The sequence below is a fragment of the Equus asinus genome, chromosome 4 (genome assembly GCF_041296235.1).
Source record: "Equus asinus isolate D_3611 breed Donkey chromosome 4, EquAss-T2T_v2, whole genome shotgun sequence".
Classification (NCBI taxonomy): domain Eukaryota; kingdom Metazoa; phylum Chordata; class Mammalia; order Perissodactyla; family Equidae; genus Equus; species Equus asinus.
The window spans coordinates 58,460,585-59,037,300 of record NC_091793.1 but is presented as its reverse complement, the minus strand read 5'-3'; the positions used below and the strand labels follow the sequence as shown (position 1 = coordinate 59,037,300).

The 576,716-nt window shown below is 43.8% G+C and overlaps 4 protein-coding genes and 1 long non-coding RNA gene across 24 annotated transcripts; 2 read left to right on the top strand and 3 right to left on the bottom strand.

Annotated features, from left to right (window-relative positions):
• Window positions 1-85,781: 85,781 nt before the first annotated feature.
• Window positions 85,782-121,312, bottom strand: PLEKHB2 (pleckstrin homology domain containing B2). 4 transcript variants are annotated; one of them, XM_044769251.2, is made up of 8 exons: window positions 121,182-121,312; window positions 105,637-105,681; window positions 101,852-102,004; window positions 100,646-100,748; window positions 94,374-94,413; window positions 93,034-93,123; window positions 90,374-90,482; window positions 85,782-88,597 (listed from the first exon to the last, which is right to left on the bottom strand). In XM_044769251.2, exons 2-8 carry the CDS (start codon window positions 105,671-105,673, stop codon window positions 88,461-88,463), a joined length of 669 nt encoding a protein of 222 aa, XP_044625186.2. In that variant the 5' UTR covers window positions 105,674-105,681; window positions 121,182-121,312; the 3' UTR covers window positions 85,782-88,460. The 4 variants fall into 4 exon arrangements, with proteins under 4 accessions (XP_044625186.2, XP_044625188.2, XP_044625187.2 ...); XM_044769253.2 differs by having other exon boundaries at window positions 90,374-90,479; window positions 121,182-121,303; XM_044769252.2 differs by lacking the exon at window positions 121,182-121,312 and adding an exon at window positions 120,274-120,408.
• An 18,392-nt stretch (window positions 121,313-139,704) lies between these two features.
• FAM168B (family with sequence similarity 168 member B) lies at window positions 139,705-178,518 on the top strand. 13 transcript variants are annotated; one of them, XM_070507344.1, is made up of 9 exons: window positions 139,896-139,975; window positions 141,872-141,931; window positions 145,120-145,232; window positions 147,231-147,311; window positions 157,390-157,473; window positions 171,347-171,489; window positions 171,625-171,802; window positions 173,481-173,606; window positions 174,025-178,518. In XM_070507344.1, the coding sequence occupies exons 4-8, from the start codon at window positions 147,242-147,244 to the stop codon at window positions 173,591-173,593; spliced, it is 588 nt and encodes a 195-aa protein (XP_070363445.1). In that variant the 5' UTR covers window positions 139,896-139,975; window positions 141,872-141,931; window positions 145,120-145,232; window positions 147,231-147,241; the 3' UTR covers window positions 173,594-173,606; window positions 174,025-178,518. The 13 variants fall into 13 exon arrangements, with proteins under 13 accessions (XP_044625192.2, XP_044625191.2, XP_044625194.2 ...); XM_070507342.1 differs by having other exon boundaries at window positions 139,925-140,017; XM_044769257.2 differs by lacking the exons at window positions 139,896-139,975; window positions 141,872-141,931 and adding an exon at window positions 139,705-139,829.
• A 676-nt stretch (window positions 178,519-179,194) lies between these two features.
• ARHGEF4 (Rho guanine nucleotide exchange factor 4) lies at window positions 179,195-426,898 on the bottom strand. Of its 4 annotated transcripts, XM_070507336.1 has the most exons (14): window positions 425,934-426,898; window positions 342,169-345,747; window positions 312,624-312,926; window positions 289,021-289,147; window positions 200,394-200,533; window positions 187,699-187,878; window positions 186,540-186,716; window positions 186,295-186,474; window positions 184,832-185,064; window positions 184,383-184,512; window positions 182,852-182,983; window positions 181,874-182,117; window positions 181,030-181,107; window positions 179,195-180,439 (listed from the first exon to the last, which is right to left on the bottom strand). In XM_070507336.1, exons 1-14 carry the CDS (start codon window positions 426,360-426,362, stop codon window positions 180,288-180,290), a joined length of 6,084 nt encoding a protein of 2,027 aa, XP_070363437.1. In that variant the 5' UTR covers window positions 426,363-426,898; the 3' UTR covers window positions 179,195-180,287. The 4 variants fall into 4 exon arrangements, with proteins under 4 accessions (XP_070363437.1, XP_070363438.1, XP_070363440.1 ...); XM_070507337.1 differs by lacking the exons at window positions 289,021-289,147; window positions 312,624-312,926; window positions 342,169-345,747; window positions 425,934-426,898 and adding an exon at window positions 270,557-271,163; XM_070507339.1 differs by lacking the exons at window positions 200,394-200,533; window positions 289,021-289,147; window positions 312,624-312,926; window positions 342,169-345,747; window positions 425,934-426,898 and adding exons at window positions 192,836-192,899; window positions 193,399-193,631.
• LOC123285366 (uncharacterized) lies at window positions 271,270-501,743 on the top strand. 2 transcript variants are annotated; one of them, XR_011502722.1, is made up of 8 exons: window positions 271,270-271,403; window positions 450,659-450,753; window positions 472,804-472,970; window positions 483,020-483,141; window positions 484,997-485,189; window positions 486,834-487,028; window positions 487,295-488,326; window positions 500,684-501,743. It is a non-coding gene; the product is annotated as an uncharacterized lncRNA (long non-coding RNA). The 2 variants fall into 2 exon arrangements; XR_011502723.1 differs by lacking the exon at window positions 472,804-472,970.
• Window positions 501,744-549,267: 47,524 nt separating this feature from the next.
• Window positions 549,268-561,023, bottom strand: AMER3 (APC membrane recruitment protein 3). Its single transcript, XM_070507335.1, has 2 exons — window positions 560,868-561,023; window positions 549,268-555,628 (listed from the first exon to the last, which is right to left on the bottom strand). Exon 2 carries the CDS (start codon window positions 555,606-555,608, stop codon window positions 553,167-553,169), a length of 2,442 nt encoding a protein of 813 aa, XP_070363436.1. The 5' UTR covers window positions 555,609-555,628; window positions 560,868-561,023; the 3' UTR covers window positions 549,268-553,166.
• Between the last annotated feature and the right edge of the window lie 15,693 nt (window positions 561,024-576,716).

The window sequence follows — 576,716 nt, the reverse complement described above, 5'->3', positions numbered from 1 at the left end:
TAAGAAAACATTGGCCTTAAATGACACAGTAGAGCAGAAGGACTTAGTAGAGAAATATACAGAACAGTCCATCCAAAAACCACAGAATACACATTCTTTTCAAATGCACATGGAACATTCTCCAGGATTGATCACATATTAGGCCACAAAACAAGTCTCAGTAAATTTAAGAAGACTCAAATAACACCAAGCATCTTTTCTGACCACAAAGGTATGAAACTAGAAATCAATTACAAGAAGAAAACTGGAAAAGCTAAACAAAATACTACTGAACAACTATTGGGTCAAGAAAGAAATCAAAGAAGAAATAAAAAAAATATGTTGAGACAAAAGAAAATGAAAATACAACATATCAAAATTTATGGGATACAGCAAAAGCGGTACTTAGAGGGAAGATTATAGTAATACAGGTCTACCTCAACAAATAAGAAAATCTCAAATAAACAATATAACAGTGCACCTAAAAGAATTAGGAAAATAAGAACAAACAAGGTCCAAAATCAGTACAAGGGAGGACATAATAAAAACCAGAGTGGAAATAAATAAAATAGAGACTAAAAAAAAAAAAACAGAAAAAATCAATGAAACTAAGAGCTGGTTCTTTGAAAAGATAAACAAAGCAGATAAACCTTTAGCTAGAGTCACTAAGAAAAAAAGAGAAAGTTCACATAAATAAAATCAGAAACAGAGGAGAAATTACAATGGACACCTCAGAAATACAAAAGACTATAAGAGAATACTAGGAAAAGCTATATGCCAGAAAATTGGATACTCTAGAAGAAATGGATAAATTCTCAGAATCATACTGCCTTCCAAAACTGAATCAAGAAGAAACAGAGAATTTGAATAGACCAATTACCAGTAAGGAGATCAAAACAGTAAATAAAAACCTCCTAAGAAATAAAAGTCCAGGACCAGACAGCTTCCCTGGTGAATTCTACCAAACATTCAAAGAAGACCTAATACCTATCCTTCTCAAATTCTTCCAAAAAATTGAAGAGGATGGGAAGCTTCCTAACTCATTCTATGAGGCCAACATTACCCTGATACCAAAACCAGACTAGGACAACACAAAAGAAGAAAATTACAGGCCAATATCACTGATGAACTTACATACAAACATCCTCAACAAAATACTAGCAAATTGAATACAACAATACATTAGAAAGATCATACACCAAGATCAAGTGGGATTCATTCCAGGGATACAGGGATGGTTCCACATCCATAAATCAGTCAACATGATACACCACATTAACAAAATGAAAAATAAAAATTACATGATGATAACAGATGCAGAAAAAGCATTCAACAAGATACAGCATCCATTTATGATAAAAACTCTGAATAAAATGGATAAGAAGGAAAGTATCTCATCATAATAAAGGCCATAGATGACAAACCCACAGCTAATATCACACTCAATGGAGAAAAACTGAAAGCTATCCCTTTAAGAACAGAAACCAGACAAGGATGCCCACTTTTGCCACTCTTATTTAACATAGTATTGGAAGTCCTAGCCAGAGTAGTCAGACAAGAAAAAAAATAAACAGGATCCAAATTGGAAAGGAAGAAGTAAAACTGTCACTGTTTACAGATGACATGAGTTTATATTTAGAAAACCCTAAAGAATCCACCAAAAAACAATTATAAATAATAAATAACTACAGCAAACTTGCAGGATACAAAATCAACACACAAAAATCAGTAGCATTTTTTGGGGCTGGCCCCGTGGCCGAGTGGTTAAGTTCGCGCGCTCCGCTGCAGGCGGCCCAGTGTTTCGTTGGTTCGAATCCTGGGCGCGGACATGGCACTGCTCATCAAGCCACGCTGAGGCGGCGTCCCACATGCCACAACTAGAGGGACCCACAACGAAGAATATACAACTATGTACTGGGGGTCTTTGGGGAGAAAAATGAAAAATAAAATCTTAAAAAAAAAAATCAGTAGCGTTTTTTATACACTAACAACAAAGTAGCAGAAAGAGAAATTAAGAATACAATCCCATTTACAATTTCAATAAAAAGAATAAAATACCTAGGAATAAACTTAACCAAAGAGGTTAGAGATCTCTACAATGAAAACTATAAAACATTGTTGAAAGAAATTGAAGACAACACAAAGAAATGGAAAGATATTCCATGCTCTTGGGTTGGAAGAATTAACATCATTAAAATGTCCATACTTCCCAAAGCAATCTACAGATTCAAGGCAATCCCTATCAAATTTCCCCAATATTTGTTACAGAAATAGAACAAAGAATCCTAAAATTTATATGGAACAACAAAAGACCCCGAATAGCCAAAAGGAATTCTGAGAAAAAAGGACAAACTGGAGGCATCACACTCCCTGATTTCAAAATATACCATAAAGCCATAGAAACCAAAACAGCACAGTACTGGCATAAAAACAGGCACACAGATCAATGCAAAAATTTTTAGATCCAAGAAATAAACCCACACATCTGTGGACAGATAATCTTTCACAAGGGAGCCAAGAACATACAAAGGAGGAAGGAAAGTCTCTTCAATAAATAGTGTTGGGAAAACTGGACAGCCACATGCAAAAGAATGAAAGTAGACCCTATCTTACACCATACACAAAAATTAACTCAAAGTGGATTAAAGACTTGAATGTAAGAACTGAAGCCATGAAAATTCATCAAGAAAACATAGGCAGTACACTCTTCAACATTGGTCTTAGCAGCGTATTTTCAAGTACCGTGCCTGACCAGGCGATGGGAACAAAAGAAAAAACAAACAACGAGACTAAATCAAACTAAAAAGATTCTACACAGCAAAGGAAACCATCAACAAAATGAAAAGACAACCTAACAATTTGGAGACAATATTTGCAAACCATATATCTGAAAGGAATTAATATCCAAAATATATAAAGAACTCATCCATCTAAACAACAAAGAAACAAACAAAAAAATTTAAAAATGGGCAAAAGATTTGAACAGATATTTTTCCAAGGACGATACACAGATGGCCAACAGGCACATGAAGTGATGTTCAAATCACTAATTATTATGGAATTGAAAATCAAAGCTACAATGAGATATTACCTTACTCCTGTCAGAATGGCTATAATTAACAAGACAGGAAATAAGTGTTGGAGAGGATGTAGAGAAAAGGGAATCCTAGTACACTGTTGGTGGGAGTGCAAACTGGTTCAGCCACTATGGAAAACAGTATGGAGATTCCTCAAAAAGTTAAGAATAGAACTACCATATGATCCAACTATTCTCCTGCTGTGTATTTATCCAAAGAACACAAAAACATGAATGCGTAAAGATATATGCACCCCTATGTTCATCGCAGCATTATTCACAACAGCCAAGACTTGGAAGTAACCTAAGTGCCCATCAAGGGACAAATGCATAAATAAGATGTCATATATATATATATATATATATATACACAATGGAATACTACTCAGCTATAAAACAAAATGGAAATCTTGTCATTTGCAACAATATGGATGGACTTTGAGGGTATTATACTAAGTGAAATAAGTCAGACGGAAAAAGTCAAATAACTTATGATCTCAATCATAAGTAGAAGATAAAAACAACAACAACAACAAACACATAGATACAGAGATTGGATTGGTGGTTGCCAGAGGGAAGTGGGGAGGGAGGAGGGTGAAAGGGGTGACTTGGCACATGTGTTAGGTGGTGGATGGTAATCAGTCTTTGGGTGGTGAGCATGATGTGGTCTATACAGAAATCAAAATATAATGATGTACACCTGAAATTTATATTATTTTCTAAACCAATATTACCTCAATAGTAATAAATAAATAAATGTACGTTATCAAAATTAACAATGCTGCACTAAAATTAATATTCAAATTTTTCTAAACCTTTCTAAATATATATCAGTTGGACAGATACTTCTAAAACGCACTAGATAAAATTAAGGGTCATTTGATAATTTTTGAGAAAGTCTTTTCTATATAAGTCAGAGTAATTGAAAAGTGGGAAACAAATCTTTTTGCAAGTCAGGTGGTTTTATATTTTTTTGTTTTCAACAAACATAAGGAGGATTTAAACAGCTCATAGAGCATTATATATAATTTTCATGATAGACAATTTGTGATTTGGGGCATATAACTTGGAAGGAGTTAAATGAATTATGGATGGGAATGGGTGGATAGAGTTGTTGACCCCCATGGTTTAAGAAGTCAAGCAGGGGGCTGGCCTAGTGACATAGTGCTTAACAATAGGATCCTGGGTACAGACCTAGCACTGCTCATCAAGCTACACTGTGGCAGCATCCCACATAAACTAGAGGAAGACTGGCATAAATATTAGCTCATGGCCAACCTTCCTCACAAAATAATTTTAAAAAAAGAAGTCAAGCAAAGCTAGCCATCACATTTCATTAAATGAGGAGAAGGAAAGTAAAACTTTATGTAGTTCCTACCAAAAAAAATTTAATCCTACCACTCAAACCTGGAAGTGAATGGAGTAAATTTCTATTCCTTAAATCAGTGGAGCCCAGAAACTAATGAAGTGCTAAAAAATAAACAAATGATAACCACAATGAGAGGGATATGTTGAAGGGACACCACAGCCAGCTGAAAGAGCTCCCACTGGCCAAAGCTGGAACAATTTGAGCAGCAAAAAATAAAGTAGCACTGGATTATAGCCCAAAGTACAGAATATCTATGAGTTCATATTGATATAAATAAATGATTGCACAAATAAATATGTGAGGAGAGGAGACAAATATCTCATGTAGAAGAATTCCAAATAATTGTACATACATACCCCACCCTCAAGGAGCAGGAACATAACTACTCACTCCTTAAGTGTAGGCTGAACATAGTGACTTCCTTCCAAAGAGTATGGAAACTTGGGAGGAGGGGAGTAACTTATAGTGGAGAAACCCAAACAAACCCACGTCTGCCAAGTGGTCAAAGTTAACATCAACAGTCACAAATCATGTTAATAGTTTGTACTCCCAACATAATGTAATGAAAATGGCCATTTATCTCTGTGATCTTCCTCTCCAACACCCATAACTGAAGTCTAATCATGAGAAAAACATCAGACAAATTCCAATAGATGAGCATCCTACAATATACCCGACCAGTACTCTTCAGAAGTGTCAAGCTCATCAAAAACCAGGAAAGTTTAAGAAATTGTCACAGTCAAGGGGACTCTAAAGAGACTTGACAACTAAATGTAATGTGATATCTTGGATGCAATCTTGGAACAGGAAAAGGACATTAGGTAAAAACTAGGAAAATCTAAATAAATTATGGACTTTAATAATGCATCAATGTCGGTTCATTAATTGTAACACATATACCATATTAAAGTGATATATTCATAATAGGGAAAATTGTCAGGGATTGGGGATGTATATGGAGAACTCTTTGTACTATCTTCTCAATTTTTCTGTAAATCTAAAACTGTTCTAAAATATAAAGTCTATTATAAAAAATAATGATAATGAAAATAAATGGAGCTTAACAATCAGAAAATAAGATTCATTTCAAAAGGCTAATGAAAAAATAAACACACAATATGTACCTAAAACAAAAGAGAATAAGACAGACACGACTGAAACTGCTCCTCTTTATCCTTCTTTACCTGAGTTGTCACATTCTACTAATCCCATATCTGAAATGCATTTTCACTCTGAAGAGACTATTAAACTGATAGCTTTTAAAATAAGACCACTGAGGAAGTGACGTCAGCATCATGGCAGAGTGAACTTGCCCAGGACTCTCTCCCCTCCAACACACAAGAAAAAGGAGCAACCACACTCCAAAAGAAAATACCCTAACAGCACAAAAATTCTCTGAGAGACATGAAGCCACACAACAGAGGGCAGAGAGGCTGGAGCCACCCTTGGAGCAGGATAAGAGAGAACAGGGTAAGAGAGAACTTCGCTCCCTCCCCTAAAGACAGCAGTTGGTGCCACGGGAAGATCCATGAGGAAAGGAGTCGGGGAGGGGTCATGTGTCCACAGGATCACCCAGGACTCCCTAGGGCCCTTGCAGCCTTGAGGGAAGCCATTGAATGGGGTGAAAGCTTTCACGTGGGGTGACCTCACCAAGCCAACACCTCAGGAGACCAGATAGTGAGAGTTGACCAGGAAACCCAGGACTGCATGCAGGAGAAAGTGCCCTCCCCCAGCACGTGCCTCATCATCTCGGCTGAAGGTGGAGGGCTCAGAATACATGGCTCTAGACCCCCAGCTAGTGGCAATAGGCTGTAACTGCAACCAAATAATATCAGAATGAGAAAGAGTTGACCTTCCAACATCAGACACTATATCAAATATCCAGACGAGAGAGAAAACAACAACCACCCAGAACTCAGTCCTGAGGACACAAAAATATGTAAGCTAAATGAATGAATTCAAAATAGCTATCATCAAAAACTCAACGAGGTAAAAGAGAATACAGAGAAACAATTCAATGAGTTCAGGAGCTATTTCACAAAAGAGATTGAAACTATAAAGAAGAATCAATCAGAAATATTAGAGATGAGGGGCCGGCCCCATGGCTGAGTGGTTAAGTTCACGCACTCTGCTGCGGCAGCCCAGGGTTCAGATCCTGGGCGCGGACATGGCACTGCTCATCAGGTCATGTTGAGGCAGCACCCCACATGCCACAACTAGAAGGACCCACAACTAAGATATACTATGTACGGGGGGGTTTGGGGAGATAAAGCAGAAAAAAAAAGAAATATTAGAGATGAAAGACACAATGGAAGAGATAAAGCAAAACACAGATTCCCTCAATGCTCGAGTGGACATCATAGAGGAGTGAATCAGCATAGTCGAAGACAGACATATTGAAATGCTCCAGACAGAGGAGAGAGAACTAAGACTAAAAGGAAATGAAGAAAGTCTCCAAGAAATATCTGACTCAATCAGGAAATACAACATAAGAATTATAGGTATTCAAGGTGAAGAGAATGAGAATGTAGCATAAAGTGTATTCAAAGAAATAATAGCAGAGAACTTCCCAAATCTAAGGAAAGAGAGGGAAATATGTGTGGAAGAAGCCTCCAGATCTCCTAGATTTTCCAACGTAAAAAGACCTACTGCAAGGCATATAGTAGTAAAACTGGCAAAAGTGAATGACAAAGAAAGAATACTCAGGGCAGCAAGGCAGAAGAAAATAACCTACAAAGGAACCCCTATCAGACTTTCAGCAGATTTCTCTGCAGAAACCTTACAAGCTAGGAGAGAATGGGACGACATATTCAAAACTTTAAAAGGCAAGAATCTGCAGCCAAGAATACTCTATCCAGCAAAAATATCCTTCAGATATGAGGAAGAAATTAAATCTTTCCCAGACAAACAAAAACTAAGGGCCTTCATTGCAATGACACCTCCTCCTACAAGAAATCCTCAAGAAGGCCCTCATACATAAGAAAAGAAAAAAAGGGAGAAAGAGGTCACAAAACAGAGTCAGGAGATAACGAGTTAGACAGAATCAGAATAGGATAACAAATATTCAACTATAGAATTAGTCTAAAGGGAAGGAAAACACCAAAAACAAAGACAATCTTGTCACTTTAACCACAAACTCACAACACAAGTTGGAATAAGATATGAGAAAAACAACTTAGGAGAGGAGGAGGAAAGGGACTGAGTTGGTTTAGACTAAGGAAATAAGAGGCCATCAGAAAATGGACTATCTTATACACGAGATTCTGAATACAAACTTCAGGATAGCCACTAAACTGAAAAGCAGAACACAGACACAAAACATAAATAGGGAAAAAACAAAGAAACACCTCATAAACAACTACATAATTCAATGGGTAGACCAAAACACACAGGACGAGAAACAAAGGAAATGCAGGAAAACCAGAAAATGAGTGATATAATGACAGCATTAAGCCCTCATACGTCAATAATCACCCTAAACGTAAATGGATTGAACTCTCCAATAAAAAGACACACAGTGGTGAGATGGATTAAAGAACAAGATCCAACAATTTGTTGCCTCCAGGAAACACACCTCAGCTCCAATGACACACAGGCTCAGAGTGAAGGGGTGGAAGACGATACTCCAAGCTAATGGAAAACAAAAGAAAGCAGGTGTCACAATAGTTATATCAGACAAAGTAGACTTCAAAATAAGGCAGGTAAAGAGAGACAAAGAGGGGCAGCATATAATGATCAAAGGGATACTCCATCAAGGAGAAATAATGCTTATAAATATCTATGCACCCAACACAGGAGCACCAAAGTTCATAAAGCAACTATTAATAAACCTAAAAGAAGATATCAAAAATAACACAATAATAGTATGGGACCTCAACACCCCACTCACATCAATGGATAGATCATCCCGACAGAAAATCAACAAGGAAACAGTGGAATTAAATGAAAATCTAAACCAGTTGGACTTAATAGACATATATAGAACACTCCATCCAAAAACAGCAGAATACACATTCTTCTCAAGTGCACACAGAACATTCTCAAGGATAGACCAATATTGAGAAACAAGGCAAGCCTCTATAAATTTTAAAAAATTGAAATAATAACAAGCATCTTCTCCAATCATAATGCTATATAGCTAGAAATTAATTACAAGAAAAAAGCTGAGAAAGGGATAAAGATGTGGAGACTAAACAACATGATATTGAACAAGCAATAGGTCACTGAAGAAACTAAAGGAGAAATCAAAAAATATCTGGAGACAAATGAAAATGATAACATACCATACCAACTCATATGGGATGCAGCAAAGGCTGTATTAAGAGGGAAATTCATTGCAATACAGGCTCACCTTAACAAACAAGAAAAATCCCAAATAAGCAATCTCAAATTACACCTAACTGAATTAGAGAAAGAAGAACAAACAAAGCCCAAAGTCAGCAGAAGGAGAGAAATAATGAAAATCAGAGAAGAAATAAATGCTATTGAAACAAAAAAGGCAGTAGAAAGGATCAATGAAACAAAGAGCTGGTTCTTTGAGAAGATAAATAAAATTGACAAACCCCTAGCCAGACTTACAGAGAAAAAAAGAGAAAAAGCTCAGATAAACAAAATTAGAAATGAAAGAGGAGAAATAACAACAGACTCCACAGAAATACATTGGATTATAAGAGAATACTATGAAAAACTATATGGCAACACAATGGATAATCTAGAGGAAATGGATAAATTCTTGGACTCCTACAATCTCCCAAAGCTGAGTCAAGAAGAAACAGACAATCTGAACAGACCAATCACAAAGAAAGAGATTGAAACAGCAATCAAAAGCATCCCAAAGAATAAAACCCCAGGACCAGACAGCTTTCCTGGGGAATTCTACCAAACTTTCAGAGAGGATTTAATATCTATCCTTTTCAAGCTATTCCAAAAAAATTAGAGAGGATGGGACACTTCCTAACACATTCTATGAGGCCAAGATCATGCTGATACCAAAGCCTGACAAGGACAGCACGAAAAAAGAGAACTACATGCCAATATCGCTGATGAACATAGATGCAAAAATCCTCAACAAGATTTTGGCAACCCGAATTCAGCAATACATCAAAAGAATCATACATCATGATCAAATGGGATTCATACCAGAGACATAGGGATGGTTCAACATCCACAAATCAATCAACATGATACACCATATAAACAAATTGAGGAATAAAAACCACATGATCATCTCAATAGATGCAGCGAAAGCATTTGACAAGATCCAACAGCCACTTATGATTAAAAAAAAAAAAAACTCTTAACAAAATGGAGATAGAAGGAAATTATCTCAACATAATAAAGGCCATATATGACAAACCCAAAGCCAGCATCATACTCAATGGGCAAAAACTGAGCACCATCCCCCTGAGAACAGGAACAAGACAAGGATGCCTACTATCACCACTCTTATTCAACACAGTACTGGAGGTTTTGGCCAAAGCAATTAGGCAAGAGAAAGGTATAAAAGGAATCCAAATAGAGAGTGAAGAAGTGAAACTCTCACTATTTGTAGACGATATGATCTTATAAAGAGAAAACCCCAAAAAATCCGTTGGAAAATTAATAGAAATAATTAACAACTATAGTAAAGTTGCAGCATACAAAATCAACTTACAAAAATCAGTTGCTTTTCTATACTCCAATGATGAACTTACAGAAAGAGAACTCAAGAATACAATTCCATTTGCAATTGCAACCAAAAGAATAAAGTGCCTAGGAATAAATTTAACTGAGGAGATGAAGGACTTATACAATGAAAACTATAAGACATTACTGAGAGAAACTGATAATGACATAAAGAGATGGAAAGAGATTCCTTGCTCATGGATGGAAGAATAAACATAGTTAAAATGTCCATACTACCCAAAGCAATCTACAGATTCAATGCAATCCCTATCAGAATCCCAATGACATTCTTCACAGAAATAGAGCAAACAATACTAAAATTCATATGGGGCAAAGTCCCCAAATTGCTAAGGCAATCCTGAGAAAAAAGAGCAAAGCTGGAGGTATCACAATCCCTGACTTCAAAATGTACTACAAAGCCATAGTGACCAACACAGCGTGGTACTGGTAGAAAAACAGGCACACAGATTAATGGAACAGAATTGAAAGCCCAGAAATAAAAATCACATTTCTATGGACAGCCAATGTTCAACAAAGGTGCCAAGAACATACAATGGAGAAAAGATAGTCTCTTTGATAAATGGTGTTGGGAAAACTGGATAGCCACATACAAAATAATTAAGGTAGACCACTATCTCACGCCATACACAAAAATAAATTCAAAATGTATCAAAGACTTGAAGATACATCCCAAAACTATGAAACTCCTGGAAGATAATATCAGTAGTACACTCTTTGACATCGAACTAAAAAGGATCTTTTTAAATACCATGTCCTCTCAGACAAGGGAAACAAAAGAAAAAGTAAATAAGTGGGAATTCATCCAACTAAAGAGCTTCTGCAAGACAAAAGAAACTAGAATTGAGACAACCCACAAATTGGGAGAAAATATTTGCAAAGCTTATATCTGACAAGGGGTTAATCTCCATAATATATAAGGAACTCACACAATTGAACAATAAAAAACAAACAACCCGATCAAAAAATGGGCAGAGGAAATTAACAGACATTTTTCCAAAGAAGGTATACAGATGGTCAATAAACACATGAAAAGTTTCAACATCACTAATCATCATGAAAATACAAATCAAAACTACACTAAAATACCACCTTATGCCTGTTAAAATGGCTATAATCACTAAGACTAAAAATAACAAATGGTGGAGAGGGTGTGGAGAGAAGGGAACCCTCACACACTGCTGGTGGGAATGCAAACTGGTGCAACCACTATGGAAAACAGTATGGAAATTCCTCAAAAAACTAAAAACAGAAATACCATATGACTCAGCTATCCCATTACTGGGTATCTACCAAAACAACTTGAAATCAAAAATCCAAAGTAACATATGCACCTCCATGTTCATCGCAGCACTATTCACAATAGCCAAGACATAGAAGCAACCCAAGTGCCCATCAACCAATGATTGGATAAAGAAGATGTAGTATATGTATACAATGGATTACTACTACACCAGAAAAAAAGACAAATTCATCCCATTTGCAATAACATGGAAGGACCTGGAGGCAATTATGCTAAATAAAATAAGCCAGTCTGAGAAAGACAAACACCAGATGATTTCACTCATCTGTGGAAAATAAACAAGTACATGGACAAAGAAAACAGTTCAGTGGTTACCAGGGGATGGGTGGTGGGTATTGGGCACAGGGGGTGAAGGGGAGCTTATGTGGTGACAGTCAAGAAATAATGTACAACTGAAATCTCCCATTGATGTAAACTATTATGAACTCAATAAAAAAAATAATTGATATAAAAAATTATAAAAAATAAAAAGACCACTGATTAAGTTTGCCTGCTCCACTTTGATGTCTGGGGTCCCCAGGTTCAGATCCTGGGAATGGACCTACACACCAATCACCAAGCCATGCTGTGGCAGTGTCCCACATACAATATAGAGGAAGACTGGCACAGATGTTAGCTCAGGGCTGGTCTTCCTTACCCAAAAAAAAAACGAAAATAACTTTACCATAAAATAAGACCTCTGAGAGTGCAGGCGATCCTCTTCAGGTATCCTTCACTCCTTGGTCAAAAACCCAACTAAAGGCCATAGTTAAAGAATTTCCTAAAACCAAGGAAGATCCCCAAAAGTTTTCTGAAGAATTTAGAATCCTTATTGGAGCCTATGATGCCAGGCTTCCAGACCTTTATCAGCTTGTGCATATGCTGGTAGGACTTGGTGAAGCCCAAAAATGGATGCAAGAAGCAGGATAACAGAACCCTGAGAATATTTGAGATCCTCGATCTTCAAAATGGTCTCCTTTTGGACCAGAAAAAGCTCACAAAATAGCAGCTGATCTTTTAAAAGCTATTCCTAGAGTCTTCCCTGCCCAGACTGACTGGTCCATCATTCAAACATGCAAACAAAAGAAAGATGAAGCTGTGGCCGATTTTAAAGCCCACCCAGAAGCTTTCTTCCTACAGCATTCTGGGTTCCACACAATAAATTATGTTAACCAACCTACTCTACCTGCCTTATTCTGAAGTGGATTATCTCCCGGGGTTAGTGGATTGGTTAAAAGGCAGAAAATAGGATGGACAGGCATGGGTCTGACTGAACTTATTACCATAGTGGAGCACTTTGAAAGGACCTTGGAACAAGACCACAAGCAAAAGTCTGCCAAGTTATTAGCCTTACAGCTGCAACAGCTCCAAAGCCAGAAACCTAAAACAACACCTGGGCCTCTCCCACTACACCTTCCTAGGTGTCCATCATCAAAGTACTGCCCCAGGGATCGGTGTCCCACTTGTAATCAACTGGGACATTGGAGAAAAGGTTGTCCTCAAAAGTTTTGTGTAATCCTTCAACATCAATTTGAATGCCCCTATATGTACCATTGAAGGAGGGCGCCTGTATGGGCCCCTCCCAGGACTGATGGGACTCTGAAGGATTTTCTGATAAACTGCTACCAGTTATTCCCTTTAAAAGCCTAGGGGAAACTAAAATTAAAATTAATGGAAAACCTTGCCAAATTCTGGTAGATACCGGAGCTACACTCTCTACTTTAAACCCTACTTGGAGCATGCAAATGGGATCCTGGGAAAACTTTCAGAAGCCAGCCAAGGGTGAGAATTCTTACCAGAGTCAGCTCGCCCACATCTATATCTGTAGTACCCAGAGAGAGAGGAAAATAAAATTTCATGCTGTCTATTCCTTTCCAAATCCAGGCCCAATGGTTATTGATCCTTTCTCTCCCAGGGCAGCTACTTGTCCTGTTTTGTGTCCTGAGAACTTGGCTTAGCTTTCTGCCTGAGGCATGCAGGTTGTTGGTTCTTGTATATACAGGCAGCTCAGCCATCAGGTTAGGAACAAAAAAATACAGCCAGACAGAAATGTGGATTACATCCCATTTGAGGCTAGATAAGTTCAGACAGAAATATTGGTTGCACTCCACTTGTGGCTGAGGTCCTACCATTTGCCAGCCCTCAGAGGAATTGTCTAAGTCTTTCTTTCTTTTGGCTATCTTTGGGAGTGGCCCTGGATCTTGGGAGGGTAGTATCCTTTGCATCCTCTTTGAGGATACCTCTTGCATTGAAGGTGGTGTTGTTCAACACTGCCAGGAATATTTATTGTTTGTGCCAGCTGAAACCTGAAAAGATATTTGAAGGCATTTTTTAAGTAGTGCTATTGTCAGAAGTTAAACAAATTGGAAGCTGATATTCAGAGCCTGATAGGGACTTTTTTTTAGGCCTTCTCTAAGCCAACTGTACCCAGAGAAAGAAAAAATCCCAAAGACAAAGTTCTAAATCTAGAACATAGAAATCCTTTTATTTCCATCCTAGTTGAAGATCTTCTCTCTGATATAAAAAAGCAAATTGATAGTGTAGTTGGATAAGCAGTTCAGCCCCTTGATTTCACTTAGGCTGCAACCCAATTCTTTGAGGAATTAAAAGCAGCTGTCCTTAGACTACAAATCTTTGCAAAACTAGAAATGTGGTTCTAGAAACAATTCAAAGTCCACCTATCTTGTTTACCAATCCCCAAACCTCGCCTATTCTTTTCAAAATGCTTGTAGGTATTCTGAAAATTCTGGCCTTAGAAAACAAGAGTCCTTCTTGGAGGAGCCTGCACTCTCCCTCTCTTTGCCTTTGAGATATAAATGGTCTACCTGCTCTTCTCCAGGAACTCTTATCTAGGCCATCTCTTTGAAATGCAAACTTCAGGGAGGTTAATTCTCATCATAAGGAAAAAAAGGAAAAGGCGATTCTGGAAACTATGTGACTAAAAAATTTTACGTGTCTCCTCCACAAATGCTAACAAAAAGCTTTAGCCATCTGAGCAGGTAATAAACCTCCTCATTCCACCTGACAGAAACACAACTTGGGTCCAACTTCTTTTATAACTAGCGTGTCTTGTATTATTGTACCTGATTTGTGGCTAAAATTTTAGAACAGAAGCTATAAGTTCTCTGCTTGTATCTATATTTATGTTTATGTGTGTCTATGTATGTATGTTGTAAATGTGGGGTATTTTCCTACCTCCAGATGATATTGCCAAAATTAATTTGCAAAAGATCTCTATTTCGTTGGTTTGAAGACAAGGGCTCATATGGATTGGATATTTCAAAACTCTCAAAAATATAGAAACTAACCCAAATATTTTTCAAGTTCACATGATCTAGGATTAATCTTTAGAAAATAAAAGCTACGTTAATTTATTGGTTTAATTAAAACAGGCATGTCTTCAGAGTTATTGGCCTTAAATATAATACTTTTTATTCTACCAAGGCTTACTAAAAGTCAAATAAGTTTGTGTCATCCCTTACAAAATCTGTCAGCAATAAAAATAGCTTGGGATGATGGCTGACTTTGTCTAATGTCTCATGAAGTTTTCATGAGTATTCTAAACATAATTGTTAAGAATAAGTAATTTAAATGGATGCAAGTGAGATAAGAGTTTCTAGGTGAACTTTTCAGCAGTAATCATGTTTTATGGTATGTCTACTTATAAAATTTAAAAAATCTTTTTAGTTACTTGAAACTTACAGTTTTGCTAAGTTAAGTTAAATGATAGATATTGAATATCTAGATCATTTCCAAATAAGATAAAATACTGAAATATTAATTACTGAACATAGATTTATCCACTTTTGGCTTCCGTTTACAGAGTAACTAAAGATATTTGGGTCTATTGGTAGACATATCTTGTGCCACATTGGAAAATTGTATCATGAGGAAGCATGTTTATAGAAATGATGAAATATATTAATAAATTTGCCAACCTAAGAATGCTGGTGCAAGAGACAGTTCACAATTTTTTACTTTTTATTTTCATCATAAATTAAGGTTTCTAAGGACTATGAATTCTAATATATGTAATTAAAGCTATTAGAAATAATAAGGGACACACCTCTGTATGGAAGGAAAGTAGGATGTGTGTTTTTGGTAAGAGAAGGTATGAGGAATGGAGATGCATTTTTGTTGAGAGAAAAGAAAGTAATTTTGTCCTAAAGTGAGGCTGGTTATATCAGAATGGGAAAGAGGAAAACATACGACAAAATTTGAAAGTAAAAAAAGAAAGTTGTAGGTTTGTGGAAAAGGAATCTTGGTAAAGGAATTTTATGTGTGGTCTAATTAAGTTTAAAACAATGAAATGAATTTTAATATCAAAAGCACACTGGTGTAAAACTAGAATTTGATTTTGTCTCTGTTCAAAGAACAAAGTTTCCTTCAATTATTGGTCAGATCTTGATAAGAGATTGTGAAAGGCCTTTTACCTTTTGTGTAATCTACCTGGAAAGCAAAGATTTTGTGTCTTATCAAAATAACTTACTGTGCTTCATGTTATCTTTGTCATCAGGTCTTTGATGACTTAAGTAAACCTGGTCTTCTCAACATTAGGAGCTAAGTTTTGCTCAAAACTGTAACCTTACTTGCCTTTTAAATCTTGTATTGTCACTGGTTAAATGGATAATTAGATATTGTTTCAAAATGATCTGTGATCCTTTTAGTCAAGTCTCCAAAACTTTTTGATGTTTTTGAGACATTTCCCTAAATCAAATTCTAAATAAAGTCTTTTTACTTCATATTAACTTTGGAATTTTTCAGAGGGCCCCTGAAAGATCTCAAAAGATTTGTTCTCTCTCCTTATAAAAAGGGAAATGCTAAACTAATCAGGCTTATTTGATATATTAAATTATATGGGAAGTATTGTCAAATAAGAGGTAATACTAAGCCTTCTTCATGTTCTACTTGTATAGGTTTATGTAATAAGTACTCCAGAAACCGTATGAAGTTCCTAAGTCTGACATGTGTGGTGCAATGTTACCCTCATAATTCCAAATATTATCTTAAAATGTTGTATGTCACAGAAGTAACCAAATTTCCTTGTCAATTCCACTATAATTAACTCTCATCAGATCTTTAACAATGGGTATTTTTAAGGTTTTTGTCATTTACAAACAGTTATTGTTTTGCTCTGATAGTTTTACGAAAGTGAGACCCATGGAAAGGACCCCATCAAGAACACCTGACCACTGACATTGATGCCAAATTACAAAGTGTTGAACTTCAGGTGTGTCTTTCACAACTGAGAAGGCTCCCCTGACATCTGGTCCTGCACAAATGCTGGAGACCCCAAAATCAAATCAACTAGGAAGAGAAGTAGCTGACATCAAGGTAGACTGTTTCCTCCCAAGATGTTGGATCAAGAAAATTTCTTTCCATTCCCACTTCCCTATCTGACCATCTTTTTCCTAATTCTCACATCATGAAGGTCTTTATGATTCTGCTGTCCATCTTTTGCCTTGCTCTGGCCTGAAAAGACAATGCCATTGTTCACATATCTCAGGCCATTGCAAAGGGGAGTAATCCAATCTCCAAATGACTGTTGGATTTACCACGATGCTGGTGATCATTCAGCTCTGCCCATCACAAACTTCTTCCTGATTTCCAATGCCTCAGTTTCTCTGGAACAACACATCCCCTTCTCAATTTTTTCAGACTCCCTAACCCTGGGGGTCCACTTCCCTGTCTCTGGTTAATAACCCAAAACCCGGGGAAGCTTGCATCTGACTCTGTACAAAGAAAGGGACACAGGCAAGGGCAACCAAAATAAAACCACCTGTGTGGTCTATAGACGCTAAAAAGTTCTGGCCTCCCTGCTGTCACCTTTCTAGTCCTGAGCCACAGCCCCAGGAGGGAATGACCAGGAGGCATTCATGATTCAAAATTCGCTTCCTTTGGTAGATCACTGCTCCCCTAGCTAAGAGTGAGTACAAATGAGGCTATGCTCAGGAACCTCTCCTCAACTTTTGGAGAAATTTCAGAATCCACCACTAAAGCAGCAGCTGCCCAACAAAAATCCCTAGACTGTCTGGCCAAAGTTGTTCTTGATACAAAGATAGGCCTTGATTATCTTTTAGCTGAGCAAGGAGGTGTTTGTGCTGTGGCCAACACCACTTGCTGCACTTGGATTGACATTTGTAGGGAAGTTGAGACTCAGCTACATAAGATCATAGAACAAGCCACTTGGCTTAAGAAAGTGACTCCTTGAGTGAGGTCTTTCTTTGACTCATTTGATTCTGATTGGTTTTGGTCTTAGGGACTATGGCTCTGAACTGCTCTCCAGACATTGGGCATTATCTCGCTTATAATAATCATAGTAGTCTCCTGGGTGTGCTGTATTCTCTCAAAGCTTTAAATGCATGTTCACAGCTGCTGACCACCATGCAAATGATCTCCCTAAGAACAGAATATCAGAAAAGGAACAAAGAGAATGTCCAACTTAAAGAATGTGAACCCAGGGGCCGGCCCTGTGGCTGAGTGGTTAAGTTCACACGCTCCCTTCGGTGGCCCAGGGTTTCGCCAGTTCGAATCCTGGGTGCGGACATGGCACCACTCATCAGGTCATGCTGAGGCAGCATCCCACATGCCACAACGAGAAGGACCCACAACTAAAAATATGCAACTATGTACCGGGGGGCTTTGGGGAGAAAAAGGAAAAATAAAATCTTAAAAAAAAAGACTGTGAACCCGAAGTCATGACCTGCAAATACCACAGAGATTCATTCAGCCGAAGGAAAACATCACAACCTGTGAAGACCACACAAGAGGATCAGCGGAAACCGCGAGAACTGCAGAGCAGTAGCTGGGAGTGGCGCTAATGCCTTAAATTTTGATCACATCTCAGTTTGGTTGAGAGTCTGATCAAAAGGGGAGAATTGTTAAAAACAAGACACAGACCTAAAATGGAATCACTTTATGCTAAGCCCCACATCACCAAACCGACACAATTACAGTTTCGGCTCTCCCAGAAATGGACTCTTAAACCAGCCAGCCAGGAACTGCCTGGTCAGCACTAGTGAGGGCATCTGCCTGATGGACCCCTGCCACCCCCCAAAGGCAAGTGAGCTTGCCACAACCAATCCATGTTTTTGTCTAGTGTAACTCCCCTGTCTCGTCCTCTTCTGCCTCTAAGTCTTTCATTTTGTCCAGCTCCTCGGGGCTCCTTTCTATCTGCTGGATGGGATGCTGCCCGATTCATGAATCACTGAATAAAGCCAATGAGATCTTTAAAACTTACTCAGCTGGGTTTTGTTTTTTAACAGCATTTAATGGTATTTTCCACAACAGACCCCAGAGTCACGACTTGCAGAGGCAAGAAGTTTCCAAAACATCTAGTTCCTTACACACAACAATGCTTGTGGAATCTTCAGTTCAGGACTGTATGAAGACCACACACACAGAAATTTGTTGAAATGGCTGAGCCCACAGTCTGAGATGAAAACTACATCACACGGTGAGTCAAGCAAACTTAAATCAATTAAGCAATAAAGATGTCCAGTGCAGCCCTGGGCTGTCTTGGGTAGAGTGACTTCAGCAGGGAGCCACAGCAAACCCAACAGCACTAACAGTGAGTCAGTATAAGTAGTCTCCCATACCATAACCAGGCATCATGGCTGCCAGAGCTCAGCCCTGCAGCTCCCCTTCACTCCCCCTCCCCTTAGGTCCTTGACTGTACCCTCTGCTGAGTGAGGCACCACCATCAGGCTGGGAGCAGATGACACCTAGACCTGGAAACACCCAGAGGCAGAGAGGGGCTTCCCCCCCCCTTGGGACCCTTGCCCAGAACTAAGGCACTTTCCCAGAGCCCCAGCATTGGACTCCCCACAGCCCACACTCCACCACACTCCCAGATCAAGCCTAAATCAGCCAGAGGCAAGAGGTGCTGGACCAAGCCGCCCAGAGTGGGGCTGGGCTGGGGAGGGGGTTGGGCTGTGTGAGGAAGCCCTGCATGGGTGCCACTGACGGTGACAGTCACGGCAAGGCCTGGATTTCTGTTCAAGGCGGGGAGGGAAGGGAAGGCCAGCAGGCCACAGGAGCCCACAGCCAGTGGGTGGTGTGGTGCTGGAGAGTAGGCAACTGTGTGCTACCTACCAACTCTGGGGTGCCACAGCCCCTCACACGCGCTGGTTTGTTCCCTCATCAGTAAAACGACGGTTTGTGAGATAACGTAGGAAAAGCGTTGGTTTGTGGTACACATTCATGAAAGTGTGATTTAATAGTGTTATTTATGTTGCAATTTTGCAACTACCAAGAAAACCCTGTTCAAAAAAATTGTTGTTGCTCTGATCCTTCAATTATTCTCCTAGCTGCTGGCTGAGGCCGCCAAGTTTTCCATCACGTAATAAACCATGACACTGGACCTAGAAAGCCCTGCAGTGAGAGTATGCATGGCCAACATTGCCCACAGGGAGCAGCAATGCCAATAACACCCGAAGAAACTCCACGGGAGCCCAGCCCTTCTCCACGCACGAGCCTGCTTGTGCTCCTGGACAAGTGGTGTCAAACCCTTGCCCGAACACAGTTTCACCTGGGGTGGGCCGGGAGAGGAGTGAGACTAATCAGCCACAGAGAAAGGAAGACCCCAGGACCCGAGGAGGAAGGACAGTGTCAGAGACAGTATCACTGAGGACAAGCTGGACATGCCCCTATTTCTGCTGTTTCTACGTTAGGTTGACTGTGGGATTTGCCCCTGCCGCAGACCTCCAATCTCTGAGGCTGGACCTGGCCTGTCCTCATCCCCCTGCATCTCGTCTGTCCACTCTGACCTGTGGGGTCCACTGGGCGCAGTTCAGGGAGGCCCTGCCTTCTGCTGGGCCCACCTGGAGCAGCTCTGAGCCAGGAGCTCAGCCCCGGGCTCCTGCTGCCACCTTTCAGGCCCTCGTCTCTGGAAGGCTCCCAGTCGGTTGCTGTGGAAGGGCCAGTCCCATGCGAGGTCCACACAGCGAAAGCAGGGAGTAGGCATCTGACACTCTGGGGCCACGCAGGCCTGGGAGCAACCTGCCAGCACCCCAGCCAGCCCCGTGTCCTGGGCCCCAAACCCACACTTGAATCCCCTAACCCTCAGTTTCTGCTTGTGTAAACTTGAGTGGCAATCTCTTCCTGGTGGATCTGGTGTGAAACTTACCTGAAATAACAATAAAAACGAGCTTCGGCAGTGCCAGGCACAGCACAGGTGACGCCAGCCCCTACATCCTCTGGCTGTGGGCTGCTCCCTGATTCACCTGGAGTGCCACCAGCTCAGCCTGCATCCCCCCATGGCTGCTGCTGGGCTCTGCCAAGAGGGCTGGTACCTGGAGCCCAGTCCCTCTGCCCTGGGTGCTAACCCGTCTGCACCGGGCTGCCCTGCTGGACACACAGCCCCCAGCACTTCCAAACCTGGGCGTCACAGGTCAGGATTTCCATCACAACAGCTTCAGGCCACAGATGAAAGCAGTGTCCTCTTTAAGCCCATCTCTCCAGACAGGCAAAGCTCACTGAGCTTCTGACAGCTCAGTGGGAGTGAAGCAGACCTTTCTCCATTTTCAACCGCTTATGGCTGCATGCTTCCCTCCAACACTGCCTTGTCCTCGGCAGGATCAGCAAACCATCTCAGAGCTGGTCTGTGGGGTAAACAGACCAGGCAGTCAACGTGGGGGCACTCCCTCCACAGCCCACCAGGCCAGCGAGAGCACCTTGACGCCGGGGTGCGGGTCTGCGAGGATCAGGGCCCATGGGACCTTCCCCTCAGCCTCCCCCAAAGGCCTGGGGTTGCAGTATGCACCCACCCTCTGCTTTCCATGAGAATCAGGGCAGAAAAGGTGGACCCTCCTGGAGAAAGAAGGCCGAGGACCAGGTGGAGAACGGCCGTGTCAGCTGCCGCGCCTGTGGGCCGATGGCTCATGCGGTTCTGCGAGGCTGCAGCTCAGCTCCCCACGGCCAGCTGAGCACATGATCCATGCAGACAGATCGTCACAGAGGCCAAGAGGAGGGAAAGGGCTCCATCCCCGCTGCCTGCAAATCAGCATGCACTTTTGTATCACCTTTACTGATTGTCAATTTGTATTCATTGCAGAAAATTAGGAAATAAGGGAAAAATGAAGAAGAAATAAAAGCTATCCATAATTCTGCTGCCCAGAGAAAATTACTGTTAACAGTTCAATATGGTTCCTTCTGGTCTACTTTTTTCAAAGGTGGGATATTGAATATTCAATTTGGTACTTGATTTTTTCAGTTAATATTTTATATTACCATTTCCTACTTCCTTAGATATTCCCAAAAACAGGACTTCTGAATAGCTGTGCAGTGTTACATTGAATAGACATTTTTGCTATCCTCTCATTGCCAGACATCGGGTCGTCCCCAGTCTTTCACCGTTATAAATAGCAGTACAATGACAAGTCTTGCTCACAGAGTTTCCGTGTCTCTAAAGCATCCTTAGGTCACTGTGGCAGACAGTCGCTAGCTGGTCATCCCTATCCATGTCCTCGTCCTCCTGGGCACACAGCCAGGCTGCACCCCAGCTCCTTGCGGATGGGAGGGACCGTGCCTGAGCTCCAGCTGCCCTCAGAACCTCCTTGCTCCTCCCCTGGGAAGCCACATGTCCAAAACGGCAGAGCCTTTATCAGCCTACACCCCTGAATGACCATGTGGAAGAGCCACCCTGAAGACCTGTTTAGCAGCCCAGGAGAGACACACGAACAAGAACAAACTTTTGTTGTATTGGGCCATCACCTGTTTGCGTCTCATTGGGAGTTTAGCTCAGCTACTCCACGGTGTTGCTGCCCCAGCTTCCATTCTGTTTGGCCAAGCAGCTGTGCAGGCCTAACTGGCACTTGCCTCTCACACAAGCGCACGCCCTAGGTAACAGCACACAGAGTCACAAGTAAACATACGTTCCTGATGTGACTTCCCAGTCTCCCTACTCCCAGGGCCTTCCCCTTGTGGGCCCCTGAGGGAAGACTCCAGCAGCGCCTGACAAAGCTCTGTCTTTTTGATTTGAATTAAGCAATCTGGACTTAGTCTGGGAACCCCACAGCTCTCGACCCACGGACTCTAATAAAGGCGTGTGCCCAAGGTCCTGCCGCCCTCTGTCTGCACCCTGCCTTACCCTCCCCACGTGACTCCTCAAGGCATGCTGCATCCTTCCTCCAGGACCTGTCAGTCATAAACTTCTCCATCACAATTTCTCTGGTCTGTTGCTGAACCTCAACTCACCATCCAGCACCCTGTGCTCCACTCAGCAAATGTTAACATCGCAGAGCGGCCCTCACCACGGGCCGCTGGGAATGCCCTGTAGCTGTGAATGGCTGACTGGGCCGCTCTCACACGTGGGCGATTCTATGTGCAGGGCTTCTCCACCTGCTGGCGCTCAGCTGTGCTGCAGTGCACTGCCTGTTCAGAGTGCTGCCTCAACTCCCCGTCCCAGAGCACAAGCTTCCAAGGAAACACCTGGAGTCCTGCTGAGCCTCAGAGCTGGTGGGAGGGGCCCGGACGTGTCTTCCACCTGTTAACACCCCATGGGGTGAATTCCCCCAGCAGGTGCTGGACTTTGGGTGTGTTTCCCAACTCTAAGCAGAGACCCAGGTGCTGGCTGCTGGGAGAATTGGCTAAGATTTTCACAAGATCCTGTTCTGTTAGGTAAAGGCCGGGACACTTGAGTGGAAACCCCCGCCCAGGTGGGGGCTGCGGGATGAAGGTGCTGGGCAGTGCCCTTAGAAGGAGGAGAGGCAGCCTCCCCTTCCCTGAGCACTGCGCTGGAGGCAGCACTGGGGCTCTGGGTCCTAACCGGTACAATGGGGCACCCTTGCTGGGAAGTCCTGGCTCCTGGCAAGGCAAGTGTGCCCGGGGCCTTCAGGTCCTCTGTTGCTGCACACCTTGTGCTATTGCACCTTGACCCCCAACCCTATGGGATGTCATGGGTCCTACCCCTGGCACATGGTGGCACCAGATATAATGGCCTGATCACCTAGTGCCGGAGCCACCTAAAATGCTTGAGGAAGTTAGCAGGCTCCTTCTTAAATGTTAGCCACCCACAGAGGCAGCCTGGGCACTGCTCAGCACTGTGACTACTAACATGCAAAGTGCTGTTCTACTCTTTCAGGGTCTAGGGCCAGGCCCCACGACCCTGCGCCATTGTCTAGTGGAGGTCAACCCCTATCCCATGAGGTGGATTGGGACACCCTGGAGAGGAGAGCAGCTGCCTACAAGCCTGGCCATGGGGACGTCGACCACAGATGTTTCCATTAACAATTTACAAGGTCAAATCATCAGGGATAACAGAGAATTAGAAACCGAACTCGAAACTTCACACGTCTTGAGATTCAAAATATTTAGAAGACTTTTACAGCAGGAGGGAGGAGAAGGAGCAGACTGGCTGTTGAGAGTGTATAATCATGCTCTGAGCCACTAATCACCAGCACAGAACAGGCAACCAGCCAGTACTCTCAAAGACCCCAAAATGCATACCCTTTGAAAAGTCCCCTAGAGCATGAGGGGCAAATTCTTGAAAGAGACAGTGCTCCCAAACCCCTACCCAGGAGGGGCCATCCCAGGGCCCATATCACTAAGTCAACATGAATCAAGACAAAAGTTGCCACCGCAGATGATCCCAAGGCCAGAATCACAGCTTCCAATGACAAGGGAGAGTTGAAACACAAAGGCACTAGCCCTAAAGACACAGAGGAGAATCCTTTCCCTGCTCACGTGGATTTTTATGGCTAGGTACCAAGCCCCCCTCCTGTCGTGGTTACTACCACAAAGGCTCAAAGCCAATGGAAGATACTACATGAAGCCCGACCCTTCCTCTATTGGATTGGAATGGTCCAATGGGTCTGTCATTTCTTTGAACATAGCAACCCAGTTGACCCATATTTTATCTCCAGTCCTGAAGAGGCCCCAATCAACCTTGAATCCAGAGAATTCTTCTTACAAGGAGCACCCCCAAATCACAGGGTCAACTCCTCCACTTCATGGAGACCTCCCATATTACTCAGGAGGCCTTGGAAGAAACAGACAAGGTGGCCTGCCATGAGGAAAACACTCATCCAGACTCCTAGACGTTACAGTACCAAGGCAGCCCACAACCCCACAGATAGCCTGCGAGTGCCAGGCCCCACAACCCACCTCGCAGACCACCCTCCCAGCCCCTGGTCCTGGAGCTGCTATGCCAACCCTGTCAGGAGGCAGCACCTGGGATGATTCGAAACAGCAGAAGGCTTTATGCTGGCAGTTCCACCAATTGGGGGTCCCCAGTGATCTTATGTCTGGACAGCCCTGGTGCAAGCTTCTCTCTCTTTTTTTTTCTTAAAGATTGGCAACTGTTGCCAATTTTCTTTTTTTTCTGCCTTTTCTCCCCAAATGCCCCCCGTACATAGTTGTGTATTTTAGTTGTAGGTCCTTCTAGTTGTGGCACGTGGGACGCTGCCTCAACGTGGCCTAATGAGCGGTGCCAAGTCCGCACCCAGGATCAGAACCAGCGAAATCCTTGGCCACCGAAGCAGAGCACACGAACCTAACCACTCGGCCACAGGGCCGGCCCCAGCTTCTCTCTTTAAAACAAGCGGTTACCTCACAACAGAGCCCAATCTCAGGCCCAGAGGCCTTCAGAAAGTCTCAACGTTCCCTCTGCCCCAAACAAGTTCCCTGACCTGCGGGCTTGGCAGCCCCCTGGAGCCTCACCCTAGGGACTTGGCAGCTCCCCAGAGCTTGTCCTGCCTTCCAGGGACCACTGCCCATTCACAACTCTGCTGGTCCACTGCGACGAAGGCAATAACCAGACCCTACTCCTTGCTCTATTAGCCACAGGAGCCCAGGCCACGGTAATTCCAGGTAGCCCTTCTAAACTCCCCAGGGGAGCCTCCTGCAGCCGATGAGGCATGGCAGGCAAAACTGAAAAGGGAGTGCACATTAAGCCAGGTGTGTCTAAAACAGTTGCCAGTGGGGGTGGCCCCCCAGTTCTCTCTTTCCCTATTATAGGCTTGGATGCTCTCACCCAGAGACACCCCTGGTGGAATAAACCCAAATTCCTGGCCTTTCTTGTGGGAGCTGCCAAATGAGAACCTGTCCAATTGCCTCCTCCAGTGTAAACAGTAACCACACTACAATACAGGCTAAAGCAAGGTATACAGGCCTTCACCCTCACTAGAGACATTCGTGACACCACCATCTTACCCTTTGGTAGTCCCGTCTGCCAGTGTTAAAACCGCCACCAATGAATGGAGATTAACAATTGACTATCGATACTTAGATGTACAGCTTCCTGCCATTAAGACTCCCTTCCCAATATGATAGAGATTGTAGATGACATCCAAAAGACTCAGGGCCCCTACTTGGCTGTCCTAGATTTAGTCAACATGTTTTACTTGGTCCCGACAGCTGAAGACCATGACTTCAATTTGCTTTCACTTTCGAGGGTACCCTGCGTACCTTGACTCGGCTGCCCGTGGGTTCTCAGTGGCCCTGCCATCGCACACAAGCTGTGCAGACAAGCTCCAGATTCACTCCAACTAACCCACTGCCCCCTGGGCTTTACAGGGGTGGTCTGGGAAGACTTACACCTAGTAACACAACATTCATAGCAGAGAGGATGGCCCATCGGCCCAAACAAGATCCAAGGACTGGCTGCTTCTGTCAAGTTTCTTGGCTTGTGTGGCAGCTGAGGGCTGTGAAATTCCTCTCACTGTAAAACATCACCTCCTCACAGTCAGCCTCCCCCTGCACTACGGCAGGTGCAGTAGACATTAGGTCTCTTCACGTTTCAGAGGTGATGTAGTCCACACATCCATTCTCCTTAGGCTTATTTATGCCATTACACACAAATTGGCTTCTTTGCATTTGGGAGAACCTCAAAAACCGCCTTACAACTGGCCCTGCCAGCTGTATAGCAGGCCCTGCCCTTGGTCCCTCTGGGCTCAGACTTTCAGGTTGAACCACTGGAGACACCTGATTATGCCTCATGGAGTCGACAGACTAAGATGGCTCTACCTGGCTGTACATGGGGTTCTGGACCAAACGTCTGCCCCAGACAGCAGTCCAGTACATGCCACTTCAGTGCCAAATCTTCACAGCCCACTGGCCTTCACACACAAAGTCCCCAACCTTCCTTGAGTCAGGAATTCAACTCAGCAGAGGCCAGAGTGGCCACTGGGGCCTCGCTGTTAAAATAAAAAAGGTACCTTCAGGAGAGGGCTACACCCCATGTCAGGGCCTTTCCAAATTACAGGGGGATGTGGCTTCCCTCATGCTCAGCCCCGTGCCCTCTTACCTGGGGGTGCAGCTAATGGCACCCCCACTGCCGGCCCCTCTAGCAGTGTGGGGAGGCCCTTGGGACCAACTGTCTGACATGGAAAATGAGTCAGTGTTGTTCTCTGATGGCAGCACCACCACTGTGCACAGTGCAGCCCCTGGAAGGCTGTATCGTGTCCTTCTGCTAGTGGCAGGTCCCTAGGGAGGACGGCTCCCCCAGGTTGGCCCAAGTGGCAGAGTTGATGACAACAGACCATAAAAATGGGACTCCCAAGGACACACCTTTTTACTGATTCTTAGGCAGTAGGCAGTGGGCCTGAAGCCTGGTCTGGACAATTTCAAAAGAATAATTTGATGATTTAGGGAGAGCCTATCTGCTGTGCCTCTATTTGGAAAGAAAGAACCAACTCACGCATGCTGATCATGGTCACTCAGGTCTCTGCATGCACATACCAGCAGACACCAGAAGCACATTATAATAACCTTGCAGACTCCATATGTGAATGACACGCCTATTCCGAGGCCCAACGTGGGCCACCTACCAGAGTGCCAGGCACAGCCCCAGACACAACTATTCCTCCAGTGATGCCACACCCACTAGCAGAGTGGACCCATATTACATCAGGCCACAAGGGAGTGACAGCACTCACTGATCAGGCATGCAGGCACAGCCTCCCCTCACCCTGGCTCTAGCAAAAGTGGTGATAAATAATCGCCCCCTGGGGCCAGCCTGGTGGTGTAGTGGTGAAGTTTGCACCCTCTGCTTCAGTAGCCCAGGGTTCATGGGTTTGGATCCCAGGCACAGACCTACACACCGCTCATCAATCCATGCTGTGGTGGCATCCCACATACAAGATAGAGGAAGATTGGCACAGATGTTAGCTCAGGGACAATCTTCCTCAAGCAAAAAGAGGAGGATTGGCAACGGATGTTAGCTCAGGGCTAATCTTCCTCACCAAAAATCATCATCATCATCATCATCATCATCATCATCATCATCATCATCACTCCCTTTGCTCCCAAACAAAACTCTGGATGGCTCCCTGATGGGGACGTGGGTCCCAGGACAATAGACCTTGTACCCTACAACAAATTGAATTTGTTGGGCCTCTGCTGCCCTCTACTGGAGCTAGTAGGTATGCAACCACCATTAAGGATACCTTCCCTGGATTCCTGCAGGCCACTCACTCCAGAAACTCTGCTTCCCACCAGGTAACCTCCTTCTTAACCAGGTGTACGCTCGTACCTTTTGGCCCATCACACCTCATGGATTCAGATCAAGGTACCCGTTTCACCTCCAAGTTGCTTAGCCAAAGGCTCTAGAACATGGAATCAAGTAGACTTCCCACCCAGCTCACCAGCCCGAGTGGCTCGACTTGCAAAGAGGCACCATGGTCTACTCAAAGATACTTCTAAATAATAAATGGTCCCTCAAGTGGGCACAAATTTTACTGAAGGCTCTAATTCTGCTCAATTCCTGGCCCTCAGATCTCCAAACCCCCCAGCAACTCCCAGTCTCCTCCAAAGACCCCCTGCCGGTACTTACAGGAAGCCCCACTCCTTTGACATCAGGGAAGACGTCATTCACATCCTCTCCCCAGACGAATGCTCACTCCCCTTACCATTTTGTTCTTTCACTCATCTCGCCATCTTCCATACACTGGCAACCTGGTGGAGAGTGGACTATGCAACGTGATCTCCTTATAATAGGAAGCCAAGGGCCAAACCCCTACCAAATTGCTTAGAGGTCATGATTATATGGATTTCAGTGGCCAAGATGATGGCCCAGCACCAGCTGCAAAGCTAAGGCACTAGCTTTGCCCCACTGTGCGAGTTATAAAAGCTGGCTCATTAAACCTAATTCACCAAAAATGTTGCAGGAGATTGAAATTATAGCTCCAGGACAAACTAGCAGAACTGTGTGGATCTCAGAGAGAGCCAAAGAGGCCCTCCACCTGGTGGATGCCAGTCACAGGAGGAAATGAAGTCCAGGAGGACCCGGGGATCCAGCAGCTGCCATCCACAGACCCAGGCCAGGCCCCCTACCTGGGGTGCAGGGGTGAAGGACGTCTTGCTCCAAGGCAAGTACACCCCATCTCTGTCAACATCCAGACTGTGCCCCCAGAAGGGAGCCTGGCAAGCCAGTCAGGTGCAGATGTTATCCTTCAATGTGGCTGTTGCTCTTACTGTGGACAGCCTGGGTAATGGGGTTGCTAGTAGACCCCTCAGGCCTAACCCTGTCTCAGGAGACGTGCTGGAGCAAAATCAGCCAGGTGCACAACTGCCCCGCAGGGTGGCTGGGCGCCAGGTGCTGGCAGGCCCTGTTAGAAGGCTTCGGCCAGCGTGCCACCAGGTGTGGACTCTGACCCAGAGCTTACCTCCTCTGTGTTAAACGGTACCAGTGGGAGCCATGCTTAAAAGAGTCACTCCTCCTTAGACCAGCCTCAGATTATATCCCAAGCAGAATGGCCCTCCCAGCGTACCCAAGTCAGACCCACCTGGCTGGCAGGTTTGTGTTTTAACGATCCTACTATAGTTTTAATGGGGCCGTCTCTGGATTGTGAAGCTGCCATCCCCAAAATGTCCCTACAATTAGCCCATCAATGTGCCCAGAATTTATATGCATGCATGGTGGATGGAGTCCCCACAAAACTTGGTCACGGTCACCACACGCTCCTTTGCAAAGTGCCCCTGATGATCCGACAGAGCTCGCTGAGATCTGCTCACAGCAGCAGAGCCCGCACTTGTAGTTCATCCTGAGCCAGGCCCCTAGCATATACACTCAGAGTTAACACCAGCCAGCCACTCCTGCTCTTTATGGATCTCCGCCTGGGCAGGCCGCTCACCCCGAGCAGCCTCCGTCACGCCCAAGTACATCAAAGCCTCAGACAGCATTGCCCCGGCCCAAGATCTCGCTGTTGGAGAAGATGGCACCGCTGGTTTCCTGGGTCCCTCCTTTCTGCTCAGCATCCCTGTGCTCTGGCCCCCTTCCTGCATAAGTGGATCTTCCTCAGTTTGACAGATGGCCGTTTTTCTGGGCACAATGTCTGCCCTAGTCGTGGTCATCATCTTTAGCCAATGTCTTTCCTTGGCGTCCTCTTGGGCAGAGCTGGCCCAATGCTACATCAGCACTACACATCCACAATTTCCTACTTGAACTTCACGCACACTGCTCTCCTGACCCCGTGCCGGAGTTATTCCAGATGCCGTGGGAAGCAAAGCACAGTCCTCCAACAAGCTCAAATCATCCCCACACCGTCCCTCCATGCAGTGCACCTGGCAACCCGCTGTGGGCGATTCCTCATCACTTCCTTGTCTTTGCCAAATTCTGAGGATTCTGGGGTTTTTCAAAGGTCTGCCTCCACGTGCGCGTTCAGATCAACCCGCCCCTGCTTCTCCGCTGTGTTTGGGAGGCATTTAGACAGATTTCCATAGAATCAATGGCCAGATTCTCATTGCTGACTTGGTCTGTGGCTGGCTCCTACAAAGTCAATATTCCAGTAATTGTATTAAGCTTTAATGTGCTGAACCATTTTTATCTTTTCATTCTAGTCATTTCCATCTCCTCTCCATGCTTTCTGTCAAGTGGAGGAGGAAGTCTTGTTATTGACTCACCCAACTTTGATTCAGAAACCTTTGGGAAGAAAATGAGGTGGACAAAGAAAGATCCTTCCTCAAAGCTGCTCTGTGCCGGCAGATTCCTGGGCGGGAACATGAAGCAAATGGGAAGGAAGCGTGCTGCAGATGCCATGGGTCTCAGGGCTTCACTCCCTTGGACTCACCCTCAGTGCGGCACACTCTTCCAGCCCATAGCTTTGGGGCCTGGCCGTGTGAGTTGCTTTGACAAATGGAACGCTAGCACATGCAACACCCATGCTTATGTGGTTGGGTACCTGCTCGCACTCCTGCTGGCACCTCGGATCTCTGCTGCCCCCAGCCTTGAGCACAGCCACCCCAGGCAACCCACAGATGTGAGAGCAAGAAACAGACGCCAGTGGCTGTAAGACATGGAGGTGTTGTAAATGTGTGTGGCAGAGCAAAAGCTGATAAGAGCAGCTTTCTCCAGGCTCTGAGTCAATCATCGTGCCTTAGGGTGGAGACACAGATCCCACAGGGCCTGCGGGCTCACTGACCTGTCAGGGCCCTTCCTCATGGTCAGAGGGTATAATATAGGATTCCCTGGAAGAAACCTATCACCATCAGCCAGATCACTTTATTTCTAGCAATTTAAACAAAAAAAAAAATTTTTTTTTGAGGAAGATTAGCCCTGAGCTGACGTCTGCTGCCAATCCTCCTCTTTTTGCTGAGGAAGACTGGCCCTGAGCTAACATCCGTGCCCATCTTCCTCTACTTTATATGTGGAACACCTACCAATGCATGCCTTTCTGAGTGGTGCCATGTCCACACCCAGGATCTGAACTGGTGAACCCCAGGCCCCTGACGCAGAACATGCAAACTTCGCTGCACCACTGGGCCGGCCCCTAAAATTATTTTTAATATGTAAAATTTAATGTGTAAGAAATTATTTTTAATATCAACACGGAAAAGTTCAAAAGATACAAAAGGCCTTACAGCGAAGCTAGCCCTTTCCTCCTCCCACCCCAGGGTCCCGGCCTCTCTCAGCTCCAGAAGCATCTGCCCAGACTTCCCTCCGGGGTCGCACAGGCACTCTCTCCTTGGAGATCAATGCACTTCAGCAGTTAGGAGCTTCCTCACTCTGTTCGTAGCTGCATCACATTCCATGCCTGAATATATAAAGTACGTTTAATCAGTGCCTCGTTGGCGGACTGAGAGGAGTTCAAATGTATTGCAACTACTGACAGTGTTGCAGTCATATCCCTGTGCACATGGCACTTCCCATGAGCAAGCATGTGGCTGCAGGATAACTTCTGAGCGCTTTCACTTGGATCGACACTGCCAGAGTGCCCTCCACAGACACTGGACCGTCCCCACTCCCTCGCTCCGCCTCTGAGAGTACCCATCCCCCACAGCCTGCCGTGGGATAAAAACATCGTGCTCCCTGACAATCTAGCCCATAGACTTTTCAATTGTATTTCCCTCACTATGCGTGAGAAGTGAGGGTGACTTTTTTCATTTTATTTTCTTTGCTTGGTTTAAGAGCCGTTTGTTTGGTTTCCTGGGAGCTGCCTCCTCGCGGCCTCCTCCTGTGTCTCTGCGGGCGCCTGCAGGACTCTTCTCTTAAGGATGGGAGCACTTTCTGTGTAAACACTTACCCTGGTTTGTGTTTGCATCTTCGTTTATATGTTCCTAGTTTTCCGTGTGGAATCTTTTTAACTGTCTTATAGTTGAATCTGTCACTTTTCATTTAGGGTTTCATGGTTTTCACACTTAGGAAAGCTTTCCCTAAAACAGATTACCTCCTTCAAATTTTTTAATTCTCAAATTTTTTCCAGTTATCTTTATGGTTTTATATTTTACTTTTAAAGCTTTGATCTGTCTGAAATTTACTTTGATGTAAGGTAGGAGGTAGATAAATTCACTTTTCCCCAGATATCTATACAGTTCTGCCAACCCCATTTCTTGAAAGGTCCTCACCGATATGTACGGCTCTCCCGATCCAATACCAACCTCCCATTTAAACTCAGTTCCATCTCTGGAATCTCCAGCTGAAGCAGGAATCATCTTTCCTGTCTGGCTCTACCACCAAACTTGGCACAAATGCAACTCAGAGCCAGCCGCGTCACCAAAAAGAGTGGCTCGCTCTACTCTGGGAGCTAGAACTGTGCTCCGAGCTTGGCTAGGACTGCATTTTCCCTGGGGCCTGTCAGGGCTCAGCCTGCACTCAAGCTTTCATAGGGGAGTTGGATGGTTCGTGAGAGAGAAATTCCACCTGACAAACACCTCGTAGCCCAGTGGCTGGAGTTGAGCGTGTTCTGTAGCAGGTAGGGGAGAGCTCTCAGCCCCTTTGACCACAATAACCAGCTCAGCCACCATGCCCCAGGTCTGGAAGGACAAGCTGGCCTCCAGTGGCTCTTCCCTCAGCTGGACACTGTGACCAAAATAAATTCAAACTCAGGTAAAGAACACTGGCCAATGTCAATAGCATCAGCAGCTTCTCCCAAAGAGGCTCGGCCCTAACACCGCAGCTGGAAAGCCTTCGGGGAGCTGCCATGTGCTCAGCCCATGTTAGCTCCTTATACATTTTAGCCAGCTGGTCACTTGCCTTTGACTTGGTCATGCTATTCTTTGCTCCAGAGGTTTTCAAATACTTGGATTCCAGGATGACCTGGACCCACGTAGTGAAATAAGGGAGCCACCACCCCACACAGTCACTTCCTGCAACTCTCTCAGCATCACACCAGAAGCGCAAACTGCATTATTCCTGCAGAGACCATGCTGCCTCTCCTCTCTGAGCACTCCCTCATGCGGGCCCCTTGCCAGCAGCCCTTCCTTTCTTCCTGGCCAGCTCCTGCTCATCCTTTAACTCACTGTGGGCATAAGCCACTCCAAAAAGCACTCCTGACCCTTAGAACTGCCAAGGTGCCTTCCTTTGTGCCACTGCATCCCAGGTGCCTCTCTCTGTCCCACTTCCAGTCACTTCGTATCATCACTGGCTGGTTGTGTGAACGCCCCCTCAATCCCCATGGGCAGTGCCACACTGTAGTCACCACTGGGTCTCCACACTGGTCCATGTGCTCAGTGGACACTCTGTGAGTGAGTGCACACATGACAGGATAAAATTAATGGGTTCTCAGCCAGGAACATTACGTCCCGGGTGCATCTCAAATGAAAGAATAAGTGAGTGAGTCCCACGTGAAGGCATCACAGAGACTCTCCAGCAGGCTGTGGGAAGAATAGAAACCATTCTCACCTCGAAACTGGACCCCACAGGCAACATCCTCTGCTGCTTTGAGGCTTATGACAATCCTGTGAGCTTCTCCAGGTGTACTGTAAAAAGGAGTATGAGTCACTGATGAGTGAGACACATTAATTACTGGAGAAGCATTGATAGATGTGGTCTTCTTGTCTCTGCAGCCACCGTAGAGTGGCACTCAGCACCGCGTGGTGAAGAGGGGACACAGCCTGCCACAACCTTCACGAGGGCCTCCCGTCTTTACCTGTTTCCACTCCCCCAGCCTCGCTGCTTTTCTCACAATGAGCAGCAAACACTTATGAGCTTGACTCTGGGGGCAATAAGGCTGCTGGTGCTGGGAGACAGCATCCTCCTCAGAGCCAGGCTGACCAGGGGCCTAGAGCAGAGGAGCAGAGGGCAGAGGAGGAAGAGCGTGGGCTTTGGGGCAAACAGAGGCTGAGACCAGGGTCTGGAATCCAGGCGGCAGGAGTCAGAGCCGCTGGGCTGACACAGACACTGCCACCTGGGTGAGGGTATCAGCCCTGCAGGAAAGAAAAGGGGCAAATGACCCCTCTAATCTCTTGCCAACTGGACCCCCCATGTCAATAGACTAATGATATTTGCCAGGACGAAGAGACCTCATCTCTGAAATTCCCTTAGCAGAATGTCCTGGCTGAGGATGGAAGTTTATTTATTTATTCATAAGTAAAATGTAAGCAGAAAAGATTTTTTAAAACTCTAAAATTGAAAACAAACTGAAATATGATCCTACGTATATATCAAATAGATAACATTACCAGATAAATAGAAGAATTATTTCAAGTGACTTTTGAACAGTGATCTGATTTTGCACTGAGTGGTTTTATTTTTAGGAGTAATATTGACATTATTATTTTGATATACGTATTTTATATGTATATGAATACATGTGTATGTGTTTGAATAAAGAAAAACATTTGTGTTAATAGTTATAAATCAAATTTTCCCCTGTAAGAGAAAAGAGATACAGATAAAAAATAAAAGAAAGTCAAAAAAATCATAATGTTAAATTGGAATTTAAAATATTGATATGAACTTATGATTTTAAAAATAGATTTTCTATCTCTATCCACTAAAAGGACCTAGAAACTGACATCCCAGTAGGAATGATCGCATGCACAGTGCGGTTCTTGGTTGCTAAACAGGCCGTCTCCAAAAGGAACTACGGCTCCAGGAGAAGCGGCCCTCTGGGCCCGCCAGGGAAGGAAGCGGATGGTGCCGGAACACTCTGTTAGGCCAAAACCAAGGAAACGCTTGAGTCAAAAGGACTCAGAAGGCGCCTTGAAAGGGTTTCTGCTGTACAAATTTGGAATAATGTGAGCATCAAAAAGAATAATTATTATAATTTATTATAAAACAGAGAAGAGATAAAAATCTGAGTCCATAACGATGTGAGAGAGAGAAGGACAAGGAGAGAAAGAGGAGGGAGGGTTTAGAGGTAAACTTCCAAAGGCTCGTGCAAAAACTATCATTACTGTTAAGCAAATACGACAAGTGTTACTACTGGTTGAATTCACGCGGTGGGCAGACAGACGCTCATTGTGACCTTCCCTCGACATTTCTGTACACTTGAGAGCATTCATTCTCACATCAGAAGAACAAGGATGGCGCTCCCGGGGCTCTTACGCACAGCTGTGTCCCGCACAGGTGGAGGTGGGGGCGAGGGGCTTCCACCACCGGGGCCTGTCCTTGAGGGCCTGGAGGATGGCTGAGTGTGAGAGTGCGAGTGTGTGTGAAAGCAGGTAAGGGTGAGAGTGTGTGTTTATGTGAGTGCATGTGTGACTGTATTAGAGAGTGCATGAGTGTGTGAGTGTGTGAGTCAATGTGTGTATGAGAGTTGTGAGTGTGCATGGGATGTTAGTGTGTGTGTTAGTGTGTGTGAGATGTGGTGTGTTTGTGTGTGAGTATGTGGGCGAGTGGGTAAGTGGGCGTGTGTGTGAGAGCGGGTGATTGTGCATGTGTGCATGTGCCAGGCACTGGGGCAGTCCCGGCCTGTCTGTGAGTTGGGATGAGGCATCAGGCAGAACGCCTTGGCCTGCTGGGTTGACTGGGGTTGGGTTCAGCAGGCCCACTCTTCCCTTCCATCCTGCCCTAGAAAGCCGTCCTTGCCGGTGGACAGTTTCCATGGGCCCTGCACCTCTTCAGCCACCACCAGCACCCCTCAGAGCCATCTGACACCCTCCGTGAGGCCTCAGGGAAGGAGTGGGCTGGGACAGCGACTTCCAAGCCTGCATCCCCACCACTCCTCCCATGCTGTGCTCCCTGGGAGGACACCGGGCTCCACACCCTTCCCTCCCTCTCTCATCTTCAGTCCAGGCTCCAGGAACCTCCTCTTTCCTTCCTTCAAAGCCCATCTCTCTGAGGACAGAGACTCTGATGGGATCCAGAGAGCCTGTCTACGTTCCCACACTGAGGCCAGACAGGCCCAAGGGCCACGTTCCCAGTACGAGCCCTCCTCGAGCTTCTTCCCAGGCCTCAGGCTGCCACATGCCTCTCCACTCCTCTCTCCTCCTCCAAGTGCCACCTGGGCCAAACGGACTTCCTAACATAGCAGCACCAAGATCTCCCATCTCATGTGCTCTCTCCACATGGCCCACTGACACTCCTCCCAGTGAAAGGAGGGCTCTGGGTCCCCTCTGCTCAAATTCAGTGGGGCTGTGACTATGGAGGAAGATGCTGTGTGATTTCCAAGAATAGGCCATAAAAGGTGAGAGTTTCCATCTGGCTCTCCTGGGACACTTCCTGTTAGAACCCAAGTGCCACATCGTAAGGAAGCCTAGGTCACATGTGGGTGTCTGGCCAGCAGCCCCAGCCGAAGGCCCAGCTAAAAGCCCACCCCAACTCCCACACGCGTGTATGAGAAAGCCTTTGAGATGACACCATGTGTTAGTTGGGGTTCTCCAGAGAAACAGAACCACGAGGATGTGGTATATTCAGAGAGACATTTATTTTAAGGAACTGGCTCATACAACTGTGGGAACAAACACATCCAAAATCTGCAGGGCAAGCCAGCAGGCTGGAGACCCATGGGAGAATTGTAATCTTGAGTCCAACAGCAGTCTAGAGGCAGAATTCCTTCCTCCTCGGACAACCTCAGTCTTTTCTCTTAAGGCCTTCAACTGATTGGATGAGGCCCACCCACATTGTGGAAGATAATCGGCTGTACCCAAAGTCTACTGATTTAAATGCTAAGCACATCTAAACAATACCTTCACAGAGTTTAACCAAACATTTTGGCCCTCTAGCCTAGCCAAGGTGACACATGAAACTAACCGTGAGATACCATCTGACTTCGATCACATGAGGAACCCTGAGAGTGAGAGCCACCGAGCTGAGCCCACTGAACTCCCAGAACCATCATCGACATGAACGAGCTGATTGTTGTTGTTTGAAGCTATATTTTGGCGATATTCACTATGCAGCAATAGCTAACTAGAGCACTGTCCAAGCTTCACCTCCAACAACTTGCCTCCCAGGAGGTTTTTCTGCAATTGAGATGTGCACTGAATGCCTCCAGGCCATGCCCGAGGGGAACATGAGCTCCCCACACCCAGCACACATGTTTTCACAGGAGCCTCAGGTGGAGCTGGAGCATGGCGTTCAGCACTGAAGAGGGAACAGCTCCCCTCCGGGCTGTCCTGTTGCCCCGCCAATTCCTGTTCACTTCCCTGACAACAGCAGCTCTTCTTCTCATTTGTATTCCTAGCTACTGGCCCCATGTTATCTGCGAGCATTTGTTGAATAAACAAAGGAGATGCCAGGAGGCCCCAGCCAGCAGGAGGAGGGCCTGGGTCGTCTCCACCCAGGCCTGCCCCAGGGGAGCAGGTGGCATGGAGGAAGGGCTCCGGCAGGTTCCACGTTTCTCTGAGTCCCAGCATCATCCTGACCCCTTGGAGAGACCATGCTCATCCAGCGCCCGCAGAGGGCTGGCCCAGAGTGGGCTCGCAGTACATGGTAGGGGTTACTCCAGGCTGGGGGGCTATCCCCACTTCCTTGTGTGTCTGTCTATCTACCCAGTGCCCTCCCTAGGGTGGAGGCCCCAGCAGGACAGGGCCCAGAATCAAAGACCCTCCCTGAGTGATGCAACCATCCAGAGGCTCTGAGGTCTCCTGGGCTCCCTGTCTCTGCTCTGCAGTCAGGGCCCCAGACTCCTGTGTACAGTCCCCCAACAGCAGCGTCCCCACACACACTGGCTGCCAGCCTGGCCCAGGTGGGAGGGATGAAACAGCAGGCAGAGCAGGGGACAGGCTGGCTGGAAAGACAGATGGTAAACAAGGAAGCATGTCCTCTGCTGCCTGGTAATAATAAACCAAGCAGTGGGGAGAGCAGCAGAGGCTTCTGTAGACAGGAGCCTTCTGAACTTGGGACACTAAGCAGAGAACTGAATGAGAGGGAGAGAATGTGTCAGGCGCTGGGGAGGGGAGCAAAGGCCCCAAGGACAGGGGCATGTGCCTGCACGTGTGAGGGACAGAAAGAGGCCAGGATGGCGGGAGCACGAGGCACCCGGGATGCACGGGACAGGTGTGGGGACAACCAGGGGACAGATCCAGTGGAGTTTTAGGGAGTCCCTGGAGAGCCAGGGAGGGAGGGCAGGTGGGGTGAGGGTGTCAGATCTAATTCCAAGGGCTTTTACACAGAGACAAGAGGGAGGCAGCAGCTGGGCCCAAGTAGGAGCCCCGATGGGCTGGGCCAGGGCGATAGGGGGTGGCAGGTAAGGCTCGGCTGGGTCCAGGATTCATTTCGAAAATAGAGGCAAAAGCCTTTGCAGCCAGACAAAGAGGTCTGTGCAGGAAAGAGGGGTGAAGGGTGCCGAGGTCTGTCCTCGGGGGCAGACCCTTGAAGAGGAGTGTGCCAGTGAGAAGAGCTGCCATCTGCTAGACGCCCACACCTCCTCTCAGGGGAGATGTGGGCACTAAGCTTCCCCCGCTGGGCATGCAACTATGAGAAAGCGTCCCACTCTTGGATGCTTGTAGACAATGCCCAGGTTAATGCAGGTGTGTGTGTGTTTCCCCAAGCCCAAGGATGTTAACCCGTCATCTCCCTGGAAAGCTGTGGGATTCTATGTAGCAGAGAAGGACAGCCCAGGAGGACGTGCCCAGGTTAATAAGGATGGTCACTTTCTTCTCTCCTAATTGCCAGGGCTCATTCCATCCAGGCCAACATGATCCAGAGATGGCAGGACCTGGCTCTGTGGAGAGCCTGAAAACCAGTCTATCACCCAAGGGGAATCTGAAACACCACGTGCTCACTGTGCCCCCAAAGCCTGTCTTTCATTCCACACCTGACAGTGCAGCCAGTCGCCGGTACGTGACTCTGACATGCATGGAATGGGACTTCAGGTCGCAGCAATTCAAAAAGATCCTGACTCGGACTGTGTGCACAAGAGGCCATCAATGCAACACAGGCCAGTTTACTGTGAATTAAAATATAGTACAGTACAATAATTATGTAGCCTTTGAGGAAAAACAGGGCATGCATTCAAACTCTGTGACATTGAGCAAGCTACTTAATGTCTCTGATCCTCAGTTTATTCCTGTGAAAATGGGGATAACAGTCCATTTCGTGGGTGTGTGGTGAAATTAGATGAAATCCTGTATGTGAAGCTCCAGTCCCACCCTGGCATAAGCATGCACAGATAGTGGTCAGGATGCCTAAAAACAGGCCCAAGGATGGCCAGACTGAGTCAGACCCTCCAGGACATCTGAGAGGACACAGAGGAAGCCAGAAGAACCCAGCAGGGTCCATCCTCTACCCACAAACAGCAGCAGCAGCAGCTGGTGACAGTGGTAAGCTGCTCCTATTTACCAATCACCGTCTAAGTGGGCAGGAACCGCCTTTATTCCTCCAGCAACTCTGGGAGGAAAGCGCAGGCCAGCACAGACACAAAGCTACAGCCAAGGCTCAGCCTATAGCTCCACATCAGGGCAGAGAGGCCCCGTAATGCAGCCTGGTGCCCTGTGGAAACTGGCCCTGCAGGGCCATAGCTGTGGCCTGACTCTCCACTCGCTGGGCATGGACGGACTCAGGGCAGCACTGAGGTCCAAGGGCCAGCCTGGCACCAGCTGAACTCCAAGCTGCCTCTCCAGCCGGGTCACTGGGCCTGGCCCCCTGGCACCTGCTGAGGTGTCCTGGAGGAAGGGGACAACCCATGGGGAAGGTGCCTAGCCACCTCCAGCGGATCCTTGCACTCCTCCCTCCAAAGCATGCCTTGGGCCTTTAGCTGCTATGACCGGGCATTGGTACAGCCTGGCCCCTCCGTCTCCACCCAGCTCCCCTGACCCCTACAGGGAGCATCCCTGCCCACCAGCCACAGAGGGCCCTCACTCAGCACCAAGTGCCTGTGCCCCACGCCCCCTGCACAGATGCTCCACCCTCTGCTATCTGATGCTGGTCAGGGAGGGACCATCTAGCACGGCGGGAAGAATTTTTCAGATTCAAGCCACCATCATCAATAATATTTATGAGGTTATCACAAGGTGATACAGAAATATTCACAAATATGAAAGGGCTTGCCTCCTGATATCTATATTTTATAGTAAGCTATGGAAGCAGACAGTTTTGGCTACACAGAAAAATGATTCTGACATGATTATTAAACTTATGAAGCAAACTTTTCCACATTTATCCGCAGATGAGGCCCCAAAGGTCCTCCAGCAAAGGTTCTCTGAGATCTTCAGATCCCCCGTGGCCATCCACCCTGCACGAGCAGGCCCCCTCGTCGGGGTAGCACACTCCACTGCAGGGCAGCGGCCGGGAAGGGGGGTGACGGGGAGGGCAGGGAAGGCCCCACGGACCAACCAGGACCTCTGGTACTCCGTGTCCCAGGCTCTGGCCCCAAGTGCAGTGCCGCCTGCTTGCTGCCCAATGGTACACTTGAGAGCAGGGATATGTGCAGACATCCGCCCAGAACCAGCTGCAGCCGCGCTGTGAGGCCCACGGTACCCCGTTCATTCTCAGCTCTGGACTCCTTTTCCAAATGAAGTCTTAAAAGGAAGTGCCACACCTGAAACAGGAAAAGGGGCCTGGGTCTGGACAAAGTGGCTGTGGGGGCTCCAAGCTCAGCCCCGCTGCTTGCCCGGCCCACCTGCCCTGCAGCAAGCTGTACGGACAGCGCTCCTCCCGCTCCTTCCCCAGCCCAGGCAGCTGCAGGCTGTCTGTGTGGCGTGATAAGGCCTGTCCCAGGAACAGCAGGCTGAATCTCCCGTGGACGTTGGGGGGCGGCGCTGTCGCACACACCCACAGGGGCAACTGCTCGGCTTGGACTCCTTGGACACTGCGGCTGGTGCCAAGATCACCCTTGCAGCAGACCTGGACTTGTGGGGCCCTGGCACGCCTCAGGGAAGCAGATGGCTGTCCAGCCCACAGGCCTACTGAGCCCACCCCCGTCACTGAGGCCTGCCTGCACCACGGGGACAGACCAGCGGTCCTACGCCTTCTCAAGGAGGTATATTTTGACTGAGGATTGTAAAAGCAGAAACGTCATCTCCCATCACAGTATTTTTATAATCTCCAAATTCAGCTCAGCTTCCTTCTTTCTCCCACCCCTCCTCATAACAACCCCACCCTGTGACGAGCAGGAGCAGGTGATTGGGGAGACAGCAGAGGCTGTGCTGCCAGTGGAGCAAGGATGGCTCAACATCAGGGGGCTCCCGGAGGCCTTGGTGACACAGGCACCAACCACAGGCGGGGGCCTCCCGTGACCTCCAGGGCCTCCTCCAGGCTTGGCCTCCACCATAACAGATGAACTTCTGCAAAAAAACTCATGCAAAAACGAAGGGGAAACGTGCAAAGGCAGAGGAGCCGTGGCCTTGCCAGGAGTCAGTTTAATTCCCACCAGGCAAGGAAATGTGAAGGCTGCTGTCGCAGGCCTGGCCCTGGAGAGACGTCAGCTAAAGACAGAGGCACCAGCACAGACGATGGGATGACATGAAAACTCTGGAAGCTGCAGCATCCCTGGGACCTGCCACGAGGCACAGAAGTGAACCAGGGCAGGTCCTAAGCAAAGCCACTCGGAGCAGTGGCCTGAGGTCAACCTTGGCCCAACATCCCTCACTTGTGAGCCTGGGCAAGTGGCCACACATCAGAGCCTCCGCTCTAAGACAGCCAGGAGGAGTGAGAGGATGCAGGAGCCACCTGGCACATGGCAGACTCTGACAGACCACTTCCTTCCATCTCTCCCTGCCCCTTGCAGGGCACTTGACTACTGTGAGTCCAGACCACAGACAAGAGGGCCTCGGAAGTAGCCCAGTGGTGATGTTTCAGGTCTCTCACAAGACTGCTTATCAGCTTGGACAAGTCTGGACAGGACAGCTCAGTAGGACGACGTGGTCTTGGCAGTCAAATCTGGCTTTATATCTGCCACTTGGCCATCACACGACCTTGAGCAAATCATCCAATGCTCTGTGCCTCAGTTTCCTCAGTATAAAATGCAGTGCAACAAGCAGAATTTTCCAAAAGTGACCCTGGGGCTCCCTCAAGGTTGCCTGGACAGTGAGCCAGGTGGGACCTGGAGCTCCCCCGACCCCAGTGGGAGAGGATTAACCAGGCTCAGCTTCCTGCCAGACCACCGTTTCCAGGTGCTGGGCAGCTGATATTCCCGGACAGCTCCTATGAACAGCTGGCACCCCAAACCCAGACCACTCGGTGCCAGTTGTGCCTGCTGATGCCCAGAAAAGACTGCTGTCGCACTGCCCACAGGAGGGACGTCGGCAGGGCAAGGCTCCCACCAGGGGATGCGGCAGCACCCCAGCCTCAACCCCACCCCAGTGGAAAGAGGGGCGCATCAGGGAGCCACGCCTTCTCTTCTCTGTCTTCTCTTCTCAGCCGATGTGAATGTTCCCAGCAAGGCATATTCCTTAATCCCTGTGGAGTGACGTCATAAAACTGGCCCAGGCCCAGGCATGCAGCTCTGCAGTGAGAGCGGAGTGTGCTGAGCCAAACACAGTGACAGACAGCGCAGGTCCTCCCCAAGGGGCTTGGCTCAGTCACTTAGTCAACAAACGCTCATGCGGCATCTACGATGTGCCAGGCCTATCTGGGGCGGGTAACAGGGCAGGGCATGAAACAGGCAAGCCCTGGGCCCTCAGGAGTTTCCATTGTAGGGAGATGGGGCAGACTCTACATGCTAGACTGTCTTATGGTCTTAGGGGGAAGACAGAGTGGGGACACAGGCACAGGGGTGCAGCTATAAGTGCCTTCTCCCATCATGGCTCGCTGCGACTCATCTCAGTGAAACCAGATACGGGAGTCCTGCCCACGCACCCGCCGGAGCACAGCCCTCCATGGCTTCAGGCGAACAGAACTGGGAAAGCAGGACCTCCCCTAACACAGATCGCCTCATTCTACATTCACACAATGCCAAAGAATGGCTCTTCCTCACAGAGGAATTAGAATCCTCTAACTTGGTAGGACATTGAAGCAGACCAATGTCCCAGTCATTCCCCTTCCTGTTTGTAACTCAGCATCCTAAACGGTGCTGCTCTAGTGAACTGGTGACAAACGCACTTGAAATGCATTCTCCCTCACGCCCATAAAGCTGATTTACTGTTTCAGTTAATCTTGACTCCTCTTCCACAATTTATGTGGCAGCTTTCTAAGCAAGTTATCTTTGGAGCTTAAATGAGCACAAGTATCAACAGCAGTTAGTTTATCTGTTTTCCCTGTAGGTAATTTCATATCCCTGAAGTGCCTCTCGATCCCCTTTATGGGCCAGCAGAAGGTCTCCCCCAGCCAGCGCACGAGGGGACGGTCCCTAACTGTGTGGCCAATGAAGGCATCCCTTGTGCTATGTCTTGCTTACTTTAAGAGGTCATAATTTCAGATGCCCAGGTAAAAGGAAAACAGGCATTTCCCCCACAGAAGAGAGTGCTGAGCCTGGGCAGCCAGAAAGTGGGGGCTGGGAGTTGTGTGGAAGGAGCGGGGAGCAGGCAGCTGGCAGCTGCCCCGCGTCAGCCCTGCAGCATGCAGCGCCTGTCAGCCAACAGCGGAATGAAGCTCAGCTCAGGGCCTCATTTTGTGTTCTTCAGGGAAAGCATTTCAAATCCCCACCCTAACTACTTTCTGGATCCTTGGGGAAACCTGAGGCAGGTTAATGAGGAGTGTCACGTGGCCTATTTCCAGCTTGGTGGGGAAAGCTGGGAGCACCACGTAGATGGGACAGGGAAACTGACCTGCCTTTAGGCCTAGCATGTGGAGGTGCTTGAAGAAAGAACTGAAGAAGATGGTCCCTCCATGGGCAGCCGTGGGCGATGTGGTAGAGAGGATGCTCGGACAGACCCTCAGTCTGTCTCCCAGGATGGCTGTGTCCCTCCTGCCTTCCACCCTCATGCCCACTGCCTCTGCCTGGGATTGCTGCAGCAGCCCCTAGCTGGCCCCGCCCCATCCCGACAGCACTGGCCTTCCCTTCAGGCAACCTCTCCCCTCCCTTCACGTACTCCAGTGGCTCCTCACTGTCTCAGGATAAAGTCCAAACTCCTGCTGATGGTTTTCAATGACCTTCCTGATCTTGTCTCTCCACTCTTACGCCCCAACCCTACCCTGAGGTCCAACCTCACTGAGGGGCCTGCAGTCATCAGGACAGTCCAGGCTTCCACGCACCTGCAGGCCAAGGCTCAGGTCAAGAGAACTTCCCCCACTGCTCCTGTGCCTGGCCAATTGAGACCCACACTCAAGATCTGATCTTAGTCATGACGTGTGAGGCGCCCATGCCATGAACCCACCTCCTTCCAACTGTGTCCTTCTTCTTGGTGCTCCCCCTGGGTGCTCAACATTCCTTTGGCTTACCCATTATAGCCTTCTTGTCCTACACTGGAGTCTGGTTACTTCTCTATCTCCACTACCAGACTGTGAGCTCCTTTAGTACAAAGACAGTGCCTCCCTCACTGCCACATCCCAGCACTAGCAGAGCCAGGCACACAGCCAGCACATCACAAACACTTGCTGAAGGAAGGGTTGGATGGGTGGATTGGATAACATACTATGAACCATGAATGCTTAAAGGGACAGGCCTAGTTACTCACTTTCAGGAAACTAAGTCTTTGAGTCTCAAAGACCAAAAACTGAAATGTCATTTTATGTGTTATATTAGGAGATGTGAGCTCTTATTCAAGCTGCCACTGACTTGCTAGTTGATCTTGGCCAAGCTACTTCCCACTATGGGCTCAGTTTCCTCACCTGACTAGAATGCACTAATGTCCAGGTCCTATAAGATGGTGGTCTAATGTGACCCCAAAACCCTTCTAATACAAAAATCAAGAAATGCTAAATTAAGTATAACAATTTTTAAATGCATAACTGAACTCATAAGAAATAAAGGAAAATCTTTACATGCTAGAAACAAAAGAAGAACTAAAATCTATACCCTGAAGTCTATAAACTGATGCTGTGACTGCCCAGTTAGTGAGTTAGGAGGGTGTTGGATCCAGTTAATTAGAGGCTAAAGTTTTATTATCTACATGGGACTCTGGAAAATGAAGGTGACACAATTTTTTTAAAGTATAGAGTTTTGAAAGGTAAACAAATGGAATTTCTTGAAATGAAAAATATATTAATTTAAATTAAAAAGTCAAAAGGGTGAGTTAAAGAGTAAATTAGATATATTTGAAAAGAAAAATAGTAAACTGGAAGAAAGAGTTGAGAAAGTGAGTCAGAATGAAGATCAAAAGATGACAAGTATGAAAAAGAGGTTAAGAAATGTAGGGTAGAGAATGTGACGGTCCAACATCCACTTAATAGAAGTTGCAGAAGGAGAGAATAGATGGAATGGAGGAAAGGCAATTTTTGAAAAGAAAATGGTTGAAGATTTTCTCAGAAATAAAAAAAAACACTGAATCTTCAGATTCATAAATCACATTGAGTTTTAGTAAGATAAATACAAATATGTCTAAACTAGGTACATTGTAGTGAAACTAATAAACAGTAAAGACAAAGAAAAAACTTAAAAGCAACTAGAGAGAAAAGACAGATGACTAAAAAACTGAACAGCAATCATATTGACAACAAGCCTCAAAGCAAAAATTTAAGACAGAAGATTGTAAAATATCCTAAACGTTGACCAAAAGAAAACCTGTCAACCCAGTCTTCTCTGCGGAGTTAAACAATCATTCAAGAGTGAGGAAAATAAAGGTATTTGCAGGCAAAGACTGAGAGAGTTTATCACTCCACACCTAATGGCACTGACCACTAAAAGAGAGAGATTGCACACAGGAAAAAGGAGAAGGGGATGAAGAAACAAGGATGAGCAAGGAACAGCAAATGTGGCAAATATAAATAACTGCATGTCATAAAAAATAATAATGACAAGTTGGAGAATGTTAAAAAGAAGGAACTGAACTACTAGATAATAATAGATGGGAACGGACAGGAGTGACTGAAGTGAAAACATTCTAAGAACCCAGTGTCATTAGGAGGAAGAGTGACTTTATTAAGTCTCGTAGACAGACTTAAGAGTAAGCACGGAATGTCTAACCCCCAAGTCAGAGAAGGGAGAAGGTTAAAAAAATTTTTGATCAATCTAATAGAGCAAAGGAGAAAAGAAAGCATTGAAAAAAAAAAGCAAGAGACAACTGGACAAAATGCACAGACCATTTTTCTCTGCTTCTCTTCACTGAGTACAATTATAAATCCTGGAAATAATAGAAAAAGCAACGAAGGAGAATTCTGAAAGGTGGTAAGAGGAAGGAAAACTAACTTAAGACCCTAAACTAGAACCAGAAGAACAGCACAACTGTAGGGCATCTTATACCCCTCCGCCCAATGGAAGAAGATGACCCAGGCCTGGTGTTGCCTAGCCCTGATCTAGTAAGAAAAGGTGGCACAGGTGGGCTCACGCCTCCCCTTGATGGAGCAGGAGTCCCTCCAACAACACCAAGCGAGCCCAGCACCCCTGGTAAGGGCACCAGTCGGGAGCCCCTCTGACAAGTGGCAGGAGAGGTGCTTTCCTTCCTTACCAGGCCTGAGGCTCTCCAGCTCCAACTGAGAGATACCAGGGTGGCTTGGCAGCACCAGCAGGAGGGACCCAGTTATAACAAGCAGCCCAGTCCAGGAAGCCTCTTCATCTCTGGGGGCCTGAGATTGCCCTCCCCACCAGATGACCCAGGAGTGGGGGTGAGGGACTGAGAAGCACAGGCAAGAGGGTTTCCACCACAACCAATGACCTGGGCAAAGAAGCCTCTTTGTGCCCTTGAACCAGAGACTATCCTTTTTGACTGGGAGACACTGAGACAGCTAGGGGGAAATATTACGATAAGCAAGGGACCCAAAAATCATCTTTGTACTCATGGGCCTGAGATCCCTCTCCTCCTCCTTTCCCACATGTGAAGAGGCACCGAAGAAGCTGGGTGGCAGGGGCAAAAGGCATTCCGCCACACTTAGTGGCCAAGCCCTGAAAGCCTCTTGGCCCCCATGGACTGGGGATTCTACTTTCCAACCCAAAGACACCAAGGCAGGTGGGGGGTCATCTGCAGATACAATGAGTACATAACTCAGGAGGTGTTCCCCCAAGCTGCATTCATGTGGACCCCACCAAAAAAATACCCAGCCAGAGAACCTTCTTTGTCCACAGGGACTTGAGATTCCTCTCCCCAGTAAGAGACCTTAGCCTGGACGAACCACTTATGCCCCATAGAAAGCACCACCAGGGACCAGCAGGAGCCCCAACAGCACCACAGAAACCAATAAGAACAAAACACCACCACCAAGACTCTGAAAATTTAACTGTCATTGGGACCACAGTGAAAAAAAAGCAGGCCAGGACCCATGCGCTAAACATAAATAAAAGATTTAATAGAACCCAAAGTCTCCCAAAATAAGAAAAATGTTCAGGACACAATATATAATTACCCATCATTCTAAGAACCAAGAAAATCACAACTTGAATGAGAAAAAATAATCAACTGACACCAACACCAAGATGAATCTGATGCTGAAATTATCTGACCAAGATTTTGACCAGTGTATTAATCATGGTTTTCAATTTCATAATGTTTTGACATCTTGGAGAACCTCGCTGGCCAGAGAGATTGCACTCTCAGGGCTACCTAATTCCTGAAAATAGTAAGCAACTCACCTGCAAACCTAACTTGCATGTGCAAACCAACCAATCCAGAGTCCATATTCCCAACCCCGTCCTTTGTCTGACCATCACACACCAAACCAACATTCCCCTGCCATAAATCAACTGATGGCCAGGAGCCAAACAACTAGGGACAGCCCTATGCCCCAAAACCTACTGGAACCATTCAAACTAGCCAGCCCCGAGCTGCTTGCCCTGCCCTGCCTTGCCTGTCTCTCAGAAACCCCAATGAAGGCTGGGGCCATGCCTTCACCCTGCCCCTTCTGCCTCCTAACCACCCCTGGCACTCCCCCAATGGCCCTGTGTGGCACACCTCTTGTTTTTAGGGCAACTGCGAGTAACAATAAACTTTTCTTTCAATGGCATTAACCCCTCTGTGTTGTCATTCAGTCACCTTTATAAATTAAGACTTGGGCACAAAACCAGCAACCATAAGAATGCTTCAACAAGAAATTACAAATTCTCTTGAGACAAGTGGAAACATTTAAAAATCTCAGTAAATAAATAAAAGTTATTTTTAAAAATCAAATGGAAATCATAGAACTGAAAAATGTAATGACAGAAATATGAAACTCAGTGGATGGACTGAATAGTAGTGTGGAGATGACAGAAGACAGAATCAGTGAGCTTGAAAACAAATCAACAGAATTTATACAAGAGAGAATACAGAAGAAAAATAAACTAATGGAGCCTCAAGGACTGGTGGGAAAAAATAAAAACTAAAAACAAAATGACAAAAACGAATCTTGAAAGCAGCCAGAGAGAAACCACACAATACCTACAGAGGAACATTCGAACGATGGAGGACATTTCAACTGAAACCATGAGAGACAAGGAAGTGGCACAATATCTAACAAGTGCTGAACAGAAAGAAAGGTGCGATTGTCTACACCCAGTGAGACTGCCCTTCAGGGACAAAGAGGGGATAAAGGGGTGACGGTCTACACCCAGTGAGACTGCCCTTCAGGGACAAAGAGGGGATAAAGGTGCGATTGTCTACACCCAGTGAGACTGCCCTTCAGGGACAAAGAGGGGATAAAGGGGTGATGGTCTACACCCAGTGAGACTGCCCTTCAGGAACAAAGAGGGGATAAAGGGGCGATTGTCTACACCCAGTGAGACTGCCCTTCATGGAGAAAGAGGGGATAAAGGGGCAATTGTCTACACCCAGTGAGACTGCCCTTCAGGAACAAAGAGGGGATAAAGGGGCGATTGTCTGCACCCAGTGAGACTGCCCTTCAGGGACCAAGAGGGATAAAGGGGCGATTGTCTGCACCCAGTGAGACTGCTCTTCAGGGACCAAGAGGGATAAAGGGGCGATTGTCTGCACCCAGTGAGACTGCCCTTCAGGGACCAAGAGGGATAAAGGGGCGATTGTCTACACCCAGTGAGACTGCCCTTCAGGGACAAAGAGGGGATAAAGGGGTGATTGTCTGCACCCAGTGAGACAGCCCTTCAGGGACAAAGAGGGGATAAAGGGGTGATTGTCTACACCCAGTGAGACAGCCCTTCAGGGACAAAGAGGGGATAAAGGGGCGATTGTCTGCACCCAGTGAGACTGCCCTTCAGGGACCAAGAGGGATAAATGGGCGATTGTCTACACCCAGTGAGACTGCTCTTCAGGGACAAAGAGTGAATAAAGGTTTGATTGTCTACACCCAGTGAGACAGCCCTTCAGGGACCAAGAGGGATAAAGGGGCGATTGTCTGCACCCAGTGAGACTGCCCTTCAGGGACAAAGAGGGATAAATGGGTGATTGTCTACACCCAGTGAGACAGCCCTCAGGGACCAAGAGGGATAAAGGGGCGATTGTCTGCACCCAGTGAGACTGCCCTTCAGGGACAAAGAGGGATAAATGGGTGATTGTCTACACCCAGTGAGACTGCCCTTCAGGGACAAAGAGTGAATAAAGGTTTGATTGTCTACACCCAGTGAGACTGCCCTTCAGGGACAAAGAGGGGATAAAGATTTGATTGTCTATACCCAGTGAGACAGCCCTTCAGGGACAAAGAAGGGATAAAGGCATCTGTAATGAAAGAGAGCTAAAATAATTTGTCATGAAGAGACCTAATCACAAAGACAGTCTGAAGGTAGTACTTCAAAAATAAAGAAAATGATCAAAGAAGAAATCTTGGAGCATCAGGAAATAAGAAAGAGCAATAGCAAGAACAGAAATGTAAGTATGTACAATAGATTATATTTGCCTCTAAAGAATTTATAAATCATACTCTTGAATAAGACAAAAATTATAACATGTTCTGACATCAAATAGAAGAATTTTTTTTTTAAGATTTTTTTTTTCCTTTTTCTCCCCAAAGCCCCCTGGTTCATAGTTGTATATTCTTCGTTGTGGGTCCTTCCAGTTGTGGCATGTGGGATGCTGCCTCAGTGTGGTTTAATGAGCAGTGCCATGTCTGCACCCAGGACTCGAACCAACGAAACACCAGGCTGCCTGCAGCGGAGCATGCAAACCCAACCACTCGGCCACGGGGCCAGCCCCAAATACAATAATATTTTTAAATGGAGAAGGTAAATAAAACTAAAAGGAAGTAAGGAAGTACACTTACAACAATTTATATGTATCAACATTTTACCACTTCAAGTGAAATGTACCTCCTTACTTCCATTTACTTATTTGTGCTCCAAACACACAAATTGCTTGGAAAAGGCACATTATAATATTGAGTTCTCAGCAAAAAAAAATTACAAACCATACAAATAAAGTATAGCCCATTCACAAGAAAGTAAGTATTTGAGGGAGTGGGCAGAGCAAAATGGCGGGGTGAGCTGACCCGGGATTCTCTCCCCTCCAAAATACAACAAAAGATTGGAAGAACTGAATTTCAGAGAATAAACATAATGCCAGCTCGTTAGAGACCTACAATACCAACAAGGCGGAGATCATAACCTTGCTTACACCTTCGGAGGCGCTGGAACGGTAGGAGAGAACATCGCTCCCTCCCCTAGAGTCTGCGATCGCTGCGGCGCGGGTCGGGAAGGAGCAGGGGAGGGGTCGCGCGACCGGGGAATCATCCAGGACTCCTGCTGCTGGTTCAGTGGAAACCTGCTGATGGGGGGAAAGCTTCCGTCCGTGGGGACCCCATAAATCAAGAGCCTTGGGAGACCAGAGAACAGAACTGATCTGAACACAGACCGGTGCGTGTGAGTAACAGCCCCTCCCCCCCAGCAAAGCCAGTGGGCGCAGCCATCTTGCCCCAAGGCGGAGAGCTAACATGCCGCTCTTGACCCCCATCTAGTGGTGACAGGCTGTAACTGCAACTGAATTCTACCACCATGAGAAAAAACCGCTCCTCTACCATCCAGCAATTTATAAAGGCCCCAGACCAGAAGGAAAACAATAAAAACACAGAATTAAGTCCTGAGGACTTGGAATTAGGTAAACTAAGTGATAATGAATTCAGAGCAGCTATAATCAAAAAACTCAATGAGGCAGAGAGAAAGATAGAGAAACAAGCCGAGTTCTGGAGTTACTTCACAAAAGAGATTGAAATCATAAAGAAGAATCAAACAGAATTACTTGAGATGAAAAACACAATGGACCAGATAAAACAGAATACGGATTCCCTGAATGCCCGTGTAGGCAACCTAGAGGAGCAAATCAGCATAATCGAGGACAGACAGGCTGAATGGTGCCAGACAGAGGAAGAAAGAGAACTAAGAATTAAAAAAATGAGGAAAATCTCCAAGAGATAATGGATTCAATGAGGAGTAAGAACATAAGGATCATAGGAATTCCCGAGAATATGGAAAAGGAAAATGGAGCAGAAAGTGTGCTTAACGAAATTATTGAAGAGAACTTCCCAAATCTAGGGATCAACGGAGAAATGTGTGTAGAGGAGGGTTTTAGATCTCCTAGATTTGTCAATGTAAAAAGACCCACCGCAAGGCACATAATAGTAAAGTGGGCAAATAGGAATGATAAGGAAAGAATACTCAGGGAAGCAAGAAAAAAAAAGAGAATAACCTATAAAGGAGCCCCTATCAGACTGTCAGCGGATTTCTCTACAGAAATCCTACAAGCTAGGAGAGAATGGAGTGATATATTCAAAGCTTTAAAGGATAAAAACGTTCAGCCAAGAATACTCTATCCAGCAAGAATTTCCTTCAGATATGAGGGAGAAATTAAATCTTTTCCAGACAAACAAAAGTTAAGGGAATTTGTAACTAAAAGCCCTCCATTACAAGAAATCCTCAAGAAGGCTCTCATACTTGAAAAAAGAAAAAAGGGAGAAAGGGGACACAAGCCACAGACTAGGGAGACCGATGGATAGAACCAGAACAGGATAGCAAATATTCAACTATCGCATTAGGGTAAAAATAAGGAAACTACCAAAACAAGGACGATCTTAGCACTCTAACTACAAATTAATAAGACGAGTTGGAATAAAAAATGAAAATAATTATTTAGGAGGGGAAGAGCAAAGGGTCTAAATCAGTATTGGTCGAGTAAGTAAGAGACCACCAGAGAATAGACTATATTATACACGAGATTCTAAATACAAACTTCAAGGTAGACACTAAAATAAAGTACAGAACAGAGTCACAAATCATAGATAAGGAAAAATCTAAGAAACCCAGCGTAAGAAATTGCAGTATTAAATGGATAGTCTAAAGCACACAAGAAAAGAAACACAGGAAAACAAGATGATGAGCGACAGATTGACAGCATTAAGTCCACATGCATCAATAATCACTCTCAATGTGAATGGACTGAACTCTCCAATAAAAAGACACAGAGTGGCAAAATGGATTAAAGAACAAGATCCAACAATTTGTTGTCTCCAGGAAACACACCTCAGCCCCAAGGACAAACACAGACTCAGGGTGAAGGGGTGGAGGACAATACTTCAAGCAAATAGCAAGGAAAAAAAGGCAGGTGTTGCAATTCTCATATCAGACCAAGTGGATTTCAAAATAAGACAGGTAAAGAGAGAGACAGAGGGACAATATATAATGATCAAAGGGACACTTCATCAAGAAGAAATAACGCTTATAAATATCTATGCACCCAACACAGGAGCACCAAGATTCATAAAGCAACTATTAACAGACCCAAAGGAAGATGTTAAAAACAACACAATAATAGTAGGGGACCTCAACACCCCACTCACATCAATGGACAGATCATCCAGACAGAAAAATCAACAAGGAAATAGTGGAGCTGAATGAAAAACTAAAACAATTGGACTTAATAGACATATGTAGATCACTCCACCCTGAAGGAGCTGAATACACATTCTTCTCAAGTGCACATGGAACATTCTCTAGGATAGACCATATGTTGGGAAACAAGGGGAGCCTCTACAAATTTAAAAAAGTTGAAATAATAACAAGCATCTTCTCAGATCATAGTGCTGTAAGGCTAGAAATTAATTACAAGAAAAAAGTTGAGAAAGGCATAAAGATGTGGAGACTAAACAACACACTACTGAACAAGCAATGGATCATTGAAGAAATTAAAGAAGAAATAAAAAAATACCTGTAAACAAATGAAAATGATAGCATGCCATACCAACTCATATGGGATACAGCAAAAGCTGTATTAAGAGGAAAATTCATCGCAATACAGGCACATCTTAACAAACAAGAAAAATCCCAAATAAGCAATCTCAAATTACACCTAACTGAATTAGAGAAAAAAGAACAAATGAAGCCCAAAGTCAGCCGAAGGTGAGAAATAATAAAAATCAGAGCAGAAATAAATACTATTGAAATGAAAAAGGCAGTAGAAAGGATCAATGAGACAAAGAGCTGGTTTTTTGAGAAGATAAATAAAATTGACAAACCACTAGCCAGACTTACAAAGAAAAAAAGGGAGAAAGCTCAAATAAACAAAATCAGAAATGAGCGAGGAGAAATAACAACAGACTCTGCAGAAATACAACAGATTATAAGAGAATACTACAAAAAACTATATGCCAACAGAAGGGATAACCTAGAGGAAATGGATAAATTCTTGGACTCCTACAATCTCCCAAAGCTCACTCAAGAAGAGGCAGACAATTTGAACAGACAAAGCACAAGGAAAGAGATTGAAACAGCAATCAAAAACATCCCAAAGAATAAAACCCCAGGACAAAATGGCTTTCCTGGGGAATTCTACCAAACGTTCAGAGACGATTTAATACCCATCCTTTTCAAGCTATTCCAAAAAATTAGGGAAGATGGAACACTTCCTAACACATTCTATGAGGCCAACATCATGCTGATACCAAAACCTGACAAGGACACCACGAAAAAAGAGAACTACAGGCCAATATCACTGATGAACATAGATGCAAAAATTCTAAACAAAATTTTGGCAACCAGAATTCAGCAATTCATCAAAAGAATCATACATCAGGATCAGGTGGGATTCATACCAGGGACACAGGGATGGTTCAACATCCACAAATCAATCAACGTGATACACCACATCAACAAACTGAGGAATAAAAACCACATGATCATCTCAATAGATGCAGAGAAGGCATTTGACAAGATCCAACAGCCATTTATGATAAAAACTCTGAACAAAATGGGCATAGAAGGAAATTACCTCAACATAATAAAGGCCATATACGACAAACCCATAGCCAACATCATACTCAATGGGGAAAAACTGAACGCCATCCCTCTGAAAACAGGAACGAGACAAGGATGCCCTCTATCACCACTCTTATTTAACATAGTACTGGAGGTCCTGGCCAGAGCAATCAGGCAAAAAAAAGGAATAAAAGGAATCCAAATAGGGAGGGAAGAAGTGAAACTCTCACTGTTTGCAGACGACATGATCTTATATATAGAAAACCCCAAAGAATCCATTGGAAAACTCTTAGAAGTAATCAACAACTACAGCAAAGTTGCAGGGTACAAAATCAATTTGCATAAATCAGTAGCATTTCTATACTCCAATAATGAACTAACAGAAAAAGAACTCAAGAATACAATACCATTCACAATCGCAACAAAAAGAATAAAATACTTTAGGGTAAATTTAACTAAGGAAGTGAAGGACCTATATAATGAAAATTACAAGGCCTTTCTGAGAGAATTGGATGACGACATAAGGAGATGGAAAGACATTCCATGTACATGGATTGGAAAAATAAACATAGTTAAAATGTCCATTCTACCTAAAGCAATCTACAGATTCAATGCCATCCCAATCAGAATCCCAATGACATTCTTTACAGAATTAGAACCAAGAATCCTAAAATTCATATGGGGCAACAAAAGACCCCGAATTTCTAAAGCAATCCTGAGAAAAAAGAACAAAACGGGAGGCATCACAATCCCTGACTTCAAAACATACTACAAAGCTACAGTAATCAAAACAGCATGGTACTGGTACAAAAACAGGTGCACAGATCAATGGAACAGAATTGGAAGCCCAGAAATAAAACCACACATCTATGGACAGCTTATCTTTGACAAAGGAGCTGAGGGCATACAATGGAGAAAAGAAAGTCTTTTCAACAAATGGTGCTGGGAAAACTGGAAAGCCACATGTAAAAGAATGAAAATTGACCATTCTTTTTCACCATTCACCAAAATAAACTCAAAATGGATTAAAGACCTAAAGGTGAGACCTGAAACCATAAGGCTTCTGGAAGAAAACGTACGCAGTACACTCTTTGACATAAGCATTAAAAGGATCTTTTCGGACACCATGCCTTCTCAGAGAGGGGAACAATAGAAAGAATAAACAAATGGGACCTCATCAGATTAAAGAGCTTCTTCAAGGCAAATGAAAACAGGATTGAAACAAAAAAACAACCCACTAACTGGGAAAAAATATTTGCAAGTCATATATCTGACAAAGGCTTAATATCCATAATATATAAAGAACTCTCGCAACTCAACCACAAAACATCAAACAACCCAATCAAAAAATGGGCTGGAGACATGAACAGACATTTCTCCAAAGAAGATATACTGATGGCCAATAGGCACATGAAAAGATGCTCATCATCGCTGATCATCAGGGAAATGCAAATCAAAACTACACTAAGATATCACCTTACACCCGTTAGAATGACAAAAATATCTAAAACTAATAGCAACGAATGTTGGAGAGGTTGCAGAGAAAAAGAAATGCTCATACACTGCTGGTGGGAATGCAAACTGGTGCAGCCACTATGGAAAACAGTATGGAGATTCCTCAAAAAACTAAAAATAGAACTACCATACGATCCAGCCATCCCACTACTGGGTATTTATCCAAAGAGCCTGAAGTCAGCAATCCCAAAAGTCCTGTGCACTCCAATGTTTATTGCAGCACTGTTTACAATAGCCAAGACGTGGAAGCAACCTAAGTGGCCATCAACAGACAAATGGATAAAGAAGATGTGGTACATATATACAATGGAATACTACTCAGCTGCAAAACAGAACAAAATCATTCCATTTGCAATAACATGGATGGACCTTGAGAGAATTATGTTAAGTGAAATAAGCCAGCGAGAGAAAGATAATCTGTGTATGACTCCACTCATATGAGGAATTTAAAACTATGGACCAAGAACAGTTTAGTGGATACCAGGGGAAAGGTGGGGTGGGGGGTGGGCACAAAGGGTGAAGTGGTGCACCTACAACATGACTGACAAACATTAATGTACAATTGAAATTTCACAAGATTGTAACTTATCAATAACTCAATAAAAAAATAAAAAAATTTAAAAAAATAAAGTATTTGACAGAAACCATCCCTGAGTAAGCCCAGACTTTGAAAATACTAGTCAAAGATATTAAATCAACTGTCTTAAATATTCTTCTCAATCAGTTAAAGAAAATCATGGAAAAGAACTAAAGAAAACCAGGAAAACTATGTATGAAGAAAACGAGAATATCAATAAAGAGATAAAATTATACAAAGGAACCAAACAAAAATTCTAGAACTGAAAAGTACGATAGCTGAAAAGAAAAATTCACTAGAGAGCTTCCACAGCAAATGTGAGCAGGCAGAAGAAAGGATCAACAAACTTAAAGATAAGGCAACTGAAACTATCCAGCCTGAGGAGCAGAAATAATAAAGAATGAAGAAAAGTTGATAAGCTTGAGGAACACCATTAAAAATACCAATATATCCATAGCAGAGTTCCAGAAGAAGAAGAAAGGGGCCAAAAGGGACAGAAAGAATATTTTAAGAAACAGTGACCAAAAACTTCCCAAAGCTGATGAAAGACATGAATATACACACCTAGGATGCTCAACCAACACCAAGATGGATGAACCCAAAGACATTCACATCAATACACATTATAGTAAATTACTGAAACCCAAACATAGGGAATTTGTAATGTAACAAAAGAGAAGGGACTCATCACACACACAAGATTTTCAATAAGATGAACAGCTGATTTCTCATCAGTACCTTGAAGGCCAGGAGATGGTGGGATGACATATTTAAAGTCCTGAAAGGAAAGAACTGTGAACCAACAATTCTATATCCAGCAACATCATCCTTCAAGAATGAAAGAGAAATTAAGATATTTCCAGATTAACAAAAACTCAGGGAGTACATTACCAGTAGACCTACCCTACAAGAGATGCTAAGGGAGTCTTTCAGGCTGAAAGGAAAAGACACTAGACAGTAACTCAAAGTTGTAAGAAGAAATAAAGAACCCTGGCAAAGGTGACTACATAAGAAAATATAAAAGCTGGTATTATTGTACTTTACATTTGTAACTCCTTTTCTATTTGTTTTAAAAGGTAAATACAGGGGGCGGTGACATGGCCAAGTGGTTAAGTTGGCCCCCTCTGCTTCAGTGGCCCAGGGTTTCACCAGTTTGGATCCTGGGCACGGACATGGTACCACACATCAGGCCACACTGAGGTGGCATCTCATATGCCACAACTGGAAGGACCCGCAACTAAAAAATACACAACTATGTACCAGGGGGATCTGGGGAGAAAAAGGAAACGTTAAATCTTAAAAAAAGGCAAATACAGAAAGCAATAATTATAAATCTATGTTAACAAGAAAGCAATGTATAAAGATGTAATCTGTGACAATAACAACATAAAGGGACAGAGACGGAAAAATACACAAGCAAAGTATTTCTATGTTACTAATGCTAAGTTGGTATTATTCAAAGTTGTTATAAGTTTAAGATGTTAATTGCAACCCCCAAAGTAACCACTTAGAAAATAACTAAAAATTATACTACAGAAAAGTAAAAAAGAAAGGAATGAAAATGTACATTATGAAAAAAAAATCAACTAGGGGCCAGCCTAGTGGTATAGTGATTAAGTTTGTGCACTCCACCTCAGCTGCCTAAGATTCATGGTTCGGATCCAGGCTTGAACCTACACACCATTCATCAAGCCATGCTGTGGCAACGTCCCACATACAAAACAGAGGAAGATTGGCACAGACGGTAGCTCAGGGAAAATTTTCCTCAAGCAAAAAGAGGAAGATTGGCAACAGATGTTAGCTCAGGGCCACTTTCCCTCACCAAAACAAACAAAAAAAACTAAATACAATAAAAAGCAATGGAGGAACAAAAAATATAGAAGACAGAGAGAAAACAGGCAAATGGCAGAAGTAAATCCCTCATCATCAGTAACTTTAAATATAAGTAGACTAAACTCTGTTGTTAGAAGGTAGAGATGGCCCTCCCCTCAGGTGCAGTGCCAGCTATTCCTGGACCAGGTGAGAAGCATGCAGTGGGAGTGAAAGGAACTCAGACCACACATGAGTCTGGCATTGTGAGGGCCGAGCCCCCATACAGGCAGTCCTCATGAATGGGGGTCCCAAGGAGATCTTATCAAACAGGCTTCTTCAGACTTCCTCAGGGTGCCTCAAGGTCGTGTTGAGCTTCTTGACTCTGGCAGCCCCCCTCACAAGAGGTAGTGACGAAGCTGAGTCATAAACAATAGAAGGTCATTCGCTCAGCACCTACTGCCCGCCCAGCGCTGCAGGGGGCCCAAAGGCAGAGAGGGAACAGAGGTACACGTCTCTCCCTGCCGGACAGCTATGACCAAACAGTTACACAGATCTGCACACAAAAAAGGAGGAGCCGCCAGAGGGGCTGAAGGGAAGGAAGGCGTCATCAAAGACCTAAGAGGCCTGCTCCAAGGTTTGGGCTTTCTTGAGAAAGTGCTGCTTTGGCTGGGAGTTGGAGGATGAGCTGGAACTAACCAGGGAGCTGATGCGTGCTAGGAGTGGTGCCGAGTCAGGATAGGGACTTGGCGGGTGAGCAAGAACTAACCAGGGAGCAGATGTGTGCTAGGAGCGGTGCAGAGTGGGGATCTGGGGGATGCCAGGGCAGGGCGCAGGGCTCACGCCAGGGAACAGTGAGTACAAAGAACCAGAGGCCAGAAGCCCCCTGTAGGTGAAGAGAAGGAAGGCCTGGGCCAGTCCAGGGCTGGGAAGGATTTCAGCCTGAACTCTGCTGGAAACAGAATGCTGTTTGCGGTGCCTGAGCGCTCCACAGCTACCCACCGGAGGCCTTTCCTGTTACTTGGCACCAGGCTTCCTGCTGCCTTCACAGTGTGGCCTGGAAAATCTGGCCACTCTAAACCAGCCAAGGTTTCAGCCCAGAGCAACTTGATGCCACTCATAGATGGCCCAAGTGTTGGCCACAAGTGACAGACTTTTGATCTTAATCAGATGTGACTTTTCAACCCCAAAAAGCCAGCAGAGTATCAGTTAATTTCACAGTTGCTGAGAGCCTACCTCCACGCAGGCACTGAGTGCATGCTGAGAACCCAACTCTGGCAGAAGAGACGGGCGCTGGAGCCCACTGACGTGCCACCCTCTCTGGGCTTCAGTGTCCTTTCCTGAAGTCATCATAAGAGCAGCCCCCAGGATGCTCACTCTGTGCCGAGTACCCTTTGTGTCAGTGTGTTACCTCCACACCCCGGCACCCTCAGGGGCAGCTGCTGTCACGTCCTTATTTGACAGATGGCGTTGCGAAGGCTCAGGGAGGCTGTGAGGGGAGGAAGAGGAGACAGCTTGGCCCTTCTCTCTCTGGGGCCCTCCTTCCTGGTCCCCACTGAGCACTAGCGACCAGGCTTCTCTTACAGACTCTGTGGCACATGGCACATGGGTACAAACAACAGCCTGGCCTGTTCACTCACAGAGCTGGCAGGACTCAGGGCCAGACTTGAATCTGGCAGCAGATGATGACAGTGGTGATGAGCACCTTGGGTATCAGATGCCCAGGGTGCCCGAAGGATTCTGTCCACAGAGCAGACACACTTGCATGTGCCCAGCTGAGCATGCCCACGTGTGGCTTCCCAATGCAGGATGGTGCCCACCTGGACCCCTCACCCTTCTCTTGTGGCCACAGCCCCCCAGCAAGGGTCTGCCAGTGCATGGAGCCCACATGCACTGCCCTGTGCAAGGTGCTTGGCCTACATCACCCAGTGAAAGAGGAACTTCAGAGCTGGCTGCTGATGCTTGAGGCCAGGCCCTCACCATCGGGGCCAGGCAGGGAACACTCAAGAGGATGCGCGGGGGAACCATGTGTATGTCCAGCCCCAAACCCACTCCAGTCCTCTCCATTTTCCACTGAAATAGGTCAAGGTACTTATGACTTCCACTTGCCAAACCCAGTGGCCACCCTCTATTGCCGCCTCCCCTGACCGCACCCTCTCCAGCCGAGCTGCTCTCTGCTCACATGTACCGAATCCTCTGGCCTCCTCCCTCACACCTCAGCGGTCTGTCCTGAGACTGCCTCTGCCCCCTGCTCACCAGCTCAAGGCCTTAAATGCTACCCCTGTGCCCAGATTTCTGTCCTGACCTCCAGACATTCCCACTGGGACATTTGAGAAAAATCCCACCTTTACACACCTCACTCCTGAGTCTCTGCCCCAGCCACACCCAGAGTACCCGAGGATGGGGGCCCAGGAGCTTGGTCAGAAATCACTTCCCTCCACCATCCAGTCAACCCTCAGCCAGTACTTCTGAAGTTCACTTGACAACACATCTCCATTTATCCCAAGGCTTGGCCAATGTCCCACCTTTCACCACACAGCTTCTTTACCTCCAAGCACTTCTCCAAGTCCTCTGTCCCCAGAGCCACCCTCCCCAAGGCCACCCATGGCTCTGCCCCAGTCTCCAGTCCCCATCCTCTCCCAGCCAGTCCTACCTGTGGGCCTTGGCACTCTTGTTCCTTGTCTGTAAACCCAGCATAGCCCCCACTCTCCATCATAGCCCCTCCTGGGACTCTGCTGAGCGCCCACTATGTCAAGGTGGTTGCTGATGTGCTGGGTTCCACAAAGCAGGGACCTTGTCTGTCTATTCATCCTCATGCCCCAGTCTCTGGCACTGAGCATGTGCTAAGTGCATGGATGGGTGGACTCCGGCCGTAAATGGAGGGAAGGGCTTGAGGGGGTCAAGCCTGGCAAGGACTGTGGGCAAAATCTGGGAGTGGATATTCAGGAGGGGGCACACTGTCTACCAGGCCATGTAGAAGAAGGAGCAGCCACAAGGCTGGACAGGCCTGAGACCGGCAGCCCAGGGTCCACCTTGAAATCAGCAAGCAGTAAGGGAAGAGAAGGGAGGCTCAAGTGTGAAGACTGGGTGTGAAGGGTCCTAAGGGCCCTGGTGGCTCTGGCCAGGGCTCTCAGAGAGGCCAAAAGCAGGGAGGTTGGAGAAACCTTGTGGAGGGACAGGCAGAATGAGGAAGATGCGACTGGCAAGAGTAGGGGTTGGGCATGCCCCCCACACCCCTCATGACGGCCTATACAGTACTGGGGGCTACTCTGGGACCCACCATATGGGTGCTGACAGATGCACCACCTTGGTGCCCTGCTGACTCACCCTGGACAGTTATGAGAGGACAGAGCAACACCTATGGCCTGACAGAGGCTCCGGGGTGACCTTCAGCAAGGCCTTTCTCCTCTCAGGACCTCATCTGGCCCTTCCTCAGTCCAGAAACACCAGAGGCAGACAGAGGACTCTCAGGGACATGAAGCAGGTGCCTCAGCCCAGGCCAGGGACCAGGAAGCAGGAGCAAAGATGCAGGGGACTCTGCAATTGGACACAAGCCAAGAACCAAGCACTTCTCTTCTTCTGGGCTAAGTCTGGGCAGCCCTGGGAGACACGGCAGGGAATGGGCAGGTGTGGGGGAGGGGGGTGTGACAGCAGAGACATTCCTGAGGCTGCTCTGACACCAAGTGGTGACTCTCAGAACCACGGGCTGCAAGCAGGAAGTGCAGCTGCTCCCAAGCAGGGGAGTAGGGTGGAGGGGGGCCCAGAGAGAGAGCAGGAGAGAGGCTAAGGGAGAGAGGGACAGAGGGAGGGAGAAAGATGATAGGAGAGGGTGGGAAGGAGGGAGAGAGACTATTCTAGATCAGTGGTTCTCAAGACTTGAACTTGCAGTGTAGCCACCTTGAGGGCTGAGTCGCTGAGCCAGAAAATGTGCATTTCTAATAGTTGCCCAGGGGCTGTTGGTGGCCTGCACTCAGAACCACTAGTCTAGGAAAGGAATGGAGTGGAGGAGAAGGGCTGTCTGTGCTCCTGCAGTGTGCCTGTAGGGTAGCACTGCCATTACATCTACTTTATAAAAGAGGGAACTGAGGCTTAGAGAGGCCATGCTGTCTGCATTCCCACAGCACTGGCCCCAGAGTTCTCCCTGTGGTCCCTCTTGCACATCTACTGAGTGGTCATAGCCTGCCCTTGTACTTGCCTTCCCCACCTGGGCAGGTGAGGCAGCTCCTGAGCACTGGGATGAACAGCCTTCACAGGCTCCTTGTCCAGAACACCTCCTCATGGGGAGCCAAGGACTCAGACTCACACTGCACCCAGAATACATCCCCTGTGCCCATGAGGTGCTCATGTGACCTCTGACAGGACCAGGTCCTGCCTGACGGGCTGCTCAGGAGCACCCCAGGCTCACTGCCCATTGGGGGATGGCCCCATCTGAGGAATGTCATCTGGATGACACAAAGCTGCCAGCCCTCATGGGGCACAGGGGGAGATGCCTCTGACCTGATTTCCCAGTAGCCAGGCAGAGAAACAGCCAGAGCCATGCAAAGCCAGTGCCAGATGCCTGCCTCCCACTGTGTCACCCCTCTCATCACAGTGCTGAGCTGGAAGGGGCAGAAATGCCTCCTAGGATGTCAGCAGGCATGGTGAGAGGGAGAGAGGTGCACCTGGCAAAGGTGAGAGAATGCAGAAGTTTCCAGACAGGTAGTGCTTGGGGAGGGCAGGACCAGGAGAGAGCCAAGGCTGGACAGAATGCCCAGGGGTGAGTGGAAATGCAGACTCCAGCCCAGGCTAGACCCCTCAGGACTTTCTGGGCTTGAGTCCCAGGAATACGCATTTCTCATCAACACCTGAGTACTGGAGTTTGGACCTGAACCCTCTCACACGGAAGGGAGAAGGAGGAGTAACCAGGAACAATGGTGCAATCTGCCACAATGTTCTGTAAACTTTTGATAGGATACATGAATTTAATGTATTAAAGAACAAACCATTTTCTCAAGGAGACATCATCATTGTGGCAGTGGGAGAGGATCCCTTTATGTCTTCCCTTCAATCTACAGCCAGTAGAATATCCATAACCCAACAAAGGCTACATTGCCCAGCACACTGGAGAGATCCACACATTGGGACATACAAAGCTGAATTGGATCACATAGAGGAGGTTAAACGAGGGAACAGCAGAGGCAGAATCCAGAATCCTGCAGCCCTGGCTGGGGCAGCTGAGCCAGCTGCTGCCAGGCCCAGAGAAGTTAATGGGCACCAGCAGAGGCATGCACGTGACTCTAGCCAGCCAGCCTGGTGGCACCTGCACCCATGGGAGAAGGACAGCAGCAGAGGGGGAGAATTAAAGAATTAGGAGGGAATTAGTGATCTCAAAGATAGAAATTATGCAGGCAGAAGAGGAGATAGAACTAAGGTTTTATAAAAATGTGGAAATTCTACGAGAATTATCCAACTTCATTAGAAAGGACAACATAAGGATAATAGGTATCCCAGAAGGAGAAGAGAGAGAAGGGAGATGAGAGCTTATTTAAAGAAATAATAGCTGAGAACTTCCAAAACCTGGGGAAGGTATTGGATAGACAAGTCCATGAAGTTAACAGAACACACAATTATCTGAATGCAAAAAGACCTTCTCCAAGACACATGGTAATAGAACTGTCAAAAGTCAATAACAAAGAAAGAACATGAAGGGCAGCCAGAGAAAGAAAGTAACCTAGAAAAGAACCCACAAAAGACTTTCAGCAGGTTTCTCAGCAGAAACCCTACAGGCTAGGAGAGAGTGGAATGATATATTCAAAATACTGAAGGACAAAAACTACCTTTTGGGAATACTCCATCCAGCAAAATTCTCCTACAGATATGATGGAGAAATAAAAGCTTTCCCAGACAACAAAAGCTGAGGGAGTTCATCAGCATTAGACCTGCATTACAATAAATATTCAAAGGAACTCTTCTACCAGAAACAAAAAGGCAAAGAATTACAAAGCTTTGAGCAAGGTGATAAGTAGATAGACAGAATCAGAAAATTACAGCTCTTTATCAGAATAGGCTAGTGAACACTTAATTATAGCGTAAAGGTTAAAGAGAAAGGAAACATTGAAAAAAACTATAAATCGATTTGGTAACAAACTCATAATACAAAAAGGGATATTTTGTGACAACAAAAACATAGAAGGGGAAGAGGACAAGGACAGAACCTGCATGGGTTAATGGAGATAAGATGCTATCAGCAGAAAAAGGACTATCCTATCTACAAGATCTTTTATACAAACCTCATAGTAACCACTAAAGAAAAAATCAGAGCAAAGCCACAAATCATAAAAAAAAAACAGGAAGCCAGCTGACATCAGCATCATGGTGGAGTGAGCTGTTCCAATAGCCTCTCCTCACCCCACAAGATATAATAAAAAGGACATTCATCAGTCAACAGACAACACCACACAGCACAATAGGACGTCTGAGAGATCCACACAGTCATACGTCTCAAGGTGGGGGTGCTGGGTCCCCACAGAGCAGGAGAAGGAGGTAAGCGGACCTCCCTCTCCTGCCAGCAGCAGCGATCTGCGGCACAGGACCTCATGAAGCTGCTGGCGTGCAACTGTGGGAGGAGATGGGGAGCAAGGAGGCCTCCGCAGGAACACATTTGATTCCAGAGTTGCATACCCCCTCACAGGAATGCTCCACACTCAGGCACATAGATCACTGTGTGGGCAGTCCCACCTAGCCTAGGAGCCTAGGTGGGTTGCCAGTGGATGCAGAGTGGGGGCGCACAGGCATGCATGAAAGAAAGTGTCCCTCCCCTGCCCCCCACCTGGTGCACCAGCTCGGCTGGTCAGTCAGGGCACCAGACACACATCAGAGCACCAGGACCTGTGTGTGGGGCCCACCAAGCAGCAGCAAACAAACATAGAGGAGAGCCCTACTGGTACAACTTCCAGCAGACGCAGCAGGTCCATAAAACACAGCCCATGTGCCGGCAATGGTGTGAGGAGGAATCTGTGACCAGACACTACCACTCCATCAAACATCGTGAAGAAATACATCAACACAACAGTTCAGAAGGAAAATGACAAGGCAGAAACCAATCCTGAAGACACAGAAATTTACAATATAAATGAGAGAGAATTTAAAATAGTTATCACAAAGAAACTCAATGAGTTACAAGAAAACTCAGAAAGACAGTTCAATGAACTCAGGAATAATATTAATGAGAATGAGGAGTTCTTCACAAAAGAGATTAAAACTCTAAAAAAACCCCAAACAAACAGAAATTGTGGAGATGAAGATAATGAATAAAAGATAAAAGAAATCTAGAATCCTTAAAAACAGAGACGACATTATGGAGGATAGATTTACTAATTTTGAGGACAGAAATATAGAGATACTTCAGGTAAAGGAGCAGAGAGAACCAAGACAAAAAAAATGAAGAAATTTGTCAAGAAGTATCTCACTCAATTAGGAAATGCAATATAAGGATTATAGGTATTCAAGAGGGAGAAGGGAGGGAGAAAGGAGCAGAAATCTTGTCCAAAAAAAATAATAGCTTGGAACTTCTGCAACCTGGGGAAGCAACTAGAATTACAAGTAAATGAAGCTAATAAAACTGCTAATCACATCAAGGCAAAAAGACCTTCTCCAAGGTATATATTAGTAAAATAGGCAAAAATCAATGACAAACTAAACATATCAAGGGCAGCAAGGCAGAAGAGAATAAACTATAACAGAACCCCTTTCAAGCTTTCAGCAGACTTCTGAACATAAACCTTACAGGTCAAGAGAGAGTGGAATGAAATATTCAAAATACTGAAAGAGAAAAACTTTCAGCCAAGAATACTCTATCCAGGGAAACTATCTTCAGATATGATGGAGAAATAAAAACTTTCCCAGATAAACAAAAGCTAAGGGAGTTCATTGCCACAAGACCTCCCTTAGAGGAGAGGATCAAGAAGGCACAAGACCTGAAACAAAAGGAAAAGGTTTACAAAGCCTTGAGCAAGGAGATCAATGGACAAAATCAAAAAACTGTAGCTCTCAGCACAAGTTAGCAAACACTTAATTACAACATAAGAGATAAAGGGAAGAAAAGCATCAAAAATAATTATAATCACTTCATTTTAATCACAAACTCACAACACAAAACAGGATATTTTGTGACAATGAGAACTTGGATGGGCAAGAGGAATGGGATGGAATCTGCTTAAGCTAATGGAGATAAAATGCTATCAGAAAATGGACTATCTCATCTATGAGATCTTTTATACAAACATCATGGTAACTACCAAACAAAAAATAAGAACAGAGACACAAATGATAAATAATGAGAAAACCATCACAGAAAACCACCAAACTGAAATGTCAGGCAGGAATACAAAGGAAGAGAAGCAGGGGAAATAGAGAACAACCGGAAAACAAGAGATAAAATGGCAGCATTAAGCCCTCATATATCACAATCACTCTAAATGTAAATGGATTGAATTCTCAAATAAAAAGACACAGAGTGGTGAGATGATTAAAAAACAACACCAACAATATGCTGCCTCCAGAAGACACATCTCAGATCTAAAGACAAACACTGGCTCAGAGTGAAGGGATGGAAAACAATATTCCAAGAGAATGGCAAAGAAAAGAAAGAGAGTGTTGTCATACTTATATCAGACAAAGCAGACTGCAAGATAAAAAAGACAATGAGAGACAAAGAGGGGCAGTATATAATGAAAAAAGGGACACTCCACCAAGAGGACACAGCACATATAAATATGTATGAACTTAACACAGGAACACCAAAGAACATAAAGTATTAACACACGTAAAGGGAGAAATTAACACCAATACAATAATAGTAGGAGATCTAACTCCCCAGTTATATTAAAGGATAGATCATCCAGACAGAAAGTCAACAAGGAAATAATAGAATTAAACAAAAACTAAACCAGATGGACTTCACAGATATATAGCAAACATTCCATCAAAAAACAGCAGAATACAGTGGTGACGTCAGTGTAATAGTGGAGTGAGTTTGTTCCGGACTCTCTCCCCTCCAACATACAACAAAAGAAGAACAACCATATTCCAACAAAATAATATACTAATAGCACAGGAATCCTCAGAGACCCACAACAGCCAAACAACAGAGGGCAGACAGGCTGGAGTCCCCCTCGGAGGAGCTGGAACAGCATAAGAGAGAATTTCGCTCCCTCCCCTAAAGACTGGGATCACTGCCAGGGAGGCTCCATGAGGGAAGGAGCAGGGGAGGGGCCACACAGCCACAGAATCACCCAGGACTCCTACAGCTGTGCAGCCCAGACAGAAGTCCTCTAATGGGGGAAAGCTTTCACATGGGGTGGCCTCATCAAGTCAAGACCCCAGGAGAGCAGATAGCAAGAGCTGATTGGGAAACTGGGTCTGCGCATGGGAGAAGGTGCACCTCCCTCCCCCACCCGTGCTGCACCAGCCATCTCAGCTGAAGGTGGAGGGCTCAGAATACGCGGCTCTCAACCATCATCTAGTGGCAACAGGCTGTAACTGCAACCGAATAATAGCACTATGGGCAAAAAGTTCTAGCATCAAACAATTCATAAAAACTCCAGACCAGAGGGAAAATAAGCACCCAGAATTATCCCCTGAGGACTCAGAAATAAGTGAAGAAAACGAAAATGAATTCAGAATAGCTATAGTCAAAAAACTAAATGAGGTAAAGGAAACTATAGAGAAACAAGTCAACGAGTTCTGGAGTTACTTTACAAAAGAGATTGAAACTATTAAGAAGAACCCATCAGAAATACCAGAGATGAAAAATACAGTGGATCAGATAAAACAGAACACAGATTCCTTGAATGCCAGGGTGGATGCCATACAGGAACAAATCAGCATAATTGAAGATAGGCTGAATGGCTCCAGACAGAGGAAAAGAGAGAATTAAGACTAAAAGGGAATAAAGGAAATCTCCAAGAAATAGATGACTCAATGAGGGAATGCAATATAAGAATAATTGGAATCCCTGAAGGCAGTGAAAAGGAGAATGGAGCAGAAAGTGTGCTCAAAGGAATAATAGCAGAGAACTTCCCAAATCTAGAGAATGAGAGAGAAATGTGTGTGGAAGAAGCTTCCAGATCTCCTAGATTTGTCAATGTAAAAAGACCTACTGCAAGGCATATAGTAGTAAAGCTGGCAAAAATGAATGACAAAGAAAGAATACTCAGGGCAGCAAGGCAGAAGAAAATAACCTACAAAGGAACCCCTATCAGACTTTCAGTGGACTTCTCTGCAGAAACCTTACAAGCTAGAAGAGATTGGAATGACATATTCAAAACTTTAAAAGATAACAATCTTCAGCCAATAATACTCTATCCACCAAAAATATCCTTCAGATATGAGGGAGAAGTGAAATCTTTCCCAGACAAACAAAAGCTAAGGAGCTTCATAGCCACGAGACGCCCCCCACAAGAAATCCTCAAGAAGGCCCTCATGCCTGAAAAAAAGAAAAAAAGGGAGAAAGGGGTCACAAAACACAGAGTAAGGAGATAAATAGATAGAAGCAGAATAGGATAGCAAATTTACAACTATAGCAGTAGGATAAAGGGAAGGGAAACACCAAAAACAAAGACGATCTTATCACTTTAACCACAAACTCACAACACAAGATGGAATAAGAGGTGACAATAATAACTTAGGAGGGAAGGAGGAAAGTGACTGAATCAATTTAGGCTAAGGAAATAAAAGGCCACCAGAAAACGTACTGTTATACACGAGATTCTGAATAAAAACTTCAGGATAGCCACTAAGCTTAGAAACAGAACAGAGACACAAAAAATAAGTAAGGGAATAAGAAACTGCAGATGTCAATGGGTAGGCCAAAACACACAGGACGAGAAAAAAGGTAATGCAAGAAAACTGGAAAACGAGTGACAGAATGACAGCATTAAGCCCTCAAGCATCAATAATCACCCTCAATATAAATGGATTGAACTCTCCAATAAAAAGACACGGAGTGGCAAAATGGATTAAAGAACAAGATCCAACAATCTGTTGCCTCCAGGAAACACACCTTAGCTCCAATGACAAACAAAGGCTCAGAGTCAAGGGGTGGAAGATGATACTCCAATCTAATGGCAAACAAAAGCAAGCAGGTGTTGCAATGGTTATATCAGACAAAGTAGATTTCGAGATAAGGCAGGTAAAGAGAGACATAGAGGGTCACTATATAATGATCAAAGGGACATTCCATCAAGGAGAAATAACACATAAATATCTATGCACCCAACACAGGAGAACTGAAGTTGATAAAGCAACTATTAACAAACCAAAAAGAAGATATCAAAAATAACACAATAATAGTATGGGACCTCAACACGCCACTCACATCATTGGACAGATCATCCACACAGAAAATCAACAAGGAAACAGTGGAATTAAATGAAAAGCTAAACCAGTTGGACTTAATAGACATACATAGAACACTCCATCCAAAAACAGCAGAATACACATCCTTCTCAAGTGCATGTGGAACATTCTCAAGGATAGACCATATGTTGGGAAACAAGGCAAGCCTCTATAAATTTAAAAAAATTGAAATGATAACAAGCATCTTCTCTGATCATAATGCTATAAAGCAAGAAATTAATTACAAGAAAAAAGCTGAGAAAGGAACAAACCTGTGGAGACTAAACAACATGCTATTGAACAAGGAATGGATCATTGATGAAATTAAAGAAGAAATTAAAAAATATCTGGAGGCAAATGAAAATGATAACATGCCATACCAACTCACATGGGATACAGCAAAAGCCGTATTAAGAGGGAAATTCATCGCAATAAAAGCACACCTTAACAAACAAGAAAAATCCCAAATAAGCAATCTCAAATTACACCTAACTGAATTAGAGAAAGAAGAACAAAGCCCAAAGTCAGCAGAAGGAGAGAAATAATAAAAATCAGAGCAGAAATAAATGCTATTGAAACAAAAAAGGCAGTAGAAAGGATCAATGAAACAAAGAGCAGGTTCTTTGAGAAGATAAATAAAATTGACAAACCCCTAGCCAGTCTTACAAAGAAAAAAAAAGAGAGAGAGAAAGCTCGGATAAACAAAATTAGAAATGAAAGAGGAAGAATAACAACAAACTCCACAGAAATACAATGGATTATAAGAGAATACTATGAAAAACTATATGACCACAAAATGGATAACCTAGAGGAAATAGATAAACTGTTAGACTTTTACAATCTCCCAATGCTAAGTGAAGAAGAAGAAGACAATCTGAACAGACCAATCACAAGGAAGGAGATTGAAAGAGCAATCAAAAGCATCCTAAAGAATAAAACCCCAGGACCAGATGGCTTTCCTGGGGAATTCTACCAAACTTTCAGAGAGGATTTAATACCTATCCTTTTCAAGCTATTCCAAAAAATTAGGGAAGATGGAACACTTCCTAACACATTCTATGAGGCCAACATCAGCTGATACCAAAGCCTTACAAGGACAGCATGAAAAAGGAAAACTACAGGCCAGTGTCGCTGATGACTGTAGATGCAAATATTCTCAACAAAATTTTGGCAACCCGAATTCAGCAATACATCAAAAAGATCGTATATCATGATCAAGTGGGATTCATACAGGGGACACAGGGATGGTTCAACATCCACAAATCAATCAACGTGATACACCACATCAACACATTGAGGAATAAAAACCACATGATCATCTCAATAGATGCAGAGAAGGCATTTGACAAGATCCAACAGCCATTTATGACAAAAACTCTAAACAAAATGGGGATAGAAGGAAATTACCTCAACATAATAAAGGCCATATATGACAAACCCACAGCCAACATCATACTCAATGGGCAAAAACTGAGCGTCATCCCCCTGAAAACAGGAAGGAGACAAGGATGCCCTCTATCACCACTTTTATTCAACATAGTACTGGAGGTCCTGGCCAGAGCAATTTGGCAAGAAAAAGGAATCCAAACAGGGAGGGAAGAAGTGAAACTCTCACTGTTTGTGGACAACATGATCTTATATATAGAAAACCCCAAAGAATCCATTGGAAAACTTTTATGAATAATCAACAACTACAGCCAAGTTGCAGGATATAAAAACAACTTATGCAAATCAGTAGCATTTCTATACTCTAATAATGAACTAACAGAAAAAGAACTCAAGAACACAATACCATTCACAATTGCAACAAAAAGAATAAAACACCTTTGGGTGAATTTAATTAAGGAAGTGAAAGACCTATACAACAAAAACTACATGGCTTTCCTGAAAGAAGTGGATGAGGACATAAAGAGATGGAAAGACATTCCATGCACATCGATTGGAAGAATAAACATACTTAAAATGGCCATACTACCTAAAGCAATCTACAGATTCAACTCAATCCCAGTTAGAATCCCAATGACATTCTTTACAGAAATAGAACAAAGAATCCTAAAATTCATATGGGGCAACAAAAGACCCCGAATTGCTAAAGTAATCCTGAGAAAAAAGAACAAAGCTGGAGGCATCACAATCCCTAACTTCAAAGCATACTACAAAACTACAGTAATCAAAACAGCATGGTACTGGTACAAAAACAGGTGCACAGATCAATGGAACAGAATTGAAAGGCCAAGATAAAACCACATGTCTATGGACAGCTAATCTTCAACAAAGGAGCCTAGAGCATACAATTGAGAAAAGAAAGTCTTTTCAACAGATGGTACTGGGAAAACTGGAAATCCACATGTAAAGGAATGAAAATTGACCATTCTTTTTCACCATTCACAAAAATAAACTCTAAATGGATCAAAGACCTAAAGGTAAGACCTGAAACCATAAGGCTTCTAGAATAAAATGTAGGCAGTACACTCTTTGACAGCAGTATTAAAAGGATCTTTTCAGACACCATGTATTCTCAGACAAGGGAAACAATAGAGAGAATAAACAAATGGGACTTCATTGGACTAAAAAGCTTCTTCAAGGCAAAGGAAAACAGGATTGAAACAAAACAACAATGCACTAACTGGGAAAAAAATATTTTCAAGTCATACATCCAACAAAGGCTTAATATCCATAATATATAAAGAACTCACACGACTCAACAACAAAAAATCAAACAACCCTATCCAAAAATGGGCAGGGGCCATGAACAGACATTTCTCCAAAGAAGACATATGGATCGCCAATAGGCACATGAAAAGATGTTCATCATCACTGATGATCAGGGAAATGCAAATCAAAACTACACTAAGATATCACCTTACACCCATTAGAATGGCAAAAATAATCAAAAGGAAAAGTAACAAGTGTTGGAGAGGATGTGGAGAAAAAGGAACCCTCATACACTGCTCGTGGGAATGCAAACTGGTGCAGCCACTATGGAAAACAGTATGGAGATTTCTCAAAACGTTAAAAATAGAAATACCATATGACCCAGCCATCCCACTATTGAGTATCTATCCAAAGAACTTGAAGTCAGCAATTCCAATAGTCTCATGTACACCTATGTTCATCGCAGCATTATTTGCAATAGCCAAGACATGGAAGCAACCTAAGTGCCCATCAACTGATGATTGGATAAAGAAGATATGGTATATATACATACACACACACACACACACACACACACACACACAATAGAATATTACACATCCATAAAAAAGAATAAAATCATTCCATTCACAACAACATGGATGGACCTTGAGGGAATTATGTTAAGTGAAATAAGCCAGATAGAGAAGGAGAATCTCTGTATGACTCCACTCATATGAGGAATTTAGGCATGTGGACAAAGAGAACAGATTAGTGGCTACCAGGGGGAAGTGGGGGGTGGTTGGGGATTGGCACAAAGGGTGAAGGGGTGCACCTACAACATGACTGACAAACAATAATGTACAAAGGAAATTTCACAAGATTGTAAACTATCATAAACTCAATAAAAAAACAGCAGAATACACATTCTTCTCAAGTGCACATGGAACATTCTCAAAGATAGACTATATGTTGGGACACAAGGCAAGCTTCGATAAATTTAAGAAGATTGAAATCACAAGAAGGATCTTTTCCAACCTTTTCCAATGCTATGAAACTAAAAATCAACTACAAGAAAAAAGCTGAGAAAGTCACAAATATGTGGAGACTAAACAACAAGCTACTGATTGGATCAATGAAGAAAACAAGAAAAACTAAAATAATACCTGGAGACAAATGAAAATGAAAATACATCATAAAAGTTTGAACAGGATGCAGCAAAAGCAATCCCAAGAGGGAAATTTGTTTGCTGAGGGCCCATCTCAGCAAACAAGAAAATCTCAAATAAACAATCTTAAGCCACAGCTAACAGCCCTAGAAAAAGAACAAGGAAAGCCCAAAGTCACCAAAGAAGGGAAATAATAAAAATTACATCAGAAAGAAATAAAATAGAAACCAAAAATAACAGTAGAAAGGATCAATGAAACTAAGACCTGGTACTTTATGAAAATAAATAAAATTGACAAACGCTTAGCTAGACTCACTAAGAAAAAAACAGAGAAGGCTCAAATAAATAGAATTAGAAATGAAAGAGGAGGAATTACAAGGGATACCACACAAATACAAAAGATTATAAGAGAATAGTATGAAAAACTATGTGCCAAAAAACTGGATAACCTAGAAGAAATGGACAAATTCTTAGACTCATCCTACCTCCTAAAATTGAATCAAGAAGAAATAGAGAATTTGAATAGACCAATCACAAGTAAAGAGATTGAAACAGTTATCAAAAACCTCCCAACAAACAAAAATAAAGGACCAGATGGCTTCTCTGGAGAATTCAACACAACAGTCAAAGAAATTTTAATACCTATCCTTCTCAAACTATTCCAAAAAATTGAAGAAGGCAGAGTGCTTCCTAACTCATTTTAGGAAGCCAATAGCACCCTGATCCCAAAACCAGACAAGAACAACATAAAAAAAGGAAAATTATGCACCAATATCACTGAGAACATAGACGCAAAACTCCTCAACAAAATATTGGCAAACCAAATACGGCAATACATTAAAAGAATCATGCCATGATTAAGTGGGATTTATAATAGGGATGCAAAAATCATTCAACATCCTCAAATCAATCAACGTGATACACCACATTAACAAAGTGAGGAATAAAAATCACATGATCATCTCAATAGATGAAGAGAAAGCATTTGGCAAGATCCCACTTCCATTTATGATAAAAACTCTCAAAAAAATAGGTATAGGAGGAAACTACCACAACATAATGATGGCCATATGTGACAAACCCACAGGTAAAATCATACTCATTGAGGAAAAACTGAAAGCCATCCCTCTGACAACAGGAACAAGACAAGGGTGCCCATGCTTACCACTCTTATTCAACACAGTACTGGAGATTTGGGCCAGAGGACTTAGGCAAGAAAAAAATAAAAGAGATCAAAACTGGAAAGGAAGAAGTGGAACCCCTGCTGTCTGGAGATGGCATGATTCTATATATAGAAAATCATAAAGAATCCATGAGAAAACCATTAGAAACAATGAACAGTGACGGCAAAATTACAGGGTACAAAATCATCTTACAAAAATCAGTTGTACTTCTATACTCTAATAACGAACTAACAGAAAGAGAACTCAAGAATACAATCCCAAATGCAAATCAAAACTACACTAAGCTATCACACCCTTTAGAATGGCTAAAATAACCAAAACAAAAAATAACAAATGTTGGAGAGGTTGTGGAGAAAAAGGAACCCTCATACACTGCTGGTGGGAATGCAAACTGGTGCAGCCACTGTGGAAAACAGTATGGAGATTCATCAAAAGATTAAAAATAGAAATGCCCTAGATCCAGCCATCCCACTACTGGGTATCTGTCCAAAGAACTTGAAATCAGTGATTCAAAGAGACCCATGCACCCCTATGTTCATTGTAGCATTATTTACAATAGCCAAGACGTGGAAGCAACCTAAATGCCCATCAACTGATGACTGGATAAAGAAGATATGGTATATATATACAATGGAATACTGCTCAGCCATAAAAAAGGATAAAATCGTCCCATTCACAACAACATGGATGGACCTTGTGGGTATTATGTTAAGCAAAATAAGCCAGATAAAGAAAAACAATCTCTGTATGACTCCACTCGTATGTGGAATTTAAACACGTGGACAAAGAGAACAGACTAATGGTTACTAGGGGAAAGGGGGGTTGGGGGGTGGGCACAAAGGGTGAAGTGGTGCACCTACAATATGACTGACAAATAATAATGTACACCTGAAATTTCACAAGGTTGTAAACTATCATAATCTCAATAAAAAGTAAAAAAATAAAAATATAAAGAATACAATCCTATTTACAATCACAACAATCAGAAAAAATATCTAGAAATATATTTAACCAAGGCAGTGAGAGACCTACACAGTGAAAACTATAGGACATTACTGAAATAAATTGAACATGACATAAAGAAATGGAAAGATATTCCAAGCACATGGATTGGAAGAATAAACATAGTTAAAATGTCCATATGACTGAAAGCAATCTACAGATTCAGTGCAATCCCAATGACACTCTTTATAGAAATAGAACAAAGAATCCTAAAATTTATATGGTACAACAAAGGACACTGAATAGCAAAGGCAAACCTGAGAAAAAATAACAAAGCTGGAGGCATCACAATCTCTGACTTCAAAATATACTACAAAGCTATAGCAACCAAAACAGTGGGGTCCTGACACAAAAACAAACACACAGATCAATGGAACGGAATTAAAAGCCCAGAAATACACGCACACATTTATGGATAGCTAATATTTGACAAAGGAGCCAAGAACACACAACAGAGAAAGGAAAGTCTCTTTAATAAGTGGTGTTGGGAAAACTGGACAGCCACATGCAAAAGAGTGAAAGTAGACCATTATCTTAAACCATACACAAAAATTAACTCAAAACAGATTAAACACTTGATGGTAAGACCTGAAACCACAAAACTCCTAGAAGAAAATATAGGCAGTATATCTTTGACATTGGTCTAAGAAGTATCTTTTCAAATACCATGTCTATTCAGGCATGGGAAACAAAGGGAAAAATAAACAAATGGGACTAAATCAGACCAAAAACTTTTTGCAAGGCAAAGGAAACCAGGAAAAAAACAAAAGACAACTTACCAACTGGGAGAAAATATTAGCAAACAATATATCCAACAAGGGGTTAATCTCCAGAATACATAAAGAACTAATACAACTCAATAACAAAAAAAATACTACCTGATCAAAAAATGTGCAGAGGAGGGGCCATCCCAGTGACATAGTGGTTAAGTTCGTGACCTCCACTTCGGCAGCCTGGGGTTTGCAGGTTCAGATGTCAGGTGCAGACCCACACATCACTCAAGACATGCTATGGCGGCATCCAATATACAAAATAGAAGTAGACTGGAACAAATGTTAGCTCAAGGCCAATCTTCCTCATCAAAAAAAAATAATAATAAAACAATAAAGAAATAAATAAATGGGCAGAGTATATGAAAATACATTTCTCCAAAGAAGACATACAGATGGCCAACAGGCACATGAAAAAATGTTCAACATCACTAATCATTAGGGAAATGCAAATCAAAACTATAATGAGATATTATTTTACCCCTGTTAGAATGGCTATATTTACAAGGACAGAAATTAACAAATGTTGGAGAGGATGTGAAGAAAATGGAACCCTCATCCACTGCTGGTGGGAATGCAAACTGGTGCAGCCACTACAGAAAACAGTACAGAGATTCCTCAAAAAATTAAAAATAGAAATACCATATGACCCAGCAATCCTACTACTGGGTATTTATCCAAAGAACTTGAAATCAACAGTTCAAAGAAACTTATGCACCCCTATGTTCATTGCAGCATTATTCACAATAGCCAAGATGTAGAAGCAACCCACGTGCCCACTGAGTGATGAATGGATAAAGATGTGGTAAATATATACAATGGAATACTACTCAGCCATAAAAAATACAAAATCACCTCATTTGCAATAACATGGATGGACCTTGCGGATATTGTTAAGTGAAATAAGCCACACAGAGAAAGACAAACACCACATGATTTCACTCACATGTGGAAGATAAACAAACATGTGGACAAAGAGAAAAGACTGGTGGTTACCAGAGGGGAAGGGGGTTTGGGGGTGGGTATAAGGGGTGAGGGGCACATATGTATGGTGACTGACAAAAAGTAGACTATTGGTTGTGAGCATGGTGCAACCTGTATAGAATACTGATAAAAAAGGTACACCTGAAATTTCAGAATGTTATAAACCATTATGATGTCAATAAAATTATAATAAAGAAGAAACCGAGAAACACATCACAGAAAACCACCAAACTGAAATGGCAGAGAGAAACACAACGAAAAAGAAACAATGGAAATATGGAGAAATCAAAAACCAAAAGATAAAATGGCAGTATTAAGTCCTCACTTATCAATTATCACCTAAATGCAAATGAACTGAATTTAGCAAACAAATGACAGAGTGGCTGAATGGATTAAAAAAATAAGATCTAACAATATGCTGTCTCCAGGAGACTCCTCTCAGCTCTAAAGACAAACACAGGCTCAAAGTGAAGGGATGGAAGATGATACTACAAGCAAATGGCAACCAAAAGAAAGCAGGTGTAGCTATGCTTGTATCAGACAAAATAGACTTCAAGTCAAAAAAGATTACAAGAGACAAGGATGGACATGATATGATAAAGGAGAGAATCTATGAAGAAGACACAACAGTTATCAATATATATGCACCTATCATATGAGCACCAAAGTATATAAAGCAATTATTAACAAACCTGAGTGGAGAAATTGACAGAAGCACGATCATAGCAGGGGACTTTAACACTCCACTGACATCAATAGAGAGATCATCCAGACAGGAATTCAACAAGGAAACATTGGCCTTAAATGAAACACTAGACCAGATGGACTTAATAGATATACTTGCAACATTCCATGCAAAAGCAGCAGAATACACATTCTTCTTAAGTACACAACCAATATTCTCAAAGATAGACCATATGCTGGAAAACAAAGCAAGTCTCAATAAATTAAATAAGATTGAAATCATATCGAGCATCTTTCCCAACCACAGTGATATAAAACTAGACACCAATACAAGAAGAAAGCTGCAAAGTCATACATATGTGGAGACTAAGCAACATCTACTGAGCAATTATTGGATCAATGAGGAAATCAAAGGAGAAATCCTAAAATACCTGGAGACAAAATAAAATGAAAACACAACATATGAAAATCTATGGGATGCAGCAACAGTGGTACTAAGAGGGACATTTATAGCGTTACAGGCCTTCATCAAGAAACAAAAAAAAATCTCAAATAAACAATCTAACACTACACCTAAAGGAACTAGAAAAAGAAAAATGAACACACCTCAAGTCAGTAGAAAGGAGGCAATAACAAAAATCAGAGTAGAAATAAATGAATTTGAGACTAAAAAGACAATAGAAAAGATCAGTGAAACTAACACTTAGTTCTTTAAAGATAAGCAAAGTGGAAAAATTTTTAGCTAGCCTAAGAAAACAGAGAAGGCTCAAGTAAAATCAGAAATGAAAGAGGAGAAATTACAATGTACACCACACAAATACAAAGGATTATAGGAGAATACTTGAAAAGCTATACACCAACAAATAGGATAACCTAGAAGAAATGGATAAATTCTTACACTCATACAACTTTGCAAAACTGAATCAAGAAGAAACAGAGGATCTGAATAGACCAATCACTAGTAAGGAGATCAAAACAGCAATCAAAAACCTCCTAAAGAACAAGAGTCCAGGACCAGATGACTTCTCTAGTTAATTCTACAAAACATTCAAAGAAGATTTAATACCTATCCTTCTCAAACTCTACCAAAAAACTGAAGAGGAGGGGACACTTCCTAACTCATTATAGGAGGCCAAAATTACCCTGATACCAAAACCAGACAAGGGCAACACAAAAAAAAGAAAATTTCAGGCCAATATCACTGATAAACATTGATGAAAAAAACCTCAATAAATTATTAGCAAATTGAATACAACAACACACCAAAGGGATCACATCCATGATCAAGCAGGATTTATTCCAGGGATGCAAGGATGGTTCAACATCCACAAATCAATGTGACATACCACAATAACAAAATAAGGAATAAAAATCATATGATCATCTCAATTGATGCAAGGAAAGCATTTGACAAGATCCAACATCCATTTATGATTTTTAAAAAAACTGTCAATAAAATGGGTACAGAAGCAAAGGACCGCAACATAACAAAGGCCACATATGGCAAACTCACAGCTAACATCATAGTTGACAGTGAAAATCTGAAAGCTATCCCTCTAAGAACAGGAACAAGACAAGAATGCTCACTTTTGCCACTCTTGTTCAACATAGTACTGGAAGTCTAGCCAGACTAACTGGTGCTGGGAAAACTGGACAGCCATACGCAAAAGAATGAAAGTAGACCATCATCTTGTACCAAACACAAAAATTAACTCAACATGGATTAAAGGTCTGATTCTAAGGCCTGAAACCATAAAATTCCTAGAAGAAAAGAGAGGGCTATGCTCTTTTGACATCAGTCTTAGCAGTATCTTTTTGATATGTCTCCTCAGAAAAGAGAAAAAATAAACAGATGGCACTACATCAAACTAAAAAGCCTCTGCACAGCAAAGAAAACCAACAAAAGGAAAAGACAGCCTACCAATGTGGAGAAGATATTTGCAAATCATATATCCAATAAGGGGTTAATATTTAAAATATATAAAGAACTCATACAACTCAACAACAAAAAGACAACCCAATAAATAAATAGGCAGATGATATGAAAGATATGTTTCCAAAGAAGATATGCAGATGACCAACAGGCACATGAAAAGATGTTCAACATCACTAATTAGGGAAATGCAAATCAAAACTACAATGAGACATCAACTCATGCCCGTCAGAATGGCTATTATCTCACAACTAGAATATACAACTATATACTGGTGGGATTGGGAGGAGATAAAGCAGGAAAAAAAAAGGAATGGCTACTAATAAAAAAGACAAGAAATAACAAGTGTTGGAGAGGATGTGGGGAAAAGGGAACCCTCGTACACTGCTGGTGGGAATGCAAACTGGTGCAGCCACTATGGAAAACAGTATGGAGATTCCTCAGTAAATTAAAAATAGAACTACCATATGATCCCAGCTATTCCACTCCTGGATATTTAACCAGAGAACATGAAAATACTAATGTGAAAATATATATGCACCCCTATGTTCAATGCAGCATTATTCATAACACCAAAGACTTGGAAACCACCTAAGTCCCATGGACAGATGAATGGATAAAGATGATGTCATAAATATAGACAATGGAATACTATTCAGCCATAAAAAGATGAAATCTTCCCATTTGCGACAACTTGGATGGACCTTGAGGGTATTATGCTAAGTGAAGTAAGTCAGATCAAGAAAGACAAACGCCATAAAATTTCACTATGTGGAAGATAAACACATAGATATGGGGAACACATTGGTGGTTACCACAGGAGAAGGGTGGGGAGGGGAAGAAAGGGACATTTGTAGAGTGACAGATGGAAACTAGACGCTTGGGGGTCAATAGGATGCAGTCTAAACCAAAGTTGAAATATAATGATGTACACTTGAATTTATATAATGTTATAAACCCATGTTACTTCAATAAAAAAAAAAAAGGAAAAATGGATGAAATGACTATATTACTTGCTGGAAAGGGTGCACGTCCTTCTCTAGGTCCAAACCTGCACATCAGCTGGTAAGTAGAGAAAGAAAGAATTGAACAACAGAAAAATCTGTGACCAAATGAGATTTGTGTTGTGTGAACCAACAACTTACATGCAAACACCCACTTCACCAATCAGTAAATACTGTGCAAATGAGGACAAATATAAACCTGACTTGCATTGAGTGTTGAGGACAGTTCACCATCGTTATCTACCATTTACTGTGTGTTGATCAGCAGCTGTGGCCAAGGCAGCTTCTTCCTGAACTTATACCACAGCTCCCAGACCCTTGCGTGGAGCCAGGGCCATGTGACTAGCTCTCATCACTGGAATGTGAGCACAAGTGTGAGCACCACAGCCAAGCCTAGGAGTAGGTGTTGTCTTCACCATCCCTCTTCCAGCCGGACAGAGAAGCTGCCACAGAGCACCCCGGGGCAACCAGACGGAAGAAGATGCAGTCTCTGAACGACCACATGGAGCAGTCTCCCCTCCCGTGCAAACCAGTGGACTGGGACTTCAACAGTGAAGCGTCAGGCCTTCAGCTCCTGAGATCTGAGGTGGCATCACAGCTGTCAGCTCTGTGCACACAGTGACACCTGACTCCCACCTCCAGGGCTTGTGTGATCCTGGACGCACACTAACCTAAGAGCTTTAGACAGTTATGCTTCAGGGAATTTTGTCATCCACTAACTTCACATGGCCAAAGAGACACACCACCTCCAAGAGCCTCACACTAGGACGAGTAACTTTTATACAATATCCTTCATTATAGCATTGTTAGCAACAGCAAAAGTCAAAAGGGTACTGGACAAATTAAATCAATGAGGAAGTTCTTTATCTGCTGATAGGGAAATACCTCGGATATATTAAGTGAAAAAAAATAAGGTATAGGACAGCATACATCAGCAGTTTACAAGGTCTGATCCAAGGACACCTGAGGGTGCCCAAGACCCTTTCAGGGAGTCTGTGGGTCCACCTTGTCCACCTACACATGCATGTGAAGCCATATATCCTTCTACAGCTCAATCAAAAACAAACAACAGGGCCGGCCCCATGGCCGAGTGGTTAAGTTCCCACGCTCTGCTTCGGCAGCCCAGGGTTTGACCAGTTCAGATCCTGGGTGTGGACATGGCACGGCTCATTAGGTCATGTTGAAGTGGCGTCCCACACGCACAACTAGAAGGACCCACAACTAAAATACACAACTATGTACTGAGGGAATTGGGGGAGAAAAAGAAAAAAAAAAAAACAAAAAAATGATTGGCAACAGTTTTTAGCTCAGGTGCCAATCTTTAAAAACAAACGAAAACAGACTGAATGCAGAAGCCGACAGGGGAATCCAGCTGTTTTCTGTTAAGCAAGTCACTCAAGAAATTTGTTCAAATGTGAATGCTTTGCCGTACTTATTTTGTTTTGGAAAATATTTTTTATAAATTGTTTTTAAAATGTCACTCTACAATGGGTCTGCCATTTTTCCTAAGTTTTTAAATTTGTCAATTTATTTTCCAATATAGCAAATATTGATAGATATAACTTACATTTAAAAAGCTCTTTGGAGGCCTCAAAAATTTAAGTGTAAAAAGATCCTGAGACCAAAAAGTTTGAGTATGTTGCTGTACATACTACCCTTTTGAGTAAAAAAGGGAGAAAAATAAGAATATGTCTTTGCCCTGGTTTACTTATGCATGAAGAAATTCATGGAGAATCAATAAACCAGTATCAGTAGTTAAGCAAAGAGAGGGTAGAAAATGGGCAGATGGAGGACCCTTTACAGAATCTTTTTTTTTTTTTTAATTTTGGAGCTATGTATATGTATAACCTATTCAAAAAATTAAAAACCAAAAAAGAGCCAAAGACAGCAAGGGTCCACCTGGCACAAAATGGGAATGAAGTCAGGCTGAAAGGGAAGGGCTGCAACGTCTGTGTGCAGTGTCTCCCCTCCCCACATCCAGAATAACCATCTCCAGGCGAAACATGAGAGGATTCTCCTCTAGAGAAATGAAACCAAGAGACCCACAGCTTCTGGAATGAGACTCCTCATCCTATCTCTAACAGGCAACCACACATCACCACAATCAAAGTCTGCAAAAGGTGAGATAAACAGAAGAGCTACCCCAGAGGAAACCGAGGTAACTCAGGAACTAAAGGAAATTTAAAATAAGTTTTAAAAACAAAACAACACTCAAAGCATGTACCCTTAGATAGTGGAGAAGTTACTGGACCCACACTGTCAAGTGGATCTGGTTGAGGAAGGTAGTGTCAGTTTAGTGTTATAGTGACCTTAAAAATACTACACACACCACCCATCTGTTCACGAGGAAATTATACTCTTACGAATGCACGTGGCATAGGAAAAAGAACATGTTTTAATATCAGATATAAACCCATTTCACTTACACCTGTGTGCTGCTGAGAAAAGTATTGAGCTTGTGAGACTGCTTCATCCAGTGCAGCTTGGATAACAACTGCTTTACAGTTACTGTCAGTGCTTAATGAGTCCTTGCTTCCTGATGTGAGTCCATGCCCTAGCACTTAGGGAATGCTCAGTAAATGCCATTCTCACTGCCCATGATGCAGCAGAAAAAGCTGACAAGTGTCACTACAAAGTAATTTTTAAAAAGCAGACTGACGGTTGCCAGAGGTGGGGGTGTGGAGGGTGGGAGAAATGGGTGAACTATTTTGGGGGGTTTTTCTATTGTGGTCATAATAGCTTATAATGTAGTGAAATTTCAGTTGTACATTATTATTTGCCATACTCCACACAAGTATGCCCCTTCACCCCTTGTGCTCACCCTCCACCCCTCTTTCCCCAGTAACCACTAATTTGTTCTGTCTGTAAGTTTGTTTATATTCTATAAGTGAAATCAACCATGTTTGTGTTTCTCTGTCTGGCTCATTTCACTTAACGTGATGCCCTCAAGGTCCATCCATGTGGTTGTGAATTGGACAATTTTGTCTTTTTTTCTGGCTGAGCAGTATTCCATTGTATATATATACCACATCTTCTTTATCCAATCATCAGTAAATGGGCACTCAGGTTGCTTCCACATCTTGGCTATTGTGAATAATGCTGCAATGAACATAGGAGTGCATAAGTCTCTGAATTGTTGATTTCAAGTTCTTTGGGTAAATATCAGTAGTGAGATAGCTGGGTCATATGGTATTTCGATTTTTAATTTTTTGAGAAATCTCATACTGTTTTCCACAGTGGCTGCACTAGTTTGCATTCCCAACAGCAGTGGATGAGAGTTACCTTTTCTCCACACCCTCTCCAACATTTGTTGTTTTTTGTCTTGGTGATTACAGCCATTCTAACAGGAATAAGATGATATCTAAGTGTGGTTTTGATTTGCTTTTCCCTGATGATTAGTGATGATGAGCATCAATTCATGCGTCTATTGACCATCTGTTTATCTTCTTTGGAAAAATGTGTGTTCATATCCTCTGCCCACTTTTTGATTGGACTTTTTTGTAGTTCGTTTGTGAGTTCTTTATATATTACAGAGATTAACCCCTTATCAGATACGTGATTTGCAAATATTTACTCCCAGTTGGTGGGTTGTTTTTAATTTTGATCTTGGTTTCCTTTGCCTTCCAGAAGCTCATCAGTCTGATTAAGTCCCGTTTTATATTTTCTTTTGTTTCCCTTATCTGAGTAGACATGGTATTTAAAAAGATCCTTTTAAGTCTGATGTCAGAGACGGTACTGTCTATATTCTCTTCCAGAAGTTTTATGGTTTCAGGTCTTACCTTCAAGTCTTTGGAGTCTATTTTTGTGCATGGGGAAAGAATGGTCTACTTTCATTCTTTCGCATGTGGCTGTCCAGTTTTCCCAGCACCATTTATTGAAGAGACTTTCCTTTCCCCGTTGTACGCTCTTGGCTCCTTTGTCGAAGATTAGCTGTCCATAGACGTGTGGTTTTATTTCTGTGCTTTCAATTCTGTTCCATTGATCTGTGTGTCTGTTCTTGTACCAGTATCATGCTGTTTTGATTACTATAGCTTTGTAACATGAAGTCATGGATTGCGATGCCACCAGCTTTATTCTTGTTTCTGAGGATTGCTTTGGCTATTCAGGGTCTTTTGTTGCCCCATGTGAATTTTAAGATTCTTTGTTCTGTTTCTTCGAAGAATGCCATTGGGATTCTGATTAGGATTGAGATGAATCTGTAGATTGCTTTGGGTAGTATGGACATTTTAACTATATTTATTCTTCCAATCCATGTGCTTGGAATATCTTTCCATTTCTTTATGTCATCATCAATGTCTTTCACTCTTGTCTTATAGTTTTCTTTGTATAGGTCTTTCACCTCCCTGGTTAAATTTACTCCCAGATATTTTATTCTCTTTGTTTCAATTGTAAATGGGTTTGGATTCTTGGGTTCTTGTTCTGTTACTTCGTTACTGGAGTACAGAAATGCTACTGATTTTTCTAAGTTGACTTTTACCCTGCAACTTTGCTGTAGTTATTATTTCTAATAGTGTTCCAACGGATTCTTTAGGGTTTTCTATATATAAAATCATGTCATCTGCAAACAGTCAGAGTTTCACTTCTTTAGTGCCTATTTGTATTCCTTTTCTTTTTCTTGCCTAATTGTTCTGGCCAAAACCTGTAGTACTATGTTGAATAAGACTGGTGAGAGTGGACACCTGTGTGTTGTTCTTGTTCTCAGAGGGATGGCTTTCAGTTTTTCCCCATTGAGTATGATGTTGGCTGTGGGCGAACTGGTTTTTTTTTAGTTTAAATAAACAGAGCTTTTTTTTTTTTTAAAGATTTTATTTTTCCTTTTTCTCCCAAAGCCCCCCAGTACACAGTTGTGTATTTTTAGTTGTGGGTCCTTCTAGTTGTGGCATGTGGGATGCCGCCTCAGCATGGCTTGACGAGCGGTGCCATGTTCACATCCAGGATATGAACTAGCGAAACCCTGGGCTGCTGAAGCAGAGCACGCAAACTTAACCACTCAGTCACAGGGCTGGCCCCCTAAAGAAACAGAGTTTTTTAAAAAGCAGACATCACAATGAAACATGCTTTAAGGTTAACAATCATTTACTGAATTAACATTTCCACTTATAAACATACAATTTGCATATACAGGGAAAAATAGGTTCTGTGGACACACGGAATACAAGAGACAGGGAAGCAATCAGAAGAAAGATCAACTCTAGTGGGAAAAAAATGGAAGTGCATTCCATGCCTCTGTCTACACAAACTTGAGAAGGAGAAAGAAAGATTACACAGGATCACAACTGAAGTAGAAAATAAACTTGGGTCATTCTGTCTCAACTGCAGGAACTTGCCCTTATGATCAGATCTTGGGTCCTGGTCTGGCCTGTTTCATGGATGGTGATCTGAAATCAGCCTCTGGTCTCTCCCTTCTGTTTACTAGCTAAGACCCTAAAGTTAACTGCAGGAATTACAAGAAGAGAGCTAAAAAACAACCCGGTCAGCAGGTATACAATGTCCACGGCCAACTTCTTCCAGGTACATTACTTAAAAGTGCACATGGAAGTAAAATGCTTACTCAAATCTGAACGAGTTCCTTCCAGCTCACTGGACTTCTTGATGTAGAACTACCTAAGTGAGGCAATCAAATGGTTGGCACCCATGGGAGGTGGGCCAGGGAAATGAAATCTCAGCCCATCTTTACAACTGGTATGCATTTCACATCAGCATCTAGTCACTAGCAACAGGGAACTTCCAGTCTCAACTACAGCTGCTCAACGGGGCTGGCCCTAGTGGGGACAGGGACTGAGGATGGGGCACACATGTATGCCAAACTTCAGTCCACAGCTCTCCCCCTTCAGTCTGAGGGCAGCTGGGGGAAAACCAGAAGAATGTTTGCTTCAAGGGCATTTCAGTGGTGTGACTCAATACTCTGTGGTTCCAGTAACCTCAAGCTCAAAATTAATACCCCAAAATGCAACATTAACAACTGAGTTTAATATTCTGTAAGTAAAGCATACAGTCTTAAGAATGATTACCATTTGAACAAAGCCATTCTTACTACATAGGATGTAAAATCATAAAAGTAACATTTTTACCAATCCAAACGACAGTGTTATCATACATCACATCTGGTAATTTTCCACCAGGTCAAACATCCAAAGAGATGACAATTACACTTCCTTTTTGCTGGAAACAGACTCTCCAGTGTCAACAAGTCCATTAGAATTGACTAGGAAAACAGACCTGCAGTCACCACAAAGTTCATTTGGCATCTGGCTTCACAGGGAGATCTATTTAAGCCTCAGAGATGGAGTCAGTTGACCAGTAAAACAAAAGAGTATGTATGTATGTATCTGGCCAAACAGCATAAAAAATAGAATTTGTGCTACTAGGAGTGTACTTTATGGAAAATAGGGCCACATGGAGTGTAGGGGCAGGGACTTTCACTGTGCAAATCTGCCTTCATAAAAGTACATTTTTTAAAGCATGGAGGACAGAAAACTGGAATAATTAGGAGCTTTAAAAATTCACAGAGATAAAGAATTAATAGAAATGCAGGACTGTGGGTTTTCCCAAGCTTCACACATAGTTGGGGCTGAAAATTGCAAGGTTTAAGCTTCTCTATGATATTTGAGTCAGAAATAAAAACAAGGCTGGTGCCTTGGTCTGGTGAGTGATATCTCGAGGTCATCCATGTCCTTAGGCCTTATTTCCCATCTCTAACCTGAGTCTCCCCTACAGCCCGGCACTGTGCCACCAGCAGGGCTCCACACACACCCAAGTGCTTGGGGACACCCACAGTGCCCCACTCCCACACAGGACAGGAAAGCTGCCCTTCAACAGCCTTCAGAAGGATGGAAAAGAGCATTCTCTCTGCAGCGCACTCCCTGGCAGGCCTGAACCAGTAGCACTGTAACCATGGCTCTCACTCCATTTTCCCCACCATTCTTTTAATATTACCTTCTCAACAAGTAGAAAAATAGGCTCTAAGTGGGCTGGAGTGGCAATAAAAATACTCAAGGCAGACACTAAAAACAATGCCTCTGAATAAAGCAAATCCACTCTACATACTTGTCATTGTTTTGTCTTCTTCAAGTTTTAAGGGATAAAGCCCTTTGAGGCTCAAGTCAATTCCTAATTTGGAGCGTTTTCCAAAGACCACTACCAAAAACAAACCAGCATCACTGTTAAAGACAGAACTGCCCCCTCACCCCGAGCAGCCAGCCTGGCTGGAGGCCTGCAGAGCCCCACAGGCCGCGGGGACATCACACCACTGCCTCAGGGAAGCTCCCAGGCAGCTCACCAGCCCAAACTCCTGAAGTAACAGACAGCCAGTGCTGTCTGAGGTTTCCACGTCTGATGTTAAACCGAAAGAAGCTGCAGTTTCTCTTGCCACACTAACTCACTCACTCACAGATCACCGTATTACCAACTAGCGTAACACTAAAATAAATTATCCCTTAAGCACTATGCCCATCCCTAAAAAGAAAATGTATTTCCTAACAGGTATGTTCAAAAAGGGATTCCAAGGGTTCCATAAGGAAACTTGAAACGAGCCAGTGTCCCCAAGAGTCCATGTTTTAGCTAAAGAGCAGTCCAGTGCCTTCTCTGTGGTACTAAGGTGGATCAGTTATAATGTCACTACTTTGAAAAGAACTATTAAAACTATTATTAAAAACATTTATCAAACAGAAATGCCCTGCAAATTATATTATTGCACATAGGGTATCAGAAGCTATGCATATCCAGATTTCAAGGACTCTAGAAGACCCAGAACAGAGACCCTAAGGCCATGCCCGTGGCTGCTCCAGCCAGCATGCCCAGTGCCAGATCAGTGTCATTGTCTCGATACCGCTCACGAATGATGACTTGGTTGGCAGCCTGTTGTCCATAAAGTCCTATAAAAGAAGGAAAAAAACAGACCTCTGAGAAGCAGTTTGTGAATCCAACAGTCACTCAAAAAGGGTCCACTGGACTGAGAACCTTTCTGCAAGTAGCTGAGGTCATTCTCTGTGCATTTGTGGCCCTCCTGCTATGGCTGAGTGTGCCTCTAGAGAGGTGGTAGGGTGGCTGCAGCTAGTGCTCCCCAGTGCTCCTCCACCTCAGGCTAACGTGACCAGACTTGGCTCAGTGAGAACACCTCCATTTCTAAAATCGCACTAAGAGAAAATCAAGATGCACAGCTTTCCAAGGTCCAAAGTCTCAAATACTGCAAAGAGCAGAATTCAAATGAAGCTGCAAACTCCAGCCTCCAATTTCCACTTCAGCTCTCCACATCACACTTAGGATGACAGGCAGATGGCGGAGAGCATGGGAGATACACAGAGACTGCAGACAATGGGAGAGTCAAGAATCGCCATTGAAAGCTAAAAATGAAAAACTCATTGAAAAGCTAATTAGCTTCTAAGTATTGATGTAAACTTTTTTTTTTTGCTTGAGGAAGATTGCTGCTGAGCTAGCATCTGTGACAATCTTCCTCTATTTTACGTGGGATGCCACCACAGTGTGGCTTTATGAGCAGTACTAGGTCCGTGCCCAGGAACCGAACCTGCAAACCCAGGCCGCTGAAGCGGACCACAAGAACTTTACTACTATGCCAACAGGCCGGCCCTCATGTAAACTACTTTTAAATTAAACCTTAAATCTGGTAATATAACTTGCTCTTCATTTTTAATCATGTGAACTTACGGGGAACAATATTTATGTTAGAGAAAAATTTCTAAAAAGCACACTTTAAACAAATTTAATATTTAATTTTGGATGATTAAAGTTTACAACTGGAAACACATTATTTGTTCTCTTCTACACTTCACAGCTATATAGTCTAATAGGTAATTAGCTTCAAAATTGCTCACATATAAATAGCGTTAACTTTCCTCCTTGACCCACTATTCCTTCAACAGCTCAACCCCAGGAGAGCCAGAAACTAATCCAATAGCAATGTGTCCCTGTGGACGAAGAATGGAAGTGAAACCATCCCAGTCTAAGCACTCACACTGTTACAAGTGCTTACATGGACTGAATCCTCACAACAACCCTAGGAGGGTCTACTATTATCCCCATTTTACAGACAGGCAAAAAGTGAGGCACAAAGGGATTAAGAGCAGTAAGGGCTTACAAGGCCAGGCACTGGGGCTACAGTGTGTGCTCCTGACGACTCTCGCTTCAGATACAAAGGCCAGTCACTCACACTTATAATTTGTTTCAGGTGAGGTGAAAAATGGGCAGAAACACATCAAAAGCCCAGAACAAAGATAAGCCCTTCCAGGACTCTACTGCACTTGCAAAATGAAACATCACCTCGGTAGTGATAATTGTTGAAGGATGTTACCAGAAGGAAAAAACAGGAGAAAGATTATCTCTTACCCCTTAAAATGAGCCTCTTACTTTGGCTGCTTCTCAATATATGTGAAACCTATTTAAGTATACTAATTCTCTTCTTGGAAACAAATGTGGATACAACGGTAAAGTTTTAAAAATCAAGCCTACTCTAGCTTTGTAAAACAGTGAAAATACATACCGCATATTTTTTTTAAAAAGCACAGTAGCAGAGAGATGTGTGGTCTATAACCAAAAACATAGCTCTCTTATCCTTAAACTCAGAAATAAAAATTCTTCACTGATCTACCCACTAAATGAAGAGAAACAAGGAATGGAAGCCTGGCATGAGTTACCTGCACATGGGTACTGGTAGGGTACAGCATAAGCCTGCCCATTCGCAGTATAGACCACCTGAGTTCCTGGTGGGTACGCACCGCTGTATGGACCATAGCCATATGCCTGCTGAAAAGAAACAGGCCCATTAGAGATATACTTTTGAAATTCAACGTCTGTTTACAACAACAACTCTCAACAAAGGGGGCATAGAGGGAATGTACCTCAGATAATAAAGGCCATATATGACAAACCCACAGCTAAGATCATACTCAATGGGAAAAGGCCATGCCTCTAAGAACAGGAAAAAGACAAGGATGCCACTCTAGCCACTTTCACTCAACACAGTATTAAGTCCTAGCCAGAGGAATCAGGCAAGAAAAAGAAATAAAAGGCAACCAAACTGGAAAGACAGAAGTAAAACTGTCAGTATTTGCAGACGCCATGATATTATTTATGGAAAACCCTAAAAACTCCACCAAAAAACTATGAGAATAAATGGATTCAGTAAAGCTGCAGGATACAAAATCAACATACAGAAATCCGTTGTGTTTCTATACACTAAAACCAAATTATTAGAACAAAAAATTAAGAAAGCAATCCCAGGGGCCGGTCCTGTGGCTGAGTGGTTAAGTTCATGCGTTCTGCTTCGCGGCCCAGGGTTTCACCAGTTCTGATCCTGGGCACGGACATGGCACCACTCATCAGGCCATGCTAAAGTGGCATCCCACATAGCAGAGCCAGAAGGATGTACAACTAGAATATACAACTATGTACTGAGGGGCACTTTGGGGAGGAGAAGAAGAAGAAGGGGAAAAAAAAAAAAGAAGACTGGCAACAGATGTTAGCTCAGATGTCAATCTTTAAAAAAACAAAAAGATAAAGAAAGCAATCCCATTTATAACTGCATCAAAAAGAATAAAATACCTATAAAGAAATTTAACCAAAGAGGTGAAAGACCTGTACACTGAAAACTATGACACTGAAGAAGACACAAATAAATGGAAAGATATTCTATGCTCATGGATTTGAAGAATTAACACTGTCAAAATGTCCCTATTACCCAAAGCAACCCACAGATTCAACGGACTCCCAAAGACATTCTTCACAGAAATAGAACAGAGAATTCTAAACTTCATAGGTGCCCCAAGAGACCCCAAATAGCTAAATCAATCCTGAGAAAAAAGAACAAAGTTGGAGGCATCACAATCCTTGACTTCAAAATATACTACAAAGCTACAGTAATCAAAACAGGATGGGACTGGTACAAGAACAGACACACAGATCAATGGGACAGAATTGAAAGCCCAGAAATAAAACCACACATCTATGGACAGGTTATCTTCGACAAAGGAGCTAAGAACATACAATGGAGAAAGGAAAGTCTCTTCAATAAATGGTATTGGGAAAACTGGACAGCCACATGCAAAAGAATGAAAGTAGACCATTATTTGTCGCCATACAGAAAAATTAACTCACAATGGATCAAAGACTTGAAGGTAACCTGAAACCATAGAACTCCTAGGAGAAAATATAGGCACTACACTCTTTGACAATGGTCTTAGTGGCATCTTTTCAAATAACATGTCTACTCGGGTAAGGGAAACAAAAGAAAGAATTAACAAGTGGGACTTCGTCAGACTAAACAGCTTCTGCAAGGCAAAGGAAACTAGGAACAAAAGGAAAAGAAAACCCACCAAATGGGAGAAAACATTTGCACATCATGTATCTGACAAGGGGTTACTCTACAAAATATATAAAGAACTCGCACAACTCAACAACAAAAAAAAGAAACAATCCAGTCAAAAAATGGGCAGAGGATATGAAAGACATTTTTCCGAAGAAGATACACAGATGACCAATAGGCACATGAAAAGATGCTCAACATCACTAATCACCAGGGAAACGGAAATCAAAACTGCACGAAGATATCATCTTACACCCGTTAAAATGGCTATGATCACCAAGACTAAAAATAATGAATGTTGGAGAGGGTGGGGAGAGAAGGGAATCCTCATCCACTGCTGATGGGAATGCAAATGGGTGCAGCCACTATGGAAAACAGTATGGCGATTTCTCAAATAGTTAAAAATGGAAATACCATATGACCCAGCTATCTCAACACTAGGTATTTATCCAAAGAACTTGAAATCAGCAATTCAAAGAGACTTTGCACCCCTATGTTCACTGCAGCACTACTCACAACAGCCAAGAAGTAGAAGCAACACAAGTGCCCATCGACCAATGACTGGATGTAGAAGATGTGGTATATATATATATATATATATATATATATATATATATATATATATACACAATGGAATATTACTCAGGCACAAAAAAGACAAAATCGTCCCATTTACAACATGGATGGACCTTGAGGGCATCATGTTAAGCAAAATAAGCCAGACAGAGAAAGACAAACACCATATGATTTCACTCCTATGTGGAAAATAAACCAACACACAGAGAAAAGTTTACGGGTTACCAGAGGGGAGGGGGTTCAGGGTTCGGCATAACGGGTGAAGGGGCATACTTATATGGTGAGTGACAAATTTCACAATGCTATAAACTATTATGACCTCAATAAAATAAAATTAAATTTAAAAGAAAAGGACAGTGGCACAGAGACCCCAACGTCCCTCCCTTGGATCGTATAAGGCAAAGATTTGCTCCCTACCTCAGGGGTTGGTGCGGCATAGGCTGTGTAGGGAGGTGGAGAAGCAGCCACAGCAGTCTCATCATACATGACTTCTGAGCCCACATAAGCCTAAAAGAGGAGAGAAAACATGAAAGACAGTGAGTTGCCACAAAGCACCTGCAGGTTCTTCCTATACATATATCCACTTTATTTAGCAGATAAAAAAAAATTAAAAGCCAAAATGTTAATCTTTGACCAGCAAATGCTTTCGGAGAAGCAGTAAACGGCAGGAAGACTATCTCCCACACCTCCCCTCAGCTCCACACTCTGGGGTCCTCTGAATTCAGGAGGCGGAGGAGAGCTCTCACTGCCCAAGAGGGCCACAGCGCCTCCACTGCTCCTGAGGCCTTTGAAAGATGTTACACCACTCTCAACAACTCTTCTGTTCACAAATAAAAATCCTACAATCTGAAGTGTAGCAGCCAGAGATATGTTCTACGCACAGAGTCTGTTTTTTGCATTTAAAAAAATCCTTCATTGAATTACTTCCCAGCGGAAAAGAAAAATACATGCACTCTCTAAAAAAATATCCATATAAAGAATCATCTTGACATCTTGCTCCTAACTATACGGATCATTAATACTAATTTCACCCAAGAAGAGAATTTTCATGAGAGAAAGGGTAACTGGAGCTCTACAGTGAGCTCTGGGGGAAGAAGTGTCTTGGGCTAACAAGAGTAGGAAACAATGACCTTTGGATAGTAAGTCTTTTTTCGTTCTTTTCTCACCCATACAAATGCTTTTATAAGCGCCATCTACCTTTTTCTTTTCTTCCTGGAGAGAGAAAGGAAAAAATAAAATCCTACCTGAAGAATGAAAATGCTAACCACAGAGGAAGTCACTCTGACTCCCTGACAGACACAAAGATGGCATCACGAGCCTCTGCAAATGGGGCTGGCTGTCTCAATGACCTCATATTGTTAGAGTCAGAACTAGAGCCAAGTACAAGCCCCAGAAGTGTCTGTTCCATGAGGCTGAGACGCTGTGCAGAAAAAGCAACCTGTGGTCCTTTCTGAGCCTTCGGAACTGTAAACCACAGTGGGGTTCACAGTGCTACCAATCTTTGCGAGACACAAACATTTCTAGAAGACAACACTGGAACCAGTATGGCTGTGTGAGGAGGGCTCCTCCTGCCAAAAAGCTGGGCAAACTCCAACTTGCTCAGTCAGCAAAAGCCGCCCTGCCCAGCTCTGCTTGCTCATCCATGGCTGGATGGCCCAGAAACCCATCTTCCCCATCTCCCTTTCTTCATCTCCTGTTCTCCTGTTTCTTACAGTAAGACGATGTGAAAACATTACTGGTGTCCATTAGCAACTTACTGTATTTGTCCTGGAATCCTGAAGTGTAAATTTCCAGGCCCTGGAGAATAGAAAAAGAAAGGGGTACTTCATCTGAGGCAATCCAACATCTCTCTCTCTGATTCGCAAACCTGCATTGGCAGCACAGTTTCTGAAAAAGCTTGTTTTAACAGGTCTTCAGCCCTTGCCCCAACACCCACTGGGTCAACTAATTTGAGACATAAAAAACTGTATCTATTGTACCTATAACATATAACATTTAAAACACAGGGTTTTGCTTTACTTTTCATGAATGTAAAATGTACCGTGCTTAACTATACCACAACTTCATCACTTCATGTCATACACACAGATCTACTTGATTTTGTAAAGGCTACATAATGTTCCATGATATGAGATTTAGATTATCAGCAATTTTTTGTGATTAAAAATAACGCTGGTAATTTTGCCAGCTTGAGAAATTGACATATAACATACCTAGGTTTAAGGTGTAGTGATGAGCTGATACACATATATTGCAAAATGATGAGCACAATATGTTTAACACCTCCATCACTTCCCATAATTACATTTTTTCTGGTGATAACATTTAAGATCTATTCTCTTAATTTTTAAGTATATAATACAGTATTATTCACACAGTCACCATACTGTACATTAGATGTGCAGAATTTATTCATCTTATAGCTGGAAGTTTGTACCCTATAACCAACATCCCCCCCATTTCCCCCAACCTCCAGCCCCTGGCAACCACCATTCTACTCTCTATTTCTGAGTTTGACTTTTTTTTTTTTTTCCTTCCTTTTTCTCCCCAAAGCCCCCCAGTACATAGTTGTATATTCTTCATTGTGGGTCCTTCTAGTCGTGGCACGTGGGACGCCGCCCCAGCGTGGCCCGATGAGTAGTGCCATGTCCGCGCCCAGGACCCAAACCAACCAAACACTGGGCCGCCTGCAGCGGAGCGCGCGAACCTAACCACTCGGCCACGGGGCCAGCCCCCCTGAGTTTGACTTTTTTAGATTCTACACATAAATTAGAACACACGGTGTCTTTCTCTGTCTGACTTATTTCATTTAGCATAACAGCCTCAAGGTCCATCCATGCTGTTGCAAAACACAGGATTTCTTCTTTTTTTTAAGGTTGAATAATATTCCATTGCGTGTGTACACACATGTACATATATATCACATGTTCTTCATTCATTCATCCATTGACAGACACTTAGGCTGTTTCCATGTCTTGGCTACTATCTAATGCTGCAATGAACACGGGGGTGCAGATATCTCTTCGAGATGATTTCCTTCGGACGTATACCCAGAAGTGGGATTGTTGGGTCATAGGGTAGTTCTCCTCTTAGTTTTCCGAGGAACCTCCATAACATATCCACAGTGGTTGTACCTATTTATATTTCCACCAACAATGTAGAGGTTCCCTTTTCTCCACGTCCTTGCCAACACTTCTCTTTCATCTTTTTGACAACAGCCATCCTAAGATGTGAAGTGATTTCATTGTGGTTTTGATTTGCATTTCCCAGATGACTGGTGATGCTGACCATCTTTTCATGTACCTGTTGGCCATCGGTATGTCTTCTTTAGAAAAGTGTCTGTTCAAGTCCACTGTGCATTTTTTAATCAGATTGCTGTTCTGCTATGGAGTTGTACAACTTCCTTATATATTCCAGATACTAATGTCTTATCACATAGATAGTTTGCAAATATTTTCTCCTATTCTATAGGATGCCTTTTAATTTTTTGGAATGTTCCTTTGGCTGTGCAGAAGCTTTTTAGTTCCATGTAGTCCCATTTGTTAACTTGTTTGCTTCTGACGCTTGCATTTTGGTGTCATATCCAAAAAACTGTTGCCAAGACCAATGCCAAAGATCATCTTCCCTATGTTGTCTTCTAGCAGTTTTACAGTCTAGGGTCTTACATTTAAGTCCTTATCCACTTCAACTTAAATTCTGTGAGTGGCGTAAGACAGGGGTCCAATTTTATCCTTCTGCATGTGATTATCCATTTTTCCCAACACCACTTATTGAAGAGACTATCTTTTCCTGACAGTATTCTTGGTTTCCTTGTCAAGTGTTAGTTGATCATATATGCGTGTATTTACTTCTGAGATCTAGATTCTGTCCCACTGGTCTACATGTCTATTTTTATGCCAATACCATTCTGTTTTGATTACTACAGATTTGTACTAAAGTTTGAAATCAGGAATTGTGATGCCTCCAAATTTGTTGTTCTCTCTTGGGATTGCTTTGGCTATCCAGGGTCCTTTTGCAGTTCCACATAAATTTTAGGACTTTTTGTTATTTTTGTAAAAAATGCCATTGAAATTTTGATAAGAACTGTATTGCATCTATACATGGATTTGGGTGGTATGGACACTAACGATATTAAATCTTCCAATCCATGAGCATGGAATATCTTTCCATTTTATTTGTGTCTTCAATTTCTTTCATCAACGTCTTATAATTTTCAGTGTACAGATCTTTCACCTCCTTGGATAAATTTATTCCTAAGTATTTTATTATTTTTGATGCTGTTGTGAATGGAATTGTTTTCTTTTTCAGATAGGTCATCATTACTGTAAAGAAACACAACTGATTTTTGTATGTTGATTTTGTATCCCGCAATTTTACTGAACTCGTTTATTAGGCCTAACAGTTTTTTGCTGGAATCTTTAGGGCTGTCTGTACATAAGTTTGTAAACAGAGAAAATTTTATTCTTCCTATTTGGGTGCTTTTTATTTCTTTTTCTTGCTTAACTGCTTTGACTAAGACCTCCAGTGCTATGTTGAACAGAAATAAGAGTGGGCACCCTTGCCTTGCTCCTGATCGTAGTGGGAAAGCCTTCAACCCTTCACTGTTGAATGTATTAGCTATGGGTTTGTCATACATTAAAATAACGCTGCTATTAAAATCCTCACTACCTCTCTACCCTTATGTAAATATTTCTATAGGACAATTCCAAAGAGTGAAACTACTGGGCCAAAAGACAAAATCTACTTCAGTGGGTACTGCCAAATGGCCCTGGAAAAAGACTGTAACAAATTCTATCACCAACTTTTGCCTATGTGATCATAAAAATTAGATACCTAAATCCTAACTATCACAACTTTTCTGCTCTCCCTCCCTCATCCCCCTCACCTTTCTGACTCTCCATCCTTCTCCTATCTTTTTTAATTTAGGTTCTACACTCTTCTGAACATATTTCATTGAATCTCTCATGCTAGGACTCACTTCATCAGCCAGAGAGTGTTCCTACTCCTGTGAGCTTCAATGCCTTCCAGTGATCTGAAATGACAAGCCCTGGGGGAATCTTCTAGTCTCTGCTGAGGTCCCAAGGACATCATATTCTCAAGGGTTTTTCCTTAGCTTTCCCAAAAACAATCTTACTCCTTTAATCAGCATCCCTCCAGACCACAGATGATTACTAAAAATTTGCAAGACTTAATTAACTCATCTTGTTACTGCTTCTGGGAGTTCGGGTGGGGTTAAAAACGGTGATACACCTCAACAGAACCTTCTATCTCTTTCTTTGGCTGTCACTCTCTGTAGTCTGTGCTTGCAGGTGAACTTCTTTATTTGGCTGTTGCTGCTGAAATGTTTTCCCCTTCATTTCACTAGGTAGTTGGGGAAGATGATCCAGATTTACTTCACACTTTTACTCAGAGGTCTCTGTTATGGGTTGAACTGTGTCCCCTAACAAAAGATAAGGTGAAGTTCCCATCCCTAGTCCCTGTGAATTATTCATAAATAGGGTCATTGCAGATGGAATCAAGATAAGGTCATACTGAATTAAGCGGGTCCTTAATCTAATTGGTGTCCTTATAAGAAGAGAAATTTGGACCCAGATACACAGGGAGAATGCTGTGGTACAACAAGGGCAGAGATGGAGGGATGCAGGGGCAAGCCAAGAACGCCAAGGCTCACCGCCACAACCAAACCAGGAGGCGGCAAGGGAGGAGTCTGCCCAGAGTCTGGAGGAAGCTTGCCTCTGCCGACACACCCATGTCAGACCTCTAGCTTCCAGAACATGAGCGAATAAATGTCCGTTGTTTTAAGTCACCCAGTTTGCGGCACTCTGTTACAGCAGCCATAGGTAACTAATAGTCTTTTATCCCTTACTTTTTTATCTGTGACATTTTACGCCAAGTGGGTTTCTTGTGAACAGAATATATAGCTAGACTTTGTATTTTTTTGCCCAATCTCAGATCTTATTCTTTTTAAGGGGAATGTAACCAGCTCCCATTTATTGAGATATAGATATTGCTGGTCTAATTACTGCTAGTTCATTTTCTGTCATGCTTTATTAATTTTATCTACTGTTTCTTTTTTTTTCCCCATGAGGAATGTCTTCTGTTCCTTTTTATTCTTCTGGTTTAAAAAAGTATTATCCTCCATTGCTATCTTCCCTAACGTATATCCTTAAAATTAGACGTATATATAAACTTCTATTTCCCCACATAGGTGGAGAATATCTCAGCCTCCTCTGACCCACACATTCTTCCAGGCCGAACAAAGCAAGTGCTCCCTCATACTTTTACCTGTTCTCCCTCCTACATAGCAAAACCTCCCATGTTCTGATAAGATAAAATTTTAGTTCCTGATATTTTTTCCACTATTACCTAAAGGAATAGTTCATACATGTGACATCTCAGCATACGGCAGAGCAGATCAGTTGAGGACAAAGGGCTCTGGAGACAAAGGTTCAGATCCCAAGTCTAGCAGACCGGCTCTAAACCTCGGGAAGTGTGGCGGGCAGGATGAAGTCCCTTCCCCACAAAGATGTCCATGTCCTAATCCCCAGAATCTGTGAAGGTGACACCTCAGAGGGCAAAGGGGCTCCAGAGCCATAATTAAGATAAAGGAGCTTGAGATAGGGAGATTATCCTGGATTATCCAGGTTGGCCCAAACTAGTCACAAGTCCTTAAAAGCAGATAACCTTCCCTGGCTGCAGAGAACCAGAGAGATGACAGCATAAGGGCTCGGCCCAGAAGCCAAGGAACACAGGAGGCCTCTAGAAGGTGGAAAAGGAAAGGACACAGATTCTCTCCCAGAGCCTCCAGAAGGAACACCCTCTCTGAGACCCAGTGAAACTCCTGATGAACTTCTGACCTCCAGAAATATAACCAGAAATTTGTATTATTTGAAGCCACTGTGGTAATTTATTACAGGAACATTAAAAAACTGATACAGTTAACGAGGTTAAGTCACTTAACCTCAGGACACCTCAATTTCTGATACTAGGAAAAGTAACCCACCTTACATGGTATGGTGAGGATTAAATAACATATGCAAAGCAGTTAGCACAGTGCCTAGTGCAACGTAAGTGTCCAATATATATAAGCTTAAATTATTAAATAGTAATAATATAGCTCCAGTTTATAAAAAAGTAGTGAACTAGGTTGACATGTGGCCATTTCTCCATCAGTCTTTAGGCAAGCCACATCTCTTCCAGAAAGTATCATTTAAGATTCACTGATATAAATCAAAACAGTATAAAAAAGACACTACACCCGGGATTTAAAATAAACCCTATAGTTTAGCATGGAATAAATGTTTAAATTGAGGATGAACATATATGTGAAATGGGGAGGCAGGCACTCTGACAAACTAGTCTGCTGGATTGATTTTATGAACATGTCATATATATATGAATACTACAATAATCTCTGTTAGTGAATTCTCACAATGTCCAGAGTTAACTCAGGGTGGGAGTACAGAGCAGACAGGAAAAAAAAATTCTTCCCTCCAAATTTCATTTAATCAGTATTTTCAAGATTCTGATCCAACATCAATGCCAATGTTGACAAGCTGAGAATTAATAAAGCTGGGTTTTCCTCCTTGCAGTTCCACATCCCTTCTTCAGAGATGGCAGATGGGAGTAAGAACCATCAAGGAAGGAAAAGGCTGCATACTGCAGACATCAGGGCTTTTTAAAAAGACTTTTACATAAAAAGAACAAGATTTAAGAATTCATTCAACTAAGCCCATTCCCGATGTGCATCTAGTAATGAAAAAAGAGAGCGCAAAGTGACTGTAGGTGAATACTTCCTGTCATTCTCTCTGTAAGGGGTTCTGCCAGGGCAGCTCTAAACAGGCAGGAACTGGGATCAGCGTTATCAGAGGTGGAATAAGATCCTGCTATATTTCTTTCACTCATCCTCTGAGTCACTTATTCTGCTGCCTAAAGGAAAACTCCACTCACATTATTTTCCCTTTCTGATAAGTGGAAATTAAAACAGAAAATACTTTTTAAATTAAACATCTAAGAAAATTAAACTTACAAACAATCATCTGTACTTTCTGCACAAAGACTGATCGTTTTCCCATCTCGGCAAACAATCTGCAGCATACAGTCTTTTGGCTTCCCATCTGGAGGCTGCACATCTATGACAAAGAAGTAGAATAAAGGAATATTTATATAGTTTTTTTAAAAGGACTTCTTCTTATCTACCAGCTCAGATAAGCAAAGGAGCAGTATTCAGAACATTCCCATTACAAAACATCTTTGTTCTGCTCTACAGAACAAACACGCATCACAACTCCATCCTAATCACACTTCCTGCAGGAAGAACAAGCGAGCCTCTTCCAGAGGGCATTCCACAGATGAAGATGGACAGAACAGCCCAGGCCGTAGAAGAATACGCCCCACACAGTGAAAATGTTACAAAGCATCAGACAGGAGAATACTTACTGCTTTTGTTCACAGGAAGCATCAAAACAGATCACTGCTTTAAAAGTGAAAATCTGACTTTTGAAGTATCTCAGTGTACCAAAAAATAAGATCTATGATATGTGAGCCTGATTTAGGTAGGGATTTCAACAGACGGTCCATGGAGACTTGTGTTTCAAGAACTAATATATAGGGGCAAGATACTACAATGCCAATGGTTACCACAAGCAAATATCTCATTTGTGACTTTTTAATTCATGAACTAATATGTAGGGGCAGGATGGTATAAGCATCAATGTTTATTACAGCAGACTGTTTACTCCAAATAGCAAGAGAGTTACTAAAACAAACAGGGAAGTCTAACCTATGCCATCAATTAGAAATAGAAAAGTCTAAGATTGTTAAAAATCTATTCCTTTAAAATGAATATAAGGAATGACTCCAGAAAACCAAGTCATCATGGATTTTAAGAAACTGACTGTAATTGTCACCAATAAGATGCCAGTTTCTGAGTCACAAAATCTATACTGCCTAGGGTGGCTCCATCCTTCTTGGGGTTCCCAGCACACCTTAGCTCTCCACCACCTTCTCCATGAGAGAGGAAGGAATGTGGTCTAATTCAGATGAAAAAGTTAATTTATCCAAACCATATGGTTCATGATCTAAGTGTCTGGGTCCCCACTGTGGTTACCTCTTCCCAGATGAAACACTTCTTTGGTCTATTTATGAAAGCAAAGTGGGTAAGGAAGAGGATTCAACTCTCATCAAGAACGGGGAGGGGTAGATGACAGAAGCTGGCCAAGACAGACCCACTTACCCCGACATTCATGTCCCATGCGGATATTGATGCAGTCCACTGGCATGTGGACCTTATCCTCGACACTCTGCCGAGTTTGGTCATCATAATAGATCAAGTGACCATCCGACCACAGGTCAAACCAATTCTTCTTCCAGCGCTTCAAAATAGTACCTGAAAACAAAGAAAAGTTGGCTTTGAGCTGAAACTTTGTCCTCTAATTCACAGGGAACAGAAGCAAAGAAAACTTTCCTCTGGCCCTATAAGTACTCCTGCACATAACTGTCCGGAGCAGTCCATCCAAATGGAAGTGAAAGCAGACCCCAAGGGCATGAACACCCACGCTGTACCAGGGCTGCCTGAGGCACACACTAGAGATACTGAGAAGACTGACAACTTAAAACTCCCAAAACTTAAAAGAAAAAATTCAATAAAACCTTGATTTTGAGCTAATGAAAGATGTCTAACATTTAATTCTCCATGCAGTCTCTCTAAATTTTCCCAGTAGTATCTAACTTTGCTGGATTCATCAGAAAATGTTAAAGTCTCCATATACAAATAATAATAACACCTTCTTTTGGAAAAATATGTTTTTCTCTTTTCCTTGAAGAGCTTTCACGGATACTCTTCTCTAACATTTGTTCTTCCCTTAAAGCCCACACCTAGAGGGCCTGCCTGCCTGAGGCAGACACAGAGGCAGGCTCAGACAGTGGATACATCCACACCCAGGACACCAAACCCAGGTCCCCGGCCTGATGCCTACCCTCCATGCATCCATCCTACTACCTCACACATCTCCATCAGTTTACGAGAATTCATCCTTTCATTTGTAATCTTGGACCAGACGTTTAACTTTAAAAAACTCTAATTTCCTTGTCAGCCAAAAGGGAATACTAAAAGGCCAATTTTGGCTCCAAAACTCCAAGTCTTCCCTGCACCTTTTTCACATCCACACATACTTTTTGTTCCTGTAGATCCCGACGTGCTCTTGGCCAACGTGCACAAATCCACTCCATGTACTTCTCCTGATGCTCCCATGTCTGCTAATGGTTTCAACCAAATACGTGACACAACAGCCTTTCAAATTTCTTTTACCACTATCAGGCACTTCTTCTTGCTGAGAAGGGCAGCCACAGCACTTGCCCAAACTGATAAATGACACCCAGCACCCATATGACTGGCAGCACCTGAGCTGTGCAGAAACTACCAGATAGAGCCACCCAAACAGACAGGTGGAATCACTGGGTTGGGGAGGTCTACCCAAGTATCTCACGTGCCATCAAAGCCCTGACTGCAGATTCCCAAATTAGGCGCCCTCCAGAGTCCAGATACTGGGCCCTAAGGGTCTATTTGGCAACAGCAGGAAAAGGAGTTCTGGAGACAGCTTTGCATACATGTAACCACATGTGTATCTCTGCTGCTCTGTAACCCGGTGAATATATTACATCTCACCTCATTTTACTATGATTGATACTCCTGCTTTTAGCAAAGGAAAATCAACCCACACATTGGGAGATGGTGAAATGGAATCAGTCTTCTGAATACACACTTTTGACGTAGCCATGGCCTGGGACATTGGAAAGACTGTACAACTTACTAAAAGGACATCTATTTTATGCACATCATCATGCCAGGCACTGATAGGCAATAGAAAATTGTCAAAATTTTCCACTTAGGTTGACAGAGCACTTACACTGAATTATGGTGGAGAAAGGAAAGCTTGCCTTCAAACATGGGTGCAGTAGAGTCTAAGAAGAAAACCAGAGGACATCGGAAGAGCCAGGAAAGGCAGGCATATCGTCAAGGTCTGAGAAAAGCTCTCCATGTCCCCTGACCATTTGGGGGAGGTTGGGATCACAAAACTCAAGATAAGGAAACTTACACAAAGACTGGAGCTCAAATCCAACATGCCAAGACTTTCTTTTTAAAGCCAGCATTACAACAGCTCTACCCATTCCTGGAACACAGCACTAGACAGACCTTGAAGGGACACCTGCTTCAGCTCTAGGTCTGGGAATACAGAACTAGCAGCAGGACAGACAGGCTGAGGCTTGTCTCCTGGTAGAAAGAGTGTCAGTGCTGAAATGAGACAGTCCTGAGTGTGAATGTATCTTTGCCACCCATTGTTAACACTTGGGCGAATTATCTATCACTGAACCTCAGTTTCTTCAACTGGAAACTGGGATAATGCCACCACCTCACAGAGCTGTTGTGAGAATTACATACCATATGTAAAATCTGTGTAACAGGAACACAAACGAGCTTCATAAATAACAGTTTTTATAAACCATCTAAGGTATACAACCCATCCTTCACCGCTTGTCTCAAGGGCGACAAAGCTCTGACGGTATCTCTCAAAGATAAATTCATAACTAAACAATAAACAATATATACGACAGCTCAGTTTTTTGCTGGAGGCATAAACGATGTAGTCAATTTTCCATTAACTCTGTTCTTTCTAGAAGGACAGCAGAATAATCTGCTTACTCTTTCTTCAATAAACAGAGCTGGTTCTTCCAGCTTCAAAACACACTAGGGCACAACCAGAAGGTCCTACAACCAGAATGCACAACCACGTACTGGGGGGCTTTGGGGAGGAGAAGAAGAGGAAACACAGAAAATTGGTAATAGATATTAGCTCAGGTGCCAATCTTTAAAAAAAAAAAAATCTTCCAGTCAAAAAAAAAAACCAGACTATGAATCCTACTTCAGATGGCAGCCTCAGAGATAAGCAGAGAGCATATGAAAGATAAACCCACAGAGATGAGTCTCAGGAAGCAGATCTCAATCCCATAAATAAAGAATTGAGTCTCTTCTCCAGAGACCTTTTGGAAATACAAAAGGTTTGGTTTTATTTATTTTTTTGCTGAGGAAGATTCACCCTGAGCTGACATCTGCTGCCAATCTTCCTCTTTTTGTATCTGAACTGCTGCCACAGCATGGCCACTGATGGACGAGTGGTGTAGGTCCATGCCCAGGAACCAAACCCACGCCAGGCCGCCAAAGCAAAGCGCACCGAACTTTGCCACTTAGGCCACCAGGGCTAGCTAGAGGAACTCATTCCCTTAGGTCAAATCTTCACCCGTACAAAGACTCCAGTATTTCGGAATCTCAGTCACTGTTCATATCCCAGATAAGACAGGCATTTCCCACAAAGAGAGCATACCTTCATGCTAATATATCAGCTGAGCTTGGTTAGATTCAAGCAGAGCCTCAGGTCAACCATTACCCATAAAGCAAGCCAGTAAGAAAAGAGAAACAAGCAGGGAATACCACTATTACCCAGCTTCTGTCAATGCAGTGACCAAGGAGCTCCATGTGTGAAGAGAAACAGTTCACAGAGCTCTAAAACTTTCCAAGAGGAAATCCAAGGGAACAATACTAATCAGACTGTGCTATTTGATTTTGTTTTGTTTTTTCAAGAGGATGTCTTTTGTTGTTTTTGTTTCTGTCTTTGCTTTGCTGAGGAAGACTGGCCCTGAGCTAACGTCTGTTGCCAATCTTCCTCTTCTTTTTTTCTTCCCAAAGTCCCAGTACATAGTTGTGTATCCTAGTTGTAGGTCCTTCTAGTTTTTCTATGTGGGACGCCACCACAGCGTGGCTTGATGAGCAGTGTGTAGGTCCACGCCCAGGGTCCAAACCAGCAAACCCCGGGCCACTGAAGAAGAGCACACAAACTTAATCACTAAGCCACCAGGCTGGCTCCTACTATTTGTTTTAAATGTGATCTGTTCCAGCAAGAGAAATAAAGATGTGCCCTAAGGCAAGACTAAACCCAGTCCAAGAGGCTCGTGTCCTGTACTTACTCTGTCGCAGCAACCACCCACTCTTCACAAACGCCATTTTTTCACCTAGAGGAAAAGAAACAGGTTCAAAGTTACACCCAGAAAAGAGAATGGCTCATGAAAGTTATTTTTACTCACAGCACTTCTGACACCATATGTCTGGGGTTTTTCGAACAACCAATTCTCCAACTCTCAGGACATGAACTGGATAGTACTGATTCAATTCAATTTTCACACTAACTACCTGCAATTAGCATCAGACCCCATGGGTGAAGGGCTCCGTTCCACAAGAGTACTCCCACTTTAGACACAAGTCCTGGGCCGGCCCATAGTTTTGACTTATAAATTCATATGACCTCCTCCTCAGATTTGATAATGTGCTAGAATGGCTCACAGACCTCAAGAAAGCACTTTGCTTACTATACCTGTTTATTAGAAAGCACACAACTCAGGAACAGCCAGAGGGAAGAGATGCACAGGACAAGGTGTGGGGAAAGATGCAGAGCTGTGACGCCCTCTCCAAGCGCACCACCTCCCAGTACCTCTATGTGATCATCAACTCAGCTCTCAGGAACCCTGTCCTTCAGCGGTTTTGAAAGAGGTTCCATTAGGTAGGCACAAATGACTACATCATTGGCCACTGGTGATTAAGATCAATCTCCTGCCTCCCTCCACTCCAGGAAGGTCCAGGGATGGGGCTGAAAGTTCTGGCCTTCTAATCACAAGGCTGGTTCCTCTGGCTATGTGCCCCATCCTGAAGTCATCCAGAGGCCCACCAAGAGTCATCTCATTAGCATAAACTCAGTCATGATTGAAAGAGGTTTATTATAAATAACAACACTTTAATCTCTCACAAAATTCCAAGGGTTTTACAAGTTCACATGTTCTTTCTTATGTAACAAAATCACAGCCATCCGGTCTAACTCTCCATCCTCATCCCTTTCAGTGTCAACCAAAGCCACTTACCTCACTGGCTACCTGGTATTTACCAAATACCTCCTCAGTGGGGCCAATACAACCTCTCCGCCTCACTTCCCACTCTAGGATTTAGCCTCAACACCCTGTCCACCTTACTAAGTCTAACTTCACTTAGCAGACATAAAGCAGGCCCAAGAACATGAAGATTTAGCTCTGTCGAGAAGTGCCGCTTCTCATAAAGTGCCCTATGTCCTGGGGCTCTGAGTCCAGCTGCCTCAGCTTTGCCGCCGGTGTGCCCAGTCAACTTTAACAGCCCAGTCAGGTATGTACTGCTGTCAGCTAGCAGAGTGGCCAGGTCAGAGCAGAACACCAGAGTCATGAAAAAAAAATCTGATAAATTTAACTCCCTAAAAATAAAAATTTGGATGGCAAAAAAAAAAAAGGTCAAAAAGACCAATTAAAGGAGAGTGACGCCAGCAACATGGTGGAGTGAGCACTTTTGTCTCTCCCCCTTCGAACTAGAACTAAATGGACATTCATTTACCAACGAGGATACTCACACAGCACCTCAAGATGCCTGAGAGACCCATGCTGCTATACATGGAAGGTGGATGGACTATCCCAGGGAAGAGGGGGAGATGGGTGAGAACTCTCCAGTCCTGAGACAGGCCAGTATCCACAGTGACTGCTCTCCCAGCTTAAGTACTCACAGCACAGCCACGGCCCTGAGGGTGGCCGTGCCCCGCAGCATGACCATGGAAACAGGTGACTGCAGCCCCAAGCCCCCTATTATTGCTCTTTGGACCAGTAGGAAAATCCATGGACCCACTGTGGCCCCAGGGAATGACTCGGGCTCAGACTTGGTAACAAGGTCCCGCTCACCAAGCACAAAGGCTGGTGAGACCTAGGAGCACATGCAGCGTGGCTGGGCGAGCAAACCACCAGATGCCTTAAACACCCAGGGCTCTGCTGCAGCCCTGAGGGGGCGAGTGAGACCCAGCAGGACCATGTGAGTGGGTGGTGACAGTCCGGAGCCCCAATGTGACTGCTCCTTAGTCTAGTGGGAAAATCCACGGCCCCACAGCAGCCGCAGGGAGAGTCTCTGCTCAGCCCTAGTGGAGAGGCCCCACCCACAAGGCACAATGGCTGGGCAACCTAGGAACAGACGCAGCACAGCTGGCTGAGCTAACCACCAGCTGCATTAAATGCACGTAGCTCTGCAGGGGCCCCAATGGAGCAAGTGGAATCTAGAGGGACTGCGGGAGTGGGCGGTGACAATCTGGAGCCCCAGCATGAGCCCTCCTTGGGGAGTGGGGAAAATCCACAGTCCCAGAGTAGCCCCAGGGAGAGACTTGTCTTGGCCCTAGTGGAGAGGTCTCGCCCACCAAACACAAAGGCTGGTGCAACCTAGGAGCAGACACAGGCAGCTGGACGAGCAAACTGCTGGTTGCCTTAAACCCCCATAGCTCTGCTGCAGCCCCGAGGAGGCAAGTGAGATCCAGCAGGAGGAGATGGCAGCGGAGCTGTGAGTCTGGGTGAACAACTCCCAGCTATCTTGAAAGCCCAAAACATGTCTGTGGTTCCTAAGGAGAGAGCATGTCTACGCAGATCTATGGAAGCAGGCAGCAGCAGCCTGAAGCCCCCGTGTGATCGTTCCCACAGCTGATGGGAGACCCACAGGGCCACTGCAATCCCAAGGATCCCAAGCTGACGGGGGTCCTGGAGGGCACGGATTACACAGCTCCTGCTCCCTGCCCCTAGTGGCACCAAGTGGAGGCAGTAACCAAACTCTACCGCTATGCAGAGGCACAAATCCATGCCATCAAGAAGTACGAAAAAAATATATTAAATCTACAAAACAGAAGAAAAATAACAAGTACCCAAAAAACAATCCTGAAGACAAAGAAACCTATAACCTAAGGACAAAGAATTCAAAATAGCTATCATTAAAAAACTCAATGAGGGGCCAGCCCAGTAGCACAGCGGTTAAGTTCTCATGTTCTGCTTTGGCAGGCCAGGGTTCGCAGGTTCAGATCCCGGGTGCGGACATGGCACCACTTGGCAAGCCATGCTGTGGCACGCGTCCCATATATAAAGTAGAGGAAGATGGACATGGATGTCAGCTCAGGGCCAGTCTTCCTCAGCAAAAAAGAGGAGGACTGGCAGCAAATGTTAGCTCAGGGCTCATCTTCCTCAAAAAAAAAAAAACAATTCAATGAATTAAAAGAGAATACAGATAGACATCGCAACAAGTTCAAGAGCTATGTCACAAAAGAACTTAAAACTATAAAGAACAGCCAATCAGAAATGTTGGAGACAAAAAACACAATGGAGGAGATTAAGAAAAATCTGGACTCCCTGAACAATAGGGCTGATAATTTGGAGGACAGAATTAGCAGTCTGTAGAAAGGAAATATAGAAATGCTTCAGATAGAGGAGGAGAGAGAAATAAAACTAAAAAGAAGTGAAGAACCTCTCCGGGAAATATCCAATTCAATTAGGAAATGCAATGTAGGGATTATAGGTATCCCAGAGCGAGAAGAGAAGGTGAATGGAGCAGAAAGTTTGTTCAAAGAAACAACAGCTGAGAACTTCCCAAACCTGGGGAGGGAGCTGGAAACCCATGTGACAGAAGCCAAGAGATCTCAAAACTTTATCAGTGTAAAAAGACCAATGCCAAGGCATATAGTAGTAAAACCAGCTAAAGTCAATGACAAAGAAAAAATATTAAGGGCAGCAAGGGAGAAGAAACTAACCTACAAAGAAACCCCTATTGGGCTGTCAGCAGATGTCTTACAGGCTAGGAGAGAGTAGAATGATATATTCAAAACTCTGAAAGACAAAAACTTGCTGCCAAGAATATTCTATCCAGCAAAAATATCCTTCAAATATGATGGAAAAATAAAATCGTTCCCAGATAAAACTTAAGGGAGTTCATCGCCACAAGAACCCCCAAAAAGAAATCCTCAGGAAGGCCCTCAGACCTGGGGGGGAAAAAAAAGGAAAGGGGTTACAAAACCCTGAGCAAGGAGATAAGTAGAAAGACAAAATCAGAAAATTGCAGCTCTCCATCAGAACACATTAGCGAATGCTTAATTACAACATTAAAGATAAAGGGAAGGAAAATACCAAGAATAAACATAATCTTGTCATTTTAACTACAAACTCACAATACAAGAAGAAATAAGATGTGACAACAACATCTTAGAAGGGGAAGAGGACAGGGATAGAATTGGCTTAGTCTAAAGGAATAAGAGGCCATCAGAAAATAGAATACCTCATCTACGAGATGTTTATACAAACCACACAGTAACCACTAAACAAATAATTAGAACAGAGACACACATTATAAATAAGGAGAAGACTAAGAAAATCAGCCTAGAAAACTAACTAACTGAATTGGTAGTCTGAAATACATGGGATGAGAAACAAAGGAAATGAAGGATAGCCAGAAAAGGAAAAATAAAATGGCAGCATTAGGCCCCCACATATCAATAATCACTCTCAATGTTAATGGATTGAATTCTCCAAGCAAAAGACACAAGAGTGGCAGGATTAAAAAACAAGACCCAAGAAGATGCTGCCTCCAGGAAACACATCTCAGCTCCAAAGACAAACACAGGGTCAGAGTGAAGTAATAGAAGATGATACTCCAAGCTAATAGTGAACAAAAGAAAGCAGGTGTCACCATACTTAGATAAAGTAGACTTCAAGACAAAACAGATAATGAGAGACAAAGAGGAGCAGTATATAATGATAACAGGGACACTCCACCAGGAAGAGATAACACTTATAAATATATAAGTACCTACACAGGACCATCAAAGTACATAAAGCAACTATTAACAAAAAGAAGATGTCAACAATACAATAATAGTAGGGGACCTCAACACCCCACTTACACCAATAGATAGATCATCCAGACAGAAAGTCAACAAGGGAACTGTAGAGTTAAATGAAAACTACACCAGATGTACTTATAGATAAATAGAGAGCACTCCATCCAAAAACAGCAGGTTATGCATTCTTCTCAAGTGTGCATACAACGTTCTCAAGGATAGATTACATGTAGGGAAACAAGCAAGCCTCAATAAATTTAAGAAATGTGAAATAATATCAAGCACATTTTCTGACCCTAATGCTGTGAAACTAGAAATAAACTACAAGAAAAAAACCAGGAAAGGGGCAAAGATATAGAGATTAAACAACATGCTACTGAACAACCAAGGGATCATTAAGGCAATCAAAGGAAAAATCAAATATTATCTGGAGACAAATGAAAATGAAAACACACCATACCAATTCATTTGGGATGCAGCAACAGTGGTCCTAAGAGGGAAATTCACTGCAATACAGGCTCACCTCAACAAACAGGAAAAATCTCAAATAAGCAATCTCAAACTATACCTAACCAAATTAGAAAGAGAACAAACAAGGCCCAAAGTCAGCAGAAGGAGAGAAATAACAAAAATTAGAGCAGAAAAAAATGAAATTGAAACAAAAAATACAGTAAAAAGTATCAATGAAACAAAAGAGCTAGTTCTTTGAGAAAATAAACAAAACAGACAAACCTTTAGCCAGGCTCACTAAGAAAAAAAGAGAGAAGGTTCAAATAAATAAAATTAGAAATGAAAGAGGAGAAATTACAACAGATACCACAGAAATACAAAACGTTCTAAGATACTATGAAAAACTATATGCCAACAAATTGGAAAATCTAGAAGAAATGGATAAATTCTTAGACTCATCTGAATAGACCAATCACAAATAAAGAGACTGAAACAGTAATGAAAAACCTCCCAAAAATAAAAGTCCAGGACCAGAAGGCTTCTCTGGAGAATTCTACTAAACATTCAAAGAAGATTTAATACCTATTCTTCTCAAACTATTCCAGAAAATTGAGGAAAATGGAGCACTTCCTAAAACATTCTACAGGGCCAAAATCACCCTGATATCAAAGCCAGACAAGGACAATACAAAGAAGGAAAACTACAGGCCAACATTGCTGATGAACAGGGATGCAAAAGTGCTCAAGAAAATACTGGGAAACTGAATACAGCAATAAATTAAAAAGATCATACACCACAATCAAGTGGGATTTATACCAAGGACACAGGGATGGTTCAACATCTGCAAGTCAATCAATGTGATACACCACATTAACAAAATGAACAACAAAGACCACATGATCATCTCAATACACACAGAGAAAACATTCAACAAGATCCAACATCCATTTATGATAAAAACACTTACTAAAATGGGTATAGAAGGTACCTCAACATAATAAAGGCCATATATGAGAAACCCACAGCCAACATCACACTCAATGGGGAAAAACTGAAAGCCATCCCTCTGAGAACAGGAACAAGACAAGGGTGCCCACCCTCACCACTCTTATTTAACATAGTACTATAGGTTTCGGCCAGAACAATTAGGCAAGAAAAAGAACTAAAAGGAATCCAAACAGGCAATGAAGAAGTGAAACTTTCACTGTTTGCAGACAACATGATTTTATATATAGAAAACCCTACAAAAATCCATCGGAAAGCTACTAGAAGTAACCAACAATTACAGCAAAGTTGCAAAATACAAAATCAACTTATAGAAATCAGTTGCACTTCTATACACTAATGATGAACTGACGGGAAGAGAACTCAGGAACCCAATCCCATTCACAACTGCAACAAAAAGAATAAAATATCTTGGAATAAATTTAACGAAAGATGTGAAAGACCCACACAAAGAAAACTACAAGACTTTTCTAAAAGAAATTGACAACAACATAGAGATAGAAAGCCATTCCATGCACATGGATGGGAAAAACAAAAATAAATGTCCATACTACCTAAAGCAATCTACAGCTTCAGTGTAATCCCAATCAGAATCCCAATGATATTCTTCACAGAAACAGAATAAAGAACCCTAAAATTCATACGGGGAAGCAAAACAATCTGAATTGCTAAAGCAATCCTGAGAAAAATGAACAAAGCTGGAGGCATCACAGTCCCTGACTTCAAAATATACTACAAACCTATAGTAATCAAAACAGCATGGTACTGGCACAAAAACAGGCATACAGACCAATGGAACAGAATCAAGAGCCCAGAAATAAACCCCCACATTACAGACAGCTAATCTTTGACAAAGGAGCTAAGAACATATAATGCAGAAAGGAAAGTCTCTTCAACAAATGGTGTTGGGAAAACTGGACAGCCACACTCAAAATAATGCAAGTAAAGATCATTCTCTTACACCATACACAAAAATTAACTCAAAATGGATCAAAGACTTGAAGGTAAGATCTGAAACCATATTCCTAGAAAAAAATATAGGCAGTATACTCTCTGACATCAGGCTTAAAAGGATCTTTTCGGACACCATGTCTTCTCAGACAAGGGAAACAATAGAAAGAATAAAGAAGTGGGACTTCATCAGACTCAAGAGCTTCTACAAAGCAAAGGAAAACAGCATTGAAACGAAAAGACAACCCACCAAGGGGGAAAAACTATTTGTAAGTCATATATCCAACAAAGGGCTAATCTCCATAATATATAAAGAACTCACACAACTCAACAACAAAAAATCAAACAACCTGATCAAAAAATGGGCAGGGGATATGAACAGACATTTCTCCAAAGAAGAGATACAGATAGCCAATAGGCACATGAAAAGATGCTCATCATCACTGATCATCAAGGAAATGCAAATCAAAACTCTACTAAGATATCACCTTACACCCGTTAGAATGGCTAAAACAACCAAGACAAAAAATAACAAATGTTGAAGAGGTTGTGGAGAAAAAGGAACCCTCATGCACTGCTGGTGGGAATGCAAACTGGTGCAGCCACTATGGAAAACAGTGTGGAGATTTCTCAAAAAATCAAAAATAGAAATACCCTATGATCCAGCCATCCCACTACTAGGTATCTATCCAAAGAACTTGAAATCAGCAATTCAAAGAGGCTTATGCACCCCTATGTTCATAGCAGCATTATTCACAATAGCTAAGACATGGAAGCAACCCAAGAGCCCACTGACTGGTGATAAGATAAAGACGATGTGGTTTATATATCAATGGAATACTACTCAGCCATAAAAAATGACAAAATCGTCCCATCCACAACAACAAGGATGGACCTTGAGGGTATTATGTTAAGTGAAATAAGCCAGCTAAAGAAAGACAAACTCTGTATGATTTCACTCATATGTGGAAGGTAAACACACTGACAAAGAGGACAGATTAGTGGTTACCAGGGGAAAGAGGGGTCGGGGGTGGGCACAAAGGGTAAAGGGGAGCATTTATATGGTGACAGACAAGTAATAATGTACAACTGAAACTTCACAATGTCGTAAACTATCATAATCTCAATTAAAAAAATACAAAGAAAAATAAAAGACTAAGAAAAAACATTTACAGCCATATGGCAGCAAAGAGCTAATTTCCTTCACTCATAAAGCTCACATATAACAGAAATGGCAATCATTTAGCAGTTCACAGAAAAAGAAACATGCAGGGGCAAGAAACTCCTAAGATACTCAATTTCTCAAATCAACGGATGAAATTCAAAACACAAGTTAACAATATTATCTATCAGATGGACACAAATGAAAACAACTGTGATACCTAGAAAAGAGAAAGTGTGATGGCAGGAATAAAAAATGTTGCAAGCTTTTTTACAAGGGGAATTTGACAGTATCTTCCAAAATTTTACATTTTCATATACTCTGACCCAGCAACCTCACCATTACTAGGAATCCACCTCACTCACGTGGGTGCAGGTTCACCAACACGCAGGTATACTCACTGCAGCACGGCTCACACTGCACGCCACCAGCCCTACCCTAAGTGCGCACAGCAGAGGCCTGCGCAATGGGCACTTCCACACAGCACAGGCCACGATGCAGACAGGAAGGAGTGAGGTGGGACAGTGCGTGCTGACAAGCTGACACCTGCACGGCTGTTTTCTGGAAGGAATCACAGAAACTATTAACAATGTGTACCTCTGAGGAAAGGAATGAGGCAATGCTGTGTGTACATCAGAAAAGAAGGTGACTATTTGGTCCTATTACACCTTTCTGTACTATCTAAAATTTCTTAAAAATCTGCATTATTATATCCTTTTATTTATTCTTTTGTTGTTGCTGTTGTTGTTGAAATTAACAGATATTTGGAGTTTGAGATTATGGACCACTTTTGTTTTCTACCTTAGCATTTTCAAGTGTTCTCTTTAAGGCACTATGGTTTGGAAGGTTAGCAAAATGGAGCAAAAGCCCAAGTGGGCACCTCAGAAGAACAAATGAGTCCCCCTTATTTAATTTTGCCCACATTGAAATATGGCTGAATTCTCACTTCTCCAAACTTTTAGAAAAATAGCTCCATAAGCTTTAGTCATTCTATATTCTGACATCTCCATAATCTTGTAGTCTGAAGGTTCTTAATCTCCTGCAAGTTTTGCCAACTCATGCTGTCTGTCCTCACCAAGAAAGGAAACAAACTAAGTTCCTCATCCTGCCCCATTTTTCCCCCACACACTTATGTGTTCGTATACGGTCCTAGGGGAACTAGATCCAGAAAGTCGATCTCTCCTCCTTCTCCCAGGGGATGTGCATGCTGATTACTGCTGTTGGCAGCCACCTTCTGCCACAAGGGAACCAGCCTGAGGGCAGCTGAGTGTAGAGAGAGCAGAGCTGACTCTGCAGAGCCACTGACTCAGCCACCCAGGAAATCCGTCTGAATCCAAGGCTTTCTGCTAAGCAAAATGACAGGTTTTTTTACTATTTAAACTGGGTTGAACTAGTTTCCTGCAACATGTAGCCTAAAACATCCCAAAATAATCATTTACTTTCAAAAGGATTTGAGGCAGGGAAATAATACCATCATGTTTTCATTCCACAAATATTCCTTGAGCTCGGAATGTGTGCCCAGCCCTGCAATAGGCACTAAGGATACAGCAGTGACCAGGCCAAAGCGCCCCCTCTCATCTAGCTCACACTCTAGTGGAAGAAACAGTTTAAACTTACAAATTAAAAAGACAAGCAAAGGAGTGTTATCGATGGCATCACATCTCTTCAGTGATGTTATTACCCCAGAACATAAAACTGGAAGGGTATGGAGCACATATTCATTCATGCCAAATTCTGGATATTCACACTAAAACTTCCTACCGTCACAATGTGAATTCTCAGTTTGTATTTCACATGAAAAAGAAAATATCCAGGAATAGGCTAAAAATTACTTGTGGGTACTAGGAGCTACCTACTTATAATACACACATAAAACCTGACGGAAATGTTGCCATACAATTTTGCTGGTACCTTATGAGCTGGTGGTTCTGGAACGAAGTGAACAGTGTAAAAATGTGAGGCAACAAAAACGGATTTTCCTGAACTTCTGTGGTAAGTTTTTAGAAATCTCTAATGATTCTTGATATTGTTTTGGCTATATGTGCTGTCATAAATCAGTCAAAACATCAGACTATTGTAACTGGGATTAAGAACAACTTCATTTATTCAGAGGTCTTTAAGATTCTGAGTTCAACAATTTTACATGCCTGTAAGATTAGCAACAACACTAGCACCCATGAACATAAAGAGTTAAAAAGAGAGCTTAAGATAAAATCTTAAGGACCTAGAGATTTCCTATTATCGGATTATCATCTACTCATTGTATGGGTCAACATCTGAGTTGCCTATGTTTTCTTTGGTGCTTCCTTGGGGTGAAGCTGCGTTTCTTTTACTCTTCCGGTAGCTAGAGCTCAAGGAATGTCACCAAGAGGAAATTGAACAGCTGACTTGGGAATCAATTTCATGCCACTTGAGTCAGGAATCAAAAAGGAAAAAAACAAGTTTCTACATCTAGAGGACACCACCATAAACATATCTTTGGTGTGTCTACATAAAATAATTCAAAAGTTAGAGAAAGGTAAAACTAGCTTATTACAACAAGACAGAAAGAAACTTACACTAGAATTAGCAACAGTTAACTCATGACTTTTTAAAAAGGGTAATTCTTCTGCAGACTCAAATCACTTCTTATATTCAAAAATATCCCACTTGCAACAACATGGATGGACCTTGAGGATATTATGTTAACTGAAATAAGCCAGAGAAAGACAACACACCACATGATTTCACTCATATGTGGAAGATAAACACACACACAGACAAAGAGAACAGTTTAGTGGTCAGGAGAGGAGAACAGAACAGATTAGTGCTTACCAGAGGGGTGGGCATAAGGGGTAAAGAAGCACAGATACATGGTGACTGACAAATAATAATGTACAACTGAAATTTCACATTATAAACTATTATGACCTCAGTAATAATTTTTACAAAAAGACCTTCAATAAGGTATATGACAAAAATTTTAGAACTCTAGGGACAAAGAATAGAACCTAAAAACTTCCCAGAGAAAAAAAAGAGGTCACACATAAAGGATCAGAAAAGCACAAGGCATCTTTACCAACAGTGCTGGAAGCTGGAAAGCAACGGATCAGTATCTTCAAAATGCTGACAGAAAACTATTTCCAAGCCAGGATTCCATAGCCAGTCAAACTATTAATCAGGTAGATAAAGACATTTACATACATGCTGAAAGGCTCAAGATTTACCATCCATGTACCCTGATTCCACCTCAACCTAGTGAAGAATGTGTTCCACCAAAACGAGAGAATAAACCAAGAGGAACTAAGGGATCCAACAAGAGACCAAGAGAAAGAAAATGCCCAGGAAGCAGGTGAAGGCAGGTCCCAGGAAGACAGCTGCAATAGGCCTGGGAGAGAAACTAGTCTAGACTGGAGCAGGACAGAGTTGGGGGCGGTGGGGGGAGGAACAGAGATGACTCAGACAGACGGACTGACAACATCTTAGAGTTTCTGGTAAACTGGATCGAGGAGTGTTTACAAAGCAGCAAAAGTCTTATATGGTGGGAATTAAAGACTATATTGAAATCAATAATATATCATCACATCTCAAAATATAAAAATACTATTAAAAAAGGCAACTAAAAAAGGTAAAAATGGTTGTCTCTAGTTAATGGAAAGGGAGTGAACAAGAAACTGATTTTTTTGCTCTGAGGTTTAAAGTATTATTTGGCTTTCCAATCTATGCATATGTATTCTTTTGATACATGTAAACACGTAAGCAATAATTTAAATATCTTCAAATATACCAAAAAAAAAAAAAACCCTGGATGAAATCCACCTACTTGAACCTTCCTTCTAACAGTTCCTTGCTTTTGTTTTTAAATTGGGCGGAGGAACTTAGTATATCTTTAGAAACCAAAAATCACAAAGTATGATTTTGATGATATGCTTTTAAAAATTCATAGAGCCTAATGCTTCAGAATACAGGCTTTGGAGTCAAAAGACCTACATTCAAATCCTGACTCAATCACTTATAAATTACTGTGGGTGAGTTACTTAACTTTTCCAAGGCTTACCCTATTCTCATCTATAAAATCCAACACCTACTAGATAGGATGTTTGGAAAATTGGGTGAAATAAGGTGTGTTTGACATAGTGTCTGACAGTTACTAAAACTGCTCCTACAACAAATATTACTATTATCACTATTATTTCCTCACTATCAACTTGACTAAAATTTGCCCAAAACATTCTAGAAGACAGAAGCACATCAGGGTGCTTCTCAAATGGCTTAGAAGACTTCATAAGTTCAGACGCCCTTGAGGGTCAAAATTTGAACGCATACACCCTAGAAGAAAAAAGTTAAATAAAATAAAAAATCAAACCAAAAACCTTCCAGAACACACAACCGAATTAGTCTCTGAAGGAACAACAGCAGCTCTTTGCCTTACCTTGCTTCACTCCACAGCACTTCACAACTTATTCCAACATTTCACTATTCATGCCCTGGAGCAAGACCTAATGCATAAACTAAAACTCATCAGACAAAGTCTAAAGTCCTGCTGTGCGTCTCTGGAGGATAAAATGCTGGCAAACTAGCCGGAAAATAGCTACAATACTCACATGCCAAGAAAACTTATGGAAACTTTTAAAATATAAACCATACCCAACAATTCAAATTATTTTCAATGTGAACTCCAAATCATTTTAAAGGCACTGAATCCAAAAGGGGCCAATTTAAGAGGTGGAAAGAACACTGCCTTCTGAATCTTGCAGTTCTGAGGCTGAAGTCGACTCCCTTTGCCTTTTACTAACTGGTATGACTTTGGGCAAGAGACTAAACCTCTCTAAACCACACTTTTCTTACCTGAACCACAGGATATTACTAGTTACCTCGTGGGGTTATTTTGAGAATTAAATAATATGCCCAAGGAGCCCTGTAGGACATGCTCCCAAAGTGAGAACTGCTATAATTACATTACTATTTCATTCTAAGAGCTGCAATTCAGGGTCACTTGTCTACAACCGACCTGTTCTCAATACCCTAGGTCCTCTAGTGTTCTCTGGACCTTCGCTGTAAGTCACTTCCTCATCAAAGGGAGAAAAACTCTGTTCTTCAAGGACAGTACCGTAAACACAACAAGAAGTCTCCAGTGTACTTCACAACAACACAGGGGACAAGAGGTCAGAGTGACCTAGCACCATTTAGAGGTCAGTTCGTATGTGGCAGTGGTCACTTCCAGCTAGCAACAACTGCTTAATAACAAGCACTCATCAAAGGGCAGACAGACCAAGAAAACAAAGAGGCAAGAAAGTTCAACTCTCTGTACCCATGATTAGATTCAGAAGTAAATATACAACCAATCAAACGACTGGTTCAACTGGCCTACTTTTTGTAACACTTTTAACAGTTTATTTCACACTCTGCAATTTTTGATAGTTACTGACACTGATAAAGTAATTCTTTAATTTCTTTAGATATCTAGTAAAAAATAAAAAAGGCAGAGGAGAGCAGACGGAAATCAAACATTACCACAGGACAGCAAGGTGGGAAGCATAGCAAAGCTTCTAAAGGGAGTCAAGAAAAACCTGTCTTCCCTAGGAAGACCACAAAATGTAAGTTATCTGTTCTTCCTAAACCATCGATGTACACATTTCATAAATTCTGTCCTTATGAGATTATCAGGAAATTTACCTACAAAAGGGCATTACATAGTGATAAAGGGAACAATCCAACAAGAGGATATATAACACTTGTAAATATCTACACACCCAACACGAGAGCACCTAAATACATAAAGCAAATATTAACAGACTTAAAGAAAGAAACAAACAGTGACACAGTAACAGTGGGGGAATTTAACACTCCACTTACATGGACGGATAGATCATCCAGACAGAACATCTGAAGAAACAGTGACTTTAAAAGACACATTAGAGGGGGCCAGCCCAGTGGTGTGCTCCACTTCCGCGGCCCAGGGTTTGCGGGTTTGGACCCCGGGCCCAGACCTAGCACCCCTTGTCAAGCCACAGCCCACATAAGATAGAGCAAGACTGGCACAGATGTTAGCTCAGCGACAATCTTCCTCAAGCAAAAAGAGAAAGATGGCAACAGATGTTAGCTCAGGGTCAACCTTCCTCACAAAAAAAAAGAAACATTAGACCACATGGATTTAATAGATGTATACAGAACATTCCACCCAAAAACAGCAGAATACACATTCTTTTTCAACGCAAATGAAACATCCTCCAGGAGACATCACATGTTAGGCCACAGAACAAGTCTCAATAAATTTAAGAAGACTGAAATCTATATAACGTTATAGACCAATACTACCTCGATTTAAAAAAAAAAGAAAGGCAATTTACTTACAGAATGTGCTAACACCAGTAAAAATACCATGCTAGTACAGACTGGCCGTCAGGTTCTGGCCCTTTCTGCGGCCTCCTCCAGGAAGCACGCACCGACCCCGGGAAGGCGCCGGGCACGGCACCGCGCCGCCCGCCGGGACGACCCGCAGCGCTCGGAGCCCTACGCCGGCTCAGGGCGTTTGGGGCGGAGGGGCACAGCGGAGGCCAGTGAGGAAACAAGGCGGCACGGGGCGGACGCCGGGCGCTGGAAGCCCAGACGCGCGCCCGCCCAGCCGGAGCGTCTCCACCGCTGCCCGCGAACGACGCCCCGACCGGCGCAGGGTCGGGAACCCGCGGACCAGCAGCGGGGCGGGAGCCTGCCGCGCACAGCGGTCACTGACTTGCCCCGCGATCCGGGGCCGACGCACTCCACGGTCCCGGCGCGCGCCCCACGCTCCGAGCCTGTAACAGGCCTCCACGAGGCCCAGCGCCCGGCCCCCGGCGCGACGCCGCGCTCCGCGTCAGAGCGGGGCCGAAGAACAGACGGAAGGCCCGGCGGCCCGGCTCGCCCTGCCCTCCGCCCAGCCGCAGCGCCGCGACTCCTTCAGGACGCCTCCCACGTCAGTCCCTCTGCGTCCAAGAGGAGCCGGCGGGAACACGCGCCGACGCGAGCCCACCCCCCGCCCGCGGAGACCCCACGAGTCGGGAGGCGACCGGAGGCGAAGGGAGGGCACGCCACGAGCCGGCGGGCGGGCCCGAGCCACTGCGGCCACTGCGGCCGGCACCGCGGGAGCCCGGGCGGAGCTGCGGCGGGCCCGGGGGCGCCTGCGGGGGCGCGCTCCGGCGGAGCGGGCGGCTCGGGGGACCGAGGCCGGGCGAGGGGCGCCCGGAGGGGTGCGGGGTGGAGGGCCGGCTGGCCGGGACGGTCACCTGCGAGCACGGAGCGTTGAGAACGCAAGGACGCCGCCGCGGTTCCGGACTCCGCCGCCTCGCGCCCGCGGCTGCCGTCGCCGCGTCACAACCCCGGCGCGCATGCGCCCGGCGCGCCGCCTGCCCGGACCGCGGCGGGGCGGGCCCCTCGGGCTGTCGCGGGGGCGGGGGCGGGGCTCCGCCTGCTCCGCTGAGCTCGGGCTGGGCTCCAGCGCAGAAGGGGCAGTGCGTGCGCACACCTTGCTTCTGAATGCCCCCTCCAATAAAAGAAGCCGGGGCTCCTTAGGGAGAAGAGGGACGCTAGAGCGGGTCCTGGGGAGCCCAAGCGAGGTCTGCAGCATCGTGCAGCGCCAGGAATAAGCAATTTAGGAAATGGAGGCTGTCAGAGGTCACAGGAGTCAACCGGGAAGAGCTTTCAAAGGCCAACGTGGAACAATTTCTGCAACAACTTCAATTATATAGGATTAGATTGTAACAGAGAATATAACATAAATATGCTAGAGTCCATTTTGCTGTAAATAAATGATTAAATGAGTTAATAGGGAGAAGAGATGAATCTTCCTTATATAGGAATTCTAATTAATCATACCCTGTCTAGAAGGGGTATTAATCTCCACCCACCCCTGGGTGTGGGCTGTGCATAGTGACTCCCTCCCAAAGAGTACAGCGTGGGAAGGGAGAAAAATAACTAGAGAAACCTCACAAACAGTACTGTACCATGTGATCAAGGTTAGCATCAACAGTGATGAGTCATGATAGTATTTACCCTTATAGGATGTAATGAAGAGGTCACTTTTCCTCTGATCTTCCTCCCAAAAAAGCATAGCCCCAGTCTAACCATGAGAAAAACATCAAATTCCAATTGAGGGAAATTGCACAAAATAACTCACCGGTACTCCTCAAACCTAGCAAGGGCATGAAAAACAAGGGAAGACTCAGAAACTATCACATGCAATGTGATGTCATAGATGAGATCCTGGAACAAAAGAAAACAATGTTAGTGAAAAAATTGGTAAATTCCAAATATAGTCTAGATTTTAGTTAATAGTAATTTTTAGTTTTGACAATTGTACCATGAGTATGGGAGATGTTAACATTAGGGGAAACTGAGTGAAGAGTAGACTACCTTTGTAACTTTTCTGCAAATCTAAAATTATTCCAAAATAAAAAGTTTATTAAAAAAAAAAAAGACAATGGAAGAAAAAGGGAAACGTTAATTATCTCTACTGCTCAACTTTTAAGATACTTTTAAGCCCCTGTGGGCCTCTGGGAGCAGGATAGGGAGAATGCCTGGGAAGTGGCCTGAGGGAACCTTCTGGCAACCCTACTCCTGAGTGGTAGATATGTGTACAGAAACATTTATCAAGATGTACACTTAAGATTTGTCATCTTTTCTATATATAAATTTTCTGTCTCTCTCTCTCTCTCTCTCTATATATATATATATACTTTTAAAAAGCTAAAACAAAACTTTGGGAAAGGCAGTGGTAAATGATCTTCAGAACTCCAAACTCTGGTGGTAAGGGTTCCTGTCTTAATCTAGCTCCTCTCCGGGGAAAGAAATGCAAGGTAGGGAGTCCTGTGATTCCAACCTAATCTGTAAGATAGTGTGGCATCCTCAACACAGAATTCAGAGATTAGCGTCATCTGAAATTCTTCCTGATTCCGCCACCCATGGATGAAGTAGAGCAAATTGCCTGAGGTCACTGAGGTTGCTGACCCTAGAGCTGTGCGTCCGGCCCTAGCCGCCTTCACTGTTGGTCTTAGGTGTCTTTCGGGACTCCGATTAGGAGTGCCCAAAAATACACTAACATATTGTCTGTGAGTGATGGGACTCCGGATGACCTATTTCTTCTTCCTACTTTTCTGTATTTTCCAAATTTTCTTTAATCAATCACTTAACACTTAAACAACTTAAAATCACTTAAACAACAGGAAAAAAGTACTATTTGAATCCAGTTCAGTTTAAGTAGGTGTTCCAGGAGCCAGAGCAGGGAATGTCCCCTGGGTAAGTATTTTAGTTCAGTTAAATTGGCTTTCTGTCCACGGTTGCTGATGAGGAAAGTACAGGCAGGAGAAGGCCCCCTGTGGGCAAGAACACCTGCTTACAGACCCACATCTGCCAGCACGGAAGGTGTGGGTTCTGGTCTGGCACTGAGAGGGGCTTCCAAGAAGCCACACTGGGATTCCCCATGTGTCAGTCACCTGGCTCCATGGCTCCTTAGAATTTGTGGTCTTCAACTCAGTCATGCCAAATTACGTGCTGATTACCCCCACTCCCTTTTTTGCCCTGATTACTAGTATTGCTTCCTTTATTAAAAAAAGAAAGTGATGGGGCCGGCCCCATGCGGTAGTGGTTGAGTTCAGCTTGCTCCGCTTCAGCAGCCCAGGTTTGCAGGTTTGGACCCTGGGCATCAACCTACGCTACTCATTGGCCATGCTGTGGTGGCAACCAACATCCAAAATAGAGAAAGATTGGCACAGATGTTAGCTCAGGGCAAATCCTCCTCGTAAAAAAAAAAAAAAAAAAAAATAGTGGTACATTCTTGTGGTTAAAAGAGAAAATCTAAATAGGATATAAAGTAAAATGTCATGTCTGCCTCCCACATCTCATATAATTTAGAGTGAGAATCTTTCAAATAACAGGAGGTAATATAAACACTCATTTATTTCCAGCTTCTTTACCTTTTCTAAGTGAATCACAGCTTCTCATGTTCTTTTCTTTATTGGATTCATTTTTGGTTTTCTGCAGTATCTCAAGGAATGTATATATATATGTAGGTGTCAACCTTAAAAATAAAAGTTATTTTACCAGTAAAATGACTTTATTCGAGAAAAAACAAAGAATTGCATTTCAAGACCCACGTGCTATGGCAAAAGCCATAGGCAAGTCCAACAATCATAGTAGAGGAATATCATTTTATAGAGAAAAAAGAGGAAATTGGGAGGGGTTGTTTTGAACAAAAGTCCACTGAAGAAAAGCAAGAGTTCAGGGTGGTGATGGTTTCTCACTGGCTGAGTCGCTGAGGTCGTTTAGCATGCAATGTACATTTCTTCCTCTTGGGGTCTATAATTGTGTTTTGTTTTGTTTTGTTTTGTTTTTAAAGATTAGCACCTGAGCTGACAACTCTTGCCAATCTTTTTTTCCCCCCTTCTTCTCCCCAAAGCCTCCCAGTCCATAGTTGTATATTCTGGTTGTGAGTGTCTCTGGCTGTCCCATTTGGGACAATGCCCCAGCATGGCCTGACAAGCAGTGCCATGTCTGCTCCCAGGATCTGAAGCAGCGAAACCTGAGGCCCCGAAGCAGAGCATGCAAACTTAACCACTTGGCCATGGGGCCCTGCCCCCTGTAATTGTTGATTCTTCCTGTTGATGACTTTTTTCTGTTGGGGTCTGTAATTGACTATCTTTCTTGTAATTGACCTTGAGAGGTACTGTGTGAGAGATCCCATATCCAGCCTCCTGACTCCTTTTTTTTTTTTGAGGAAGGTTGGCCCTAGGCTAATACCCATTGCCAATCCTTCTCTTTTTGCTTGAGGAAGATTGACACTGAGCTAACATCTGTGCCTGTCTTTCTCTGTTTTGTATGTGTGGTGCTGCTGCAGCGTGACTTAATGAGCAGTGTGCAGGTCCACGCTCAGGATCCAAACCCATGAACCCTGGGCCGCCGAAGTGGAGCACGGGAACCCAACCACTACACCCCTGGGCTGGCCCCCAACTCCATTTTAAATGAAGTTTCTCTTTATTAATTTTCACATTTTTCTCTTTTGATCAAGATCTTTCTCCAAAAGCATTGCTAATCAAGAGTCAGGATTTCTGCATTTAGTGGTTTGTCCCTCAGTGCCAGGAAGGACCTTTCATGGTTGTCGTGTCCCACACTGGAGGGAAAGTGCACAGTAGTTGGAAATCATTTAGGCCACATTTGAGTAACAAAGAAGGTTAGGAGGGAGAGCTCTCAGGCACCTGTTATTCAAAGTCTATAGTTGTCTGAGGTCATAAGCATAGGAAATTATTTCAAATTGTTGAGCTAACATCACCTTATTGTGTACATCATGTTTACAAAGATTTGACAGGCAAGAAAATAAAAAACTTAAGAGCCAGCCCTGACAGCCTAAGGGTTAAAGCTTGGTGTGCTCTGCTTCTGCGGCCCCGGTTCAGTTCGGCCCCGGTTCAGTTCCCAGGCGCAGAACACATCACTCTCCTGTCAGTAGTCATGCTGTGGTGGCAGCTCACATAGAAGAACTAGAAGGACTTACAAGTATGTACTGGACTTTGGGGAGAAAACAAAAGAGAGGAAGATTGGCAACAGATGTTAGCTCAGGGCCAATCTTTCCCAGCAAAACAACAACAACATTTTAAAAAATACAAAACAAAATAATTATACAAAACAGAATTAAAAGTGACATGACAATTCTAAGTTGTAAACTAGGAGCCCAAACCTGAGGTTAACCAGCTAAACAGAGGCTTAGTGGGGTGGACCGATGAGAGGCATCTGATTTGTTATGAAGAGAAAATAGAATGACAAATACAGTAAGAGCACACTCAGACTGAAAGAATTAACTAAGTGCATTGGGAAGACAGAGTGCAGGAATAAATATGAAGCCGTAGGTGATGAACTCTTTGCAAAAATAGCAAAAACTTCAAGACATATTAAAACAGTCTTGTTATCTCAATAAAACTGTTCAGGAACCAAATGTGTTATCCAATAACACAGCCTGTAGGGTTGCAAATTTGGAGACCTTGAATTTGGATAAGAACCCAGAGTCATTTAATAGGCCAGATGAAAGAAAGACTTCTGTGAATTCTGAACTTTCTAACCCTTCAGAAAAAGCAACAGAAAAGATTAATGTGTCACAGGATCATGATAAGGCTGTTTCCAAAAGGCAATAATCAAAAGAGCTTTCCCATTTTCCCAAGGGTTTGGGAAATGCAGACAAGGACATTGTCTTTCCAAATAGATAATGAGAAGAAGCAACAGTGAGAAAGGGAATACAGGCCTGCTCCAGTCATCTTGGAAAGCTGTCTGCCTCAGATGTCACTGCTTCTCTTCCTAGTCAATTTGATTTGGAGATTTCCAGCATTTGTACAGGATGTCATGACAGGTGGAGCCTTCTTTATCTGTGAGGTGTGTACCCAAGGCTCAAGTCCCTCAAGTTTGGCTGCCACCAGGGTAGTGAGGAAGACTCGATATAGTCCCTTCCAAGGAGATTTCAAGGGCAGTAAAATTGGAAATGTCAGTTTGGCTCATCATAGCCATTTAAGGAAATTAGAAGAATTTAGGATCCAGTCCAGCTTTCAGGCATATAACCAAACCTTAAAGACAATTAATAAGGGTAGAAGTTAATATCTACAAAGATACAAACAATTATCCCCATTCTTATTGAAGATAGTCATAGTAAAACTAATTTGTTTATATTAAACTTGGCCTGATTATTTATATTAATGCAGCAAAAATAGTGCTTGACCATATAAATTCTTTTTTAAGATTGCTTTGCTGAAACCTTGTAAGCAAGGTACTAGGTCAATTTTTCAAGGAGTTCCTTAAAGCTGTCGACGAAAATAATCCATAACCAATCTGTAAATGAAAATTTGGGTGAGTTTATTCTGAGCTTAAATCTGAGGATTATAACCCGGGGCCTTTCTTCCCGAAGGAAGAAAGGGCACCAAAGAAGTGGGGTGCACAGAGTGGTTATATACCCTCAGAGAGGATGTCTCACATAGGATTGAAATGTCCCTTTCACAATAGTCGCGGAGACTGCTCTGTCGGCACAGCGATTGATGGAAACAGCAGGTAGGTCTTCTGTCTCAGTGAACACAGCAGGGTGGCACTCTGTTGTCTCCAGCTGAGTGGTCACAGGTGAGCTGGGTGGTCAAAGGTGAGTGCAGCAATCAGTTCCTAGCCTAAGGAAAAATGCTTATCCCTAAGGAAATGCTAATGTGGGGGGAAGTTGCACCTTTATCTGAAGGGCCTTTGTTCTTGCCATAGGAAATGTCTATGCAGATATACAATGTGTGCTCAACAGCCACAGTCAGGCCCTTTTGGAAAAAACAAAGTCAGGCCGAATTAGGTTTATACCAAATGGCTTCCTCATATACTCCAATATATCCTATTGCTTGCCATTTTTGTTTGTCAAAGCTGTCTGGTCATACCTGAGCGTATGTACATCTTTCTTGAACTCACCACTCTAGTCAAAGCTTTGGTAATGTAGCCAACACTTTCAATTGTCCTGTTACAAGGGGAACAGAACTTCACGCATGTAAATACATACATTGTCATGAAAAAGAACACTTAAGAGCTTCCAAATTCTAGAGGAATCAGGCGAGAGAAAAAGATAAATGTTGCAACCCTTGTTGCAAAGATACACTTTATGAAACGGCTGTTAAGTTACAGATAGCTTAAAGGAGAGGAGAAAAGGGGGTCCTTTAAATCTAGAACACAAAACTTCAAAGTAATCAGTCCTCCACTCAATTTCCAAAAATTCCCACCCAGTTCAGTGTTATGATCTTAAAATTATCAACACCTGTATTTCAGAGTACTTCTCAAAGCCTTTTTCACAAATCTCTTTGAAAATGGAACATTTGTAAAAGCATCAGAGTAAAACAATAACTGTCACTGACAAAAGATTTTTTTAAATGCAATGGGTATGTGCAATTGACAAGGAAATTTGGGTATTTTTGTGACATACTTTTTAGATAGTAACAGAATTAGAAGTGATAAGATTTATATTAGGACATCAGATTTTTAGGAATTGTATACAATTTCTAGAACACTTTTTAGTAACATTAACCTGTGTAACATAACCTAAAAAGACTTATTACTGTTTATTTGGCCATGCTTATCATGTAATTTGACATACCAGATAAGCCTAATTAGTTAATGTCTCTTTTTATAAGGAGAGGGAACAAATCTTTTGAGATGTCCCAGGTGACTTTTGGAAAATCCCAAAGTTATATCCAGATCAAAAAGGCTTCATTTAGAATTTGAATATTTTGAGAAGCTTGTCAAAAATATCCAAGGTTTGGACACTTGACCAAATAGTATCACAGATCATTATGAAATAATACGTAAGTATCTATTTGACCAAAATAACAATAAAAGTTTTCGAAGGTGAATACCAAAGTTTACGTGGTTGTAAGCAAATCTTAACTCCTTTAATACTAAGAAGACTCAGTTTTCTTAAGTAATTAAAGATCTTATAGAAACAACATGGGAAATTATTTTGACAAAACACAAAATCTCTGTTTTCTAGGCATATTGCTTAAAGGTAAAGAAGCAAGGCCAGCCTGGTGGTGCAGCAGTTAAGTGTGCACGTTCTGCTTCTCAACGGCCTGGAGTTCGCAGATTCGCATCCCGGGTGCAGACATGGCGCTGCTTGGCAAAAGCCATGCTGTGGTAGGCGTCCCACATTTAAAGTAGCAGAAGATGGGCATGGATGTTAGCTCAGGGCCAGTCTTCCTCAGCAAAAAGAGGAGGATTGGCAGTAGTTAGCTCAGGGCTAATCTTCCTCAAAAAAAAAAAAAAAAACAGGTAAAGAAGCTTGCATCATCTGTTATTGAGAACAGACAAATACCCCAAGAAAAACTTGTCCTTTCAACAGAAAAGAAAGCCAAATTTTAATTTTGCATCAGCATATTTTGGTATTAAAACTCATTTTAATAAATTCATTTTAATCTTAGCCAGCTTGACCACACATTAAAATTCCTTTCCTAAGATTCCTTTCTGCAAACTTTCTTCACTTTTTTTTTTACATTTAGATTTTGCCTTTCCCCCGCTCTTTCCCATTCCAAAATAGCTAGCCTCTCTGTAGGACAAAATTACTTTCTTTTCCCCAAAGAAAATGCATTTCTGTTCTTCACACCTTCTTTTATCAAAACACATATCCTACATTCCTTGCATACAGAGATGTTTCTCTTATTACATATAGTTACTAGAATTCTTAACCCTTAGAATCCTTAATTTGTAGTGAAAAACTAAGTAAGCAATTGTGGACTAGTAAATTTATAAATACATTTCAAAACTTCTAAAAGCATAAGCCTTTTTAAATAGTACAATCTTTAAATGTGGCATAAGACATGGTTACTAACAGACTCAAATTTATCTTTAACTTCTTTGCAATAGGGAGACAAAGTTGATAAACGTGTTCAGTAATTAATGTTTTAGTATTTTATACTATTTGGAAAGTGATCCAGATATTCAATAAAATGCCATCACTTAATTTAACTTAGCGAAAACTCTAAAGTTTTAAGTTACCTAAAAAGACTTGGGGATGTTATTTTTAAGCCTACACACTATAAAACGTAATTATTGCACCTAAAAACTTTCATCCCATTTTCATCTAATTTGTTTCCAACAATTATGGTCATATTACTCACAAAATCTTCATGAGATATTACACAAAGTCAGCCATCATCTCAAGCGAATTTTCTTGTTGATAAAGTTTACAACAGAGATAACATGAACTTATTTGACCAATAAACTCATGTAGAATAAAAGTGTTATATTTAATGTTGATAACTTTAAAGCCATGCCTGTTTAAATTAAACCAAAAAACTTAAACTATCTTTAATTTCAAATATTTTCCCAGATCACATGAACCTGAAAAGCCTCTGGGTTAGAGTCTGTTATATTCCTGGGAATTTTTAAGAATATTTGATTAAAAAAAAAAAAAGATTGGGGGGCTGGCTCCGTGGCTGAGTGGTTAAGTTCACGTGCTCCGCTGTGGTGGCCCAGGGTTCAGATCCTGGGCATGGACATGGCACCACTCATCAGGCCATGTTGAGGCGGCATCCCACATCCCACAATTAGAAGGACCTGCAACTAAGATATACAACTGTGTACAGGGGGGCTTTGGGGAGATAAAGCAGGAAAAAAAAAAGATTGGCAACAGTTGTTAGCCCAGGTGCCAATCTTTAAAAAAAAAAAAGAATACTTGATTTATAGATTTATATAAGCACTTGCTCTTTCTTAAGCCAATTAAATAGAGCTCTTTTACAAATTAATTTTGGCAATACCATCTGAAGATAGAAAAATATCGCTTACATACACAGACATACATAACAAATAGACACAGAGACCTTACAGTTTTTGTTTAAAAAATTTCAGCAATGTCTTAAGTACCAAGTTCAAAGGAATAGTTGAATCCAAATTGTGTTTCTGGCAGATGGACTAAGTTAAAGTTACTTGCTCAGATGGCCAAAGTTTCAGCACCAGAGGTGGTGCAGAAGGGAAGAAAAAAGATGCCACTGGAGGTGGGGCCTGAGCATAAGACAAAGAAAATGGGAGAAGAAAAAGAGACTTCAGAAGCCCTTTTGTCTTCCCTCAGTTTTTCAGTTGTTTTGGCTAATTCAGGTATGGTATCTTGTAATTCGGTGATTTTAGAGTTTTTCATTTGTTTGGAAGCCTCTAGGTACCAATTAAAATAAAAATACCATTTGTTTTGCTTAACTTTAGAGCCACAGTCTTCCAATTTGGTTTTAAGAAAAATGAGTTTGGGGATATCTAAATTTCCTCATAATGGCCATTGTAATTCCAGACTATTCCTGGTCAGTTTGCCTATTTAGTTAAAAATATGCATGTAGGAGGCCCATAGTTCGTAAACATGAACCTGGCTGGAGTCCCTGAAGTAGGTTGTCCTCAGAATATTTAGATGACTGGGATCCCATTTCTCATGTTCTGAAAGCCCAAATTGATTCCAGGAGGAATCCAAGACCAAAAGAAAATCCACAACCAAAAGAAAATTCCAAAAAAGTTTGATCCTCCAAAGGAAACGTGCTTGGGCCGGCCTGGTGGCACAGCAGTTAAGTTTGCACGTTCTGCTTCTTGGCAGCCCAGGTTTGCTGGTGCAGATCCCGAATGTGGACATGGCACTGCTTGGTACGCCATGCTGTGGTAGGCGTCCCACATATAAAGTGGAGGAAGATGAGCACGGATGTTAGCTCAGGGCCAGCCTTCCTCAGCAAAAAAAGAGGAGGACTGGCAGCAGATATCAGCTCAGGGATAATCTTCCTAAAAAAAAAACAAAAAACAAAAAACAAACAAACAAAGGAAACGTGTTACTGCGCACCTCAGAAGACAGCCGAGTACTCATCAGGCGGGACTTCAACCCTTTCCCTGGAAGGATGAAGCCTTTCTCTGTGAGCCTAGGATAAAACATCTTCCTGAAGGGACTCGAACTCTTCTTTGAAAGGGAAAAAGCAACCCTCTCCCCTTTCCAAACAAAGTTGGAGAGCTCAAAATGCAGGAAAAGTGGAGCTTAGAATCCAAGAGAAGATTCACCAAACCAACAGGAGGTGGCAGCTGATGGAAGTGTTGAGTGTAAGGGGCTCCATGTGGGTACCTCGCTCAATTCTGGGGGCCATCATCTTTCAGTGGTCACCTCCTTCAGATCCTACTTCAGGCACCATGTATGTCAACCTTAAAAGTAAAACAGTTATTTTTACCAGCAAAATGAGCTTATTTTGGAAAATCAAAAAAATTGCAATTTGGGACCTGCAATATAGGCAAGTCCAACAATCAAAGGAGAGGAACATTGTTTTAAAGGAAGAAGAAGGAAGTTGGGAGGGGTTGTTTTGAACAAAAGTCCATTGGAGAAAAGCAAAAGTCCAGGGTGGTGATGATTTCTCATTGGCTGAGTTGCTGGAGTAGTCAATTTCTGTTTAGGAGGTAATATACTTTTCTTCCTGTTGCCATCTGTAATTTATTCTTTCTCTTGAAGACTTCTTTCTAGTGGGATCTGTAATTGACTATCTTTCCTGTAATTGACCTGGAGTAGTACTACATGAGAGCTGCCTCTTCCACGCTCCTGACTCCATTTTAAATTAGGTTTCCCTGTATTAATTTTTGCATAACAAAGGTGGCACTTAGGGTGGAGCAGTGGGACTTCAGCTGCCCCTTAATCTTCACCAGCACTCCAAATTCATTCTAATAGGCATATCATTCTAGTGAGAACAGAGTGTGGGTCAAAGCCAAGCAAAGGCCAGCCCAACCAAGACTGGGAAGACCTTCCACTCAGCTTGCTGCACCTTCGCTCCTCCTATAAGGAAAATTTAGAACTGCCTTTATTGGGTAGGAAGCAATGAGTTGTGTGTTTAAGTTTGACTTTATTTTGCCCTCAACATCTACTGAGAAGCCTTGGCTTTCTTTAGACAGTTGAGTCCAGTTATTTTAAGAAGAGCAGTTGGGTTTTTGCCCACTATAAACTTGAAACTGCCCAAGCTCGCGGAATGGGAAAGAGAGATGGGGTACCACTGTAGCACAGGCAGCCTTCCAGTTACTGTCCTTGTTTACAGGCCTATTTCTCATCACCCTTCTCCCCCATCACACCTGCTGTGGGTTGCAGTTTTTTTCTGCCTCCTTAAGCCATCCTCGTGAAAGTGATTCCCTCCCCTCCTGCACCCCACCAGACCCTCTGCTACTGCTCCGGTTTGCTGTGCTGCTTATTATTTTTTAAACATCTACTATCTATGTCATTGCCGTCTAGGAGAGAATAGAAGGCAGAAGTATGTTCTTGGTCTGCCATCCTGAATCAGAAGCCTCCAACCTCAATTGCTTTCTACTGTGCTCAACTGTCTCAAAATGTCTGGTTAACTGATAGTACCCCTAACTTGTTTTCCAGGACTATTCAGGAGTCATCTTTTAAAAATGCCTTTTCTTTTACCTTAATGTGGCCTTGGAAGGGAGGAGAGGTAGAGCTCCATGTTCAAGTCAATGTGCTGAACCAAAACAGAGTTTTTCACTCTCAAAAATTTTGCCTCCAGCTAGATGGTGAACAGAATGCAGTGCTCTTTTCCTATTTTTTCTTTTTAAAGATTGGCACCTGAGCCAACATCTGTTGCCAATCTTTTTTTTTTCTTCCCCGTGAAGCCCCCCAGTACATAGTTGTATATTTTTAGTTGTGGGTCCTTCTAGTTGTGGCATGTGGGACGCCACCTCAGCATGGCCTGACAAGCGGTGCCATGTCCGTGCCCAGAATCCAAACTGGTGAAACCCTGGCCACCAAAGCAGAGCTCGCGAACTCAACCATTCGGCCTTAGGGCTGGCCCCTCTTTTCCTGTCAAACCTTCAATTTATACATAGGAGGAACTCAAATAGATTGACAAGAAAAACACCAAGACTCCAATACAAAAACAGGCAAAGGGTATGTGAATAAGTCATTCACGTATGAGAAAGTGCAAATGCAACAAATATTTTTAAATGAATATTGCCTGCAGTCTAACGAATGCAAATTAAAACAAATGAAATACAGTTTTCCAGTGATCAAATTTTAGCAGATTTTTAATGAAATACTCAATACAAGGATTTGATGAGATGCTCACTGGCATACACTGCTCGTACAAAATGTAAACTAGTATGACCATTCTAGAGTAAAATTTGATAATATCACGAGGTTTAAAATACTTCCTACTCTTTAAACCGGTAATGCTTTGAGGCAACCATCCCATAATAAACAGAAAATCCAGCCAAAAGTTGTTAATATGGATGTACATCAGGTATGTAAGAAATGGAAATTATAACAACCATCAGATACAATTTCACACCCACCTGATTGGCAAAAATTTAAAAGTTCACAGTAAGTATGATGAATACATGAAGGTACCAGAGCTCTTATCTTGCTGGGGATGGTGTAGCTTGTTACAAACACTTTAGAGAGCAATTTGGCACCACCTAGTAAGTTTTAAGATGTAGGTACCCTTTGACCAAACAATTCTGCTTCTAGGTAAATATCGTAGAGTAGTAGTTTCAAACTTTTTGACTATCACCTACAGCAATAAATTTACTTCATAACCAGTACATAATATATATGTAAATCTGTATATATACAAAGCAAGTTTTACAAAACAATACTTATCCTTATTCTTATACTATGCATGCTCTTTTTTCTTTTTCTTTTGTTGAGCAAGATTCACCCTGAGCTAACATCTGCCGCCAATGTTCCTCTTTCTGTATGTGAGCCTCCACCACAGTATGGCCACTGACAGGCGTGTGGTGTAGGTCCTCGCCCAGGAACCAAACCTGGGCTTCTGAAGCAGAGAGTGCCGAACTTAACCATTAGGCCACTGGGGCTGGCCCCTTGCATTCTGTCTCTCACCTTCCACTCTAGTTCATTTTTGACAATGCAGACAATGAATCAGGAGATTGATTTTATGGCCTGGGACTAGTAGTTGGGTTGCTGCTGCAGGGAGGGCTGCTCTGATTACCTCTTGCTGCATATGAAACTACACCCAAACTTAGTGGCTCAGAACAGAAACTTATTATTATTGTCTCATAGTACTCTGGGTTGATATTTCCCCTTATGTTAATTAGTAAGATTGAAGTGAAATAACCTTGTTGGAACTTGAGTTGTTCATCAGTGACATGAGTCACTTCTTTGCTGAAAAGGATAATAGAGTTTTTTTTCATGTATATATATTTTAAAGATTGGCACTTGAGCTAACAACTGTTGCCAATCTTTTTTTTTCTCCCCCAATCCCCCTAGTACATAGTTGTATATTTCAGATTTTTTTTTTCTTTTTTCTCTCCAAAGCCCCCTGGTACATAGTTGTGTATTTTAGTTGTGGGTCCTTCTAGTTGTGGCATGTGGGATGCCACCTCAACAGGGCCTGACGAGTGGTGCCATGTCTGCACCCAGGATCCAAACCGGCGAAACCCTGGGCCACTGCAGTGGAGTGCAAACTTAACCACTCGGCCATGGGGCTGGGCCTGGATAATAAGTTTTGAATACTAGAATATTTCCTAAATTTTTTGTGCTATTCACAACGTTATGGCTATAGACACCACCCCTTTTAAGTTTAATTTGCATTATTAAAGTTTTCTCCATCATATTCTTAAGCCTATAAAATTAACCAAACCATAAATCAAGTCCTGATTAGTATTATTTGATGAGTTACATGGTATAAATATTCTTACCATGGCCAGTTTCAGGCTACCAGTGTGACATCCCAGAAAGGAAGTGGGAAGGGAAACCCCACAGCCTAGGATATGAGCATTTCCACCAGGCAGATGCCTTAGCTGCAAAGAGCCTCAGGGCACAGGCATAATAAAGTAATTAGGAAGGGATGAGTTCTGAGTATTTATTCCTTTAGTTTTTAACATCCTTTCTATAATTTAATTTTTAATAATTGCTGTGCTTGACAAATGGTTTGCCAAATTCCTGAAAATATGTCCTTTGGCTTTCGGGAGCCAGAGCAACACACCTCTGAGCTCATTCAGTTCTCCTGATGACAGAAGGGTGGACTCTTTCCAACTTTTGGCTATTATCAATAAATCTGCTATGAGCATTTCTGTACAGTTCTTTGCATGGACGCATGCTGTCATTCCTCTTTGGCAGATATCTACAATTTGCTGGGTGACAGGATAGGTGTATGTTTAGTTTTCTAAGAAATGACCAGACCTTTTCCCAAATTGATTATACCATTTTACACTCCCATCAAAATTTATGAGATTTTAATTTATTTTTAATTTACTTTTAGAATGTGTAATACATTCACATAGTTCAAAAGAAAAACAAACCTTGAAATTTGTCCTTCTCATCCCTCCCCCATTTGCTCAGTGCTCACTCTGTCCTTAGCCTCACTACAGGTAGCCACTGCTGTTAGTTTCTTGGACTTTTAAAAGTATTCTGTAATTGTGTACAAGTAACTACAAATACATATTTTCATTTCCCCCTTCTTACAAGATGTTCTTTATGTCAATGAAAATAATCCATAACCAACCTATAAATGAAAATTTGGGTGAGTTTATTCTGAGCCAATATGTGAGGACCATGGCCCAGGGCCTTTCTTCCCAAAGGAGGAAAGGGCACCAAAGAAGCGGGGTGTACAGAGTGGTTATATACCCCCAAAGAGGATGTTTCACATATGATTGAAACGTCCCTTTTACAATAATCAGGAGACTGCTCTGTCAGCCTGGTGATTGATGGACACAGCAGGTAGGTCTGCTGTCTTGGTGGACACAGCAGGGTGGCAGGTCTGTTGTCTCAAGCTGGGTGGTCACAGGTGAGTGCAGCAATCAGTTCCTAGCCTAAGGAGAGATGCTTATCCTTAAGGAAATGCCAATGTGGGTGAACCCTGGGCAGCTGAAGCAGAACGTGCGAACTTAACCGCTGCGCCACCAGGCCGGTCCCTCAAAAAGTTTTAACTTGTGTTTTTCTTTTTACAAGTGAGGTAGAATTCTTTTCCATATAATTAAGAGTCATTTACTTCCTTTTCTGTGAACTCTCCTCACTTTTCTATTGGGTTGTAGGACTTTTTCTTATTGGCTTCTGGAAGCTCAAATATTAAGGAGATTTGCCCTTTGTCTACGATATGAGTTGGGACTATTTCTTCCTTGTTAATCATTTGTCGCTTCACTATGCTCATGGTGCTTTTTGCCAAACCGAAGTTCTTCACAGTCATGGCTTTTGGACTTTGAGAGTGAGTTAGAAAGGCTTTCTTTACTCCAAGATTAAAAAGGAATTTTCCCATGTTTCCTTTTTGTCTTTTTATGATTCCATTGTTATATATTTATATCTTCTGTGATTTGGATTTTATTCTGGTATGGTATAAGGTAAACATCCAATTTTATACTTTTTCAGGTGGCTATATTTTTGCCTCAATACCATTTATTGAACAGTCCATCTTTATCCCCAATGTTTTGAGATGCAACTTTGATAAGATATCAACTTCCCAAAATTATTTGGGTATATTTCTGGATTTTCTGTTATATTTCCATGGTCTGTCTATTCATGCTTCAGTGACACACTGCTTTGTTTTATTTATTTATTTTTTTGAGGAAGATTAGCTCTGAGCTAACATCTGCCACCAATCCTCCTCTTTTTGCTGAGGAAGACTGGCCCTGAGCTAACATCCGTGCCCATCTTCCTCTACTTTATATGTGGGGTGCCTGCCACAGCATGGCTTGACAAACAGTGCATAGGTGCGCACCTGGGATGCGAACCTGCAGACTCTGGGCCCCAAATCGGAATGTGCACACTTAACCGCTGAGCCAGCGGGCTGGCCCTAACACACTGCTTTATTGATGGAGGATTTTAAACATGTTTTCTTACCTGGTAGGTCTAAAGCTGGGCACCTGAGGGTTACTGTAAATATTCAATAAGAATGTGATTACTGTTTGATCTTGTTTCCAACACAATGGATAAAAAGAAGTTAATCTTGTTAATTTGCTGTTTTCTTGTTTAACCTGAGAGGTGATTGAAGAGTCATAAGGATTTATGAGCTTGTTTGGCAAAAAAAAAATAATACCTTCAAGGAAGTTACAATCAGATGACCAGATAACCAGGCCCCAGCTGCGGTTGACGCAGAGAAGTCTGATTGCCCAAGGGCTTATCTAGAGTGAAAGAAACATGGATTTCCCCTGTGTTTCTGAGAAACTCGTCCTTCCGATCCCCTTAGCTTTATAACCTCCCCCTCAGCCCCAGCTTTCTTCTTCTGTTAAGGAAAGATTTGAGAGGACTTATCTCCCGCCTTCTTGTTTTGGCCAATTCGAATAAATCTTTCTCTAGTCCAAGCACAGGTGTCTCAGTGACTGGCTTGCTGCTCACCGGGCACACAAACTTGAGATTACGAGGCTCACTATCAGGTCTAGCAGCCCCTCCCTATTACTCTTTATTTTCAAAGTTTTCCTGGCAGATATTCTTGCTTTTGATTTTTCTTGTGGATTTTTCCCCCATATGTAAATTATCACTTTAGTTAAAAATAATTATTGGTGTTTTACAGGAATTGTATTAAATTCATACATTTCTTTACGGAGATTGACATCTTTCTGATGTTAAATCTACTTATCCAAGAATATGGTATTTTTCTCCATGTGTTTAAGTGTCCTTTTGGTAGTTATTTAAAATTTTATTCATGTAGATGTTGCACAACTCTTATAAAACATTATTGTTGGGTATTATATTGTTGTATTTATATACTTGTTCCTTTTTCCTATAAGTAATCTTGCATACAATGGATCTTTTCTTCCATTATATCTTCTTTAAGATACATGATAGCTATCCTTTTTTTTTTTTCATTTTGATTATTGCTTGTTACTGAATTGTCTTATTTTTTGTGTAGTTTTTTAAATGATCTCACCTGCTTTGGATCTGATGCTTAAGTAAGAAACTTGTTACGTGTAGACACCGAGCTTTTGGGCTTGTTGCTACTGCAGCATTTCCTAGCTATCCTGATAGATACAAGTGATCAAAAAACCCAAAAAAGACACTCAACACACAAATATAGTAAGGTAATAGTCTGTTGGGGCAACGGGACAACAGAAGCAGGACTTCAAGGAGGAAAAGGAACAATGACATTTTGTACTGTTATAGAACTTATTTTTTTAAATGGAAAATAGTGAGAATGGTATCTATATTCCATGGTATCTATATTCCAACGGATATGTTTTAAAGAGTAACACCCAGTTTTATCTAAAACTATCAACATTTACAGAGTGCCAGAAATCACGTCCTTTGCAACTCTTTTAACTTGCACTGAAGTCTTGCAGATACCAAGTAGAGTGTTTGGGAACTGTAACTGATGTTCCCGGACGGACATCCGGCTGTCTCCTGCTTGCTCAGGGAAAGGGGGGCTGCTGGGGCTCTCTTCGCCTTGTCCAGGCCCCCTCAGCTGTCCTGCTCTCCGGGCCGTAGACTGCGCGTCCCACCTGCACCGTGGGATGCCACTACCTCTCTCCGAGGCACACCTGCTGGCTCTCAGCTCAGGCAGGGAACTTGTGGGTCCTACTGATGTTACAGAGACAGCGGGAGCAGTTCTGGGAAAGCTGAAAGCCAGAACTTTCTCTTTAAGCGCAAGCACTCAGAAGCCAGACTTTGGCTGTGAATCCTGGGTCGGCTTCCTAGTAGTTGCGTGTTCTTGAAGTTTGTCAGCCTCTTTGTGCCTTAACTTCCTCATTTGTAAAATGGCTCATTGTAAGTATTAAAGGACGTAACGACCGCCGAGCACGGACAGCCGTGTCTGCGGAGCGGAGCGCTCGGCCACGCCGCAGTCACCGCGGTCCCCGCGTCGCCAAGCCGCGCTCCGGCGCAGCCCGGCCCGCCGGGCTCCAGGGTCTGAGCCTCCCGCCGGCGGCCGCGGCCGGGCCCCGCGGCCAGGGGTGCGCCTGCACCGACACAAAGGCGCCTGCCGGGCGGTGGCTGCTCTAAAACCCGAAACCAAGTGCATTTCTTCTCGTAGAAGTTAGTAAAGCGCTACAACCAGGTTCCCACCTGTTCCTCTTCCCGCACCGCATTAGCGCGAGAGCAAGAACTGCAAGGAGGAAACCCTCCCAGGGCAGCTTATTCCAAAGGGTCGACGGACCGCCTCCCGCCGCCTCTCCATCCGGGGTCCTCTCGGTCGCCGGCGGGAGCGCGCACGCCGCCTCCCCCGCCCCCAGGCCGACGGCGCCGTCGAGTCACGTGCCCGGCGCGCCTCCGCGGCGGCGCGTCCCGGGCGGAAGTGAGGTTGGCTGCGCGGCGGCTGCGCAGCATCGGCGGGGCGCGCGGGCTGCGGAGAGGCGGGCCGGGCGCGGAGCAGGGGAGCGGGCCGCGGCGGCGGCGGCGGCGGCGGCGGCGGCGGAGACTGGCCCCCGCATCGGAGCAGGCCTCCGCGGCGCTCGCCCCGGGCCGGCGCGCTGGTCAGCGAGGCCCAGGCCGCCCGCCGCGGCGCGGGGAGCGAGTGAGTGCGGGCGGGGCGGGCGGGTGCCCTCGGGCTCGGCGCGCGGCCCGGCGGCCCGGCCGGAAGTGCAGCGCTTTGTGCGGCCGGGGCGGCGCCGAGGCCGGGCCCGTGCGAGCCCGAGCGACCCCGTGGGGAACCGTGCGAGGGTATCGGCGGGGTGCGGTGCTGCCGCCCGGCTGTGGACGCCCGTGAGCGCGTGCGCGAGGCGCCGTGACTGCCGCACGTGCGCGCCGCCCGCCCGGCCGAGCCGGCGGCGCTCGGGCGCCTCAGCCGGGCTGTTTCCGAGAGGGCCATCGGGCCCGCGCGGGCGCTCGGAGCGAGCGGCGGGCGGCTGGGGCGCGCGCGCCGCGTTGCTCTTGTGGCGCGCGTCCGCTTGCTGTGGGTTGTAGGGTTCGTGCTGCGTTGAGGTCGGGCGGAGAAGTAGCTTGGAGTATGTTAGTGTGCGAGGAAACTCGTAAAATGACAAAGTTTGTCTGGTTCCCACTCCTCAAACTCTCAAGTCATCTCTGTGTAATTTGAGATTATTTTGTCAGATATTACATGGAAAACTTTAGGTGAAAGGGTTTCTTAAGGCAATAATAGGGACACATTTAAACTTTGGTAAGTAAACAAGTAGTGGATTACTTTAGCCTTGACAGCCAAGAATTGAGCAGTTTAAGGCTGTTTTTCCTCGGTGTTGAAGCCGCTGTGGTGCACGTCGTGAGGGCTGGCTGTCTGTCTCAGGCGTTGTGAAGCGGGTTTGCGCTCGGCTCGCTCTGGCGCGGGTGTTCGCCCGTGCGGCCTGTGCCCGGCCCGTCTGCCTGAGTGGAGGCCCGGGTCTGGGAGGGTCGCCGCGGGCTCGCTCTGGCTGCTCCTGGGCCGCGGCCGCCGCTGCAGCGCCGTCGGCCTGCCTCCTGGCCTCCGGAGGAGTCGGAGCGCGTGTAGGGCGGGCGCCTGCAGCCCGGGAGGAAGCGGGGAGCCCCGTCTGCTGCTGTCACTGCTCTCCTGCCCGCTTATCAGGCCTGAAATAGTTGCCAGGATTTTCAATTCTGCTCTGCAACTGCCTTTCAAACCATTCCCATTTTTAAGGTTAGATAGAATTCTACTGCCAAAGTTATTTGCGTTTTCAAATATCAGGAAAATGAGTATTGTAATGTCACAGATGCAGAAGATTAGAACTGAAAAATTTTTTTAAGTACATTTAAAAAATATATATGTATGTTATTTTGGTGAGGAAGACTGGCTCTGAGCGGACGTCTGTTACCAATCTTCTCTGTCTGCTTGAGGCGGGTCATCCTTGAGCTAACGTCTGTGCCTGTCCTCTACTTTGTATGTGGGATGCTGCCACAGCATGGCTTGATGAGCGGTCTGTAGGTCCATAGCCAGGCCCATCACCCGCAGTCCCAGGGCCACTGAAGTGGAGTGCATGAACTCAGCCACTATGCCACTGGGCCAGCCCCTGAAAAATACTGTTTTAACTTTTTATTGGTTCTGTAGTTTAAAGAGAAATTTTTGTCTGCCAGACTTCTCTTATATAAACCTGTTTTTTCCTGGATTAGTTGAGAACAGTTTTAAAACAGCTATACACCAGTGTAACAGAGTAATAGTTAATTTTGTCATGTTTGTGTTCACTCTCTGTATTTTTGAAGTCTCTCCAGTTGTTCTGCGCAGAAATACATGAATTTCTCCCAATGGATTGCAAACCTTGGTAGGGAAGGTAGACTTTGGGGGAGTTGAGAACTTTCTGCTGTTGCGTGCTCTTCTTGATCAGACGTTACTGAGTATTTCCAGTGTTGATTATAGTAACGGGCACTTGTATCTAGATTGATGTCCCAGAGAGAGAGGATTTAAGCTTCTTGAAATTAGTTTTGTTTACGTGAAATACTAGTATACAAGGCCTTTAAAATTTTATAATTACTGTTTTGTGTGGGAACTTTGTTTAGGTCATGGTATGTTTTGAAACTAGAGAAACTAATACAGTAATGGGTCTTAAATACACTTTCCCTCTGATTATTATTGGGTTTTTAAATTGAAGAATTTTGCTGACATTCTTTTTTTTATAGGTAAATCTGAGATTTGTCTATTCTGATGCAAGTGTCAAACCACCCATAGGAATTCTGACAGTTGAGTCATTCCAAATGGAAAACTAAAAAAAAGTGATACCCTCTGGATCCAGCCTTGGAATTGGGATCCTTGGTCCACACCATAGCAGACTGGGAAATTGGTGGTTTCTGGGTGGCCAGTGGCACTAGAACCTGAGGGAGTGTGGGTTTTTTCTTTCCGTTTTCCATTATGCAGATTTAAAAAGTGTAACAATACAGTGTACAGCCATTTACCCAACATCTTGATGTAATAATTATTAGCATTTTGCTGTAGTTTCCTGTCTTTGTAGAAATATTTTAAATTATAGACTTAATGTCATTTTTATCCTTATATGCTTTCATCTGTATTTCTAAAAAAATGATATATCTTTACGTAACCAAAATACTGTTCTCACACCTAACAAAATTAACAATTGTTTAATGTCATTTAAGAGCTACCCCATATTCATTTGTATCCCCAAATCCTTAAAATATCTTTTCACAGTTTTTTCAGTCTAAATCAGGATCCAAACACAAACTACCTATGGCCTTTATGTCTACATCTGTTTTAATGTACCTCTGTCCTTCCCACACCTCCACCTTTTTTCAGACCCTTGACTTACTGAAGAAACTGGGTCATTTGTCCTCTAGAATGCTCCACCTTTTGGGTTTGTCTCTTTGTTTCATGGTGATGTTCAGCATATTCCTCCAACTCCTGTCTTTTCCTATAAACTAGAAGTTCAATGGATATGCTCCATTAGATTCAGATTTTTCTATTTTTGCAGCAGTACACCTTAGATGAGGCAGAGTAATTCCATCGTGTGAGGATGCATATAACGTTTAGTTTGACGGTTAGTGATATTAAGATTGGTCACTGGGTTCAGGTTTCATAGTCACTGATCAATAAACAGGTGTGTTTCAACATTTCTGATTAGATTTTAAATAAATGTCTCAGCTTCATATTTATTGCTATGGAATGTCCTGTATTCTATTGTATAGTAGTTCTTTTATTGAAGAACATTGAGAAGATATTTACGACCTACCTTTGTGCTAAGCGTTTGTGAGATGCAGGGAGACGGGGCTGCGTGAGCTATTTTCCCTGCCCTTGAGGCTCAGAATCTTGGGGGAATCTCTCATTTTTTGAACAAGTAATGTAAGGAGCTGTTTGACATTTGTTCACACACCTTGTCTTTGTATTACCATTTTAAGCCTTTTGTCCAATTGGAGAGGGAACTGAAGCATTTTCTTTCACCAATCCTATTATCATATTTTCTTACCTATAATTTTTAATTCATTAAGACTTTTTAATCACTTTAGAAAATATTTATTGTTATTAGCCTCTGGGGAAGTAAAAGTACTTTCAAGAAATGTAACTTCCGAGTATTTGGAACTTCTGGTATTTAGAATTCAAATGCAGTTCTATGAATTTTTTAGTGACAAATGCAGAGTAGAATTGTATTACTGGTTTAGACTGTAAGCCAGGTAATTATGGAAAGAGAGCCTTGTGTTCAGTGCTTCATTTGGATTGTTTATAATTGTGGCTGTTATAAACATTCATGTGCAAGTTTTTGTGTGGATGTATGTTTTCATCTTTCTTGGGTGTAGACCTAGAAGTGGAATTAGCGGGTCATATCATAACTCTTGTGTTTACCTGCTGTGCTGTTCATGACCTTCATTGCCTACCAGATGACATCTCCAGCTCAGCCCCACATTTAAGGGTCTCCCTATGATGGTTCTAACTTAACCTACGTCTCCATAACATCTTTGCAGATTCCCTACCTGTTGCTTAAGCTCCAGGCAAGCCCAATTGCCTGATATTCCTAAAGCATTTTCTCATTTGTATCACTTTTGTGATCCTACCTGCTGCTTAGAGCTTATTGGAAACACCCCTCTGTAATCAAGTTTTTCCTGACCATTCCTCCCCTCCTACAATGAATTTTTGCTTTCCTCATTCAACCTTCAGAACGCTTTATTCTACTGTTAGGTGGCTCGTCACACTCTTTGCCCTGTATCACCATTATTCATGTCTTTTTTTTTCTTCCCCAAATCCTGCCAGTACATAGTTGTATATTTTAGTTGTGGGTCCTTCTAGTTGTGGCACGTGGGACGCTGCGTCAACATGGCCTGACGAGCTGTGCCATGTCTGCACCCAGGATCCGAACCGGCAAAACCCTGGGCTGGTGAAGCAGAGCACGTGAACTTAAAACTCGGCCACAGGACCGGCCCCCATGTCTTTTTTTCTTATAGGCCTGTTTGTGCAGTACAATAGCCATCACCTACATGTGACTGTTTTTTTTTTTTAAATTTTTTTTAATTCTAATTTTTTTTTTTTTTGAGGAAGATTAGCCCTGAGCTAACTACTGCCAGTCCTCCTCCTTTTTGCAGAGGAACCCTGGCCCTGAGCTAACATCCGTGCCCATCTTCCTCTACTTTATATGTGGGACGCCTACCACAGCATGGCGTTCCAAGCGGTGCCATGTCCACACCCGGGATCCAAACCGGCGAACCCCGGGCTGAGGAGAAGCGGAATGTGTGAACTTAACCAGTGCACCACCGGGCCGGCCCCTACATGTGACTGTTTGATTCAAATTAAACTGAAATGTAGTTCCTTAGTTGTGCTAGCCACATTTCAAGTGTTCATAGCTATTAGTAGCTACTGTATGTGGTCAGAGCAGACATACATTTCCATCTTCGCTGAAAGTTCTGTTGGACATCACTTTTCTAGATTGTAAACTCAGAACAGGGACTGTGAGAGCTTTTTTTTTGTTTTTTCTCTTACCTTTGCATAGTGCTTTGCTTATCTTGAATTCAGTTAAGAAAATAAAATTAGATTCTGGCACAGAATAGAGAAATACAGTTTTAGGAAGTATTTACTTCTTGAGAGATGATAGTTGAACTAGACAAGTTGATGAAATATTTGAGGGCCTCCACAATGTTTACGTTGTAGTTCCTCCAAGAATGGGTTGAAAGTGCAGAATAATAGGGATTGGCAGTTGCCAATTTGTTTATTCTTAAAGTGTGGGGTAAAATACACGATTGATTCTCCTGATTTCTTGCTATGTCTTCCTGTCCTTGTTTTCTCTCTCTAGTCTGTTCTGTAGACTTGCAGTGTCCAGTGTGGTAGCCCCTAGCTGCATGTGACTGTTTAAATTTAAATTGAAGTTAAATAAAACTGAAAAATCAGATCCTGCACAAGCTGCCTTCCTCCTGTGTTCGGTTGTTACTTTTAGCTGATGGGTGCTTATCGGACGGCCCACATGGAGAAGAGCTTCATCGCTGCAGAAAGTGCTGTTGGACAGCGCTGATCTGGACCTCTGTCTTAGCCGTGGTTGTGGATGTCATGGTAAATTTGGCATCTGCCTTTTGGTTTAGAAGTTTAAAAAAATTAAGACAATTCTTCAGATAATGAATGTCCCAATGACGAATGTCCCCAGTTTATTCCTGATTTAGACTAGAACTTGTTACAAAGTCTGAGAATGTGACTGAGTGTACTTTTTTGTCTACTGAACTGCTTGGTTATGAATATTCTAAATGAGTCACATGAGCTGAAAATTTGAAGTGGTTCCTTTTTGTATTTTTGTTTTAGTGATGGAATTTGATACCTAGAGTGTCTTGAGGTGCACGTGGTTTTTAAAAGTTAACAGGTGGTTGCACCTGTTTTCCGCCAGACATTGTTATTGGTGCTTGGGGTACTGCAGTCGATAGAACCAAGTCCCTGATCCCTGCCTGCATGGGGTTACATTCTAGTTGGGGTTGTAGTGGGGAAGGCAGACACTGAACAAGTAAACATATGTATATTTTATGTATTTTTATTTTTTAAATAAACTTTATTTTTTAGAGCAGTTTTAGGTTCATGGCAAAATTTAGTGGAAAGTACAGAGTTCCCATATACCTGTTGCCCCCTTTATGCTGTTTTTACTTTAATTTAAAAAATTTTTTTTGTTTTTTGTTTTTGATGAGAAAGATTGGCCCAGAGCTAACATCTGTTGCCAATCTTCCTCTTTGTTTTGCTTGAGGAAAATTGTCCCTGAGCTGACATCTGTATCAGTCTTCCTCTGTTTTGTATGTGGGATGCCACAACAGCATGGCTGATGAGTGGTGTGTAGGTCTGTGCCTGGGTTCTGACCCCTGAACTCCAGGCCGCCAAAGTGGAGTGCGTGAACTTGACCACTATGCCACGGCACCAGCCCTGTGTTTTTATTTTTAAATTTAAGATTGTCTTAATCCTTACTATTACTCACATAAACCAGTGAGTGACTTACTAGATGAGGGATAGTGAAGAATACTTTGGATGATAAAATTCAGAGGAGTTTGCTGGAGGTACTAATGAGAATCTTATTTCTATTGGGGAAGGGGTAAACATGGTTATAGCTGTGCGAGTTCTTGAACTTTTCAGGAAAAAAAGATTATGAATGATAGAACATCGGATGGGTTAATAGAGTTGCTGGGCTGTACCTAATTTGTCTTTTTTAGAAAATACATATTTAACAGTTGTTTAAGAAACAAAAAAAAGTGGAAAAAGAACACTAAAACCACCCCATCTGGAGACACGCACTGTTGATATTTGATTTCCTCCCAGCCTCTCTTCCATTTGTGCTGGAGGTGCACTGGCCTGTACGTGCAGGTGCAAATCTGGGGTCATACTGCAGTGCAGTGTTGTACCTTCTTTTCCTTTATTATTATGTTAATCTTCGGTTTTTAAACACTGATTAAAAAGCACCTGCATGATATTTCCTGCTCTGGATAGATCTGCTTTACTTAACTATTTTCCCCTATTACAGGGACATTTATTTAGATTATTTACAGATTTGTTTTCACTGTTTTATGCAGGGACGTAAAGAACACTTTTTCTTTTTTTTTGAGGAAGATTAGCCCTGAGCTAACATCTGCCGCCAATCCTTCTCTTTTTTGCTGAGGAAGACTGGCCCTGAGCTAACATCTATGCCCATATTCCTCTACTTTATATGTGGGATGCCTGCCACAGCATGGCTTGCCAAGTGGCGCCATGTCTGTACCCCAGATCCAAACCGGTGAACCTGGAGCTGCCGAAGCAGAATGTGTGAACTTAACAGCTGTGCCACCGGGCCAGCCGAGAACACTTTTTCCTTAGCTTCTGGTGGACTGAAGAGAATCGTAAAGGGAAGTTTACAAAGTCCTGGTGGGCGCCCATTAGGACTTTCGGCATTCCTTCTCTGTTCACGGATGGTTGGCAGCAGTGTGAAATGCCTTGTTTTATAATAGATGAGAGAAAGGACTCTTGCTCCCTGCTCTTTTGAGACTGATGCTGGAGAAAAACACGAGAACAAAAGTGCTTGCTAAATCCCTTTCTTTTCCTTTTTAGTTCTTGAAATCATGAATCCTGTTTATAGCCCTGGTTCTTCTGGGGTTCCCTATGCAAATGCCAAAGGAATTGGTTATCCAGGTAAGCAAGTGAAATTTTATTTTCATTCTTGAACTGTGAACACTTGTTAAATTTCCATGTCAGTAAGACTGCTTTCACTTGACACACCTGGCCCAGAGTGGGTTAGACAAGGAAGGAAGTGTATTGGCTTATGGAACTGAAAAATCAAGACCTGGGACTGGCCTTGGGCAGAACTTGATGTGGTGGCTCCAGCGGCTGGGGCTAGGACCTAGTTTCTCTCGTCTGGGGCTCAGCTTCACTTCCTCAGTGTTGGTCACAGGTCACACTTGTTCCATTGTGGTCTCTCTGTAGTGTTCAGCCGCTCCCAGCAGTCCCTTGACTCTGAGCCTCTTTACCTCTGCTCTGGAAGAAAGCCCCATGGGGCTTCTTGTTGTCTCTTCAAACCAGTCCTGGGGATTGTTCTGATTGGACTCACCTTCCATCCCTGGGCCAGGGAGGGGATTCTGCTGTTAATTTAGACCTGAGCCACATTCCCCACGCTTATTGGAGTCAGCTAGTCAAACGGGGGCCATGAGGTATGGGGTGAAGCAAAATCGAGGGGGATAGCGGCTGGTTACTCAAAAATAGCAAGTGGCTGTCCTAACTGGTGACTTTGAACAAGGAGTAATTATTTGTAATATGTAATATTACAATTTCGTTGTGCGTTTTGATAATATGGTGAAACAGATAACCTAAAAACCCTGTTGCTAAAAAACCCCTAGAAAATTGAATAAAACATTTTAAAAATGTATAATTGAACTTGCAAGAAAGTAAGAGAAATAGCTCCAGCTAACTGTCAAAGTGATGTAAAAACCTGCGCATTTGGCCATTGAGCTGATGTCGTGCTTGTCCTGGGGGCATTTCTGTCCCCAACCTGCATGGGGACAGAAAGTGAGGGCTTAGGCCCCTGTGAGGCTGGGAGTTGGAGTGGGGCCCCTCATCAATCTGTTTCCTCCAGAGGGTGATACTTCGGGTGAAGAGGTAGCAGACTGCAACAATCCTCTCACCGGCCCCCAAGGAAGTTTGTCTCTGCTTGGGCTCTGGGAAGGGGGAAATCTTTCCTAAAAGTTTGTAACCATTCAGGGATGTTTGAGGCGCTACTGTGTATTACTTGTGCTTCCCAGGGCAGTCCATAATTGAGAAACTTAACATAAAAATTAGTCTCCAGCCTGCATACCCCGCTAAAGCACAGACAGTGGCCAATGCAGAACTGTTGTGGAGGCACATGCTCTCAATCCAGGTTGTGTGGGCTTCCCACAAAGTTCTGCCTGTTAACAATTCAAAATTATTATAAAACACATGACGTTATTCATCAAGTCAGTCACCAGTCATGACAGACTGCAGGAATAGAACATTAGCTAGAAACCACATCACACAAACATTTGGGATAATTGAAGATGTAAAAGAAAGAATCAAAACGTAAGAAGGGGACAAAAAGAACCAACTGGAACTTAGAGAAATGGGGAAAAATGGCATTTGAACAAAATTCAAATTAAATTGCAAGTAAAACACTGATAAAGAGACAACCAGAATGCACCATAGGGAACGAGGAAATAGGAGACTGCTTAAGAAATAGAGATGTTAAAATGAGAAGATTTGAGGAGAATTAAGAGCTCCAGGAGGACTGACTAGAATAGAAGAAGAGTGACAGAGTTTCCCAGAATTGATAAAAGGTAATTTAGTGATAAGATCTACTGTCTTTAAAGTATTAACACTGGTTTAAACAGAATCCTAAATAGCCGAGGAGAATCTCGAGTGGATCGGGAGACAGGGAAATAGGCAGAACCCGATGGTGTCAGCATGGCCTGATGCCCCTGTGATAGAGCGTGGACCGTTGTATGTCGACTCTCTGCAAGGCTGGAGGATACTGAGGCACGTCTGTGTTGTCCGTGCTCTTTGGCTGGTCAGAAGCGGGGTTGGCAGGCGCGATGTGAAGGTCCAGGGTCATGTGTGCTTTAGGCTTCGAGGGTCACACTGTCTCTTTCCTGACTACCCACCTCTGCTTCTCCAGCACAGAGGCAGCCGTAGACTGTACTTCAGTCAAGCTAGAAACGGACAGTGGGCTGGATTTGTCCTGTGGGCTGTAGTATGCTTACCTATGGTCAGGAGAATTGAAGTAAAACACTTTCCTCAGGGTTTTTTGGGTCTTAAAGTACTTTTAAAAGAATATTTCTGTAACTTTATTTTATTTTTTATGAGGAAGATTAGCCCTGAGCTAACTACTGCCAATCCTCCTCTTTTTGCTGAGGAAGACTGGCCCTGAGCTAACATCCGTGCCCATCTTCCTCTACTTTGTACGTGGGATGCCTACCACAGCATGGCGTGCCAAGCGGTACCCTGTCTGCACCGGGGATCTGAACTGGCGAACCCTGGGCCGCTGAGAAGTGGAATGTGCGAACTTAACTTCTGTGCCACCGGGCCGGCACCTCTGTTACTTTAAAGCGAGTTTTTTTTTTTTTTGCTGAGAAAGATTAGCCCTGAGCTAACATCTCTTGCCAGTCTTCGTCTACTTTTGTTTGAGGAAGATTAGCTCTGAGCTAACATCTATGCCAGTCTTCCTCTACTTTATACATTGGTTGCTGCCACAGCATGACTGACGAGTAATGTAGGTCCACACTTGGGGTCTGAATCTGCAAACCTGGGCTGCCAAAGCAAAGTGTGCACCCAACTTAACCACCAGGCCACGGGGCCAGGCCCTAAAGTGATTTTAAATTTTGCATAGTTTTGTGTAATTTCTCCTTATTTCATCTATTTCTTTCCTTTTTTTCCCCAGGAAGATTAGCCCTGAGCTAACTGCTGCCAATTGGCCTCTTTTTGCCAAGGAAGACTGGCCCTGAGCTAACATCCATACCCATCTTCCTTTACTTTTATATATGGGTCGCCTACTACAGCATGGCTTTTGCCAGGGGGTGCCATGTCTGCACCCGGGATCCGAACCAGCAAACCCTGGGCTGCCGAGAAATGGAACGTGCGAACTTAACCGCTGTGCCACTGGCCTGGCCCCTCATCTATTTCTCTATACGTGTCTTGTTTTTTTTCTTGGTTTTGGTATTTTTAGTCTCTTTGCCTTTCATAAAACTCTGTATCAGGGCCAGCCTGGTGATGTAGCGGTTAAGTTCATGTGCTCTGTGTCAGCAGCCTGGGTTCGCTGGTTCAGATCCTGGGCGTAGACCTCGGCACTGCTTATCAAGCCATGCTGTGGCAAGACGGTATCCTCACAGCCTTGCACAGAGTCGGCACACAACAGTCCATGCTCTATCACAGGGGCATCAGGCCATGCTGACACCATCGGGTTCTGCCTATTTCCCTGTCTCCCGATCCACTCGAGATTCTCTTTGGCTATAAAATAGAGGAAGACGGGCACAGATGTTAGCTCAGTGACAATCTTCCTCAAGCAGAAAGAGGAGGATTGGTGGTGGATGTTAGCTCAGGGTTAATCTTCCTCAAAGTAAAAACCCACCTCTGTATCAGCAAGGGTTCAGTGCAGGAACTAGTAAGCATTCTAGGTGTTTTGAATTGGGGTGGGAGGAAAGGGGGCTTACTGCAGGGAATTAATGTGTGTACAGAATTTTGAGGCTAGCATAACTTCAATACCAAAACTGGCAAGGCGTGCAAGAGAGGAAAGTCCTTTTATACCAGCAAATGGAGAGGGCTGGTCTGTAACTTTTTTTTTTTTTTTTTAATCAATGTTATGATAGATTACAACCTTGTGAGATTTCAGTTGTACATTTTTGTTAGTCATGTTCTGGGTACACCACTTCCCCCTTTGTGCCCTCCCCCCACCCCCCCTTTTCCCTGGTAACCACCAATCAGATCTCCTTGTCAATATACTAACTTCCACCTATGAGTGGAGTCATATAGAGTTCGTCTTTCTCTTTCTGGCTTATTTCGCTTAACATATGGTCTGTAACTTTTTAAATCGACATTTAAAGGAAAAGAAAGAAAACTTCCCACCAACTTCATCTGTTAATGGTAGCAGTGTAAGTACTGATATACTTGGGTTTATATGTACTGTCTTAGTATTACTTTCTAATTGATAGCACCTGTTTTTTGTTCACTTTCTTTTTCTTGTCTTTTGGATTAATTAAATACTTTTTATTCACTTTTTCCTTCTGTTAACTTTTTAAGAATTCTTTTACTATTTGGTGATGACTCTAAAGATTACAGCATTTTTTTTTGTTGTTGAGGAAGATTAGCCCTGAGCTAACATCTGCCAATCCTCCTCTTTTTGCTGAGGAAGACTGGCCCTGAGCTAACATCCGTGCCCATCTTCCTCTACTTTGTATGTGGGATGCCTACCACAGCATGGCTTGTCAAGCGGTGCCGTGTCTGCACCCAGGATCCAAACCAGCGAACCCCAGGCCGCCAAAGTGCAACGTGGGCACTTAGCCGCTGCACCACTGGGCTGGCCCTAGATTACAACATTTTTATCCTCTTCCTCCTTTCAAATGTTGTTGCCATGCCTTAAGACATTGCTGTTTTTATTTTGTGCGTTCAGCAGCGTTTGCGTTACCTCACACATTGATTATTTTCAGTGTTCTTTATAGCTTTCTATTTGCATGTTTCTGTCGGGGATCATCTTCCTTTTACCAGGACAACTCCCTTTAGTGTTTTCTTTTTTTTTAACTGCAGATCTGCTAGCAGTGAATTTTGTTTGGGTTTGTGAAAATGTCTTTATTTTGCTTTCATTTTTGGAGTGTATTTTTGCTGAGTATGTTAGTTTTCTGTGGCTGCTGTAACAGATTACCACAAAAGTTGGTGGCTTAAAAACCACAGTTTATTCTCTCACAGTTGTGGAAGCCAGACGTCCAAAATCAAGGTGTTGGCAGGACCTTCCCCGTGGAGGCTCAAGGGGAGAAGCCGTGTTGCCTCTGTGGCTTCTGGCAGCATTTCTCTACAGGTGGCTGTGGGGCCGCGTCACTCCACCTTCTGTTTCTGTGGTCACATCATCACCACCTCTTCTGTGCATTTCTTATGTGGACATTTGTCATTGGATTCAGGGCCCACCCGGGTAATCCATGATGATCTTATCTTAAGATCCTGAATTTGTATCTGGGAAGATCCTTTTTCTAGATAAGATAAGATTTATAGGTCCCAGGGGTTTGATGTGGTATCTTTGGGGGCCGTTTTTTTGCCTACCCCACTGAGGACACAATTTTAGGTTGGCAGTTACTTTCTCTCAGCACATTAAAGGTATAATTTTATTGTCTTCTGGTTTCTGTTAGAATTAGTTTCTTTGAAGTTAGTATGTTCCCTCTCCACCGCCTGCCCCCATTTCTTTTGCTATATCTTTGTTTTTGCTATGATATGACCTGACTTAATTTTCTTTGTATTTATCTTGCTTAGTGCTCACAGAACTTCTTGATTCTGTGGGTTGGTTTCTTCCAGCAATAGCAGTAGCTCTTCAAATATTTTTTTCTACTCCTTTCTCTCTTCTCTTCTAGGACCTCTTAGAAGTATATTATTAGACCATTTCACTGTTTCATGTCTCTTGTGTCCTTTTTTGTATTTTTCATTTTTTTCTCTGTGAGCTTTAACATGGATATATTGTACCTATCTGCTTCCATTTCACTAATCCTGCAATTCTACTCTTAATTTGCTATAAAATCCATGTATTGAGTTGTCTTTTCATCTACTCCATCTTCTGTTTTCTCCAGCATACTACTTGCAGTTATTTTAAAGACAACTGCAACTGCAGTTTCTGAATCACTTGTGGGTCTGTTTCTATTGTCAGTTTGTCTTTTTCTTTTGTTTTTCAGCTGTATAGTCCTGTCTCTTGGCATGCTTAGTGTTTTTTTCATTGAGTGTAATACAGTGTATTAAAAATTGTAGGTGGCCCAGTGGATGTCTGCCTTTCTTAGGCAGATGGCATGCTACTTGATCTTTTTCCCCCAGCTTTATTAAGGTATGATTGACAAATAAAAATTCTGTTTATTTATGTTTACAGCATGTTTATTTTTAAGGTGTATGTAATGACTTAACATATGTATACATTGTGAAATGATTACCACAATTGAGTATCTCCAGTTACCATCACGTTGGGGATTAGGGTTTCAACATAAATTTTGGAGGCAACACAGGCATTTAGTTCATCTCATGCCCGCAGGCCAACTATGTCCGTGTATTTTAGTTTTTCCTTTGTTACACAAAAGGTAGTGGACACTGAGATGGAATTAGGAATGCAGACATTTTTGGGGAGGGTAACACTTATGAAAGGCCTAGTGGGGAGGAAGCAGACAGAATTGGGTAGGGAGAGCCTCAGGCCTGTGACAGACGTTTGCTGAAGCCTCACCCAGCTCCTTGGGGAGCTCTGGGGCAGGGCTTGGCAGTTAGAGGAGCTCCTCATTAGGCAGAAGTGGCCCTGGAAGGCCATGCTGCTGGAGGCTGTCTGCTCACATACTCCTCACCGCTGGCCAGCAGTTCTTTTCTGGAAGAGAGGTGCAGCTGGTGATGGTCACTTTGCTTTGTCAACTTAATGTATTCTAGGAATCATTCCATTTCAGTTCACAAAGATTTGCCTTGTTCTTTTTTATATTTTACGTGATACTGCTGCGTAACTCTCCGTCTTGTGGGGTTTCCAAATTTATTCACTTGGTTCTTTGGATGGATATGTAGTATTTTGCTGTTCCAATAATACTGCAGCTTGTGTTGATTGTGTTTGTGGAAATTGTCTCTAGGGTGGATTCCTTGAGGTGGGATTGCTGGGTGGGAGTAAATGAGAATGTAGTTTTTAAGATACTGCCAATTTCCCTTCCAGAGAATTTTTAGTGTTTTGTGCTCCTACTGGAAGTGTGTGAGACTTGTTTCCCCACAACCTGGCCAACAGAGTGTGTCGTAGCCTTTTGGGTTTTGGTGGTCTGATGTTAGAGATGGTCTCAGTGTAGTTGCAGTTGGCAGTTCTATCTCTTCATGTCTTTATTGAATTTTTTTCTATTATGTTACTGTTTTTTGGTTTAAGAGTTACATTAAGTGTATTAGCCTTTTGTCTAAATAATTTGCAAGTATTTTATTTGTCTTTTTTACTTAGCTCGTGGTATTTTTCGCTATTCTAAAGTTCTTGTTTTCATGAGGTGATCAGTCTGATAAAAGTGATTAGGATTTGGGGTCACTTCTAATCTCTTGCAAGAAGAGTGTCTGGGCAGTGTAATTTCCAGCTTTCTAGCCTCTCAGTGCCAGAAGGAGCTCGAGTAGATGTTGACAGAGACAGTCAGAGTACTTGCTGAGATGGGCATTTTTAGGAGGACATGTTGTGGCCAGCAAGACTGACAGGACTCGGAAGGAGCAGTGGTTCTCAAGCATGTTGATTGGAACTCTCCGATTAGAATTTTCTGGAGAGATTAAGAAAGAAAAGATGTTGGTGCTACAACCAAGACCAGTTAAAGCAGAGAGTTTGTTGGGGTCCTGGAAGGGCGTCCTTTCATGGGTTTCCTTATAGGGAGTTTGTGGAGCCAAGTTGGAGACCGTTGGACTAAAGTTAATGAGGTCTCCCTTACTGAGGCTGTAGGTCAGGGTGGTGGCAGTGCCAGTGGGATTTGGCTGAGGGAATGAGGGCAGAGAAGGAGCAGAGGACGTCCTGTTCCTGGTGGTTAACTATGCTATTTGAAATGCTTGTTATATATGCTTTCTTTTTAGTTTATTTATTGCATTAACATTGGATTGTAACATTATATGACTTTCAGGTGTACATCGTAGTATATTTCGAATTCTCTGTAGATTACATCTGTTCACCACCCAAATATGTATGCTTTCTGTTTCCTTCTAGAACATGTTAACTCATTATTAGAAGGTAGGATAGGAAGACCCAAGCTAACATAATAGTAGTGTTCTAGGAACCCTTGGACACAGGACAAGTGCAGAGGCAGCTTGCCCCGTGAGTTTATTGGTAGAGTTTGTGGGGAGAGATGAGGAAATTTGGATTGTGAGGAGATTGTTGCAGAGGCTTACAGGATATGATACAGGTTAGTGGTGTTTCAAACGTTTTTTTTAACAGTCAAACCTTAAAAAAAAAATTCTAGGGGCTGGCCCCGTGGCTGAGTGGTTAAGTTCGCGCACTCCACTGCAGGGGGCCCAGAGTTTTGTTGGTTCGAATCCTGGGCGTGGACATGGCACTGCTCATCAAACCACGCTGAGGCAGCGTCCCACATACCACAACTAGAAGGACTCACAACGAAGAATATACAACTATGTACTGGGGGTCTTTGGGGAGAAAAAGGATAAAATAAAATCTTTTTAAAAAAAAATTCTAAATAGTTCCCTGGTTTCTAAGATAAATCATGGCAACTACTGAGGGTGAATTGAGGGCAGGCTCCAGAGCCTGCTTGGCCTTCCTCTGCTCACAGTTGAGGCTTCCAAGGAATCACTCATGGTCCGTAGATTGAAAACAACTGTTCTGGTCTTTATTTTTATTTATTTATTTGTTTGTTTTTGAGGAAGATTAATCTTGAGCTAACACCTGCCACTAATCCTCTTTTTGCTGAGGAAGACTGGCCCTGAGCTAACATCCGTGCCCATCTTCCTCTACTTTATATGTGGGATGCCTACCACAGCACGGTGTGCCAAGCGGTGCCATGTCTGCACCCAGGGTCTGAACCAGCGACCCCTGGGCTGCTGAAGCGGAATGTGCAAACTTAACCGCTGCACCACCAGGCCAGCTCTGGTTCTGGTCTTTAAAATGGCCATTTTAGGTGTATTTCAAGTTGAGTCTGTCCTTGATGTCTAAAATAAGTGAACCTGATAAACACTTGACCCCCACACACTGTTCTCTGACTAATTAGGGCAATTGGGAAAGTCATAATCCAAGAAAGAAACCCAAAATAGCTTCTGCTAAGATAAAGGAGGATCAGTTTTGAGAAAGAGGAAAACAGCTCTGATGCAGAGGATTTATACATGAGATGAGATCAGAGCACTTGCAAGTAGAGATTCCTGGGGACCAGTGGGACTGCAGGCTTCTGTTCCTGTCCCACGAGGAGGCCCACAGGACAGCTTGAGAAGGAGCTGCAGCAGAGCTGGGGTCTGCAAGCTGTGGCGGAGCTGGCAGGGGTTCCTATAAGGCACTTTATTCAAAGCCTTTAAAAGTAAAATCCAGACCCACCCAGATTTTACCTGTGAATCCTCCTCAGAACTCTCCTTAGCCTTCTGCCCTTCTCTTTCCTCACGGAGGTTACTGTTACCACCGTGGTGACTTCAGTACTCCTGAAGAGTCACTTTTCTCCAAGTCTCCTCAGCACACTGTCTTTCAAAGACTGGTGTTCTGTTTCACTTTATTTTATGGGTAGGAGAAGAGAGGAATAGAAAAGTTACAGCCTCTCACAACTGGTTTATGATGGTAGTAAAGACTAGTGAACCTGGGTCCTCTTCACTGGCTCTGAGCCCTGAGGCTTTTAATGTCCCAGCTGTCACAGGAATGACGTGTTCTGAGCTGTGAACCAGAGGGGTCGGGCGGAAGGCCTGGCGTCCCTAGGCTGTGAGGAGCCCTGGAGCAGATGACTGTGGCCCTCTGCTGATAGACGCGTGGTGGCGGGGATTTTGACTGTGCGACTTAATGCCTTATTTGATGTTTCTGTTGTGTTCATATGAATTGTTAGTGGTTGCGGTTTAGTCTTATTACAGTTTAAAGTCTTATTTGTGATCAAGTTGCTTGCAAGTGGATTGTGAGATTGGATTTTTTCCCAGTTCCTTGTGTCAGAGCCCCTTCAGCACGCGATGCTGTTAGCACTCTTGTTAGTCTTGCTAAGTAATAAATTATATGTGATTAGAATCTAGAATAAAATTGGTGGAAGTATTGTAGTCTTCGTACTTCAGCTTGGGGTGGTTTTTTTGGCATTGTAACTGAGTTTCTGCCAGATTTTTTCAGTTGTGTAAAGTTGTAAGCCTTTACTCATAGGTTTAAAAGATGTGGTTGTGACTGTGACCCATCACAGTCCTGAGGAGAAGAGAAAGCTAGAGGAGGCCGCTCAGCACTCATAGTGCTGCTGGGCTCCTTAAGCACGTCTGGGGCTTCTGATGAAGAGGGTAAGAATGACAGTCTGTGGGAGCCCTGGCTGTAAAATCACATTACTCCTGGTGATGACATGAGATTGTTCTGTGTTTCTTCCTCCAGCTGGTTTCCCCATGGGCTACGCAGCAGCGGCTCCCGCCTACTCCCCCAACATGTACCCTGGAGCGAACCCCACCTTCCAAACAGGTATGCAGGCCACATGTGCTGGGTGGCAAAAGTGCTTTGTCCCTGCAGCTGGGGAGAGGTTTTTTAAACAGCTCTCTTGGCATAAATGACATAGACTGCGCATATTTGAAGTGCGCAGTTTGATAACTTTTGCTATAATGCATACCACCCTGAGAATGGAGAGTGAACGTAATCCCTCATCTGCAGGAGTTTTCCCCTGCTCCTTTGACCTCTTGCCCAAGCTCCAGGAAATCACTCGTGTGTTTTTTCTCACTCACCAATCGTTTGTATTTCCTAAAGTTTTATATAAATGAGTCATATAGAATGAACATTTTTTTCATTCAGCGTAATTATTTTGACATCCATGTTATAGTATGTTTCAGTAGTTTGTTCCTTCTTATTGTTGGGTAGTATTCTGTGAACATTTGGCCTGTTGGCAGTGTTGGGCTGTTATAAGTGAAACTGCTGTGAATATTTGTACACAAGTCTTTGTGTGGACATAATACTTTCATTTCTCTTGAGTAAATACAAAGGAGTGGAGCAGCTGGTTCTCAAGGCAGGCTGATGTGTAACTTTGTAAGAAGCTGCCATACTGTCTTCCAAAGTGCTTGTGCCATTTTTTGTTTATGACCGATTTTGGATTAATTTTTATATGGTGCTAGAAGTAGATTGAAGTTTATTTTTTGCATAAGTTTTAGTTCTTTGTCACTATGTGTGATCATGCTGCGGACCACCATAAAATGTCACTGTCCTAGAATTTTCCAGGGCAGCTCACTTGTACTCATTTTCTTCGTGAGTAAAGGTTAATGTGAAAATGTACCAACTCTTATTCTTTTACAAAAAGAGCCTCATGTTTGTTTGAGGCTGGCAAAGCTCCCCCCTGCCCAGAGTGCGTGTCTGCCCTGAGAGGAAGCTCAGTGTTGGGGCGTCCGGTGCTGCTGACGGACGGCTTCCTCCTTTGGGTGCCTCTGGGCCAACCTGTGGAACAAGTGTCATCCATCTTCTCTCATAAATCTCCTTTCTCTTAGGGAGATGGGTCTTTTCTTGCCACTTTTGCAAGACTGCTCTCAGGCTGTTCCTCTAGCCCAGAAGCTGGGGCAGGCAGGTGGGAGCAATGGGGTTGGTGGGCATGGTGGCTGCCACGACGGCCTCCGTAGTTTAGAGGGGCATTCACTGATAGGTGCCTGATAGTTGTCGGCTGCCAGACTGCTGGCCCAGCAGTGCCAGAGATTCTGATTTTTCGGAGAAGCTGGGAATGAAGATGTGTGTGAAATTTGAGAATGAAAAAATAAACGGTACTCTGAAAGTCCTACAGTTGTCCCACAAGTGCTTTCAGCCTCCTGAGCTGGGTCTGGGCCACAGCTGTGATCCTGTGTTTTTCTGGGGTCCTCTCACTGTTTTCATATCTTGAATTTTTTTTTTTTAAGATTTTATTTTTGCTTTTTCTTCCAAAGCCCCCTGGTACATGGTTGTGTATTTTTAGTTGTGGGTCCTTCCAGCTGTGGCGTGTGGGACGCTGCCCCAGCATGGCCTGATGAACGGTGCCATGTCTGCGTCCAGGATTCGAACCGGCGAAACCCTGGGCGGCTGAAGCAGAGCACGCGAACTTAACCACTCAGCCACGGGGGCAGCCCCTCATATCTTGAATTTTTTAATTTCCCTTTTCAGTGGGCCTTTCTTTGTATATGATGAGCAAACCCAAGTTGTCACTATTAAAAAAACTAAACAAAAAGAAAAGTTTTTCTCCATTTCTGCTGCTTTCTCATTCTGCCTTTTGGTTCTCTTACCACCAGATTTGTGGACAAAGCTGGTGTGTAGTGTTGGTGGTGTGTATGTCGAGTTTGCCTTTTAAAGCACTCCTGCAATCCTAACACTGCTTATTTCTTAGCTCTTCTAAGTGTGACAGAGAGTTTAGCGAACCTCGTGATGCGATGTCATGTCTTTGGCTGGAAGATTCCATTACTCAGAATCTGGAAATGGAGGTGTCATTCATTTCGTCCTCACGAACAAGCATAGTCAGCTGAGTACACGTGCAATCAGAGGAGCTATCCTTTTCTGGAATCAGAGCAATATATTGGAAAGAGTTTGGGCTGTGGAGTTAGCTGGATGTGGCTCAAATCCTGGCTGTGTCACTCCCAGGAAAGTTATTTCATTTCGTTTTTGCCATTTGTGTAATGAGTCAGCTGTGTTCTTTGAGGACTCCAGCAGCGAGCACAGGCTCAGGCTCCCATGGCCCTGAGGCTGCACAGTCAGGCTTCTCTTCTACTCCCATTTACAGTCATGAGCCTCTGTAACTGATATTTGTGATGATCATCTAAAATCATTGAGGAAACGTTTCTTTGTAGTAAGCTCTATTTAAGAGGTAATTTAGATACTGCATCAGCACATATTTTAAAAAGATGAAAATGTTGCTAAGGGGGAAATAGCTTCCATCATTGCTTTCATGCATGGCTGCTGGATGAAGGGGAAATTGGGGAAAGTTTTTTGGAGGACAGCTTGGCAATATATTAGAAAGAAGCTTAAAAATAAGACCTTCTGACCCATTTCTAGGAATGTATCAGCTGTGCAAACATTTTCTTTTTTTGAGGAAGATTAGCCCTGAGCTAACATCTGGCAATCCTCCTCTTTTTTTGCTGAGGAAGCCTGGCCTTGAGCTAACATCCATGCCCATCTTTCTCTATTTTATATGTGGGATGCCTACCACAGCATGGCTTTTGCCAAGCGGTGCCATGTCTCCACCCAGGATCCGAACTGGCGAACCCCGGGCCGCCGAAGTGGAATGTGCAAACTTAACCGCTGCGCCACCAGGCTGGCCCCTAGCTGTGCAAACATTTTATATACAAGTGCAGATAATATCTAATAACAAAGTAATGGTTTCATGAAACTGTTGGTTTGTGTCGCAATGCTTAACTGGTCTTACTGCTTGTTTATGAAGGATGTTTAATAAGTGAAAATGCTTTATAGTAGAGCTTTTCTCCTTTTTAAATTCAGAGTTTTGTCTGTGAAGTAGGACCCCAGGTTTGTTTAAAAATTAAATTTCACTTATGGCAGCCACGCAGGAGAGAAAAGCATTGGGTGGTTATCAGGTTGTGGGGTCATGGGATCTATTTCTCTCTTGCCTAAATTAAAGGTTTACATGCACATAATTGAAAGATTCCCTCACTCTCCTTCCCATCCCTGTTGTGACTGTGTCAGTATCGTTTGCTCCTGTGAATGTTTGGCTATTTTCTTCTGAAACTCCTTTTTCCTCCCTAGACCTGTTGTCCTTGATGATATTTTTGTAGCCGTATCCCCAACTTTAAAACCCCGACTTTCCCCCAGTGGTGGGCATCTCTTCTCAACATTTCAGGCCATGTGAGGTGTTTTGTGTTTTATTTCTTGGTGACCTCATTTTGAAGCCCCCTCTCCTGCTTCAGTCATCTCCCAATAGAGTATGAGAGAGTCACAATTTTGAGATTTTTCATGTCTGGAAACATTTTATTGTACCCTCACACTTCATCAGTAGTTTGTCTGGATATGAAATTCTAGGCTAGCAGTTATTTCCCCACAGAGGTTTGAGGAATTGCGTAGTTGTTTTCCAGCTTCTGTTGTTGCTGCTGAGAATTTGGATTCCTTGCTAATGGTTGACTATAGCCTAGGTTTTTCGTTGGTACTTGGTAATATTTTTGTCTTCATTGTTCTGCAATTTCCTCATGCTGTGTTTTGGTGCAGGCCTTTCCTCCTTACATACACTTTGTGTTTCTGAATTTTCCAAATTTTCTAAATAAATGTTTATTACACTCGGAAAATTATTATATACAATCTGTGTGGTAATACAGTGCTTTTGGAAAAAGTGATCCATTCAAATATGGAAAGCTGGCACCTCACAATTAGCAGTCTAAGAACAGTGGCCCTATGGGTGAGTTCTTCCCCGAGAGGAAGTCAGCCAGTGGTGGCTCACGTGTTTGGCGAGAGTAAAAGAAGAGTTGTAACCGTTCTCTTGTCTTTGTGGCATTGGTATGGGTGGTCTTTGTAGGGAAGCAGAATAGCGAAAGCTATTATTGTTTTTGAAAGACTTAGCAGTGAAGGTACTTGGTTTTGTACCGTGGATGGTTTGCAAGTGTAAAAACTCTCTCAGAGAAGCAGTGTCTGTTTTGGATAACGTGAGATGTGTATGTGTGTGTGTATTTATTTAAGTTCGTAAGGTTCCTGTTGAGGTTCTGTGGTGTAATACAGTGAATCTAGTGCTATATAAATGAACAAAGGAAAGTGCCTAGCACACATTTAGTTTTTAATTGTGTGGGAGACATGTTTGCTTTCCATGAAACTGATTTGTCTTGAATGTTGGATAGAAAGTAGTGTAATATTGCCTGTACAACAAACCAGAATACATTTTCTGCTGAGTAGTAGGACGTAGCTCACAGTTATAAGAATAAGTAGTAAGATAATATATATTAAAAACCATTGCTATAATTAGTAGAAATAGTGGGTGACTTTTTCCACCATTTTATTGTGAAAATTTTGAAACATACAGAGAAGCTGAATGCACTGCCAAGATGCTAGAATGAAATTTTTTAAAATTACCATTTTGTTTGTGTTACACGTATATCCCTCTATCCATCCTTTAGTCCATTGTGTTTCTTCATGTGTTTTGAAGTAAGTTGTGGATGTAAGTATACTTCACCCTATGTACTTCAGCATGCGTATTATTAATGTTTGTTTACAGTTCTTTATTTGTTTTGTTTTTAGGTGAAATTTCCATATGTAAGGTGCATAGACTTTGAGTACCATTCACTACATTCTGACAGATGCACACACCTCATAGATCCCTGTATCATCCCTTTATCTTCAACAAAGCCCACCTATGAGGCAGGTGTTAGAATAGACACCTCAGGTGACGAGGAGACCTAGGCCAGTTGGAGGGATGTCCACTGCCGTGGCCTCCGGCCTCTGAGAAGAGAAGAAGGACCTCTTAGCTTGGCTGATTGTTGATTGTGGGTAAAGGACTTCACTTTTTTCAGTGGATGTGGTGGCCAAGAGTGCTTCTGAATTTAGAGAAACCTCTGTTTTTGGAGGGGTTATGCCTGGAGCTCCTTCATAGTTTTACGCTGTATTCTTGGAAGCTTGTTTAGGTTGGCTGCTTCAATCTTCTCTTCAGTTCAAGCTCCGACCTCATTCTGCAGTTTGAACACTGACAAAATGGTCATGGACTTTCTTATTAGGAGAATTGATGGGTTTTTTAGAGGTTCTTTTTCCTCCAGGTTTTCTTCCAGGTCTTAACCTCATTGCTTACGTGTTTTCCCTTCCTCAAGCAGCTTCTCCCTTTCCTTCTCATTCTTTTGTGAATCGGCTTAACCTTGACTTTCTGTAGAACGTTGGCTGTGTGTATTAAACACTGGCACGTTTTACCTTTATTTGGTCTTCCAGCTGGTCACCTAGCCACCAGATCAGCTTCCAGATCAGACTGCTGAAGAGCCATGCCTTTCTCTTCAAGGCCTTTTTTTCCCTTTGCTTGAGGAAGATTAGCCCTGAGCTAACATCCGTGCCAGTCTTCCTCTATTTTCTATGTAGGTTGCTGCCACAGCATGGCTTGATAAGTGGTGCGTAGATCCGCGCCTAGGATTCAAACCCACCAAAGTGGAGCATGAGAACTTAACCACTACACCATGGGGCCTTCCCCTCATGGCCTTAAGACTCAGCAAGATTTTTATGTTTGTCTCCCAGTGGCAGTCAGTGGGCCTGTCAGCTTCCTTACTTGTCCCTTCAGCTTTTGCATGACTGTTGTTTTGAGGAAGATTGGCTGGCTGGCTTAGATCTTCTCTCAATTGTGTGTCACCATCTGAAGGCATTATAATTTTTCCCACTTTATTTACTATAAAAAATTTTCAGATACACAGAAAAATTGAGAGAACAATATGGTGAATATTCATAATACCACCTGAATTCCTCAGTTATCATTTTGCCATATTTGCTTTATCTACTATATAAAGATGAGTGTGTGTGTGTTTTGTTGTTTGTTTTTCTGCTGAGCTAATTCAGAGTTGTAACCCTTGTGGGTCTTGGCCCATGGACTTCATTGTGGCCCTTGTTACAATAACAGTGAGGGTGCGCTTCAGCACGACACTTCCATATCACACTTAGAAACAGAAATTCCCCAGTTTTATTTAATAGTTCATGTTTGTTTGCCCGTTTGTCTCAAAAATTTGAAAACATTTTTGGAACCAGGATCTATTCAACATATATATGTTGAATTTGTTTATGAAGCTGAATTTGTTATGTTTTTTGTCTCTTTCAATCCATAAGTCTGCCTAACCTTTTAAGAAATATTTTGACTTTAAAAAGTTTTTATTACAAAAATTTCAAATACAGTTCTTTCTCAACCTGTGATGGGGTTATGTCCCAATAAACCTATCTTAAGTTGAAAATATGATAAGTTGAAAAAGCATTTAATACACCTCACCTACCGAACATCATAGCTTAGCCTAGCCTTCCTTAAAAGTGCTCAGAACACTTACATTAGCCTTCAATTGGACAAAATCATCTAACACAAAGCCTATTTTATAATTAAGTATTGGATATCTCGTGTAATTTATTGAATACTGCACTGAAAGTGAAAAACACAATGAGTGTCTGGGTACACAATGGTTATAAGTGTGTTGGTACTTTACCCCTATTATCACGTGGCTGACTGGGAGTTGTAGGTTGTTGCCACTGCCCAGCACCCTGAGAAAGTATCATACAGTGTATCGCTAGCCCAGGAAAAGATAAAAATTCAGCATCTGAAGTATGGTTTCTACTGAATGCATATGGCTTTTGCACCATCGTAAAATCAAAAACATTGTAAGTTGGGGACCTTCTGTATAGACACAAGTACACAGCGTGTGATGTCCATTTGCCCATCACCTAGCTTGGCAGTTATTAGCTCATAGCTGATCTTTTTCGTCTATACTCCAACCACTTTCCCCTATATTATTTTGAAGCCAATCTCAGATTATACTTGTCAGTTTTTCAGTATTACCTTTAAAAGATAAATTTAAAAATATGTATCGTCATACCTAAAAAATAATAATTTCCTTGATACTATTAATAGTATCACAATCAGTATTTGTGTTTCCAGTTATCTATATCATGAATTTTTTTAATTGTATGATAAAGAAGGGCCTTGTTGGTTGGTTTTCTTTTAGCCGTATGAAAACTGGCTAGCACCGGAAATTCTGAATGTGATTCTCCACTTGTAAGTCTAGCATTTGTTCTCAAAATATGACATAACAGTGGGCAGTTCTGTGAATTATGCTGATTGTCAGACAGTTTTAGAAAAAATTGATAGCATTTTGGTCAGATGAGTTTAGTAGCTCCTGGGAGGATCTCTTCATTCAGGCCTAGAAATAATGAGAAAGACACGGGTTAAGCCAAGGAATGGAAACCACGTTTGGCAGTGGTCTCCTGTGTGTTGGCCCGATGACGCAGCTGCTGCAAGGTCGTGAGAAGTGATGAGATGGTGGCTTGGGGAGCAGGGAGCTAGCCAGACCTCATCCACAAAGTTCTTTTTTCTTTTTGAGACAGCCTGACTCCAGCTTTTGCCAGCCAAGACTGTATCGGTGCTGTTCTGTTGGTGGTCTGTTTTCTTGTGCTTTTCCCCTGAAGTCAGCACCTTGTCAAGAGGGCTGGACCTCCCCTGATCAGCTCTGTGTTGGGGCCTGGCCCTATGCATGGTTGTGTGACGTGACGAACAGCCACTGTGCTTTAGTGCAATGCTTGCGTCACTGTGACTGGTCACAGGCGTGCCCACCACGCACCAGCACCTCATTTCCTCCTCTGAGTTAGCCAGTCATTTATGGGGAAACAGGAGCTGTCACTGAGCCTCCTCCTCGGAGTGTCAGTGCTTGGTTAGAAATCGATAGTTTTCACATTACCTTTTTCTTTATAATTAAAATGTTTTACAATCTTATTGTATAATTGGTGTACAATAAAATGTAAATATTTAAAGCTTCAGTTTGATGAATTTTAACATGTATATACCCATGAAACCAGCACGTTCCTTTTTTATCCCTCTTAAAGACTAGGACATGAGCAGCTGGAGAGAGGGACTTTTTAACTGCTCTTGTCTTTAAGGTTAAAGTTGCTTTTCCAAATCCTGACTGAAAGTCTCTTTATTCTGCTTTTTTAGTTGCGTACTAGTATCGAAAATTGGTGTATTCAAATTTTGGCATTGTTTTTACTTAATAGTAACAGCAGTTAATAAATTTCAAAATAATGTAGGGAAACTGGGATGATCTTTTCTCTCTTCAAACAGAAACTAGCTGAGCTTGGGAGTTACCTGACTGGGTCAAAGGAGTCGGGACTCGATGCAACTGGATAGGGTTTTGAGTACCTGCTCTGCTGCTTAGGATTGTGCAGCTTTTTGGGCAGTCGCATGTTTATCAGCATCTTCATCATGAATGCCATGAAGAGCGCTTTGGGGAGTAAATGAGAAAACATAGCATTAAGGTTTAACGACCCTCACCACACAAAGTACTTGACAGTTCTACTGAGGACCTCCAGGACTGACTTGGCTCCTTGGAGGAAAAGGTTTTTTTTTTCTTGTGGTTTTAAAAAAAAGGATCATTTAAAACTGATGCATAGCTTGGAGTCATTCATTCTCCTTCTCTCCTTTAAATTAAAGGCAAAATAAATGTACACAGTCCAATAATATAATTTAAAGCTTTCAAACTTGAATTTTAATTTAATTATAGCTTTAATTTATACTCACCTTATTATTATTTTTCTTTTGGTGAGGAATATTAGCTCTGAGTTAACATCCATTGCCAGTCTTCCTCTTTTTGCCTGAGGAAGGTTGTCCCTGAGCTAACATCTGTGCCAGTCTTCCTCTCTTTTATGTGTGGGATGCTGCCACAGCATGGCTTGATGAATGGTGCCTAGGTCCATGCTCAGGGTCTGAACCTGTGGACCCAGGCCACTGAAATGGAGCATGTTGAACTTAACCCCTGCGCCACCGGGCCGGCCCCTTAGCTTATTTTTTGAACTTGAGATATAATTTATGCAGAGACATTCACATACTGTGTTCAGTTGGATGAATGTTGATAATTGTACATACTCATGTAACCACCACCTGAAATAAAACACCAAGCACTTTCATCATTCCGGAAGCTTTCCTTTTGCCCTCTCCAGATCCGCTGGCCACTTCTAATTTCCATCCCCACGGCTGGGTTTACTTGTTAGGTATCGAAAATGAGATCATGCAGTGTGTGCTCCTCTGTGTCTGCTCTTTTAAAAGTTTAGCATGATTTGAGATTCATCCATGTTTTTTCCTTTTGATACTGAATAGTGTTTATATGGATGTTTTGTAATTTACCCATTCTCCTGTTGATGAACATTTGGATTATTTCCCATTTTTCGGCTAGTATAATTAAGATTGGTGAACACTTTTTACAGGTCTTATTGTGGTCATATGTTTTCATTCTTCTAGAGAAAATGTCTAGAGGTGAATTGCTGGGCCCTATGGGAAGTATATCTGTAGTTTTATGAGAAGTTGTACTGTTTGATACTCCTATGGACCGCATGTGAGCACTCCACAATGTCAGCTGTTCTGCTGAATGAGAAATGGTGTCTCAGGCTTTCTTAGCAGTTTTATTGAGGTATAATTTACAAATACTGAAAGTCATCCTTTTAAGTGTGCAGTTTGGTGTGTTTAGATGTATACAGATGTGTAACACTACCACAATCAAGTGGCTTCATTCCTCTGAACGGTTCCTCAGGCCCCTGGGTACAACTATCTTAATGTGCCACATAATGTTGTCTTTGTCAATGCCAGGCCATATATATGATTGTGGTACCATAAGGATTATAGGGGGAACTCAGAAATTCCTGTTGCCTGGTGACATCATAGCTGTCGTAACGTCGTAGCACGTAGTACATTACTCACATTTACGGTGATGCTGGTGTAAACAAACATGCTGCACTGCCAGTTGTATAAAAGTATAACACAAGCTATATGGACAGTACATAATACTCGATAATGATGATAAATGAGTATGTTACTGATTTATGTATTTACTGTGCTATACTTGTTATTTTAAAGTGTACTCTTTCTACTTATTTAAAAAAATGTTCACTGTAAAACAGTATGCTGTGTTGCACCGGCAGCAGCCTCATACATCTTGTTTTCGCTCATCTTGATTGCTTCATTTTCTCCTGTGCTTGATTTCATCTTGTATTTTGTTTATCATGGCCACTAAGTGTACAAAATCCACTGGTAATATTGCCAGTAAGAGGCCACATCGAGTGATTGACCTGGAAATGAAATTGAAAGTGATTAAGAGCTACGAAGGTGAAAAATCAGTGATGGTTATTACTCATCAGTCAGGCATGTCCCATTCTACCATAGCCACGATCTTGAAGAACAAGAACAAAGTGACAGAAGCTGTTAAAGGATCTGCTTCATTGACGGCAACGATATTAACAAGAATTCGAGAAGGGCCTATATGTAGCAGACATGAGGAAAATTGTAATGACCTGGATTGAAGACGAGACACAGAACATATCCCTCTCAGCACCATGACAATCATGGCCAAAGCAAAAAGTTGGTTTGTGATGTTGAAAGAAAAAGCTGGACCTGGCTATGATGTTGAATTTACTGCTAGCTCTGAGAGGTTTAAAGGATTCAAGAATCATTATTCATACACAACATGAGAGTGAGTGGTGATGTGAAGGCAGTGCTGCCAGTGCTGATGTGAAGGCAGCTGAAGAATTTTTGGAAACTAGATAAGCTGATTGTGAGGAAAATTACTTGCCAGAGCAAACATTCAGTGTGGATAAAACCTCCCTTTTCTGGAAACATGTGCCTAAAAGGACTTTGATCCATAAGGAGGCCAAGACAGTGCCAGGTTTCAAGGCTTTTAAGGACAGGATAACAGTCTTACTTGGGGGCAGTGTCTCAGGCTGCAAATTGAACCCTTTGTGATCTGGCACAGTGAGAACTCCAGCGCCTCCAAGCATATCAGTGAGCACACACTGCCAGTGAACTACAGGAACAGTAAGAAGTCACGGATGACCCAGCTGCTCTTCCAAGACGCCCTCCTGAATTGCTGTGCCAGCAAAATGAAGAGGTAGTTTGGAGAATAACATACCTTTCAAGATTTTGCTTATTGTTGATAAAGCTCCCAGACATCCTCCTTTTATTGGTGATCTTCATCCCAGCATCAGAGTGGCATCTCTGATATCTCCCTCCAAATGCCACCTCTTGGATCCAACCAAGGGATCAAAGAGTAACAGCAGTTTTTTAAGGCCTGCTACCTGAGGAGGACCTTTGACCAGGCCATTGCTGCAACTGAGGAAGACACTGATGCAATTCTGGAAGGATTACAGCATCTGTGACTGCACAAAGAATCTTGCTTGGGCTTGAGATGATGTCACCAAGAAGTGTATGAATGGCATCTGGAAGAACACACTCAAAAGGTTCGTCCATGTCTTCAAAGGATTTGCCAAGGATGAGGAGGCTGCAGAAATCAACCAGCAACAAGGCTGTGTGGTTGAACCGGCAAACAACTTTAACCTGGGTGTAGATGACGTTGACTTTGAGGAGCTCCTAGAGGTGGTCCCTGAGGAATTGACTAATGAGGAGTTGTTGGAACTGGAACAGGAACACACAGCTGAGGAAGAGCCAAGAGAAGAGGAAACTCCAGGAGAAGGGAAAGAGGAACCGCCAAGAAAATTCGCAGTGAAGGGTTTAGCAGAAGCATTTGCAGACCTTAACAAGCTCCTTAAGAAGTTTGAAAACATGGACCTCAATACCAAAAAGTTTTCATTAATGGAGAGGAAGGAATGTTCATGGTGCATTATCTGCTTAAAAGCAAATCTGTGATGAAAAAAAGAAACCAAGCAAACCACCATGGACGTGTTTCTGAAAAGAGTCGCACTTCCTCAGGAAGATCCTCAGGCAGGTCCTTCAGGAGGTGTTCCAGAAGAGGCACTGTTAGCATAGGAGAGGCATGTTGTTGCTCCTGGACAACCTCCAGTGGGACAACAGCTGGAGGTGGACGACAGTGATATTGATGATCCTGACCCTGTGTAGGCCTAGGCTAACGTGTGTGTTTGTGTCTTAGTTTTTACAAAAAAAGTTTAAAAAGTAAAAAAAATAAAAAAATTTTAAAAATAGAAGAAAGCTTACAGAATAAGGATACATAAAGAAAATGTTTTTGTGCAGCTGTACAGTGTGTGTTTTAAGCTAAGTGTTGTTATAAGAGTCAAAAAGTTAAAAACAAAAAGGTTATAACCAGTAAAAAAGTTACAGTAGGCTAGGCTTAATTTGAAAGAAAAATCTTTTTTTGTAAATTTAGTGTAGCCTAAGTGAACAGTGTTATAAAGTCTACAGTAGTGACAGTAATGTCCTAGGCCTTCACATTTGCTCACCACCCACTGACTCACCCAGAGCTACTCCAGTCCTGCAAACTGCATTCACGGCAAGTGCCCCATTAAAGGTGTACTGTTTGTAATCTTTCAGTCAATATTTTGACTGTACTTTTTCTATGTTTAGATGTGTTTAAATACACAAGTACTTACTGTTGTGTTAGAATTCCCTTCAGTATTCAGTACATTAACATGCTGTACAGGTTTGTGGCCTAGGAGCAATAAGCTATAATGTAACCTAGGTGTGTAGTGGGCTCTACCATCTAGGTTTGTGTCAGTGAACTCTGATGTTCGCACAGTGATGACATTGCCAAGGAACACATTTCTTAGAATGTATATCTGTATATCCATCGTTAAATGTTGCGTGACTATTACTGGTTTTCACTGTAGATTAGGTTGGTCTTTCCTAGAATTTCATACCAGTGGACTCAGCGTGTATTCTTGTGTCTGGCTTCCTTGGCGTGTTACAGCTTTTTTTGAGATTTATCTCATATTGTGTGTATCAGCAGTTCTATCCTTTTGCTTGCTGAGTAGTATTTCATTCTGTGGATGTACCACAGTTTGCTGGTGGACATTTGATCCTTATGAGTAAAGGTGCTATGAACATAGCAGTTCTGAGTTCGTAGCCTCTCTTGCCTTCCCCAGAGAATAAACCCATATTCTCTGTGGCGTGGGGGTCAGCAAGGGGAGGCAGGCGTCTCACTGCTGACCAGAGAGACTCAGCCGCCCTTCCAGATAGTGCTCTTCATCGGCTCCTGGGAACGAGTGCTCGGTCCTGGGGACCTGGACAGTTTCTAGGTGTTGGGAACGGGCTTCTCTGGGCTCAGGCTGCGTCTTGATCCTCGTCACTGCTGGCTGAGAGTACACCTTTTTTGAGTCTGCTGAATCATTTCCCACTTCTGCTTTTTAGGTTCCAAAGTGTCTTGTCTTCCATTCTTGATCTGTATGGCTTTATGTCTTTTTATTTGTTAATCTGCTTTATTGTCACTTTGAATAGAGACAGAGGCAAATGTTTGTGTTCAACCTGCTCTCTTACCTCAGAAGTCTTTTTACTCTATCCCTGGTATTTGAGAAGTTTCTCGTTTTGTTTTTGCTGTAATAAACAACACTGTGATAAGCATGCTTACAGTTGAGTCTTTGTTCAAATCCCATGCTTGTTTCTTTAAAATAAATTTCTAGGAGTGGAATTGTGGGATTAGAAGACATACACACTGTTAATGCCATCTTGTGCCCCAGGAAGGTCACGCCAGCTCATGTTCCGACAGGGAGTACACTCTCAACAGGACTGTCTCCTTTGGTTTTCCCCCTCCTCCCTAGACGCACCCCCCCCCGCCCCGATACTTGCAAATAAACTCTAAGAAATGAAATCAAATCTTAGTGGAGGACAGACAGACAGGGCCACAGAGGTGTCAGATCTTGACTTTGCTCCTCACTGTGACTCAGCCCCTCCCCCATGCCTGGCCAAACGTGGGATTGAATTAATGCTGTTGGCCTTCCTTCTTTGTTTCAGGTTACACTCCTGGCACACCTTACAAAGTGTCCTGTTCCCCCACTAGTGGGGCAGTGCCACCGTACTCCTCCTCCCCCAACCCCTACCAGACCGCCGTGTACCCCGTGCGAAGTGCCTACCCCCAGCAGAGCCCATACGCACAGGTAGGCCTGGGTTGTACCATGCTCTCTTAATGCTGCTCTTGGGCTCTGTGTTTGTGGGAAGGGTTGGTTCCACCTGGGCTCTGACCCAGTGGGCGTGGGACCTTGTGTGGCAGATGTTTCTCTTCTTCTCCACAGCAAGGCACATACTACACACAACCTCTGTACGCAGCACCTCCTCACGTCATCCACCACACCACGGTGGTGCAGCCCAATGGCATGCCGGCGACGGTGTACCCTGCACCTATCCCTCCACCTAGAGGCAATGGGGTCACCATGGGCATGGTGGCTGGGACCACTATGGCGATGTCAGCAGGTGAGTCCCTGACCTTGGGTGCCTGTCCCACGGTGGCATGAGAGCTGGGGGAGGGAGCGCTCACTGGTACTCTGACCCCTGGCCTTTTTTGTGGCTAGAGCTATGGGGAAGGACCTGATGCTTTTGGGAAGCATCAGCATATTGTCTTTTTCTTTCCCTCCCCTTCTTTCAGTTGAGAGCAGACTGGGTTGTGGGATTCAGAGTAACAAACCATGAACTAGTACCCTCCCAGGGAGTGTGACTGGATATTGCCCTCTGGGTTTGATGGGGCCACTTTGTTGGTGAGCTGAGCCAGTAGGGACAAGGAGTGACCAGCTCAGCCGGTGAGCGCATGAAGTTTGAGCAGAAGGGGATACTTTATGTTCTGGGGACCTGCTCTCATGATATTTCTCTTTAGTGTGGGCTGCTTTTACAAGCCACATTGTCTAAATGAGGGTGTTTTCATGAATCTGGGAAAGCTGGTCTTGTGTTAATAGAGAACAGCTGCTTGTCAGAGTCGTTTGGCTCCTATCAGCTCTGCTTCCCAAGGCTTCCTCTAGGTTAGGAAAACAGACCACAGAGAGGGGAGACCCCTGGTGAGGATGGGCACATCTCCCCGGGACCGGGGAACCCTAGGGGCTTGCTTTAATGTCTAGGGATTAGATTCCTTCCTGTGGACATGTGAGTTGCTGTGGCAGAGGGGCCAGATACACATGATACACTTGGTGGCCCATGGCAGGGAATTTTAAAAAAATATATTGTCCCATCATTGTTTGTCTAGACTTTAGTTCAGTGTAAGGAAACGTGCCAGAGAGAAGGTGTTTCAGGACACCATGTGTGTTTCTGCTCAGAGTGTCTTATTTTATTTGGTTTTCCCATACTTAGCTGTGAATGCAAAGGAGATGTGGCACAGACGGAACCTGCATGTTTGCGACACATGGAGGGAGGAGATGACAGGCCCTGGGCTGGGTGTGGGCAGGGAAGCAATGAAGAGATGCAAGAGGAGGCTGTTAGCTTTGGGGTGATGCTTGTCTATAAATGGACTCTCAGAATCCCCGAGTTTTAAGTGTACAGTTCAACAGCATTTAGTGTATTCACACTGTTGTGAAAAAAATATCCAGAACTTTTTCATGTTGCAAAACTGACACTCTGTCCCCATTAGACAGCAGCTCTCCTTTCCCCTCCCCCAGCCCCTGGCAGCCACCCTTCTCCTTTCTGTCTCTGTCGGTTTGCCCACTCCGGGGACCTCGTGTAAGTGGAATCATGCAGTTTTTGTCCTTTTCTCACTGGCTTATTTCCCTTAGCATAACGTCCTAAAGGTTCATCCATGTTGTAGCGTGTGACAAATTTCCTTCCTTTTTAAGGCTGAATAATAATTTTTAAATTTTGTTGTTGACCATCTGATCTGCAAAAATATTTGAGTGGGCTTGTATGAAGAGGAGGCACAAAGGCTTCTACAAACATATTATCAGTACAAGCTCGCTGTGTTTGTGCATCTTTGTGTTGTATGTAATTGGAGTTCTGGCAGCCCCTAGGTCAAGCCCATCCCCTCTTCCTGTGTGGCGCCCTCCTCGCAGAGAGGGCTGAGCCAGCGCCCTCTTCTCAGAGGCAGCACGGAGCCATGCATGCGGGGACCTCAGGCCAGCCTTGTGTGTGGGCGGTGCTGCCTGCCACTGAGATACGCTGTTCTGTCTTCCAGGTACCCTGCTGACTGCCCACTCCCCAACTCCTGTCGCCCCTCACCCGGTCACGGTGCCCACATATCGGGCCCCCGGAACACCCACCTACAGCTACGTGCCCCCTCAGTGGTGATCACCCTGCAAATGTAAGTGGCCGTGAAGCCTGGCTCTGCTCCTAATTAGAGTGCATTTTTGTCAGTGGAGAATGTCAGATCTCCCACAACTTAAGGCGCTAATGAGAGAAATGCTACCTGCCTGTTGATCCACTGGCAGTGCAGTGATTAAATTTTTGTTCTTACTCTACGAAATAGGAGAGGGAGGGAAACCGTTGAGTACTTGCTGGGTACGCTGTGCACTTCGCCCCTCCTGTGGGCTGTGCTCCAGCCTCCCACCCCATCCTGCATGGGGCAGGGGTCCAGGTGCAACCACAAGTGTGAGCTCCGCGGGGCCAGGAGCAGGGCCTTTCCCAATGCTGCCCTTTCCAGTCCTAGTGGATTTCATCCTCCTCTTTGGAGCTGTGGTGCCAGAGAGGGTCTGTGACTGTGTCTGTCTTTTCTCCCCCAGGTTTGAGGATGGAGCTGTGCGGTCACATAATGGAGGTTCCACAGCTGGTGCTGCAGGCCTCGCGCCTCCAACCCGGACTTTCTTCCTAATGCTCTCCACACTTAGCTAACACTCCTGCGGCCCGCCCAGCAGGTCCCAGCGCCATGAGTCTCCAGCTGACTCTGGGTTGTTCTTACAGCAAATCCTGTTTTGTGGGCTGCCTGGCAATTTTTTAGCTAACTATAATGATAAAAAGGGAGTATTAATCTATTCAGAATCATATCTAGTTGAATGCATGTTTAAAAAAACAAACACAAAAACAAAGCTTGCTCAATCTACCTGCAGTGACTGATGCAAACCCATCATATGCAAAATCCAAAGGAATGGAAAGTGTTTTACAACTTGTATCCCTAATGCACTGTTGTAACGTATGCAAAGTCTTAAAGTTGTAAGTGTTAAAGTGAATTTCTTCATAGAGCATTTGCAGTCTCTTAGATGATTCTTCAGCCTCTTGGGGTTGATGTGGGTTGCCAGTTGGACACATGGACTCTGAGTTTCTGCCGTCTGTTTCTTTCACACCGACTGTGCTGGGAGAGAGTTGCAGGACGGGGGAGTGAGGGAGGGCCACAGCCTTGTGGGTACAGCTGGGTCAGTGCACATCCCTTTTTTTCCACTTAGGCTGTGGGGTCAGTGAGATGTGGACATTCTTAACAATTATCATGAAAGGGTAGAGTTGTGTGGCCAGTACAGTTAGGGGCAAGAGGTGGTTTACGTATCAGCAAAGCAATCTTGTCTGTCTAAATTTTCATTACCAATCTCTTACAGATAGCAATGCTGTTTGCTGTATCTTTATTGGAAAAGTCCTATGTAGAACTAAATTGTTTTCCTGGTATGGAAGGTATATGAATGAGAAACAGTCACACTTGGAGGGGGTCTTGGCCTCTCCCTTATTCAGCCTAGAAAATCATTCCTTTTTTTCCCTGAGAAGTGTTTGAATCAGGGGAAAACATGTGTAGGCATTGCTGTTCTTCCCCACAGAGAAGGGCAAAGATTCAGCTGTGTTATGAAGAAAGTTGTATTTAACAACTATTAAAAGGGAACAAAACTCTTTGAAATTGATTCTTTCTTGTAGAGAGGCAGGGCGTGGCCGTTTGGGCCCATCCACCTGATGGAGACTTGTCCTCTGAGACTCTTTGGAGGGACTCCTAGGAGACGACTGTGGGGAGGCTTGAGGAGGGTCTGGGGCCTGTTGTCTGTGCGTCTCCTTTACCATCTCTTCTTGCAGCTGAGGGCGCTCAGCACCACGTGTGTGTGGACAGCAAGGGGCCAGGCAGCGTCAGAGTGTGCTTGCCTGCTGGGATTCATGACAGAGGGGTTTGTGTTCAAAATCTGAATGTTGTACATAAGAAGTCAAGAGGATTTTTTTTTGCCTAAATGTGCCCAACTTGATGGGAGTGTGTTTCTCTTCTCAGAGTCAGGGGTCGGGGTGAGGGTTCTGTTCCCTCTCAGAAGTCTGTCGGGCAGGGGTGGGTGTGACTGTGGCCGTGCTGTAGGCTTTGCCTGGGGAGGCCGCTGCTCTTCTCGCGTCTCCAGCAGCCAGGTCAGGGCTCTGGCCCTGGTTTGGCATTCCACCTCAGTAGGTGAGTGGGACACCTGACCCCTGAGCCTTTGGTAACTTTATTTTTTGTAGTAAGTACTCTTCATAATTTTCTTTTTCACATTTTATTTTATAAGAATTTTAGGAACACTTTTGCATGGATCATTGTAAACAGAAGATTCCTTATTCCTAATGTCTATTAACATAATGTGTTTACTGATAAGTACTTTAAATTGCTTCATGAGCACTTAGCCCACGTGTGTGTGTGTGTGTGTGTGTGTGTGTGTAGTAGCCGTTTATCCCAGGCACACCGTTTGTGTCCACTTCTTCAACTCTGTGTCGGTCATTCCATTTGTATAGTGGATGCTGTGTAGTACTGATACGTTCTAAGGAGTCCAGGGGCTGAACTGACCAGATAACAAGAAGTCGGGTCCCCCAATTTAGTGTAATAGATTAGGAGAAAATATAATTTTAGTATAGGCTTTAAAAAAGCCCCAAACAGCAAAAGGAAAACACCCACACACACCCTCCACACACACACACACCACTACCGGTCGGGAAGAGTCATTTGAATTCAGGAGAAAGATGAGAAGTTATACAGGATGTTTCTCCAGGCTTGCTTGAGACTTGGCGCACGCAGGTGAGTGTTCTCATGAGCACTGAATTAAATCATGTGTTCAAGAGAAAGAGAAGAGTGGGTTGCATTTTCCTCCCATTTACATCAGCTTTATAAACACTTTCCTCCTCTAATTTTTTTTTAATCTCTTTTCCCTTTTGTAAAGGTGAGTTGGGAGACTTTATCAGATACTTTTGCTTTATGGAATACATCTGTGTGGAAATCTTTTCAATTTCGAAACTATCAGGGCATCAGCTATCAAATATGAAAAGTAGAACTTATCTAGCAGGTAAGATTCTGGACATAGGAATAGTAACAAAACTATCATAGGTTGTCATTTTAGAAGCATTTAATTCCGGTAAAATTAATTAAGGCATAGAACTTCTGTTAGAAACTTGCATAATTTGATTATTCAGGCACAACAGTGGAACATTCAGAGAAATTTTGCCTTTTTTGTATGTGACATTCCTAATTTCAGAGTCTTTCAGCTGAATTACAGTTCTTTTAGAAGTTGAGACAGGCAAGCACAGGACTGAATTCCTATAAACATGGACATCATCATGGATATTTTAGAACATTTTTGTTGTCCAGCCTCTCCCCTAAGGTGTAGGAGGTCTGTTTCTCTGCTGAAGGAAGTCTTGTTGGGGTCTGGGCCGGTGACCGAGTGTTTAGCGATGGTAGTGGTCCCATCAGCTCGCTGCCTCTGGGAAGTGAGGCCAGCATCAGGGCCAGGGCCATTTGTGCTAACCGGCCTGGAGGTGCTTCCAGAACCTTTTGTGTCTCTTGTATTAAATCTTTCCAGAACATTCTTGTTGGTGTGGTTATTAGGCCTGCCAGTTGCTATTCTCTGAGTCTGTTTCTTGAGTGCTATGCAAATGTCATATTTACAGGAGATGAAGGGGGTCCTGAGCCTTGGGGTGGGTACCTGGTCAGTAAGCATCCTGCCCTTCCCAAGCTGGGCATGCAGTATGCCTTTGCTCTGTCTGGTGGCATCAGCGCTTCAGTGATGAGAGGAAGGATAGTCTTAAGGCACTTTGGATATGCTAATATCTGGCAGTGTTGTCTCCATGTGGCTTTCTGTGAGTGTGGCTGCCAGTGGGTGGCAAAAGGGTGGCAGGCACCAGCGCATCAATATTGGGGCCTGCTTTAGAAAAAGAAATCAGACTTCTTCACCTACCCTTTGTAAACACTTGGAAACAGTATTATTCTGACCAGTTGGGCCACCTCCTCCCCATCTGGCAGCTAATGGCTGGACACCCCAATCATTGCCAGCCTGGACATTGCCCAGACAGGACAGGACGCCTGTGACGCCCTCCAGTGGGTGCAAGGGCAGGTTTAAGGGTGCGTGGCTTGAGGTGGGAGGCAGCTTCTGGTTCTTCTCTGGTGCTTTTTAAGGGGAGGGTGTGTCTCTAAAGAGACGTGTGGTTGGCTTAGGGGAGGGGCAGAGTGCTTAGCTCTCCTCTAGCACATCTCAGATGTTTGTGTTTTTTCCCCGAGTTGTTTTTTATTACTCATCATGAGCTTTCTGAAGGTGACACGCTGCAGAGGAGGGTCTGATCTTTTTGGGTAGAAAGTTTCAAAGTTGATCTTACCTGTTTCAGAGGATTTGTCTCTTTCCCCACCCCTATTCATTTGAAGAACAGAAAACCTGTGGGGTAATCTTATTTGAGTCCCCGGGACTCAAGTGCAAGTTACTTGGGACGGGTAGACAGAGGAGAGGCAGGCATCTCTGCAGGAACCCACCGTGAGCCTCGGGACGTGGGGTGCTCCCGGGCCTGGTGCACTGAGGGGACAGGCGTCGCATCAGCCACCTGAGCCCTGCCGCAGCTCCCGTGGGTCCTTGTCTGGACCAGTGTTGGTAGGATAGTCGGGCTGGATTGGAGACCAGCTCATGTGCGCTCCTGCAGGGTTGCTGTGACGGCCACTCAGAGGAGAGGCCCCAAGGAGCCACATGGGTTACAACATATGACTGACTAGGAAACGGTTCCTTTTTTTTTTTTTAAGTTTTAAATACTGTTTTTTTAGACCGTTCTCTTAGTACTTTTCTTAAGCTTAAGTCAGCATTGTCTTCCAGTGTTAAAGGCATCCCTTGCCTCTGCATTGAACTTCAGGTGTCAATACAAAGGAATGGAGCGTCATCCTGAGCCAGTTCCATCGTGTGTAAATTCATACTATTTTAATTTTTTATGCAATCTGATGAGTAGATGAGCTCAGATTTAAAATTCTTAAAAGCACGTTTATTGTAACAAGAATTGTTCTGTATGAATACTGCAGTTTTCAATAAAGATTGACTTGTGTTGCATGTCATAGTTTTCATGATTTTCCCTGTGGGTTTTCTCTCCAGGTGGCTTGGCCTGGCTGGGAGGTGCTATAGCCTCTTTCCAGTTAGGAAATACATGGAGTCGTGGGCAGAGGCCCTGGTGGCACTCACCCGAGTGCCCTTGGCAGTGTTAAGGGGGTGTGGAGGCAGCAAGGTGGGACTGTTTCCTCGGGGGCAGGGAAGCCCCCCTCAATCTTCTCGTCCCGCGGCCTGGGGCCTCCTGGGAGGACATATTCTTCCCCATTTCAGTGAGGAGGATGCCGAGACCCAGAAAGGTTACAGATCTTTCTGTAGCCTGACAGCTAAACCCACATTTGCTAACTTCAGCCAAACATGGACTCTGAGAGCAGTCAGGGAGAGTGGGCTCCCAGGCCCTGAGCTAGCTGTACTCATACCTGGACAGCTCCCAGGCCAGACACAGTCCTCCTGGCTCCCCTGAGCCTCCCGGAGGCACTTAGCCCTGCCCCCTTAGCCTCTCTCCACCAAAGCCTGAGGGCACGGTCTGCAACTGGGTGAGTCCCACCCCACCTCTGGGTACTGCTGGCTCTTTCCTGCAGTGTAAGAAAAGGCCTGGGTCAGAGATCACGGGCACAGGAAGGATGGGGCATGCAGAGGAGAAAATGCACAGACAGCAACAAAAAACGGGCTGGCAGCCAGGTTATTTTTCACAGGTTTCTTTATGAAATTAAATGTGGTTTCTGGGCTTGGAGAGGGTATAGTGCAAGAGTGACTGTACATGCTGCTAAGTTTTCATGGGCCAGAGGGGCAGCTCGGTGCTCTGCACCCAAAAGCCAGGCCCTGGCCACACTCGTGGGGGCCCCTCCTCAGAAGGAGGTGGGCTTCCCTCCAGCCCAGTGCGCACCAGCCTCTGGGGGCGGGTCCGCCCTGCATGCTGGGCCTCAGAAGTCAGTCCTTCCGGCTTCACACGCTCACTCAGGGTAAGGCAGTCTTTCTGTGTCACTAACAGTAATTTTTTTTCTCCATTGTTATAAAAACAACAAAATAACAAAACTGCAGTAAGGTTCTAGAATCAACCCACAGCTATACGTGGACTGGTCACAAACCTTGACAGAAGTATGTGGTGGACTATGGTTTTGTTTTCTTTCCACTATAAACACACACATCACAAGTGAAGAGGGTGTCTGGCCACCAGGAGTGTCTAGAGAGGGACTGGGAGGCAGAACAGGTGGGCTCTGGGCCAGACGTTTTTGTGCGCAGAATTCCTGGTTCCCAACCTCCAGGGATGCAAGCTGCTGCACCACCAGCTGGGGGCTGGGGGCTTGCAAGGAGAATTGAGGGCAGAGGGGCACACGGCCCAGCTTGGCAGGTGGCTGAAGGTAGATATGGTCTCCTGCCCAGAAAAAACCAGGAGAAGGAGGGATGATTAGATGCCCAAAGAAGAGGGTGCAGAGCTGCCAGTCTCCTCATGTGCGCGGGCCTGGGGGGTGGTTCTGAGCCCTAGCTCCCGGGAGGCCCCACCAACGTCCAGGGTGCCAGGGGGTCCACATGCTGTGGGGCTCCCTGTCTCTGGCTGGTGTCTTCAGTGCACCAGTAGTGGGGCAGAAACCATGAATGGGAGCCCAGAACTTGGCACATACTGGTGGCACTGAGCAGCTTCCTCACTTGGCCCTGCTCGCTTCCAGTTTGTGTCATACGCAGAGGAGGGCCGGACACAGTGGGCCTTGAGGAGGAGAAGCCGGAGGCCCGCTGGCGCGGAAGGTCCAGACAGTGTGGTCGGGTGGGCCACTGGCTCACTTGCGGAACGGTGCCAGGCGGCTGATGCTGTGCCAGAAGGTGGAGGGCTTCCGCTTGGGCTCTGCCAGCACCAAGACCTGTTGCTGGGGCAGGCAGGTGGGCAGTGCCGGGTGCTTCTGGCGTGTCAGGTAGTAGGGCCGGCTGAGGGCTGGGCAGGAGAAGACAGCACGGGTCATAGGTGCTGGGGAGCCAGGTGGTGCAGGACAGGTTGGCAGCCTCCACTGCTTGGGCGAGGTGGGAGGGTGGATGGGGCCCATCCCAAGGCTCTGCCTCAGACTCCCATGGGAGGGCCCTTGCTTTCCACAGGGCTAACCACTCTCAGGGGCCTGGACTGCCCTCCTGTGGCCTGCCGAGGGGGTAGCTGGGATGCCAGGGAAGGTGAGGAGCCCTGGAGCTTCTCCGTGGCACAGGCCTTGTGCAAAGCATTTGATGTCTGTAGGAATGGGGATATCAGCCCCTTGCCAGAAAGCAGTCTGCCTGGGGAAGTGAGCACTGTCACTAATGGTGCTGCTCTGGGGGCGCTGTCTGAGGGCATTGAGGGCAAGGGTATCAACTGCATACTGATGCAGCTTTGTCACCGGTGGCCCCTAGTACCAACCTTTGCGATCAAACACCTGCAAAGGGCAGTGGGCAACTCTGAGGACCAGGTGCTAGCTGGCTTTGCTTTAGGGGTCAGAGAAGAGTGATCAGAGCTCAGGCCAGGCTGCTGTAGGTGGAGGTGGGACTCCATCCGCTCACCTTTGGGCTTCCCGGTGGCCTGCTGCTTGCTGGCATTCAGCATGGCCTGCTTCCTCTGCAGCTCAGTGATGGAGAATCCTGGGACATGGGAGGGGCACAAATGAGACTCCACTTCCCTGAGAGGACTTGACTGCCCTTCCAGCTCCTTCTCCCCTGCTCACGTCCCTCCTGTCCTGTGCTCCCTGGCACTGGTGCACCTCTGTACCCTACACTGCCCACCGTGGTTGGGGTCCCATCATGCCGCAGGAACTCAGCATTGGGCTCAGCTAGCCTGCCTTGGCCAACCAGGCAGAGGAGAGCCTCTGCTGCCCTCTCAGGCCCTCCCCACATCCTCCTCTGCCTTCCCCCATCTCCCACCCTGACCTGATCCCCAGCATGTCCAGTGTTGCATGTCCTTTCCACTGTGGTGGAGGCTCTTTCCCAGACCAAGAGTGGACCTGGTAACTGCAGAGTGTGATGCCCAGGGGCCGATGCCAGGAGAGAAATGCAGTGGGTAGATGCCCTATTCATGTGGGGGGTGGGGGAGGCTTCTCGAGCCAGTGCCCACCTCCCACTCCAATGCTCTCCCAGGGCTTGTGCTGGAAAGGGGCTCCCCCAGGTCCCTGTGACCAAGCAGAGGGCCCCCACCCTATGGAGTGTGTGTGCGTGTGTGCATGTCCAGGTGTGGTACGAGCAAACTCCCTCACAGGCCAGCAGATCCCTGCCCTGGACCCTCACCAAACCCAGGCTCTTGGGCTGTAAGATGTGCTGTCTCGAGTCTAAGACTGTCCTGACCTCCTTGCATTCAGGAGCAAGGAAGGCTGGGTGGGGCCTCATGGCGGAGCAAGGCTGAGCCGGGTCGCACCTGTCTCCTGGTCCATCTGCACCTGCTCCCTCTCCCTGGCGAAGGCCTTGAGCCAGCGCTGCTTCTGTTCAGGCTTCCGGGCGCACAGCAAGTGGCTCTCTCCTGTGGCGCCGCAGTGCAGCCGGAAGGCGTTCCTGATGCTCACATGGAGGTCTCTGTCCTTCCCATCCTCCAGATCTGCCACCTCCAGGTCATCCATGTCCACTCGGCCTTTATAGTACAGCACGTCCCGGCGGAGAAGGTCCTGCCAGAGATGCCGTGAGCTCCTGGCCCAGCCTGCTTGTTGGAGCCCTCCCCAGCCTTGGGACCACTCCTCTGACCATGTCCAAGGGCCTGCCTCCCTCTCTGCCCTGTAACTGGAAGGACTCTGGACTGCACACCCACCCACCCACCAGCACATGGTGAGCTCCTGAGGGCAGAGCAGACCTGGGTACGGCCCAGGACCATGCTGAACTCGAGGGAGGAGTCTGATGGGGAGACAGCCAAGGAAACAGCGGGCCAGGGCCCACACCACACAGCAGTGAAGAGCACCAGGTCTGCCAGGGCCAGGCCAGAGCTAGTGGTCAGTAGGGCTTCCTGGACAGGGCCGCTTGGGCCACGTTTTGAAGAGGAGTAGAAACTAGCAGCAAGGAGGTGGCCAGGGGGCAGCTGGAACAGAGGACCCAGGACTGGGAAAGGCAGGCTGAGGTTTCCTCTCAGGGAGAGAAGAGGTAGTGTAAGCAGGGCCTAGGTCAGAAAGGAGGCCCCAGTCAGACACTGAGGGCTGCCTGTGGTCTTGGGGCTACCAGGCTCACTCTGCAAAGAGTCACCCTCAGCCCGGCCCTAAGGGCCTGACCAGGAAAGGCCTTGCTGCACTTAGGGCTCTGGGAAGGAGAGACCATGTGGGTGTGGCTCCCGTTCTCTGGGTGGCTGCTCCCAGCCCACGGCTTCACTCCCTCCCTTCCTGCTCTGTCCAGCAGGGCAGAGCAACTCTGGTACCTTCTTACAGTAGATGAGCTGGTGGTCAAAGAGAAAAAACATCCTCTGCTGGCTCTTGGCTTGTGGCTGTGTAACTCGAGTCAGCTCCCCCGAGTAGATAAGCTCTGAGCTCCTGACCAGGAGGTCTTCCCCCTGGGGGCCCAAGGAGAGCCATGAGCTTAGAGGAGGCCCCTCTGCTAGGCTCTGCGTCCTGCCTCCATCATGGGGAGGAGGGCTCCCCAGTGGCCCCGCCTGTGGCCCCCACTGGGCCAGGGTCTGCAGCGAACAGCAGATTGTAGAGGGCGGGGCTGCTCCTGAAGCCCAAGGAAGTAGTGGGGGCAGTGTGGGGGGTAGAAAGGTGGTTTGACCCATGAGTTGGTTGTCTCTGCGAAACGGGGCTCATCGGCAGCCAGTGGCGTGAGCACTTGAAATGTGGCTAATCCCTGCTGAGATGTCATGTAAGTAAAATACACGCGGATTTTGAAGCCTTAGTATGAAATAGAGAATGTGAAATATTCACTAATGATATTTTATGTTGATTACATGTTGAAATGATATTTTGGATATATAAAGTCAAACAAAATATTATTAGTTTCACCTGTTTCTTTCCTTTTTAAGATGGCTACTTGAACACGTAAGATCGGCCATGTGGCTCGCTCCACATGGACAGTGCTGCCGTGCGGATGATTAGCCCCGGCTGCAAGTCCCCTCTGAGGGCCGTCTTTTAGGGGCAAAAGGTCTTCTTCCCAGTTAAACATATTTGGTACCGAAGTCCCATCATCAGACTTCAAACTTTCAGACTAAGCCCTGCTCCCCTTCCCATTCCTCCTGCAAAATGCAAGCCACCGCAGGAGTTGGCAGCCATTGTTTGGGATAAGTGAGTTTGTAGGGGTCCTCGGCTAGGACTGGGCCTCAGAATCAATCACCTGGAAAAAAACCCAAAAAACAAAACCCCCAAAACAAAACAAACCCCACATTGCTCAGCTCCACCCCCAGGAATTCTAATTGTGTTTCTAGAACGGGGCCCAGGAATCCGTATTTTTATAACATTTCATGGCTGTCGGATGGAGGTGGAGAGAGCAGGAGGACAGGAATGTCACCGTTTGTTCCGGCCTCTGTGTTCCCTTAGAAGGCAAGATTGGCAGATGCGGGAAATGTGCAAGCCAGAGAAAACGCACCAGGAGGTTCTGGGCGGTGGATCCATTTTTGGTCATGCTGGGGCATAACCTTCTGTGGGGAGTCCCAGCAAAAAACTTGGGGATCTGGCCTGTCCACTAAGGGCAGAGAAGCAGCTCCTGCTGGGCTGGCTGGCTGCACTTTGGGAGGCATGTGGTATTTCACACGTGCCCCAAACTCTTCACCAGGAAAGAGGCCATTGGGCCTGCTCTGGGAGGCAGCGCTAAAGGCCTGGAGCTCAGGGCTCGGGCGCCCAGGTGGAGGACGCTTTCCAGCTCCTGTTTGCTATCTCCCAGGAGCTGTCTCCCTCCTCAGCTCCCTCCTTGAGTTTTCAGGGACAAGCCCCATGGTGTCTTCTGGGGTGTCAGGCCCTCACCTCCCAGTCCTCTATGGAGCTTTGCCACTGAGCAATCTTGTCGATGTTTTCCAGTCTCCGTTTCCGTTCATTGATGAGCTGGGCCACGTTCTTCATGGCATGTAAAGCAGCCTCCACGTCCTTGAAATCCCTAGGGCAGAACAGAGATGGGACTGGGCTGCCAGCTGGAGCGCAGAGAGCCTCCGGAAGCCCCCTGTGGTGCTGCTTGCCTCTGTGGCGGTGCCCCTCAGCCATTTCCTCACCAGTCAAGTGCACATCCCCATCTTCTCCATGCGTGCCGACACAGAGCAGGACTTAATACCCTATGTATGGCCTCTTCCCTCATTGCAACCACAGGTCCTGAGAGCAGGGGTGGTTTTTCTCTGTGCTGTCGCCCCAGTGTCTGCAGCAGTGCCCAGCACACTACAAGAACTCAGCAAAGCGGCCTGAGGCAAGAAGAGCCTCCTTACCTGTGCTGGGGGGGTGTGTACTTGAGCAGCTCAGCCAGCTGCAGAGGGTACTTGCAGATCTTCTGCACTGGGGTCAGCAGGAAGCCGTCCAGAGAGATGTCAATCATCTTCTGCAACAGCCGGCAGGCCTCGAAGAAGTACACGTACTTGCTGAGCTTGGCCAGCCGGGAGAGCTCCAGGCAGGCGCGGGGGTGGTTGTTGCAGTACTCGGAGTAGATCTGGAAGTCCGCTTGCTGCGGGCATGGCTGCAGGTTAGGGACACTGGCTCCTGCTCCCCAAGGCCCCCCGGCACGTGCTGGGAGGGAGCAAGAGCCTCTGCAGCTCCTTCAGGAGCTGGGCTCCCGGAGCTCAGGCTCTGTCTACCTACTTCACTGGGTACAAGCTGTGTGGAATCACAGCCGGGATGGCGAAGACCTCTGAATGCTCAGGCCTGGGTGCCCCTGCCGCCTGCCACCCAGCCTTTTCTACCTAGCGTCTTGCTGCTTCTTCACGAAGCTCTGGCTTCGTGTCTGAGGGACAGCACTGTCACTTTGTTCAACACAGTGTGACACAGATATGTCCACACTGTGCACGTATTGTACATAAGCCTCACTGTGCCTCTTTTTTTTTAAGCTTCATCTACCTAGAGCCAGAGAGAGACCAGGTCTGCCATCGACCTAGGACTTCACGGACTTGGGTGGGGGAGGAGGGCACAACAGCCGCTGGTGGGCCGGCTCCTGTGATGGGCACAGTAGGTCATGTCAATGAAGTGCCTACTCCCGGACCTGCTCGTGGACAGTCCACGTCTCCCTTCAGTACTCCTCCTGCTGCTGGGGAGAGGGGCAGGCCCTCCCCAACACCACCCTGGTATGGAAGGAGCCCACGCTGTCCTTGACGGGCTGGCTCACTCCCCCGTGACTGCACAGGAGAGGGATAAAACCAGTGTTTTCCCGATCAGGCAAGGCTAGGAGTCCATCTAGTCCAGACTAGTCCAGTGAACTGTGGCTAAATGCCAGCTGGCATTTAGTGGAAGCAGGCACTATAAACTCCACATAAATTCCAGATTGCTCACTGAGTGAGGAACCCCAGAACTGGCTGTGAACAGCTCTGGGATGCTCAACAGGCAGCCTAGCCCACCTCCTACCTCTACTGGCCGACGCCCAGGCCCCCTGCTCTAGGGGACCTTCTCTGACTTGGGGTGCCCTCTGCTTGGAGGTGAGACAGTCGGGCAGGTGGGGGGTGGGGCCTGGAAGCTTTTGGAAAAGAGTGGCAGGCTGCCTGGGTTTCAGCCACAGGTCTGACTTCTGAGAGGAGGCAGCGAGGAATACAAGGGCAAAGCAGGTTACAGGGCGGGGGAGGCGGGGGGGCCCGGGTGTGTGGGGGAGGGCCGAGGCTGCAGGGGCCGCTGCGCACGGGAGCCAGGGCAGTGGGTCCTGGGGGCAGGAGGGGACAGGGTCGGGGCGAGGTCCCCGCGGGCGCCTCACGTGCTCCAGGAAGCAGGCGCCCAGCTCGCTGAGGTGCGGCCGCTCCCTGTTGACCCTCTGCTCCAGCGCCTGCACGAAGGCCCTCTGGCAGCGGTAGATGTCCTCGATGTTCCCGAAGATGGTACGCAGCTGCTCCTCGCTGAACATGTCGGCGCGCTTGCGGCACTGCCTGATGTAGCCCTGGGCCGAGGGGGCCGTCAGTCCCGGGCCCCGCGCCCCCCGCCCCCCGCCGCGCCGGGCCTCACCTCGCAGATGTCGCGCAGGTGCTTGATGTAGTCGCGCTCCGTGCTGAGGATCTCGTTGATGACGTTGGTCCGCATCTGGTTCTTGCTGCTCTGCGCCTCGGTCCCGCCGTCCTCCGCCCCGCCAGCCCCGGCCCGCAGCGCCTCGTCGTCCGCAGGCTCGTCCTGGTTCACACGCAGCTGCGGGCAACGCGCAGGGGTCAGCGCCCGGGGCAGCGCCCCGCAGCCAGCACGGCGGCGGCGGCGGGGAACTGAGGCTCGGAGAACTCGCCGGACGCACAGGCGGCTGGGGCGGGCCGGGAAGCTCCCCTCCTCCCATCGCCCGCATAATGCCCATCCGGACAGGGGCCGACAGTCCGATGACTGCTGCAGCTGTCAGTGTTCTCCCAGACCACCCGCCGCCTCCTAAGGCGCTCTTACAGCCGGCTCGTGCCGGGCACAGAGCAGATGCTAACAGCAGAGTTCTGAACCAGTGTCGGCTCATAGGGCCCTCTAGAGGCTGTGATGGAAGTGAAAGGGTGATGTGGCCTTGCTGGCTGGCTGACCTGTAACTAGGAAGGCGTGGGGTGCAGAGTGGGCAGCTTGTTCAAGGGGTCTGGGGCAGAAGAAGCCATGCACCCCAAGGCCTGGGATCTCTCCTTCCCACTGCCCTTGGCCTGGCCTTTCCGTGGAGACCAAAGGCCACCTTAGGTGGGATCTGGGTCCCCTGTCTGTGATCTCTTGGGCTAAGGACTGACTTGTCCATGCCTCAGTTTCCCCGGAGCTGCTGTGAAAGCTCTAACTGCATGACTGGAGCAGATGTTCTGCACAGTGCATAGGAAGTGCACGGTAAACTGAGCTGTCTGTGGCCGTGGTCCTCTGACGTGCAGTCCCCTTAGAGGCAGCCACACAGCATCATTCTGACCCATTCCTCTCTGTCCACTGAGGGCTCCCAAGGAAGGGTGGAGCAGGGCTTGGAGTGGGTGGAGGAAGGCTGTGTCAGAACTCCCGGCTGGCCTTCCTGACAGCCACCACTCAGCCCACAACCTGCAGTCCCACCACAGCCATGAGTGGGAGGTCCATGCCCCGCACCTCGGACCCCAGAGCAGTTTCAAGCCTGCATTTCTGAGCAGAGCCAGCTGGCTTTTTACAGGCCTAGGAGAAGCTCAGGCCGGTGCCATACCCGCACGAAGCTGGCTGGGAACCACCCCTCGCCGTCGGCGACACGGCCCCACCACCACTCTCTGTTGGTGGCATCCATTACTTCGATGACATCCCCAGCTTTGAAGCCCAGTTCCTGGTCATCCATGGTGACATGGTCCCAGAGTGCTTCAGCACAGACCACACTGCCATCGCTGATGAGCTGTGGAGAGAGCCATGGGTAGCACGTCAGTGGAGTAAGGCTGCACGGACCTCCTCAGGGGGCAGGGTGCTCCTGCCCTCTGCCCCCACCCCTCAGCAGCCCTGGGAAAAGGGGATCCTGACTGACATTACAGGGGAGCTGACAGGGGCTCCCTCTGGGCAGCCGCTCTTCAGGGGGCAGTCTATGCCCTGGCCATGTCTAGACCGGCAGAGCTGATGAGGAAGCCTGAAGTGAACACGACCACTAGAGCCTGGGGAGCCACCAGATCTGAGGGGCGAGCGTGTTGCTCACTCCCCTGCACAGGGCACACCTTCCTCCCACCCCTACTGGGCCAGTGATGAAAGCACTGCCTCTCAGCCGCCCGCCCAGCGTCTCTGCGGTGCTCTGGATGCTGGTGCTGGGACACTGCAAGCTGCCTTTCTGCTGTGCCGGCTGCTTCCCCACAGGCTCTCCTAACGTGGCACTGGAGAGGACCGCAGAGCTGGGTGAAGGGGCTTGCTCCCTCCTTCACCCTGCAGAAGCTCCTGTGGCCTTCCTGCGGGCCGGCCGTACCTGCGAGAGGCCACCTGACAAGCAGCAGGGCCGTTTCCCCCGGGCGCCGTGCCTAGCCGCTGCAGGAGCCAGACCCCGGCTCGCAGGGTTCGAACACGTGCAGGGCTGGTCTCATGGTGCCCCCACCAGCACCAGCTGAGCCTCACTCTCCTCAGAGTTCCAGGCCCCAAGCCCACAGGGTTCTCAGTTTCAGTTCTTCCAACCTCTTTCCTTTTTCCCCAGCTCTAGGAGAGGTAGGTATGTCTTGCAGCTGCTCCCTTTGTCCTGTTCTTGTGCACTCGGTTATGAGCCAACCACTTGATACTGGCTAACATTCTTTCTATCACTTCTCTCTGCGGAACTGACTGTGTGACTCCTTCTTCCTGGTGGTCGCAGACCTCACCTCAGGAGGAATGGTCCCCAGCCCCAGAGGCAGGGAGACAGCACCCTCCTGGGCAGTCCTCGTGCTCAGAGCTCCATTTCCCTTTGGGCTGACACCTGCTTTCCTGTCACATGGGCTCAGTTTCTGCTCTGTGAATGACGAATGGCTCTGGGGGTTTACGGGAGGTGAGGTCCATCTCCTCTCTGCTGGGACCAAGTGTTGGCTCTGTCACAGCCACTGGCTGGTTCTTTAGCAGAGCAGTGAAGGCCTCAAAGCGTCACCAGACAGGCCCTCTGTGCTGTCTCCTCTTCCAGGCAGCTTGCCCCTGCCCCCCTCACCGTGGAAGTCCGCCCTTGGCTTCAGGCCCAGTGGGGCTTTCCTCTGGTGCCCCCAGGGCAGTGTGTGTGCAAATCCTCACACTGAAACGGAACCAGAGTCGGGCCGCAGCAGGACTGCGGGGTCTCTGCCTGAGTGAGTTCCAGCCACTGTCTCAGAGGCTCCACTGTGCCCCAAATGGGCAGGGCAAGGGGTGGGCTGGCCAGCAGGCATGGAGCCTACCCAGGCTGGCCCTTTCCTCCAAGGGAGGCCCGAGCGAGCACATCCAGAAGCCATCAGTTCTTCCCATTTTCTGGGGGTGAAACCTGCTCCAAACCCTGAGGAAAGCACTCCTGAGTAACCCACAGCCTGTGTGCACTTCTCTCACAGACAGCACTCGTTCAGGGGCTGCAGACCATTGAGGCCCCCCAGAGACAGGCAGGAGCACTGGGCTGTTCCTAGGGAGCTGCGTGCCTCCTCCAGGTGCCACTGCACTCCTCCTCTAGAGAGAGAAAGACCTATAGGCATGCTCCTTCCTGCGGGGAGGCTGGTTCCCAGGATCAAGGCCTCCTGGTGGCAACATGGCAAGGCATGATGGGAGACTCAGGAGCCACATGCGAGAGCCAGCCTGCTGCACGGGGGGCGGCACTAGACTGCAGCCCAGGCACACACTCCGTAAGCAGGCCCGCCAAGGCCTGGGGTCTGGCCTGAGGACAACAAAGCAGCAGAATGCTCAGAAGGGGTGGAGAGGAGCCAATGAGCCTGTGCGCGGCAAGTGAACGTGTCTGTTCAGGGACAGTGACCGTGGGACAGTGTGTGTGACCAGGCGTGATCATGTCCATCAGGACAGAGTGTGTGTGTGACCACGGGTGAGCGTGTAGTACAGGACAGACTGTGTGTGTGCCTGGGTGAGCATGTACATCAGGACAGAGTGTGTGACCATGAGTGAGCATGTACCTCAGGACAGACTGTGTGTGTGACCACAAGTGAGCGTGTACATCAGGACAGAGTGTGTGACCACGGGTGACCGTGTACATCAGGACAGAGTGTGTGACCACGGGTGACCGTGTACATCAGGACAGAGTGTGTGACCACGGGTGACCGTGTACATCAGGACAGAGTGTGTGACCACGGGTGACCGTGTACATCAGGACTGAGTGTGTGACCACGGGTGACCGTGTACATCAGGACAGAGTGTGTGACCACGGGTGACCGTGTACATCAGGACTGAGTGTGTGACCACGGGTGACCGTGTACATCAGGACAGAGTGTGTGACCACGGGTGACCGTGTACATCAGGACTGAGTGTGTGACCACGGGTGACCGTGTACATCAGGACAGAGTGTGTGACCACGGGTGACCGTGTACATCAGGACAGAGTGTGTGACCACGGGTGACCGTGTACATCAGGACTGAGTGTGTGACCACAAGTGAGCGTGTACATCAGGACAGAGTGTGTGACCACGGGTGACCGTGTACATCAGGACTGAGTGTGTGACCACGGGTGACCGTGTACATCAGGACAGAGTGTGTGACCACGGGTGACCGTGTACATCAGGACTGAGTGTGTGACCACGGGTGACCGTGTACATCAGGACAGAGTGTGTGACCACGGGTGACCGTGTACATCAGGACTGAGTGTGTGACCACGGGTGACCGTGTACATCAGGACAGAGTGTGTGACCACGGGTGACCGTGTACATCAGGACTGAGTGTGTGACCACGGGTGACCGTGTACATCAGGACTGAGTGTGTGACCACGGGTGACCGTGTACATCAGGACAGAGTGTGTGACCACGGGTGACCGTGTACATCAGGACTGAGTGTGTGACCACGGGTGACCGTGTACATCAGGACAGAGTGTGTGACCACGGGTGACCGTGTACATCAGGACAGAGTGTGTGACCACGGGTGACCGTGTACATCAGGACTGAGTGTGTGACCACGGGTGACCGTGTACATCAGGACAGAGTGTGTGACCACGGGTGACCGTGTACATCAGGACTGAGTGTGTGACCACGGGTGACCGTGTACATCAGGACAGAGTGTGTGACCACGGGTGACCGTGTACATCAGGACTGAGTGTGTGACCACGGGTGACCGTGTACATCAGGACTGAGTGTGTGACCACGGGTGACCGTGTACATCAGGACAGAGTGTGTGACCACGGGTGACCGTGTACATCAGGACTGAGTGTGTGACCACGGGTGACCGTGTACATCAGGACTGAGTGTGTGACCACGGGTGACCGTGTACATCAGGACAGAGTGTGTGACCACGGGCTACATGGGAAGATTTGTATGTTTTGAGTGATGAGTTACTGAGACAATGGAAGGGTTCACTCTCGGGACTTCTTGGGTAAAGTGAGGTTCGTATCCAGCAGGGAACAGAACTTCTTGTTTAAGCTTTGTAGCTCTGACTCTGGAGAAGTGGGTGTCCTGAGACCCCTCTTGCTGCACACCCCGACATGCGCCTGTATGTGCACAGTCACATGCCCGCTAAGGGAGGCTCCACTGTGGTCTCCTGCGAAGTCCTGAGAAGGACTGCAGGTGGATGCTGTCTTCCTCCGTTCACATCAGTTGCACACACAGGTCACAGGACAGCACAGGTGCCCTCACTGCTGGAGCCAGGCCAGGAGGAAGTGACACAGACACACCCCACACAGTCCAGCTTCCCACTGGTTTCCTTCCCTGGTTGTTCCCGCCTAGTATTAAGCAGGTCAGGTGCCTCCCCTGTCCCCAGCTTCCCTCAACAGAGCCCTGGCCCAGTGCTCCTCCGGTGGCTGTGTTCTGCCAGCCCTCGCAGAGAGGGGCGGGTCCTACACCGCCGCTTTCTACAAGGCAGCCAGGGGAGGACTTGGGGGGCAAAGAGGCTGGGCTTTCCAGAGAGGCCAGGGTTCCCAATGCCTGTATGGACAAGCCCCCTACCCATCCTGCCCTGTCACCTGGAAGCCCCAGTTGGTGATGGGAGGGGTTGGTCGCTTTTGTCCCTTCTTTGTGCCAGCACCTTGCCAGGAACAGGAGCAACAGATAGACACACAGCTGTGAGCAACTTCCCTGATGTCCCTGTGCCTTGGTCTCCATCGATACCCAGAGTGACAATGTGCTCTACCTGGGACCCAAAACTCTTGTGTAGATCCACAAATGCGAGGCACCCTGACAAGTTAGCAATGACATTACCCGTTTATGTGATGTCACCAAGACAAAAGGTAGCTCCAAGAGGTCAGAGCCACATTCTACCTCCAGGACAGCCCAGAGGCCGCCCGGGCCCCGGCTGGGTGGGCTTCTGGGCAGAGGCCCTTCTTCGCGCTCTGTGTGAGGTGCAGCTGCAGGGCAGCCAACACTCAAGCCCAGCAGGCTATGGGGAGAGGACTGGGGGCTCCCTCTTGGCCTGGCAGGGGAGCGGAAGCTGTGTTTTGGGGGGGCACGCAGGTGGGGGACTGTTCCAGTGGAGGGGTAAGATCAAGACTAAGACAAGCCAGGGGCAGGAGGCAGGATCCCCTCCTGTGCCCTGGAGACTTTGACAAGCCTGGGGAAGCCAGGCTCTGCCTCAAAGCGGCCCCTGATGACCGCCCGCTGCCCTTCCCATCCTGCCCCATGTCCTCTCTCTCACACATGCAGGCTACTGCTGGAGGATTCCCATCCACTCTGGGAATGTGGCTCAGCTCCTGTGGGTCCCTGTGCAGCCCTGAGGGGTGGGGGGAGGGGGTTGTGTGTGCAAAGCACCCACCTGCAAGGAGGGGGGCTCTGCTTGTGGGGCGCGGCACACTGACTGAGACCAGTTATCTTAAGATCTAAAATGGGAAAAGCAACTGCAGGTAACATATGCAGAGGCGTCCACTCATCCTCCACAGCCATCTCTCAACCCACACGAAATGCTGCCCAGTCCGCTCACACAGCGGTCACATGCACGCTGTTCCCAGACAACTACAGGCAGCCGCGGCCACAGCTGCCTCCGCATCCTCAGTTAGACACGGAGACGCGCCATTTTAGTCACACACACACACACACACACACACACACAAGGCACAGCAGACAGAGGGACGGACCCCGTGGCACATGTCACCACGCCTCTGAGTCACCCGCATGGCCGCCCCCGGTGGGGCGCAAACGCAGATCGGCCCCGGCACATGGGCGCCTCTCGGGGCAGGTCCGGTGCGGGCTCACGGGGCAGCATTGGGGCCAGCGGCCGCACCTTGGGTCACGACCGGCCGGGGGCGCGGGGACCCCGATGGGGGCGGGGCTGGAAGGGAAGACGCGCGGCGGCCGGGGGTGCCCACGCCGCCCACTCACCGCAGCGCGGTCCCCGGGCGCCGGCCCGCGGTCAGCGGAAGGCCAGCAGGAAGATCAGCACGACGTTGATGAGGACGAGGAGCGCCAGCACGGCGAAGACCACCACGCGCTGGGCGCCGGGGGGCAGGTTGCAGCGCAGCAGAGCGCGCAGGGCGCTGCCGGGGGCCGCGGGGCGGCGCCGGGACTGCGGGGCCCTGGCCATGGCGCCAGGCCCAGCTCGGTGCGGCCCGAGACCCCGCCGGAGAGGGCGGGAGTGGGGCGGAGCCGCGTGCGCCCGCGGCCCGGGGCTTCTGCCTGCCGCCAGCGACGTGCGCGCTGCGTCTCCGGCCCGAGCCCAGCACCCGCGCCGACCGCCTGGGCGGGGGAGCCGGGGTGGGGAGGCCCGGGAGGGGGCGGGGTGGCTCCGGCGGGCGCCGCGCTCTGCCCTCGGCGCCTCCTTCGGGGGTCGGGAGACCTTCAACGCCGAGATAGTGGTCCTGGTCCTGGGCCGGCCAGGCGCACAGATCATCGCGGCGGCGCACGGGATGCAGTGCGGCTTCGCAGATACAGGCACACCGGGGCCACGGGGAGGGGCCAGAGGTTCTGACTCCTAGCACCGAGGGTTGCCCTTGGCCCCCACTTCCCAGATGAGTCAATGCGGCTCTGAAAGGTCTGGTAGATAGCTCAGTCATAAAGACGCACAGGAATACAGGGACCGGGGAGCCTGGATTGGAATTCTGGACTAAGGCTGACCCTAAGGAAGGCCCTGACTCAGGACTTCTCCTTACTGGCCTTGCCCATCAGAGCAGCACTTTTTCCTCTGGGAAAGCAGCAGGCTTCTTCAGCCGCTAACCAGTACCCGCCTCCCGTTTTAGTGAGGTATAATTGACAAAAAGTGTATATATTTAAGGTGATCAACTTGATATTTTGATATACATATACATTGTAAAATAATCACCGCAAGCAAGTTAACACATCCGTCACCTCACAGGGTTAGTATTTCGTGTTTGTGGTGAGGACACAAGATCCGCCTTCTCGGCAAATGCCAAGCATGCCGTGCAGTCTTGTGAACTGTAGGCACCATGCTGTGCCTCAGCTCCCCAGAGCTTCCTCGTCCCGCGTCACTAAAACTCTGCACCCTTGGCTGACATCTCCCCATTTCTCCCTCCCCGAGCCCCTGGCAACCACCACCCTCCTCTCCTCTTCTGTGAGTTGGATTGTTGTGGTTTCCACACACGAGTGAGGTCACGCGGGATTTCTCTTCTGTGTCTGACTTATTTTGCTTAGCATAACGCATCCAGGTTCATCCACGTTGTCGCGAAGGTCAGGAGTTCCTTCTTTTTAAGGCTGAATAATACTCCATTGTATTATTACAATACAATAGTATTACAATAATAATTATTAATTATTACAATTAAATGGAGTGTATACACACTCCACTGTGTGTATGTATATATATACACACACACATCGCCCCCCACCATCTTCTTTATCCATTCATCCTCTGACTGACACTTCGGTATTTCCTTGCCTTGGCTGTTGTGAACAATGCTGCAGTGCACATGGGGATCTCCTTGAGATCCTGACTTCTTTTCATTCGGGTATGTATCCAGAAATGGAATGGCTGGATCATATGGTAGTTCTACTCTTAATTTTCTGAGGAAACTCCATACTGTTTTCCATAGTGGCTGCACCAGTTTACATTCCCACCAACAGTGCACAAGGGTTCCCTTTTCTCCACATCCTCGCCAACGCTTATCTTTCGTCTTTTTGATAATAGCCATTCTGACAGGTGTGAGATGATAGCTCATTGTGGTTTTGATTTGCATTTCTCTGATGATTAGTGATGTTGAGCATTTTCTTTTGAGAAATGTCTATTCACCTCTTTTACCCATTTTAAAATTGGATTATTTGGTTTTTTTCCTATTGAATTGTATGAGTTACTTATATATTTTAGATATTAACCCTTTATCAGATTTATGGTTTACAAATATTTTCTCCCATTCCATAGGTTGCCTGTTCACTCTGTTGATTGTTTCCTTTGCTGTGCAGAATCTTTTTAATTTGATGCAATTCCGCTTGTCTATTTTTGCTCTTGCTGCCTGTGCTTTTGGTATCATATCCAAAAAATCATTGCCCAGACCAATGTCAAGAACATTTTTGCCTGTTTCTTCTAGTACGTTTATGGTTTCAGGTCTTGTGTTTAAGACTTTAATCCATTTTGAGTTGATTTTTGTAAACAGTGTGAGATGAGGGTCCAATCTCATTCTTCTGCATGTGGTTCCGCAGCTTTTTAAACAGCCCCACATCAGGTACCCAGGGCTTCCACTGCCTCCCTGACGAGCCTGCCACCTTATCTTTGTAGGGCTCAAAGTTCACGTGCAGGTGTCTCTCCTTCCATCCACAGCGGCGAGCTCCGTCACAGTCACCGTGCCCTTCTGATGGATCAGAAGGCTGCCGCTGAGGGGGCTGAGCTGACTGAAAAGCAGCCCGGAAGTGGGCAGAGATTTCCGGGCTCCATGCTCAGCACTGTGAGTCCTGGGGCAGAGGGAGGCCCTGGAGGGAATACTAGAGAGGCTGGGTGTCCACACGTGGTGGCTGTCTGCTCAGGTTTCCACGTGTGCCAGCTACAGGCAGTGAGCAAGTACAGATGAGGGCACCTGCTGAAGACCCTGCCAGGATGTATGTGCGTGTCTGGGTTCCTGTGTATGTTAGAGGAGGGTCAGGAATGTGTCCAGAGAGGCTGCCTGTCTCCCTCAGATCTGAAGGGTCAGCCTGGGCTCATCTGTCTGGCTGGGAGGAAGTAGTCTTCTGCTCCTGCCCAGCTCTTCAGAAAGCGAGGCTCAGGATCTGCTTCCTCAAGCTCCCAGGAGGACAGTGGGGAATCAGAAGGCATCAAAGGCTCCCTGCCACCCCAAACCCAGCACTCCTCTGTGAGACTGTGACATGCCCTCTTGTGGGCCGTGGCTCAGAAGCCCTGACTTGGGCAGATGTTTCCTTGTGCCCTTGTGGCTGTGTGTCCTCAGGTCCTGGTCAGGGTGGTTGTGGGAACCAACTGGTCTGCACACTGCTGTGGGCCCAGAGCACCGTGCTTGCTGCTGTGCTGGCTCCAGTGGCCGCGTTTAGAACTTCAGCCATGGCCCAGTTCTGGACGAGCCCTCTGTCCCCCGCAGCAGAATAGCCCACGGAGGGTCTAAGGTGTCAGAAGAACCCATGAGCCGGGGCCAGGGCCAAGGACTGAGAGGCGGCCTCTGCCCTGCCCAGGGGCACTCAGTCTTCAGATCCTGGTGATCCGGGCATACAGCAGGGACGACAGTGGCAACAGTGTTTTATGTCAGTGTTTCATCACCAAAAACAAAGCCCAAAAAGCTTGAAAGCAAAGGGCTAGGCCCTTGGAGGTGGCAGCAGGGAGTAGCCCACCCAGACTGGTTGGGTGGGTCTGCAGGTCTGCCAAGGGGGCAGGACTGACATGGACGTGGAGGAGGACAGAGGATTCTGGAGCAGAGGAGGGCTGAGTCCCCGCGCCATGGCTTCGAGAGAGAAGAGGAAAGCCACTGTGGATACGCTGGCCACCAGACAACACTCAGCCCTGGCCCTGGGGCTGTGAGCTGCCCTGGCTCACAGAGACTTCTGTTCAGCTGTTCCGGCGCACACAATGTATCTATCGGGCTCCACCCTGGGGCTAGGGAGGAGGTGCACAAGAGCCAGGTCAGACCTGGGACCAGACGTCCAGTGTCACAGGTGCTGGGGAGACAGAAGCACCTGGAGAGAAGGTCAGGCCGACTCCACCGAGAAGCGGGCCCCAGCTGGCCTTGTGTTCTGCAGTGTCATCTAGGTGTTCACCAAGAAGTGCTAGGAACCAGGCCCTCCTGTCCTCTGCTCCCATCTCTAGGAGGTTGACTCCTCTTGCAAGGACTGGACAATCACGAGGTACAAGGCACAAGTCAGGTGCAGGAAACACAGAATGAACAAGGTACTGCTTCCTTCTCACTTCTGCCAGGGCACACAGAAGAGAACGGGGCCACGCAGACATGCACAGCCTGCTCCGCCCAATGGCAGCCCCTGAGGGCAGGATCACATCTGCACAGCCATATCCCAGGGCCTGGGGCAGTACCTGACACATATGAAATACTCAGTAATGTGTGTCATGTGTGTGCAACGTACACATGCACACGTCACACAACAGCCACCTTGTGTGTGCGCGTGTGGGTGCCTCCCCTTACTCCTTATGCGCCCAGAATACGAAAGTACTTTGCTGTCATCGCCTGTGTCCACTCCTCTTTGGGCCAGATGGTAGGGGTCCCTTCTGCATAGGAAACTGAGAAATGGTCTCTCCTTCTGAGTATATGGAACAAGAAAGTGTCACAATAGAACATGAGACCCACATGTGCTTAGAAAACACAGTGAATATGTGACTTCAAGCAAGCATGGACTTTTCTCTGGCATCCGCTGCTCTGTAATCGTCACGTGCGATGCTCACGGGACGCCCAGCAAACCTCCCTGCCACATGTGTGAGACAGCAGCAAGGGCCGGGGGCCGGGGAGTGCAGTGGGACGCTGCTGCTGTTGGAAGGTCACTGGAGGACACCTTCTGTATCTTCCAAGTTTTTGATAAAGTGAGTCTAACACTGCCAATGGAGCATAACAGGTGCTGTCATTCCTGCGTACCCGATACCCCAGGCACAGCGACGCTCCTGTAGCTGCCAGGGGGGCCCAGGTGCCACATCCACCCAACAATGGGGAAATCGGGGTGCCAAGGAGGGAATGACTTGCCACAGGTGCTCCAGCCAGTGGCAGAATGGGGTCAGCCCCAGGGAGGTCAGCCTTCTTGCTGTCCTGCCCCTTTCAGGGCTGCATATCTTAGGCTTTCTCCATCAGGATCTAGAATTGTTGGTCGGTCTCATGAGGGAGAGTAGCCTGGTGGGTGCTGCCCGCGTTTGGAGTCCAGCCTCCACCCTGTGTTGGCCTGCTGCATCCCTGGAGAGGGGCTCCTCACCCGACTGACTGTCCTCCTCTGTGACGTGACAAGTCCTTCCACCAAGGGACATGCTGAGTGTCAAGGGAAGACAAGTGCCCTGGAGAGTGCTCTAAACATAAGGTCCCATAGCACCACGTGCCTGCTCAGCAACCTCAAATACCAAGAAACATCTTTGAACCAAATAGGCAACAAATTCTCTAAGCAGCCAGAATAGGACCTACACATTCCTCATCTCAGTCCCCTCTCTTTCCCTCCCAGGTGCCCTCTGCCAGAGCCTGTGTTCTTAGAGCAGGCCTGGCTCCGCCTTTCCTCGTCCAGAGCGTCTGCGAACAAACAGCCTGTCCAGGGCTCTAAGAGGTGCTTCCACAGCAGCAGCAAGACGGGACAGACGAGAATTTCAGCAGTAGGTGGGAGACACACAACTGCAGAAAGCAGACACAAGAACTTTTAACAATGCAGCTCTCATGGCCAATCAGATGAGCCGACATCTCTTCAGAGTCCCTCAAGGCCTGATGTTAGTGTTCCTCCTTCACTGTCATCCTTGTCATCGGAGATTTATTGCGAACCCACCATGCGCCAGCTTATTTATATTTGTTATTTCAGGCAGTCCTCATGTAACCTCATGGTTCTCCCGTTTCACAGGGAAGTAACCCAGTGCTCAGAGCTCACAACTGGCTGCTGGCAGGGAAGGACGCCCACGTAGGTCTGGGAGGCCCCACTGCACGTGCTGCCTCCCGTTGGGCTGGGCCCCCAGACTGAGGAGGGCAGCCTAAGTCTTCAAGGAAATGCAAAACCAGTATCTGTGAATTCTGCTTCGGATGACACAATTTTAGAACACCATCCCTTCAAAATAGCTTATGAGAAGCACTTAAAGAAAGGCTTTATCTAAGCCTTTCTTAAGGAAGGCTTATTGATTTTCTTATTGGAAAAATCAATTTCTTTAGATGTTTATTCTTTATGCATCATGGATTTTGAGTAAATCATTATATAACAACTATTTCATGAGACGGATGCGCTGCTGACTGCGCCAAGAAGGCAGCTTTATACAACAACTATTTTAAATCGTTATTCAGAGCCGGGCCTGTAAGAAGAGCTTGTCCACCATCGACAGTACGTGCCCATCTGTCGAGTAGGTGATGAGGACCCTACACTCCTTAAGGGTTTCTGAGAAGCCTACCAGCCCATTCATCCACAGAAATGTTAAGGTGAACTGTTCATAAATTGACCCCTCCTGAGGAGAAAATCTGGGTGCTGCAAGATCCCAGGTGGTCAGATTCTAGTTCCAATGAAGCAGAAATATGCAGTATGTCATGACCAGGAGGAGAACATGGTGTTGTTACGGCTTGAGCCAGGTAACTGCCACTTTATGTTCAACAGCCCCCTCCAAATTAGGTAAAAAAGAAGAGAAGGAGAACCAGTGAGAAAAAGAGAGGAGTGTCAGGTCTCAAATTTCTCTCTCCTTGGCAGATGCAAAAGGAGAACTTGGTGTGGGAAGCAGTTTTGCTGAGATGAAGTGTCTCACTAATTTCTTCTGCTTAGGTAGGAACAGCCAAAGATGATAACTTGCACACAGTTGTCATAGCAACAGCAATGCCTTTCAGCTCTTGGAGCCAATAGGCAAGAACTCAGTTTGCCCTCGCCTTGCCCTCAGTCCTGCCCAAACAACTCGTTGGAGGGTCAGGGAGCTAAGCCCTGGCCTTCCTTCTACCAAGCAGAGCTTCTTCCATCCAAGATGGCTTTACAGGACAGACTAGCACTCTTACATCGTAAGTCCTAGGTGTCACGCCTGCTATTCTGGGTTCCTTGTCGGCCCCCTGAGGGCAGAGGGGAGGTTCCTATACTTGGACAAGCTCTGCTCATGGACACCACATTCTAAAGTGTGAGCCACAGGATGAAACTGTGCTGTATACACGCTTGTGCCACTGTCGTCTGCTTGGAACACAAAGACTGGACATCTAGGCCTGCACGAACGTGCTGGAGTGGCCTGATGGCGAGGCCAGCTCCCAGCCCCGCCCCTGCCCACGCAGCCCTGACCCTACCTCATTGATGGCCAGTTGCTCGCCGCCCCCAGCAGGGTGGCTGTAGTGGTGGCTGGAGCTGTGCATATCCTCATAGAGGTCCTCCTCGCTCCCCGCCTCGTCAGCACGGATGGCAGTGTCCAGAACTCCATCGGGAATGGCTGCAAGGAGAGAGAACAGCTGGCAAAGAGGAGCTGAGGGAGGGGGCACGTGGACAAGGAGAAGAAACTGTTCAGGATAAAAGCCCCTTCTCTGAGAGAAGGGAGAAGATCTGGGAACTAGTTTCTCAAACCATCCTTGCTGCAGAAACGCGGTCTGGTTGAAAGAGTGCGCTGGTCGACTTTCACACCATCCCTGTTAGTCACCCACTGTTCAGTCCTCATCCGCTCCACAAACAAGGAGAAACAGTATCTGCCACAGCCTGACGCTCAAGAGTCACCTCCAGTGATGCCCTTCAAGCCACTCACTAACATGTGAGGTCCTTAAGGCATAAGGCCCTTAAGGAAAATGCTAACAATTTATTGTGAAACATACATACATCTCTCCAAAGAAATATACATGCAAAGATAGTGTGAAAATTAATAAAATGAACACTACGATACTTACCAACTGCTTGAGAGAACACCAGACTCTCAGCATCTGACTCCTGTACCCGCTCCAATGCCACCACTCTCGCTCCGTTAGAGAGCCAAGATTTCAGCCTCTTTATAAGTCATACCCACGCTTGTCTTTGTTTTAGCATTGATTTCTGTTGAGTTTTGCCTGGTTTGACCTTATATATAAATGGAAGCATGCAGCAGCTTTCCTTGTCTGACGGGCTTTTTTTACTTCACTGCTCGTGTCGCTGCAATTGATTCATTCTCACTGAGGCACAGTCTTCCATCTTGTGAATATTCCAAGTTTTACACATGCACGGACTGCAGGGGGTTGTTGTCTATGTTGTTGCTGGTGTGAACGGTGGCGCTGCACACATGTCTACATGCCTCCTGGGCACATGTCCCACAGTTTTTCTCAGACACCGTCTCAACCTCTTTTTCATTATCTCCCCCTAAAGAGCCTTTTATATATTGTTTTCCTAATACTCCCAATAAAATTTCATTATCACAAATACACTGTATGTTTTTTTTTGAGGAAGATTATCCCTGAGCTAACTACTGCCAGTCCTCCTCTTTTTTGCTGAGGAAGACTAGCCCTGAGCTAACATCGTGCCCATCTTCCTCTACTTTATATGTGGGACACCTGTCACAGCATGGCTTGCCAAGCAGTGCCATGTCCGCACCCGGGATCCGAACCAGCGAATCCCGGGCTGCTGAAGCGGAATGTGCGAACTTAACCGCTGCGCCACCGGGCCAGCCCCACACTGTACGTTTTTTATGTTCCATGACTCTTTGGAGGGCCACAAACCATTGTAATATCTAAGATTTCTGCCCCCTTTGGCAAAATCACTGCTCCTGGTGTGAATCCATGCTCCAGGGTAAAGACACACCTAGGTGTGGCCAGACTGTCTCCCAAAGCTACTCCACCAAATTAGACTTTTTCTGTGTGTGAGGAAGATTGGCCCTGAGCTAACATCTGTGCCAATCCTCCTCTTTTTGCTTGAGGAAGATTGTCGCTGAGCTCACATCTGTGCCCATCTTCCTCTATTTGATGTGGGATGCCACCACAGTGTGGCTTGACGAGTGGTGCTAGGTCTGTGCTGGATCTGAACCTGTGTACCCTGGGCTGCTGAAGTGGAGCACACAAACTCAGCCACTATGCCACCAGGTCAACCCCCAAATCAGACTTTTGGCAATATTTGTGAACGTTCCCATCACTCTACATCCCAGCCAACTCTTGAGATGGGCATTGTCAGACATTTTAATTTTTTAAAATTATTTTATTGAGGTCATAAGGGTTTATAACTGTGAAATTTCAGGTGTACATTATTATTTATCAGTATTCTGTATAGATGGTATCATGCTCACCACCAATATATGTGTCCCCCTATATATGTGTCCCTTTACCCCTTTTGCCCACCCCAACGCCCTTCCCCTCTGGTAACCACTCATCTGTTGTCTTCGCCCTGGTATTAGGTTATCTTCCACACATGAGTGAAATCACGCAGTGTTTTTCTTTCTCTGTCTGGCTTGTTTCATTTAACATAATACCCTCAAGGTCCATCCATGTTGCTGCAAATGGGATGATTTTCTATTTTATTATGGCTGAGTAGTATTCCATTGTACAGATATACCACATCTTCTTTACCACACTTCCACGTCTTGGCTATTGTGAATAATGATGCAATGAACATTGGGGTGCATAAGTCTATTTGGATTGTTGATTTCAAGTTCCTTAGATAAATACCCAGTAGTGGGATAGCTGGGTTGTATGGTATTTCTATTTTTAAATTTTTTGAGGAATCTCCATACTGTTTTCCATAGTGGCTGCACCAGTTTGCATCTCCACAAACAGTGTATGAGGGTTCCCTTTTCTCCAAATCCTTTCCAACATTTATTATTTTTTGTGTTGGTGATTACAGCCATTCCAACGGGTGTAAGGTGATAACTCATGGTAGTTTTGAATTTCATTCCCTGATGATTAGCAATGTTGAACATCTTTCATGTGCCTGTTGGCCATCTGTATATCTTCTTTGGAAAAGTGTCTGTTCATATCCTCTGCCCATTTTTTGATTGGGTTGTTTGTTTTTCTGTTGCTGAGTTGTATGAGCTCTTTATATATTTTGGAGATTAACCCCTTGTTGGACATATCATTTGCAAATATCTTCTCCCAGTTGGTGGGTTGTCTTTTCATCTTATTCATGGTTTCATTTGCCTTGCAGAAGCTTTTTACTCTGATGTAGTCCCATGTGTTTATCTTTTCTTTTGTTTCCCATGCCTGAGTAGACATGGTGTTTGAAAAGATGCTGCTAAGACCGATGTCAAAGACTGTACTGCCTATATTTTCTTCTAGAAGTTTTACAGTTTCAGGTCTTACCTTCAAGTCTTTAATTAATTTTGAATTTTTTTTTTTGTATGGTGAAAGATAATGGTCTGCTTTCATTCTTTTGCATGTGGCTGTTCAGTTTTCCCAACACCATTTACTGAAGCGGTTTTCCCTTCTTTGTTGTATGTTCTAGGCTACTAGGTGGAAGATTAGCTGTCCATAGATGTGTGGTTTTATTTCTGGGCTTTCAATACTGTTCCATTGATCTGTGTGTTTTTGTGCCAGTATCAAGCTGTTTTGATCACTATGGCTTTGTATTGTATTTTGAAGTCAGGGATTTGGAAGCCTCCAGCTTTGTTCTTTTCTCTCAGGATTGCCTTCACTATTTGGGGTGTTTTGTTGTTCCATATGAATTTCAAGATTTTTTCTTCTATTTCCTTGAAGAATGTCATCGCGATTCTGATTGGGATTACATTGAATCTGTATATTGCTTTAGGTAATATGAATATTTTAACGATGTTTATTCTTTCAATCAATGTGTATGGAATATCTTTCCATGTCTTTTTTTGGGGGAGGGAGTGTAATGGTATTTTTTAATGTTTTTAAAAAACATTTTATTATGAGATATTACATACATTTAGAAACATATATAAAGCAAAATGTGCATTGTAAAGAACTATAAAATAAACACCACCCATATGAAGAACTAGAATGACCCTGGAACCTCTTCATGTATCTCTAATTATAAACTCTTTCCTCCTTCACAGAGGTAAGCACTACCCTGACTTTTATGATAATTAGTTCTGCTTTTCTTTATATTTTATTATCTATGTGTGCATAGCTAAACAAAATAGTTTAATTTGTACAGTTATATAAGGCAATATAGTTTAGTATGTCCATTTATCTAGTTTAATTTGTTCATTTATACATATAGTCTCTTTGTATTTTTACTTCTTTCATTCAACATATGATTGTAAGATTCATCCATATTGTTGTGTGTAGCTCTAGTCTAAGCTTTTTTTTTTATTTGCGGTCATAATATTTTACAACATTGTGAAATTTCAGTTGCATATTCTTATTTGTCAGTCACCATATAAATGTGCCCCTTCACCCCTTTTGCCCACCCCTCAACTCCCTTCCCCTCGGGTAACCACTAAACTGTTCTCTTTCTCTGTGCGTTAGTTTGTCTTCCAGATATGAGTGAAATCATATGGTGTTTGTCTCTCTCTCTGTCTGGCTTATTTTGCTTAACATAATATCTTCAAGGTCCATTCATGTTGCTGCAAATGGGACGATTTTGTCTTTTTTATGGCTGAGTAGTATTCCATTGTATATATATATACCACATCTTCTTTATCCACTCATCAGTTGATGGACACTTAGGTTGCTTCCACGTCTTGGTTATTGTGAATACTGCTGCAATGAACGTAGAGGTGCATAAGTCTATTTGGATTGTTGATTTCAAGTTCTTTAGATAAATACCCAGTAGTGGGATAGCTGGGTTGTATGGTATTTCTATTTTTAAATTTTGGGGGAAATCTCCATAATGTTTTCCATAGTGGCTGTACCAGTTTGCATTCCCACCAACAGTGTATGCGGGTTCCCTTTTCTCCACATCCTCTCCAACATTTGTTATATTTTGACTTGGTGACTACTGCCATTCTAACAGGTGTAAGGTGATAATTCATTGTAGTTTTGATTTTCATTTCCCTGATGATTAGCGATGTTGAGCATCTTTTCATGTGCCTGTTGGCCATCTGTATATCTTCTTTGGAAAAGTGTCTGTTCATATCCTCTGCCCATTTTTTGATTGGGTTGTTTTTTTGTTGTTGAGTTGTATGAGTTCTTTATATATTTTGGAGATTAACCCCTTGTTGGACATATCATTTGCAAATATCTTCTCCCAGTTGGTGGGTTGTCTTTTCGTTTTGTTCATGGTTTCATTTGCCTTGTAGAAGCTCTTTTGTCTGATAAAGTCCCATTTGTTTATTTTTTCTTTTGTTTCCATTGTCCGAGTAGACATGATATTCGAAAAGATCCTTCTAAGACCAATGTCAAAGAGTGTATTGCCTAATGTATTCTTCTAGCAGTTTTATGGTTTCAGGTCTTACCTTCAAGTCTTTTATCCATTTTGAGTTAATTTTTGTATGGTGCAAGATAATGGTCTACTTTCATTCTTTTGCATGTGGCTGTTCAGTTTTCCCAACACCATTTATTGAAGAGGCTTTCCTTTCTCTGTTGTATGTTCTTGGCTCCTTTGTTGAAGATTAGCTGTTCGTAATGTGTGGTTTTATTTCTGGGCTTTCAATTCTGTTCCATTGATCTGTGTGTCTGTTTTTGTGCCAGACCATGCTGTTTTAATCACTATAGCTTTGTATTGTATTTTGAAGTCAGAGATTGTGATGCCTCCAGCTTTGTTCTTTTTTCTTAGAATTGCTTTAGCTATTTTGGGTCTCTTCTTGCCCCATGTGAATGCTAGAATTCTTTATTTTATTTCCATCAAGAACATAATTGGGATTCTGATTGGGATTACACTGAATCTGTAGATTGCTTTAGGTTGTATGGACATTTTAACTAGGTTTATTCTTCCAATCCATGTGCATGGAATCTCTTTAAATTTCTTTATGTCATCAACAATTTCTTTCAATAAAGTAGTTTTCATTGTATAGGTCTTTCACCTCCTTGGTTAAATATATTACTAGATATTTTATTATTTTTGTTGCAACTGTTAATGGGACTGTATTCTTGCGTTCTCTTTCTGTTAGTTCATTATTAGAGTATAGAAATGCAACTGATTTTTGTAAGTTGATTTAGTACCCTGCAACTTTGCTGTAGTTGTTGATTATTTCTAATTATTTTCTGATGGATTCTTCAGGGTTTTCTATATATAGAATCATGTCATCTGCAAACAGCAGGAGTTTCACTTCTTCATTGTGTATTTGGATTCCTTTTATTTCTTTTCTTGACTAATTGCTCTGGCCAAAACCCTCCAGTACTATGCTGAATAGGAGTGATGAGAGTGGGCACCCTTGTCTTGTTCCTGTTCTCAGAAGGATGGCTTTCAGTCTTTCAGCATTGAGTATGATGTTGGCTGTGGGTTTGTCATATGTGGCCTTTATTATGTTGAGGTACTTTCCTTCTATATCCATTTTATTGAGAGTTTTTTTTAATCATAAATGGATGTTGGATCTTCTCAAATGCTTTCTCTGCATCTATTGAGATGATCATGTGACTTTTATTGATCAATTTGTTAATGTGCTGTACCATGTTGATTGATTTGCACATGTTGAACCATCCCTGCATCCATGGATAAATCCCACTTGATCATGGTGATTGATCATTTTGTAATATTGCTGTATTCAGTTTGCCAATATTTCCTTGAGGATTTTTGCATCCATGTTCATTAGTGATATTGCCCTGTAATTTTCTTTCTTTGTGTTGTCCTTGTATAGTTTTGGTATCAGGGTGATATTGGCCTCATAGGATGAGTTAGGATGCATTCTGTCTTCTTCAATTTTTTGGAATAGTTTGAGAAGAACAGGTGTTAATTCTTCTTTGAATGTTTGCTAGAATTCTCTAGAGAAGCCATTTGGTCCTGGACTTTTGTTTTTTGGGAGGTTTTTGATTACTGTTTCAATCTCTTTACTTGTGATTAGCCTAATCAGATTCTCTATTTCTTCTGGATTCAGTTTTCGGAGGCTGTATGAGTCTAAGAATTTATCAATTTCTTTTAGATTGTTTAATTTTTTGGCATATAGCCTCTCATAGTATTCTCTTATATCCTTTGTGTTTCTGTGGTATCCATTGTAATTTCTCCTCTTTCATTTCTGATTTTATTTATTTGAACTTTCTTTCTTTTTTTCTTAGTGAGTCTGGCTAAGGTTTTGCCAATTTTGTTTATCTGCTCAAAGAACTAGCTCTTAGTTTCATTGATCCTGTCTACTGTTTTTTTTTTGTTTATATTTATTTCTGCTCTAATTTTTTTTTCTAAAGATTGGCACCTGGCTAACAACTGTTGCCAATCTTTTTTTTTTCCCTGCTTTATCTCCCCAACCCCCCCGTCCACAGTTGTATATCCTAGTTGCAGTTCCTTCTAGCTGTGGGATGTGGGATGCTGCCTCAACGTGGCTTGACGAGCGGTGCCATGTCCGTGCCCAGGATCCGAACCCTGGGCCGCCGGAGCGGAGTGCGTGAACTTAACCACTCGGCCACAGAGCCAGCCCCTCTGCTCTAATTTTTATTATTTCCCTCCTTCTGCTGACTTTGGGCTTTCTTTGTTCTTCGTTTTCTTGTTTGGTTAGGTGTAATTTAGGATTACTTAGTTTAGATTTTTCTTATTTGTTGAGGTGGCCCTGTATTGCTATGAATTTCCCTCTTAGAGCTGCTTTTGCTGGGTCCCTTAATTGGCGTGATGTATTTTCATTTTCATTTGTCTCCAGATATTTTTTGATCTCTCCTTTGATTTCCTCATTAATTGAATGGTTGTTCAGTAGCACGTTGTTTAGTCTCCATATATTTGTGACCTTCTCAGCTTTTTCCTTGTAGTTGATTTGTAGTTTCATAGCATTATGGTTGGAAAAGATGCTTGACATGATTTCAATCTTCTTAAATTTACTGAGGCTTGCCTTGTTTCCCAACATATGGTCTGTCTTTGAGAATGTTCCATGTGCACTTGAGAAGAATGTGTATTCTGCTGTTTGGGGATGGAGTGTTCTATATATGTCTATGAAGTTCATCTGGTCTAGTTTTTTGTTTAATTCCACTATTTCCTTGTTGATTTTCTGTCTGGATGATCTATCCATTGATGGAAGTGGGGTGTTGAGGTCCCCTACTATTACTGTGTTGCTGTTAATTTCTCCCTTTAGGTCTGTTAATAGTTGCTTCATGTACTTTGGTGCTCCTGTGTTAGGTGCACATATATTCATAAGTGTTATGTCCTCTTGGTGGAATGTCGTTTTTATCATTATATACTGTCCCTCTTTGTCTCTCATTGTCTTTTTTATCTTGATGTCTGCTTTTTCTGATATAAGCATGGCAACACCTGCTGTCTTTTGTTGGCCATTAGCTTAGAGTATTATCTTCCATCCCTTCACTCTGAGCCTGTGTTTGTCTTTAGAGCTGAGATGTGTTTCCTGGAGGCAGCATATTGTTTGGTCTTGTTTTTAAATTCATCTCACCACTCTCTGTCTTTTGATTAGAGAATTCAATCCATTTACATTTAGAGTGATTATTGATGTATGAGGGCTCAATACTGCCATTTTATCACTTGTTTTCCGGTTGTTCTATATTTCCCTTGTTTCTCTTCCTGTGTATTTCTACCTGACATTTCAGTTTGGTGATTTTCTGTGATGGTTTTCTCTTTATTTACCATTTGTGTCTCTGTTCTGATTTTTTGCTTAGTGGTTACCATGATGTTTGTATAAAAAACCTCATAGGGGCTGGCCCCATTGCCAAGTTAAGTTAGCATGCTCTGCTTCAGCAGCCTAGGGTTTTGCTGGTTCGGATCCTGGGCATGGACATGGCACTGCTCATTAGGTCATGTTGAGGTGGTGTCCCACATACCTCAACTAGAAGGACCCACAACTAAAATATACAACTATGTACTTGGGGGATTTGGGGAGAAAAAGCAGAAAAAAAAAATCTCATAGATGAGATAGTCCATTTTTTGATAGCTTCTTATCTCCATTAGCCTAATCAGGTTCCATCTCTTTCCTCTTCCACATCTAAGTTATTGTTGTCACAACTTATTTGGTTTCGTGTTGTGAGTTTGTGATTAAAATGAAGCGTTTATAGTTATTTTTGATGCTTTCCTTCTCTTTATCTTTAATGTTATAATTAAGTCTTTGATAACTTGTTCTGATAGAGAGCTGCAATTTTCTAATTTTGTCTGTCTGTTTATCTCCTTGCTCAAGGCTTTGTAAAACTTTTCCTTTTAGTTTCAGGTATGAGGGCATTCTTGATCATCTCCTGTCTGGAGGGTCTTGTGGCAATGAACTCCCTCAGTTTCTGTTTATCATGGAAAGCGTTTTTTTTTTTTTTGTGGTGAGCAAGATTGGTCCTGAGCTAACATCTGTTGCCAATCTTCCTCTTTTTTGCTTGAGGAAGGTTGCCCCTGAGCTAACATCTGTGCCAGTCTTCCTCTGTTTTTGTATTTGGGACACCGCCACAGCATGGCTTGATGAGTGGTGTGTAGGTGGGTGCCAAGGGTTCCTTTGTCTTCAGGATTGGTTTCTGTCTTGTCATTTGCCTTCTGATCTGGAGTGTTAATATATTTCTTCATGCTGTTGGATGAAGTGAACCTCTGCTGGAGCATAGTGATAGTGTCTGGCTGCAGATTCCACCTGCCACCACTTGGGGGGCAGGAGCCATGTTTTCTGAACCTGCTGTGTTCACTGGGAGTTGTGCTAGTGGGGCCTGTCTACGTTTGCTGGCCATGGTTTAGCGGGTCCCACATGTAGGCACAGGCCCTATGATGTGGATCTGCTGCCCTGAGTGCCAGGCGAGCTGGTGCCCCAGGCAGAAGGGGCTGCCAGTGGGGCACTGGCTTTCGCCCATGTCCACTCCACTGGGTGTAGCCTGCCTGGGCAGCTGGGCGTGGTGGGGAGTGCCTCCCAGGGCGCTGGCTGTCCTGTGCAGAATGTGCCTGGGTGTTTGGGGTGACTTTGAAAGGGAAAACATCCCTGTGAGACCTGCCTGCTGCGTCATCTTCCTTGGACTCATGGTGGCCACTATTCAAGGGCCCACATGTGGATGCTGCTGCTGGGGTGTGGGGGAGGGCTGCTCACTCCTGCCACTGATCCTGGGGATCCAGCACCCCCACCTTGAGATGTGGAGCTGCAGGTTCTCTGTGACGTCCTACTATGCAGTGTGGGTGTCCTCTGTTGGCTAATGAATGTCCTTTTGGTTGTATCTTGGAGGAGAGGCTACAGGAACAGCTCACTCTGCCATGATGCTGATGTCACTCTCAAAAATTTTAATTTTTGACAGACAGAAGGGTATGAAGTGGTATCTTACTGTAGTTTTAATTTACATTTCTATGATTACTAATGAGTTGAACATCTTATCTATGTTTATGGGTCATTTCTATTTCCTTCAATGTGAAATGTCTATTCAGGTGCTTATCTTTAACGTAATCCTAGGTGTGAAAAATATACCTCTATGTATGTATATATGTATATACATACACTTTTTCCCCCTCCATTCTAGATACTAAATCTTTGTCACCCATATGTGTCACAAGTGTCATCTCCCAGTTTGTGGCTTGTCTTGTCTTTTTAAGATGTTTTGGATGAACAGAAGTTCTTAATTTTCATATAAACAAATTTATCAATCTTGTTTATTATGATTTCTATTTTTGGGTTTAGGAAACTCTTTTGTAACTCAAAGTTATAAAGATATTCTCCCCTATGCTATCCTGTAATACTTTGTAGTTCTTCCTTGACTTTTAAGTTTTTAATGTACTTGGGAATGATTTTTGCATATTGTGTGAGGTTGGAAGCTGTGATATTGGGATTTATAATAAGAAACGTATATTTGGCATAATACCCTCATGGTCCATCCATGTTGTTGCAAATGGCATGATTTCATCTTCTTTTTTTGTTATGGCTGAGTAGTATTATGCTAGTGAAATAAGTCAGATGATAAAGAAAATTACTGTATGACTTCACTTACATGTGGAAGAGAAACACACATACAGAGAACAGATTGGTGGTTAGCAGAGGGAAGGGGGTGGGGGGAGGGTGAAAGGGGTAAGGGGCACTTTTGTGTGGTGAACATGATCAGTCTATACAGAAGCTGAAATATAATGATGCACTCCTGAAATATACACAATGTTATAAACCAATATGACTCCAATAAAATAAATTTAAAAATATAGATATATATTTGGTCTTGGACCCTTTCCTGCCACAGAGCTCCTAAAACTCTTGGAATTTCCCGTGATGAGAAAGATGAAGGTGTCTTTTGTTATGTTAATGAAATGACTTTTGGAAAGCCCTTAGATAACCTAAGGATGGGGGCTGGTTGCCAGGGAAACCAACTGTGTGATTAGATGGAATTTTCAGTTGCCGCGCACCACCACCCCCGCGCTCAGCTCCAGGGAGTGGAGAGCAGCTGGAGGTTGAATCAATTGCCGATGGGCAATGATTTAATCAATCACACCTACGTAATGAAGCCTCCATAAAAACCTAAAGGATGGGGTACAGAGAGCTTCCAGGGCAGAGACCACGTGGAGATCTGGGGAGAGTGGTGCCCGTGGAGCGAGCGTGGGAGCCCCGTGCCCCTTCCCTGTGCCCTGCCCTGTGCGTCTGTTTATCTGGCTGTTTCTGAATTGTATCCTTTAATAATAAACTGGCACTCTAGTAAGTGAAATGTGTCTCTGAGTTCTGTGAGTTGCTCAAGCACATTAATTGAACCCAAGGCAGGGGGTTGTTGGAACCTCCAATGTCAGAAGCACCTTGGATTTGCGACTGAAGAGGTGAGGGGCAGTCTTGTGTGACGGAGCCTTTAACCTGTGGGATCTGATGCTATCTCCAGGTAGATAGTGTCAGAATTTAGTTGAATTGCACGGCACTCTGCTGGTGTCCCGAGAATTGCTTGGTGGTTTGGGACCCCTCTCCCGACGTTGGAACTGGGTCCAGAACCTTTAAAATACAATTTTCATTTTTTCTGTAAGGACAATGAATTGTTTCAGCACCATTTATGGAAGAGGCAGTCCTTTTCTATGTCTGCTTTGTGCTTAAATCAAGTTTCTGCATAGGCGGGTCTGCATCTGTACTCTATTCTTGTGGGAGGCAGAGTAAGGTACCCAAAAGATGTCAAAATCATAATTCCTGGAGTCCATGAATATGTTATTTTACATGACAAAGAGGAATTAAGGTTGCAGATGGAATTAAGGCTGCAAATCAGCTAACCTGGAAATAGGGAAATTATCCTGGATTATCTGGGTGAGCCCAACACAGGTGAAAATATTAACTTTAAACACTCACCTCAAGCATTACCTCCTCTGTGCAAGCTTTATCTGACACCTTCTCTCCAAGAACTGATATCCGCTTCTCTCTCACCCCCAAGGTGCCTTGTACAGACAATGCTCATGGCATTTATCATACGCCCCCCATACATTATATTTGTTTGACTGTCTCTCCCAAAGGCAGTAACCATGCCTTATTCATTGATGTAGACATTCAGTAAATGTTAAATAAATGAGTGAGTAAATAGATGGATGGAAGAATGGTGGATAGAGGGATGACTAAGCAGAAGAATAAAAAAGTGGAGAGATGAAAAAATGAATGCATAGAAGACTGGAGGATGGTGGCAAGTAACTGAAGGCAGAGCTGGTGAGGCCTGGCAAAGCCAATGCCAGGAAGACAGTTAAAGCTTCCTGTGTATGGCTGAGTATGGACACAGAAGCATGTGACGCCATGAGATCAAGCCCTGTCCCCAGATCTGACCTGGGAAGCCCTCTGTCTCCAGCTGGCATTAGCCCAGCTTGGGAGCAGGAACTGAGAGACCTGCTCCTGACCCATACAGTCAAGAGTCCCAAGGAACCGTCATTTATGTTTTATTATGGAAAGTTTCAAATGTATACAAAGGGAGAGATAATAGCATAATGAACCTTGTACACCCATTGTCCAGCTTCAACAATTCTCAACGGGCAAGCAATTTTGTTTCATTATCTATATGCCTTCCTCACTAGATCCAAGACATGACATAATTTCATCTGTAAATATTGTAGTATGTATTTCTAAGAGATAAGGACTCTCTCTCTTTTTAAAAAACATAACTGTAATACACATCTAAAACAAACTATAATCCATCAAAGGTTGTCTAAGTGTCATACCCTCTCCTCTGGGGCATGAAAAAACCCTTTTTATTTTGAAATAACTGTAGAGTATAGGGTGTTGTGACTTTAGTGCAGGTCCTGTGTACTCTGCATCCAGCCCCCCCAATGGTTACATCTTAAGTAACGCCAGTACAATATCACAGGCAGGAAACTGACCTTGGTACAACAGGTACATGTGGTTCTATGTCATTTTATCACCTGTGTAGATTTGTGTAACCATCATGCAACCAGAAGGTAAGCTTTTGAGGTCGGCTTTTTTCACTCAGCCCAATGCCCTTCAGAGCCATCCAAAGTGTGGCTTGTATTGATTCTTCATTCCTTTTGATTGCTTACTAGTATTCCATGCAATGGCTGTACAGGTTTGTTTAGCCATGCATCCATTAAGGGACATCTGGGTGGTTTCCAGTTTTAGGATGTTACAAATACAGCTACAATGAACATTTGTGTAAAGGTCTTTGGGTGGACATAAGCTTTCATTTCTTTGGGATAAATGCAGTTGCCTAGGATGCAATCGTTGGGTCATATGGCAGCTGGATGTTTAGTTTTTAAGAAACTGTCAAACTATTTTCCAGAGAAGTTATACCAGTGTACATTCCCACCAACAATGTACGAAAGATCCAGTTTCTCAGAATCCTTATCTTATCAGCATTTGGTATTGTCACTATCTTATATTTTAGACATTCTGATAGGTGTATAGCGATATTGCTTCCTGGTCTTAATTTGCATTTCTGAAAGGGCAGGTGGTGTTGAACACCTTTTCATGTGCTTATTTGCTATGCATATATCTTTGGTGAAGTATTTCTTCATGATTTTGTCTGTTTTCCAATTGGATTGTCTGCTATTTTAATGTAAGATTTGAAAATGTTTTATATATTCTAGAAATGGGTCCTTTGTCAGATATGTGGTTTTTAAGAATTTCCTCTCAGTCTATAGCTTATCTTTTCATCCTCCTAACACGGGTTCTCATAGAGCAAAAGTTCTTAATTTTGATGAAGTTCAATTTATCAATTTTTCCTTTTGTGGGTCATGCTTTTGGAGTCATGTCTAAGAACTCTTCACTAAACCCTTGTTCCAAAAGATTTTCACTTATGTTTTCTTCCAAAAGCTTTATAGTTTATCTTTTTTTTTTTTTTTAGATTGGCACCTGAGCTAACATCTGTTGCCAATCTTCTTCTTCTTCTTTTTTCCCCCTTCTTCTCCCCAAAGCCCCTGCAGTACATAGTTGTATATTCTAGCTGTAGGTCCTTCTGGTTGTGCTATGTGGGATGCTGCCTCAGCATGGCCTGATCAGTGGTGCCATTTCTGCGCCCAGGATCCGAACCAGGGAAACTCTGGGCCACAGGGCACGTGAACCCAACCACTCGGCTGTGGGGCCAGCCTCTATAGTTTATCTTTTATATCTAAATCTATGATCCATTTTGAGGATTTTTTTGTATAATATGCGAGATTTAGATGGCGGTTCATTTTTATTGCCTATGGATGTCCAATTGTTTCAGCACTATTTGTGAAAAGACTATCTTACTTCTACTCAATCACTTTTATACCTTTGTCAAAAATCAGTTGGCCTAGTGGAGACATTACTACCAATTTTACAGAAATAAAAAGAATTATAAGAGAATACTATCAATTGTTGTACACCAACAAACTAGATAAACTAGATGATATGGACAAATTCTTAGAAACACACATCTACCACAATTGACTCAAGAAGAAACAGAAAATCTGAATAGACCTATAACTAGTAAGGAGATTGAGTTGGTAAGCAAAAACCTGCCAATGAAGAAAAGCCCAAGATTAGATGGCTTCACTAGTGAATTCTACCAAACATTTAAATAAGAATTAGCATCACTCTTTCTCAAACTCTTCTAAAAAACTGACAAGAAGGTAATACTTCCTAATTCATTAAAACCAGACAAAACATTACAAGAAAAGAAAATTACAGAAAATATCCTTTGTATGCATGTAGATGTAAAACTCTTCAACCAAGAGTTAGTAAACTGAATTCAACAGCATGTTAAAAAGATTATATATCTTGACAAACTGAGATTATTTCTGGAATGGTTCAAGATATGAAAATCATTCAATATAACATTAATAGAAATGAAGAGAAAAAAGAACTACATGATCATCTCAATTGACACAGAGAGAGCATTGACAAAATTCAGCACCTTTTCCTGATAAAAATACTCATAAACTAGCAATAGAAGGGAATGTCCTCAACTTGATAAAGGCCATATATGAGAAACCCACAGCTAACATCATACTCAATGAGAAACTGAAAGCTTTTTCCTTGGGATCAGGAATAAGACAAAGATGCTTGCTTTCACCACTTGTATTCAACATAGTATTGGAAGTTCTAGCCAGAGCAATTAGGCAAGAAAAACAAAAAGAAGTCATCCACATTGGAAAGGAAGAAGAAAACTATCTCTGTTTGTTGATGACATGATCTTATATGTAGGAAACCTTAAAGAATCCACAGTAAATTTTTAGAGCTGAAAAATAAATTCAGCAAAGTTGCAGAATACAAATCAACACACAAAAATAGTTTTATTTGTATATACTTGCAAGGAACAACTGAAAAAGGAAAATTTTAAAAATTCTATTACAGTATCATTAAAAATAATAAATTACTTAGGAATAAGTTTAACCAAGGAGGCAAAAACTTGTACACTGAAAATTACAAAATGTTGCTGAAAGATATTAAAGAAAACCTAAATAACTGGAAATACATCCCATGTCTATGGATTGGTAGACTTAATATTGTTAAGATAACAATACTATCCAAAGCAATCTACAAATTCAAGGCAATCCCTATCAAAATCCCAATGACATTTTTTACAGAAATAGAAAAACTCATCCTAAAATTCATATGGAATCTCAAGAGACTCTGAATAGCCAAAATTATCTTGAGAAAATAAAAACTAAGTAGGAGGACTCACATTTCCTGATTTCAAAACTTAGTACAAAGCCACAGTAATCAAAACAGTGTGGTACTGGCCATAAAGATAGACATACAGACCAACAGAATAGAGCACTCAGAAATAAACCCTCACATATACGGTCCATTGACTTTTGACAAAGCTGTCAAGACAGTCAGTGGGGGAAAAGAGTCTTTTCAACAAATAAGTGTTGGGAAACAGGATATCCACATGCAAAAAAATGAAGCCGGATCCTAAACACTGTATACAAAAATTCACTCAAAATGGATCAAAGACCTAACCATAAGAGCTAAACTTTAAGATTCTCGGAAGAAAACAGGGAAAAGTCTTTATGACATTAGATGTGGAAATGATTTCTTATATATGACACCAAAAGCACAAGCAACAAAAGAAAAAACAGATAAACTGAACTTTATGGAAATTTAAAAGTACTGTGCACCAAAGGATAGTCTCAAGAGAGTGAAAAGGCAGCTCACAGAATGGGAGAAAATATTTGCAAATCATATATCAGATAAGGAATTAATATGCAGTATATATAAAGAACTCCTACAATTCAAGGACAATAACAGTCCTGTACTGGGTCACAGTAATGGCTGCCACTGGTGTCTTGGTCCCTGGAGAGATCTCCCCTCCCACCAAGGTGCACCCAGAGCCTATCAGATTTCTTCAGTGCCCCAGGGTCCCTAGACCTGATGTTGGTGAGGAAGCTTTCTCAAAGAGCCACAGCCCAGGAACTCCTTGGACATCCCTTCTTGAAACTGGCAGGACCACCGTCTTGCATTGTTCCCCTCCTGAGACAGGACAGGCATCGGTGAGCAGGGGATTCGTGTAGGTGACAAAGCTAGATGAGGACATGGGAGTAATTCAGGAGAACATGAGGAAACCACAGAACGTGCAAAGGCCTGTGCATTCTAGACCAGCTGATTGGTGGGACAGTGTGATGACTGGCAGGGTTCGACAGACCAGGGAATCTTTTTGGGTCTTAAGCAGGCATTTCTCCACTGACAGCTGGTTTGGTCATTTGCAACACTGCTTTAAGAAGTCATTATTACATTTTCAGCCTTTCATCCAGAAAATCAGAAAGACTTAGTACAAACTCCATTATGATATATTCTAGCCACATGCAGGGTAACACATAGGATTTTCTATATTGAAAGAACACTTTTCTGGCAAAAAAAAAAAAAAGGAAAGGAAAACAAAAACCACTTTTTTCTTAATGGTAGCAGTGTTATGTATTTTGCAATAAATTTGTAATTTTCCTGTGCGATAGGTTTGATAATTTATAGTACTTTGATGTCATGTAGCCATCGTATCAGCTGAAAGACTTGTTTACCAGCAAGAGTTTGAACAAAGCTCTTCCTACTTTTTTATCCCTTTCAGAGAAGCAATGATTCTTTAGGAACTCTGAATGCTGAATGACTCTCAATCACCATCAGCTTTAGCAGAATATCTTTCTTATCTTAACAAGTGTCTTCTGTAATGGAAGAAAGAATTAAGAGTGATGGTGATGGTGGTGCATATTTCATTTATCCAACCAAAAAAATAAAATAAAATTTGAGCCACAATACCACCAAACTATTCCTTGGGATAAAGCTAAATATTTTGAAAAATCGCATTTTCCTTCAAGGCTGTTAGTCACAAACCTTATTTTTGCACAGCAGGGTGTTTTCCTGGTGCCCTCGCGCAAATGGGTATAACGTCCCCTTGTGGACAAATTTCCCTCCCAAGGAACAACTTCAGTGCCAGGATCGCTGGGCTCAGTTCCCCAAACTGAACGTTTCAATCAGGCCATGAGAGTTCCAGTCTCACAAAGGGAAAGGAGAGAGAATGGGCAAGATGTTTAGTTTTGTTTGTCACTATTTTTAAAACTTTGTATGCTGCCACACCAATCTCTTTTCTGTATTTACCTTCGTCCCTGGTATTAATCGCAATTGTTGATGTATCGTGCTGGAAGTCTGAACCGCCTCTAGAGGAGGGATCAGGAAGGGGGTATCTTACCAGACGTGATCTGACTCAGTTGTGACCATGTTATAAAATGTTGCCGACACAGGAGAGTGTGCTGCTGACTAGATCTCCTTGAATGTTGATAAAAATGAATGACTACTGTGATACATTTCGTGTTGCTTGCTGGATGAATTTGCATGTTAACCGCAGGCCAATATAGATTTGCCTTTAAAACTCTAGAAGAGCTACATAGTTTCTATGCTACTTCACTAGTTTCTATTAATTTTGCATCGGACAAAAGCCGTTTGTTACCAAACTGGAAAACTGTTTAAAAATGGGCAAAGGTCTTGAATGGACATTTCTACAGAGAAGATATACAAATGGTCAATAAACACATAAAAAGATGCTCAATATCACTAATGATTATAAAAATGCAAATTAAAACCACAATGATATACCACTTCACACCTTTTAGCATGGCTATTATAAAAAAATCCCAGAAAATAACAAGTGTTGAAGAGGATGTGGAGAAATTGGAATCCTTGGGCATTGCTGTCAGGAATATAAAATAGTGCAGCTGCTGCGGAAAATAGTTTGGTAGGGGGGCTGGCCCCGTGGCCGAGTGGTTAAGTTCGCGCGCTGCGCTGCAGGCGGCCCAGTGTTTCCTCAGTTCGAATCCTGGGCGCGGACATGGCACTGCTCGTCAGACCACGCTGAGGCAGCGTCCCACATGCCACAACTAGAGGAACCCACAACAAAGAATACACAACTATGTACCGGGGGGCTTTGGGGAGAAAAAGGAAAAAAAAAATCTTTAAAAAAAAAAATAGTTTGGTAGGGCCTCAAAAAGCAAAACATAGAACTGCCATATGATTTAGCAATTCCACTCCTAGGTATATACCCAAAAGAATTGAAATCAGGGACTCAAACAGATACTTGTACGCCGATGTTCATGGCAGCATTATTCACAACAGCCAAAAGATGGAAACTACTTAAATGTCCCTCAACAGATGAATGGATAAACAAAATGTGGTATATACATATAATGGAATATTATTCAGTCATAAAAAGGAATGAAGTTCTGATACACATTACAACATGGATGAACCTTGAAAGCATTATGCTGGGTAAAATGAGCCAGACACAAAAGGACACGCATGGTATAATTCCACTTATATAAGGTACCTATAGGCAAATTCTTAGTGACAGAAAATAGATGAAAGATTATCAGGGGCTGCAGGGGGAGGGGGCTGGGGAGTTACTGCTTAATGGTTATAGAATGTCCATTTGGGGTGATGAAAAAGTTTGGCAATATATAGTGGTGATGGTTGCATATATTGTGAAAACAATTAATGCCACTGAATTATACTCTTAAAATGGTAAATTTTTAAATATACATTTTACCACAATTAAAAAATTAATAATATATACCAAAAAAACCCCCACTGAATTTTACATTTTAAGTGGGTGAGTTGTATGGTGTGTGGTTTATATCTCAATAAAGCTGTTTTAAAAATTGGTTGGCTATACTTATTTGGCACTATTTCTGGATTCTCTATTCTGTTCCATTGATCTATTTGTTTATTCTTCTCCAATACCACACACTCTTATTTTCTGTAGCTATAGAATAATTCTTGAAATTTGGTAGAGTGTTTCCTCCTACTTTATTCCTCTTTTTCAAAATTGTTTTAGCTGTTGTTGTTTCTTTGCTTTTCTATATAAACTTTAGAATAATCTTGTCTATAGTTACAAAAAAAATCTTGCTGGGATTTTGGCAGAAATTGCATTAAACCTGTGCACCATTTTGGAGATAACTGATGTCTATACTCTGTTGAGTTCTCTGATCTGTGAATATGGAACATCTCTCCATAATTTACACCTTCTTTGATTTCCTTCAGAGCTCCATTATTTTAAAGCAAATCCCAGACATCCTATAATTTAATCTGTAAAGACTATGGTATGTATCTTAAAAGATACAGGATCTCTCTCTCTGCCACACCTTAGGGGAATTTAAAAATCAATGGTCTCTTTAGGGGAAGAAAACACATTCCTTGTAAAAGTCACTACTTTTCTTGGCCCTTTTCTTAGCCAGTCCCAAATGGGGTCTCATCAGCTCTCAACACGACTGCTCATCTAGCAAATCGGCAGCCTGGGAGAGAAGAAAAGCAAGTTTCAACATGAATCTGCCGATATTTTTACTCATCATCTAGTGTCCAGCTTTGAGCTCAGGGTCTGGAACAGAGGAGGTGTCTGCATCAAGGAAGGAGAGAAGAAGCAGTTCACGGGAGTGTGGTGGAGCTGGTGGTGGGAGAACGGCCCGAGACTGAAGGTGGGAAGCCCAGGGCCTGTGCTGGTCTGTGCAAACGGCCGGCCGAGCGCAGAGCCATCCCCTGCCCTCGGACACTCGGCCAGACCCCTTTCTTACAAAGCAAGGCCCATGGAAGAGTCACATGCAGTTAACTTCTATGAAAGCGTTCAAGGATGTGATCAAGGGCTCCAAAAGCTTCTTCGGGTGAATAAATGAACATGACACGGCCTGGTCAATGCAAAGTCAGTCATGATTTTGGATTTTTAATTTTTATGTAGGAAAAGTCAGCTGTCTGATCCATTCTGAGACTCTAACAATTTAGAATGTTTAGACAGCAACATAGCTAAGAACTCTGGATTCTAGACAAAAGGTCAGCAAGGGCCTCTTTACCTCTGATGAAGAGCACCCACACAGTTCCATCTCCACTTATAAGGAAAGGTGGTGGTTATGCCAATGAGGGGAGACAGCTCCCACGGAGTCTTTTCTGTGTGACCTAGAGCCCTGGAAATCGGTGGTTCTCAACGTGTGGTCCCCAGACCAGGAACATCACTTGGGAACTCCTTGGAGATGAAGTTTCCTGGGATCCCTCCCCAGACCTGCTGAATCAGAACTCCAGGGTGGGGCCCGGCAGGCTGTCTGAACAGCTCTCCAGGTGACCCTGGGACAGAGCTGAAAGTCTGGGATCCACTGCTGTCAGTCAAGAGTCCTCATCAAAGTGACCTACTAACTCCCTGGGAAATTCTGCTCCACCAGGTCCAGGTAATATAGCTCTCAGGGGGACTGTGGTCCCCCTCAGAAAACTCTAAAGAGCTTGGCACACGGTCTCAGAGTAGAAACAGCAAAGCCGGAACGTTAAGGCATCTGGCGGGGTGCAGGCAGCCTCAGCTGTTCCCCCAGCACCAACCAGCCAGGGGCTTCCATTTATCACATCTATGCATTTGTTTACTTCTTTCTGAATTCACTCAAAAGCACGCGGTGCCCATTGTGTATGTGTCACCAGACACGCACTGGGCTCTGAGGATGCAGTGTGAAGACAGACAGTCCCTGCTGTTGTGGGGATCAGAGCCTGGCAGGAGACGGGGGAGCTAAACGGTGACAAGGGGCAGAGCTGCAACGTGGCAAGCCCAGGACGTGGTGACCAAGCCCGGGGGGTTCTGGACGCCTCGAGGGAGAAGTGACATGGGGGAGGGAAGGGGGTGGCGAAGGCCCGAAGAGTGTCCAGGCAATGGGGCAGCATCAGGCCCCAGAAGCAAGAGGGAAGGGGCGTTTCCAGAGTTCCAGGACTAGAGAAAGGGAAAGAAGAGGGAGGAGGGGAGGTCTGACAGTCGCTTCGTTGAAGGACAGCAGGTGTGGGCAGAACTGTCCTGGCAGCCCCGCCTGAACGACTAGAACAGATTCTCAGGCCTGTCGCCTCGCGGGCTTCTCACTACCTCCCAGTGACCTAACAAGGAAGGTGTAAGTTATGGGCCCCATTCTATAGATGAGGAAGCTGGGGTTTGGAGAGGTAAAGTTTCTTTCCAAAAATCACCCAGCTAGCAAGGAGCCAAACCTCAGAGACCAGCTGGGTTGTTTTGGCCAGACTGAGTTTGCTTAAATTTTGTTTCTTTTCTTCTGCATGAAGGGTTCCTGCTGATGGGGGTCAGACAAGGGTCAGTAAGGTCCAAGTGCTGCTAGAGGAGCAGGCGCACAGGCAGTGTCCAGGCCTTCATCAACGACCCGTCAGGGGCCCTGCATTGCCCTTGGCTGGAAGCAGACGCAGCAGCGGCTTCCTGCTTTGCTCTGACAGCATGGTTTGGGGAGCCAGGAGGGGGACTTAGGGTGGAGAGGGCGTGGGGTCCTGTGCTGGGGCCAGCCCCCCGCCCCTACCCCATCCTCGGGGGCCAGGCCATCCCCCTGATGTGACCAGTCTCTCCTCGCGCACCCCTGTCTGCTCTGGTGCCTTTGCTCATGGGTTGGGGTCTGTCTTCTATTATCTAAATCCTGTCTAGCTTTCAGGTTAAAAAAATTTTTTTTATTAACAGACTTTATTTTTTAGAACAGTTTTAGATTTACAGAACAATTGAGCAGACAGTACAGAGAATTCCCATATACCCCACACCCAGGTTCCCCTATTAAGATCTTACATTACGGGGGCTGGCCCCGTGGCCGAGTGGTTAAGTTCGCGCGCTCCGCTGCAGGCGGCCCAGTGTTTTGTTGGTTCGAATCCTGGGCGCGGACATGGCACTGCTCATGAAGCCACGCTGAGGCGGCGTCCCACATGCCACAACTAGAAGGACCCACAACGAAGAATATACAACTATGTACTGGGGGGCTTTGGGGAGAAAAAGGAAAAAATAAAATCTTTAAAAAAAAAAAAGATCTTACATTAATAAGGTACATTAGTTACACTTAATGAACCAATGTTGATAGATTATTATTAACTAAAGTCCATCCTTGCCTCAGTTTTTCCTTAATATGCCTTTTTTGTCCTAGGATCCCCATCACATTTAGTGATCTCCTCGGCTGAGCATTTTTGATTTAGGTGCACAAAGACTTGATTATTTAAGCTTTTGAGACCTTTGTTCATTTGGCAAGTAAAACTTTACGACATCTGCCCCACGCCTCTGAATCCGCTCTGCTCCCTAGGGCTCATTCGCAGGGTTGAGCAAGGAAAGACTCTGAACTCCTATCGCCCTATCTGGCCCCTCGTTCTCTTACTGCTGGGAGGAAAGTAACTTTTTCTGAGCGTTTACAATGTGCCTACTTTACATATCATGTTCAAACCTACCTATGAAATAGGTTTTATTAGACACATTACACAGATAAAAACTCAAGGCTCACAGCGGTGAAGTGCTTGCTAAGGTCTCACAGAGAGCCAGCAGCAGAGGCAGGATCAGAACTTGCCAAATACCCACACTCCTGCCTGCACCCCTTGAGGGCCTGCTGCTGTCCTGCCTGCGTGGGTGCACAGCCCCTTGTTTCCCCCTGTTGTCATGAAGTGCCCTGCCGGACCTGGCTGCTGGGTGCCATGCTTCCCTGTTATTCAAAGAATTAAGGACCTGGGAAATCAGTCAATGTACAGGTTTTCTTGTATAAAATGTGCTTTTTGGTCACAATTACTTCAAAAAGCAATTACATGTGACATGTCATGCTTTAGCAATAAGTGAAGCACGATTTTCGACACATGGCAATTTTACGTTAGGCAAGTGTGATGTGCTAAGGATGTGAATAACTATTCCTCTAAGTTGAGACTTGCAAAATTTTGGTAAAGACTTTTCATTTAACATAATGAGCCCACAATATAACTTTCTAGATCATAGATTTTTGGAGTACAAATCCAAAGAAAGCAATGTCTTTACCAAATTACAAGTTTTGGTAAATCAATACAATACTCTATAATATATATATATTATATTATATATATAATATAATATATAATATAATACTGTAATTATGTCACATGGTACTTTACTGAAAATTTTCATTTTCACCTCAATACTCCGCAATGCAATAAAATCATATCATATATTACTTTAATGATAATTTTCACTGCAAAAAATTAAGTACCAAATAAAACAACATGGTTGTTCATGGTAGATTATAGCTGGGCCAGTTATTTTAAACAAATTAAGTTATTTTTTTATTAAGTTATTAAGTTATTTTAAACAAATTAAGCTTGTAAAATGATACTATTTCCTTCTTTTAGAGTGTAAGCTGCTTAAGTTAAACACATAGGACAATCTTATGTATCTGGAAGATGTCTCTGCCCAAACATTTAAAGAGGAATTAATGCCAATGCTTCTCAAACTCTTCCAAAAAACTGAAAAGGAGGGAACATTCCAAGTTCATTTTGAGTCCATAATTACCGTGACACCAAAGGTAGACAAAGACACCACAGTAAAAGAAAACCATAGACCAAAATCCCTGATGAACACTGATGCAAAAATTCTCAACAAAATATTGGGAGTTCAACAGCACATTAAAATGATCATACACCATGACCAAGTAGGATTTATCCCTGGGATGCAAGGATGGCTCAGCATATGATAATCAATTAATGTGACACACCACATTAACAGAATAAAGGATAAAAATCACATGATCATCTCAACAGATGCAGAAAAAGTATTCGACAAAATTCAACACCCTTTCATGAAAGTCTCAACAAACCGGAAATAGAAAGAAAGTATTTCAACATAATAAAGGCCATGTGTGAAAAGCCCACAGCTAACATCATACTCAATGGTGAAAAACTGGAAGCTTTTCCTCTAAGGTCCGGAACAAGACAAGGATGCCCACTTTCACCACTACTATTGAACACACTACTGGAAGTCCCAGCCAGAGTAATTGGGGGGGAAAAGGGCATCTAAATCAGGAGGGAAGTAAAATTGTCCCTATTTGCAGATGACATGATCTTATCTAAAGAAAACCCAAAAGACTCCATAAAAAAACCTGTGAGAACAAGTAAATGAATTCAGGAACGTTGGAGGATACAAAATCAATGTATAAAAATGAGTTGTGTTTCTACACACTAATAAAGACTATCTGAAAAGAAAACTAGAAAAACAATCCCATTTACAATAGCATCAAAAAGAATAAAATACTTAGTAATAAGATTAATTAAGGAGGTGACAGACTTATCTATTGAACACTACAAAACAATGAAGAAAGAAATTAAAGAAGACACAAACAAATGGAAAGAAATCCTTTGTGTTCAGGAGTTGAAAGACTTAATATTACTGAAATGTCCAGACTACCCAAAATGATCAATCTCTATCAAAATACAAACGGCATTTTTTTTAACAGAAATAGAAAGAACAATTCTACAATTCATGTGGAAGCACAAAAGACCCTGAAAAGCCAAATCAGTCCTGAGAAAGAAGAAAGTTGGAGGCATCACATTTCTTGATTTTAAAATATATTATGAAACTACAATTAAAACAACATGGTACCTGCACAAACACAGACATAGAGACAATGGAACAGAATGGAGAACTCAGAAATAAATCCATGCATATATGGTCAACTGATCTCCAACAAGGGTGCCAATAATACAAAATGGGGAAAAGATAGTCTCTTCAACAAATGATGTTGGGAAAACTGAACATCCACATGCAAAAGGATGAAACTGGACCTTTGTCTTACACCACACACAAAAATCAACTCAAAATGGATAAAACACTTAAACGTTAAGACCTGAAACTGTGAAACTCCTAAAAGAAAAACATAGGAGAAAAGCTTCATGACATTGGTCTTGGCAATGATTTCATGGATGTGACATCAAAAGAACAGGCAGCAAAAACAAAAATAAACAAATAGGATTACATCAAACTCAAAAGCTTCTGCACAGCAAAGCCAAAAAAAAAAAAAATCGACGGGGTGAAAAGGTGACCCAAGGAATGGGAGAAAATATTGCAAACTGCATATCTGATAAGAGGTTGATCTCCAAAATATGTAAGGAACTCCTACAACTCAATAGCAAAAAAACCAATAACCCAATTAAATAATAAGCTAAGGATGTGAATGGACATTTTCCAAAGAAGACATACAAATGGCCAACAGATACATAAAAAAAACGCTCAAAGTCTCTAGTAATCAGGGAAATGCAAATCGAAACCACAATGAGGGATCACCTCACACTTGTTAAGATGGCAATTATCAGAAAAACAAAAGACAACAAGTGTTGGAGAGTATGTGGAGAAATTAGAGCTCTTGCACACTCTCGGTGGGAATGTAAAATGCTGCGGCCGCTATGGAAAAGGTTTAGAGGTTCCTCAAGAAGTTAAAAATAGAACTACCATATAATCTAGCAATCCCACTTCTGAGTATTTATCCAAAAGAATGGAAATCAGGATCTCAAAGAGATATTACATCCCCATGTTAATTGCAGCACTGTTCACAACAGCCAAGATGTGGAGAAAACGTAAATGTCCATCAACAGATGAATGGATAAAGAAAATGTGGTATACACATACAATTGAACAGTGTTCACTCTTAAAAAAGGAAATTTTGCAATATGCAACAGCATGGATGAATCTTGAGGACATTATGCTATGTGAAATAAGCCCGTCACAGAAAGACATATACTGCAATATTCCACTTACAGCCGTGCGCTGCATAACGACGTTACAGTCGACAACAGGGCCGCATATATGACAGTGGTCCCATAAAATTAGTACCATAGAGAGTTGTGTGTAGTAGGCTAGATCATCTAGGTTTGTGTAAGTGTGCTCAATGATGTTTGCACAAAGACGAAATTGCCTAACATATCCCCATCGTTAAGTGACGCATGACTGTATACGAGGCATCTAAAACAGTCAAATTCATAGAATCAAAGAAGGGAATTGTAGGTGCCAGTGGCCAGAGGAGGGGAAATGGAAGTTACTAATAAATGGGCCTAAAGTTTCAGTTAAGCAAGATGAATACGCTCTAGAGATTTGCTGTCCAACATTGTACCTACAGACAACAATAATGTATTGTACACTTAAAGATTTATTAAAAGGGTACATCTCATGTTAAATGTTCTTATCACAATAAAATAAAATTTTAAAAGATTGGCTTTGCTTCATTGTAACGCTGTCCTTAAATGAAGTACGGCCGTGCATGTAAAGCTTTAAGTTTAACTTATGCAGGTTGAGCATCCGACACCAGTTTCAAGTTGAAGTAAAGTTTCAAATATTGCTACGTCTTCACATGCACAGTGGAACCTTCGATGTTAGCTGGTCTTTACATCCAACACTCAGTCTACGTGACCTCTTTGTTTAGAAGATCTGCACCTCTCTTCAGCTTAGATCAAACATTCACTCACTCTTTCTGCAGCCTATTATTAAAAAACCTCTGCCTAACATATACTTACACCTTTTAAATAAATAAAAACAAACATATTGCTAGATTGGAGAGACCTGGGGGAACTTATGCTTTATACTAATCCTGACGGTCATTTCTCTACAAATGCTGCTGTGGGTGTCCTTATTTTCTTCTTCTGAGGCTGGCAATTCTTCAATTTCAGCATTTAATATTTGAAAATATTGTATTTGTCGTTAGTGCCAGGTAATTGCTGAGGTAAATCCTTTCACAGTGATTATGGTTTTTTGAATTAGAATAGCTTTTCCTGGATCTTGAAGATATGACTTGTATATAAGTCTCTCATACTTTATATGTAAATGAAATATTGGTAGACTTCATTTCCATTGTTGTGTCCATAAGAATCAGCTGCATAAGGTTTTTGCACTATCTTTTGATTCTTGCTGCAAGGATAAGTAATTTCACAACGAAAGGCATTTCTCATTTGGTGCCCTGAAGCCTATGGCTTTGTAACTGTCAGTGTGAGCTATCGTCTGTCTGCCACAGCCACACTTGGGTTCACATTTGGATATTTGGACATTTTTGCATTGTCGTCATTGTAATAGCTTCCCAATGGTGGTTGAATATGTGCTCTGAAGCCCAGATTGTCTTGTGCCCATGACCTGCTTTGTCAGGGCTGTGCTAGGTGACACGAGAAGGCACCAGTCCCTGCCCCCCAAGTGGCTGAGCACTGCTGTAGGTGGCTTCAAATTCTTCTGGCGTTGAAGACACTTTAGTTCTCTGGCCTGATGCTTTCTCTTCAACTCCTGGCTCATATATCCACTTGCCTGCTTGGCTCTTCTGCCTGGAGGTCTGATAGGCATCTCAAAGTTAATGTGCCCAAATCAGAACCCCTGACCACCCACCCACTCCACTCAGCTTACAGGCATCCTTTTCTGAATAGCTGACAACTGCATTCTTTCAATAGCTCAGAACAAAAATCTTGGAGTTATCCTTTATTATTCTATTTCTCTCACGATTCATGTCCAAATCTATGAGCTCTGCTTTTACTTTATTAATCAGAATCCAATTATTTCTCATCCCTCTACCACTAGCCCCTGGTGCAGGTCACATCACTGCCCTCTCCTCCACACACTGACACAAAAGCTTCCTAGCTGGTCTCTCTTTTTGAGCCCTTTTCCTCGTCTACATAATAGCCAGAGTGGTGCTTAATAAAATACAATCAGATCACATCACTCCTTTGCCTAAAACCTGCAAAGTCTCCCATTTATTTTAGAGTAAGAGTTAAAGGCCTTACCACGGCAAGCAAAGCTCATGGCTTGTCTGCCTCGTTTCCTCTCTGTGCCCCTACTCACTCCACTGCAGCTCCCATGAGCTCCTGACCAATCTGAGGACTAACCAATTTTGAGGGAAGCCACTAGGAACCATTAATGTGGACGTAATAGCATACAACACTGGCCAAAGTGGTTGATGCAGAGGCACATGCTTAAGATCCTGACACTCAGGGCTCAAGTCCTGAAATATTGCTGGAAACATTCAGACTTTCCAGAAATTGCATTTTGCTTCTCTTCTGCTACTATCCATTTTCCTATGAACCCTGACACTGTCTGTTCAAATGAACACATCTTTTCAGACAGATAAAATAAATTTGCTCAAGGCTACTGTTCTCTCATTGTCAAAATATTTCCCATAAAAAGTCTGCCCATGGGCTTGAACACTGATGAAACTTAGAATAACGTGGGGGTGGATAAAGGGGTTAAAGTTGGGATAAAAAGGGCTAAGAAGATCAGGCGTCTAAAATGCCTGGACTATTTTGTTTTACTACCAAGAAAACACAATCTAAACTTTTCAGATTCAGATGCAACAAATATTTTCATTTTCATTGACCCCTCTGTCAGGGGAACTATGTCATTTGTTTTTATTTTATGGAAGAAAAATGATGCAGCCTGGAGAGGCTTTCCCAGGTCACAGAAAAAATGGCAACAGAATTGAGACAAATGTGAGTCCTACGACTTCCAGTCCGTGTAGCTTCCAGCACACGTAGCTCTGCTCTACCAGTTTGCCCATCTCCCTCCTGTTTTTGAAGACCTGTCCAAATTAACTTTAAAAAACCATCCATTCTGGATCTGCTTTTAAAACACAAACATGAATTTGATTTCTAACATGGAAATGTCCCCCGAAATATGCTAAGATGTAGGGCTCTGTAAGGATGCTAACTTCCATTCACTAAATGCCAAGTCTACAAATAAATTAATCTCAGTTACAACAGCAACACACACTCTGACTTTCCCATCCTTGATTATTCTACTTAGACAGAGGTGCTCAAGGTCAAGCAAAACTTAATTTCCCGTATCAGAGAATTCCAGGATATCTCCCTCGACCACTCAATAAAGAAAATATTTATTTTACTCAAGGGCTTCCAGTAATATAGGAATAGCTATCAGACAAAATCTCTCACAGATAACTATACCCACTGGAAAAATATAAAAACGACTATTTGATGGCACTGGAGAGTGACCTACAGCAGGCAGAAACTAGAGGTGAGCTGATACTCAGAAGACAGAACACTACCGGGTGAGTTTCCTGATGTTATAGCTTTGTGCCTTAGGGCGAGCTCCAAGGAGGGGGGCTAAAACTCAGAGAGAAACCTGCAGTCACAGTCTCATTGACTGAAGAATCAGAAAACAAAATTCAGGGTAATCATAGAAGCTGGAAGGAGGACAATCCTAGAAAGGATAGAGCTCCAAGAGGAGAGCTACAAATGACTTCTGAGTGGAACTCTGCCCACATCTCTGGCTGACTCCTGAACTATGAAGGTATGGAGAAGACTCCACGAAGTCTAGACAAGGCTGAAAAACTGAACGGAGAACATGCAGCTTTAAGTCACTCACATTAACTTCCTGATAAAGGGAAAAAAATCTTCAGAGAAACAGAACAGAACCCAGAGACTCTACAATCTGTCATTCAGTGACCAAGATAGTATCCCAATTTATTAGATATGTTGAAGAAAAGGAAAATGTGACTGGTACTCAAAAGTCAATCAATCAATCAATGGAGACTAACACTTAGATAATGCAGATGTCAGAAAAATTACTATGACAATGCTCAAAAATATACAGAAAAACATGCTTCTAATGAATAAAGAGGTAAGCAATAACAAAGAAGTGGAAACTATTACAAAGAATCAAATGGAAATGCTAGAACTGGAAAATACAGTATCTTCAATAAAAACATTCACTGGACGGGCTTAACATCACATTGGAGATAGAAGAAAGAGTCAGAAGTTGAAGACAGATCAAAGAAATGATCCAATATGAAAAGAGGTAAAAGATGCTGGAAAATAATGGAATAGCATCTTAGCGACTTATTGGACAATATTAAATGGTCTAACATACACAAGGAGAGAATGAATGGGGCAGAAACAAATCTGAAGAAATAATGGCCAAAACTTTAACAAATTTGGTGAAATACATAAATGTACAAATTCAAGGATATCAGTGAACTCCAAGAAGGATAAATATAGAGAAACATAACTAGAGGCTCTAGTTGAATGACAGTTGACTTCTCATCATAAATAATGGAGGACAGAGACAGTGCAAACAGCATCTCTGAACTGCTAAAAGGAAAAAAATGTCAACTCAAAATTCCATGTCAGCAAAAATATCTTTCAAGAATAAAAGTGAAATAAAGACATCCTGAGAAAATGGAAACTAAGAGAATTAGTGACCAACAGATCATTACTGTCAAAAACGAACCGAAGTTCCTCAGGCTGAAGCGAAATGAAAACTGTGATCTTAAAGAAGGAATGTCAAGCACCAGAACTGATAAAAATGTGGGTACATACAATACACTATTTAAAAAAATTAATTTCTTTAAAATACATGCAACCACTTAAAGCAAAAATAACATTATATTGTGGGGTTTGTAGTATGTGAAGATGAATGTATAGCACAGCCCTATCTTAAAAGACAGGAAAGAGATAAATGACACCAAATAATGTCAAGGTTTTTACATTTTATATTTTACATTCATAATTACAGTTACATTTACATTACTCTTAGTAGACTGTGAAATGTTAAGGACATATATTATAACCTCTAGAGCAACCATTACAAAATAATGCAAAGGAATAGTGACAAGCCAATAATAAATTAAAATGGGATTTAAGAAACACAAGCAATTAACCCAAAAGAAAACAAGAAAGGAGAAAGGGAGGGACACCAAGAAGATGGGACAAAGAGAAAATGGTAAACATAAGTCCAACTACATTAATAGTCACATTAAATGTAATGGATGAAATACACCAATTAAAAGACAGAAGACTGTTGTGCTCGTAATGTCCTATGTCTTGATCTGGGTTTGGCTGCACAGGAATGTTCACTTTGTTGGAAATTCATCAAACCATATAGTTATTATTGGTGCACTTTTATAGAGGCATATTATACTTTGAGAAAAGTTTTACAAGAAAAAATATATTGATCCAAGTTGTCTACTTCTAGGACTTTATCCTAAGCAAATAAGTACTTAGAAAAGTACAAAAATATGAATTTACAAGTATACTGATCCCAGCACTGAGTATAATAGCAAAAAATTAAAGACAAACTAAATTTACATTATTAGGGGACTAGTAAAATGAACTAAGGTACATTTACATAATGAAATGTCATGCAGCCAATTCAATAGGATGATTTAGCTATTTATTAAAACAAAAAGTCACTAAAAACATATTATTGAATAAAAAGTAGGTTACAAATTGGTATGTAAAGTGTGATCTTATTTATGAAAAATAATGAAAAGACAAATAATGAAAAGGAGTACACATGCAGAAGGTTATTTACCAAAATGTTAACAGTGTCCATTTTTGGATGGTGGGATTTCAAGTGAATTTAACTTTAATGATTTTCTGTTATCTTGAATTTTCCAAGATGAATACATTGTCTTCATAATTAGAAAGAGCAATAAAGCTGTTTACATTTTAAAACAAATACTTGTGAAGAATTAATAAACAGAAGAAAATACCCTAGCTTAACAAAAAAGGTAGAAAGAACAGCTAAAAAAGTTGTATGAAATATGAAAAATATCTGTTTGAAGGTACCAGAGAGATAGTAAGGAAAAGGGAAACTATAATGCTAAGATTAAGGAGAGGAGAGAAGGTTGAAAGGTACATGCAGCATCCAGGCCACTTTTCCCTTCAGGCATTTGGCAATTTCAAACACAGGGATTGGGAAGCTGAGCAGAGATTCTGAACAGACACATGGGGCTAGAGTACACAATGTAGAGTTCAGGACATGCTAAGGAGGACAGAGCCTAGTAAATTCCAAAGGCTTTAGGTTGGGGTCTCAATAAGCTACACTCTAGAAGTAAGGATAAACCAGAGATAGATCAGCTGTCACACAGGGACTGAATCCCAGATGTGAGTCATCTCGAAACTCAACTGGATAGACTAAGGTGATTTAGGACTATAGCACTAAATCTAGCTAGCTAAAGCCACTAGCTAGCTGCACACAAGAAACATATGTAAATCCTCTCTGGTGGACCAGAGCCACAAATTATTTATGCAACCATTCATGTACTATGTTCAGCATTTGATAAAAAATAATTAGGTATAAGAGGAGATATGACCATGAGAATGCAAGTCCAAGGGAAATAACAGACAATAGAAACCTATCCACAAAGCATCCAGAAAATGGAGATGTGAGACACAGGCTTTAAAATAACTATGCTTAATATATGCAAGAATTAAAAGACAAGATTGGGGATTTTAGCATAGAAATGGAAATTACAAAAAGAACAAAATGGAAATTATATAACTGAAAAAAGGAATAACTGAAATTAAGAACCCAGAGGAAAATTTAACAATATATTAGACATAGCTTAAGAGAGACTTTGTGAACTGGTACACAAATTGGAAAAAAATAGAGAGCGTGAAGCACAAAAAAAGAAGGATGGAAAATACAGTAAAGAGTGTTAAGAGGCATAAAGGGTACAGTGAGAAGGACTATCATAGGTGTAATTGTAACGAAGGAGGAGAGGAGAGAGAACAGGGGCATAAAAAATAAACAGATAAAGCCTGAAAATTCTTTCTTACTGATGAAAGATATGAAGCAACAGATTTAAGAAGTACAATGACACCCCATCAGGATAATTACAATGAAAAATATTCCTAGCTCATCAGAGTAAAATTGTTGACAAAGACAAAGAGAAAATCTTGAGAGCAGCCCTTGCCCTCGGATAAGACGTATTATCTCTAACAGGACAACAATAAGCCTGGAGAGGGTAAACAAGTCAGTAAATCTAAATGAACATTGACTAGATACAACAATAATGAAAATGTCTTGTGCAGTTTAAACTACATGTAAAAGCAAAATACAAACAACATGATATAAAGTGGGCGAGGACGGTAAATAAAGTGCATTGTCCCTGCATTGTTCAGGAAGTGATAAAAGTACCAATTTATACTAGACTTTGGTAAGTCAAGGATGTTGTAATATCTAGGCTAACCACTAAATGAATAATAAAAAGAGTGTAAGATTAAGCTAATGGGAGGGACAATTGGGGAGAACTAACATCTTCACAATGTTGCATCTTCTAATCCTCACCATGGTATAGCCCTCCATTTATTTAGGTCTTCGAATTTCCTTCAATTATATTTTATAGTTTTTTGAGTAAAGGACTTAAATAATTTTATTAGATTTATTCTTAGGTATTTTGGTATTTTCAATGCAATAGTAAATGTATTGTTTTAAAATTTCATTTTTTAATTGTTTTCTGTGTGGAAATACAATCTATTTTTGCATATTGATTTTGAATCCAGCGCCCCTCGATAATTTGCTTATTAATTTTAATTGTGCCCTTTTGTTTCTAGACAAATCACTGTTCTGGTTGGCTTCTACTGGGGAGATCCTTAGATTTCCCTAATTACAAAATCATGTCATCCTGAAATAATGAGAGTTTTTTCTTCTTATGCAGTCATTGTTTCTTCTCTCGTGCCTTAGTGTTCTGGCTGGGATGTCCAACACAATATTAAATGGAAGCGGTGATAACCAGCATCTATGTGGTATTCCTAACCTCTAGAAAGAGCTTCCAACACCTGACCATTAAGTATGTTTGCTGAAGGGTTTTTGTTGTTGTTACTGATACCACTTTCTAGTCTTAGTTTAAATTTTAAAAAAGACGACTGAAATGTTAAATTTTATCAAATGCTTTTTCTGTGCCTATTAACATGATCATATGATTTTCTCCTTTATTCTGTCAATGTGATCAATTACATAGATTAGTTTGTTTTATAACTTTATGAGGTATAACTGACATACAATAAGCTGTACAAACTGTACAACTGGATGAGTGCTGACATATATATACAGCAGTGGGACCATCTCCACATTCAAGATTACTTACGTTTCTATCATCCCCCAAATTTTCTTCATGCTCCTCTGAAATCCTGTCCTCCATCTATCCCTATTTCTGGCAAGCACTGACATGCTTTCTATAAATACAGGTTAATTTGCATTTTCTGGAATTTTATATAAATAGAATCATACAACATTTTTTGTCTGCTTTCTTTCACTTAGCATGATTCTGAGAATGCATCCATGCTGTTCCGTGTATCAATAGTTCATTCTTTTTTATTGTTGAGTAATCCATTTGTATGGATGTACTACATTTTGTTTATCCATTCAGCTGGTGATGTACATTTGGGTTGTTTCCAGTTTTTGACTATTACAAAGAAAGTTGCTATGAAGATGACCACCCGTATTTTTGTGGATATGTGTTTTCATTTCTGATGGGTAAACACCTAGGAGTGGAATGGCTGGTTAATATGGTAGGTGTATGTTTACCTTTTTAAGCCAAACTGCTTTCCAAAGTGGTTGTGCCTACTGATTGACTTTTGAATGTTCAGTCAACTTAGGTGTGTCCTTTTTTTATAATGCAGAATCTGGTTTGCTAATTTTTTGTTTAGGGTTTTGCTCCATTGTAATGAGTATGTCTTGTAATTTTCTAATGTTATGTGGCCTGATGGAATGAATTGGGAATAACTTCCTCCTTTATTATTCTCTGGAAAAGCTTAGATAAGATTGGTGTTATTTCCTCCTTAGAAGTTTTGTAGAATTCAGTAGTGAAGCCACCTAATGCTTTTATGAAAAGGTTCTCTAATTCTGGATTCAATTTCTTTTTTAGAACAATTCAGACTTTTTCTTTCTTCTTGGTTAACTTTTGTAAGTTAGTTTTTTAAGGAATTTCAAAGTTTTAAATTTATCATCACAAAGTTGCTCAAAATACTATCTTAAGATTTTTAAATGTCTATGTGATCTGTATTGATCACATAGAATCATAAGAATGGGTTCTTTTCCATTCTTCACACTGGCAATTTGTGCCTTCTCTCTCCTGCCCCCATTACTCTTGCTAGGGGTTTATCCATTCTAGACCTAAAAAAATTAATTATTAGACTTTTCAAAGGAAGAACTTTGTTTTGTTTATCCTCTGTGTCATATGTTTGCTCTTCATTTAATTAATCTCTTCTCTCAGATTTAGTATTCCTTCCCTTGTACTTACTTTTGAGTTAATTTGCTCTTCTTTTCCTAACTTTCTAGATGGATACTCATATCTTTGATGCAATACTGTGGCGATCCATGGAGGTGTTTGTTCCATTGTGCTTGATGGAACACATCTGGAATGCCATGTCCAGTCCTTGACAACACTCTTCTGAGAGGAACTCTGACAAATATGGGCATGTCTAGTAGAGGGTAACTAGGACAGTGATGTGTCTATAAATACCAGAAACAGTGATGAGGAGCCACTGATGGTTATCCTGGCAAAGGGAACACTCGGAGGCAGGGGAGATGAGAAAGGTTTTCAGACATCAGTGGGGCCATCACACTTAAGAGGCATAAAACTTTATTTGAAATACTTTAAAGAATGAGCAACAGTGAAAAGCTATAGGAAGATTGATTTTGGCACAGCATAAGGAAGAAACCTTTTCCAAAGCAGTAAAGTTTTCCAAAATTGAAACTACAGTGTTCAATCAAGGAAGAGGGGAGTGACAGCTGACAGGAGTAATAATAAAGGAGTTCTTGCCTGTGGTTAATGATTAAACCAGAATGACCTCCGCTGTCATTGTGATAGTCTCCTTAGCCAAAGCCTAGCCTTAGTCCTGTCCACATAACTACCACGGCATGCTCATCCTGTGAGGATAAACAAATATGAACAGTGTCCCTGAACAGAAGAGAGGACCCCTGGACTGGCTCTCACAGCCAGAGCTTCTCTAGCAGAGCCCAGGGCATTCCCTCTGCTCTTAGAAATGAAGAGCAGGAGTGGGGAAAGCCTTGAGGACAGATTTTTATCAGTTTCTTTTCTCCTCTTGTTCTGCCTAGTATCCTTACCAGCCAGAACTCTAGGATACCTCACTTAAAAGAAAAATCCTGCATATAAAATCGTAAATGCAGATGAACAGAAGAGGGAAAGGATTTAGAAAAGGATTCACTGAAAGATTCCTTTTACCAGTAGGCGACCCATCCCCACGTCCTGTGCATTTAGAAGACAGGTCACCTTTTCTTTATTTTCTCTTATTTGAAACAAATAGATTTCCGTTGTAATAAATTTAAACACTGAGTATCCAAAGTAAATAGTGGAAGATTGCCCACTACACCCCCTGTATAAAACACTATCAGCAATTTGGCATATATCTTTCTAGATCCATATTCTGTACACACATACGTATGTGTCAAGATTCAGCTTTTCAAAGTTTAACCTATGGACAAATCCACATGTATATGATTCATATTAATCCAAGGAAAAATGGAACCACTGAACATTGAATGCTTGTTAAATGGCAGGCATTATGTTAGGTATTTTACATCATTTATCTCATTTAATTCTCTTAACAACCTAGAAAGTAGATTTTATCGTCTTCATTTTAAAGCTGAGAAAATGGAGGCAAAGAAATATTAAGTGATTTTCTTAGTAAGGACTTGAGTTCAGACTTGAACCAAGGACTGTCTGAATTAAACTCTCATGCACTTTCTACTGTTCTCCTCCTTCTGTCTGTTGAGGACTGCAGGTGGCATTGCTTCATCATTGTGCCCCCATAACCAACCTGCTGATGAAGAAATTTGGTCGCCATAATAGAGAGAGCTTCAGGCTATGTACACTAGACATAATCAAAACAGTTAGTCTCAACAAAATGACAGCTCCTTAATGTTTTATTAGACAGATCCTATAACTCCTTTCTAATGCATGTGACCCTCACTTGTGAAATACAAGCTTTCCATCTTTCTAATGCTAACCTGCTAACGTATGAGTCTGCAATTTTCTCTCCCCCTCAGTATCAAAAGCTCCCCAGGCCAGCCCCTGGATCACAAGTCTTCCTAACTCTGTTGACAAGTCAATTCTCAGAGAGCGTGGGGGTCTCATACTGTGACTGTATAAAAAGAGAACCTGAGTTTCCCCCCAGTTTTTATTTTGAAAAATAGCAAACGTATAGAGAAGCTGAAAGTATGCTGCTTCACTTAGATTCACCAACTGTTTACACTGGCCACATCTGCCTTATCTCCCTCACTCTTTTTTAATTGAGACGTAATTGACATATAACATTGTGTGAGCTTAAGGTGTACAAGGTGTTGATTTGATACATTTATATGTTGCAATATGATTACCCTGTGGTGTTAGCTCACACCTGTATCACGCCGCACAATTATTATTTCTTTTTTTTGGTGAAAACAATTAAGATCTAGCCTCTTAGCAACTTTGACGTTTATTATACAGTCATGCCTCGCTCAATGAGAGGGAATGCATCATTAGGTGATCTCGTTGTTGCGTCAACACCATAGCGTGCACTTACACAAACCTAGATGGTATAGCCTACTACACAGCTAGGCTATATGGTACTAATCTTATGGTTATACCACAAGGGACCACTGTCATATATGGGGTCCATCATTGACTGTAATGTTACGCAGTGCATGATTGTACAGTGTTGTTGACTATAATTACTATGTTGTGCATTAGTTTTTCGGAACTTATTTATCTACTAATTGCAAGAAAAAGAACTAGAGAGATACTCTACACTTATCTCTAATTCTTTTTCACTCTCCATATAGTCTCTCCCCACACATATGTGATATATGTCATGTACTGTATTTTGTGCTGAACCATTTAAAAGTAAGTTGTGGCCATCATGGCCACATTCACCCCTGTGGCCATCATTCACCCCTCATACTTCCACATACATCTCCTAGGAATGATATTCTTCTATATGAGCAGAATACCATTATCAGACACGCGAAAGTTAACACTAATTCAACAATGTCAACTAGCCTATAGCTCACATTAAAGTTTCCAGTTTTGCCCCAAAGAAATGTTCATAATGGTTTTCTGTCTCCATTGTATCTCAGTACCTAGGGGAATGCCTCAATAGCATGTGAAGAATGAATGAACCTAACCCCTGGGATCAGATGGGGTAGCAGGTATCAGAAAAGGCCACAATGTTTAACTCTGTTTGTTATATCTCTGATCGTTACATCTCTTTAGTTCCTCTTAACTCAGAATGGTAGGCCCACCATGTTTGGAACACCCACTCTGTATTAATTGCTCTCACAATATCCTAAACTTTTTCTTCATTCCACTTATCACAAATGCCCAAATCTGGCTACCTCCAAGTGTCTTGCTATTTTGATTGCAATCTCCAACGGGGAGAGGCCACGGCTGCCTGTTTGTTGTTATATCCTTAGTTCTAGCGCACTGACTGACGTCCAGAAATTGCTCGCCGTTTGTTGAATAAATGAATGACATGAACTAAACAGAATGTTTAGATTAATTTAGGGAAGAGATGATATTTTATTTTATGATATTTAAAAAGAAGTTTTCTAACTTTCAAGTTTAATTTCAGTAAAAATTTAAAAGCTTCTTCATATAGCTGCACATTTCTTTTCAAGATACAAAGCTATCTTTTAATTTTGGTTAGAGATATACACGACATGTTTTCTTGCATTATTCTTTCTTATATATAGAAAAACTTAGCTGATTTTTATATGTTACTTATTTTGCCTTATATATTGGAAATTTAATTTTGTGCGCTGATTTTGTGACCAGTTACATGACTGAATCTGCTTCTAAATTAGTTGATTCTCTTTGCTTTTCCGGAAATAAACAATAGTCTTCAAATTATAATACCTTTGCCTCCTCCTTTCCATTTTTTACACTTCTTGATTTATTTCTCATTTTACCTCATGTATTTGTACCTCCAGAACAATAAAATAATCTTTTGAGTCTTCACTATGTATTAGAAACTAATACAGTTAACTAATATCAGTTAACTGCTTGTTCATAATCTCATTTAATCAGAACAAACCTATAAATAGGAACTATTATCTCAGTTTAAAGAAACCGAAGCACAGAGCATTTAAGTTAACCCGCCCAAGGTCACACAGCTAAAAAATGGTGAAGCTGGGATTCAAACCCAGACATTCTGGCCCCAAAATCCATGCCCAAAGCCATGTTGATTTCTGACTTCACCTTGAATACAAAAATCCATGTTTTGAACCAAAAATAGCTCCAACTAAACCTGTTCTATAGAATAAGTCCACTCATATCGCATGCAGCACAGCTCAGGACTAGATTATGTCATTTATAAAGGCAAAGCCCTCTCCAAACTCTAGGGGTTACTTTGCTTGCTACTGTGCCTTGACCATCTGTTTAAGGATCTTGCCTCCTGTGGCCACACCTGAGGCAGCAGGCGGTGGGGAGCCTTCACCCCAGCCCACCCCTAACCACAGAAAATTCCATGCCACCACCCACTGTGCTCCAGCTACTCTAGCCAGGCTGGGAGGCTGCCCTGCTTTCCTAGAGAGCCCCATTCTGTGAGCAATAACCCTTTCATACCCTCTTGGTGTGTATGTGGCATCATTAGACTCAACATCTACACCCAGTTTGGGGAGCAGAGGGGGTTTTCACCTGCCCTCCACAGGGCAACCACAAAACTATATGTAAGCTATTTGCCACTAAATAAAAAAGTGGAGATGTTGCCTCCAGAAGGTCTCAGTGGAAATGTGAGTGCCCTGGGTACAGACCATTCTTCATTCTCACCTTAGTACAGATCTAGGCCTGGGCTCCACAAGGACGTGGATGAGACAGAGACCACTGCACACACCTAGGGGGAGCCTGAGGGTGGCATATGCATGTGGCCCCAATTCACACGCAGGGAGCCCGGGCCTGGGATGTGGCCCTGGAAGGACTATTGACCCCAGCTCTGAGGGTGTGATGAGGAGGGATTAGCTCTGCCACTGAGTGAGCTTTGTCAACCCACTTCTCCCCCTGAGCCTTTCTTTTTATTTTAAGGAGAAAAGACAATTAGAAAATGGAAAAATATCAGAACGTGGTTTAAAAACTAACAAAGATTCCTTGATTCCAAAGGTGTACTCAGAGCTCACACTGCACCCAGCCCATCTCCTCCCTTTCTCATCTCCTTCAGAGGTGGGTCTGGACCACGGGGGCACTAGGAGGCTCTGTGGGGTGAAGCTCCCTCCTGTGCTGGCCCCACCGCAGATGTGCCTTTGGCTGTTGAAAGCTTTGGAGTGGAAAGAAGTCCTATTTCAACAGAAACTCCTTGTGAAGGATCCCTGTATAGACATTTCCAAGTCATCACCATCCAGTTATCCTAGGTAAGTTCTTTCTAATTAAGCCCATCAGTTTCACAAACGCCTATTTCCCAGAAGACTGATCTGAAAGCCATCAGTGGATGGACACATAACTGTGCTTAGGTTTGAATTTCTAGGCTAGGTTGTCAGATATTGTTTTCTCCTCAATGTTTCTGCATTTTAGTAGCATTCTAGCAACTGCTGTCACATACCATCCAAAGCAAGGCAGAGTGCTGGCTAAATCAGAGTTCACAAAAGATTATCCTAATCTTAACATCAGTGTCATTCGAGTCTCTGAGACAGGGCAGACCCTCGTAGGCTGCTGGGCTGCCATCTTTCTCACTGACCCAGCAAGTCTGGACAGAGTCTCTTCTAGATTTTTTTCACCCATCTGCCCACAGGCAACTCATGCGAGTGCTTCTGGGACTCAATGAACTGTGCATTCCCATCAATCACTGTTTACTGAGTGTCTCTGCTTTGACCAGAACTCTCCTTAGAGAAGCTGCAGAGAATACTGGAGAAATTTTAAGAGGTTCTCATGCTCAAGAAGAAAGAAAAGAAACTAACATTTACTGAGAGGTTATTATGCATCAAGAATTTTCATATATATTATTTCACTTAAAACAAAGTCCATGTGAAATAGAAATCACCATTGTTTTATAAATAAAGCACTGAGTGAGGTTTGGAGCAGTCGTGTCGTAGAGTGAGTGGGAGGGTCTGGACGTGAAGTCTAGCTCCATCCAGAGCAAGCTACTTTCCACTAAGAAACCCAGATGAATGCATAAGATAGTAAACAACCAAATTCCAAGGAATTACAGGCATTCTCATGTGTAAGAAACTAAGGGAGAGATGTTGCGGGCTGGAGGATGTTTCCAAGAATGAGAGACACTGGAGGTGGATCCTAAGTACATTTGGATAGGCAGAGGAAGAGGAACAGCTTTTGGGTAGTATCAGGAGTGGTACTGACAGCTGTGGACTGCCAGGAAGGCCACGAACGGCCCTGGCCCACTGGAGAAGAAAGGTTTGTTTGGAGAATTTTGGATAGATGAAGACAAAGAAGGTGGTTAGAAGTACAAATGGCTTCAAAGCCTTGTGGAATTAGCCTTTCATGACAAATATTTTAGGGTCCAGATTTCAACATGGGCTTTGGAGTCACATAATTGCATCTCCACGTAAAAGAGTCAGTTGAACCAGTAAGGTAACAGGCATTCTTGAACTACAACCACGTGCTTAATACTCTTGTTATGATTTATGAGAGATGGGACAGTTTGCCTAATGAAACAGAACCAATGCATGAGAAACAATGAGGCAATGACACAGCCAAAATCAACCAAGCTGCAAATGAGAAACAACAGGCAATGGCGATCTTGCCTCTGTCCATGGTACACATCAACAAGAGAGCACAATGCTGTTTCCAAGGAGCTGTCTAGGCTTAGCACGAGCGTCATGATTGATGATCTATGCTCACCATAGGGGCAAATGAGTAACTCAGAGAGGAACACAGAGAGAGATGTCGGTGGTGAGGTCAGGGACGAGTTCCTGGAGGTAGGGGGATTCCCACTGAGCAGAGAAGGGCAGGTATGATTGTGAGAGAGAGAAAAAATTGGGAAGGAACTCAAAATGAGGTTACCAAGGGCATGAGTGGAGCCATACAAGTAGGAACAAGCATGCTGGCACTTCAGAGTCCATTCTGGACAGAGCAACATGAAGGATTAGTGAACTGACATGGAAAGGTCAACTCAGATAGAGGAAAGCCAAGAATGGCAGGCAAAGTTCCTCTCACTCTTGTTAACCTCATGACACACAGAATGGGTAATACCTGTAACTGCGCACTGCCCAGGAAAAGAGATACAGAATGCAGAACTCAAAGGAGCATGGCCATGGCAGAGCAAGCCTGGTCACTCTTCTGAACACACTCTGGATTGCTTTGCCCTTCCTACGTTGTAGCACACACATCTGCAACGCCCCCGCCATGGCCTCACCAAGCACTCCAAGATTAGACTTCAGATAGTTCAGCCTAACACTGGGAAGAGTGTAGGGATTTGCTTGGTTCCTCTATCCTATTGCTGACTCTTTCAGTTGTCAACTAAAGCCTGTGAGCAGCTTTTCTCCTGGGCTGCTGTTGTGGAGACACAGCTCCCATATCATGCCCTGTGCAGTGAGGGTTTTGAAGTTTTAGCTCATATATTTAGGTCTACAATGCATTTTGGACTAATTTTTTAATATAGCATGAAGTAGGAGCTGAACTATATTCTCTCACACGTGGATATCCAGTTGTCTCAGCACCATTTATCGAAAGACTATTCTTTCATCCATTGAGCATAGATGTACGTGACTATTTCTGGGCTCTCAGTTTGATTCCATTGACCTATCCATCTATCCTACGCCAGTAGTACTCTACTGTCTTGATTCCTGCAGCTTTGCAGTATGTTTTCAAGTTGGGAAGTATAAGTTCTCCAACTTTGTTCTTTTTCAAGATTGTTTGGCTATTCTGGTTCCTTTGAAATTCCATATAAATTAATATCAGGATCAGCTTGTCAGTTTCTGCAAAAATGCCAGCTGGGATTTTGATAGGGATGATGTTGAATCTGTTGATCATAGGATGTCTTTCCCTCTAGTTAGGTCTTCTTTAATTTATTTAAATTATGTTTTACAGTGAATTGTACAAATCTTGCACTGTTTTTGCTAAATTTATTTCTAAAATTTTTATTCTTTTGATGCTATTTGAAATGGAATTGTTTTCTCAATTTTATTTTCAGATTATGCAGTGATAGTGTATAGAAATACAACTTATTTCTGGTGTTGGTCTTATATCTTAGAATTCATTTATTAGCACTAATTGTGCTGCGTGTGTGTTTTCCTTAAAATTTCTATATATAAGGTGATGTCATCTGTGAATAGAGGTACTTTTCCTTTTTCCTTTCCAATCTAGATGCGTTCTATTTTTTTTTCTTGCCTAATTGCCCTGGCTGGAATCTCCAGTACAATGCTGAAAGAGGTGGCAAGTGTAAACATCCTTGCCTTGTTCCTGATCTTAAAGGGAAAGCTTTCAGTCTTTCACCAGTAGTATGATGTTAGCTGTGGGCTTGTCATAAGTCCTCTGGGACATCTTCTGGGCTCCCCAGACTGGTTAGATTCCTCCTCCTTACACTGCCACAGCACCCTGTACTTCTCTCTACAGAAACACTAGCAACACCGCCCTCTGCACTCAGTCCTGGTAACGTGTTTTCACTGCCCCCTTGACAGGTCTGGGTCCCCCCGCTAGGGTAAACTTTCTGTAAAAGCCAGGAACAACTTTTTGTTTCTAACTGTACTCCACCACCTTGCACAAAGCCTGACTCATACTAGGCACCCATTTGCCTTTTGCAAATGTCTGACTCTGACCACTCCAGCGATCAGACATGGGTCCCAGAGGGCCTCCTTTGTCAGGGGTCCTTTAGGCCTGTGGCTTCATGTGAGGCTCGGAGGGGAAGGCCTGTCTCCAGCCTTTTGTTCTGTTACACACAGCTGCCACCAGTGGTTTTCCCCTCTGCTCTGAGTCATCCTCAAATACTGTGCACAGAAGTAGAAGAGAGACTGACCAGGTCTTCTGGAATGAGTCATGGAAAGTCCATGAACTCAGGATGTGGCCAAGGATGACAACATCTGGAGCATCTGGGGAGGAATGGAATGAGGGGTTACAGGCAGAAGCAGGTCCTCACGAACTCTAGAATGTGGCCTGTGCCGGGTCCCCCAGAGCTGTCAGAACCCTGACCTGACACACACATGTGCATGACTCTTGTCAGCGTCTGTGCTAAGACAGCTGTATGCAGGCTCACCCAGGATGCCGCCAGCCCCACGACTGCCGTGATCTGTGAACACTGGTCCTCACCAGAGGAAAGCTTTTCCACTAATCTGGGCACATTGTGGTTTGCATGGTCAGGCAACATTCCTATTTTCAGTCCTGGCCAGAGTGGCAGGCCCACAGCGTGGATGCAGTGCTCCTGCCTGCTCTGACCCCTAGCCCAGTGGTACAGGACAACTGGGCCAGCTCCTACTTCAACTCCTCCCACTCCACTCACACCTGAAAGCTTAGGTACCAGGGCTCTGCTCTCGGCCTTCTCCTCTTGCTTATCTCTTTATTTTCCCCTTTGGCCATTTCACTCATTTTTGTGGTTTCAAAAATCTCCCCCATCCAAGATTAACTATCTGCCCTCTCCTGAGCATGCCTGCTGCTCTGACATTCCTGGGCAGGCCCTGCGCCTCTGCTCAGCCCACTCCCTCTGGTGGAAAAGGCTGTCAGCTTCCACCTGCTAATCTTTTAGGGGCCTCCATCACCACACCCTTTCTGATGCTTGAACCACTGCTGACTGGGCTGGGCCCCTGGCCATCCTGGTCTCCGGGTGCGCAGTGTTGGGCCTGGCCGTGCTTGGTTGCCGCAGCTTGCACACCTTCCAGGGCGTTCGAGAGTTGATGTGGGAGATACAACAGCGAAGGGTCAGAGCTACTGCTACTAGTACTGATGATACCATGGACACCGTGGGCCTCTGAGAGCAGGGATCTCTGCCTGCTCCTCTCTGGTCCCATGGCCTCTATCCTGGTGTCTTGCACAAAGTAGCATGCCAACAATCTCTCTTCAGTAAATGCAGTAATTAGAAGCCAACCTTGTTCATGTGTTAAAACAGTTCCCCCAGGTGACTACGTATAAAACCGTATGGCTCAGGTGCTTATTCTGTGAACTTAAAAGTGTAAACCACAATTTTGAAAAACGAACATAGGAGGCAGACCAACAGCTCATTCAGACTGTCCATTATGTTAGTGAAGGCCGATTTTACAAACAGCAGTGAGCTTTCCTTCCCACGGCTTTTTTTTTTTCTAAATAGACTATTTTTTTAGAGCAGTTTAAGGTTCACAGCAAAACTGAGCAGGAAGTACAGCGTTCCCATGTGCCTCCTGCTCCCTGCAGCCTCCCTCACTATCAACGCTCCACAGCAGAGTGGTTCGCCCGTTACCCGCAGCTTTAAAAAGTGCTTGATTCCAGGAATAAAGAGAAACAAAGGTGAATGGACTTAAAGGTGTAATTAGAGCTTTATAGAGGGAAAACTTGCCAAATAAATCTCTTTAAAAAATTATCTTGAGCATTAAAAAATTTTAATTTTAAAACATTTTAAATCTGTAAGCTCCATGAGCACAGGGCATCAGTGTACCTCGTTCACTGCTGTATTCTAAACGTCCAGAACACAGCCTGACAGTTAGCGGATGCTCAGTAAAGACTTGGTGAATATGTGCAAACTAAACATACAGAAAATCACAGGGATTAAACAAATGCTAATTAACATTTTGCCATATTTTCTACTGATCTCCCAAAATATTATGGGTACATGTGAAGCCGCACCCCTCAAGCTAGCTCCTACCTCTCCAGAGGTAAATCTCTATACTTAAAAATGTTCTGTATTATTTTCATGGATTTTATATAATCTTACTAAATATGTATATACCTAAAGGTATTATTATATTACTAATACTAAATATGTATATATCCAAAGGTATACTGTTACGGATTCGATTGCTTGTATTCCGCAATTTACATAAATGCTGTCATACTGCAGTTACCCTTCTGAGCCCTGCTTCTTCCATGTTTCTTGGGTTTAACCAAACTGTGAAGCACTAATCAGCACACAGCTGTCCCCTCAGCCACAAACTGAATTTACCAGGGATACCAGAGAACATCTTCGACTCTAGCAGACAGTGACAAACTTCTCTCCGAAGCGCCTGTATAAATTTACACCTCCACCAGCAATTTGTAAGAATTCCTGACACTGGACATCCTCACCAATATTTGGCCTTCACACTTAAAGCATCTGCCAATTTCAAGGCTGGGAAACAGTTTCTCATGTCGCTTCTCTTGATTATCAGTGAAGTTAAGTATTTGTTCATATATTTATTGATTATTCAAGTTCCTCTTCTGAGAATTGCCTGTTCACACCATAAGCCCATTTTTACGTTGAGTAGCCTGTCTTCCTCTATCCAGTTTTAGAAGTTCTTTATACATTCTTTCCACGAATCCTTTGTCATTTATAAGATATTGTAAATTTCTTTCCTAGTCTGTGACTTGGTCTACTTTCTAGTCTGTGAAAAGACACAATGTCCAGAGGGTCTTTTGAAGCATAGTTTCATATTTTAATGTCGTGAAATTTATTAATCTTTTCCTTTATGTTAGGGTTTCTTTTTTGGCTTTGACTTTCCCTACCCATTTTAATCTTTTCCTCTAGGTATCATTGTAGCTTCAGTTTCTAATTCAATTCTAAATCTGAAAACCTAGATAAAACAAATAAATTCCTAAAAATGTACATATAATGGTAAAAACATATATAAAATGGTAAAATTGGCATAGGAGAAAATCTGAACAAACAAAAATTTAAGAAATTAAAATGGTAGTAAAAAATGGTAGTAAAAAAACTCCCTTCCTGTCCCAAATCCTTTGGCCCAGAAGGTTTTATACAGGAGGCTAATAATCTTTTAAAGAACAGTTAATTCATATCTTACACAAATCATTCCAGAAAAGAGAAAAACAAAAACTGCTCAACTTCAGGCTAGTAAAACCTTGGTTATTCAAAAACCAAATAAGGGACTACAACAACAAAAAATCTGAGTCAGATCTCCTTTATAAAAGCAGATGTAAAAATTCTAAATAAAATACTAGCTAACCAGATATAACAGTGCATTAAAAATAATGAATCGTGGTTAAATAGGGGTTTATCCAGAAATGCAAGGACAGTTCCACATGAGATGACCTACCAACAAAGTTCACCATAACAGTAGACAAAAGGAGAAGCGACCAAAAGACATTTCAATCAATTTTGAAAAGGTATATTAGAAATAATGCCTACTTACAAAGAAAACTTTTAGCAAAATTGGAATAAAATAGAATTTCTTTCTTTTACATTTTTATTTTAAAACTTTAGAAAACATTTTTAATAAAAGTTTCCAAATATAGGTAGTTCTACTATGATGCAACATATGTGTTCCTAAAAATCACTATGCTATCTAAAATCATGCAACAAAATCCACAGGATTTCGGGCAAAAATGGGGTTGGGGAAAAACACTAAAACAATCTCGTTAGTAACACATTAAAAATAAGATAGGAATCTATTAAAAGTGAAAATGAAATGAAAAGAAATGAAAAAGAGAGAAAGGATAGAATGTCAATGAAAAACTGGATTACTATATGGAGAAAAATGAAACTGGATCCGCACCAACACACATTATACAAAAGTGGACTCCAAATGATTTAAACATTTATAAATGAATGGTAAAAACACAAAATTAAAAGCTCATAATATAGGAGAAATAAGGCAGTGAATGATTTCTTAAATAATAGCACAAAGCACAAGCTACAAGCAAACAATATTGATCAGTTAGGACATTGTGGAAGTTGGATGACAGACTGTTTTAGAATATAGTTGCAATGTTTGTATCGAACAAGGGATAGTATTTACGTACAGGCATACCTCATGTTACTGCGCTTTGCAGATAGTGCATTTTTTACAAGACTCTCCACCAGCAAAAAGATTATGACTCGCTGAAGGCTCAGATGATGGTTAGCATTTTTTAGCAATAAAGTGTTTTTTAATGAGGGTATATACATTGTTTTTTTAGATATACTGCTATTGTGCATTTAATAGACTACAGTAGAGCATAAACATAACTTTTACAGGCATTAGGAAACCAAAAAATTGGTGTGATTCACTTATTGAGACATTCGCTTTATTCCAGAGGTCTGGAACTGAACCTGCAGCATCTCTAAGGCATGCCTGTACAAAAGGCATGCTTGCAAATCAACAAGAAAAAGACCAAAAAAATCCAAACAGAAAAACTGTAATCAGAGAAACGCAAACTAAAATTATGACATCACTTTATTTCTGCTAGATTGGAGGGAAATTAGGAAGCTGGAACATTCCAGGTTTTGGTGATGGTGTGGTGATACAGGAAGTCTCATACTGCTGGTGGAGGGTATATTGATATAATCATTCTGGAAAAGTCACCTGGCAGCATTTAATTAAAATAAATACAGGTATTCCCAACGGTCTGTCAATCTCTTCCTGGATATATGTGCCCCCCGACAGTTTATAAAGAAAAATTTATAATGGTGTATTTTTTTTGTAGTACTGATTGTGGTAGTAGACAGCTGAAGGCAATCTAGGTGTTTATCACTGGAATAATAGGTAAAATGCAATAAATGCCCATCATAGACTACAGTGAGAGTCAAAGGACTAAAAATATACACAGCAACATAGGCAGACCTTAAAAAATATAATGGTAAGGTACTTCTGCTTCTGGTAATGGCAGACTATAATTCAAACAATCCACTTATGGGGAGCAATTAGAAAACCTAGACAAAATATAAAACATATGTGCTTCAAGACACACGACAGTTATTAAGATATGAAAAACAACCTGGTCAGGATCCAGAGGCCAACAAGCTCAAGCAAATAAGCCAAGTGTTTATGACTGCCTTTCTCTGGGGAAGAGGGGTGTTGATTTGTGATAAAACAGGGAAATGGCTGAGAGATTGAATACTTTTGACCACCTCAAAGGGCTAGAGGGAGAGGAAATGGACGCAAGAGCCCACCAAGGAGATGAGGTGGGGGTCGTCTCTCTTTGCATTGGGACTCCAAAGGACTCCATGCTAGGAGTATGGATAAATTACAAATAGACTGCCCTTGCAGGACTTGGCTCAGCTTTGAATAATTCAAAACTGCACTAAGAAAACCCTAGTTGCTAGTGCCCAGAGTTACTTGGCAGAAGCAAATATAAATCCTCTGGGGAAAGATAATACCATCTTAAGCCAAAAAGCATTTCTATAAACAATTCTGCAAGTACTCTGTTCATCACCAAACATAACCAGGCACATGTGGAGGGAAGGCAATATGAACAAAAGAAATAACTTCCATAGATACAGATCCATAGACAATCCAAAAAATGGAGTTATTAGACAAAGATCTTAAAATTAATATACTTACTTCCACCAAGGAAGTGGAAGGCAAGATTGACTATTTCAGCAGAAAAGTGAAGACTATAAAAAAGAAACAATTAGAAAGTCCAGAGCTAAAAAATTCAGTAACTGAAATCAATGGATGGGTTTAACAGAAAATAAGATACAGTTGAATAGAGAAGATAGGTCAGACAAAAATATTCAGAATAAAGCAGAGACAGAAAGATGGAAAGCACAAAAGAGAAGGTAAAAGACATTGCAAATGCACTGAGAGGGTCTACATGTAACTACAGTCCCAGGAGAGGAGACAGAGAATGCACTTGAAGCAGTATTCGAAAAAAAATGGCTGAGAATTTTCCAAAATAAGTGAGAGACATCAAGCCACAAATTCAAGAATTCTCATGAATCCTAAGTTGATTAAATTTAAAAAAACAACAACTACATCTGGGCACATGAGGAAAACTGTTGAAAGCTGAAGGCAAAGAGAACATCTTTTAAGGAGGCTGGGGAGGAGACAGACTCATGTTAAAGGTGCAGAAATTAGACCGACTGCTGACTTTTCAACAGAAACAGTGGGAACCAAAATACAATGTAATTATATATTTAAAGTGTTGACTTCTAGACTCAGAAAATTAAGGAAGTAAGGTAAAAGGAAGGCATTTTCAGACAAAGAAAAGTTGGAAGAACTCATCCCTAGCAGACATACTTTAAAGAAAATACCAGGTATAGTCATTCTGGTAGAAAGAACAGGACCTCACATAGGAAACTGGAGATTCAGGAAGAAATGAAGAGCAACGAAAATGTAAATATATGGGAAAACATAAATAAACATTGACTCTCCAAAAATTACTATCTTGTTGAGTTAAAAATACACAGAGAAAAAAATACACAGAAAATTAAAATATATGACACCAAGGGCCTATAAATCAGGAGAGGAGTAAATGGACTGTGTTCTAAGGTCCTTGTATTGTCCAGAAACATGTTAAAAGTACTAATTTATATTAGACTTTTATAAGATTTTTTTTCTGATATAATTTGTAGGATAACCACTAAAAGCATAATAATGTTTATAACTTTCAAGCTAACAGAGATAAAAAATGGAAAAAAAAACTAGTCAATCTTAAAAAGGCAAAAAAGCAAAAGAGTGAAAAGTAACTCAAAACAGATGGAACAAATGAAATACACTTATTAAGATGGTAGATGTATAGCCAAATATATTACTAAATACATTGAACTAAATATTTCAATGAAAACACAGGTTTTCACACTGGATTTAAAAACCCGCTTACTCGCTATTTAAGAAATACGTCTAAAGTCACAGAAAGGTTAAATGTAAAAGAATGGAAAATTACATATGTCATGCAAACACTAACCAAAATAAAGCTAATGCAGTTGTTATTTATATCAAGGTAGATATTATGGTAAAACACATTATCAGAGAGAGAGAGGACCATTTAACAATGATAAAAGGTTATATTTAAGGAAGATATGACCAAATCTAAATTTGTATGCTCCTAATAACATAGCCTCTAAATATATGAAGCAAATAGAAAAATTAAAAATCCTAGTGGAAGATTTAGGCACACTTTTCTCAGCAACTGATAGAAAGAGGAAATAAATACAGCAAGAAGAATGACATATGCATCCAACAAGGAAAGAATACACATCATTTTCAAATATATATGAAACACTGAAAATACATAAAAATCAATCAAGTTTCAACAAATTTAAAAGGGTTGGAATCATGCAGACTTTTTCTATGTCCTAACGCAGGTAAGTCAGAAATTAAGGACAAAAAGCTAATTAGAAAATCCACATATATTTAGAAATAATATATTTATAATTAACCCAAGGCCAAAGAAGAAATTTCAATAGAAATTAGAAAACATTTTGAACTGAATGGTAATTCAAATAATATAAAAAATCTCTAGAATGTAGCTTAATCTGCTTGGAGGAAAGCATATTGCCTTAAACTTGTATTAGAAAAGAGGAAGGGCCTCAACATCTTTGTTTTAACCTCCCTCTCGAATAGTACTTTATTTGGGTGAAGAATCCTTAGCACTCTGATGTGCTCTGAAGTTACTTAAGTTATTTTCTGGCTTCCCCATCACTGCTAATGAGCAGACTTTCAATCTAACATCATTCCATGGTGGGCAATCCGGCTTCTCTCTCTCTTTGGTTGCTTTGAGTGTCTCCTACTGGTCTTTGGTGTTCTGTAGTTTCACTATGAATGAGTGTCATGTTGTGATTGTTATATAAAAATTTGTATCTTTCATCAATTTTGGAAAATTTGTAGCCATGCATTCTTTAAATATTGTCTCATTCCATTTTCTCCTTTTTGAGCACCATTTAGATAGATGAGTGTTTCTCAAATACCCTGTTTTCACTAAGCAGGGACAAATTTTTAGGTGATTTTCCAATTTGTAGGTTCTCAGATTGCATGAGTTGATATAAATTTGAACCCTATATCCATGTAAGGTACAGGCCCAAGATTTCAAATTTTCAAAGAGAGGTTTTGTTCCTTACCCAGAACCCAAAGGGAGACAGCAAGAGTTGAGTGGAATAAAAAAAGTCCACTCTTCCACTGACAGTACAGCTCTTAGAGGGTCTCAGTTTTGAGTACCAAGTTTTAGTTCCATCTCCCACTCTTGAACAGGCCTGAGGCTGGATCTTCTGTTTCCAGGTGGATAATAACTCTAGCTGCTATGTTTTCAGGCTAAATACCCCTTTTCTCCCCTTTAGCTACAGTGTCAGAGTACGTGACCATCAACTCTCATCTTCAGAGTCTCCCAGTGCTGGCACCTGGGAGTCTTCTTCCATTCCTATGAGTTGAGCCATACAGCTAAGGTAATTTTTGTTGTATTTTATCCAGTATATTGAGGAGTTTATAGCAGGAGAGTTTTTCAAGTTATTTCAGCTCATCATCTTGCAGAACTGGAAGTTGCAATTTTATCTTTACCAATACACAAAGTGCTAGCTGACACAGCTCCTAAGGCTGTAAACTCATCAAGAAGCTAATAAGAAGTTAAATCTCTATTTTAACAGAGAAACCATGGAATCTTGCTCTGCAAAATGTCAGGTTGGTGAATTTTTTCCATTTTTTTTCACCAACAACCAATCACTTTTACCTACAAATGTTTTACACACCTGTTTAAACTTAAAAACATACACTGCCCCCCCACCCCCCACCAGCCACAGAGATAAGAAAGAGAATTGAGCCAAGCAGAAAGAAGCCTAAATTTTGGATATAGTCAATTTTCATTAGCCAGCCTTGGTGGTCTAGTTGCTAAGATCTGGCGCTCTCACCACTGCATCCTGGGTTCGTTTCCCAGTCAAGGAACCACACAACCAGACTGTTGGTTGTCACACTGTGGCAGCCACATATTGCTGTGATGCTGAAAGCTATGCTGCTGGTATTCCAAATACTAGCAGGGTCACTGATGATGGACAGGTTTTTAACAGAGCTTCCACATTAGACAGACTAGGAAGAAGGACCTGGCCACCCACTGCTGTAAAAATTGGCCACGAAAACCCTGTGAATAGCAGTGTAGCATTGTCTGATACACTGACGGAAGGCAAAAGAATGGCGCAAAAAGGCTGGACAGGATTCTGCCCTGTTGTCCACAGAGTCGCTAGGAGTTGGAATTGACTCATGGCATTAGCAACAACAATTTTCATTATGGAAAAAAAATAAGGATAATAAAACTAACGGCTGTTAAGGATTTGTTCAAAAACCAGTTACTATCCAGAGATGATTATTTATGTGAGCTAATTTCCTCTGCCTTTTTTGCTGACAGCTCTTGGCCATAGTTACTGATATCTGGGATGAAGACCTCAGTCCTAGATCATAACCATTGATGATGGTCCTTAGGGAAAGCAGAAGAAAAGATTAAATACTAATTAAGCATCTACTATGTGCCAAATACTGTGTTAGGAACTTTACCTTCAATATTTCAATTAATGAGGTATCATTAGTCCTATTTTAGCAATGGGAAAATTCAGGCTCCAGAGTGGATAATCTGCCCAGGGCCAAACTATTCACATGGGCTGGAGCCGGACCTGCTCTTGGGCGGTCTGACCTTGAAGCCCACGTGAGGTTTAGTCCATTACAAAACCTTCTTCAGTATCTGCAGATATTTAATCAGCAAAGAAAAAAATTAAATGAAAATCTCTAGATTCAACTAAATAATGGGGATAAATGGGTTCAAAGAGTTTAGGGTGAAAACATTAAAGCAAAAAGGGTTTACTGTTTAATCCTTGGTCATTCAGAATATTTCTCTCAACAAAATTAGCAATTCTCTCACCTGAAGAAGGCTGAGCTGTGTCTGTATGGCATCAATTCATTTTATGTATAAAAGTATTTTCTGAATCTGCCAAACTCTAAAAGCTTACCTGAAACCAAAGCCCAGGTCCGAAATATCTGTAGGTTCCAAAGCTGCAAATCTGACTGGACCCCAACACACAACGGAGGGTAGGGGGCCCCAGGTAGAGGTGGTGTGAGGGTGTGCAGAGACGGCAGTCACTGTCCTGCTGTGTTTGCTGACAGAGGTGCAGAGCCATCCATTTATGGGGAGTGGTTTTCTCCTGACTTCTGAGAAGCAGCAATGTGAGTTAATCCTGGAGTGCAGAGCTGTCTCCAGGGGCCTGGAGAGTCTTAACCACATGGCGACAATTCCCTGTCCATGTGGCCACAAGGCTGATTTTCCCTGTGCTTTTCCTGACTCTCCAATCCTTTCAGAGAAGGTCTCTGTAGAGCATCTGCTTGGTGCTCACGACAGTGCTACGTGATGTTGGGACATCAGGGTTTGGATAAAGCATGTGTCCTGTCACCAAAAGCTGACAGAGACAAGTCTAGCACATTTCACCACATACAAATCACACCAGCAGAAGCACTGGGTGAAGGCTACAGAATGATCTCAGCTGTGTTTAAATGTACACGTGAAAAATCTGGAAGAAAAAATACTAAAATGTTAAGACTGGATCTAATTGGGAAAAGAGATTATGGGCAATTTTGTCCTGTTCCTTTATATTTATTCATCCTCAGATTTTTTTAACCATAGCCATGCTCAATGCTAAAAAGAAAATGTACTCCTATTAAATATTTTATAAAATGTTATTTATGAGAGTATTTTCTTAACATAAGTACACCAGCTGTAATACATTATCGAAATTATAGAGGATAATCCTCTTCCAGGGATTCATAGCATATGGTGAATAAAACTAAAATCAAAATCTAATTAAACTCATTAGAAACCTTCAAGTTTTACATACGTTTTGACTCAGCCAATCCATTTCTAGAAGTTTATCTTAAGAAAATAATCATGGAAGAATGCAAAGATGTACGGAGAAGGATATCCATGATGGTACTGCTTAAAATACTAAAAACTAAAAAAAAAATAAATTGTAAATAAAAAACTGCAAATGCTCAACAATAGAATATTAACTAAAAATATTACGACATGTTCATAAATGGACTAACATGTAGCCATGAAAATAATAGTTGCTATGATAGCTTGAGGAACACCTAATGAGATCCAGGGTAGCCCACAATCTATTATTAAGCGGAGAAAAAAAAACAAGTCATGAAACAAAACATATCGTATGAGCTCTTTTTTGTTAATAAAAAAGTTCATACACAGAATAAAGATTGGCCAAATATACAACAAAATGTTATTAACAATGGTTTCTAGGTTGGGAAATTTTGAGTGATTTTTTTCTAAAATGTCTATAATGAACCTACATTACTTTTGTAATAATAAAAATTCCTTCTGAAATCTAAGCCCAGATGCAGTTTCATTTCTCTGTGTCCGCGTGTCCCAGGTTTGTGGCTGATCCTAATTTCCAGCCTGCTGAGTGGGCCTGAGACGCTCCCAGGGGTGCGACGCACCGACTCAGTGTGGTTCTGGACGGTGCATTCTGGTCCTCCAAGGGCAACAGGAAGCTTCCAACCTGAGGCGGCTCCAGGAGAGCCCTGGCTCGGCCCTCAGGATGCTGAGTCTCCAGTGGCTGAGTCTGCCGCTTGCCAGAGGGAACTGCGCAGGTGAGCTGCCAGGCGCCCTGCGTGCTCACTAGGGCACAGACAGACCAACGCAACCACAGCCAACTACTTGTTTTCCTACGAGAGATTCAGTCATTCGTTCCATAAATTTATTGAGCATCTACTGTCTATGCGCTAGGCTGTAAACGAGGGACTTTACACACATTATTTCCTTCACCCCTTATGAAAGCCCTTAGAATCATGTTATGATTCTGATTCTGCAGATGAGAAACCTAAGGGCAGAGAATTATGTCACTTGTCAGCTTGTCACAGTAAGAGGCACAGCTGGGATCCAAGCCCAGGGTCTGTATGGCTCCCAGTCCAGTGTCCTTCACAGGACTCCAGGATTTCCCATTGCTATTTCCTTTAAAATAAATTAAAAGATTGGATTTGATGCTTACAACATTAATCCACATCTTTCCCTACATTTTCACAAGCTGCTTTTCCATTAAAATCCCACACCAAAGCAGCCTTGACATGGCTTATAATGCCCCCTGCTAAGGGTCTGCAGGCTCTCAGCCCAGAACCCCAATGAGGCACAGCATTGGAATATGGAGGTTATTCCGCAGCGGAACGAAATCCACCACTATCTCGGTCCCTTGACCAAGCGTCTGGAACGCCTTCCAGAACCCAGGAAAGCTGGGGTGCCTTCTGACTTCCCAGAACCATCTCCCTGAGACCCCACACAGATGTGTCTGGGACAGATGGTGCAGGACAGCCCACCGACTCTCCACTCCCTGGGCTGCGGCATGGGCCCCTGCACAGGGGCCAGCACCAGCTGTGCAAAGCGAGGCCAGTGCCCTGTGATGGCCCACCCTTCACTGTGTGGCTGTGTGCGAGGGCTGTGCTCTAGTCACTGGTCATGGGGCTGCTGTGGGAACATGGTGGATACATCAAAAGTGAGACACGCAGCAAGGACAGCAAAGCTGGAGTTGGCTGCTCTGTGAGTGAGCTGAGTGACCACACGTGGAAGGAGTCTGGCTCTCCCTGCTGCTTTCTCAGGGCCAGGAAAGCGCTCCTCCAGGTCCACCTCCCCCATCGCGGCAGGCACCTGAGACCCAAGCCCTCCAGACAGCGCTGCAGGGAGAAGGGAAGGGGCTTCAAGGCCTGCTGACCTGCGAAAGGCAGGAGCCAAAGGGAGCGGCTGGAGCACTGGAACCTGTAGACAAGTACTGAGATCTGCGGCCAATTATTTTCCCAAAATTTCACCTGTCTCTCACATGGAGCCCATTTAAAATCCTGTTTTCTTGGGGGAGATAGCTGCAACCCGAAAATGAAGCAGAAGCACTGATGAAATGAAACATGTCCCTAAGGAGAACCCTCAGTTCTTTTTGCTGGGCTCCAAACCAGTGTGCCCCTGTGGTTGTTAGTGAGAGTCCTGCAGTCCCGAGCCAGCCCCTTTCCACCTCCCGAGCACAGAAGAGCTGCACTTGCACACCCATCCATATCAAACCCCTCAGAGCCAACCTTGCCAGCCTTCACAGGAGCCTCTCCTGCTCCAGCCACCACCGTGTGTGAGCTATGCTTTCTAGCAATCAGTGTCTTCACAGTTTCTTGTGTATAAATAGCTTCTTTTAAATGAGACTAGAAACTCCCTACAATAGATGCCTCTTGGAATGTCTCTCTGGCTCACACAGGCAATTGCAATTCTTCTAACTTCAGATGATTACACATGTTAAGGCAATCAGGATCCTCCTCAAAGATCGAGAATAGCGATGAGAGAGTCTGCCTCTCTAAGTGGACAGATGGCACATGTGACCTTGGACACTGTGGGCCGTTCCAGGCTACCTGAGGAAGACACTGCTTTCCAAAGCAGACAAAGAAGGAAGCTGATGCAGAGAAAGGCAGTGGTAAGACATACACTCAGCGCGTGCGCGCACACAGACACACACACACACACACACACACACACACACACACACACACACACACATGCGCGATTGCCTGATTCTGACATCAGATCTCCTCTTTTGCTTAAGCTAGCATCTCTTATTTTCCATCATGGCCTCTTGTCTATCAGGCCCCATCTTTTTTTCTTCAGTGTATCTTACTCACATCAGGTTTTCAGTCAAGACTTTTGGATTCACAGAGAGTTGTCTACAGTATTTTCTGAAACTTTCTGGGTTAAGAGTTTCCACATCCGCCTTCATATTTCCTCCCACCCTCAAGGTGAGTTATTTGCTGGCACTATCATTGGCTGATTTTAGTGAGCATGATTCAGAAGGTTCCTTTCTAACTTCACACCTGTCTAACCATCCTGTCACGGAACTCAGAGCCCAGGACAGGTTCACAGTGTCCGGAGAGGCAAGCACAAGCAGGAAACGGAAGTGCGAGTCCAGCTTTTCCCAAGTGTGCCCCTCAGATGTACAGGTACACACACAAGAATTCTAGAGTCAGATGAATTCTGAAAGTCCTACGATGCACATAAGAAAATTATAGCTCTGAGATGTTTAACCTGCATTCCCCAAACTTATTTGATCCATGAATCCCTTTTTCCTCTTAACATCCCTCAAGACCAGTGCTCTGGGCACAGAGCCCGGGAGGCACGTTTCTAGCTTCACTTTCACACTAATTGTCTGGGACAATCACCCCAGGTGTCAATTTCCTCATTTATTCAGAGGAGATCAAACAAGCATTTCAGATCAGAGGCAGAGAGAAGGGAAATCAAACAGATCTGAGGTCAGCTCTAAGCTACGCTATCATCTGTGTGATGTGACCACCACAGTCACTTAAACTCTGAGCTCCCATTTTTCTTATTTATAAAACAGGACTGTTGCGAGGACTAAACAGAACAATCTTTAATTAAACTGGCATTTCTTCTTTCTCTTCCTCACCTGCATCCTCTTAGCACAGTGTTCTTTCAACTACTAACCATGGAGGGGTGGGTAGATAGATGCCTAAATGACAGGTCTGGAAGCCCAGATCACCTAAATAATCACTCCCAGGGTAACCAGGTTCTGCATATGTACCCAGCATTTGTTTCAATCAGGTATGGTAAGACATGCAGACATGCAAATGATTGTCATGAAGGAAGAAGTTTATATTCACAGTTTCCTAGAAACAGGAAGCGTGGCACACCATGTGGGGCCTTGTGGGGAAGCATCAGGGTCAGTCAGGAGGTGGGGCTGGGGGGGAACATGGGAAAGAGCTTTTACTGTGGTTTCAGCAGGAAAGGCTAGGCAAGGCAGGGTCAGCAGGCTTAGCATTGGCTAGTGTGAATAATTTCAGGGGGTTCTGTGGTATAGGGACTGTCCCCTAGCTGTCTGGTCCCTGACCTGGGGCAGGGGGAGAGGGCCTGAGTGTGAGAGCCTCCTAGAGGAGGTGTTTGAGGATGTGGGCTCTGGACTGGTTAGTTGCACCTGAAGAGCACACTCTCAGATGAGTGTATATTATCTCTTGGAATTTGCTAGCCCTGGGAGGGGCATTCTCTCCAGCGTCAGCAAAACCCCAAGATGTCCAAGCATTAGGTAATACAGAAAATAAAAACATGATTAATACAATTAGTTCCTGTACTCTCGGAAGAAGGGCCCTGACCCTCACTGTTTATTGATTCCCAAGTTGTCAATGTGTCCAGAACTTGACTCAGCATCTTCCTCCCCTAAACCTATTCGTCTTGGACTACTCACCTCAGTGAGAGCATCTGCATCCGCCCAGGCATCCAAGTCAAATGCCTGCGAGTTACACACTCCTCTCTTTTGCTCTCTGTGAGCCTTCGCCCAGATCCCCTTTCAATAAAGGACTTGTTGCCCTGACGCTGGAAACTGATGACAGATAGCCTTCAGTGACAGTCCCTTCAGAGACAGCTGCAGCTTCAGAGCGCCGCCATACCTGAGCCCTGCCCCTTATGGAGCGGCCCATGTCAATCCATGTGGAAGGAGAAGGGCGTCGCCACCTCCACCCAAATCGAAACAACTTTGCAGGGTGATTCTAGTTCACAAGTACCCTGGGAAGCTGGCCATGGCTGTTACTGGATCCGCATCATAGCTGGACTTCTCCCTCTGTCCACTGCTGCTCCCGTCCCCTCCTTTCATGGACGCTGATCCCCAAAGACTCTTCAAGAAACATCCTGCACCCTAGAGCCTGTGGAGTCTGTCTCCCAGGAAGCCCAGCCTATGACACCAATCTATGACCAAGTGATGACCACACCTTCTCACCATCTCTGAAGTCTACTTTCAAGTCTTTTCCTACTATTAGTGTTTTAGTTCACAGCCACCATCAGATCTTAGCTAATGACAAGACTCTAGGAGTCTGGCTCCTGGCCAAAAACTTATGTGCGATCTTTCAGGTCTGACCAAGCACAATTGCGAAGACTTTTACTGGGGAAAGCTACCCTTCCCGAAGCAGACTTGGTGCACAGCCAGCGCACTGCAGTCTCTGAAGGCAGCTGCAGCCAAGGCCCCAGGCGCCTGGCCAGCCCTGCTCCCACACACAGTTGCGTGCCTAGCCCAGGTGCCTCCGTTTGGAGGCCTCCTTATCTGGGACCTTCAGCCAAGGCCTTCCTCAGGTGCTTCTGCTGAGACTTCCTTACCGAGGGGCAGGCGTGGGAAACCTTGAAGATTCTTTGCTCCGCTCTGACTCAGTAGCCAGTCCTCCTATCTTCCCCTGCTCCCTGTGGAGCCTCTTGTTCTGGATCCTTTCAGCAGTGGGCGGTCTCCCACCTGCGCTGATGCATGGAGGCGGACCCTGGGGAGCCAGGTGCGCTCCTCCTGCTCACACTGCTGCAGGGAGGGGCTCAAGCCTTCACTGTTACTTTGCTTTGTCTTGACTGATTACCCCAACACCTGGCAGCTCAGCTCTCTCCGGTTCAGCTAAGTTCTAGATGGACTCCTAACTGTTCTCCTTATGTAAAAATAAAAATGACCTTTCCAGATGGAATTTGCACCTAACGTTAACCAAGACAGACCACATTCTGAGCCATAAAATAAAGCTTAAAAAATTTTAGAGGAACTATATCATACAAAATATGTTCTCTGACCATAATTGAATTAAACTAGAAATCAATAAAAGATATTTGGAAAAAAAATCCCCAGAGATTTGGAAATTAAAAACACATTCTAAATAATCTATAAATAAAAGAGGAAGTCAAAGGGAAACTAGAAAATATTTTTAATTGAATGAAATAAAAACATGTATCAAAATTTGTGAGATACAGCTAAAGCAGTGCTTAGAGGAAGATTTATGGGTTTAAATGCTTCTATTAGAAAAGAAGAAAGGTTTCAAATCAATTATCTACAATTACATCTTAAGAAATTCAAAAAAGAACTGCAGAAAAAACCCAAAGAGGGGCTGGCCTGGTGGTGCAGTGGTTAAGATCACGTGCTCCACTTAGGTGGCCCAGGGTTCGCAGGTTTGGATCCTGGGTGCAGACCTACACACCGCTTGTCAAGCCATGCTGTGGTGGCGTCTCATGCATAAAGCAGAGGAAGATGGGTATGGATGTTAGCTCAGGGCCAGTCATCTGCAGCAAAAAAGAGGGAGATTGGTGGCAGATGTTAGCTCAGGGCTAATCTTCCTCAAAACCAAACCAAACCAAACCAAACCAAACCCAAAGAAAGCAGAAGACAGGGAATAATAAAGATAAAAGAAGAAATCAATGAAATTAAAACCAGAAAAATACAGAGAAATCAATGAAACCAAAAGTTGGTTCTTTGCAAAGTCAATAAAATTGATAAGCCTCTAGTCAGAATGAATGAAAAATAGAAAAGAAAGATGATACAAATTACCAACAACAATAATGAAAGGGCATAGACATTAAATACATTAAAAGCATAATAAGTAAATACTATGAAAACTTTATGCCCACACATTTAACGATGTAGTTGAAGTGGACCAATTCCTTGAAAGATACAAACCATCAAACGTCCATGACCTGACTAAGCCTCCATTAACGGAACTGAATCCGCAGTAAAACTTGATGGAGCCCTCCAGGACCAGAGAGCATCACTGGTGAATTACCAAACATTTCAGGAAAAAAATCCCAAGTCTACATAATCTTCTCCCAGAAATAGAAAAAGAGGGAACAATTCTGACAACGTTGAACCTTAGCTGAGCCCTGTGCTCCCAGAAAACAGAGAAATCCCCCTTCTTTTGTGACCCTCTTGTTTTCTGAGAAAGGACTAGCCACAAAGGACCACCCTACTCTGCCATTCCTAAGACCACCTCCATCCCTCTTCAATGGCTCCCTTGTTCTGTAAAACCCTGCTTTCTCCCTCTTCTTTGAACTTTCCTCATTGACGAACGTTCTCCCTATTGCAACCGCCTGAGTGAAGCCATCTCCTCAACCTGCACTTCGTCTCTGGCAGTTTTGGTGTGTGACTCGAAGACAGCCACATCTGGCCTGCAGCTCCCTGCCTACCCCACCCAGGTGATGAGCCTCTCCCTCCTGACTGGCGATCAGGGAAGTGCTGTGTCCAACCCCTGGCCCTGGGTCTGGGTCTGTCAGTAGCATGGGAAGGATGTGATTTTGGTTCCTGTTGAGTACTCACTCTATTGCTGGTGCTGGCTTCTCTGGTTTCATGGTGTGAACATTTGGTGATCTCTGTAAACAGATTAATGACTTATAGAGAGCTTGTTTCTGCTGAGTGGAGGAGGACAGACCATCCTCTTAGTCAGTCTTCTCTGTTTGTCTGTTTGACTATCTAGCTCAAATCAGCTAAGAATTCCACACCCGCAGGAAGCGAATATTGGACTAGCGAGTTTTGTTATTTCTGTGATGATGGGTGACCTGTGGCTGACATTTTGTAACTGAAGCTGTAAGCTCTCTGTGTGTTTACACGTCTGTAAGTTAGAAAGGCTTTTCCCTCTCACTGTGTGCAAGCGTAATACTTTCCTAACTCCAGACAGTATTACCAAATTAGATGATAAAATCTCTTAAAGGACCTCTATTCTGATTGTCTTAGAAATAAATAAGCATTTATATAAATTAAATATTCCTAAAATTACCAGAAGTTAAGGAAATGGAATCTCAAATACTTTTAATGTGAAGAAACAGAAGTATTCTTATAGAAACTAACTCGGAAACATCTTAAGTAGTTCAATATTTGGTTTAATAAATAGAACTACGTCTTCACTGTATTAAATGATTATCAGTGGTAAACAATACACGTGTAGGTTTTTATTCTACTTGGGTGTGTTCTTCCTAAACTCATGCAGGCTTACTGATTGTGCAAGCTAGCACTCCTTCTACTGAATGTTAAAGATTATGAAAAATGGACATTTGTGCTTAACCAAATTGAATCACTATGTCTGACAAACTTTCCTTCAACAGGAAGTATGTCAGCTTGAAGATAATTTTGAAGATTTTTAGGTAATTTAACCTTCTAGTTAATTTCTAAGATCTTTTAGGTAATTTAACCTTGTAGTAGTTAAAGGATATTCAATAGATATCCAGATCATTTCAATAAAACAGAATACTGAATCATTGGTTACTAAACAATTTAAGTTTATGTACTCCTGCTTTTTATTATTATTTTATTCTATGTTCCAGAGAGGCTATGTATAGATGGGTCTGTTAATGAATAGGTTTGCTTTTTCAACTTCGAGAAGTTGTACTCTAAGGGATGAAGACAGAATTAGAAAATTGTAGGGGAATTCTACTTGTCATGGTCAGAGCTGACTAGGAGTTGATGGTTTTTTTTTTTTTTTTAAAGATTTTATTTTTTCCTTTTTCTCCCCAAAGCCCCCCGGTACATAGTTGTATATTCTTCGTTGTGGATCCTTCTAGTTGTGGCATGTGGGACGCCGCCCCAGCGTGGCCTAGATGAGCGGTGCCATGTCCGCGCCCAGGATTCAAACCAACGAAACACTGGGCCACCTGCAGCGGAGTGCACGAACTTAACCACTCGGCCACGGGGCCAGCCCCGAGTTGATGGGTTTTTAAATAAGATTTTCAAAAGGAGTTTTAGTAGCAAATGTTATACTGATGCCAAAAAAAGAGAAGAATTTGGTTTTCTCTCTGTTAAAATGACAAAATTTTCTTGGAGTATTGGTCTGTGCTTAATAACAGGTCGTAAAAGGTTATTCATTACTTTCTGTGTAAGCTACATAGACAGCAGAGATTCTATGTATGATGAAAATCATTCCTTGTGCTTTATGTTGACTTTGTCATGTCCTTGGTTAAGAAGACAAAAGTTCCTTAGCTAGGAAAGAGCATTATGTTGATTTTAGAAGTAGTTTATAGTCACTTTGGTTAGCTAGCCAAGTATTGTTCTCAGTAACCCATGATCCTATCTTAATCAGTGTTCAGATCAAATCTCTTGACAACTTTTGATGTTCTCCCCTTCCAAAATTAAATCCTAAATGATAACTTTTGCACCTAAAACTGTCATTGGGATTTCCCAGAGAGCTCCCGGAAAATCATAAAGCATCTGTTCTTTCATTTCAGCACTACAATTATTAAAGTTTATTTGATCCTGAGGAGCTGAATGGGAAGAGCTGTCCAGTCGGAAGAGTTGCCTAGCCTTCCCTAGGTTAAATCTGAATGGGCGAATGCTAGCAGAAATATTTCAGAAATCGTTTGCTGTGTGGAAAGTTTCTAGAGAATGGCCAATGCCCTCGCTGTCCGTGCAGTGTTTCTGTTTGTGGGAGTCCTGGTGCTACTTTGCCTCCCATCATGCAACAACAGCGTAGTGTTAGCACCCATAACTTCACCTGGCTTTAAAATGCTAACTCGGTTGCAACTTTACTGCTTTCATTGGAATCTAGCATCTTGTAGGCGAGGGGTTTTCAGTTGGGGAACCACATCACCCACCCATGGAAGTTTATTAACGCACAGATGTTTAGGACCTGCCCCAGACTTACTGAATCTTTTTATAGATATTTTTGGTATATTATAACTGTATGCTTGATATAATAACATAATTTTGGCAGGATTATCATATGTTATATCTGAAGATTTTTTCCTCTGTAAAGATTATGTTCATCCATTTTTATAAATTAAACATAATTAACTGTTGAATGTAATGTTGAAAATAGGGTTAATCATGTTCATAGTTATGATGCCTGAAATTTTTGGACTGACTTTATCTTGTTTTGTATACTGCAGAATCACCAAATTTCTTTGTCCATTGCACTATTCTTGTTAGAAATTCTCATGAGATCTTTCACTTTTAAAACTATCAGTAACAATTTTACTGCAGCCCGTAAGTCTCTTCTAGCTAGTTCTTTGTTTCATTCTGATGCTTCAGCTACCAGCCTGAATGCTTCCGTCTTCTTCAACAAAGGCCTGCCTCAGAGCCCTGGGGGAAGGACTACGCCAGGTACTTTTGGGTTCAGGGCTCTGATGATGTCACGTAAACACCTTTGAGACCACAACAGTGGATGAGTCAGGATTTCCAAAACTCTTGAAGAGAAGCAGATGAGTTCAAGACACTGCAAACACCAGACAGACCGAAGCAAGAATTAATTGCATAAAACCGAACGAGCAGACAGACGAAGGATGATTGTGGGTTTTATGTGCAACATTGTTGATATTTTAATGTTCTGTTTTCTGGATAAAAAAGGAACTCCCTTTTTCCCTCTTAAGTCATCTTTAACTCCTAAATAGCTATTTAGTAGACCATGTTTTCGTAAAGTGAAATGAAACATTTGTAAATGGTATCTTTTTCTCCCTGCCTGACCCTCCAGAATTTGTAAGCTCTTACTGAGTGTTCTTATTTTCAAAGGAATCTAATCATTTGTTTGGGTTCCATAAGAATCTGCCATCCTCAATGGCAGGAGGGACACTTGGAAACACTGGCTATGCAACCAAAGCCTTGCCTGGAAGGTCACTTTTGAGAATGATGCTAATTTAATCAAATTCAACCAGACACTTTTAAGGAGCCGAGGTTAACTTCATGGAGCCAAAGCTTACAAACCCCTGTTGGAAAAACCAGCCTGATCCTGGGCTCTTAGGGTTTCCAGGCTTACACGTCAGTGAGGGAGGCCCCTCTCTGGCAGGCCTAGGAATTCTGGGATGTTTTGAAAACATTTAAGAGGGAGGAATTTGCCCAAATCTATAGATGCTACAGGTGAGATCTGGTGGGGAGTTCTTGGCTTGGCTTCCTAGCCACAGATGTTCAACGTTCATAAATTGGAAAACTCTATATTGTCAAGATTTCAATACTCCCCAAGTTGATCTAGGATTCAACACAATCCACATCAAAATTGCAGGAGGCTATTTTGTAGATACTGAGAAGTTGATTCTCAAATGTACATGGAAAGGCAAAAAAATAAAATAAAATAACTAAAGCAATTATTGAGAAACCCCAAAATAAGAAAATGAAAAAAGCAATGAAAACTGGGCAAAAGATTCGAGTACTTCACCAAAGAAGATCGCAAATAAGCATATGGAAAAATGTTCCACATCAGTGGTCAAAGCCACGCCCTGGTCTTCCAGTCTCTAGCCTCACCTCCTACTATGCTCCCCATTCCATACCATCTGCAATTCCTGCACATTTAAAGCCCCTGACAGCTCCTGGCACAGGCGCCCTTGCCGGAGATATCTTTCTGCATTTGTTCAGGGGAGCCCTCTCTCCCGAAAGCCCCTTCTAGTCCTCACCACAGCTCACTTGTAGGCATTAAGGCATACCTTCTCCTGAAGGGTTTCTCCGAATCACTTCCTCCCTGTCTCTGCCCTTCATACGTTGGGTTTGGTGCCTCTCCTCTGAGCCTCCTCATCTGTGTGGCAAAGGACTGGGGATGTTCAACCCTTACGCGTTTGAAGAAAGCACTGGCCCTCCACTAGCTCCTGGGACATTGCCTCTAAGTCCCTGAAATATCGTGCCTGATAAGATGTCTTTGTACGTCTGGGGCCTTGGGCCATGCCAGACAGTGTACACTAACAACGATTTATGGTGGGAGCCTTGAGCTACATGCCACAGGCTGAGCTCTGGTGGGCCTGGAGACTAAGTAACTAATGTCAGCCTTGTGGGTGCTGCACACCTAAGTAACTGACCTCCAGTAAAAACCTTGGACACCAAGGCTTGGGTGAACTTCACTGGTTGGCAATACTTCCTACGTGCCGTCACACACTTGGTGGGAGCATTAAGCAAGGTCCGTGGGATTCTGTGGGAGGGCACACCTGGAAGCTTGTGCCTGGTTTCTCCCGGACTCTGTCCACCCCAGGTGCCTTTTGCCTTGGTTGATTTTAATCTGTATGCTTTCACTATAACAAACTGTAACCGGGCGTGGAACAGCTTTTCTGAGCTCTGTGAGTCTTTCTGGAGGATCACCCACTGAGTGGCTTGGGCGCCCCGACACATCTTCCCCCTGGGTCCTCTTCTCTCAGAGCTCTTTTCATAATGAATTGTCACTGCCAGTGTCTCTCTGTGCTGTGATTTCTTTAAGGGCAAGACTCTTGTATGATTTCTCTCCCATCTCGAGTGCCGAATGCTGTGCCTAGAACATGACAAATGTGAAATAAATGTCTGACTGCAGGTGAGGCCTACGCTTCTTCTAAGTCATTCCCACTTGAGTCACAAACATGCCTCAGGGGTTGCAGAAGAAGGTGGAAGTAGCATGGGTTCTCTCCCACAGAGATCACACAACATGAACCATGCAAAAGCACAGGGAGAGAAAGCTGTCAACCCTAGAAGCCTGAGTTGAGAATTAAGCCTGTCAGACAACACATCCAGAATAAGAATTTAAAAAGCCTTAGCCGAGTCACAGCAGTGTGATAGCACAGCTGAGGGCTGCGGAGGCCACGGGCGCGTGGGGGGCGATGAGAGCAGTGGGCATAAGAAGGGCCATGGACATTCCACCCTGTCAACTACATTTTATTCTCAGATTCTGCCTGCAAGGAAAGCTGTCTCCACAGCAGGATAAGTCAGATTTCAATGGAAAATTCCAGATTGGGCATTTAAAATTCAAGAAGCCTTTTGGGAACAAGCAGCATCTATAGTTGTCCACTGGATTCCCTGGCTAATACTCGGTCCTGCAGGTAAGTTGCAATCCCAGCCTCAAGTTCTAGCCTTTCTGGTTCTTGCTGATAATGTCACAAATGTTTACCAATATACTCCATCATAAAAAGCACGGCACAATAATTAAGTTTTGCTAAAGGTCTTTTACTGGTAGTTCTTAATTAAGAAAGATTAAGAAAAAGAGAGAAACAGTTCAATTAAACACACATGTGCTTTGTCTTAGAGCTACAGACCAAAGAGAAATATAATATGCAATAAATGCCAACCCACCCCAAAGCAACAGCTCTGACCAGAATCATGGAATTTTAGAGTTGATTAGAAAAGAGGTCAGATCTTTGATTTGAATGTCCTCATTTTGGAAATGGAGTAGCTGGCACCCGGAAAATAATCTGTGACTATTTAATAAAGACAACAGCATGCAAATAGCCAAAACACTACTTCAACGTGCCAAGCCCCCAGCATGCTGCCTTTCCTCACTAGGCCTGGCCCAGCCTCCACCCAACTCCAGCAAAGGCACCCCTCAGATTACATCAATCCAGGCTTGAAGCTCTGGTCAGACACGACCTAGCTGGGCAACCTTGAGTAAGTTACTGCATCTCTCTGGGCCTGTTCTCATCACTGGATTGTAGAATAATAATGCTTACCTCATTAGATTTTATGTGGTTAATGAGGTAACAGGGAGCATCATGCCTGGCATATAGAAGATGCTCAATAAACTTTCCCTTTGCTCGTCCCATCAAGTCTTCCTCCATGGCAGCCTTTCCAACCAAACTTCCTCATCTGAACCACAAATCCAATGAGAATTATTTGAGTGCCTATTTTCTCAATTCCTCTGAAGGACGGCAAAGGGCTAGTACCATTCTAGAAGAGAGTTCATTCATTGCATACAATGGACGTCTTAGGATATCAGGGCTTAATTCTCTGCAGGAATCCAGCTGAGAGATGGCTTCCTGGACTCATACAGCTCTACAGGGTTCATGGCAGCCCTCTTTCACATATCTAGTATTGGACACCACCGATACAGGGCCCCCCAAACAAGGCACGATGTGGAGGGTTGAGGGCTGGAAGTGGGGGCAGAGGATGAAGAGGGGTTTTAAAATGCCTTCCCTGGGGCCTCTGTGCTTGGCTACTGACCAGCACCCCCTGAGCACAGGTAGCGGGCTACCTATATGCCTGACAATACCCAGAACCCATCCTCAGCGGTCCAGTGTTCTGGGAGGGCATAGCATTCACTTCTGGGTCTCACATCAACTCTTCCAGCATCGTGTTGCTTTAAAATAAACCATGCCCTGCCATCACGGGGGCAGCTTGGAGCTCCTCAAGGAGCAGCCTTCTGGGCCTTATGTTTTACCTGGGGCCACCCTCCCCCTACAATACACAGACACACATACACAGTACCCCAGACCTTCACGCATATACAGCTGTTAGCTGAAATTCATCCAAGTTGCCTCAATGCCAGTGGTCTGGTCTGGGCAGTCCCTGGATCTCAGGTCTCTGCCATCTCCACATGCTTCGCCTCTGTCCTGGTGCAGAAGGAAGAAACGGCAAGGGAGTCCTTGGGGGCGCCAGGGCCACCTCCCGGAGCCTCTCTGGGCCTGTTTACCATTGCTGAGGTGAAGGTATGGCTTCCAACACTGGAAGTGGAAGGAAAGCCACTTGGGCAAAGAGAAGGAAGGTTCCTTTGCCAGTTTGCTTAAAGTGGCACTACAGTATTATCTAGGCTGGTTTCCTCAATCTGGGTTCTGTTTAAGCACCCCAGAGAGGAGGGAAAGGAGAGTTTGAAGGGAAATGGGATGGGAAGGAGTCAGAGCTACAGAATTCTGGAGAACTTTTTCATGCTTTCCCCCCCACCCCCACCCCCCGATGTCGGCGTGGCGCTCCCCGCACCGCTCCCCTCCCCCACCCCACCCGCCTCCTCTCGGGCTTTGCTGCTCTGACCAGAGCACACGCAGAGCCTTATCTCCACCATGCGGGGGCCCTGCGGCTCTCACCGGCTGTCTCCCCACTCTCAGCCATAAACATAATGGGCATATTATCCCCGCTATTTCCGGGCAGCACACATCTTCCTTTATAGCTCCCACTGCAGGGGCTCAAAAATAACTTGTTGAGTGTTTGCAATTAGTAAAATACAAAGAATTCAGTTTAACAACTAACCAAGGGTAGGCAACCACCATAAAGCGACTCTAGACTTCCCTGCTTAACTAATATTTAGGGTCAAGGTCTTCCTCTCAATCTGTACTCAGAATTCGGCTCTCCAGGTGTAAAGAGGGGCACTAAACGGAGCGCACGGTCGCAGGGGACACCAAGGCGGTCCCATCTCAGGGAAGCTGCCCTGCTTATTTCAGAGGATCCAGGACCGGCCGCCTCCTCTGGGCTGGGGGCCTCAGTCCTGGAGCGACGACAGGCAAACGGAATCCAGTTCACCCTAGGCCAGCGAGCCCTCTCTCATCTCTTCCGTTTTATAGAGGTCAAGAGGCTGCAGTTCCGAAGCCAGACATGTGCCATCCATCAAGAACAAACTGGGGAAGGGAAACAGCGCAGCAAGGGACCAAATTTCATCCTCACCTTGAATACTCAGTTTCCCAGGTGACGACGCGCCCCGCTACGGGGACCATCAGGGTCCCGGCTCTAACAGGTAACCCACTGGTAACTCACTGATAGAAGTGGGTGCAAGAAGGGACAGGGATGGTGGGCGGGTGAGGGAAATCAGAAGAAAACCAGAAAAAGGAAAGCAATCAAAAGGGAGAAGCAAAAGGAAGGAACCAGAAGATGGAAACGAGAAACAGAAAAATTGGGGGGAGGAAAGGGGAAAAGACGGTCTCGAGGGGAGAGGAGAGAAGGAGCTCAGGAGGACCGACGCGCGGAGCGGGGGCGCGGGCGCGCGGAGGGCAGCGGCGGCGCCCTTACCGGCGGTGGCCGAGCGCAGGCTCTCCAGGCTCCAGGAGCGGGACAGGGCGCCGCGCATGCCCCCGCTGCCGCCGCGGCCGCCGCACACCACGCCGCTGCTGTCCGAGTCGGAGCCCGGGGACAGCCCGGCGCTGCTGCCGCCGCTGCTGCTGCTAGTGCCGAGGTCGCCGCTCGTCTGCCCGCTCGACTCGCTCGGGCATTGCTGCGCCCTCATGCAGGCGGGCCCGAGCTCCAGCCACAGGCTCGCGGGCGGCTGGGCCGCGGGCGGCGGCGCGGGCCAGGGCGCGGGGGTCGCGGCGGCGGCGGCAGGGCTGCCAGGCGACGGGGCGAGCGGGCCGGGGCCGGCGCCACCGTCGGAGGGCGAGGGGCGTGCGGGCGGCCGCTCGGCGACCTCGGCCCCATCCCCGCCGCCGCGCGGCCGCCGCTCCGGGGCCGCTGACATCATGGGGCTCCGCTAAGGAGGCTCTCGGCCGGCCGCCGCCCGCTCGGCTCTGCGGCCGCGCGGCGGGGACCCTCTGCGGGCGCGGGGCGCCGGGCGCGGGGCGCGCGCGGCTCGGGCGAGGCCAGGGCCCAGCGGGCAGGGCGCTGCGCCTCCGCGGGCCGCCCGCTTCTGCCCGGCCGGCGGGCGCTGAGCCGCGGCGGCGACCCCGCTGCGGGTCGCGGGCCCGGCCGGCACGCGCTCACGCACGCGCGCACGCAGACCTGGAGCGGCGGGCGCGGGCGCGGCGCGCGGGGGCCGGCCGCCCTAGGTGCCCGCCGAGCTGCGCCCCGCCGCCGGCGTTCGCAGGCGAGTGCGAGGACTGGGTTATCGGCGGGAGGGACGCCCAGACACCCCGCAGCCGTGGTGGTGAGTAGAGCCGGCGGGCGCTCGCTTTCCTTCCTAAGGATCCAGCTCAGACTTGCCCATTTGGGGCGGGAACGCAGGCGGAGGCCACGCGCAGCCTGGGGCAGAGACTAGGCGGGCAGCCCTGCACAGCGGGGCCGGGGAGCGCGCTTGGCCGGGACTTGCCGCTCGTCCCCGACCCCGCCACGCGCGCGGGGAACACGCGGCACACGCGACCCTCCCGACCGCGGGCCGGCAGTAGCGCGCCTCGCCCGGGGGACGCCGGCCCGGTGCTCTGTAGTGATGAAGAGGCCATAAAAAGTAGAGTCACCGTCCACGCCGAACGATTTTAGAAAGTGTCTGGAAAAGTCCAGTGACAAGCACAAACGAAAATGGGAGCCACACAGCACATGACATAGAGCCAGGGATTCCAGGGGTTTGTTTTTTGGAGGATAGCAGTTAGGGAACGAAGCCATAGGGAGCTGGTTCTAGTGTAAAGTGGTAGACGGGTTAATGATGGTGAGGATGAAATGAGAGGTGCTTGCCCCGCCTCAGCACACCAGCTGGTAGAGGGTGGATGCTGGAAAAGTGGTCGTCTTCTCCTCTTCCTTCCATTCGGGGTCCCTCTCCTGTAGCCTATCTCCTTCCTAAGCCATATGTGCTCCTGGCTCTGTATCAAAAGGGACCATGCATGCTCACCCTAACCCTAACCCTCTCCTTGCGGGCACTCTGTCACCTCGTCTGTCGGATGAGTATGTTAACACCTGATGGTGTTAAGAATCAGACCTTTACGTAAAGTCAAAGCTCTGTACAGCATAAGGTAATCCCAGTGGTGGTAGGAGTTCAGCTCATGGGCACTTAGGGGGTCACTCAGCCACATCTGCATCTTGAAGATAGTCCCTCAGTTTACCTTACTCATCTGGGGAACCTGTGTGCCTTTCCTCCCACTGCACATTTCCCACCCACTCCATTCTCTCCTGTCCTCAGGAAGAGCAGCCCTTCCCTCCCCTGTTCCTGAGGGCAGGCCCTTATGCAAGGGGGAGTCACCACGTGCGTCTTCTGCATTGCCCTTTGAGGCCTGTGAGATAAGCCCTGGGCAGGGACAAGCAGCTCAGGAAGGAGAGGGCCATTTCCAGTGTGAGGCCCGGATCAAGAGACACCCCTCCCAATCCGTCAGCAAGTCTGTGGATTCTACCTCCAAAATAAGTGTCAGAGTTGTCCATGACTCTCTTCTGCTTTACTGCCACCACTGCCGTACTGTGTTTGGTAGATAGCTTCAGTCTGTTAGCCTCTTCCACAGAGCAGCCTGAGGGAGCACCACAGTAGAAATCACAGCACATCCCACTCCTGCTTCAAACCCTGCAGGGGACCCTGTGTGTTCTGCCCGACCTGTTTCTCTACCTCTTCTCATCCCCACCCTGTCCCTTGCTCTCTGCACTCCAGCCACTGTGGCCATCTTGCTCCTTCACCTTCTTGCCTCAGGGCCTTTGCACTTAGTGTTCCTTTTACCTGGAAGGCTCTTTGCTTTTCAAGGTGCTGGCTCCTTCTCAGCCTTCAGCTCTCAGTAAATGATACCTCCTCAGTAAGACTTCATTTATTCCTTCCCAGCACTTATTACCATCTGTCAGCGGCTTGTTATTTATCTGTTGTCTGCCCCCCCGTGGACCACATGCACTGAGGGCAGCGGATCCTTACCCACGGCTGTGTCCCAGTGTTAGGAGCGGGCCAGTGAGGCAGGAAGACAGCGTTCTTGCTCTTTGGTCAGGACTTTGAGAAGACGATGTGTGGTCCTGAGTGGAGAGTGCACAGTTGTGCTCAGATGGCAGCAGCCCGGCCGGGCCAGCCGGCACGAACCACTGTGTCAGCCAGACAGCCCTGCACCATGCTTTTCCTCAGTCCATTCCTCTTTTAAATCTCCCTGGGACTTCAGTAAAGTCTTATTTGAATCAGCTACCCCAGTCTCAGCTGTACTGCAGTGATGAACAGTGTCCTGTTTGAGCTCCGGTGTGAGAAAGGGATCCATATTTCTTAAGACCATAGTGCTGATGGCTGAAATTAATGCTTACCCCACAACTTCAGGGAATCGTAGGGGACAGGAGGTGGTGCAGCAAGACTTAGCACCTCGCCCCCACCTGGCAAGTTTCTTTCCCCATAAAACCTATAGGCTCCACTTCTGTTAGTATTGAGAGAGAGCAGATTTTGATTCTCTTACCATCACATGGTAGCTTTATAATTATATGTATTTCTGTGTGTGTGTGTGTGTATATATATATATGAATTAATAGTGATATAATGTCTTTATCAGAAAGGTCAGCACAGAAGGATCAGCGTTTCTTGAGGCTGGGTCAGTGATGTGAAAACAGGAGTTGCAATGTGACTGTACTTGTATAAACAGACACGGAATGGGATGGAAGCTTGTCTAAGCCTTGAGATCGGCTTCTGTCCAGTCTTTCCTAACTAACCCTGTACTTCAGTTTCTACAAGTGTTGGATGGAAAGAAGCTTAAAGCCAGAGAGATCTGGGTTCAAATCCTGATTTTGTCTCTTACAACTCGTGACCTTGGGCAAATTATTTAACCTTCTTGAATCTTTCCCTCCTCACCAATCAAATAACAATATTAACAGCTATTTTTGCAGGATTAATATGAAAGCGAAATGAATTGATATGTAAATATGCAACAGTGTCTAGCAATGTCTGAAATATTAGCTACTATTTATTAAGCTTATATTAGGTGTTAAATACTTTGCGTATGTTATTTTACTTCCAGAAAAACTTTAACTGATAGGTACTAATATTAGCCCCATTTTTCAGTTGAAAATAACAAGCTCAGAGTAATCCACGGCCACACACCTAGGAAGTGGTGGGATTGGTTTCACTGCTCCCCTCCATGCTTTGAACCACTGTGTAACTGTTAATTCCCTTCCTTACTATTTTGAGGATTCTCCAGGCAGTTCTTGCTGGAATGTCATTAGTGTCATTTGTAAGTGACACTGCAAGCCTACTCTGTGCAGAGCATAATGCTAGCTGTTGGGGATATAATGAGGAAGCTGAAGCGATGGATCCTGACGTTGAGTACCTATGCCATGAGCTCAGTTAGCTGCCTTATCTCCTCCAAGACTCTCATGAAATGACCAATGTGTTATAATAATAGGGAAAATGGAGATCTACTTCAGGCGAGACAATGTGACAAGCTCCACTGACCCACTCCCCCAGTGAAGCTGGTGAGAATTATTTTAAAATAACCATTGAAAACCTCTGGAAATGGTCCTAAGGGAAACAGCAAATAAAGAAACATCTATCTAAGAAAATCAGTAAGAAAGTTGAGAATCTGTGACAGTTGAACCAAGACCACTTCTCCTTCCTGCATCCCTGTTTGGTGAGTCAGAGATTCCACTCGGATGGCTGATGCCCGGTCATAGGGCGCCCACTTTCCCCAGCTCCCAGGTGGATAGCCTCCTTCCCTGGGGGAGCAGCGTTTCTCACCTTGACCCCGAATACCTGCTGCCGAGGAGAAGTCCTGGGTGGGAATGGCTGAGCAGTGGGGGCTCCCTTCTTGAACACACTGAGAATACCGGGGCTTCGAGAACCTTTCCCCCTGCTTATCAGGCTGTGATTCCCTGCCAGGAGAGACCAGTTGAGGGGACTGCAGGCCACTGCACCCCCCTTCACTGAGTGTCACTCAGAGAGAAGCCTGCCATTGCTCCAGGATTTTGCCTGGGGGGGAATCTGTGACTGTAGGGAGGCTGTAAAATAGATAGCTACTAATCTCTTCCCAAAGGAACTGCCCTCATTTGTAATAGAACATGGAGAAGTTTTCACCCAGAAGTGCTCTCAAGAACAGTGGAGGTTGTGGAGAACGGCATTTGTGAAGAGATTCATGGATCTAATGAAGATACAGTCTAGATGGTAACCCCCTTAGTTTGCAGGAAAGAACCAAAAATAAGATATTTGGGAGGAGCCCTTGTGGGATCAGAACAAATACCAAACACAGACCCCTGAAACTAGTCCTTCAAAGGAGCTAGAATTTGTTTGGATTAGTATGTAGGTCAGTTTATGCCCCGGGGCATTGCTGAAAACAGTAGAGCAATTAGCTGCCATCTGTGGAGCTGAAAAGCCTAGTGTGGTCAGGGAGAGAGACAGAGCCCTGCCACACCACTGTCATCCAAGGAGGACTGTGGGCATACCACAGCTGCACCTCCAGAGAGCAACGTCAGAGCCTTGACACTGGGACGGGAAACAGACTTCATTAAAACAGCTCACCCAGGTACTAAACAAATAAGCAGAGAACAATAAGAAGCCCAGAGTGGGGACAGGACTCTCAGTTGCTATGATATATTATCTAAAACATCCAGTTTCCAACCCAAAGTTATGAGACATACAAAGAAACAGGAAAGTATGACCCATACACTGGGAAAAAAAAGTAGGCAAGAGAAACTGCCTGTGAGAGTGACCAGATGTCAGATTTATCAGAAAAAGAATTCAAATTGTCATTATAAACATGGTCATAGAACTAAAGGAAATCACGATCCAAGAAGTGAAGGAAGGCATGATGACATAGTTGCATCAAATAGAGAATATAAATAGAAATTATTTAAAAAAATGGAAATTCTAGAGATTACAATAATTGAAATAAAAATTCACTAGAGGGTCTCAACAGTAGGTTTGAACTGGCAGAAAAAAGAATTAGCATACTTGGCGAGAGATTGATAGAGATTATGCAAGTGTAAGAACAGAAAGAAAAAAGAATGAAACAAGTGAACAGAGCCTTGGAGAAATATGAGACACCATTAACTACACCAACATATATGTAATGGGAGTACCAGAAAGAGAAGAGAGAAAGGAGAGGAAAAAATATTCAAAGAAATAATGGCTGAAAACTTCCCAAATTTATTGAAAAACAATAACCTATGCATCCAAAAAGCCCAACGACCTCCAAGTAGGATAAATGGAAAGAGACCCACAAACAGACAGTCATAGAAAGCAAAAGACAAGAAGAAAACCTGAAAGCAGCAAGAGAAAAATGATGCGTAATTTACAAGGGAACCTCAGTGATATTAACAGCTGATGTTAACAGCTGGTTTGCAGCAGAAACTGTGGAAGCCAGAGGAAGTGGGATAGCATGTTAAAAGTGCTAAAAGGAAAAAAACCTGTCAACCAAGAGTCCTATATCCAGCAAAGCTATTTTTCAAAAGTGAAGGCAAAGTAAAAACTTTCTCAGATAAACAAACTTTGAATTTGTTGCTAGCAGACCCAACTTACAAGAGATACTAAGTTCTTCAGACTGAAAACAGTGCTCATAATTTGAATTCACATGAACAAAAACAGCATTCGTAAAGCTAATTGTATAATCATAAAAGATACCATAAACTCCTGTTTTTGTCCTTTCTTCTCTTTACTGATTTAAGAAGCAATTGTATAAGTAATATGTATAAAATGTATTGTTTGGCCTATAAGATACAGAAATGTAATATAATGGAATATATCTGCCAAAAGTAGCACAAAGGAGGTGGGTTGGAGCAAAGCTGGAATGGCTAGGAAAATGATGACGTGGTACAGTAATAATTTTAATTGTTGGGTCTGTAACATTAATAGATGTAATAAATATAACAATAATACCACAAAGGGGAGAAAGGGAATAGAGCTATATAGGAGTAATATTTCTGTATGTTACTGGAATTAAGCTAATATACATCTGAAGTTGATTCTGATATGTTGAGATGTATATGTTAAACACTAGAGTGACCATTAAAAAATACTCAAAAAATACAGTGCAAGAATCATTAGTGAAATTAAAATGATACATTAAAAAATATTCACTCATTGCAAAAGAAAGCAGTAAAGGAGGAATAGAGGAACAAAAAAAGAGAAGACATATAGAAAACAAAAAGTAAACTGGCAGATTTAAATCCAACTATATCAATAATAACACTAAATGTAAGTATATTAAACAATCCAATCAAAAAATGGAGAATGTGAGGCTGGATAAAAAACATGACTCACCATATGTTGTCTACAGGAGACACACCATAGATTCAAAAACACAAATAGATTGAAAGTAAAAGGATGGAAAGAGAAATATCATGTAAACAGCAACCACAAGAAATCTGGAGTGGCTGTACTGATATCAGATAAAATAGGCTTTAAAACAAAAAGAAAGTCACTAGAGATAAAGAGGGCCATTTAATAATAAAAGGGTCAATCCATCAGGAAGATATAACAATTACAAACATATATACTCCTAATAACAGAACACCAAAATAGATAAAACAAAAACTGACAGGAATGAAGGGAGACATAGTTACAATGATAGAGGTTTCAATACCCAACTTTCAATAATTGATAGAACAACTGGACAGAAGATCAGAGAAATAACAGACTTGAACAACAGTATAAACCAACTAGACCCAAGAGACATCCATACAGACACCATCTAACAACAACAGAGTACACATGCTTCTCAAGTGCACATGGAACATTCTCCAGCATAGACCATACGTTAGTCCACAAAACAAACTTCAATAAATTTTAAAGGACAGAAATAATACAAAGTGTGTTCTTTGACCAAAATGGAATGAAGTTGAAATCAATAACGGGAAATTTGGGAAACTCACAAATATGTGGAAATTAAAAAGCATACTCGTAAGTAACCAATGGATCAAAGAAGAAATCAAAAGAAAAATCAGAAAATACTTTGAGATAGATGAAAATGAAGACAAAATATGCCAAAACTTATGGAACACAGCTAAAGCAGTGCTTAGAGGGAAATTTATAGCTATAAATGTCTATATTAAGAAAGAAGGGAGTGGGGGCCAGCCAGTGGCACATTGGTTAAGTGCACACGTTCTGGTTTGGCGGCCCGGGGTTTGCCGGTTCAGATCCTGGGTGCAGACATGGCACTGCTTGACAAGCCATGCTGTGGCAGGCATCCCACATATAAAGTAGAGGAAGATGGGCACGGATGTTAGCTCAGGGCCAGTCTTCCTCAGCAAAAAGAGGAGGATTGGTGGCAGATGTTAGCTCAGGGCTAATCTTCCTCAAAAAAAAAAAAGGAAGAGAGTGATGTCACTATTATGGCAGAGTGAGCTGTTCCCGTGGTCTGTCCCCCCTAAGACACAACCAAAAGGACATTCATTAGTCAACAGAGGACACCCACACAGCACAATAGGATGTCTGAGAGGTGCAGGCAGCCATATGGCCGCCGGTGGTGGTGCTGGACCCCAGGTGCTGGAAGGAGGTGAGCAGGTCTCCTTCCCCTGCCCAGTGGCAGCGATCTGGGTTGTAAGGCCATGTGCATGTGGGGAAGAGGTAGGCCTCCCCGTGAACACTTTCCCTTTTGGAGCTGCATCCCAGCCCCAGGAGCACTCCACACCAAGGCAGCTCAGCCACAGGGTGGGCACTGCCACCCACCTGGGCTGCCAGTGGGTGCTGAGTGGGCTTGAGTGTGTGACAGAAAGCGCCCCTTCCCTCCCCTGCCACCTGGAGCACCAACTCAGCAGGCCAGCCAGGGCAGTGGATGCATACGAGAGTGCTCGCGCTTGCATATGTGACATGCCAGGCAGTGGCGGGCAGTGGGCAGGTGAGACAAGCCTTACTGGCACAACTTCCAGCAGATGTGGCAGGTTCAGAAAAACACAGCTGCTGCCCCCCAGTATGGCAGGTCTAATCAGCGAGCAGACACTACCACTATGCTCCGGCTAAGGTCCACTTCATCAGACAAGAAGAAGAACTATATTAACACTGCAGAGCAGAAGGAAAATGACAACAGAATCTGAATAGACCAATCACAAGTAAAGAGATTGAAACAGTAATCACAAACCTCCCAACAAATAAAAGTCCAGGACCAGAGGGCTTCTCTGGAGAATTCTACCCAAGAATCAAAGAAGACTTAATATCTGTCCTTCTCAAACCATTCCAAAAAATTCAAGATGATGGAACACTTCCTAACTCTTTCTATGAGGCCAACATCACCCTGATCCTAAAGCTAGACAAGGACAACACAAAGAAGGAAAATCACAGGCCAATATCGCTGATGATGCAAAAATCCTCAATAAAATATTAGCAAACCAAATATAGCAATATATTAAAAGGATCATACACCACGAGCAAGTGGGATTCATACAAGAGACACAGGGATGGCTCAACATCTACGAATCAATCAATGTGATACACCACATTAACAAAAAGAGGAATAAAATCACATGATCATCTCAATAGATGCAGAGAAAGCACTTGACAAGATCCGACATCCATTTATGATAAAAACTCTCAATAAAATGGGTATAAAAGGAAAGTATCTCAACATAATAAAGGCCGTATATGACAAAGCCATTGCAGACATCATACTCAACGGGGAAAAACTGAAAGCCATCCCTCTGAGAACAAGAGCAAGACAAGGATGCCCACTCTCACCGCTCCTATTCAACATAGTACTGGCGGTTTTGGCCAGGGCAATTAGGCAAGAAAGAGAAGTAAAATGGATCCAAATTGACAAGGAAGAAGTGAAACTCTCACTGTTTGCAGATGACGTGATTTTATATATAGAAAACCCTAAAGAATCCATCAGAAAACTATTAGAAATAACAACTACAGCAAAGTTGCAGGGTGAAAAATCAACTTACAAAAATCAGTTGCATTTCTATACTCTAATAACAAACTAGCAGAAAGTCAAAAATATAATCCCATTTACAATTGCAACAAAAAGAACAAAATATCTAGAAAGATATTCAACCAAGGAGGTGAAAGACCTATACAATGAAAACTATAAGACATTATTGAAAGAAATCGAAGGTGACATAAAGAAATGGAAAGATAACCCATGCACATGGATTGGAAGAATAAACATAGTTAAAATGTCTCTTCTACGTAAAGCAATCTACAGATTAGTGCAATCCCAGTCAGAATCTCAATGATCTTCTTTACAGAAATAGAACATAGACTCTCAAAATTCATATGGGGCAACAAAAGACCCGATAAAACGAAGGCAATCTTGAGAGAAAAGAACAAAGCTGGAGGCATCCCAATCCCTGACTTCAAAATACACTACAAAGCCATAGCAATCAAAACAACATGGTGCTGGCACAAAAACAGACACACAGGTCAATGGAAAGAATTGAAAGCCCAGAAATAAAACCACATCCCTTTGGACAGCTAATCTTGGACCCAGGAGCCAAGAACATACACTGGAGAAAGGAAAGTCTCTTCAATAAGTGGTGCTGGGAAAACTGGACAGCCACATGTAAAAGAATGAAAGTAGACCATTATCTTACACCATACACAATAATTAAGTCAAAATGGATTAAAGACTTGAAAGTGAGATGTGAAACCATAAAACTCCTAGAATAAAATATAGGCAGTACACTCTGTCATCGGTCTTAGCAGCATCTTTTCAAATGCTGTGTTTACTCAGTTAAGGGAAACAAAATAAAAAATAAACAAATGGGACTACATCAGGCTAAAGACCTCCTGCACAGCAAACCAAAAGACAAGCCACCAACTGGCAGAAAATATTTGCAAATCATATATATACAACAAGGGGTTAATCTCCAAAATATATAAAGAACTCACACAACTCAACAACAAAAAAACAAACAACCCAATCAAAATTGGGCGGGGGGGTGGGGGGTTGGCCCAGTGGTCTAGTGGTTAAGTTCACGTGCTCCGCTTCAGCAGCCCAGGGTTTGCTGGTTTGGATCCCAGGTGTGGACCTACAAACTGCTCATTAAGCCGTGCTGTGGCAAGCGTCCCACATATAAAGTAGAAGAAAATGGGCACAGATCTTAGCTCAGGGCCAATCTTCCTCAGCAAAAAGAGGATTGGCAGCAGACATTAGCTCAGGGCTAATCTTCCTCAAAAAAAGAAAAAAATGGGCAGAGGATATGAACAGACATTTTTCCAAAGAAGATATACAGATGGCCAACAGACACATGAAAAGATGTTCAACATCGCTAACTATTAGGGAAATGCAAATCAAAACTACAATGAGATATCACCTTACACCTGTTAGAATGGCTATAATACCAAGACAAAAAATAACAAATGTTGGAGAGGATGTGGAGAAAAGGGAACCCTCATACACTCCTGGTGGGAATGCAAACTGGTGCAGCCACTATGGAAAACAGTATAGAGATTCCTCAAAAAAATTAAAAATAGAAATACCATATGACCCAGCTGTCCCACTACTGTGCATTTATCCAAAGAACTTGAAATCAGTGATCCAAAGAGACTTATGCACCCCTATGCTCATTGCAGCATTATTCACAATAGCCAAGATGTGGAACCAACAGAAGTGCCCATCTATTGATGATTGGATAAAGAAGATGTGGTATATATATACAATGGAATACTACTCAGCCAGAAAAAAGACAAAATCCTCCCATTTGCAACAACATGGATGGACCTTGAGGGTATGTTAAGCGAAATAAGCCAGACAGAGAAAGACAAACAACATATGATTTCACTCATATGTGGAATATAAACAAACATATGGACAAAGAGAACAGATTAGTGGTTACCAGAGGGGAAGAGGGTTGGGGAGTTGGCAAAAGGGGCAAAGGTGCACATATATGTGGTAACTTAGGAAAATTAGACTATTGGTGGTGAGCATGATGCAGTCTATACAGAAACTGATAAAAATAATGTGCACCTGAAAGTTCTGTTATAAAACCAATATGACCTCCATAAAATAATTTAAAAAAAAAGAATGGCTAAAACAAAAAATAGTGATAATAGCCAGCATGCAGACAAACTGGATCACTCAGATTTTGCTGGTGGGAATATAAAATGGTGCAGCCACTCTAGAAAAGAATACAGCAGTTTTTTAGAAAAACTGAAAGTGTACTTCCATATGACCCAGCAGTTGTGCTCTGGGGCATTGATACCAGAGAAATGAAAACTTTATTTTCACACAAAAACCAGGACATGAATCTTCATAGTAGCTTTATTCATAAATCTAAAACTAGAAACAACCCAAATGTCCTTCGTCCTCAATGGTTAAACAAACTGGTTCCTCCACACCATGCATCGGAACTTAGTAGTCAAAAAGAACAAACACTGGTACATGTAACAACTAGGATGGCTCTCAAGAGATTTATGTGGAGTGAAAAAAGCCAATCTCAAAAGGTTACATACTGTATAATTCCAATTATATAACATCCTTGAGAAGACAATACTATACAGGTGGAGAGCAGATGAATGGTGGCCAGAGATTAGGGACGCGGGAGAATTGGGGGGGTGCGTGGCTATAAAAGGGTAGTAGGTAGGATCCTGGTGATGAATGTTCTGTATCATGACCATGATGGTCACAGGAAACTACATGTTATAAAACTGCATGGAACTAGATACGCACAGAAAATGAATGCATGTAAAACTGTGAAATCTGAATAAGGTTCGTGCGTTGTATATGCAATTTCCTGTTTGTGATATTGTATGAGAGTTATGAAAGATGTGACCATTGGGGGAAACTGGGTGGAAGGGACATGGGATCTCTCCGTAATATCTTAAACTGCACGTGAGCCTACAGTTATCTCTAAATAAAAAGTAATCCATGCAGCTACACACACACACACACACACACACACACACACACACACACACACACACACACAGAAAGAAGAAAGATCTTAAATCAGCAACCAGATCTGCACCTTATGACACTGGAAAAAGAAGAGCAAAACTAAACCTAAAGCAAACAGAAGGAAGGAAATATTAAAGTGTAGAGTAGGAATTAATAGAGAACAGAAATATAGAGAAATACTGGGGCCAGCCTGGTGGCACAGTGGTTAAGTTCACATGCTCTTCTTTGGTGGCCTGCGGTTCATGGGTGCAGTTTGCAGGTTCGGATCCTGGGTGAGGACCCATGCACTGTTCATCAGGCCGTGCTATGGCAGCATCCCACATACGAAATAGAGGAAGATTGGCACAGATGTTAGCCCAGGGCAATCTTCCTCACCAAAAAAATATATATATATATATATATATACATATATATATATATATAGAGAGAGAGAGAAATAGAAATAGAAATAGAGAATAGAGAAAATAAATGAAACCAAATGCTGGTTCTTAGAAAAAATCAACAAAATTGGCAGACCTTGAACTTGTTTCACTAAGAAAGAAGAGGACTCAAATTAGTAGAATTAGGAATGACAGAAGGGACATCATTACTTCTGACCTTGAGAAATAAAAAGGATTATAAAGGAATACTATGAACAGTTGTTCACCAGCCAGTTAGATGACTTAGATGAAATGGACAAATTCCTAGAAAGACACAAACTCCCAAAACTCACTCAAGAAGAGATAGACAACCTGAATAGACCTATAACAAGTGAAGAGATCAAGTCAGTAATCACAGCACTGCCTACAAAGAAAAGCCCAGGCCTGAATGGCTTCACCCCTGAATTCTACCAACCTTCAAAAAAAGAATTAATACGAATCATTCACAAACTATTACAAAAAATAGAAGAGAAAGGAACATTTCCAAGCTCATCTTATGAGGCCAATAGTACCCTGATTCCAAAACCAGACAAAGATATTACAAGAAAAGAGAACTACAGACCAGTATCTCTTATGAATATGGAGGCCAAAATCCTCAACAAAATGCTAGCAAACAAAATTCAGCAAAATATAAAGAGAATTACACATCTTGACCAAGTGAGATTTATCCCAGAACTGCAAGGGGGCTTTACCATCTGGAAATCAATTAATGCAATATACCATATCAATCGAATAAAGAGCAAAAGTTGCACAGTCATCTCAATAGACATGGGAAAAGCACTGACAAAATCCAACACCCTCTCATGATAAAAACTCAACAAACTGGAAATAGAAGGGAACTTTCTCTATCTCATAAAGGGCATCTACAAAAACCTCAGGCTAACATCATACTTACTGGTGAATATGGGATGCTTCCCCCCCTACGATTAGGAACAAGGCAGAGATGTACCCTCTTGTCATTTCTGTTCAGCTGTCCTGTACTGGAGGCTCTAAGCAGGGCAATTAGGCAAGAAAAAGAAATGAGACATCCAGATTGGAGAGGAAGAAGTAAAACTATATTGACAGATGACATGATCTTGTATATAGAAAATCCCAAGGAATCCATTAAAAAAACTACTAGAACTAATAAATAAGTTCAGCAAGGCTGCAGGATACAAGATCAATATAAAAAAGTCAATTGTATTTCTATACACTTTCAATGAACAATATGAAAATGAAATTAAGAAAACAATTTCATTCACAAAGCATCAAAAAGAATAAAATGCTTAGGAATGAATTTTTCAAAAGAAGTAAAAACTTGTATTCTGAAAATGACAAAACATAGTTGAAAGAAATGAAAGAATATCTAAATAAATGGGGAAAAATCCCATGTTCATGGATCAGAAGACTCAGTATTGTTAAGATGGAAATACTCCCCAAACTCATTTACAGATTCAGCACAATCCTCATCAGAATCCCTGCCGATTTCTTTTAGAAGTTGATACCTGATTCTAAAATTCACATGGAATTGCAGGAGACTCAGAATAGCCAAAACATTCCTGAAAAAGGAGTAAAGTAGGAGCACTCTACTTCCCAAACTTACTGCACAGCAGTGGTGAGCAAGACAGGGTGGAACTGCACAAGGATACACACAGATCAGTGGAATAAAACTGACAGTCCAGGAATAAACCTATCCATCTATGGTCAATTTGCTTTTTTTGTGTGTGTGAGGAAGATTGTCGCTGAGCCAACAACTGTGCCAATCTTCCTTACTCTATGTGGGATGCCGCCACAGCATGGCTTGACAACTGGTGCTAGGTCTGTGCTTGGGATCCAAACCTGTGAACCCTAGGCCGCCAAAGTGGAGTGCATGGACTTACCCACTGTGCCACCAGGCCAGCCCCTCTGGTCAGTTTGCTTCTGACAAGGGCACCAAGACCATTCAAATGGGGGAAGGAATAGTCTTTTCAACAAATGGTGCTGGGACGACTTGATAGCCACATGCAGAAGAACTCAAAGTATATCAAAGACCTAAATGTAAGAGCTAAAACTATAAAACTCTTAGAAAAAACATAGGGGTAAAGCATCATGACCTTGAATTTGGCAAAGGATTCTTAGATATGATGCCAAAAGCACAAGCAACAACAAAAAAAATAGATAACTGGACTTCATCAAAATTTAAAAAACTTTTGTGCTTCAAAAGACACCATCAAGAAAGTGAAAAGACAACCCACAGAATAGGAGAAAATGTTTGTAAATCATGTAACTGGTAAGGGACGTGTATCCAGGATATAAAGAACACTTGCAAGTCACTAAAAAAAGACAAATATGCCAATTAAAAAAATGAGTAAAGGATTTGAATAGACATTTCTCCAAGGAAGACATAATATACAAATAGCCAATAAGTACATGAAAAGGGAAAGCAAATCAAAACCACAGCAAGGTACCACTTTACACTCGCTAATTTGACCAGAATTGAAAGGTCAGATAACAAGTGTTGGTGAGGATGTGGATGTTGCAGGAATTACAGTGGTGATGGGAATGTAAAGTGGTGCAGCCACTTTGGAAAACTGCTTAGCAGTTCCTCAAATGATTCAACATACAGAGGTAACATCTGACCCAACAGTTCTACTCTTAGGCGTGTGAATGAGAGCATATATATGTCTTCACTGAAACTGGTACATGAATGTTTACAGCAGCACTATTTAACATAACCAAAAGATGGAAACAATCCTAATGTCCATCAGTGGATGAATGGCTAAGCAAATTGTGGTACATCCCTACAATGGAATATTATTCAGTCATCAAAAGGAATGATACATGTGACAACATGGATGAACCTTGAAAACATTATTCTAAGTGAAAGAAGCCAGTCACAAAAGACCAGGTCCTGTATGGTTCCATTCATGTGCAAATCCAGAATAGGGAAATATGTGATGATGGTTGCACATATCTGTGAATATACTAAGAAACACTGAATTGTACACTTTAAATGGGTGAATTTTATGGTATGTGAACTATATCTCAATAAAGCTGTTAAGAAAATGGAGAAATTCCTTTACCAGCATTAGAAACTGGGGAAGGGTATCAACCACTAGTCAGCCATAGTCTACAAGAAAAATATAATTGGCTTGAAGGAAGAAGTGACCCATAGCTTTGACATAACAGTACAACTAGAAGGAAGGTAGGGAAATTCCTGGTAAAACCCTACAAACCCTCCCTGAGTCACAGGTGTGGGCCATGGAGGGCTTCACGTGATGCTGTGTGCTGGGGACTCGAAAGTCCTATCTGACCCTAGTGGCTCCACTCAGAGAGGAGAGGACATGGTGGAGCTTATCCTGGGCGCCGACTTGCGGGGCAGAGTGGCATGCTCCCACATCAGGCTAATTCTTGGCTATCCCTTCGAACATGGAGAAGAAATGCTGGAATGAGGCAAAGCTTCCTGCTGGGACTGCTTACAGCTCCCTCCGAGGTGGCTGACCTCCTGATATACAGGAAAGCTTAACTTTTCACTTCCTACTTCCATAGGAAGATGTGTTTGAAGGATTTTAACAGAAACCTGTAACAATCTCTGGAAGGATGTTGTCTCCAATGCTGCTTGATAACAGCCATTGCTGGGGAAGGATTGATGGCTGGAAAGATAAGCAAATAGAGAAATTTCACCTATAAAAAAACCGCCAGTCAAAAGAAAAGCAGATGAGTTTGGAAATGAGTTTATAAAACACGAACAGAACAAAATTTTAGAAAATTCCCAATTTTCTGTTTTTAACAAGTTTCAAGAGGACATTGGAAAGACTTACTGTAGATTAAAAACATGATCACTGAATCACACATTCTGGTAAAGGCAGTGAACAGCAGGTGAGATAGAACCAGAAAAACAGAGCGGAAGATAAAACTGAGAAATTCTGCCAGAACTGAGAGAAAAAAGAATCAAAAAGGGAAAATGATGAGAGGTTCCAGGGATGGAAACTGGAAATACAATTTATACAAAGTAGAAATCCAGAAGTTTGGAACAGCTGGAGTAGAAGCAATAATTAAAGAAAAGAAAGCTTTCCTAAGCTCAATATAGAGACCCAAGCTCACAGTATTTGACCCTCACATTCCCCTGGTGAAATGGGAAGACAGGTGTTATCACTCCTTTTTTGAGCTACAGAGAAATGGAGGGAGGTGCCTAGTGTCTCACCCCTGTGTGGCGTGCAGCTGCAGTATTCTTGGTATGCAGGCATGCAGGGCCACCTGTGTCACTGAGGGGTTTTTATTTCTTATTCTGCAATATTAAATTCATCTGCCAATTAATTCGAATGAGGCTAAGAAATAATAGGAAAACATGATTATTAAACTTTGAATTTGTAAGAAGGTTCTAACTTCAAGGGCCAAAATCAGCCTTGAGGATTATTGCTGGAAGAAAGCCCCTTCCAGAAGCCTCTAAATGATTCCATGACTTAATGAAGAGCTTGTGTTAGAAATATTTTTTCCCTTGAAAAGATTCTTTCAGTAGTTGTCAAACTCCTTTTCATGACTTTGCTTACTGTGAATTTAAGATCACAACCATATATGGGAAAGAATAAAAGTCCACTGCACGATGCAGCATAAGTGCATACATTTGCTAATGGAAAATAAGCATGTCCACCAGCTAATCTGAGTGGCCAGCTCCCCCAGGACCAGCACCCAGTATGCACTGAGTCAGAGTCAGAGCTCAAGACTCAGGTCTGCATCAGAGCCGACTCCTTAGCATGGCATATGCCACTTTAATGCTCAGAGCCTGACCACTGCTCTCCATATCATCTTTTGCTAACTCTATTGGCTTTCTACAGGTCTTTAGTTTCACAGGACCAAAGTACGGACAGCCTTGAATGCCAGTCCCATTCCTACTCGCCAAGTCAGGATGAAGTACATGTTTGACAGGCAACGCCATTTTGCTTTTTCAACCTGTCTAGGGCTTTACCCTTCTTTATCCTTCTTAAGCACCAGATTTGGCCTCTCCTTCCAGCCAGCCGGATGCTTTTAGACCGTGAGTTGCTGTCTAACATAATCTGCAGCTGCTCAAGACCTGAGACCCAACATCTGTCCTTCCACCAGGAGGCCTTGAGCATTTTCAGCCTGTCCAGCTCCTCCTAGGTTAGGTCTAGGAAAGGCAGTGGCTGTGCATGAGGAGGCCCCATTCTGGCTCTCACTGGGGCCCAGTTTCCTTCTGGCACAAAAGCTAGCCCTTTTATGGACAAATATGTGATGTGATGCTGTTTGCCATAGTTTTGGGAAAGGGACTCAGAGAGGCTGCCATAAAACTCAAGAAAGAGGCTCATCCCTCAGAAGGGAAAACACTCAAGTTCCATCACTAGATGAGAGATGGCTCTCTGTGTGATTATTTCTTCTGCAAGTTATATCCTATTACAATGCCCAAGGGATGGTCATTAGTTCTGCTCAAAATAAACAAACAGAGCCAGGTTTGGGGATTCAATAACGGAATCTTCCCCAAGCCAAGAATTCCCTTTGTCTGGGTGCTAGGAACCTCTTCCTAATTGAAGGGATAAGAGACAATGGTTTATCTTGATCACCTTCAAGCTACTTCTGCCAGACAAGTAAACACAGCAGTCTACAACACTCTCTTACTTCTTGTCCTTCTTTCCAGGACATCCGAGTGTAAAACAAAAGAGAGAGGCACCTAACTCACCAGTGTCCGGTCTGTCCTCCGGCCAGCACAGGTGGTTCAGTCCTGTTGGAGCACTCTGGGAGAATGGATGGCTTCTTCTAGGCAAATTCAGAGTCTCTGGAGAGCTAACAGTCATCTTCCTCCAACACTGGGAGAGGAGGAAAGAGGCAGAGAGTGAATGAAGACAAGATGACCTGCTGTCATTGCCACGTCATAATTTTTTAATTGTCCAGGACCTTGCTGTGAGCAGAGCACACAGCCAAATTGCACACAGCTCCAGGAGGTGTCATTCACATTGAAATCCATGAGGAAAAAAAAAGCTTCTCCTGTAGCTGGTAGTCTGTAACCTGTACGGCCATATGTGGCAACCATGGCAGAAGAGGTTATCATTCAACAATGTGAAATGAGGATGTTGAGGTCTCCAAACCTCTGAATCTCTCCCAGCCAGTCAGCCACACAGCCTAACATTTCTCCAAAAGCAAAACTGTTAATAGTTTTAGCTAAGGCATATTCTTTTAGGGCTACTTAATTAAAATGCAACTCATGAAGTCTCTGGCACCTCATAGTTATGAGACAGACCTCACCTTTAGACAGTAAGGACCAGTGTTATAGGAGGTCTTGGGAAGACAAGGGATATTGTCCCTTTCTTTATCATGCCACCATCCAGAGATAAACTTGGCCCCTCCCAGTTTTGTCTACTTTATAAGGTTATTGTATTAACTTAAAAGTTGTGGTCAGTATTCAAATAAATGTTTATTCCCTTTCCTTATCTTTTGTATCCTTCATACTATTAAGTAATAGTGCTTAAAAGATTCTTTTAGTGATATCTGGAAACATAAATATACAAACAAGGATGAAGACGGAGTAGCATACTGCAACCCCTCTCTTCCATTTGAATGCAACTAAAAACCTTGGACAGATGTATAGATCGGTTATTTGAAGACTCTGAAAGTAAATGCTAACAGGGCATTTGGGGAAGGAAACCAGAATTTGAAGTTACACTAATCCTGTGGTAAGTTTCCTGTTTTGTTGTTCCTGTGGTATCCCCTGGCCTGAAGTCAACAGCAGCTTGAAACTGGGTGTGGACAAAAAGGACTCCGAAAGAACCCCTCTCTCGTCTGAAGAGAGGGAAAAGGGGCCCCCAAGGGTCTGAACAAATGGGGGAAATCCTCTATGTTGCTGTTTCCTCCCACCCAAGACTCCTGGGAAATCCCATTATATTATGGCAGTGATGGCCAGGCAGACCGCTAAAACTCTCAGGGAGGGGAATCCTCTGTGACCAGAGGAAGTGTGGGCCCAAGAGCATGGGGGGAGAATCTCTGGTTTATGTTTTCCTCTTTCTGTCTCCTGCCACTTGGCTCCAGAGGCAGACACAGTTGTAGGAAGTGTATGGCAGAGTGGGAAAATGAAATCTTAGCTTTCTAGCAAAAAGGCCAGGAAGAGGGAGCTCCTGGAAACCAGGAAGTGCCTCAAAAAAATGCACATAGGAGGGAATTCAAGAAAATGATCCCATAAAGTTGTTTATGAACTCTTGGACTCATGCCCAAACTATGCATGGGTGGATCTGAGCCTAAACAGAATACAAAGTCTTTGAGAACTGAACTTTTAGATAGAACATTTTACAAGTCCCAGACTAATGGATGATCCTCATTATCCAAACAGCACTGAAAACACCTTGAAGACTGGACTGACATAAGAAACATAGCCCCTGAAGGCCAATGAAAGCCTGTAGCCTAAACTAGATCAGTTTCCTGAAAAACTTAATAGTGTTAAAACTTAGAATAATTTCCATAGGAATAAACAAGGCCCAGAGTCTCATAACACATTCAAAATGTGCAAGATACAATCAAAAAACTACTTGATAACAAAGAACTATGAAAATCTCAATAACTTGTAAGGGAAAAAAGACAACAGATCTCAACACCAAGATGACACAGTTGTTGAAATTATCAAATACATTAAAGCAGCTTATATAACTATGCTCTAACAAGTAAGGGTGAACACTTAAAATGAATGAAAAATAACAGTGGGGAAATAGATGCAAAAAAGAATGACATGGAAATATTAGAACTGAAAAATATAATAACTGAAATAAAAAACTCATTGTCACAGTTCAATTACAAAATGAGATGATAGAGGAAATAATCAGTAAATTTCTAAATAGCTTAATAGAAATAATCCAATCTGAAGAACAGAGAGAAAAAAAGATTGGAAAAAATAAACAGAGCCTCAGGAACCTGTGGGACAACGAGGGTCTAACATTCTGACATCAGAGTACCAGAAGAAGAGAAATTGTGGTGCAGAACAATATCAAGAAATAATTTCTGAAAAGATCTCAAATATGGTTAAAAAAAAACCCTTAACTGATAAAACAAGAAACTTAGCAAACTTCAAACAGGGAAACCCAAGGAAATCAACCTAAAACATAATAATCAAACTATTGAAAACTAGAGACAATGAAAAAATTTTGAAAACACCCAGACAGCAATAACAGATCATATAAAAGGGAACAGTCATTTAAATGACTACAGACTTTTCATCGATGCCCGAAAGAAGTGGAACAATATTTTTAAAATGCTGAGCCAACTGTCAACCCAGAATTTTAGATCCTGTGAAAGTACTTTTGGAAAGAAGGTGAAATAAATATATCTCGCGTGAATAAATCTAAGAGAATCCATAGTCAGCAGACCTGCCCTACAGAAACTTTGAAGGAAGATCTGCATACAGAAGGGAAACAATACCAGAGGGAAACTTCAAACTTCAGGAATTGAAGGAAGAACGATAGAAATAGTAAATATATAGGTAGATATAACAGACTATTATTCTCCTCTAAGTTGTTTAAAGTGTATTTGACAGTTAAAAGCAAAAATTATAATATTGTCTGTTAAGGTTTTCAATATATGCAGATGACATATGACAACTACAGCATAGAGGGTGACATCAAAGGGACCTATATGGTGGAAGATTTCTACATTCCACTCGAAGTGGTAAATATTAGTTCTAAGCAGACTGTGAAAAGTTAAGATGTATAGTAATCCCTAGAGCGAGTATTTAAAAAAAACAAAGAAATATAGTTAAAAAAAACTCAATAGATAAGTTAAAATTTAAAACTAAAAAAATAACCAAATAATCCAAAAGAAGACAGTAAAAGGAGACAGAGAAATGCAAATCAGAGGAGGGAACAAAGAACATGGTAAATCTAAATCCAAACACATCAATAATTACATTAAATGTAAATACTCAGAACACATAGTTAAAAGATTTTCAAAATAGATTAATGAAAAAAAACCCACCCCGCATAATATGCTATCACAAGAAAACCACTTCCAAAATAAAGATAAAGGTAGATACAAAGTAAAAGGATGGGAAAACATATGCACACAAACACTAATCAAAAGAAAACTTGAGTGGTTATATTAATAGCAGAAAAAGCAGACTTCAGAGTAAGGAAAATTACCAGGGATACAGAAGGACATTACGTAACACAAGGCTGAATTCACCAAGAAGATGTAACAGTCCTAAATGTGTACAGCACCTAACCCCAGACCTTCAAAATGTGTGAAGCAAAAACTGATACAATTTAAAGGAGAAATGGAAAATCCACAATTATGTTTGGATACTTCAACACTTCTAGTTCAGTAATCAGTAGAACAAATAAACAGAAACATGGCAAGGGAATATACAAAATGAACAGCACCATCCACCAACTGGAAGTAACTGACGTTTGTCTGACAGTCCACCCAACAATAGCAGAAGACACATTGTTTTCAAGTGCGCATGGAATATTCACCAAGAAAGACCATATACTTGGTGAGGATAACAACAACAACAACTTAAATTTAAAAGGATGGAAATCATACAAAGTATGCTTCTCTGACCATAATGGAATTAAATTAGAAATCACTAATAGAAAGGTAATTGGGAAGTCTCCACCTACTTAGAAATTAAGCAACACACTTCGAAGTAATGCATGGTAGTGGATTCTGTTCTGCAAACAGTGATTTAGTGTTCTGATCCCTTCAACACATGCTCTATTATTCCTGGTGTTCTGACTTTTTCAAGCTACATTGTATTATTCTTTGTCACACTTTTTTGGTAATTGTTCTTGTAATACATCTTTTCATGTTTACTAGAAGAAACTACCAAACCATTATTTGACTTAACTAGTATATAATATCCATTTCCTATTAAATTATCAGAATTCTCAAACTTTTGGCCCTCAAGCTTTTTATAGTCATAGAATCTTAGACTTGGAATCCTCTTGAAATCTAGTTTAATTTTGGTTAAGGGGGAACTGGATCCTGTACATAGATGTACTCAGGCAGTCCAGATTACATCTGATTTTTAAAAAATAGCCATGTAAGCAAGTGACTGTATAATTTTTATAAAACTTTTATTGCCGTCCCTCACATGAATCACTAAAACACTCTCCTAACTCTCCTATCCTTGCTCCACAACACATTTGTCTTGTCACTCCCCTGTTAAAGGCTTTAAGCCCTAAAAGGCTGCCTGTTGCTTATAGAATAAAGCCAAGGTTGATTGACACTGGGCTGAGTTCTCACATTGTTTTCTGACCACTGCAAAGACTCTCTCCCACCGTGCACATACCACTCACTATGCCCTTGATGCTCCCTGAATTCCACACTGTCATGCCCTTAATCTTGCTATTCCCTCTACTTGAGATGCCCTTCCCTGGTGAACTTTTCTCCATTCCTCAGGGAAACATCTTCCTCTCTGCAGTCTTCCCCACGCTCCCTCTACACAGAATTAGGCACACCTCCTACCTGGTTAACAGTGTGTGGCTGGCATTGCTACAGCACGTGTATTGCAGGATAGTTGCTGTACAGTTTTATGTATATTGAATTACAATATACATTTTATTATTGTGTTGTCCCTCTAGCTAGACTGTAAGCTCCTTCCGGAAAGTGACTGTCTTCATCTTTTATCCCTCTGGGCTCTGAGTCAAGCTCATTGTTCAGGGAGGGGCTGATAGAGAGGAAGGGAAAGGACCTAGCTTTCATTTAGCACTTTCTATGTGTCTGGTATGTACTGTACAGTTTGCCCATTGTTTCTCATTTAATCCCCACAACAACCCAACAAGGTAGAAACATATTAACATCTCCATTTTACAGATGAGGAAACTGAGGCTCAGAGAGGTTAAGCAACCTAACTTGCCCCAAACCTCCTTATTTTCTAGGCCAAGCTTCTTGAAAGAGTAAATGATGCTTCTGTTTCTACTGCTTCACTTCCCCCACTTCCTCTCTCCCTCCTCACTCGGCTGCACCGATTCTCCCCACACTCCCGGACCTACGCTGCTTCTACAAAGCTCAGTCATTAAGTTCACGTGGTGAAGTCCAGCGAGCCACTTTCAGTGCTTTCTGCTGCGTTTGACACTACTCACCATTCCACCACTTCTGCTCTACTCCTTTGCCTTCTCTCCTGGTTTTCCTTCCTTTTTAATGACTCTTCTTGGTGTTCTGGGTTCTGCCCCCTCCTCTTCTGCTAGAATTCCTGGATATATCCATTTGGATGAATGACAGGCATCTCTGAGTCAACAAGTGCAAAACTGGATTTATCATTCTACCCCTTTCTCCACACCTCATGTCCTCCTGTACTCCCTGTCTCAGGGAGTGTTATCAGTATTCATGTACCCAGCTGCTTAGCTGAAATCCAAGGACACACTAGACTCTTCTCTTTCTATCACCTTCCTCATCCAGTAATAACCACATCCCATAGGTTTTCTCTTAAACATGTTCCAGCCTTGTCCTAGGATGTGTCAGGCGGTGTTTAGAACATGGGCCCTGGTGCCTGAGGCCCTAGGCTTGAAGCCTGCTGCTACCTGCTAGTTCTGTGACTTTGCCAAATTTCTTGTCTTCTTTATGCCTTGATTATCTCACTAGAAAAATGAGAATAATATTAATACCTGCATCTCACAGCATCCATAAGCATTAAATGTATTTCATTTGAATCACTTGGTGCACGTCACATAGAAAGTCCTCGGTAAATATTAGAGTAATTTTTATTATTTTACCTATGTTGGCTACCACCATGCTAATTCGGGTCCTCATATCTTATTAGGTGTCCCCTCAAATTCATCCTCTACTCTGCTACCAAGTATCCTATGTAAAATATACAATTGACAACATCAACTGACCGTATTGCTTCTTCACTTAAAAGCCTTCAGTGGCTCCTCCTCATATTGTGACCAGAGGACAAACTATAAGCTCTTCATCTAGAATGCTCTATGACCTGGCCCTGCCCTAACTCTCTGTCTCATCTCCTGCCACTCACTGCCTCATACTTTATACACCACCTGAGCCAAACTCCTTAAAGGTACCATCATCTCTTGTGCCTCTGCTAATGATATTCTCTCTGCCCTGACAGCCTGTCTTACCTTCGTAACCTTCCTTCCTGATTAACCTACACGCCGGGTCAGGACTCGAGTCAGGGGTCACGGACACTGCCAGGTTGGCTTCAGCATCCCTCCTCTGATCCCCTAGCGTCCTTGCATTCCTCTGTGGTAGCACTTTAGTTCTTATGTCCGCACCACCCAGAGCAATGCCTAGTATGTTAGAGCTCCACCATTATATTTTAAATCAAATCCATCTTGAATAAATAAGCAAAACTAATTTTCACTTTAATCCAGATATTTTCAATTCCTGGCTTACAGCCCTTTCAATTAGGTGAAATATAGTGCCTTGATAAACACCTGGACAACATCCTGTCAGCATGGACAATCAAGTCCCAAACCTGAGTGACTGCAAATGCAGTCTGGTCGTGGTAGAGGCAAGGGCAAGGAAGGGGACCCCTTCCACAGGAAAAAGGCGTTAAATAGAATAAATGAGTCCCAATTACTTATGGCTGCTCTATATCCACATAGTCCCATGCTTCCCTGAATACCTGCATCCTAGAGCTGTGGTCTTCCAGTTACACTCAGTTTTTATTATTTGTGCTGGCTGTATTCTATAAAGTCTCTGAAAACACTGGATTAGCAAATACTGAATCATTGCTCCTAGGGGAAATAGACAGGTTCCTATTATAGGAAATATCTGCAAATAACAGAAATGCTGTTTGCATTATATCAGTTCATTTGTCAACATCCTATGAAATAAGCCCATCTCATTAGCATTGAAAACCTGCTCTTCCACATAAGCCTTTTCCTATATAATACTTAGCAGGTGTTTTAAAATTTTTTCTGAAGTTTCCTGATCTGAAGAACTTGCCTCACCTGCAAGTTGAAGGTTTCTCAGGCCATATCGTCTTTTGAAGCATGCGAACCAGGCAGCACCAGCCGAGAAGGGTTCAACAGTTTCCTGACCCTGGGGAATTTTACTATAAATTTCTCTGGCTTTCAGTCTCACAACATGCTGCCCACTACACTTTTATTGGTCATCATCTCATGAGTTCACATTTCAGCTGCTTTTCCATAGTTCCATCACACACTACAGATGTTACTTTAGCACTTTCCAGAATGGCTTCATGTACAGATCGGTGAACTTCTTCCTTTGTCTGAAGGTACCATATTGTTAATTCATTACCATTGAATTCATAGGCCCTAGCACTAGAACTCATACCTGAACTGAGCTTATCCAACAAATGTATTTTCTCTGTAAGGCACGTCACAGTTTTCTTGTGCTTAGGAACATTAGACATCAGCATTATGCTTGGGGGCCATTTAAAGCAGCAAAACCACCAACAAAAAGCACAAAAATGCCAAAAACATAGCACTAAATAGATCACCTAAAGGACATCTGTTTAGTACAAGAGCCTAAATAAGAAGGAAGAGCCTCGCCTTGTTTCACCTTAGCTGGGAACCTGGTGTTGGGTGACTCAGATTTTTTGCTGCTCTGCACATGTTCATGAATGACTGCAAAAGAGCCTTGAGTACTGATTTTGGGGTTACAAAGAAATTGTAGTGAGTAGGCGAATTTACAAATATGGAGTCTTTGAATATGAGGAACTGTACTTAGTTCCATTAAATGGCCATTAGTGGCAGATCACTCTTTGTTAGAATAGCATGGAGGAAAACATTCTTAGCTCCAACTGAATCACTAGGAAAAAAGACTATTGAATTAGAGTAAGGAGGGGCTGTCTGGGATGCTGGGAGTTGGAGGCAAAGATACTCTTTAGGAACCCCAGGGTCCTGACTCTGCTTTTGAGTCTCGGACAAGAATATGGCCTATTGGTGAGGACCCAATGTTTGTACATATTTCTTTAAAATGCATCTTTCTTTAAAAGACTGTTAAAGTGAGTTCCTTGCCACTGGTGATATAAATCTTATGTATGAAAGAATGGTAGTGTAGCAAGAATTGAACTATTTCCCCAGATCCAGTAGGACTCTATCTTCTTTGGATAGTGACTCTGGCAGGGGTACCTTTCATCGGGGATGTAGAGGCCAGGGAAGTGCCACACTAAATGTGCGGCATCTGCTTCTGCCATATGTGTTTACACAGTTTTCAAACATTTTTTAATGTAAGTTAATTAAAATGAGAACTTAGGGTAAAAAATGTGTAGTTTCATCCCATCTATCCATAACCTACATAAAACAGTGCAAGTAGAAAGAACAGAGTCCTTGGAGACACACAAATAGGAGTTCACGTGTGGTCCCTGCCAATGTATCACCTTAAAATTTGGCAGGTTTCTTACTGTCTCTGAATCTCAGCTTCCTCATCTGTAAAGTAAGGCACATGACAACTGAATCACAGAATTGTCGTGATCACAAAACTGGACATATCCATGGGATGACTTCAACCTTTTTGACATACTCTCTTGACATGGCCCGTTTGTAGTGGCAGCTGCATCAAAATAGTCACTTCAAAATATCAAACAATACTTTTAATTGAAAAAGTAGTATGTTCAGCTTATATCTCTGACCTTTATTTGTATATAACTGTCCCCTATCCTCTCATACCCCACCTTGAGAGTTATAGTCAAAAGGCAAAAAGTACTTTGTAAAAAGTGAGCTGATATTGTGCATTATCCCCAGTTCTGAATCTCACCCCATTCTTCATTCTATTCCCAGTTATAGTATTTTCCCTGGTGTGGGATTTGGCAAGGTCCTCAGCTATTTGGCTATTCCACTTATGTTGTTGTCTGGATGTACTGTTTGATAATATGTCAAATAAGTTTGTTAACTGTATGCAGAAAAGTGCTAATATAGCAGATCTGAGGCTGTTATCTTTAGAAGGCCTGTGTGTAAGGTTAGCTCTTGGCTAGCATCTGGAAACTTGGCACTCAAACTGTTCTGTAACTGATAAGGATGGTTCACTGTGCCTAGACGGTCTGTACAATTTTTATATATCAGCTAATTAAAATGAGATCTTACAGGTCTCAATTGTATAACGTGCTTTATGCCAAACACCTGCCTTCCTTCTAATTTGGTATGTGCTAGGCAGGGAGTGCCTACATGACTAGCCTCCAATAAAAATCTTGAGCTCTCAGTGACTAATGGGCTTCCCTGGACAGAAGCACTGGGTACATGTTACTGCATTTTTTTTCTGCTGGAGAAAGAAGCATGTTCAATGTGCACCCTCACAGAAGGGAGAAAGCATAAAGAAGCCTGCATGGATTATTTATTCCGACTCGACCTGTGTCTTTTTCCCATGCTGATCCTGCCATATATCCTTTCACTGTAATAAGCCTTATCCATAAGTATGATTTTATGCTGAGTCCCATGAGTCTTCCTGGCAAATCACTGAATGTGTGGGTGGTCTTGGAGACTCCCCTCCTCCCAAAAAACAACTTAGTTCTTAAAACTGAACTTTTGGAGACTTCCAGTTCTGCTAAGATGGAGTAGCCCCATTCTTCCAAGGTCCTTCTTCTTTCAACTAAAATTTCTAGATATAACATAACAAACAAGCATAGGAAGATGCTGCAAGGTGGAAAGAAGGTGGGCTTCCTAGAGACATCAGGACTTTGGGTGCTGAGTGACCTGAATTTCCTTATTGCCTCATATGTCCCAGACAAGGCACTGCAGAAGCCTCCAACCCAGAACCAACAACAAGCACACATAAAAAAAGCTCCAAGAAAAGCTTGTTTCCCCTAGCTAAAACACTAGGAAAAGGGTGGATGTGGTAGGCAGAATAATGCTCTCTGTATACCCAGCCTAATCCCTGCCTGTTATCTTACAGGGCAAAGTGACTGCAGATTAAGGTTAAGGATCTTGAGGTAGGGAGATTACCCAAGTGGGCTTAACCTAATCATGAGTGCTTAACAGAACCTTTCCCAGCTGAGGTCAGGGCTAGAGGGAGATATAACTACAGAATGGCCAGAGATGCCACATTGCTGACTTTGAAGATGCAGGAGGGGTCAGGAATCAAAGAATATGGCAGTCTCTAGAAGCTGGAAAAGGCAAGAAATGGATTCCCCCCTAATGCCTCAAGAAAGGAACACAGCCTTACTGATAGCATGATTTTAACTCAGTCAGAGCTATGTCAGTCTTCTAATCTACAGAAATGTAAGGTAATAGACTTGTGTTGGTATATGCCGTTAGATTTGTGGTTATTTGTTATAGTAGAAATAGGAAACTAATAGAGACTTTGGTACCTGGAAGTGGAGTGTAACTGTAACAAATATCTAAAAATGTGGAAGTGACTTTGGAATCGGGCAGTGGTCAGTGGCTGGAAGAATTTGGAAAAGCATGATGGAAAAAACCTAGATTGCCTTGGACAGAGTGTTAGTAGGAAAATGGATGCTAAAGTGATGCCTGCCAATGAAGACTCAGAAGGAAGTGAGGAGCATGGTAGAGAAAACATAAATTGCTCTAGAGAACACCTAAATTGTTGTGAACAGACTGTTAGTAGAAATATGGACATTAAAGGTGCTTCTAATGAGGGCCCAGAAGGAAAGGAGGAACTGTTTTTGGAAAATGGAGGCGAGTCCTTGTCATTTAGTGGTAAAGTTTGGCAGAACTTTGCCCTGCAGTTATGTGGAAAGCAGAAGTGGTATATGATGAACTTGGATGTTCAGTTGAGGAGATTTCCAAGCAAAGTGTTGAAGTTGCAGCCTGGTTTCCTCTTGCTCCTTGTAGTAAAATGCAAGAAGAAAGAGATAAATGGAGAGAAGAACTGTTAAATAACAAGGAACTGGGGCTTGATGACTTGGGAAATTCTCAGCTTGTCCAGGTGGTAAAAGATACTAAAATTAAGAGATTCAGTTTCAGAAAACTAGGTCTAGGGAAAAAGCTGAGAGTGTGGATAGACAACCTTTTGCTAATACCTCAGAAAGATCAAAAGTCAGAGTATTCAGTCATAAAAATGGGTCTTTGAAGACACTAAGGATGTGATCATAGATTCCCCTCAGCCATCTCAGAAGAAGCCAAAAATAGAGATAAGGTTATTTAGGAAATATCTGTGAAAAAGTCTCTTGTTTAATGGAATGAATCCCCATGACATACATGGGAGGCCCAGAAGGTCCTTGAGAATTTTATACTAGGAAAATCACTGCCCTCTTGGATGAAAGGGGACAGAGAGCATGACATGAAAGTGGTGGCAAGCAGAGAGTTAATCTTTCACTCCACCTTCCTGCCTGGCAGAAGGAAGCACACTGCAATTCCCCTCTCGGAAGTTTGGTGGAGCTGAACAGGCAGCAAGTCTCCCATTCTCCACCTAGGGTAAGCAGTTAGTGCTCCAATTCTCCCACTCAGTGGTGTCTATGGAAGTGAGGGGGGAGTTTCCATTCCCTACCAGGCAGAGGCAGGTGGCGCTCCAATTTCCCCACTGGGTGGTATTAGCAGGCCAGGCAGGGCACCGATCTTCCATTCTTTGTCTGGGAGAAGCAAGCAGTGGTGATCCAATTCACTTGCCAGGGTAGTGTCAGTGGATCCAGTGGATAATCAGGCAATGTGAGGTGGGGCAACTCACCACTAGGTTTCACCACCCTCACTCTGGTGTTAGTGGGCTGCAGCCAGGGTGATCCTCCACCACACTTGGCATCCACAAGACTGAACGATGTCATGCAAATCAGGACTAATCACGGCTCCAATATCACCTACCCTAGTGTCAGAAAGATAGGAGAGATGAACCTCCATACTCACTGGGCAGCAATGAGGCAGAACAAAGTGGTGAGAGGTGGGACAAGCTGGCACTGCACTTTGTTCCCCCTCTCCTAAGGTCAGCAGGGCCCAGCTGGGAGCTGACCCTACACGTTGAAGGTGATGAGGTAGTAGACTTGGTGCCCTACTTCTGCCAGGAAGTTGTCAGCAGGGCTGAGGGGGAGCTGAGCTTCCAGTCCACCCACTGCAGAGAAGCCCAGCTTTTTTCAGGGGACTGACTGCCAAAAATAAGAAGATAAAGTAGGATTCAGAGTCTCATAACATAATATCCAGGACATAATAGAAAATCACTCATTATACCAAGAAACAGGAAATCACAAAATGAATGAGAAAAGACAATCAACATGCCAACACTGAGATGAATCTGATGCTGGATTATCTGACAAGGTAAAGCAATCATTATAAAAAATATTGAACAATCAATTACATGTTTTCTTGAGACAAATAAAAAATAGAAAAAGAAGTTATACAAAGAACCAAATGGAACTTACAGAAATGAAAAGTAAATAATTAAATAAATGGCACAAAAAAGCTACTGAATAGGCTTAGTAATAGAGTGAAGATGACAGAGGATAAAATCATTGAACCTGAAGACACATCAATAGAATTTGCTCTTTCTGAACAACAGAGAGAAAAATAGATGGAAACAAAATGAAGAGAGTCTCAGACCCCTGTGGGATAATAACATAAGAGCAGAGTGCTAGAAGGAGAGGAGAGAGAGAGAATGGGACTGAAGCAGTATTTAAAGAAATAATGGCTGAACACTTCCCACATTTGGTGAAAGACATAAAAACTACAAATTCGAGAAGCTAAGTGCTATGGACTGAATGTTTGTGTCCTGCCCCCACTTCACTTCATCTTAAACCCTAATCCCCAGTGTGATCATATCTGGAGGAGGTAATTAGGTCATGAAGGTGAAGCCCTCATAAATGGATCAGTGCCTTTTAAGAAGAGACACGAGAGAGGTGATCTCTCTTTCTGGCCTGTGAGGAGACAGCAAGAAGGTGGCCATCTGAAAACCAGGAAGAGGGCTCTCACCAGACACCACATCTCACCAGATGCCAGCACCTTGATTTTCGACTTCCAGGCTCCAGAACTATGAGAAATTAATGTTTGTTGTCTAAGCCACTCAGTCTATGGTAACTTGTCATAGCAGCCCATGCTAAGACACTGAGTAGACCACAAATAGGGCAAACCCAAAGAAATGCTTTCTAAGACACATCATGATTACACTTCTGAAAACTAAAGAAAAGAAAAAAATCTTGAAAGCAATCAAAGAGCAAAGTTACATTTCTTATATGGTAATATCAATTCTAATGACAATAGATTTGTCATCTGAAACCACATAGGCTGGAAGAAAGTGGCTCAACACTTTTTAAGTACTGAAAGAAAAGTACTGTCTACTGCCAAGCGTATATCTTTTTTTTCCTTCAGGATGAAGGGAAAATAAAGACATTTTTAATTGAAGGAAAAGTTCTCTAAACAGAAAGGAAATGATGACTGAAAAAAGGTTGGGCCTTCATAAATAAAGAAGAATGTTGGAATGGGTAAAAATTAGGATAAATTTAATAGACTATCCTATTTCTCATACATGTCTTAAATCATTTTTGATAATTGAAACAAAAATTTTAAAACCATTTGATATGATTCTCAATGTATATAGAGAAAACACTTAAGACAATTATATTTTAAAAGTGGGGAGGAAAAATATGAACCTCAATGGAAGTAAGATTACTGCAGTTCATTGGAAGTGGTAAAACACTGATAGCAGACTGTGATAAGTTATGTATGTATACAATAATACTTTTAGCAACCACCAAGAGAACCATACAGAACAATATATTCAACAATACTACAAATAAATTATGATGGGATCCTAAAAAATGTTCATGTAACTGACAGAAAAGTAAGAGAAGAGTATTGGAAAACAGAAGAAACAATCAGAAAACAAACAATAAAATGGCAGACTTAAGCTCGAACACAATAATTATTTCAAATGTTAATGGTCAAAATATGCCAATTAAAAGACAGAGATAAGCAGAGTGGATAAAATAAAAGACCCAACAATGCTTCCTATAAGAAATTCACTTCAAATCAATGACAGGTTGAAAATAAAAGGATAAAAAAATATAACATGTAAACATTAATCAAAAAAGTGCTTATATTAATATCAAAGCAGACTTCACAGCAAAGAAAACCAATTTTACACAATCTGCTCAAGAATATAGAAGAGGAGAGAACACTTCTCAATTCATTTTATGAGAATTCATTTTATGAGGTCCATATTGCCCTGATACCAAACAGATAGTACAAACATGAGCTTAGCTGCAAAAGATCTCAACAAAATATTAGCAAATTAATCCAGGAATATATAAAAATTATACATTCCAGTGTCATGGCAGAGTGAGCTTGCCTGAGACTCTCTCCCCTCCAACATACAACAAAAAGGAGCAACAATATTCCAACATAAAATACCCTAATAGCACAGGAGTCCCCAGAGAATCAAGGCAGCTAAACAATGGAAGGTGGAGAGGCTGGAGCCCCCCTGGGAGGAGTTGGAATGGGGTAAGAGAGAACTTCGCTCCCTCCCCTAAAGACTGGGATCACTGCCATTGGAGGCTTCATGAGGGAAGGAGCGGGGGAGGGGCCACGCAGCTGCGGGATCACCCAGGACTCCCTAGCACCCATGCAGCCTAGAGGGAAGGCCTCTATCAGGGTGAAAGCTGTCACGTGGGGTGACCTCATCAAACTAGGACACCAGGAAACCAGATAGTGAGAGCTGATTGGGAAACTGGGGACTGCCCACAAAAGAAAATCCACCCCCCACCTGCGCTGCGCTGCGCCATCTTGGCTGAAGGTGGCCCACTCAGAATACGCGGCTCTCGATGCAAACCCAGTAGTGATAGACTGTAACTGCAACCAAATAAAGTCAGAATGAGAAAGAGCAAACTTCCAGCATCAGGCAATTCATCAAAACTCCAGACCAGAGGGAAAACAATAAATACCCAGAATTATGTCCTGAGGACTCAGAAATAAGTAAGCTAAATGACAATGAATTTAGAATAGCTATCATCAAAAAAGTCAGTGAGGCAAAAGAGAATATAGAGAAACAATTCAATGAATTCAGGAGCTACTTCGCAAAAGAGATTGAAACTATAGAGAAGAATCAATGAGAAATACTAGAGACAAAAGACACAATGGAAGAGATAAAACAAAATATGGATTCCCTGAATGCTCATGTGGACACCATAGAGGAGTGAATCAGCATAATTGAATACAGACATGTTGAAATGCTCCAGACAGGGGAGGAGAGAGAACTGAGACTAAAAAGAAATGAAGAAATTCTCCGAGAAATATCTGACTCAATGAGGAAACACAGCATAAGAATTATAGGTCTCCAAGAAGGTGCAGAGAAGGACAATGGAGCAGAATGTGTGCTCAAAGAAATAATAGCAGAGAACTTCCCAAATCTAGGGAATGAGAGGGAAATGTGTGTGGAGGAAGTTTCCAGATCTCCTAGATTTGTCAATGTAAAAAGACCTACTGCAAGGCATATAGTAGTAAAACTGGCAAAAATGAATGACAAAGAAAGAATACTCAGGGCAGCAAGGCAGAAGAAAATAACCTACAAAGGAACCCCTATCAGGCTTTCAGCAGATTTCTCTGCAGAAACCTTACAAGCTAGGAGAGAATGGAATGACATATTCAAAACTTTAAAAGGCAAGAATCTTCAGCCAAGAATACTCTATCTAGCAAAAATAACTTTCAGATATGAGGGAGAAATTAAATCTTTCCCAGATAAACAAAAGCTAAGGGACTTCGTAGCCATGAGACCCGCCCCCTATAAGAAATCCTCAAGAAGGCCCACATACCTGAAAAAAGGGAAAAAGGGAGAAAGGGGTCACAAAACACAGAGTAAGGAGACAAACAGATAGAATCAGAATAGGATAGCAAATATTCAACTATAGCATTAGGATAAAGGGAAGGAAAACACCAAAAACAAAGACAATCTTGTCACTTTAACCGGAAACTCACAACACAAGTTGGAATAAGATATGAGAATAATAACTTAGGAGGGAAGGAGGAAAGGGACTGAATCACTTTAGACTAAGGAAATAAGAGGCCTTCAGAAAATGGGCTATGTTATACACGAGATTCTGAATACAAACTTCAGGGTAGCCACTAAACTAAAAAGCAGAACAGAGACACAAAAAATAAATAAGGAAAAAACTAAGAAACACAGCATAAGAAACTGCAGTAATCAATGGGTAGACCAAAACATACAGGATGAGAAACAAAGGAAATGCAGGAAAACCGGAAAATGAGTGCCAGAACAACAGCATTAAGCCCTGATACATCAATAATCACCCTCAATGTAAACGGATTGAACTCTCCAATAAAAAGACACAGAGTGGCAAGATAGATTAAAGAACAAGATCCAACAATTTGTTGCATCCAGGAAACACATCTTAGCTCCAATGACAAATACAGGCTCAGAGTGAAGGGGTAGAAGACAATACTCCATGCTAATGGCAAACAAAAGAAAGCAGGTGTTGCAATACTTCTATCAGACAAAGTAGACTTCAAGACAAGACAGGTAAAGAGAGACAAAGAGGGGCAGTATATAATGATCAAAGGGACACTCCATCAAGAAGAAATAACGCTTATAAATATCTATGCACCCAACACAGGACCACCAAAGTTCCTAAAGCAATTATTAACAAACCTAAAAGAAGATATCAAAATAACACAATAATAGTAGGGGACCTCAACACCCCACTCACATCATTGGACAAATCATCCAGAGAGAAAATCAACAAGGAAACAGTGGAATTAAATGAAAAGCTAAACCAGTTGGACTTAATAGAGATACATAGAACACTCCATCCAAAAACAGCAGAATACACATTCTTCACAAGTGCACATGGAACATTCTCAAGGATAGACCACATACTGGGAAACAAGGCAAGCCTCTATAAATTTTAAAAAATTGAAATAATAACAAGCATCTTCTCTGATCATAATGCTATAAAGCTAGAAATTAATTACGAGAAAAAAGCTGAGAAAGGGACAAAGATGTGGAGACTAAACAACATGCTATTGAACAAGCATTGGATCATTGAAGAAATTAAATGAGAAATCAAAAAATATCTGGAGACAAATGAAGATGATAACATGCCATACCAACTCATATGGGATACAGCAAAAGCTATATTAAGAGGGAAATTTATTGCAATACAGGCTCACCTTAACAAACAAGAAAAATCCAAAATAAGCAATCTCAAATTACACCTAACTGAATTAGAAAAAGAAGGACAAACTAAGTCCAAAGTCAGCAAAAGGAGAGAAATAATAAAAATCGGAGCAGAAATAAATGCTTTTGAAACAAAAAAGGCTGTAGAAAGGATCAATGTAACAAAGAGCTTGTTCTTTGAGAAGATAAATAGAATTGACAAACCCCTAGCCAGACTTACAAAGAAAAAAAGAGAGAAAGCTCAAACAAACAAAATCAGAAATGAAAGAGGAGAAATAACAGACTCCATAGAAATACAACGGATTATAAGAGAATACTCCAAAAAACTATATGCCAACAAAATGGATAACCTAGAGGAAATGGATAAATTCTTAGACTCTTACAACCTCCCAAAGCTGAGTGAAGAAGAAACAGACAATCTTAACAGACCAATCACAAGGAAAGAGATTGAAACAGCAATTAAAAGCATCCCAAAGAATAAAACCCCAGGACCAGATGGGTTTCCTGGGGAATTCTACCAAACTTTCAGAGAGGACTTAATACCTATCCTTCTCAGGCTATTCCAAAAAGTTAGGGAGGATGGAACACTTCCTAACACATTCTACGAGGCCAACATCATGCTGATACCAAAGCCTGACAAGGACAGCACGAAAAAGGAGAACTATAGGCCAATACCACTGATGAACATAGATGCAAAAATTCTCAAGAAAACTTTGGCAACCCGAATTCAGCAATACATCGAAAAGATCACACATCACGATCAAGTGGGATTCATACCAGGGACACAGGGATGGTTCAACATCCGCAAATCAATCAACATGATACACCACATCAACAAACTGAGGAAAATAACCACATGATCATCTCAATAGATGCAGAGAAAGCATTTCACAAGATCCAACAGCCATTTATGAGAAAAACTCTTAACAAAATGGGGATAGAAGGAAATTACCTCAACATAATAAAGGCCATATATGACAAACCCACAGCCAACGTCATACTCAATGGGCAAAAACTGAGCGCCATCCCCCTGAAAACAGGAATGAGACAAGGATGCCCTCTATCACCACTCTTATTCAACATAGTACTGGAGGTTTTGCCCAGAGCAATTAGACAAGAGAAAGGAATAAAAGGAATCCAAATAGGGAGGGAAGAAGTGAAAGTCTTGCTGTTTGCAGATGATGTGATCTTATATATAGAAAACCGCAAAGAATCCATTGGAAAACTATTAGAAATAATCAACAACTACAGCAAAGTTGCAGGGTATATAACCAACTTACATAAGTCAGTAGCATTTCTATACTCTAATAACAGGCTAACAGAAAAAGAACTCAAGAATACAATACCATTCACAATCGCAACAAAAAGAATAAAATACCTTGGGGTGAATTTAACTAAGGAAGTGAAAGACCTATACAACGAAAACTACAAGACTTTCCTGAAAGAGATTGATGACGACATAAAGAGATGGAAAGACATTCCATGCACATGTATTGGAAGAGTAAACATTGTTAAAATGTCCATACTACCTGAAGCAATCTCCAGATTCAACTCAATCCCAATCAGAATCCCAATGACATTCTTTACAGAAATAGAACAAAGAATCCTTAAATTCATATGGGGCAACAAAAGACCCCGAATTGCTAAAGCAATCCTGAGAAAGAAGAACAAAGCTGGAGGCATCACAATCCCTGACTTCAAAACATACTACAAAGCTACAGTAATCAAAACAGCCTGGTACTGGTACAAAAACAGGTGCACAGATCAATGGAACAGAATTGAAAGCCCAGAGATAAAACCACACATCTATGCACAGCTAATCTTCAGAGCTGAGGGCATACAATGGAGAAAATAAAGTCTTTTCAACAAATGGTGCTGGGAAAACTGGAAAGCCACATGTAAAAGAATGAAAATTGACCATTCTTCTTCACCATTCACAAAAATAAACTCTAAATGGATCAAAAACCTGAAGGTAAGACCTGAAACCATAAGGCTTCTAGAAGAAAATATAGGCAGTACACTCTTTGACATCAGTATCAAAAGGATCTTTTCAGACACCATGTCTTCTCAGACAAGGGAAACAATAGAAAGAATAAACAAATGGGACTTCATCAGACTAAAGAGCTTCTTCAAGGCAAGGGAAAACAGGATTGAAACAAAAAATCAACCCGCTAATTGGGAAAAAATATTTGCAAGTTATATATATGACAAAGGGTTAATCTCCAAAATATGTAAAGAACTCACACAACTCAACAACAAAAAATCAAACAACCTGATCAAAAAATGGGCAGGGGACATGAACAGACATTTCTCCAGAGAAGATATATGGATAGCCAATAGGCACATGAGAAGATGTTCATAATCACTGATCATCAGGGAAATGCAAATCAAAACTACACTAAGATATCACCTTACACCCATTAGAATGGCAAAAATAACCAAAACAAAAACTAACAAATGTTGGAGAGGTTGTGGAGGAAAAGCAGCCCTCATACACTGCTGGTGGGAATGCAAACTGGTGCAGCCACTATGGAAAACAGTGTGGAGATTTCTCAAAAAATTAAAAATAGAAATACCATATGACCCAGCCATCCCACTACTGGGTATCTACCCAAAGAGCTTGAAATCAGCAATTCCAAAAGTCCCATGCACCCCAATGTTCACTGCAGCATTGTTTACAATAGCCAAGACGTGGAAGCAACCTAAGTGCCCATCAACTGATGATTGGATAAAGAAGATGTGGTGTATATATACAATGGAATACCACTCAGCCATAAAAAAGGATACAATCATCCCATTCACAGCAACATGGATGGACCTTCAGGGAATTATGTTAAGTGAAATAAGCCAGATAGAAAAAGACAATCTCTGTATGACTCCACTCATATGTGGAAGTTAAACATGTAGACAAAGAGAACAGATTAGTGGCTAGTAGGGGAAAAGGGAGGTGGGGGTGGGCACAAAGGGTGAAGGGGTGCACCTACAACATGACTGACAAACAATAATGTACAACTGAAATTTCACAAGATTGTAAACTACCATAATCTTAATAAAAAGTTTTAAAAAAATTATACATTCCATATACACTCCATGATCGAGTGAGATTTGTTCCAGGTATACAAAGCTGATTCAACATACAAAAAATCAATTAATATAATCTACCATATCAAGAGACTAAAGAAGAGAACATAAAATGATATCACTTGACACAGAAAAAGTTTTTGGAAAAGCTAGCACACATTCATGATTTCAAAAACGAAATTCAGGAAACTAGGAACAGAGGGGAAATTCCTCAATTTGAGATTCTATAAAAACACTATAGCTAACATCATACTTCATAGTGAAAGAAAGACAGGGAATAAGGCACGGATATGCCCTTTTTTCCACTCTTATTCAACACACTACTGGAATTCCTAGCCACTGCAATAAGACAAGGGGAAAAAGAAGGCATACAACTTAGAAAGGAAGAAATAAAACTGTTTCCTCCTGCAGGTGATGTGACTGTCTACATAGAAAATCCAAAGGAGTCTTTAAAAAAATTCCTGGAACCAGTAAGTGAATTCAGCAAGGTCACAGGATCAACACATAAAAATTAATAATATTTCAATATTCTAAGAATCAACTTGTGGAAAATTAAAAATATAATACCCTTTATAATAATCTATAAGAAAATTAAATACAAAGGTATAAATTTTAAAAATGTATAGGATCTGTATATTATCTAGGGAAATTTCTAAATAGCCAAAAATACTCTTAGAGCTAATAAATTCAGCAAAACTGCAGGGTACAAGATCAATATACAAATACCCATTGTATTTCTATACACTAGCAGTGAACAATCCAAAAATGAAATTAAGAAAACAATTCCATTTACAGTAGCATCAAAAAGGATAAAATACTTAGGAAACATTTTAGCCAAGGATGTGTAAGACTCATATGGTGAAAACTATAAAACATTGCTAAAACCAGTTAAAGAACACCTAAACAACACAGAAACAACATCCTGTGTTCATGGATTCAAAAATTTAATATTGTTAAGAAGGCAGTACTCTCCAAAGTGATCTACAGATTCAAAATAATCCTGAAAAAATCCCAGTGGCCTTGTTTTTTTCCAGAAATGGAACAACTGATTCTAAGATTCATTTGGAATTTCAAGGAACAGCAAACAGCCAAAAAACATCTTGAAAAATAACAAGAGGACTCACAAATCCCAACTTCAGAACTTAACACATAGCTACAGTAATTAAAACAGTGTCGTACTGGCACAAGGATAGACATATAGACTAATACAATAGAATTGAGAGTCTAGAAATAAACCCAAACATCTAAGGTCATTTGATGTTTTACAAGGGTGCCAAGACCATTCAATGAGGGAAAGAATAGTCTCTTCAACAAGTAGGTACTAAGACGACAAGGTATCTACATGGGAAAGACTGAAGTTGGATCTCTACCTCACACAAAACCCCAAAATTAATTCAAAGCGAATCAAAACCTAAATGTAAGAGCAAAAGGTATAAAGTCTTAGAAGGAAGCACAGAAATAAATCTTTCTGACCTTGGATTTGGCAATGGACACTTAGACATGACACGAAATTCACAAGCAACAAAAGAAAAAATAGATAAATTGGATTACATCAAAATTAAATACTTTTCTGCATCAGTAGACACAATCAAGAAAGTGAAGGCTAACCCAGAGATGGGAGAAAATATTTGCAAATAACTTATTTGATAAGGGTCTAGTATCTAAATATATAAAGAACTCTTACTACATCCACAAAACCACCCAATTAAAAAATGGGCAAAGGACTTGAATAGATATTTCTCCAAAGAAGATATACAAATATCCAACAAGCATAGGAAAATGTGCTCAACTTGAGTCATTAGAAAAATGCAAATCAAACAATGATGAGGTACCATTCTGACCCACTAGGGTGGTATAATTTAAACAAAACAACACAAAACAAAACAAAACAGTAAGCGTTGGTGAGGGTGTGGAGAACTTGCAACCCTCATAGATTGCTGGTGGGAATGTAAAATGATGAGGCCAGTGTGGACAACAGTTTGGCAGTTCCTCAAAAAGTTAATCGTAGAATTACCCTATGTCCCAGCAATTCCACTCCTAGGTATACACCCCAAAAGACAGAAAACATGTATTCAAACAAAAGCACGCACACAATGTTCCTGACAGCACAATTTACAATAGCCGCAAAGTGAAGACAACCCAAATTTCTATCAATGGATGAATGATGTACAAAATCAAACAAATATATCCATACAGTGGAATATTATTCAGTCATAAAAAGGAATGAAGTACTGATATATGCTACAATATAGATGAAACTCAGAAACATTATGGTGAGTGAAAGAAGCCAGACACAAAAGGTCACCTATTATATGATTCCATTTATATAAGATGTACAAAGTAGGCAAATCCACAGGGACAGAAAGCAGATGAGTGTTTGCCAGGGTCTGGGAAGTGGAAATGGGTAATGACTACTTAATGATTATGGAGTTTCCTTTTGAGGTGATGAAAATGTCTTGGAACTAGACAGAGGTGATGCTTGCAAAACTTTGTGAATCTACTAAATGCCGCTGAATTTTACACTTTATGTACATGGCTAATCTTATGTGAATGTCACATCAATTAAAAAATAGGTATTCAGGGTTGAAGTGTGACTCAGAGATGTATACTTCACAAATACTTGATGATAAAAAATACTGCTATTTTATAAAGGGAAAGAACAAGAAACAGAATCAGGGACTGGGGAAAGGGATGCTGTGTATACTATGAAGTCAATTTTTAATAGGCTGACAGTTTCATGCAAAAATCACGGTGTCAAAATGTCCCTAGAGACAAAATTTAATTGACTTAATATAATTATTTAATTCATTTAAGATTGTTATATCCGAACATCATGCACCGCTATGATTATTATGCTGTCCAGTGTCTAACACAGTGTGTGTCACGGAGTAGATCCTCACTAAATGGTAAGTAGTACTGAAAGGGCTTGTGGGAAGGCCCCGCCTTCTTCCGTTCTGCTCCTTGCCTCGCATAGGGCCCAACGCAGGCAGAGACACGGCAGAGAGGGAAGGGGGAGCCACAAGCTCTGTGGCTCTGGGACACACCATTGTGAAGTGTCTCTCCTGCAGGCTATACTGGGGCAGAGGCAGTGGCTGGGGGCGTCATCATGCCGTTTCCAGAGGGCCCAAGGGTGACAAGCTACAGCACAGGAAAGAGGGGAAAGGTCAGGCAATGCAAGCAGCTGCAGAGGAAGGGGGCTATCAGGTGCCTGATGACACAGGGATGTGAACTGCTTACCTGCACTCCATCTTCATGTGCTATCCCTGCATGCATCTTCCTTTCAACCTGGGCCTGCTTCTTCAGCTTCCTCCTCTGCATCTTCTCCAGCCACAGCTCATCTAAACTGTGTGAGTGCTGAGGCATGCTTCTGGGTTCTGGAGGAGTCTCCCTGGGGACGTCCTCAGCAGAGACAGAGGGGAGGGTCCATGTCACCATCTCAGTGGTAGAGAATGGTCTCTGGGCTGGCTCAGTGTGAAAAGCTTTCTGACCGAGGGAGCAACTGGGCTTCTTGCCTGGTTGTTCTTCCCACGGCATGTGGTTCTGGAGAGCAGAGAGGAGAACATATCAACTGGGCACACGGTGTCCTCTCTTTTCAGTTTCTTTTGGTTATAACCCCATGTTTTGATTAAGCCCCAAAATACAGATTCCAGTGAAATACTTCATTCACAGTAATTTTGGAAAATATGAAGGTTAGGAACAAAACAGATCTTTTCTGTTAAAATTTCTTCTCTCAAGACTATTTTAAAAAATCAAGTCTTTTACATTGATCAAAAAATTAGGACTCAAAAGTAATTACTGAACTTGGCATTCTCATCAGAATACTTTTTAAACGTCAGCAGTTGGGGCAAAAATCTGTTGTTGGAACAATGTCCGCTGAGAACAGACTTGAACAGAAACACACAGGCACTCATGACTTCTTCCTTCTCAGCACAGACACTAACTAAACGTGTGCACAGCTGCACCTTACCTATGCTGCCGCCACTTTGTCCCAGGTCGCACTTACCCTCTCAGGCACCCTAACTGAATTTCTAAATCGAATTTGTCCACACTAACAGAATACTTTGGCTTTGTGTGGACACGACCGTGCTGTGTTCTATGGCCACTGGGAGAAGAACCCCTTTTCTTCACATGTGTTCTCCAAGTCAAACCACCCCCATCCCAGTGGACACCTCGTCACAGCATCTCTTTGGAATGTCATCCCTAAGCACTTTGTGTATACTATTTGATAGAAACAAAGGTGAAATTTTAAAAATATATTTCAAGAAACTTCCTTAAAAATGTATACACACATGTCTATATACATATGTACATACACACCTATATATACTTACATATACAGTCATGTGTTTCTTAACAATGGGCATCTGTTCTGAGAAATGCATTGTTAGGCAATTCTGTTGTTGCGAAAATGTCATAGAGTGCACTTACACACACCTAGATGGTATATAGCCTACTACATACCTAGGCTATATGGTACTAATCTTATGGGACCACCAGTGTATATGCTGTCTGGTGTTGACTGAAAGTTTGTTATGCAGAACATGACTGTATACACATATATATTCATGCACACATATGGAGAAAGAAACGAAGGTAGAGGAGGCATAAATGGTTCATAATGGTTTGGGGTACACCCTGGGAACTAGACTTTTCAAAGTTCTCTATGTGATTCTAGTATGCACCCAACATTGAGAACCACTGTCTTTTTTTTTTATTTCCCAAATATCTCTCTAAGTTTAAAAAGTGCTTTCACTTAGTTTTCTCTCCCCAACTACACTGTGGTCTAGAAACAGCTGGTATATTACCCACATCCTACAAATAGAGTAATAGAAACTTAGAGAGCTTAACTGATTACCTGAGTTCACACAGCTCTGTGTGTCATATTCTTCTGATTCTACATCCCATGTCCATTCACTATTCTACAATGTATAATTTTCTGTTGTTTCATGGGTGGAAATAACATCTAAATAACTAAGCAAGGACCACACCTCAGACTCTTTTATAAACTCTCGACATCCCCTAAAAGGGGATGGATGTTAATTGAGCACATTTTTATGCAAGGCTCCCTGTTACACATCTTATGTACACCAGATAAGGAAGCTGGGTCCTCCTAGGGCCATTTAGTAAGTAGGTGACATAAAGCCATCTGGAAGGAAGGCAAGCCACCCTCATGCTGGGGCTTCCACAGGAATGCCACTTACTGCCACTAGAGATGAGCTCACTGACTTCAAACTAGAAGAAAACTTGGACTTTTCCAATACACTATACCTTAGCCTTCTACCAGCCTATACCTGAGTTGTTGGCTTGATGCCATCAGTGACGGTTTCATCCTCAACTTTTATCAGAATTTTAGAACATTATCACTTTCACAGCTTGGTTATAGGCCTTTAGAGAGAATGTTTGCTGGAGACTCGGTGTCATAAATGCAAAACTTTCCGTAATTTTTTCCATAAACTTAATGGAAAAGAGTTAATTCCCCTCCTACCCCTCTCCCCACCGTAGGAGACTGCTAGGGTCTTACATTCATTTACTTACTCACCAAAGAGCTTTGATCTTCTCGGGAAAAAAGGTTTTTGTTCCGAGGTCATTAATTAGAGCAGTATTTTTCAAAGTATGTCCCTAGACTAGCAGCAACACCTGATATGGTGGGAAGCCTCTAAGATGGCCCCCAAAGACCTCACCTCCTTGATGCAGGCCCTTATCAGAGTCCTTCAATGTGAGTGTGGGCTGGACTTAGTGACTTGCTTCTAAGGAACAGAATATGGCAAAAGTGATGGTATGTCACTTTCAAGATTTGGTTATAAAAAGGCTATGGCTTCCATTTTGGGGGGCCTCTCATGGATCCCTTGCTCTGGGGGAAGCCAGGTGACATACTGTGAGGGATGCTATGGAGAGGCTCATGTGGCAAGGAACTGATGTCTCCAGCCTACAGCTAGCAGGGCTCTGAGGCCTGCCAACAGCCACATGAGTGAAGTCTTGCCTTGAGATGAGTGCAGTCCCTGCCAACACCATGACTACAGTCTTGTGAAGAACCCTGAGCCGAAGGCACCCAGCAAAGTCAGCCCATTATGCAGCAATAGATAACTTGTTCTTTGGGAACTTGTTAGAAAGACAACTTTTCAAGCCCCACCAAGACTTGCTGAGTTAGAAATTCTGGGAGTAGGCAAGCAATCTGTGTTTAAAATGCTCTCTAGGGGATTCTGACGCAGGGCTAGTTTGAGAATCACTGTACTAAAAAGACAGGCAAATAAGGGAGAGGCAAGGCAGATCAGGCTGTCTGCTTCTCCTCATGGGTCCTGGCGTGGAGGGTCAGAGAGCAGACTTTGGGGTTATATAAGCTGAGTTTGAATCCTGGCTCTGGCTCTTACTAGCAGTGTGACTTTGGGCAAGTTTCCTTAACCCCCTCTCTCTTTCTTCAACTACAAGATGGAAATACTAATACCTCTCAGAAATGTTATACGAATAAATGAGATAGTGCACATAAAGCACTTAGCATAATGCCTGTCACACATTCAATACATCAATATATGGTAGCCAGTGTTACTGTCTTTGTCAATAAGTAGACAGGGCTGAGATGGATGTGGTGGTGATAGAGTCCATTCTCTCTGAAACGATTTATTTTCAGACCCTGCCTAAGAACTTCTCTACAAAAATGCTACTTAGGATTAAACTTATTCTCTGGTTTTTCATTTTTATTTTCAGGAGGCTTTTTTTCATTTCTATTTGGAGAAATTTCTAGCACAAATCTCTGACTCTCCCTGTAGTATTGGGCAGTGCAGAGTCAGTTTCTCAGTTTGCATCCCAGTAAAGTAAACCTGTTATCCACAAATGAACAAAGTGCTCTCCTAATGTGGGTCTGTTTAATAGCAGACATTCCCTCAGCCAACACAAGCAAGGCAGATCAAAATCCATCACCACATAGTGCAAGGTACATTTACATTATGTTATGAAAGTAGAATTTTACAGAATAAAGAAATGTTCCAATAGGTAGACAACTTCCTGACTTTCTGAGATCATTCAACAAGTCTTTCTTGAGTACACAGTATGTGCCAGACAGCACTACAGATGCTAGAAATTCTAAAAGGAACAGAAAAAAGTTGCTGCCATGGAGTTTCTTAAGCAATGGGAACACAAAGATGGACAAAACAGAGTCCCAGCTCTCCAGGCACTCAAAATATAATGGGCAATAGAGACAGATAAATTCATGAGCTTTCTTTATATAGATGAAAAGTAGATGGAATGGCATCAGCAAGATGGCTGAGTGAGTTGTTCCCTTTGTCTTTCCCCCTTTAAATGACAATTAAATGGACATTCACTAACCAACAGAGGATACCCACACAGCACAACAGGACACCTGAGAGACCCATGCAGCTACACATCTGACGATGGGGGGACTGGATCCCTGGGAACCAATGGAACTAAGTGAGAAGACACCTCACCCTCTCCAGCAGCAGCGAGTCTGGTCAGAGATCCTTACACAGCAGTTGGTGTGACTGTAAGAGGAGGTGGAGGACAGGCCAGCCTACATGCAAATGCTCTTGGAAGGGTAGCCTGGCCTACAGGAGTGCCTACTGTGCCGTGGTGGCCTGTCACTGGGAATGCTCACCACTGAGTAGCTGTGACTCAGCCTAGGTGAAGGAACCCTGCCCACGAAGCACAGCGGCTGGTGTGACTGTAAGAGGAGGTGGGGCAGCCAAGCACAAGTGAACAGCTACCCTTGTTCACAGCTACCCCTTTTGAGGGGTAGCCCAGCCTGTGGAGTGCCACCGGGCACTGGCAGCCACACCAGAGGGAAGGCTCCTGACCGAGTGGCTGTGGCTCAGCCCCCATAAAGGAGCCCCATGCACCAAACAGAGCAGCTCAGCCAAACCACCAGTGAGCAGAGTGCCAGCCTGTGCCTGCACAACCCACCCACTGAGCACAGAGGCCCTGCCCCCACAAGAGCCACCAGCCGAGCAGCTGTGGTCAACCCATGCAAACATAGAGCAGCCATACCCATACAACTTCCAGCAGATGGGGTCAAAGCAGAAACACAGCTCCTGCTTCAACCCAGAGGTGGCAGGTGGAATGTGCGACCTGATATTAACACAAATGCACCAGCAAAGGGTCAGTTCATCAAACACCATGAAAAACTGCAGTAACCCTTCAGAGCAGAAGTAAAATGACAAATCTCCAGAAACCCATCCTGAAGTCACAGAAATTTACAATCTAAATGGTAGAGAATTCAAAATAGTTGTCATAAAGAAATTCAGTGAGGGGCCGGCCTGGTGGTGCAGCAGTTAAATTCTCATGTTCCGCTTCTCGGCGGCCTGGGGTTCACTGGTTTGGATCCCAGGTGCAGACATGGCACCGCTTGGCACACCATGCTGTGGTAGGCGTCCCACATAGAAAGTAGAGGAAGATGGGCACGATGTTAGCTCAGGGCCAGGCTTCCTCAGCAAAAAAGAGGAGGACTGGCAGTAGTTAGCTCAGGGCTAATCTTCCTCACAAAAAAAAAAAAAAAGAAATTTAGTGAGTTACAAGAAAAGTCAGAAAGACAGTTCAATGAGCTCAGGAATAAAATGCATAAGCAGAAGGAATACTTCACCAAGGAGATTGAAATTCTAAAAGAAAACCAAACAAATTCTGGATATGAAGAACACAACTAATGAGATTAAAAAATAATCTAGAATCCTTAAAAAATAGAGCTGACATATATAGCGAGAGAACATTCCATCCAAAAACAGCAGAATACACATTCTTCTCAAGTGCACATGGAACATTCTCAAATATAGACTATATGTTGGGAAACAAGGCAAGCCTAAATAAATTTAATAAGATTGAAATCATATCAAGCATCTTTTCAACCATGATGCTATGAAACTAGAAACAAAGTACAAGACAAAAGCTGGGAAAGTCATAAATATGTGGAGACTAAACAACATGCTACTGAACAACCAATGGATCAATGAAGAAATCAAAGGAGAAGTTAAAAAATACCTAGAGACAAATGAAAATGAAAATACAACATACCAATTCTTATGGGATGCAGCAAAAGTGATTCTAAGAGGGAAATTTATAGCAATACAGGCCCACCTCAACAAACAAGAAAAATCTCAAATAAGTAATCTTAAACTACACCTAATAGAACTAGAAAAAGAACAAAGAAAGCCCAAAGTTAGCAGAAGGAGAAAAATAATAAAGATCAGAGCAGAAATAAATGAAATAGAGACTAAAAACAGAAAACAGTAGAAAGCATCAATGAAACTAACAGCTGGTTCTTTGAGAAGATAAACAAAATTAGCAAACCTTTGGATAGACTCACTAAGAAAAAAAAAGAGAAGGCTCAAACAAATAGAATCAAAAATGAAAGGGAGAAATTACATTGAATATTAGGAGAAGATATGCCAACAAATTGGTTATCCTAGAAGAAATGGATAAATTCTTAGACTCATACAACCTCCCAAAACTGAATCCAGAAGAAATAGAGAATCTGAGTAGACCAATCACAAGTAAAGAGATTGAAACAGTAATCAAAAAACTCCCCAAAAAACAAAACTCCAGGACCAGTTGACATCTCTGGAGAAAGCTACCAAACATTCAAGAAGATTTAATACCTATCCTTCTCAAACTATTCCAAAAAATTCAAGAAGATGGAAGGCTTCTTTTTTTTTAAAGATTTTAAAAAAATTTTTCCTTTTTCTCCCCAAAGCCCCCCGGTACATAGTTGTATATTTTTAGTTGCGGGTCCTTCTAGTTGGGACATGTGGGACGCCACCTCAGCATGGCTTGATGAGCCGTGCCACGTCCATACCCAGGATTCAAAGTGGTGAAACCCTGGGCTGCCAAAGTGAAGCACATGAACTTAACAACTTGGCCACAGGGCCGGCCCCATAGAAGGCTTCTTAACTCATTCTTGGAGGCCAACATCACCCTGATACCAAAACCAGAAAAGGACAACACATAGAAGGAAAATCACAGGGCAATACTGCTGATGAACCTAGATGCAAAAATCCTCAGGAAAATATGGGCAAACTGTATACAGCAATACATTAAAAGGACCACACACCATGATCAAGTGGGATTTATACCAGGGACACAGGGATGGTTTGACATCTGCAAATGAATCAATGTGATATACCACATTAACAGAATGATGAATAAAAATCACATGATCATCTCAATAGATGTAGAGAAAGCATTTGACAAGATCCACCATCCATTTATGATAAAAAACTCTCAATAAAATGGGTATAGAAGCAACGTACCTCAACATAATAAGGGCCACATATGACAAACCACAGCCAACATCATAACTTAATGGGGAAAAACTGAAAGCCTTCCCTCTGAGAACAGGAACAAGATAAGGGTGCCACTATCACCACTGTCATTCAACATAGTACTGGAGGTGTTGGCCAGAGCAATTAGGCAAGAAAAAGACATAAAATGTATCTAAATTGGAAAGGAAGAAGTGAAACTCCCGCTATTTGAGGATGACATGATTATATATATAGAAAACCCTAAAGAATCCACCAGAAAACTATTAGAAATAATCAACAACTACAGCAGTGCTGCAGGTATAAAATCAACTTACATAAATCAGTTGCATTTCTATACTCGAATAACAAGCTAGCAAAAAGAGAACTCAAGAATACAATTCCATTCACAACTGCAAGAAAAAGAAAATATCTAGGGATAGACTTAAACAAGGAGGTGAAAAACCTATACACCGAAAAATGTAAGACATTATTGAAAGAAATCAAAGAACACATAAAGAAACAGAAAGATAATCCATGCTTGTGGATTGGAAGAATAAACATAGTTAAAATGTCGATATTACCTAAAGCAATCTATGAATTCAATGCAATCCCAATAAGACTCCCAGTGACATTCTTCACATAACTAGAACAAAGAATTCTAAAATTTATATGAAACAACAAAATACCCTGAATAGCCAAAGCAATCCTGAGAAAAATGAACAAAGCTGGAGGCATCACAATCCCTGACTTCGAAACATATACAAAGCTACAGTAATCAAAACAGCATGGTACTGGCACAAAAACAGGCACACAGATCAATGGAACAGAACTGAAAGCCCAGAAATAAAACCACACATCCTCGGACAACTAATCTTTGACAAAGGAGCCAAGAACATACAATGGAGAAAGGAAAGTCTCTTCAATAAATGGTGCTGGGAAAACTGGACAGCCACATACAAAAGAATGAAAGTAGACCATTATCTTACACCATACACAAAAATTACCTCAAAATGGATTAAAGACTTGAATGTAACATCTGAAACCATAAAACTCCTGGAAGAAAATATAGGCAGTACACTTTTTGATGTCAGTCTTAGCAACATCTTTTCAAATACCATGTCTACTCAGTTAAGGGAAACAAAGGAAAAAATAAATGGGACTTCATCAGGCTAAAGAGCTTCTTCAAGGCAAAAGAAACAAGGAAGAAAACTAAAAGACAACCCACCAACTGGGGGAAAATATTTGCAAAACATATATCTGACAAGGGGTTACTCTACAAAATATATAAAGAACTCATACAACTCAACAATAAAACAACCCAATCAAAAAATGGGCAGAGGATATGAACAGTCATTTTTCCAAAGAAGATATATGGATGGCCAATAGGCACATGAAAACACATTCAGCATCACTAACCATTAGGGAAATGTAAATCAAAACCACAATGAGATATCACCTTACACCTGTCAGAAGGGCTATAATTACCAGGACAAGAAATAACAAATGTTGGAGAGGATGTAGTGAAAAGGGAACCCTTATACACTGCTGGTGGGATTGCAAACTGGTGCAGCCACTATGGAAAACAGTATGGAGATTTCTCAAAAAATTAAAAATAGAAATACCATATGACCCAGCTATCCCACTACTGAGTATTTATCCAAAGAACTTGAAATCAACAAGTCAAAGAGATCTCTGCACCCCTATGTTCACTGAAGCACTATTGACAATAGCCAAGATGTGGAAGCAACCAAAGTGCCCATCAACTCATGATTGGATAAAGAAGATGTGGTATATATACACAATGGAATACTACTCAGCCAGAAAAAAAGACAAAATCATCCCATTTGCAACAACATGGAAGGACCTAGAGGGAATTATGCTAAGCGAAATAAGCCAGTCTGAGAAAGACAAACACCAGATGATTTCACTCATATGTGGAGGATGAACAAACATATGGATAAAGAGAGTAGATTAGTGGTTACCAGAGGGGAAGGGGATGGGGGGGTGAAAGGGGCATATATGTATGGTAACAGATTAAAATTATACTATTGGTGGTGAGCATGCGGCAGTATATACAGAAATTGATATATAATTACAGCTGAAATTACACAATGTTATAAACCAAAAGATCTCAGTAAAATAATTGAAACGAAAAAGTAGATGGCACATGGTAGGTAATAAGCCAACAATAGCTCCTGTATTCTTAGCTGCTGATTTAAACACTAGAGCTGCTTTTTGGACAAAGCAGCTAAGAAAGGAAGGAGCTATCATTAGTTAAGTACCTACTATCCATTTTTGTAATCTGAAAGGAAAAAAACTAAGATGACACAATGGCACATGAGGAATTTCAACAAAATCTGGAAACTGGTAAGTGGGTGTAGGAAATGATTTTGCCAGGCACAGGAAGCTATCTAAAGGAAAGAAGTTATCAGCGACTGTGCAGGACAGGGGCAAGTCTTGGGGAAGCATACCGAGGTTTTGGTTTAAAGTCTGTGAAAGTCTGGCCTTCAGGTAACCTCCCCTAGCCCAATCAGCCTAGTGACTATGCATACTCCCCTTTTCATTTCCCCTCTCTCCTACTCAAATTGTCTGCCAAGTTAAAAACACCAGAGACTCATGGATTTGCATAACTAAACAAGAGGATCCAGATTCTGGGACAGCAGATTTATTGGTGAAAGCAGTGAAGAGGTTTGGGATGAAAACAGGGATAACAGAAAAATCTGCTTAGTGAACTGTGGGTCACTCAGCTTCCTGCTGCATTCCCAGAATAAGCCTGTAACTCCTAGGTGGGAGACTGGAGGATATCTCTCTGGCAAAATTTACCAACCTCAGAGAAAAGACTTCCAAATACTGATTTATAAAATAAGCAAATTCTCACTTAGTTGTCCTATAGTGAAGCCCACTAGCTGATTAGCCCCAAACATGCCCATAGCACCAAACAGATGTACGGTGCCACACTTTTAATAAATGTAAATTGCAGCCAAAGATTGCCAGACATTTAGAAAAAATCCACAACACACTAAAAAGACCAAATAAACAAGAAAAAAACCCCACTAAATAGAAAACGTGGGGGATAGAAGAAAACTTAAAAAGAACTAATATTAATAACCTCAAAAAGAAAGAGGAAAGATACTGTAACCGTGAAACAAGAGCATGCTGATGTGAAAAAAAAAAACAAAAAACACCCACGGATCTTCCACTTCCGGACAAGATGGCGTAGACAGACTTCTCCCTATTCATCCCACTTAGTATGGATAAAAACTTCAGACATTATATATAAAAGAAAAATATGACGACTCTGAATGTCAGAGAGAAGAAATTACACTAGCTAGGGATCCCAGAACTCAAGGAACAACTCACCAGTGAGTTCCCTGGGCTTTCTCTTGCCTCATGTATTCCTTTTATATATGTCTCATATATAGTGCTGGAGAATCTTGCTACCTGGAAATGCCTCTAGGCTCAGACATAAAACCCTAACAAAAGCCTGCTTTCTCTAACTGTAGAGAACCAGCCTAGCAAGACAGAAAACTTTTAGACAAGAACTGCCCTACTCTAACATGGTAAAAACCACACAATATCCCCTCATTCTCTGCCCTCCTCAGCAAAGCACGAGTGGGGAACTTCCATCCTCACCAAGCTACGATGAGGAATAATTCTCCCCTAGCCAAATCGTGTTGAGAAGGCCTGGTGGGAAGCTGGGAGTTAGATCCCCTCCAGTGATAACGAGGCTCTCCCCCATGGTTTCTTCCATCCCCTTCCTGGCAGCAGTGAGCCATCCCTTTCCTGCCCTGCTGGGGTCATGTAGGAGAAGGCCTAGCAGAGAGCCAGGACCTTCCCCATCACCCAGCAGTAACAAAGCCTCCTGAGCCTGTGGGGAGCTTTAACAAGTCTCCTCTCAACCAGGGTGGTGTCACTGGAGTCCTAGTGGAGACCTTAACTCCCATCCCCACTCATTCATAATGAGACACCCATGTGTGCATCAGGTCAGCAACAGAGGCCAAATAAGGAACCTAGGGTTTCACCCACACCTGGCAGTAATGAGGCAGTACCCACTTTCCCCCAAAGGAGTGGTGTTACAGGTGGTCTGCAAAATAGAAGATTTAAATAAGATCCAGAGACTCAAAACATACTACCCCAAATGCTCAGAATAAAACTGAAACTCACTTGTCCTACCAGGAATGGAGAAAATCTCAACTTGAAAAAGAAAAAAGTTAACAAATACCAACATCGAGAAGACTCAGATGCTGGAATTACCTGACAAATATTTTACAGCAGCTATGATAAAGATGCTTCAACAAGCAATACAAATGCTCTTGAAACAAGTGAAAAAATAGCACATCTCAGAAAACAGAAAATCTTAACAAAGAAATAAAGAATAACTAAATAAAACAATTGAAAAATACAATAACCAAAATAAAAAATTCAATGGATGGGCTCATGGGAGAATGGAGAGCACAGAAGATCACTGAACTTGAAGATAGAACAATAGAAATTACGCAATCTGAAAAACAAAGAGAAAACAAACTGAAAAAAAAAATAAACGGAAGCTCAAGGACATATGAGACTATAAAGAAAGATCAGAATACTAGAGTAATTGGAGTCCAAAAAAGAGAGAAGGAAGTGGGTGGGGGTGAAAATGTACTCCAAGAAATAATGGCTAAAATTTTCCAAAACTTGGCAAAAGACAAAGCTACAGATTTAAGAAGTTGACTGTACCAAAATTGGATAAGCCCAAAGAAGTCCACATGAAGAAACATCATAATTAAACTTCTGAAAATATAAGGGCAAAGAAAAAATCTTGAAAGCACTGAGAAAGAAAACACACCTTCCCTTTAAGGGAAAAGCAGTTTAAGTGACATCAGAAACCCGAGAAGCCAGAAGGAGGTGGCACAACTTTTTTCAATAAAACAATTGTTAACGTAGAATCCCATATCCAGTGAAAATATCCTTATGGAATGAAGGAAAAATCAAGACATTCTCAGAGGAAGGAAAACTGAGAGAATTTATTGCCATCAGATATACTCTTAAAAAGTGGCTAAAGGAAGCTTTGAAACAGATGATAAAATAAAGAATCTTACAACCAACATCAATGTAAGAAGAATAATGAAGAAAAAGAGAACAATGTAAAGAGAGTAAAAATATGGATAAATATAACACATTCCTTCTCTTCTTGAGATTTCTAAATTATGTTTGATATTTGAAGCAGAGATTATAACATTGTCTGATTTGGTTCTCAATGTATTTAGAGGAAATATTTAAGACAATTATATTGTAAACAAGGTAGGGTAAAGGAATTTAAAAGGAGGTAAAGTTTCTATACTTCACTTGAACGGGTAAAATGTCCCCACAGTAGACTGTGATGGTAAGTTGTATATATACAATGTAATACCTAGAGCACCACTAAAAAATTATTTTAAAAGATTCAAATAAGCTGTAGATACATAAAAATACAATTCTCAAAAATATTCAAGTAACCCATAGGACTCCAGGAAAAAGAACACAAAAACGATAAACATAAAAACAGAAAAAATAAAAATAAAAAGCCAGACTTAAGCCTTAATAATTACTTTAAATATAAATGGTAAATATTATACAGTAAAAAGACCAATTAAAAACAGAGAAAGGCAGAGTAAATTAAAAAAACAACCAACTATTTGCTGGCTATAAGAAACATTTCAAATATAATGATATAAGTAGGCTGAAATAAAAAGGATATAAAAAGTGGCTGGTGAGCACCTGCAGAAAACTGGCCTGAATCTGTGGGTCAGGGAGAGAACACAAACGTGTTTTAGTGCCATCTTTTGGAAACCAAAAGGGAGACTATCACACCCAGCCTGGTGCTTTGCAGAATCAGTAGAAGACATGCCAACTGAGGAAATCTGCCAGAAGGGGAGTAAGAAGTGTGGAACAGGTGCACTCACAGAAGATCTGAGAAGGCCCCACAACCACAAGCAGGGCTGACTGCAGGTATTTCTCTCCCGAGGGCAGTTGGTAAAGGCTGGAGGAGTTGACGGCTACTTCAGATTCCAAGAAAGCAAGGCAAAACTTCAAGGAGCATGAAAAATCAGGGAAACATGACACCACCAAAGATCACAGTAATACTCCAGTAACCTGCTGCAAAGACATGGACGTCTGCAATTTACATGATAAAGATTCAAAATAGCTGTTTTAAGGAAACTCAGTGGACTACAAGAAAACGCAGACAATTAAGTGAAATCAGGAAAACACATGAAAAAAATGAGAAGTTTAACAGATAAAAATCATTAAGAAAAGAACTCAACAACTTTCCACAAAGTGGGCATAGAGGGAAAGTACCTGAACGTAATAAAGGCCATATATGACAAGTCCACAGCTAAGATCATACTCAGTGAAAAGGTGAAAGCTTTTCCTCTAAGATCAGGAATAAGACAAGGATGCCCACTCTCACCACTTTTATTCAACATACTATTGAAAGTGCTAGCCACAGCAATTAGGCAAGAAAAAGAAATATGGTCATGTGTCACTTAATGACGGGGATACACTCTGAGAAATGTGTCATTAGGCAATTTCATCATTGTGCGAACGTCACAGAGTGCATGGACGGAAACCCAGATGGTAGAGCCCACTACACACCTAGGTTATGTTATAGCTTATTGCTTCTAGGCTACAAACATGTACAGCATGTTACTACACTGAATACTGTAGGCAGTTGTGACAATGGTAAGTATTTGTGTTCCTAAACATAGAAAAAGTACAGTAAAAATATGGTATAAAAGATAAAAAATGGTACGCTTGTAATAGGGCACTGACCATGAATGGAGCTTACGGGACTGGAAGTTGCTCTGGGTGGGTCAGCGAATGGGAGGTGAGTGATGTGAAGGCCTAGAACATCACTGTCACTACTGTAGACTTTACAACACTGTACCCTTAGGCTACACTAATTTCATAAGAATATTTTTCTTTCCTCAATAATAAATTAACCTTAGTTTACTGTAACTTCTTTACTTTATAAACTTTAAAATTTTTTTAACTTTTAAACTTTTGTAATAATACTTAGCTTAAAACACAGACACATTATCAGCTGTCAAAAATACGTTCTTTCTTTATATCTTTATTCTATATGCTTTTTTATATTTTAAAAATTTTTAATTTTTATTTTTTATTACATTTTAAACTTGTTTTCTTAAAAACTAAGACACACACACATTAGCCTAGGCCTGCACAGGGTCAGCATCACCAACATCACTGATTTCCACCTCCACATCTTGTCCCAGTGGAAGGTCCTCAGGGGCGCTAACACACATGGGGCTGTCATCTCCTATGCTAACAGTGCCTGTTCTGGAATGCCTCCTGAAGGAACTGCCTGAGGCCCTTCTTGAGGAGGTGCCACTCTTTTCAGAAATACGTCCATGGTGGTTTGCTTGGTTTCTTTCTGTTTTTTCATAGTTTTGCTTGTAAGCAGATAATGAACCAGGAACATTCCTCGCTATTAATGAAAGCCTTTCAGTGTTGAGATCCATGTTTTCAAGCTTTCTAAAAGTTCTGCAAAAGCTTCTGCTAAACCCTTCACTGTAAATTTTCTTCTCCTTCATTTTATTTTCTTTTGCCTCTTCTTCAGCTATGCATTCCCGTTCCAGTTCCAACAACTCCTCACTAGTCGGTTCCTCGGGAAGCACCTCTAGGAGCCCCTCAGCGTCATCCTCATCCACACCCTGGTCAAGGTGGTTTCCATCTCAACCACAGCCTTGTTGATTTTTGCAGCCTCCTCATCCTTGGCAAATCCTTTGAAGACATGGACGAACCTTTTGAGTGTGTTCTTCCAGATGCCATTCATACACTTCTTGGTGACATCATCTGAAGCCCAAGCAAGGTTCTTTGTGCAGTCACAGATGCTGTAATCCTTCCAGAATTGCATCAGTGTCTTCCTCAGTTGCAGCAATGGCCTGGTCAAAGGTCCTCCTCAGGTAGCAGGCCTTAAAAGCCGCTGTTACTCCTTGATCCCTTGGTTGGATCTAGGAGGTGGTGTTTGGAGGGAGACATCAGAGACACCACTCTGATGCTGGGATGAAGATCACCAATAAAAGGAGGATGTCTGGGAGCTTTATCAACAATAAGCCAAATCGTGAAAGGCATCTTATTCTCCAAACAGCACTTCGTTTCGCTGGCACAGCAATTCAGGAGGGCACCTTGGAAGAGCAGCTGGGTCATCTGTGACTTCTTGCTGTTCCTGTAGTTCACTGGCAGTGTGTGCTCACTGATAGGCTTGGAGGCGCTGGGGTTCTCACTGTGCCAGATCACAAAGGGTCCATTGCCCCCAAGCAAGACTGTTATCTTGTCCTTAAAAGCCTTGAAACCTGGCACCGTCTTGGCCTCCTTATGGATGAAAGTCCTTTCAAGCATCTGTTTCCGGAATAGGGAGGTTTCATCCATATTGAATATTTTCTCTGGCAAGTAATTTTCTTCCACAATCAGCTTATCTAGAGTTTGCAAAAATTCTTCAGCTGCCTTCACATCAGCACTGGCAGACTCACCACTCACTCTCATGTTACGTATGAATAATGATTCTTGAATTATTTAAACCACCCAGAGCCAGCAGTAAATTCAACATTATAGCCAGGTCCAGCCTTTTCTTTTAACATCGCAAACAAACTTTTGCTTTGGCTGTGATTGTCATGGTGCTGAGAGGGACATATTCTCTGTCTAGTCTTCAATTTAGGATTCCCCATGTCTCATATAGGCCCTTCCTGAATTTTTGTTAGTCTCATTGCCTTCAGTGAAGCAGATCCTTTAACAGCTTCTGTCACTTTGTTCTTGTTCTTTAAGATCGTAGCTGTGGTGGAATGGGACATGCCTGATGGGCGAGAAATAAGCATCACTGATTTTCTACCTAAATCACTTTTAATTTCTTTTCCAGGCCAATCACTTGATGTGGCCTCTTACTGGCAACATTAGCAGTGGATTTTGCATGCTGAGGGACCATGATGCACAAAACAACACAAGATTAAATCAAGCACTACAGAAAATGATGCAAGAGATACAGTAAACACGAAACGTATGAGTCAGTTGCTGGTGTAGCACAGCATACTATTTTACAGTAAACTCTTATTTTTTTTTGGTAAGGAAGATTGTCACTGAGTTAACATCTATGCCAGTCTTCCTCTATTTTTCATGTGGGATGCTGCCACCGCATAGCTTGATGAGCAGTGTGTAGGTCTGTGCCCAGGATCCGAATCCACAAACCCTGGACTGTTGAAGCAGAGCACGTGAACCTAACCACTACACCACTGGGCCAGCCCCCAGTAACCTCTTTTTTTATAAGTAGAAAGAGTACACTCTAAAATAATGATTGAAAGTATAGTAAACACATAAACCAGTAACAGAGCCATTATTATCATTATCAAGTATTATGTTCTGTACATAATTGTATGTGCTATACTTTTATACAGCTGGCAGCATAGTAGGTTTGTTTACAGCAGCATCGCCACAAATATGTGAGTAATGCATTGTGCTATGACATTACAGTGGCTACAAGGTCACTCAGTGATGTGAATCTTTCAGCTACATCATAATCTTATGGGACCCCTGTTGTATATGTGGTCCATGGTTGACCAAAACATTGTTATGTGGCATATGACTATAAAAGGGATCCAAATTGGAAAGGAAGAAGTAAAACTGTTGCTATTTGCAGATGACATGATATTATATAGAAAACCTTAAACACTCCACCAAAAAACTTTTAGAAGTAATAAATGAATTCAGTAAAGTTGCAAGATACAAAATCAACATACAGAAATCTGTTGTGTTTCTCTACACTAAAAACAAAATATTAGAACAAAAGATTAAGAAAACAATCCTATTTACAATTGCATCAGAAAGAATAAAATACCTAGGAGTAAATTTAACTAAGGAGGTGAATGACCTGAAAACTACAAGACATTGATGAAAGAAACTGAAGAATACAGAAATAAATGGAAATATATTCCATGCTCATGGATTGGAAGAATTAATATTGTTAAAATGTCCATAATACTCAAAGCCATCTACAGATTCAATGCGATCCCTATCAAAATTCCAACGACATTTTTTCACAGAAATAGAACAAACAAAGCTAAAATTTGAATGGAACCACAAAAGACCCTGAATAGCCAAAGCAATCTGGAGAAAGAAGGACAAAGCTGGATTTCAAACTATATTACAAAGCTATAGTAATGAAAACAGCATAGCGTTGGCATAAAAACAGACACACAGATCAATGAAACAGAATAGAGAGCCCAGAAATAAACCCACACATATATGGTCAATTAATTTACAACAAAGTAACCAAGAATATACAATGGGGAAGGGACAGTCTCTTCAATAAATGGTGTTGGGAAAACTGGACAGCCACATGCAATGAACCAGTATGGCATTCGCCAGAATGAAACTGGACCAGTATCTTACAACATACACAAAAGTTCACTCAAAATGGATTAAAGACTTGAATGTAAGACCTGAAACCATAAAATTCCTAGAAGAAAACATAGGTGATAACCTCCTTGACATTGGTCTTGGCAATGATTTTTTGGATATGATACTAAAAGCACAAGCAACAAAGGCAAAAATCAACATCAAACTAAAAAGTTTTTGCATAATAAGGGAAACAACTAAATGAAAAGACAACCTACAAAATGAGAGAAAATATTTGCAAACCATATATCTGATAAGAGGTTAAAATCCACAATATATAAAGAACTCATACAACTCAATAACAAAAAACCAAACAATCCGATTAAAAATGGGCAGAGGAACTGAACATTTTTCCAAAGAAGACATACAAATGGCCAAAGGGTACATGAAAAGATGCTCAACATCACTAATCATCAGGAAAATGTAAATCAAAAACCACAATGAGGTATCACCTCACACCTGTCAGGATGGCTTTCATCAAGAAGATAAAGAGAGAAATGTTGGCGAGGATGTGGAGAAAAGGGAACCCTTGTGCACTGTTGGTGGGAATATAAATTGGTTCAGCTACTATGGAAAATAGTATGGAGGTTCTTTAAATAATTACAAGTAGAACTACCATATGATCTAGCAATCCCTGGGTATATATCCAAAGGAAATGGAAACAGAATATTAAAGAGATATCTGCACTCCTAAGTTTAGTGCAGCATTATTCACTATAGCCAAAATATGGAAACACACTGTCTGTCAAGGAATAAATGGATAAAGAAGATGGAGCATATATATACAATGGAATGTTATTCAGACATGAGAAAGAAGGACATCCTGCCATTTATGACAACATGGTTGGACCTTAAAGGCATTATGCTAAGTGAGATAAGTCAGACAGAGAAAGACGAATACTGTATGAACTCACACGTGGAATCTAAAAAAGCTGAACTCGTAGAATCAAAGAGTAGAATGGTGGCTCCCAGGGGATGGGGGGGGGGGGGTGGGAGAATTGGGTGATGTGGTTTAAGGGCATAAACTTGTAACTAGAAGATGAATAAGTCTTGGAGATCTGATGCGAGCATAGAGATTATAGTCAACAATACTGTATTATAAACTTCAAAGTTGCTAGAAGACCAGATATTAAATGTTCTTACCACAAAAAGAAGAGAAAATCATGTGACATGATAGAGGTGTTAGCTAATGCTGATAATCATATTGCAATATATAATTGTATCAGATCCAATACGTTGTACACCTTAAATTTACAGAATGTCATCTGTCAGGTATATCTCATTTAAGAAAAAAAGAACTCTCAAAACTCCACTGTAAAAAGCAAGAATTCAATTAGAGAATGTGCAAAAGACACAGAGAGACATTTCACTGAAGAAGGTACATATGTGTGGCAAATGCTATAGGCTGAATGTTTTGTGTCCCCCCAAAATTCATATGTTGAAATCCTAATCCCAAGGTGGGGCCTTTGGCGGTGATTAAGGCATGGGGGCAAAGCCCACTTGAATGGGATTAGTGCCCTTATAAAACAGGCCCCGGAGAGCCATGTGACATCACAGTGAAGACGGCCATCCACGAAGAGAGCTCTCCAGACACCAAATCAGCCAGCACCTTGATCTTAGGCTTCCCAGCCTCCAAAACTGTGAGAAACAAATTTCTGCTGTTTTTCTAAGCTACCCAGTCTGTAGTATTTTGTTATAGCAGCCTGAGCAGACGACGACAGCAAATAAGGACATGAAAAATGTTAACATCACTTAAGGAAATGTAAATCATTATCGCAATATCACCACATGCTTATTAGTAAAGCATAAAGTAGGGGTAAAATGAAAACATCTAAAACTCCAAATGTTGGTGAGGATGTAGAGAAGTGGATCTCTCACACGTTGATGGTGGGATGTAAAATGGTACAGCCACTCTGGAAAACATTTGGCACTTTCTTAAAAAGCTAACCATATACTTACCATACAACTCAGCAATCACACCGATGGGCATTTATCCCAGAAGATGAAAATTTTTGTCCACCCAAAAACCCTTTCATAAGTGTTTCCAGGAGCTTTAAATGCAATAGCCCAAAATGAAACAACCCAAGTTACTTTCACCAGGTAATTGATAAGGGAAAATATGGTAAAGCCATACTGTGGAATAGTACTCAGCAATAAAAAGGAATGAACTATGGATACACACAATAACTCAATGGAAATCAATGGATTTATGCTTATTGAAAAAAAAAGTCAATCTCAAAAGGTAACATTTCTGAAATGAAAAAATCCTTGAGATGGAGATCAGATTAGTAGCTGAAAGTAGTGAGAGGAGGGGAGGGAGAGATGAGTGTGAAGAGCGTAGCACAAGGGCGATGGAAGAGTCTCTATCTGCTTGTGGTCATCACATGAGTCTACACACGTGAGGAAATGGCACAGAAGTATGCACACATTCTTCCAGTGTCAGTTCCTGGCTTTAGTTTGTTCTACAGTTAGGAAAGATGTTACCTTGCAGGGTACACTGGACCTCTCCATATTCTTGTTAATTCCTGTAGATCCATGATTATTTTAAAATGCGAAGTTTAAAAAAGAGCAAGCAGGAACAAGAAAAAGCAACTCTAGTTATATGTGCTAACAAAAGTTAAAACAAAATAAAAGTCTAAAACAACAGCAACAATATCAAACCAAAAAAAGAATTATGAGTATAGTGCTCATTACTGATGGAGATGTGGAGAAATATAAAATGCTACTGGAAATGTGAAGTATTATAGCCTTTTTGGAAGACAATCTGAAATCTATTAAAATATAAAAATGCTTATACTCTTTGGCAGTTCCACCCCTGAGACTCTATTCACTAAAATGTACTAATCTATGGGGTTATATATAAAATGGTGTTTATCAAATCAATATTTGTAGCTGTCAGGAACTAAAACAAAGTGTGTAGCTATCTATAGGTGAAAGGAGGTGCAAATTTTAATCATCACACCATGGAATATTATGCAGCCATTAGAATTACAAGTACCTTGGAGATCTTTCCATGTGTGTTGTTAAATGGTAAGTGTAAGACACAGGAAGGGTGTTTGGGTGTTTGTATAGACATGTACACATATATATGCATCTCTATATGATTGTAAGAGCATGGAGAAAACACAGAATGCCATTCACCAGGCTGTTGCCACAGGTTAATGGGGGACCACAACGAGGTGATGCTGAGGTGGGAAGAGGGACACAGATAGCATCTGTGATAAAAACAACATGAATGACCTCCTGTTTATATCAAATTGCATGTGTGGCTTTGTTTGAGTGTGTTTGTATAACAGGAAGAATAAAATGATGGTCACCAAAATGTTAGGGTGATTACCACAAAGTGGTAGGATTACAGGGAATTTTTAATGTTCTCTATAATTTTCTGTATTGTTGGAATTCTTTATAATGTGCATATATTATTCATATAATCAAAACAAAGCCATTTTTATTACAAAATAAAATTAGAGAACAATGAACAATGGAAAAATTCAATAGGAGGGTTGGAAATAAATTTGAGAAAATTGCTCCCAAAGATACAAAACAAAAATGGAAAGATGGAACATAGAATGGTAAGAATATTACAGCATTGTCAAGGAGTTACAACCTCTCTGACTAACAGGAGTTCCAGCGAAAAAGGAGGAAAAAGGAGGGAAGGAAATTATCAAATAAATAATAAATGTTTTTCCCCAGTACTGAAGGTTAAGTCTGCTGATTAAAAGGGCACACTGAATGTTTAGCACAATAAATAAAAAGAAACGCACATTCAGGATTATCACTAAGAAATTTCACAACACCAGGGATAAAAGAGAGGACCCAAAAAGCTTCTAAAGAAAAAACCAACAAGCCACACACAAATGGCTGGAATAACAGCGCCACCACCCTTCCACCAGCAGTTTGATATTAGAACACAGTGGAGCAATGCTTTCAAGTCTCTGAAGGATAACTTCAACCCCGAATTCTACACAAAGCCCAACTATACATCAAATATGAAAGTTAAAAAAAAAGGTTTTTTTCCAGATGTTCAAAAAACTCAAAAACTCTACCTCCTATGTACTTTTTCTTACGAAGCTACTGAGGGATGTTCTTGAACATAACAAAGGAGTAGAGGAATGCAGAGGATCCGAGAAACAGGAGATCACAGAGAGTTATGCAGAATTTCTGGAGAACAGTCCAAAAGAGAGCAGGAGGCCAGAGGGTTCTGGAAGGAAGGTCTCCAGGAGAAAGGAGAGACTTGACAGAATACTGACCTGTTTGAACATCTGGAAAATGCTTTGTGGGTGATCTGGTAGAGAGTCAAATTTAAGGACAGATTTATAGAAAATCATACATATGAAAACTGCAACAATTATTAACTCCAGAAAAAAGCAAAAGAAATGTCACTGTAGCCCACTGCTTGGCTTTACAGTGAAGAATATTTTCATACTCACAACGATATAAACACTTGTTATTGATTTAACTACATATTGGGAAATATGATATTAAGAGGATACGAATGGAGAGAGGATAGACGTGCAAGAGGCTGAATCTTCATCACGACCACAGCTGGAAGCTAACAGATAATATTTTAAAATAACAAATCAAAATAAATAATAAATCAAAACAGCAGTTTAAAATTACTTAATTAATTTAAAATTAACTAACCGAACTTGGTTGTCTCTGGTGGGGGAGGGATGGGCCCAGTGGCTGTTGTTTCCCAAGGAAGTGTTCTAACGCTCCCTGAGGGTAGGGGCGGTAGTGCCCACCTGGGAGGCTGTTAGACTGCGAACCGCAGGCCCCGCCCACATCTGAGCCAGAGCCTGCATCCCAACAGACCCCAGGTGGTTTACATGCACTTTAAAGTTTGAAAAGCATTATCTTAGTAACATTTGGTTGTATGACTATTTGCATGCATAATTTTGATAGTTTTTTAAAAGTAAAGGGCAAAAGAAAAACAAAAAGGAGAATAAAGCATTCCCAGAAGCTTATCAACAAGGATGTTCAATGTAGCATTATTTATGATATTAAAAAACTGAAACAACAAAAATGTTCTAAATAGTACAGAATTGGTTAAGAATTATGATGCAAACATATAAACCAATACCATGCAGCCATTAAACTAATGACATAAATGGTTTTTTCTAATTAAACTTTTTTTTTTAGGAAGAGAATGAGTTTTTTTTCGGATGTACATATTTCGAATTCTTTGTACATTACATCATGTTCACCACCCGAAAACTAATTATAGTCCACCCCCTCACATGTGAGCCTAATTACCCCTTTGCCCCCCCCCCCCTTCCCCTATGGTAACCACCAGTCCAATCTCCAATGCAATGTGGGTTTTTTGTCATTGTTTTTATCTTCTACTTATGATTGAGATCATATGGTATCTGACTTTCTCCCTCTGACTTATTTCACTCAGCATAATACCCTCAAGGTCCATCCATCTTGTCACGAATGGCCAGATTTCGTCATTTCTTATGACTGAGTAGTAGTCCATCGTGTATAAATACCACATCTTTATCCATTCGTCCCTTGATGGGCACCTAGGTTGCTTCCATGTCTTGGCTATTGTGAATAATGCTTCAATGAACATAGGGGTGCAAGTATCTTTATGCCTTTGTGTTTTCAAGTTCTTTGGATAAATACCCAGCAGTGGGATAGCTGGACCATATGGTAGATCTATCCTTAATTTTCTGAGGATACTCCATACTGCTTTCCATAGTGGCTGCACCAGTTTGCACTCCCACCAGCAGTGAACAAGGGTTCCCTTCTCTCCACATCCTCTCTAACATTTGTTGTTTCCTGTCCTGTTAATTATAGCCATTCTGACGGGAGTGAGGTGATACCTCACTGCAGTTTTGATTTGCATTCCCCTGATAGCTAATGATGCTGAGCATCTTTTCATATGCCTGTTGGCCATCTGTATATCTTCTTTGGAGAAATCTCTGTTCAGATCTTTAGCCCATTTTCTAATTGGATTGTTGGGTTTTTTGTTGTTGAGCTGTATGAGTTCTTTGTATATTTTGGATATTAATCCCTTATCTGATATATGGTTTGCAAATATCTTCTCCCAATTGTTAGGTTGTCTTTTCGTTTTGTTGACGGTTTTCTTTGCTGTGCAGAAGCTTTTTAGTTTGAGGTAGTCCCATTTGTTCGTTTTTTCTTTTGTTTCCCTTGCCTGGTCAGACATGGTACTTGAAAATATGCTGCTCTGACCGATGTCAAAGGGCGTACTGCCTATGTTTTCTTCTAGAAGTTTCATGGTTTTGGGTCTTACATTCAAGTCTTTAATCCATTTTGAGTTGATTTTTGTGCATGGTGTAAGGGAATGGTCTACTTTTGTTCTTTTGCATGTAGCTGTCCAGCTTCCCCAACACGATTTATTGAAGAGACTCTCCTTTCTCCATTGTATGCTCTTGGCTCCCTTGTTGAATATCAGCTGTCTATAAACGTGTGGGTTTACTTCTGGGCTCTCAATTCTGTTCCTTTGATCTGTGTGTCTGTTTTTGTGCCAGTACCATGCCGTTTTGGTTACTATGGCTTTGTAGTATAATTTGAGATCAGGGAGTGTGACACCTCCAGCTTTCTTCTTTTTTCTCAGGAATCCTTTGGCTATTTGGGGTCTTTTGTTGTTCCATATAAATTTTAGGATTCTTTGTTCTATTTCTGAGAAAAATGTTGTTGGAACTTTGACAGGGATTGCGTTGAATCTATAGATTGCTTTAGGAAGTGTGGACATTTTAACAATGTTAATTCTTCCAATCCAAGAGCATGGAATATCTTTCCGTTTCTTTGTGTCGTCTTCAATTTATTTCAACAATGTTTTATAGTTTTCAGTGTACAGATCTCTCACCTCTTTGGTTAAGTTTATTCCTAGGTATTTTATTCTTTTTGTTGCAATTGTAAATGGGATTGTATTCTTAATTTCTCTTTCTGCTACTTCGTTGTTAGTGTATAGAAACGCAACCGATTTTTGTACGTTGATTTTCTATCTCGCGATTTGACTGTATTCCTTTATTATTCTAAAAGTTTTTTAGTGGAATCTTTAGGGTTTTCTAGATATGAAATCATGTCATCTGCAAAGAGTGACAGTTTCACTTCTTCTTTTCCAATGTGGATCCCTTTTATTTCTTTTTCTTGCCTGATTGCTCTGGCTAGGACTTCCAATACTATGTTAAATAAGAGTGGTGACAGTGGGTATCTTTGTCTGGTTCCTGTTCTTAGTAATTAAACTTTTAATTTTGATGTAATTGTAGATACACATGCAGATGTAAGAAATAGTACAAAGGGATCCTGTGTACTTTGTGCTCAGATTCTCACAACGGTAACATCTTGTAAAACTACAGTACACTATCACACCCGAGACAGGACACTGACACACCCCACAGATCTCACTCAGATTACCCAGTTGTCCTCACAGTTATTTATGTGTGTGTATGTGTGTTTAGTTCTATGCAGTTTTATCACATTTGTAGGTTCACGTATCCACCACCACGGTCAAAACACAGAAGAGTATCATTACTTCAGGATCCCTTTCCTGCCTTTTGTAAACTCACCCACCTCCCTCTGCCCAGCCTCTGGCAATGACTAGTCTCTTCATCTCTGTACTTTTCTCATTTTAAGAATGTTATATAAATGTATTCCTGTAGTATATAACTGCTTGGTATTGGCTTTTTTTCACTCAGTATGATTCCCCTTAGACCCACTCAAGTTGTTGTGTGTATCGATAGTTTGTTTTTTTCACACCATGGAATGATACTGCTCCATGGTGTGGATGGACTACAGTCTACTAACCATTCACCCACAGAAAGGCATCTGGGCTGTTTCCAGTTTGGGGCTATTATGAATAAGGCTGCTGTGAACATTTATGCCTAGGTTTATGTGTAAAATAAGTTTCATTCCCCCGGGATAAATGTGCAGGCGTGCAATTGCTGGGTCATACGGTGAACCCAGGGTTAGTTTCACAAGAAGCTGCCAGACCCTTTTCCAGAGCGGCTGCACTGTTTTACACTCCTGCCAGAAATGTGCAAGATATCCAGTCTCTTCACATCTTTGCCAGCATCTGGGGTTGTCATTAAATGTATATTTTTTATTCAAATCATTCTGATTGTTTTTAATTTGCATTTCTTTAATGGATCATGATGTCAAACATCTTTCATGTGCTCATTTGCCATCTGTATATCCTCTTTGGTGAAATGTTTTTTGCTGTTTTCTAATTGGATTGCTTGTAGTTTTACTGTTGAGTTTTGAGAGCTCTTTATATATTCTAGCAGTAGTCCTTTGTTGTATATGTGGTTTGCAAATAAATTCTCCCAATGTGTAGCTTATCTTGTGTCCTTCTAGCAGAGTCTTTGCAGAGCAAAAGTTCTTTGATTTTGATTAAGTCCAATTTATCATTTTCCATCATGGAGGTACTTTCAGTGTCATGACTAAGAACCCTTTACTACCTTCTGGATCCCCCAAATTTTCTCCGAAAATTTTTAAGTGTTATGTTTTACATTTAAGTCTTGATTAATTAATTTTGAGTTGATTTTTGAGTAAAGTGTGAGCTTTAGGTCAAGAGTTTTTTCTATGGATGTCCAAATGCTTTAGCACTGTGTGTTGAAAAGGCTACCATTCCTCCATGGATTATATAGTAAGCCTCAATTAATATTGGGTACTAGGATTCCCCCCACTTTATTTTTTCAAAATTGTTTTAGTTATTCCAGGGCCTGTCCCTCTCCATATAAATTTCAGAACCCACACAGATTTTTAAAGGTTAGAAAATGTTCACAATGTATCCCCACCGCCCCAATTTAAATCTTTAAGTAGAAACAGTACCTTGGATCCTTGCTCTCAAAGTCACAGAAGACTGTGGGTGAAGGTTAGGAAGGCTATCCAGCATTCACTCATAATGCTGACAGTATACGTAGCAGAGACCCAAGAGATCACCTAAGCCAACCCTTGTGGATAAGGAAACTGAGTCTGGGGAGTCTTATTCCAAGGTTCAGGGTTGGTAAGTAACAGAGGGGAATAGAACACAGGTGTTCTAAACTTCTAGTTTTTCCTCATTTGTCTCACCCGCCCACAGTAACTTCTCATCTTGCTTCCTCTTGGTCTTGGTCTCCTTCTTAAGCCCCCTTGGCCAGCAGGGCAAACCCACATGTGTGCAAATAAAATGATAAATAACATGCTGGAACTTACTTCCCCTGGAATCAGGTTCTTTGCCCTTAAACCTGAAATTAAAAAGGGAAGAAATTTCTACATGTAAACAGCACCTTTCACACCCAAAGTCTCCACTGCAGGCCTCCTCCTGCTCTCCAGCATACAAACACAGGCAGAGCACTGCGGCTGGGGCCTCCCAGGTGTGAGGCGACTGAATTACATGGCCGCCTGCAGGGCGGGAATTCTCCAGGTCACTGAAACTCTGGGCTGGGCCTGAGAGGGCTCCTGGTAGGCTCCTTGTCACTCCTGGCTGGGCTCCAGTGGTGGACTCCACACTGCCAGGCTGATGGGGCCCCCTCAGCCCTGAACTCTCTAGCCCATTGACCTTTCCAGTTTCTTAATTACATTTTCAAAGTTTTTCTTTTACAGTTTTTTCAGTATCTGAAATAATCTTATTTGCGCAATTATTTATTTACTTCCGCCACACCTGCCTCTCCTTTGAGGACAGAGATTTTTATATATTCTTCAATATTGTATCCACAGCACCTAGAATATTGCCTGGCCCATAGTTGGCACTCAGTAAATATTTATGAAATTGAAGAAGAACAAAGGGTTTGGCCGAAGATGGGGTAGTGAAAAGAAGGATACATTTGGAAACATTAAAATTAAGAACTTCTTCATCAAAAGATACCATGAAAGAATGAAAAAGGCAAGCCATGGAATAGGAAATGATGTTTGTGGCACATTTAACCAACAATGGATTGTATCCAGAATATATACGATCAGTAAGAAAAAGACTTCCTCATGGACAAATGAACAAAAGATTAGGTCAGACATGTCCCCAAAGAGGATATCCAAATTGTCAAAAAGCATATAAAGGTTTCTCAGCCTCTTTAGACACTGGGGAAATGCAAATTAAGACCACAGTGAGATACCTCTGGCCACCTAGCAGAGTGGCTAAAATTAAAAAGACTGACAATATGGAGCAAATGATAATGAGAATGAGGGCAAAGGAAATTCTTAAGGAGGGAATGTAAATTGGCACAATCACTTTGGAAAAACATCTAACAGTATCTAGCAAAGCTGAAGATGTGCATCCCGCAATGACCCAGCCGTTCTGCTCCTGGGAAAGCGCCCAACAGAAACGCACGTGCAAGTGCAGGAGGCGCTGGGCGCCAGTGGTCCCAGCAGTCCCGTTCATGACAGACCCAAACTGAGAAAGCCCCGGAGTCCAGCAGCAGCCGACTGGTAAACATTTGTGGTGTGCAGACTCACAGTAATTATAGAACAATAAAAATGAAAGAACATTAGGTACACAGCGCAAGGATGAGTCTTAACATAATTAGAGCAAAAGAAGGCAGACAATGGAATGTCTTTAAAGAAACAAATGACAGGACACAAAATCACATACAGTGAAAGCCTCTATAGACGGCATGGTCATGACCATGTTAAACATACAAAACTTGTTTACAGAAAGAAGCTGGAAAAAGGTTTAACAAAATATTAAGAGTGATTGTTTCAGGCTATTGGAATAGCACTGTGAAAGGACAAAATGGGAATGATGACTAAATTCCTTGCAAATTACCGACAGTCACAGCCCACAGCCGGCCCTCCCAATAGCGGCCACAAGATGGAGCCTCGTATCTCCGAGTTGAGACTCGGTTCCAGTGCTGCCCAGGCCTTCGGCCGGCCGGAGAGCAGGCTTTTCCGGTGTTGTCCACTGGAAGGAGCGGGTGCGGTGGCCTCAGGCAAACACCTGGACAGCCTGCATGGGCTTTACCCAGCACGAGGTGATTGTAAGTGCCCAGCAAAGGGCCAGGCATGAAGCGGGTGCTTAATAAGTGTTAGTTCCTAGTCCTCTCTCTCTTTAAAAGCTTACCAGAGGAGAGGGAAGGCCTAGTGTGCTTGCGCATCAGAACATGTGTGAAGATGAGAGAGCAGCAGGCACGTGAACATAGGGAGAGTGCGCATGCTCCCTGACAGGAGGCCTGCAGGAGCACCAGGATGGCTGACACCTGCAGGAGGGAGGGCACAGCCTGAGGTCGGACTCAGTCCAGTGCTGCTAGGTGGGGGCTGCAAGAGGGACAACTCACTAAGGGTGGGGGCTCACCAGGACCCTAGAGGGGTTGTACAGCGGGGCCTGCATGCACTGGGCCTGCTTGGGAGCTAACTCTGGCCCTGACGTCCTTCCGCACCAGCACAGCGCCGGGCACACAGGAGACACGGCACCTATTTGTCTGAAGAAGCAAAGGAGTGAGGGCCCACGGATGCAGGAGTACACAGGCCAAAGGGAAGGTTACTTGCACAGTCCCACAAGTATTCTTTCTGGGATTTCCAAAAAGCTGCCTCCTTCTGAGGGCAGCCTGACTTGTGAGAAATTCCAAGCTCATATACCCTTCCTGTGCCTGCTCCAGCGTCACAGTACCCTGTCCTGGGTGGGTAACCTTGCTCTGGGGAGAGACCATTTTACTAGGAATTTCAGAAGCTCCAACAACTACTTTCCCACTCCTTACACTGAAACAAGCTCAACTGGATCAAATTTAAATTTTAAAAATAAACCCATAAAAATACTAGAAGACAACATTGGGAAATTTCTATTTTTAAATTTCACAGTGGAGAAGGATGAAGGCTGACACAAAAAAGTCGGTGTCAACCACCCAATGGAAAGTAGGCAAAGACTATGAACAGGTAGTTGACAGAGAAGGGAATTCAATTAATGTGAATTATACAGGAAAAAAGGAGCAACACAAAATAAAATTATAGTAAAATGCCAGTTCCCACTTGTTAGTTGGGCACATTCCAAGAAGCCGGTCACACACTGTGTTGACCAGGGTGGGGGCACTCTGGGAGGGTAACCAGGCAATCTCCCCGGAAGGCAGCTTGGCCGTCCCACCTCCCTTCTCCCCTCACTTAGGAAAACTTGCCCCGTGGTTCTCTCCTTCTCTTGCCTTGAGAGGTAAATAAACAGGTTGGTGGCAGTCACAGATAACTCACCTCACTGCCAGGAAGCTCCCTGAGCGATGGGGCTGTGCTCAGGCCATGGTGATGCTGGCCTCTTTCCTCCCTCTCTTCCTTCTGGTCATCCTGGTCTCCTGTCTGCAGAGAAAGTAGGAGGCTTGTCCCTGCCCTGGGGGTCTTGGGCCTTTCAGGGGCCTCTGAGCTGCTATCCACATCGCGGTAACTTCCAAGAGAAACCATGGAGTGGAAATCTGCCCGCTGAGCACCAGGCCTGGCGCTCCAGGGCTTGGGGGTCATGGGTTTGCAGGGCATGCCTTGGCTGCCATATGCCAAGCAACAAGCAGAGCTGGAGGGGAGGGTGTGGCTCATCCCAGCCTGCTGGACATGAGGGTTGACGGGCGAGATCAGCCAGGACTTCGCAGGAAAGATAGCTGAAGGCAGGTACCTACCACTTTCCTGGGGGCTTGTACATTTGATGGTTGGTTCACTTTTTCTCCTGTTATCTGGAGAGACCAAACTGCTGGTTGACACTGGTGTGGGGGACTGAGAAGGTGCCCAGTGATCTCTAACAACATAGCTCTCCTTGTCCCCTGCCTGCTCCACGCAGTGGCTGTTGATCCCTGGTGGGGAAGGTCGGAGGGGATTTGGGATCTCCTGTCCTGGAACCAGACTCACTGAAGAGGGCCTTTTTGGGCGTTGTGCGTCTTTGCTTTTCAGAAATGCACGCCAGGAACTCTGGCGCGGCCTGCTCCTCTCCTTCTGGCCCTTGACAGAACCTGGGGAACGTTCACCAGTGTCTTCTTTCTCTACAACTTTTGACTCAAAAAAATTTGCAAAGGTCTTATGAGCTAAGGACAACCTTGCCCTGAGCCTCTTCTGTGGAGTTTTGAGTCTCTTGGCGTCGCAGCTTTCTGAGGACGTTCTCCTGCTATCGAGGTCCCCTGGCGTCTCCACGTGGCCCCCTTCTCTCAGCCCTGCGGCTCCCTCGCCTGCGCCCTGGAGGGCCATCTTCGGAGAGGCGCTCGTGGCCGCCGTGAGTGGAGAGGTCCCGGCCCCGCCGGACGCCCCCTGCCTGCCGGCCGCAGCGCTCAGATCCCTGGCGCGGGGCTCCTCGAGGCCTGCGGAGGCCACGGCGCGGGTGGGCTGCGGACGCCCGGCTCCCTGCGCGCCGGCGCCCCCTCTGGGGCCCGCGGCGGCCGAGGGCTCGCTCCTCCCGAGGGAGGTCACCTCGTGGGGCGCCAGGCGCCGGCCGGGCCCCCGCGAAGCCTCGCCGAGCCGGCGGGGCAGTGCGCGCGGCAGGAGCGCGGGGGCGCGGGTCCCGCGTGCGTCTTCGGGCCGGGGGCCGGGCGCCCTGGCAGCGTCCTCCCTGTTGGCCCCAGTCCCCGGGCTCTGGCCTGCCCCAGGCGGTTTCTCGTCCGCAGACCCCTCTGTGCTCAGCACACCCCCAGCGCGCTCCTGGGAACAAATCTCTCCTCTACCCGGGGTCCTCTCTTCTGAAGCAGCTTGGGGGACCTTATGTACCCCAGGCTCTGCGGCTTGGGCCGCTGGCTGAAGAGCCCCATCAGCCCCTCCCGGTCTGCGGGCTGCTGGCAGCTCACACTGATCGCCATAGGTTTGTGGTTTCCCAGCCCTGGGAGACTCCCAGGGAGTCGCGCCAACTCTGCGGGGAGGTTCTGGTCTTTCCTCCAGAAACTCATGGGACTGCGTTTCTGGAAGAGGACCCACTTTCCTCCTGGTGGCCTGCAGACCCTTCTGCTCAACAGCTATAATGATGAGTGTGCACCTTCCCCTGGAAGATGTGTCTGCTTTGGGCTCCAGCTGCAGGCCCTCCGCCAAGGGCGTGGCACCACGCTCAGGCCCCTGTTCACACTCCTCACACCCCCAGTGAGACACAGTGGCTGCTGTTATTTCTGAAAAACCCTGCAAGACATTTTTCATGCAGTTGGGGTCTAGAACCATCACGTCTTCTGCTTCCTTTGAAGTGTCTGTTGCACTTGATTTCAGGGTGGTCTCCCGGGTGTCTGAACATTCACTCACTGTGGTGCAACCCATGCAGGCTCTGTTCCACACCTGTGACCCGCTATTGCTGGAGTGATGTGAAAACTTGGCCCTAGCAGGTGGCTTTCTTTTCTCACTAAGAACATAGTTTGATGTGGAATTACTGGTTTGGTTTCCTGCCTCAACAGAAATATCCTGAAGGTGCCTTTGTTTATCATTCACAGCAGCGTTTGGTGCAGGGCCAGTGCCTTGGGCTTCCTCGGGTCTGATTTCTGGGCTGTGTTCCGACTTGCACTCTGCAGGCGCTGGCACTTCCTCTGCAGGGAGGCTCACCAGCTCCTCAGTAAGGCATGAAGAAACTGGGCAGGACCTAGAATCCCGTCCCAACTGGTTTTCCAGCCAGAGATGTTCAGAGGGCCTGTCCTGAAAGGCCCTTTTCCAGCCAAGAGCACTGGGTTTGTACCGATCTTGCAAATAGGGAGCCCTCCTTTGGGAACCAGGAAGCAAGTGAGACGGTAGGGTGTGAACAGGGTGAAGAAGGTTTTGTGTTCTTGGATCTCGTTCTGTTTCTGTCCTTTCCTTCAAATGAGTCCCAAACTTCACAAAGTTCTTCCCTGGAGGCCCCTCAGGGTATCTTAAGGGAAGCCCTCCTATGGAGTGGACCCTGGTCAATGTCCTCATGTGCTGACAGTGGTGCCCTGGGGATGCCCTGACCTTGTCAATATTTTCTGGGGCACTATGGCAAAGCTTGGCATATAGCAGGCAAGATGTCCCTAAAGGAAGCTGGCAGGGGACATCAAGGCAGGGCGGGGAGCAGAGCAAGTCTGTGTTCACTGCCGGCACTGGAGTACTTCCCTTCTCTGTCCTGGCTCCCAGAGAGGCTACGCTGTCCAGCGGGCCTCTGAGAGGCAGCCCTGGTCCCCTGGCCCCGCCGTGGATGCGTGGCCAGCTCCGGCACAGGTCACAGCACGGGGGAAGGAAGGACCAGGCCCCCCGGATGCGGAGACAACTCTCAGACCTGGATTTCTGATGAGAAAAAATGGAGAGCCCCCTCAGGTCTTGTACAGTCACTACTTTTGGTGGCTGGAGGCTGTGGCTGCCTGTGGCACCCTCTGTGTGGTGAGGAGCCCCTGCCAGCGAAGCCTTCTGCGCCAGGCTGGCCACGCTGTCACCAAGGTGTTCTGCCTTCCCTTCTCCAGCAACTGCGGGAAAGGCTCGGAACCCACTTTTGTAAGACTCTTCCTTGAAGTCAAGAGACAAATCTCGTTCTTCCTTTGGAATAAGCCCAGGGACACCAGTCGAATGCTGCTCTCGAGGAGGTCTGGCTGCTGGGATGTCAGGGCATCCCCAGGGTGCATCTGTGTCCACAGAGGTGCCACTTGGAGGGAGGCAGACTGCCCCTGTGAGGTCACCAGGCAGCGACTCTGTGTCGGAAGCACTTTCAAAGGGGTCAGTTTTTGAGTCTGATTGACTTTCACTTTGGTGGGACAGTGTCTCAAAATTGTCATGCTCTGTTTCCTGGCTGCATCCCTGTTCCTCTGGTTCTGCAGGAGAAGGGTGAAGCTGCTTATCTTCGATCTCACCTTCACCTGGCAGATGTGCACCTGGTTCTGGAGTCTGGAAGAAGAAGAGAGGAGTCAGAGACGAGGCCTGAGGCCATCAGCACACATGTTCACATGGCACCCACCTGTGTCAGGAGGAGAAAGGCTCGGAAGCATCTCAGTAGTTCCCTAGGAAAAGAGAGGTAAATAGGAAGAGCTACCTTTTAGTAACAGAAAAAACAAACGATGAAGCCAAACCCAAACAGCAGGGAGAAAATGTAGCACATAGTGAAAACAGCCCTGTTACAAAATCAGGACAGGCCGAATGAGCATGTGCAGGTTAAGGCAGTATCAATATGTTGTATGAGTCATGGTGGGAAGCATATTTTTACCTCATGTTTTCAGCAAGAAAGAACAAATTAATATATGTTTGCTTTGTGTTCTGTATGTTCTTATGTAACCGGACGGATTGAAGTCAAGGTCTTACACTTAGAAGGGTTTTCTGAGTTATGTTTGCTGGAGGAAAACAAAAACAAAAATAAGAATAACTGAAAGCGCAAACACATTTTGAGATATTCTATAAACGCCCATGACAGCTTTGAGACGGGAAAAAAAAATAGAGAACTATGCAAGTATTGGCAGATTTTCCTCTCTCATTACACATTTCTTAATCAACTTGTTGAGATATAAATTTATATGTATCTATTTAAAGTGTACAGATCTATGCATTTTTTTAGATCTATGCATTTTAACAAACGTGTACACCCGTGTAACTATGCCCATGATAAAATTTAGAATATTTCCATTTCCTAAAAAAGCTCTTACCCCTTCCTGGACAGTCCTCACCTCCCCTCTGCTCCTCCCCTTCCTGTCACACAGTCTAGATTTGTCCTTCTCAGAGTTTCAGATGACAGAATATGCAGGATGTATTCTTCGGGGTCTGGTTTCTTCCTCTCAGCATACTGGTTTAGAGATTCATCCATGTACTGTGGTTGTAGCATGTATTAGTCATACAATGCCCTGAACTTTATGATAATGCTATACTCAACATTCAACTATCAAACTCCCCAAAGATTCCCCAGGCCAGGGATGGGGCAAGCACTCAGCCCCACTTCTAGCTAAGGCTACTTCACACAAATTGTGCACAGAAGCCACTCAACAAGTCCCTCTCAAGCATGTTTCTCAAGACTTTTCATAAGAGATCTCTCAAAGTCAAATTGCTTTTAATCCTCCTTAACTTAAAGACAAATAGCAAAGCATGTGATGTTTGAGGCTTTTAAGGGGCAAGGTAGATTCAGAAAATCAGGAGTAATATGATACTATAATTTCAAATACGTTCCAAAGCAGGAAGGAGTTGGGAATAAGAAAGGAAACATTAAAAATCAAACCATTTGGGAAGGAGGCCTGTGTGGATGTTTTGTGGTGTCCACGAGGAGAGAAGAGTTAAGGAAGCCAGGGTCTCCCACGAGTCCACCGCAGGCACTTGCTCCCATCGTGCGGCTCCCAGGTGCCAGGCTCCTCGACTGTACAGCAGGAATAACAGCCTCGGTCTACAGACCTCCCACATCACGGCAAAGGCGAGCAAGATTCGGATGTGAACATGCCTTGGCAAGCACAGAGGACTGTGCAATGGCAAATTTGCATTGTCACGAACAAGTGAATGGAGACGGCTGGCTACAGGCCCTGCAGAGCGCGCCTGCTCAGCAACTCCTGCCTTTAAGAGCACCTCTGTTCCGTCATCTTGCCAACGGTGCTATTAAACTGAGAGCTGACCTCCTGCCTGTAAAGCGTTTGAGTAGTCCTTTCAACGTTGTCATAGCTTGGTGTAACTTTATGGACTCATGTTGGCATCAATATTCACAGGCTTCAAGCCCAGAGAATTCCAAAGTCCCAAGTTCCAGGTGACAATGATCTGGACATTGACTCTGCCAAAGTGCCAGAGGGCTCATTCCTGTCCCCTGCTCAGCATCATGGGCTGCAGCCAAGGGACTGGGCTCCCTGGCTGGGTCCTGCTGAGGGTCAAACCTTTCTTTGAGTTCCAGGTATTTTGGCAAGAGGTTGCACTCTGTCTCAATGAAAATAAAAGGCTTTGTGGAATAAAAAAATAACTCTCCCAGATTACAAACTTGGTGTAGTTTATGTAAAAGCACCGGAATAGCAGGATTAATACTGCTTCAAGTGTATATGCTGAAACATGAAGAGTACATTTTTTAAAAAAAAGCATTTGCTTTGGCTTTGGACTATTAGATTCTAAATCTCATGAAGAAAGAATATTTTCTTCCTGAGTTGACTCAAAAGTAATCCTCACATAATTCCTTGGCATTAGTCCATATATTTCCCGGCTTATCCCTGAGGGATGGCTCGGGGTGCAATCCAGAGGCCAAGCTATTCTTTCTGCTGAAGTTCAGTTTTTTGTGGGGTGAAAATCTTTGTAAGCAGAAAAGCTCTCTGTAGGTTGTCACAGGCCTGGCCCTTCCTGTCTTATTTCTATAACTATGTGTGGCTTCAAACACTGGGCAACATGTGTGGGCTGCCTTCTGTAGGAAACAGAGCTGCGGTGGGTTTTTGCACAGACTGGTGAAATGGTGACAAACAGTACATCAGGGAGATGAGAATGGTGTTCACAAACAGGCTCCAGCATCCCACGCCATCCCTCCTAACTTTCACTTCTGTCCTCTCTGCTGTCCCTGGCAACCAAACTCCCTGGATGGGAATTCCTGCCCTCCTTCATCCTCTCCCTTCTCAGATCCTCACTGACACAGTTTACATTTAATCTCCATGCTTCCTCATCTCCCATTCACTTTTTACAAAAATCTTAGTATTTGAGGACAGGACATAATATCCCTTCTAACTACAACTTCCGTCATGCGTGGTTAGTTTTAATATGTGATATTTGCATTATTTTGCAATTTTAATTTTTTTCTAACATTATGATATGCTCTTTGACCCATGATTTATTTAGAAGCATGTTTTAGTTATCCTTTTGTTTCTGATTTCTATTTAATTACATTCTACTCAGAGAGTGTGGTCTGTATGATATTGAGTCTTTGCAATTAGTTGAAACTAGCTTTCTGGCATAGCACGAGGTCTGTCTCATAAGTGTCTCATGGGTGCTGGAAAGAATGTCTATTCTCTATGGTGCACGCAGGCTCTAGGAAGTGTTCATTAGATCAGTTGTATTGAAATCATCAGTAATTTGACTAGTTTTTCACTTGCTATTAAGAGAAGTGTGTTGAAATCACCCACTGCAGGGGTGCATTTGTCCATTTTCTCCTCTAATCCTGCCCTCTTTTGACTTACGTACTTCAGTGTCATGTTAGCAGGTGCGTGAACAAGTTCAGAAGGGATACATCTTCCCGGTGAATGGTCTTTGTATTACTACATAGTGACCCTCTTTACCCCTAAGGAAGATTTCTCCTTTAAAGGCTGTCTTCTCTAATATTAATATACCTCTACCAGCTTTCTTTGGGTATTTGCCTAGTATATATTTTTCCATTGCTTTATTTTCAATCTTTCTATATTTCTTAAGTGTGTTTCTCATAACTAACATATAGCTGGGCTTTCAAAATCCAACATTTCAATCACTTTTAAACCAGAGAATTTAACCAGCTAGGATTTATTGTGGTCATTGATGTATCTGGCTTGCTTTCTTCTACCTATTTCATCCTTTTTTAGCTCTTCCTATTGCTTCCACCCTGGGAATTTCCCTTTCTTTTTGTGAATCCAACTATGGCTTATTTAAGAGCATATGTTTAAAGGTATGTTATACCTTATTTCTACAGGATTTTGGTGCAGCGAGCATTTTGGGAATTACGCAGTCTGCATTCATTCTAGAATCAGCAGTTGCTGTCCCTGGGCTCGCCACAATTTGCTGTCCCCACACTCACTCACTGGTTCACTCTGGCACGGCGCCCGAATGACCTCTGCATTGCTAAATCCGAGGCTCTGGGTTTTCTTTCTTTTTTTCTGCCTATTTAATTTTTTACAACTTTATTGAGGTATAAGTGACACATATTTCAAGTGTACAATTAAAGTTTTTACGTGTATCTGTGAAATCATGACCACAATCAAGATACTGAACATTTCTCTTGCTTCCAGAAGTTACCTCATGGTTCTCTGTAGTCCCTCCCTCTCGTCCCCACCGTGCCTCTCCCTGGCCGCCCTCCTGCATCCCAGGCCATTTTTATCTGCTTTCTGCCACTGTAGATTAATTTGCATTTTCTAGAATTCCACATAAATTGAATCATGCAGTATTTATTTTTTGTCTGGCTTTTTTGACTCAGCACTGTTACTTTGAGATTCCTCTAGTTGCATATGTCAGTAACACTTGTTTTATTGGCAAGTAGTGTTCTATTGGGTGGATATGCCACAACGTGTTTATCCATCCACTGCTGGTGGACATTTGAGTTATTCTGAGTTTCTGGCTCTTCACATAAAGCTGCAGTGAACATTGTGGACAGGTCTTTGCATGGATGTGTGCTTTCATTTCTCTTGTGTGAATACTGAGGAGTGGAGTGACTGGGCCAAGTGGTAGGGGTATATGATTAATTTCTTAAGAAACTGAAAACTGGTTTCCATCCCCTTTTAGACTCCCCCCCAGCAGTGTCTCAGAGTCCACCTGCTCCCCAGCCTCCCCCACGTCTGGTATGGTCAGTTTTGTTAGCGTCAGCCATCCTAGTGGTTGTGGAGTGGTATCACATTGCAGTCTTACTCAGCACTTTCTAATGACAGACGATGTTGAGCACTTTTTCATATGTTTTTTTTCCATCTGTAGATCTTCTTTGGTAAAGTGTCAGTTCAAATGTTTTGCCCATTTAAAAAAATTGGGTTGTATTCTTATTATTGAGTTGTAAGACCTCTTTATATATCCTAGATATAAGTCTTTTGTTGGATATATGCTTTGCAAATAGTTTCTTCTAGTCTGTGGCTTACCTTCTCATTTTATTAACAATTCTTTTTAATTTGAAGAACAAAAGGGTTTAATTTTGATGAAGCCCAATTTGGGCGCTTTTGTAGGTCATGTTTTTTGTGTGTCAATTTTAAAAAACTCTTTCCAACCTCAGGTAACTAAGACTTTTTCCTATAGTTTCTTCTAGGCCATGGTAGACAGAATTATGCCCTTCTCCCCCAAGATGTCCATATGCTAATTCTGAGAGCCTGTGAATCTTGGCTTTTTTGGCAAAAGGGACCTGGCAGATATGATTATGTTAAAGATCTCGGGTAGGATATTATCCGGGATGATGTGGGTGGGCCCAATGTAGTCACACAGGTCCTATTAAGGCAAAAGCAGAGGCAGGAAAGTCAGAGGAGGAGTTGTGATGTGGGAGCAGAAATCAGAGCAATTCAAGGAAGGGCCATGAGCCGAGGAATGTGGGCAGCCTCCAGAAGGGAACACAGCCGGGCTGACACCTTGATGTTAGCCTAAGTGAGGGTTTGCCATGACTGTCTGACAATGGGAAAGAGCAGCAGCACCGGCGGGAAGACAAGGACTGTGTAACTTAGAGCTCCGATGCCCGGCAGAGAGCCTGGCTTCACAGTGTGGGGGCGTCCGTTCTCTCACTGCTTTAGTCTGCATTTCCGTCAGTGGCTGCCACCTGCCAAGTGTGCTTATCTCACTGGAGTTTGGGAAGTTGAAATGAGGATATCGTAGCCCTCTGAAAATTCTAAATATTCTCCTACCTTCCACTCTCAGTTACAGCGATTTCTCTATGTTAAACGTGGAGATTAAACACACCTCTGTCAGTTCTTTTCGCAACTAGCTTGGTCACAAATATCCTGGGGACAGAAATTATGTCACATACTTTGTTGTCTCCCATAGTTTCCAGTGCAGGGCTGGTCCAGAGTAAACGCAGAATAAACGTTAGAGGAGTGCAGAACTATACCGAATCACACTGCCGCGGATGACTATTGTAGCTCTGTGGCCATCATCTTATAAGCATCTTAAATGCACAGGACGTTTTTTCCCAAACATTCTATTCAAAGGTACATTCAGATTTGTTTATTTTGTTATTTTTTTGGTGAGGAAGAGTAGCCCTGAGCTAACATCTGTTGCCATTCTTCCTCCTTTTCTTGGGGAAGATTGTTGCTGAGCTAACATCTGTGCCAGTCTTCCTCTATTTTCTGTGGGATGCCGCCACAGAGGGCTTGTTGAGCAGTGTGTAGGTCCACAGTTGGGATCTGAACCTGCAAACCTGGGCCTCTGAAGTGAGGTGTGCTGAACTTAACCAGAATGCCACCGGGCTGGCCCCTACATTCAGATTTACATGCACATTTTCCACTTACTATGTGCATTAGACCTGTGTCAACAGAGGCAGAAGTATCTTCTTATTTTTTGAGTTTTCCAATCTGAATATATTTTACTACAGAAATGAAATATTTTACTATTCTACTTGAGTAAAGAAGTTCTTTTTAAAAAAGGAAAGTCTTATTCAAGTAATTGGAGTTGAACTGCAGCTCCTCCTGAGGCCTCAGACGAGACGGAGGTGCCCACATTGTAGTCCGTCTCTAGTTGTTCAGGGAGCTCCCTGGCGATCCCTCCAGAGTCCCGGCTCACGGTTGGTGAGTTTTTTCCAGTAAGTATTTGTCAAGTGAATTAATGCAGAGAAGGCAGTGACAGTTACCTAGTGGGGGTGGGGAGAGGCTGAAGAAGAACTGGAAGAAAGTTGAGGAGGTCTGAGGAATCCAGAAGCTTCTTTCTTGCCTTAATTTCAGAGCAAGCTTCCATATTTCCTACAGTAATATTTTCTCACTTAGCTAACCTCACTTCCCCACAAATTCCTGACATTTGCACCTGAGCTGATCATATTTATCTTTTCACCGTCTGAAAGATATGGGTTTCCAGGTCAGTTATTCACACTGACTGGGTTACAAGGAGGATGTGTTCTCTTCACTGTCCAAGGACTCAAGGAGTTTCCACCTCATGGCACCCACCTAACGCACTGACCTCTTACCCATTTGTTAAACAAAGTAACAGTGCTTCTACCTGGAAGGAACTTTTGGGCAGTCAATGGGACGGTACAACATGATCCTGGAAGTACTACTGTTATGTTTATTTAAGAAGATTCTAGAATCCAAATTGGCCTTTCTTCTTCATTAGTCCCAATTCTATACTCTCAGGCTGGATTTCCACATATACTAGACACTTTCTATTTTCAAGCCCTGTAGTTATCTGCTACCTCATCTGATTTTTCTAAGAGGGCACAGATGCATTTGCCAAAATTCTGGATAGAGTCACTCAAGAAGTTGCCCTTTACCAGGAAGTGTTATGTACCAGAAACTGTATCAAACAAAAGACACATAAAAACAAAGCCCCTTCTACCAGAGCAGTTGTGAACTAACAAGCGAACAAGTACCTACCCAACCAGCAAAATTAGAATGTGCTCTACGCTCCACTAATGGTATCAACAAGAACTACACACACAGGAAAATGATTGATTTCATGGGGAGGAAGTTTTCAGAGGGCTGTGCATCTGAGCTGTGATATGAGAGATGAAGTTTCATGGGCACCAAGGTGAAGTGTGAAAGTGGGAGTTAGTGAGTAGGTAGGGCCAACTTGGGGCAAAGTAGCAAAAACTGGTCCTTAGTGTTCTCCATCTCTTCTAAGTCAGGTCAGTGTGTGTTTACCTACTCTGTACCCATCTTTGCTACCACACCTGTGTCTTAACACATTACGTTGCAATAATCAGTATCCTTTAATTACATTGAAGGCTGGAGTGCACAGGTGAACCAAGCAGACCTCATCATTGCCCCCAAAGACACACACAAACAACAAACAAGGACACGTGCAGATGTAACTACCCATTGAGATGAGGGTTATGAAGAGAAAAACCCAAGGGCCGATGAGTAGTTAGGGCAGGGCTTTCTAGGAGGAGTTCAAGCTGAGGCATGAAAGCAAGGCAGGGGCCAGCAGTGGGAATGGTTAGGGAGAAGGACATTCTAGGTTGAGGGAAGGGCATGTATGAAGGCTCTAAGGCCCAGAGACCTTGGCTTGAGTGAACCAAAACGATGGGCCACTGTAACATCGTGGGTGAAGGGAAAAGGGGGCAGAGGCCAGACATTATGGGGGCTTGTAGGTGGGCTGAGGAGTTGAATCTTATTCTGAGTTCAAAGAGGAAGCCAATAAAGAGTTTAAAACAGGGAGTAGCAGCTTCGTGTGGTGTATCTTTAGAGTCACCCTGGTCTGTGAGGAGGAGGAGTGAAGGCCAGTCAGGAAGCTACTGCTGAGGGTTACTTTGCTTCTCTGTTAGACTCCAGCGTCTCATGGGTGGCACCTACCAAGGACGTCCTATCACCTGGCTCTGTGCCCTCAGGTTGGCCCCCAGAACCCTTCCCCCACCGACGACTCCAGGCTGTGAATTGGCTCACTTGAGGAACTAGGGTGACTCCCTCCCCAGTGGGAAGCAGGCATTTAACCGCAGCTTTGAGATGTAAAAGAGTAGTGAGTCTCCTCGTGAGCAGAATTAGAAGTTGCGCCAAACTACTGCCACTGACCTCCAGGGTGACTTTAGCAACTAACAGCCCCTTTATGCACCTCAGGTCCTCAGTTGTAAATGAAGCCAAGTGACTAAATTAGCATTTTTAAAAACTTCATTCTGACTGCAGCTTCTTCCCTGGTATGTAAGAGAGCTCAAAGGAGCATCACTCTCACCCTTACAATAAAAAAGCCAAATTATCTTAATGGTCACAACTTTTTCTTGAGCCCTCAGAGAGCTGAGGTTGCAGAGCAAACTTCTGGCCCAAAATATGAGGAGAGACAGTCATCTGCAGGGAGAGAGGAAACCCACACGTCCAAGACCAGTAGCAAGTGATCTGACACAGGCATAACTGGACCCCCAGAGGGAGAAAAGAGAAAGAATAGGGCAGAAGAAACATTTGAAGCAATAAGTGCAAGAATTTCCCCAAATCAGTGACAGATATTAAACCACAGTTCCACAAAGTTCGAGCAGGATAAATACAAAAGAACAAAAGCTCACACCTCAGCACATGATGCACATGTTGCTGAAAACAAAAGACAAAGGGAAAATGTTGAAAGCAGCTAGAGTAAAAAGAAACAACACATAGAAACAAAGAAGGATAAGACTTAGAGCAAAAATCTTATCAGAAACCATGCCAGGCAGTGGACAATGCAGTGACATCTTTAAAGAGCTGAAAGAAAAAATATACCCAGCAAAAGAATCTTTCAAATGTGAGGGAGAAATAAAGACCTTCTCAGACTAACGAAAACTGGGAGAATTAATTTCCAGCAGACCCACTGCAAAAGAAATGTTAAAAGTTCTTCAGGCAGAAGGAATATGATAGCAGACTGAAACTCAGATCTACATAGAGAAATGAAGAGTTCAGGCTAAGAGTGGAAGGGAATGTTCCTAACCTGATAAAGGTAACTGCTGAGGTTAACATCATACTTAACGGGAAGGACTGAGTGCCTTCTCCCTAAGACCTCAGCAAGGACTGGACGTCTCCTCTCCCCACTCCTATTCAACATGGACTTTGAGGTCCTAGCCAGTGTAATAAGATGATAAAAAGAAATAAAAGCAATATAGATTAAAATGGAAGAAACTAAACAGTCTATGTGTGATTTTCTATGTAGCAAATTCCAAAGAAACTAAAAAAACCTCCTAGAATTAATAGGTGAGTTTAGCAAGTTTGCAAGACACAAAGGTTAAGAAAAAATAAACAAGTGGCATTTCTGTATTCTAGGGGTGAGCAATTAGAATTTGAAATCAAAAATAGCATTTACAACAGTAGCCAAAGATTATATCTCTAGGTATAAATCTAACGAAATATATTCAGGACCTATATGCTGGTATTTCATCAGAATAGAACAAATCTGAATAGTATTGCAAAAGCTCAGGAAACTAAATTGTCATTAGAATTGAGGCCAACAAAACAGGATGGATCTACATAGCAAATCTAAATAGGGCAAATGCTTGCTAAAAGAGAAGATTTCAATAGGATGAAGAGTTTCTTAACATCATATCCAGAATGCCTAAGATACAATAGAAAATCACTTTTCATACCAAGAACCACAACTTAAATAAGAAATCACAACTTGAATGAGAAAAATGTTCAGTTGATGCTAATGCTGAGAAGAATCAGATAGAACGGTCTGACAAAGATTTTGAAGCAGCCACCATAAAACTACTTTAACAAATAATTATGAATACACTTGAAACAAATGGAAAAAATATAAAACTTAAAAAAAGAATTTATATAAAAGAACCAAATGGAATTCATAGAGTTGAAAAGTACGATAACTGAAATAAAACTGAATGGATGGGTTTGACAGCAGTATGAAGGGAACAGAGATAGAATCAGTGAACTTGAGGACAAGACAATAGAATTCTGAACAACAGAGAGAAAATAGACTGAAAAAAATTATAATAGCCTCAGGGATATTTGTGTCATTGAAGTCTTGGGAGGAGAGGTGAAAGAGGATGGACAGAAACAGTTTTTAAACAAATAATGGCTGAATTGTTCTCAAATTTGGCAAAAGACATAAACTATAGATTTGAGAAGCAGAATGAATTCCAAATAGTGGAAATCCAAAGAAATCTATGCCATACTATATCATAATTATGCTTCTGAAAACTAAAAACAAAGGGAAAAATCTTAAAAGCAATGAGAGAGAAACAAGGCACCACCTATAGAGGAACACCAATTTGAATGGCAACCTTTCCTCCTCTGAAACCATGGAGGCCAGAAGAAAGTGGTGCGTTTTTCAAGTGCTCCTAAAAGAACATTCAACGGCAAATTCAACATCCATTGAAACACCTTCAGTGATGAAGGGGAAATCAAGATAATCTCAGATGAAGGAAAATTAAAAGAATTTGTTGTTAGCAGATCTTAAAGAATGGCTAAATGAAACTCTCCAATAGAAAGAAAATAATTATAAAAGAAGGCTTGGAACTTCATAAAGGAAAGAACAATAGGATAGGCAAAAATAGAGGTAGATATAATAGACTATCCTTCTCCCAATGAGTTTATTAAGGCATATTTGATGGTTGAAGCAAAAATTATAACGTTACCTGTTGTGGTGCTCAATGTATATTGAGGGAATACTTGAGACAACTGTATTTTAAAAGACAGGATGGTAAAGGGATCTAAATGGAAATAAAGTTTCAGTACTCCACTAGAAGTGGTAAAACGTCTGCACCAGTAGCTGGTTATTAGTTACATCTGTATTTGTAATACCTAGAGCAACCACTAAGAAAACTATATAAAGAGGTGTACTCAAAAACCACATAAATAAAACGAGATGAAATCCTACAAATTGTTCACGTAACTCCGAGGAAGGCAAGAAAAGAAAAACAGAGAAACAAGAAACAGAAAACAAATAATAAAGTAGCAGTTTAAGCCCTAGCATATCAATAAGTTTTTTAACTGGAAATAGTCTAAACATACAATTCAAAAAACAGATTGGCACAGTAGATGAAAAAACATGATCCAACTATATGCTGTCTAGAAAAACACTCATTTAAAACACAACAACATAGGAAGGTTAAAAGTAAAAGGATGGAAAAAGATATATCATGCTAACATTAATTTAAAAAAAAAAAGCAAGAGTGGCTGTTTTACTATCAGGTAAAGTAAATTTTAGAGAAAAAACCTACCGGGGCAAAGGATGAAACTTAACAATGATAAAAGAATCCACCAAACAGGAAGACCTCACAATCTTAAACGTGTGTGCAGCAAACAACAGAGTTTCAAGCCACATGAAACAAAACCAGATAGAGGTCAAAAAAGAAAAAGGAAAATCCATAATTAATAGTTGGGAACTACAAAACCCACTATCAGCAATTGATAGAAGTACTAGACAAAAAATTAACCAAGACATAGAACAACTGAACAACATAATCAATTAACTAGATCTAATTGACATTTACAGAACACACCACCCAACATCAGTAGAATACACATTGTTTTCAAACACCCATGGAAAATTCACCAAGATAGACCTTCTCCTTGGTCACAGAACAAACCTCAACAAATTTGAAACAATTGATAGCATAGAGTATATTCTCTTACCATATTAGAATCAAACTGGAAAACAACAACAGAAAAACAAGAAAATGCTCTAACAGTTGGAAATTAAACAACACATTTCCATGGGTCAAGGAGAAAATCTCAAGGGAAGTTAAAAAAATACACAGAACAGAATGAAAATAAAAATGGGCTATTCTTTTGAGCTCTATCTGTTTTTGTTTCATGTGTTGAAACTCTGTTGTTTGCTGCACACATGTTTAAGATTGTGAGGTCTTCCTGTTGGATGGATTCTTTTGTCATTGTTATGTTTCATCCTTTGCCCCTGGTAGATTTTTTTCTTCGAAGATCAAATAAAAATTGGACTTATATGAAAAGGTAAAGCAGTGTTGAGAGGGAAATTATAGCACTAGATTCTCAATTAGAAAAGACGAAAGTTCTCAAATCTGTAAGTTCCTACCTTAAGAAACTAGGAAAAATAAGAGCAAAATAAACTTAAAGTAAGCAAAAGGAAGTAATAAAAACAAAAATGGAAATCAGTAAAATTAAAAACAGGACAAAAATGAAGAAATTCAATGAAACAAAAAAATTGCTTCTTTGAAAAAAAAAATCAATTCTTAAACCTCTAACGAGAACAACAACAAGAGAGAAGACACATACACACACACACAAAAAAATGCAGAACGAAGCAAGGGATATCCTGACATATCCTGCAATTACTAAAGGAATAATAAGAGAACATTGCAAACAATTTTATGCTCATAAATTCAACAACGTGGAACAAATGGACTAATTCCTCAAAAAACACAAACTGACAAAGCTCAGCCAAGATTAGATAAATTAAACAGTCCTATAACCATTAAGGAAACTGGATTTTTATTATAAAGCTTCTAGAAAAGATCTTCAGCCCAGATAATTCACTGGAGAATTCTAGTAAACATTTAAAGAAGAGCTAGCATCAGTTTTATATGTCTTCCAGAAAAAGAAATAGAAAGGAACAGTACCCAACTCATTTTATGAGAGCAATCTTACCTTGAACTAACCTAGACAGAGAAAGTACAAAAAGAGAAAACTACAGATTAATATCTCTCATGAACTTAAGATTCAAAAATCCTCAAGAAAATATTAGCAAATAGAGTTTAGTAATATGTAAAAAGAATTATACATCACGACCAAGAAGGATTTATTCCAGGTATGCAAGGTTGATTCAACATTCAAAAATCAATATAATCCAATATATATCAACAGGCTAAGGAAAAAAATCATATAATCATATTCATTGATGGAGAAAAATTATTTGACAAAAATCTAACACCCATTCATGATAAAAACTCTCAGCAAGTTGGGAATAGCAGAGAATTACCTCAACTTGCTAAAGAGCATTATGAGGTCAATTTTATGTGTCATCTTGACTAAGCAAAGGAATGCCCAGATAGTTGTAAAACATCTCTGGGTGTGTCTGTGAGGGTGTTTCTGGCAGAGATTAACATTTGTTTCAATAGACTGAGGAAAGAAGATCCCCCCTCACCAATGGGGGCAGGCGTCATCCAATTCCTTGAGAGCCCGAATAGGACAAAAAAGTGAAGGAAGGCCAAATTTCCTCCCTTCAGCTGTGACGTCCATCTTTTCCCGCCCTTGGACATCACAGCTCCACTTCACGGGCCTTTGGACTCCAGAACTTATACCAGTGGCCCTCTGGTTCTCAGGCCGTCAGACTTGGACTGAATTACACCACCTACTGGCTTTCCTGACTCTCCAGCTTGTAGAGGGCAGATTGTGGGACTGCTCAGCCTCCATAACCGTGTGAGCCAATGCCTATAATAAATCTCCTCTTTTATATGTATCTATATATATCCTCTTGGTTCTGTTTCTCTAGAGAACCCTGACTAATACAAGCATTTACAAAAAATTTAGATAACATCATGCTTAAGGGTGAAAGACTGAATGCATTACCTCTAAGACTGGGTCCCAAGCAAAGATATCTACTCTTACTACTCCTATTCAACATAATACTAGAAGTGCCAGCCAATCCCCCCCACCAAACACACACACACACACACACACAACAAAGAAAGAAAAGGCATACAGATTGGAAAGGAAGAAATGAAACTGGCCTTATTTGCAGATGACATGACTGTCTTCTAGAAAATCCCAAGGAATCTAGAAAACATTCCTAGAACTAATAAGTGAGTTTAGCAAAATTGGAACATACAATATCAACATGCAAAAATCAATCATGTTTATATATTAACAGTGATCATGTACAAATTGAAATTAAAAATATTTATTATATATATATATATACTCCAAAGAAAATGAACTACTTACGTATAAACTTAACAAAACATATACAGAATCTATATGTTGAAAAGTACAAAATGCTGATGAAAGAAATCAAAGAAGACCTAACTAAATGGAGAGACGTAGTGTGTTCAGAGATTGGAAGAATAAATATAATAAAGATGTCACTTCTCCCCAGACTGACTTATTGGTTTAGTACAATTTCTATTAAACTCCCAGCAAAGTTTTCTTTAGACATAGACAAAATTATTCTAAAAATTATACAGAAAGGCACAGGAGCTAGAATAGCTAAAAAAAAGTCGTAAAAAGAATCAAGTTGGAGGAATTACCCTGCCCTATATTAAGGCTTACTTAGTGCTATAGTAATCAAGATAGTGTGGCATTTGCAGAGGAATAGGCGAATGATTAAACAAATTGTGGTACATCCATAATGTGAAATACTTCTCAGCAGTAAAAAGAATAGACTCTCGATACATGCAATAAATTGGATAAACCTCCAGAGAATTACCCTGAGTGACTGCATACTATGAGAATCTATTTGTATAACATTCTTACAATGATAAAATCATGCAAATGAAAAACACATTAGTGGTTGCCAGTGGTTAAAGATGAGGAGAGAGGGTGCTGGAGGGATGTGTGTGTGGTTATAAAGGGTACTGTGAAGAACCTTTTGGTGATGGAACTGTTCTGTATTTTGATTGTGGTGCTGGATACAATAATCTACATATGACAAAATTGCATAGAACTAAACATATACAAACACAAATAAGTATACAAGTAACATTGGGGAGATCTGATCAAGATCAGTGGAATGTATCAATGTCAGTACGCTGGTTGTAATATTTTACTATAGTTTTGCAAGATACTATTATTGAGGGAAATTGAGTAGTGTCTGTGGAATCTCTCTGTTATTTCTACAACTGCATGTGAATCTACAATTACCTCAAAATAATTACAAGTTAAATTATATAAACTTACATTAAATAGATTCTATTAAAAGCAAAGGTAATGAACACTCAAAACTAAAATAAATAAAGAGAGAAAAAAATGTTGAGAAAAACAGAGCCTCACCATCAACTAAAGATGTACAAATAGAGACGGCTCTATCTGATATCATGTAACAGTATTTTTCAGGTCCCTGAGCCCAGGCTGTGAAGATATGATGACAGTACAAGTCATTTTTGTCTCTTATAAAGTGTAATGTGTAACAAGAATGATTAACATTTTTTGGACATCTGGAATTTGATTCACATTCCTGGTCCATCACTTTCTGGCTGAGGGACCCTGAGAAATGGCAGCCCCTCTTTGTGCCTCACTTTCTTCATCTCTAATAACAGGGATTGTTCCTGACGGGGCGGATGTGCAGATTTAACAGGCTCATGTATAAGACTCTAGTACAGTTCCTGAGAACCAGCAGGCACTCAGTAACATGTTAAATTCCTTTCTTAAAAGAAAAACATGCTACAAAGAAAGTACCACACCCAAATGGTTTTAAAGGAACATTCTAGCAAACATTCTAGGAACAGATAATTCCAGTATCAGCAAAGAACTGAAAAAGAGGGATCATTCTTCAGCTCATTTAATGAAGATGGTATAATACTGACACAAAAAGTCAACAGGGACAGCACAAGACACGTTAATCTCACCACAAATAGAGATGCAAAATTTCTAAGTAAAATGTTAGCAAAACAAATCTAATGATGTAAAAAAAAACAGTACTTCAGGACCAACTGTTGGAATTATTCCCACATAGATTAAGTTTACCACAAAAACAGATTAAAGGGGGAAAAATATGTCATCTCAGCTTCTGAAAAAGAATTTGAAAATATTCAACATCCATTCCTCATGTCAAAAGAGAAAGAGAAAGAAACTTTCAGATCTGATGAAGGATATTTTAAAAAGCCTACAGAAAATATCATACTCAATTAAACTTTGAAAGCACCTTTTCAAATTAGGAACAAGGCAGGATGGTCACTACCATTCTTTCAATCTTGTACTAAAGATCCTACCCTGTGCAAAAGACAGGAGGAAGCGGTAAAATAGGTAGAATTGCAAAGGAAGAAATGAAGGTATCGTCATTCACATGTGTTCTTGTGGAAATTCCAGAAGATTCTTTAGGCAAATTATAAGCATTAAAAAGATCAATATTATGAACTGTGTTTCTATCAAAGGATAGTTAGAAAGTACAATTTTAGAAAGATACCTTTTTATAAAAGCAACAAAAAACATATCTTAGTACCTAAGAATATGTATGTATATAAATATGCCCAAGATCTTCATGGGAAAACAATTTAAACTTTAAATGTAAAATTTCAATTTCAAACTTTCAAATTTCAAATTTATTGAAAGACATTCAAGGATTTCTGGTTCTGCCAAAGATGGAACACCCTTATTCCTCCCATATCCTCCCCCTGACAACTAGAAAACTGTAGGTACAACACAACAAACAAGCATAGCAAGTCTCTGAGAAGTGGAAAGAAGAAGGTGGCCGCCCAGGAACCTCTGGACTTAAGGAATGACGTGAGTGCGCTGGTTTCCTTACTGCTTCCCACATGGTGGAGAACCTCTGACCCTGAACCAGCAACAGGCTCAGACACAAAAGGCCCTGAGAACAGTCTGTTCCTCTTGGTCAAAGGTCCAGGAAAAGGGCAGCCTCACAAGAGAACACCTTTTTGGCAATACCTGCCCTACTCTTCAGCCAAACAGCAATAAAAACTGCAACCCCCCCACCTCATGTTTCCGCAGGGCCAAGTGCCCAGCTGATGTTCCACCTGCTTCCGGGAAGCAGGCGGTGCTCCAATTCCCTCTCCTGGGCTATCACCCCTGGCAGGCAGTGTCAGCGGCCCCAGCAGGAAGCAGATGTCTCCATCAGTGGAAGCATGTGGCACTCTGATTCCTCTGCCAGCAGAGTGCCAGCAGGGTGCAGTGGGGAGCTGAACCTCCACCCCAAACCGGTAGCAATTAGACTGAACAAGCAGTATGAGGAGAAGGTAATCACCACCATGCTTCATCACTCCCTCCCTTCCGCCCCCCAACCAAGCCTCTACCCTCACCCAGCATCAGTGAGGTGGAGCGGGGGTCTGCTTCCCCTCCCCCTCCCATACCATCTCTCCTCTGGCGTCAGCATGGCCCAGCTGGGAGCTGGGCTTCCATCTCTCCCTGCAGCCACACAGCAATGAGTCAGCCCTCTGCCTGCCTTCACCTCCAGGCGAGGGGGCAGTGTCAGTCAGTGCTCCATTTTTGTTGGGCTCTGTTGTCAAGGCCCAGTGAGAAGCTGAACATACACGTCCACCCTGCCCTAGACGTACATCTCAACTGGGGGCTGCCTGCTGAAAAGAAGATAAAATAGGTTCCAGGGTCTTAGCATGCAGTATCCAAAATGTCCTGGGAACAACTGAAAATCACGGGTCAAACCAAGAAGCTGGAAAATCACTACATGAATGAAAAAAGACAATCAGCAAATACCAACACCAAGCTGAATCAGATGTTGGAATTATTTGACAAGGATTTTAAAGCAGCCATCCTAAAAATGCTTTTTATGAACTTTATGCATAAAAATAGGAAGTATAAATTTTCTCAAAACTAGTGAAAAATAGAAAACTTGAGCAATAGAAAAAGATAGAAAATCTTTTTAATGAAAAAGAACCAAATGGAAATTGTAGAACAGAAAAATACAATACCAGAACAATCCGCTGGATGGGGTCAGAAGTGGCGTGGAGATAACACAGGGTGGAATCAATAAACTTGAAGACAGGTCAATAGAATTTTCCCAGTCTGAACAGAGAAAATAGGTTGTAACAATATTAACAGAGTCTCAGGGACCTGCAGAATCATAATAAAAGAGTTAATATTTGTATTGTCAGGGTCTCACAAGGAGAGGAAAGAGAGCATGGGACTGAAAAGTTATTCAAAGAAATAATGGCTGAAAATTTCGAAAATTTGGTAAAAGACATAAACCTACAGATTCAGAAGTTGAGCAAACTCCAGGTAGGGTAAACTAAAAGAATTCCATGCCAAGACACAGCATAATTGAACTTACGAAAACTAAAGACAAAGAAAAAATCCTGAAAGCAGTCAGAGAGAAATGACGTGCTTCTCATAGTGAACACAATTTGAATGACAGGAGATTTATCATCTAAAACTATGCAGGTGGGAAGGAAGTGGGTATTTTTCAAGTGCTGAAAGAAAAAAACCTGTCCACTGAAAATTCTATATTCAGTAAAAATATCTTTCAAGAATGAAGAGAAATAAGGACACTAGGGAAGACATATAAATGGAGAGATATGCTATACTTAGGAATCAACATTTTGGTCATGCCTAGAAGGCCCCAGAGCACTGATTCATGATTTTCCTTTTAGGAAGATTAGCCCTGATCTAACATCTGTACCCACCTTCCTTTACTTTATATGTGGGACACCTGCCACGGCATGGCTTGGTAAGCGGTGTGTAGGTCTGCACCCAGGGTCCAAACTGGCGAACCCTGGGCTGCCAAAGTGGAGCATGTGAACTTAACCGCTGCGCCACTGAGCGGCCCCTCATGATTTCTAATGTGATGAATTAGTAATGCTGTAAGCCCTTCCCCATCCCTGTGAATGGCAGGATTCCAGAGCGTCACTAAAGATGTAGAAGAAACAGTTGAGGTGAATCAGAACGAATGACCCTTGACAATGTTTAATCCTCCTGGCTGGGAGACTATTCTTGTTTTAGATACCTAAAAAATTCACCATGTTTTTATGAAGTTCCTTTCAAAATTCTTTCTTTTCTACAGAGCCCCAACTAGTTTATATAAATACCAGAAGACTCACAGGATCCCTTTATCCTTTGAACATATACATAAATTATACCACTATATAGCTTAAATTATACACCATTGCAGGGCATCTGTTTTGATTATGTTGTTAATGACCTTTAATGGTTCTTTCACTTATCATATATATTCTGTCCACATAAATTCTTTCCTGAAAGGGTCTATTTCTAGTTCATTGTTTTAATCTGGAATATACTGTAGCTGAAAATAGAAGGCACTCAAACCTTCATGAATGAACTGAATATCATGCCTCTTCAAATTCCAAATAACACATCTATGATTGCTTAAAGTTATCTAGACTGAGGAAATGCTTGTTTGATTAATAAACAAACAGACCTATTGGGTACATAGTGGCTTACGGAAAGCGGATTTGATTTCACACCACACTTCAGCTCTTATCCACTGGTACCGGCTGCAGGAGCACAATGTTGAGAAGCAGTTGAGGCTGCTTCTGGGCCTGCGTGGAACGAGTGCCACAGTCACTTAGCAAGGTCTGCGGGGCAAGGGAAGAAGGAATTGTCCATCCCTGCCCCAGCCCTCACTCTATTAAAACTATACACCAAGGGGAAAAATATATTGCTTGTGGGGATTACGCTGAAACTTTCTTGAAAAATCTGTTTTTGCTGCACTAAAGAAAACGTTTTCCTTTTCTCCCTAGGCCCACTTTGTTAAGTGTACTTAAGCAGACACAGCGGGAAGAACAAGAACTTTGGGGCTCCCCAGAGCTGCTGCTCTGCAATTCTTACCTATTTCCCTCACAAGCACTCTCCCCCATTCTCCACAAGGCTACTTCAAACCTTCACTCTACCCACTTCTCCTTCCACCTCCTCTCCTCCTCTCTTCCAGAAGATGACTTCACCCCGTCCTTCACAGACTGCAAAGGTGTCACTCAGGAACACCTTCAAATTCTTGTCTCTCATCCTTGACATTTTCCTGCAGTTTTACTCCTCCCTTTCTCCTTCCTAGCACAATTCCAGTCCTGTGCCCTTCTTCCTGCACGTGTTCCAGTTCACATCATCTGCTTCTCCAGAGCCCTCCTAACTCCAATGATTATCCTGTCTTTTCTCTATGTTCACTTTTCCGCTGGCTTCTTCCCAATAGCACTTAAACATTATCTTCATTCTTTCATTTAAAATGAAACCCTCCTCCCAACTTTCTTGACCCTGATTCCCTCCAGCTACCACCCACATCACACATGTAACTTCTTAATGCACTGACACCTGATCCCACCCACTACGCAGGGGATTATTCTTAACATGTCACCAGTGACCTCACTGGTGCTAAATCCCATGGATATTTTCGGTCCTCATCTAACCTGACCTCTCAAAAGCACTTGACTTCACCTTCTCTCTTGAAATTCTTTTCTTCTGGCTCTGAGCCGCCACACCTACCTGGATTTCTTTCTTCCACTCTTGCTGCTGCTTCTCCCTTTCCTGGCTCCTCTTCCTCCCTCCCACTGCCTAAATGTTGCTTTTCAGGTGCTCTGGTCTTCTCACACATAAGTTCTGGAAGGTGATCTCCATCATTCACTGATGACACCCAAACCTCTATCGCTATCCTACATCTGCCTGAAGGACATCACCACTCAGTGTCTCACAGCCACCTCAAATTATTAAACATGTCTAAAAATGAACGCGTCTCCCATTGTTCTGTTCCTCCCCCAGTGTCTGTGAACGGTACCATTTTACATTTAGTCATCCAAACCAGGAACCTGGGAATCACTCTTAACTTGTTACCCTTTCACCCTCAATCCCAAATTGTATCACATTCACCTCTCCCCCTCCCACTGGTATTTCCACTTTTTAAGGCATCATCGTCTTGCTTGGATTGCCAGAACAGCCTCCTAATTAGTGTGCCACTCTCCTCTCTAGACAGATTCCTCTCCATTCCCATAGTGCCATCAGATAATCTCTCTAAAATGAAAATCGGACCGTATCAGCTCCCTGCTTACAACCTTTTGTGGCTCTTTCATCTTGTCTTTCCCCTGCCTCTTGTCTCTCTGTCTCCCTGAAGTGAATTCTACAGGCCGACAGGAATGAACCCCTGTGCAATAGATGTGTATGCTAGTCTTTCTGCCCGGGACCTTTCCCTCTCGCTAAATTCTACTCCTCATGTCAGGCTCAGCTTAGACAGTCTTCCTCGAGGAAGCTGCCTCTTCTTCAGTTAGAGACCTCCCAAGTACTCAGCACTGTGTGTTTACTCTTATTGTAGCATTCATTAGACTGTGTTATAATTGCTTGTTATCAATTCTGATTCCCCATTAGAGCTGAAGGCAAGAACAGTGTGGTAGGCAGACTTGTGGCCCCCAGGCCTTTGTATTATGTCAGTGAATATATTATGTTACATGACGCAAAGGATTTTGCAGAAATAATTAAGATTACTAATCAGTTGCCATTAAGATAAAGAGATTGCCTTGGATCATCTGGGCAGGCTCAAAGTAATCATGTGCTTAAAAGCAGAAGACGAAGGCAGTGAGATGGTGCAGAAGGCAGGGAGCTTCTAAATGTGACAGAGCTCTGACACTCCTGTGCCGGCTCTAAACTGGAGGGGGCTAAGTGCAAGAGGTGAAGCTGTGGCAGAGGATCCTGCGCGTCGGGGGAAACTGTAGGTATGAGCTGTAAGTCCCTGTTTGCGCATGGGGGCAGATTCCCCGGGGCACCCTCACAAACTGAACCATGGCACGTGGTAGCCTGGCAGTCAAAGACAGTGTTCATAGTGGCTAACGTCAGTCTTGTCGCCTACATTGCGCTCCACCAGGAGTGTATTTGTTCAGCTCAGAACCTTCCCATACTCCTGACTCTGGTTTAGTTCAGAGAAAGGAGCAGATTCAACCTGCAGCTTCTCATTTGCCTATCATTTTCCCGTCTTTCACACCCACCACTGTCTTCTCATGAATGTGTCCTGGCGTCTCAAAGGGTCTGTCCAAGCAGAGTACTTACCCATTGCACCTGAGAATCCAGACCTCACTCTCCTCTCTGATCAACTCGTGCTGCCACCTCATGAGGCTCGCCCAGACCCAAATCCACAATTAGGGATTTTCTAATCTAATCTAAATTCATTTTCTAATTTATTCACCCACCATCTTGTGTTGAGTCTCTACTTCATGCCAGGCTCTGTGCTTGTCACTAAGGGTTTGCAGACAAATACGGGCTCCCTGCCCTGGGAAAGTGACATAACGTCCTTCATCCTGGTCCCATACGTGTGGAAGGCCTCTGTCCAGGCCTGTGGAAGGACTTGAAGTGGTGCCTGTAAACGTGGCGCGCAGTGCCTGGTGCTCTGAGGTGCTCGCGCTCCATTGGCCCTGCTGCACAGGGCCTGAAGACGTCTATGTCTTACATCACATTCAAGGCAGTATTCAGAAGATCTCTCCTGGCCCAGCTAGGGCTCTCACTTGGGAGCATAATAATAAGATTATTATGTCCATGGCATAGAGAGAAGATGTGGATAAAATGTAACAATTAACTCTACAAATAAAACAAAATGCATTTTTCCTATTTGTATATTTAAATTTTAATTTCAGCATGCACACGCATAACCCCCTATTCTGCCTGGACTTGAATATTTCTTCTGGCACATTCACCATACAGTTAATATAAAGGTTCATTTAGTTGCTTAAACCTAAAAAAACAAACAGCTAGAATAGGTCTGTTGTACTTGACAGTTTGCAACCTTTGCATTCATGATCTCATTTGATCTTCACAATTACTTTGTGGATTATTGTCACCCCCCATTTTGAATTAGTAGCAGCATGGTGTTTTAGAAGAGTTAAAAGACTCTGTTGTCAGGAAAGAGCTACCACTTAGCTATGCATCTATGGGTAAGGGATTTGACTCACCTGAGCCTCAGTTTCCTTGTCTGTAAGATGGAAGGAAAAAGGACACATCACGTATATACGTTTGTGCATCAGATACAGGTGTAAAATGCCCAGCAAGCAGTAGACAGATGCAAGGAGCACTCTCAACAAGTGGTGGATCTTCTCTTTTATTTTAAAATGAATACAACTGCAGCTGGGGAAAAGTGAAGCAACTTGGCTGGGCGGTCAGAACTCAAGGCCATGTCTCTTGCTTCTAAGGTCAGTGTTCTCCACACCGCTCCTTACTGACCTGCTGTCCTGCTGTCCCCACGCACTCACACTGGACAGCAAATCCTCTTGTGTCAGGAGCCTCTACCCTTCCAGTCCTGCAGCCAGCAGCTTAGGCTCACCTCGTGCCCCACAGTTCACTTATCCAAACACTGCTTGTCCTTTGTTTCACAGGGGGCAAAGGACACACAGTTTACTGAGTGTGCTGTTGGTTAAAAAATAAAGCCACATTCAACGACAGACAAGAAGTACGCCACCACAGAAATGTTTCTACGCTGGTGGCATAAGGGGATGAAAGCTAGCATTTGTGGAGTTCACCGTGGGGGCCCGGTCCCTGAGAGTGCTCCTTGCATTGAAATCCCACAGGAGCTGTATTCCTCTTTCCTTCCCTGGCCTAGTGATCAGTACCAAAAGGCTAGCAATAATTTAGTAGCTACTACATGCCAGGCATTTGATCTACATTGTCTTATTCAGTTCTCACCACCCTGGAAGGTGACGGTCACCATTCCCAGGCAGACTTAAATCCCACTGAACCTGTGGACTGCCCTTGGCCTGAGCAGCAGCCAGTGTGGACCCATAAGGAGCTGGTGACTCTATTGACCCTGGCCACTCCTACATGCAGACACACACTCTTCATGGTATCTTGGTCTGCAGCTCGGGCTCCAGAGGCCTACTCCTGAGCCCTCTACCCTGAGGACTGCGTTCTCTTTGTTTGCCAAATGTCTCCTCATTTGGTAAGCGATAGTTGGTTCTAAAATATCTTTAATATAGTGGTTAATTTTATGTGTCAACTTGACTGGGCTAAAGGATGCTCAGATAGCTGATGAAACATTGTTTCTGGGTGTGTCTGTGAGGGTGTCTCTGGAAGAGATTAGCATTTGAATGGGTAGACTGAGGAAAGAAGATTGACCTCACCAATGTGGGCAGGCATCATCCAAACCATTGAGGGCCCGAACAGAACAAAAAGGTGCAGGAAGGGAAGATTCAAGGTCTCTGCTTCTCTGGCCCTCGGACATCTGCACTCCTGGTTCTCAAGTATCTGGACCCAGTCTGGGACTCACACTGTTAGCCCCTGATTCTCGGGCGTTTGGACTTAGACTGAATCACAGCACCAGCATTCCTGGTTCTCCAACTTGCAGACAGCAGATCGTGGGACTCGGCCTCTATCACCACACGAGCCAATTCCTATGATGTCTCCTCTTATATATATCTGTATATATCCTATTGGTTCTGTTTCTCTGGAGAACCCTGACTAATACAATTAATATAGTGAAAATTGCCAGTTCTGATAGAAGCAGTGTCACAGAAAGAAAAAGGGCTCAAATCCAAGCTCTGATGTGTCTTTACTATGGGTCAGTTAATTATCCTCTCCGGGCCTCACATTTGTCATCTGCAACATGGGAAAGCCATTCTCGTCTCATGCTGTTGTTGTGAAGGGTTAAATCAGGTACCTAGAAGATAGCATGTGCTGAAGGAACAGTAGTTCCCTTCCCACGTACACACGCAGTCCACGTGCTGTGAGCACTGCACAGTCAAATCTTGTAACGGTCCTGAGCCATTGCTGCCAGGAGAATGGTTTCTGTTTAGATCGCAACAAATGGGGGGCTCTGTCTACTCTCCAGAAACACTCTCCCATTCACAGCATCGATGACGCCAGGCAACATGAGTGCTTGTAAGACTATGCCATTACAAGTATCCAGTAAAAGAGAAAGAACAGAAGCTCGTTTATTAACGTTTATACGTGGTACCACATTTTTACAGTACCTTAGACCCAAAACTAATTGAAAAGATTATATTAAAGCAAAACCCTGTAATTCAATGTAAAAAGAATAGTAGTCTTTTTAATAAATGCTACTAGAACTATAACCATATGCAAAAAATGCAAAATACAAAAACCCCCACCTTACACCATATATAAAATTAACTCAAAATAGATCATACACCTATGTTTTAGAGCTAAACCATAAAACCCTTAGAAATAAATATAATAAAATCTTTATGATCTTGGGTTAAGCAAATAGGAGGCAAAAAGCTCGAACCACAAAACAAAGTGAAGATTGGACTTCATCCAAATTTAAAACTTTGCTGTTTAAAAGTCACCGTTCAAGAAATAAAAAGGCAGGCCACAGACTTGGAGAAGATATTTGAAAAATATACATCTGCAAGGAATTGTATCCAGACTATATAAAGAACTCTTACAGCTCAAGTAATAAGACAAACAGCCCAATAAAAGCATAGGCAAAAAATCTGAATAGACAGTTTACCAAGAAGATTATATAGATGGCAAATGAGCACATGAGATGATGCTCAGCCTCATTAGTCATTAGGGAAGTGCAAATTAAAACCACAATGAGATATCGCTTCCCACCCACTAGGATGGCTAACCCAAAACATTGATCCTAAGACGTGAGTGAGGATGTGAAGCACTGGCGCTCGCATGCACCGCTGGTGGGGATGTGAAAGGACACAGCCATTGGAAGAGAGGCTGGCAGCTTCTTATAAAGTTAAATGTTGACTTACGTGCGACCCAGCAATTCTATTCCTAGGTTTTTACTGAAAAATGGTGAAACATGTCCACACAAAGATTGGTAAGCAAATGTTCATAACAGAAGTATTCATTATTGCCACACTGGCAACAATCCAAATGCCCACAGACTCGTGCACGGCAAAGACACAGTGATACACCTCGGACACCTCTCAGCCACAACAAAGGAATGGGCTTCTCACACTCATGTGACATGGTCGAATCTCAAAAGCATCCTACTAAGTGGAAGAGCAGATGCCACAGGCTGCATGCACTACCTTTGCACTTACGTGAGACCCCAGAGAAAGGGGCACCGGAGGGACAGGAAGCGGAGGCATGCTCTTGGGCATATGAAGGGGGTTACTAGGCGGGGCACAGTGACTTTTCCAGGGAATACAAAGGTTCTATCTGATGATTGTAGTGGTAGTTATTGCAATTGTACACGTCAGTCAAAACTCATCGAACTGTACATTTAAAAGTGCTGTATTCTATTGTCTGTAAATTATACCTCAATACAGTTCATTTAAAAAAATCCATGTTGCAGGGAAACCCTGGTGGTGTTCACACACTCCACTTTGGCAGCCTAGGGTTTGCAGGTTCAGATCCCAGGCATAGACCTACACATTGCTCATCAAGCCATGCTGTGGCGGCATCCCATATACTAAACAGACGAAGATGGGCACTGATGTTAGCTCAGGGCCAATTTTACACACACACACAAAAGTCCATGTTGCAGTCTCTAGGGTAACAGGAAAAGAATCATAGAAGAAGCTAGTGGAGGAGGATGGGTACCATGAGCAACTGCCTACGAGGGACTGAGGTTTGTCTGCCTAAGAGGATGTGAACTGGGAGGGGAGGCCATGCAGGGAGCCATGATGTGACCTTGGAAGCAGAAGCAACACCTCAGTGGATGAAATTGTTGAGGATTCTCACAAGTTTTTCCTCTCCAGAAAAAAATGCTTTTTCTAAAAATTAGAAAGGCAATAGATGCTTTAGTATGTAAACAAAGAATGCAGAAGGATATGCAATGAGAATAAACTCCCCTCTCCATGCCCCCATCCCACTTTCAGAGGTGGCTCTTGGGCGGGGCCACATTTCTTGCCAGCATGGTCCTGTTCCCTTTCCAGGTGTCCCAGTGGGTTTTTTAGTGAAAAAGGACTGACAGTGACCACTGGATTTAGTTTGCAATCCAGGGGTCAGAATTCATTAAATAGTCCTTTGTCTTCCTCATAAAATCTCAAATCTAACATTCTCCAGGGATCACATCCAGAGTGAATAAGCCCTTCCTGACTATGTAGTTGTAGAAATGGAGCATCAGTGCTGGGTGGGCAATGGCTGAAACAAAGAGCATGAATAACCACGTTGGTGAACATCATTACTGCATTTTCTGTGTTTCTGTGTAACTTAGTTTAGCTCAATAAACAGCTTTTACGGAAAACAATCACATCCACAGAAACTGACATATATGTCCACAGTTTATAATACATAGACCCAGCTTCAAAAGTCTGAAACTATATCCATTGATCAGATGTGCTCATAGAGAGTTTGTCCGTGCCCTGCCGTGACCCCAGCGGGCTGTGGTTAGCACATCTCCTTCATACCCAAGCAGGACTGGGCAGCCTGCAGGCTTCTGAGAACAGTAACAGGCCCATCTAAACTCTCTGAATTTTACTCTTCCATCCAGATCTCATCAAAAGTCCCTTCTCAGATACAACACTAGCCTCCCCCCCTTAGATGCATATGGCCTGTCTCACCTGCTATGTCCAGCTGTCCTGGAACACAAGTAAATCGAGGAGTGGCCTTCTCCAGGAGAGCACCTTCTCCAAAGAACTGGGGAACATGCCTGGACTGGGCAGGGAGGGAGGCCCCGTGAAGTCTGGAAAGAGCCTCTGGGTATCTGCAATGCCAACATGTGGTTCCGTAGGCTCACCCTGGTTGGGCTGACTCACCAGGTGGGGCCACAACACCTGATGGATCAAAACAGAAGTGCAGTCTTTCCTTTCTCAGCCTCCACCTTATTGCTCCATGGGACTGAGTCCTGGAGGCAAAGCAGGCAGGAGATTATGTCTCCCCACCCTGCTCAGCCTACAGTGGCTGACGTGGCCAACTGAGCAGCTCAGTCCAATCCAACATCCCAGTTCCTGAGGCCATGCTCTGTTCCCAGCACTGTGCCAGGCTGTAAGACCAGCCAGAACAAAGCAGAACAGGGTCAAGGCTGGCACAAGATGAATCATTAGAAAACAGTGCAGAACAGTTTACAATCAGGTGGAATTTATTCATTCTCCATAATTCAATAATTATTCAAACATTTATTTGTTGGATACCTACTGTGCCAGGTTCTGTGCTAGGTAATGAAGATATAAAGATAAAAGACTCTATCCTGACCCTCAGGGAGGTCAGCATGGAATATGAAGCAGACAAGGAAGCAGAAAATTATGAGGCCATGTGATGAGTACTAGTTCTAGGAGAGCCGAATGTATGAGTTTGGTGGGATCTCCCAGGTAAACCAAGGACAGATAGGAAGGCTTCTGGAGGAAGAGATGCGTGAGCTAAACTTTTAAAGGTGGCTAGAAGTCTGCCAGGTAGAAAGAGGAAGGCATAACAAGGGCAACATTTGGTGTGAAGGATGTCATTGCAAGAGAAAACATGGCATGAAACTATGAGTAATTTAGCAAATTCATATGTTCAAGCCCTAACCGCAAATGTAACTGCATTTGGAGATGAGGCCTTTAAGGAAGTAATTAAGGTTAAATGAAGTTACAAGAGGGAGTCTAATCTGATAGGACTGATGTCCTTATAAGAAGAGGAAGAGACACCAGAAATCTCTCTCTCCCTCTCTGCACACACTCAAAGAAAAGGTCATGTGAGGACACAGCAAGAAGGTGGCTATCTGCAAGCTAGGAAGACAGTTCTCACAAGAAACTGCCCTTAATGGCACTCATATCTTGGACTTCTAGGTTCTAGAACTATGAGAAAATAAACCCCTGTCATTTGAGCCACCCAGTCTGTGGTGTTTTGTTGTTATGGCCGCCCTCGCCAACGAATACAGGCTACAATGGTAGAGCTGAGTCATTGTGAGACAGACCATATGATCAGCAAAGTCTAAGATATTTATTATCCGGCCCTTCATAGAAAAGGTTTGCCAACCCCTAATCTAAATGTTCACAGCCAGATAATTATAAACACTCAACAGACAAATACCACTCAAATGAGTTTGTTTTAATTATATTATTATTTTAGTCATTTATTAATTCATTCATACAAGTATATTTGCATCCCAGCTATGTACCCAGAACACTGAATCATGCACTCATCAAATGTTTACTGAGACTTGTCCGAAGCACTATAATCACAAGGATGTGTCAGACATGGTCCCTGCCCTCAGGGAGCTCACAGTGAGTCACGAAGACATACATCTTAGCTCCAGAAAGCCTTATTCCATGCTCAATGGCCCTGCCTCTTTTTTATAGGCTTTGGGGGAGACTCTGTCAGGCCGAAGAAATCTCCCTATAGATCCCTGACAGGGGTCAAATCCAAAACTTCTCTCTGGCTCAGAGAAATTTCTCAGAGCTTCAGCTTCTAGCCAAAGCCAGATGGTAGAAAGGGAGCTAACAGACCTTGAGACAAGTGTCCCAATGTTCTTATTCCTATGATAGACATAATGATACCTCACAGGATGATCCTGAAGAGTAAAGGAGACAACAAATGCAAAGTGCCTGAAGTAAAACAAGTACATTTACTATGTTTAAAGACACAAAAGACAAGCTTAAGTATATACAAAGAACAGGAAACTAGAAATTAATTCCTAGAAATTAAAACTGAAATTAAGACTATAATAAAAGGATTAAAAACTCAACAGATAGCTTTAACAGCAAATTAGATACAGCTAAAGAGAAAATTAGTGAATCAGAGGAGAGGTCAAAAGAAATTTACAAAATATAGCACAGAGAGATAAAATAATGAAAACTGTGGAATAGAGATTAAGAGACATGAAGGATAAAGTGAGAAGGTGTAACATAAGTTTAAACTGGAGTTCCAAAAGGAGAGGGAGAGAAGATGGCAAAAGACACAATATTTGAAGAATCAATGGCTTAGAATTTTGTAGAACTAATGAACACCCATCCATACATTAAAGAAGTCCAACAAGTCTCAAGTTGAATAAATAAAAAGAGAAATCTACTCCTAGACAGATGAGAATGACACTGAAAACCTCCAGGTAAGGGGAGTGGAGCTATCTTAAAAGCAGCCAGAGGGAGAAAAAAAGAGTAATTACAAAGAGTTAGAGTGATAAGAGCAACAACAGAAGTCAGAATGCAGCAGAATAATATCTTGAATATGCTCAACGAAAATAGCTGCCAAATCAGAACGACATATTTCTGGTGAAAACAACTTTTAATAACAAGTACAATTTAAGAAAACAGAAAGATGAGAAAATTCATCCCTAGGAGACTCTCACTGAGGAACAGCTAAAGGATGCATTTCAGACAGAAGGAGAGTAATTCTAGATAAAGAAAGAATGAAGAGCAAAGAAAGTAGTAAGTAAGCAGTTAAATAAAAATGTGCATGGACTATATAAAATAACAATAACACGTAGTAGGGCTAAAGAAATAGACATCAAATATAGGACAAGAATATCAAAGAAGTCAGAAAAGGTATAAAGTTAAATTATTCTGAGATCACTGTATTCTCTATGAGGAAAATAAAGGACTTGATTCACTATAATTTGATAAGTTAAATACACATATAAGTCTTGGACAACTATAAAAAGAATGGAGACAGAATGTGTAACTTATAAATAAGTAGAGAAAAATATTGTAATATTACAAAATTCAAAAGATTGAAATAATTCAGTGTATGTTCTGTTATTCAATGGACTTAAGTTAGAAAACAATAACAAAGGCTTATCTCCATATATTTAGAAATTAAGTAACAATTTATAATAACCCTCCATTGGAGAAGGAAGACCAATGGAAATTAGATAATGTTTGGAATTGAATAATTTTAAAAATATCACAAATAAAAACTTGTGGGAAGCAGCCAAAGCATTACTCAGGGGGACAATTTGTAGTCCTAAAATACTAGAAAAGAAAGCCTGAACACTAATAAATTAAGCATATTTTTCAAGAAATTAGACGATGAATAGAAAAATAAAGCCTAATTAAGTATAAGAAAAAATATAACAAAGCTAAAAGCAACAATTAATAAAATAGAAAACCAGTATATAACAGAGAGGGCCAGCAAAGGAATAGTTGTGGAGTTTTTTTTAACACTAATAAAAATCACTTTAGAATGCACAGGACAGCTGTATAAACCTATTCCTCTTCTTTCCAGGCGCAGAGCTGGATAACATTTCCCAGTTCCCCCTGAGTGGGTGTGGCTCTGTGCCTGAGCTCTAGTCAAGGGAAGGTGAGCAAGTGACACTCGCCGTCTTCAGCCTGGGCCCACTAAGCCCCCCATGACAGCCCTCCATCCTCCTTCCCAGCATGACAGAGGAGGCAGAGCAGCCTTGAAATCATGTTGTGAAGATGGCAGAGCCACAGATGGAAAAGGCCTAGTTCTGGAATCGTCCCGTAGAATAAAGCCACCGCCAACTAGAAACAATTCTTTGATGAAATAAACTTCTAGACTGTTACATTTTTGGCTCGTTGTTGTTGTAGAAACCAGCAGTACCTTAACTAATGCATTCACAAACCTCTGAAAAGATTGGTCAAGGAAAAAGTGAAGGCACACATAACTAATATGAGCGACGAAAAGGAGGATATCGTTACAGATGTTTTCAGATGTTAAAAAACATGAATAAGGTTTATGAAAAAAGCCTACTAATTTGAACAGTTAGAGGAAATGGACAAATTATCAGAAAAATATAATTTAACAACACTAGACTCCATACTGTCGAGATGTCAATGTTCCCCAAGCTGATCTGTAGAATGAGAGTAATCCCAATCAGAACTCTAGCAGGCTTTTTGTAGAAATTGTAATGTGATTCTAAAATTTATATAGAAATGCAAATTTCCTAGAATAACTAAAGCAGTCTTGAGAAAGAAGAAGAACACTGGGCTCCTACACAGCCTGATTTCAAGGCTTCAAGACTATGAAGCTGTTAAGTAATCAAGACAGTATGACATTGGTGGAAAGATGCAAGATTGATGGAACCAAACAGAGACAAGGATTGAACCATGTGGACCCACAAATAGACCACTGTGTTGTTGCCAAGGTAATTCACTGGGAAAATGATAGTCTTTTCAGTAAAGGATGCTGGATACACTGTACATTCACATAGAAAAAATAACTTGCCAAAAGTGATTCAAAAAGGAAAAGAAATTGTGAATAGCTCAATAACCATTAAAGGAATTGAATCAGTACTAAAATTTTTCCACAAAAGAAACTTCCTTAGCAATTTTTACAGGACATTTAAGGGATAAGTAATCAAAATTGTATGCAATCTCTTTCAGAAAAAATTTTAAAATGGTAACACATCAATTTATTTTATACGGCTAATGTATTCTTGATCTCAAAGCCTAGCAAAAACATTAATGAGAATGAAAAATTACTTACCAATCTCATACATGAACAAAGATGCAGTAATCCAAAACAACGTACAGCATACAAAATCCAGCAATATAGTGAGAAAAAAACCCCATACTGACCAAGTTGGATTAATATCAAGAAGGCAAGGTTGACTAAATATGAGAAAAACAATTAATGTAATTCAACATAACATTAAAAGGGAAAAATCACACAATCACACCAATAGATACAGACAGAAAAACCTCGTGATCAAACTAAACATCCAATCACAATAGACTGAGGAATTGCCTACACGGGCTCCTGAAGCAATGACAAAGCCCTATGTCTTTGCCCGTGTGGTGATTACATGGGTGTTTCCTTCACAACTATTCCAACTGTACACGTCTTATGCAGTTTGGGGTAGGTTAAATTACACAGTATAGAGGAATGAAGTATGTGTGTGTAGTAGGAACAGCTAAGCAATTTACCCAGGGCCACACAGTTAATGACAAAACCAATGGCTAGCCCAGGCCCTCTGCTTGCAAATGACTAGGAGACTGACATCCTAAGGCCTCTCAGAAAACTAGCCTGCCCGCTGCTGTTAGACACATCAGAGAGGGAGCCCAAATACACGCAGCAATTTCACAGCAGCCTCTGCCTGTCCTGCTCCCCACCTCCTGCAGACAGACATGGGCCCTGCCACCAGCTCTGTGACTGGGTCAGGGCCAGAAGAGTTGACACTTGTCTCTGGTTTCACCAGGTATGAACCAAGTCAACACTCATGCAGGAAATTTAGAAAAATACTGTAAATAAGAGAATGAGTATTTTCAGTGGGAGAGAGGAGGAAAAGAGGCATTTGAGAAATCCATATATCCTTGAGTTGGAATATTTTTGCTGAAAAAAAAATTGTTTGGGGCCAGCCTGGTGGTGCAGGGGTTAACTTCGCATGTTCTGCTTCGGTGGCCTGGAGTTCCCAGTTCACGCTCTGCTTGGCAAGCCATGCTGTGGAGGCATCCCACATGTAAAGTAGAGGAAGATGGGCATGGATGTTAGCCCAGGGCCAGTCTTCCTCAGCAAAAAGAGGAGGATTGGCAGCAGATGTTAGCTCAGGGCTAATCTTCCTCAAAAAATAAAAAATACATTGTTTGATCACACAATGACTGCCTACCTTACCAGCCCAGCATTCCATAGAAAAGAAGAGGAAGCTCTGGCATCTCTGAGACATCAGGGTGCCTTCATCCCTCACGGAGTGCCCGCTCACCTGACTGTGCTCAGTATGAGCAGGAAAGGAGAAGCCTCGTTAGAAAGCACAAGGAGGGGGCCAGCCCTGTGGCCGAGTGGTTAAGTTGGTGCGCTCCATTTCGGCAGCCCAGGGTTTTGCCGGTTCCGATCCTGCGCGTGGACATGGCACTGCTTGTCAGGCCATGCTGAGGCGACATCCCACATAGCACAACCAGAGGCACCCACCACTAGAATATACAACTATGTACTGGGGGGCTTTGGGGAGAAGAAGAAGAAAAGAAAAAACAAAAAAGAAGACTGGCAAGAGATGCTAGCTCAGGTGCCAATCTTTTTTTTTTTAAAAAAAAAAAAAAAAACACAAGGAGCCGGATCCAGTTCCCTAAGCCTCCTTCTTTAGCGCTGTGTGAGAAGACGACATGGTATCTGACCCACCTCAGTTCAACAAGTCCTTATGGCTGCCTATCGTGTTCTAGGCACGGATGACACAGAGATACGTGAGATTTCAGAAATCTCATGCAAGCAATTCAATTCTGAAAGCTCACTCAAATCTTACAGGGAAGACAGATACGCAACAGGCAATTCTAACTGAGGGATGAGCACAGGCTGCCATCAGGGAGCGCACAAAGGTTCTAGCATCTTGATCCTGAAAGATCTCAGTTTCTCAATGGCATCCTGAAAAATAACTCAGTGGGAGGCAGAGAGGGAATAAGAGAAGCTTCACCCCAACTTGGGATGAGGGGCAGTCAGGTAATGAAACCTTGGGCTGAAAGGGGAAGCCCAAGTCTTTTAAAGCAAGCCGAAAAGAAATTAAAATAAAAACAGAAGCTAAAATGCACAAAAGCACAATTCCTAGACAAGATGTCCAGCCCTAGGGAACACCCCACGCCGCAGAGGACCTGGCCAATAATGTGGATGGAGGACGAGCTGCTCCACGCAGTGTGACCTGAGAAATCAAAGCAATTGCTCCCAATGCTTGCCCAGCATCGGGCACTCTTGGCTGCACCAGCAGAAACTCCATTTTCTATATGTTTTCTTTTAGCATGTGAATATCTTTGGGAGAGGATACCTGTGAAGTCACCACTGCCTTGATTTGCATTAGTCTGCACATTTTGCTTTAGAGTTGGGAGCCTCAGTGAGCAGAGACAGGGTGTGGACTTCAGGCCTGAGGCCGGAGGCGGGAGGAGGACTGAGAATGAGGAGAAGGACCTTCTTCTGAGGCTTGGCCTAACCATTTGCTACTTCAGCCCCTTTCTTCATGAATGATTTCTCTGTCCTGGCAGTGAGCTCTCCTTCTCACTGGCCATTCTCTACGTCCAGCCCGCACTAGCATTTTTGGCTCCCACACCCCAGCCATTCTTGACCCCTGTGAATCCAGCCTGAGTACCAGCCACACAGACAGACCAGAGAAGTGGGTACTTTCTTTTGCCAGCCAGCTCAGCCTTGGCCCCTTCTAGCCCAGGTCACTCCCTTACAGCACACCTGCTGCAATCAGGCTCTCCTCATCAAATACATTGGGTCTGTGGAACCCTTGCCATCTGCACTCTGCGTCACCATCTGCTCCTCATCTTCAACTTGTCCACACTCAAGGGTCACCCTCCAAGTCTAGGGACTCTGGCCCACACTTACCTCTTCCTCCTCAGAATTCTTTGTAACATTCACTATAGCAAAAACAACGGACAAGAAGAAGATGACTTCCAAAGACAGTTTGTGCACCATTGAGGTCTCTTAGTTTGATCAGCTCCCACCAACAAAGGCAGGAGCCCAATGTCTTAAGTCACTTAGCCTTGACTATCATATATTTGGACTATGCCACCCATGACCACTCTTACTGCAGGCATATACTGACGCCTGGATCACACTGCCTCATCCTTTCAAGATTTTGTTTTCTTACTCGCTGTCAACTCTCTTCAATGTTAATCTTGTCCTAATTTTTGGCATTTTCAATATCCTCCTAGACAGTCCTTTGTGTCAAGCTCTGTATTTAGTGCTTCACAAATAATATCTCATTTAACATTCACAACAACTCATTTATCAAAGGAGGAAGATGGGAGTTGGAGAAAGTAAGCAATCTGCCTAATTCTGCACAGCTATTTAGTGAAGCTAGGATTCAAACCTGGCTGCTCATGTTATAAAGCCTGAGTTCCTGACTGCTATGCCGTGTTGCCGCACCTCTATTAGAAAAACATCTCCCTTTTCTTGGAAGGAGCTGAGGACAACTAACACAAATGGAATAGGGCTTTGGGATTTCCTTTTCACTTCTATTGCTGTTCCTGGTCTTCTTTCACACATCCAATTCAAGTTATTGCCTTCTACTGTCAGTTAACTCCTTCAACTATGTTGAAACTTGGTGGCATAAAGGGCCCCTATAATCTGGGAAAGGAGGACTAGTTTTGCAGACAGATGAATGTGGGTGTAAACCCCAGTTCCACTAGTAATGTTTCCCTGTTGCTTGATAACTTTGGAAAATCACATGACCTTCCAGAGCCTTACTTCCTGAGACAATAGAGTGTTGTGCTGAAGAGCGCAGGCCGTGAGATCAGGCCGGCTCATATTCAAATCCCAAATGTGCCAGCAGCCGTGACCTTGAGCAAGTTAGTTAAGTGTCAGATTTCTCATCTGCCAAAAGGTTGCACAAGCAGTTATGAGGAGTTAATGAGATGGTGTATTTAAAGCCTAGGAAGCTTTGCACACAGTTCACGCTCAATAACTCACCTGACAGGCAGTGAGGATTAGATGAGTTAATACCGAAGTAACAGACCCTTGGAAAATGCTAGCTTCCTTCCTCATTCCTTCTCTCCCTACATCCTTCCCCATCGACCTCTCCCATATATACTATACTTCAGTCATACCCAACTATTCAGCATTGCTCCACATACCACTTTGCCATTTTCTGAACTGGATCTTCTACCTGAAAATCCCTTCCACTCCTACGCTGCCTCACCTGGGCATCTTTGAATGCCCATTCAAAAGCCACTTCCTCTCTTACCTGTTCCTAAGATGCCCAAAGGTTTACCATGCACCTATTTGTACTACCAGAGCAAAGTTTATGCCTCTGCTGTGAACACTTCCAGTTGTGAGGGTGGGGACTATGTTTTATTTCTCTTTGATCATTAGTTCCATGCATATCTCCTGGCATATACTAAATTTTATTTAATTCAATTCAACACACAAAGGAGTGAAAACACTATTGAGGGAGGCAATTCACTATGGGTCCTGAGCATCCCTGCGCATGCTTACTGGGTAAGCCAAGAATGCAACTCCATCTCCATGCATTTCTCAGGATTCTGTTTGCAGCAAGCAACCTTGAGAGATGAAGTTATGGCTCCTTCCAGGACAAAGTATAGGCTTGCCATAAAGGAAGGGATTGCCCAAGCTCAGTCTTCCTCAGCTGTGACACAAATCTGCCGCTTGCATAGCATCCACTGGGGCCTTCTGCATTGACCTCTAGGACTTGAGGGGCAAAAAGCACCAGCACAAACATGATGCTATCACTGCTTGCTGTGCCATGAGTAACAAAGTCCTTTGTCTCCAACCCAGGAGTCTTGTGTCTTCTTCTATCAGCCATGAAATAGTAATGGGCTAATTTACTATCTCAGGAGCCAGCAAACTATGGCCTGTGGGCCAAATCCAGCATATAACCTCTTTTTGTACAGACTTCAAGCTAAGAATGGTTTTTATACTTTGAAAGGTTGTAAAAAAAAAAAAAAAGAGACTATGTGACAGAGATCTTATGTTGCCCACAAGGCCTAAAATATTTATGATCTCACTCTTAAAAGGAAATGTTTGCCAACCCTGTATTATCTTACAAGGATGGTAAAATTAAATCTGAGTTTCTGCCCAGTTCCAACTCATCAGTTAACTTTCTGAGAGCAGGAATGTCGTCTTCTCCTCCTAAGGTCCTCACAGCACCAGGCACAGGGCTGACATTCAGATAAGATTCAACCAAAACCAAAGTGCCCTTCTCATTTATTCAACAAAGATTTGGTGCCTGGTACTGTTTCAGGAACTGGAGATACAGCGGTAAACAAAACAATAAAAATCCCTAACCCCATAGAGTTGATGTTCTAATGGGAGAGACAGACAATAAACTAATAAATATATGTCAGGTAGTAGAAAGTGCTACGGAGAAAATACAGGAGATGAGGAGTTTCAAGCTTTAGTTTGGGGGGTGGGGTGGGGTAGGGAGAGATGGCTAATATTTTATGCAAGGTATTCAGGGAAGTCCCCTCTGAGAAGCTGGCATAATTAAGTAGGTCAATACCTGTCTGGGATCTCTAAGCATCTAGAAAACTGACACCCTGGGGAAGTGAAATTGAAAGCGCATCTTACTTCCACTTTCCAGCTCATGGTTTTCTGAACTGAGTGTTCATTTGAGCAGTGCTGCATCCGAGAAATCCTCCCACCTCCCTCCTGGATAAGAGTACCACTTATACAGGTCTCTGGAAGCCTAAGCGAACAAATTTAGTGCAAGTTGAAGCCTACAGGGTTTTGCATTCTATCCCCACTGATGAGTATGTCCTCATAATCCTACTTTGGCATTAAAAGCCCCAAATTAGGAATCACTGTACTTAAACCCTGATTTACTTTATTCTACCAAATGCATACTAATTCTCTGCTCCAAGACACTCAAGTGCATACATTCATACATATCTAAAAACAAGAAACAAAACGCGTATGTACATAAAAGCCACTGAACTTTTACTTTGGTAGAAAAAAATGATGACTCTGAAAGCACACAGGTTTTGGGATCATTCAGAGTAGGGTCCTAAGTCCCTCCTTCACCCCTTGTGAGCTGGGCAAGAGACCTCAGGCAAGTTACTTTAACTCTCTTAGACTTAGTTTCCACATTTGTAAAGGGGAGCTAATAATACCTGTCTGTTAAAAAAACAACAGATACAAAGCACCAAGGACACAGTCAGTCACATAATACATGTTCTGCGAAGGTTGGTATCTTAATTGTCAGGTAGTACATGAATCCTTCATCCACTCATTAGGCATTCACTTATTGCTCCTATTTATTACCAGGCAGTGTCAAGTGAAGGGCCTCCTCCAGTCAATAAGACTGTACTTTCAAGGAGACTATAGAGTAGTAGGTGAGAGAGAAAAGTGAATAAGCAATGATGATGATACAGTGTGATATGTAATAGAGGGAATCATCAGGAGGATAAGAGTATATCAAGAAAGGCTTCCCAACGTGAAGAGCTAAACTAGCTCCTGAGGTGAGGATCTTAGCCAGAGAAAAAGTCGACATTTCTGACAGAGGTAACACCTTTGGAAAAGGCTGGAAGAATAGGTAGTTTGGTAAAGCTGAATAATGGGAGTTACAGGGAAGGGGGAGGGTGCTAAGACAAAACTGAGTCAGATCTAAAGGGCCTTGATTGTCAAGCTAAGGCATTTGGACTGATCCTAAAGACAACAGAGAAAGAACCTCTGGCTTCCACATGGAGATGCAATTAGAGTTGGACAAGACTGGAGACAAGAAGATGAGTTAATGGGTGTCCAGAAGTAGATTTTGGAGTTGGGAGGGAGATAAATGAGATTGAGATTGACCTGCCTGTGGAATATCTTAGTGGAGCTATCCATGAAGCAGACAGATGTGGAAGAGTGAGATCTGGGCTGGAGACTGACTTGGGAGCCATTGATATATAGATAAAGCCATGTGAATTAGACAATCTAGGCTTTGTGTGCAGAGTAAGAAGAGAAGAGCATTGATGGAGGACCCAAAGAGATATTTATAAGATGAAGAGGGGAAACAGAGCCCATAAAGGAAACAGCATAAACAGGGAATTAGGGACAATGAAAATCAGAGCATTTTATAATTTTCAAGTCATATTCCAGATGAGTGATGTCAGTAAAGCAGCATAGGAAGCTCCAAGCTCTTGTTTCCCCACTATATATATACACACACATATATATATACACACACACATGTACAAATATATGTATACTCACATATATATGTGTACATACATGCACTTACACACGTGTACATATATATGTATATGTTTGCACACACACATATACAAGCAGAAGCTGCCTGAATCAACTTTTTAGGAGCTCTGGAAAAACAATTGGGAGTTTATAGCAATGAAGCAAATGCCAAATCAAGAAAAAAACCATCTTCACAATTGTAGAAACGTTTTATGGTGTTTTATTCACCCTTGCCCAATTGCCAACCTAGGGTAGCTGTGCTCTTGGTCTTGAGCAGCAACAACCCAGTTCCCAGTTACTCCACTTGAACTGGAAGGAGCAGAGTAGATCTTATTCACAAATTATTGTCTGTTTTTATCTTTCTGGGGGATACCTGAAGGACTGACTTGCTCACCTCTGTCCTGCATAACTCAGAACATAAGTGGGAAAAATGATAGGCATTGCTCTTAAATGCCACAAGGAGACTACAAACCCAAAGATGCCTGGGGCAAGAGATTCTGGGTGAAGACAAAAATAGATCATCTAAAGCCTGAAGGAGAAGGTGGGGTGAAGTGCTTTAGGAAATTAGGAAATTCAAAAGCAACTGCATATACAGGGAAATTTAGAAAGCCATGCATGCCCAGGCAAGATGCACTCACAGAGAAGACCTGAGAAGATCTTAAACTTTTACCTTGAGCTGATCCCTAGGCTCAGAGCAAGTCTAGCTATTGTTGAAGGACTGTACTAGTACAGAGACCGTCTGCAAAGACTATCAGAGATGGTTGTTCTTCCTTTTTTTGCTTTTGTTTTTGATGGTTTTCTTTGTCTATTTCAGCTCTTGGCATTCAAGGAAAGCTCTGTCAAAGCATTAAATGAACATAAGCTAAAAGAACAGAGACTTCAGTGAGCACACATGACTAGCACACATAACTTTCAAAAGTAGTTTGGAAAAGTCTCAAAACAAATGGATTAAGACCTTCAAAAACCAGGAAGAAAAAAAAGCAAACCATGGAGAAAGGCAGAAATCTGATTTCCAGATTTATTCCATTATAATAACCAAATGCCCAATTTCATCAAAACATCACAAAGCATATACAGAAACTGGAAAACAGGGGCTGGCCTGGTGGTGTAGTGGTTGGGTTTGCATGCACTGCTTCGGTGGCCTGGGGTTCACTGGTTCAGATCCTGGGCATGGACCTAGCACTGCTTGTCAGGACATGCTGAGGTGGTGTCCCACACAGAAGAACTGGCAGCATCTACAACTAGGATATATAACTAGGTACTGGGGCTTTGGGGAGGGGGAAAAAAAGGAAGATTGGCAACAGATATTATCTCAGGGCTAATCTTTCTCACCAAGGAAAAAAAAAAGCATACCTTAAAAAAGAACCAAAAAGAAACTAGAAAATATGGCTCATTCAAGGAACAAAAATTAAAATAAACCATCCCTGAGGAAGCCCAGACATCAATCTCACTAGGCAAAGACTTTAAAACGGTTGTCTTAAATATGCTCTAAGAGATAAGGGAAAACATAGACAAAGAACTAAAAGAAATCAGAAAAACAATATATGAAAAATGGGAATATTAATAAAGTGATAGAAATTACAAAAAGAACCAAACAAAATTCTGGAGTTGAAAAGTCCAATAACTGAAATGAAAAAATTACTATAGGGGGTCAACAACAGAGTTGAGCAGGCAGAAGAAAGAATCAGTGAACATGAAGAGAGAACATTTGAAATTATTGAGACTTACGAGCACAAAGGAAAAAGAATGAAGTAAAGTGAACAGAGCCTAAGGGGTTTGTGGGACACCATCAAGTGGGTCAACACACACATTTTGGGAGTCCCAGAAGGAGAATACAGAGAGAAAGGGGCAGAAAGATTATTTGAAAAAAATAATGGCCAAAACCTTCCCAAATCTGATGAAATACTTGAATCTACAAATATTAAAAGCTCATTGAATACCAAATATGATAAACTCAAAGGGACCTACACCAAGACAATTACAATCAAACTATTGAAAGCCAAAGACAGAGAATCTTTTTTTTAAAAGACTGGTAGCTGAGCTAACACTTGTTGCCAATCTTCCTTTTTTCCCCCCTTCTTCTTCTTCTCCCCAAAGCCCCCCAGTCCATAGTTGTATATTCTAGTTGTAGGTCCTTCTGGTTGTGCTATGTGGGATGCCGCCTCAGCATGGCTTGATGATCAGTGCTATGTCAGGGCCCAGGATCCAAACCAGTGAAACTCTGGGCTGCCAAAGCAGAGTGCAGGAACTTAACCACTCAGCCAAGGGGCCAGCCACCAGAGAGAATCTTGAAAGCAGCAAGAGGGAAGTGATTTATCATGTACAATGTATCATTCCCAATAAGATTATCAGCCATTTCTAATTAGAGACTTGGACCAGAGGAAGGAGAGCATATATTTAAAGTGCTGAAGGAAAAATACTATAAACTAAGAATTCTATGTATGGCAAAAGTGTGCAAAAAAGAGAGAGTTAAGGCATTTCCATATAAACAAAAGCTGAGGGGCTTCAGTACTGCTAGACTTGCCCTACAGAAATGATAAAGGGAGTGCTTCAGGTTAAAATGAAAGGACACTAGACAGTAACTCAAAACTATATGAAAATATAAAGATCTCTAGTAAAGGCAAATACATGGGCAAAGGTAACAGCAGTATTATTGTAATCCTGGTTTGTAACTGAATTTGAATTTTCTACAGGACTTAAAAGGCAAAAGCATAAAGTAATTATGTCTATGTTATTGGGCACGCAATGTATAAATATGTAACTTGTAACATGAAAACACAAAGGGACGTGGGCAGAGTACAATGGAGAAGAGTTTCTGTATGCAGTTGAAGTTAATTTGGTGTCAATTCAAATTAGATATTTGTAACTTTAGGATGTTATAAATAATATCCATTTAACCATACAGAAAACATTTATAGAATAGCCACAAACAGAAATGAGAAAGAAATAAAAATGTGTCACTATGAGAAAAGCAACTGAACACAAAATAAGACAGCAATGGAGGAAATGAGGAACAAAAAAGCTATAAGACATACAGAAAACAAATATCAAAATGGCAGACGTAAGTCTCTCCTCATCAATAATTACTTTAGACGTAAACTTTCCAATAAAAAGGGACTGAATGGCAGAATTGGTTTAAAAACCTACAAGATTCAACTGTATGCTGTCTACAAGAGACTCACTTTAAAGACACAAATAAGTTGAGAGTGAAAGAATGGAAAAATATTTCCATGACAGTAGTAACCAAAAGAGAGCTAAGGTGACTATACTAATTCAGACAAAATAGACTTTAACTCAAAAACTGTTACAAAGACAAAGAAAGATATTATAGATTGATAAAAGAGTCAATTCACCAAGAAATATATCAATTTTAACATATATGCACCAAACATCAGAGCCCCAAAACACAAGAAGCAAACATTACATAGTTGAAGGGAGAAGCAGACAGTTCTACAATAGTAAGTAAGATTTCAATACACCACTTTCAACATGGTAGAACAGCCAGACAGGAGGTCGATAAGGAAATAGAAAACTTGAACAAAACTGTAAACCAATTAGACATATCAAAATATACAGTACACCCAAGAACAGAGGAATACACATTTTTCTCACGTGCACGTGGAACATTCTCCAAGATAGACTATATGTTAGGCCACAAAACAAGTCAGAGTAAATTTTAAAAGATTGCAATCATAAAAAGTATCTTTTCCTACCACAACAGAAGGAAGCTAGAAATCAGCAGAGGAGGAAAATTGGATCCACCAAAATGGGGAAAGTAAACAACACATTCTTTTTTTTTAAATTCAATTTGTTTTATTGCAGTAACATTGGTTTATAACATTACATAAATTTCAGGTGTACATCATTATATTTCGATTTCTGTGTAGATTACATCATGTTCACCACCCAAAGACTAATTACAATCCATCACCATATGCATGTGCCTAATTACCCCTCTCACTCTCCTCCCTCCCACCTTCTGCTCTAGTAGCCACCAACCCAATCTCTATCTCTATGTGATTGTTTCTTGTTGTTTTTATCTTCTATTCATGAGTGAGATCATAAGGTATTTCACTCTCCCCCTCTGACTTATTTTGCTTAACATAATACCCTCAAGGTCCATCCATGTTGTCACAAATGGCCAGATTTCATCATTTTTATGGCTGAGTAGTATTCCATTGTGTATCTATACCACACCTTCTTTATCTATTCGTCCCTTGATGGGCACCTAAGTTGCTTCCAAGTCTTGGCTATTGTGAATAATGCTGTAATGAACATAGGAGTGCATGTGTCTTTACACATTCAGTGTTTTCATGTTCTTTGGATCAATACCCAGCAGTGGAATAGCTGGACTGCATGATAGTTCTACTCTTAATTTTTTGAGGAATCACCATACTGTTTTCCATAGTGGCTGCACCAGTTTGCACTCCCTCCAGCAGTGTATGAGGGTTCCCTTTTCTCCACAGGAACTTACTGGTTCTTGTCTTGTTAATTACAGCCATTCTGGTGGGAGTGATGTGATATCTCATTGTAGTTTTGATTGCACTTCCCTGATAGTGATGTTGAACTTCTTTTCATGTGCCTGTTGGCCATCTGTATATCTTCTTTGGAGAAATGTCTGTTCAGATCTTTTGCCCATTTTTTAATTGGGTTGTTAGTTTTTTTATTGTTGAGATGTACAAGTTCTTTATATATTTTGGACATAAATCCTTAATATGCTTGCAAATATCTTCTCCCAATTGTTAGGTCATCTTTTTGTCTTGTTAATGGTTTCCTTTGCTGTGCAGAAGGTTTTTAGTTTGATGTAGTCCCATTTGTTTATTTTTTCTATTGTTTTCCTTGCTCAGTCAGACATGGTACTTGAAAATATGCTGCTAAGACCAATGTCCAAGAGCGTACTGCCCATGTTTTCTTCTAGAAGTTTCATGGTTTCAGGTGTTACATTCACGTCTTTAATCCATTTTGATTTAATTTTTGCATATGGTGTAAGATAATGGTCTACTTTCATTCTTTTGCATGTGGCTGTCCAGTTTTCCCAACACCATTTATTGAAGAGACCTTCCTGTCTCCATTGTATGTTCTTGGCTCCCTTGTCAAAAATTAGCTGTCCATAAATGTGTGGGTGTATTTCTGGGCTCTCTTTTATGTTCCATTGATCTGTGTGTCTGTTTCTGTGCCAGGACAATGCTGTTTTGGTTACCATAGCTTTTTAGTATATTTTGAAATCATGGAGTGTGATACCTCCAGCTTTGTTCTTTTTTCTCAGGATTCCTTTGGCTATTCAAGGTCTTCTGTTGGTCCATATAAATTTTAGGATTCTTTATTCTATTTATGTGAAAAATATTTTGAACTTTGATAGGGACTGCACTGAATCTGTAGATTGCTTTAGGAAGTATGGACATTTTAACTATGTTAATTCTTCTGATCTAAGAGCATAGAATATCTTTCCATTTCTTTGTGTCTTTTTAAATTTCTTTCAACAATGTTTTATAATATCAGGGTACAGATCTTTCACCTCTTTGGTTAAGTTTATTCCTAGGTATTTTATTCTTTTTGTCGGATTGTAAATGGGATTGTATTCATAATTTGTCTTTCTGCTACTTCATTGTTAGTGTATAGAAACACAACTTATTTTTGTATGTTGATTTTGTATCTGGCAACTTTACTGTATTCATTTAATATTTCCAAAAGTGTTTTGCTGGATTCTTTAGGGCTGTCTATACATAAAATCATGTAAACTGCAAATAGCAACAGTTTCACTTCTTCCTTTCCAATTTGGATCCCTTTTATTTCTTTTACTTGCCTGATTGCTCTGGCCAGGACTTCCAATACTATGTCAAATAAGAGTGGTGAAAGTGGGCATTCTTGTCTGGTTCCTGGTCTTAGAGGGCTAGCTTTCAGTTTTTCTCCACTGAGAATGATATTAGCTGTGGGTTTGTCATATATGGCCTTTATTATGTTGAGGTACTTTCCCTCTATACCTGTTTTATTCAGAGTTTTTGTTTTTTTTTTTTATCACAAATGGATGCTATGTCTTGTCAAATGCTTTCTCTGCATCTATTGAGATGATCATGTAATTTTTATTTTTTATTTTTTGAATGTGGTGTATCACGTTGATAGATTTGCACATGTTAAACCATCCCTGCATCTTTAGAATAAAACTCACTTGATCATGATGTATGATCTTTTTAATGTATTGTTGTATTTGATTTGCTCGTATTTTGTTGAGGATTTTTGCATTGATGTTCATCAGTGATATTGGCCTGTAATTTTCTTGTATTGTGTTGTCCTTGTCTGGTTTTGTTATCAGGCTAATGTTGGCTTTGCAGAATGAGTTAGGAAGCCTCCCCTGCTCTTCAATTTTCTGGAAGAGTTTGAGAAGGATAGGTATTAAGTCTTCTTTGAATGTTTGGTAGAATTCACCAAGGAAACTGTCTGGTCCTAGACTTTTATTTTTGGGGGGTTTTGATTACTGTTTCAATCTCCTTACTTGTGATCGGTCTATCCAAATTATCCATTACTTTTTGATTCAGATTTGGATGGTTTCATGAGTCTAAGAATTTATCCATTTCTTCCAGATTATCCAATTTGTTGGCATATAGTGTCTGTAGTATTCTCTTATAATGTTTTGTATTTCTGAGATGTCCGTTGTAATTCCTCCTCTTCCATTTCTGATTTTACTTATTTGATCCTTCTCTCTTTTTTCTTGGTGAATCTGCTAAAGGTTTGTCAACTTTATCTTTTCAAAGAACTAGCTCTTTGTTTCATTGACTTTTTCTATTTTTTTTTAGTCCTTATTTCATTTATTTCTACTCTGATTTTTATTATTTCCTTCCTTCTACTGATTTTGGGCTTTGTTCTTCTTTTTCCAGTTTCTTTAGGTGCACTGTTGGGTGGTTTATTTAAGACTTTTTTTGTTTTTGCGGTAGGCCTGTATTGGTAAAAACTTCCCTCTTAGGACTGTTTTTGCTATACCCCATAAATTTTGACACGCTGTATTTTCACTTTTATTTGTCACCAGGTATTTTTTGATTTCTTCTTTCAATTCTTCATTGACCCAATCATTGTTCAGTAATATTTTGTTTAATCTCCACATATTTCTGGCCTTTCCAATTTTCTTCTTGTAGTTGATTTCTAGTTTCATACTGTTGTGATCAGAAAAGATGCTTGGTATTATTTTAATCTTCTTAAATTTATTGAGACTTGTTTTGTGGCTTAATATGTTATCAATCCTGGAGAATGTTCCATGTGCATTTGAAAAGAATCTGTATTCTGTGGCTTTTAGATAGAATATTCTGTATATATCTACTAAGTCCATCTCATATAATGTGTCATTTAAGGCCAATGTTTCCTTATTGATCTTCTGTTTGGATGATCTATCCATTGGTGTACATGGAGTGTTAAAGTACCCTACTATTATTGTGTTACTATTTCTCCTTTTATGCCTGTTAATAATTGCTTTATATATTTAGGTACTCCAATGTTGGATGCATAGATATTTACAAGTGTTATATCTTCTTGTTGGATTATTCCTTTTATCATTATGTAGTGCCCTTCTTTGTCTCTTGTTATAGTTTCTGTTTTAAAGTCTATTTTGTCTGATATAAGTATTGTTACCCCAGCTTTCTTTTCATTTTCATTTGCATGGAGTATCTTTTTCTATCCTTTCACTTTAGTTTGAGAGTGTCTTTAGGTCTGAAGTGTGCCTCTTGTATGCAGCATATATATGGGTCTTTTTTTTTAGCCAATTGGCCCCCATGTGTCTTTTGATTGGAACATTTAGTCCACTGACATTTAAAGTAGCTATTTATAAGTATGTACTTATTTCCATTTTGTTACTTTTTTCTGGGTGTTTTAGTAATTTTTGCCTATTCCTTTCTTCTTATCTTGCTCTCTTCCATTGTGGTTTGATGGCTTTCTTTAGTATTATGTTTGGCTTCCTTTCTCTTAACTTTTTGTGTGTTCATTATAGGTTTGTGATTACCATGAGGTTCATATATAATAACCTACATATATAGAAATCTGTATTGAGTTGATGGTCTCTGAAGTTTGACCTCTTTCTAAAAGCTCTATTCCTCTCACATTTTATGATTTTGATATCATATCTAACCTCTTTGTGTGTGTGTGTGTATCTGTTACTGTCTTATCATGGAATAGGTAATTTTAGTACTTTTGTCTTTTGACCTTCATATTCTCTTCATAGGTGGTTGATCTGCTACCTTTATTTTATATTTGACTTTACCAGTGAATTTTTGCCTTTTTTGATAATTTGCTTATTCATATTTGTGTTCTCTTTCCCACTTAAATAAGTTCCTTTAGCATTTCTTGTAAGGTTGGTTTCTTGGTGATAAACTCCTTTAGTTTTTGCTTTTCTGGGAAACTCTTTATCTCTCCTTCCATTCTGAATGATAACCTTACCAGGTAGAGTATTCTTGACTGTAGGTTTTTTCCTTTCAGCACTTTAAATGTATCATGCCATTCCCTTCTATCCTGTAAACTTTCTGCTGAGAATTCAGCTGATAGCCTTATGGCATTTCCTTTGTATGTCACCTGTTGCTTTTCCCTTGTGGTTTTTAGGATTCTCTCTTTATCTTTAATTCTTGACAATTTAATTATAACGTGTCTTGGTGTTGGCCTCCTTGGGGTTTTCTTGTTTGGTGCTCTCTGTGCTTCCTGTGCCTGAATGTCTGTTTCCTTCCTTAGGTTAGGAAAGTTTTCAGCTATTATTTCTTGAAATAGATCCTCTGCCCCTTTGTCTCTCTCTCTTTTCCTTCTGGGACACCTACAAAATGGATGTTAGTGAACCTGATGTTGTCCTAGTGGTCCCTTAGACTGTCCTTGTTCTTTTCAATTCTTTTTTCTCTTATCTGTTCAGCTTGGGTGATTTCCTCTAGTCTCTTGTCCAGCTTGCTGGTCCATTCTTCTGCATCATCTACTCTGCTATTGAGTCCCTCTAGTGAATTTCTCATCTCCAGCATTGTAGTCTTCATTTCTGATTCATTCTTTTTTATGTTTTCCAGTTCTTTGATGAAGTTCTCACTGAGTTCATTCTTCTTCCAAGATCAGTGAGCACCCTCATGAATTTTTTTTTGAATTCTTTGTTGGGTAGATTGTTTATTTCTGTTTCATTTAGTTCTTTCTCTGAGGTTTTGTCTTGTTCCCTTACTTGCAATGTATTCCTTTGTCTCCTCATTTTGCATCTTTCTCCATGCTTATATCTATGTATTAGGTAGGTCAGCTACATCTCTCAATCTTGGAGAGGTGGTCTTACATAAGAGATGCCCTATGTGGCCCAGCAGTGTGCTTCCCTCTCATTACCTGTTCCAAACATTCCAGGAGTGTCCCCTGGGGTGGGTTATGTGTGTCCTTCTGTTGTGGCAGAGTTTCTTTTGCTTCAGGTGCCCAGGGAGTCTAGGCTATCCTCCTGGCCAGCTGGTTGTAATGTTCAGCTTCATGTGGCTGCTGTGGACCCTTCAGACACTTATCAGGCATGTGGAGCCCCAGCACAGTTGGCTGCAAGATCTAATAGCACATTCCTGTTGCAGTTATTCTGTTAAGTGTTAAGCATGGCTGGTTGCTAGGCTCAGGGACTTACAATTGCTGTAGGCTTCTGGCCTGCAAGGTTGTTGTCAGCTTTCTCAGGATTGCAGCTGATGCGGTTGGCCCCAGGCATGGAAGCACCCATTTTTTTCAGGCTTTGGAAGGTGGAGCTGATTCCCTAGGAGGCTGTTTGAGAAGCACAAGTCTGCTGTGGCTGACAAGCCCCACCACCCACAGGGCCACAAACCCCATCAACATAGTCCTGCCCCATGCACCCTGACCCACTGAAGTGGACCCAGTTGTCTCACTGCAGAGCCCCCCCCGCCCCCCACATTTCACCAAGACGCCACACACTCTACCTGCTCCTCATGCAAGCACTGCCCTGCAGAGGCAGACCCACTTGCCTTCTTGCAGAGAATGCAGGAACCCAGTCTATGCAGGCCAAAAAGTTGCCCAAGGGCTTGCTGTTGGGTGAGGCCACTCCCTAGGGTGGGCTTCCTGCCCTGGCTAAGCTGGATTAAATCGGTGCTATGGTGGGTGAAGCAGACCCTGGGCTAACAGGCCAGGGGAAGAACTCCAATGGCATCTGCCAGCATCTGTGTCAGCACACCGGAACTAGGTCACAATAATGGCTGCTGCCAATGTCTCAGACCCCAGAGACGTCTCACCTCAAGAAGCAGCCAGAGCCTATCAGGTGAGTCTCTTTTCACCAAAGGACTGTGCATCTTTCTTTCTGGTGATTTTGGGTTGTTTTCTGAAATGGGCGAATTTGTGCATGGGCCCTTGAAGAGCAGGCTTTTTCCCCGTATGTCCTATAGCTTTTCTGAGGGTTAGTCCTCATTGTTGTTAGTAGCCAGCAAAGCCAGGTATTATGACACCCATCTCGGTTGTGCTGAGTCCAAAAGCTGCATATTGTGGTCATGCTCCCCCTTGAAGTCCCCCACTCCTCCAGGGAAGGCTGCATACGTTGGGATTGCTCCTGGCTGGCTGTGAAGCACCAGAGCTCAAATGTGGCTTTTTCTCTCCAGAAAGGATTTCCTGCCTCTTCCACCTCAGTCAGCACTGTCCCTTGTTGCAGGGGTTCTTTTTATCCAGTTTTCAGTTCTCCCTCAGGGGTAATTGTTCCAAGAATAGTTGTAAATTTGTTGTGTCCATGGGAGCAGGAGAGTTCAGAATCTGTCCATGCCACCACCTTGACTCGATTCCTCTAAACAATACATTCTTAAACAACCACTGGGTCAAAGAAGAAATCAAAAGGGACATTAGAAAATACATTGAGACAAATGAAAATGAAAACACAAAATACCAAAATGTATGGGATACAGTGAAAGCTGTGCCAAATAGGGAATTTAAAGCTATAAATACATACTTTAAAAAAGAAGAAAAATCTCAAATCATTAACCTAAGTTTATGTCATAAGAAAAAGAAGAGAAAATTGAACCCAAAACTGGCAGAGGGAAGAACACTCATATCACTAAAATCAGAAGTAAAAACAAGGGCAATACTACTGACATTACAGAAATAAAAAATACTGTGAACATTTGTATGCAAACATATTGGCTAACCTAAATAAAATGGACAAATTCCTAGAACCACACAACCCACCAAAACTGAGTCATGAAGAAACAGAAAGTCTGAATAGATCTATAACTAGAAAAGAGATTGAATTGTTAGTCAAAAGCCTCCCAACAAAGAAAACTCCAGGACTAAATGGCTTTACTGATGAATTCTTCCAAAATTTAAAGAAGAATTAACACCAATGTTTTTCAGACTTTTCAAAATATTAAAGAGGACTGTGGAATACTAGCTGTAAAAAGGAACACAATATTGGTATACACCTCTTATCACTCCTGTTCAACATTGTTCTGGAAATCCTAGCTAATGCAATAAGACAAGAAAAGGAAATAAAAGGTACACAGATTGAGAAGGAAGAAATAAAACTGTCTTTGTCCACAGATGACATGATTGTTTATGTATAAAAACCCAAAGAATCAATAATACTAATACTACTAATAATAACTCTCAGAACTCATAAATGATTATAGAAAGATTTCAGGATAGAAGGTTTATATACAAAAGTCAATTGCTTTCCTATACACCACAATGAGCAATTGGAATTTGTATTGAAAACATAAACACCATTTACATTAGCACCTAATTAATTACCTAAATGAGATATTTAGGTATAAATATAACAAAGTATGTAGAAGATCTGTATGAGGGAAACTACAAAACTCTGATAAATGAAATCAAAGAAGAACCAAATAAATGGAGACATATTCCATGTTCATTTTTCAAAAAGAGTCAATATTGTTAAGATTAAGTTCTCCCTAACTTGATATATAGATTAAATGCAATTCCAATAAGAATTCCCCTAGGTTGCCTTGTGGACTGATTCTAAGCTATGTATGATTCTAAAGTTTATATGGAAAGGCATATACACTGAATCTAAAGTTCATACAGAAAGGTAAAAGACCCAGAAGAGCCAACACAATATTAAAAAAGAGGAATAAATTCAGAGGCCTAGACATTACCCAACTATCAAACTATATAGCTAATTTTCAGACTACAGCTAATTTTCAAGACTATATAGTTATGGCTTTTATCTACAGCGTTATTTACTCCAAATCTACAGTAATCAAGGCATTGTGGAATTAGTGAAAGAACAGACAGATCAGTGGAACAGAATAGAGAGTCTGAAAATAAATCCACACAAATATAGTCAACTGATCTTTGACAAAGGGACAAAAGCCAATAAAGTAAAGAAAGAATGGACTTGTCAACAAATGGTGTTGGAACAACTGGACATCCACCTACAAAAAATGAATCTAGGCATAGACTTTATACCTTTCATAAAAAAATAACTAAAAATGGATCATAGACCCAAGTGTAAAATGCAAAATTTAAAACTTCTACAAGATAACACAGAAGAAAATCTAGTGACCTTGGATTTGGCATTGTGTTTTTTAGATATAACACCAAAAGCACAATCCCTGAAAGAAAAAACTGATAAGTTGGATTTTATTAAAATTAAAAACTTCCACTCTGTGAAAGGCACTATTAAGAGAATAAGAAGACAAGCTACAGACTGGTAGAAAATATTTGCAAAACTCATTTTTGATAAAGGACCTGTATCCAAAATATAAAAAGAACTCCTAAAACTCAACAGTAAGAAAACAAATAACTCAAAAAGTGGACAAGAGATCTGACGACATCTTACCAGGAAGATATACAGATGGTGGATAGGTTATGAAAAGATGCTCAACATCATATGTCATTAAGAAATTGCAAATTAAGACAACAATGAGATATCACTACACACCTATTAGAACGGCTAAAATCCAAAACACTGACAACATCAAATGCTGATAAGGATGTGGAGCACCAGGAGTTCTCATTTATTCCTGTTTGGAAATGAAAAATAGTGCAGCCACTTTGGCAGTTTCTTACAAAACTAAACATACTCCAGTAATTACATTCGATGGTATTTATTCAAATGATTTTAAAACTTATTCACAAAAAACCTGCAGATGAATGTCTGTAAGCAACTTTATTCATAATTGCCAAAACTTGAAAGCCAAGATGTTCTTCAATTGGTGAATGGATAAACCAACTGTGGTACATCCATACAATGGAATATTATTAAGTGATAAAAGGAAATCAACTTATCGAGCTACAAAAAGATATGAAGGAAACTTAAATGCATATTACTAAGTGAAAGAACTCAGTCTTACAAGGCTACCTACTGTTTAATTCCAACTATATGACATTCTGGAAAAAGCACAACTCGAGAGAGAGTAAAAAGATCAGTGGTTGTCAGGGGTCGGAGCACAGCAGATTTATTTTTAGGGCAGTGAAACTATTCTGTATAATTCCTTAATGGGGTATAAATGATATTATGCAAGTTTCAACCCCCCAAAAAACTGCACAACACAAAGAGTGAACTTGAATGTAAAATATGGGCTTTAGTTAACCGCATCAATGTAAGATGTTAATAACAGGAGAAACTGTCAGTGGGGGATGGGGAGAGGAATATATGTGAACTCTCTGTACTTTCTATTCAGTTTTTATGTAAACCTAAAACTGGTCTAAAAAAAATATTGTGTATACATAAAAAATTAACCTAAAATATGCACAAGTAACCCACAGAAAGTCTGAAAAAAGAAAATAGAGAAATGAGAGAGGGGGCAGAGAGGGAGAGAAAACAAAAATGAAATAAAAATAAAATGGAGTACTTTGCCCTACCATCTCAATATTTACATTAAATGTAAATGGTATAAATATAACATTGAACAGACAGAGATTGGCAGAGTGGATTAAAAAACATGACCCAGATACATGCTGTCTACAAGAAATTCTTTCCAAACGTAATTATATAGGTAGGTTGAAAATGGACAAGTGGAAAAAGATATATCATGCAAACATTAGTGAAAAAATGACCAGAGATAGAAAGAGATATTACATAATGATTAAAGAACCAGTCCCTCAAGAAGACATAGCAGGGGCTGGCCCTGTAGCTGAGTGGTTAAGTTGGTGTGCTATGCTTGGTGGTCCAGGGTTTCACCAGTTCAGATCCTGGGCATGGACCTAGCACTGCTCATCAAGCCACGCTGAGGCAGCATCCCAAGTAGCAGAACTAGAAGGACCTACAACTCGAATATACAACTCTGTACTGGGGGGCTTTGGGGAGAAGAAGAAAAAAAAAGATTGGCAACAGATGTTAGCTCAGGGCCAATCTTTAAAAAAAAAGACATAGCAATCTTAAATGTGTATGCACAAATAAACAAAGCTGCACAATATGCGAAGCAAAAGCTGATAGAACTAAAAGGAGAAACAGATAGATCTGCAATATAGTTGAAGAGTTCAACACCCCTCTGTTAACAATTGATAGAACTAGATGGAAAATCAACAAAGACAAGGAAGAGCTCAACAATACCATCAACCAACAGAATTTAATAGAAATTTATAGAGCACTCCACCCAACAACAGCCATTCTTTTCAAGAGTCCACAAAACATATATCAAGATGGGTTACATCCTAGCCATAAAACAAACCTTAATGCATTTAAAAGAACTGAAATCATACAGAGTATGTTGTTGGGCTATAACAGAATCAAATTAGAAATTAGTAATAGAAATAACAGGAAAATCTACAAACACTTGGAAACTAAACAACACATGTCTAAATAATCCACAATCAAAGAGGAAGTCTCAAGGGAAATGTAAAGAAAAAGAATTAACCTAAAGAAAATGAAAATGCAACATATCAAAGATTGTGAGACACAGCTAAAGCCATGTGAGAGGGAAATTTATAGCACTAAATGCATACATTTGTACAAATCAATCTATAATCCAAGCTCTATTTCAAAAACCTAGTTAAAGAGGAGAAAAATCTAAAACAAGCGGAAGGAAGAAAATAATAAAGATAACAGCAGAAATTGATAAAGTGGAAAACAAAAACAACAGAGAAAAGTCAATGAAATAAAGAGCTGATACTTTTAAAAGATCAATAAAATTGACAAAACTGTAGCAGGACTGACAAAGGAAAAAGAGAGAAGACATAAATTACCAATATCAGGAATGAAACAGGGGACATTACTACAGACCCTGCAAGCATCAAAAGGATAGTAAGAGAATACTACAGACAACTCTCTACACATAAATTTGACAACTTAGACGAAATGGGCCCATCCATACAACCTAGCAATTGCACTTCTGAGCATCTATCCCAGAGAAATGAAAACTTACGTTTACACAAAAACATGTACATGAATGTCCATAGCAACTTTATTCAGAATAGCTCAAATTCAAAATCACTCAATATTCATAATAGCTCAAAACTGGAAATGGCCCAGATCTCCTTCAACAAGTGGACAGTAGACAAACTATGGTGCATCCAGACTGTGGAATACTAGCTGTAAAAAGGAACACAATAATGGTATACACCACTTGGATGAATCTCCAGAGAATTATGATGAATGATAAAGTCCAAACCCAAAGTGTTACATACTGTATGAATCCATTTATATAACATTCTTGAAATGGCAAAATTATAGAAATGGAGAACAGGCTAGTGGTTGTTAGTGGTTAAAGATGGGGAGCACACAGGTGTGGCTAGAAAAGAGCAACATGAGCGATCCTTGTGGTGGTGGAAATATTATGTATCTTGACGACGTCAACGTCAATATCCTGGTTGTGTTATTGTGCTATAGTTTTGCAAGATGCTATCATTGGGGGAAACTGGTTGAAATGTACATGGCCGCTCTCTGTATTATTTCTTATAACTGCATGTGAGTCTATAATTACTTCAAAAAAGTTTAACTTAATTATTAAAAAGATCACATTTCTACCCAGTAGCTAATGTGAGTCCTCAGAGTACCCCTTAAGGAAATTTGAGCAGATTTTGTCTCCACTGGCCACAAAGAAAGAAGAGGCACACACAGGCAGAGGCAAAGTGCACTGAGGGACGTCTGGCCTGAGTATAGGGCCTGGCCATGTCAAAAACATGCCTTGGGGATCGAAGACTAGCTTCCAGTCCAGCACACCGCTCTGAGCCAACCTGCACCCACCATGATTCCCCTGGCGTCCTCTCCCACCGCTCGGGGAGAAAACAAGAGGACAAACTCTTGTTGTCACCTTGTGGTTTGTCTGTTGACAACAAGAAAGAACAGAATGGAATAGACCCTGGAGTGTCTGAGTGAGGCTGAGCCGCTGGTTTTCCAGATGTGGAGACTCCCAAGAGGCTGGTAGCTTGCTGAGGTCAAGCAGTTAATAAACTCTTCATTAATTCGTAAAAGGAGAAAACCCAGAACTGATTTATGCTGCTGAGCCAGAGGTGCTGAGAAGGCTAAAACAGAGACAAACAAAAAGTTCAATATCCTTCATTAATCTGGAGACCAATTTCAAAATAGCCTCCTTCCGCCTTTCTCTCTCAAGGAAAGCTCCAGATGTAATCTGTTACCACCAGGGGGCACCAAGGAATCCAAAATAGCCGGCATTTCACTGCAAAGCAGCCTTGATCAAATTAGGTTATCCAGAGAACTTGGGGGCTGCCTTCTGGAAATGCACAGCTGTGCAACCTGCGCCAGATTCCACCGCCATGGAGCACTCTGACCCCTACTGCTCTGCTCTACTCTGTACAGTTTCTGATGTCCTACCACTGGAGATTCATTTCTTTGATCATGATAAACAGCTGATATACTAAAAAGAGAACTATAACTCGAATTAGATATACATCCCAGTTAGTTCTGCCACTAGTAGCTAAGTAAAAAATGACCAGTGTCAATCTCTGAGTCTCATTTTCTTCTTTCAAAAAATGGTAGTAATGACAACAATAATATTTATTGAAATGTTATGATACATGAATCTTATGACAGTCATATGAGGTAGGCACTATATCCCCATTTCACAGGTAATAAATAAAAAGGGGGCACAGAGAAATCAAGTAATTTGGTCATGGTCACAGCAGCTAGGAAGTGATGAGTCGGAATTTAAACTCAGGCAGTTTGGCTCAAAGCCTGTGTGTGCCCATTCCTCTGCAGATTAAGGAAGGCAATACAAGAGAGTTAGTGCCCACAGTTAGCCCTGCCTCCGTAGTCTGAGTAGGGGCTTTGCAGCCTTTGGAGCCTTTAAAAGTGTGCTCTACAAGTGAGCGTGTGCAGGTGTGCCAAGGGGTGAGCGTGTGGATGTGGTGCGGGCAGCATGTGTGGGGCGAGCTGTGGGGCGGGGAGGTGCCCCTGGGCAGCCTAGCAGAGGCGGGCCGGCTCCTCACAGGCGGCCACCACAGAGGCCAGACCCTGGCCCACCAAGCTGCACAACATCCTGGGAGGCGCTGGTGCCCGTTTTACACACAGACATCGAGTCTTGGCCCATTCTTTCTCCTTCACTCCTTTGTATCCCCTTGCGACCCACAATCCCAAAACAACAGCGAAATTCTTCCCTCTCATGAGGAGCTGGCAGGAAGACAGTCTCCTTTCTGAGTGACTCTATTAGAAACCCCATTAAGAGCCTTGCAGACGTCAGACAAAAGAAGTTGCCCACACTAAGATTTGCACTGTACCCAGTGATCATGCGGAGGGACACACAATTGGTATGATTCATCTCAAAGGAGGAGACTTGAAAGAAAGCTGGGAGCTAGGAGCCAAGCCCTGGAGTAATGTCAGCTGACAAGAGGCCTGGAGGGGAACACAGGGGGCCCTTGGTTAGGACTGAAGGCCCTGCGGGTGCAGAAGACAATAGTGCCAGGTTTTCTAAGACATTCCCAATTTCAAAATTCCATCTTCTATCAATTCCACACTCCGAGTTTTACTACAAAAACTATGGTTATCTTCGGGGCATATTCTAGATCAAGGAAGTCTTTGAAAGCATTGTGGGACGTGCCTGATATAGGGCTGGTGTCTCTCCACGCAGACCCTCTCCAGCTTCTCCCTGGAGCTTGAGATCTGTGTGTTGGTAACATATAGGCTGGAAGTCATTTCCAGAAGGCTAAGCCTGCTTCCTGCAGAGAGAGGAACCAGCCGTTCGCCTCCCTGCTAGGAGAGCCGAGGAGCAATGAAGACATGTATTCAGACACTTGGCACATAAGCAGCACCCAGAACGTTAGTGCCCTGCCCTCAGCCTCCATCCTGGCTTGGGCCCTGACTGTCATGACTGCAGGAGTTGTTCACTTCTCCGACCTTTGCTCACCATAATGTACACAATTCTGAGAGGGTTACGTGGGAAAGGATGCAGGAAAATAAGACCATTTAAACATGAAGTGATGCTCTGTTCTAGAGGAAGGAGGAGGGCCAGAGAGCCCCTCCCTGTCTCCTCTCAGGAGCAGTGTCCTGGCAGTCATGGCCCTGGGCCGTGCTCCCTTGGGCTGAGCCAGTCTCTAAGCTCTGCCCCTATATACCTCATGCGCATTTATGCTTTTCCATCTCGATAGGCCCATCCTTTCATCTGTAACACATCCCCTCCTGACTATCTGATTTTGCCCTAAGTCCTACCCTGCTCCCAGGGACCAAGTCAAGTCTTGACTCTCCCATTAGGCCTTGTCCTTGCACCTTTAGCCAACATTCACCTGCCTTGTCCTCTTATCTCCTCCTTCTTTTAGGACTGGGGAGGAAGCCACAAGAGGGGAAAGCAGCAACACTTATGGAAGAAACAGTATGGCAGGCCTCCTATCTCTCCAGCAGAAGTGTAATGGGAATGACATGGGAATGACAGTAGAGAGTGAATATTGTCCTCAGGGGCGGGGGGACTTCTGCCTTGCACCAAAACCTTCAGCCTCTTCAGTAGATGTGCCCAGAAAGGCAGATAATAGAGCTTTTCAGCTGCTGCCAGGACCAGCCTGAGAGCTTTGGTCCCATTTGCCACAATTGGTCCCAGTGAGGGGGCCTCACACAACCCCTTGTATGTGTACATGCAGCTAACATCCAAGAAACAACTCAGTTCCCAGCCGGAGCCTCTGGTCCCCAAGGTTAACAAGCAAAAGCACAAAACCATTCTCAACGCTTTTCCTCCAGCGTTTGACCTGATAAGAAGTGGCCATTCCCCAGGAGAGGAAGGGCTCTGTCTGAATGCAAATGTGTCAGCTCCCTGCCCTGCTGTGGCTGCTCAGTCACAGGACACTCTCCTGTGCTCCCCCTGCTTCTCTGGCTTCCTTCCAAACCCTTATTTCTCCCCAACTGTAAAGGTCATTGTTCCCCCAGGCAGCTTTTATGCTCTTTCTAATTCCAGACACAGTCCCTGAGTCATCCCGGTCTACTGTGGCTTCAAGTGCTGCCCGTGTGCTCAGCACCACCAAATAGCTACCACCAGCCTTCCTCTCCAGACTCAGGGACCTAACTCCTACCAGGACTCACTGCTTACCTCATAGATACCTCTAAGTCAGGTTCCAAACAAAACCAGTGTCTCTCTCTGCGCTTCCTGGACTCCCTACTGGTCAGTGATACCACCATCAAGCCAACTGATGAGGGCAGAAACCTTGAGCCCTCCTAGGCTTCCCCTCTCACTCATCTCACATCCCAGCCAGCTGCAAGCCCTGTGGATTATACCTCCCGAGGGCTCCAGGTAAATCCTCTCCTCTCTCATTCCCGTGGGTCCAGTTGTACCTTCTTATTACTGGCAGAGATCATTTCTGCAGCTTCCAAACTACTCTGCAGGTCTCCAGCCTCACTCTCCTTACTCTGTTGCCAGACAGATCTTTCTAAACTATAAATTAGACAGTTTATCACATCATCCCCTCCAATCAAAAATCTGTGAAATACCCTCTGGGTAGGCTGAATAATAACCTCCAAGATGTTTGTGTCCTAATTTTCAGGACCTGTGAATGTTACCTTTTATAGCAGAGGGACTCTGCAGATGTGATTATGTTCAGGATATTGAGATGGGGAGATTATCCCAGGTTATCCAGGTGGGCCCGATGCCATCACCAGGGTCCTTATCAGAGGGATGAAGGGAGCATCAGAGTCAGAGGAGAAAATCATGTGATGCTGGACGCAGAGACTGAAGCGATGCCTTTGAAGATGGAGCAAGCCATAGCCAAGGATACAAGCAGCCCCTAGAAGCTGAAAAAGGCCAAGAAGAGGATTCTCCTCTCAGAGCCTCCAGAAGGAACCAGCCTGGAGGGCCCCTTGACTTTAGCCTAGTAACAGTGATTTTGGGCTTCTGTCCTCCAGAGTTGTAAGTGAATAAATTAAGCCACTAAGTTTGTGGTAATTTGTTACAGCAGCCACTAATACACTCTCCATAAAATTTCCCTCAGAATCTAAACACTCTAGAATGACAGAAAGCCCTCCCGTCTGACCTGACCTCTGCTTCTCCCACCTTCCCCTTTGCCATTCTGCTGCACATAGTGCTCCAATTGTATAAAATCATGTGCTTTTGTTCCTGAAAGACACTGTGCTCTTTCATACCTTTGTGCCACAGCTGGCCCCCCTATCTGGAATCCTGTTCCCCCTGCTACACCTAGCCAAGAGACAGCAAGGAGTTAGTTCCCCCAGAAGCCTTCCTGCTTCCCCTTACCTGCCACCAATGCTAATCCCCCAAGTCCGGGCTAGGTGACTTTCTGCTGTGTTTCCACATTACTCTGGCTTATCTTTACTGTGGCCTTGTAAGAAATTCCTCAACTAAGCAAAGGAGATCAGGGAGGTCACGGTTCCAAGTGAGATGAAGTAAGCATACTCCACCTGCCTCTTCCACTAAATGCAGCTATATAGCCCAGACAGAATGCATGGAGTGGCTATCTGAGGACTCTTTAAAGTAAATAGTTGCAATTGGATAGGCAAGAAAGCCAGAATTTGAAACACCACTGAAGTGAGTTTCTCATTTTATCACTGGTATCCTTTGCCCAACCTGGAAATGGGTACCAAGACACAAACAGAAAACTCTACGATAAGACTTTGGGAACTGGCTCAAGGAAAAGGAAGGGGACTTGCAATACTCAGAAGGAGTGGGGCAAATCTCCTGTTTATTTATTTTTCTTCTCTACATTCTCTTATTCCCCATGGGAAGTCACCATTAAAGTTAGAAAATACTCTGATCTGAATAAAAATACAACACAAGTTATGAAAGTGGCCATCATCACTAACCCTATGGACGTTAAACAGATAATAAGGGAGTATTATGAACAACTCCTTGCCCACAAATTTAATATCTTAGGTGAAATGGACCAATTCCTTGGATGACACAAGGATAAAGGATTTGTACCAAAATTCACACAAAGAGGAAATAAATAATCTGGATTAGGATTACATATAGTAAAGAATAAATCAATAATTAATAACCTTTCCAAACAGAAAGCAACAGGCCCAGCTGGTTTCACTGATAAATTCTACCAAAGCTTTAAGGAGCAAATGGTACCAATTCTCCACAATCTCTTCCAGAAGGCAGACTTAGAGGGAATACTTCCTAATTCATCCCATGAGGCCAGTATTACCCTAATACCAAAACCAGAAAAAGACATTAGAAGAAATGAAAACTACAGGCAAATATCTCTCCTGAATATAGATACAAAAATACTTAACAAGGGGAGTGACGTCAGTATCATGGCAGAGTGAATTGTTCCCTTTGTCTCTCCCCTCTAAGTTACAATTAAATGGACATTCATTAACCAACAGAGAATTCCCTACACAGCACAATAGGAAACTTCAGAGACCCATGCAGCCATACATCTGAAGGTGGGTGGACTAGATCCCTGGGAAGCAGTGGAACAAGGTGAGCGCACATCACCCCCTCCCTGCTGGCAGCAAGCCAGGTCAAGGATCCTCACACAGCAGCTGGCCTGGCACAATTCTAAGTGGAACTGGCGGCAGCCTGGCCCACACATGAATGCTTTTGGAGTGGTAGCCCAGCCTGAGGGGGTGTCCACCATGTGCAGTTGCTGTGCCTGTGGGAATGACCCCCACCGAGTGGCAGTGGCTCAGCCCCTGCATAGATGCCCCACTCACCAAGTGCAGCAGCTCAGCTGTTTCCCTGCCAAACACTATGGCCTCAGCTGCATGACAGTGACCCACCTGCCATGCACAGAGGCCCTACTTGTGGTGCACAACCTGCTGACTGAGGACAGATGCCCCACCCACGTGAGTGCAACCTGCTGAGTGGCTGCAGCCAGGCTGCCCAACTGCACAGCAGCCCTACTGGTACAACTATCAGCAGACGGGGCAGGATCAGAAAACACAGCTCCTGCCCCCCACCAAGTGGTGGCAGGTGGAGTCTGCAACCTGATACTACCACAAATGTGACAGCAAAGGATCAAGTAATCAAACACCATGAAGAACTACAGTAACACTTCAGAGCAGAAAGAAAATGACAAGTCTCCAGAAACCAATCCTGTCACAGAAGTTTACAATCTAAATGACAGAGAATTCAAAATAGTTGTTATAAAGAAACTCAATGAGTTACAAGAAAACTCAGAAAGATGGTTCAATGAACTCAGGGATAAAATGAATGAGCAGAAGGAATATTTCACCAAAGAAACTGAAACGCTAAAAAAAAAAAAAAAAACCAAACAGAAATTCTGGATTTGAAGAACACAATTAATGAGATAAGAAATAATCTAGAAGCCATAAAAAATAGAATTATTGTTAAAGAGGACAGAATTAGTGAATTAGAGGAAGAAATACAGAACTGCTTCAGGTGGAGGAGGAGAAAGAACTAAGATTTTTTTAAAAAGGAAGAAACTCTTCAAGAAATATCCAATGAAATTGGGAAAAGCAATATAAGGATTATAGATATTCAAGAGGGAGAAGGAGCAGAGAGCTATTGGTTCAAAAAACCAATAGCTGAGAACTTCCCAAACATGGGGAAAGAACTGGACTTACAAGTACATTAAGTCAATAGAACTCCTAATTACATCAATGCAAAAAGACCTTCTCCAGGGCATATAATAGTAAAACTGGCAAAAGTCAATGACAAAGAAAAAATATTAAGGGCAGCAAGAGAGAAGAAAATAACCAACAAGGGAACCCCTATGAGGCTTTCAGTGGATTTCTCAGCAGAAACCTTAGAGGCCAGGAGAGAGTGGAATGATATATTCAAAATAGTGAACGACAAAAACTTTCAGCCAAGGATACTCTATCCAGTGAAACTATTCTTCAGATATGATGGAGAAATTAAAACTTTCCCATATAAACAAAAGCTGAGGGAGTTCATTGCCACTAGACCTGCCTGACAAAAAATGATGAAAGAAGACCTACTATCTGAAACAAAAAGGCAAAGGTTTACAAAGCTTTGAGCAAGGAGATAACTAGACAGACAAAACCAGAATATTGCAGCTCTAATTCAGAACAGGTTAGCAAACAATTATAACATAAAAGATAAAGGGAAGGAAAGCATCAAAAATAACTATAAACACTTCAATTTAGTCACAAACTCACAACACACACAAAAAATAATTTGTGAGCCAGTCATGATGGCCTAGTGCTTAACGGTCGGTGCTCTCACCACTTCAGCAGCCCAGGTTCGTTTCTTGGTCATGGAACCACATCATCGATTTGTCAGTTGCCATGCTGTGGCAGAGGATTGCACAGAAGAACTAGAAGGAGTTACAACTATATACACAACCATACACTGGGTCTTTAGGAGAAAAAAAAGGAGGAAGATTGGCAACAGATGTTAATGTTATCTCAGGGCGAATCTTTCTCCTGCAAAAAAAAAAAAAACGAAAAAAAGAATAATTTGTGACAACGATAATGCAGAAGAGGAAAAAAAGAGGGCTGGAACTTGCTTAGGCTAATGGAGACAATAGGCCTTCAGAAATGGACCATCTCATCTATGAGATCTTTTATACAGACGTCATGGTAACCACTAAACAAAAAATCAGAGTAGAGCTACAAAACTAAGAAAGCCATCACAGAGAACCACCAAACTGAAATGATAGAAATATAAGGGAAGAGAAACAATGGAAATACAGAACAACTGGAAAACAAGAGATGAAATGGCAGTGTGAAACCATCATATATCAATAATCACTCTAAATGTAAATGGATTGAATTCTCTAATCAAAAGACACAGAGTAGCTGGATCGATTAAAAAGCAAGAACCAACAATATGCTGCCCCCAGGAAACACATCTCAGCTCTAAAGACAAACGCAGGCTCAGAGGGAAGGGATGGAAGATGATACTCCAAGTAAATAGCAAACAAAATAACGTAGGTGTTGCAATGCTTATATCAGACAGGTAGACTTTAAGATAAAAAAGACAATGAGAGACAAAGAGGGGCAGTATATAATGATAAAAAGGACTTCCACAAAGAGGACATAATACTTATGACAATATATGCACCTAACACAGGAGCACCAAAGTATATAAGGCAACTACTAACAGATCTAAAGGGATAAATTGACAGCAACACAATAATAGTAGGGGACTTCAATACCCCACTTACATCAATGGATAGATCATCCAGACAGAAAATCAGCAAGGAAACGGTGGCCTTAAATGAAACACTAGACCAGACAGACTTAATAGATATATATAGAACTATCCATCCCAAAACAGCAGAATACACATTCTTCTCAAGTGCACATGGAACATTTGAATACAGCAATACATTAAAAGGATCATACACCATGACCAAGTGGGATTTATTCCAGGGATGCAGGGATGGTTCAACATGCGCAAATCAATCAATGTGATGCACCACATTGACAAAATGAAGAATAAAAATCACATGATCATCTCAATAGATGCAGAGAAAGCATCTGACAGGATCCAACATCCATTTATGATAAAAAAAACTCTCAATAAAATGGGTATAGAAGGAAAGTACCTCAACATTGTAAAGGCCATATATGACAAACCCACAGTCAACATCATACATTACAGTGACAAACTGAAAGCCATCCCTCTGAGAACAGGAACAAGACAAGGGTGCCCACTCTCACTGCTCCTATTCAACAAAGTACTGAAGGTTTGGCCAGAGCAATTAGGCAAGAAAAGAAATAAAAGGGATACAAATTGGGAAGGAAGAAGTAAAACTCTCACTATTTGTGGATGACATGATTCTATACGTAAAAAACCCTAAAGAATCCACCAGCAAACTATTAGAAATAAGCAATAACTACAGGAAAGTTGCAGGGTACGAAATCAAAATTTTGAGAAATCTCCATACTGTTTTCCATAGTGGCTGCACCAGTTTGCATTCCCACCAGCATTTTATGAGGGTTTGCTTTTCTCCACATCCACTCCAACATTTGTTATTTTTTATCTTGGTAATTATAGCCGTTCTGACAGGTACAAGGTGGTATCAAATGTAGTTTTGATTTGCATTTCCCTAATAATTAGTGATGTTGAATTAGTGATGTCTCTGATACATTATTGAACCCTGAAATGAGGCAGGGGGTACTGTCTTTGTTCTGCAGATACCCTACTGAAGCTCACACTACCTGCACAAGCTACTAAGTGGTGGCACCTGGATTTGGATGAGGTCTTTCTGACTGCAGTCCCTGGCTGTGTAAACATTAACGCCTATGTCTCACCTGAGCCTCACAGAATCCCCGGAAAACAAGTCTTAATACCCCCGTTTCCTGCTGGCTGTGTCCACGAGGCCCTGAGCGGTTAGTGACTGGCTCTGGCTCCCAGATGAGCCGAGGACGGCAGCATCAGGAGGGTTCCAGGCGCCTGTGCTCCTGCCGGTGATGGCACTGCTTCTTTGTGTGACCCACAAAGTGCTGGGCTCTGACCTGTGCTTTGCGGGTATGCTAGAGTCCCACAGACTGCCCCACTCCATTCTCTGGGGCCAGGGCCAGGGTGCGGCTACCCCTCCAAGCCCCAGTGTCAGCTCCTGTCCTGGCAGCGGCATAGGCAAGGAGGTTCCCCAAACCGAAGGAACCTCTCCTGGGTTGTGGCTGGGAGCACGTTCTTGCCCACATTTTCTAGGTGCCTATCTCACTGGGAAGAGTGTGACCTTCCTTTCTCTGCAAAGACATGGCTGCTCAAGAAACCACACTGCATGACCTACTAACGCGAGCCATGCTTGGCCGAGGAGCCTGCACAGGCTCTCCTCCCAACAAGCGAAGTAACGAGCCACGTACCAGCTTGGCCCTACCCACCTGCTGCTGGCAGAGGATGCCTGTCACCACCTGCAGACACGTCTTGATTCTGCCTTCTCTATCCTGAGTTTCCCGCATTTTCCAGGTCACATCTCTACCCCCTTCTCCTCACAAGACCACCAGGGAGGGGAAAGGCATGTGCTGACCTCTGGGCATGGAGAAACTGTCCCATCCTAGCTACAGTCAGGACCCATCCTTCTCCAAGTGCACACATGTCTGCACCTCAACAGCAGCCAGGATTCCTGGCATTTGATTGCACAGTGTCTTGCACGTCACAAAAGCTGGGGAACCTCACATCCCATCTGCCCTTTCCGCAGCACTGCCCAGGGCCTCAGCAGGGTGGTTACTCACTCCAGTTTTGCAGCTTAACAGACCTACTCAGAGGAACTGAGTGAACTGCTCATAGTGGGAATGCAGGCCTGGCAGCTCCAGGTCCCAGCCCAGGCAGGGCCTGCACCCAGAGGTCCAAGGTGACTCTGCAGGCTGCATGGTGGGGCCTGGAACGCATCGGGTCCTGCACAGGGACTGTCTTCTCCCTCTGACATAACCAGGCCTCACAGAAGCATGTGTATGACAGAGGCCCTGGATGGCCCCAGAATGTCATTGGAAGGGTCCCACTGGAAGGCCTAGATTGCTGGAGGCTGCCCACTATGGCAGAGAAGTGGGCTTTTGACGTTGGCTCCTGTTCCACCACTTTCTTGTCTCCACCACCCCTGCTCTGCTCACCACCCCTGAGAGTTGTAGTTCCTTCAACCACAAACAAGGTCTCTGCCCTGAGGGACACCTGCCTGCCCGCTGCCGCTGCCCCACTGCTGGAGGCACTGCCCTTCCTGCAGTCTGCCCACCAGCCCTGCGCTTTGCTGTGTGACCCGTCACATTAGAATACATGCGACTGGACCAGAGGGGGCCTGTGTCCTGAGAGAGACGCCCTGGGCCAATTTGGGGGCATGTGGAGTTGGAGATCTGAGCAAGAGACACTTGGGTGCTGGGTGTGGGCCATGGACAAGTTGGAGGGGGTCCCAGGACCTGGCTCCTTGAAGGAGTGTGGAGATGGCTCCCAGAGAAAAGCAATCCTTGAATGTGATGGCCCAGTCACTGGCCGTGTCAGCAGCTCTCCGGGCAGACTCAGACCACAAGGCTCACCAGAAGTGCCTGCTCCCTCAGTGTCCCAAGAGGTGGCTCCTCCTGCACACAGAGGGCCACAGCAGAGAGTCAGCCAAGGCGGCTCCTGTTCTGCCCATCAGACACAAAAGCAAGGCGCTCACACACACTTCCAGGAGATGTGATGCAGGCGGCCATGGGGGCCAAGGCGGGAGCTGCTGTGGGAAGTTGGGGGAATCTATTCCTTCCTCCCTTGTCCAGCTATCCTTGCGTGTCACGGTGAGGATGCTCTGGAAGTGTGGGCTCCTTTGAGAACCCCCAGTGGGCCAGACTGGCCTGATCCAGAGTCACAAGCCTCTGAGCTGGGCTCTGGGACTGGGACCTCCCGGGGATGTCACATGCTATGTTTCCCCACCACATGTGAAGTTTACAACCATCCTATTTCCTCAACACAAAGATGCTGCTAAGTTGATGATAGCTTTTGAGGGGTAAGAAGAAATCACTTTTAAATGTACACATCAATTATAAATGCATCTTTATTTTAAAAGTATTAAGCTGTTTTTAAAAAGTGTATCTTTGCCCCGAGGGAAGGCGGGACATTACAGTGCCTCTCCTGAGTGATTTGAAGAGAGCCTCCTGCAGGTTCCATGGCAGAAAGGTGGCCTGGCCCACCTTTTGGGTTGTACTCCAGGAGCAGGGTGGCTGCTGTACCCCCACCCAACAGCTAGGGCCTTGGGGCCCCCTCAGGGCTGCCTCTAAGGACAGCAAGGGGGTGACTCTCCATATAAGGTACAGAAAACATCTGTGCATCCCACAGTCTCCCTGCCCTGCTCCTCTCTGTGCCTCTCTGACATGACATGGAACACGCAACAGGTGTTCTCTCCCCCAAGCCCTGTGAGGGGCCAGAGCTTCCCCAGACCCCACCACTCTCCTGTCACTCTTCAGGGAGCTCCTGGGAGGCACTGTGCCCCCTTTAGAGAGAAACAAACACCCTCTGAGATTCTGCACTGCTGAAGGCCACACCAAGTGGGGCCAGGAGAGCCAGAGCCCAGGCCGCTGGGTCTGAAGCAAGGGGCAGGGAGGTGCTTCTGGACTGGGGCTGTGGACACAGAGGTGGAAGTGGGGAGCAGCAGATGAGACCCCACAAGCTGTCCTCTCCTCTCTTGCCATGTGGAGGGATGGCACCCTTGGGCCCCGGGCACATACAGGCAGGCGAGACCTCCTTGCTGAGCCTGCCTCTCCCCTCTCTCCTCTCTGCCTTGGCACCAGCTTCACTCCTGGTGTTGGCTGGATCAGGGGCTCAGCCTCTCCAAGGCACGGCCCCCATTCTACCCACTGCCCCTCAGGCATCATCCCTGGCCAGGTTGCCCAGGCACCAAGACTGTCAGCCAGTGCACGGCTCACTGCCCTCCTGGTGCCCGCTTCCCGAGGTGCCCCAGCCCCCAAGTCCCTCACTGAAGCCCCACCCTGGCCCATCCCCTATGGGTAGTTTCTGCCTCCTTGTCCCACTGACATGGACAACCTACCCGACCCTAGTGCCGAGGTCTCACTGACCAGGAGCAAAGCACTGTGTCACCAGGCCTCTCACTGAAATGCTCACGGAGCCTCCATTCACTCAGAGCTCCCTGCAGGGCACTGGCGGGAGGGAGAGAGAGAACCTTTCACGGAGCCTGGTCCTCGGGAGCTGGAGATCCGGAGCACAGGTCTTGACCCACGGTCCACAGGCCTCACAGGCCTCTGACAGTGGTGTCAGAAGGTGCCCACACACGAAAGCACGAGGTCTTAGCATGAGGGTTCACAGCCTCTACTGCACTCTCGACAGGCTGCGGCCTTAGACTCAGGCAAACTCAGGACGCCTGCGAGCACCCGGCCGGCTGCGCTGCGTCTTGCTCACAGCTTAGTCTCCCCAGTACCGGGCCTGGGATCAAGCGGGGCTGGGTGACTTCTTGCATGGGAATGATTGAACTGCGCTCCAGGTCCCAGCGGCACACTGGGCCAGAGCCTGGGACGCTTTCGACGCCATCCTGGCCTGAGGGAGTCGCTGGCCTCCCAGGGCAGCTTCAGAGGGAGCCCTGAGACCCGGTGGGCGTCAAGGGAGCGCACTTGTCCAGAGAAACTCCTGTCTCATGCAAATACCACCACCCCGCAAATACAGCTCACTGCCACCTCAGAGACTGGGCCTTCCGTGTTCCTCCCCACTTGCCCCCAAAGTCCCGGGTCCGGGCTTCCTTCCTCTTTGTGTTGAGGAGTTCCTGCTCCCCACGTGGCCTCTCCCACACCTGTGATCTCCACCTGGCCAGTCAGCTGTGCCCAGAGGTGGCCCTCCACACAGGTCTGCCTACAGAGCCCCCCGTCCAGCTGCTCAGCTCCCGCCCTGTTCCTGAGACTGAGGCTGGGGAGGACCTGTGGCACACAGTCCATATGACAATCGGGAGAGGCCGGGCCTGGGGCAGTTGAGCAGGGGGCAAGGCACCAGGCTGGGACACAGGAGTGGAGCCACATTAGCTGTCCTTCTTTCACAGCCACGTTCCTGGCTGGCTGTCCATCCATCTGTCCTCTAGGTCTTACTCACTGTCCTCCAGCTGAAGGCCCCACCTTCTCTAAGGCAGTGTTTTCCCTAGTGAATCCTGAGCTGACATTTTATAAACTCCAGAACACACAGAGGGAGAGGGGTAGGGTAGACCCAGGAGGGGACAGAATACCAAGTGTGCTCCTGCCTCAGGGGCTGGTCCACGGAGGGGGCTGCACCGTTGAATTCGAGGTCTCCAGGCCAGGTATTTTACAAAGGTGAGCATACTAACCTTCATGGCCACCTCACGGAGGGGCACTGTTGTCGCCCTCATCTTACAGACATGGAGACTGAGGATTTGGATGGTTAAGGCACACCAAATTCGCAGTTAGGATCTTGTGGCACTCCCAAGTCCACCGTGGTGACGGAAACCTCCTGTGTCTTATAGCTCCCGCCAGTCAGCGGTGAGGTCTCACAGGCCCGCTCACCATGGCCTCTCCGGGTTGAGGCTTTCACACTCTAGGTGAGAAGCAGATGTGGTGGGACAGGGAGGGTCCTGAGCTACCCGGGTCAGAGGTGGCTCAGGCACTGACAGCATGTGGACAGCCTGCAGTGCCGGGCAAGACCAGATTCTTGGGTAGGGAGGAGAGAACCTGCCTCTGGAGGGTGGGGCTGGCTGCGGCCTGGGTGGCTGAGGTTCGGGAGGGACAGACGGCACCAACTCTACTTGACTCAGCAAGTCAGGCGTGTGTGCAGAACTCTTAGCCACGGTACACAGCAGAATCATCCCGGGGCTTTTCCGAAAATACCTGCTTGGGCCCCCTGAGAGCTGAGTCACTGGGGCCCAGGGGGCTTCGGGACGCATTTGTGGATAAAGTTCTCGGGAGGTCAGATATGTACCCTACTGATTTCCAAATGAGCAAGAAAGACAAGAGCAGCCATGACATGCAGAAGCTGGCCTGGTGTCACAGCTGGGCCCTGATGTCCTCCTGCAGAACATGAACAACGTCACAGAACATCACCTTCAGGCAAGGCCACTCTGGGACCGTTCTGGAGCACGACAAGAACAAGCCCCCTCTGTATTCACAGCTGGGCAGAGACAGAACACACACACCGTCCAGGCCACGGAGACGGAACAGCCTGTGTTGGCCGCTCTGAGTGACGGCTGCTGCTCTTCCAATCTCAGCTTTAGCTTCAGACCAGTCATCCTCCTCCTGGGTAACATTCATTAAGTCACCTATCGTAGATTTGCCCTGCTTCCTTAAATCTTCCCAAACCCACCTCACCAGGACCAAATCCTATAGAAAGTCCTTTCTAACACCATCTCCTGGAGCAGCAAGGAGCCATCTGCACGCTCCCAGGAGCCCAGCACCTGAGATGAGTTGACTCTCAGGTGTAAAGCTTCGGATGATCAAGCACCCCAGGCTGGCACAGGTCCCAGGCCCCACGCCTCCTACAGAACCAGCCAGAAATGACACACCATCCATGACGCACAGACATGCTTGTCTTAAGGCAGCCTCATGCTGAGCACTCACCTGAGGAAGCCAGAATTGCCTCGTCTCTATTTTATTCTTTAAATAATTTTTTTTTGTGGTGAGGAAGATTGGCCCTGAGCTAACATCTGTTGCCAATCTTCCTTTTTTCTTTTTTTTTCTCCCCAAAGCCCCCGTACATAATGGTATATCTTAGTTGTAAGTCCTTCTAGTTCTTCTATGTGGGATGCTCCCAAAGCATGGCTTGGCGGGTGGTGTGTAGGTGTGTGCCTAGGATCAAACCAGTGAACCCCGGGCTGCTTAAGTGTAGCACATGAACTTAAAACCATTAGTCACTGGGCCGCCCCACCTTATCTCCATTTTTGATGGGACCTCCCTCTTGTGGGCCGTCGGCTGCCCGGTAACGATTGCAGCCTCTATGCCCTTGTTTTCAGAGTGGGAGGAGTGTTTTGAGAGTCTCTGGCCAAGAAGTCAGGCCAGTTCCACCAGGAAGACAGCCCTGGGTCTGTCAAGGTGTAGCTGACACACGGTGAGCTGCACACACAGAAAGAGCACCTTGCCTGCTTCTGACACGTGTACACGCCGTGAAACCACCACCACGGTCAGGACAATGAACGTCTCCAGAACCTCAGGCCGCTGTCATCCCACTCTCCTGCCCCCCCTTCCCCTCACCCTGTCCCCAGGGCCACTGATGAGCTTTCTGTCACCATAGATTCATTAGTAGTCTCTAGAATTTTAGGTAAATGCAAACATACAGAATTCTGGCTTCTTTCACTCAGCCGAATTCTCTGGAGATTCACCAGGGTGCTGTGTGAATCACAGGTCACTCCTCCCTGCTATTAGTAGTCCGTGGCACGGATAGTTGCTTGTTTCCCACTTTCCACACAAGGGGGCTCAGTGTTCACAGAGAGGAGAACCGCGCCCAGGACTCTGGCGTGTCCCACTGGCTGCGTCAGCTGTGCTGAGGTGAGCATCTAAGAGTTAATGCTCTTGAGTTGAAATGCACTCTGTCCCTCTATCAGGGACTGTAGCCCACAGTGTCTGCATAAGCAGCACCCTCATTGGGTCCAGTATCAGGAGATGGGTTTTCATTCAACTTCATTGGTTACAAGAAAAAATGTTTGTTTGGAGAAGAGAGACATAGAGATGGAGAGGTGAGGTCCAAGGAGACAACTCCTAGTTGTGGAGGACTTGCTCTGTGCTGGGCGATTCCATGCTCTTCCCAGTCTTTATTACCCTATTTAACTCCAAAACACCCGAGAGTGGACGGATCACAGGAAAGTGTCCGAGAGCACTGAGCAACATGGGACAGGGGGCTCTCTCCACCTGGGCCTCTCACAGGCCCATCACCACCATCACCAGTGCAGAGGGACCCAGCAGGAGGGGCTGACGCCACAGCACGGCAGTCTCCAGACCCAAGCCTTGCTCCAAGATCCCTTCTTAAGCTCAGGGAATCTTTACCTCATGGGCATGAAGTTGTCAACGGGGGACGGAGCCATGTACAAACAGGGGTGACGCCAAGGCCTTCAGGATGGCCTGCGTGGGAGGGGCTCTAGAGTGGTGTCCTGCTGGGTTTCATTCATGTCAGTCAACAGGGCTGTGTCTACTGGGCAGGGAAGCACGTGCCCCCCACCTCGGTTATAACAGAGGGGTGAGGGCTGGAGGGCAACGTGTGGTCTGACCTCAGCTTCAGCCCAGAGAAACCCTGAGAACAGCACTGGACGGGTCTGCAGGGCAGTGATTCTCAGCTGGCCTGTACACTGGAGTCACCTGGGAGCCTAGAAACCAGTGCTGGGACCCCAGCCCTAAATGCTGACCCAGTCAGTCCAGGTGTGGCCAATGATTCAGAGGCGCAGCTGCGGCTGAGGAGAGCTGTGGCCTCAGGGACCCGGGCGCCCAGGGCCCCGGCTGCACTGGCCTAGGCCGTCGAGCAAGCAATCCATTCACCTGTCACTTGTGCTTCATAGTTATGTTTTTGTCATGTATTTAACCAGATGCCCAGTCCTGGTGTCAAGATGAGTCAGATGGGTCAGACGTCTTCCTACATTCAAGAGGCTCTCAGGCTTCCAGACAGGCAGCAGGCAGATCAGGTGACAGCCAGTGTGCTGGCGTCTGCCTCCTGAGAGGTGACGAGGAGTCAGTCACTATTCTCTCCTCCCCAGCCCCACGCCGGCACCACCTCAGAGATCTTGTGCACAGGAATGAGGAAAGGATCTCTCTAATTGTTTCTTTTATCCTATTTACTGTCTGTGCTGATTGATTCACTATATGGTTAATTCATAAATTATGTAATACATGATACACCAAAGCAAAAATATATTTATATATAAGTTATGAAATAATAATAAAATGAACACCCATGAATCTACTTCCCGGTACTAGGTATGGCTGAGTTTTGAATTACTACACTCAGTTATTTAGGACCAAAGAAGTGTGTTTTCACCCTGGTGCGGGATTTTCACATGATATACATGGGATATGAAGTGGCTTGTTTTGGGGTCATTGTTTGTGACACGTCATATGTGAGAGTAAGATGGAAAAGCTCGGAATGTGGGGAAAAAGGAAATTAAAACGTGGAGTCATGGAGTCTTCCAAGAAGAATAGAAAGTAGAAACAGCAGTAAGTAAGCCCTCACGGAAGGTACATTTAAATGAACGTGTGTGCTGAGGGGGTAGAGAATCATACGCCAGTGTGCTGCTGTGACTGAAGCTGAGCTGCAAAGAGAAGGGGCCCAAAGAGGAGGGAAGGAGGCATTAAGGAAGACTTCCTGGGGGTGGAGAGACAGACAGTGCATCCTGAAGGAGAAATGGGGGCAGGGAAGCTCCAAGAGGCTGGCGAGGTGAGGAGGCACTCCAGGGCAGGGAAGCCTCCCTACCCAGTGACCTGTGACACATGACTCACTGGATGAGGTGCCTCAGGGCCCTAGATAGCGCCACTCCCATCTCCAGAGCGCTTGGACTGGGTACCCCAGGAGGGTCCAGGAGCCAGGCAGGAGGCCAGAATGGGCAATATCATTTAAACCTCACAGTCTTACAACTCGTGGCAGGAGACTGCCAAAAGATGGGGCACTTCCCAGGAGCCAGAGCACAGGGACATGCCCCACTCACTCAGCAGGAGAAGCACTCAACACTCAGGGTCAGTAAGTCCTACACAATACCAAGAACAAACTCAAACCCAGCACCTCCCTGGGGTTATGTGGTGGCTGGAGTCTCAGGTTGGCCTGTAAAGGGCTGAGTCTGCAGCAGGCAGTAGGGACCGCTGTCCCTGGGCTGCAGCTGAGGGGAGGCAGGCACCCAGAGGTGGGGGGAGGCGCCCCGAGCCTGAGGAGCAAGGCTCAGTGGGCCCAGGTTTGGAGGGAAGGCTGCAGGAGTCCATGGCTCTAGAACCATCAACCCTGGCCAGCCTGCTCAGGCCCTCTGGGATAAGGGCGCCCTGGGGCTCCAGTCTGGTCAAGGTCTTGCTGCTGGTTAATTCATTCAGGGACTGGGCACACGTTTCCCAGGACACACTGTCCAACTAGCCTACGGCCTGGAGGGAGAGAACAAGACCCAGAATATGGAAGTGCTCAAGAAATGTGTGTGGAACAGCTGGATAGAGATCATCTGGCAAGATCATGGTTCTTCCCCGAGTTGGCAGAGGGAGCAGAGTGAGGATCTGGAGAAAAAGCCCAGGTTGGGACGATGGCCTGGGGCCACTGGCCTCTGGCCACAGCTGAGGCTTGGGATGGGCAGTGTGGGAGAGAAGGCCCCAGGGCAGGGAGGAAGCACAGGGCCTCTGAGCAGCAATACAAGCCAAGGATGGTGGAGTCCAGGGTGTCAGGGCAACTGCAGCCCTGGGGAGGTACTGAGGGCCTCTTGGCAGACAGCTGATTTTTATGCCTGCTCTGTCCTGCTCACTCTGCCCTCTCCTCTTCTTGTCATTTAGAGAGGAGACGAGTCCTCCTCTCTTTAGGACTCAAGGGGACAGCTTCTCTATGACCTCTCAGAGGGCAGGGTCTCTGCGGCCTCAGGTGTCTGCTGTGACCTTACCCAGCAGAGTTTGAACACGTAGGTGACCCTGAGCAAATGCTACCAGGGCCCCGGGGCTCACAGTCCCCCAGCTCCAAAGCTGAGAGGCCAGGTGAGTCCTGCTGGGGCTTCTCAATCGTGTGTCATGGGGAGTATATGCTGCTCTCCTGCCCAGTATCTGAATGGCAGTCCTGACTGGGGGGAGGAGAGGATCCCAAGAAAACTGAGAAACTGGGCCCCACCTGTCTTGGAAATTGAAAGGGGGCAGACATCCTCTCTTCCCACCCTCCAAAGGGCAGCTCGGCTAAGCTCCAGCTAAGACCATGGCTCTGTGGACAGACCTAGATGTCTACAGGGGTTGCCAGAGAGCGGTCCTGGTGAGGAGCGGCAGGGCGAGTGTCCAGAAGCAGCCGGGGGCATCCTAAGCAGTTGGCCTGTCCAGCAGGACCTGCTGTGCTCCTCTCTCTTGATCCCTGCCCAGGCTGGGTCCTATGAGCTACCCCACACTCTGCCAAGACAGATACTTTTTTTTTCACTTAACTGGAGTCCATTTTTGTCTTGTGCAACCAAAAACCTTCACTAGTAAAGAAATTGGTAGCAGGGTGATTACCGATAACAGACCCTTCTGGAAAGGGGGATGGGGGCTTGGGATTGTTTATTCCACCTGGTTGAGGAGAAGGGAAGTCAAAATATATTGGGGATTAAGTTATGGAAGCCTGGCATCTCATTGCATGCATGGTGAACCCCTAATTAAATCTGCTGTGGCCAAGTGTCTACTGGGGCTTTTGGCGAAAAGTGACTCTTACTACAAAACCTGAGTGAAAGGCACGATGAATTCAAGTACTATGAGGTGAGCTTGTTGCTTCCAACTGCGCTGGCCAGCTTACAGAGTGAGAGAATAACAAACTCAGCTCCATGAACCCCCAGGGACTCTCTATGACTATGCACAAGGTGCCTCTTCTCTCCTGCAGCCACAGGCTGGAGACATCCCTGAACCAAAAGCAGCCTGGTCCCATCAATCTGTGGATTTGTGAATTATAAAGCCAACTGAATGGACAGCTTCCCTGCTCCCTGAGTGAAAGTTAGAGTATCGGTCCTACTAGAGAGCAGACCCCCGACTTCAGGGATGGGGATCCGTGAGAGCATTCATAAGCTCCCTGAGCCGGTGCTCCTTGCTCTGGCTACTCCAAGAGCCTTGTCCTGTAAAGTGAGGCCAGTTCTCCTCATGTCTGCCCCTGCCCCCTTCTCTCCCACCAGAATAAAAAGCAGAGTCAGATCTCAGCATGGCCATGGGAACAATTACAAAGCCAAACTAGGAGGAAAAGGCTCATGTTTCACAAAAGTATTATTTTGCCAACATGTGCTGGCAAAAACCTGTGGAAATGGGTGGGAATGGACTCTGCGAGTATCTCACCGGGGGGAAGAACGTTATTCTGGATCAGGATGACTCTGTCGACATGGGTGCACCCACAGATTCTGGAGAATGTGTGCTAGCTCCAACAGCCAGGATCCAGCAGCGCTCCAGCAGGTGATCTGCTGGCTGACTAAAACCTCAGCTTGATATTGGCCCCCCATGAAATGAAACTGAAAAGCCAGAAATTCCTTGAAGGAATCCAAATATCTGAAGAAAGAGAGTGTTAGAATGGATTTATCAAGAGCAACCTGCTCACTATCCCCTAACCGTATCCTCTGGAGAGCCAAAAAGACATGCCCTACTCCCAAGGCACTGAGAAATACTTTGGCAAGGAGCACGTCAACATCTTGGAAAATTGCCATAAATGCTGTTCTCAATTAGCTGGAGATGCTGATGAGAGATGGTACCTTTGGTGGGAATTCTACAGATGGGAATGGCAGGAGCTGGCATGACAAGGGATGAGAAGCAGCATTTAAGTGCCAGAAGCCAAAGTGGTATCAGAATGTTCTGATGCCGGGGCTCTTTGGTATTATCGATCATGGGGGCTGCCAGGACACAAATGGATGGGCGACACCAATGGGGTCCTATTGGACTTGTGTAATGTTGATAAAAAGGTTTTAAAAAAATTTAACTAGGGCTGGTAGACAGAAACCTCCATGAGTGCCTAGAACAGTGTCTGGCAGATAGTAGGTGTTCAATAAATATTCATTGCTTAAACTCCACTGCCCCTTGCCTAAGTCCCAGACTTGAGTCAATAGATCCAAAGCTCTTTCAATGAAAGGGAGGCTGGTTTCCTGCAACAGCATCCTAAACACATACTGTGAATCTTCTGAGGCTCCTGTACAGACAAATACCTAGACCTTTCAGAAAGTGCTGAACACTGGCTCTGAGCTAACATTAATTCCTGGGGGCTCAGGATGTCACTACAGCCCAACACCAGGAGTGAGGGCCTGTTGGAGGTGGGATTCACGTCAGGTCATAAATGGAGCCTTGCCACGCATCCACGTGTGGTAGCCCATTGGGATCCTGAATCTGTTCTGTGGTGATTTCCCCGGCTCCTGAGTGCTCAGTTGGCAGAGACATGCCCAGTTCCTGGTAGAAACTCCACCCTGCTTCCTTCACCCATGACATGGAGACTTCTGTGGTAGGAAAGGCTAACTGGAAGCCTCTGGAACACACTCTCCCCTCCAAAGTAGGGAATCATAGGCAATACTTCATCTCTGGTGACTAAGAAATCACCAATCTAGGAGTGGAGATCCCTGCTGCATCCCTATTCACCTTCCCAGTGTGGCTTGTGCAGAAGACGAGGGCCTGAAGAATGCCAGCAGGCTGTTTAAGGTTCAGTTGTGTGGATTCTCCTGTGCTGTCCCACATGTGATCTCCTTAAATGGAACAAATCTGTTATGGTCCTTGACCATTGATTTGGTGAAAACTGTGTGTGTGTGTGTGTGTGCCTGTATGTGTAAGTGTGTATGTGTGTGCATGTGCTTCCTGTCTCAACATTCAGGAATCAGCAGAAGTAGGTTGCTTTCCCCACAACAGTGACAGCGGCATAACTTCACCACCCCACCTCAGGACTTCACCAGCTCACTAATTCTGGCCACAGTTTAGTTAGCAGAGACCCTGACCTTTCTACCCCAAAGGACCTCCCGCTAGTCTAAAGCATCATACTGATAGGACTCAGAAAGCAGCACGGAGCAAGGTCCACGTACGTGTACCAGAGTGCGGGACATAACTTCTCTGAACACACTGGGAACCTCCACTTCAGCGAAGGCTCTCGGCAAGCGGCAGAGGTGTCCAGGTGCCTGGAACATTTTGGGATAGCCCCTTGAAAGTGAAAGACATGTTCCTGGACAATGGCCCCCTACCCCCAAGAAAGACACCCAAAGCTGGGTGGGCCTCGATCTTTGAAGCAACATATGTCCTCCTTGGTGTGCTACTCTGACTCTTCCGCTGGGTGGCCCCAAAGGCAGTGGGCTTTGTGTGGGACCCATGTGAGTGCAGGCTCGCTGACCTACCTGCACTGCGAGGGGCTCTGTCACACGGCCGTCGTGGCCCCTGGGTCCCACAGTGCCCCGAGGGCCCACAGCACAGTTGGGTGCTGCGCAGAGTCTGCAGCAAATCCCAACAGTAGTCTCGCTGGGGCCCGAGGTTTCAGGGACTGTTCTTGCTCCTGGGCCCTGGTGGAGACCAACTGTCTCTGCTACCAGAGTTCGACTGTGGGCTCCTGCGATCCAAGTTTCCCAGGATGAAGGAGCATTGTCGATCAACTAAGCAACCAAGTTAGGCACCCCTCAGCAAGGGGTCAGTACAAGACCAGGCCCGGGAAGGATCAGGAGGTGACTTGAACAGGTGGCTCCCTTCACCTCCCCACCTGTGGAATCATAGGGTGCTCCTTGTGACTAGGGTCTGAGGAAGAACATTCGTGAACTGCATGTACAGCTGGCTTTGTAAGATACACCTGCACAGCCAGAAGTGGACTGTGTGGCATTCAGGGCCCTTCCCAAGGGTGGCTCTGGAGGACAGTGGAAAGGGAGATCCTCTGAGAGGCACATCTGACTGTGCACAGACAGAGGCCTGAGGCATCTCAGGACCTCCGGGCACGTGAGGGTAGGCACCGGGGGCTGAGGACAAGGAGGGGTGGAAAGGCCTCTCAGAACAGGCTAAGAATGTGAGGACAGGGTATCCCATGACAACATTTTCCCCAAAGCCCCCATTCCAAGAAGGCTCCCTGTCAATGGGCGGGCAAGGCAGCTGCCCTGGGACGTCCAGCAACCTCTTCCCCAGCCATACCTCCCTGCTCCATGAGATCCTGTGGCCAGTTAGGCATCTTGGATTCTGCCCCGCCAACTTCCCCTCACCCCAGTGACCTGCTGCCACCACTGCTGTGGATGGGAAGGACCAAGGTTCCAGGCTCACCACTGTATAAAGACTCACATGGTTTGTAAAGAGATCCTCGAAACCACCCTGAAAGGTGTGAAATTATCAACCATGCTTTTCAGATGAGAAAGCAAAGACCAAAGTGCTTAGGTGATTGTGCCAAGATTGTACAACGTGTCAGTGACAGAATCAGAATTCAATGGGGGGGGGTGTCTGTGTGCTCAGAGTCACAGGTCTGACACCAGCCAGGCTCCCCTGTTCTTCAAAGCCGTCTCCTGCACTGGCTAGTGCTAGCGTAAGTTCCTGAAAGGCTCCATCCCTCTCCCCTCACGTCTGCACTGGAATTACCCCAGGCATGTGAGCTGATTCACAGGCTGCTCTTCCAGACCTGCCCAGGACCAGGCTGAGGGAAGGCTCCGCAGGGCCGGCCCTGGGTCACCTGGCTGCTTGCCTTTCCCCAGAGCTCTCAGAGCCGGAGAACTCTGCCCCCACCCTTCAGTCTCCACCTCTGGGAGAAGGTGGCCTCACAGCCAGCACAGCAGCTTCTTCACCGGGGCCAGTCCCCTCCCAGCTGTCCCCCTCCTCCCTGGCCAGTCCTCTGGCAGCACTTCCCGGCCTCCTTTGTTATGCAGATGGTGCCTCAGTCAGAGTCATCGCCAGCCGCCTCCCACTCCCGCCTACCCGCCCACATTGCTCACCGGGGAAGGTGGAGTTTGGCAATCTGCAGCTGGCCACCCCTCTTGACAGTGTCCCGGAGCCTACTGCTCACTTGGGGTCCCCGTTGGGAGCAGGGTAGGTGGAGGCACCCCAGACGAGTGGGTCCCTATGGCCGCTGTGAGCAGTCCTGGAATTGGGGTTTGGGGAGGGGGACGCCTCGCGCAGAAGCCTAACCTTCCCCCAGGCTCCTGTTTCCCTCCCTCCGCGTAGACACCCCTTCCCCAAAATGGTGCCCCAACCCCATAGCGTACCCTCCCTCGGTACCCTCAGGTACCCTCCGTCCGCGTTATAACAGGATCACCCACTTCCTGGGCATCTCCTGGGCCAGGCACAAGCTGTCCTTCCCGGAACCGGCGGGCCTGCGCGGAGGGCCCGAGGCTGCCGAGTGCCGGGCGTCCAGGGCGAGCCGGTGCCCGGGAGGCCAGCAGGAGCGCTCGCCTTCGCCAACGCTGGCCCGGGCGGCTGTCCAGCTCCCTTCCGACGCGGCGCCTCTCCTTCCCCGCGGTCGGGGCGGCCACACTCCGTTTCCCGGTTGGCACGTCGGAAAGTTGGGGGCGCCAGGGAGCGCCCGGAGTGCCCCACCCACCGCTGCCCGGCGGTCGGTGGGGCGCAGCGGCGGCGCCGGCTCTCCTGCTCCCCGCGCGCGGCCAGAAGCCGCCGAGCCCACCCGCGGGTCCGAGGACGCCGTCTCTCACCTTGAAGAGGCTTCGGAGGAAGTGCACAACGCCGAGCATGGTGCCGGGGGTCGCGGCGCCGGGAACCCCGCAGGACCGAGAGCGCGCCGCCGAGCCCGGCTCCGGACGCCACCGCGCGCCCCGCCCGGCCCGCCTCCCCGCGCTCGGCCGCTGGGGCACGTGCGGGTCTGGGGACCGCCCAGCCCCGCCCCGCCTGTCCCGGGCTTTGGTCGCCCGCGGACCCGGGGACACACAGACGGACACTGGAGCCGTCCACCGGCACGAACCAGCGGCCCACGAGCCCCCTCCTTCCTGCGGCTTTCCCGGGGCCCAGCGGAGCTCCCGGGCGGACTGGGAACCCGGAGTGTTTTCTGAGAAAGAACAAGTGAACTCGCGCCTTGCACACAGGCGCACATCCACCCTACAGCTGGATCCCCTTGATCTCCCCATACCCTCGTCCTGACTCTGTCTCTGCCCGCTTCAGGGGAAGGGTAGCCTCTCTTTCTGTCTGGGAGCTTTGCTTTTCAAACTTCCAGAACTTTTAGAGCATTTGCTCAGTATGCTCATTTGCCAGTTGAGGAAACAGTCCAAGAGGCTCAGCAACGCGTCTGCGCTCACACATCTGGTGAGAAGCAGGTGTGGACAAGAATCCCTAGGACCTAATTCCTGGTGTAGAGCTCGCTCTCCTTCCTCCCTGCGTTTCCAAGCACGCTCCTGCAGACAGGATCTAAGTGGAGAATTCTCTCAGGTGCAAGAGACCTGTTTTCTGCTAAGGGGCAAAGGGAAGTCTTGGCTGTTTTCTTTGTGGGGTTTAAGGAGATGCGACCTGCCCAGGAGCCACACTCCCACTGGCCACTAGGGCACAATATTTTTATGGACCAACAAAAATGTTTTAATTTTAATTTCTGGTGAAATCAGAAGAAAAATCTGAGAATCATCATCATCATCATCCAGCCTGGATTATATTTATCTGTATATGAACGCAATTCTAAAAAGCAATTTTAAATGTGTGTGTGTATATATATATATACATATATATATATATATAATATACATATTTTTGTGTGTGTGTGTGTGTGTGAGGAAGATTGGCCCTGAGTTAACATCTGTTGCCAATCTTCATCTTTTCGCTTGAGGGAGATTCTCCCTGAGCTAACATCTGTTCCAGTCTTCCTCTATTTTATGTGGCATGCTGCCACAGCATGGCTTGACAGCTGTGCTAGGTCCTTGCTCCGCAATCCAAACCTGGGAACTGGGGCCACCAAAGCGGAGCATGTGAACTTAACCATTATGCCACTGGGCAGGCCCCTAAATAGGTCTGTTTCTTTATGCCAGAAGGGGCCCATGAAGAAAAAGTGCCAAGGGTCTCTGGGTGTCACACTGCAGTTCTGCTCCAAGCCCACCATTTCTGGGATCAGGAGTCTCATGGGGGCTTAGCATCTGCCCAGACTGGACTTACACACCCCCCTGCCCATGCCTGCACCCCCTCGTCCAATTTATGGCCCCCCTGAATGCTGTTCCTGGTCAGCAGCACATGTCCAGTGTTGCCTGGTGGAGTATTTTTCCCTCACACTCAACCTATATCTGACTCTCCGCAGGCCCTTGGAGCAACCCAGCCAGGACAGAAAGCCTAGCAGGTCAATGCCTAGAGTCTGTGGGGTCTGGGAGCAGAGGAGGCAGCCATGAGATCATCTGAAACTCCTGTGTCCCCAGCTCTACTCTCCATCACCCAGGGTCCATGCACCTTGCTAGAAGCATGTCCCCGAGGCCTGTGGTGGTGGGAGGAAGGCATGGATTTGGCATTGGGACGCCCGGCTGTGCTTTGCACAAATTGTCCTCCCCTCTAAACCCAAGTCCTTAACGTGAGAGAGGAAGGTCTGCCTGATGCAGCTGCTGTGGAGATTGAAGGAGAAATTAGACTTCACAGGTGCTCAGCAAATGTTAATTCTCTCTTCTTTGAGGCCTTAAAGTGGCAAAGGGCTGGGAGGTCCAGTGAAAATACACACCCCTGGCCACAGATTACACATCTACATGGACTTCTTTTTCTGTTTGGTGGAAGAGGCCATGGATCATGGGTTCTCAGACTTGAGCAGGTGTCAGAGCCACCTGGTGGGCATGTTAGAGCACAGGCTGCCTGGCCCACCCAGAGCTTCTGGAGAGTAGGTCCAGGGTGGGGCCTGAGTCTGCATTTTAACAAGTTCCCAAGTGACACTGCTGCTGCTGGTCCTGGGACCACATTTGGAGAATCCCTGGTCCAGGAAGTGAGGCCTGGGACAGATCCCAAGTCAGAGAATAACCATCAGGACGGTTCCATTTGCCAAGCACCTACCGTGTCCCAGCCCCGGACCAGGTCCTTGCCATGGTTTGTGCCATTCACTCTCTCAGCAGTCCTGGGGGAAATGACAACACCGAATGCTCAGGAGGAAATAAATCAAATCTAGTCTTATGTCTGAGTTTTTCTTCTGGAGAACATGATTTTAGGAGAACTTGACTGCATTGTGGAGTTAAAGGTATGCTCTCTCTTTTGTTATTAAAAGATAAAAGAAAAAAGGTCAGTGGTTGCCAGGGGTTAGCAGCGAGGAAGGGACGGCTAGGCAAAGCACAGAGGATTTCTAGGGCAGTGAAATCCTCTGTATGATACTGTAATGGTGGGTATGTGTCACCATAGTCCAAACCCACAGACTGTACAACACCAAGACTGAACCCCAATTAGTGTACACCGTGGACTTCGCATGACAATAAGGCATCAATGTAGGTCCATCACTTCCAGTAAATGTGCCTCCCTCGTGAGGGATGTTGATGACCCACATGCATGGGAGAGGCAGCGCATGGGAATCTCTGTGCCTTCCTCTCAAGTGTGTTGTGAACCTAAAACTGCTCTGAAAATACTATATTAAAAAAAGACAAACCTGTTAGATTTGCAGAAGAATTTGCATAACATGGTTTCCTTTTTTTTTTTTTTTTTTTACCCTCATGGGCTCTTTTACGATACAGTTTCTAATTGCCAAGCTCACTGTATTTAAATTCTCTGATCCTGTCACATACTGCAATTACACAGGTTCAACACATGGGAGTCTGGGGGTAGGAATCAAGTGGTCAGAGGGAAAACATTGCACCAGATGCCAGGAGGCCCAGAGTGGCAGGAAGGGCGTGGGCTCGGCAGACAGCCTGGGCTCAGGGGTGTCCTGTGCTTCCCGCACTGGTGGCCTGCCCTCACTCACTGGAGCCAGGACCCACCTCACTGTGCCATCCTGCCCCATCACATCACATGTGGGCAAGACTGGGCTGCTCTATGAAAGGACCATGGAGGCTGCAGGCCGGGGTGAAGGTGGAAAGCCCCAGAGCCCAAGAGCCTGGCTCTGCAACCTGTGTGTGCTCGAGCAAGTTGCCCAGCCCTTGTGCCTCAGTGTTCTCATCTGTGAGATGGGATGATGCTAGGACCAGCTCTCAGGGTTATCGTTGTCATAGCTCGACATTCAGTGTCATGATTATGCAACCCCTTCACCCTGAGGTCAGTGAGGGGACTAGGTATTTTTACCAGCACTTGAGGGGGAACGACCCACCTCTTCTGAGGTGGCTGTGAGGGGCATGAGCTGGCTAGCACGCAGCCAAAGGCATAGACATGAGTGCCCTCCTTTAGGAAGAGAGGATGGGAGCCGCAGGCCCTGCCCAGGCACCCATGTGGCACCTGTGTGTGGCCACTGAGTGCCCTAAGCAGGCTGCAAGCCCCTCGAGGGGAAGGTTGAATCTCCTCTCACGTCCCATCTACAGTTTATAGTCATTTCAGATCAGCCCAATAAAATAGATTTGTTCAAGTAATATTTACTGAGCACCTAATGCCTGCATGCATGTATGATCTGGTTTGCCTGCCCTGAGGGGACTCTTGGAAACAAATCAACAAACAGAAAATCAGATTGGATTAAGTGCCATTGAGGTAAAAAGTGCAGAGGTGAGGGATGGAAAAATGATTTGGGTGGCCTGGGAAGTCCTCTCTGAGCCCTGGAGGCTGAGAAGAGCCAGTCACACAAAGTCCAGGGAAAGAGGGTCCGTGAAGAGGGGATAAAGGCGCTGAGGCCGCAGTGGGCTTGGTGGGGAGGCAGGAAGAAACCAAGCAGCTGCACCTCGGAGAGCAGAGAGGAAAGTGGGTGGAGCTGAGGTGGGAGCCCAGGTGTGGGGACAGAGCAAAAGGGCCCTGGAGGCCAGAGGGAGGGGTGTGGATATCCTAAGGGCAGTGGGAAGCCACTGCATTGGGTGTAGAAGGAAGCAGACCTTTGAGGCCCGGATGAAAGGGGCTCTGGGGAAGGTGCTGTTCGGGCAGCCATGGGGGCAAGAGTTCTGCTTCGAACACGTGAAGTTTGGGTGCTACTTTGGGTCCAGCCCTGGGATTCAGAGGGCAGGGGAGCAGGGTGCCTGCCTTCTGGGAGCGCACAGTCTGGGGAGACAGAGGAGGGCCACGCAGGGATCCTCCAGCTGCAGCGTGGGAGGCCTGAGCTGAAGGTGTCCTGTGGGCACTCGCCTGAGTCCAGGCCTCAGCACAGGGAAGAGAGAGAGGGGACGACGCAGCCTCAGCCTCAGGCCCTTGGGGTCTCATCTTGGCTGACCCTGGCAATGCGCACACGTGGCCCTGTCCTCTCCCCTTCTCACAGTGCTCGCTCCTGTCGCCATGCCTCACCTCTGGCCATGCTGTTCTCTGTCTGTGGGATGTCCCTGCCCCACACCCTGGCTCCCCTGTGTCGAGGCAGCCCCTTCCCAGTGTCCAGGCTCCACTAAGCCCCACCTCTTAGAGGAGACCTTGCCCAACCCCTAGGAAGGGCCCCTCTGCCGTGGTCCACTGGAGCCCGGCTGCCTCTTGAAGGACGGGGCTCCCTGGGGACAAAGTGGGACTGAGTCTTGGACAGGCTGAGCCCTGTGCCCCCCTGAGCAGGTCCCTGTGCCTGCTGCCTGGGGGAGCGAGTGGGTGTCAAAAGCCTTGTCCAGAGGCTACAGGGCTGTGAATGCTACCAGTCAGGAAGCACTGGGAGGGCATTGTTGGCTCCTAGAAATAGCAATCTTGTCTTTAATGAGGCACTAATTCTGCCTCCTGAGGAGGCCTCAGCACTCAGAGTTCTCCAGAAGCCCTGTTTAGGCCGAGCAGGGGCCCCCTGGGCAAAGGGGCTCAAGAGGAGTAAGGGCCATGTCAGAGAAACACTGGAGGCTTCTCACATCAGCCTTTCACAGCCCACTAGCCCTGCAAGCCCCTCAGCCCAACGGGGGTCACAGCGCCCTCCCCGTGGCGCCCCCAACGGGCCAGCGAGCAGGCCCTGTGGCAGCCATCCGCTCGCGGCCTGGGGAGCAGGGGCAGGCTTGGGGAGAGCCTGGGCCGGCTTCCCGGAGGAGGGACTCACTCCCACACAGACACAAAGTGAGACGCAGACACACACAGCGTGCACACACAGCAGGACGTGCACACCCTTCCCAAGCCCGGCCCGCACAGTCGGCGTTTCCTGGAGTCTAGCAACCGACGGCTCCATCCCTCCTGTTCGGGTCTGAACCGAGCCTCCCAGGCACCCCTGGCGGGAAGGCAGCCTGGAAGCCCACCTGGGGCCTCGCTTCCTCATGTGGCAGGTGCCCCTCTGTCTGCAGTGTCACTGGTGCCTGCAGCTCCTTTCTGCTGAGGGACTTCATGTATGTCCCTTCCAGGGAGGAAGCAGCACTTCAAAGAGAAGGGGTGGGCCTGGTCCCCAGCACATCTCTCCAGGGGTGGGATTGCCGCTGGGGGGGCCTTCAGGGAGGAGAGCATTTCAGGAAGGGCCGTCAACTCTCACATCCCACACAGACGCGTCACTGGTGCCCCAGGAAAAGCTGGGCCTGAGCCCTGCAGCAGGACCGGGCACACCCCCACAGGGCTGCCGCTCGAGCTCTGGGGAAATGACCCTGGGTTCAGACCATGGCTCTGGCCCCCTTTGGCAGAGATGTTCACTGAACTCCCCAGACGAGCCGCCAGGACAGGGCTGGCTCCGATGCGGGAACAGTTGGGGCATTTGAGCCCAGAGAAGTAGATTTGGCAATAACACGACCAGTTCAGTGCATTAACAAGCAGCCCTCTCCCGGCTCTCCCCCCAAAGCCTGGAAACGCCAGTCCTGACCCTGGGGTCATGACTCATGCAGCATGCTCTGTGCAGGACAAGGAAAAGAACCCACAGAGTCTCTAGCCCATGCTGCAGACAGTTTATTACAAAGGGAGAGAAAAGAAAAAGAAATGAAAAGGAAGAAAAAAGGAAGAAAGACAGTCTTTACTTGGGAACAATGGGAACCGTCTCTTTCTGTCTTTGCTGTTAGAACTGTCAAGCTCGGGGCAGAGCAGACATGTCTCCGAGAACCCCAGGACCTCCTGTGAGCTTCAGGTCCTGCTCGCAGCCTTCTGCACCACCAGGGAAATCACTGGGGTCTGGACTGTGGAAGAGGGCCCAGAGGGCTGGACAGGGCCAAGGACAGGTTTCTGGGGGCTGAGCTCAGATGCGAAGGGAGTGACATGCCTCCTCAGGGTGCTGCTCACTGGGCATAGCCCTGGGAAAGGCAGGGGTGGGGAGACAGGGGTCTGCTGGAACCTGGGCATGTGGGAGCCTCAGATGTGGGGTCAGGATCCTCACTCACAGCCACTCCTCCCAACAGCACGTTCCCTCCCCTGCATTTTCCTGTCCCGTCCGCACCCCCCCACCCCCCGACCGCTGCACTTCACCCTTCACATGCTGGGATGAATTCTCCTGTCCTGGTCTAAGACCACCCTCGGCCGCCCCAGCCCCACGCCCCTGAAGTCCTGGAGCAGGGGCAATGTGTGCCGCTGGGCATCACTTTTCTCAGTGCAAGGACACAGCTGACTGAGCAGGGAGGGAGGATTAGAACTGAGGTGGATGGAGTGAGAACGGGTGCAGGAGGAGGATGGTTAGAAGGTGTTTCTGGGAGCTTGCCTTTGAGCCAAGGTCTGTGTGTGACAAGGAGCCAGTGGCTTCAGAATTCTGAGACAGAACTTGTGTGGGATTCCTCAGGGGTTGGGTCCCACAGGTGTGGGAATGAGCTGGCCACACTGGATGCTATGTCAGAGGCGGCCTGAGGACCTGCAGAGAGCAGCTGGGAGCATGGGTGCTGGGCAACTTGAGGCAAGTTACTTGACTCTTCTGTGCCTCCCTTTCCTCATCTGTAAAACCTGGGCGATCATTGTACCTGCCTCCTAAGTTTGCTGTGAGGCTGACTGCATGAAAGGAGGCGTCAGCACGAGCCTTATGTGAGGTAAACACGTTCCATGGAGCTGAGACTCTCCTCCCAGTGCCTGGCAGGGGGAGTGGGTGTTGATGACAGAAGGAGTGACAGACAATCTTTTTATTATTGCTTTAACGATAAATGATACCAGTAAGAAGAAGTAGGATTCCCCTTCCCGAGCAGCTCCGCTCACTGGGCCTGGGCCCCTCCCAAGGTGACCCTCCTCCATTCACAGAGAGCCTCTCAGCTGAGCCTGGTCAACCTGCAGAACTGAGAGTGTTAATAATAAATGATTGCATTAAGCCCCAAGGTTTTGGGGTGCTTCCCGCCTCCTGCTGTTGAAGTGAGGCCCAGTGTCAACACGCACAGCAGGGAGCAACATCTGTAACCCCGTCTGCCTCTACTACTGAATTGTAAGTTACCACCACTGCGTGTGTGATGCTCCAGGAAGTGGTGTGTGTGTGTCTGTGGCCCGTGCACCCTGGCACACATGTGGGTTGTGGCTCGAGGAGAGGGATGAGAGTGTGGAGCAGCTCTAGGGGTGTCATGGGAGGGGCCTGAGCTGGGCTTTGGAGGCATGAAGGACTGGAGTGAGGGCACACCCAGGGCCACAGGCAAGAGCAGCAAAGGAAGTGGACCCGGATCTGGTGCTGGTGGCCCCTGGAGAGAAAGGGGGCAATTTAGATCGCTGGCCTCAGGGGAGAGGAGACAGGGCAGCTGACATGGGGCAGCAGGCAGGCCTGTGGCTGGGGACTTACTTGGGGCTGAGTTGGACCAGCATGGGGTCCAGGCTGGGCAGAGGAGGGGACTGAGTTGGGCAGGAAGGCGCCAGTCTCTGGGTGACGCGGGGCTGCCTGGCCCCACAGAGGCCAGAATGGGCTTTTGTGTGCAGCGGATGGTGGTGTGTTCCCAGGCCTGGTGGGGAGAAGTGGGTGGAGGCAGGAGATGGCTGCAGGAAAGAAAGGGGCCATAAAACATGATGAAGATGCCCACCTAGTGCCCTTGCTAGGCAACAAGTAGCTTTTCTTCCAGGCCCAGAAGGCCGGGGGCTGCATTCTCTGAACAGGGGCCTGGCCAGGGGCTCTGAGAGAAGTCCCCATTCAGGATGGAAAAGGCTCCGCCTGGCCTCTCTGGAGGGAGCTGGGCTGTGGGCATAGTGCGGGCCAAGCAGTGTTGTTCCCATGGCAGGGCTGTCCTCCTCCTCCATCGGGGCCAAGAGGACACCCAGGTTTAGTTGGAAGAAGAATAAATCAGAGCCAGAAGCCTGAGTTGTCCGAGCTGTAGCTTCGTCTCCTTTAGTGGGTCTGCCCAGGCTGTGAATTCTGTCTCCTGTCTCATGAGCAGGCCTGGCCCTGAGGGAAGCGTCGGTCGCATGGGAGTGACCCCTGGGCACAGCCTCACCCAGGGGTGGGCGGGGCCCCCATGTCACAGGAGGACAGTGTGGAACCGGGCCTTCCTTTGAGGAGGACCCTGCAGCTGGAGAGCATCCATGCACTCTGACATAGCATCCACACAGACCTGCTTTCTGAGAGGAGGGGCTGAGGATCCTGAGAAGGGGGCCCCATCGGAACTCTCCAGGATCTCATTTGGACCTGAGTGAAGGCTTGCGTTCTGCTGCGCTGGGTAGCTCTCCCAGTCCCACCTCCCTTCTAGGCTAGGCCGGCAGCTGACCACGAGCTGAGCACTTCTCTGAAGCAGCCGGCCCTGCCCTGGAGACCAGCCCCGGGAACCCGTGGGCAGGGGACAGCCAGGCAGGTGCCAGAGCCAGGGTGGCCCTGCAGTGCTGCTCGCTGACCACACCTTCACTGTCCTCATCGCGCCCACCACACAGCGAGCCCTGAACCTGTCCTGCTCCGTCCGCCTGGCCCGTGCTGGCAGTGAGATAGACATTGGGTCCTTGCGCCCGGGAGCCAGGCCAAGGCTGCTCTCAGCAACGGGGCACACAGGGAGAAATCCGCTCATAACTCAGGCATGCCTGGCTGCTGGCCCCCGAGACTGTGCGCTGGTGTGAGACGCCTTTCCAGAGGGTCAGTGTGTGTGCGTGTGAATCATTCCTGCTTACACATGGGAGCTCAAGCAGAACAGAAAGACTGAAAGAGGGTCCTTCACCCTCATTTCCCATCCGGGGCATCTGAGTGCCTTGGTGACTCATCTTCCCATGCAAAGCAGGAACCTGAGAAGAGATTTAGATGTTTCGGCACAGTGTGCATTTGTGTCTCTGTGAATCAGTTATCTTACAAAGAAACAATCACAATTTTCAAAAAAGAAAGCAGTTTGGCAGCAGTTTAGGTTGTGTTCACAAGAACCTTTAGGTTTGGTGTGAAGAAATGATCCAGGTGGTCGTGCTATGGGCTGCTCAGAATCCTATCCGTGTGGGTGTGTGCTAGCCCCCATCAGAAGGCCCCGGGGCTGAGCTGCACAGACACAGGGCTCCAGCCAGCCTGTCGGCCTTCTAACAGCCACTCTCCCCACTGCCCGGATCCACACAGAGCAGGCACTTCACCCGCATCAGGAGCCCGTTTCACAGATGAAGAAATGGAGGTTCAGAAGTTACGATGTCCCACAGTCATCCCCTCCAGGGTGGGAGAGGCATCAAGATTCAATCCCAGGTCTGGCTGACTTTCTACTGCATGAGGAAGGGATGGGGGGTTATGTCCCGAACCCACTAGGTTCATGAGGGGGTTCCCTGGGGATGCAGCCAAGTCACAGGGGCATGACAGGGACTCGGTGTGCATGGGGCAGAGGGAGCAGCTGGCCCAGGGCAGGCCCCCTTACCTCTGGCTGTGGGAAGGTCGGCCAGACAGAGCAGGGGGACAGCAGGGCTGCGACAGCGGGTGCTTCCGACTTTGTCTCCTGTGGCCTTGGGGAAGTTCCAGCCTTTGTGGGCATCAGGTTTCTCACCTGGGAACAGGCCTCAGAAGGTCCCTGAGGGGCAGGGACTTGAATGAACGCATGAGGGAATGAACATGAAATAGGGCACCTGGGTTACTTGGCTGAATCCTTGCCCCATGTCCCCTGAGGTTGTCCAGGGGCCGCTGGCCAGCTGGCTAAGTTATCACGGTCAGGAAGCATGAGCAGGGTCATCTCAGCCAGAGGCAGCTGATGCCGCAAAGTGCATAGTGCTCAGGTGTGCTGAGACAGCTTCCCCCACAGTCCTGATCTCCTGGAAATGAGGTGACAGCAGAAGTACTGTCAGTCTGTGCAGGCTGACTAGAGAGACGGCTCAGAGGGAGACATCCCTCAACTGCCAGACCCCAGATTCTCCCCGGCAGGATACCCACTCTCACTCCTACCACCTCTCCCACCGCCATCAGCTGCTGCGTTCTCTGAGGAGCCGTCCCCTCGCCTTCCAGGCACACAGATTCCAGCAGGACCAACGCGATGCAGGAGCTGGCCTGGCCATCCCTTCCTCACCTCTCCCTGCTCCCCTGACCCTGGAGAGTAAACCCCTTCCTCGATTCCACCCTGAAACTCAGTGCACCTGCCCTGGAGCCGACCGTGCATCCAGCCATGCCACAGCCAACAAGGCGCCCCGGAGTGTGCAGAGAGGGTGGGCTTTACACCTGCGGATACTTGAGGACGTGATCCAGCCTGGCAGGACACCTCAAAGGTGTGGTACGGCTGTTCTGCTCCAGAAAGGACGGGAGCTCTCCTTGGTACAGGATGGGTGAGATGGCCCTTGCACCCAAGAGCTGAGACCTGAACGTAGAGTTGGCTCCAGCAGGAAGACAGTGGCGCGGCTGAAACATGTGGCCCCCCATCTCCTCGAGGGCAGCTCCGCCTGGCATAGAGCGGATGCCTGTCTCCGTTCTCTGCGGAGTGCATGCTGGGTGGAAGTGGTCAGCTCTAAGCTCCCTTCCCCTCCCCAGTAGGGGGATAGCGGGCAGTAGGTTGTCCTCACAGCTTGGCTAGGACCTCTCAGTGTAAACTGCTTTCCTCCAGCTGGAGTCTCTGATGGATCTTTTGGAGCCATCGCCCTCCAGAGGGTGGAGCAGGGACAAACATGCTTCTGCTGAACCCGGACCATGATATCAACCAGGAGCATGCTGGGAAAACAGGGCACGGGTCCACTAATGATAGATGCTTGCTTAGCGCCTGTTAACTTAGTTAATACAGAGTCTCAGCAGTCATCTATGCTGGTTAGTTTTCTAACAATAGCAGAATTCCTCCCCCCTCCCTCCCTCCCTCTCCCTCCTCTCCCCATTCCTCTACCCCCAACCCTTGCCTCCCTCCCTCCCTTCCTTTATTCTCTCCTCCCCCTACACTCCCTCACTACAGGCAGCTGCTTTTGGAGTGTGTCCTGGGAACCAAGTGTCTTGTTTTCCATGTGAACGTATTTTGAAAGTGCACAAACACCGCTGTGCTAGGGTTGTGATTCTCGGTGGGCTTCCACATTCTGTTCTGGTTTGGGCCCAGTCAAGTGGCCGTGGGCGCCCCGGAGAGCGAGCATCATCTAGGAAAGCACTCCTGCATTCCCTTCACTCGGCACTCAATGCTCCTGACACCAGGTGTCAGTTTTCCACACATCAAGCAATTCTCTGCAACATCAGCAATTTACTTTAGTCTCACAATTTAATTCCATTCTGACACTGTCTGCCTAGTGTTCCATCCCACCAGTTAAGGCTCAGTTCCACAAGACTGCCCCTCCAGTCTAGGTTGTCCCCACTACTTCTGAGCAACTGGTTATAAACTGGAGTTCCCACAACTCCCTCTTTGGGTTGGATGATGCGCTAGAATGGCTCACAGAACGCAGGGGAACACTTCCTATGTTTACCAGTTTATTATAAAGGATATGATGAAGCCGACAGCTGAAGTGGTCGTGGAGTGAGGTACATGGGGAAAGGCGTGGAGCTTCCATGTCCTCTCCAGATGCATCACTCTCCCAGCCCTTTACGTGTTCACCACCCCGGAGGCTCTCTGAATCCACACTTGTGGGATTTTTATGGAGGAGTGACAGATTATTAACTCCATTTACAGCCCCTCTCCTCTCTCCAGAGAACAGGGGTTGGGGATGAAAGTTCCAAGCTTCTAATCCAGGCTTGGTCTTTCTGGTGACCAGCCCCATCCAGGAGCCCACCCACAGTCACCTCATTAAAGCAAACGACACTCCTGTCACCCAGGAGACTACAAAGGTCTTAGGGACTTGGTGTCAGGAACCAGGGTCAGATACCAATATATATATTTTCTGTCATTTCACGAGTGTGTCCGCCCCATTTTCTCATCCTCACCCCAGGAGTGGGCATCAGGGAATGAGGGCTCCTCCCACATGAGTGAGGCTGGCTGCTCTTGCTTGTCCTTGTCCCTATCTCCTCTCACAGCTTGCGAGGCAGAGAGCCAGGCCCCTTTTGCCACACGAGTCAGGCTGAGGAAGAGGCTGAGGAGGTTGCGGCCTGGTCAGCTGCTGTCTCTCAGCTTGGCATCCACCCCATGCAGATGGTCTTCACCCCTTGGCACCTGCAGCCTCCTCCACAGGCCTTCAGCCACAGGTGTGTCTTCCGGGAGCACAGGGCCCACTTCTTCCCCTGAGTCGCTCCAGCCCCCAGCTGAGCTTGGCACAGCCTGGGGATTGGTGACATTCTCCCCCAAAGATGGGCACACTGCCAGAGAGGGAAGGTGAGACGGGAGGGAGCAAAGGAGAGACAGAGATGGTGGGCTCTGGCCTCCTCACTGCCTGCGAACAGGTCTCTTAATTGCTTCCCCGCACTTTCTGCGTCGTTCAGTGGGAATAGGGAGGATCTTTCTGCAGTTGCTGTGGCCCCTGAATCGATGGTGCATCTGGTGCAGAGCATGGTGGAGCCCTCGGGCTGCTTTCCCAAACTCTCCCTTCTCTGCCTCCCTGCAGCAGGCACAGGGCTAAGGCTGGGCTGGAGGAGTCAGGACGAGAGCCCACTGGGCGCCAGGGCCATGCCCTCAGTGGTGCACTGGAATCTGATCTAGTCCTCGGGAGCTGCTGGGTTCGACCTCAGCCACCCTGGAAGTCCAGCCATTTGATGAAAACCACCCTTCTGGGTGCTAAGCCTGGCCCTGCAGGTGGAGAAGGGCTCCCACCCTGGAGCACAGTGCTGGCTGCTTCTGAGTGAGGATTCCTGCGAGAACCGAGATGCACAGAGGCCTTCAGGTTGTGGCTAATGGCAGAGGGAGGCGTTGATGCCTGGGGGGAGAGGAGACCAATGAGAAAAGTGGTGAGGGGGTCTTGACTCTCCCTGGAGAGATGCCCAAGTTTTGGCTTTGGCCACAGGAGATGGGGTAATCCAGACGGACTTCAAGAGACCCGGGTATAGGAAGCCTGGGTTGGGGTGAAGAGAAGTGAACATGGGAGACACCATGAGCCTACCCATGCCTGCGGGATGCTGACCACTGCACAGCACAGCATTCAGGGTGAGTGGGGCCATAAGAGCCATCTATGTTTTAGCACTCAGAGGAGACATTCTGCATGAGATTTGGGATATGGAAGCAAAGCAGTGCCACATTCTTTTTCACACTGAGGATGTTGGGCAAGGTCTCACAAATGCCCATGCTCCCCTGTTGGCTCACGTTGTTGGTGTGGGCAGCAGCCTGGCTGCAGCTCTGCCAGCCCCTGCTGGACCCTCCCTCAGCTTGGGTCTGAGCATGTTCAGCTCCTGGAGAAGGGCGCCGGCTTCGCCTGCAGGATGCCCATCATCCAATTTGGAGGCTTGGGTTCCAGCTGGTCCTGGGGCTTCCCATGGCTTTCTGTTCTTCCTGTTTTCCCCAGCATATCCACTTCCTCCTTCCCTGCTGACTTCAAGCCCCGAGCCAAGGGGCAAAGACAGGAGCCTTCCACACGCTGATCACCCAGTTCCACACCATGCAGCATCCCATGCCTAAAATGAAGCCTTGAGCATATGTCATCCCAAACGGTTCTGCTCACTTGGCTCACTCGGACGGTGGCATCCACTCGTTAGCGAGCTCATCCCCCAAACACAGCCCCAACAGGCTGCACCGCACCCAGAGGTCCCAGCCCTGCCTCTGAAACGAGTCAGGATCAGCTGGCCACACACCCTCCCCGCCGTGGCTGAGCAGTGCAGGTGTGTCTGTGTCCACACTCCTCCCCTACCTACCTCATGCGTCCTGCCCAGACCCCTCAGCCTCCTGGATATGCTCAAGTTTCCCTCTATCCCCCTTGCTGATGTAAGCTCTGGATGCCAGAACAGGGCCCCGCCCCTTGGGAACAAAAGGCACTGGAGTTGGAGGGCCTCCCCTGCTGGAGTAGAAACCACACACCTGTGACCTGGCTCCTCAGGGCAGCATCCCCGGCTACGGACGACACTCAGGCAGAGGGTGTCCAGAGACCTCAGATTTGGAACCTCACATTTATCCTGTAAACTGCACCTCGTGGATCAGGCCTCATGTTCTAGGCCATCTCAGCACAGAGAGAGCCACACTCTGAAATCCTCAAAGCATTTAGTAACCCATTTTGGGATACGGTCAGAAATCAACTTCAGATTCAAATTTAAGCTGAATTAAGAGTCAACTCTTTTAGTAGCAGGGGTCTTTCCTCCCTGGTACAGCTGTGAGGTCATTAAGAGCCAGGAAGTTCATTTCTCTCCATTTCTTCCATTTCACTAGATCATATTAAAAATGCGGTAGAGCTGGGCTGCCTGACGAATCCCAGCTCTGACTCATATATACCGTATGATCTGAAACAAGTTGCTAACCCTCTCTGTGCTTTAATTTCCTTCCCTGTGAGTAGGGATAATAACAATACCCCTGCCTTACAGGGCTGTTGTGAGGGTTAAAATAGATGAGCGATTTAAAGCAAAAGTTCTGCGTTTGTTAGCTGCACAATTACTTAATTTCATCTGATGGAACTATTTTTCCCTAAGTCCCCAGTGTGCTGTGCACTGCGCTCTGGGAGAGGGTCCCCCAGGTTGTCCAGGAGGCCATCGCTCAGGGCTCCAGGGTGAAGAGTCTGCGCAGGGGCGGCGCTCCGGTGCCGGCCCCCAGTCTCTGGGCAGCGCCTTTTCTGACGCGGAGGTAGACGCCCCCTCTTCTCAAAAACTCAAGCTGAAGCTTCCGGCTGAACACGCTTTCTTTTGGGCTCTGGGAACAAATTTGTCATCATAAGCCGTGGCCCCAGGCCAGAGTCCCTCTCCTTGTGAGGAAAGCCGCTCCAGCGAAGGGTCTTTCTTCCACCCTTGGGAGGCCTGTTCCTTCCGCACCTCCGAGGAAGAACACGGCTTTTCCACTTCGGCCTTGCTTTTCTCCGAGCGCACAGGCTGCCAGCAATGTAGCAGATGGGGAAGGGGCAACAACTTTATTTCCCTAGTCTAGCTGTGATTAGAAGGTTTTCTGAATATTTCAACCAACTGAGGACTGAGACCCGGACCTAGATGCTGCCTGCAGACAGCAGCCCACAGCAGCACGAGGTGCTGGGCCAGGATCTGGTCGGGGGAGCACAGCGCCGCGGATCCGGCGCCTGAGTGACGGGGCCTATGCCCCGCTGCTCTGCCCATACCCAGGCAGTTCTAGGGGGGGGCAAGTGTCGGGAACTGACAAGGTCCGCTGACTCTTGCTCACGCCAGCTCTGGTCTGGGGCTGCCGTGGCGGCAAAGAGCTGCCACATTCCCCTGTGTCACATGCATAAGAGCTGGAGGGGCTGCCGGTTGGTCGCTAGAAGGAGACGGAGCTATGGGGCCGCGTCCTGGCTCTGGATCCTGCTTCACCCTGAGTCTTTGTGTGGCCCTGCGGGTAGAGACCAGTGAGTGGATGCCTGTGGTTTCGGGGGCCTTCCCACTGCAGGTGGCTCCACCTTGGGCTGACCTGGGTGCTTCCAGGGCTGGCAGAAGGAGCACCAGTGCTGTCCTTAGGCACTGGCCGCCACCATGCACCAGGCATCTCACCCCTGACCCTGACCTCGAAGGGCTAGTTTTGAACAGCCAGGCGCGAAGGGCCAGGCTGTGGAGCTGTACCGCCCTGGGCTGGAGTCCCAGTTCCCCACTGAGCACTTTCCACATCTTCCAAATGAGGACAGCACATTAATTCAGAAATGGTGGGGAGGCCATGGGGAAAGGCAGTGTGGAGTGTTTGCATTGATTCATTCAACACCTATGTGACCTCTAGGGAGGGGAGAGCGGCTGGAGGTGGAATTAATTGCCAATGGCCAATGATTTTATCAATAATGCCCACGTAATGAAGCTTCCAAAAAAAAAAAAAGGAAAGTTCAGAGGTTTGGAGAGTTTGTGCGTTGGTGTGTCCAGAGGGGGCGCAGAAGCCCTGCACCTTCCCGCATGCGCTCCGTGTCTCTCTTCCGCCTGCTGTTCCTGAGTTGTGTCCTTTCATAATAAGCCAGTAGTCTAGTCAGTAGATGCTTTCCTGTGAGCCCCTCCCGCCGATGACTGGCCTCGAGGAGGGAAGTCTTGGAAGCCTCTGACTTACATCTGGTTGGTCAGAAGCTCAGGTGATAACCCGGACTTGGGATTGGGGTCTGCAGTGCCGGGCACCTTCTTGTGGGCCTGAGCCCTTAACCTGCGGAGTCTGCACTCACTCCGGGTAGACAGTGTCAGAGTGGATTAATTGTGGGACGCCAGCTGGTGTCACAAAGAATTGCTGGATGTGTGGAAGCCCCATGCGCTGGAGAGCAGACACAGCATGCTCTGAGTGTGAGTAGAGTGTGCAGGAAGAACAGAGCTGCCCCCTTTCAGTCCTCGGCGGGTGTTCCCCACCCTGGGCTCCAGGGAGGTCGATTCCTTCCTTCTGCAAAACGTCTGAAGCAGCCATCCCCCGTCTTCTCTCCGAGAGAAGCCTGTGACAGTCTGATAATGCTCTTTTATATCCGATATTCTGCATGTCTGTGAGGAGGAGGGCTGTTGCCCCTTACAAGAGGATGAGCCAGCATTAGGGCTGTAGCAGACCGACCAGCTCTTAGGCCATCTTTGTGGATTGCGTGGAACAGGGAGTCACCAAAAATGTTTCCAGAGTAATAGAGACATTCACACCAATGGAGTCTGAGTCTGCATGTGTGAGGCCCAAACCCTCACCCTTTTTGTCCTGGTAGAATTGTATTGTGTTGTCCTGATGGAATCCCAAACCAGGAGAGCAGCGTGCCATAAGTGGAAGAAAGGCCTCAACCCTTCCTCCTCCTCTGACTTCAGAGATTTCTAAGTGCTGGGTCAGGAGGGGCGCGCCGAGAGCTGAGAGAATGCGGTGCAGGCTGAGGACGAGGACGCCAGTGCTCAGGGGCGCACGCAGGCTTCTGTGGTAATTTCCCTGAGCCCAGGTCACGGGCTGTGGAATCTTCCAGGCTGTTCTGCAGGGAATGGAGGGGAGGGCCTAGAGGCATTGTTTCCCTGGCATTGACAAAACCTTCAAGGCATTCATGAAGCAGCAGCAACCCCAGAGGCCCACCTGAGGAGGGGGCCGAGCCCAGCCAGAGGTGGACCACAGACACGGAGCCGCGGCCTTGCTCGGCACTCCTCCCACCGGACGATTCTTTTTGATGCTGATCTGAGAGGGTCCAGGTTCTGCTTCACAGGAGGTGACCTCCTGTCCAGTCTTAATGGGCTGTCTGTAACTTCTGCACACCACACACAGATGGGGTTTGGGTAGGCCTACAAGGTGTGTGTACCCCTCCCCATCTTCCTTTCAAACCTTCTGAACCCTTGGGTTAGATTTTAGATATGTCTCATGAGCAGCTTACAGTGATTTTCCCTTAAAAAATCTAGTCTGCTAGTTTGTGTCCTTTTTGTCTTTTAACTGAAACATTTAATCTGTTTATGTTTAACGTAGTAAGTTAGGTTGTTTCTCTCCTATATATTCTTTTAATTTTAGTAATTACCCTAAAAATTATAACACGCATTTTTGAATAATCAAAATCTAGTGTTAACTGGTAACTTTGCTCTCCTAGACAACGCAAGGATCTTAGAATATTCTTTTAACTCGATTTACTCCCCTGCCAACAATATGCAGTTGTTGTCACGTAGGTTAATTCTTCATATGTTTTAAATGCCACAGACAGTATTGTTATTGTGCAATACAGTCTAGATTCATTTAGATGGACACACACGCTGTTCTCACTCTCCTTCATTCCTTCCGCATCTCTGACTTTCCATCCAGGATCATTTCTTTCTGCCAAAAAAATACTTTCTGAATTTTTACTAGTGTCTGTCTGCTGGTGGAGAATTTTCTGTTTTTGTGTATCCGAAAATGTCTTTATTTCACTTTCATTCTTAAAGACTGTTTTCACGGGTACGGAATTCTAAGCTGGCAGTTACATCCTTTCAGTCCATCATCGGTATCGCTGCGCTGACTTCCGCATTTGTTATTGATCTTGGGAGATCTCTCACTGTAATTCTTGAAGGTCACCTGTCTTTTTCCTCTGCTTTCTTTTAAAGCTTTTTTTTGGTCTCAGTTTTCTAAGGTTTCACTTTGATGTGTTTAACTGTGAGATTCTCTTTATTTATCCAGCTTCCTGAATCTAAGGATTTGTATTACTCGTGAATTTTGGAAAATTTTCAGTCTTTATCTCTTCAAATATTGTTCTTCAAATATTATTTTAATTTTAACTTATTTCAAATTATTATAAATTATTCTATCTTAAATTATTTTGTTTATTCTTTTCCCCCTTTTTCCTGAATACTTACTCTCCTTGCCTCAGCTCATAGGCAACTAACCTCATATGTTTAAAATATGTTCTCTTTAGGTACATAGTAAAAGGTTGTAGATTTACAAAAACAAATTTGATGAGGAACGAAGGGAGTCTGTGCACTAATGGACTATTTATTTATTTATTTAATTTTTTTGATTATTTAATTGCAGTAACATTGGATTATAACAATATATAGCTTTCAGATGTACATCATAATAAATTTAGGATTCTCTGTAGATTACATCGTGTTCACCACCCAAAAACGAATTATAGTCCACCCCCTCACATGTGAGCCTAATCTCCCCTTTGCCCTCCCCCCTTCCCCTATGGTAACCACTAATCCATTCTCCATTGTTATGTGTTTGTTTGTCGTGGTTTTTAATCTTCTACTTATGAGTGAGATCATATGGTATTTGACTTTCTCCCTCTGACTTATTTCACTCAGCATAATACCCTCAAGGTCCATCCATGTTGTCACAAATGGCCAGATTTCATCATTTCTCATGGCTGAGTAGTATTCCATCATGTATAAATACCACATCTTCTTTATCCATTCATCCCTTGATGGGCACCTAGGTTGCTTCCAAGTCCTGGCTATTGTGTATAATGCTGCAATGAACATAGGGGTGCAAGTATCTTTATGCCTTTGTGTTTTCAAGTTCTTTGGATAAATACCCAGCAGTGGGATAGCTGGATCATAGGGTAGATCTATTCTTAATTTTCTGAGGATACTCCATACTGCTTTCCATAGTGGCTGCACCAGTTTGCTCTCCCACCAGCAGTGTATGAGGGTTCCCTTCTTTCCACATCCTCTCCAACACTTGTTGTTTCCTGTCTTGTTGATTATGGCCATTCTGACTGGAGTGAGGTGATATCTCATTGTGGTTTTGATTTGCATTTCCCTGATAGCTAATGATGTTGAGCATCTTTTCATTTGCCTGTTGGCCATCCGTATATCTTCTTTGTAGAAATCTCTGTTCATATCTTTTGCCCATTTTTAAATTGGGTTGTTGGTTTTCTTGTTGTTGAGATGTATGAGTTCTTTGTATATTTTGGATATTAACCCCTGATATGATATGTGGTTTGCAAATATCTTCTCCCAATTGTTAGGTTGTCTTTTCGTTTTGCGGATGGTTTCCTTTGCTGTGAAGAAGCTTTTTAGTTTGATGTAGTCCCATTTGTTCATTTTTTCTTTTGTTTCCCCAGCCTGATCAGACATGGTACTTGAAAATATGCTGCTCAGACCGATGTCGAAGAGCGTACTGCCTATGTTTTCTTCTAGAAGTTTTGTGGTTTTGGGTCTTACACTCAAGTCTTTAATTCATTTTGAGTTGATTTTTGTGCATGGTGTAAGGGGATGGTCTAGTTTCATTCTTTTGCATGTGGCTGTCCAGTTCTCCCAACAGGATTTATTGAAGAGACTCTCCTTTCTCCATCGTATGCTCTTGGCTCCCTTGTGGAATATTAGCTGTCCATAAATGTGTCGGTTTATTTCTGGGCTCTTGATTCTGTTCCATTAATCTGTGTGTCTGCTTTTCTGCCAGTACCACGCTGTTTTGGTTAGTATGGCTTTGTAGTATATTTTGAAATCGGGGAGTGTGATACCTCCAGCTTTGTTCTTTTTTCTCAGTAAACCTTTGGCTATTTGGGGTCTTTTGTTGTTCCATATAAATTTTAGGATTCTTTGTTCTATTTCTGTGAAAAATGTTGTTGGAACTTTGATAGGGATTGTGTTGAATCTGTAGATTGCTTTAGGAAGTATGGACATTTTAACAGTATTAATTCTTCCAATCCAAGAGCATGGAATATCTTTCCGTTTCTTTGTGTCTTCTTCGATTTCTTTCAACAATGTTTTGTAGTTTTCAGTGTACAGGTCTCTCACTTATTTGGTTAAGTTTATTCCTAGGTATTTTATTCTTTTGTTGCAATTGTAAATGGGATTGTATTCTTAATTTTTCCTTCTGCTGCTTCGTTGTTAGTGTATAGAAACGCAACCGATTTTTGTATGTTGATTTTGTATCCCACGACTTGACTGTATTCATTTATTGTTTCTAAAAGTTTTCTAGTGGATTTTTTAGGGTTTTCTATATATAAAATCCTGTCATCTGCAAAGAGTGACAGTTTCACTTCTTCTTTCAAATATGAATCCCTTTTATTTCTTTTTCTTGCCTGATTGCTCTGGCTAGGACTTCCAATACTATGTTAAATAAGAGTGGTGACAGTGGGTATCCTTGTCTGGTTCCTGTTGTTAGAGGGATAGTTTTCAGTTTTTCTCCATTGAGAATGATATTTGCTGTGGGTTTGTCATATATAGCCTTTATTATGTTGAGGTATTTTCCTTCTATATCCATTTTATTTAGAGTTTTTATCCTAAATGGATGCTCTATCTTGTCAAATGCTTTCTCTGCATCTATTGAGATGATCATGTGATTTTTATTCTTCCTTTTGTTAATGTGGTGTATCACGTTGATAGAGTTGCAGATGTTGAACCATCCCTCCATCCCTGGAATGAAACCCACTTGATCATGATGTATGGTCTTTTTAATGTATTGTTGTATTTGATTTGCTAGTATTTTGTTGAGGATTTTTGCATCGGTGTTCATCAGTGATATTGGCCTGCAATTTTATTTATTTGTGTTGTCCTTGTCTGGTTTTGGTATCAGGGTAATGTTGGCTTCGTAGAATGAATTAGGAAGCCTCCCCTCCTCTTCAATTTTTTGGAAGAGTTTCAGAAGGATAGGTTAAGTCTTCTTTGAATGTTTGGTAGAATTCACCAGAGAAGCCGTCTGGTCCTGGACTTTTATTTTTTGGGAGGTTTTTGATTGCTGTTTCGATCTCCTTACTTGTGATCGGTCTATTCAAGTTCTCTACTTCTTCTTGGTCCAGTTTTGGAAGGTTGTATGTTTCTAAGAATTTATCCATTTCTTCTAGATTATCCAATTGGTTGGTGTATGGCTTTTCATGGTATTCTCTTATTATCTTTTGTATTTCTGAGGTCCCTACTGTAATTTCTCCTCTTTCATTTCGGATTTTGTTTATTTGAGCATTCTCTCTTTTTTTCTTGGTGAGTCTAGCTAAGGGTTTGTCAATTTTGTTTATCTTTTCAAAGAACCAGCTCTTGGTTTCATTAATTTTTTCTATTTTTTTTAGTCTCTGTTTCAATAGTTTCTGCTCTGATTTTTATTATTTCCTTCCTTCTGCTGATTTTGGGCTTTGTTTGCTCTTCTTTTTTCCAGTAGCTTTAGATGAGCTTTTAGATTGTCCATTTGGGATATTTCTTGTTCTTGGAGGTAGGCCTGAATTGCTATAAACTTCCCTCTTAGAACCGCTTTTGCTGTAGCCCACAGATTTTGGCATGTTGTATTTTCATTTGTCTCCAGGAATTTTTTGATTTCTCCTTTGATTTCTTCATTGTCCCAATTGTTGTTCAGTATCACTTTGTTTAATGTCCACATTTTTGTGGCTTTTCTGGTTTTCTTCCTGTAGTTGATTTCTAGTTTCATACCTTTGTGGTCAGAAAAGATGCATGGTATTATTTTGATCTTCTTAAATTTATTGAGACTTGTTTTGTGGCCTATTATGTGATCAATCCTGGAGAATGTTCCATGTGCATTTAAAAAGAATGTGTATTCTGTGGTTTTTGGATGGAATGTTCTGTATATATCCACTAAGTCCATCTGGTCTAATGTGTCCTTTAAGGCCAGTGTTTCCTTGATCTTCTGTTTGGATGATCTATCCACTGGCATAAGTGGAGTGTTAAAGTCCCCTACTATTATTGTGTAACTGTCTATTTCTCCTCTTATGTCTGTTAATAATTGGTTTATATATTTAGGTGCTCCTATGTTGGGTGCATAGATATTTACAAGTGTTATATCCTCTTGTTGGCTTGTTCCCTTTATCATTATGTAGTGCCCGTCTTTGTCTCTTGTTACAGTTTTTGTTTTAAAGTCTATTTTGTTTGATATAAGTATTGCTACCCCCACTTTCTTTTCTTTGCCATTTGCATGGAATATCTTTTTCCGTCCTTTCACTTTCAGTTTGTGAGTGTCTTTAGGTCTGAAGTGTGTCTCTTGTATGTAGCATATATATGGGTCTTGTTTTTTTATCCAGTTGGCCACCCTATGGCATTTGATTGGAGCATTTAGTCCACTAATGGACTAATTTAATTTAGTCATCTTCCTCAATTACTGACATTACAAATTTGTGCTTTGAAGATATTGTTTATTCCACATACTATTTAGTCCATATATTTATTTTCCATAGATTATTTCCATATATTTTCCCAATAAATGAAATATTCTATTTATTTTTAGATGTTGTTTATTCTATATATTTTAAATTTTTGTTCACTCCACATATTTTTTGTAAATATTTTATGTTTTATATTTTTATATGTTTATTCCATATATTTTTGCCTTCACTCCTACATATAGAGGTGCTGCAGAGCAGGTGAAGGAAAGGTCAACTTTACTTTTCTCCACATAGAAGGAGAGAGCGTGAGTCATGAAGATCCCAGGAGGTGAACATTCCAGGCAGAGGGCTAGCTAGTGAGGGATGTGGGTGTCAAGATATGCCTAGCATGGCCAGTTTGCCTGTAGTGGAGTGAGCCAGGAGTAGGTAGTGTGAGGTGTCAGAGAAGTGGTAGTGACAGATGGCGTAAGGAATTACAGGCATTGCAAAGCCTTGGTCTTTACCCTGAGTGAGACAGAAAGACCCTGGAGGGTTTTGAAAGGAGGAGTGACATGATGTATATAGACGCGCACACACACACATACACGTATGTATGTTGTTTTATTCTATGTGTGTATACATTATTGAGTTTTATTGAGATACAACTCACATTCATACAATCTGCTTTTTTAAAGTGTACAATTCAATATTTTTAGTATAGTCACAGAGTTGTGCAACCATCACCAAGATCTAATTTTCAACATTTCCAAAAGAACCCCTTTACCCTCCTCTCCCAGTTCCTGGCAACCACTAATCTTTCTGTCTCTGTCGATTTGCCAATGCTGGATGCTTCATATAAATGGAATCGTACCACATGTGGTCTTTTGTGACTTAGCATGTCTTCAAGTTTCATCCATGTTGTAGCATGTATCAGAATTTCATTTCTTTCTATTGCTGAGTAATATTCCAGTGTTTGGATATGTCACATTTTCTTCATCCATTCAGCAGTTGGTGGACATTTGGGTTATTTCCACTCTTTGGCTATTTTGATTAATGCTGCTATGAACATTTGTGTACAAGTTTTGTATGGACATGTTTTTATTTTTCTTGGATATGTCCCCGGGAGTCAGATTGCTAGCCATGTGGTAATTCTGTGTTTAATATTTTGAAGAACTGCCAGACATCGTATCCAGGCAAGGTCCACAGAGAGCTGGCTGGTTCTGAACTGAGTTTGTGGTGGGTTATAAGCTGCAGGAGGGCCCGCCAGCAGCTAGGAGGGTAGTGGGGACTAGGAACAAGTTTAAGGCCAGTGAGAGGCTGCCAGAATAAACCCATGGGGGCAAAACAAAACCGAAAGCTGAGAGACACCAGGGAGAAACATATTCCAGGATCTTTCAGAAAACTCCTAAGAACTGTGGATTAGGATTCTAATCCACTGTTCTCAATCCTTCCTTGAAGCCATTGGAAACAGAGGTCACTATGGCTGGATCTGGGTGCAGAGAAGAGGTGGGTGTGTTGATGTCGGGGAGGGGAGGACAAGTCCTCCTGGAGGTCATCCCTACTTGCCCGAGTAGGACTCTCTCATCCTTAGGGAGAGTCACAGCCAGGACTGCAGATTCTGCTCAGAACCAGCCAGGGCTCTCCTGTTTCAAGTACAACGTGGGCGCAATTTGTGCTTGGTGCTGCCCTCCGCCTCACCCTCTGGTTCTCCTTCTGCCTTCCTCCTCTTTTCCAGGTCCCAGCCTAGCCTGAGAGTGTGGTCGCGGCATTTCCCTCTCAAGTGGGGCTCCTGCAACCCGGGTGTTGGCTGTCAGGTGCCATCATGCTCAGGTACCATCAAACTCTTACGTTTCTTGTGATGGTTTCAGTTGATTTTTGTTCTTTGCAGCCATGAATCTGTGCCTAAGACAGTAGCCATCTGCGTGTGTATATGTGCACATGTGTTCAGGTGAGTGCAGGTTTGTTACATGCACGAGTCTGGATGTGACAGTGTATGCTCTTACAAGTGGCTCTTGTGTATGTTGGGGGGCGGGGTTTGTCTAGGTGTGGGAGTAAGCCCGGGGGCTTTGAGAGGAGGAGGAGAGGGGAATTCCTGTGCACCAACCAAGGAAGCCCAGATCCTGGGTCCCAGGGCCAGGGAGGTGTGCTATGAGGGACTCTCCCTCATCAGCAGCCCTGCCCGAGAGTGGGCCAGCCTCCACTGTGCAGTCAGCCACAGCCTCTCCTGGCTGTGCGCCTGCACTGGCTGAGGTCGGGTGTTTGTGGGTGAGGCCAAGCTCTGGCTCAGCACTCTGCCTCTCAGCTCCTCCCCCAGAGCCAGACTGGACCTGTCCTCTCCAGAGGTTACATCATTTCGTTTCTTCTACACGCTTTGAAGATTCAAGCAATGCTCTCAGGACTTCTGCTGGCCTTCACTGTGAAGCACCTGGTGTGATGGGGCTCATGGCAGGAGAGATCCTTCCCCAAAGAATCTCCCTGTACTGCCACCCCCACCAGTGCCTGGGCTTCCTCTCTTAGAGACTTTGATACAGCGGACCTTGAAGGCTTTGAGGTTTTCAGTAAATTAAAGGGAAGGGAAAGCTCTGGAGGAGAGATGTGGGTTCAGATTCTGGATATCCCACTTCCTCACTGTCTGGCTGTGGTCAAGTCAGGTTAGCTCTCTTCATCCATAAAGTGAAGTAATGATAGCTACCATCTCACACAGTCCATTGTTGTGAGTATTAAATGAGGAACGAGGGGAAGCAGCTAGAAAGGCATTTAGCACAGGGAGGTGCTTGATGAGTAGGTACTCCCCTCCCATTAGAACGCAGGGCTCGGAGCAAGGTGGCATCAGCCCTTGTCGGGGATCAGCAGAAGATGATTTGGGAAAAGCAGGCAAGGAAGGAGCCATGGCAGAGGAGACGTTGAAATTTCTCTATTCTAATCGTCCTCAAGGAGGCCTGCTTTCCTCCAAGCAGACTCGGCAGGACACGAGGGAGAAGTTAGGAGATGTCAGGGCGTTTGTTTGCTCCTTCGTTTCTTCAGTCTTCCAGCTACCACAGTACAGAGTACCCACCACGTGCCAGACACTGCACAAGGTGTGGGGACCAGAGGGTCCCTGGGTCTCCTTGGGGTCACAACAGCAGTGGTTACACCCAAAACACACCTGCAGATGCAACTCCTAAAGCATTTGCAAATCATGTGGATTTTCCTGAAGTTTTTATAAGGAAACAGATGAGTAGATTATACCTCACATAAAAAGCAAGATTTGTAAATGTCACGTGTAATAGATTCTGCTCTCTCTGGCACTTGCCACGCTCCCCCCAGCTCTTCTCTCTGTTCACAGTACCCCCTTCCACCTCCTCTCCATGCCAGTGGCTTCCATTTTCTGGAATGTAAATGCTATGTAAATAGTTGTTATACTATATTGTTTAGAGAATAATGACAAGAAAAAAAGTCTGCACATATTCAGCACAGACGCAACCATTGTAGGCCTTTCTATCCACGGCTGGTTGGATTGGTGGATGTGGAACCTATGGATATGGAGGGCCAAATGTATATACTTCCCTCTTAGTACTGCTTTCACTACATCCCCATAAGTTTTGCTATGTTACATTTCATTTTCATTTGTTTCAAGATATTTTCTAATTTTTTTCTTTTTCTCTTAAACTTTTTTTTTTCACCTTGAAAACCCTGTAATGAGACAGTCCAAAATGAAATATAGATAGTGCTGGAAGATGAGACCCCCAGTCAGAAGACACTCAATCAGTTACTAGAGAGGAGCAAAGAACAAGTAGGAATAGCACTGTTACTGATGACACAACTAGACTAAAGCCAGAGGACATCTAGTGGCTGAAGTGCACAAAAGTGAAAGGAAAGTCTGATGCTGTACCACGCACACAACTGGAACATGGAACATGAGAAGCACGATGCAAGGTAAATTGTAAATTGTAAAGCAAAAAATGGAACACTTAAATATCGCAGTCCTTAGCGTTAGCAAACTAAAATGGACTGGAATGAGACACTTTCAGTCAGACATCTGCAAAGCATTCTGCCCTGGAAATGACAGACTTGGAAGAAAAGGAGTGGCTCTAATACTGAGGCAGGAGGTAGCAGAGGCAGTGAGGGGCTATGATGCGAGGTCTGACCAAACAATATCAATCAGACTTCTGGGAAAACCTATTAACATAAACACCATCCAAGTCTGTCCTCCAGCTACAGAAGCTGAAGAAGATGAAAGTGAAAGCTTTTACGCAAGAATCCAGGAAGAAATTAATCGTACACTGAAACAAGACATGCTGATAACTATAGGTCACTGGAACACAAAGGTAGGAAATAAACCAGAATTGGACATCATCAGAAAATTTTGACTAGGGATCAGAAACGAAGCAAGAGACCAGCTCATGGATTTCTGCCAACAATCTGTCTATTGAAAATACTTCAAGCGACTGAACAGATGACTGTCTCCATGGACATGACCAGGTGGCCAATATAGAAGTAAAATAGACTGCGTAATTGGAAGCACGATATAGAGAAGCTGTGTTCTCTCTGCCAGAACAAGACCATGAGCAGAGTGTGGAATTGACCACAAGCTGTTAATATCAAACAACAGAGCAGAGCTGAAGAAGAGCATTAAAGACTAATAATGCCAAAATATAAGTCAACCACATTCCTGATGAATTTAAAGTTGACCCAAAACAGATGTGCATTGTTAAACTTAATTGACCAAGAACCAGAACAACTATGAACTGAAACCAGAAATATTACTAAAGAAGAGTATGAAAAGACAATGCCTGAAGTAAAAAGAAAAGAAAAATCAAGGTGGATGACAAGAAACACTAAAAGTTGTTATGGATAGGTGAGGAGCAAAATTAAAAGGTGACAAAAGTAGGGTTAGAATCGTGAACACAGTTTTTCAGTGACTGTCACATAGTGATAAGGAGAACCACTCTAACGGCCAATGCAAAGAGAGAGAAAAAAACAACAAAAAAGGAAGAATAAGAAGTCTCTTCTGGAAGACTCGTGAAATCCAAGGGAACTTTAAATCCAGATGAGGAATGCTGAACGACCCACAGGGAAGCACACTGTCTGATGAGGAGAAAATAAAGGGAAGGTGGAAACAGCACACTGAAGGTCTGCAGAGAAGACACAAAAGGTTGATGGAGTCTTTTGAAGAAGATTCTGAGGAGGAGGAACCCATAACTCTAGAAAGTGAAGTGAAAGCTGCCCTGAAAGTACTGGGAAGAAATAAGTCACAAAGGCAGATGGGATGTGGGTAGAACACTTTCAAGCCACAGAGACTGAATCTGTCAAAATTCTAACGAGAATATGCCAACAAATACGGAAAATGAAACAACAGCCAATAGACTGCAAACACTCAATATACATCCTGATCCCCAGAAAGGAGATGCCAAGGAGCACAGTGACTAGAAGAAGCTTGCTCTAATTTCCGGTGCAAGTAAAGTAACGCTCAGGACCCTACAACAAAAGCTTTTACCTCATGTGGAGCAAAAAATGCCTGATGCCCAAGCTGGGTTTCGAAAAGGGAGAGGCACAGGAGATCTAATGGTGATTATTTGTTGGCTACTGGAGTGCTCCACAGAATTCCAGAAGAAGCTTAGTCTAAGTTTTATGGACGACAGTAAAGCCTTTGAGTGAGCGGATCATGAAAAGCTATGGGCTGCTCTGAAAGAAATGGGCATGCCTCAGCGCTTGATCGTCCTGATGAGTAGCCTGAATTGTGAACAAAGAAGCTGCTGTCAGGGGCCTGGCCCTGTGGCCCGGTGGTTAAGTTCCTGCACTCTACTTTGGCAGCCCCTGGTTTCCCCAGGTTTGGATCCTGGGCGAGGACCTAGCACCGCTTATCAAGCCATGCTGGAACGGTGTCCCTCGTGGCAGAACTAGAGGGACCTACAGCTAGAATATACAACTGTGTATTGGGGGGCTTTGGGGAGAAGAAGGAAAGAAAAAAAGTTTGGCAACAGATGTTAGCCCAGGGCCAATCTTTAAAACAAACAAAAAAAGAAGCTACTGTCAGGACAGAATATGGAGAGGCAGAATGGTTTGCTAGGTTTCCTATAGGCAAAGATGTCAGACGAGGGTGCATTGTATTCCCCAATCTGTATGCAGAACATGTCATACAAAAAACTGGGCTAGACTCAGATGAAAGAGGAGTGAAAATTGTGAAAGAAATGTCAACAATCCGAGATATGCAGGTGACACCATCTTACTGGAAGAAAGCAGCAATGACTTGAAACAACTTCTGAAGAAAGTGCCAAAGCAGGACTGCATTTGAACATCAAGAAGACAAAACTCAGGACTACAGAAGAACTACACAATTTTAACACAGACAACGAAGACGCTGAAATCGTTAAAGATTTTGTTTACCTTGGTTCAGTCATCAATTTAAATGGAGACTTCAGCCAAGAAATCAAGAGAAGACCGAGACCTGGAAGGGCGGCAATGGAAGGATTTGGGAAGATTATCAGTGTAAGGAAGGGTCATTAGAGACCAAGGCCAAGATTATCCACTGCCTCGTATTCCCATTACTGTGTACAGGTACGAAAGCTGGACAGTGAAGAAGGCTGGCAGGAAAGAATGGATTAATTTGAAATCTGGTGCTGGAAGAGAGCTCTACGGACACCCTGGACCGCCAGAAAGACGAACAAGTGGGCCCTGGAGCAAATGAAGCCTGAACTATGGCTGGAGGCAAAATGATACAATTGAGGCTGCCCTTCTTTGGGCACATTGTGAGAAGGCAGGATTCTTTGGAAAAGACAATAATGCTGGGAAAAACAGAAGGCAGCAGGAAAGGAGGAAGATCAAATGTGAGATGGGTTGACTCCATAAAGGAAGCCATAGGCACGAGTCGACAGAAACTGAGTAGGTCTGTTGAGGACAGGACATTGTAGATATCACTCATTCGTAGGGCGCCAGGAGTCAGAGCCAACTTGATGGCACATAACAACAATAACATATTTTCTAATTTTTCTTGTGATTTCTTCCTTGACTCATTGGTTGTTTAATTTCCACATATTTGTAAATCTTTTGCTGCCCCTTCTGCTATTGATTTCTAATTTCATTGCATTGTACTTAGAAAAAATACCTGGTATGATTTCAGTCTTCTTAAATTAAGACTTGTTTTGGGGCCGGCCCAGTGGCGCAGCAGTTAAGTTCGCACGTTCTGCTTCTCGGGGGCCCGGGGTTCGCTGGTTCGGATCCTGGGTGCGGACATGGCACCACTTGGCAAGCCATGCTGTGGCAGGTGTCCCACATATAAAGTAGAGGAAGATGGACACAAATGTTAGCTTAGGGCCAGGCTTCCTCAGCAAAAAGAGGAGGACTGCCAGTAGTTAGCTCAGGGCTAATCTTCCTCAGAAGAAAAAAAAAAAGACTTGTTTTGTGGCCTAACATGTGATCTCTCTTGGGTAAAGTTCCATATATGCTCGAGAAGAATGTGTAGTCGGCTGTTGTTAGATGGAGTGTTTTGTTTATGTCTGTTAGGTCCACTGGTCAATAGTGATGTTCAAGTCCTCTCTTTCCTTATTGATTTTCTGTCTGGTTTTTCTATCTATTATTGAGAGTGGAGTATTGAAGCCTCCTACTATGATTGTGTTGCTGTCTATTTCTCCCTTCAGTTCTGTGAATATTTGCTTCATTCATTTGGGACCTCTGATGTTTGGTGCATATATGGTCATAATTGTTATATCTTCCTGGAGAATTGACCCTTTTATCATTATATAATGTTCTTCTTTGTCTCTTGTGACAGTTTTTGACTTAAAGTCTGTTTTGTGTGGTTTAAGTATGGCCTCCCCTCCTCGCTTTTGGTTATCGTTTGCATAGACTATCTTTTTCCATCCTTTCTCTTTCAGCCCAGGTGTGCCCTTAGGTCTAAAGTGAGTCTGTTTTAGGCAGCATACAGATGGATCTTTTTTTCCTTTCAATCCATTCTGCCAGTTATGTCTTTTTATTGGGGAATTTCACATTTAAATTAATTACTCATACAGAAGGACTCGCCATTTTGTTAATTATTTTCTGTATGTTGTGTAGCTATTTGCTACCTAATTTCCTCTCTTGTCAGCTTCCTTTGTGTTTCATTGATTTTTTTGTAGTGATATGCTTTGATTCCTTTCTCATTTCCTTTCATGTATCATCTATACATATTTTCTTTGTAGTTGCCATGGGGATTACATAAAACATCTTGAAGTTACAACGATCTATTTTAAGTTGACAGCAAGTTAACTTCAATTACATACAAAAATCTCTACTCCTTCACATCTCTGGTCCCCAGCACACTTTGTGTTATTGATACCTCAAAAAAAAGCTTCTGATCACAAATTCAAATATGTATGTGGATTCTTCTTCACACCATCTCCAATCAGTTCTCCATTCTACACCCAGTTACAATGTGGAAGGGTGGTTCCACAAGAATAACAGCAAGCAATTCTCGGACACCAACTGGTGTCTTACAATTCAGCTCAATTCTGACACTACCTGGAGATAGTGTCAGATCCCACAGGTTAAGGTCTCAGTCCCACCAGACTGCCCTCTGCCCCACTTCAGGTGCCAGTTGCAGGCCTAGGTTGTCACCTGTACTTCTGACCAACTGGTTACAGATTGGAGGTTCCAGTGATGCCCTCCTTGGGTTAGATTAATTTATAGAGCAGCTCACAGAACTTATAGAAACATTTTACTTACTAGATTACTGGTTTATTATAAAAACATATAGCTCAGAAACAGCCAGATGGAAGAGATGTGTGGGGGTATGAAAAAAGGGCACAGCGCTTCCATGCTCTCTCTGAGCATGCCACTCTTCCCAAATCCTCAAGTGTTCTGTTCATCAACTTGGAAGCTCTCCAAACTCCATCCTTTTGGTTTTTTATGGAGGCTTTATTACGTAGTAATGGTTGATTAAATCATTGGCCATTGGCAATTAATTCAACCTCCAGCCTCTCTCCTATCTCAGAGGTTGGGGGTGGGACTAAAAGTTCCAAACCTCTAATCATATGGTTGGTTCTTCTGGCTGCCAACCCCATTCTTAGGCGCAGTGGAAAAGTCGCCTCGTTAACGTAACAAGAGACACCTTTATCGTTCTCTTCATAGTAAATTCCAAGAGTTTTAGGAGCTGTGTGCCTGGACCAGGGATGAAGACAAACTATATATTTCTTAATATAAATCACAATATCACACACAAATGACATTTTTAACATTATATGTCCATTAACATAGATTTATAGTTACTTTTATGCTTTTTTCTTTTAAATTCTATACCAGAACTGAAAGAGATTTGCTCACCAACATTGCAGTACTATAGGATTCTATATTTTTTTATACATTGATCTTTACCAGAGAGCTTTATATTTTTGTATGCTTTCTTGTTGCTGTCTAGCATCCTTTCGTTTCAACTGGGGGGAATCCTATCAGCACTTCTTGTAGGGCAGGTCCACTGGGGATGACTCGTTCACCTTTTGTTTATTGGAAAAGTCTTGGTTTCTCCTTCCTTTGCTGGATCACGCCGAGCTGTATGAATATTTTTTCTTATTCTTTGGGTTGTCTCTTCATTTTCTGGATAGTATATCTTTTGAAGCATAAAACTTTTAATTTTGATGAAATTTGATTTATCTATTTTTTTTATTTTTGGTCACTTTTGCCTGTGGTGCCATATCTAAGAAACCATTGCCTACATCAAGGTCACAACAATTTACTCTTGTCCTCTAGGACCATTTTAGTTTTCGCCCTTACATCTGCTTAGTTCTATGATGCATTTAGAGTTAGTTTTTATATAAGGTATAGGGAGGGGTTTAATTTATCCTTTTGCATTTGTCTCAGCACCATTTTTCGAAAAGGTTATTCTTCCCCCATTGATTTGTCCTGGTACTTTTATTGATCAATTGACCATAAATGTAAGGATTTATTTCTAGACTTTCTATTCAATTCCATTAATATATAGTCTATCCTCATGCCAGTACCATACTATCTTTATTGCTGTAGCTTTGTATTAAGTTTTGAAATGGAGAAGTGTGAATCCTCCAACTTTATTCTTCTTTTTCAAGATCATTTTGACTATTCTGGATCCCCTCTTCTTTTTGGAAGGATTTGTGAAAGCTTGTTATTAATTCTTCATTAAATACTTGGTAGAATTCATCAGTGAAGCTAGCTAAGGCTGGGCTTTTCCTTGTGTTAAGTTTAAAAATTATTAATTCAGGACTGGCCCTGTGGCCGATTGGTTGGGTTCACACGCTGTGCTTCCCTGGCCCAGGGTTTTGCTGACTGGGATCCTGGGCGCGGACATGGCATTGCTCATCAAGCCATGCTGGGGCAGCATCCCACGTAGAGGAACTAGAAGGACCTACAACTAGAATACACAATCATGTATTGGAGGGTTTTGGGGAAAAGAAAAAATTATTAATTCAATATCTTTACTTGTTATGCGCCTATTCACATTTTCTATATCTTCTCGAATTGGTCAGTTTCAGTAGTTTGTGCCTATCTAGGAACTTGTTCATTTCATTAAAATTATCTAATTTCTTGGCTACTCTCCCATCCCAAGGAGCTGGGTGAAATGGAGATTGCCTAACCTGCTGAGACAGGCAGCCCTGTGGGAGGACAGACTAGTCCCTAGCTCAAATGCCACTCTCTCTCACCGTTGTTATTGTAGTTTCTGTGGATTTTGCTAATAAATGTTCCTCAGTGTGTTGTAAGCCCTTTGGTCAGTCTCCAGAACTTCTGAGTGATTGTCTGGTTAAATTCAACCAGCTCAATAAATGTGTCTTTGGGGAGAGACTTCCAGAGTCCCCACTCTGTCCTTCTGGAAGCCCCCCTCCTTTTCTTGTAGAACAATTTATCCCTTTCAGATTCTTCAGCTTACATGCCAACCTATTATCCAACCCAACAAAACAAATGATTTTCTATAGCTCCAGCCTTCTTTGGGGTAGAAGTGATAAGAGAACTTTCATGGAACAAATTGTTTTTCCATCATGTGAATAACCCTGGTACATATATCTCCCTGTGTAAAGCTTTCTCTATCATTTGGGTTACTTCCTTAGCATGCATTCCTCGGGTTGGAATTAATAAATCAAAAGGCACAAGTTTAGAAACTGGAGAGAATAAGTAACTTCCTAAAGTAGTCTAGACCTAAAACTCATGCACTGTCTTTTTTGGAGTTGGAGGAACCTGGGTTCAAAATAAACTTTTGATGGACCTATGAGCTTAGGTGTGTCAATTAGCAGTCTGAACTTCAACCTCTTCAGCTGTAAAATGGGGTTAATGCAATATTCTGTGAAGGACTGCCGCAAGGACTAGATGAGAGGAAGCCTGCGAAGTGGAAGGTCAGTGGCTGCTTCCCAGCAGTGCTGTGTAAACGCTGGGTGTTGATGATGATGGTGTGGTGGTTATGGTTCTGAGTCCAGCATGCATGTCTTTGCTGATGCTTCAACTTATATGACTAAGAATTTAAAGAGTTATGAATTTGCTTTTTGAAAATGGTAAATTAGAGCAAAATATCCTCACCCTTTTGAGTTTTATTCCAAGGGCACCACAGCTACGATAGGTGAGAGCTGCTTTAGGAAATGCAGATTGGAGTGGTGGTTACCAAAGGGGAAGGGAGGAGGGAAGAGGGCAAAAGGGGTGATTAGGCAGATGTGTGTGATGATGGATTGTAATTAGTCTTTGGGTGGTGAACATGATGTAATCTACACAGGAATCAAAATGTGACAATGTACACCTGAAATTTACATAATGTTATAAACCAATGTTACCACAATAAAAAAAAAAAAAAAAGGAAGTGCAAGAAAGACTGCACAGTAGGGCAATCTGTGTACTTGCTCACCAGGGTAGTGAGGAACCAATGGCCATTATTTTCCTGTCCTCCTTTGTTCTTTCTGGAACCATGAGGCTTACCCACGCCTTGTTGTGAGAGTGTGCTGTGCCACACAGTTCCCGGCTGTACAAGCCCCTGCAGACAGGTCTTCTGAAGTCTCCTGTATCGTGCTTGCCCAGGCGTCATCCCTAAGGCTGCCCGAGTCACAGGGCTCTGTGCCTACACTGCAAAGGCTGTGTGCAGTGCCCCACGAGGAGTCCTGCCCTCCCAGTGCCTGTGCTGGGGCTGCAAGTCTACCAGGTTTGGCCGCTTCCTGACTTCTTTACCCAGCCTTCTCCCCTCCTGTTCTTGCTCATGTCATCCTGAATACCTTGCTGGTCACTATACTGAAAAACACATGTATCTTTTTGAATTAGTATTTTCCTGTTCTTTGGATAAATATCCAGAAAGTGGGATAGCTGGATCATATGGTAATTCTATTTTTAATTTTTTGAGAAATCTCCATACTGTTTTCCACACCAGTTTGCATGCCCACCAGCAGTGTATGAGACTTCCCTTTTCTGCACATCCTCTCCAAAACTTCTTTCTTACTTTTTTCTTTTTCTTTTTTTTTGAGGAAGATTAGCCCTGAGCTAACTGCTGCCAATCCTCCTCTTTTTGCTGAGGAAGCCTGGCCCTGAGCTACCATCCATGCCCATCTTCCTGCACTTTATATGTGGGATGCCTACCACAGCATGGCGTGCCAAGCGGTGCCATGTCTGCACCCGGGATCCGAACTGGCAAACCCTGGCCCACCGAAGCAGAATGTGTGCACTTAACCGCTGTGCCACCGGGCCGGCCCCTTTCTTACTTTTTAACAATAGCCATTCTGATGGGCCTGAGGTGATATTTCATTGTTGTTTTGATTTGCATTTCCCTAATAATGAGTGATGTTGAGCATTTTTTCATGTGCCTATTGGCCATTTGTATATCTTCTTTGGAAAAATGTCTATTCAGATCCTCTGCCCATTTTTTGATCCAGTTGTTTGTGGGTTTTTTTGTTGTTGTTGAGTTGTATAAATTCTTTATATATTTTATATATTAACTCCTTATTAGATATATAATTTTCAAATATTTTCTTCCCGTTAGTGGATTGTCTTTTCATTTTGTTGATAGTTTCCTTTGCTATGCAGAAGCTTTTTAGTTTGATGTAGTCACGTTTGTTTATTTTTGCTTCTGTTTCCTTTGCCTGAGGAGACATGTTAAAAAAGATACTGCTAAGACCGATGTCAAAGAGCGTACTGCCTATGTTTTCTTCTAGGAGTTTTATGGTTTCAGGTCTTACATTCAAGTCTTTAATCCATTGTGAGTTAATTTTTCTGTATCGCGAAAGATAATGGTCTACTTTCATTCTTTTGCATGTGGCTGTCCAGTTTTCCCAATACCATTTATTGAAGAGACTTTCTTTTCTCTACTGTTTGTTCTTGGCTCCTTTGTTATGTAATGGCTGTCCATAGATGTGTGGGTTTATTTCTGGGCTTTCTGTTCTGTTCCATTGATCTGTGTGTCTGTTTTTCTGCCAATATCATATTGTTTTGTTTACTATAGCTTTGTAGTATGTTTTGAAATCAGCGAGTGTGATACCTCTGGCTTTGTTCGTTTTTCTCAAGATTGCTTTATCTGTTCAAGATATTGTGTGATTTCATACAAATTTTAGGATTTTTTGTTTTGTTTCTGTGAAAAATACCACTGGGATTGTGATAGGAATTGCACTGAATCTATAGGTTGCTTTAGGTAATATGAACATTTTAACAATGTTAAATTCTTCTAATCTGTGAGCAAAAAATATCTTTCCATTTCTTTGTGTCTTCTTCAATTTCTTGCAGTCATGTCTTATTGTTTTCAGTGTACAGGTCTTCTATCTCCTTGGTTAAATTTATTCCTGGTTATTTTATTCCCTTGTTGTGATTGTAAACGAGATTGTTTTCTTAATTTCTCATTCCGATAGTTTATTAGTGCAGAGAAATTCTTCAGATTTGTGTATGTTGATTGTGTACCCTCCAACTTTACTGTATTTGTTTATTAGTTCTAACAGTTTTTTGGTGGGGTCTTTAGGGTTTTCTACAAACAAAATCATGACGTCCACAAATAGTAACAGCTTTACTTCTTCGTTTCTAATTTGGATGACTTTAATTTATTTTTCTTGCCTAATTTCTCTGGCCAGGACTTTCAGTACTATGTTGAATAAAAGCGGTGAGAGCGGGCATCCTTGTCTTGTTCCTGATCTTAGAGGAAAAACTTTCAGTTTTTCACTGTTGAGTATGATGTTAGATGTAGGCTTGTCGTATATGACCTTTATGATGTTGAGGTACTTTCCTTCTATCCCCATTTTATTGAGAGTTTTCATCATAAATGAATGTTGAATCTTGTGAAATGCTTTTTCTGCATGTATTGAGATGATCATGTGGTTTTTACCCTTTATTTTGTTCATGTGAAGTATCATGTTGATTGATTTGCAGCTGTTGAATTTTGCATCCCTGGAATAAATCCTACATGATCATGGTGTATGATCCTTTTAATGTATTGTTGTATTTGGTTTGCTAATATTTTGTTGAGAATTTTTGCATCTATGTTCATCAGAGATATTGGCCTGTAATTTTCTTTTTTTGTCTAGTTTTGTCATTAGGGTAATGGTGGCCTTGTAAAATGAGTTAGGAAGTGTCCCCTCCTCCTCAATTTTTGGAAGAGTTTCAGAAGGATAGGTATTAAGGCTTCTTTGGATGTTTGGTAGAATTCTCCAAAGAAACCATATGGTCCTGGACTTTTGTTTTGGGGAGGTTTCTTTTTTTTTAGGGTATACTTTTTTTTGGTGAGGAAGATTGGCTCTGAACTAACATCTGTTGCCAATCTTCCTCTTTCTTTATTCTCCCCAAAGCACCAGCATATAGTTGTATATCCCAGTTGTAAGTCCTTCTAGTTCTTCTATGTGGGACGCCGCCACAGCATGGCTTGATGAGCAATGTGAAGGCCTGCACCCAGGATCTGAACTGGCAATCCCCAGGTTGCTGAAGCAGAGCATGCTAACCTAACCACTCAGCCACGGGGCAGGCCCCCTGGGAGGTTTTTGATGACTGTTGCCATCTCTTTACTAGTGATTAGTCTATTCAGATTTTCTATTTCTTCATGGTTCAGTCTTGGAAAGTTGTATGAGTCTAAGAATTTATCCATTTCTTTTAGATTTTCTAATTTGTTGGCATATAACTGTTTGTAGTGTTCTCTTATGATCCTTTGTATTTCTGTGGTATCCATTGTAACTTCTCCTGTTTTGTTTCTGGTTTTATTTGAGGCTTCTCTCTTTTTTCTTACTGAGTCTAGTTAAAGGTTTGTCAATTTTGTTTAGTTTTTGAAAGAACTCTCTCCTAGTTTCATTGATCATTTCTATTATCTTTTTAGCCTATATTTTATTTATTTCTGCTCTGATTTTTATTGTTTTCTTCCTTCTACTGATTTTGGGCTTCTTTTGTTCTTCATTTTCTAATTCCGTTAGGTGTAAGGTTAGATTGTTTATTTGAGATTTTTCTTCTTTCTTTATGTAGGCATGTATTACTATAAATTTCCTTTTTAGTACTGCTTTTCCTGCATCCCATAGATTTTGTTATGTCATGTTTTCGTTTTCATTTGTCTCCGTATATTTCTTATTTTTCCTTTGATTTCTTCATTGAATCAATAGTTGTTCAGTACGATGTTGTTTAATCTCCACATATTTGTGATTTTCCAGTTTTCTTCTTGTAGTTGATTTCTAGTTTCACACTGTTGTGGTTGGAAAATATGGTTGATATGATTTGAATCTTCTTAAATTTATTGTGTCTCAACGTATGGTCTATCCTTGAGAATGTTCCATGTGCACCTGAGAATATGTATTCTGTTGCTTTTGGATGGAATGTTCTGCATGTATCTATCAAGTCTATATGGCTTAATGTGTCATTTAATGCCAGTGTTCCCTTGTTTACTTTCTGTCTGGATGAACTATCTATTGATGTAAGTGGGATGTTAAAGTCCCCTACTGTTATTGTATTGCTGTCAATTTCTCCCTTTAGGTCTGTTAACAGTTGCTTTATATATTTTGGTGCTCTTATGTTGGGTGCATATATATTAATAAATGTTATGTCTTCTTGATAGATTGTCCCCTTTATCATTATATAATATCCATCTTTGTCTCTCATTACCCTTTTTAGCTTGAAGTCTATTTTGTCTGATATAAGAATGGCTTCACCCACCTTTTTTCAGCTATGATTTTCTTGGAGTATCATCTTCCACCCCTTCACTTTAAGCTTTATATTTGTCTTTAGAGCTGAGAGGGTCTCCTGCAGGCAGTACATAGTTGAGTCTTGTTTTTTAATCCATCCAGCCACTCTGTGCCTTTTGATTGGTGAGTTCAATCTATTTACATTTGGGTTGATTATTGATATATGATGGCTTAGTACTGCCATTTTGTCTTTTGTTTTCTGGTCGTTCTATATTTCCATTGTTTCTTTCCCCTGTGTTTCTGTCCGCCATTTTAGATTGGTGATTTTCTATAGTGTTTTTCTCATTTCCTTCTTTCTTTATGTTTTGTGTCTCTGCTCTAGATTTTTGTTTTGTGGTTGCTGTGAGGGTTGTATATGTCTCATAGATAAAATAGTCCTTTTTTTGCTGATAGCATCTCATCTTCATTTACCTATAGAGATTCTGTCCTTTTCCTGCTCCCTTTTATGTTTTGTTGTCACACTATCCCTCTTTATGTTGTGAATTCATTACCATATTGAAGTAGCTTTGGTTACTTTTAATGCTTTTTTTCCCTTTAAACTTTGTGCTATAATTGAGTGTTTAACACTCTGTTAACAGCTATTGCTTTGAAATTTTATAGTTCTGTCTATTTATCACCTTACTCAAAGTTTTGTGTAGCTTTGCCTTTTCATTTCTGGTAGAAGAGCTCCTTTCAACATTTCTTGTAAGACAGAGCTAGTGGTGGTGAACTCCTTCAGCTTTGGTTTGTCTGGAAATCCTTTATTTCTCCTTCATATCTGAAAGATAACTTTCCTGGATAGAGTATTCTTGGCTGTATCGAAGATAAAGTATTTTTATCTTTCATTATCTTGAATATGTCTTTCCACTCTCTCCTGGCCTGGCCTTCCTCTCTCTCTTTCCTGCTGAGAAATTTGCTGATAGCCCAATGGGGGTTCCTTTGTAGGTTACTGTCTTTTTCCCCTTGCTGACTTTAAAATTTTTTCTTTGTCCTTGACTTTTGACAGTTTTATTATCACATGCCTTGTCTAAGGTCTTTTTGCATTGCTGTAATTAGGAGTTCTATTGGCTTCAGGTACTTGTAGATCCAGTTCTTTCCCCAGGTGTGGGAAATTGTCAGCTATTATTTCTTTGAATAAACTCTCTGTTCCCTTCTCTCTCTCTTCTCCTTCTGGGATACTCATTATCCTTATGTTGATTTTTCTAATGGAGTCAGATATTTCTCATAGAATTTCTTCATTTTTAAAAAAATCTTAGTTCTCTCTCACCTTTCACCCAAATCATTTCCCAATTTCTATCTTTGAGCTTGCTTACTTCTCTCTTCCATATTGTCTTTTTTTATTCCCAGTGCTTTTTGCTGTATTCTTCATCTCATTTATTGAATTCTTAATTTTCAGAATTTCTGTTTGGTTCTTTTTTAGAGTTTAAATCTCTTTGGTAAAGTATTCTTTCTGTTCATTAATTTTAATCTGAGCTTCTTCAACTGTCTTTCTGAGATTTTTTGTGGCTCATTGAGATTCTTCCTCATAGCTGTTTTGAACTCTCTATCAGTTAGATTGCAATCTTCCATGACTGAAAGTTTGTTTTCTAGAGAATTTCAATTTTCCAGTGGGGTGGGGGAGGCAGGTTTGCGTGTCTTGCTGTGGCTGGCGGGGGAGGGGGGCACTGGGGGTGTGGGCTCCACTTCTGCTCTTGCCCTGTTCCTTGTGGCATTGGGCATTGCTGTGGCCAAGGGGCCAGAGTCACATGCACTGCCTCTGTGGCTGCTGCTGGGTTTTCTGGGAGTGCTGGCATTGCCACTGCTGGGGCATGGGGTTTGTGGGCATCACTGCTGCTTCTGGGCTGACCAGGGTCATGGGTAGCACTGCCACTGCTGTAGGGGATATCCTTTGATGCACAAATTTTTAATTTTGGTCATGGGCACCACAACAGTTCCTGGAGCCTCTGGTCTCAGATACCACTGCAGTTCCTGGAGCCTCAGATCACAGGTGCTGCTGCCACTGCTGGGGGAGTTGGAGAGGCTGAGTCTCAAGTCTCGGTTCCTAGAGCCTATGATCACAGGTGCTGCCATGGTTCCTGAAACCTCAGGTTGTAGGCACCACCACCAACGCTGGGGACACCAAGGTCTTGAATACAGCCCCCACTGCCAGGAGGGCTGGGGTTGCAAGCACAGCCATGACTGCTGGGGTGAAGGGCTTGGCTGGCTCAGATATGCCACCATGGCTCCTGAAGCCTCCAGTTGCAGGCTCTGCAGCAGTTCCTGGAGCCTCTGGTCATGTGTGCTGTGCTGAATCTCCATTTGTGGGTGCCTCCTTGATTACTGGTGCCTCTGTTCACAGGTGTTGCTGTGGTTCCTGGAGCCTCCAGTCATGTGCATTGCCTTAGTTTCTGGAGCCTCTGTTTGTGGGTGTTTCTGTGGTTCCTGGAGCCTTTGGTCTTGGGAGCCACTGCCACTGCTTTCCTGATTCCCTTGCCTCTATGAGACCCAGTCCACTCAACTTCAGAGGTACTGACTTATTGATCTCTCAGACATTCTAGTGTGCTGTGCAGAGGATCCTTTGTTAGTCTACAGATGTCTGGATGTCTTACTGGTTGTAACTGAGAGGGGAAGGACGAAAGGAACAATTCAAGCCACCATGATGCTGTTGTCACTCAATCTTTACTTTCTTAATAATATCTGATGCATAAAAGGTTTTTTTTTTTTTTTTTGAAGATTGGCACCTGGGCTAACAACTGTTGCCAATCTTTTTTTTTCTTTATCTCCTCAACCCCCTCCTGTACACAGTTGGGTATCTTAGTTGCACGTCCTTCTAGTTGTGGGATGTGGGACGCCGCCTCAACGTGGCCTGACGAGCGGTCCCATGTCCGCGCCCAGGATCCGAACCCTGGGCCGCCGCAGCGGAGCATGCGAACTTAACCACTCGGCCACGGAGCCGGCCCCCACAAAAGTTTTTAATTTTGATAAAGTCCAATTTATCTATTTTCTTCTTTTGTTGCTTATGCTTTTGGTGTCATATTTAAGGATCCATTGCCAAATCCAAGATCATGGAGATTTAAATGTTTTCTTCTTCAGGTTTTGTGGCTTTGTCTTTCATATTTACATTGTTGATCCATTTTGAGTTAATTTTTCTATGGTGTGAAGCATGGTCCAACTTCATTCTTTTGCATGTAGGTATCCAGCTGTCTCAGCACCATTTGTTGAAGACACTATTCTTTCCCCCTTGAATGGACTTGGCACCCTTGTTGAAAGTCAGTTGATCATATATATAAATATAGTTTTATTTCTGGACTCTCAGTCTACTCCATTGATCTATATCTCTGTCCTTATGCCAATGCCACACTGTTTTGATTACTATTGCTTTGTGGTAAGTTTTGAAATTGGAAAATGTGAGTCTTCCAACTCTATTCTTCTTTTTCAAGATTATTTGACTATTCAGGGCCCTTGTAACTTCATATGAATTTGACAATCTACTTTTTCATTTCTGCAAAAAGGCCTTTGGAATTCTGAGGGGAGTCCATTGAGTCTGTAGATCACTTTGCATGGCAGGGTCATCTTAATAGTTTTATGTCTTCCAATCCCTGTACATGGAATATCTTTCCATTTGTTAAGGTCTTTAAAATTTCTTTCAGCAATGTTTTTTAATTTTTAGTGTACAAATCTTTCACTTTCTTAAAAGGGGTGGGTATCCTAGTGCTTATTGTACTATTATCCCAACTTTTCTGTATGTTTGAAAACTACTAACACAAAAGTTGGGGAAATCAAACATACTAAGAAGTAACGTCCAGTGTAAATAAAAATATGAATGTGTATCCTGTTGTCCACCCAAACCTCCTGCCCTCAGCATCCCAGGAAAGGCTGGGAAGGAATCCTGAGGTCTGTGCCTTCATGCGCAGGAGCTGATCCAGCCAGGCTGGTGCAGACGAGGGAGGAAGTGCATGGGGGACGAGGTGACAGAGCAAATCCCAGGCCCTTCTGTTTAGCAGATCTGGTGGGGCTTCTCTCTTTGCTGTCCAGTGTCGTTTCTCGTGGTGACCTTGCCACAGAGTGGGAGGTGAGGAGTAAGGGAGGGCGAATCTGTGGTCTTCTTTGAGGACACGCAGGGACTGACCGTCTGCACCATCCCTAAGCTGGATCTCACAATTTCTGATTGAATTCTTCCTTCTCCTCAGCAGATAGTCTTGCCGTGCGCCCAGGGGGGCCTCACCTGGTAGGCCATCCTCTTAGGCAGGGTCCTTTTAGGACGACTCCCAGCTGATACCTTGGGGTCAGTATCACTTGGTTTTGGGAAAATTCACACCTCTTTACCTCTCCACATTCTGCACATGCAGCCTCTTCTCTGCTCAGCACCGGCCCTTCTTCCCTCTCTTCCCAGCTTCTGCAGGCGGGGCTGTTGTCCACATCCCTTGAATTCCTGAGAGAGATGGGGTGCTGTCTATCTCTCTCAGGGATGCTATGTGCCTGTTCCTTTGCAACAGAAATGAGCCTGTGGGTGCAGGAGCTCAGCAGGCCTCCCCTCAGTGCTGGAAGCCCATTTTCCACTGAGAGTCCCCCCTCCAAGGTTGTGTTTGGGGGGCAGGCCTGGAGATGGGCATGGAGGTTGGTGGTGGGAGACCAGGGGATGTGTGTCTAGCAACTTTCTTTGAAGTGGGTTTGTTCTCAGCCAAAACTCCAGCAAAGTCTCATCCACATTGTCACACTCTTTTGGAGATGTGGAAATGGGGCTCAGAATGCCCTCTAAGTGGGAGGTGTGCAGTCCTTGACAGGTGCAGAACGAGAGAGTCATCCCCTCAAGGCTCCCCGTCGCTGTGACCCTGCTGCATGAGACAGTGTGAGTGAGAGGGCAGTGGTCTGATTTCTGTTCCAAAGGACGTCCCTGAGGAGGAAGCAGGTGTCCTAACATGTCCAGGAGGAGCTGGTAGCCACGGTGCATTTGACACATCCTTCCAGGGACACTTAAAGTCGTGACAATATCAACTGGATCAGAGTGAGGTGGCCTTGGCCACAGCAAGGTGACCCTTCCCTATTTTCTGTCTCTGTCATGGTGGGGCCATTTTTTAAAAATTTAAAGTCTGATCAGCATTGCCATTGTCCTGCTCTGTGTCCTGCATTGAACCCTCATTTGGCCTCCTCCTGTCCTGGCGCCCCTCCCTATTCAATCAGGAGTGAACTTTCTCCTTTCACTTCTACTGGGCCACACCTCCCTCTTGAGGTTGTAAAGGAATAGCATGTCATCTCCCGTGGCCTTGGCTGTCTCCTCATTCTCCTTCCAGGGGTGACCCCAGAAGGCAGATCGTGCGGGCTGTGTCTGGGGAGGCCGCATGACTGGACTCACAATCAGTGCTTATTGGAATGACCTTGCCTTGATCTGCAACATCTCAGTGAACCCGACCCGGCAGGGCTTAGGCCTAAAGGTGTGAGTGTCAGACCTGCTGGCGCCACCCTGCCCCTCGTTTCTGGAAAGCAGAATCCAGTCTTTAGTTAGATCAAAAAGCCCACACGAGAAGATTTGTGTTTGTTTGACAGGTGAGCACTGAGCCCGAGTCATGCGTGTGGTGTCATGAGCCATCCGTACAGCGAGGCCAAGGCCACCTGTGGATGCAATGGGTGCTGGGTGCCATGCTGCCCTCAGGAGACACTAGGGTTCTGGAGTCTGACCGCCTGCATCGAGGCCTTGCTATGTGTGATCATGGACAAGCTGAGGAATCTCCCCCTGAGAGGGTTTCCTCATCTTAAAATGGAGAAAAACACAGTGCCCCTGACCAGGCATGTGCTGAGTAAATGCAGTTGCTGTTAATTTTATGGAAGGACCATTAGAAATTGACTTCAAAAGTCTGACATTTACTACATTTAGTAATAAGAGAAATGACCAAAATCCATCACATGACCCCCCAGCACTCTGGAGCACGTGCGTCTTGACCTTCATGTTGGGAGAGCACTGTGGGGCATATGAAGACACACCCTCCCCGTTCTGCACAGAGCAGGGAGGTCACCGCCCCTGAGCTCGTGGCCTCACATGACAGTGAGTTCAGAGTTTATCTCCAGAACTCATGAGTCTCTAACCCTGCAAAGTCTGGGGCTCCCCGTGTCCAGTCCAGCTGCACCCTCCCCAAGTTGCAGAGGGCTCGTGTCCATGAAGCGTGGGGCAGGGGCTCCCTGACTGCCAGCGGGGTGCCTGGCCTGTCCCCGAGTCAGCGGAGAGGCTGCTGCACATTTCTTGCCCCACAGGGAAGGCTCCTCAGAAAATCTGGGCCTCTGTGGACAATTCTACACACTCCTACAGCGAGGGGCTTCATGGGTACCCCATCCTCACAAAGAGCCTTCAAAGGAAGCAGGTCTGTGACACGGAGTAGCAAATTAAGTTATCCTGGGTCCCCAGCAGACAGGTTAATAAATTAAAATCCACCGCTGTCAGGGCCCTGTTGGACCAGTCACTCCTTCCCCACCCATGACTCCCGGGTGCAGAGGGTGCAGGACGGGCAGTGGGGGAGCACATTGCAAAGGCAGAGGGAAGAGCTGCTGTGGGAGGCAGAGGGTTCTGAGGCAAACCTCAGCTTGAATCGTTGCTCTGCCAATATCAGCATCATGGAGCTTCAATTTCCTTATTGGTAAAACCAGGATCAGAATCCCTTCCTCTGGAATTGTGGGGAGGCACCGCACTCCTTTGAGAAAAGGGCCCAGCCCAAGTCTTGGAGGGATGGACGCCCACCTCCCTCTCACTCTGTCATTCTGGAAGCCCCAGCAGCCCATGGGCTGGGCAGAGAGCCCAGCAGGGCCTCAAAGAGACCACCTCTCTGTGTGCGCCACAAAGCTGGGAGTGCCCCCCGGGAAGCAATGCTCAGGATCCAGTAGCTGTGGTGGCATCATTTGGACGGTTGGTCTGGGGGCCTCCAGGCCGCCAGGGAGCGCCCTTAGAGCAAGGCTTTCGGCGTCTCCTCCAGATGGGAGCCTGGGAGACAAGCAGCTTCCCCAGCCTGCAGACCTGCTCAGTCAGCGAGTTCTGTCTGCACCAGCCTTCCAGCAAAGTGGGCAAAGGGGTGCCCTGTGCAGACCCCCAGAGGGAGGAGGGGTGCCTCTGAGCTTGTGTGAGGAAATCCTTCCCTTCAACCAAGTCTGAGCCACACCCTGAGGGCAGCTTCCCTGCTGGCTGGGGTGCAGGAGGTCCCGGCTTCTGGCCACGCTCTGCCCCACGGCCCTGGGTGCCTGTGCTGCAACGACCACGACCCCATGGTGCCCACCCCAGCAAGACCCCCTCACCCTGGCTGGTCAGCTCAGCACCGTGAGGTGGAGGGACCTGGCACAGCAGCAGAGGCCAGGGACAGAGGAGGAGGGAGGGTCTTCAAGTCTGAAGGCAGACATGGCCTGGGCCTGGGCTGGCCCTGCAGGTCCGTGTTTCCCTGTGGGCACCTTGGTTGGAGATAGCAGAAGGCGGCCCCGCAGGCCAGCCGTCCCACTCCCCACGCATGTGTGGCGACCCTGGGGGCTGGAGCCGCGGGAACTTTCCCTGGGTCTGAACGCCCTGTGTCCCTGTGACGGAGGCTGGCTACACTTTTGTGGGACAGGCGACTGCAAGAAGGGGCATGGGGCTCAGAGGTGCTGTGCATGAGGGCTTCAGCGAGGAGGGCTGACCCTCTGAGTCCTCCCCTGGCTGAGCAAGCGCCCGGCCTCCAGCCTCCGTGCGCTGAGTGGGGACGTCGGGGGACGCTGGTCAACATAACTCCCCACGGGCCCCACCTGGGCCCCAAACCCAGGTTTGTGTGCTTGTTTTTGTTCTTGACTATTTTTGTTTATTTCTTTTAAGACAATCTTGCAATTTCCACAGAGAAAAATATAAAACAAGAAGCAGACCTGGTTCAAACCCGTGAACAGTGTGCTGGGATTTCAGGCTTTACTGTCACTTTGTGACAGAAGGACGCAGCCTACCCGTGGGCACGAGCCTTCCTGAGGAAGACGTGATGTCTCTCCTCCTGCCACTGGGATGGCTCAGGGGTAAGTCGCTGCTCCTGCTGTTAGACATATTTTCCATGTAGAAGATATGGAGCCTGGAAACCGTGCTGAGACTGGCGTAGGCCATTCCCAATCCCATGCCAGAACCAAAGGATGCCCGGCCCCCAGGGGCTGCCCCGCTGGGAGCGGGCCCAACGCACTGGTCTCCCCAGGACCAAGCCCGATGGGGTAGTTGGGGAGAGCCTGCGTGTGCAGGCACGGGGCCATCCCGGCTCAGCCCTTGCAGTCCTCACTGACCGGCGGGGTGGGCCACCACAGCCCGTGAGGCTCCAGTGAAAATTGCTCTGATGGCCTTGGCCAGCAGGCTGCGACCTGGGGCCCCGGACCCGGGCAGCCTGGAGCCCCCCAAACTCCGGGCAGGGCTGACAATGGTGTTGTAACAAGCCCGCCAGCGGATTCTGATGCACCATAGGTTGAATCGCGGCTCTAGGCCAGGATTAGCAAACTTTCTGCAAAGGGCCAGAAAGTAAATGCTTTAGGCTTTAAGGGCCACGTACAGCCTCTGTCGTATGTTCTTCTGATTCTGATGCTTACTAACATGTGAGAACCACTGGCCTAGAAAATGAAGAGATGGGCCTGGACCCTTTGGGAAGGACTTGGGAGAGAAGGGTAAACTAACAAACAGCAGGACTGAGGGAATGGGGAGCCAGCGACAGTTCCAGAGAGGCATGCTGCGGCTGCCGGTGGGCCGCCCTTGTGAGGGGTGCTGGTGCTGGGCCTGCCCTCCTGAGGTCTCGCTCCCTTCATTCCAGTGTGGGGCTTCCATGGCCCCATCTGCCACCCTGGAACTGGCACGCTTCTAGAGAATAGGATCATGCAGGTCTACTTTATAGGGTGCGACCTGGGCAATCACAAAGGGTCCCATTTTGCAAGGCTTTGCACAAATTTTGTAGCCAGTCCTGTGGACTCTGTCTTGTCCAGCTTATGTCCCTAGTGGGGGTGCCAGCTTATCCCAGTTTGCCTGGAATTCCTCAATTTCAGCACTGAAAGTCATGGGTCCCTGGAAACCCTCATTCTTGGGCAAACCTGGACAGTTGTGAAGCCAGCCCTCTGCTCAGAGAAGTTGAGGAGGGTGCGCAGCTGCAGATGGCTCGTCCCACAGCACCTTGCTTCCTCCTGTGGCCTGTGGGCTTCACCTGGGCAACCCTGACTGCGCTGCCTTCCTGGCCCTGCCCCACTGTGGGAACCTGCCTTTCACTGCTGGATCATGGCTCAGTGCCTGGAGGCCTCTGGGAGCTAGAGTCCTTGCGCTCAGTCATGGACCCAACAGGAGGTTGAAGCAGTCTCAGCTCAGACGAGTCCGCAGGCAGGCTGTTTGGAGGGGCCCCTGGTTGCTGAGCAGGCAAGGAGCGACAGTAGCTGGCACAGAGGATGACTGGCCCCTGGCTCCAAGGCGGCGGGAGGCAGACCTGCTGGAGCCACACAAACCAGGTAGTTCTTCACCTTGTAGGGTTGGAGCCCCGTAAAAATGAAGATGCCCTAACAGCTAAAGCTTAGCATATGTATTAAAAAAAGATTTCATTTATAATAGCAACAAAATATATAAGTTCCCTATGAATACAAGTAAAATGTATATAGTCTCTAATAGAGCAAATTGCAAAACTTCTGGAAAGACATTAAAGAAAATCTAAATAAATGGAGCAATATATGTGAAAAACGTCAGTCCTGCTCAAATTTGTGTAGACTCGCTGCAATACTACTACCATCTGAGCAGCTTCTTTGCTGGGGGGTGGGAGGAGGGACTTGTCAAAGTGATTCTACGATTTGTATGGAAGAGCAATGAGCCAAGACCATCGTGAAGATAGAGAACAAGATAGGAAGTATTGCCCAGCAGACCTGTGAGATGTCATAAAGCTGTAACAATTCAGACAAGGTGCTACTGGTACAGAGAAATACACACTGACTGCGGACTCAGACGGAGCACTCAGCAGCAGAACTTCCCAGCGTGGAAACTTGGTTTGTGACAGAACTTGCAGATCAGTGTGCAGAGAGTGGGCTGGGAAATCAATTTGCTAGAACAATTTGTTATCCACATGAAAGATGAAATAGAATTGAATCTTTGTTTTAAATCATAAACAAAAATAAATTGCAGGGGCCAGCCCCATGGCTGAGTGGTTAAGTTCACTTGCTCTGCCTCAGTGGCTGAGGGTTCACCCATTTGGATCCTGGGTGCAGACCTACACACTGCTCATCAAGCCATGCTGTGGTGGCGTCCTGCATAGAAGAACTAGAAGGACTTACAATTAGGATAGACAACTACGTCCTGGGTCTTTGGAGAGAAAAAAAATAAAAGAGGAAGATTGGCAACAGATGTTAGCTCAGGACCAATGTTCCCCACAAAAAACAGGCAGCAGACCCATCTAAAATAAATTACAAATGGGTTAAAGACCTAAATATAAAAAATCAAACATCTGAAACTGTTATAAAAATCTGCAAGAGACTATATTTATGAATTTGCCGTAATGATTTCATAAACAATACAAAAGCACAAATCATCTAGGAACTTGACGAAATTATCAAAAAACAGCAATAAAAGCAAAAACCAGAGACAGTGAGAAAATACTAGATTAGTATACAGAATGCATAATGAAGTTGCACAAATCAATTAAAAAATATAGAAAAATAGGTAAAATACATAAAAAGGCAACTCAGAGAAGAGGAAGTATAGATGTCCTGGAAGTTCATGAGAAGAGGCTTTGCTTTATTAGTCACAGAGAAATGCCAAGTAAAAGCACAACAAAATATTATTTTATACCCATCAGATGTCCCAAAACGAAAGTTTCTGACAATATGGGAACTCCTGGTCCCCGTTGGAGGCAGCCCCATCACTGCCGGGAGGAGAGCAACTCTGGGAAACATATGTGCACTGAGTTACAATATAAAATCCATTTTTGCCTGCAGAGCACAGTAAAAGTCTGTTTGGAAGTCTCTTCCCTGGAGAAACTATTATCTGTGCATCGGGAGAAACAACCAAGATTACTCATCGCTGTGCTTGGAAGAGCAAAAAATTGTGAACAAATGAAAGGCCCAGAAACAGGGGAATGGACTGTGGGCTATCCTAACAATGGGGTGTCCGCAGAGGCTGGCTGCACCAGAAGGGCGTCTGCAGTGTGGGTGCAGGCTGAACTCACAGCCGAGCGAGAAAAGCAAGCTGCACTGGGGGCTCTGCAGAATGATGCCGTGTATGCAAAATACAAAAACTGCAAGGTACAAGGACTGTGTACAGTTTCGGGATTCATATGTATTGAGCACAAGTATGAAGGGCTGCATGGGGCTAACAATAAATACCAAAATTCAGGATAGTGGTTACTTCTGCGTGGAAGGAGGTGTGGGCAATTGGGGAGAGGTGTATGGAAGCAGTGTGGGTGCATGGATACCCATTGTGTGGTCTTTATATATTTTGGTGTCTTTCTAATGGTACTAAATAAATAAAATTCTCTTTAAAAAATCCTATCTTGTGGGAGATTTATCAGATTGTCACACGGAGGTGTAAACAGGTGGTCAGCCCCTTCCACGCTGGGATGAGTGGATGAGGTTTCAGGGAACATGAAGTCACCACCCCCTCAAGAAAACAGGAAGGAGATCCTCTGCTGAGGCAGAAACAATGGGACCCTCCTATTGCACGCCTGCCTCTGACCCCATGCTCATCTCCTCTGCACTGAACTCCCTGTGCCTCCTGAATCCCACCTGCCATGCCTACCCCAGGCTCCAAGCTTCTGCTCAGGAGCTGTCCTCCCTGCGCCTGTGTCCAGTGTCCTCCTCCTCCTCCCTCAAGATGCAGCTGGGGCCTCCTGGGAACTTCGCCTGAAGAGTATCACCAACTGCCATTCTGGGGATCCAGGATCCCTGCGCACTCCTCTATCGAGTCCCTTTCCTTCCTATATATCACTGTGTAGTGGTCTTGCCACTGGTCTGAGCCCCCTGAAAACAGGGACTATCTAGAGGTTATTTGCTGTGTCAGCAGCTCCTGGCACAGACAAGACACGTAGTATGCACCGGATGATGAAGGATTGGCATTAAATTGCTCTTAAAAATCAAACAATCATTCATGTTACTCACATTGCGGAGTGAATGAGCTCTCATCTCCTGACTTGAGAGTAAGATGATGAACCACATGTGGAGGACGCAGGTAAGTGACCCCCTCCCATCCTCTGAAAAGATGGTGAGTGATGAGGGCAGGATGGGGGTGAGGGCGGCCTGGACTCTAGAATCCAGCTTATGGCTGGTCTGCATCATGAAACTCCAGCGATGATTGTAGAAATTAGTCTCCTCCCTTCTGTTCCTTTGTTTTACATTTTGGGTTTTGGAGAATCATTTTGTCTCTCTCTGCTTCCTTTCCTTAAAAATTAAGGTGCTCAGTATCAAAAAGAAGAAAATACTTCTTCTTTTTGGGATAAATTCAACAAAAGAAGTGCAAGAATTGTGCACTGACAACTACAACACATTGTTGAAAGAAATTAAAGACCTAAATAAATGGAAAGACATCCTATGTTCATGAATTGGAACACTTAGTATTGTTAAGATGGCAATACTCCCCCAAAGGATCTGGAGATTCAACACAATCCCTATCAAAATCTCAGCTAACTTTTTTTTTTGGCAGAAATTAACAAGCTGATCTTCAAGTTCATATGGAAATTCAGGGACCCCAAATAGCCAAAACAATCTTAAAGGAGAATAATAAATTTGGAGAACTCACACTGCCTGGTTCCAAAACCGACTACAAAGCTGTGGTAATCAAGACAGCATGGTACTAGTATACGGAGAAATACATAGATAAGTGGAATTGAATTGAGGCAAAAAATAAACCTTTATTTACAGTCAATTGGTTTTTGACAAGTATGCCAAGATAACTCAGTGGGGGAAAGAAGAGTCTTTTCAACAAATGGTGCTGGACAACTGGATAGTCATATGAAAAAGAATGAAGTCAGACTCCTACCTTGTATTATATACAAAAATTAACTCTAAATGGATCATAGACATAAATGCAAGAGCTAAAACTATAAAACTCTTAGAAGAAAGCATAGCAGTAAATCTTCATGAAATTGGGTTAGGCAATGCTTTCTTATATATGATAACAAAAGCATAATGATAGTAGAAAAATTCAATAAATTGGACATCATCAAAATGAAAATCTTTTGTGCTTCAAAGTACACTGTCAAAAGTGTAAAAAGACAACCTGCAGAATGAGAGAAAATATTCACAAAAATATATATCCGACAAGGATCTAGTATCCAAAATATATAAAGAACTATAACAACAATAAAAAGACAAAATCCCAATTTTAACAGGGAAAGATTTTAAGAGACACTTCTGCAAGTGGCCAATATGCACATGAAAAGATGCTCAACATCATTAGTCATCAGGAAAATGCAAATCAAAACTACAATGAGATACCATTTCACACCCACTAGGATGGCCATAATAACAGGTGTCGGCAAGGATGTGGAGAAACTGGAACCTTCATACATCACTAGTGGGAACGTACAGTGATGTAGCTGTTTTGAAAAACAATTTGGCTGTTCCTCAAGATGTTAAACATAGAGTTGCCATATGGTCTAGAAATTCCACTCCTAGGTATATATCTAATAAAAATGAAGACATATGTCCAAACAAAAACTTGTACATGTATATTCATAGCAACGTTATTCATAAGAGTTGAAAAAATGAAAACTACTCAAATGTCCGTCGATTTTTGAATGGATAAATAAAATGTGGCATGTCTATAGAGTAGAATATGATTCAATCATAAAAAGGAATGACATACTAATACATGCTACACTGTGGATGGACCTTGAAAACATTATGCTAACTGATGGAAGCTGGTCACAAAAGACCATATATTGTATGAGTCTATTGAAATGTCCAGAACAGGAAAGTCTGTAGAGACAGAAAATGACTAGTGGTTGCCAGGGGCTCGGAGAAGAGAGGATGGGAAGTGATTGCTAACAAATATAGGACTTCTTTTAGAGAGGATGACAATGTTCTGAAACTACGACAACTACATGAAGGCTGCATAATTCTACGAGTATACTGAAAGTTATGGAGTTGTCCACTTTTAAAAGGGTGAATTTTATGGTATATAAACCATATCTTAAAGCTGTTATAAAAAAAATTAGCTGCCAGTGCAGCTGCCCAATAGTGTGCCGGGCAGGTGTAGGTGTTCTGTGAGGCCTGGCCTCAGACCCAGCTGTCTGCTGCTACCTCTTGCTGAGTCAGATGCCCTCCCTGGGCAGCCCAGATGTCAGCAGGCACATTTAAGCTGACGTGACTATTGGGTGATCAATGCCTCTTTACTGACAGAGGTCATTTGCCTTGACTTTACAACCCCGTCTAAGTAAACAGGCTCAAATGGCTGGAGGTGACTGCTAAGGAGTGCAACTGGCAGTAAGCAGACACTCACTGCCAACATCATGGCCTGGGCAATTCCTCAACAGGAAGCTTTGTTTTCATTGATGGTCAGAGTCTGTTGTCCAGCAGAGACCTGCTCATGGCTGAGTTTCCAGTGGCTTCACCTTCTGTGCACTGTGTGTCTGCTGGCTTTTAACCATGACAGGACAAGCATCACCTGACTCCATAGCATTATATGCCACCTCGAGCAATGGTGCTGGGCATTTCTTATAGTGTCAGCTTCTCTGAGGCCTGTCCCCACTCTGAGCCCTAGAGGAAGCTATGAGGAGCCAGCACCCCACAGGCTCACCTCCTCAGTGCTCCCCAATGGTGGCCCTGGGCTGCTGGGAGGACCTTTTCTCCTGGGTTACCTAAGCTCAGGCATGGTCAGCTCCAGGCCTCCCCCTGATTCCTTGTGGTGCCAAGGAGGGGCTGAACCAATGTGGCTGAGTGACCAACTGGTGTGTTTCCCTGCTGGAGGAAGGGTCAGGTGTTGACTTCTGACCTGGGTCACTCAGTCTCTGGGCTCAAAGTGGAGCTAAGCACAGCTACCTTGCAGGGTGCTGTTAAGAGCAAGCAGACACGTGCTTTGGGCTAGACAGATGGATGGTGCTCAATACAAGAAGTGGTAGTAGTAGTTATTCTGTTTTTTTTTTTTTTTTGAGAAAGATTAGCCCTGAGCTAACTGCTGCCAATCCCCCTCTTTTTGCTGAGAAAGACTGGCCCTGAGCTAACATCCGTGCCCATCTTCCTCTAGTTTATACGTGGGACGCCTGCCACAGCACGGCTTGCCAAGTGGTGCCATGTCCGCACCTGGGATCCGAACCGGCGAACCCCAGGCTGCCGAAGTGGAACGTGCAAACTTAACCACTGCGCCACTGGGCCGGCCCCGGTAGTAGTTATTCTTAAACCAGACTTTCCATAAAAACACACCTCCTTAGTCTTCTCAACATTTATCCTCAAGTTCCATCTCCTCTGCCCTCAGATCAAGGAGTGTGTGGAGGAAATTGGAGAAGGCGGGCTCTGTTCCACGGCTTCAAGGCACCAGTCGGTCCAGTGAACTGTGAAGTCTTTTGCTTTTGCACTTCTGGCTGTGAAGGGCCCACCAAAGGACCCTTGGGAGCTGTCTTCCGTCCCTCAGCACCAGCTCCTTTCCATTTTCTGTCTGATCCTTGACCATTTGCCCCTAGATTGTGACCCCTTCTATAGCAGTGGGTGTTGGTGATCAGACTCTAATTAATCAAGTCTTTGCTGAACTCCAAAAGTTCAAGGGACCCATGTGGAAAGACAGACTGCAACTTATGGGATGATTTTCCTCCTATGTCTTCTTCCCACTCACTCTGACCGAGTCCCCACCACTGCCATCATGACCCATCAGCCTGAGGGTGGCAGGAATTGGGGGTGACCTCTTGGAACTCCTAGAAGGCCAGCAAAACTCATTCTCATCTCACCGGTGGGAGAAAAAATGTGTGAATAAAGGGCCAGAAATCCTCCCTGAGGATTGGGCAGGGGTCTATCTAGTTGTGCTTCTGGTGGGTATACTCAAGGCATGCAGGTTTGATTTCTCTAATACCAGCCATCCATCCATTCACCCACTCATCCACCCACCTATCCAACCATCCATCCATGTATCCACCCAGACATACATCCAGACATCCAACATCCACTTCCTGGGCACCATCTCAGCTTGGTACTGTATGCCAGGAGTTGAAGGACACCTTACCTGGCCCTCAGGGAGCTTCTAGATATGTACACACCATAATACGTAATAACTATGTGAAGCAGAATGTAAGTAGCTACAAACAGCTATAAACAAAATGCTCTTGGAGCTGCGGCTGGGGATGGATTTGGGTTCGGAGGAATAAGGAAGCCTTAGTGGAGGAGAAGGTTTTTGATGGATTGGAAATGGGGCAGAGCTGGGATTAATGCAGTGAGTTGAGAGGATTGGCTGGGGTGAGGGAGGCCACAGGGATGGGATTCACTCAGCAACACTGACCAGTGTCGACAAAAATAATCCATAACCAATCTATAAATGAAAATTTGGGAGAGTTTATTTTGAGCTAAAATCTGAGGACCATGGCCCGGGGCCTTTCTTCCTGAAGGAAGAAAGGGCACCGAAGAAGTGGGGTGCACAGAGTGGTTATATACCCCCAAACAGGATGTTTCACATATGATTCAAATGTCTCTTTTACAATAGTCACGAGACTGCTCTGTCAGCACAGCGATTGATGGAAACAGCAGGTAGGTCTGCTGTCTCACTGAACACAGCAGGGTGGCAGTCTGTTGTCTCCAGCTGGGTGGTCACAGGTGAGCACAGCAATCGGTTCTTAGCCTAAGGAAAGATGCTTATCCTTAAGGAAATGCCAATGTGGAGGGAAGTTGCGCCTTTATCTTAAGGCCATTTGTTCTTGCCATAGGAAATGTTTAAAGCAGATATGCAATGCGTGCTCAATGGCCACAGTCAGGCCCTTTTGGGAAAACAAAGTCAGGCCGAATTAGGTTTACACCAAATGGCTTCCTCATAGACTCCAATATATCCTATTGCTTGCCATTTCTATTTGTCACCAGGAACTTCTGTGTGGCCAGGGTTGTGCTGAATCTCACTGAAAATATAGGAGTTTGGACTTCTTTCTCTAGGTCAGAGGTGAGCAAGCTTTTTCTGTAAAGACCCAGAGAGTAAATACTTTAGGCTTGCAGACCGTTGGCCTGTGTTGCAAATACTCAGCTTTGCTGTTGTAACTTAAAGGCAGCCATAGAGAACATGTCAACCAATGGGCACGACTGTATCTAATAAAACTTTATTATGGACCCTAAAATTTAAATTTTATATAATTTTACATGCCATGAAAGGAATCTTTTTACATTTTCAATCATTTAAAAATATAAAATCCAGATGATGTCATCAAAATGATGACATAGGAGACGCCAGCTTCCATTCCCCGCCAAAGATCAGTACTTAGACAGCTATCCACTAACATAAACAGCTCCAGGAGAGCTCTGGAGTCCACTTAAGAAACTGGCTGCACCCAGGCTTTCTTGGGGGACCCTGGAAAAGGCTGTGTTGGTCTAACTATGTACACATGGAGATGGCATGGGGGTGAGGGTGAGTATTCAGCAGCCTAGATGGGCATTTGGCCAGTTCTTGTCTGAAGAGGAGCCCAGGTCAGGGGAACCTCTGAGTGCACCTCTGTCCACACATCACCCAGAGTGGAGGAACCCAGGGCCACCTTTATGCTGAGCTCGTGCTTATGCAGTTCTGAAGTTAATCCCTCCTTGGATAATTGGGAAACTGAGGCCCATAGAGAGGCAGGAACTGGCCCATGGCATACAATATGCAGAATCCAGAGGTAAGAGTGTGTTCTGACCTTCTAGGCCAAGGCTCAAACCTCTCGCATAGGGTTTGCTTTGGGAATTAGAAACCATAAGGTCTGGGGAAGCTCTTGCGCATCCCTCCCTCTGTGGGGGCTATTTTCTTCTGGGCATCCAGAAAATGAGCTCTGTCACACACACGCACACAGTGACATTAGATGTAGGGACTATGGGGTGCGACCAGAAGAGAAGTAGACAAAGGGGAGGTGATAAGAGAGAGAAAAAAGAGGTTGGAAGCATTACCTACGGGTGACACCACTCCTCCAATTTTATAGGTATCATCCCACACATGCCTGAGGACATCTCTAGGAAGCACATGCTACAGTGATCCTCACTGTGCAGACAGGAGGCAGACAGACCCTGAGAGGCACAATGGCTTCTCCAGGATCAGGAACAGGTAGGAATGAGGAGTTGTGTCCGCATCTGTCTCAAAGCTGGGACCCTGGCTGCACCCAGATCTTCTTGGGGCCTGTGGAGAGGGGTGTGTTGGTGTGCCTGTTCACGGACATGGTGTTGCATGGAGAACCAAGGGTGAGCAATTAGCAGCCCAGAGGGCTGTTTGGACAGGTGTTATCTGAGGAGGGGACTCAAGTACAGGGACCCTGGGAAGGGAAGTCCCTTCCTTGACAATAGAACCCAACAGAAGTTGGAACCCCCATAACCAGTCCCCCACATTCTAGCGACAGCCTCATACCCAGCTCACTTGGCCAGAGACACTCGATAGTGAAAGATGTTCTCCTGCTGTAACCTGACTTACTGAGGTTCTGGCTTCAGGAAACCCCGAGTGAGAGACTTTTCAGACGCTGCAGACATTGGCTCAACCCTCCTCTCTGACGCCTCTGGCCCTTTGCTGGGAGGTCCCCTGAAGTAACACAAGGTGGTCTAGGGCCAGGCCAAACCAGGCCAGGCCACCTCTGTGAACCCTCTTAGCCCCCATCTCCTCATCTTCAGTGTGGGGGGAGGACTTACTCTTGGCAGGAGCAAGCTGATGGGTGGCTGATAATCTGGTGGTCTTCTCATGTCCACACTCCAGGACAGCGCTGGCAGGGTGGAAGGGGGATTCTTGAGGTGCCTCTTATCTGTGCCAATCTTAATCCAAGGCCCTAAGGCTGTCACCTTTCCCTCCTTGGTGGAGGTCTGTGCAGACTATGATGTGTGTGTGTGTCTAGAGTGGAGGGAGTCACAGAGGTGTGAGAGCCAGCAAAGACGGCCGGTCAGGGCTTGGCTGCCGGGCACTGTCTTTACAGAGCTCCACTCGAGAGATGAGGCAGGAGCTGATTAACGGGGGCCTCTACTCCATCTCCCTGCAGGAGAGGAAGCTGCCCCACACCACCAACAGTGCTGGCTCCGTGACAGCAGGTGCTGAGGACACCCAACACCCAAGGCCCCATACAGCCAACGGGGGACCCCGGGTCCCAGAACACCTTGATACTCCTCTGGGCTCCCTCCTAGAGGCAGGCTCCCCCAAAAATCTGAGTCCCTACCTCCTTATCAAACTCACCCTCGCTGCCCAGCCAGATGCAAAGTCACTGTCCATGTATTTGTAGGAACATCAGAAAAGAGACTCTTAAACCATTTCACCGCACATTCAATCAAGAGTATTTTTCTACAGATTTTCCTCTCTTTCCCTCCTGCCCCCAGCGTCCATGTTGACCCAGTAACCCTTCCACATCTCCACGTCTTATACCTCATCTCGAGTGGTAGGGATGCTTTTCCCCAAAAGGACACGGGGCACTATGTCTGTTACTCTGCAGATGGCAATTTGCCATCCTGAGGAACACGTCCCCATGGCCCCTCCAGGTCAGGGGCCGGGGCCTCACTGGGCTGCACAACATTCCAGAAGGGAGACCGTTTCCCACAGTGTCTCAGCCCCTCACTGATGTGGGACTTGTGTTGCCATTTTCACAGCACTGCGCTGACCATCCTGCATGTGCTCCTGTCCTGATCCCTCTACCCCAAGAAAAGCCTCTGTGTTCTCATCTCTACGATGGGCTATGTTTTCAGAAATCACAGGGACGATGCTGTTAACACATGGAGAGGCTGTCAGTATTCAGCTAACAATGTTTAATCATTCCCCTCCTCAAATTCTACTTTTAACGCCAAGAACTTTTTCCTACTGTGGGCACTCATACCCCACCTCTTACCACAAGTCACTGAGGGCTTGGGAGTTGGGTCTGAGCTCCTGCCCCCCAGCTCTCCTGCTGTCCATGGTGCTGCCTCTGATGGCAAGTCCCTCCTCTGTCCCACCCCAGGATGAAAATGGATCAACGGTGAACAGGAACGAGACCCACATGGTGTGGCCCATCCAGGCCGGCACACTGGAGAGGCTGGGGGAGAGCCTGGTGCCCGCCTTCCTGCACAGCGACAGCACTTACACCCACAGCCTCCTGGGCACATGCAGAGCTTTTGCCACCACCCAACAGGTGCTGGAGCTGCTGTTTAAAGGTAAGCACCCTGCCCCTGCACAGCACAGTGGGGATTCGGCTGCCTGCTAGCTCAGAGTCTTCAGAATGCAGCTCTCTGAGCCTCAGTTTGCTCCTCTGCACAGTGCGGCAAATAGAGCTTCAACCTCATGTGGATATTGTAGGGACTCACTGGGATGCTCGTGGGAAGCACTCTGTGGGGCTGGCCCTGGGGACAGGTCTGCTGCAGGGGCTGTGGTTGTACTAATTAGTCATTTTCCTCTTCTACATAATGAAGCCTCTGCCTCATCCATCATTGTCCCCGTGGCCTTGGGCTGAGCTGTTTTCCCATTTGAAAAGAAGATTTGAGATTCCATCTAGGGGTCCCTGTCCTGGCTGAAGCCAGAGCAGGGATCCCTGGGGATGAGAAGGAGGGCCCCCGGCCCACTCAGACATCTGTGATGGGGCTGGCTGGAGCTCATTCATTCATCACATAGAGATGAGGCCAAACTAGGTACAGGCAGTTTTCTAGGCACTGACCATAGTCCAGTGCACAGAGCAGACACAGCCCTGCCCTCCAGGGCTCCATTCTAGTTGGGAGTCACACAGTCACACTAGACTTCTCAGGAGCTACTGTCCACAGTCAAGTCGATGTGATCCCTCCTGCCTCCTCTAGATATGGATGCATCCTCCTTTCTTCTGATGAGGTTGGCGGACCTCTGCACCAGTTGAAGTGTGAGTGGGCTTTGGATCAAGTAGGAGGGCCGCCCTGCTCCACACTGAGGGGAGTGCAGGACCCGTGAATTGAGGGTGCTGGCAGAACCCAGAATCTCAAATCTCGTGATTCCTGTGAGAAGGCAAAGGTCTGACGGCTTCCCCTAGAAAAGAAAAAAACCAGTCAAGGAGAGCTGTGCCTGGGGCTTTGAGTGCTGTGGGAAAGCAGAGGGAGCTGAAGGATGGACTTGGTCCCCATGAGAATCCATGCCTGTCCCCTGGCCATCCCAGTCCTGTCTCCACCACCATCCTGGAACTTGGAACAGGAGGTGTGGGGAGCATCCTGCTTACTAATCTCATAGAACCTCAGCATTGGGTGCTCAGCTCCTGCTCAGGCGACTCAATGAGTGCTCAGGGGCCAAATGACTCCCTCCTTATTAGAGATTAATGTCAGGGGATGCTGACCTACATGGGGCACCTAGTGAACCAGGCAGCACGTAGGCACAGGAGCTAAGGTTTGAGGTATGAGGAGGGCCCTGGGAAGCCTGGGCAGGAGACAAAGTCCATTATTCCCTCATTAGTCAGATATTCACAAAGCCCCTACTGTGTGCCAGTGAGTGCAATGAACAGAGCAGACTCCACTGCTCCCTGCCCTCATGGAGCTGACATCCCAGGGAGGAGGGAGCAGGGAGACAGACAGAGGACTGTGTCAGGCTTCCCTGAAAAGGGGGAGAGGTGGTCACACCATTGATCAAGGCATCTCATTTACGAAGGCTTTTTGCCAGCCCTTCCTTGGTGACCAGGTCTGTCTCTGCCGGGACTGCCAGATTGGAAGTGGACAGGAGGAGGATTGGCCTCGGAAAGCCAGGAGCACGAGGCATAGGAGCCCGGGCTCCTGTGGGGGTGCCCTGGGAAGGCAGTGTGGAAGGAAAGGCCAGGCCTCTGACTCTGCTGCCCACCTGCCTATCCCCAGGGCCATATCCTCTATCCTGGGCACCTGGCTGGATCAGTACTGTGAAGATTATTTCCAGCCCCCAGAATCCCCCTGCCTGAAGATGCTGTTGGCCTATGTGCTGGTCAACATGCCCAGGCTTGGACCTGGAGTACCATGCCCACCTTCTCCTGGCACAACTGGAGCACCTTGAGCCCACTGAGGCGGAAACTGAAGGTGAGGAGGACTTGGAGGGGGTGATGTGGGCATGTGTGGAGGGGATGGGGCCAGGCCACACTGAAGAGAGCCTCCAGTGGCTGGAGTTGGGCCAGGAGCGATGAGTATGCTCAGATCAATATTCCCACGGATTGCAGTCTGGAAAGACTTTCTGGGGGTGGGTTCTTGGACTGAGACTTCATTGATTGATATGAGAAGTTTCATGTCTTTGGAATGCATGTTCAAGGCAGTCATATTAATGATATTTTCTCTTCTTGGAGCTACAGCACCAGCGCCAGAGCAAGATCAAGAACCACCTCAAGAGCTAGTGCCAGCTCAAACTATGGTGACAGCTCCAGCTCCAGAATGAGAGCAGACTAGAGCCACAGCTCCTGTTCAAGCTGAAGAGTTATGCCAGTTCCACATAAAGAGCCAGAGCAGCCACAGGCAACTGCTCTCATTTAAGCTAAAGAATTAAGCAACTACATCAGCTTCAGCTTTAGAATCAGAGCATGCTCAAGCCACAGCTTTAATTTAGGCTCAAGAACTAGAATCAGTAACTGCATCAGCTTCAACTTCTCTCAAGTGCAGATTCAAACCATAGCTCTCCTTCAAGGTAAAGCCCTGGAACCACCACCTGTACCATCTCTGGCGTCAGAGGAAGAGCAGGCCCAAGCTGGAGCTCTCATTCAGTTTCAAGAACTAAAACAAACACCTATTTCTAGACCCGGAGCAGGCTCAAACTAGAGCTCTCATTCAAGTTGAAGAGTTAGAACAACTTCCTGCACCATCTGCAGCTTCAGTGAGAGAGCAGCTCCAGCCAGAGCTCATGCAAGCTCAAGAGCTGGAACAAGCACTTATGATCATGAGTTCCATGGAGCCGATGACATAGGGTGGGAGGTGGGCTGGGGTGGCGCTCAAAAGCTGTGGGTGGGAGCAGTGCAAGAAGTACATACTGGTGTGTTTGCATGGCATGCCAGCCGAGAAGACTTCATGTAGTGGAGGTTGGAGGTGTGCAGACTGTCCCAGTGTTCTCTGTTTGGTATTCAAATTAAGAGGGTACTCAGTACCTCCATGGCCTTCAAAAACATCATATCCAAAATAACTGCTGGGCTTAAATGATGGCTTGGAGCCGCCTCAGAGCCAAGAGGAGAAGCTGGCCCTGCCTGCCCCTTCCACCCCAACCTGGGTGAAACTTCAGGGACTGGACTGCTTTCCCCGGGCACTTCTCCCCTTCCTAGCTCTTCCTCTTTCTTCTGTTTGTGGAGGAGGGGAGATGGTTCTGAAGAAATGAACAAACAATACAAAAAATTTAATGGGTAAGCATTTAACATCTTACTTTTTGAGTTGCTTTTAATGATGATTTGTGGAAAGTGATTATTGATTTGAATAGTCTCATTTTTGTTTGTCTTCAAGAACACAGAGTTGTCACTTCCTCGAGCAGGTCCTATAACAGTGGTATTAACACTAGCAATCAACAGTAGCATTTACTAGTGGTCAAAGCCTTTTTATACCTTTTCAATTCCTATTAGCCACAAACGCCCATTTAACAGACTGGGACATGAATGCTGAGGGAGCCTAAGTAGTTTGTAGAGTCCCTAAGCTGGTGAGTGGCACAGCTTACGTCGTGAGCTTGTGCTCACAACTGCAGTGCCATGTGGCCTCCCTGGTCTGTGGCCTCTAGCGTCCTTGTTTCTGGCATCCTTTTGATATTTGTTATACTGTGTCTCTTAACTGGACAATTCAGTCATGAGAGAGATGAGACAACCAACTACTTTGTGTAGCTCTTCAGGGCTCCTCGGGAATTAATTTGTCTGCAGTCTCTAAGTCCTTCTCTGCACAAGCAGGACACAGTCCTGAGGACAAATTCTACCTCAAAAATGTGAAAGAAAAATGCAGCTATGCAGAGTGCTGGAAATGTTAATGTTGTCTGGGACACTATTTAGCCCAACGCGGGTGCCTTGTGGGTCCTTGGGCACACAGGTTGGACCTCATGGTGTTACAGCTTTAGGAGGAGCCTGATCTGATCTAAACAAGAAGGTGGAGGCTAGCAGACTGACCACCCTGATGGCAGCACTAGTGGCTTCACCTCCCTGTAACTTCTTGGCCAGGGCACTGCCTCTGTTCAAGGCCAAGAGTAGTGAATTTCTTCATGGCTGACCCCCACAGCAAAAGTTGACTGGTGAAGGTTTATAAGGTCATGTCCAGGGGCAGTAGTGGGGAAAGAAGAGCATTTTAGCACAGAACTGAGCTCACATACTGGAAGTAAATTTCTCCAAGCCCTTACTATAATAGGATTTCTAACTCAGTGTATGCCATAATATCTTGAAAGCTAAGAAGGATAAAATAGGAGGCACCAGGACACCATAAATGTGGTACCATCAGTTATGAAACTGCAAAGTAATACTGATGAGAAGATGTAGATTTAGTATATTTCATAGGTGTGATAGACCAGAAAGAGCAGCTTAAGAAATTGAGGCAGAGATTACCATCGTCATATGAGAACTCTTGGGGACAGAGCTTAGCCAGAACCTGGGTGTCCTGAATCTCAAGCTGTTAATATTTCATGACATGACATTGCCAATAAAGAGGCTGACTCAAGGCCCCTAATATTTAAAAAACTAAAACAAGAAAAAAAGGGCCTCCTTCCTTTATATCATTCATGCTCAAAACTCATGGGGCAGTAGGTCTGCTCTGTGAGATGACATCATTATCCTTTAGACCATCATTCTCAAATATCTATGCCCATAGTGGATTCAGGGAGAGGGGTAAGAGTGAGGTAGATTGAGAAGTCTCCTGCTAAAATTAAAATCATATATAAATAGATGCAGAAAAAGTACAAACCCATTCATGATAAAAAAAAAAATCTTCAGAAACTGGCAATAGAGAGGAACTTCCTCAATTTCATAAAGAATATGTCAAAAGACCTAGTACTTATGTTGAGAAGCTAGATGCTTTCCTGATAAGATCAGGATAAAGGCAAGTGTCCCTTCTTGCCAGTCCTGTGCAACATTGTACTGAAAGTCCTAGGATATGCAGTAGGACAAGAAAATGAAATAAAAGGTGCATGGATTGGGAAGGAAGAAATACAATTATATTTTTTCACAAGTGACATGATTACCTATGTAGAAATCCCAAGGGATCAATAAAAAACTCCTGGAATAACCAATTATAATAAGAAGTTACAGCAAATTTGCAGGATACAAGGTTAATACACAAAAGTCAATTGCTTTCCATTAACAGAATTTGAAATTAAAAACATGTCATTTACATTAGTAGCAAAAAAATGAAATACTTAGGTACAAATACAACAAAATAAGTACAAGATCTATATGAAGAAAACAACAAAACTGATAAAATAAATCAAAGAAGATCTAAATAAATAGAAAGATAATCCACATTCATGAATGGGAGGATTCAACATTGTCAAGATGACAGTACTTCCCAACTTGATCTACAGGTTCATTCCACCCTGAATCAAAATCTTAGCTATTTTGTGGATATTGACAAACTGATTCTAAAGTTTCTATGGAAGGCAAAATATCCAGAATAGCCAACAAATACCGAAGAAGAACAAAGTCAGAGGAATAACACTACTCAATTTCAAGAAGAATAAAGCTACAGTAATCAAGACAGTGTGGTATTGGTGAACAAAAAGAGAAAGAGATAAATGGAATAGAATAGAGAGCCCGGAAATGGACTCTTACAAATATTGTCAACCAGTCTTTGACAAAGGAGCAAAGGATTCAATTCAACAACGGTGAAAGGGTAATTTCCAACAAATGGTGCTGAAACAATTGAACATCCACATTCAAAAAAAAAAAAAAAAGAAAAGAAAGAAAGAAGGAAGGAAAAGAAAAATCTATATGCAGACCTTACGTCTTTCACTGGAATTAACTCAAAATGGATCATAGACCTAAATGTAAAAGGTAAAACTATAAAGCTCCTAGGAGATAATATAGGAAAAAATCTAGATGATCTTGTGTTTGGCAATGACTTCTTAGATAAACACCAAAAGCACAATCCATGAAAGAAAAAATTGATAAGTTGGGTTACATTAAAATTAAAACTTCTTCTCTACAAAAGACAGTTAAGAAAATGAAAAGACAAGCCACAAAGTGGGAGAAAATATTTGCAAAACACAAATTTGATAAAGGACTGGTATCCAAAATACACAAAAACCTATTAAAACTCCACAATAAGAAAAAAATCCCTGGTTATAAAATGACTAAAAGATCTGAACAGATACCTTACCAAAGAATATATGTGGATGGCAAATCAGCATATGAAAAGATGCTCAACATAACTATGTCATTAGGGAATTGTAAATTAAAACACTGACATATCACTACACACCCATTAGGATGTCTGAAATTTAAAACACTGACAATACCAAATGCTGATAAGGATGTGGAAGAAGAGAAACTCTCATTCATTGCTGGTGGAAATGAAAAATGGTATAGCCACCTTGGGAGACAGGTTTCCTGTTTTTCACAAAACTAAATATCCATTTATCATACAATCCAGCAATCAATTCCTTGGTATTCACCCAAAGGAGTAAAAATCTTGCACCCACATCAAAACCTCCACACACATGTTTACAGTAGCTTTATTAATAACTGTCAAAACTTGGAAGGAACCAAGATGTCCTTAAATAGGTGGTGGATAAACTGGTACATCCATACAATGGAATATTATTCACTGATACAAAGAAATGAGCTATCAAACCATGAAAAGATGTGGAGGAAACTTAAACGCATATTATGAAGTGAAAGGAGTCAGTCTGAAAAAGCTACATAATATATGATTCCAAATATATGACATTCTGTAAGAAGGCCAATATTTTTACTATGAAGACAGTAAAAAGATGAGTAGTTGCCAGGGATTTGGAGTGGAGTGGAATAAATGGGAGAAGGGAACAGGAAATATTTTAAGACAGTAGAACTATTCTATATGGTACCGTAATTATGAATACATGTCATTTCATTATGGAATTGTCAAAACCCAGAGAATATACAACATACAGTAAGCCCTAATGTAAATTATGGACTTTAGTTAATAACGATGTTTCTATTTTAGTTTATTAATTATAACAAACACACCACACTAATGCAAGATGCAAATAATAAGGAAGCTGGGGAAGGGAAGGAGATATATGGGAACTCTCTGCACTTGCCATTCAACTTTTTTTTTTTTTTAAAGATTTTATTTTTTTCCTTTTTCTCCCCAAAGCCCCCCGGTACATAGTTGTGCATTCTTCGTTGTGGGTTCTTCTAGTTGTGGCATGTGGGACGCTGCCTCAGCGTGGTCTGATGAGCAGTGCCATGTCCGTGCCCAGGATTCGAACCAACGAAACACTGGGCCACCTGCAGCGGAGCGTGCAAACTTAACCACTCAGCCACGGGGCCAGCCCCTGCCATTCAACTTTTATGTGAACCTAAAACTACTCTAAAAAATTAAGGCTATTAGTTTTTTAAAAAATCCAAATGATGACCACCAAGAGTACAATAGATAAATAAATTATAATATGTTTATATAGCAGAATAGTATGCAACAGTTAAAATGAATAAATTTTGATGTTAAATGTAATCCCCATGGTGGTAACCACACAAAAAAATAGCTATAGAATATACATAAGAGGAAATGAGAAGGAAATTAATTAAGATGTTTCACTAAAAGTCAACTAAACACAAAAGAAGACAGTAATGCAAGAAATGAGGGACAAAAATCTTATAAGGTATACAGAAAATAGCAAAATGATAGAAGTATGTCCTTCCTTATCAGTAATTACTCTAAATGTAAATGGCTTAAACTTTCCAATCAAAAGACAGAGATTGTTAGAATAGATTTAAAAACATGATCCACCTATATGCTGTACACAAGAGACTAACTTTAGATTGAATGACAGAAATAAGTTGAAAGTGAAAGAATGGAAAAAGATATTCCATGCAATTAATAAGCAAAAGTGAGCAGGGATGGCTATACTAATATCATACAGAAAAGACTTTAAATCGAAAAAGGTTATAAGAAAAAAAAGGGAAACTATATATTAATAAAAGGTTTATATAGCAAGAAGATATAACAATCATAAACATTTATGTACCTAATAACAAACCATAACATACATGAAGGGAAAATTGACAGAATTAAAGAGAGAAATTGATAGTTCTACTAAAATAGGTGGAGACTTCCATAGTCTACTCTCAATAACGGATAGAACAAGACAGAAATAAGGAAACAGACCACTTAAATAATACAATAAATGAACTAGAGCTAACAGACATATACAGAACACTCTACCCAACAACAGCAGAATACACATTCTTCTCCAGTGCACGTGGGACATTCTCTAGCATAGACCACCGGTTAGGCCACAATTTTAAGTCTCAATACATTTTAAAAGAAAGATACCATACAAAGTATATTCTCTGACCACAATGAGATAAAGTTATAAATCAGTAACAGAAGCAAAACTAGAAAATTCAAAAATTTGTGGAAGTTAAACAATGTACTCTTAAGCAACCAATGATTCAAAGAAGAAATCACAAGGGAAATAAGATAATACTTCGAGATTAAGGAAAATAAAAACACAACATACCAAAACTTAATGGACAGAGTCAAAGCAGTGTTAAGGGGAGAAATTTATAACTACAAACATTTACATTAAAAAAGGATAAAGAGGGGTTGGCCCTGTGGCTGAGTGGTTAAGTTCACGCGCTCCACTTCGGTGGCCCAGGGTTTCCCCAGCTCGGATCCCGGGTGTGGACATGACACTGCTCATCAAGCCATGCTGAGGTGGCATCCCACAGAGCAGAGCCAGAAGGACCTATAACTAGAATATACAACTATGTACTGGGGGGCTTTGGGGCGGGGGAGGAGGAGAAGAAGGAGAAGGAGAAGAAGAAGGAAAGAAGATTGGCAACAGATGTTACCTCAGGTGCCAATCTTTAATTAAAAAAAAAAAAGGAGAAAGATTTTAAATCAACAACCTAACAACTTAAGAAATTAGATAAAGAAGAACATAGTGGTTACCAGGGGCTGACCCCCAGGAGGAGGAATAGAAGGGATGTTGTCTAAAGGTACACTTGGAACTAGTAAATAAATAAGTCCTGGAGACGTAATGCACAATACAGTGATTGTAGACAACAATATTTCATCATAAACATCAAACATGCAAGAAATAAGGTTTGAATTACTCCCACCACAAAAAAGAAATGATAATTATGTGTCATAATAGAGGTGTTAGCTTAGCTACAATCATATTGCAATATATAAATGTATCAAATCAACTTGTTAAACTTCCACAATATTACATGTCTAATATATTTCAATTAAAAAAATCAATAACCTAACTCTATAATTTAAGGAACTGGAAGAAGAACAAACTAAACCCAAGGTTAGTAGAAGAAAGTAAATAATAAAGATTATAGCAGAGATAAATAAAATAGAGAATGAAAAAACAGAAAATCAACAAAACCAAAAGTTTTTTCTTCAAAAAGGTTTAAAAAGTTGTCAACTGGGGGCTGGCCCAGTGGCCGAGTGGTTAAGTTCATGCACTCCACTTCGGCAGCCCACTGTTTCACCAGTTCAAATCCTGGGCACAGACATGGCACCGCTCATCAAGCCATGCTGAGGCAGCATCCCACATGTCATAACTAGAAGGACCCACAACTAAAAATACACAACTATGTACCGGGGCGGGGGTGGGGGCACTTTGGGAGAAAAAGGAAAAATAAAAGCTTAAAAAAAAAAGTTGTCAACCTAGCTAAATTGACTAAGGAAAAAAGACAGACAACTCAGAGTGCTAAAATCAGAAATAAAGGTGGAGACACTACTGGTTGTATAGCAATAAAAAGGATCATAAGAGCATACTAGGAACAATTTCATGCCAACAAATTAGAATCTAGATTAAATGAACAAATTCCTAGACACATTCCTAGAAACCTACCAAGACTGAATCACTAAGAAATAGAAAATCTGAATAGACCCATAACTAGTAAGGAGATCAAGTCAGTAACCAAAAATCTCTGAACAAAAAAAATCCCTTGATCTGATGGCTTCACTGGCGAATTCTACCAAACATTTGAGGAAGAACTAACAACAATCCTTTTCAAACTCTTCCAAAAAAGAGCAAAGGAGAGAACCCTTCCAAACTCATTCTGTGAGATTAATATCCCTTATCAATACTGATGCAAAAATCGTCAACAAAACACTAGCAAACCAAGTTCAGCAGCATATTGAAAGAAATTATACACCATGATCAAGTGGGATTTATTCCTGGAATGCAAGGATATTTCAAAATACAAAAATTGATCAATGCAAGATGCCTCACTAACAGAATGCAGAAAATAAAAGCACATGATGATCTCAATGGATGTGGAGAAAGCATTTGACAAAATTCAATACCCTTTCATGATGACAAATACTTAACAAACCAGCAATAGAAGAACACTACCTCAACATAATAAAAGTCATATATGAAAAACCCACAGTGGAGCATCAGACTGAAATCTTTTCCTCTAAGATCAGGAACAAGGCAAAGATGTCCACTTTCCCCACCTTTATCAACACAGTATTAGAAATTCTCTCCAGAGCTCTTAGGCAAGAAAAAGAAATAAACAGCATCCACATTGAAAGGGAAGAAGTAAGATTATCTCTGTTCACAGATATGATCTTATATGTAGAAAACCCTAAGATTCCACAAAAGACTGTTAAAATAAATAAATTCAGCAGAGTAGTACGATACAAAATCAACACACAAAAACAGCTGTGTTTCTATATAGTAATAATGAATATTCTGAAAAGTAAAGTAATACAACAATCCCATTTACAATAGCATCAAAAATAATAAAATATTTAGGGATTAATTTAACCAAGCAGGTAAAAATCCCTACGGCGGTTTTTGCAAAAATAGAAAAATCCATCCTAATATTTATATGGTTATCTCAAGAGACAATGAATAGCCAAAACAATAGAAGAATAAAGTTGGAGGACTCACATTTCCTGCTTTCAAAACTTACTACAAACCTATAGTAATCAAAACAGTGTGACACTGGCATAAAGAAACACTATATAGACCAATGGAATAATAGAAAGATCCCAGAAACAAACCGTTGCATACACGTCAAATGACTTTTGACAAGGGTGCAAAGACCATTCAATGGGAAAATGAGAGTCTTTTCAACAAATGGTGCTGGGAAAACTAGATATCTACATGTAAAAGAATGAAGTCAGAACCTTACCTTACATCATATACAAAACTTAAAGTGGATCAAAGAGCTAAATGTAAGAGCTAAAAATATAAAACTCTTAGAAGAAAACATAGGGGAAAAGCTTCATGACACTGGATTTGGCAATAATTTCTGGATATGACACCACAAAAAATCAGTTGTGATTCCATACACTAATAACAAGCTTTCAGAAAGAGAAATTAAGAAAACCATTCTATTTACAATTGCATCAAAAAGAATAAAATACCAGGTGAAAGAGCTGTACACTGAAAACTACAAGACACTGAAGAAAGACAGTGAAGAAGACATAAATAAATGAAAGCTATTCCATGCTCATGGACTGAAAGATTTAATATTGTTAAAATGTCCACAGTACCCAAACCAATCTACAGAGTCAGTGCAATACCTATCTAAATTCCAATGGTGTTTTTCACAGAAATAGAACAAACAATCCTAAAACTTGTGTGGAACCACAAAAGACCCTGAACAGACAAAGCAATATTGAGAAATAAGAACAAAGCTGGAGGCATCACACTCCTTGATTTCAAAGCTATAGTAATTAAAATAGTATGGTATTGGAATAAAAATAGGCCCATAGATTGATGTTAGAAATGATGAACCTACATTGATGCATCATAATGCCACTATGAAGGCAATTTTTGGCATGATGAAACAGTTCTGTGGAGGTGGATAAGTGACTCTATGCAGTCGTCAAAACCCACAGAAATTTACACTGCAAAAAGTGAATTTTATTCTATGCAAATTTTTAAAAAATCAACCAGGATGCTGGGGGAACTCAGATGGAATCCAGTGACAAGTGGATGCAACTGTATTACAAATGTGTGACGTACCATATTGAAGGAGGTGGGAAGGAAAGGTCCTGACCTAAGTAACTTTGGAAAACAGTGTTTTAACTGCAAACTGTAAGACTAAAGTACTGTACACAAACACTGTACTCTAGTTGGTCAATCTGTTTTTCACAAGGGTATGAGTTAGCAATTCAAACACTACTTTACGTGTTAGTAAATATATTGTAGATAATTAGAGCCCAGTTTCTCACTGTAGGTGCAAGAAGTTGCAAATAAGCAAAGGGAGAATGCTAGAATCAACCTTACGGTGCTGGGTTAGAGTTGGAAATATCAGTATGAACCCATGTCTACTTTCATATATCTATCCAGATAGGGAGAGAGGGAGAGAGAGAGGGAAACAAATAGAGATATGTGTGTATGTCTGAGTTTATATTCACGCACACATTTCCAAGTTCTTTCTGCTAGACCTAGAAGCAATGACACCCCAGTATTAAAGAGCACACTTTGCACTAGATCTTGGTTTCTAAATACCATTTTCCAAGAAACAGAACGAGGGCGCTTGGAGAAACGGCTGACTCTCAGGTCGGAATGGAAAATACAAGATGCGCCTGGAACATCTTGTAGTGCCAAAAAGTAAGAAAGTGCTTTAAAAAAACCCAAAAAACAAAAGGACGGGGACATGTCAAAAGGAGCCAACTTGAAACAGCTTCCAATGGCCCAAGCGGGAGTGACATGAGCAACAAAATGACGACAGCACTGGATTAAACCCCAGATGATGAAATCACCACCCACGGGTGCATACTGATATAAAAGGGATTAAACAAACAAGAAAGGAAGGAAGAATGGAAGGAACAAATCTTCCCTACAGAAGAATTCCAAATAATAAATGTAGATGGATAACATGCAATAGAAAATCTCCACTAGAATACTGCAGTAATAACTACCGTAGGCAAGATTCACCGATGAACGCAAACACTCTGGGTGAAACTCAGAGAAACAGTCTATTTGCGTGGCCTCAAAGTACCTCCCTCCAAATATTTATTGATAACTTCTCTTAATTTCTTTAAAAGATCTATGACTATTTAAAGCAAAAATAACACTGTACTGTGGGACTTATAACACAGGCAGCTGTAAAATTTATGACAGTAGCACAAAGGATAGAAGAAGGTAAATGGAACTGCTGCATAGCAGGGCTTTTACATTTTACATTTATCCAAACAGTACCCCACTAACTCTCAGTCAGCTGTGACAGTACACATGCACATCCCGTCCCTTCCCCAGCCGCTAAGAAGTGCAAAGCTGTGTCACTGAAATGCTAACACAGGAGTTAAACAGAATACAGGAAAGCACTTGTACCAGACTGTTAGAGAAAATAACCCCAGCGCCCACCGACAGGAAAACGACGAGCACACTGCAGCGCACGCACACAACAGAAGCAGCAGCTCACAGACGCAAAGCATGAAAATGCGTGGGAGTCTCATAAACATCACGCTGAGGGAGACAAGCTGGATGGAAAATACATATTGTATGATTTCAGCCCAACTGAACCTACGGTGAAAAAATCAGAACAGCTGTTGCCTCTGGGGGAGGAAAAAATTGCCTGGGAAGGAACATGTGGGGATATTCTGGGAATGATGGAAATATAACACGCTTAAAAGGGGTGAAGGTTATATGGATGTATTTATTCGTCAAAACTGTACAGTTAAGGATTGTGCCTTTCAATGTATGTACATCTCACCTCATGAAGGAAAAAGAACTAAAAAATATACAGTGGGGGGGGGGATAGGTTGAAGTACAGATGAAAAAACCCAGCAGGATTAGGAGCTGTTGAAGCTGGGTGACATGTTTACTATATTATTCTGCTTATTTTGTATATGTTTAAAATTTTCTGTAATAAGACACTTGTATAAAAAGACAAAGTCAACCTACAGTGTTAGCTGCTAAGGCATTGGTTACCTCTGGGAAGGAAGGACAGAGAAAAGGAGGGTCAGGGGGCCTGAGTGACACTGGTTCTAGCTCTTGGTCACACAAATATATTCACTTCACTCTGTAATAACTCATCGAGCTTTCCATGAATGATAGCTGCACGCATTTTATACACATCAATAAAAAATTTATATGCTACATATTTGGACAAAAATTCTAACTCAATATCTCAGAATAACAGCAATATTTTGTTTTCTTTTAAAGTGTAACATGTTCACTCAAGGTGTCACCAAATGGGTTTTAATATTCCAAAGTATCTATTAATGCCCTCACCCTTGGGTGACCTCCTAGGTCTTTCCATTTTTGCCTCAATTTGTAAGTGGCATGGTGTTGATTTTTTATGATGCAGTTTTTTCCTGGCAAAGCCTCCTACCTCCAGTGGTGCTCCCAAGGCCATGACACCCAGCACAGCGCCTTGCACACACTGTGCTTTCAATACTTGTGGAATCAGGAACAAAGCAAGTAGAGGCTGGCTTGTGCAAAGGGTGGTGCGTAGGTGATGCAGGCGAGACTGAATGGCTGCAGCTCAGCACTAAATGTTTTTACATTTATTTGAGAAACTATTTGCAACTAGTTCACCGAAAGATGCTGGTTTAAAGCAGTCTTGGCCGCACACTACAATCACCTGGAGAACTTTAGAAAATACTGACTCCGGGGCGCCACCTGAGGGATTCTGATCTAACTGGTCTGTGGCAATTTGGGTTTTGGGAATTTTAAAAGCCTCCCAGGTGATTCTAATTACAGCTGCAGGGGAGACAACCCCCCACCCCGAATTCAGAGTCAGGGGTACATTAGCTGCAAGTGATTTCCATGCGTGCTGTGGGGATTTACCTCATTGCAACATTTCAGTTTGGGGTTTTAGGAAATATCTTTGCCTAAAATCAAAGGACTTCTTCAAGACTTAGCTGTTTGGCTAAATGGCAGCAGACGGAAATGTCTTCTCAGCAGATCTGTCTTTATATCACTTGCTTTCAGAGTAAGAGACTGTTTCAGGCACAGTAGTTTTAGTTTATTTTGAAAATCATAAATAGCCTACAAATACCAAAAAACGATAATAAGAATTTGCAAACATGTGGAGTGCATCATACGTGTTTTAAAATTTCTCCTATGATTAGAAATGAAAAATATATTGTTGGCTTTGATTTCCTAAAGTTGAATCTTTTCTTAAATTATTCAAGTCCTTCCAAAATGCTTCAGCACTCTCCTGTGGGGACTATTCCCCATAGTGAAGAGTACCAGGTGGACACAGATCTCAAGGGAATCCTGCCTCTGCTGAAGTGTCCTTCTCCAGAGCTCGGGGTGAGGTGAGCAGCTGCAGGAGTGCAGTCTGGGGGCGGTGGGCGGCTCTGTAGTCAGGCAGAATTGACCTGCAGCCCCGCCCAGCCCAGCCACTTAGAAGCTGTGGGGCTTTGGACAAGTAACTCAACTTGGAACATTATATAAAACTCATCTTCGAGAAAAGACATAATGACATTGATTGCAAAGAAGGCAGCAATTCTCCACCCCTCCTGCATCCGTGTTCTTTACAATGTGATTTTACAGCTGCTCCCATCCAGAGGCAGAATTTCTTCCCCTACACGTTGGATTTAGGCTGGCCTGATTGGCTGTGGCCGTCAGAATGCAGTGGGTATGACACTGCTTTTTCTTTCAGAACCCTGCTCTCTCTATGAGAACAAGCCCATGTTAGCCTGCTAGAGAACAAGATACCATGGAGGAGAACCAAGGTGCCCAGTCGATGGCCAGCCAACCCACAGAAGCAGAGCCCCAACCACACGCCCACGAAGAAGGCCAGTGGAGATCAGAATGGCCCAGCTGAGCCAAGCCTAAACTGCTGAGCAGCTCAATCATGAGCTAAGTAAGTTTTGGGGTCATTTGCTACACAGCAATAGCTAATTAACATGTGCACTCATTGCAGAGGAGACGCCAGGATTCAATGACATGCTCATTTAAGGTGCTATCAGGCAAACGGTAGCACCCTAAAGATCCTGATGTCCTTTTCTCCTTATTTAAAGCTGGATCTCTTGAGTTACACAGAAATACATGCAGACATGCGCTTGGTGCGTAAACGTACACAGGACCCCATACCACAGGAGGAAACAGACACCACAGCCTGACCACTAGGGCCCAACGTCAGATTTCAAAATAAGGAGTTTGCCTTTAATTTATTCCCCCAAATCTGAACCCTGGAGGCAAGACTGTGGACAGATCTGAAGACGTGGGGTTCCCCCCGTTAGGGTCTCTCCTTCCTGTCACTCCTGTCTGATCTCTGGGAAGGGGACGGGCTCAGACCAAGCAGCAGCTTGGAAGCACAGGTCTACCTGTGGAAGCATCCTGTTTGCAGCCCTCTGCTCTTTCTTGGGGTATCGTCTGTCCGCACCTTGGGCCTGTGGAGAGATGCTGTAGGGAGGGGGTGTTCTGTCGCCTCTGGCACACAAGGGGGTTCAGGTACCTCACCGCCCTGAGGGCAGAGGAGTCACAGTCCCGAGAGCTGCACTCCGCATGTGGCAGCCACTCCCACCTGTGGGCCCTGAGCCTGGGATGGGGTCTGTCTGAACTGAGATGTGCCGGACAAGCAAGCCACAGAGAGAATTCTCAAGATTTAAGTACAAAAAAATGAATGTAAAATATTTTATTAGTTTATATTGATCACACATTAAAATGATAATATTTTGGATATATTGTTTAAATAAATAATATTATTATGATCAGTTTCACTTGTTTCTTTTTATTTTCTTTAACAATTACTAGAAAATTTTAAATTACAGACATGACTCCACCCTGTTTCTACTGGACACTGCTGCCTTAGAGGATTGTTTCCCTTTGCAAAGCTCAGGCTGCCTCCTCAAAAGACCACAAGCCAGGAAAGTTACGAAATCTGAAATTTTAAAATAATTTATTTTATTGTTTCCATTTGTGAATAAAGGATTTAATAAAGCTTTTTACCCCAATATAACCTTTAAAGTTTAATACTGAAATAAAATACGTTCATTTCAACATCACGCTGGGGTTCGACATTGTTTTGCACTGGGGCTTCAGAAGCAATACACACATTGTCCTGAGCCTCTAAACCTTTACTATTCAAAGCTTCTCAAGGACTGGCTGTAGGGCCCTATATTTCCCTTTTTTTATAGCTTCTCTTTCTCCAGCATGATTAAGGAACAAGGCCAAGATTAAGTCTGAAGCTCTCAGAAACCACAGAATTTTTCTTTCTGTGGCTTACCGGCATTTTAAGTTTCTAATATCAGCAATACCAACTGCAGGCTGCAGCTGGGAAAAAGAATATGATGAATTGAGTCTGGAGTCACACTGCACCTAATTTTCACAGGCATGTGGATTTCCAAAGAGGGACCTAACTTCCAACAACCGTAAGTTCCCAAGGACTTAGTCCACACCAAGTATGAGATTGTGACAGTCCCCTGTGTCATCACTGAGGTTGAAATGGGTCTGCCTATGTCGACTCCAGGGCAGACAGGGCTGCGAAGTTGTGAAGTGAGCAAAACTTCACACTTTAGTGAAAGCAAGCATGCTGGCCAAGGTTAGCTGACTCAAGGTAATTTCTTTCGCTTTTCCAATGAACATTTTCAGGGAGAGAAGCCCAGCAACAATTTAAGAACGCCTTGATGTCCACTCAGGACTGTGACTGAGCTCAGGAGAAATAAAGGAGATGAAATTCACGTTTCAATTGTAAACAAACATCAAAATATTTCACTGAAAAAATTTCAGACCCATAAATGCATGTATGTATTAATCATCACAGTAATTTGAAATGCAAGAAAATAAGGCACAAGTCACTTATGTGTTTCTTTTTCTCCTGCCCTTTATAAAGAATCGAAAGTTCCTAAGTACACAGATACTCTTTAGGAGGGAAAAAAAAACCCCTGCTGTTGACATCAGTGTGAACACAATACTGGAAAATTAGAGTTTTCATTTTCTATTTTGCCTGTATTGTTAACTTTTTAAAGAAGTCAAAGATATAGAATTCTACATCTCAGATATTGCGTTTTTGTAAAAAATCTGAATGTGAAATACTTTATTTCTTCAATTACCAGCCAACGGTAATTGCACTTTGCCCATACACTTCCAGGAGGTGCGGGGAAATGGAAGAGAAATAACAAACATTGTTCCTATGAGATGGTCAACCCCGTGAGGGCAGGGACAGGGCAACAGCGTGTCTGCAGTGCACAGCATAGTGTCTGTCACATGGCAGGCACTTAATTAAGAGGGTTGACTGAATAAAGGAGGCCAAATACAGGTTGCCCCTAAAGTCCCAAACCATGCGCATCCTCACGCTGCCTGCACACTGACCTCTTCCTGAGCATCGGCCTCCAGCCCACGGCCAATCCCACCTCCCTGCCTCCTGAGGGACGGTCCTGTCTCCGCACCTGCCTCCTGCCCCTCAGACTCTGTCCCAAGCTGTATTTGCACCTTTTACTCTGCCTTTGCTGCTCACAGCTCTGTTCATTCTGCTGCAGGCAGCTCTCCTCTTTCTCTCATTGGGTTTTGTCCCCTTCCTTTGGTAAAATAACTCTTCTTCCCCTCTCTGCCTCATTCACGTTTACTTGGGAAGCAAACATTCACCTGATAGCTTAGTATTCCCAGTTTTGGAGAAAGTAAGTCCAATTCTGGAATGAGAATCAGTGCCATCCACCTCCAGAGATCTCAAAACTAGTTGAAAGTCCTTCAGGATCTCCAGAGAAATCTTTCTTTCTTATTTCCTTCTTCTCATTTTTTCTCAAGTACCAGCATTCAAGATAAAAACTTTTTAAAATTATTATGACAGTCATAAAAAAGAATGAAGTACTGACACATGCTACAACTTGCATAAACCTTGAGGACATTATGATGAGTGAAAAAAGTCAGTCACACAAGTCCACGTATTACATGATTCCATTTATAGGAAATTTCCAGTACAGGGAAATCTACAGAGACAGAAAGTAGATTAGTGGTTGCTTAGGGCTAGGGGAGGGGGCTGGGCACTGACAAATAGAAATGGCAATAGGATCTATTGGAGTACATGAGGAAGCCATTTGGTGTAAACCTAATTCGGCCTGACTTTGTTTTTCCAAAAGGACCTGACGTGGCCATTGAACATGCATTGTATATCTGCCTTAGACTTTCCCTATGGCAAGAACAGAGGTCCTTAAGATAAAGGTGCAACTTCCCCCACATTGGCATTTCCTTAAGGATAAGCATCTCTCCTTAGGCTAGGAACTGATTGCTGCGCTCACCTGTGACCACCCAGCTCCAGACAAAACGGAAATCATTGGCAACCCAGATAAAAGCCATTTCAGTGAAGTGGTGTGGAGGAAAGCTGGATGGGAGTGGATTCAGGAGAGAACGTGAGGAGAGGCAGCTTAAATGGAGAAGCAGAATGGTAAATGGGGAGGAATCTGGAGTCAAGGAGGCCTGTTTGTTTAATGCACAACATTAGGGCATGTTTATATCCTGATACTGGCAAGGGGTCCTTACAGACCCAGACTCCAGAACTCTGGGTCATAGCCTCAGAATTCCTCAGCCCCAAGTTTACTCAAAGTTACAGCTTTAATCTTTAAAATCTGTAAAATAAATGGGATTTTTGCCATCTATTTTATAAATAGGCACACCCCACAAAACATATCCCCAGTTAATGTTTTCCTGGAAGAACACGTTAGTGATACCCAAAGTGCACAGCAGGTATTTCTCTCTCAGTACAGTTTTCAGCTGATATTTATACAGTTTACATTGAGTCTTCAAAAAACACATTTTAAACTAAATGGTTTGCTGGAGAGACTGCAGGCCATCAATCTTGCTAGTCACTTTATAAAGCTTTGGAGTGTGGATAAAGGAGATGTACACAGGCGATGCCGCTGGGCTCTGAGAGGCCACTCCTGCTGCACAGAAAGCAACGTACGCTAACAACCATATGACGTGAGGTGACCAAGAGCAAGGTTTTAAGCATTTAACATCCTAACATGAAATTTGTAACTTCTATCGAGGTGCCTGATTGTGACTTAGGAAATTGATAGCGTTTTTCAATTGACTTGTGTCGACAAAAATAATCCATAACCAATCTATAAACGAAAATTTGGGAGAGTTTATTCTGAGCTGAAATCTGAGGACCATGGCCCAGGGCCCTTCTTCCCGAAGGCAGAAAGAGCACCGAAGTAGGGTGTACAGAGTGGTTATATACCCCCAAAGAGGATGGTTCACATATGATTGAAATGTCCTTTTACAATAGTCGCGAGACTGCGGATTGATGGACACAGCAGGTAGGTCTGCTGTCTTGGTGAACACAGCAGGGTGACAGTCTGTTGTCTCCAGCTGGGTGGTCACAGGTGAGCTGGGTGGTCAAAGGTGAGCACAGCACCTAAGGAAAGATGCTTATCCTTAAGGAAATGCCAATGTGGGGGGAAGTTGCACCCTTATCTTAAGGCCATTTGTTTTGGCCACAGGAAATGTCTAAGCAGATATACAATGCGTGCTCTATGGCCACAGTCAGGCCCTTTTGAAAAAAAAAAAACAAAGTCAGGCCGAATTAGGTTTACACCAAATGGCTTCCTCATAGACTCCAATATATCCTATTGCTTGCCATTTCTATTTGTCACTTGCTTGTGTGCTTTATAATCTTTCCTATTTAAAATAACGGGAAATAAGTTCTCTATAAAGGTTTTTCTGGGAGAAAGTCTGAGATTTCAGGCACAGATTACCGAGTAACTAACGGCAAATGACTTTCCAGCCTTGTTTTATTCGTAAATTTTTACTTACTTTGGAAACTAATTTTGCTACTTCCAAATCTTGTAGTAAAATTGATGTTCTAGAAAGATGTACCACAGATGTTCTGCTGTTTTGCATCTGTGCTGCACAGAATTGGGGCTGTGCACAGTCCAGTTTGAGAAGCATGTAATGTTGTACTTAGAGTTAATCAGAAAAACTAAACAGAAAAACGACAGGAGAATTAGAACCATTGGTGTAATCAGCAGCAGAAACAAATTAGTAAAAGTGGTTCTGAAAGGATCTTTTAAAAGGGATATGATAAGTGGTTCTAAAGAAAGCCTATTGTAGCACAGACATTGTGTATTGCCTTCCTGCACAAACTTTTCCACCGTTTTGGCAAGGGCCCAAGAGAACTTCTGTCCTGTTGGCCTGTGTTAATTAAGGCCAGAGGTCCACACCAGGATCAGAAAGTTCTGTGAACCAGCCAGACACCCGGCCTGGGTGTGGTTTCCTGAAGCGGCCTAGGGAGTCACTTACCTGGGCAGCTGAGTTTCCATCTGTATAACGCAGGATTCAAGCCTTTCCGCTGTGCTGTTTTTCTCCTTTCTACAGCACGGCAAGAACAGTCACTCTAAGAGACCTGCCGGTCCGATCAGGCAGCCTGAGGGTCCAGGAGGCGCTCAGAATGCCAAGGATCCAGGGGGAAGGATCAAGGCGGCCCAGAGGGATAGAGGGGATGGGGGGGGTGGGAAGCTGGCTTTCAAAAGGCAGGTTCCAGGTTCTCAGGTATTTCCATTTTAGGCAGTGAATTTACTGTCTCAGACACCCAACGAGGAGTGTATGCATGTGTTCCTAAAAAGCCTAAGCAACCACCAGACCTGCTAGTGGCCTCAACATGTTCGGGAGTGGCGTGGGGCTGGGCAGGGGCAGAGGGCGGAGGGGGGACAGAGGGAGGGGGCGGAGAAGGGGGCGGGAGGGTGGGGGAGAGAGAAGGGGGGGCGGGGGAGAGGGGATGGGGAGAGGGAGGGGAGAAGATGGGGGGATGGCGAAGAGGGGGCAGGGGGAGAGGGAGCGGGCCCGGAGCTAGTGGAGGGCCGTCCTGCGCGGTGCGCGGGGCACCGGCCCACTCCCTGGCCTGCAAGAAGTCCAACTTGGCTGTGACAAGTCCCGCCAGCTGCACCCAGTGGAGCGGCACTATCACGTTCACAGGGCGCGTCCAACGCCCTTGGGTCTCCGCGGGCGGGACAGGCTGGGGAAGAAGCGCCCAGCCTGTGGGGCGGCGGCCCGGCCGGTGCGCTGTGGGAGCAGCGGTCTCTGCCTCCCGGCCCCGAGGTGACCCAGCTGCGGGGCGGCGTCTGCTCGCAGCCGCCGCTTGCCCCGCCCGCCCCACCCGGGGGAGGTGAGCCGGGGCAGGGAGTTAGGAGGGAGCGGAGGCTGCGACTTGCAGCCGCCGGCCTGCCACTGGCGACTCGCTTTGGCTCCAATTCAGGTCCTGACTCGCGCCCCTTCCCCACCAGTGCCTCTCTCCGCAGCTGATTCCTTCTGCTGTCTGCACGCCTGGGGATCTTTCCAGAGCATCATGCCTAGTCCAGGCCCAGGAAACTGCTTCTTTTTCTAAACTGTTTATGGGAACTGGCTTGATATCTGAGAAACTTTCAGAAGCTGCCCTTTTCTTTCTCCAGTCGAAGTGCGCTGTTTTGGTAGCTTTTAGGAGATATTCATGTCGAGGTCCTGATGGAGAGCATAATTTAAGCGTTTAGGGCAGGGAGGACATTGGCTGTTGCTTCGTGAATTACCCTCACAGAGAGCCTCTTTGGAAGATATGGAAGTTGAGGCATCCGTGAGCTTAATTACTGCTTTACCCAGGATCTGCTGAGGCCGGAGATGGGTGGCACCAATTCCTGAACAAGTATCTAGTAGGCAATTTTCACTGACCCGCTTAAGGGGAGAGGTCTCCAAAAAATCAACCTTAAGATGATAATAGTTTGTCTGTTACACTTTTAATTCATCAGCCTAATCTCAATTCAGGGCTGACCGGCCAATTTCTCAGAGACACAAGTGGTGACCCTGATCCTTCAGAAACAGGCTGGTGTCTCAGCTTTGGGAGAGAGATTTTCAAGGCGTGGAGCACTTGGGCAACATTTGACACCCGTCAAGTGTAACATCTCTGCTTTGGATGGAAAGCTCATCACAGGCAGCAGTCTTAACTTGTGAAGTCTGATCTGTTGGATTTTTCTGTCTAGAAAGTGGAAGCATCCAGGAGCACCTCTTCCGTGCAGCCTCTGTGCACAGCAGTAACAAAACGGAGTATAACATACGTCAAGGCGTCTAAAACGGAGCCGGGCGGCCACTGTGGAAGTGGGGCTACGCCCACGCGCCACGTCTCTACCCAGATGGAATGAAACTTCTGAACTGCGCTTCGCTGTCGCCATCTTGACAAGAAATGTGCTTACTCCCATAGAGAAGCACTTTCTGCCTTAGAGACGGACTTAGCAACAAGTCACGGACGGCCAAAAAGTAACAGTTGTTCACAGCAGCAACTACAACTTTTACAGAACAACCTGTGTAATTTATCTCCCTTTGCTTTTATAAACCCTTGCGCCTTTGTCTTCTGTGGAGCACATTTTGGGTTTTTGCCTGAATCTCTGTCTCCCGAATTGCAATTCTAAGTGCACAAATAAATACCTGATGTTCAAATTGAGTGATTTTTCCTCAGTCAGCATTTCTTGGCACAGTTGGCAGGATCTAGAGCAGCTGACCCCTGACCCTGACCCCTGGCACCTCCCTGGACACGAGGAAACTCTTGTTCCTCAGTGTTTCTGCCAGCAAGCCTCAGAGTTCTGGCAGTAAGTTCTCTTGGACCCAAAGCTCGTGCTTTCCGCCTGTGTTCGGACCAGATTTTATTTGGGAGGACTAAGCGGCTCTGTCCTCACTCCCTTGGGGGGGAGGACTCCATCGTCATCTTAGCTGTGTGGGGGTTTCAGGGTTAAGGATTTCTTTTCTAGCCACACTCCTTTGAGAGGAGGATTCTGTCCTCGTCTTAACTAGGCAGAGGGTTTGGGTTTAAGACCTTTCTTGGTGAGTGTGATTGTAGCTGTAGTAGTTTTTCATTTTATTCAAGTGGCCACATTCTCTTACAATTTGAAATTCAGGTGTTCTTGATAACCAGTGCAGACCTCTCAGTTCCTCCTGTTATCCATATGAGGGTACTCTGACTCCAAAGATGAGATATCACTCCTCCTGACCCTTTATGGGTTGCTACTAGGTGACTAGAAACCTAGCAGAAGTGCCAGGACTCTGTCCGTGCCATGCAGCAGTCTCGCAGCCTCTCCCAGCAGAAGAACATACCCCGCGCCTGGGTCGCAAGGAGCTTCATAAGCTGGTCCTGAAGGGACACATACAGGATTAGTCATCCTAGCATCTTGAGCACCCTGACACAACTTAGTACTCAGGAATCTCCGAGACACGTAAAAGAGAGAGACCAACGGCCCATTGGTGGCACTCTGGGAAGTGTCCTCACACACAGCACATACCCGACCCAGAACATAGGCCCTCCTGCCTTGGTCATCTGAGAACAGCCCTTTGTAAATTATTGGAAACAGTTGTTCTGGAACAACTGTAGCTCTTCAGCCTGCTTCGAGAACCCCAGCTGGTTTTTTGTTTAAAGAATACGGTCTCTCTTCTTGTAAATTTTTACTTCGATGGACCCGTATTACCCAAGGATAATTTAAAACTTGCTTGGCCCCAGTGAGGCTCATTTGAAAGACACAAATTAGTTTATTTGCGTGTGTGGTCAGAAAATAAGGGCTTTAAAATGAAGCAAATGGAAATGGGTGAACTTTCGAAATAATTTGGAACTGTGATGGCCATTCTGGGGAAGGTTTGTTTCAGATATGTCCACCTTAAAGGTCCCCTTAAAAGAGAGGATTCCAGGGGCCAGCCCTGTGGTGTGGCAGTTAAGTTTACGTGCTCCACTTCAGTGCCTAGGGGATCACTGGTTTGGATGCCAGGTGTGGACCTACACACCACTCATCAAGCCATGCTGTGGTGGCATCCCACATACAAAATAGAGGAAGATTGGCACAGATGTTAGCTCAGGGACAATCTTCCTCAAGCAGAAAAGAAAAAGAGGAAGATTGGCACAGATGTTAGCTCAGGGACAATCTTCCTCAAGCAGAAAAGAAAAAGAGGAAGATTGGCACAGATATTAGCTCAGGGACAATCTTCCTCACCAAAAAAAGGATTCCAAGCCTCTCAGAGACAATAGAATGCATTCTTCAATTAGTATGCAGTAGCTTCTAAAAGATAAAATGCCTTCAAAAACAGCTCTAAAAAGGATCCTTACTGCATGCAAAAAAAGAATCTCTAGTAAAAACCTTTGGCTGTGTGACTAACCTTAACTTAGTCTATCTGCCAGAAACACAATTTGGATCCAAATTCTTCTGAGTTTTGTACCCGAGACATGACTAAAATTTTTAAGTATCTCTGTTTGTGCCTGTCTGGTCATGCTCCTGGGTGGAGGGGGCACTCCTGCAATACGCTCTGATGTGGAGCCTACAAACGGGTGACAGTCTCCATTTGATCATGCTGCCTGAAGGGGGCCCAGGGCTGCTCCAGCAACCAGGGCTCTCAGGTGTCTCTTACTGGAGGGTACTCTGGCCAGCCATTTCCCAGGCCAGCCTGACAAGACTTTCAAGTACCTGGAAGAACTGGCTTCAGGGTGACTAGAAGCCATTGGTGAGGTTAGGCTTGGAATTAGGCAGACATTTGTACCCTGAGAGCCCACGCTGGTGATCTGTTGTCTCACAAGCCTTGACCTGTTCAAGTTCCCTGGCTACACTGATTGGCTTGGAACGGGCATGCGCAGTACCCACCCCTCCACCAGGCCTAGGGCAGGTGGGGCCATGCAGGCCTGTGGGGCCATGGCCAGACCCAACCCTCCTGAAAGGAGAGGCCCCTGCAGTACAGTCTGAAACTGAGGCTGCACATTGGTGACAGTCTGCCTCTGTTTGGTCATGCAGCCTGATGGGCACTTGGCACTTCTCCAGTCTTTTATTGGAAGATGCCCTTTCCAGACCCTCTCCAGCCTGCCTTGGCAAGGCTTTTGAGTTCCTGCCAGATCTGTCTTTGGAGGAATAGGCATCATTCGGTAGATTTAAGTTTGGAATTAGGCAGACGTTTTGTTCCCCCAAGTGCCCGATCAGGTGAGCAGGCATCTCCTGATTTGTGACCTGTTCCAGATTCCTGGCCACCCTGAAACGTGCTGCATGCACATGCAGAACAGACACCCTCCCATCAAGCCTTGGGCATCAGGGCCATCTAGACCTGTGGGGATGTGGCCAGACTGAACCACCTGGATATCATCATGGGTAGAGGGAGCCCATCCACAGTCTGATATTGTGACTGCAAAGATGATGTGAGTCCCCACTTGGTCATGCTGTTCATGGGGACCAGGGCTTCTCCAGGAACCAAGGCTCCCAGGTGTCTCTTATTGGAGCAACACTGGCCTGCAATGCCCTGCACTGCCCTGGCAAGCTTTCAAGTTCCCCCCAGAGAGGTCCTCAGCGGGAGTAGGTGCCTTTCAGTAGGTTAGAGCTTGGAATTAGGCAGGTGCCTTGAGTCCCCAAGAGCAAGTTCCAGTGATCCAGCATCTCATGACCCTTGAAGTGTTCCAGATCCTTGCCCTTCCTGAACCACATGTCACGTGCATGTGCAGTACACACTCCTGCAGCAGGCCTTGGGCACCTTGGACCCTAGAGGTCTGTGGAGTCATCAGCTGTCCAAACCAATTGGATATTCTCCTGGGTGAAGTAGGCCTCCCCACAATACACTCTGAGCCCATGGGTGCAAAGATGGCAACAGTCAGTCCCCATGTGGATGTGGGGCTGATGGGGTCTCAGAGCTTTCTAGGAACCAGGACACCCAGCTCTCACCAACCAAGGCTTCAGAGTCCCCCATCTCTAGCTTTAGGGTGAATTGGAGTTTCTGTGCAGGTGCAGGCTTGGACTTTGGCAGACGCCTGGTTTCCCCCAAGAAGCCACGAGAATGACTTGGCCTCTCCTGAACTGGGTCCTGGCCTGGACCTTATATATGCATGCTCTAGAGAGCTGCTCAGCTCTCACATGTGCAGTTCGTTCCCCCATCCCAGGCCTCCAGCCGTCTCAGCCTCTCCAGCAACCAGGGCTCCCAGGTGTCTTCTATTGAATGATATCCCTCCAGGCCCTCCCTACCCTCCTTGGCATGACTTTTGAGCTCCCTCAGCTCTGCCTTCAGGGGAGTAGGTGCTATTATGTAGGATAGGGCTTGGAATTAGATGCTTTGGATCCCCCTAGAAACTGTGCCAGTATTGGCTGCACATGATCCTTGAACTCTTCCAGGTCTCTAGCTACCATGAACCACATGGCATGCACATGAGCAGGATGCATCCCTTCAGCAGGCCTTGGGCTCTGGGGCCCTCCTGGCCTGTGGGGTCATGGCCTGTCCAAACCACCTTGATATTGTCCTGGGTGGAGGGGGCCCCCATGCAATGTGATCTGATACTAGGGCTGCAAAGGTTGTGACAGTCCTCATTTGGTCATGCTGCTGATGGGGTTCAGGCCTCTCCACGAACCAGGACTCTCAGGTGTCTCTCATTCAATGACAGGCAGGTTTCACTAATCAAGGCTTCTGTGTTCCCAAGATATCTACCATCCGGATGAATAAGAACCTCTGTGCATCTGCTGGCTTGGACATTAGCAGATGCCTGTTTTCCCCCAAGAGCCCCTGAGAATGACCTGGCCTCTCCTACACCAGGTCCTGGGCAGGGTCTCACTCCCAATGGCTCCGGAGAGCTGTGCTGGACATGCTACATGATTGACTTCCTGCCAGAGGCCTCTAGCAGCTGCATCCTCCCCTGAAAATAGGATTTCCAGGTGTTTCTTGTTAGGAGACTCCTCAGCCAGTCCCTCCCCACCCCACTCTGGCAAGACTTTTGAGTTCCCCCACAGCTCTACCTTCAGTGAAAATAGCTGACTTTAGCTAAGATAGGGATTGGAATTAGGCAGACACATTGGGTACCCCATGAACCCATGGAAGTGATCTAGCTCCTCATGACCCTTGAACTCTCCCTGATCCCTAGTTGTCCTGAACTGCATACCTTGTGCATGTGTAGTGCGTGCCCCTTCAGTAGGCCTTGGGCACCTAGAGCCCTCCAGGATTGTAGGGCTGTGGCCTGTGTAAACCCTCTGGATGTTGTCCTGGGTCGAGGGGTTGTCCTCTACAATATGATCTGAAACTGGAGCTGCAAAGGAAGCAATAGTACTCATCTGATTGTGATGCTGATGGACTCCTGGTCATCTCTAGGGCTCAAGACTCCCAGATATCTCCCATTCCAGACCCACCTGATCTCACCAATCAAGACTTCAGAGTTCCCATGATATCTGGTTTCAGGGTGAAAAAGAGCCTCTGTAAAGGTGCAGGTTTGGACATTGGCAGGTGCCTGGTTTCCCCAAGAGCCCCAGAGAGTGATCCAGCTTCTCCTGACTGCCCTGGCCCAGAACCGGGTACCAGGCTGGGTCTTATTTCACCTTGCTCTGGAAGGCTGTGCAGGACCTGCACGTGCAGTTCACTCTCCTTGTCAGCCACCACCTCTACACAACCAGGACTCCCAATGTGTCTCTTATTAGAGGATAGCCTGGCCAGCTCCTCTCCACCCGACCCTGGGAAGACTTTTGAGTTCCCGAGTTCTGTGTTAAAATCAAACATGAAGACCAAACCTGAAAACTCCCTGAGCAGACAAAACCAGTTTAGTCATACAAGCAAAGCTTAATTTAGCTTATTTTGCAAGACAAGCAAGACTAACTTGACCTGGGTAATTTCTTGCTTATGCTTCTGGAAATTACAAGAAAATCTTAAGCTTTCCGAAAATTGATAGAGGTAACCATTCACTAATTCCCTATTATTTAAGAAAATTTGAATATTATAACCAATCACTGCAAAGAATAAATTATCACTACCTTCTCACTATCTAAGCTGCTTTATAACACCATACCACTCAGCCTTATTCCATATTTTGGTTTGCATTCTCCTGTTTCACAGAACTGTCTTTTTAGTCTATGCACAATAAACTTTTACTAATTCTACTTCAGCACTTCATTGGCTTTACTTTTGCTATATCAGAACTTTTGACATTTCATGGTGTCAGAAGTAGGATCCAAAGACCTACAAGGACTGCAAGGGCAGTGAGCAGCCAGGTGCTGGTACCCACACAGCCCACTGAGCTCACTGCTTTCTTACCCTGGACTTTGAAGGTAATTCTCTCTTGGATCTGAGCTCTGCTCACTTTGTGTTTTGAGCTCTCCGACTTTACTGTGCATACCTATATTTTGTTTGTTGAAGTTTCTTGGTAAGTAGGCATATTGTATTCAAAAGGAGGGGGCGGTGTATGATTCCCTGTGTTTTGGAACAGCTCTTAAGAACCAGCGCCCCTCATAGTTACGATGTCTTGGGGAATATAAAGATGGTTTCTACCTGGTCTAAAACTCTCTCCACTTCTTTCAAAAAACTCTGCTTCCTATATGTATACTACTATGGACCAGGTCTAGTGCCTTTTTGAGAAATGGGTGAACTTTTGGATAATTTGCAATTGTAGTGGCCACTTTGGGGAAATTTTAACTTAGATGAATGTATCTTAAGGAGCACAATTAAATAAGAGGATCCCAAACTCTCAGAGACAATAGAATGCATTCTTTGATGGTTGTAGAAGCTTCTAAAAGACAAAATGACTTTAAAAGTATCTCTAAAATTATCCTTACAGCATGCAAATAAAATTTGTTTAGTAAAAACCTTTGGCCATCTGACCAGGTAATATTAACTTACTCCATCTGCCAGAAATGCTATTTGGATCCAACTATTCTTTTGAGTTGTGTATTTTTGTATCTCAGACATGGCTATAATTTAAAAATGAAAGCTGTAAGATCCCTGTTTGCATCTGCCTGTATTTTTATGTATGTCTATGTATGTATGCAATAGATGTGTAATATTTTTTCCTACCTCTGGATAGTATTACCAAAATTATTTTGTAAAGAGTTCTATTTAATTGGATTAAAGAAAAGCACTTATATAAATTAAGTATTCTTAAAACTCTCAGAAATTTAGAAACTAACCCAGATGTTTTTCAAGTTCACATGATCTGGAATAATTTTTGATTAAAAAAAGCTCATTTAAATTCATTGGTTTAATAAAAACAGGCATTTCTTCAGAGTTGTCAATATTAAATGTAATGCAGACATACGACTTTTTTCTACCTGGGTTTACTATCCAAAAAAGCTTATGCTATTTCTGTTACAAAATTTGTCAATAAGACAAAGAACTTAAGGTGACAGTTAGCTGTGTGATGTTTAATGTAAGCATACTTGTTAAAAACAAGTGCTTTATTTTTTTTTATTTTTTGTGAGAAAGATTGGCCTTGAGCTAACATCTGCTGCCAATCTCCCTCTATTTTTTATGCAGGATGCTGCCACAGCATGGCTTGACGAAAAGTGTGTAGGTCCACACCCAGGATCTGAACCCGTGAACCCCAGGTTGCCAAAGCAGAGCACATGAGCTTAATCACTGCACCACCAGGCTGGCCCCCAAAAAACAAGTAACTTAAATAAATGTAAATAAGATCAAAGTTTATACCAAGTTAAACTAAATAATGGCTATTTATTGAATATCTAGATATTTCCCAAATAAGATGATATACTGAGACATTGATTGCTAAACATAAATTTATCTACTTTTGGCTTAATTTTTGCAGAGAAACAAAAGATATTTGGGTCTATTAATAAATGTCTTTTACCATGTTAAAAACTTGTGATGCGGGGAAGGCAAGCCGAAGAGTCGAAAGAAAGATTTCTTGGACTCTCAAGGTCTGGCAGTAGTGCTCTTTTATTTAGAGAATAGTACGGAATAGCATGGGGACAGGACCCATGGGCAGTAAAGAGCTGCAGGCATGGGGACAGGACCCCTGGGCAGTGAAGAGCTGCAGGCATGTGGACAGGACCCATGGGCAGTGAAGAGCTGCAGGCATGGAGACAGGACCCATGGGCAGGAAGAGCTGCAGGCATGGAGACAGGACCCATGGGTAGGAAGAGCTGCAGGCATGGGGACAGGACCCATGGGCAGGAAGAGCTGCAGGCATGGAGACAGGACCCATGGGCAGGAAGAGCTGCAGGCATGGGGACAGGACCTGTGGGCAGTGAAGAGCTGTGGGCATGGGGACAGGACCCGTGGGCAGTGAAGAGCTGCGGGCATGGAGACAGGACCCACGGGCAGGAAGAGCCGCAGGCATGTGGACAGCACCCACGGGCAGGAAGAGCTGCAGGCATGGGGACAGGACCCATGGGCAGTGAAGAGCTGCTAGCATGGGGACAGGACCCATGGGCAGTCAGAGCTCCTGCTGCTGCCCTCAGTTGAGGGTTAGGGCTAAATTTATAAGGCATGGGTACATGACTTATTTTTACTGGAAACAGAAAAGATGATGTAAAAAGTCATTAAATGATTTCAGTGCAGATGGGGTCTGGTTATTGTGCGGTCATATAACTTTAGATACGAATCTGGTCATATAGATCGGCATGTAGGTGAGGATGCCCTGGGCTTCTCTCCCTGGGGCAGCCCTAATTCACACCATAAAAATCCACCGGGTCGTATAGACTGGCATGTAGGCCAGGTCACCTTGGGCTTCTCTACCTGGGGCAGCCTTAATCCACATCACTTGTACTGTAAAAAAATATGTCTCTAAAGGTATAAGTTTTTATAATTCTGTATTTATAAGGTTGCCAGTCCACAATTGCTCACTTCCTAGTTTTAACTAGGAATTAAGGATTCTAAGGGCTAAGAATTCTAATTAATATATGTAATTAAAAGTACTAGAAATATAAGGGTGAAAGAAAATAACTGTATATGAAAAGTAAGTAAGGAAAGTAGAATCCATGTTTCTTGGGTAAGAAAGACATAAAAGGCATAGGATTTTTTTTTTCCGTAAAGAAAAGAAGAAAGTAATTTTGTCCTGAGGTCAAATGATTGTTCCAGAATAAGAAAGGAAAAAGGTAGGACAAAAGCTGAATGGGTAAAAATGTTGTAGAAGGTTTGTGGAAAAGAATTCTTTGAGAAAGGAATTTTGTGGGGCTGGCCCTGTGGCTGAGTGGTTAAGTTCATGTGCTCCGCTTTGCTGGCCCAGGGTTTCACTGGTTTGGAACCTGGGCACTGACATGGCACCACTCATCAAGCCATGGTGAGGCAGCATCTCACATAGCAGAGTCAGAAGGATCTACAACTAGAAAATACAACTATGTACTCGGGGGCTTTGGGGAGAAGGAGGAAAACAAAAGAGAAGAAGACTGGCAACAGATGTTAGCTCAGGTGCCAATCTTTAAAAAAAAGAGAGAAAGGAATTTTATGTGTGGTCCAGCTAAGATTGGCATGGATTTATTTGAGTTAAAAAAAAAGTTTTAATATCAAAAGTATACTGGTGCAAAAATAGATTCTGGTTTCCTCTCTATTAAAACAGCAATTTTTTTAAGATTATTGGTCTCCTTATAATAAAAAATTGTAAACGAAGCCTTTTCTCTACCTTAACTATAACCTACTTAGAAAACAAAGATTCTGTGTCTTAGGAAAATATTTCCTGTACTCCACTTTGTCTTTATCACATATTTGATTACTTAAGAAAACTGAGTCTTCTCTATTAAAAGAACTAAGGTTTTTTATGACTATGTAACTTTCTGTATTTGCCTTGAAATCTTTTAATTGTCACTTTGGTTGAATGGATAACTAAGCAATTGTAACATCTTTTGTGTGTAATGTTAACTTTCACCAGATCTTTAATCATGGCTGTTTTCTTGAAAAGTCTTTTGTTGCTCATATTATTGTTTTACATGATGCTTTTGCAAAATTATTCCTGCAAAAGTGCTTCCTCTTCAAAGAGATTCATGGAAAAGACCCTGAAAAGTACTCTAAAATGCAGGTTTCTGATAACTTTAAGATCATAACACTGAACTTCATAAGAATTTCTAAAACTCTAATGGAAAACGGATTGATTCATAAAGCTGTGAACACAATATGAACAATATGAAGCAAAACAGAAGGATTACAAGGGACTGAATGAACTGATAACAATGATTATAATTTTTATGACTTTTTGTTTGAAACATTGTTGGTTCTGTTGATGAAAATAATCCGTAACCAATCTATAAATTAAAATTTGGGAGAGTTATTCTGAGCTGAAATCTGAGGACCATGGCCCAGGGCCCTTCTTCCCAAAGGAAGAAAGGGCACCAAAGAAGTGGGTGCACAGAGTAGTTATATACCCCCAGAGAGGATGTTTCACATAGGATTGAAATGTCCCCTTTACAATAGTCCGGAGACTGCTCTGTCAGCACGGCGATTGATGGAAACAGCAGGTAGGTCTGCTGTCTCAGTGAACACAGCAGGGTGGCAGGTCTGTTGTCCCGAGTGGTCACAGGTGAGCTGGGTGGTCAAAGGTGAGTGCAGCAATCAGTTCCCAGCCTAAGGAAAGATGCTTATCCCTAAGGAAATGCCAATGTAGGGGGAAGTTGCACCTTTATTTCAAGGGCCTTTGTTCTGGCCATAGGAAATGTCTAAGCAGATATACAATGCATGCTCAACAGCCACAGTCAGGCCCTTTTGGAAAAAACAAAGTCAGGCCGAATTAGGTTTATACCAAATGTCTTCCTCATATACTCCAGTATATCCTATTGCTTGCCATTTTTATTTGTCAGTTCTTTTATGTTTTGTTTTTCCAAGTAGAGGAAACTTTTTTCTCTTTTCTCTTAAGCTATCAGCAATTTGATAAAATATACATTTGTGAACAAAGATGAAACATTTATCTTTTCTCTCTACTCAATCCCTCCAGAATTCAGAAACTCAGTGAGTTTTCCTATTTTCATGGCAATATAGTTATTTGCATAAGTTAAATAAGAATCTGTTCTCCTTGTAAAGGACACAATTGGACAAGTCCTTGGCTTAGATTCTTAGCCTAAAGAGACTTTAAAGGTCCAATCTGAGATTCCTTATGAAAAGTTGCAGCAAAGCAGATTTAAAAAAGCCTGCATGGTCAATCACTATTCTTGCTGCACTTGTGTAAATAATCAGGCCAAGGTTACTGAAACCAGCTTAATTTGCAAACAAATTAGTCTTACTTGACAGATACAGCAGTGAATGTAGAGAGAAAATTTTAGTAATACACCTTTGTGGATATCAGATTCTAGTCCTGTTAACTGTCTTTGAGATTTTGTTATCTACCTCTAAACTTTGGAAAAACAAGCACGACAGATCATGGATGGACAAGCTTCATGCCTGTTGCCATGTGGGCCTCTCAAGAGAGTTCACCAGAACCCCTGACGGCATCATCAAAGCAAACTGCAAACCAGGAAAACCCCTCAGACTGAAACTGCCATCCTCGTTCCACCACCTGGAGATGCTTCCAACTCAGATGGAGAAATCGTCTCAACTGGCTGCTCTCCAAACTCAGAAACTAAATTTCTAATTTGCTCCAACTATTAACCTTTGTTTTTCTTTTGTTTTCATGGAAATTCCTCTCATTAAATTACCTTATTGTTCATTTCATATAGAGGCCTAATTTAGGTGGAAGCTCACCTGCAACACCACCTCCTAAGATAAAATCCTCATGTTCATCCTGTGCTGAGTAATCATGAGGAGATATGATTCTTTTTCCTTCTTTTTTCTTTATTTTTTTTGGCAGGGAAAGATTGGCCCTGAACGAATATCTGTTGCCAATCTTCCTTTTTTTTCCTCTTCCCAAAGCCCCAGTGCATGGTTTTATATCCCGGCTGTAGGTCCTTCCAGTCCTTCTATGTGGGATGCCACCACAACATGGTAACTGACAGACAGGGGGTGTTGTGTTTCCGTGACTGGGAAGCAAACCTGGGCCGCCAAAGCAGTGAGAGCACTGAAGTTTAACCACTAGGCCATCAGGGCTGGCTCCCTATGTGATTGTTGTACATCTTGTTGTGCCTTTGTAAAAAAACAGGAAAAAAATTTGAAACCCAATTACACGTTATCGAAAAAATAATGTGGATTGACTTAGAAAGGTAAAACCTGAATCCAATTATAACCCATTTGAGTTATTTAATTGGTTAGATCTTGGATCCTGGGAATCTCTGCTCTGGGGAATTTTTTAGTCCTTGGCCATTATTCTGCTAATAGTCACCGTATTAACCTCTCTAGTGCTTTGTATCCTCTCAGGGATTTTAAATGCCTCTCAGCAGCCATTCACACACATCAAAGGATCTCCCTCGGGGTTAGACACCTGGAAGAACTCAGTGATCTGACCGCCCACGTCCATGATGATGACGATCAAGTGTTTGGAACATGGGCTGCATGACCCTCCATCCTGACGACTCAACTGGCCGGAACAGCGAATATGCGATTCTGCAGCCTGCCTAGCACAGGTCCCGTGCAGAAGAATCCTAACATAGTTACCAAGAAAACTTACAGATACGTCCCTCTCACACATGTAATATAGTCATTAAAGTTTTATCTTAAATTATGTCAGGTTTTTCCCTGACTTTATGAGACAGATTATCTTCATCTATCAGCCTGTCTCACTTAGGGCTCCTGGAGAGAACTAAGCCCTAATGGCTGAAGGCATGCTTGGTCTAGAATGATTCTAGTTAGGTACTATTCTTGGAGAGCTAACCCTCTACTCATTTTCTATGTTTGATGATTCAGAGAAAGAAGTTTGGTTGAGAAGGATAATAGTTTGTTAGATTTTTGAGATGTGATTGTATAAATTCTAATTTTCCTGAAAGAGTAATCTGGTTCTTCTAGAATATCATACAATATGACATTACATGTGCAAGTAGCATGTTACGTTTAGAACAGCTTCTTCCATATTTTAAAACTAAGCATTAGAAATGGTGAAAGTCCACTATGCCATGTTTTTTAAAGTTGTTCTAGCATAATCGGATAATAGCAGTTTTCAGAATTAGCATGCCATTCTATATTGCACGATATAGTGAGATGATTTATTTCTGTTCTTCCAGAACATCAGATCTTTTAGAGCTTCATCAGAGAAATGGTAAAATTCACCAAGCATGCTCATTTCAAGGAAAAACTTATTTTCTTTAGGCCTTAGAATTTAAAAATTAATTGTTCAAGAAAAACACCATTAAGATACAGCCATATACAGCTTTATTTGTTCATGTGATCGTTGCCTTATAAATTATGTCCTTTCATTAAGCTTTAGTTCCATAGGATCTAATATCCTGGACAACTTGCTTTCTGACAGAGACATACAGCTCTTCAGTATTCATAAACGTCATGTTTGAAACTGACCGAGAAGAAAGGGAGCCTCACAGCTGCCCGAACTCAGCTGCCCTGACGGTGGTGAAGGCCCTCGGAGTCTCTGCTGGTGTGAGGCGGGCAGCAGGGCTTCGTGCCTTCCATTCATTGGTAGATGATGTTACGGTCAGGGCTTCTCAGAGAGGACACAGAAAGCTCATCAGACCTGGGAGTGCAGTTCCTCTCTGCTCCGTGTCAGAAAAGGGGAATTGTTTATTTCAAATGAGTGTGGTCAAGAGATTTGATTTTGACGTGGTTCTTACAAAACCAATGGTGAGCCTACGACTACTAGTAAGGAAATCTCAAAACATTATTAAAAGTGCTAAACATAGTTCAGTTCTGATTAATGAGATTTATCAAAAATGTACTATTAACAAGTACTGGCCTGGAATCTGGAGTTACTAAGTGGAATAAGATACTGTCCGTTTTCTCAAAGCAGGTGAAGGGATTGGTGACCATGAATGACATTTAATAAGATGTACCCCTATGAATGGGGATGGATGTTAAATAGAGTTACTGTGGTGACCACTTTGCAATATATCCAAGTATTGAATCATTATGTCGTTCACCTGAAACTAATATAATGTTGTATGTTAATTATACGTTGATAAAGAAGAAAAAAGATGTACTCTTTCTCTGGCCTTAGCAGCCTCTCTTGTAAAATTTGAGAATTTGACTAGTTGATTTCTAAGGTTCCTTTTAAAATAGCAAACAAACAACTTTCTCATTCTAGCCATCCCTACAAAGCAGAGGTAGCTTTACCTTAAGTTCCATATTTTTAAATAATAGTTATAAATGTAAGAGAAAGGTCACATTGTCTAGATTATTCTTTTGTCATTTGTGTCAGAATTTTGCAGTTTATATTTTGTTGTCATCAAGTTTTCTTATTCCAGGAAGCAGGGCAAATAATCTGTACTATTTTCGACTAATTTTTCAGGAATAAGGAGCACTTTTCTAGCTCTGCTGGGATACACATGTGCAGACATCTGAGCCCCACATCTCTGGTGGGCATGTCGGAAGAGATGGGTGGAGGAGTCCTACTGTGGCTACAGTGCCCCGTGGTCAGAGAGCAGGGCTGTGTCTTACCTGGAGTTGTAGGTGACACTACAATCCAGGCAGTGCCAGAACAAGGGCAAGGTGACAGCAGGTTGGCCCAAGGAGGGAGATGCAATGGGCTCCCCACGGGGGTCAGAGGTGTCCCTGACACCGAGAGTGGAGAACCACAAAGTGAGAAAACCAGGGAGGCCAAAGGAAGCAACAGAAGTAAAAGCAGAATGGCAATTCTGGGAAATACCTGGGACCAGGTCGGTCCTGACTGAGGGGTGCTGTGGCAAGGCCAGTGGGTGTAAAGGGCCTGACAGTGTATGAAGCAGCCTATTTATGATGACCTCATATCCAGGCTGGTGCAGAAGAGTCCCAAGTTCGAATGAATTCTCAATTCTGTCAGATCTTATGTCCCAAGTTCATTCACTCAGTGATATTTCATACATATTATTTGGCATGTACTGGTCTAGTGGCCTGTACTCAGAACCAACGTGTACACTCTGCTCTAATGTGGCTATGCAACGATTACAATATAACACAAAGTGAAGACTGGTTGTAGGCAGAGTGCCAGGAAATTAAAGTCATAACCTTATCTCTCTCTCTCAGTTGTTATAACCATTTTTCATTGTTCTGACCCTGATGCTGTTTTACGATATAAAGGATTTGAGCCAATTTCCCCAGGAGAAAGACTTTGTGCTGGTCCCCAACCTTGTGTACCTGACCTTGGCTGTGCTGAACAGGAGGACTCCCACTTTGACAGACTGCAGCTGAGATTCCTGACCATCGCTGTGTCCTGTCTCCAGGGTCTCAGGGACATTTCCATAGTCCTATGAGCAGGCCATTTGCTACCCAAAGATTCATGTCACAAAGAAAGATCAACATGATTGAAAATATCTCCAATACATTACAACTACGGCCAAAAGATGTTTTACAAAGATAGATGTTTATAGATGGATAGAGGGAGAGAGGAAGGGATGGAAGTGGACAGAGATAGGGTTGCACACATAATTATATTGTGTCACAAGTGACTTCTTCCAGTCAGTTGTTTACCTCATATTTGCTACTTGTAGGGGATTTTAATTAGCTTCCAAATGAAACTGAATAGGAAAAGCAAATAAATAATCCTTAAAGAAACTCTCTTAAGTTATAAAACATTTTCTGAAGATTGTTGAAGTGGGGCAGTGTCAAGTTGTCATGAGCAGCCACGCATGCCCTCTGGTGGCCAAGTGAGAAATGGCACAAGTGCTGCCAGGCTCCCCGGTTCCGTCAGCAAAAGAAATCACATTCAAATAACAAAGCTTCATGGGATCGCAGGTAGATCAAACGCATTCTGTAAAACGCAGTGTTTCTGGGGTGCCTTCTAGTGGAAGTCACTGTCTTGTCATTTCACGCTATGAGAAATAGGCCTCTTCTCAACGGCAGTATTCAGGGCCCCTGAAGCTGAGCACGAGTCAGGCTCTAGTTCCAGGACAGAAAACAGAGACTAGGTCGCTGCTTCCCAGGACCTGCATTGCTGGGGGGGTGGGGGGAAGTGTGTGGATGACTGGTCTACCTCACAGCTCTGTGTGTCTGGTTAGTGAAAATGGTATATCACAACAAAGCATATTTATAGAATCCTTTCATTATAATAACAATAAAACATTTTAGAAAATTGGAAAACTATCACTCAACATATGTGTATACTTTCATCTGAATTTATCTAGAGAGTTTTTCCAACAATGGGATCATCCTATATTCCCTGTCACTTTTCATTTAATAGAAATAATTATCCCTGCCTTTTAATATTTTTTAGTATGACTTCAATGGCTTCATAGTGTTCCTATCATATCTTGTGCATAAGTTAACTGCTTCTGTAGTTCCTGCTGTCACCTTCCGCCACCAACAATATCTTGATTATGTCTGAAAGTGGAGTTCAGTTGATATGAGCTCCCAGTAACTTCCAAATCTATAATTGTTCACTGAGCTTCCAGAGCACTTTCTCTTTATCCTTTTTTCTTACCACGGCAGGCACTTCACATCATGTCTAGTCTCCCTCTTCAGAATGGGAGCTTCTCCCAGGGCAAGATGCTGCTCAGTCCATTCTCCATCCAGCTCTTGCAAAAGTTCTTGGCGTATGGTAAAAACTCAATAAAGATTCAAAAAACACAACAAATCTATATGAGTTACTCATTGTTGCAGAGAACTTTAATTGTCCATCAAAATCCATTCTCCCTGACTTGGAGCACACAGCAGGATACATTATCCAGCCTCCCTGGTGGCCATATGACCATGTCTTTGCCAACGGAAGAGGCAGGGAGCTGACGTGTGCCATTCTAGACTTGGCTGATAAAGACCTCCCGTGTGCATGTCCTTGTGTCCTCTTCCCTGATGCTGACAGATGCAGATGAGGGTGATGTCCTAGGGATGGAGAAGCTCCATGATGGAAGAACGGTGGGTTCCTGAGGAAAGACGTGAAAGAACGTGGTCTCTCCAACCTGAACACCCACCTAGTACTGTTATGTGGGAAAATATATAGTGATGTGCTACTGAAATTTGGGGAGTTATTTGGTAAATCATCATAAACTAATATACCGACAAAAAGTTTCAATCACAAGATTAAGTTAAATAGTTATCAATCTAGTCCATTTAAAAGACTGGAAGTGAATTTGGCTCTAATAACTGAGCTGGTCAGTGGTGGGATGGATCCTCTTATCTATTCATTCAGCAACTGTGTCCTGAGCCCCCAAACAGTGCCAGCACAGGAAAAACCCACCCAGGCCCCTGCCCTCTAGGAACTCAGAGTCTGGAGGGGAAGATGGACAAAACCACAAAAACAAAAGCCTGTGAATGAGAAGAGCAAATGCTATATGGAAAAAGGCAGGTGCTACAGTAGAACACCTGTTCCACTACTTGAGGGTGCTGGACAGGCTGCGCGGAGGGGGCATTTATATCTCCAGCAGCAGGACTGGGAGGACCCCACCCTGCACAAACCTGGGGATAGCCAGCCTGGTAGATGGCACAACAGTGCAGATACCTGGAGTCAGAAGTGAATTTGGCCAGAGAGGAGGTTGAACAGGAGTCCAGTGTGGCTGGTGGGAGATTGGGAGGAGAGTACAGGAGGAAGGCAAGGGGAAGGGCAGGGCGTGGAGCAAGAGGACAGTATTAATGACTTATTGCTATTGCTGTGTGGCAACATTGCCCCAAACTTAGTTGCTTCACCAACAAATGTTTATTATCTCACAGTTTCAGAGTCCCAGGAAGCCAGCAATGCTCAGCTGGGTTTTTCTGCCAGAGTCTCCAGAAGGTTGGGCTGCAGTCTCAGCTGAGGCAGCATCTGCTTCACTCAGGATCTGAGCTCACTCAACAGATATTAACAGAATTTTGTTTGGATTGAAGGTTTGAATTCCTCTCTGTCTGTTGTTCTCCCACGGTGCAAGGCCACATGGGCCTCCCTATATTGCAGCTCACAACATAGAGCCTTGTTCCCAAGAGTGAGGGATCTGAGAGAGAAAAAGAGACAGGGAGAACACAGGTCAGAAGGAGCAAGTAGTTAGTCTGACCCCACCACTGTGTGTGTGCTCAGGGCTAACCCCTCCAGCTGCGCACCTGCATGCTCCCAGCCCAGCTCCCATCCCCAGCCTCCACTACCAAGCACATGCCCAAGGAACACTTTGCAGCTACAGGAGAGCAAGCAGACAGCCAGGGCCTCTGTAGCTGCCAGGGAACCCATAGTTGGCCCTGGCCCTTTTTGCCTTCCTTGGCCCCCAGCACTACATGTGTGTCTGCATCCGGCCCCTGCCACTACACAGGCACCTGCAGCTGGACCGTACAGCTGAGCATGTGTATACCTCCGACTCCAACCACCATTGCTCCCTGCCCACAGGAACTGGTGGTGCCACTGAGAAGCCAAAAAGCTCTTGCAGTCACTGCAGAGCTCCTGCAGTGCTCACTAGAGACCACATAGTTGTTGACACTGTGGATCCCAGTGGCCTGAGCCAGAGGCATCACACACCCCTGGACCCCATGCCATCACATGCCCTCACACTTGGCACCCTACATCACTAGACCCAGGGTCACAGTATGCTCCAGAATGCCCCTACCTGCAGGTGAATCTTCTTTTGCTGACGTCTGTCTATAAAGTCTGGAAGAGGTGACTGCTTCTTCAAATGCACAGACACCTACACAAATCTACAGGGATAACAAAGAACCAGGGAAACATGACTCCACCAAAAGATTACAGTAAACCTCTAGTAACTGGCCCCAAAGAAATGGAGATACAGGAATTGTCCATCAAAGAATTCAAAATAATGGCTCTAAAGATGTTCAGAAAGCTACAAGAGAACACAGATAAACAACTTAATGATATCAGAAAAACAATAGAAGCACAAAATGAGAAGTTAAACAAAGAGATAGAAAACATAAAAATGAACCAAACAGAAATTTTGGAACTGAAGAATACAATGACCAAACTGAAGAATTCAGTAGAGAGCTTCAACAGCAACAAGACCAAGAAGAAGAAAGAATCAGAGAGCTAGAAGACAGATCAATTGAAATTATCCAATGTGAGGAAGAAAATAATGAAAAGGAATAAAGAAATCCTATGGGCCTTATGGGACACCATTAAGGAAAACAATGCATGTATCAGGGGAGTCCGAGAAGGAGAAGAGAGGAAGAAAGGGATAGAAAGCTTACTTAAAGAAATACACCTGAGAACTTCCCAAACCTGAGGAGAGATCTGGACATCCAAATTCACAAAGCCAATAGGTCACCCCAAAATTTCAACCCCAAACAATCTTCTCCAAGACACGTTATAATAAAACTGTCTAAAATGAAAGAGAATTTTAAAAGCAGCAAGAGAAAAACAATTTCTCTCATACAAGGGAACCCTATAAAGCTGTTAATGGATTTCTCAGAAGAGACCTTGCAGGCCAGAAGATAGTGGGATGATATATTCAAAATGTGGAAAGAAAGAAAATACTAACGAAGAATATATTACCCGGAAAAGTTGTCCTTCAGAAATGAAGGCAAGATAAAGACTTTTCCTAACGAACAAAAGCTGAGAGTTAATCACAACTTGACCTGCCCTACAAGAAATGCTGAAAGGAGTTTTTCAAGCTGAAACAAAGGATGCTAATTATTAACATGAAAATATATAACATACTGGTAAAGGTAAACATATAGTCAGATTCAGAATACTATAATATGGTGGCATTTTAACTACTTAACTCTAGTATAAAGGTTTAAGGACCAAAGCATTAAAAATAGCAAAGCTACAATAAATTATTATGGATGTAATATATAAAAAGATGTAAATTGTAACATCAAAAGCATAAAAGAGAACAAAATGGTAGAGTTTTTGTATGTGATTGAAGTTAAATTGTTAGCATAAAATAGACATATCTATAAGATGTGTTATGTAAGCTTCATGGTAAATACGAAGCAAAAACCTACAGTAGATTCACAACAGATAACAAGAAGGTAATTAGAGCATACCACTATGAAAAATCAACAGTTCATAAAGGAAGGCAGCAAGAAAGGAGGAAAAGAAGAAGGGAGCTACAAAATTGCCAGAAAACAATAAGATGGCATTAGTAAGTCCTTACCTATCAATAATTACTCTAAACATAAGTGAATTGAATTCTCCAATCAAAAGGCATTTAGTGACTAAATGGATAAAAAAACAAGACCCAACAATATGCTACCTATAAGAGACTCACTTCATCTTTAAGGACACACATAGGCTCAAAGTGAAGGGATAGGAAAAGATATTCCATGCAAGTGGAAACCAAAGAGAGCAGGAATAGCTATATTTAAATCAGACAAAATAGATTTTATGCCAAAAACGGTAACAAGCGACAAAGAAGATCATTACATAATGATAAAGGCAATAATTCATTGAGAAGATATGACAGTTGTAGTATACATTCACCCAACATCAGAGCAGCACCTAAATATATAAAGCAAATGCTAACAGATCTGAAGAGAGAAATAGACAACAATACAATAATAGCAGGGGAGTTCAGCACCTTACTTTGAATAATGAATCTTGAATTCAACAGCACATTAAAAGAATCATACACCATGATCAAGTGAGATTTATCTCTGGGATGCAAGGATGGTTCAACATATACAAATCAATAAATGTATTACACCACATTTATAGAATGGAAGATAAAAGTCATATGATTTCCTCAACAGATGCAAAAAAGCATTTAACAAAATTCAACATCCTTTCATGACAAAAATGCTCAACAAATTGGGTATAACAGGAAAATACCTTAGCATAACAAAGACTGTAAATGACAAGCCCACAGCTCATATTATACTCAACAGTGAAAGTTTGGCAGCTTTTCCTCTAAGATCAGGAGCAAGACAAGGGTGCCCACTCTTACTATTTTTGTTCAATATAGTATTGGAAATCTTGCCAGAGCCATCAGACAAGAAAAAGAAATAAAAGGGACCCAAATCAGAGAGGAAGAAGTAAAATTGCCTTTGTTTGCAGATGATATGATTCTATACATATATAGAAAACCCTAAGATGCCACCAAAAAATGGTTAAAAATAATCAATGAATTCAGTAAAGTTGCAGGATATAGAATCAGCATACGAAAGTCAGTTGCATTTCTACCCATTAACAATGAAATATCTGAAAAAGAAATAAAGAAAAAAATTTCATTCATAACAGCATCAAAAACAATAAAATACTTAGGAATAAATTTAACCAAGGAGGTGAAAGATCTGTACACTGAAAACTACAAGATATTGATGAAAGAAATTGAAGAAGATACAAATAAATGGAAAGATATCCTATATTCACGATTCAGAAGAATTAGTATGTTAAAATGTTCATACTACGTAAAGCCATTTACAGATTCAACTCAATCTCTATCAAAATTCCAATGGCATTTCTGTAGAAATAGAAAAAAAAATCCTAAAATTTGTATAGAACCAGAAAAGACCCTGAATAGCCAAAACAATCCTGAGAACAAAGAACGGAGAGGGAGGCATCACAATTTCTGACTTCAAACTATACTACAAAGCTATAGTAAGCAAGAGAGTGTGGTATTAGCATAAAAAATAGACACATAGACCAATGGAACAGAATAGAGAGTCCAGAAATAAACCCTGACATAGACGTGAACTAGTGTTTGAGAAGGGAGCCAAGAATACTCAATGGGGAAAGGTTAATCTCTTCGATGAATAGTGTTGGGAAAACTGGATAACCACATGTAGAAGAATGGAGTCCTATCTTATCACTGAGAAAAATTAAAAATTAAATGGGTTAAAGACTTAAGTGTAAGACCTGAAACTATAAAACTCTTTTAAAAAAACATAGGGAAGAAGCTTCTTGATATTGGTCTTGGCAATGATTGTTTGGATTTGACACCAAGAGCACCAGCAACAAAAGAAGAAATTAATAAGTGACCACATCAAACTAAAAAGCTTCTGCACAGCAAAAGAAAAACATCAACAAATGAAAAGGCTACCTATGGAATGGGAGAAAATATTTGCAAATCATATATCTGATAAGTAGTTAATATCCAAAATATGTAAAGACTCATACAACTCAGTAATACGTAAGTAGTCCAATTAAAAATAGGCAAACAACCCAAATAGACATTTTTTCAAAGAAGACATCCAAGTGGCCAACAGGTATGTGAGAAAGTGGTGGACATCAGTAATCATCAGGGAAATGCAAATCAAAACCACAATGAGATATCACCTCACCTCTGTTAAAACAGCTATAATTAAAAAAAGAAAAGGAAGGGGCCAGCCCCAGTGGTCTAGTGGTTAAGTTCGGCATCATGCACTTTGGTGGCCTGGGTTTGGCTCCCGGGCGCGGACCTACAGCACTCGTCTGTCAGTGGCCATGCTGTGGTGGCAGCTCATACAAAAACAGGAAGAGTGGCAGCAGCTGTTAGCTCAGGGAAAATCTTCCTCAGCAAAAAAAAAAAAAAAGAAAGAAAGCAAGTAAAGAAGAAAAAGAAAAGAGATAAGTGTTGGTGAGGATGTGGAGAAAAGGGAACCCTTTTGCACTGTTTGTGGGAATGTAAATTGGTGTAGCCACTATGGAAAACAGTATAGAGGTTCCTCAAGAAATTAAAAATAGAAATACCATATGATTCAGCAATCCCACTTCTGGGTATATATTCAAAGTAAATGAAAACAGGATCTTGAAGAGGTATCTGTACTCCACGTACATGGCAGCATTATTCACTATAGCCAACATCAGAAACCACCTCAGTGTCTGTTGATGGATGAATGGATAAAGAAGTGGTATATATGTGCAATGGAATATTATCCAGCTGCAAAAGAAGGAAATCCTGACATCTGTGACAACATGGATGGACTTTGAGGGCATTATGCTAAGTGAAATAAGTCAGACATAGAAAGACAAACACTGTATGCTCTCACTCATATGTGGAATCTAAAAAAGTCAAACTCCTAGAAACAGAGTAGAATGGTGGTGACCAGGGGTTGGGAGTTTGAGGAAATGGGGAGGTGTTGGTCAAAGGGTACAAACTTCCAGTTATAAAATATATAAGTTCTGGAGATCTAAGGTTCAACATGGCGATTATAGTTATTAATACTATACTATGTACTTCAAACTTGCTAAGAGACTAGACCTTAAATGTTCTCACCAAAAAATATAAATGGTACAGATGTGATGTGATGGAAGTGTTCGCTAATGCTATGGTGGTAGTCATCTTTCAATCTATAAATGGATCAAATTAGCACATTGTACTCCTTAAAGTTATACAATGCTATACGTCAATTGTATCTCAATAAAGCTAGGGAAAAAATTATCCATAACAAATAAAAAAGAAAAAAATTAAAATATAAAAACCATTTTAGCTTGTGGGCCACACAAAAAGTAGCCTGAGAAACAGGCCCTACTGAGTGGTGACATCCATAGCCATCTGGTCCTCCCGCTTAAGGTTCTGAGCAGAAGGTCCAGGTGGGGCTGACACATCTTGACTCATAAACAGCTCCCTAAGGGTTTAGTGCAGCTGGCCCAAAACTGAGTATGCAAAATTACAGTGGCTGGTGGGAGAGAGTCATTGAAAGTTTCTATTCAGGGGGGTGATACTAATGAGAAAATCTCCCAATCTGAAGTATGGGGGGGTGGGCTGAAGGAGGCTGAATCGGAGGGAGGAAGCCCTGCTGGAGGGCTCTGACCAGGGTCTAGGGACAACACAAGAGTCTTGAAGCACAGCAGTGCTGGGAAGACCAACGGAGGCAGGGAGTGGAGTGGGAGAAAAATGTTTGAGAGTGGGAATCGATGAACTGATAGAACTTGACTGGATATAATGACTTGGACAGACAGGGAACGTGCAACTGAGGGGATGGGAATAGTGGAAAGAGTAGGTTTGAAGTGATGATGCTGAGCTCAAGTTGGCATGTGTGGAACATGGAGGTGCCTGTGGGATAGCCTGTGATGAGGGGTCATGAGTGCCGTAATGAGAAGTTGAGGTTGACTCCAGGGGTAATAGGGATCCATTGAAAGTTCTCAATCTAGGGGAACAACATGGAGAACTTAGAGTTTAAGGAATCCATTGGTGTGGCGATTGCACTGTGGATGGGGAATGTAAGAGAGAAGTCAAACACTTAGTATGTGATGGCCTTCTGCAGGTTGGAGGTGGGGGGAGCAATCTAGGCAATGGAGGGGTGCAGCTAAGTGCTCTCTCTAAGGAAGAGTATTAACAGGATTTGTGAGCTTCCTTTGATGAACAAAAAAGTAATTATTAATTCATCTGGATTACAAATCCACTCATTCACATTTGGGATATCCTTAAAGTGGGGCTACTGTGTGTCTGGCCAGGACAGGGCAGCCACCTGGGAAAATGCCCCCTGGTTCTATCTTGCATCTCCTGGAAGCTGGCCTAGAGACTGTGCTTGTCTCCTGACAGAATCAACACTGCTTTGCTTTTTGCTCAACAGTCCTGTTCTTAGCCTGGCTTCCCAGCTGTGCTTCCCTAGGAATGACGGCCTCAGGGAGCCGGAGCCTGCCCTGACTCTGTCTCCATGGCTGGACTGGCCTGCAGTGCATGTTAGTTCTTCATCTCATGGACCACATCCACTCTTCTTCTAACCCACAGCTGAGGTTAAATAGATAAACTAAAAGCCAACGTGCTATATAGGCTTTTGAGTGAGACTGAGTTAGTGAGAACCATCTCAATTGTTTGGAACCAAGTCTGGTTTAACGAAGTCTTATTGCTTAAGATAGTGATCAAGCTGGGCAGAGCAGTTAAAATGCTGGAGAACAGAAAATCACAAGCCCAAAATACTGTGATTCTGCTTTGGTTAAAATTGTAGTTAAAACCACAAGTCACAGTAACATTTAAAGAGAAACTCTGGGAGAGTGAAATAAAGACTGATAACGCTTTGGGGAATGCCAACTGTCTCGGACAGCTCAGCCTGCTGTAACAAATGCACAGACTGGTCGGCTTAAACAGCCGACGTTTACGTCTCACGGTTCTGGAAGCTGGAAGTCTAAGATCAAGGTGTCCCCCGGGTTGTTATCTCCTGAGGCCTCTCTACTGGGCTTGTGACGGATGCCTTCTCGCTGTGTCTGCATGGCCTCTCCTCTGTTCATGACCCTCCGTGTGCCTCTGTCTCTTCTTCCTGGGATAGCAGTCAGACTGGGTCAGGGTCCACACTCACAGCCTCATCTCACCTTAGTTATCGCTTTAAAGGCCCTCTGTCCACATGCAGTCATCACTGGGGTTAGGGCTTCAAAATATGAATTTAGGGGGGTACAATTCAGTCCATGACACCAACTCTTGGAAATAGAAGAAGAAGAAGATGGAAAATACTTACTAGTTACTGTAAAGGCACAAGGGATGAAAAGCTTATCCTTTAAATGTTTTGCTTTATTATTTTATCTTTTTAACAAACTTTTATACAGCACTTATAAGTCAGGCACTATTATAAGAAATTAACAAATATTAATTCACTGGGTGAAGGACCAATTTAAAGTCAATTTTAATGTTTTTTTCCATCGCATCATCATAAAGTGGATGTATTGGCTGGGTGGTTTGCTACAAAAAGCAAGGGAGTCCCCAGTAATAATGATGATTATTACATTTATATTCAGGTCCCAAGACCTGTAACTTGTATTCTTGAGACCCGACATGATTGTTATAGGAAACTGCATTTCTCATAAGGTTTGCCATAGAAAATTGTGTCAACTCATTCCAAGTTATAAACTATGTTTGTCTCAGGAAATTGAATTTGCTCACCAAGCGTATTATAATTAACCCACTATCTCCTCACTGTTCTTGTTATAATTTCCTTCCTCTGAATATAAATTGTGTAAATGCTCTCACTTGCTAGGAAAAATACTTCTAGACTTTTCTCCCCTGACCCCTTTAAGTAAGAATAAGTTGGCATTGGTAGCAGATTCATTTTGAAAATGCAACACGCTGCTTCTTTCTCTGTCGTGCACACAAACACACACGCTAACACAGGGGCAGACACACGAGTGGGCCTCAGACAGATGCTGCTTTAGAGCTGAGCCTTCCTTCCATCTATTCTCCATCAAGGTCCTCAAAGCCCCAGGCTCCTGGTTCTCCTCATCCTCTCCTGCCACCTCTCCCCTCCCTGTTGCAGAAGAACATGTCCTGCTGTGGCTCTGGCTGGGGCACTATGCCCAAGCCTCTACACACCTGCCCGTGCGGTTCTTCACCTTCCTCCTGTCTCCTTCTCCACCTTCCTCCGCAGGCTTATTTCCGCTGGAAACCAGCCTCATCTGGCTCTTCTGCCCTCCTTGCCTTTCCGACCCCCATCTGGAGAGCCCTCACCTGCCTTGACTTGCAGCCACCTCAGGGATGCTGACCAGTACAAATTGGAGTGAGTCACACCTGGGCTCCCACTCTTCACCTGGTAGGCCCAGATTCTGTGGCAGGGAGATCAATAAAAAGACAGGACTGTAGAATAAAATTCTGTCAAGGAGGTAGAGTGGAAAAATAAGTTCAAGGAGAAAAGAAACAACGTAAATTAAAGAAGATCTTGCTCATCTTTGAAAAATCAGATGATAGTCTCCAGAGTGCTATGGTGCTTAGATTCCACTGAATAAATTTAAAAGCATAATATACAGTTTTATTTAAAAATGTCAATTTTTAGGATACACTGGGAATTATACCCTTTAGAGCTATTTAAACATCCTTGAGATAAAAGAAATTTAGAGTCTCTGTTTAAAAGTATTTGGGGAGGTACATAGATTTTCAAAAATGTTGGGCCAAATTTTGCAGATGGATTGCCCACTGGGGAGTGATGCTCAGTCAAGGGCTTTATCCTCAGCCGGTGGTTAATCCACACGGCTGCCCATGCCTGTGAGGTGGGGGACACTGGAACTCGAGCAGTGCCCTGCTCAAGTCCCTGACTCAGCACACTAAGAAGAGAAGCGACCTTTGTGGACGGCCTTCAATTGTAGGAGGCCTGTGCGTCCTCCCAAGCCCTCCTGAGGTGGGCGGTGTTGGTGCCTCTAGATTAGCAAAGGAGAGCTAGGGCTCATTTTCTTCCCAAGATCATTGTTCAGTTAGAAGTGAGGAGCCAGTTTGCTGCTGAAGCCCAGCCAGCCCCTCCCCTGTCTGACCACTTAGGCACGTGAGTGCCACCAACCAGCAGGCACAAAAAACACCCGCTAACTCACCCACCAACTGTAAATGCCACTGTTGTGGCTGAATTGTGTCTCCTCGAATTCCTATGTTGAAGCCCTAAGCCCTAGTACCTCAGAATGTGGCTGTATGTGGAGATATGGCCTTTAAAGGGGTGACTAAGTTAAATGAGGCTATTTGGCTGGGCCACCACAATCTGATAGGTGTCCTTATAAGAGGAGAAAATTAGGACTCACAGAGAGACATCAGGGACATGTGCACAGAGGAAAGACCGTGTGAGGACTCAGGGAGAACGCAGCCGTCTACAAGCAAAGGAGAGACGCCTCAGGAGAAACCAGCCCTGCTGACACCTTGATCTTGGACTTCCAGCCTCCAGACCTGTGAGAAATAAATTTCTCTTGTTTAAGTCACACAGTCTGTGGTATTTTGTTCTGGCAGCTGCAGCCGACTGAGACAGCTGCCCAGAGTTTGTCCAAGAAGCACAGTGAAGCCACAGGAGGTAAACTGATTCTCTCAGAAGACTAGTAGAATCAAGAAAAAAAAAAGGAAAGAATGGTCTCTTAGCCATAAGTGTGGATGCCAATCCTTGAGCTGTCATCAGTTTGTAGAAAAAAATAGGTTGTCCTTGACTGACGTAACTGGCACAGATGGGCGGTTTAGGGGGAGGTAGAATGCCTCTCACGTGCTGGGTGTGCTAACAGGGCAGCTGAGAAGCAGCCATGTTTGTCTGGCCCTCTGTCTGCTCCAGCACGTGGTTATCTCAGTAATACTGCCTTTGCCCAGGACAGGACCTGCACACTTAGGATGGGCATGGAGAGCAGCGTCGGCAGATGTACTCATCGTTTATGGGCTGGAGGTGGTGGCACCGGTGCTAACTTTTAAAAAATAGATATTTAAATAAACTTTGTATTTTAGAAGTTTCAGATTTACAGAAAAGTTGCAAAACAAATTTATAAAAATACTACAGAAAGTTTCCACATACCCTTCACACCATTTCCCTAATGTTAACATCCTATATTACTATGGTACCTTGTCACAACTAACTAACCATTTTTGAAACATTTAATGACTAAATCCCATCCTTTATTTAGCTTTCCTTAGTTTTGTGACGTCCCTTTTCTGTCCCAGGGCCTCATCCAGGACCCCACATTATGCTTAGTTATCTCCTTAGTCTCCTCTGGGCTGTGACAGTGTCTCAGACTCTCCCTGTTCTGATGATCTCGACAGTGTCGAGGAGTACTAGTCAGGTATTTTTTAAATTGAGTTCATACTAGTTTGCATCAATATGAGATTTCAGTTGTACATTACTTCTTAACTGTCACCACGTAAGTGCTCCCCTTCACCCCCTGTGCCCACCCCCCAGCCCCTTCCCCTGGTAACCACTGAACTGTTTTCTTTGTCCATGTGTTTGTTCATATTCCACATATGAGTGAAATCATCTGGTGTTTGTCTTGCTCTGTCTGGCTTATTTCACTTAGCATAATTCCCTCCAGATCCATCCATGTTGTTGCAAATGGGATGATTTTGTCTTTTTTGTGGCTGAGTAGTATTCTATTGTGTATATATACCACATCTTCTTTATCCAATCATCAGTCGATGGGCACTTGCCTTGTTTCCGTGTCTTGGCTATTGTGAATAGTGCTGCAATGAACATATGGGTGCACAGGTTACTTTGGATTGTTGATTTCAAGTTGTTTGGGTAGATACCCAGTAGCGGGATAGCTGGGTCGTATGGTATTTCTATTTTTAGTTTTTTGAGGAATCTCCATAGTGGCTCCATCAGTTTGCATTCCCACCAGCAGTGTATGAGGGTTCCCTCATACACAAAATAACCATTTTAACAGGTGTAAGGTGCTATCTTAGTGTAGTTTTGATTTGCATTTCCATGATGATTAATGATGTTGAACATCTTTTCATGTGTTTATTGGCCATCTGTATATCTTCTTTGGAAAAATGTCTGTTCATATCCTCTGCACATTTTTTGATTGGGCTATTTGTTTTTTTGTTGTTCAGTTGTGTGAGTTCCTTATATATTATGGAGATTAACTCCTTGTTGGATGTATGATTTGAAAATATTTCCTCCCAGTTGTTGAGTTGTCTTTTTGTTTTGATCCTAGTTTCTTTTGCCTTTGCTCTTTAGTCTGATGAACTCCCACTCATTTATTTATTTATTTATTTTGAGGAAGATTAGCCCTGAGCTAACTGCTGCCAATCTTCCTCTTTTTGCTGAGGAAGACTGGCCCTGAGCTAACATCCATGCCCATCTTCCTCTACTTTATATGTGGGACGCCTGCCACAGCATGGCTTGCCAAGTGGTGCCATGCCAGCACCCAGGATCCAACCGGAGAACCCTGGGCCACCAAAGCGGAACATGCAAACTTAACCGGTGTGCCACTGGGCCAGCCCCTCGTTTATTTTTTCTTTTGTTTCCCTTTTCTGAGAAGACATGGTATTTGAAAAGATCCTTTTTAGTTCCATGTCAAAGAGTGTACTACCTTTGTTATCTTCCGGGAGTTTTGTGGTTTCTGGACTTATCTTCAAGTCTTTGATCCACTTTGAGTTTATTTGTGAGTATGGCGTGGTCTCCCTTCGTTCTTTTGCATGTGGCTGCCCATTTTCCCCAACACCATTTATTGAAAAGACTATCTTTTCTCCATTGTGTGTTCTCAGCTCCTTTGTCGAAGATTGGTTCCATAGATGTGTGGGTTTTTTTCTGTGCTTTCAGTTCTCTTCCATTGATCTGTGTGCCTGTTTTTGTACCAGTACCACGCCGTGTTGGTCACTATGGCTTTGTAGTACATTTCAAAGTCGGGGATTGTGATGCCTCCAGCTTTGTTCTTTTTTCTCAGGATTGCTTTAGCAATTCGGGTCTTTGGTTGCCCCATATGAATTTGAATTAGGAGTCTTTATTCTATTTCTGTGAAGAATGTCATTGAGATCCTGATTGGGATTGCATTGAATCTGTAGATTGCTTTGGGTAGTATGGACATTTTAACTGTGTTTGTTCTTTCAACCCATGTGCATGGAATCTCTTCTATCTCTTTATGTCATTATCAATTTCTTTCAGTAATGTCTTATAGTTTTCATTGTGTAAGTCCTTCACCTCCTTGGTTAAATTTATTCCTAGATATTTTATTCTTTTTGTTGCAATTGTACATGGAATTGTATTCTTGAGTTCTCTTTCTGTAAGTTCACCATTAAAGTATAGAAATGCAACTGATTTTTGTAAGTTGATTTTGTACTCTGCAACTTTACTGTAGTTGTTAATTATTTCTAATAGTTTTCCGATGGATTCTTTGGGGTTTTCTATATATAAGATTATGTCATCTGCAAACAGTAGAGTGAGAGTTTCACTTCTTCACTCCCTATTTGGATTCCTTTCATTCCTTTCTCTTGCCTAATTGCTCTGGCCAAAACTTCCAGTACTGTGTTGAATAAGAGTGGTGATAGAGGGCATCCTTGTCTTGGACCCGTTCTCAGAGGGACGGTGCTCAGTTTTTCCCCATTGAGTATGATGTTGGCTGTGGATTTGTCATATATGGCCTTTATTATGCTGAGGTGATTTCCTTCTATCCCCATTTTGTTAGGAGTTTTTATCATAAATGGCTGTTGGACCTTGCGAAATGCTTTCTCTGTATCTATTGAGATGAGCATGTGATTTTCCTCATTTTGTTAATGTGGTGTATCACATTGATTGATTTGCAGATGTTGAACCATTCCTGTGTCCCTGGTATAAATCCCACTTGATCATGATGTATGATCTTTTTGATGTATTGCTGTATTTGGGTTGCCAATATTTTGTTGAGGATTTTTGCATCTATGTTCATCATTGATATTGGCCTATAGTTTTCCCTTTTTGTGTTGTCCTTGTCAGACTTTGGTATCAGAGTGACATTGTCCTTCTAGAATGTGTTAGGAAGCATTCCATATTCCCTAATTTTTTGGCATAGCTTGAGAAGGAAAGGTATTAAATCCTCTCTGAAAGTTTGCTAGAATTCTACAGAGCACCTGACTGGTCTTAGGCTTCTATTTTTTGGGATGCTTTTGATTACTGTTTCAATCTCTTTTCTTGTGATTGGTCTATTCAGATTATCAATTTCCTCTTGATTCAGCTTTGGGAGGTTGTAAGAGTCTAAGAATTTGTCCATTTCCTCTGGATTATCCATTTTATTGGCACATAGATTTCATAGTATTCTCCTATAATCCTTTGTATTTCTGTGGTGTCTGTTGTTATTTCTCCTCTTTCATTTCTAATTTTGTTTATCTGAGCTTTTTCTCTTTTTTTCTTTGTAAGTCTGGCTATGGGTTTGTCAATTTTGTTTATCTTCTCAAAGAACCAGCTCTTTGTTTCATTGATCCTTTCTACTGCCTTTTTTGTTTCAATAGCATTTATTTCTGCTCTGATGTTTATTATTTCTCTCCTTCTGCTGACTTTGGGCTTTGTTTGTTCTTCTTTTTCTAATTCACTTAGGTGTAGTTTGAGATTGCTTATTTGGGATTTTTCTTGTTTGTTAAAGTGCACCTCTATTGCAATGAATTTCCCTCTTGATATGGGTTTTGCTGCAGCCAATGTGAGTTGGTATGGTATGTTTTCATTTTCATTGTCTCCAGATAGTTTTTGATTTCTCCTTTAATTTCTTCAATGATCCATTGATTGTTCAATAGCATGTTTTTTAGTCTCCACATCTTTGTCCCTTTCTCAGCTTTTTTCTTGTAATTAATTTCTAGCTTCATAGTGTTGTGATTGGAAAGGATGCTTGTTATTATTTCAATCTTCTCAAATTTATTGATGCTTGCCTTGTTTCTGAACATATGGCCTATCCTTGAGAACATTGCACGTGCACTTGGGAAGAATGTGTATTCTGCTGTTTTTGTATGGAGTGTTCTATATATGTCTATTAAGTCCAACTGGTCTAATTTTTCACTTAATTCTTCTGTTTCCTTGTTGATTTCCTGTCTGGATGATCTGTCCATTGATGTGAGTGGAGTGTTGAGGTTCTCTACTATTATTGTGTTGTTAACATCTCCTTTTAGGTTTATTAGTCGTTGCTTTATGTACTTTGGTGCTCCTGTGTTGGGTGCATAAATATTTATAAGTGTTATGTCTTCTTGATGGAGTATCCCTTTGATCATTATATACTGCCCTTCTATGTCCCTCTTTACCTGTCTTATCTTGAAGTCTATTTTGTCTGATATAAGTATTGCAACACCTACTTTCTTTTGTTTGCCATTAGCTTGGAGTATCACCTTCCATTCCTTCACTCTGAGCCTGTGTTTGTTGTTGGAACTGAGATGTGTTTCCTGGAGGCAGCATATTGTTGAGTCTTGTTCTTTAATCCACCTTGCTACTGTGTGTCTTTTTATTGGAGAATTCAATTCATTTATGTTTAGAGTGATTATAAATATATGAGGACTTAATGCTGCCATTTTAGCACTTGTTTTCTGGTTCTCCTGCATTTCCTTTGTTTCTTGTCCTGTGTATTTTGGTCTGCCAATTGAGTTATGTAGTTTTTATGTTGTGTTTCTTTGTTTTTTCCTTATTTATTATTTGTGTCTCTGTTCTGCTTTTTTGTTTAGTGGTTACCATGAGTTTTGTATTCAAAATATGGTAGATAAGATAGTCTATTTTCTGATGGCCTCTTATTTCCTTAGACTAAACTGATTCAGCACCTTCCTCTTCTCCTCCTAAGTTGTTTTTCTCACATCTTATTCCATCTTGTGTTGTGAGTTTGTGGTTAAAATGACAAGATTATCTTTGTGTTTGGTGTTTTCCTTCCCTTTATCTTTAATGCTAAAGATCATCTTTAATGCTAAGTATTCTTGATTATTTCCTAACCTATTCTGATATATAGCTACAATTTTCTGATTTTGTCTACCTATTTATCTCCCTACTCCATGTTTTTAACCCCTTTCTCCCCCTTTTTTTTTTCAGGTATGAGGGCCTTCTTGAAGATTTCTTGTTAGAGGGGTCTTGTGGCTGCAAACTCCCTTAGCTTTTGTTTATCTGGGAAAGTTTTTATTTCTCCATCATATCTGAAGTATATTTTCCCTGGATAGAGAATTCTGGCTGAAAGTTTTACTCCTTCAAAGATTTGAATATGTCATTCCACTCTCTCCTAGCCTGTAAGGTTTCTGCAGAGAAATCCACTGAAAGCCTGATAGGGGTTCCTTTGTAGGTTATTTTCCTCTGCCTTGCTGCCCTTAGTATTTTTTCTTTGTCACTTACTTTTGCCAGTTTCACTACTTTATGCCTTGCAGTAGGTCTTTTTACATTGACACATTTAGGAGATCTGATAACTTCTTCCACATGGATTTCTGCCTTCTTCCCCAGGTTTGGTAAGTTCTCTGCTATTATTTCATTGAACAAGGTTTCTGCTCCATTCTCCTTCTCTTCTCCCTCTGGAATACCTACAAATCCTTATGTTGAATTTCCTAATTGAGTTGAATGTTTCTCGGAGACTTTCTTCTTTTTAGTCTTAGTTGTCTCTCCTCCTCTATCTGGAGCATTTTGACACGTTTATCCTTGATTATGCTGATTCGCTCTTCTATGGTGTCTACATGAGCATTCAGGGAATCCATATTTTGTTTTATCTCTTCCATTGTGTCTTTCATCTCCAATATTTCTGATTGATTCTTCTTTATAGTTTCAATCTCTTTTGTGAAGTAGCTCCTGAACTAATTGAATTGTTTCTCTACAGTCTTTTTTAACTCATTGAGTTTTTTGATGATAGCTATTTTGAATTCTCTGTCATTTAGATTACATATTTGTATGTCCTCAGGGCTGATTTCTGGGTACTTGTCATTTTCTCTCTGGTCTGGAGATTTAACATAATTTTTGATAGTGCTAGAGGGCGTGGCTCTGTTTTTGCACATTGTAGTATTATTTGGTCACAGCTACCACCTATTGCCACTGGGTGGGGGTCAAGAGCCACATATTCTGAGTCCTCTGTGATCTGCCGGGATCCCAGGGTCTGGAGCCATGCTGAGTGGGTGGGGGGAGGGGCACTTTCTCCTGCATGCTCTCGGGGTTTTCTCACTCTGCTCTCACTTTCTGCTTTCCTGGGGTGTTGGCTTGATGAAGTCACCCCCTGCGATAGCTTTCACCCCAGTGGAGGGCTTCCCTCTAGGCTGCAAGGGCCCTTGGGGATTTTTGATGTTTTCATGAATGAACATCCTTTCTCCTGTTCCTTCCCTCTCGGAGGCTGCTCACAGTCCTGGATACCAGTCTTTTGTGGAGGGAATGAAATTTTCTCTTACCCTGTTCCACCTCCTGCGAGGGCAGCTCCAACCTCTCTGCCCTCTGTTGTATGGCTGTGTGGGTCTCTCAGACATCTTTTCTGTTGTGTTTGGATGTCCTCTGTTGGAATATGAATTTCTTTTTTGTTGTATGATGGAGGGGAGAGATTACCGGGAGAGCTGACTCTGCCATGATGCTGATGTCACTCCATTACTCCACTAGTCAGGTATCTTATAGAGGTCCCTCAACCCAGGTGTAGTTAGACTGGGGTAGTGAGTTTTGGGAGGAAAGCCAAAGAGGTGAGGTGCTGTTCTCACCACACTGTATCAAGGATAAGTGCTCTCAACATGATTTACACTTGATCATCTGGCTAAGACAGTATTTGCCACATTTTGTCTTCTAGCCATACTGTCCTCTAGAAGCAAGTCACTACACACAGCCCACACATTCTTTGAGGTATTGCACAATACTACATTATTTGTTTTCTTGCTCAAATTGTTTCAGCTTTGGCCATTGAGAGCTCTTTCAGTTATCTACTGTGTCCCTTCCATCATTGTGTGTGTGAACACTTTCTTACTTTCTGATGCTCCAGGATCATCTTGCATATTGTCTCCCCAGCCCTTGAATTATCCATTTCTCCAAAGAGAAAAGATCTTTTTATTGGAGAAGAGTATTAGAAACCAAGATCTGGGGGCTAGGTGTGCTCCTTGATACAGGGGTGTCATTGCTTCTAGGCCCTCTCAGGAGACAGAGAAAAGAAATATCTGTATGCAGACTGACCAGTATATACATACATATCTATAACTACTTTTATATTGATCCATCATTACCTACATTAAGTTAAACATGAAATCATACTGATGTCTCTGACTCTAATCCATGAGCACATGTTTCCTTTTAGCCTTCCCTTCTTGCTTATCTGTAACCTTCAACTCCATCAGTGAGAACCTGGCTCCCACCCCCTGCCAGCTACCATCCCTGTACATATTCGTTCAGTCCCAGTACAGCACAGCAGGTTCTGAACTGTTAACCTGTGCCCCATGAGAACATATTGTGTATGATTACCATTGTTTTCAACTTGTTAAGGTGTGTTTCATGGCCCAGATGTGGTCTATTTTTGTGACTGTTCCATGTGTGCTTCAGAAAAATGTGTCTTCTGCTGTTGTTGGATGGGGTGCTCTATAAAATGTCAATTAGATCAAGTTGATTGATGGTGCTGTTCAGGTCATCTATATCCTTACTGATTTTCTACCTGTTTGGCCTATCAACTATTGACAAAGGAGTGTTTAAGTCTACAACTATGATATTGGGCTTGTCTATTTCTCTAGGACTGCTGTATCTTCTTGGAGACTTAACTCCTTTATAATTATACAATAGTCCTTTTTATCTATGCTAATCTTCCTTGTCCTAAGATCAGCCTTGTCTGAAATTAAGTTGAAATTTGATTAATGTTAGCATGATATATCTTTCTCCATACTTTTACTTTTAACCTATGTCATTCTATTTAAGGTAAGTTTCTTGTAGACAGCATGTAGGTGGGTCTTTTTGCTTTTTTTAATCCAATTTCATGATCTCATTCTTTTATCAGGTGTTCACATTTAAAGTGATTGTTGATATAGTTGGAGTAAAATCTACCATTTTTTTGGTGAGTGTATCTATTCATTGCATTTGTTCTTTGTAGCTTTCCTCCCACTTTTTATGCCTTTTCTGGTTTTAAGTATTTTGTATGATTCCATTTTATCTCCATCTTAACATATTTATGCTCATTTTAAGCTCATTTTTTACTGTTTGCCCAGGGTTTACAACATTCATTTAAAAATAATCTTAAGTTCACCTTCAAATCACATTATATTGCTGCATGTGAATTGCAGCAACCTCATAACAGAGTTTGCTCAATTCTTCCCTTCTGTGCCTTGTGACATTGCTGTTATTTATGTCACTTATCCATATGCCATAAACGCCCAATACATTCTTACTATCATTGCTTTAAGCAGACAGTTATCTTTTAGATTAAGAATAATAAAAATAAGATAATTTATTTTACCTTCATTTATTCCTTTTGTGATGCTCTGCTTTTATGTAGATTGAAGTGTTTGACCTATATTAATATCCTCCTGTCTAAAGAACTTATTTTAATATTTCTTTCATGGTTTGTAATGAGAAATTCACTGTAATTCTTATTCTTTATCTTCCGTAGTTAAGGTGCCAACCCTCCATCACCTCTGGTTTTCTTCAAATTTTTCTCTGTCTTCGGTTTCTGCAATTTGAAGATGATATGTCCAGGTGTGTGTGTATGCTTGTGGGGCATTCGTCCCGTGGTATTCTCTGAACTTCTCAGGTCTGTGGTTTGGTGCCTGTCATTAACTTTGGAAATTCTCAGCCATTGTTTCTTCAGTACATTTTATGCCCCGCTCTCCTTCTGACATTACAGTTACACATATGCTGCACCTTTTGATATGTCTCACAGTTCTTACATATTCTATTCTGTTTTTTTCCCCAGTAAATTTTCTTTTTGTGTTTAAAATTGGGAAGTTTCAGTTATTTATCTTCAAACTCACTAATGTTTTTTGCTTTTTTTATTGTAATAAAATATACATAACATAAAGCTTGCCATTTTAGCCATTTTTAGTGTACAATTGAGTGGCATAAAGTACACAATGTTGTCAAAGCATTATGCTATACATCTCCAGAACTTTTTCATCATTCCAAACAGAAACTGTACCCACTAAACAATAACTCATCCTTCTGCCCTCCCTCCTGCCTTGGCCTCTGGTAACCACCATCCTCCATTCTGTCTCTATGAAGTTGCCTACTCCAGGGTGCTCAGGTAAATGGAATTATTCAATATTTGTCCTTTTGTGTCTGCCTTATTTCACTCAGCATAATGTTTTCAAAGTTTTTCTATGTTGTAACATGTATCAAAATCCATTACTTTTTAAGGTTGAATAATATTTCATTCTATGTTTATGCCAAATTTTGTTAATCCATTCACGTGTTGATGAGCATTTGGGTTGTTTCTACCTTTTGTCTATTGTGAATAATGTTGCTATGAATAGTAGTGTACAAGTATCTGTTTGAGTCGCTGCTTTCACTTCCTTTGGGTTTATATCTAGGAATGCAATCGCTGGGTTTTATGGTAATTCTATGTTTTATTTTTTTAAGGAACTGTCAGGCTATTTTCCACAGTGGTTACACTATTTTACATCCCAGCAAGGCACAAGGGTTCCGATTTCTCCATACTCATTATTTTCCTTTTCAATAGATATAATAGCCTCCCTAATGGGTGTGAAGTAGTATCTCATTGTGGTTTTGATTTGCATTGCCCTAATGATTAGTGATACTAGGCATCTTTTCTTTTGCTTATTGGTCATTTGTATAGCTCCTTTGGAGAAATCTCTATTCAAGTCTTTTGCCCCTTTTTAAAAATTGTTGTTTATCTTTTTGTTGTTGAGTTGTAGTAGTTCTTTATACATTTTTAACATTAATCCTTTATCAGACATGATTTGGCAATATCTTCTCCCATTTTGTAGGCCGTTTTTTAACTTTCTTGATAGCGTTCTTTGATGCACAAAAGTTTTTAATTTTGAGTCCAAGTAACCTATTTTTTCTATTGTTTTCTGTGCTTTTGGTGTCAGATATAAGAAATTGTGGCCAAATCCAAAGCTATAAAGACTTTCCCTTATGTTTCCTCCTAGGATATTTATAGCTTTAGCTCTTACATTTAGGTCTTTGGTCCATTCATTCTGAGTTAATTTTTGTGTATGGTATAAGGTAAGGATCCAACTTCATACTTTTGCATGTGGATATCCAATTTTCCCAGGATCATTTATTTAAAAGACTGTCCTTTCTCCATTGAATAGTTTTAGAATCCTTGCCAAAGGGTGTCAAATCCATGAGGGGTTATTTCTGGGTTCTCTATTGTATTCCGTTGTTCTATATGTCTGTACTTATGCCAGTAATACCCTGTTTTGGTAGTAAATTTGTGGTAGTAAATTTTTTTAATTTTGAAATTTGTAGTAAATTTTCAAATTAAGAAATGTGAGTTCCCCAATTTTGTTCTTTTTCAAGATTTTCTTGGCTATTTTGGGTCCCTTGAAATTCCAGATGAATTCTAGGATGGGTTTTTCTATTTCTGCAAAAAAAAAAAAAAGCTATTGGGAGTTTCATAGGAATTGCATTAAATCTGTAGATTGCTTTAGGTAGTATTGTCATGTTAACAATATTAAGTCTTCCAATCCATGAACATGGGATGTCTTTCTATATATTAGTGTCTTTGTAAATTTCTGGCAGCAATGTTTTGTGGTTTTCAGCGGAAAATTCTTTTGCCTCCTTGTTTAAATTGATTTTTAAGTATTTTATTTTTTAGGCTATTGTAAATGGACTTGTTTTATTAATTTCCTTCTTCGATTGTTCATTGTTAGTGTATAGAAAGAAACTGATATTCATGTGTTGATTTTGTATCCTGCAACTTTGCAGAATTAATTTATTAGTTCTAACTGTTTTCTTGTGGGTCTTCAAAATTTTCTACAAATAAAATCATGTCATCTGTGAACAGAAATAATTTTACTTCTTCTTTTCTAATTTGGATATATTTTCTTTCTTTTTCTTACCTAATTGCTCTACCTAAAACTTCCAGTAATATTTTGAAAAGAAGACATGAAAGTGGGCATCCTTGTCTTCTTTCTAATCTTAGGGGAAAGCTTTCAGCCTTTCACCATTGAGAGTGATGCTAGCTATGAATTTTTAATAAATTCTCTTAATCTTGTTGAGGAAGTTTCCTTCTATTCCCATTTAATTGAGTTTTTTATCATGAAAGGGTGTTGGATTTTGTCAAATGCTTTTTCTGCATCCAATGAGATGATCATGTGGTTTTCTCCCTTCATCTTATTAATGTGATGTATTACACTGATATTTGTATGTTGAATCATCCTTGTACTTCAAGAATAAAATTCACCTGGTCTTGGTGTGTAACCCTCTTAATGTGCTGCTGAGCTAAGTTTGCTAGTATTTTATTGAGGATTTGTCTACCTATATATTTATGAGAAATATTGGTGTGTAGTTTTCTTGTAATGTCTTTGTTTGGCTTTGCTATCAGGGCAATGCTGGCCTCATGGATGAGTCAGGAAAGGTTCTCACCTCTTCATTTTTTTTTTTTTGGAAGAGTTTGAGAAGGATTCGTGTTAAATCTTCTTTAAATATTTGGTGGAATTCACCAGGGCAGTCGTCTTGTCTGGGGCTTTTCTTTGTTGGGATATTTTTGATTACTGATTCAATCTCCTTACTAGTTACAAGTCTATCCAGATTTTCCATTCCTTTTCGACTCAGTTTTGGTAGATGTATGTTTCTAGGAATTTGTCCATTTCATCTAGGTTACCCAATTTGTTCACATGTAATGTTTATAGCATTCTCTTATAATCCTTTTTATTTTTGTAAAATTGGTAATAAGATCTCCACTTTCATTTCTGATTTTAGTACTTTGAGTCTTTCTTTTGTTCTCAGTCAATCTAGTTAAAGATTTGTCAATTTGGTTGATATTTTCAAATAACTAACTTTTGGTTTTGTTGTTTTTTTCTGTTGTTTTTCCATTTTCCATGTTTTTTAAATCTCCACTCAAGCTTTACCATTTCCTTCCCTCTGCTTGCTTTGGGTTAGTTTTCTCTTATTTTTCTAATTCCTTAAGGTGTAAAATTAGGTTATTGACTTGTGTCTTTTTTAATGTATGCATTACAGATTTAAAGTTTCCTCTTACACTGCTTTCTCTGCATCCCGTAAGTTTTGGTGTGTTGGTTTTCATTGCCATTTGTCTTAAGGTATTTATAATAAAGCTCTGATTCTTTCCTCGGCTATGTTGAGTCTGCTGATGGCCCATCAAAGGAATTCTTCATTTCTGTTACAGTGTTTTTGATTTGTGTATCTATATTCTAGCATTTTCTTTTGATTTGTTCCTTTGAATTCTTCATGTCAGCTTATGTTACCACCTGTTATTGCATGTTGTCTACTTTTTTCATTAGGACTTAACATATTAATTATACTCATTTTATAATCTTTATCTGATAATCCCAACATCTGTGAGCCTAGTTCTAATGAAAGCTTTGGCTTTCAGACTTTGTTTCTTCTTATCTTTAGCAGGCTCTATAATTTTTTGTTGAAAGCCAGACATGTTGTATAGGGCAATAGGTACTGAGGTAAATAGGCTTCTAGTGGGAGGATTTATATTAATCTGGCTAAGAGTTGTGCTGTTTTCGTATTTGTCATAGCTGTGGCTATGACCAGGGGCTTCATATTACCACAGTGGGCTCACTTCTTCCTCCCTTCTTTTCCTTGTGGTTTCCCTTTGTTCTGGGCCTTAGAGAGAATCTTAGGTCTTGTAAGTCTTTTAGCTGTAACCCACTGTTATTATTGCTAGAGGCTTATCACAGTGGTGATAGGGTGAGTGAGAGGGGTGGGCAGGGGAGGGATATTCCCTTATCTTCTAAGCTTCTAATTAGGTCTCAGTCTTCTGTGAGCCTGTGCCCCAGGGGTGGCGTCGAACCTTCAGAAACCCTAGTCCCTTCCAGCCTAGTTCCCAGTCTATTTTCTTGAAGTCCTCTCTGGCTGACTATCACTTCCTCTACTTGTTTGTTTCCTTGTGTGGGACAAGAAGGCTGGAGAGGACTGTAGTGGGATGAAGTTCCCTTCCCTCAGCTTGGAAAAGGTTTTAGAACAGTCCTCAGGAGAAGTCCCTCTGCTGTGAGGTAGACCTATTGGGAGAAGGGTCTGGCTACCTTCCCTTTCTCTCTGTCAGGCCCATGAGGGGATCATTCTCTATCCTCACCAGGAAAATGTAGTGTGGTTCCTGGAAGAAGAGCCTATGGAGGTATAGGCCTCCTTTTTACTGTCCAGCCCCCCAGCCTCACCCAGCCTGCAACAATTTGTCAAAATTTCTCTTTAACTGTTCCTACCAGTTTTGGCATCTTGCAGTGTCTGCTCCTGGTCTTCATTGCTGGATTTCTCTGGATGTACCTGTCTCTCCAGGTTTCAGGGAAGTTGTTTGCCCTGTGACCTCAGTTCTCCGATAGGTCAAGAATAGCCATTGATTCTCAGTTTTTCCAGATTTTTCTTGGTGTAAGGATGGGAATAACACTTCCAAGGTCTTACATGCAATAGCAAAAAACACCTTTCCTCTCCTAAATATGGGGTTGTGTGACATGTCTATATCAGCATGGAGCCCAGGCCATCAACATCAGGACCTCAAGACAGCTGGGCAGTGGGGCAGGGTCAAGGAAGCAGGAGGTGGTGTTCATTTAAAAAATGCATCTTGTCATTGTTGAGGTAAGTTTCACTTTTATAGTTTTGAAGAAGGCTTTAATAGAGAACATTTAGGATAATAAAGGAGTGAGTGCAGCATTATTTGTAGCAACAAAAATGGAAAATAACTTGAATATCCAACAGGGGAGTATTTAAATTAATTGATGTCCACAGGCAGCTACTGTGCAATGTTCAAGAAAATGGAGAAATGCCTGCTGCTGGTGCCTGCTAAGAAGCTGTCTAAGAGGGGCTGGCCCCGTGGCCGAGTGGCTAAGTTCGCGTGTTCTGCTGCAGGCGGCCCAGTGTTTCGTTGGTTCGAATCCTGGGCGCGGACATGGCACCGCTCATCAGACCACGCTGAGGCAGCGTCCCACATGCCACAACTAGAAGGACCCACAACAAAGAATATACAGCTATGTACCGGGGGGTTTTGGGGAGAAAAAGGGAAAAAATAAAAAAAAATAAAAAATAAAAAAAAAGAAGCTGTCTAAGACACACTGTGCAGTAAAGAAAGGTTAAAGTTCACGTGTGTTTACATCATGGGTATACAAGGGTCTGCGGCCCCATCCTCATTCAGAAGGCTGGGGCAAGGAGGCTCCGGCCTCGCACTGCTCAGATTGGTGGTGGGAAGTGGGAATTTGATATCAAAACAACAGAGGGGTAAAGCAGAAAGGACAGAGACTCACTTTTCACTGTTTTCTGCGCCTTTTGGGTTTTGTATCCTGTGTATTTATCTCTGTTCCATAAAAAATTGAAATAAAATAAGAAACCAGGAAAGGTCAGCAGCACCTCCAATGCATTCACAGGCTCTTCCCCAGCCTGTGCAGCCCTCCACCCCTTCTTCTCTTGGCGCCTCCCTCCTGCTCTCTTCCCTGGCCTCCTGTTCCACCCCAGCCACCCTGCTGTAGGGCTCAGGCCTCCCCCACTGTTAGAGCAGGCTGGGAGGTTGCCCAGATCCCTCTCAGCATCTCCCAGTTCCAAGAGCAACCTCAGAAGGTTGTAAGGTACAGAGCATAGGCCCCAGGGTGAATTCCAGCCCCCAACTTACCACTGTGTGACCCTGGGGACAGCTGTGAACTGGGACAACTGGATCTACTTCTCAGGATATTTTCCTTGGGAAAAATACCCTATAACCACTATAGCCACATGTGAATGAGTGGGTTAAACATGGCCAGAGTTCTGAAAATGCCCCAACCAGGCCTCTTCTCTCCCAGCATGGGCTGGGCGTCTGTCGCAGGAGCTGGCCTACAGTTACCCTTTCCCCTCAGTGGGTCACCTTGAGGATGTCCTTGAGCCGTGCCTGGACTTCTCTTGCAGGGGAGGGCAGCCTGCAGGGTGGGTACAGAGAGCGAGATGGGCTGAGGGAGACTTGGACCCACTGGATGCAAGAGGAAGGTCATACTACCCTCCTCCATTCCCCCAGCAAGGCACCCAGCAGCCCACTGCTGGGACCTCCTCCAAGTGTGCTGAGAGTGAGAATCTCTGGGATGCAGGGATTGCTTAAGATGCTCCCCAGATCGAGAGCCACTGGGCCAGTGGTTTTTCCTAGATAGGCATGGCCCCAGTTCCTTGTTTCTGCTGTCCTGCTGCCAGGTCACTGCAGACACCACCTCGCCATGGCCTCTGGGTCCTGGATCCCCTTCGTTCCTGTCATCCTGACCCTAGGCCCCTCCTGACCATGCCTGGACCACCTTTGTTCCTGCCTTTCCCAGTGCCCTTGGGCCTGGCTGGGTTCTTCCCCATCACTACCAGTCACCAGATACATCCAGGAAACACTCCGTCAGAACTTCTGCCAAGGTAAAACCCTAACTCTGCTCTCTCCAGACACAGGCTTGTCATCAGGAAGAAATCATAAAACCACGTGCAACCTTTTGACATTTCATTATTCCCACAAGTATTGACTGAACAGTGCTCTGCTCAGGCATAGTACAGAGTGACAGGGCATGGCTGAGTGTAGGGCGCCCACCCCTGGCTCTCAGCCTCTTACAGGGAAACAGGCAGCTGGCACCCAGAGGTGCTCAGACATCTGTGCCCTGAAAGAAAGGAGGATGAAGGTTTGAGAGAGGCGTTCGCTGCAGGCATTCAGCAAGAGAAGTTCCAGAGCCTGGTGAAAAGGTGGACCTTTTGACCAGGGGGTAGGACTCAAACCCCATCAATGCTGCATGCTAGTTGTGTGTGTCCATGAGCAAGCTGCATCAGCACTCATGCCTCGGTTTCCATGTCTGAGGAATGAGGAGAACACCTGTGCTCAGGGTGAGGCAGGGATGAGGTGAGCTGTCCTGTACGTAGCCTGCTCACAGCGACGCTCAAGAACGCTGTTGTGACGGTTTGCAAAGGTCAAGTTTGGCTTCCCAGGAAGGCTGGTCCTGACCTTCCTCGGTGTCCCAGGTCTAGGTGGGCCTGGTGAGGAGCCTTGCTGGGCCTTTCTGAACCTACGATGTGCTGTCTGCATCCTGCACACAGTAGGCCTCAGTGAGCAGTTGTTAACAAGGGCCATGGAACATTTTCTAGCCTGAAACAAAGCCCCAGACAGTTGAGAAAGGCACCAGCATGGGTCAGCTGTGAGACTGCATCCCTCTCTCCAGAATTCCCCCCCCATCACCTGACCCACCCCCTTTCTATGCTGGCCCTTCCTCCAGAAACTATCTCACAGCTGCCTGTGGCATCCATCCATCCTTGGCATCTCACTGTGGCAGGTGGCCTGAGGCAGGACCTAACCAAAGAGAACCTTGATGAGTGGTTTGTCGCTGCACCTGCCATCCTATGCCGACCAGAGAGGACGCCTGCCCTTCCTGAGTACCAGGCCGCCTTCTCCCTCCACAATTCTGGGTGTTGGTGCTGTGCCTTCTCCGGTTTAAGGAGTACAGGCCATTCAGAGGTGAGTTTTCCTGAAGGGGAGTCAGGGATGCTGAGAGTATGGAGGGGCAAGAATGGCAGAGTTGTGAAAAATCAATCAACTTCTTCCTAAAGAGAATTTTGCCAACCATGGCTCAGTTAGAGAGTCATGTTGGGAGAAATTATTGTTTTTATGGGATGATTTGTGACAGAGAATTCACCGGTACCCATGGACCAGGGTTCCCAGGGTCTGGGCAGCCCTGTTTGCACAGTAATCACGGCATCTGCCAGTTCCAAGGCTTTTGCTGAGACAGGGCTGGTCTTGCTTCCTGTTCCCACAGAGCCCTCAGCCCCAGTATGTTGTGGCTGCTTGTCTTGGGCAGAGAGCAGGCTGCAAGGGGCCCGTGGGCACTCTTGAGCTCATCTTCAGCCCTCCATCTGCCTGTCTCCCACTCCACATGCTTATTATTCTCAACCCCTGTGCAGACTTACTGGCTTGCTCTGCTCTGGTTTACAATATGTACCATTTCCTTCCTATCAGCATCAAGCCTGAGCTCCTCTCTCTGACGTGCTGTGCGAGGAGCAGCCAGGGTGGCCACTTCACAGCCAACCCCCAGGATTGGACTCTTCATTTCCTTGTGGGGAAATCAGTGAGGCACACTTTGAGAGTACTGGCAGCTTTGCAACTGTCCTTGGCCTTGGGCTGTCCTGTACCTGTTCTGGCTGAGCTGGTGGGTTTAGGCATGGATGCCTCCACATTCAAATGCCCCACCCCACTTGCCTGAATCCTGCCACCTCCTTACCAGCCAACACAGTTCTCACATCAGGGACAAACAATGGAGATTTGGGTCTTAGATTCTCCTGAATGTGCCCACAAAGACACAGCTCCTGGTGAGTGCAAGCCCATCCTACAGGTGGGGCTCAGCCATGGCTGGCCGGGGGGCCCCCACTTCTAGCTGGTTGCAGAGGAGGCCCTCAAGGGCCAGGAAGCTGCAGCGGCTTTCTGGAGCACTTGCGGGGGGGCCCTCCTGCTGGCTGTCAGAAGTGAGCAGGTGGCCCCGGGGGCTCAGCCCGGCAGCAGGGCCTGAACGAAGCTACGAGTCCAGCTGGCCCCCGTGTGCTGCCTGTTCCGGGGCCCTCAAGCTGAGCTGCAGGGGCTGGTCCTCCAGAGAGGCACTGGTCTGGGCATGCAGCCTGGTAGGCTCCACCCTGAGCCGGCTCAGGTCCAGGATGCGGCCCGGGAACCTCTGGTCCTGTGGGCTGTGGAGTGGGCTGCCCAGGGAGGGCAGGACACAGATGGCAGCCACGCTATGGAAGCTGTTAGGCTGCCTCTGCTGCAGAATGTCAGGGCTCCTAGCCTGAGGCTGCCCGCAGAGCCCACTGCCCATATCTGGCCTTGAGGGCTGTGCAGCAGGGGGCTGGCAGTCTGGGTGGATCTGCAGTGCTGCCACCTGAGCCACACAGCCTGTCAGGGTGGGCTCTGCATCCAGGGTGCTTCCACCAAGACCTGACCTCCAGGGACTTTGCAAACACCCCAGGTTCCCAGATGGCCTAGGCTCCTGGGAGCCAGGCCAGGCTGAGGGATTTGGGACCTTGTTTTTGCTGGAAGTGTCTGTTGTTGCAGAGGCTGCAGACCCCACAGAGGAGAATGAGCCTTCAGGGTGGCCTTGTGTCCCTTCTTCCCCAGAGACCTGCACACCATCCAGAGATGGGTCCCTGGACAGCGAGCTGGCCCCCCGCTCAGCCCCTGCTAGAACCTCGCTCTCTCCAGCAAGCAGGTCCTTGGTGACTGAACCTGCCCAGAGCTCCTGTCTGCTGGGTGCTGAGCCCACGGTTATCCAACCTGCCTCTGAGGCCTGGGACCCCCTGCCCTCCAGCTTTGCTGGACCTGGGCCCTTCTTCTCAGAGTCACCTTGCAGCTTCCCCGACAGCTCCCCGGACAGGGCTGTGGGCTCCCCAGGGGCCGAGGTAGGTGGGGTGCGGGGCTCAGGGCCACGGCGGAGCCAGTTGATGATGCCCATGGTGATGGCGAGCTCAGTGTCACAGAGCTTCAGCAGGCACTCCTTGCCCTTCCAGGAGCTTTGCAAGAAGCCCTGGCTGAGCAGGTCTGGGCCCAGCGCTGGAGCCAAGTTCTCCTCCGCCCCGACGTGGAAGCTGCACATGGATAGTGGTGCCCCCAGTGCTGGCCCTGACAGACTCTCGGACACGCACAGCTCATCATCAAGGCTCGGGCCAATAGGGCCCTCACGTGGGTCATAGAAGAGCTCATAGAGGGCGTCTCCACTGTAGCTGTCCCGGGGGAAGGTAGCTGCAGGCATGCCTGGGCTCAGGGCTTCCTTCTTGTCCTCCTCGAGGCCCGGTGAGAAGGAGTCATAGTAGCCCTCGTCACTCGTGGAGAGGGATTCAGGCTGCTCACTCTTGGGGGTGCCTGTGTCTATGGAACTGGCTTTGGAGCCATTGTGGGGGTCCTTGCAGGGGCACAGAGGGAGCTCAGCAAGACCAGCTGCATCCAGTCTGGGCTGGTCTGTGTCTGTCCCCTGGGGAACCCCCAGCCAAGGGCCCAGGAGGACCCGCTGCTGCTGCTTCACTGACTGATTCACACTGTCCCAGAACTTGGCGAAGTCAGACATCTCGTTCTGGGCAGGCGAAGCCAGCTGCTCCACACTGCCCTGGAAGGGGCCCCTGGGAACCCTGCTCTCAAGGGCTTGCGATGCCCCGGCTGGGCTCTCCAGGCCCTCATTCAGCTCCAGGGATGGCACTGAGCTCTCATCTGCAAAGATCTCCCCGCAGCCCGTGAGTGAGTCAAAGCTCTTGAGTGAGGCCACGTCCTCACACAGGGCACTGCAGAGGTCGAAGGAAGAGTCAGGCAAGAGCTCGCTGTCAGAGAGGTCCTGGCACAGGCCATCGGACGCCAGCCCCTCGCCCCAGGGGAAGAAGGCTTTGCCTGGCTGCCCTCCAGCCTCTGAGGGGCCCCCGGGGGAGGAAAGTCTCTTCCCACTGGTCGCCAGCGAGGCCAAGTTCTCAGTCTTGTTTCTGCGAATGTGGAAGAGGTTCCGAAAGCACTTCTTGGGTCGTTTCAGGGAAATTCTCTTCCTTGGGATGCTCTTGGCCACGGCTGGCACGAAGGGCATCTGGGGCACAAAGTGGCGGTAGTCAATCATGCGCTGGCTGCCGGAGGGCCCTGGGAAGCTTGCACTGCCCACCAGCTGCCCCGTGGCTGCACCCGCCCGGCCAGCCTCAGGCACATTGTCGTGAGTCTTGCTCTTCCGCACCAGTTTGAAGGTGGCCCCACAGAAAGCTGCAGCACCCACCTCAGGGTCTGGCTGTCCCCCCTTGTTGGAACATTTGTCATGTCCTTGGGTGCTGGGGCTGACCTGGGGGCCCTTCTCACCGTGGGGCTGCTGCTGCCCTTCCGGTGAGACTGACCAGGGGCCTGCATCCTCTCTGGCCAGGACAGTGGCTGCTGGGTCCAGGGGTTTCTCGTGGGAAATCTGCAGGCTGGATTTGATGAAGGTCTTTCCTCTCTTTAGCTCCATGCTGCCAGTGCCCCTAGCTGCTGTGGAGGAAAGCAAGAGGCACTTAGTAACCAGAGTGCAGGCCTGTGGTTCTAGAAGACCTCTGCCTGCTCTGCTCAACAGCGGTGTTGGAGCTGAACTCTGACATCTAAACTTGGGTCCTCCATGGAGAAGGGGGGAGGGAGAAGGGAGCTACCCCCCATGTGCACTGCTCCAGCCTTTATAGACAACTGATACCCAGAGAAGTTAAGTCACGTGCCTCCAGGCACAAAGTAGGAACCAAAATGAGAGCAGACTGGGGTCTGGTGCCCCTGATCTGTGATCTCTTGACTAGCCCAAACATCCTTTCAGAGCGTGCCTGCCCATTAGACTCCCATTTCCAGGCCCAGGCACTCTACAAAGAGCACCACACATTTATGGGAAGTATCATGGCCCTTCTGAGTGGATGGAGTGGAGCATTCAATAAATAACTTGCCTCCTTCATCTAAGAGACAAAGCTCAAAAGGAATCCAGGCCTGCCTCTTGGGCCAGACACAGGCAGTCATCAGACTGAGGGGAAGACACACACACTGCCCTTCAGGGAGGTGCCTCAATCTACACAGAGGCCACTAGGCAAGGAACAGACAAGCACTGAATGGTGCATGCAGAGCTTGAGCACTGCGAAGAGAGAGAGCATCATGGTGGGAGGCAGGCATGAGGCCAGGAAGAGGCAGATTGGACAGGCACAGCACATCACGGACTGAAACAACAGGAGGTGTCACCTTCTGTGCACATCCTGACTGGCAGATAGTGATGCCTGGAGCATGATCCAGAGAAGTTTTCTGATGCCCAACCTGAGTTCAAGGAGAAAGGGAGCTGGGATCGCCTATTGATGTCTGTCCTCAATGTGGGAGTGGGAAAGTGGTAAGAGTGTTACCAAGCTGTTCTCCTTGCACAGTTGGGGAATTTGACCTTACCCTGAGATAAATGACCAGCTACGGAAGTCTTCTGAGCGGGTGGGTGGAAGTAATGGCATAAGGAAGTTGGTGGTCTAAGACCATCATCTGACATCTGAGTGGAGGAGAGGATAAATTAGGAGAGAGGCTCTGAGCAGAGAGGACTCACAAGAAGCAGCTAAAATGAGCTGACTATGTGGAGATAAGGTCTAGATGGAGGCTGCAGTCACAAGCATGAAAAAGAAAGGTAGTGTTATAGGGTCTTTCAAAGGAAGAAACACCAGGATTCAGCAACTGAATAAAGAAAGGGGAACAGGCTGAGTCATATAAACTGAGGACTGGATTCATGCCAAGAGAGGGGGACAAGGAGAAGTGGGGAGGATGAGAGGTGAGTGCAGGCGAGGAAGGGGCTGTGCTAAAAGCTGGTTTGGGGGGAGAGCAGCAAGGGTCTAGTTCAGACATGGTGCCTTTGGGGTGAGTCTGGAGCCTCACACAGCTCCGCTGAAAGAAGACAGTGCCAAAGAGCACCCCTGAGAACGTCCCGGGTTCTCACTTGCTGTGTCCTCAAGGCACCCTGCCCACATGCCCAGTCTGTCCCTGGGTCTCTTCCTCTCCTTCACAGTGAGTGACCCTCAGTTGGTGCCCTGTCAGTCTGGCCGGGGAGAGACTAGAGAAGAGAGTTTGGGCTAGTTTCATTGACTTTCCATGAGGCCTGCTCCACAGAGAGCACCTGCGTTCCTGCTCCCTCAGCTCACAAGGGAGGAATGGAGTGGGCATGAAAGCAAGTGGCATTGTCAGCTGCACACCTCTCACACCCACAGCCCAGGAAGCCTTGCAGCTGCCTCCAGAGGGCTGCTGACCAGAGTCAGCTCCAGAGTCTCTGCAGCCCTTCGACATGAGCACCAGGGGTGGGCAGAGGGCTGCCTCATAGCCCAGTGGCAACATTAAAGCAGAGGATCAGAAGAGGTGGCAAGCTGGCACTATAGAGATTCACAGGGCAAGCTGACCAGCCCTTACTCTGCTCCTACCTGTGGGCAGCACTTCCTCCCCTGCAGAGGGACATCTGGGACTTTTGGCTGGAGGATAGGAGCAGGAGTAGGCACCATGCCAGGGAAAGCCACAGAACTCCAGCTGGGCTCTGGCTGCAGCTTAGCTCTTGGTGGTAGCATCCTGGGCAGTGGAACAGTGCCTCAAGCTGCCTTTCTGCCTCCTGCCAGGTAGCATGTGCCCCAGCCTTTCCCACCCTGCACCTGCTGACCCCAACTCCACTCTCCACAATCCTTTGTGGCCTAGATACAGCCTCCCCAGCTCTGACGGGTTTTGCGGCACAGAGCATAGTGGTCACTATCTTGACTCTGGAGTCAGAGGACTTGGATGTGAGTCCTGATTACATCTACCTAACCAGGCACAGTGCTTGGCTCATAACCTTATAAGGGGCATACCATTGTAACTCCCATTCTAAAAGGGGAAACTAAGGTCCTGAAAAGCCAATGGATTGGCACAGGTCATACAGGTGGGAAGTGAGAGCTAGGATTTGAACCCCAAGCCTGTCTGATTCTGAACCTGTGCTCTTAACCATGACAGACATCCTATTAACCAGCAGTTCAAACTCCCCTTCATGGGAAATATAAAAATCAAACAATAAATGCGTGTTCATGAGAAATTTTGGAAAGCATAATGAAAATGAAGATTAAAAACAAAAGTGTAGCTCATATAAACTCAGAAAAATTGTAATTGAAGGCGATATAATTTATATGGCAAGAAATTTTGCAGATATTCATTATGAGATCTCTATTGTACTTATTCTTTTCTATGTTTTTGAAAAATCTTTTTGTTACCGTACTCTTGGAAATAACTTCAAGCAGGCAAGATAAAGATTATTTCACTGTGTGTAGAATTTTGCCACTACCAGAACTAAGGTGGTTTATTTGATACTAATCTCTTTAATAAATTCTTAATTCTTGGAACAGTCAACTGATTTAAAATCAAGAGCAGCTGGAAATTTCACCACACTCTAAACTTGAAAAATGATCCCTCAAAAGAGCTGTGATTACTATAGACAGCTGGACTCAGTGTCACTAACACTGCCAACTCTGTTTCCTGAGTTCATTTAGCGCTTTGTATATCGATAGGACAAGAAGCGCTAAGGTCCAGAACAATGAACCAGAGACTTGCAAAATACTAGAGCCATCACATGAAATTCAGCGTGTGTTCAGTCCAGTCAGTTTCCACATTAAAATATTTTATCAGAGCCTGACTCTGTGGAAATGTGGGGCCCATAGGTGACATGGGTGGGAACTCCCTGAGTGGTCAGAGGGCTCACTGCCCAACTGGAGACAAGCTGAACAGTCACCTTCCGTGACAGTTCTCAGGGATAGACTGGGGTTTATCTGGACAGGCAGATGCTGGCACTGTCTTTGCCTGAGGGCAGAGGCCAAATGCATCCAGGTTCTCAGCTGCAAAAATGCACACGCTGCTTTGTAACCCTGTGGTTAAAGACCCCCAAGGTGGAGCCCAGCATGAAACCTAAGAGATACTCTCCCACCATGTGCGACATCCCTCCCCAAAGGACAAAGCTGACCTGTCCTTTCCCCAGCTTGATGCCTTCTTCTCCGTAGCACTCAGGCATCACTGGCTGCTCCCTCTGGGGTTTGCTTGGTTTTACTGATCCCCAGTAAAGTCGAAAATTCTTTAAGGTTCAGGACTCCAACTGTCGTAGGCTGTGAGCTAGTACTTATTTAAATGAAGTATTTATGTTTTTGAGACATCTTAGCCATATATTCACATCTATGTTTCCTAAATAGGATGCTGGATCTGGGAATTTTAATTCTACAGTTTATGAATGTCATTTTCTAAGACTGGTCTCAGTGACAAGACCCTAGACCAAGTCTTTCATCTCTAAAATGAACTTCTAAATCCCTTGAGAACAGGGACCAGACTATGTATTTGTTTAATCAATTCTGATTCAAGGATATGGTATTTAAACCAAGACCCAAAAGACAGCTGAAGACAACCAGGCAAAAGACATGGGAAGCATATACCAGGCAGAGGAAACATGCTGCAGAAAGGCCCAGAGGAGCAAGGGAGGAGACTATTTAGAGGTCTGGAAGCAGGCCCAGGTGGCCAGAGCAGCAAGCCAGTGAGATGAGGCCAGGAGATGGGCAGGGCAGATCACACCTGGCCTGAAGCCACAGGGAGGGTCTAGGCCTTTATCCTAGTGCCATGTCATCAAGGATGAGTGCCATAAGCCAATGTTCACTTCTAACAGATCACTCCACTTGCAGGTGAGAATGGAAAGTAGGGGTAAGAGTGGAGGCAAGAAGGCAGGTTAGGAGCCAGAGCAGGATCCAGTGGAGAGAAAGCAGGGCAGAGATTTCCCGTGTGTGGGCCTTCCCTCTCAGCTCCTTACACAGAGCATGCACATGCATATGGACTTACTGCAAACTGAGCAAATGAAGTCATTCTATTGGCTGCTTTTCCACACGACTAACTTTAACTCAACTATCTACGATTTTCTTTTCCCTTTGCAAAACTAATTCTGTGCTTTTCTTTCTCTTTTTAACATGAAAGTGACTGGGTGTTTCATGCAGCAAAATAAAAACCACAGAGGTACATATATACAACAGAACCGTTTGGAGATATAAAAATTTTGATGAATAGTTTTGGTATTTGCCATGCCTTCCCCTGCCCCGCCCCCAATATCCATGAAAATCACAAGCAGTAAAATACAAAGGGGTGAATGGTGACAAGGAAGCAGAGGCCTTTGAGGGGAGCCCCGCCCCAGGACTTCCTGGACATTGGGCTGGGGACGGAAGGCTATGTTTGGGGCAATAGTTTGTCTCTGTCGAGGCTGCCTTTCAGAGCAATGAAGTTAAGGTCATTGTGGGGAGGGAAAGCCTCTGTGTTCTGGGATGGGTGTGGGGTGGGAATGAAGCAGAAATAGAATCTGCAGTGAGAACATCACCAGTTCACCCAACCCCCACGTTGGGGAGACAAAGGGCCCTTCGGGGAGCGAAGGTTCTGGTCCCCCTCCTCTATGGGAGTCTCTGGGCATTCCTGGCTTGCTCAGCCGAGAGAAGATGGGTCTCCAGTCTTATCCGTTCTTTCCCTGCCCCCGCATCCGCGGGCACAGGGTTTCTCCCCTTCCCTAGCCCAGACCTAAAAGCGTCATCTCCCCCAGACCCTAGACCCCGCACCATCCGTCCAGGATACCTCAGGCTGGAGAGAGCGCAGACCCTAGTTCTTCCACCCAGCCCGTCGTCCATCGCGCGAGAAAGCGCACGAAAATTCCCAAATCACCGCTACCACCCTCCCAACCCCCAAGCCTACATTCTCCAGGCCTTACCGCTGGGGCCGGGAGTGTCGCAGGACACGGCCTTGGCAGGGCCGGGAGCCGCGCCCGAGCCCGAGCCCGAGCCCGAGCCGCGCGCTCAGCACCACGGTCAGCTCCCGGCGCCGCGCGCGCCCGCCGGTAGGGGAGGCCGAGGGCCAGCGCCGGCTTGCTGCAGCAGGAGGGGCTGAAGGGCCTGCAGGGGGCGGGCAGGCGGGGGTTAAGCCGCAGGAGAGCGACGGGGCGGGGCGGGGCCGGGCCGGGAGCCAGTGGGCCGCGGAGGCGCCCCCGCGCAGGAGCGGGCGAGGGGATGCGAGCCGGGGCCGGGGCGGGGGCTGCTCCGGGAGGGCTGCCGCCTCGGCGTGCCGCCGCGGCCCGGACCTTGCTCGGTCTCGCTTTGTTCTTCTCGGTGTCTCAGTCTCTGTGTGTCTCTGCCTCGCCGCAGGGCTGTGGTTTTGCATCCATCAGGCCCAGCCGCTCGTGCTCCCGGGACCCACCGCCGCCCCGTCGTCTCCCCCCGCCCCGGTTCGAACCCCTGAGAGCGCACAGGTGTGCTTGCCCCTGCCCTGCAGCGGGTAGCGCGGAGGCAGATTGAATCCCAACTCTCTCGGAAGGGCTCGGTTACACGGGCCTAGTTATGAGTCCCACCCAGGATTCGGAGCGCGCTTGGAAGAAGGGGAAGGCCAATCTCGGGATGCAGGACAGAGTAGAGTCTTCCAGAACCTTTTTTACAGAATGCCTTTGCCTTTCTTGGTCCCGATTATATTAGGAACGGGAACAGAGGAGGCGCTTCCCTCCCGGGTACTCACTGTGCGAGGTCTGCTGATCCTGCGTCCCGCCGCAGTCTTGAGGGAGGAGCAGCAATGTTGTGAGGATTCTCTACCCGATGAGCTGAGGACAGAGGGTCTGCACGCTGGGGGGAATAAAGGATGGATTAAGTAACTCCAGGATAGCTCAGGGAGCGTGGGGGAGGGGGCGTGAGGTGGAGACGGGCGGGAAGCACAACTGGTGCTGGTGAGGCGGCTGATCCCACGGGGCGTGGGGACGGTGGTGAGGGGGCTGATCCAACACAGCGGAGGTGAGTGCAGGCAGAAGAACGCAGGGGCCACCGCCCAGGCCAGGCTTGGGTTGAGGCCTAGAGGAGGTCAGGGCTCGGGCAGATGAGGAAGGTCGTGCCTTGCTTTGAGCATCATGGGCTCCCTCCCCTGTCCCCATGTCCAAGACAAGGTGTCTCACCTTGGTTTGGGCTGGCTTCGTCATAACCCATCAGCCTTCTTTATACTTAGTCACCCAGGGTCGAGAGGGGCTCCGCCACAGGCCCCTCCTCCAGTGAGGATCATCTGCTTCCTTTGGATGAGCCCACCTTCTTACATTTCTTGACTTGGACAGTCCTGACTCAGCATGACCCCAGAGGCCCCCCTCACAGCATGTTGTTGGTGACTTTTCCTGGCAGTTTCCGGCCATCAGAGTTCCCTGCATCAGTTCTTCCCTGTTGGCTAGAAACAAAGGCTGCTCTGAGCCTCCTTGAATCGAGGTAGAACTCCCACAGACTCCGGCGTCCTCACCAGTTAAAGTTAGGGAACATCAGCCTCTCTTGTAATGGTCTCCCTTCTTCTGCGTTACAAGGACTTTTTATATTTCCTAAACTTTTCCTTTTTTGAGGATAGTTATGGGCTCCGCCTCTTCCAATGAGTGGTAATAGCTCTTTCCAACGCTCAACCTGTCACCCTTCGGCCAAGGAGAGCTTCGGCCAAGTGTGAGTCATCTCCTTTGTCCCTTCAGAGGGTATAAACACATCCTTACTTTTAGGTAACAAAAACAAAACAAACAAATTATATACAAAATTTTTTCTTTCCCCAAGAAATGAGATAGGTCTTCTCCAAGGACCCCTTGAAAGATCTTTCACACCACGATGTCCCTGTTCAGATATTACTGATGATTTTTCTTTAATATTGTTCTAACCTAAACTTACTTTATGTTATTTTTATAATACACTGACTTGCTTTTCTCATCCGTATTTTTGGGCCTTGGCTGTAACCCTTTTCTTTCTTGCCATGGGCCCTTGGGTCTCTCTGATCCCACTCCCTGGTCACTTGGTTGGAGGATCTCAGACCTTCTGGCCATACCCATTGCTTTCCTGCCAGATGCAAAGGGTTTCATTTGACTGTGAACACAATGTCCAACAGCCTACGGGGTGGATCCATCCAGTCAGCTGCAGCAGTGGGGGAGTGAAAGGCCAGGTTGGCAGCCTGAGAACTGAATTTCTTGTGGGGCCTACATCTGAGGGGACTCGGAGGTGAGGGAGGGGGACCCCATATTTCTAAGGAAGGCTGGCAGGGCTGGGACTGTCAACTTGGAGAAGAACAGGCTTCAGGGGCCACAATCTGGAGGAGGTGGCTAGGTGGGGAGGAGGGATGATGGCCCCAAGGATGGGCGTGGGCAGAGGCACTGGAGGACTCAGGTCAGTTCCTCTGTGGAAAGATGTGCTCCCCAATCTCAAACAAAAGATAGCGTTAGGGGTACTATCAGATGAAGTGGGCTACTGCTATGATTGGGTGGTTTCCTGTTCATTTAAAATTATTTGTATTTAAAATTTTTCATTGTTAAAAAATAAACTGAGCACAATTTGTTTCTTTTTCGTTTTTTAAATTGTGGCAAAATACAGAAACAGTTGAATTTCCCTTTTCAGTGCTTTTTAAGTATACACTTCACTGTCATTAATTACATTTACAGTGTTATGCAACCATCACCTCGGTCTATTTCTAAAACATTTTCATCACCCCAGATAGAAACTCCACACCCATTAAGCAATAACTGCTCATTCTTCTCTCCCTCTAGCTGCTGGTAACAATTATTTCACTTTCTTTCTCCATGAATTTGACTGTTCTAGCTAACTCATATAAACGGAATCATACGATATTTGTCCTTTTGAGTCTGGTTTATTTCACTGAGCATAAAGTTTTAAAGGGTCATCCATGTTGTAGTATGTGGTAAAATTTCATTCCTTTTTAAGGCTGAATAATATTCCATTGTATGTATATACCTCATTTCTTTATCCATTCATCCAGTGATGGACACTTGGGTTGTTTCCACTTTTTGTCTATTGTGAATAATGCTCCTGTAAACATTGGTGTAAAAATATATGTTCAAGTTTAGCTTTCACTTCTTATGAGTGTATACCTAGCAGTGGAATTGTTGGATCATATGGTAATTCTATATTTAATTTTTTGAGGGACCATCATACTTTTTCCCACAGTGACTGCACCAGTTGATATATTCCCACCAGAATGCGTAAGGGCTCTAATTACTCCACATCCTTGTCAACACTTGTTATTTTCTGTGTTTTTGTTGTTTTTTAACAACAGCCATCCTAATGGACGTGAAGTGGTATCTCATTGTGGTTTTGATTTGCATTTCTCTAATGATTAGTGATGTTAAGAAATTTTCATGTGATTATCAGCCGTTTGTATATTTTCTTTGAAGAAATGTCTATTGGAATCTTTTTAAATTGTATTGTTTGGGTTTTTTCCAGCTGTTTTGAGATAGTATTGACATAGACATATGTAAGTTTAAGGTGTACAACCTGATGGTTTGATACACATAGATACAGCAAAATGTTTTCCACAATAAGGTTAGTTAACACCTCCATCCTCTCACAATATTGCCATTTTTTGGGGGGTGTGGTAACAACATTTAAGATTTACTCTCTTAGCAACATTCAAGTATATAATACAGTATCATTAATATAGTCACCATACTGTACATTAGATGCGCAGAACTTATTTATCTTATAGCTGAAGTTTGTACCCTTTGACCAATGTCTCCCCATTTCCTCTATCCCCCATCCCCTGGCAACCACTCTTCCACTCTCTATATCTATGAGTTCAGCTTTTTTATATTCTACATATATGTGATATATATACACACACATACGTGCACACACACATATACATAAGTGAGATCATATGGTATTTGTCTTTCTCTGTCTGACTTATTTCACTCAGCATAAAGCCCTCAAGATCCATCTGTGTTGTCTCAAAAGGCAGGATTTCTTTCTTTTTTATGGCTGAATAATATTCCATTGTGTGTGTGTATGTGTGTGTGTGTGTACCGTCATGTGCCACAGAACATTTTGGTCAGTGATGGACTGCATATACAATGGTGGCCGTATAAGATCAGTATCACATAGCCTAGGTGTATAGTAGGTTATACCACCTAGGTTTGTGCAAGTAGACTCTATAATGTTTGCACAATGACAAAATCATCTAGTGACTCATTTCTCAGAACATATATCCGTCGGTGAGTGATACATGACTGTGCATGTGTGTGTATACACACACACACACACACACACACACACAATTTTTGTTATCCATTCATCCGTCAGTGGGCACTAATGTTGTTTCTATGTATTAGCTATTGTGAATAAAGTTTCAATGAACATAGAGGTGAAGATATTTCTTCAAGATTGCATCCCTTTCGAAATAAACTCAGAAGTGGGATTGCTGGATCATAAGGAAATTCTATTTTTTAATTTTTTGAGGAACCTCCATACTGTTTTTCATAGTGGCCACACCAGTTTGCGTTCCCACCAGCATTGTACAAGGGCTTCCTTTTCTGCAGTGTCACCAACACTTGCATCTTGTATTTTTGATGACAGCCATTCTAATAGGTGTGAGGTGAGATCTTGTGGTTTTGATGTTCGTGTCCCTGATGATTAATGATGATGAGTGCCTTTTCATGTTTGTTGTATGTCTTCTTTGGAAAAATGTCTATTCAGTTCCTCTGTCCATTTTTTAATTGGATTGTTTATTTTTTTGCTGTTGAGTTACATGAGTTCCCTATATATTTTGGATATATCAGATAGAGGGTTTGCAAATATTTTCTTCCATTTTTTAGGTGGCTTTTACATTTTGTTGATTGTTTCTTTTGCTGTGCAGAAGGTTCTTAGTTTGACATAGTTTTACAATTTGAGGTCTTACATTTAATTTTTAAATCCATTTTGAGTTAATTTTTGTAAGGGGTCTAAGGTAGGGTTCCAATTTCCTTTTTGTGCATGTGAATATTCAGTTTTCCTAACACCATTTATTGAAGAGACTATCCACTCCCCACAGAGTATTCTTGGCTCCCTTGTCAAATCTTAGCTGACTTTATATGCATGGATTTATTTCTGGGCTCTCAATTCCATTCCATTAGTCTATGCGTCTGTTTTTATGACCATACTGTTTTGATTACAATAGAATTGTAATAAAATTTGAAATCAGGAGGTGTGATGCTTCCAGCTTTGTTCTTCTTTCTCAGCATTTTGGCTATTCGGAGTCTTTTGTGGTCCTTTGAAATTTTAGGATTGTTTTTTCTATTTCTGTTGAAAAATGGCATTGGAATTTTGATAGGGATTGCACTGAATCTATAGATGGCTTTGTGTAGTATGGACATTTGAAGAATATTAATTCTTCATACACAGGATATTTTTCTGTTTATCTTTAATGAAAAAAGAAATTTCAATTTCTTTCATCACTATCCTGTAGTTTTCACTATACAGATCTTTCACCTCTTTGGTTAAATTTATTCCTAAGTATTTTATTATTTGTGATAACATTGCAAATAGAATTGTTTTCTTTCATTCTATTTCAGATAATTTGTTGTTAGTGAATAGAAATGCAACTGATTTTTTTATGTTGTCTTTGTAACCTTCCGCTTTACTAATTTGTTTATTAGTTCTAACAGTTTTTTGGTGGAGTCTTAGGATTTTCTATACATAAGATCACATCATCTGGAAAAAAGACAATTTTACTTCTCCCTTCTTCTTGTATTTCTTTTTATTTCTTTTATTTCTTTTCTTTTTTCTTTTTTATTTAATTTCTCTGCCCAGGACTTGTAGTACTATGTTGAATAGGAATAGTGAGAGTGGGCACCCTTGTGTTGTTCCTGATCTTAACGGGAAAGCTTTAAAACTTTCACTATTGAGTATGATTTTAGCTGTGTGTTTGTCATTTATGGCTTTTATTATGTTGAGGTACATTCCTTCTATATCCGTTTCTTGAGTGTTTTGATCATGAAGGGATGTTGAATTTTGTCAAAGGCTTTTTCTGCATCTTATCAAGGTGACAATATGATTTTTATCTTTCATTCTGTTAATATGGTGTATCATATTTATTTATTTGCATATGTTAAACTATCCTTGCATCCTACTTGATTATGGTGTATGATCCTTTTAATGTGCTGTTGAATTCAGTTTCCTAGTATTTTCTTGAGCATATTTATGTCTATATTCATCAGGAACATTGATCAATAGTGTTCTTTTCTTGTATTGTTGTCCTTATCTGGCTTTGGTATCAGGGTAATCCTGGCCTCATAAAATTAGTTTGGGAGTGTTCCCTCCTCTTCATTTTTTTTGGAAGGTTTGAGAAAGATTGGCATTAATTCTTTCAGCGTTTAGTAGAATTTACCAGTGAAACCATCTGGTCCTGGGCTTTTGTTTGTTGGGAGGTTTTTTATTACTGATTCAATCTCTCTTTGGTCTGTCCAAATTTTCTGTATTTTTTATGATTCAATTTTTGTAGGTGGTATGTTTCTAGGAATGTATCCATTTCTTCTAGATTTTCTGATTTGTTGGCATATGGTTGGTCAAAGGAGTCTCTTATGATCCTTTGTATTTCTATCAGTTGTAATGTCTCCTCTTCAGTTTCTGAATTTATTTATTTGAATCTTCTCTCTTTTTACACATATCTGTAAATTTTCCAGTTTTCCTCCTGTTACTGATTTTGAGTTTCATGTCCTTGTGGTCAAAAGAGATACTTGGTATAATTTCAATCTTTTTTATTTACTGATACTTGTTTTGTGACTGATCACTTGATCTATGCTGGAGACTGTCACACATGCACTTGAGAAGCCATCCATTCTGCTGCGGTTGGACGGAATGTTCTGTGTCTGTTAGTCCATGTGGTCTAAGGTATAGTTCAAGCCCATGTTTCCTTATTGATTTTCTATCTGGATGATCTATCCATTGTTTAAAGTATGATATTAATGTCCCCTCCTTTATTGTATTGTGATTCCTCCCTTCAGATCTGTTAGTGTTTGTTTCAAATATGTAGGTGCCCCAATGTTGAGTGTATATATATTTATGATTGTTATATCTTCTTGATGAATTTACCCCTTTATCATTATATAATGGCGTTTTTTGTCTCATTACAGTTTTTGACTTAACATCGATTTTCTCTGATATATGTATAGCTACTCTTGCTCTCTTTTGGTTTTCATTTGCATTGAATATCTTTTTCCATCCCTTCACTTTGAGCCTATGTGTGTCCTTAAAGCTGAAGAACGCATCCTGCAGGCAGCATGTAGTTTGGTCTTGGTTTTTGATCCATCCAGTAATTCTAAAGCCTTTTGACTGGAGAATTTAAATCATTTACACTTAAGGTAATTATCGATATATAATTACTTACTAATGCCATATTATTGTTTTCTGCCTGTTTTGTATTTCCCATTTTTCTTTCTTCCTTTATGCTGGCTTTCTTTGTGAATTGATTTTCCAAAGTGGTATGCTATGATACTCTTCTTTTTATCTGTTGTGTATTTACTATAGGTTTTTGCTTTGTGATTACTCTGAGGCTCACATAGAACGTCTTATACATTTAGCAGTTTATTTTATGCTAATAACAACTTACCTTCAATTGCATACAAAAATTCTACCATTTTTACAGCCTCCCCCCAGATTTTATGTTTTTGGTGTCACAATTTACATCTTTTTATTGTGTACCATTAACAAATTAGTAGCTACAGTTATTTTTAATACTTTTATCCTTTAACATTTCTACTAGAGTTATGTGTTTAACTCATCACCATATTACAATCTCAGTGTATTCTGAATTTGACCATATACTTACTTTTGCCAGTATGTGTTATATTTTGATGTTTTCATGTTACTAATTAGTGTCCTTTCATTTAAACTTGAAGAACCCCTTTCAGCTTTTTGTAAGGCAAGTCTAGTGGTGATGGACTCTCTTAGCTTCTGTTTGTTTTGGGAAAGTCTTTATCTCTCCTTCATTTTGGAAAGACAACTTTGCCAGATAAAGTATTTGTGGTTGGCAGGTTTTTTCTTTCAGCACTTTGAATATATTATCCTATTTTCTCCTGGCTTGTAAGGGGCTTGTAAGGTTTCTGCTGAGACATACGCTGAGAGACTTATGTGGGTTCCCCTTATATGTGAAGAATATTTTTTCTCTTGCTGCTTGTAAAATTTTATCTTTGTCATTGGTTTTAGACAATTTTATTATAATCTATCTTGGAGAAAATAATTTTGGGTTGAAATTTTGGGGTGACCTATTAGCTTCATGAACTTGGATGTCCAAATCTCTCCCCAGATTTTGGAGGTTCTCAGCCATTGTTTATTTAAATATGCTTTCTGCCCCTTTCTCCTTCTGTTCTCCTACTGGGAGTCTAATTATGCACATATTATTTCTTTTTATGATATTCTATAATTAACGTAGTGTTTCATCACTCGTTTTATTCTCTTTTCTTTTTACTCATCTGAGCGGATGATTTCAAATTACTTGTCTTTTAGTTCACTAATTCTTTCTTCTGCTTGGTTGAGTCTGTTGCTAAAGCTCTCTATTGAATTTTCAGTTAGTCGCTGAAGTCTTCAACTCTAGGATTTCTGTGGGGTTTTTTTTTCCCCAAGGAAGATTCACCCTGAGCTTACATCCACTGCCAATCTTCCTCTTCTTGTATGTGAGCCACCTCCACAGAATGGCCACTGACAAGTGGTATAGGTTTGTGCCCAGGAACTAAACCTGGGCTGCTGAAGTGGAGCATGCCGAACTTAACCACTAGGCCACTGAGGCTGGTCCATGTGTGGTTGTTTTTTTGTGTGTGAAGAAGATTGGCCCTGAGCTAACATTTGTTGGCAATCTTCTTTTCTTTTTCTTTTTGCTTGAGGAAGATTGTTGCTGAGCTAACATCTTTGCCAGTCTTCCTCTACTTTATGTGGGGTACCACCACAGCATAGCTTGATGAGCGGTGCTAGGTCCATGCCTGGGATCCAAAGCTGTGAAACCTGGGCCACTGAAGCAGAGTGTGCAAACTTAACCACTACGCCACTGGGCCGGCCCCTGTGTTTTTTTTAAGGGTTGCTATTCCTTTGTTGAACTTCTATTTTGTTAATGAATTTTTTTCTTATTTCATTTCATTGAATATCTGTGTTTTCTTTTAGTTCACTGAATCTTTTAAAGGATTATTCTGAATTATTTCCCAGACAGTTTATAGAAATCCATTTCTTGAGGTTAGTATTGGAGTTTTATTAGTTTCTTTTGGTAGTGTCATGTTTCCTTGATTATTCACATTCCTTGTGGCCTTGCATGATGTCTATACATTTGAAGAAGCAGGCATCTCTTCCAGTCTTCATAGACTGTCTTTGGCAAGCAAAGCCCTTCACTAGTCAGCTCATCCAGAGATTCTGGGTGAGCTGTCTGGTGTCCATGGGCAGACTTGCTGCTGGAGCCCTTGAGCAGGAAGTCTGGTACCCAGGTGAGCAGCTAGGCAGTCCTGGTACTTGGGTACCTAGAGACCAGCCTGGTGGCTCAGTCTATGGGAGCAGGCCTCGAGCCTGGGTTCACAGGGGTAGGACTGGTACTTGAGTCTGTGGTGATGGGTCTGGGACCTGGGCCTGTGTGAGCAGACCTGGATCCAGGGTCCGCAGGGCCCACCCAGGTTGTAGGGGCCACTAGGGTGGGCCCACTCTACCTGTGAGGGTGCCAACAAAGTACTTGGATGGCTGAGAGCCTAGTTTTACCATAGCTGGCCTGGGGGCTGGGGCCACAGGGGTTGGTCTAACACTAGGGCAGCCCAGGATCCCGGGTCTATAGGAGCCATCCTCATGGCTAGAGATATGAGGGTCTGGCCTGGAGCTTTGGTGGACCAGGAGCCTGGGTCTGTGGGAGCTGGTCTGGAGTCTAGGTCCACAGGGGAGAGCCTGGTGTTGGGAGTAGTCAAAAGCCTGTGTTCAGAGTAGTCAGCCTGGTGTTGGGCCTGGCTAGGGGCTTGGGTTCATGGGTGCCCATTGAAGCCTGTGTTTGCAGGTGCTGATTTGGATCCTGGGCCCCAGGAACTAACTGGGGCCAGGGAACCAGCCATCAGCGGAGTGGGCCAGCAGCCTGGGTTTGTGAAGCCTGCCAGAACCCTGATACCACAAGAACCACCCAGGGCCAGAGGAACCAGCAAGTACCAGGGTGGGCCAGGGGTCTGTGTTTACATGGTTTTGATTGCTGTAACTTTGTAACAGTTTACTATGTCAGGGCTCTCCAGCTTAATTATATTTCTTGTTCTTCTCACTCTTATTAGCAACCATGCCCTTAAACACTGGGAAACAAAGATCGAGAACTGATTTCTTTGGCAAAATCTCATTTAACTTATAAAAGGCACCTGTGTAGCAAAATGATAGAGTCTGAGACTGGCTGGGGTGTAGGGGTCATCTATTCCAAAAAGTGGGAATTACTTCTGATAGGGACTTTGGCTGATGAGCATAGACCCCACCCCACAATTAGCATCCACAAGCACAAAACTGTTTCCTGATCATCAAGAGAACTCGTCAAAGCTTCTCTTGGCTCTCCCTCTTCCTTCCATTAAGGCACTGGATTCCTTTGGCCCCATTTCCCAATATTTTATTACCTTCTTCACATCAATATTTCTGCTACATCATCCATCTATCCATCCATCTGGGTGCCCATCCACCCATCTACCCATCCAACAAATATTTATTTGGTGACTGTTACATTCCAGGCACTGTACTTGGCACTGAGAATAAAGCAGATAAAAAGCTCTGCCTTCAAGGAGCTTATATTCTGACTGGAGGAGAGAGACAATAAATAAAACAAATTTATAGTAAGTCGATTGATTTAAGTGCTATTGAGAAAAATAAAGTGGGTAAAGGGACTGGGAAACCATCAGACACACAGCAAAACACAGGGATGGTCACCATATCATTACTTATAATGCAGCCTAAAATAGAAAACAACTTTTTTGCCCCCAAACTGGTCATGGTCAAATACATTTTGGTACATTCATATAGTGGGTAAAAAGCAGACATTGAAGCTATGTTGGATACCATAGTTTTTAGCTTGGAAAATATTCATGAAATATTCCTTAATAAAAAGTAGTATAGTAAAAGTACATATGATCTGATTTTAATTCTGTAGAGTAAATATATTCATCAAAATGACTTGAAACATGTATACTGAAATGTTATAATGATTGTATTTGTGGTGAAATTATGAATGATTTTGTGATTTTTTTTTCTGAGTTCTTATATATCACCATGGCTGATATAAAAAACCTACACACACACACACGATTATACACACTCACAAACATATATATTTTTATATATGTATATATATATATGTATATTTTGGGGTAGGTAAATTTAACATTGTGACTACTGACATTTTTAAGGAAATTTCTACCATATCATGTTTTGTTTGTTATTCCCGATGTTTTGCTTTTTTTTTTTTTGCTGAGGAAGATTTATCCTGGGCTAACATCCATGCCAACCTTCTTCTATTTTGTATGTGGGTCGCCACTACACCATGGCTGCTGTCAAATGGTGTAGGTCCATGCCTAGGGACTGAACCTGGGCCACCCAAGCAGAGTGTGCCAAACTTAACCACTAGGCCACAGGGCTGGCCCCTGTTATTCCCCATGTTTTTTATTTCTGATTCCTTTTCTGCTGTCTGTTGAGTGATATTTTTTTCTATTACCTATTTTTCCTAATAGAGATAGATTCACTTTGAAGTTAATGAAATGTAAGCTTTAGAATGCCTCAGTTGGGTGGGCCCCATTTAAATAAATATTCACTTTGGAAGCTCATTTTGTTTTGGTGCTTTTTTTTTAAATAAAATTGTATAACTTCTAGGCTGCACAAAAACTGGATCTGCCCTTTCCATCTACATTTTATCATTTTACTAGTTAGCTTTAAAATTTTAAACCATATACTTAACATTATGTATTTTTAGAAAAATCTAAAGTTAATCACCCTTCTTCTCCTTCCTGAAAGGTCAAGAGACTTCACGTGCATTAACTTGCTTCCAATCCTTTCCCACTATCTTTCATGTTATTATTACCTATGACTTTAATTACAGCTTATTTTTATCTACAAAATAATTGCTGTAATCATTATCATCTATTTATACTTTAAGCCAAGTGGCTTTGCTCTTCCTCTTCTTTCTTTTCAACAGTGGTTCATGAATGAATAAAATATCCCCCTGTGATATCTGCAGTGTGTTTATGCCATTGTCTCATTGAACCCCACACAGTCCCCTGAAAGAAGTGTAGACCCCTTCCTCAAATATCCAGAGTCCTGGTGCTGAGTGGATACCTAGTGTCCTTGGCTATAATCTTACCCTATAGGACTGTTTTCCCCAGAAGAAATCACTGGGAGGCACTTCTTCCTGGGGTCACTGCACAAGGGCATAGACTAGACCCATATGTACCTGGCTATCATTCCTTTGAAACCTGTGTCATAGCCAGGCCATGACCATATGGAGTGGGGGGGGGGGGGCGGTTCCTCAGAAAGAAGGGCCTCCACTGGGCCTGGCCAGAGGGTGAAGAGTGCAAGATATAATCATATTATACCCTGTCCTGTTTGGGCTCCTCCAGGAGCAGGCCGTAAGGATGTAAGTGCTGACAATTTATCTGGGATGCGATGCCAAGAAGCACTGGTAGTAAGTGTGGCCTGGAGGCAGCTGATAAAGGGTTTGCTATGTTGAGAAGCCATTTGCTTCTGTAGGGAGGCTGGCCCTCAGTCTAGAACACTCCTCTCAGTTATTCACACCCAAGGGAAGGAGCTGGGACGTATCTTTAGCTTCCAGAGGCAATAGGTGTCGGCTCTCCTGGCTTGTCCTGAAAATGAACTGAGGGTGCTCCCATGCCCAGAAAAAGGCCTTAGGAGAGACATCTAACAACCTGGAAGCTTAGTCTGTTAGTTTTCTCATCTTCTGAGCAATATATTTCTGTCATAAGTTATCTGCTGATTCTTTGTAAGCAGTCAATCTTTTCTCTCTGTTGCTTTTAAGTTCCCTGGTGATGTGTCTACATACAGATATCTTTTTCTTTATCCCTTTTTAGACTCAATCGCATCCTGGATCTGAGGCTTGCCAACTTCAAATAATTCTAGAATATTCTCAGGCTTCATCTCTTCAAATGTTGTCTCCACTTTCTCTGTTATTCTTTCTGGAATCTAGTTACGTTAACCCTTCTCACGCTCTCCATTCCTCTTAACTTTTTTTTCTTTTTGGGTCGCATTATGGATAATTTCTTTAGCTCTATCTTTCATTTCCTTAATTATTTTTTCTGGTCTCTTTTCTGCATTTTTCCATGGAGTTTTTAACTTCAATTATTATATAATTTACTTCTAAAAGTTTTATTTGTTTGTTTGCTTGTCTGTCTCTTCTGCCTTCAGATCTGCTTGGAAATGTTTAGTCTCTGGTTGATTGTTCACATTTGTGAGACTTGCTTTATGGTCTGTGCCAGGTCTGAGGTCTTGGTAGTCTGATCTTGCTGTCTGCTTTGCCTCGTAGTTCTCAGTCATGTTATAATATTTCATGTGAGTTCTGCCATTTTTTCATAGCAAACTGACCAATTTCCTTGAATTTTATCTGTGGGATTTCTTGAAGCTTTCATTAAGGTTGACCTCCTTCAGAAAGTATTTGGATTTATTTCTTCCAGTTTTCTGGAGGCTGTATCTACCTGGGATCACTTTAATTTAAATTTTATAATTGCTTTTTTTGTGATTTGGGGCTGCAAATGGCTCACGTCTGATCATAAATTCCTCTCCACCCACTGCCAAGTTCAAGACAGAAGTTTCTTTGCTGACCCTTCAATTCAGAGAGTTTGTTTTATTCTTCACTAAGGCGCCCTGCTCTATGCTGATGCTTCCTCTTAGATTCCTCACTGTGGGGCCTTGAGCTTTGCCCTCTCCAACACCACTCACAGTGGTTGGATCTTAAGCTCAAGGCCCTAGGGTTTTGCAGACACCCTTGGGGCTAAACTCTGCCTTCTGGCCCCCAGGAGCCCAGCTTGTCTTCAGCTCTGGCCTTGCCCAACTAATGACTGAGTTAAGACATGTTTTTAATAGTGAGCCTTGCTATTTTATTTTCAAAAGGGAGGCTGCTTAGAGTGTTTGTTTCACCATGCATCAGAGACGGGTGAATGCATTGCCACCCTCCCTCTTCTCGGAACCTCCTCCCACACTCTCAGTCAGCTCTCAAGAGAACCACTGGGTCTTGGGCTGAGCATAAGTGAGCTTCACCTGTAGCGCATCCGATGATGTGTCAGGATGTATTCATTTCCTTTTTGTTCTCCTCAGGCCTTTGATCAGATTATTTGAAAATTTAAGTTTGGGTCAGCTAAACCACAAGAATCCAAAGGACCCTCTGTGATCCAGCAGGCCTTTCAGATTGCAGAGGGACAGGCCCCACAGTGTCCCATGGTGGTGACAGCTGAGCAGTGTGTGAGCCTCAGAGGCAGACAGATGGTGGGGCCACAGCAGGAACTGCAGAGCTCCTTGGGCGCAGCCTTACTGCCTGTGGCTGATCTTGCATGATGGGACTTAAATTTGTTTTTAAGGGAACTGGTATGTTTCTTTCTACCTTCCTTTCTAAATTTAGAGAATAGGCATATTGCTGTGAGAGAGGGAATATCTAGGATACCTGTATGTCCAGATTTAGAGCTGTTGACCTGGCATAATGATAAATAGTGCCCACTTTCACTTTTAAAAGTGTCCTGGCTTGTAAACCTAATTTCCATTCATAATTTTTTAAAAACAAAAGCTCACAGCAAACTAGAAATAGACGGGAACTTCCTCAGTCTGATAAAGGACATCTACAAAAGCATGCAGAGACTGAATGCTTTTACCCTAAGACCAAGAACAAGGCAAGGGTGTCCACTCTCATCACTCCTATTCCACATTGCACTGGAAATACCAGCCAGTGCAGTAAGACAAGAAAAAGTAATAAAGGCATAAGGACTGAAAAGAAAGAAAACTATCTGCTTCTATTCACAGACAACATTATTTGTTTGTGTAGAAAATCCTATGGAATCTACAAAAAAAGCTACTGCAACTATTGAGTTTAGCAAAGTCTGGGAATATGACCAAAATAACTATATTTCTGTATAGTAGCAATGAATAATCAGAAATTACAATGATAGTAATGGTAAATAATACCATTTATGGTTTCAAGACCGGTACTATGAAAACTACAATACATTGCAGAGAAATTTAAAAAGACCTAAATAAAGGGAGAGATATTTCCTGTTCACAGATAGGAAAATGCAATATTGATAAGATGACAATTCTCCCTCAAGTTGATCTATAGATTTAAAGCAATCCCAATCAAAATCCTAGCAGACTGTTTTGTAGGAATTTATAAGCTGATTCTAAAATTCGTATAGAAATACAAAGGGCTTAGAGTAGCCGAAAACTTTTGAAAAAGAAGACCAAAATCGTGGGCCTGACATCACTTGGCATCAAGACTTATCATAAAGCTACAGTAATGAAGAGACAGTGTTGAACTGCAAGTGAAGAGGGAGCCAGGCTTTCAGGCAGGATGCTCAAAGTGAGCCTCCATTCTGCACCACTCCAACCTGTCTCTAGGTGTCTGTTCCAGTATCTGAAATGTGAGATGGGACCACCCAAGCTCTGAGGCCCCTGCCAGCTCTAATGTTCTGTGAATGGATAAGAGACACCAGAAGTGGGAGGACACAGACCATTATAAACCTCCCCAGGTGAATACTGTGTTACCCTCAATCTCAATGCTTCCTTGAGAGTGAAAATAGCCCATTTAATTAAATCTAGTCAATAGATTCTGT

Excerpts from the sequence above, each read along its gene's own strand:
- AMER3 (XM_070507335.1), bottom strand. The coding sequence starts at position 555,608 with ATGGAGCTAAAGAGAGGAAAGACCTTCATCAAATCCAGCCTGCAGATT.
- PLEKHB2 (XM_044769251.2), bottom strand. The coding sequence starts at position 105,673 with ATGGCGTTTGTGAAGAGTGGGTGGTTGCTGCGACAGA. Across the intron at positions 93,124-94,373 it reads AGGATTCCAGGACAAATACA|GCTTATGTGGGCTCAGAAGT; the intron begins GTAAGTTGCTAA and ends CTCCTCTTTTAG. Across the intron at positions 88,598-90,373 it reads CTACCAGTACCCATGTGCAG|GACTTTATGGACAACAGGCT; the intron begins GTAACTCATGCC and ends CTTCTTTTATAG.
- ARHGEF4 (XM_070507336.1), bottom strand. The coding sequence starts at position 426,362 with ATGGGGAGATCAAGGGGATCCAGCTGTAGGGTGGATGTGCGCCTGTGT. Across the intron at positions 184,513-184,831 it reads TACACACCCCCCCAGCACAG|GGATTTCAAGGACGTGGAGG; the intron begins GTAAGGAGGCTC and ends GTTCTGCCCTAG. Across the intron at positions 182,118-182,851 it reads AGCTCATCTACTGTAAGAAG|GACCTTCTCCGCCGGGACGT; the intron begins GTACCAGAGTTG and ends CATCTCTGGCAG.
- FAM168B (XM_044769257.2), top strand. The coding sequence starts at position 147,242 with ATGAATCCTGTTTATAGCCCTGGTTCTTCTGGGGTTCCCTATGCAAAT. Across the intron at positions 147,312-157,389 it reads CAAAGGAATTGGTTATCCAG|CTGGTTTCCCCATGGGCTAC; the intron begins GTAAGCAAGTGA and ends TTCTTCCTCCAG. Across the intron at positions 171,803-173,480 it reads CACTATGGCGATGTCAGCAG|GTACCCTGCTGACTGCCCAC; the intron begins GTGAGTCCCTGA and ends TCTGTCTTCCAG.